Source organism: Muscardinus avellanarius, assembly GCF_963383645.1.
Source record: "Muscardinus avellanarius genome assembly, chromosome: 1".
NCBI classification, from domain to species: Eukaryota; Metazoa; Chordata; class Mammalia; order Rodentia; family Gliridae; genus Muscardinus; species Muscardinus avellanarius.
This window is the reverse complement of record NC_137786.1, coordinates 177,699,943-178,178,920: the sequence shown is the minus strand read 5'-3', so window position 1 is coordinate 178,178,920 and position 478,978 is coordinate 177,699,943. Positions and strand designations below refer to the sequence as shown.

Below are 478,978 nucleotides of genomic sequence, written 5' to 3'. Positions count from 1 at the left end.
TGTAAAGTCCATGAGGCCAGGCCAGTGTGAGCACAGGCATGCCAAGAGGAAGGGTGGAGAGAGAGATGGGGAAAAGCCAAGAAAGAGGAAGCAGCAGCAAAGAGGAAGAGGAAGGAGAGAAAAGAGACAGGCCCAGGAACCTGCAGGCCAGGCCAGGGACAGATGTGCCCCACAAATGTGCCCCTCAGCTGAGGCAGCTCCTCCACCACGGGTTCCCTCAGGGCAGGTGAGGGTCCCAGGGACACAGGACCCTCCCCACTAAACCTGGGAACCATGGGAGGGCTGAGGGTAGAGGTGGGCAACTGGCTGGGGAAGTTGAGGGAAATAGGACCCAAATGGGGGCTCCAGGGAATGAGACAGAAGTGGCCAGCCTCTGGGAAGCCATGACTCCCACTGCTCAAGATGGTCCAGGCTTGAGGGGGTGGGGTGGGGGAGGGGGGAACAAGTCTCCATCCCTGGCCAGGAGCAAAATCAGGATTTGTGCTGGTAGGGCAGGGTTGGCCCCCAAAACTCTGTGCATAATGGCTTTGGTGAGCATTTATGACCATTTTACGGTTTACTAGTAGGTATTTATCTTAAGTGGACTCCACAATTATCATTGCTTAGAATAGAGTTAAAACAGGATTTAAACATGAGAATTTTAGCCAGGCGTGGTGGTGCGTGTCTGTAATCCCAGTACTTGGAAGGCTAAGAAAGGAACAAGGCAGGTTTAAGGCAAGTCTCAGCAACTTAGTGATGCCCTCAGCAACTTAGTGAGACCCTGTTTCAAAAATAAATAAATAAATAAATAAATAAATAAATAAATAAAAGAGCTGGAGTGTAGCTCAGAGGGAGAATGCCCCTGGGTTCAATCCTTAATACAAATAAATAAATAGAGTATCTTTTGTGTGTGTGTGTGTGTGTGTGTGTGTGTGTGTGTGTGTGGTACTGGGGATTGAACCCAGGGGCATTCTCCCTCTGAGCTACACCCCCAACCCTATTTTATTTTTTATTTTGAAATAGGATCTCACTAAGTTGCAAAAGGCCTCATTAAATTGCTGAGGCTGGCCTGGAACCTGTGATCCTCCTGCCTCAGCCTCTCAAGTACTGGGATCACAAGCGTGCACGACCGCACCCAGCTTCCAGTGAGTTTCTTAAAAACAAATTTCAAGTAACAGGTACTTTAGATGCAAATGTTGGCAAAAATAGCAGTGTTACTTAAATGACAACTTTTACAAAGACGGCAGACAGTGCTTACTATGCCAAGCACCTTACATGACCTCATTTAATCCTCAATGCAGACTTTAAGGTACATATAATCGTGACCCTCATTTTAAGATGAAGGAACAAAGCGCAGGGAGGTTGAGTGACTTGGCCAGTATCACACAGCTACAAAGGAAGGGGCGGTATGAGGGTCCAGACCAGCTGTCCAATAGAGTAGCCAGCAGTGGCCACGTACAGCTTTCGAACACTTGAAATATGACCCTTGAAATGAGGGCACACTGGATTTTTGAACTCATGGGATTTTGGAAGACTTAGTACAAAAAAATGTCAAATATCCCTGAGACCCATTAATGCACACGCTTAACAAGAAAAAATGCAGAATATCTCAATATTTTCCTATTGACTCCATGATAAATAATAATACCAAGGACATGGAGATTTGAAATATTATTAAAAGTAACTGTACCTCCCCTTCCCTCGTTCTCTTTCTCGTGCCCTCTCCCTCCCTCGGTCCCTGGTCCCTTCCTTCCTCCTTCTTCTGTTTGTTTTGGTTTGGTTGCAGCGCTGGGGATGTTATCCCAGGGCCTGGCACCCACACTTGCTAGGCAAGCGCTCTCCCGCTGAGCTGCATGCATGCCAGCTGCACCTGTTTCCTTCACTGTGCCTGGGCCACATTGACATTTGTGTTGCATTGTGTTGCGTTGTTGCATTTGTGGCGTGCACTCTCTTTCTGTTGGGCAGCACAGCTCTGGACTCTTAACCACTCTGTTACTTCTCAAAAGTGACAGCAAGCAGGAAGGGGCTTCTGCTATGGGCCAGGCAAGGCTAAGAGTGTAGCACGAGCAGGCTGACGAGGGTTCCAAGCACCCCACTGGAACCACCAGGAGTGGGAACCAGGAAACCACTCCTCTCCCGACAAGAGCCAGGCCCCCCCTGACCCTCTTTCAAGTTCCTATCCCTGCACTAAAGTCAATGGCCAAGGTCAGAGTCCAAGTCCTTTGGGGATAGCCCTGCTCCAGGAGCTGGCAGCATGACCCAGATGCCTCTGGGAACTTTGGGCTGGAAGGGAATCAGACACCACCAACCACAAAGCGCAGCCCAGGGGCCCCCACCAGGCTGGGGCAGGAGCGGCTTCCTGGAGGAGGCGGTTCAGGTTCCCTGTTGAGGCCAAGAGCCAGTCAGCAGTACTGTCCTCTCTTTATTGAAAGTTGTGATATCTGATATTTTGTTCATCATGAGGTTTTTGAATTTTGATTTTTTAAAAGACATTACGGTATTATATACCTGATGACCAGGCTTTCTGGTGGCCCCTTAAGTTCTGCCCCACAGTTTCTACCCTCATCCTGGCCCAGCTTTGGAGGTCGAATGAAGCTCCCTCCATGACAAATCACAGGGTCCTTGCCCCCAGGGAGGCAGGGCCCGCCGGAGGGGACTGCATCCTGTTGCAACAGCACAGCCGCAGTTTGGGAGGGTTCTTCTTCCCACCCCAAGAGCCCAGTCAGGCTTGCATACCCCACCTGCCATTGAGATGGCTTCTCCACCTCCCTCTGCATCTCTGGCTGTGCGGCTCAGCGCACCCCGCTCCAGGCCCTGCTGGCTTCCCCACGCTCTCAAAGGCTCATCAGCTGTCATTCACCCTAATGCACTTAAGGAAGAAACACACACCCACAAAGAGGAAGTGACTTGCCCAGATTCTCAGTGACATACCCCGAGCCCCTACAGGCTGGGCTGCCTCATCAGCAACCTCCCCGCGTCACTTCCTACACCGGCACTGGCCTGGCACTTGGGGAGCCCCCGAAACCATCGGCTGACGATGAGTAAAAGCACTGCACCCTCCCCGTCAGGCGCCAGCTCCTGGATACCTCTTAAGAGCAGCAAGTCCTCCCAGACTGCCCCTGGCTTCCCAGGCCTTGGTGCTCAGCCACGCGGCCCAGCACGGCTCCTGCACTCACAGTTGCTGTTTGTGGGGGTCCACCTCCACCCAACCCCAAGTGGCCTGGGGTGTCCTGATTGTCACACTTCTTGTCCCCACTGCCTGACCTCCCTCCAGCACTTGGCTGGGATCACAAGGGCACTTGGTCCCATACAAAGGTAAGTAAGGTCACCTGGAGTCTAATTTTTACCAGCCAGTCCTCCTTCTCATCTGGCTTGAGTCCTCCTTGGATTCAGCCAAAGCTTTCACTCTTTTTATTTTTATTTTATATTTTTGCGGTACCAAGGATGGAACCCAGGGGCATTCTACCTCCGAGCTACAGCCCCAGCCCTATTTTCTATTCTTTATTTTGAAACAGGGTCTCACTGAGTTGCAAAGGGCCTCACTAAGTAGCTGAGGCTGTCCTTAAACAGTGATCCTCCAGTCTCAGCCTCCTGAATGCTGGGATTACAAGTGTGTGCCACCACTGGGATTAAAAGCGTGTGCCACCATACCCAGCAGCTTTCACTTTTTTAAAGACCATTTCAGCCAGGCGTGGTGGCGCAGCTTGTAATCCCTGAGCTTGGGAGGCTGAGACAGGAGGATCGCACAGGTTCGAAGCCAGCCTCAGCTACTTAGTGAGGCTCTCAGCAACTTAGTGAGACCCTGTTTCCACATAATACATAAAATAGGGCTGGGAGTATAGTCCGGAGGTAGAAAGCCTCTGGGTTCCACCCCCAGCACCACAAAGACCATTTCAACACCGGGAGCAGAGTTTAAATGCCAGTGCCTGACTTTGTCCCAACCTAGCATCTCCCTCTCAGCATCCCCCACTGGCCACTGACCAGTGGCACCATCTCAGCCACTCAGCAAGAAGACGAGCCAGGGCCTTAGCCTGCAACAAGCTGGTTCCGACCGCCTCCACCTCCTCCGTGCCCGCTGTGAGCCCAGCCCTACGGGTCTCCACCTTCGTCTTGTTCACCCTCACGACAATCCCACGGCCTGGGATTCTGAGCCCATTGCACGTATGTGGGGTAGAGTCTTACCCAGGTCACTTGCTGAAGCTCTGAGGCCTTCAGATGTTCAAGTCCCGGCCGTGCAGGGAACCAAGAAGAAGGCTGGCCCAGGGCTCAGCCTCTGAATCTCTGCCCCCTCCTCCCCTGCGCAGCCAGTCCCCAGGTTCCCCAGCATCACAGGCTAAGCCAGGATCCCCAGGCCTCGGGAAAGCCGTGAGCTCTCCACACAGGAGCCAAGAACACACTCAGCCACCTAGATGTACAAACCACACTCACCGGTACCACAAATACACACTTTGTACTACCTCAAGGGCTGCACGCCTCCTGCCCACCCGAGAGCCACATAGCCTTGGGGTTTCCTACTCCCCACCAACATCCAACTGTACGCAATTGTCCCCAGCCCCCACGGGCCCAGGACCCCATCCCTCCCCTCCCCTCCTCCCACCCAGTCACCTATGGGCAGGGCCACCCTCCTGGGCATCTGCAGCCCTTCCGGGCGGGCGTTCACAGAAGTCCTCTAGAGTTCAGGCAGGCAAGAAGCCCTGGAGACACTTCCTGTAGATATGAGGAACTAGGCGGGGGCTGGGTTCCCAATGCCGAGGGTGCAGAAGTGACCCCCGCCTCTGCACAGCAGCTCCCTGGGCCCCAGGAGGCGAGGCAGGCAAGCACAGCCCTCATCGGTGAGCAGCTGATGAAGCCTAGATTCTGCCTCTCAGGGACAGGTGGTCACTGGCCTGTTAACTCTCCCCTTAGCTAGGCGTGGTAGCCCATGCTTGTAATTTCAGTACTTGGGAGGCTAAGACAAGAGGATCACAGGTTCAAAGCCAGACTCAGCAAGCAACTTAGGCTCTTCACAACAGTGAGACCTTGTTTCAAGAAATAAAGTCGAGCCAGATGTGGTGGCACACGTTTGTAATTCCAGTACTTGGGAGGCTGAAACAGGAGGATCACAGGTCAGCAGCTAGCCTCAGCTACTTAGTGAGACCTTTTACAACTGAGTGAGATACTGTTTCAAAATAAAGAATAAATACCCATAGGGCTGGGGGTATAGCTCGAAGGTAGAATGCTCCTGAGTTCAATCTCCACTACCACAAAAATAAAAATAAAAAAAGAGCCAGCCGTGGTGGCGCATGCTTGTAACCCCCGCGCTTGGGAGGCGGAGACAGGAGGATCACACAGGTTCAAAGCCAGCCGCGCTGACGTAAGAGACCCTGTTTCCAAAAATAAAAAAGTATAAAATAGGTCTGGGAGTGTAACCCGGAGGTAGAAGGGCTTCCAGGAACCCCAGTACCACCAAAAAAAGAAAAGAAAAGAAAAGAAAAGAAAAGAAAAGAAAGGAAAGAAAGAAAGAAAGAAAGAAAGAAAGAAAGAAAACCAGGTTGGGGTATAACTTGGAAGTGGAATGCCTCTGATTTCTATCCCCTATACTTCCCCCCCAAAAAATCCTGTTATCTCTCCCCAACACTAGGAGTGTCCTGCCCCACCTTGCCCCTGGTACAGCCTGTCTTCTGGGCTCCCTGAAGTGCCAGGCTGATGAAGGGGATCCCCAGGGCCCAGCTCAATGAAGAGCTGCCTCTGCTACCAAAAGGGGGCTGGGAAGCCTGCGGGCCAGTCCCTGGGCTCCAGGCCTCAGCCCATCTCTCCCTAGACAGGGCGAGTCTACAGTCAAGACCCAGCTCCACGCTTCTAGCCTGCAGCCCTGAAGGTCATGTGAATTTCTTAGCCTCAGGTTTCCCCTCCACAAAGCGAGCCCTCAGTCCCTGCCTAACAGAGCCTAGCACCCCAGTGACCATGACCATGACCCGTCACCACAAGCGTAGTAGTGGCCAGATGTGCTCATCTCCTGCTCACCCCTCTGCTGCTAAGGCACCACTTCCTGTCCTCATCTCAAGGCCTTGGCCAGTCCTGACTAGAGCAGCCCCTGGTGCTGGGCTTAGAGCCAGGTTCTAGTCGGGAGCCCCCAGGACCCTGAGGTCCTAAGTTACCCCAGACACCAATGACTACCACACCCCACCCACTCCCAGGACCCTCTGCGCAGCTCTAGACCAGATACCCACTGCCTACTGGACCTCAGACTGCTGGGCACAGTCACCACATGCCCACCCCACCAAACCTGCAGCTCTTCACCAGCCCCCTGCTCTGAAAGAAGCATTGCCAACCAGGGGGCCTTAAAGAAGTTAGAAAAGGATGTGCTTACCCGAGGACCCCACAGGCAGCTCCTCAAGCAAAGCACAGGCTGGGTTTTAATGCTGCTCCTCCAGCTCTTCCCCTCCCATCCACCAGGTACACTTGGGCAGTGGAGAGTGCACACACACACACAGGCGGGTGAGAGGAACATTTTCTTTCTTTTCTTCTTTCTTTTTTCCTCTTTTGGTACTGGGGATTCAACCCAGGGGCATTCTACCTCCAAGCTACAGCCCTGGCCATGTTCATTTTTTTATTTTGAAACAAGGTCTAAGTTGTTGAGGGCCTCACTAAGTAGCTGAGGCTGGCTGCAAACTTGTAATCCTCCTGTCTCAGCCTCTCAAGGACTGAGATTACAGGCATGCACCACCATGCCCACCGAGGCAGGCCATTTTAACAACCTTCTTGTAGCAGCTGCACCAGCACCACCCTAATGAAATGATAAAACACAGTCTTGCTAATGACCAAAGGACACTGAAGGCTTGGGATGGTGGACATCCCCGTGAACCTAACCTTAACTTCCATTCTCAGCTCGCAAGACTTTCTGCATGCTTGATGTCTATATGATTTGAAGTTTGTGCAATTGTGTACCACTTTTATAATTAGAAGAAAAATGATAGATGTATTTTAAATTGCCAGCATTGAGTTTCTTTTGTTAAGTTCCCTAATACCATTGTTAAAAAGTAGCTTCATGGTTTGAATAGATCATGCATAGATTATTACTAAGGAAAATATTTTGAAAATGCTGATGCCCTGGGCCATCTAGACTAGCAAATGAAAGTGAAACCCACAGCCTCCTGCCACCCACCTTACCCTCCTGAGGGTCTCACAGACATCAAGGAATCTCTCTCTCCCAGGCACCAGGGTCACAGAGCTCGGCCTCCACGTTCCAGACCCACAAAGCCAGACTCCACAACCCCGAGCTTTGTCCTCCAGACATCAGCTGACCCCAACCTGCCTGAGCCTCACCCTGGCCAAACCCCATTCCAGAAGCGGGAGAGGAAGAGCAGGTTCCTCACTTGCAAATGAATAAAGCTGAAAGTAAAAGGGTCTGGCTTGAGGCCCTGTGAAGTCTGTCAAAAAGTATTCTGCTCCGGCCCCACTGTGTACCCCTCCTCTAACTGGGTCTCCTGGGACCACGCCCTGCCCAGCTCACTCCTCACCCTCCTCTGCCCTGGCTGGATCCCAGGGCCAGGCAGGGCACTCTAGGCAGGTGCTCACCACCGCAAAGGAGGGAGAGGAGTGCTGCCCTCGCAGGCCCAGCCCTCGGCCTCACAGCCTGAGGCCCTGGCCCGCCTACCGCTTTCCCGGACTACAGAATGCAGAGCTCCCGCCCTTCCCACCTGTGGAGCCCCAGGCCTCCTCCACAACTCTTCTGGGCTGCAGACTTCCCCTAGCACCTCCAGCCACCGCAGAGGGTGTGTGCAGGGCGGGGCAGGCCCCAGGCACCACAAGGTGACTCCAGGAAGACCCTGCTCTGCCAGCGCTGCCCCTGGGGCAGAGAGGGGCCTGGTGAGTGCCTTAAACAAGGCATTAGCAGGAAAATGGCTGGCCTCAGGAAGGTGGGAACCAAGGGCTGGCCACAGAACACAGCCCTGGAGGGGCTGAGGGCCAGCACTGGCCTCGCAGGGGAGGGGAAAGTTGCCTGCTGTAGGAGATAAGATTTGGGAGACTCCTTTGCACCCTAGAATTAGCGGCCCTGGGGAGCAGGGATCCAGACCTATCGCCTCCCTAGGTGGCTTCTGGAAGAGAGAAACCAGAAGATACAGCCCTAGCAGGGATCCAGACCTATCGCCTCCCTAGGTGGCTTCTGGAAGAGAGAAACCAGAAGATACAGCCCTTGCTGCCACCTCAAAGGGGAAGCTGCTGTGTTGGCGGGGTGGACTGAGTGGGTGCTCAGGCACAGTGGGGCCTGGAGGGGGAGAGAGAGGAGGGGAATGGGGACCATTCCCGCAGGCTTTTGCCTTCGACCTGATGTGCAACCTCAGCTTTCCCTGCTGTACAACCAGGCAAGACAGGAAGACTCTGGCTTGACCCCCCATGTCAAGCCCTTGCCCAGCAGGGCCCTGGTCCACCTCTCCTGCTTACAGTACCAAAACACCATGTTGTGGGCACTTAGCATCTACCAGGCATTGCACTAAAGTCACTGCCTGCACTGTCTCTTCATCTTCACAGTAATCTAAGAAACAGGTGGCTTGATCCTACTTTACAGATGGGTAAACTGAGCCTCAGAGAGGTTCAGGAACTTGCTCAAGGTCACACAGGAGCCAGCACCTGGACAAAGGCTGGCTGGGCCCCTCTCTCCACTCCTCCTCAGAAGAGACAACATGGACACAGGCAAGACCCAGAGAGGACACAGGGGGACAGGCAGGAGAGGCGTCCTAAAGGCCATGCTAAGACGCTCCTCCTTGCTGTCTAGATGATAGAAGCCATGGGGGGCAGCAGGGAGCTTTCTGGCTGGAGCACACGAGACAGACAAGCAGAAGACAGAGGGGTTCCTACTGCTGTGATGCTTAGAACTCAGGGCAAAGCCGGGCGCGGTGGCGCACGTTTGATATCCTAGCGCTTGGGAGGCTGAGACAGGAGGATCGCAAGGGTTCAAAGCCAACCTCAGGTACTTAGTGAGGCTCTCAGCAACTTAGTGAGACCCTGTTTCCAAATAAAATATAAAATAGAGCTGGGAGTGTAGCCCGGAGATAGAAAACCCCTGGGTTCCACCCCCAGCACCACAAAAAAAAAAAAAAAAAAAAAAAAAGGAACTCAGGGGACTTCTCTGAACCTAGATGGGATTACAAGGGCTTCATCTCACCATCTCACGGGCTGATGAGTAACGCCCTGCCTTCAAAACAGACTCCAGATCTGCGGGGCTCTGGCTCTCCAGTGACTTCCTGCTCCTTCAGCGCACCGCCCAGGCCAGCACAGCCTCCTGGCCCTGGATGTCACTGCAGCATGACACCACCCCACCGGCGTCAGCCCCGGGCCAGGCGCCTGGGCGCCCTCTGCCTGGACAGACACCACCACGACTCCTCCCTGCAGTTTTCCAAGCACCTCTTCATCCGCAAGGCCTTCCTTCCCTGACCAGAGATGGCAAAAGCACCCTTTGCCCGCTCTCCTTCCCTACTGCATTCTTTAGCATCCGCTCATCACTTTATGTATCTACTTGTCAATGTCACTCTCCTTGGCTGGGAGACTCAGGCCCTGTTTAGTCCACAGCTGTATCCCCGGAAGCTAGATCAGTGTTCCACAAAATGCTCAATCAACGGGTGTGAAATGTATGACAGGCCCCTACAAAGGCCCGCCTCGAGGCAGGTGCTCAATGCGACATCTGTCAGTATTTTCAGCCTGTGCTGCTCACCCTCCTGCCCCCTCCTCCTCCACCTCACACCCTTCCCCAAGAACCCTCCTGAGCCTCTGGGAAGGGCAGGGGCTGGGCAAGGCACAGGACAAGGTCCAGGCCAGAGGTCTTGGAATCCAAGATTTGCCTCGGAGGCTTCTTTGATCCCTCTGTGGCTCTGTCTGGCCCTTTCTCCACCTCTGAAGCCACCCCAGCCACTTCCTGCTGGGCTGGCCTGATAAACACTTCTGGGGAGGCCCAAACACAGGGGAAGTGGTTACACTCAGATCTGTCATGCTGCCCACTGCCCACTGCCCAGCCATTCCCCAGAGTAGGTCAGAACCACCGGGTCCCAGGAGTCTCTGAGACCAGCCACAGCCCACAAGGCAGGTGCTGCCTCTCCAAGCTTGCTCCATGGCTCCCCAGTGCCCAGCGGGGCTCAGAGGGCCCCACCCCCTGGCCTCTGCCTCCTGCCCTCCTCCACTCCCATCCCCAACACTAGCAATTCCCGTCAGGCCTTTCTGTACACTGGTCCATCTGCCTAGAACATCTTTTTGTATCTCACCTGGTCAGCTCAAGCGCCACCTATTCCGGGAAGCAGCCTCTGATTCCCATGGTCGCAGCCCCGATCACACCAGATGTCACTGCGACTGCGTCTGTCACACTCTCTCACCCCCCACACACATACCTTGGCAGGGCCAGGATCCGATTCCCCTGTGTCCCAAAGGTGGAGTACAAGGAACTGCTACTGATTGAATAGACATTTCCCAGTTTCACCCATGGAGAGCAAGTAGCCCAGCCCATGTTGCAGCAGCTGCCCAGGTGTGGCTGGAACCCGACCCCTGCCTCATAGCTCAGGGGCCGACCAGCCTCAGTTCTACCCTCCCGCTGCCCGACCCCAGTGCTCCAACCCCTCGCCACCTGCTCTTTAGGCACTAGCAACTACCTCGTCCAACCCGCTCCATTTCCAGAAGGGAAGGTGAGTTCCAGAGACGGGCAAAAGCCTTCCTAGGGCCACACAGCATGGCAGGGGCAGCCCCAGGCTGAGCTCTGTCCTGTCCAGTTCTGAGAACTGGGGGATGACTTCAGAGATACTGGAGTAAACCTCACCCCTCCACGTGGCTAGGCCAGCTCTGCACTGAGAAATGTGGGTTTTCAGGTCACAGGCAGTAGAGGCAGGTCAGTGATCTGGGTTACGTTCCTGGAACAGAACCACTGCATGCTCCCTGGATCTTCAGACTCCCTAGGCTTAGCCTGGCCACCTGCAGAGCCGATGAAGAGGCAGAGGAGGTGCCTCTTGATGCTGGAAAAGCGTCCACCCCCAGCCCTGCCCCGCAGAGGGGCCCTTTCTCCCCACTAAGCCCAGGGTGGCCTTTGGGAATAAACTGTTTTAGTTGCAAAATTACACGGAAGCTCTCTGGGGGTGCCCACTAAAGACACCCCCGGGACCAAGGCTTAGGTGGGTGAAGGCTTCACTCAGCTCACACATTGAGGGATACAGAGCCAGGATCCACCTACCCCAACCACTGAGCACGGCCTCAGAGTCCCCCCAGGAAGATGGTCTAGGAAGGGGCAGCCCCCTCTCCTGTGCCCAGGGCCCTGGAGCAGCTGCTGTGCAGGGGGCAGAGCTGGGGGAGGCATCCTGAACCACTCTGAGGCCCTCAGCCACGGCCCGGGCTCCTGCACCCTAAGACAGGGCAGTCTCTCCCTCGGGCTCCCCAACAGCTCCCTGACCACCACTTCTCTGTAGCGGTCTTGAGCCTGGCTCTGACCCTTCAAAGCCAGACCGGGGTCTGCTGAGCCACATTTCAGGCGGCGCCCCTGACCTTGCTCTGTGACCCAGAAGCCAGCAGCCTGTCCTCACTGGGCCTCCCCTCAAGCTCACCCTGATGTCTGTGGCGACAGCCTCACCACTCCTGGTAGATGCAGAGGAGACCTGGCCCCATTTCTTCCCAGCACCAAGATGACTGCCTCTTTCACTCCCACCTCGCCCCTGGGACCTGTTCTCCAATTTCTGGAAAGGGAGGCATCAGGCTGTGTGTGCAGAAAGCACACCAAGCCTGTGTGTGTGGGTGCAGAAAGCACACCAAGCCTGGACCCTCCACCCCACCCAGCAGCCCTGCAATCTCTCTAGGCCCTGATGGTTGGACTCAAGCCTCGCTGTGGTAGGGAACAGGCTCAGCCTCAACTCAAGGGTAGCCCACCCCAACTTCAGGCTTTGCAGGTTCCGGGGAACCTACACTTGTAGAAATTTGAAAGCTGGGAATGACAGACACAGCAAACCCTAGAATCCTCAGAATCAATATGGAGGGAAGGAAGGAAGGAGGGAAGGAGGGAGGGAGGGAGGGAGGGAGGGAAGGAGGGAAGGAGGGAGGAAAGGAGGAAGGGGTCCTCCTTCCCTGGCCACCTTCACCTCTCACCTGTCCAGTTTGGTTGGCTCCTGTCTTGTGCTGTTCATTCCTAGGCTGGTGGGCCCAGAAGGTCCCGGGAGCCCCTCTCCCTGTCCCTCCCTGAAGCTCAGGGAAGTTGAACACTAAAGAGAAGTGGTCCACCAAAGTCCCCAGCTGAGGTCTAGGCCAGTTCCAGGCTGGCCCAGCCCCCACATTATGGGGTGGAGGAAAAAGGGATGCCCAGGGGCAGGGTGGTAGGAAATCTGGTGTGGGAGACCCAGGCCCCTGATGGCCAACGTGCAGTGGCTCAGCCCTGCTGCTCCCCACCCTGGGGACTGACCTGTCCCACAGTGGCCTGGCCAAAGGGCCCCAGGGCAGCCGATATTCCAGGTATGGGCCTTGGTCCCCGCCCAGGAATGACAGGGGAGTGGTCAGGAGAGGCCCTACTCCTGGCCTTTACCTTTGCCCTCACAACAATGAAGACAGTAACAGAGGAGATTCTGTCACTTCCTCCTAGGGGGGACTCTGACTTACTTCCTTGGGCCCTCTGGCCATGAGCATCATGCCCTGACCACAGATGGTCTCCATCCCTTGGCCCCTTGGCTCTGGGAATCTTTTCCAGGCTCGTTCTATCTCTGACACCCTGCTATGAGAGACCCTGGGACCTTAAGAGGACCTGGTTCCCAGTCAGTATGGGAGAAAGACCTGGGCCCCGTGACAAGGTGGCGTGGCAGTGCCTGAGGAAGCTCAGGGACTTGGGGGCCCTTTCCCGGGCAGGGAGGAGGTGGGTGCAACTAAGGCCAGCCTTGGTAGATGGCAAGTCACCTACCATCTACTGGCCTCGGTAAAATGTTGTCTGAGAAAACCATCGTATTACCAGAGCCAAAAGGGCAGGACAGTCTGAGAAATCAGCCTCCAAGGGGGGCTCCTGACGGTTCAGGGCACCAGTGCCATTAATCCAGTCTGCAGCAGGACGTCCTGGCAGGGATCCTGGCTCCACAGCCCATCACCAACCTGTCACCTGACCGGGTGGCCTTGCCTCCGCCTGCCACCCCAATTGGGAGTTCCCAGGGTAGAACCAGGTTCAGCTCTCCTCTCTCTGCAATGCCACAGCGCTCAGGGTTCTCACTGCGAAGCAGAAAAATTCTGACTCCTGGCCATTTTAAGTAATGGGTGATCCTGGGCAAATCGGTTAACCCCTTGGGGACTCAGTTCCCTCATCTGTAAAACAAACGGTGCTTACCCATCAGACTGTGGCAGAGGATTAAATGTAGTCAGTATACACAGTACTTAGCACATAGCCTGGCATATAGCAAATTTCCAAGAAATCACTGTTATTATAACTAAATACCAGCTTACTACTGCTTGACTAAGTAATAATGTTATTGAACCAGTCACTTAACTCTATGTCCCCTCCCAGCCATTCCATTCTAGCTGAGGTTCTAATTATGGGACAGGCTTTTCCTTTCTGAACTATTACTCAAAAGATGAGAGAGCCAGGTGTGGTGGTGCAGGCCTATAATTCCAGTACTTGGGAGGCTGAGACAGGAGGATCGCAGGTTCACAGCCAGCCTCAGCAACTTAGCAAAGCCCTATAAATAAAAAAATAAAATAAAATAAATAGGGCTGGAGTATAGCTAAGAGGTAGAATGCCCCTGAGTTCCATCCCCAGTGGATGTGCAAGGTATGGTGGCACATGCCTATAATCTCCATACTTGGGATGCTGAGACAGGAAGATCACAGGGTTGAGGCCAGCCTCAGCAACTTAGAACTTGTTTCAAAATTAAAAAGGACGAGGGTCCTTTTTATCCACAGGAAGGCCTTGCAGAAGACAAACCACGCGCTAAGCCCCACACTGTCTCTAATACCTGGGATCATCTGCCTACGAGCCAGGACTGTCCTCCGCAGAGCCATGGCTGGAATGGACAGGCCTGGTAGCCTGGCCAGGGTGGTGTAAGTGGGCAAGGTATCCTCTCTGATCAGAGCTGGGACCCAGGTTTCCAGTCAGTAGTGGGGAGTGCACACTGGAGGAGAACGTCCCCATATGCTTATGCTGAGACCTGAACAGCCACTCTCAGTGTGGACCCCCCAGAAAAGCATGACACACCCCTCTGCGCAGGACTGTGTCCCGCTCCACTTAGACGGGGTGTGAGCTACCCAGGATGGGCGCTGCTCTGAGGGTAGGGCCGGGTTGCCTGACTGGGGTCACACTCTCTGCTCAAGACTGCCTTGGCCCCCACCCAGGGGAAAGGCTGTCACTGAGCAGGACCCTGGGCTGAGCTGGTCAAGGGGTGAGGACAGGCTGCGGGAGGGGAAATCAGGCCAAAGGAGGAAAATGAATGCCTGGGTCCTGATTCTGCCTCCTCCCCACCCTGGGCAGGTTACGTAGCCTCAGTGTGCCTATTTCCTTTTCTATAAAATGGCACCTGACCTCTAGGGTCGCTTAGCAAGATTAAACCAGCTAATACACATAAAAGTAGCTAGGCATGGTGGCACACATTTGTAATCCCAGCTACTGTGGAGGCTGAGGCAGGAGGATCACAAGTTTGAGGACAGCCTCGGCAACTTAACAAGACCCTATATCCCTATCTCTCTATCTCTCTCTCTCTCTCTCTCTCTCTCTGCAGTACTAGGGGAGGAACCTAGGGACATACTACATCTGAGTTTCACCCCCAGCCCTATTTTTTATTCTTTATGTTGAGTTTTAACGGCCCTAAGTAGCTGAGGCTGTCCACGAACCACAATCACCTCCCAAATGCTGAGATTACAAGCATGCGCCACCATGTCCAACACTAAGGAGACCCTATCTCAAAAATAAAATTTAGCCCGGTGTGGTGGTGCACGCTTGTAATATCGGCGCTTGGGAGGCAGAGACAGGAGGATCGCTCAGGTTCAAAGCCAGCCTCGCTGGCTTAAGAGATCCTGTTTCCAAATAAAAAATATAAAAAATAGGTCTGGGAGTGTAGCCCGGAGGTAACAGGGTTTCCAGTAACCCCAGTACCACCAAAATAAACAAATAAATAAAAATAAAATAAAATAAAAATTTTAAAAGCCAGCAGGGTGGTGCATGTTTGTAATCCTAATACATGACAGGCTGAGATAGGAGGATGGCAGGTTCAAGGATAGCCTCAGCGAGCAGTGAGACTGTCATTAAGCTAGATCCTATTTCAAAATAAAAATAGGACTGGGGTATAGCTCAGAGGTAGGATGCCCCTGGGTTGAATCCTCAGTGTCACCGTAAACAAACAAACAAACAAACAAACAAACAAAGATAAAAAGGGCTAGGGGATGAAGCTGGGCGTGGTGGCGCATGCTTGTAATCCCAGTGCTTGGGAGGCTGAGACAGGAGGATCGCACAGGTTCAAACCCAACCTCAGCTACTTAGTGAGGCTCTCAGCAACTTAGTGAGACCCTGTTTCCAAATAAAATATAAAATAGTCTGGGAGTATAGCCTGGAGGTAGAAAGCCCCTGAGTTTCACCCCCAGTACCACACACACACACACACACACACACACACACACACACACACACACATACACACGATATAAAATTGCGCTGGGAGTGTATCTTTGATCCCTACTACCAGAAAGTGCATGGGGGGTGGTTTCTAGGGGTATAGCTCTGTGATAGAACACTCCTGGGTTCAAGCCCCAGAACTGCAAATAGATATAGATATAGATATATAGATAGATAGACATAGATATATAGATACACACACACACACACACACACACACACACACACACTACCTGCAACAGTGCTACTGCATGTTTGCAACCTCTGGCTGGTTAGTACACAGCTCTCTGAGGCTCCGCATCCTCCCCTGACCCTCCTCTCATGCAATGATATAAAGTAACAAATATACAGTGTCCAGCACATTGATACTGACAGAACACTTTCCTCTCTCCTCCCCTTTCCCCTAGAGACTAGGATTCCCACTTGGTCCTGACCACCCACCCAGGCTCCCTGTGTGATCCTGGCCTGATCTCTGGGCCCTTAGCCTCAGTTTCCCCATCTGCAAAAGAAGTTCCTGGGCCAAGTGATGTCTAAGTGTTCTCGGCCTTATCTGCCACAGGGAGCCTCTCCTCCGGCCGGTTCCCTCCTTCCTTCCCCATTTCCAAGTGTACATCTTACTGCACCCCTCCGGATGTGACAGAACCCTTAGAAGCCAGCAGTGGGTGAAGGGGACAGCTGATGGGCAAGGGCAACCAGCCCTCAAGCAGCTCAGACCAGTCCAGGTCCCCAAGGGTTAAGACCCTGAGCGAGGGGCGGGGGGCCAGGGTCAGTGCTGGCCAGACGGGCCTGGAGCCCAGGGCCTGTTTCCCCTCCCCCTCCCCTGGGAACAGAGGCCACTTGTTTGGGTATTGGCGGCTGCTTTGAGCTTAGCCAAGCGAGAGTGGGGTGGGAAGGGGAGAGGCCCGGGAGACTGGCGGGGACTCCCCTCCCTCCAGCGTGCCCGGGCCTGATCCATCACCAGCCCCAGTAGCCTGCTGCTGCTCTGCAGCCTCACCCTCTAAACTGATCCCTGTCCCTGGGGTCTGCCTTTCCTTCACGTAAATGCTCAATTCTGGGGATAGAATTTAGATTCAAATAGACCCAATTCTTGCCCAGCAGAATCTCTCTTTGAGATACCAATCCAGAGCTTATCACCCCATCCTGCAGAAGGAGAAATGGAGGCTCTGAAAAGAATAGGGATTTGCAGAGTCACAGATGTCTGGTGGCTGCACTGGGACACCGACACCGAGCCCCAGGCCCCAGTCTGTCCCATGGCTTGCAGACCCCTCCCCACAGGGTTCCAAGGACACCCTTCCTAAGCTGTCACAATAAATAGGACTGAAAGGCTGGACTGGAAAGAGACAATAAGCAGGCCTGAAGTCCCAAAGGACCTGGGCATGTGGATGGGGAGAAAACTTGCAGGGGGTGGGGAGCCGAAGCCTGCTGACTCTTGCTGTGTGGAGAAGCATGGCCAGAGCAGGGGGAGGGGAGGCTGGGGCCCAAATGAAGCCTGAAGGCAGTGAGGGCCCTGGGGCCGCTGCCCACCTCCAGAGAGCAGGCCATTCAGGAGGCAGAGTCCCCAAGCAGCCTGGAACACAGGATGAGCTCTCTCTACAGCCCTTGGCACTCCTTGCAGCCACACCCACCTACCTGCCACTCCTCCAACAAGGCCATCCTTGTTCCCTGTCTCTGCACGAGCCATGCCCTCACTTGGAGGCCCTGTCCTTGTAAACTGCCCCTGAACTCGCACCGTCCTTTCCAGAGATCTCCCCAGGCCAGCACCTGTCTGCACCTGTCCACACCTGTCTTTATGGCTCTGCTGGGCTCCATCTACCCTGTAATGATCTTGCTGGGAGGTCTCCCCAGCCTGGGCACTCTAGCTCTCAAAGGACAGGCATCCGGAGCCCTGCAGTCTGGGACCCTCACAGCACACTGTCAAATCCTTCCCAGAACTCCCCTCCCCCATTTATGGCACTCCCTCACATTCTAAAGATCAGGGATTTGGGGCTGAGTTCATATGACAGTCGCCAACTTAATGGTTCCTGATCAGAGTTCCCCAGCGCCAAATCCACAACCCCTGGCTTGCAGGGCACAGCCACCTACTCCCTCCTTGACCCCATTCAGCGAACAAGCCCCTCCTTTTTCCAGCAATTGGGCCAGGTAGGCTCTGGGGAGGCCATGCCCCCATTCACCGGTAGGAAACTGAGGTGCGGAGACCGGAAGTAGCCTGCCCAGGGCACAGGGTCGTAAGGATCTGCGCAAATGTAAGGGTCTCAGCGGTCAGCAGGTGGGGGCTTTCATGTCACAGATGGGAAAATCAAGGCTCCCGAGAGCCGGCGGGCTCTCCTGCCTGGGGGCCTTTCTGCCGCAGGGCTCACAGCCGGAGCCCGTGTCCACCAGCTCAGCCACCTTCTCCCTCTCCTCCAGCTAATCCTCAGGAGGCAACCCCCATCCCGACACGCCCCCACCCCCACCGCCGGGAAGAAGAACCGACCAGGTGGCCCGAGGAAGTGGGCGCTGGGCGCAGAGTCGCCGCGGGCCTCGGCGTTCCCTTCTGCGGTATGGGGAAAGTGCAGCCACACCTGGCCGGGCTGCGGACCGGGGGTCCCCGCTAGCCGCACTGACCTGTCTGAGCGAAGCCTCCACGCAGGGACCCGAAGTCCCGGGGCAGCCACCGACTCACGCAGCCACCGCTAAGTCGCGGCGCGCCCACCCCGCGGGGCGCTTCCGTCTGCCCCACGTGACGCCCCAGGGGGAGGAGGGCGGGGAAGGGGCAGGGACCCGGCCCCGGCCCCGCCCCCAGCCTAGTCGCGGTGCTGGAGTCCGCGGGCCAGACCCGCCGGTCTCTGAGCCCCTCTGCCCAGCCGTCTCTCTGCTTGCAAGTCCTCCTTGGCCTCCAGAGGCCAGGTCTACCCATCCCCCCACCAGCTGAGCCTCCACCTCTGCCTGAGCCCCCTGCCTCCCCGTGTTAGCTCTGGAGATTCTGCCCCCTGGGAGGAGTGAGCCCCCCTACATACACACACACACACACATACACACACACACACCCCCGAGGGTGAAGTCCCCACCACATTTTCGAGGGTGTCCACTTCTCTCGGTGGGCTCACATGCCCCTGGGCAGGGTGGTGGTGAAGAGTCCAGGCACAGCTCCCGAGATCCCTCAGCTGCAGCCTGAGGTCCTGCACCCAGGCACATCTGTCCTCCCAGCACAGACAGAGCAGATGCCCCAGGCGTGGCAGCCATTTCTGGGGCTAGTGCACCCCTGGGGCCAGCCAAGCCCAAGACCTAAACCTCTCTGGACTCCTATTTTTCCATATGCTGTGTGAGGCTATTTAGAAGAACAGTTCTCACCAGGGTAGGTATGAAGCTTTACCCTGAGAACAGAGAGGTGTCATTAACTTGAGCACCTACTACATGCCAGACCCAGAGCCGGGCAATTTCGTTCCTTTTATCCCATTTCTCACACTTGGCTTGAGGGTGAAAATTATCACCCCAGGTTATTGATTAGGAAATGAGACGCCAAGAAGTTCCAGGGTTTGCCCACAGTTACAGAACCAGAACTGAGCAAAGCTGGGCCTGGAACCTGTGGGGAGAGTGATGAAATGCCCTGCCCAGCCCACCCCCGACCATCCACCTGCTCCTCCAACTGACCAAGACTAGACTCTGAGTGGACTGCCTTCCACTGACAGGGCTAAGGCCAGCACTTTCCAGGAGGGGAGGACAGAGCCACACCTCTGGGAGAATTCTAGGCCAGGTATGCACGGGACCAAAAACACTGAGAAGGAGCAGAGCACAGAGCTGCCTTCTGGGCCCAACAGCAAGGGCAGCAGAGGGGCCAGACCTCAGAGTAGCCAGGCAGAGCATAGGGCAAGGGGGCGGCATCTGACCACTGGCAAGGATGTGGGGGGTCAAGGAGCCCCACCACTTCTATTATCAAGTCCAGAGGTCTTCAGAATGACCCAGGAAGGATACAAATCATAGAGCCTGGCCCCTCCAGTGTGCTAGAGTCTGATGACTGTTATCTGCACCCCGACCTCCTTCCTCCAGGACGTGTTGTGCCAGCCTCAGCTCTCAGGCCCACAGCCCTGCGGCCTGAGGTCTGACAGGTAGGTGAGCGTCAGATGGCTGGTGCATAGGTTGGCCCCAGGGGACCTTGGAGCAGAGGTCACACGGTAGAACCTCAGCCTGGTGCCTGATGGGAGGTCCCTGGCCCAGCCTGCTCCTTCTGATTGAGCAGTGAGAGGCCACCAAGTATCCTGATATAAACAGCAGTGAACATGCAACAGGCATGCAGATATGGAAGAGTGAACCAATGGATGGGAGGACAGGAGGAGGGGCTGCAGCCCTCCACCACCCCTGCTGCACCGGGGAGGGAGATGCCCAAAGGATCAAAGGCCAGAGGAAAAATAACATTCACAAGGTTAACTGCAGAACCCGGCAACCAGCAATGCCGGGCAGGTGGGCGGCAGGTACAGAGATGAGCGGGCTGAGGCTGTGGGATCTTTTATTGGGGCTGTGTCCGGCCAGGCGGCAGAGCAAAGTGCGGTGCTGCCTGGGCCCAGCCCGGCCCCCAGGAGGCAGGGCGGAAGGGTAAATGCGGGAGGGTCCACGCCCCAGGGCTCCGCCCCAGTCCTGTCTTGTCCTTGCTTGGCGAGCTCAGGTGAGCGAGGTGTCGTCGTCGCTGCCCTCACCGCCCGCGCCGCCGCCTCGCTCCTCACGGCTCTCGGCCACCGCGCTCTCGTCGATGTTCTCCAGCGAGTCCGCGTGCTGCACCGACAGCTCCGACAGCGCCAGGCTGGGCAGCGGGCTCTGCTCCGGGTGCAGCCAGGGCTTGAAGTGCGGCTGGTGCTTCTGCTTCCACTCAGGGTACTTGACGCACGCCTTGTACATCTTCTTCATGGCCTGCACACCCGCCAGCACTGTCAGGGGTGGTGAGGAGCGCAGGCCTCTCCACGCCCCCCACACAGCGCCCCCCAGCGGCTCAGCCGAAGCCTCAGCCTCCCCCCTTGACCCCGCTCCTCACCCCAGCGTCCACTCCCCCAGCCTCCGACCCCTGCAGTCCCAGGGCCACTCACCTTGGGAGCCAGGAACTGAGAAGATTTATTCACCACCCACTTGGGTAAGGAGCCTGTGAGGCAGAGAGGGTAGTAAGAAGGGCGGAAGCAGCCTCGGCGCCCAGGCCCACCAATCTCCAGCGTAGCCCCGCCCAGCTCCTCTCCGTGGGGAGACGCCTCATCCTGCCCACTCTGTCCCACCTCCGTCCTCAGGCTCCACTCTGTCCCACTGTCCCTCTGCTGAGCCAGGGGACTGCATGGAAAAGACTAGTGTCCTAGGTGATCGGAAACTACTTGAGGGCTAAAATGCCGACCCACCAAGCGGCAGGCTGCTCCTCCTGCTCAGGTCCCTTCTGGTGCTCCCCCCCCCCCCATTGGGAATGAGATGGGGAGAGCCAGGCTGGGCTGGCTCTGGTGCTCCGCCCCACTCTGCCTGGCTGAGCAGCCCAGCCTGGCTCTCCCCATCTCATTCCCAATGTCTGTTCTACCTCTGACAGCCAGCTCACTCAGTGAGACTGAGGGTGCAGCCTAGGGCTGTGTGCCCTGGGGGCTCAGGGCACACACGGCAAGGATGCGCAAGGCGGAACCACCCGCGGGTCACTCACCAGTCGCCCACTCACTCCACACTGTGACACCCACCCTGGGCCAGCCTTGGGGACCCAGAGAGGAGCTCCCTGTCTGGGGGCCCAGCTGTGTGCCAGGTGTTCTGTTAGAGGGAAGAGGTCACAGAGCAGGGAACAACGGAAGAGGTGACGCAAAGCAGCCCTGGAGGGCCAAAGGGAGGAGAGGCGTCTCGTTGAGGGAAAGGCCACACGGATAGAGGGTGGCGAAGTTTAAGGGTGCTGAGGGGCTAGGAAACCTGGGGAGCGGGATCAGACGGTACTCTGAGGATGGTGGAGAGTCACAGAAGCATTTTAAGACAATGGCAGGCATGAGGAAATAAACATTTAGAAAAACTCTTCTGGTAACTGCTATAGACAAGACAGACAAGTACAAAGAGAAATGACAGGAGCTATGAAAAGTTAGAAAAAGGGGCTGGATTCGGGAACTGAGGAGGAAGGAGTGGCTCCACCTGACACGTGGAGAGGAGACAGGGAAGGGGAGGTGGGGGGGGTGAGCTTAGCACTGGACACACTATCTCGGGCACCTAGAAGACACCCTGAAGGAGATGTGCAGGAGCCTTATAGCCCTGGGGACCTGGATCTCAGCAGACAGAGACATGTGGTCAGCTGCCATAGCAGTTACAGTGATGACCAAGCCCAAATACAAAACAGCTCCTAACAGACGGCCTCTGGGTCCTAGCTGATCCTAGTAGATCAAGCCTATCCCCTGTGGTATAGGGAAAGATCCCATGGCAAGCTGCCAGGGCCAAGCCCTCACCTTTGGGGTCCACCTGGGCCAGGTAGGTGATGACGCAGCTCTTGGGCCCCGTGCTCTGGATGAGGTAGCCCGTCTGGATGGACACAGCTCGGACCAAGTCTTTCCGAGGTGGGTATTTCTGGGGATGGAAGGCACAGGGAGGTGAGACTCAGGGTGGGGGCAGAGGTCATGTTTTTGCAACACACACATGCACACACAGACACACACCTATGCACGCAGAGTGAGCAAATTCATACCCCCTGGTGTCTGTACCGGACAGCCCTGATGCTGGGGCAGGGAGAAAGGGAAGAACCATACCAGGTCATGCTTGCCCTTCTGAAGACTTCCCCTGTTCCCGCAGAAAAGCCCCAGGCTCTTTCAAAGGTTCGTGTGGACACTCAACCCTTGTCCAGGCCAGCCATTCCTGCCGTTCCTTCCTGCCCAGGGCGATCAAGGCGGCCCCACCTCAGGGAGGGCCAAGGGACCCTTCCACTCACCTCCTGCTCCTGTTTCCTGGCCAGCCTAATTCCAGAGCCCAGCAACAAGGACAACCCGTCCCACCCCCTTGCCGCAGCGATGACCCACACTGCCCTCTCCGGATGTGCCTGAGGCTCCAGCAGGGTGACAGAAGCCATTATCTTCATTTTCTTCATGGGAAGGAAACTGAGGGCCACAGGGAACCCTGCCTACCAAGGTCACAAAGAAGTCATGGTGGCAGCCATGGCCCAGCCCTGTCTGTATGGTACCTTGCCCTGCCCACCCAGCCGGGAAGGCAAGTCAACTCACAGGATGTTTGACAGAGTAGTTCATAATGATGTAATCAGCACCCATGGGGAGCCAGGAGCGGAGGGTGATGACGTCGCGGTTCTTCAGGGGCTTGGGACACCTCCCTGTGGAGGGTAAGGAACAGTTCAGCCAGACCACCAGCCACTGGCCTACAAAGGAGGGTGTGGCCGAGGCCAGCAACACAGGGATGCTGAGTTAACTGCCAACTCCCCCTGACCCAAATGGGTGCCCATCCCCTCAGGCCACAGGCCCAAGCTGGGACTAGGAAAGAGACAGCTAAACCCTCGGCCCACTGTCTCCAGCTGCCCTGGCTCCTCACAACCTCATGTGACCCTTACCTTGCTGGTCTGTCTGGTTTTCATAAGTGAATGTGAGTGTGGGGAGAAAAACTATTATGAGTGCCTGTGCATGATAATGTGTGGTACATGACTATAGGTTGTGTGTGCTGTGTATGCATGTGTTTGTGTGGGGTGTCTCTTTGTGAACATGTGGTACGTATGTGCTGGTGAGTGTGTGTGTTTGCCTGAGTGTCTAGGAGAAGGCAGCCCGGCCACAGGAGTGACTGCAGGGTAAAGGAGGCTGAGGGGGCTGGGCTCAGTGCGCCGTGCTTGCTCACAAGAGTAATAGCCCACGTCAGCGTTGACTGTCAAACGGGCGATGTCAAAAGTCTCAATGACGTTGCTGTCCCACTTCTTTCGGTACTCGATGTCGTGTAGGACGTCATAGAGTGTCTCTGCTGGCACATCGCGGCACTCCATCCGGCACTGCAGACAGACAAATGGGATGTCAGGATACACCAGGCTCGGAGACCTAGCCAGGGAACCCGAGGGTAGATAGGCAAAGGAGGAAGGAAGACAGGGAGGAACAGGGCCTCTGCAGCCAGCATGAACTCACTTCTTACCACAGCCTGGTCCAGCTTCCCCAGAAGCCTCCTGTGCCAGGAGACAGACAGCCTCTGTATCCAAAGACCACTCTTCCTACCCAGTCTCCTCCTCCAGGAAGCCTTCCCAGCCAGACATTTCAGGTCCCCACACCCTGAGCCTCTATGTTTAGCCCTCCCAGACCGTGAACTCAGAGGCTCACAATTCATCCAGCATGGAGCCTGTTAATTGAATGAAAGCATAAATGAACAAACATCACCTGGCCATAACACTTGTCCTCCTGTGTATGTGTGTATGTGTGTGTTTCATCCCACAGACATCTTTATATATTTTATTATTTATTAGCCTCACCCTCAAAGAGCTTTCCATCTAGAGGAGAAATAGCCAAGCACACCTTGTTTTATTTAACCCTCCCAACAACTCTGCTAGACAAGAAATCCAAGGAGGAACTTGAGGCTCAAAGAGGTTAAGTAACTTGCCCAAGGTCAACCAGCTGGTCAGTAGCACTGCTGGGATTTAACCCAGCTCACATGTCTGAAAAACAAGTAAAAACAGAACCAAGTTTCTCTAGATTTGCATTCAGCAAGATGAAACTTAGTCAATGTCCTTGTTCTGTAATTTAAAAAATTTTTTTCACAAAAAGCCCAACCCTCAAGGTCAAGTTCCCATCAGCAAAAACGAAGGAGTTTCTTTGTATAGTCTAAAAAGGGCTCCTGTGTTGGGAATATATATATTCCCAGTGGTAAAGTGCTTGCCTAGCATGTATTAGGCCTTGGGTTCAATCCCCAGCACCAAGAAAGGAAGGCGAGGAGAAGGAAGAGGAGGAAGAAGAAGAAAAAAAAAATTAAAAGGTCTCCCAGAACCGGCATTCAGCCAGCGTGGAGACCCCACGCATACTACTTTCGACTCACAAGAGGATGCATGTACCCATACGAGGTTGGGATCGCATTGCTTCCCCCTCATCCCAGGATAGGCCTTGGCACACTAACACCTGTGGTTATTCTAGGCACCAAGAAACTCAACAAGCCCTGCACATAACCTCCGAGTACTGAAAATGCAGAGGAACAAGCTAAGCATCGCCGTACGACCACAGCCCGACACAGCCAGAGGGTGAGGCATTCTGCAGGTCAGTTTCATATTGTCAGGGCAAAGGGGCCGGCTGGGCAGAGACATGGCACACGACAACCACGGCAAAGAGCGATCCTGGAGTGCACGCTGATCTGGACACCGGCGGAAAAGGACATTTTTAAGCCAGGTGTGGTGGCACACACTGGTAATCCAAGTGTTTGGGAGGCCGAGACAGGAGGATTGCAGGTTTGTGGCCAGCCTCAGTAACTTAGTGAGGCTCTCAACAACTCAGTGAGGCTCTGCTCCCAAATTTAAAAACAGGGTAAGGCTGAGAGTGTAGCTGGGAGGTAGAATGCTCCTGGGCGCCAGCCCCAGTATCACAAAAATAAAATTTAAAAAAAAGGGACATTTTGGGGACAACTGGAGAAATGTGAAGGTGGTCTGAGTGTTAGAGGCATTAGAAATTTGCAGACACAAAAATGATAGAGGTTCCCACCAGCAAGAAAAAAAAATCAGTTTACAAAATGGAATGTATAGTATAATTTTATTTACAGAAAGCCCATATGTGCTTAGAAAAAGCTCAGGATACTAAGGTGCTAACCGTGTCGCTCTCTGTAGAAGAATATGACAGCTTTTTTTTTTTTTTTTTTTTTGGAGGTGGAACCCAGAGGCTTTCTACCTCTGGGCTATACTCCCAGACCTTTTTATATTTTTATTTGGAAACAGGGTCTTACTAAGTTGCTGAGAGCCTCACTAAGTAGCTGAGGCTGGCTTCGAACCTGTGTGATCCTGTCTCAGCCTCCCAAGCGCAGGGATTACAAGCGTGTGTCACCACGCCCGGCTTGTGCAATTCTTTTCTGACTACAGTTATAGCTCAGTGGTAAAGTGCCTGCTGATTTCCTAAAGTATATGACACTACTTTGTAGTAATAAATTTTGTTTTGCACTATGAGGGTTTGAACCCAAGAGTGCTCAATCACTGTTATACCTCCAGACCTTTTTAAATTAATTAATTAATTAATTAATTTTTTTATTTTTTTTGTGTGTGTGGTACTGGGGGTGGAACCCAGGGGTTCTTCTACCTCCGGGCTATACTCCCAGACCTATTTTATACTTTATTTGGAAACAGGGTCTCACTAAGTTGCTGAGAGCCTCACTAAGTAGCTGAGGCTGGCTTTGAACCTGTGCAATCCTCCTGTCTCAGCCTCCCAAATGCGGGGATTACAAGCATGCGCCACCACACCTGGCTTTTTATTTTATTTTGAGACAGTGTCTCACTAACTTGCCAGGCTTACCCTGAACTTGGAGTCTTCCCACCTCAGCCACCAGAGCTGCTAGGATTAGAGGCATGCATCACCTGGCTAATAATGACACATTTTTAAATACAAAGGTCCCCTAGAATTCCTGGGGAAAGCACTAACTACATACCAGATGCCATAATACGTGTTTTATGTACGTTACAACATTTTCTTCTTGTAGCAATGTTCTGAGGCATTAACCTCATTTTATTTATTTATTTATTTATTTATTTACGTACTTACTTACTTACCTACTTACATATTTATACATACTAGAAGTTAAACCCAAAAGCATTCTACCTCCAAGCTACACCCCCAGTCCTATTTAATTTTTATTTGGAAACAGGGTCTAACTAGATTGCTGAGAACCTCACTAAGTTGCTGAAACTGACCTCAAACCAGTGATCCTCCTGTCTCACCCTCACAAGTAATGGGATTACAGGCGTGCCTGGCCCATTTTATTTACTTATTATGGCACTGGGATTGAACCCAGGGCCCTCTACCACTGAGCTACATTCCCAGCCCCCACCCCACCTTTTTATTTTGGAACAAGCTCTTGCTAAGTTGGGAGGCTGGCCTCAAACCTACAATCCTCCTGTCTCAGCTTCCTAAATACTGGGATTGCAGGTGAGTGCCACTACCTGGCTACCATTTTAGAATGAAGAAAGCTAAAGCCTGGACTGCAGTTATAGCTCAGTGGTAAAGTGCCTGCTGAGCAGGAACAAAGCCTTGGTAGTTAAATCCACAGCACACACACAAAAAAAGTTTACCTGCAGAGTATGAGTTACCTTCCTCTCTGCCCTGTTTTGCTTTTCTGCTCCACGAGCTGGCATGGCTAGATCCAATCATCAAACTAGCAACTCCCAATTTCAGCATTCTCTTGAGCCCAAAGGAGTCAGAGATTAATCTGAGGTCTATCCCAGAGAGGCTTGGAGTTGAGGGAGGAGCCCTGCTTGGAAATGGAGAGGTTTCTGTCAGAGCTCAGAGGATACTGGCTCCTCCGGGTGGGCAGGGGAATCAGGCTTTAGAGAAAGCTCAGTTTAGGAGTGAGGTGTTTGTCAGGTGGTCTCAGCACAGACAGCCAGGACCAAGGCCCAGAGCCAAACAAGAATGCAATGTCTGGGGAAGCTAAATGACTCCGTGCTATGGGGTAGCCTAATACCCAAAAAGTCCCTGGTTCCAAATCTTCTTGGAGAAATAGGTGATTCCCTGACTGGGTCAGAGGGAGTATAAGCTGAGCCTGGAACATCTTATTAAGCTAGAAATCAAGGAATGACAGAGACCTTATCCATCAGACATAGACTCCCACTGGTAGTGGTCAACTTACCAGGAGTTACCTGGTACTCTCCCAGTTTTACCACTAAACATCTCAAATCCTGGGAACCCCAGGCAAACCAGGACAATTAATTGGTCACTCTACAATGGGCTAAATTTGCAACATGCTATATTAAAATAATGATAGCAGCCGGACGTGGTGGCACACGCTTGTAAGCCCTGCGCTTGGGAGGTGGAGACAGGAGGATGGCGCAGGTTCGAAGCAGGCCTCTCTGGCTTAAGAGACCCTGTTTCCAAATAAAAATATAAAAATAGGTCTAGGAGCATAGCCTGGAGGTAGAAGGGTTTCCAGGAACCCCAGTACTACCAAAATAATAATTAATAATAATAATAATAATAATAAACAAATAGGCTGGGTGTGGTGGCACACGCTTGTAATCCCAGCATTCGGGAGGCTGAGACCAGAGGATCGCAGTTCGCAGACAGCCTCAGCTACTTAGTGAGGTCCTGTGCAACTCAGTGAGACCCGGTTTCAAAATAAAGAATAATAATAATAATTAATAATAATAATAGATTATATTCCATTGAAAAAATACAAAACCAAAGTATATATAGGTATGAATAAATGGAACATTTGATGAGGAATAAGATATTTACATAGTTTCAGAGTAATTTTTTAAACTGAGTATAGGCACATGCCTGTAATCCCAGTATTTGGGAGGCAGAAATGGGAGGAACACAGGTTCAAGACCAGCCTCAGCAGCTTAGTGAGACTCTCAGCAACTTAGGGAAATGCTGTTTCAAAACAAACAAACAAACAAATAAAAAAAGAGCTAGGGATGCAGCTCAGAAGTAAAATGCCTCTGGGTTCAATCCCCAGTAAACACACACACACACACACGCACACACACACACACACACACACACAGAGTAACTTCCATCAAATATTAATTACAGAGGGGAAACAAGTAACCTCATAGTACAGAAGCCTACCAGATACCAACTCAGAGATCAAAGTGAGCATCCTTAGTAACAGCACAAGTTACAAGCAGCGTCACCTGATAGGACCCAAAGAGAACAACGGAGGCATCTCTTGGTGGTGCCTCTGCCCAAGGTGCCAAACAGGAACCACAAGTAAACACCAGACACACCCAGAACAGTTTACTAAAGCACTGGCGTAAGTGCCATGATGAGGAAAGCCAAGGAAAGACTCAAGATAACTACAAGCCTGGAGGAGACTCCAGGGAATGAACAGCAGATGAACATGGATGAACAGAGTGGTGGGGGGAGCGGGACACCGCGGGGCAGGGAGCTGAAGTCAGCAGAGGCCAGAGAGACACCACCATTGGCATCCAAATAACCTTCCTCAGCGCTCCCTGAGGCCCAGGTGTAGGCCAACACCTGTACTCTCCTCACCCCAAACTTTTATCATCATTCCGGGCCGTCAAACAGAACACTAAAGCCCAGACGAGTAAGTGACTTGCCCAGATCACACAGCAAGAAAGCGGCAAAGCAGGAATCCAAAGCTGGGTCTTCCTCCACTCTGGGCGATCCCTGAGCGCTGATGGGGCTTTGGAGGAAACCGGAGTCCTCTAAATCCAACTTTAGGACTGGAGTGGCTCTGCAAATTCCCTAACACATTATCCTGGACAGTGAGCATATGAGAAGCAATGGTGACACGAGCCTACTTCACAGGTTAGGATCCAACCTGGGTCTACACCTTCCCTGGGCCAGGCTTCCCGGGAAGGGCTGGCACTGCTGTCATTCCAGAACCCAAATCCCGCCCCAAGCAGGCAGTAGGTGGGGCATGCAGATCATAGGGAAGAGGAGGGATCTAGGGAGGTAAACACTACACACAGCCTTTATCTTGCAGATAAAAAGAGAAACTTCAAAGGTTTTCCAGGCGACAGACTTTTGTGAAGGAAGGCCAGCAGCCGGCCCTTCTGGGAGGGTGAGAAGCTGACCTGATAGCACAGGGGAGGAAACTGAGGTAGGCTGGATGGCTGGGCCCTGGGCCTTTCTCCAGCCCCCAGGAGGCAGGGCAGCTCTGCCAAGTGGAGGAAATTACATCCAGCTTTGTTCCTGCAGCAGTGGTGGCCACACCCTGCAAGGTGTAATTCTAAGAGGCTTTGAGAGGGACAGGTGGTGGGGCTGGGCTGAGTCACTGCACACTGTGGGTGGGCCTGAGACTGGAAGCCACAGCCCCTGGGCCCTGGGCAAGTTGGTTCATCTGGCTGGACCTTAGGAGCTCCCCCTGGAGGCTGGAACTGAAGGGGATAGTGCTCTGCCTGAGATCCTAGCTGGGCTACCAAGCCCTTAAAGCCTAGTTATAGCCCAGAGCCTCACATGAAACTGTTTTACAGCTGAGAAGACCGAGACCCAGAGGGCACAAGTGTCACCAGGGCTGTCCCCAATGCTCCACCCTGCAGATCCCCACCAGGTAGAGATTCCATGAGTGTCTGGGATTGCCCAGGCCCTGACCCACTCCCCAGACCCAAGCTCACAGAGCCAAAGGCAGAAGGGGCTGGACAAACAACTGGCCATAGGGGGATTTCTGCAACCTTCCTGGCTGGCGGTCCGTGTCCAATCCCAGCTCTTCCCTTGGGCACAAGATTTAACTTTTATGAGACTTAGTTTTTCTGACATGAAAATGGGGATAACAGTACCTATCTCCTGAGAATGCTGTGACTGTATGAGATCATGTGTGTAATATGCCTCACATTTAGGGACTGCTCAAAAATAGTAGCCTTTATTTACGGCAGGCTTCCAGAAGAAGCCATTCACCCTTCCACATTAGGAAGGACTGGGTCAAGTTTGCATGTACTTCCTTACATTCTGTGTCCTGGGGGCCTCTCTTGCCTCGCCCTGATCCCTGCCCCAGAGAGGCCCCGCCACGCCACGTGGACTGGTGCGAGAGGCTGGAACCCAAACTTGAAGTGCAGAATGAGGAGGCTGGGGAGAGGAGGCGGCATAGGATCTGTGGGGCAGAGCATGACTGAGCCCCCAAAATAAGGAGGTAAGCCACTGAAAGGGCAGAGAAGGGCATCTCAGGCAAAAGGAAGACTGGAGGCTTAAACAAATATGTACAGAGCAAGGCCCAATGCCCAGACTGTCTCAATCTGCCCCACACCTCCCCTACCCCTTGCCCACTGCTCAGAGCTACAGAAGCAGGGAGAAGGGGAAGGCGGGAGGACAGGAGGATCTCTCCAGACCCAGGGAGACAGCCAACCTGAGACAGGAAAGGAACTCAGGGCACCTCCATGGGCCTGAACGGGGGCCTTGGGAGCCAAAGGCCAGGGTGGTACCAAGCAAACAGACATACACAGTTGGACCCAAGTCTGGACCTCACATATCCTCCTGCACGCTGGATGTGTGGGGCACATGGATTATCCCAAAGTCCCCAGAAGCCAGGAGATGATCTCTTCAACCACCACTCTTCAGATCACGACTAAGAAAACTGAGGCCCAGAGAAAGGTAAGGGAAAGATCCCATAGGCTGGACTAACTCCCCACTAACATTTCAGTACACCGCGGTAGAAGGAAAGTAACCGTTAAGCAAATCACCCTCTCCCCGTGGAGCCATACTCCAATGAGAGGAAGGGTTCCTGACTGCGGATGGGGCCAATGGATCAAATCAATCATAGCCCTACCAATAATCCCAACCTCAATCACTACTGCGCACTCTGAGTCACTGACCAGTTCATAAGCTCCAAAGAAGACAGGAGTACCTAGCCATGGACCCCATGGGGTGGAATGGGGTGGGTGGGGGCTGGAATTAGCAAACATCATGAGTGCCAAGCTTTGTCCTTTGCAGAGATCACCTCTTTAGGCTCTCAACACCTGGGTGGGAATTATCATCCCCATTTGACAGAGGCTGAAGCTGAGGCCTGGAAGAGGTACAGTGATTGGCCAAGGCCACACAAAGAACAGCAATGGAACAGAGAACTAGGACCCAAGTGTTCCCGACTCCAAAGTGTTAGGATGTCCTGCCACCTTAGTCAGAGCAGGACTGGCCCAGCTAAAACATGCTGGACACTGGAGGCTGCCTTAGTTAAATGACAGTTATTAGCACTCATTGGATTTATGTATTAGTTTGTTTTGCGGTACTGGGGATTGAACCCAGGGGCATTCTACCTCTGAGCTACACCTCTAGCCTCTTTTAATTTTACTTTGAAACAGGGTCTTGCTAGGTTGATCAGTGTTTCACTACTTGCTGAGGCTGTCCTAACTTTTGATCCTCCTGTTTCTGCCTCTCAAGTACTGGGATTACAGGTGTACACCACCATGCCTGGTTATTTTATTTATTTTAGTTTGGAATAGGGTCTCACTAAGTTTCAGGGGCTGGGTGCACACCTGCACTCCTCCTGCCTCAGCCTCCCAAGTACTGGGATCACAGGCGTGTGCCACCAGGCCCAGCAGCATTTAATGGATTTAGCTTATTGACCAGGGAGGCACAGCTCACCGATTCTTCCTCTGAACAAAGTTTCTGACTCAATCTCTAGTCCTTACACTGGGCTCAAAGGCAGGGCTTTGCTTTTCTGAAACCCAGCACTGAGGCCCTGCACCTGGAGGCCCCATCTGGGACCACTCTGCCATGACACTGCCTGTGACTCCCAGCTGGACCCCTCTGCGAGTCTATCTTTCTGGGTATGACTCTGGGCCGTCTGCATTGCACGGGCCTCTGCCCCGTCACATCCTGGCTGTGTGGCCTTAGCTTGAGCAGAGGACAGAAGCTCTGGGGCCCAACAACATCATCCATCAAATGGGGATCATCCTGCTCTCTGAGTGGTACTGTAAGGATTAAAAGAGACTAGTACATAAAGCCCTAGGGGCAGCTGCCCTTCCTTTAGCTCCAGGCTCCAGGCAGTATTCCTGGACTGTCAGGCCCTGCCCAAGGGAACCTTCCTGCTAATCCCCTAAAAGCAGAATATGCAGGGACTAGAAAAAGAGGTTGAAAAAAACAAAACTGCCAAGACTTCACAGGGAGGGGGACAGGGAAGGGCAGACAGCCCGCCATACCAGGGCCCCCCAGATCTACCAGCTCCACCCTCACAAGCCATGGCCCAAGCCTGCCCTCACCATGTGGGCCAGGAGAGGAAGCTGGAGCGGCACAGGTGCACAGCGCTCCGTGATGCCGAGCACCGCGGCTGTGCGGCCAGACCCCTCTACATCCCTCTGCCTCGAAGACGACTGCTGCTGCTTCCGCCATTCTCTTACAAAGGAATACAGAGGCTGGTGTACCTAAACACACTGGAGACAGGTCCAGGAGAGATTCTGGAACTTGCTTTGAGATTAATAGTGTTTTTTGTTGTTGTTGTTTGCCTTTTTATTTATTTATTTATTTTTGGTACTAGAGATTGAACCCAGGGGCTTTCTACCTCCAAGCTACACCCCCAGCCCTATTTTTTATTCTTTATTTTTTACTAATTTGCAGAGGGCCTCACTAAGTAGCTAAGGCTGGCCTCAAACCTATGATCCTCCTGTCTCAGCCTCCCAAGTACTGGGATAACCACACCCAGCTGAGATGAATAGTTCTGATAGCCAAAGAAAATAAATTAACCAGGTATGGTGGCACCCTTGTAGTTCCAGCTACTCAGGAAGCTGAGGCAGGATTGCTGACTGACCCACCAATTCTAAGCCAGCCTAGGCAACATAGTGAAAGCTCCATCTCAAAAAATAATTTTTTAATTTAAAAAACTTTTTAAATTAAATTTCTTTTAATTATAGAGAAAAAGTACACTGAAGTATCAATTTGTACTTACTAAATTAACAAACATAAAATACACACTGCTTGCTGGGCACACACTTGTGACAGGAGGATCGCACTGACTTAAGAGACTCTGTTTCCAAATTAAAAAATATAAAATAGGCCTGGGAGTGTAGCCCGGAGGTAGAAGGGTTTCCAGGAACCCCAGTATCACCACAAAAAAAAAAAAAAAAAAAAAAAGACAACCTGCTTGTGATGATATGGTAAAATTGGAGATGTAGCTAAGTGGTATAGAGTGTATGCTTAGTATGCACAAGGCCCTGGGTTCCATTATCACACAAGAAAGAAGAAAGAAAGAAAGAAAGAAAGAAAGAAAGAAAGAAAGAAAGAAAGAAAGAAAGATTGATTGGCAAAAAAGTTTTGTTTTGTTTTTCAGTACTGGGTATTAAACCCAGGAGCATTCAACCTCTGAGCTACACCCCCAGCCCTATTTTATTTGGAAACAGAGTCCTGCTAAGTTGAGGGTATCTTTAAATTCCTGAGGCTGGCCTTGAACCTGTGATCCTCCTTTTTCATCCACCTAACTACTGGGATTAAGGCATGTAACACTGTACCTAGTAGCTTCAATTAGGCAACTGTTTTTAAAATAAAAAACAAATGTCTTTCACATGCTGGCACATATCTGTATTCCCAGTACTTGGGAGGCTGAAAAAGGAGGATTGCAAGGCCAGCCTCAGCAACTTAGCAAGACCCCATTTCAAAAATAAAAGATAAAAAAAGGACTGAGTATGTAGTTCAGAGGTAGACTGTCTCTGAGTTCAATCCCCAGTCCTCCCCCTAAAAAGTTTTTGTGTGTTTATGTATATATGTGTGTGTAGCGTTTTTCAAGTCATTTCCCAGAACCCGAAGACTAGAAATTTATACTCGGGGGGAAAAAATGTAAATAAGAAAAAGGTTTTTTTTTTTTATAACATTCTTGAGCCAGGCATGGTGTCATACCCGTGTAATCCCAGCATTTAGGAGGCTGAGACAGGAGGATCACAGGTTCCCCAGTCAGCCTTAGCTACTTGGTGAGGCCATCTCCAACTTGGAGACACTGTTTCAAAATAAAGAATAAAAATAGAGCTGGGGCGAGGCCGGCATCGGAGCCTGCCATGAGGCAAGGCCGGTACTGGGGCCTCCGAGGCCAGGATAACAACCTGCCGAAGGGCTAGACCGGTGCTGGGGCCAGCAAGGCCGGCATCGGAGCCTGCCATGAGACATAGCCAGTGCTGGGGCCTCCTAACCCGGGAACGGAACCTGCCGAGGGGTTAGGCCGGTGCTGGGGCCAATGAGGCCAGCATTGGAGCCTGCCGTGAGGCTAGGCTGGTGCTGGGGCCTCCGAGGCCGGGATTGGAATCCTGCCAATGGGTTAGGCTGGTGCAGGGGCCAATGGCCAGCATCGGAGCCTGGCGTGAGGCAAGTTCACTCCTGCGGCCTCCAAGGCCGGGACCAAAGACAGCTTAGGGGTTAGACCAGTGCAGGGGCCAGCGAGACCAGAACTGGGGCCTCCCATGAGGCAAGGCCGCTGCTTGAGCCAGCGAGGTCTGGATCAGTCCACTGAGTAGCCAGGCCACTACTGGGACCATCAAGAGTGGGATCGGTACTTGCAACGCAGCATGCACAGAGAAATATCGCAGAAAATATAAATCAGACGCTTCTCTTAATCAGCAATAACTAGGAGGAAAAGGGCAACAGGAAGAGGTTGAGCTATAGAAAGGGCCCTATAGTGAAGCAACTAATGTGACCAATCAGAGGGTATGTAATACTGGAGGACGGAGCCTCTTTAAAACGCAGGAGGTAGCCGGGCGTGGTGGCGCACGCTTGTAATCCCCCCGCTTGGGAGGCAGAGACAGGAGGATCGCGCAGGTTCGAAGCCAGGCGCGTGTGCTGGCTTAAGAGACCCTGTGTCCAAATAAAAAAAAAAATACAAAATAGGTGTCTGGGAGTGGAGCCCGGAGGTAGAAGGGCTTCCAGGAACCCCAGTACCACAAAATAAATAAATAAATAAATAAATAAATAAATAAATAAAACGCAGGAGGTACATAAACAAATGTATCAAAGTCAATCACCAAAGAAGCGTGGGATGGAGAGAGGGGGAGGGAATGGGATGGGGGCTGGAGGAGGGCTAATTGGATGATGTGTGCTTGTATATCCTCTCAAGTCTTGTACTCCAATGTGATTGATATATGACTACAATGCACCAATTTAAAAAATAAATTAATAATAAAAAAAAGAAATATAAAAAAAAGGTTATGTATGCCACAAATAAACCCAATAAATATTAGTTCAGGATGTACTTTACTATGTTCACAAACATAGCATATACTTACAAAAACTACAAACAAAAATGTCAGCACAGCTTTATTTTCCCCAGTTAACCGTACATACTTGTTCATTCAATAAATATTTATTTCCAGGAAAAAAAAAAATAGAGCTGGGGATGCAGCCCAGAGGTAGAATGCCCCTGGGTTCCATCCCCAGTGCCTCAAAAAACAACAACAAAAATTCATGAGTGTGCTATTGTATCTGTCATTATTAAGTGGCATTGGAAAGCAATGGGAATGCAGGTGGCAGCAGGCCCCGCATGGCCTGGAGCACACAGCCCATCCCTGCACAGCCTCTGCAGGCTGAGGGCTCCCGGAGCAGGGGCGGTGGCCATGCCAGCTCTGTTCCCCAGAAGCTAGAGTAGGCCTGCAGGGAGAAGCTGCCAAAAATACCCATGAATCAGTCATTGTAGCAATAGGAGAAACTTCTACAGGCACTAAACTTCTATAGGTACAATGTTTGTTTGTTTTGTTTGCTTGTGGTACTGGGAATTGAACCCAGGGGCATTCTACCTCTGAGAGTATACCCCCAGCCCTTTTTATTATTATATTATTTGTGTGTGTGTGTGTGTGTGTGTGTGTGTGTGTGTGTGTGTGTGTGGTGCTGGAGGTTGAAGCCAGGAGCATTCTACCCCTGAACTACATCCCAGTCCTATTCTTATTTTTTTTCCCTATTTTTTATTTGAAACAGGTTCTAAGTTGGAGAGGGCCTCTGATCCTCCTGTCTTAGCCTCCCATGTACTGGGAGTTACAAGCATGGGCCACCATGCCCAGCTTTTTCTGGTACTGGGGATGGAACCCAGGGGCATTTTTACCTCTGAGCTATACCCCCAGCCCTATTTTTTATTCTTTATTTTGAAACACTGAGTTGCAGAGGGCCTAAGTATCTGAGGCTGGCTGTGAACCTGCCATCCTCCTGTCTCAGCCTCCCAACCAAATACTGAGATTACAAACCTATGCCACCACACCCAGCTTTTTTTTTAGCAGAGTCTCACTAAATTGTTGAGGTGGCCTTAAACCTGTGATCCTCTCCCAAGTACTGGGATTGCAATCCTGCACGACCAGCACACCTGATCACATACAGTATTAAATAAAATAAAAAAAACTGGATATGAACTCACACCTGTGTCATGGTTTAAGCTATGTATAAATTAATTATACCTTCTAAAGAACTAGTAAGAACCAAATAAAAGTTTTACTCAGGGAACCAAAGCTCTAGGTGATTATTTTTAATTTTGGATTTTTTTTTTTTTTTTTTTGAGACAGGGCCTTGCTGGTTATCCAGGCTGGTCATGAACTCATGGCTCAAGCAGACCTCCTGCCTCAGCCTCCCAAGCAGCTGGGGCAAAAGGTACATGCCACTTTACCAAGTTCTCATTTTTTGGATTCTTGTTATTGTCACTACAACATAGTTTATATGAGATATGTGAATATGAAGGTTTCTTTTCCTAATTAAAAGTGTTGTCCAGCTGGGTGTGGTGGCGCACACTTGTAATCCCAGCATTTGAGAGGCTGAGACAGGAGGATCACACAGGTTTGAAGCCAGTCTCAGCTACTGAGTGAGGCTCTCAGCAACTTAGTGAGACCCTGTTTCCAAATAAAGTAAAAATAGGTCTGAGAGTATAGCCCGGTGGTAGAAAAGTCCCTGGGTTCTACTCTCAATACCAAAAAAAAAAAAAAAAGTGTTGTTCAGGACCCCCAGTGCTCGTTCCCTGCACCTGAAAGCTGGGGCTCCGCTGAGCTGGGCTCGAAGCTACCTAGACACCGAGGGAACTTGACATGCTCTGCAGCATGTGGCTGGACCAGCATGCCACTGACCTCCGCCCGAGGATGGCCCTGTGTAGGGACTGGAGGCAGAGGGTACTCGGGTACCCACCCTCGGGTTGGGGGATGGGGGTGCTACCAGGGACAGAAGGATGCAGGAGGCAGGTACAAAGAGCAGCAATGCAGCTGAGCCCTAAAGGTGACTAGGAGAGCGGACGGCGCACAGATGATGAAGGGAGGATGGGCTCCTGGCAGAGGTGATGGCTTGAGCTGGGAACCAGAAACGGCCCAACTGTTCAGAGAAAAGCAGGCACGTGTGTCTGCACAAGGTAACCCGAGTGGGAAATGGAGCCGTCCGTGGATGCTTCAAGCCATTCATTCAGCCACCCATTCAGCAAGTGTCAATACGGTGCCAGCTCTGTGACAGACTCCAGGCTCAGCGTTTTACAGACTCATCGAATTCCATCCTTTCAGCTACCTGGGAGGAGGGATTATGCCCTTTGGTAAATGGTGGCTCAGAAAAGTGAAGTGGAGCTGGGCGTGGTGGCACACACTTGTAATCTCAGTACTTGGAGGCTGAGACAGGAGGACCCAGCTTTGCCGACAGCCTCAGCTACTTAGTGAGGCCCTCTGTAACTCAGTGAGACCCTATTTCCAAATAAAGAATGAAAATTCGGGCTGGGGGTGTAGCTTGGAGGTAGAATAGCCCTGGGTTCAATCCCCAGTACTGGAAGAGAAAGAAAGAAGGAAAGAAAGAAAGAAAGAAAGAGGGAGGGAGGGAGGGAAGGAAGGGGAAGGAAGGGAGAGAGAAAGAAAGAAAGAAAGAAAGAAAGAAAGAAAGAAAGAAAGAAAGAGAAAGAAAGAAAGGGAGGGAGGGAGGGAAGGGAGGGGAAGGAAGGGGGAGAGAAAGAAAGAAAGAAAGAAAGAAAGAAAGAAAGAAAGGGAGGGAGGGAGGGAGGGAGGGAAGGAAGGGGAAGGAAGGGAGAGAAAGAAAGAAAGAAAGAAAGAAAGAAAGAAAGAAAGAAAGAAAGAAAGAAAAATGGAGGAATGCAGTGTGAACCAAAGGCCACTGAAACTGCTCCCTAAGAACCCAATTCTGTTCCATGAGGTGCTCAGGGAATCTAGGGGGCCCGCGTGTGGCCAGATGAGGACTGTCCCTGATGCATCCATGCTTGAGCAGTGCGTGGGCAAGGGCTGTGGGGCCGCTCTGCTTGGTGCGGGAAGGATGCAGGCACACGTGCTGTGGGCCCAGGGCAAGGCCTCCTTACCCCTGCTTGGTCTCAGTATTTCCACCTGCAAAATGGCCGGACAGTCTCTGCGGCCCTCTCCTTTGAAGGGAATGGAGTCGGCAGCAGCTGTCCCAAACTCATCTTTTCCCCAGAAATGGACTCCTCGAGACTGGTGGAGAGTGGAGGTGCTGTCGTGTTGCCCCTGAACAGACCCGGCTGGGCCCGCCCTTGTTGCTCTGGGGCTGAGTGACTCATCCCTGCTCTGCCTCCCCCTCCCTCCCCTCTGGTCTCCAGCAGCCTCCCTGGCTGCCCACCCCCACCCGAGCTCCGGAGACTCTGCAACACTAATGAGCGTCTTGCTCTGCCATCAGAGGCTGACCTCCTGCTCTGGAACTCCTGCCGCCTCCTATCCTGGGGAAGGAAGGGGAGCTGAGAAAGAGAGGCAGAGTAGGCAGGCCTAGAAGACAAGACAGGTCAGGGACATCAAGACAGACAAAGAGACTAAACACCTCATAGGGTTCAGGGGCTGCCAATGGTGGCTGCCCCCTGAAAATCCAGTAAGCTCCAGCCTCATTTTGAGCAGCCTCTGGACATCACACTCTGGACAGCCAACAGGCCTTGCAAGGTCACTGTGTTCAGTGCCGCCACATTATTTTTCCTACCCTCCCCGTCTGTGCCTGTAACCTGGGCATGATCCTGGACTCATCCCTTCCTCTCCTACTCTTAGCACCTCTGCCCCTGGATTCTACTCAGCCACAGCCTTCCCAGCAGCCCCGCTCTGCCAACCCAGGCAGGCCTCGGCATCACTGCTCTGACCAGGCAGCCACATCCTTTTCTCTGGTTGCCTGGCTTCTGGGCCAATTGGTCCCCTGCAGCCTGGGAGCTTTCTAAACCCCAGAGCAGATGATAGCATGCCCAGCTTGAAAGCCTCTGCCAGTTTAGCTTGCTCTCTAGTGTGAGTGCATTCCATCTCTCTCTCTCTCTCTCTCTCTCTCTCTCTCTCTCTCTCTCTCTCTCTCTCTCTCTCTCCTTTTCCATCAGTATAAAATTCAAACTCAGAAATGCCTCCCCACCCTGTCAGGGCTCTGCCTTTCCTCTCACAGCAGCCCTACACTGTTCCCCTGGGCAGCCCACCTCACTGAGAGGTTTTCAGGGCCTTCTTCTAGCTGCCTGACTCCCACTGGACCCCCCAGGCCCCACCCAAACCCCACCTCCTGGTGAAGCCCTCTTTCTCTCTCCTTCCATGCTGTCAGCCACTGGCCTCCTTCAGTCTTAGGGCAAGCCTCTGTCCTCGCACTGCTCTCCAAGGGCCCTCAGTCTCCATCCATTTCCCCACCAGCCTTGAATCTTGGGAACAGGGCCCAGGTCTGATCCTCTCTAGTCCCCAGTCCCCAGCACCAGCACAGTGGCTGGAAGAGTGGGTAGGAGGCATGAGAGGTTTGTTAAATGAATAAATAACTGGGACGGGGGTGAAATAGAGGAAAGGGAGTAAGCAGAGGGGGAGAGGGAAGCAGAGATGGGGGGGGTAGAAAACACACCCAAAATAAGACCTTGAGGCCCCATGGTGAGGACAGGTGGCTTTGGTGGAGGCAGGAAGGGGGGAGCAAAGCAGCATCAGAGCAGAACCAGGGGCCGGGAGCCGCCAGGAGACAGCTGAGCAGACACAATTGGATCAGAGACGACTCTGCTGCTGCAGTGAGGGGGTGTGACTCACACAAAGAGTAATGCCAGACACAGAAACACACGCAGTTGCACAATCAGAGGCATGGACATCACCGCAGGCACACGCACACACATTCCACAGAGATTGAGCCTTGTCAGGCATCTGCCCCAGGGCTGTCACCTGGGCAGGAAAAGGGGCAACCTGGTACCTGTCCATGAGGGGCTCACAGGCCGCCTGGCCAAGGGCCACCTCATACACACAGTCATCCACAATCTGGCTCCACACACGAAAGTCCAGACTTAGGATCCTCAACCCCTCACACCATCCTATCCTCATAAGACACAGCCGTCATCTCTCCCCTTGTTTGCTTCTGTTTTGCTTGGCTCTCCCTCCAGATGCAAACCCCATGATAGCAGGTTCTGATGCGTGTGCTCTGATGCTAAGTTCCTGCATATAACACAATGCCTGGCCTACAGTATGTACTCAAGGAATGTGAAATCAATGAATACATGCAGGCATGAATTAGTGCAAGTTGGAAACACACAAAAGAATGCCATCTCCTCTGGCTTTCAGGCCTCTGCCTCAGGACTCATCACCTCCCTGACCCAGTACCATGTCCCAGGTGATCTGGAAGGATCCAAAGATGGGGTTGGGGGAAGAGCATTCTGAAGACGGTGAAGAGGATCTTGGGGAACTAGTGGCAGATGGAAATTGCGACAAGAAACCCAGAGGATAAGATGGAGTGACCCAGGCACCAAGGGGGAGACAGAAGTCACCCCCACTCCCTGTAAGTGAAGACACTGTTCACCTTGTAGAGGCATTAGGATTCTAGAAAGACATCGGAGGTGGCATGTACCTGGTCCTAGAGAATAGAGCCAGCTGCCCTGTGCCACCTGCTCCAGGATCTCTTTAGAAACAGGTAAGTGGAGTCTGTATTTGGTATGGGACACTCCATTCCCATGTCTGAGTCTTCAGGGACCCCAGAGCTCCAAGGCCAGCCAAAGCATACCAGAGAGGATAGGAGAGGCATGAATAAGGTTGAGGATGTCTCTGGCTTGACACCTGCTCTGAGCTGCCTTCCCCCTGCCTATTGCCAAAGCATGATAATCTGCCCAGGTCAGGAACAAGGGTGAGAGGTCAGGACTGGCATAGGTCTCTACCCTCATTTATGCATGAAGCCAACCTGGCATACAGGCCTCTCAGGAGGATCTGGAACAGCTCAGCTGAGGCCCAGATCTCTGCAAGTGCCAGGACTCTGGGGTCATGGAGCATACAGCTCTGGCTCCAGGCAGCCCAGCCAAGCATAGAGACGAGAGAAGAAAGAAAACCCAGCTGTCTGTGGGACTCGCTCCTTTCTCTCATCTCCTGAAACTTTAAAGACTCTCGGCTGGAAACTGAGCTGGGGCTCGTTAAAGTTTAAAAGCCCGAGCCTGGGGAGCTAGGTGTGGAGGACACAGAGCCAGCCTGGGGACTGAGGGCTCCTCTACTCTCAGCAGGGACTGCAGGCATCCCACTCCCAGGCAGGTGCAAGGGGCTGCACGTCCCTACCATCTTACAGCCCAGCCTGCCCTGCACCTCACAGTTGGCGCACTGCAGTTATGGTATAACTACCAATTCTCCCAAATCTCTCTGGATGCGATCCTTAGCTCTATTCCCAAGTCCTGCTTTATTGTAGGCTCAGCACCTCCGCCCAGCAAATACAGCAGCAGATTCTTTCCTATCACCTCCCTTAGCTAAAGCCCTCTCCTAGCACCCCAGGGGCGGACCTCTGAGCTGCAAGGCTCAGGCCCCTGTTTTAGCTTTCCCATCCCCTCCAGCCTCTCTACACAACCACCTACAGTTTTCCAAATGCAATGCCTGGTTTCCCACCTCCAGGCCTTCGTATAGCTGCGCGGAATGTTCCTGATGGCATCAAACTTGTGCTCCTCCATTTCCACTCAGCTCCAGTGGGAAGGACTCAGTGCAATTTCCCCTCTCACAGCCTCTCCTGACCCCCAAGGCCAGCAGATTCAGATGGCCCCCCTGGGTCTCCATAGCTCCTGTGACAAGTGTCTATCTCAGCACCTAGCTGGGAGCTCCATGAGGGCAGGGTCTGGCTTCCTGCTGCCCCCCATCTCTGGCACACAGCCAGGAAGAGAGAAGCTATCCGGGAATGTCCACTGAATGAGCGAGTGAATGACATCCGCAGCGAAGGCAGAGCAGCACTGCTGTCCTCACTCGGCAGATGAGGAACTGAAGCCCAGGCAGCGGCAACTCTGTGGCCCAGCGCCGCAGAGCCAGGACGTCAGACCCTGTGCTCTCTCCCCTGTATGCTCACCCTGCCAAGGAGGCTTCCCTAACACCTCCAGCAACCCTCTGACCTTTCCCTTCTCTGGGGTCCTACCCAGTGCCTGGGCACACCCTCTGGGAGCCTGTTCCCCAAGAACAGCTCTGAAGCTACTTCCTCCAGGATCTCCATACCAAGTCAGTCTAGAGCCAGCCAGGGCAGGGGTCCTCGGGACTCATCTGGATTCAGAGTCCCCACCTTGGGGCCTCTCTGCTGGCATAGATGGTTAAGGCCTGAGCCATCTGACAGTGTACTCTCCCCTACCCTGGCCTAAGGTTAGGAGAACCTCTACAGACCATATGCCCAGCAACTGGCTGTAAAAGATGGGGAAACTGAGTCCCAGAAGGGGCAAAGGCCAAGCCTGGACCTGAACTCACAAAGCCCAAAGCCTCAAAATCAGATTAATTGCTATCCTCGCCATCACAGATAAGAATATGGACCCTAGCCAGGAGCGGTGGTACACACTTGTAATCCTAGCACTTGGGAGGCTGAGACAGGAGGATCCAGCCTGGGCAACTTAGTGAGACCCTGTCTCAAAATAAAATAAAGGAATGAGGATGTAGTTTAATGCTACAATGCCCCTAGGTTCAATCTCTAGTACTTCCAAAAAAAGAAAAAGAAGAGAGAGAGAAAGAAAGAAAGAAACTCAGAAAGGTGAAGTGACCCTAAGGTCACACAGCAAGAACTGGGCTCATATCCATCTATGACCCCTCCCAGGTGCCCCCCCCACGATGACACAGCACAGGGAGACCCAAGGACAGGGGGTAAGGTAAGTTGTGAGCCAGCGGGTCCTAGACACAGAAGGCCCGGCAGTGCTCATAAGCAGGTCCAGGGAGCTGAAAGGACTCAGCCGTGGAGACTTCTAGCTGTGTAGCCTTGCACACTGAATTCCTGCGCTGCCCCTCAGCTTCCACATCTGCTTGACAGGGTTCATGGTCCTACCGAGCAGGATCGTTGTGAAGATGGAGTGAACAGTCATAAGTAACCACTTGGCCTCAGCCTTCCCCACCCCGTCTTTCCCGAGAAGACTTTCCCACAGACTGTTACAAGGGAGAAAGGCCCTTGGAAATCGCTGAGTGATGGGCATTCACCAGGAATGAGGCACTGAGAAGAGGCGGGCAGGGAGGGGGAGATGGGCAGAGACGTGAGAGCCTAGGACTGAGGAGCCTGTGGCGTGGGGCAGGTGGTCAGTGAGACAGGCCCAGGAGGGGCCACTACAGCTTCCTCCAAGGGGAACGGGCGGGGCCGCAAGGACAGGAAGTCAGAGGAGATAGGTCCCCACTGCCCAGCTTCCTGTTACAAGAGGAACTTGAGGTTCGCAGCTACATTCCCCAAGAACTCACACACCTGCTCTAGCATCAAGCCCCTCAGGCCCCTGCCCACCTGCCTGCTCCTAACAGAGGCCCAGGTTCCCACCAGGCCCCACCCACCTCTGTGGGCTCCTTTGAACACGTGGCCAGTGCAGTAGGGGTCAGTGCAGTAGGGGCCAGGTGAGGGGTCACCTGGAATTGTCTGTTTTCTCTCTACCAGGATCTGAAAACCTGAGGAATGGTCCAGGTCTCTTCCTCTGCCCATTCCAAGGCTGGGCATGTGACAGGCATCAGGAACCCTGAGCATGTAGCATCCATGGCAGGGCCATGGCACCCGCTGTCTGACCCCTCACTCTTCAACTCTCTCCCACGGGCTGGTCCAGGCACTCAGTTCCTGAGGCCCTTGGAGTCAGGAGGGCCCAATGGTACAAATGGACAAACAGCCCAGAGTCAGACAGAGATGTGTCCAAAGTCACAAGTGGCAAATGGACACCTTGCCCCACAACCTCCGGGTTTTCCATTTCTCACACTTCTAAGGGGTCTGTGGAGAAGCAGCCTGGGCTTTGAGAGGCCAGGGTTCAGGCTCCAAGCTTCCCTCTGCCTTGCACACAAGACCCATATTCAGCGCCTCCTCTGGTACAGGGCCTGGACTCTCAGGAGCCAGGCATGGGTCCAGGCCAGGCTGGAGTGGCCTCCAACAGCCCCTTTCTTGTGTCCTGGTTCCAACTGCTGGGCCCAGGGCCAAGGTGGCTTCTAGGGACCTCTGGACACAGGGTAGGGAGAAGAGGAGAAAGAAATCAATCCGGTAAATAGGTAGGTGGAATCCCACATCCCCCTCCATCACGAGCTCAGGGCATGTATAGGAGCCATTTGGCTGGGGCAGGAGAGAGGTGAGGGGAGGAGACAGAAGCTCAACAAACACCTGCGGTTGAGTCCCAGCCTGACCCGCCTCTGGCTTCAACCTGCTGTGTGACCTTGACAAGCCGCTCCTCCCCTCTGTGGACCTCAGCTTTGTCATCTATCAAACAAGGGGATGAAGAGAACATCATGTCCTTCAATCCTTCAAAGAGTTATTGATGAGGCTAAAGGCCAGTGTTGCCTAGGGATGTGCACCCGTGCAGAGGGGCAGGGCTCTGGAGCCAGCTGCCACGTGACCTTGGGCAAGTGACAGTGGCTCTCTCGGCCTCAGTTTCTTTGTAAAATGCCTGAGGGTAAAAGAGATGGAGAGAAACGCTAGGCTCTGAGCAGAGGCTCTTATCAGAAATAGCTGTGTGGCACCTGAGAGTCCTGGAATCTTGGGGCCGGGTCTCAGGGAGGCTTCTGCCTATCTCCCAGAGTTCCATCTGCTGTGCTGAGAAGACAAGAAATGGCCTCCTGCTTATGAGCCCCCTCCCTGAGCCCCAGCTTTGCTCACCTAGTCCACTGTGGGAACAGAGCTAGGGGGTAGGATGAGGAGAAAAGTAAAAAAGACTGGGAGGCTAACATGTCTGCTCTGTTGGGACTTGGCTGATCCTGAGCTGGCCCCTGCCTTTTTCTGGGCTTTAATATCTTTACTTTCACCCTTGTGTGGGAATTAGAGTATGCCAAGGGCCCTCTAGTACCTCCAGGCTCTGCTCAGTCTAGAGAGAAGGAGGGCTAGGATCCTGGCTGGTGGGGAATGTATGTGCCCTGCCCACAACACCCCAGTTTTTCTAAACCTTCCACCCCAAAGTAAGGCCATCTGACAAGTCAGACCTGGTCACTAGGTGTCTGTTGTAGCAGCCTGGCCCCCAGACCTGCCAACTCTAGACCTGGGATGGGTTGGGTTTATTCATTAACCAAGCCAGATGGAGGAGGCAGCTCCGCCCTGTTGACAGAGGGTGGGAGTACCTTCCCGGGCCCCTGTGGGAGCCAGCCCCAGTGGGGAAACACCCCCACACACGCACTGCCAGCCTTGTGCCCTTCTCAGGTCACAGTCAGGCTCCCTTGCAGCCACCTGCTCACTTCCATTCCCTTCGCTCCTTAGTCCCTTCCTTCTTCCTTCCTTCAAGAGCATCCCTTTCCCGGAGGCTGGGACCTACTGCTGCCCTCAGGCAGCACCACACTGGGGCTTTCCAGCTGCCCTCCCCTTCCCGGCTCCTCAGGCTCAGACATGGGGCAGGCCCTTGAGAAGCCCAGCCCAGGGTCCTCAGGTCTGGACAAAGACCCAGAGGGGAGGACACACATTGAAACCCAGAGAGCAGAGTCAGGTGCTCAGGGTACAGAGAGAGAGGGAAGGCAGAAAGAGCAAGCCAGGCCATATGGGAACAGGTGGACAAAGTGGTGAATGGTCAAGGAAAGTGAAGCCGCACAGCACAGGATCAGAGGGGAAAGTCAGACGCTCAGGTCCTGTGTGCAGCCCGGGTGCCCAAGCTAAGTCAGAGACCAGGTCCCAGGCAGAGTCTCAGAGGAGTCCAGGGCCTGGGCCTCAGGCAACAGCAATGTACTCCCCACGTTCTCCAGGAGGACAGGAGGACAGGGCACAGCCTACGCCAGCAAGGCCAGATGTGTCAGGAACAGCTAATGAGACCCGTAGACCAGAGCCTTCACCAGCCTCTGCTCCATCAACTCCCGAGCTTGCCTGTCTCGGCAAAGAGAGAATCATGGAGCTGGTGTGTGTGTGTGTGTGGGGGTGCTGTGAGGGGCTGGCGCGCCTGCACTCCTCTCTGAGCTGGCTTCCCCTGACCCCAGGTCTCCTGCCCAACAGTCCCCCAAGCCTGGCCCTGTGCAAGGCAGAGAGCATCCGAGCTCTCCTTCACCAGCCACAGTGCGGAGCCCCTGCCAGACACTTGGGGAGCAGCCAGGGAGGCAAGAGGAAGAGAGCAGGGGATCGGGCAGGAAGGAATCAGATCTCTGCACCCGAGGGTGTGCACAGCAAGAACAGGAGACTCAGCTCAGGCTGAGAGAATGAGGAATTAGGGAGAAAGGAAGCTGGTCTCCCACCCGGGTGACTCAGACCGAGGGCCGGTGGAAACTTCTGGGCAGAGGGGTCCCCGAGGAAGACCACTCTTCTAGATGGGGCTGGCAGCAGCCCCCCTCCTGGAGCAGACAAGGGCATTTCTGGCTTCTAGTTGAGTGTGCCAGAATGAGTCACATCCCTTCTCCTGGCCTCAGTTGGCCCATCTGTGTAATGGACACTTGGCCTAGCAGAAAGTACCTCCTGGTTCCTAGCAGGAGACTTTGTCTGGGCCCAGATGCACCCCAAGTGTCTGTGGCTCAGAGGCAAGGCAGGAAACCTCGGTGTGAGAGGCAGTAAGGGTGCAGGGCAAGCTGCGGGTACCATGGGGCGACCCTACCTTGATCTTGTGCAGAGTCCGATCCATCTCCATAGCCTGCACCCACACAGACACGCCAGCCTTGCTGTAGGTCAGGTTCCAGCCCACCTCGTCCTCGCACTCTGACCGGAAGCTGCGGAAGTCCTGGTCGTCTGGCACCTGGACACTTTCGCGGCCCAGGACTGGCCGAGGCCCTTGAGGCTCTGTTGAGGCCGCTGGCTTCTCCATGGGGAGCGTGGGGAGGCCCAGGGCCCTGGTCCTAGTCCGGCTCTCCTGGGTCGTCCGCGGAGGCTCCCACAACGTCGTCTACGCGGCTGCAGATGCTGACGCCACCTTCCCGGGACCTGCAAGACCGGTTTGGGGATGGGAGTCAGTGCGCTGGGGGCGCGGGTGGGGCTGCCCGGCTGCCCGGGGTCCTGGGCTGGTGGAGAGCTGGAGATAGGCAGGTGTCGGCCCCGGGCCAGGGCGGACCGGCACCGGGCATCCCCCCCCCCCCGGGCGGCGTGGAGGCTGCGCGGCGGGACGGGTGGCCCGCGGGAGCCCGTCGGACGCGGGGGGCGCGGGGTGCGGGACGGTCCAGCGGGACCCCCACGGCCGCGGTCCGAGCAGCTCAACTAACTCGGCCGCTGGCTGGGGCGGCGGGCCGCTCACCTGTGCCGCCGCTCCGCCGGGGCCCGCCGGGCCGGGGTGCCAGCGCCGCGCCGCCGCCGCTGCCCGGGCGACCGGGGGCCGCGCGGGGGGCCTGGGGGAGGAGCAGTGGGGCCGCCGCCGGCCCCGCCCGCGCCCCCCGCCCCGCGCGCCCCCTCCGCCCCCTCCGCCCTCCTCCTCGGGGCCGGGCTGGGGGCTTCGGGCTCCGCTCGCCGCGCTCGGTATTTTCCAGGCTGCGGAGGTAAAGCAGACCGAGCCCGAGCCCCGCCCCGCCCCGCCCGCCGGGTCCTAGCGCCCGCCCTTGCCCGCCCCGGGAGGGGACCCTGGGGGGCAGCCCTCCGCTGGGCCTGGGGGAGGGTAAGGAGTGGCCAAGATAGAGCGGGCTTCCAGAGGAAGGGCGACAAGGCGCTAGAGAGAGATTCTGGAAGTTAATTGTGAACCCCTCCTCTCGCCCCCCCCCCGTACGCACCTCTGCAACAACCTATGTACACGCAACACCGTCCCCAGAACACCCCAGAGATCCAGAGACGGGCACGCGCACAACCACGATAATCAAAGACTAACTTGCAGGGATGACAGCCCCGCCGCGGCTCAGAGATGCCCACAGCTTGCAACCCCAGCAACCCAGAGGCACTTCAAGCCTGCGTACACACAACCCGATTCCCAGTGGGGTGTGCAAACTTAGCCGGAAGCTGACCCAGGCCGAAAGGCTCAGGGTTCACGAGCTAGCCAGACTTGGGCAAAATCTCTACTCTAGAGGCACTCCCACCTGGGAGCTTTGCCCACCGCCCCTCCAGCCCCTGACTCTAGACCTTGACCAAGCCACCCCTCCTAGGCGCGCCTGTGGGTACATACACTTCCTATGGATTAGACTAGGTTCTCAATAGCGGGGGGGGGGGGGGGGGGGGGCGCACAGCCCTGGCCAGAGCTTCAGATCTCCAGGGAGTTACATCCACCAGCATTCCAGCCATCCTTTCCAGTCTGCAAGACTGCCGCCTGCTCCCTGGGTCCTAGTGCCAGATCTGCCTCCATCTACTCTGAACAGAGGCCAGGAGGTCAGAGGCCAGACCGGTATTGGGCCAAAGAGGGGGCAGGGAGGGCTTGTGGTGAGCTCCTCTGGATGGCCAGCTAACTGGGTCAGGGTCAGAAGAGCCCCTGGCCATCCTGACCAGAGGCCAGGTCAGCCTCCAGGCTACCTGCTCTGCCCTGATGCCTGCCCCTGCTCTCTGGGCCTTGGTCCCACCACATGGGGAGGGCATCAGAAGGCACCTCCTGGCCTCTCACCCAGAGCTCTGGGGTGGAACAGCTCTACTTATAGACACTGAGATAAAAACGGAGAGTCAGCTCGGTGGGTTCACAAATAGAGGTGTCTCTTCCTGAAGTGCTTAGGGCTCTGAGATGTTTGTAAATCAATTTAGAAAATGAGCAGGGAGCCATGCCAACAAGTGACCCCAAATGACATTCTGCAGAGTGAGTCCCACAGCATGAGGTGCAGGTGCCCTGAGGCCTGCACGATGACCTTCCACTTCCAGGCCTCCCACCTGCACTGTGGGAGGTAGTCAGGTAATCACTCCCCTCATCCAATCCCACACTCCTGAGCGGTGTCTGGGAATAGCCGGGTGCAGTGGCACATGCCTGCAATCCCAGCACCTGGAGAGGCTGAGACAGGAGGACCACAAGGGTCCTAGTGGAGGTAGATCTGGCATTAGGATTCCAGGCCTGCTGGGGCAAGTTAGCAAGATCCTGTCTCAAAATAATTTAAGAGGCCAAGGCAGTAGCTGAGAGGTAGAGTGCCCTGGGTTCAATCCCTGGGACTTCAAAAGAAACAGTTTAGGAGTGTGTAGGTGTGGGAGTGGGCTGGCTGTCAGCTGGGATGCCTGGGCCTGATTCTTGATCTGCTTCCTCTGCCCTGGCCTAACTCTACGCAGGGCACAGCCCTGCCCTGGTCTCGGTGGTTCTCTGATACCCTCACTTTCAGGCTGGTGGGAGACCCACAGGGACCCAAGTAGAGCCAAATTCTGCTCTGTGAAATGTAACCTCTAGGACTGAAGGTGAGTAATGGCAGCACTGGCTAGCTGGCTCCTGAAAAAAAAAAATTTTTTTTTTTTTTTATGGTACTAGGAATGGAATCCAGGGGTATTTTCTCTCTGAGAAACACCTCCAGCCCTATTTTATTTTATTTTATTTTATCTTATTTCACAGAGTCTAGCTAATTATTACCACAGGATGGCCTGGAACCTGTGATCATCTTGTCTCAAGAGGATTCAAGTACTGGGATTTACAGGGATGTACCATCACACCCAGCTTGCCTCCTGCATTTTGAGGGTCCAAGTAACATACAGCTCAGCAGACAGACAGCACCAAGGTACTAACTCTCTTGTGTGCCCCATCCAGTCCATGGGGAGGAAAAGATGAGGCTGGGGTGACAGCAGGAGGAGCCAGGCACTGAGGACAAACTGACAGAAGGAGCTCCCTGACCAAGAAGACTGCCAGGCTGAGGGAGAGACGGAAACCCTGGAAGGTACAGATGGCAGGAACTGAGCCATCGCTCACATCCAAACACAGATGCACCAGTAATGAATCTTTTGGGTCTTGGGCCAGGAAAGGAGGGTGACCTGGCCGCCCTGGGCTCGGGTGGCCATGCCTTGGGCTCAGCCCCAGGTCTGATGACACTGGCTGGCCAGCAGGTGGGCAGAAGAACATCACTCTATTTTATCCATTTATTTACCCTTGCAAGGGACCCTCCAGGAATTTAGTTATCCCTGGTTTGGAGGCTCTTGACAGCCTTGTGAGTGTGACAGAATGGATCTATACCGTCTCAAAACACCGCTGAGCAGCAGAGATAAGGGCCGGCTGCTCTGGAACAGAAAAGTGAGCCAGGAGGGGTGGGAGGGGCTCTGGAGAGTCTGGAGAGGAAACCCAGACAGGCACCCCTGCTCACGCAGTCTGGCCGTGGACCTGCAGATATGGGCCCTACCACTTCCTCGCTGATTGGTTGGAAGTAGGTGACGCACCCTCTCTAAGCCTATTTCTCCATCTGGATAATCCCCTCTAAGAATTGTTGTAACGAAGACTTGATACGTACCAGTGTCACTCCTAGATGAGCAACCAGAAATATAACTGGGCATGGGGTAGGTCAGGGAGGAATACACTGTCCAAAAATGTATGGTTCTAACAAAACGTATTACAGTACTATCTGGCTAAGGCTGGCATGAGTCTCATGAAAGATGAAGCCGTGGGAAAGGCTGGCAAAGCACGACCCCTGCTCTGCCCATTCAGCCCTTTGCCCCAGCCCCAGGCCCCTCGAAAAGCGCTGGAGGGAGGTGCATCAGTGAGCCCTCGGGCGGTCTCCATCCTCGGGTCCCAGCTCCAGAAAGGGCATCACTGAGCAGGAGCCTGGGTCGGGGGAGCAGGTGAGAGTGTGTATGAGAAGGTGCTTAGCAAACTGAGAAGTGTCCTGGGAGTGTGCGGGATGTGCACGGGGCGCCGCGCAAGCCTTCTCTTATATTGGCCCTCAGAGCAGCGGAGGCTGGGGAATGCCCGAGCCACACAGCAAACCAGGGCCCTTAGGGGACCCCTGGGAACGGGGCCATTGAGAGGGATTCACACCAGACATAGCCCATTGTCCTTGACAGCTGTTGGAGTAGGGATCAGGGCACCTGCCTGGAACCACCTGGTCTCCAACGCTCCCTCTCTTCAACTCCCACGCCAGATGGAAAGCCCTCAGACTAAGATCATCTGGCCTCAGCCCCTCAGACAGAGAAACAAAGGCTCAACTAACAGGGTCAAGCAGAACAAAACCCCAGGTGTCTTGGCTCCTAACCCGAGGCTCCTAGCCCCCATGACACACCACCCTTTCCATTTGTCTTTGGGGACCTTGGCATAGTCACCTTCTCTCAGCCTCTAGATTCAGCCTCCCCTGTTGGTGCCTCCCACCCTGCCTAGGGACCTGAACAAGAGGCCTGCAAGACTTGACTTGCCCACCCCTACTCACCATCTAGCCAGCCAGACAGATAGCTGCCTCCATCTCCCCTCTGGGAGATAAGAAGGCCCCCCACTGCCCCCTCTCCTCCCAAGCCCTCCTCACGGGTAACCCTGCCTGCCAGTCGAGGTGGAGTAAATTCCTAGGTTGTCCAGGACAACAAGCAGTTTCCTGAGGGCAATGTTCTAGAACATTAGACAGTGACTTGTGTGATGCCACCAGGAAGCCCTAGAGTGGATCCCGGCAGGATCCAGGACAGAGCGCTCTAAGGCCCCACTTGAGGGGGACTCGCCTTCATGGCAGGGACAGAAGCTAGAGCCCAGCCCACAGGGACCCGGATCCAAGTGTTTACCCAGGGCAGTGTCATGGCCCTGCTGGGCCTCACTGAACAAACACATAAACCTGCCCCGAGGGAGCCGCCGGAGCCTCAGAGGGCTCAGCCAAGGTCGCCCACATCCTCCAGCCTCCTGGCCACTGTCTTGTTTTGGTACTGGGGATTGAACCTAGGGTTATTCTACCTCTTAGCTACAATCCCAGACCTATTTTACTTGTGTGTTGTTTTTTTTTTCTTCAATATTTTCAGTACTAGGGATGGAACCCAGAGGCATTCGACCTTCGAGCTCCACCCCCTGCCCAATTTTTTATTCTTTATTTTGAAACAGGGTCTCACTGAGTTGCAGAGGGCCTCACTAAGTAGCTGAAGCTGTCCAAGAACTGTGATTCTCCTTTCTCAGCCTCTTAAATGCTGGGATTATAAGCATGTGCCACCACACCTAAGTTTTTATTTTAAAACAGTTCTCACTAAGTTGTTGAGGAACACACTAAGTTGCTGAGGCTGGCCTCTACTCTGTGATCCTCCTGTCTCAGTCTCCCAAGTATTGGGATTGCAGGTGTATACCCACCCCCATGCCAGCTCCCAGAAACACTGTCACAGACACACACCATAATTTTTTTTTTTTTTTTTTTTGCAGGTCTGGGGATGTAACTGTGATCCTCCTATCTCAGCCTCTCGAATGCTGGGATTATAAGTGTGTGCCACCACGACACAGGTACATGTGTGTACATGGTTACACACAGCACTAGAGTGAAGTTGCCAGATAAAAATCCAGGACATGCTTGGGTGTAGCTCAGTGGTGGAGTGCTTGCCTAGCATGTGGGAAGTCCTGGGTTCAATCCTTGGGACTGGAAAACACACACACACACACACACACACACACACACACACACACACACAATGAAAGATGCCTAGTGAATTTTAGTGTGTGTGTGTGTGTGTGTGTGTGTGTGTATAGTACTGGGGATTGAATCTAGCAGTATTCTACCTCTGAATTATAACCCCAGCCCTATTTTGCTTTTTATTTTGAAACAGGGAACAGGGTCTCACTAAGTTGCTGAGGCTGGCTGCAAACCTGTCATCCTCCTGCCTCAGCCTCCCAAGGACTGGGATTACAAACCTGTGCCTCTATCCTAGCTTGAAATTTGACTTTCTTCTCTCTCGCGCGCGCGTGCGCTCTCTCTCTCTCTTTCTTTCTCTCTCTCTCTCCTCTCTCTCTCTCGTGCTATTGGGGATTCAACCTGGGGGCATTCTAACACTGAGATATTCGCCCAGCCCTATTTTTATGTTTTATTTTGAAATAGGGTCTCACTAAGTTGAGGAGGTGTCACGATTGCTGAGGCTGGCCACAAACCTGCAATTGTTCTGCCTCAGCCTCCCAAGTGCTGGGGTCACATGTGTGCACCACCACGCCTGGCTTGAAATTTGATTTTTCAGACAAGCAACAAAAGACTTTTTACTACAAGTCCATCCCAAGGATTTGCTAAATCCGGCAACTTTACCTCCGAGGCAGACCTGGAAGCACTGCATGGTTTCCACACAAACCTCAAGTGCTTGCAGAACCCAAGGCCCGGTGAGGTGTGAGTTGTCTTATGCATACACACACGCCCTGCACATCCTTTCAGTGACATGGCACTAGGCCTGGGTCTTCATACTTATTTTTAAAATTCTGTACTGGAGATGGAACCCAGGGGCATTCTACCCCTGAGTTACACCTCTGAGTTACACCCAGCCCTATTTTTTTTTTTTTTTTTTTTTTGGTGGTACTGGGTTTCCTGGAAACCCCTCTACCTCCGGGCTATACTCCCAGACCTATTTCATACTTTTTAAAAATTTGGAAACAGGGTCTCTTAAGCCAGCATGGCGGGCTTCGAACCTGCGCGATCCTCCCATCTCTGCCTCCCAGGCGCGGGGATTACAAGTGTGAGCCACCACGCCCAGCTTATTCTTTATTTTGAAACAGGGTCTCATTGAGTTGCAAAGGGCCTCACTAAGTAGCTAAGGCTGGCCGCGAACCTGCGATCCTCCTGTCTCAGCCTCCCGAATGCTGGGATTACAAGTGTGCACTACCACGCCTGGCTTCGTACTCATTTTTAATTACCTTCACAACAACCTTCGTGGAATGATAAGTGCGGAACATTAGCCCATTTGACAGCTGAGAAAAATAAGGCAGAGCAATTAACAGAAAGGAGCCTAGGTGTCCCAGCATTTGTCCCCTGGGTATGGGAAGTTCAAGTATACCTGGAGCCAGGCATGTCCTCTGCATCCGAGCTCCCCAGGCCAGCCCACAGAACTGGGCAGGCAAAGCCTCCCCAAGAGCTTTTCTTCTCAGGAAAGTTAATAGCCCAGGGGCCTCAGGTATGGACTCCTGATGGCTCTCACCACCCAAAGGGTGATCTTGAGCTCCAGACCACACCCCCACAAACCCTGGCCTGAGCCCAGAGTTCCAGGGAGGGCCTGGGGTCCATCGATGGATCAGGTGCCTCTGATCCATTCTGGAAGACTGCATCGACTCAGCGATTGATCATAGTTTTTGCAGGCGGCAGGGCCTCCCAGCATACAGGGGTGGGTGGCCATGCAGGCCTGGGGTCCCCGAAGGAGATCCCCATAGTTCTGCTCAAGCCCTGGCTAAGGGCTCCTCTCTAGGCCTGCTCTCCTGTCAGAGTGGTGGTGCTCAAGAGGCACCCCCACAGAGCTGAGGAGGGGGGTACTCTCAATCCTGAAGTCCTGCACGGTGGGGGGGCCGTTAGACTTCTCGCTTCCCCAAGTTAGGGGGGTCCCTGGGCAGTGGGCCCACAGAAACCCAGAGGGCGGCTCTCAGGGTTCTGGGTACAGGGACTGGAGGACGGGCAGGGCAGGGTGGGAGAGGAGGCCAGGTGGATGGGGTAAAGTACCCAGCTCAGCAGTCCAGGAAAATGGCTTGGGCTAGGGAGCCAGCCTGTCGGGATTAGAACTTCTTACTCAGGATATGTAGATGGTGAGAATTTTTATCATTACAAGAGGGTTGGAGTGAGCTATCTCCCATGGAGTGTTCAGCTCAGTGCCTGGTCCAGTGATACTCAATAAATGCCCCAGCTGCTGTCAGCCTTATCTCCTGCACCTCCTTACCCCCAGGTCTGACATCTGTCCCCAAGGCATGGCCTCCTTTGTTCCTTCTTCTTCTGACCTGGGTTAATGTGGAGCCTGGGGGGTTGAGAGTGAGGCAGAAGCCGTAAGATGACATGTTGTCACACTCTCCCTCATAAATTCTAAGAGCTTGCAAAATGCCTGTGGGGTCCCCTTTGGGAGGCTTTCACTCAATGGCATCACTCCTACATCCACACACTCCTAGCAGCAGGGCACAGGGAGGTTGGCCATGCCTGGCCAGAGGGCAGTATGGTACTGACATGTCCATATCCAGGGGCAGGTTCCCAGGACCACGCACAGGGCTTGCCAGGGACGGTTCCCCGGGGTGTCTGAGAATGGCTGAGTGCTCTGGGTTCACCCAGGGGCCAATTCACTCTCAGAATAGGCCCAAAAGCAGGCTCAGCCACCATGGGGTGCTGCTGTCTGGGGAGATTCCTGCCAGCCACTCCTTCCTGCTCTTGAGTCCCTAGTGCCCTGGGGCTGTGGGCATCTCCAAGTCCTCCCCAGGGGAAGGCTGCCTCCTTCAGCACCTTCTAAATTTAGGGCTCTGGCTCGTGACTCATTCCTGGATCTGCTTTGCTCCCCTCCTCCAGGAGTGTGCTCCCATGGTATTTTTATACTTTGCTGCCTCAGACTGATTAATAAAGCCCTAGAATCCCACAGGAGCCACACACCAAGAAAAGCTCCCTGTTCCTACTTGCCTCGGTCAGTGCCCGGCTTCTCTCTGATCAGCTCGTATACTCCTCCTCCTCTCACCTTTCTATCTCCCCCAGTCCCTCCCCATGACCAAAACCTACGCACCCGGGTGGGGTGGGATCGTCACACCCGGGTCTGGCTTCAAATGCACCTGTGCTGGCAGTACAGGGCGGGCAGGTGCAGCTAAGTCCTGCCCACTCCACTTTGGCTGCAGGTAGAGCCCTCACCTGAAGTCAGGAGGCTTGATTCTGGACCAGACTCCTTCCTCCTCACCATGGGGCTCCTGGTGAGTTCTTGGCCTTGCTGGGCTTCTCCTTCCTGCTCTGTAATTAAGGGGTTTGAACCAGATTTAGAGAGGCCTGGACCAAAGTTGAAATTACCACAAATTGGGCCAGGCTTCCACCTTCAAACAGGGTGTGCTGGGGGTAAGGTAAATGATGCCTGGCAGGCCTTCTCTCCCACCCAGGTGCCTGGCTGCCCTCAACCCCTGCTCCATTCAGGAAAAACAGGTCAAGAATCTGTTGTCAGCCTTGCTGGTCTTCCAGCCTGTAGGGAGGAAGAGTCATGCACAACCACACATCCTGAAGGGGCTGAAAAGAGCTAAGGTCTGGTTCAGGTTTGTCCAGGGCTGGAATATGCAACTTTGCACAAGAATCATCTTAACTTTGGTCCTCAGGATGTGGAGATCTCAGCATTTGAAACAACACTTTCCTGCCAGGATCTGGGGCCAGAAGAGGAGATAGGGTTGTGGGAAATGCATGATGTTGAAGTTTTAGAGAGATGGGCAGACCTGGAGTTGCTACATCTCTGTTCCATCTGGCTGAAGGAGAACCCCACCTGCAGCCTGCCTCAACCTGTCTTCCCAAGGAACCGTGGTGGCCATCATGTGTTAACTGCTTACCATACGCCGGGTGCTGTTCTACGCACTAAACAGGTCTTAACTCATTTAATTTACAGTTAGCTGCAACATAGCCCTGGATAAGGCTTACACCTCTACTTTATAGACAATTGGAGGATCAGAGAGGGGCAGTGACTCACCTAGAGTCACAGCACTAAGTCACTGGGAGGGCTGGTGAAAAACCAGCTCTGACTGCTATCCTGGCATCTGTGACCCCAAGCAAGCTCTTCTCAGAGTATACATTAGACACTCAATAAATGTTTGATGAAGATGTTTGATCATTGCTATATAATGAAAAGATTCATTTTTCTGGTACGCTTCTACCCCAACTCCCATATGTTTATGAGACCTTTGCCTTCCTTAGCCTCAGTTTCCCTGGTTGAAAATTGAAATAAGTGAATTAGATATTAGGATAATTAGATATTAGAAGGTGGGGAGGATCTTGTATTTCTCTTTCTACAAACACTCACCTTTCCTGACTTGCCCAAGGAGCCCTGGATGGCAAAGCAAACCTCAGGGTCTCCCAGCCCCTGCCCTTGCCTACCCTTCAGAACTTCTAAGGGCACCCCAGAGGGAAACACCTGGGTATAGCCCAGCTCCATTGCTACAAGGGACAAAGAAAAGTTCCTTTCCCTGCTGGGCATCTGCATGATCCCTGGGGTGGCATGGTGTGCCCATGGTGCCTCCTCTCTCCTCCACCTTCTCCAGGGGCTCTGATGGCCTTGGCTCACTTCCTTCCCTCATCCAGCCTGGCCCCAGTATCACCTCCAGCTGCCACTGGCCCCAACTGGAGTCACTTGAGCCTCCGTGCCTCCCAGGCTCAGCAATAGAGATGCCCCTGCTCCTTTCCATTCAGACTCTTCCCCTTGATGCTGCCCCTTCAAGTGTTGCACTTGGGCTCTGGCCCTTTCTTGCACTGCTGTCCCGCAAAGCAGGATCTGTACGATTCCAGCAATACCTCTCTTCCAGAATTCCCCAGATCCTCCTCAGCTTCCTACCCCTGGTGGTCATCTCCACAGAGCAGGGCCCTCGACCATGAGGTGAGAGAATAGGGACTCCTCCATGCCCTTATGGTACAGTCCATTTCTCTAAGCCTGTATCCAACAGACACTCATCCTTGGGGTGCATGGGAAGATTCCAAGCCCAAAGGCAGGTAGGCTGTGCTTTGCCCACAGACTGCTGAGCCGTGGACAGCCCCTGTCTCTTTGGGGGTCCTCAGTTTGTAATTGGTAGAAAGAGGAAATGGGTTCCTCAGTCTGCAATCATCTGACTATAATCACCTTTGCCTTTATAGACGGCTCAGGAATTTTTCAACCTTGGATCTCATTTGATCCTCCCAACGATTTAATCCCACTCATGAATGGGAAAGCTTAGGTTCCCAAGGGAACAGAATCGCCCAAGCCACATAGAAGGCAAAGGCTGGAACAGAGTCCTGAAATCCTGCTCCCTCCCTGCTTCTTTACACTCTGTGATGCTGGTACTCTAGCTTTGTGACTTTCTTTTATCTGTCTTATAAAAAGGACTGTATGAGAATCAAGATCAAATCAGGAGAGGCATAAGGCGGGGGAGGGGGCCGTGCTATGGAAACCATAGAAGAACCACACAAAGCCAATTAGCCGGCTTGGTCACCACTTATCGCAGTCTCTCCGCTCGCTCGCCCTCCCAGGTCCAGCCCCCGACCTTGGCCGCGCAGGCGCACTCAGGTGTTTACGGACGACGCCGCACTGCGCGTGCGCTCTCGCGCCCCGAGGCCCTGCGGCTCCCCGCGGTCGGCCGGGCCCCCTAGTGGAGGTGGAGAGTCGGCCCCCGCGGCTCCCGGCGCCTGGGTCGGCTCCGCGTCCGGTCCAGGCGTCACCTTAGCCCCAGAGCGCAGGGGATCGGAGAAGCGGCCCAGTGCGGCCCTGCAGCACCCCAGTCCCCGCTGACTCCGGTACCCATCACCATCCCCGCAATAAGAAGGCAGCGGCGAATCCCACCGGAACGGCCGAAGCACTGCCGCGTGGGCGCTCAGGTTCGCAGTTAGAACCTCCGGGGTCGCAGCGCTGTAAAAACCACATTTCCCAGAAGTCCAAGCGTCAGAGCTACAGAGGGGCCCGCGGCATGTTGGGAGATGGAGTCCAGAGACCTTGGACGCTCTGCGCGGGCGGGGGGACAAAGCGAGCCTGAGCCAAGGGCTCTGAGCCTGGGAGCGCAGGTTCGAGTCTTGCCTGACGTCTAGGAGCTCTGTAGCATGGTCAGGATTGTGTCTTTAGACAATACTACTCGTCGTTCGCTGTCTGCATCTTCTCCAGTGCTCCCTCTCTATACTCCCCGGAGACTGCACTTACAGAGATCACCATTTCCCAGGCCTGTTTTCATCTTATTGCTGTTATGTAAAACTTCATACAATGTGGGAAATGTTCTGTATCTGCACTGTCTAATACGGCAGCCACTACTCTGCTACTGCACATTTGACACGTGAGTAAATGCCATGAAGAAATTAAATTTTTACTTAATTGAATTCGTTTTGAAATTAATTTTAGTTACTCTTTTTGCGGTCCTGGGGTTGGAACCCAAGACCACCTTCGAGTTACACCAGCCTTATTTTTTTTTTTTTAATTCTTTATTTTGAATCAGGGTCTTACTGAGTTGCAAAGGACCTCACTAAGTAGCTGAGGCTGTTCATGAACTGCGATCCCTCCTGTCTCAGCCTCCCAAGTGCTGGGATTACAAGCCTGTGCCACCAGGTCAAGCTGTTAGTTACTTGTAACAAATTTAAATTTAAATGGACACCTGTGGGTAGAGTTACTGTTACTGGCCAGCTCAGTATACTAGACATGGTGACATCTTCAACACTAACAGTACCCTGCCCCTGCTTTGTGAGGCTTGCATTTCAGTTTCTTTCTCCCTACTCAGAACTCTTACCAATTTTTGTTTTATTATTTTTTGCTGTACTAGGGATGAAACCCAGGGGGCATTCTACTTCCAAGATATGCTCCCAGCCCTATTTTTTATTCTTTATTTTGAAACAAAGTCTTACTAAATTGTGGAGGGCCTGAGTAGCTGAGGCTGCCTGCAAAGCGCAATCCTCTGGTCTCAGCCTCCCAAGTACTGGAATTACAAGTGTGCTCCACCACGGCCCAGTTCTCTTACCAGTTTTTTGCAGATTCCTCTTCGGCTCTTTATCCCTTAAAACCTAAAAGTTAGTTTGGATTGTAAAAATCTCCCCTGCTATTTATCAGGCTGGAATAACAGACACAGAGAAAACTGTAAAATTAATAGGAAATATTTTCCCCAAAGACATACTGTAGCTATAAACTGCCCTAACAACCCTCTGCTTTGAATGACTACTTCTTCCTTAACTGAGCAGCTTTGTTTTTTAAAATTATAGGCTATTGGGAACTTTGCTATTTGAAATTATGTGAACAAGAATGAAACTCTTGCCTGGGGGATCTAAGTCATTAAATGGGCAAGATTTACAATAGAAATTAAAGAGATTCCAATACTTTTTGAACATAATATTCTTTCCTTATTTATTTATTTATTGCACTGGGGGTTGAACCCAGGGGCATTCTACCTCCAAGCTACATCCCCAGCCCTATTTTCTTTTCTTTTCTTTTCTTTTTTTTTTTTTTTTTTTTTTTGAAACAGGGTCTCACTAGGCTGCTGAGACTCTCCCTAATTGCTTAGGCTGTACTTGAACCTGCAATCCTCCATCTCAGCTTCCCAAGTACTAGGATTACAGGTGTGTGCCACCACGCCCAGTTCTGAACATAATATTCTACATCTATCTTAAATTCATTACTTCCAAGGAAGTAAGACCCTAGGTGTACTTAGCTGAAGTCGACCTCTTTACACACAGCTCTGCTTTGCCTTGAACCTATCATGATGTTGCTTCATTTAAATTTCACCTAATAGCCGGGCGTGGTGGCACACACGCTTGTAACCGAACATTTGGGAGGCTGAAACCATAGGATTGCAATTTGCAGATAGCCTCAGCTACTTAGTGAGGCCCTCCATAACTTAGTGAGACCCTGTTTCAAAATAAAGAATAAAGCCGGGCGTGGTGGCGCACGCTTGTAATCCCTGCGCTTGGGAGGCAGAGACAGGAGGATTACGCAGGTTTGAAGCCAGCCTTGCTGGCTTAAGAGACCCTGTTTCCAAATAAAATATATATTAAAAAATAGGTCTGGGAGTGTAGCCTGGAGGTAGAAGGGTTCCGTCCCCAGTACACCAAGAAAATAAAGAGAGACAGACAGACAGACAGAAAGAAAGAAAAAAAGAATAAAAAATAGGGCAGGGGGTATAGCTGGGAGGTCTAATGCCTCTGGGTTCTATCCCCAGACCTGCAAAATAATAATACGTAAGTAAGTAAGTAAATAAATAAATTTCACCTAATTTCCAGACGCAGTTGGCTCCTGCTGGTATGTGTGGCTGGAAGCACAGGAGCACTGTACAGTGGTAGGCCACCGTCTGGTGTACACTGTGCTGCTTGCCCCTCCAGCTGAGGCCTACGTAGTGGTGGGGCTGCCTGCCATCCAGCCTGCGCTTCCCTGACTTCCAGGGCTGCCTCTTCCTCGCCTGCTTCATGCTCAGGCTCAGAGCTCCCCCTTCAGCCTCCTGGTGCCATCCGGGTACCTCTCAAGAATAAAATTTTGGTCACTGGGTCCTGAGCAAGAGAGGTCATTGCCGTCCCCTGGCTTTTTGCCTCTGGCCTTGGATTGACTTTGTTCTTGGGGAGAAAGGGTAAAGAGAATAACACCAACAACTGCACAAAGCCTGGGGACAGAGCCACAAATGAAAGCTGCTACCTCCCTGAGTGCCTCTTGGAGAGTGTGGTCCCCATGAGCTATATAGTCTATGTCAGTGTCTTTAGGTATCACTGGGACAGCTGGTGGTCCACATCAAGGTCTTCATGGTGGCCTCCAGGAAGCTTCAGCACGAGGCACTGATGGACCACTCCAGGACATCCACGGGGCCAAGTCACTGCCATGACTGTGGGGTTTTTGCTCTGTGCTATCTACCAGGACAAGCCATCAAGCACATCACTCTGTTTCAGCCAGTTCAGGCTAAGGATAAACCCAACCGGGTAATGAACAAGGCCATTCTCCTTTCACACACCAATTCACTTGCTAATCCCATTGTCTATGCCTACTTGAACTGCTATGCTTTTCACAAAATCCACTCTGGGTATGTTCTCTGCCTGACAGATGTCAACAGTGGGAATGGGTAGGACTGGCACAGCCTGCTTTTAATGTAGGCTTATGACTTAGGTTGTGACCTCTTCCAGGAGAAGGTACAAGCTCACAATAAAAAAAAAAGGACAGGGCAGCTCAGCATGGTGGTACACACCTGTAACCCCAAGTACTTGGTAGGTCGAGATAGGAGGATCACAGATTTGAGCAACTTAGCAGGGTCCTCCGCAACTTAGCGAGACCCTGTTTCAAAATTAAAAATAGGGCTGGAGGTGTAGCTTGGAGATAGAATACCCCTGGGTTCAATCCCCAGTTCCACAATAAATAAATAAGTAAATAAATAAATAAATAGGACCAAGGGGGCATAGTTCTGAGTTAGAAAGCCCCTGGGTTCAATCCCCAGTACCACAAACACAAAGTGGGGGACAGGGCATGACTGGCTTGCTCTCATCGCAAAAGATAGCTCCACCACAAAAATATGTGGGCTGCCTCTTTTGAGCACTTCCCTGAAGTTTCCACACATCTAGCTGATGTGTGAATGTTGTTAGTAGCAGCAAAGGTTGACAAATATATTTATGATTCTTTGTGGCTTGTTCTTACTTTGTGGATGATACCGACAGCTTGAATGGGTTCTGAAAGACTCTTGTTTTTTTAAGAATCTGCCTTGGTTATACTTGAAAATGACAATTTTATTGTGGAATGCAGTGAACTATTACAAGGCAAATGTTTTTAACTTAGGGACAATGAAAAAATGAAAGTTGACTCTACTAAAAATGTATACGTGTTCCTAGGTAGGCAATAGGAAAACCCAGAGGCATTCTAACTCCAAGCTATGTCTCCAGCCCCCCTTTATTTTATGGTACTTGGAATGGAACCCAGGGGCATTCCACCTTTGAGCTATACCCCAGCCATATTTTTTTAGTTTTATTTTGAAACAGACTCGCTAGGTTGAGGAGCATTTCACTACTTGCTGAGCCTGTTCTCAAATCTGCAATCCTCCAGTCTCAGCCTTCCAGGCACTGGGATTACAGGCATGTGCCACCATCCTGGCTTTATTTTTTATTTTGAAATAGGGTCTCACTAAAGCCAGGCATGGTGGTGCACACTTGTAATCCCAGCATTTGGGAGGCGGTGACAGGAGGATCGCAGTTTGGTTCATGGCCAGCCTCAGCTACTTAGTGAGGTCCTTTGCAACTCAGTGAGATCCTGTTTAAAAAATAAAAAGACTAATAACTAGGGCTGAGGATGTATCTCGGAGATAGAAGGTAGAATATCCCTGGGTTCCATTCCCAGAACTACCAAAAAAAAAAAAAAAAAAATCAGAAACAGGGTCTCACTAAGTTGTGATGGCTGGCCCAACCCTGCGATCCTAGCACTAGGATCATATGTGTGCGCCACCACGCCTGGCTCCTCCTCTTCTCTTGAGATGATCTCTCCTGATCCTCTCCCTTGAAGTCCACCCAGGATATGTCTCCACCTCGTCAGCACCTGTGATCCTCCTGTCTCAGCCTCCCAAGTACTAGGATTACAGGTGCATACCACTATCCCCAGCTCATTTTAATAATTTTAAGTGCATAATTCAGTGGAAGTCATTACATTCTCAGTGTTGCCACACTGTTCAGTCATCACTACGACTTCTAAAACTTTTTTCATCATTCAAAACAGAATTTCTGTAAACATTAAGCAATAATTCTCCAATTCTCCTTTCTTCTAGCTCCTGGTAACCTCTAGTCTACTTTCTGTCTCCATAAATTTGTGTTTTCTATATATTTGATTTCAATGGAACCATAATATCTGTCCTTTTATGACTGACTTATTTTACTTAGCATGTTTTCAAAGTTCCTCCGTGTGTGTGTGTGTGTGTGTGTGTGTGTGTGTGTGTGGTACTGGAGATGGAACCCATAGGCTCTCTATCTCTGGGCTACACCCCCAAAACTATTTTATTTTTTCATTTTGAAACAGAGTCTCACTAAGTTGCTGACAGCCTCACTAAGTTGCAGAGGCTGGCTTCGAACCTACATGATGATCCTCCTATCTCAGCCTCCCAAGTGCTGGGATTACAAGCACCTACTACCATGCCCGACTCCGTGTTTTATCAGAACTTCACTCTCTCTCTTTTTATACCTCCTCTTTTGCAGTGCTGGGGTTAAGCCCAGGGCCTTGACTCTGTGAGGCAATCTCTCTACCGATGAACTATATCCCCAGCTCTAGAACTTCATTCCTGGCAGGAGTAGTGGCGCATGCCTGTAATCCCAACAACTTGGGAGGCTGAAGCAGGAAGATCACAAATTGAAGGCCAGCCTGATAAATTTAGCGAGATCTTGCCTCAAAATAAAAAAAATTGAAAGGGCTGAGGATACTGTTCAGAGGTAGAGTGGCCTCAGGTTGTCTCCAGTACTGCAAAAAAACCAACAAAAAACCCTAACAAACAAAAAACATACAAGTAAGCTAATATACAGAGATTGGAAAAGAAGGAGAGGAGACATTAGGCTGTGAGGAAACCAGACTTTTGTTTTCCAGAAAAACCTTTATTTTTTATGGCTGCATGAGGATACCATTGTATGGACACCTTTTTTTGCCACACTGGGGATGAAACCCAGGGGCATTCTACCTCCGAGCTACATCCCCAGCCCTATTTTTTATTCTTTATTTTGAAACAGGGTCTCACTGAGTTGCAAAGGGCCTAAGTAGTAGCTGAGGCTGGCTGTGAACCATGATCCTCCTGTCTCAGTCTCCCAAATACTGGGATTACAAGTGTGCGCCACCACACCCGGCTTGGACACTTTCATTCTATCTACTTTTTGGATATTGTGAATAATGTTGCTATGGTATAATTTCATGGTACTGGGGATTTAACCCAGGGTCATTCTGCTTCTGAACTACACTCCTAGCCCCCCTTCTTTGTGATACTGGGGGTTGAACCCAGAGGCATTCTACCTTCGAGCTGCACCCCCAGCCCAATTTTATTTCTTTTTTGGAAACTGGGTATTGCTAGGTTGATGAGAGTCTCACTACTTGCTGAGGCTGTCCTTGAACCTGTGATCTTCCTGTCTCAGCCTCCTAAGTACTGGGATTACAGGTGTGTGCCACCACTTTTTTGTCTTTGAAACAGTCTCACTAGGTTGCTGAGAATCTTGCTATGTTACAGTTGTACACCACCACAAAATGCCCCTGTTAATACACCCTCCAGTGCACAAAGCCCCAAAACCCAAGAGTTAGCTAATCTGAAAATGAAATCATTATAAATCTCCAGCTGGCCCTGGGCTTCCATGGGGACTATGCCTTTCTCCTGGACATGCCTTCTGATGAGTTACCACCCACCTGCAACACAAGTATTCCTTCAACAGACAGGGCTGGTGCTAGAGGTGCAGAGATGCCTGGGACCCAGGCCGTGTCCCAAGGGGAACCCACAGACCACAGCATGGTGTAATGACTGTGGTGATAGAGGATGTAAAATGTAATGGGGCCTGGGCTGTTGTCACAGAAGCCTTAACTCAGTGCCGGTGCAGGAAAGTGTTCCTGGAGAATGACTGGAGGGGGTATCCCAAAAATCAGGACCAGCATGTGCCCAGAGGGCCCAGGACAGTGACATGGGAAGCACTGAGTCCAGTTCATTGTGGTTTTAAAGCAGAGCAAGGTCTACTATCCTGGACATCATTAGCCTTTACTACTTTTGCTTTCTGTCAGCATCCCATTGCTTTCTACTGCATTCCCATCAGCATCTCACAGAGGGCCACCCAGCATCACCCAATCTCTCTCTTTCCTGGGGATGCCCAGGCCTGCCTCCTCTCACTGAAAGCAGGGCTCTTTTGGCCTTCCTTCTCATGCCCAAGGGTGAGGCTGGGCCCAGTGAATCTCTTCTTTGATTTCTCACCCCTGCCTGTGTCTGGGGCGCTCTGGACAGGCACCTTCCTAGGGACAGTTTTATCACAGTTCCCTGAAACCTGTGACTCACTGTCAAGTGTACCCACAAGAGCTGCCTCCTCTCCTCCAGAGGCGGCTCTGAGTCAGGGTTCCGGGCTGCTGGCCAGCTCAGCCACTCACAGCTCCAGGCGAGCTCAGGCAAGCAGCCCTTTCTCTTCCCTGGGCCAGGGGGTTTTTAGATAAAATCAGCGGCACTCCCTCATTCTTAGGGACCTAAATTGTAGCCAACTGGGCCTCTAATCCGTGTTCCCCTCAGGCAGTTCTGCCTCCTGTCCTTGCAGCCCCAAACGCGCTGGGAATTTGTGTGTCTTTGAACCTCTGCACTTGCTCTTCCTGTGGCCGAGCGTCCTTATTTCTCTCCCTCTGGCCAACTCTTACTTGATCCCTCAAAAACCCAGTTGAAATGCCCTCATTTCCAGAAAGTGGGGTGTCTTCCCTTCAGTCTCTTCGTCCTTTGTACTTCTGCTGTACTGCGCGCGCCTGTGTTGTGCGCACTCAGAGGCGGGGCGATGGGCCTCCCTAGGCGAGCATCCTCTCTTCTTTTGAATTCTGTCTGGGCGCGGCGGGGTTAAGGCCCGCGGGCCTGGGCGGGCCCGCCTCCCGAGTGCAGCAGGAGCCGGGGAGAGACCGCCCCGGAGGCCCCGACCCCGGCCCCCGCTTCTTACCCCCGACAGCAGCGGGAGCCCTCTCTGAGGCCCGAGTTTGAGCTGCAGCGCCAGCGGCAAAGACCCTGCGGGGCTCCGGCCGGGCGCCCCGCTCCCCCCGCGGCTCGCCCTGGTACCACCCGGGGGTTCCCCGCGCTGACGTCACGGAGTCTCCCCGGCGGGGCGCGGGAGCCGGGGACGCCGCGGCCATGGCGGGGCCCGGGGCCCCCTGTGCTCCCGCCGCCCGCTGGAAGCGCCACATCGTGCGGCAGCTGCGGCAGCGGGACCGCACGCAGAAGGCCCTGTTCCTGCAGCTGGTCCCGGCCTGTGAGTGCGCCCCGGCGGCTTGGAAGGTGGCCATTGAGGAGCCTGGGCTCCGACGCGGGGAGAGGGTTTGTCTGGATGCTGGGACTGTGACCCAAGAGCACTTTCTCGCTTTTTAGCCTTTGCCTTGGACCCGCCCTCTACGCCCCACCTCTAAATGGCCAGGATTTCTGCCCCTTCCAAACCAGGCTCTGCCTAGAACCCCTCCTGGTGCCCCTCCAAGCTCGGCTCTGGACCCCACGGACTGGGCATCCTAGACAGTGTTGGTTTTGCAGGGTCTATTATACCCCTGGTCGCAGGTTACTTCCGGTCAGTCCATTTGATCCCTAGAGCTCTATGCAGAAAGGCAGGACTGTCCAAAGCAGCCAGCTCGCAGATCTAGGGAAGGAGTGAATTCTCAGCCCCTAAGGAGGAAGCTCTAAATCCAGGCGGGTTCACGGAGCACCTCCGTGCCTAGCAGAGGCCAGCCTGAGGGAGAAGCCCGAAGCTGGGAGGCCCAGCTCCCGTGGGAGCTGGCTGAGTCCAGGGGATTCTTTCTGGGCAGGAGGGGGCGTGGCAGGCATCTATCTGCACCGAGGGCCTGCCATCTGAGATGGAATGTTTGGAGTTGAAAGTCCAACCAGTCTCTCCTGCTCCCTCATCTTGGTGTTCTCCCAGGTGAAGTCCACTCTTGTTCTGGGAAATTGCTCTTTAAGCTTCTAGGTGCTGGGCCTCTCCCTTTAGGGTTGTGAGGCCAGCCCCCTTCCTCCAGGCAGGGGGAACACTGCACTGCTCCCATAGACAGGCCTTGCACCTGCAAGTCTGGAGGCTCGGAGAGACTGAGAGGGCTGAAATCAGACAGACTGAAGGTCCAGGCATCTCTGTAGTCTTGGGCTGTTTGTCCAGAGCCTCAGGTTTCTTATCTTTGAACTAGTCATAATGGGACCTTCTTTAGTTTTGTTAAGGGCAGTGCTGTGTTGTGTGACAAGTAGGCTAGACCTAGGGACATGAGCCAACGCGGCAGGCTGGACACAGAGAGAGGGAAGGGAGCAGGGGAGCTTGGCCTGGGCCCGTCCTGGACCTGGTGAGAAAACAGGAAGTGACTGTGGGTGTGGAGGGTGTACCTGGGTCAAGCCACCAAACCTGAGGAGGTCAGTTCGAAAATTGCCCAGGGACCTATTCTAACCTGGGGGAACTTACACTCTGGGGAAGTTAGGACTACTTTAGTGCAAAGTCAGAGCCCTGGAGGGGGAAGTGGCTTGCTGAAGGCCATAGGCCAACTGTATTTGGTTTGTTTCACCATGCCCTGGAGCCAGGCCCTTCCTGGGGCAGGGGTGAATCAACCTTAGCTCAGGACACTCAATGGGTGGTACCCAGCCATCCATATCCCCAGCAGAGGTGATTCTTCTGTCTCTAGGAGAATAGGTCATCCTCTCTTGGGGGGCCTGGGGGCCTTAGCCAGGGCTGAGGGTCCTATAGACCTACACACGCGTACCTTAGGCAGGAGGCAGAGCCCCGCCTGCAGTAGCTTCCCTTTTCCCAGCATGCTCTTGCAGCCCTCCCAGCCAAAGGTAACTTGTATGCTAGGGACCTGCTGGAAACTGTGTCTCTGCCCCTCTTTTTACCCCTAGATAACCACCTCTTAGAGAAGGCTGAGCTGCTGGCCAAGTTCTCAGAGAAGCTGCAGCTAGAGACAAAAGATGTCACTCCCACCACCTGCCAGGGCTCCTGGTGAGTGTATCAGGTCTCCCTGGGCTGCCTGCCTGCCCTGCTGCTGCCTCTGGGTCATTCTCTTCCTGGCATCTCATCGGAGGCAGGACCCTGAGCCCGCCTCCAGCACAGCTACTTAGAATCTTTCTCTTCATCCTTCTCCCTCTGCCTTTGCCCATCTCCTTCCCTCCCCAAACCTGTCTTCCCATCTCCAGGTTCCTTCTCTGATGCCTACAGAAAAGGTCTTGCTACCTGTTCCACAGATGGGTGAAAACTAGAGCCAAGAATGGGCTGGGGACAGAGTTGTCGGATGTGTCCTGAGGAGAGTCTTGTGCAGGGAACCCAAGGCCAGGGGCAGTCCCAGACCAGAGGATCCAAGAAAACTCACTTCTAACACTTGCTCTTTCCTTGATTGGCTTGCTGGCCTCTGTTTTCCCCAAGAGAATGTTAATGGCTCTTGTATCAGGCTTTTAAGGGACACCCCTGGGGACTTCTGGGTGAGTGGAGGGGCCAAGCACACCACTCTCTGATTGGTTGGCAGGGAGGAGTCAGAGCCTGACTCAGACCAAAGCCCATCACCAGGCGCTCTGAGAGCAAAGTGGCAAGAGGAGGAGGAGGGGCTCCGGCTGGTCTGTGGTGAGGTAAGGTGGGCCAGGGTCTGTGAAGGGGCAGGGAGATCAGGTCCAAGGGAGCCTGCAAGTGAGCAGTACCTGCTGTGATTGCTACCGTCCCCAAGTCCAATGCGGTGAACACATGTGAGCCCCACAGTGTCAGGCCCAACTTGAAGCTGGGCAGCAGTCAGTGCCAGGGCCCTGACAGTCTGCTCGGCTCACTCCCCCACTGACCTGCCACACCTTACCCCAGGCCCAGCACCAGATGGTGCTTACGAGAGCCTCACAGGCTAGAAGAATAAGGTTGATGCAGCCCGGGAGCAGGGTGTGATGACTCCACCCGGCACCGCTGCTCCCAGCAGGCAATGCTGACTCTTGGCTTCTGCTTCACCCGACTCTTGGGATTTCTTCTCATTTCTGTGGCTGTTGCTGGGCTACACTTCCAGTGCTATTTTATTTTTTATTTTGAAATAGGGTCCAAGTTGTTGAGAGCCTTGCTAAGTTGCTGAGGCTGTCTTTGAACCTGCGATCCTCTTGTCTCAGCTTCCCAAATACTGGGATTACACGTATGCACCACTATACCCAGCTCCCCCTCTCTTTATCTTATTTATTTATTTATTTATTTATTTATTTATTTATTTATTTTTGTGATGCTGGGGACTGAACTCAGAGGCATTCTACTTCTGAGTTATACCCCCAACACTACTTTATCTACCTCCCCAGTACTGAGATTAGACACACACCACCACGCTGGCTCCCCTTCCATTTATTTTATTTTATTTTATTTTATTTATTTATTTATTTTTGGTGGTACTGGGGTTCCTGGAAGCCCTTCTACCTCCAGGATACACTCCCATGGGCTACACTCCCAGACCTATTTTATATTTTTTATTTGGAAACAGGGTCTCTTAAGCCAGCGCGGCTGGCTCCGAACCAGCGCGATCCTCCTGTCTCTGCCTCCCAAGCGCGGGGATTACAAGTGTGCGCCACCACGCCCGGCTCCCCTTCCATTTAAATGTGGTGTTCTGTCCGCGCGGTGGCGCACACTTGTAATCCCTGCGCTTGGGAGGCGGAGACAGGAGGATCGCACAGGTTCGAAGCCAGCCACACTGGCTTAAGAGACCCTGTTTCCAAATAAAAAAAAGTATAAAATAGGTCTGGGAGCGTAGCCCGGAGGTAGAAGGGTTTCCAGGAACCCCAGTACCACCAAAAAATAAATAAATAAATGTGGTGTTCTTGGAGGCTATGTGGGCTCGCTGGCTCCCGTGGCTGCAGGGATTTTCTCTTTGTTGATGTCCCAGACCTGTCTCTAGCACAGCCTCTGAGTTCTGGACTCTCTTGCTTAGCTGCCTTTTTGGACATCACACCTAAAATCATCTCCAGCTGGGACGCAAGAGCACACGCCTGTAATATCAACTGAGGGAGGGCGATCTCAAGTTCCGGGCCATCCTGGGCAACTTAGTGAGATCTCATCTCAAAGTAAAAAATAAAAAGGGCCGGGAGGTAGCTCAGTGGTAGAATGCCATTGAGTTCAATCCCCAGAACCACAAAAAGTAAAATAAATAAAATCATCATCTTCCCCCATGACATGGGCAACACCACATTGAGAGCTGACTTCCTGCGGGTACTGGAGTAAATGTTATCTCAGTTAATCCTCTACAACTTTATAGTTGCAGGGGAGGAAGCGGAAGCTTAGGTAGGTGGAACCTGGATTTGAACCTCCACTCACACACATCATTTTTTGTGACCTCCATTCTTTCAACAAATATTTATTGACGGTTGTTACATTCAATGAACAGGGAGTGCAGCCGTCAACAAGACCTGAGCCCCAAGGGATTCTACAAGAAGAGTCTGATGGGCCAGTAAACACATGCCCAGTTACAGTAAACCAAGTCCCCTTCCCAACACAGCTGTAGCATGAATGAGCTAAAAACACACTGGAGAGCCTCTCCCCCAGAGCTGATGGGACTGCAGCTTGATAATGGTGCGACTTCATGACATTAGCATGTGTAGATTTGTGTAGCCATCAGGATACAGCACCACGTCATCACTAGAGCTCCTTCTTGCTGCCCCTTTTTAGTACACTCACTCCTCCCCAACCATCCCTAACCTTTAGTCACCACTAATATATTTTCCACCTCTTTCATTTGAATTTATTTTTTTGGTGGTACTGGGGATGGAACCCAGGGGCACTCTACTTCCGATTGACATCCCCAGCCCTATTTTTTTTATTCTTTATTTTGAAACAGGGTCTCACTAAATTGCAGAGGGCCTCACTAAGTAGCTGAGGCGGCCTGCAAACTGTGTTCCTCCGGTCTCAGCCTCCCAAATGCTGGGATTACAAGTGTGCGCCACCACGCCCAGCTTCATTTGAATTTCAACAAATAGCAAATGATAAAAGTACTGAATAGTATACAAAACATATACCCAACATATGTGAAAATAAGTGACAGATGAGGAAGTGAGGTGGTTCGATTGCTCAGTGATGTCAAGAATTATAATGTTATAAACTGGGCCAGCACTAAAAGTAGGCGCCCTGCCCTTCATGGGGAGTCAGGTCAGCGCAGGACAGACCCCGCCTTGGGCTGCAATCCACTCTCACCAGACCCCTGGGAGAAAGAACATGAGCAGGTGATGGCAACAAGAGCCCCTACCTCGGTTGCTTCCTGGGCCGGAGTCGCCTGGAGCCTGTGGCCCTCACGTTCCTCTTGCCACAGTGGTGGGCAGTGCCTTTCCTGGAGTCTGCGCTCTTGGCAGAGGAGCAGGAAGGAGGGAGGGAGGGAGGCTTCGTCTCCGTGACCTCTCCAGCTCTTGGCTCTGGGTTGAAGGAATGCTGAGTGAGGCAGGAGCACAGGAGCACCCTTATCCCACTCCAGGCTGCTCCATGATTCAGTCCAGTGTTGTATTCCCGAGGTCCTTCTCTCAGCCCTGTGTGCTTCTCCTCGCTGAGATCTGTGCTTGGGCAGGCCAGCAGTTGGGGATGGCACAGGAAGCCCGCTGTTGGAGAGGTGGGGAACAGAACCAGCTCTGTAGATCAGCACTCTATCTGGTGTATTTAGGTAGCTTGGGTTCATTTACAACTCTGCCACTTAGCCGTGTGTCTCCGGGCAAGACAACCTCTCTGTGTCAGTGTCCTCATCTGTGAAATGAGGATGGTAGTGCTTACCTTAAGGTGTTATTATGGGGACTAAAAGAAGAGTGCTCAGAACAGGCTTTGCACATGTACGTGCTGGATAAACAATGACCGTTATTTGAAATAATACTTTCAATATTTGAAAGTATTATTTCAAATAATAATTTCCTCTCATAATAGCTCTGGGTTACCCTGCGAGGTAGACACGATCATTCCCATTTTACAGTGGAGGGAGTGAGCAGATTCCTCTTGCCACGGAGGTTAAATGACTGTTTCCAAGGTCAAAGAATACAAGCGGCACAGCTAGGACTGAAACCCAGGAGTCAGACTCGGAGCCTCGAGCCTTTCCATGAAGCAGCAGCGCATCCTCATTTTGCAAGATCCTGAACCCACCTGAGCCTCAGCTTTCCGGTCAGGAAGGCTGGGGGTGGCGTGCTCAGCCCTGCCTGACAGCAGGCTCGGTCTTCTGCCTGAGGGTGGGGGTCGGGGCTTGGTCTGAGCCCTCCAGAGGCCCACACCAACCTGCAGGGCCCTCCACGCCCGCAGATGGCCTACCAGGTGGTGGAGAAGACCGCAGCCCTGGAAACCCTGCAGTCGGCGCTGGAGGAGAGGCGGCAAAGCAGGTGAGGCGCCCGCCAGGGCGGGAGGGACCGCGCCCACCTCGGGGCGGTGGGGGGGCCATCTCTGCCCCAAGCAAGTGGGGTGTGGGTCCAGGAGTTTTTCCTACGTCCTCAAACGCCCCCGGCCCGGGGTTGTGGTCCGAGGATGCAAATCGGAGGGCGAGGCCGGAGACCCGGCTTGAGCCCCTAGCTGCCCGCGCGGCCAGAGGCGGGTCTGCCGGCTTAGGTGGGCTGGCCCTGGGCGGCGAGGGGCTCGGGACCCACTGCCCGCTCTCGGGGTCCGCAGGCTCGCGGCTCTGGAAGCCCGCGTGGCGCAGCTGCAGGAGGAGCGGGCGCGGCACCTGCGCCGGGTGCAGGAGCTGCGGGCGCAGAACGCCGAGCGGCGGGCGGCCTACGAGGCGCTGCGCGCGCACGCCGGGCACCGCGAGGCGGCGCTGCGCGGGCTGCAGGACGAGGCGCGCCACCTGCTGGAGCGGCTGCTGCAGTGCAAGGCGAGCGCCGCCGCCCAGCGCAACCAGCGCAACCAGCGCCTGGCGCGCCGCGAACGGTGAGGCCCCGCCCGCCCGGGGAGGAGTCTGGCCTCGCTCAGCTCCAGCCCTCTTAGGATGCTTTTCTCCCTGTTAGGGCGCGGGTGTCCCAGGAGCTGAAGGAGGCTGCCAAGCGCACTGTGAGCATCAGCGAGTAAGAGTGCGGAGGGGCTGGAGCTGACCCCGGTATTGGGAGCTGCCCGCCCACGTCTCTGCCTGCCACACCCCCAGGGCCGGTACCTCTGAATGCAGGTTTCGCAGGGCCCACAGACAGGTTACCTGCAGAGATGTGTGGTCACAGGAGTCGGCACCCGTGCCACCCACACAGGCAGACCCCCTCATGGCCAGGAATCACATCACTGCCTCCTGTGCTGGGACAGGGAGGGGCTGGCAGGCCCCGGTACCCTAGCCTTTCTAAGTTCCATTCCCTCTCCTAGGAGCCCAGACATCCTTGGTGATGGGCTTAGGGAGGCGACTGAGACTCTGGCCCTGGCTGCTGAGCCAGAGTCCTTGGAGAGTGAGGCTTGTGAGAAGTGGAAGAGGCCCTTCAGGTGAGGACCCAGGTGGCTGTCCCAGAGCTGTGAGCTGGACCCCACCCCGGAGGCTGCAGGAGTCTTCCTCCTGGGTCCTAGGGCCAGCTGACTGGGGTGGTCTGACCTCCAGTGCCTGAAGCCGGTGGGGTCTCTGTCAAAAGGGTGACAGCTGTCCTAGGCATGTGTATGTGAAGGCCAGGTGAGCATGGGTATGTACACACGGGGGCATGGGCATAGGCGTGCACAACTTGGGTGAGCATACCTGTGTATGAACAAATCAGCACGTGTAGATGTGTGCTCACACTGGTGAGATCTGGTTGGGGCTTTACTCCTCGGGTACCCCTCCACTTCGTCCCCTAGGTCTTGTTGGCCTGTCATTGAGGCTGCCCCTTCCTGGCCCCTTTCCCCAGCCCAGGGCTTTTCTCCTCAGTCTTTCCTTGCAGGTCCCCTGTGTCCTGGCCCTGGGTCAGTCAGTGAGGGAGCCTTGGGGAGGGGCATGAGGCGCTATTCTCCAAGGTTCTTGGCAGCCCCAGGGAACCAACACAATCCAGGACACACTTGGGCATTTCTAGGTCAACTGGCAAGCCTAAGAATCTCCTCTCTACTGCCTCTCGCCGGTGCTGTCCTAGCTTGGGGCCCCTAAGCCTCTCCCTTCCCCATAGGCTCCACCTCAGCCTCAGTTTGGGGGAGGTAAGGTAGTTCTTCCCATCATGGTGGAGACTTCCCCTTCCCATCTCCACCTTCCTGCTTGGTCTGGGTCACAATTCTGGTCTTCAAGGCTTCAAGTTCTCCTTGAGGCTCAGGAGTTGTTATGAGCCTCCTGGCCTCCAGCCAAGTGCAGGAAGAATGTTTGCTCCTTGCATACCCACTGCCCTTAGCACCTCTCTCTCGGTTCTGCCCCAGGTCTGCCTCGGCCACCTCTCTGACACTGTCCCGCTGTGTGGATGTGGTGAAGGGGCTGCTGGAGTAAGTGTGTGCGCATATGTGTGTGAAGGGGTTGGGTCTGTTGGAGCCCCGTATCAGGCTTCCTGAGCCTCTGTCTGTCCATCCATATGGTGCCTGCTGTCTCTGTGTGTGTCTGTTGGCCCCAGAGGCAGAAGCCATGTATGTGACCTCATTTTCAACGCCTTGCCCAGCTGTCTTCCAGGCTCACAAGGCTTGGTCCTCATCTAAGGTCCTCAAGGGGGACCATGAGCTCCAGCCTGGGGCCATAAGGGAACTCCCATTCTTGGGAAACTGAGGCTCAGAAATGGAGCACCTTGCTCAACATCTTAGAGCCAAGCTGTGGCAAGGCCAAGGCAAACCCCAGCTCTGAGGTTCCTTTGCACCCACCCTGTGCCTGTACACACTGTCCCCCACATCCCCATGGGGGTCAGTGCTGGGTGGGGAATGTGACACTGTATCTCAGGGCCATGTCCTGTCACCTGCCATGTCTGCTCCCTGACACTGCTGCCTCAGAAAGCTTGAAGCCCCCATGTCAGAGGCCTTGCTGAGCACCCTCCTGACCCCTACCCCCGGCAGTTTCAAGAAGAGGAGAGGTCACTCAGTTGGGGGTGTCCCTGAGCAACGGTACCAGAGCATCCCTGTGTGCATGGCTGCCCGACTTCCTACCTGGGCACAGGATGTGCTGGTAAGAGAGGAGCTGGGCCACGTTGATGGGGTGCAGATATGGAAGTGCAGGCACTCGTGGGGAGGTCTGAGCGAGCAGGGAAGCACCAGGGCCGCCAACCTCCCGTTTTCCCACAGGACGCCCACCTCTCTGAGGTCAATGCTGTTCGTTTTGGCCCCAACAGCAGCCTCCTGGCCACTGGTGGGGCTGACTGCCTCATTCGCCTCTGGAATGTTGTAGGAGGTAAGGATCCCTCCTTGCTGGCCAGCCCTGTACTTTCTCTGCAGACCAACCCTCAGCTTGTTCCTGGGTGGGCCAGGGTCCTGGACCTTTTTTTGCCCCATCTTGCACATTCGTGTGGGCAGTGGCTAGAGAATCCCTGGGCAGGAGGGAGACTAGGCTTGCTGCTCTGAAGGAGGATAGAGGATCCAGGCCTGCAGGATGGGAAGGGCTGATCTCAGATGGACCCTGTTGGGAAGGTGGAGGTGCCCTATCATGAGGTCCTACCACGATAGGCCTTTGTGGTACTGGGGATTGAACCCAGGAGCATTCCCCCTCCCCAGGCCCTATTTTTCATTCTTTATTTTGAAACAGGGTCTAAGTTTTGAAGGGCCTTACTAAGTAGCTGAGGCTGGCCACGAACCTGTGATCCTCCTGTCTCAGCCTCCTAAGTACTGGGATTACAAGCCTGCGCCACCATACCTGCCCCCCCCTTTTTTTGGTAGTACTGGGGATTGAAATCAGGGGCATTCTACCTCTGAGCTACACCCCAAGCCCTATTTCATTTTTGCAGAAGGGTCTAAGTTGTGGAGGCTGGCCATGAATCCTTCTGCCTCAGCCTTTTAAGTACTGGGACTACAGCTGTGTGCCACCATGCTTGGGTATGAGCAGGTGTCTTTGAGGAACAAGCCCCTGGGTTCAATAGGACACCTTCTTTTCTAATAGCACTGATCTCCCAGTTTAGAAAACAAACACTGACTGTCCATCTTGTCCAAAGCTCTGTGCTCTGTGTAGGTGTGTTGGGGACTCACAGTGGACCCCTGGAGGCCTCCTGGGAGAGGCAGGTCTCCAGCTGGCCTGGCCTGGCTTGCTGTGTGATCTAGGGACCGTCCCTTCTCTCTTGTCCTCTCCAGCCCTGTATGTGAAGTACCCAGCTGTCCCCTGGGGCCTCCTGGCCAGCAGTTAGGGGGAGGTACAGCCTCCAGACCTGGCTCTAGGACAGAGCTCTTAGGAGAGCTCTGGGAGCCACTTCCTTTATTTTGTGAGGTTAGTGACCTCATTTCCCTATCTCTTCCCCTTCTCCCTGCAGGACGCCTGGAGGCCAACCAGACCCTAGAGGGAGCTGGTGGCAGCATCACCAGTGTGGACTTTGACCCATCGGTGAGAGGACTGCGCCCCAGTAGTATGAGATGCCCCTCCCCATCTCAGGCCTGGTGGGGAGGGGCCTTGGGGCCTGAGGGCACATCAGTGATACCCAGAACCGAGCCTTCTGCTCCCCTCCGTCCTTGGTGACCTGGGCTATGGGAGGCTCTGAGGCGTGCCCAGGCTCAGGACCTCTCCCTCTCCTTCCTCTCAGGGCTCCCAGGTTTTAGCAGCTACCTACAACCAGGCTGCCCAGCTCTGGAAGGTGGGGGAGGCCCAGTCCAAGGTGAGGCCTGACTGAGGAGGCAGCCTAAGGGTCAAGGGTCAGCACTGGGGAGGTGCTATTATGGGGTCTTGTCCATGCCTTTGACCCATACCTGGGATGGGGGCAGGAGACACTGTCTGGACACAAGGACAAGGTGACGGCTGCCAAGTTCAAGCTAACAAAACATCAGGCAGTGACTGGGAGCCGAGACCGGACAGTGAAGGAGTGGGACCTCGGCCGCGCTTACTGTGAGCACCCTCCGCCCCCAGCCAGCAGCCCCCAGGCAGAAGGGCCTCACCTGCTCTCTGGGAGTGGCTCTGGGATTCACAGACACTCAGGCAAAGCCTCCTGAGGCCCTCCTCTGTGCCCTGGTGGTACTGTCTGCCTGGTTTCTTGGTGGCAAAAGCCCTGGTTGGGAGGACCTTAGCATCGGCCTGTGTCTAGTGAGCTGGCTCTGCCCCTGGGTCTCCAGGTTCCCGGACCATCAATGTCCTTTCCTACTGTAATGACGTGGTGTGTGGGGACCACATCATCATCAGTGGCCACAATGACCAGAAGATCCGCTTCTGGGACAGCAGGTGACAGGCGGGGACTGTGGGCGGGAGGTGGAGGCCTGGGGTCAGGGTGCTGGATTCTTGGCAGGGTCATGGTGGTACCTTAGGAGGTGAGGCTGTGGGGCTGACACTGACAGCTGGTGGCCCCTGCTGGACATGGTCCCTTGCCCATAGCACCTGGGGGAGCTGTGCCTCCATCTTAGTGGCTCTCGATCCAACACCAAACCGCCTGGGCCTTACAACCAAGATGGATAAGCACCTTTTTCCATTTTGTTATTATTACGTTTGTCATGGTAATGTATATTGAACCCAGGGGCATTCTACATCTGGGCTATATCTCAATCCTTTTTTGAAAATTTTTTATTCTGAGGTAGGGTCTCACTAAGTTGTTCCAGCTGACATTGAACTTGTGATCCTTCTGTCTCAGGCTCCTAAGTCACTAGGATTACAGGTGTGTGCTACTGCGTCTGGCTATCACTTTTTTTTTTCGGTACTGGGGATGGGACCCAGAGCCATTCTACCCTCAAGCTCCACCCCCATCCCTATTTTTTTTTCTTTATTTTGAAACAGGGCCTCACTAAGTTGCAGAGGGCCTCACTAAATAGCTGAGGCTGGCCGTGAACCTGGATCCTCCTGTCTCGGCCTCCCAAATGTTGGGATTACAAGTGTGCAACCACCATGCCCGGCCTTGGCTACCACTTTTTAATCAAAAGGAAAACAAAATTTTAGTTGTTTTTCAAACTGAAGAGTCTGGCATTGGGTGTGAATGATTTACAAAAACAGCAAGAGCCAACGCTGGGCCTGTGCAGGCTCGTACTTTCTGCTCTGCAGGGGTTGCTCTTTGAAACCCTTTCCTTTCTCCCATGTCTAAAGACAAACTTTTCATTGCTTTCCTCCAGTGTCACTCTGGTGACCCAAGGATTTCAGGGGCTCTGGCTCTCGACTCAGTCTCCCTCAGTGGAGGGAGCTGGCTGCAGCGGGGAGAAGGAGCCTGAGCCCCAGTGACCCAGGCCCAGGGGTGCGTCTGGACTTTGTTAGCTAGGAAAGCAGCCACACCCAGCCCCTTGCGGTCACGAGTGGGGGCAGCTGTTCCTTATTCCTCTCTGTCTCTGCTCCTCAGGGGCCCCCGCTGTACCCAGGTCATCCCAGTGCAGGGCCGGGTTACCTCCCTGAGCCTCAGCCATGACCAGCTGCATCTGCTCAGCTGCTCCCGGGATGACACGCTCAAGGTCATCGACCTGCGTGTCAGCAACGTTCGCCAGGTGTTCAGGTACCAGCCTTGTGCCTGCTGGCCCATGGCCTCCTGTGGGAGGTCCTTTATATTGGGACCTGAAGTACCCCACCCTTTGACAGAGGAGGCTCTTGAAGCTCCTGGCTGGGGGCCAGATTGGCAGTGATCCCCATTCTGACCGTCTGATCCCGTCTGTCCTCAGGGCTGATGGCTTCAGGTGTGGTTCTGACTGGACCAAAGCTGTGTTCAGGTGAGAGCACACCCCCCTGTCCCTCATGGGTTCGTCCTCACCTCTGAGCGCCTTTCTCTTACTCTGCTATGGCCGCTGCAGCCCCGACAGAAGCTATGCACTGGCAGGCTCCTGGGACGGAACCCTTTACATCTGGGATGTAGACACTGGGAAACTGGAAAGCAGCCTTCATGGGCCCCACTGGTGAGCATGGCTACCACCGCACAGCAGTCCTGCAAGCCTATGCCAGGTTCTGCCGTCCCCCAGCCCTTGTCCCAACCCTTCCACCCTCCCAGAACCCTTCACAGTTCATGCGATACCCTTCCACCTACAGTTTATAGATGCCCATCTTACAGAGGAGGAAACAGGCCGAGGAAGGCCTCAAACTGTCTGGATCCAGTAATGAGGGGCAGAGCCAGACTGCAGTCCTGGCTTCCACTGCCCCCTGAAACTCTCCTTCCCTCTCCTCAGCACTGCTGTCAATGCCGTGGCCTGGTGCTACTCTGGGAGCCACGTGGTGAGCGTGGACCAGGGAAGGAAGGTGGTGCTCTGGCACTAGGGCCATGACGCTACTGCCAGGCTGGGGCTCTGCTACAAGCCGAAGAACAGCTTCCCTCTGCTCTATTCAGATCTGATGCGGAAGAAGGCCAAGCAGGACCTGGCCTGTTTTCTTAAAAACAACTTGTGGAGCCGAGGATAGTTGCACATACCTATAATCCTAATACCTGGGAGGCTGAAACAGGAGAATTGCAGGTTTGAGGATAGCCTCAGCAACTTAGTGAGGCCCTCTGCAGCTTGTTTCAAAATAAAAAATAAAGCCAGGCATGGTGGTGCACGCTTGTAATCCCAACACTTGGGAGGCCGAGACAGGAGGATCGCACAGGTTCGAAGCCAGCCTCACCTACTTAGTGAGGCTCTCAGCAACTTAGTGAGACCCTGTTTACAAATAAAGTATAAAAAAAATAGGTCTGGGAGTATAGCCCGGAGGTAGAAAAGCCCCTGGGTTCCACCCCCAGTACCACCAAAATAACAACAACAAAACAAAACAAAAAAAAAATAAAATAAAAAAGGGCTGGGGGTGTAGCTCAGAGGTAGAATGCCTCTGGTTTCAATCCTCAGTACCACAAATAAACACAAACACAAACTCTCCAAATCAAAAAACCCAACCAACCAACCAAACAAGCAAAAAACCCAAACAAACATGGGGTGGGGACGTACAATAGGTTTTTTTTTTTTTTTAACTCCTTATTTCCTCTCCTACAAGTGAAAAAATTTTAATCTGTGTGTTTGCTTCTTTGCTGCATGTGGGGGTACAGGGAGGCCCCTGGCCTGGGAGATCAGGGAGATGCAGGCTTGGCTCCTTTCTTCCTCTTGCATAGAGCTGGGGCAGAGCCAGCCCAGCCGCCGCCTGGGCGCACAGGCTGTCCTGTCTAACCGAGTGAAGAACATGAAGAAAGGTCTGGAGGCAGCAGAGAGCAGTGGCTCCCAGGGCCCTGGGAATGCGACCCTTGTTACATTCTGGCCCTGAGTCCCAACCAATGCAGTGGGCTCTACTGCTCAGGCACCCGGGGGTTGAGGCTGAGAAGGCAGCCCAGGGGTGCCAATGAACCAGCATTGGGCATCTTTACAGTGTGTTCCTGTTCTTCCAGAGACAGAGCTCAGGACAGCGAGCTCAGCCAGGCCAGCCCTGGGCCTTCATTTATACTGTGATCAAGTTTAACCCACATGCCAGGTGTGGTGGTGCACCCTTGTAATCCCAGTTCTTGTGAGGCTGAGGCAGAATTGAAGGTCTGAGAGCTTCAACAAGCAGTGAGACTCTCAGCAACCCAGTGAGACCGTTTCAAAACAAAAAGATAAAAAGGGCTGGGAGGTGTATTTCAAAGGTAGAATGCACCTAAGTTCAGTCCCTAGTAACACACACACACACACCCTGCCTCTTGAGTTCAGGGCAGAACCCAGCCCCACCTGCTGTCCTGCCTAGAGCTGGGGGAGACAGAGTTCAGAGTCGATCAGTTACAAAATCTACATTCTGCTTACTCCCAAATCACCTACTTCCCTGGCCCAGCGGTCCTGAGCTCTGGATGACACGCCCAGCTGCCTCTGGTCATGTCCTGTGTAAGTGACCTCCGCCCTCCCGGCACCAGGTCCTGAGGCAGTGCCTAACTCTCCATCTTTGCTGCTATACATATCATCTCCTAGACTTACCATCTCCCCCAGTTCCTTCCTTTCCAGAGCCTTCCTAAAGTGTCATGGTTACGTGGACAGTCCTTTGAAATTCCTATTGCTTGAGAGAAACCCCTCAGCTTGGAAGTCAAAGCCTTTGGAGGCCACCCTGCTGGCCCGCCTCAGTTCTCCTATTATTCTGAGTGTGTCTTACACCTGCCTTTCTCTCCATCCAGGATGCTCTGGTCCCTCCCCACCCAGCCCACAACCAGATTCATCCTTCAGGATCCCCCGCTGAGACCCCTACCCTCGTCTGCCAGGCCAGGTAGAAGCCCCCTCGGTCCCACGCTCCCTTGCTTATATCTATCTTTCTTAGAATAAAATCAGGGAGCTCTTCAAAGAGGCCAGGATGAAAACAAAGTATTTTCTGGGGTCAAGCCTTCCAGAGAAACCTCAGGGAATGTTTTGAAGTGATTAAATTCACTTATTCATGGACTCAGCAAGTTTAAGGGTCTAAAGTTCTAGGAGTCCAACATTCTTCAGTTCAAGCTTCTCCGTTCTCCCCTGCCCCAGCCTTGCTGCCCTGGCTGCCCGTGGCCACCAGGGGTCACCAGCTGCCTAGTCCCTGCCAAAGCCATTTCTCAGCCTCCCTCCTGCACTGTGTATTAGATAAGCCACCCTGCTTAGAGTTTCATATGCTCCTCCCAACCACCTTGTACGTGGGTTTCATCTGGTTTACAGATGAGAACAGTGAGGCTCTGAGGTTAAGTAATTCAAGATCACACAGCGGCATACACACATATTCTTTTTAAACAAATGTTAAGAGACTTTAGCTCCCAACTGGGCAGGGCTCAGGGCCCTCCCCTGTGGAACTGTGTGCCTAAGCCCACTCTCTCCCTCCATCTCTCCCATCCTGGCCCCTGAAGCTAAAGGGTGAGTAGCTCTTAAAATATGGGACATGCAAGCTGAGCGTGGTGGTGCACGCTTGTAATCCCAGCATTTGGAAGGCTCAGGCAGGAGAATCACCGTTCACACGAGCAGCCTCAGTTAGTTAGTGAGGCTCTTTGCAACTCAGTAAGTCCCCATTTCAAAATAAAGAATAAAAAAAATAGGGCTGATGGTGTCGCTTGGAGGTAGACTGCCCCTGGGTTCCATCCCCAGTACAGGAAAGAGAGGGGGGGAGAGAGAAGAGAAGAGGGGAGGGGGAAAGGAAAAGGTGGATGCAGAGACTCAGGAGTGAGGAAAACTTGAATCCTGGAAAGCTATTACCAGCTGCACCATTTGGGGCAAGAGCCACACCTGTGAGACATACCATGTCTATGTCTGGGTACATGCTGGTTTTCTTCTTTGGGAGTCCATCTGCTAGTCAGAAATAGCTTCAGCTCAACTGTTTGTTATATGATTCTCTAGGATTTTAGGAAGTTTGTATTGCCTTCTCATTCCCACTTTACAAAATAAGGAAAGTGAGGTCCAAAAAGGTGGAGGGCTGAGCCTGAGGTCAGGGTGAATCAGGTTGTTCGAGGGCCTGCATGCAGGTCTTTCTCCCATGGTTGTCCCTCTCTCCCAGGAGCAAGTTGTGGTGTGTTTGGTATGCAGTGTAGAAAGGGTATGGACCCAACTCATGGGTTTGTTTCTGTTATGCTTCAGGATAAAACACGCCAGGAAAACATTCCCACACCAGAGCTCTCAGAAATAGACACAGTAAAAGTTGTGTTTTTTTGGCCACTGGGACCAAGGAAAAATAGCCCAGGAACAAGACGCTCTTTGGCATTCACATGGTTCTTGGCAGATCAAGCAGTAACAAAGAAAACACAGGAAGAAGCTAAGAGGAAACTTAACTGGTTGTGTCAAGCTGTAGGATTTCAGAATAAATTCCAACTCTCCTTCTTCTAACCTAAAATTTGTCATTTGGTTGAATTTCTGTCACAAGAAACAACTTCATAATGAACAAGACACATGCAGAGGTTCAGAGCAGCCATACTGTGTCAGAAGGCCACTTGACACGGGCTGGCTAGTGACTAGAACCCCAGCCAAAAGCTGTGGCTGAGCTCCCTGGGCAGTGAGTGGCTGGCGTAGCCTGGGATGTCATTATCACCCGGCACATACAGGTTTCTTTGACCAGTAGACAAATCCAGTTGATTGTATTTTCTTTTCAACTTCTTGCCATCTCAGGAAGCCCATGGATCCATGTCCGGGCAGTGTTGGGAAACACTCGTAAACATATCTGCCTTCCAAGTCCATTCTCCAATATCATGACCTGTTGTGTGATATTCTTTATTGTACCCTAGAATGACTAGAGTAAGAGTTGTACAAACCCTTGGGAATCACCTCGTTCCATTTCTTTTAGAGCTGGCGTTGCAGCAGCATGAAGAGTGGCTGCTGAGCAGCGGCAGGGCTAAGGCTGGATGATTTCTCACTCGGTTCTGTGTGATGTGTGCACATGGGCCGTGCAGTGGGCCAGAGTGGAAGCTATCCAGGTCAGGCGCTGAGAGTCCATGGCTTGACTAAATCAAACCTGTTCTCCTGATGAAAGAGGCCAACATTTAGCTGACACTGGGTGGAGCAATTAGCTAAACCTTGCCCCTGGTTACAGACTCTGTGCCAACAGTGGTCTGAAACATTATAGCAGTTTTCACTGCAGGGAGGACAAAAGATGGAACTATTTCCTGTGTCCTGACCTCCCTTCCAGATTTAAGGCTCTGTATTTCACACACATTCCTCCCTAGTGGCCTCAGGACAAGCCTGTGCACCGCTGGGCACCTGGACGATGATCAAGGACACCAGTTCTCAAGGCAAGGACCCCAAAGGCGGGCGAGCAGATGGCGGGGAGTGCTTGTGGAGATCGTGGATGGTGGGGAGTGTGTGTGGAGATCGCGGATGGTGGGGAGTGTGTGTGGAGATCACCCTGCGGTGCATGCCCTGCATATTCTTCCTGCACAGCCGTCTTCTCAGGTTCCAGGGGAGGATACTGAGGTTCAGACCCCACAGCTATCAGACTGCAGACTTTCTGACCCACAAGTCCATGCTGTGGTCTCATATACGGTGGAAATGTAAATGGATGTCATTCTTTTGGAGATCAACTTGGCAAAAATCTAAGAAAATTAATTCCATACATACCTTTCTGGACCCTCAAATTTCACACTTAGGAATTTGCTCAGTATTTATATTGAAACAAATTCATAAAGAAATATGTACAAGCCAGGCATAGTGGTACACACTTGTAATCCCAGTACCTGGGAGGCTGAGACAAGGAGGACAGCTCAGGTTCAAAGCCAGCCTCAGCTACTTAGGTCCTTCGTAACTTGGTGAGACCCTGTTTCCAAATAAAATATAAAATAAGTCTGGTACTGTAGCCTGGAGGTAGAAAGCCCTAGGATCCATTCCCAGTACCACACACACACACACACACCAAAAAAAAAAAAAAAAAAGAAAAAAAAAAAGAAAGAAAAAAAATGTACAAAACCTAGGCATGGTGGTGCATGCCTGTGATACTAGTACTTGGGAGGTTGAGACAGTAGGACTGCAAGTTTGAGGACAGCCTCAACAAGTAGTGAGGCACTTATCAACCTAGCGAGACCCTGTTTCAAAAAAAAAAAAAAATAGGGCTGGGGGTGGGTGTAGCTCAGAGGTAAAATGCCCCTGGGTTCAATCCCCAGTACTACAAAAACAGAAAAAATCTGTACAAAGATGTTAATTCTAATAAATGGCTCGATACAACCTAAATGCTCATCACTGTAGGAATGTTTAATTTATGATTTAATAGCTGGGCGTGGTGGCGCACGCTTGTAATCCCAGCATTCGGGAAGCTGAGACCCGAGGATCGCAGTTCGTGGACAGCCTCAGCTACTTAGTGAGGCCACCCACAACTTAGTGAGACCCTGTTTCACAAAATAAAGAATAAACTGGATGTGGTGGCGCACACTTGTAATCCCCACGCTTGGGAGGCAGAGACAGGAGGATCGGGCAGGTTCGAAGCCAGCCACACTGGTTTAAGAGACCCTGTTTCCAAATTTTAAAAAAAGTATAAAAAAATAGGTCTGGGAGTGTAGCCTGGAGGTAGAAGGGTTTCCAGGAACCCCAGTACCCCCCCAAAAAAAAAAGAATAAAAAATGGGGCAGGGAATGTAGCTCAGAGGTCAAACTCCCCTGGGTTCCATCCCCAGACCTGCAAAAAAATAAAAAATAAAAAATAAAAATAAAAATAAAAAAAATTAAAAAAAAATAAATCCAAACAATGGGATACAATACAACCATAAAAAGAACAAATATTTAAAATAGAATTATATCAAATACAAATAGAATGATGTAAAGATAAATGTATTATATAATCCTACTTATATAAATCAGAAATGTGTATGAGTTTTACAAACCCATTACAAAATGTGTACAAACTCAGTATAAAACTCAGTACAAAAATTGTCTGGAGGAATATATACTATGTATTCCCAGCTCCAGGAAAGAGGAGTTTGTGAGGTTCTACCCCAAAGAGACCAAGCCCTGGTCTTCAGTGTGGCTGGAACCCAGAGGGACTCAACCCATAACTAGAAATCCTTATTTCACCCGAGGTGAATAATATCTCCTTATATATAATTCACTGCTCCTCAGAGTGGAGATTTAGTAAAAGGTTGAGAAATATACACAATAGCTGCTCCCTGGAGGCCAGGAGTCACATCCTTTGAGGGAACTTCAGTACCCTGCTCTAGCCTCTTCAGCAGCAAAATCCAAGCTCCTGTCTCAGCTTCCCAGCAGATTACCTGCCCTTCCTCCAGCAGGTCTCTCAGTACAATCCTCACATTATACTTGTCTTTTTCCCCCATGGGGAAAGAATCTTGAAAGCAAAGACCATTACTTATTCCCTTCCATCTCTGGCACCCAGGGTTTGCACCTGGCACATAGGTGGCATATGGACTGTACCCCATAGGTGGATTTGCCTCTTGCTTTCTGTATCTGATAAATGGTTTAAAGGAGGGTCTAGGAGCCAGGTGTGGTGGCCCACATGTGTAATCCCAGTGTTTGGGAGGCTGAGACAGGAGGATCCGGGTTTGTGGCCAACCTCAGATACTTAGTGAGGAGGCCCTTTGCAACTCAGTGAGATCGTTTCAAAATAAAGAATAAGAATTAGGGCTGGGGGTGTAGCTTGGAGGTAGAATGCCCCTGGATTCCATCTTCCCTAATACCACAAAAAAATAAAATGAAATAAAAATAAAGGAGGGTCTAAGAGTGACTTTTTAAGAAGTGTAGTATTGAGCTGGAGGTATGGCTCAGTGATAGAGCACTTGCCTAGCATGAGAAGTCCTGGGTTCAATGCTCGGGGGTGGGGGAAGAAAGAAAATGCATGGTATTTTTGGAAAAGCCTGTTTACCCAGACATTTTTATAAGGAAACCTGGAAAACTTAATTCCATATTTTATTATTCAATATTTTATACATAATAAATACAAACTTTTTACAGCCACTGTAAAGAAAGCGCATCTGCACAGAGGCATCCTCTGAGCCCTGGCCTGTGCACGCTGATGCTGGGTTACATGTCCTGGAGGGAGAGGTTATTTTTAAAAAAGGAGGCATATTTTTATGATTTTGTTTTTAAAAACAAAATTAGCAGCTCTTCCAAAAAACATTTTAAGATATAACAAAAGACTTCGAATAACTATCTGAGGTTGTGAAAAACCCAAATTCAAGGACAATTTTGCTAGCTCAAGAGACAATACAAGACTGGGCGGCAAGAACTGCTCTACTGAATAAGCATGTTGAGGATTGGTAACGTTCCAGTAAACTGTAAAAATCTTTTTAAAAATCCCCACCCATTTAATTTCTTTTTTAAACTTAAGAATAAGTTTAATAAACATAAAAAGACCTCAAACAGATCAAAGGTTAAGAAATGCAAAATCAAAGACCAAAATCATGAAGAAGAGTCATCAAGGGGTACCGTGACTGAAGTGATCAAATAACTAACTGAAAATTTCTTCAGCTCTGACCCTACTTTTGGTCGAAAATCCCATGGGGACATCTGGTGAACATTTTAAGTTTTTTAAAGATTCTTAGGAGGAATGGAAATTTTAAAGCATAACACAACTTTTGGACTAAATTCTGAAAATCTGACTTCTTAACAAAATTGAATAAAAAAGCATCCAACTAATATTTCTTATCCCCTAGGCAACTCACTCCCTAATTTGTGGGGGTGAAGAGCCAAGCCCCACTCTGGGCCCCCTGCTGCACTGCAGAGCAGCCTCCCAGCTCTCCTGGACCCGCAGAAGGCGCCTCTTCCTCCTCTGTCTGCACCGTGCCGTGTGTGCAAAGTCTTCTCTTGTAGGGAGCCGGCTTCCTCCACAGGCCCACAAGTCCTCCTCCCAAGAAAACGCTGGGTCAGTGGGACCTGAAAGCTGTATTTTTCATGGTGACAACTTGTCTACACCATCTACAATCTTGTTCTCTGGATTACTGAGCTGGAATGGGATAAAAGAATGCTAGGGGCCTCCCCTGTAGAGCAGCTCAACCATGCAGGCATATGTCCTCAATTTATGCAGACATTCAGGTTCTAAGGATACTGGTCAGAACAGTTTATGCTGTAAAAACTAAGCTGAAAAATACCCAAAGACAAAAACAACATTAAATCGGCTCATTTCGGATCTGGAAGCTCCATCTCTGCTTTAGCCGCAACCTCCTTTCTATTAGTCTATGTGATGGGCAAGATGTGGCTACAAGTTTAGCCCCTCCAGGTTAGCCCCACTAATACTAAATGAATGGCATAAATATTAATACAAAAGACACTGTTAACATTTTAAATCTGTTAGTCGTGGAAGAGATGTGCGTTAATGTAGTTGGCGCTAATCTCAGGGCAGTCCATTTTCTTTCCAGCAAGGTTTCATTTTCAGTCTGGGGACCAACTCTGGGGAGGAGCCAGCCTCTCCCGAATCCCTCCTTCTGTTTCCTTTTGGAGCCAACAGAATCTGATTAATACCTAATCAGATGAGCAAAAGCCACTTGAAGAAAGATGAGATCCTTGCCACATCCCTGTGGCCACAGTAATATACTGTACGAGTGCACATGATCAGTAATTCTGTGACTGTGCCCTGGAACGAGGCCTGGTCTTAAGTCTCATATAAAATTGGACCCTGTTAGGCATGAGGGCTGCTCCCCTCTCTGCTTCTATGGCCCACTAGGATTTGTGCTATGGTAGGAGAGATGACATAGAAAATGACAACTAAAAAAAGGCACAAAATATTCAAAATGTGGGAGGAGTCCAGCAGGCCACCCAGTCACAGATTCCTCCTTGGTTTTGCTCTGTTCAAGAGTCATCATGCAAAGGTGCCTAAAAAACAAGACTGGCCAAACTCCAAGCCTGGCCTTGATTGTAGCGGTCAAAGAGGGCAAACCCGTCATCACACCAGTGTGATCTCCACGTCTTCCATCTTCTCCGCGGGCCTCCGATGGGTCTGTGTGGGTGGAGGGGGAGCCGCTCGGACCTGAGCAGGGACAATGACATGGGCTGTCAGTCAGCTTCCTGACTCAGAGCCTGGAGTATCTGCAAACCCCAATCACTCTATCCAAGGAGTTGGGCATCTGAGCATCTGGGAAATGCTCTGAGCATGTGCTTCCAATCTAATCTTTGCTGTTCCCACCCTGAGAAGCTAGAACTGATCTGGATGAATGTTAGACCCACCAATTAGGTTGTTCCCTAGGCTGTGAGCTTCATGGGCACAACAGTCCCTAAAGCCCTAAAAGCCTTCTCTAAAGCCAAAGACTAGAGATGGAAGCAAGAAGGCAATACTTAAGAGAACTTAGAACATTTCAGCATATCTTGAGAGGAAGCTGCATGAGAGAAGCTGCATGAGAGAAGGAGAGGCGAGTTGGGGTTAGACGGGAAGGCTTTTGTAAGCCGCATTAAGAAATCTGGACCAAGCCAGGAGTGGTGGCACCCGCTTGTAATCCCAGCATTCAGGAGGCTGAGACCAGAGGATCGTGGTTCGTGGACAGCCTCAGCTACTTAGTGAGGCCCTCTGCAACTTAGTGTTTTGAAACAGTGTGACCCTGTTTCAAAATAAAAAATAAAAAATAGGGCATGGGGTGTAGCTTGGAGGTCAAATGCCCCTGGGTTCCATCCCCAGACCACCCCCCCAAAAAAAATCTGGGTCAGCTGGGCATGGTGGTGCATGCCTGTAATCCCAATACTTGGGAGGCTGAGATAGATGGATCGTAGGTAGAATGCCTCTGGATTCAATCCCCAGTACCACAAAAACAAAACAAAACAAAGAAACCTGGGCTAGGCATAATGGAGCATGCCTATAATCCCAGTATTTGGAAGGCTGAGACAGTTCTTTTCATTTTTTATTTTATTTTGAAAGAGGGTTGGTTCTTGCTCCTTGAACCTACTATCCTCTTGTCTCAGCCTCCCAAATACTGAGATTATAGGTGTGTGCCACTACTATTGTTTATTTTGAAATGGGGTCTTGCTAAGTTGCTGAGGCTGGTCTGGAACATGCAATCTTCCTGTTTTAGCCTCCCAAGTACTGGGATTACAGGGGTGCACCGAGCTTATGATTTTACCACCATAGCTCTGTGTGAAGAGTTCCAGTGTAGACTAAATGTTCCAAGATAAGTTAACTTTATAGCCTTCCTTTTCAATAGCCCCTTTTATGCACCCAACCCATTTTTCACTTGTTTGGCAACACACAGGGTCCATGGGAAAACACTGACTTTTTTTGCTTCCAATCTGGAAGAACTATGCATCCTCTAACCCCGCCACATAGGAGACTTACAGGTCGGAGTTTGCCATATGAGGTCTCAGGAGTATGCCTTGATGCCTGTGATAATCCTGGTGATTCAGAATGGAGACTGTTTTCTAAGAGAGAGAACCAAAGAAGCTTAATTTGTGTTATTGAGCAACAAAAATGCCAGTGGATTTCTGAAGTGAAATGTACTTAGACCCTGCCCAGGAGGACCCTTACCGTTTGCTGAAGGAGATCGGGGGAAGAACTGGGAGCTCCTCTTATCTGGGCTGGGGTATGGGCTGCTGGGAGGCTGGTCATACAGCGGCAGCGGGGGCAGGGAGGTGTGTGGCTTGGGGGAAGGAGAGACCTGCAAGGGAGGCAAGGTTAGTCTCTGGAAGGAGAGTGGGCTGCTTCTCTCCTGCCCAGTACGTGTTCCTTTACTCTGGGATGGTTATAACTTGTCAGCCTCATTAGAGACAAAGGGGCTGAAAGTACCCGCTCTAACCCCAGTTCCACGCACTTAACTTTCCTTCTCACAGATGCCATTCTACTACAGATTTTAGTTTATCCTTTTTTTTTTTTTTTTTTTTTTTTTGTTGGTACTGGGATTCCTGGAAACCCTTCTACCTCTGGACTACAGTCCCAGACCTATTTTTATACTTTTTTATTTGGAAAGAGGGTCTCTTAAGCCAGTGCGGCTGGCTTCAAACCTGCGCGATCCTCCTGTCTCTGCCTCCCACGCACGAGGATTACAAGCGTGCGCCACCACGCCCGGCTTTGGTTAATCTTAAACAGTTAACAAGTCATACCATTCTTGAGTTCTTCTATTGATAGCAAATAGCTCAGGGAAGAAGAAAAAAGGACAAGTTGTTTTTTCTTTTTGTATGCGATGTTTAACTACCTGAGTTTCTGATTTTCCTAGGTTTTGTATGTCATACTAAGTGATCACAATTGCCATGCAAACAAGATTGGCAGACAGGTTCCTTATCCCACTACTGCCAGACCTGCTGTGACACATTACCAAAGAAGACAAACCAAACTGACTGAATTAGGAATTTCCTACAAAGGCAGATTCCTCCATGCCGAGTGAGGCCTGGAGCCTCCTGAGTGTGGACGGGGCTCTGATAGGCCCTGGGCCAGAGTGAGGGAGAGCAGGAGCCAGCTAAGAGTCATACCACTAAATGACCACAGAAACAACACATTCCCTCTCTGACTTGTTTCCTTTTCCACACCAAGCCAGTGTTTCATGTTATACACAATTTAGTTTTTTTTGTGTGTGTGGGTCTGGGGATGGAACCCAGGGGCATTCGATCTCCAAGCCATACCCCCTGCCCTATTTTTTATTCTTTATTTTATTTTGAAACTGGTTCTCACTGAGTTGCAGGGGGCCTCACTAAGTAGCTGAGACTGTCCGCAAACTGCGATCCTCCAGTCTCAGCCTCCTGACTGCTGGGATTACAAGCGTGCGCAGCCACGCCTGGCTCACAACTTAGTAATTTGGTTAATGAGTTCAGAGAACAGAATGGAGGTAGAATACAGCCATATTCTACAAGGGTCTGATAAGTCTCTGGTTTCCCCAATTCAGTCTTACAGTTACCTGGCAACCAAAGCTGGAATGGAGAGGGTTACTTACTTTCCTTACTCACTCTTTATTCAGAGTTCTCCCCTCAAAGGTACCTGAATCTCTCTCATCCACGGAGCATCACCATTTTCTGAGGCTGAAAGTTCTTCTACTAGCACCGATGGGAAAACTCCAATCCGCCCATTGAATTCCCCTTCCCAGAAGCCATCATCATCTTGGTTTTCTTTGTTCAAGATACGGATGATTGCTCCCTCAGGAAAAGATAACTCATCATCCGTCTGGCCCTCGTAATCATAAAGTGCTTTCACAAAACAGACTAGGAAGCAAGAGAGAGACAAACCCGGTAAGAACATGAACAGCCATATACGTATTCAAGACATATTGTATAATTTTAGAAAAATTTGTTATTTCATATCACTGTGGCTCAAAATACAGACTTCAAAATAAGAATTGGCATATTGACTTGTGTATTTAAATCAGATGCATTTGTTGTGTGTAAATTACACCTCAATAAAGCTGATTTAAAAACCTACAGTCAGCTGGGCAAGTGGTGAATGCTTGTAATCCTAGCATTTGGGAGGCTGAGATCAAGGAGGATCACGGTTCAAGGACAGTGTCAGCTACTTAGTGAGGCCTTTTGCAACTCAGTGAGACACTGTTTCAAAATAAAGAATAAAAAATAGGTCTGGGGGTGTAGCTTGGAGATAGAATGCCTCTGGGCTCCACCCCTAGTGTCACAAAAACAAAACAAAACAAAAACACAGCTAGACTGCTTTTGCAATTCCTCCATGGTTACATGACAACCCAGAGAGCATCACATAAGGTATAATTTTTTACTCACTGAAGATCAACTTTAGGGTTCTACTGTACAATAGGACTGTGACCAAATAGGAAAACACAGACAGGAAGAAAGTGCTTTTGAGCCTACTAACAGCTTACTCCCTGGTAATACAAGAATGCCTTGTTTCAGTCTTTACCGCTGGCATCTCCGTTGAGGCTGCCAGAAACGAGTTCTGCTTCCGTGGAATTGCTGGATGTGTGTGACCGACTGTCCAAAGCAGCCAAGGACTGCAGCATGCTCAGCAGGCTGTTCGAAGTGGGAAACTGTAGGTACTTTTCTGGCACATAACCCACTTGGCCAACTTTATTTCGAGCCTGAGTAAAAGACATGTGACAACACAGGTTTGCACACACAATTTGGACATGGCTTAAAAAGAACCAAAACAAACTCCTGAAAGTGTCACAAGAAGGGGCGATATGAGCAAAGGAATATACCTTTACCCAGTCTTCCATATCTCCATCTTCAATCACTTCTAACACCTCATGCTCCTCAATGGTCAACTCATCTGGTTGAGAAGCCTGCAATGTAGGATGGTCATGGACAAAATTAAAAAGGTTAGATAAAGAGCAGATGTGTGCTGGTCATAACAAAAACTGCGGTCAAAATATTGAAATGATTTTAAGAAAAATGAAAGTTTTAATGCCATAAAACTAGTGTAATGAGGTGAAGCTTTACGTTAAAAAATGAAGCAAAATAAAATTGCAACGAAAACTGGCTCCTCACGAGGCAACCAGGTCAGTGGACAGAGCACTGTGCTGGAAGCAGGGGGGGGGGTGACGAAGTTCCCACTAAGCTCATGTATCTACTGGTCGGTCCCTCAGTCTGATGCCTCCAGTCCCTCAAGATGACAATCCTGCCATTCTCTGGAGGGTGGAGTCAATGTAGGATGAGTAAGCACAGAACCATGACTTGGGAAGCACAGGCAGAAGAGGCACTGAAGTGGAACTGCTGCGGAGGCCGCCACAGGGGCACATGCTGGGAAAATGCAAAGCGCTATGCACATGGACTGGACGGCGGCTCCAGTGTTCTAGGACTGAGCTGGAATTGCTGTCAAACAGTGGCCGAAAGAAGAAAACTGTGAGAAGGCTGCGTCCGAGAACAATCAAGGTCTGGGTTACGTTCCAACTTGAGTGTGAAGACGGGGCTGATCCACGTGGGAGCTTGTGAAAGGGCTGAGATGGTGTGGTTATCTCTGACAGCACTAGCCACCAGATTTGTCCTGGGGAATACAGAACCTTAGAGGAAGCACTCAGAGGCACCACAGAGGACAGGGGAGCCTTGGCTCTTTACATATAACAGGCAGGGGCTTGCCACCATCTCCCCGCTCTCTGGTAAACAGCCTAGAAAGCTTTCCCCAAGTTCCAAGATTAGTTAAAACTATCACCTGAGATTACATAGTTTTCAAATCTCAATGTCTCAAATATATTCAAGTTACACAGACAAAAAGAAGATAAGACCCATTTCCCGTTTCATGAACACAAAAATATTTCACCAAAACTCAGGTTCTAGATGATCTACAGCAACTTGAGCCACAAAGAATACTGAAAATGGATGACCTATCCATATACTCTAAGACTAAGTTTTATTTACTTATTTATTTATTGGTGGTACTGGGGGTGGGACCCAGGGGCTTTTCTACCTCTGGGCTATACCCAGACCTATTTTATATTTTATTTGGAAACAGGGTCTCACTAAGTTGCTGAGAGCCTCACCAAGTAGCTGAGGCTGGCTTTGAACCTGTGTGATCCTCCTGTCTCAGCCTTCCAAGTGCGGGATTACAAGTGTGCGCCACCATGCCCGGCTCAAGACTAGGTTTTAAGTAAATTACCTCTGACCTCAAAGTACAAGGAAAACCCCCCATTTACCCTTTGTTTGTGTGTGTGTGTTACTGGGGATTAAACCCAGGACCATTCTACCTCCAAGCTATATCCCCAGCCCTTATTTTATTTTATTATTTTTGGGGGGATACTGGGGATGGAAACCAGGGGCATTTTACTTCTGAGATACACCCCCGACCCTATTTTTATTCTTTACTTTGAAACGGGGTCTCATTGAGTTGCAAAGGGCCTCACTAAGTATTAGCTGAAGCTATTCACGAACTGTGATCCTCTGGTCTCAGCCTCCCAAATTCTGGGATTACAAACTGCGTCACCGTGCCTGGCTTATTTTATTTAGAAAGAATTAATTAATTAATTATTTATTGTGGTGCTGGGGATTGAACCCAGGGGTTCTACCTCTGAGCAACACCCCTAGTCCTATTTTTTATTCTTTATTTTGAAACAGGGTTTCACTAAGTTGTGGAGAGACTCACTAAGTAACTGAGGCTGGCCATGAACCTGCAATCCTCCTGTCTCAGCCTCCCAAGTACGAAGATTACAGGTACACACTACATGCCTGGCTCTCATTTACTCGACATAGCTTTTTCAATGGAATTTCTTTGCTGTTCTGAAACCACACTATGCCTTGAATAGACCAGCAAAAGGCAACTTTGTAATAAAGCTATTTTTCTAAATTACATGCTGAGGCTTAAAACATTTCAACATAACCAGACTTTAGTGTATGTGGGAGCAAAGCTGAAAGAACAGAGTATCTTGATGTTTTATTTTTTTATATTTTTGTGGTACTGGGGATGGAACCCAGGGGCATTCTACCTCTGAGCTACACCCCCAGCCTGATTTTTTATTCTTTATTTTGAAATAGAGTTTCTCTGAGTTGCAAAGGGTCTCACTAAGTAGCTGAGGCTGTCCTTGAACCGTGATCCTCCTGTCTCAGCCTCCTTGTAATGCTGGGATTACAAGCGTGCACCACCACGCCTGGCTAATAGAGCACCTTCAAATATATGAGAAGACATGGAGGTCTACGTCATCTGCCCTGCACCGTGGGAATCGTCTAACAGAAGCAGACGCTAGTATGCTCATACCAACCCCATGCACTGATGACCAATTCTTCCACATAACAAGGTTGTCCTCTGCATGGCAACCAAGACCTAGAGAGTCTGGACCCAGAGGCCTCCAGGTGCGTTGGCCGAGCACACTCTTCCCTGTTCTCTGAGTGTACCATGTTCTTTCTTGCCTTTGTTTCTACCTGGCTGTTCCTTCTGTCTGGCATGCTCTGCTCCATCTTTTCTATCTGATGAACGATGAGACTATAGTCTGTTTCTATGGGAAAGAGAACAGGAGATGCCATTGAGCCCCTCTCTCCCTCCCTTCCATATAAACTCTGCAAGGGCAGAGATTTCTGTCTGTTTTGATCAGTGCTACATCCCAGAGCCTAGCAAAGAGCACAGCACTAGTGCATAGAGGTGCTCAACTAATTACCTCTTGAATGAGTGGGCTGTCTGAGAATATCTTCCTTACAGGGTTACTGGAGAGATTAGAAATAAGCAGAGACAGGAGCTGTTATCGTCACTCGTGGCCTGTGGCCCAGCTCACATGCTAGGTGTCTCCTCCTTTAGTTCCTGTACAACTGTAGGCGTCACTCATGTGCTGACTACCATGGCACTCTGGTTAGCTGTTTATCCTTGCGGGCTCCTACAAGACTAACTTACTTAAGGCAGGGACTGTATTTCTTCTCACACATCCCAACTACAGACAGCAAGTGGCTGGTAGTGACTATTAGACAGACACCAAATCTCATACTGTTAAGCCTTAATATCTAGTGACAGGACCCTAACCCCACCTACATCTTTCCAGATTACCTTTATTTTAAAACACTATGCTTTTCCTGGCTAGAAGAATAATACATATTCATTGAAGAAAAGCTGAAAAATAAAAAAAAGCTGAAAATACTTGATACCCTACCTTGTTATTATAAAGTGTTATTGCCGGGCATGGTGGTGCACGTTTGTAATCCCCATGCTTGGGAGGCTGAGACAGGAGGATCGCACAGGTTCGAAGCCAGCCTCAGCTACTTAGTGAGGCTCTCAGCAACTTAGTGAGACCCTGTTTCCAAATAAAGTATAAAATAGGTCTGGGAGTATAGCCTGGAGGTAGGAAAGCCCCTGGGTTCCACCCCCAGTACCACCACCACCACCAAAATAAAATAAAATAAAATAAAAAAATAAATAAAGTGTTTCTTCTATAAAAAATTCTTACTAGCCCCGCAAAAAACTAAAAAATAAAGCCAGAGCTGGGTGTGGTGGCACATGCTTGTAATTGCAGTATTTGGGAGGCTGAGTCGGGAGGATCATAAGTTTGGGGCCAGCTTCAGTTACTTAGCTGAAATAGCTAAGTACTCCACAACTTAGTGATATCCTATTTCAAAATAAAGAATAAAAAAGGAGTGGGAGTGTAGCTCAGAGGTAGAATTACCCTAGGTTCAATCCCCAATACTGAAAAAAAAATCTTACTAATGTAAGTTTCAATAATACTCATAATATGTTATGGTTACAGTATGTAATAATTTATTAACTACTCTCTTCTTAGATTTCAAACTTAAGAGTTACTATGAAGCAGTAGTACAATGAAAGAACTTTTTTATTTTGCAGTGCTATGCTTGGACCCAGGGCCTCTCACATATTAGGCAAATGCTCTACTACTGATCTATATCCAGGCCTTGAAAAAAATTTTCAAAAAAAATTTTTTTTTTAGGGATTGAACCCAGGGGTATTCTACCTTCAAGCTACACCACAGCCCTTTTATTTTTTATTTTGAAACAAGGTCTCACTAAGTTGCTGAGCCTGGCCTGGAATCTATGATCCTCTTGTCTTAGCCACTCACATACTGGGATTATGGGCATGTGCTACCACACCTGGCTTCTGAAAACATATTTGTATCTGAAATGTTTTCTATATTGTGCTTAATTTCCTTAGGGTGGATGCTAATAGGGGTTCCAAGTTATGAATGTTTATAAGACTTTAAAATCTAACCATTGCTGGGCGTGGTGGCGCACGCTTGTAATTCCCGTGCTTGGGAGGCTGAGACAGGAGGATCGCACAGGTTCAAAGCCAGCCTCAGCAACTTAGTAAGACCCTGTTTCCAAATAAAATATAAAATAGGTCTGGGAGTATAGCCTGGAGGTAGAAAAGCCCCTGGGTTCCACCCCCAGTACCATACACACACACACACACCCCTACCTAATCATCAGCTGGGTGTGGTGGTACACACTTGTAATCCCAGTACTTGGGAGGCTGAAACAGGAGGATCATACAGGTTTGAAGTCAGCCTCAGCAACTTAGTGAGACCCTGTTTATAAACAAACTATAAAATAGGTCTGGGAGTGTAGCCTGGAAATAGAAGGCCCCTGGGTTCCATTCTCAGTGACACACACAACACACACACACACACACACACACACACACACACACACACACACACAAATTTGGGCTGGGGGTGTAGCTCAGAGGTAGAATGCCCCTGGGTTCAATCCCCAGAAACACACACACACACATGCGCGTGCACGCACACACACACACACAAATAAATAAATAAATAAAATAAACAAAATTTAACCATTGAATAAGCTTTTTTTTTTTTTTTGTTCTTGCCAGATCAATTTCAGCCTTCTTTGTCTGGACTGTAGGAATCATAATTCGATTGAAGTCAGTCTCTCTTCTTTCTTTCTCCTCCTCTTTTCAAGGCAGTGTCCTATTATGTTGCCCAGGCTGGCCTTGAACTCCTGGCCTCAAGTGATCCTCCTCCTGCCTCAGCCTCCTGAGTATCTGGGAGTACAGTCATGGAGCCACTGTCCCCAGGTAACTGCTCCCTATTCTAATCTATTCTTGAGAGTGTCAATACCATGACCAGGATTACCTTACTGCAAGTCCAGTCTTACCTTAGGACACTCGGTGACTCCTCCTGGCCAGGTAAAAATCAAACTTCTGAGCCTGGTATATAAGGCCCTTTACCTTCTGACAGCAAACGCTTTGCATTTGCTACTCTGTCCCCCCTCTGGATGCTCCCACATCCAGTCCTGAGCACCTCCACCCCTGCCCTCATCACACTTTGGCTCAGTATCTGCTTTTCTTTTTCTTTTTTGGTGGTACTGGGGATTGAACCCAGGGGCATTTTACCTCCAGGCTACACCCCCAGGCTTATTTTATTCTTCATTTTGAAACAGGTCTCTCTAAGTTACGGAGGGTCTCACAAGGTGCTGAGGCTGGCTGAGAACCTGCGACCTTCCTGTCTCAGCCTCCCAAGTACTGGGATTACAAGCCTGCGCGCGCCTCCACACCCAGCTCAGTATCTGCTGTTCTTTTTTCCTTTTCTCTCCCTGACCTCCCAATATATGCAAAAAGGTCTTATTTATTACCTAATTTAAATGCCACTTTACTTGTAAACATTTTCTGAACTATCACACATAGAACTAGTGGCTTTACCTTCGCTATAAATTTTTTTATATACCTGGACATGGTGGCACACACTTGTAATCCCAGCATTTGGGAGGCTAAGATAGGAGGACTGCAGTTCAAGGACAGCCTCAGCTACTACTTAATGAGGCTCTTTCTGCAACTCAGTGAGATCCTGTTTCAAAATAAAGAATAAAAACCAGGGCTGGGGAGGTAGCTCGAAGGTAGAATGCTCCTGGGTTCCACGCCCAGTACCACAAAAAATAGACTAAATTTTTTCATACATGCTCTCTTTTCAGATTAGTATTCAACCATTACCCCAGACTATCCATTCCTGGAAGGCATGGTTAATATCATATTCATTTTTCCATCCCCAAAGTTATCACATACTGGTCACTCAAATGCTGGTTCAGTGATTAACTGACTAAATAGATTTTTACAGCCTGGTTTAACAGGGATACATCTAAGATATACCAATGGAAGAAATGTTGGATGAATATGAGTTATTTAAAATTATATCCTTAGAGCTCAGTGTGGTGGTACATGCTTGTAATACCAATACTTGGGAGACTGAGACCAGAGGTTGCATTCAGCCTCAGCTACTTAAGTGAGGCCCTCCGCAACTCAGTGAGATCCTGTTTCCAAACAAAGAATAAAAAAATAGGGCTGGGGGTAGCTGGGCATGATAGCGCATGCTTGTAATCCTAGTACTTGGGAGGCTGAGACAGGAGGATTGCAGGTTCTAAACCAGCCTTGGCAAATTAGCTGAGGCTGCTCTCAGCAACCTATTAAGACCGTTTCTAAACAAATAAAAATCAGGCTGAGGGTGTTGCATGGAGATAGAATGTCTTTGGATTCAATCCCTAGTTTCTCCTTCTCTCTCTCTCTCTCTCTCTCTCTCTCTCTCTCTCTCTCTCTCTCTCTCTCTCACACACACACACACACACACACACACACACTTGGGCTGAGGGTGTAGCTCAGAGGTAGAATGCCCCTGGGTTCAATCTCTAGTACTGTAAAAAATAAATAAATAATAAAAAAAGGAAGTAAGTAAATAAAGTTATATACTTAGGACTCTCTTCATTTGAGAAACTTAAAATTTACTTCTGGAACAATGAAGGCAATATAATAATGAGATAATGAGAGGTAACATCAAAAAACATTCTCAATCATAGTTGAATAATACTCCATAAGACCTTCCCAAGTTTCTTGGAAGATGATTTCAATTTTTTTTTTAAATTGGTGGTACTGGGGTTCCTGGAAGCCCTTCTATCTCTGGGCTACACTCCCAGACCTATTTTATTTTATTTGTTTATTTGGAAACAGGGTCTCTTAAGCCAGCGAGGCTGGCTCCGAACCAGCGCGATCCTCCTATCTCTGCCTCCTAAGCGCGGGGATTACAAGCGTGTGCCACCACGCCTGGCCAAGATGAATTCAATTTTTCAGAAGAGTATCAGAATAATGTATATTGGGGAGAAAATCTTTTTTTTTTTTTTTTTTGGAAACAGGGTCTCACTAAGTTGCTGAGAGCCTCACTAAGTAGCTGAGGCTGGCTTCGAACCTGCGCGATCCTCCTGTCTCAGCCTTCCAAGCGTGGGGATTACAAGCATGTGCCACCATGCCCGGCTGGGGAGAAAATCTTAACTCTTTTAGAATACATGAAGTATTATGAATTTTTTTTTTTTTTTTTTTTTTTTTTTTTTGGTGGTACTGGGGGTGGAACCCAGAGGCTTTCTACCTCTGGGCTATACTCCCAGACCTTTTTTTTTTTTTTTTTACATTTTATTTGGAAACAGGGTCTAAGTTGCTGAAAGCCTCACTAAGTAGCTGTGGCTGGCTTTGAACCCGTGCGATCCTCCTGTCTCAGCCTCCCAAGTGCAGGGATTACAAGTGTGCGCCACCATGCCCGGCATGAAGTAGTAAGAATTTAAATATAGTGAGAGGATATTTAACTCAAAAAAGTCCTAGATCACTGACTTTTTGTGTGTGCAGTCCTGAAGATTGAACCCGGAGGTGTTCTAAGTTACACTCCCAGCTCTATTTTATTTTTTATTTTTTTGAGAAAGGGTCTAAGTTGCTGAGGGCCTTGCTAAGTTGTAGAGGCTGGTTTCAAACCTGTAATCCTCCTGTCTCAGCCTCCCCAGTACTGGCTTGGCTGGGATCACTGATACTGAGGAGTAAATACTGCCAATTTTTGGCTGTATAGGGCGGGTGTTGGTGGGGACCCCAGTAATCGATAGTTGATTTCCTTGACTCTCTCTCTCTCTCTGCTCTTATTCCTTAGCATTATTCTTTCCCATGAGTATTTTCATCAGTTTGGGGGTCAGAGAAGAATTCATTGTCCATGCCTTCTTTTATATGACTTTTTTTGGTACCAGGGATTAAACTCAGGGATTAAATTCTACCTCTAAGCCACACCAAGCCCTTTTTATTTTTTTGTTTTAAAACAGGGTCTTACTAGGTTGCTGAAGCTGTTTTCCTGTCTAAGCCTCCCAAGCACTGGGATTACAGGCATATGCCTCCATGCCTGGCTACATAATTCATCTTATTAACTCCATATTTACTAAAGACTAAGTGCATCTACTATCCCAGGTGCTCAAGACACACAGCAACCAAGTTTCTGCTGTCATGGACTCTCAGTGGGGAGCCAGGAAAGAAATATGAGAACAAGTAAGATTAAATAGGGCTGGTAATCAGAGCTGCACAGTTGTGCACAATATAATGACATTTTGGTCAGGACTGCACATGTGCAGTGGTCTCATGAGACCATGATGGTGATGAAAAATTCCTATAACCTAATGACATCATAGCCATCGTGGCATCACAGTGCAACAACTTATTCACATTGTGGTGATCCTGGTGTAACAAACCTATTGTGCTTCCAGTCATATAGAAGTATAGCACATACAATTACTCACAGTATATAATATCTGATAGTGATACATGACCGCATGGTAAATAGAACAGGCAATGGGGTAGAGAGTAGTGACTGAGAAGCTGGTTATGTGGTTGCCTGGAACTTCAGAGGCACTGTTTGAGCTGAGCTACAATGAAAACAAGTGGGCAGTTGGTGGAGATTTGGGGGCAACAGCTCTAGTCAGAAGGTGTAGCAAGTGCAACGTGCAGTCAGGTTGGAGCCTGTGTGTCCGATGCCTGAATGGCAGGGTGGCTAATGTGTGTCTAGCGGCTGAGGGGTGAGGACATCTGTCATGAAGCTGGGGAGATGGGCTGGGGCTAGATCAGGCTGGACGTTACAGATTGGAGGAAAGTTTTTGGTTTTGTTTTTTACCCACATGTGAAGGAAAGCTTGAGAAGGCTTTTTGGAAAGAGAATATCATCATCTCCATTATGTGTTAAACAAACTTATGGCTGAAGGGTAGAGAATTACTGGTTGGGAAGCAAGTGTGGAAGAGGGAGACTGGTTGGTTGTGAGAGTTCACTGACTTTACAGTAACCAGAGCAATGGCCTACACCATGACGGCAGCAGTGAAGATGGTGAAGAGTGAGCAGACTGAGGGTATGTTCTGGAGGCGAGGAAGGAGGAACTGGGAAGGTGAAACTCAGTTACTCTGTGCTGAGTACAAAGTTAACAGGAAAGCAGGGCAGGGTGAGACAGACAGAGCTCCTATACCAAACCAGGCTGGGAAGTTCTAGCACCTATTATACAGGTCTCTGCTTCATATGGATAACAAAGAGAGGGTAGAAAGACAAAGATTTAAAAACAATCTTCCTTTGATATCAAATTGGAGGGTTATCTTAGTAGAGGGTTTACCCCAAGGAGGCAATTGAGAGGAAGTGTTTCTATATTAGATGCCAGGCCCTGTGCCAAGTGCTGTGCTATAAAAGTAGGATCTCATTCAATCTTCATATCAGTCCTATACTATTCCTACGATATAGGAAATATATACACATAAATATATAAACACATATGCATGGAAATGGAGGCTCACAGGCACTGAGGGGCTAGTGCAAGGTCATAGGTTCATAAGAAGTAAGACACAATTATTTTTTTTATATTTTTGTGGTACTGAGGATTGAACCTAGGGGCATTCTACCTCTGAGCTACACTCCAATACCTACTTTTTAAATTTGTATTCACTTATTTTATTTTTTGTGGTACTAGGAATTGAACCCAGGGGCATCTTACCTCTGAGCTATACCTCCAGCCCCAATTTTTTTTTTTTTTTGTGGTACTGGGGTCGGAACCCAGGGGCTTTTCTACCGCCGGGCTATACTCCCAGACCTATTTTATACTTTATTTGGAAACAGTGTCTCATTAAGTTGCTGAGAGCATCACTAAGTAGCTGAGTCTGGCTTCAAACCTGTACAGTCCTCCTGTCTCAGCCTTCTAAGCACTGGGATTACAAGTGTGTGCCACTGTGTCTGGCTCTAGCCCTTACTTTTTATTTTGAAAGAGGTCTCACTAAGTTGCAGAGAGCCTCTAAGTAGCTGAGGCTGTCCACAAACTACAATCCTCCTGTCTCAGCCTCCCAAATGCTGGGATTACAAGCATGTGTCACCATGCCTGGCTTTTATTTATTATTTATTATTTTTATTTTTATTTTATTTTTTATTTTTTTGGTGGTACTAGGGTTCCTGGAAACCCTTCTACCTCTGGGCTATACTCCCAGACACCTATTTTTTATATTTTTATTTGGAAACAGGGTCTCTTAAGCCAGCAAGGCTGGCTTCGAACCTGCGTGACTCTCCTGTCTCCACCTCCCAAATGTGGGGATTATAAGCATGCACCACCATGCCCGGCTTAATTAATTAATTTATTTATTTTTGCAGAACTGGGGACAGAACCCAGAGGCACTGTACCTCCGAGCTACACCCCAGCCCTATTTTTAGTTTTTTTATTTTTGAAACAGGGTCTGAGTTGTGAAGGGTTTCACTAAGTAGCTAAGGCTGTACGTGAACCACGATCCTCTGGTCTCAGCCTCCCGAATGCTGTTATTTTTTATTTTGAAGAATGGTCTCACTAAGTTGCTGGGATCTCACTAAGGCTGGCCTTAAACCCATGATCCTCCTGTCTAAGCCTGCCAAGTAGTGGGATTATAAGCGTGTGCCATCAAACCTGGTGTGAGTCAGAATTTTAACCCAAGCAGTTTGATGTCAGAGCCTGAACTCTTTATCATTTTGCTATGTTGCCTCAGTTATTTACTGGACACCAACATTATGCTAAGTAGTGTGAGAAAGAGTTACATGTATCCTTGGAGTTGCCACAATTAATTTTTACAGTACTGGGGGTGGAACCCAGGGGCATTCTACCTCCAACCTACACCCCCAGACCTATTTTTTATTCTTTATTTTGAAACTGGGTCTCACTGAGTTGCAAAGGGCCTCACTAAGTAGCTGAGACTGTCCAAGAACCGTGATCCTCCTGTCTCAAGCCTTCCAAATGCTGGGATTACAAGCATGTACCACCAAGCTTGGCTTGAGTTGCAACAATTTTATTTTTTATTTTTTGGTACTGGGGATTGAAACCAGGGGCAGTCTACCTCTGAGCTACAAACCCAGACATTTTTAATTTTTTTTTTTTAATTTTGAAACAATCTAAATTGCTAAGGCTGGCTTCAAATCTACAATCCTCCTGTCTCAGACTCCCAAGTACTGGAATTACAGGTGTACACCATCACTCCTGGCTTGAGTTGTCACAATTTAATATTAGCAATATCTTAGAGAAATACAAACCTTGTAGGAATAAACAACTTTGCAGGTGAGTGGATAATTTCTTAAGGTGCCAGAAGGGCTGGAACTGCTGTCATCAAAAACATCCATATTGTCTTCAAACTCTTCTCCTTCTTCTCTTTCGGTGGTATCTGCATTAAGCTGAGAGAAATTAGAAGACATTGGCTAGTTTGCTTACTTCAAGAAAATGGCTGAAAACAGGAAAAATACTTAAATCTCAATGATTCAAAACATTAATTTGGCTATTTAACTGTACATAGACATGACAATCTGCTTTCACTTCTGCCTCTCTCTCCATCTTTAATGCCTGCTTTTTGGTCTTGGGGTAAGGCTATTCTCAGTTTTTGGACATTAACTTAACAAATATTTTTAGCTTGGTAAATCTCAGTACCTAGCACAAAAGGTCTCATAAGAAGGGCTCAATATATGCTTACTGAGTTGAATTAAACTGATCCTACCAGGAATTTGAAATGTTAGTTTTACTAAAAGTGTGGGCTCTTTATGAGTAAGTATAGAGTTTAGTTCAATAAAGTCCACTGCCCATCTGGAAATACTGTAAATATACAAGTAAGTAAAGTTTTTTTAGGCATATTCTATTGACATAGAACATACCTTCAATTGACATATTCTTATGACATTTTTCATGTCATAAGAAGGTAGAAATTATTTTTAAGTCAAAGTAAAATGTCTTTCAAATATATAAGAAGCATTTATCTGCAGGGGCCTGTGGAGGTGGGAGAGGAGAGCAGATCCTTGGGTACAATGTGCCAAATTCGACTTATTAATGTATAAATGGATTTCTCTTGAGTAATTACCACTGATGCGTTTTATCTTTGTTTTTTGGTACCAGGGACTGAACCCAGGGGAATTCTACCTCCGAACTATTTTCCTAGTTCTTTTTATTTTGAAACATGGTCTCAGCCTTCCAAATACTATGATTACAGGCTTGTGCCACCATGCCTGGCTTACTACTAATGTTTTAAAACTGATTTTTAAAATTGCTGCCTTCCTAATAAAATTCTATAGAACTGCAGAGGTTCAAAAGAATAAACTACATTTTGTCCACCACAGTTATTGCCTCCACATCCCTGAAACATGTTCATTTACAATTATTGCTGAAAACTCTCCACAGCTAAAAGAGGTAATTTTGTGACTTATCTTACAATTATTCATCTATGGTCAATTAGGTCAGTGGCAAAATAGGCTTAGTTGTTGCTGACCTTTCAAATCTCAGATTTATGATTCTATTGTTTTCCAACCGGACACTGTCATACAAAAGATAAGAATCTAGAAATTTCCATAAAACATTCTAGAAATTTCCATAAAACAAATTTAAATATATATTTTATACACTTAGAAGACCTTGCCTCAATATTCTAGGAAGGTAAGAGACATTTGAAATAACTGTGGTTATTACAAAAAGTAAAACAAAACATTCATACATTTATAAAAACATAGATGGACAAATTTCCAAAAATATATATAAAATGTTAACATGCTGCTTTGGCACTGGGAATCCATCCAAAACATTGTATCTTGGCAGCACTGGTGGATACTAATCGTTCCTTTCCCCCTCTATTTTGAGTTCATTTTATTGGTTCTCATGGAAAGGAGCAGAGGCTGCAGAAACTGCAACACACGCTTCTGCACTGCTGCAGTGCTTCCCGAAGCTCGAAGCTCGTCACCCCAGAGGAATTTCTTCCTTTTCCTTTTCTACCCTATTTTTTTTTTTTTCTTCCTTGTGCTGGGGATCAGACTCAGGGTCTTGTGCATGTGAGGCAAGCACTCCACTAACAAGTTACATCCCCAGCCCCCGTCCCTGCCTCCTTCCTTCTTCCTCCCCCCACCCTCTCTGTTTTTGCAGTACTGGGGAGGGAACGCAGGGGCACTGTACCTGAGCTACACCCCCAGCCCTATTTTTAGTCACTTTATTTTTGAAACAGGGTCCCACTGAGTTGCGAAGGGCCTGGCTAAGTAGCTGAGGCTGCGTGAAACTGAGAACTGCTATCCTCTTCTATTAAATTCAGGGTTGTTCTACCTCTCAGTTATACCTCCAGCCCCTTTTAATTTTTTAATAGGATCCTGCTGAGTTGCTGAGGGTCTTGCTAAGTTGTAGAGACTGGCCTTGAACCTGCAATCTTCCTCTTTCAGCTTCCCAAATACTGGGATTATAGATGTGCGCCACCACATCCAGGTTCTTCCACTCTCTTAGTTGCTAAAATGTTTTCTTGACCCGGCTTTTTTTTTTTTTTTTTTTCCTTTTCTGATGTGCTGGGGATGGAACCCAGGGGTGTTTCTACTTCTAAGCTATACCTCCAGCCCTATTTTTTTTTTTCATTTTGAAACAGGGCCTCACTAAATTGCTGAGGCTGGCCTTGAACCTGTGATCTTCCTGTCTGAGCCTGTAATCCCAATACCTGGGGATTGGGATCACAGGCCTGGGCCACTGAGTACAAATCCAGCATTTCTAAAATCACATTCTTCCTCTGTCTTTTAAGGACTCAATCTCTTTTTCTTCCTGTCACTTGACAGAACTTCAATCAGAACTATTTTTTCAAGCTGTACTAAGAGCTTTCCTTCCTTAGATGTCATAAAAATGCTTAACGTTACTGCCAGGAGCAGATAAGAAGAGTCTTTGTGAGCTGGTTTGAGTGGCTGCTTTCCTGTACTCAGCAAAACAACCCTCAATGGGCTTCAGCGGCCTCACAGCATGTCATGGTATACAGGGTCTGGCCAGCTTGGGTCTGGATGCTGACTCCCACACTTTCTGTGTGACCTGGACAGAGTAACTTCTTAATTTCAATGACCTCACCTCTCTAATAAAGATAATTAATTCTTCACAGGGGTTTCATAGTAATTAAGTGAGGTAATATATTTTAAATCCCTAGCACAGCTGGGCATGGTGATGGACACTTGTAATTCCAGTACTTGGGAGGCTGAGACATGAGGATCACAGATTTGAGGCCAGCTTCAGCAACTTTTTCAGACTCTCAGCAACTTAGTGAGAGCTTGTCTCAAAATAAAAAATAAAATAGGGCTAGGGGTGTAGCTCAGCGGTAAAATGCCCCTGGATTCAATTCCCAGTAACACACACTCCCCTAACAAATCCTTGGTACATAGGAGGCACTTAATAAATCGTTACCATTAGTTGTTTTAATGAGGCAGGAAGAACATAAAGAATTTGGTAATACCCAATATGGAAGAAGGCAGCAACTTAAAAACTAAGATGGGCGTGGTGGTGCATGCTAGTAATCCCAACATTCGGGAGGCTGAGACCGGAGGATCGCTGTTCATGGACAGCCTCAGCTACTTAGTGAGGTCCTCCGCAACTCAGTGAGACCCTGTTTCAAAATAAAGAATAAAAAATAGGGCAGGGGGTGTAGCTTGGAGGTCAAATGCCTCTGGGTTCCATCCCCAGACCCATAAAAACCACCAACAACAAAAAACTGACTAGCAGAACTTCTGACCTTCATCTGGACAGAGAAATAATCACAGTGAACATTAGACTAAATATGTCACAAGTAGCTGGAATGGTGGTGCACATCTATAATCCCAGCACTTGGGAGGCTAAGACAGGAAGATCACAGGTTCAAGACTAGCTTCAGCAATTCAGCAAGACTCTATTTCAAAATAAAAAATAAAATAAGGCTGGAGTGTAGCTCAGAGGTAGAATGACCCTGGGTTCAATTTCCAGAACCAACACACACACACACACACACACACACACACACACACACACACTTAGTAAACTTCACAGTTTTTGTGGTGAGAACACATAATATCCAACTTTTTTACATTTTCCAAAAATAGTTTAACATCATTAATGCTCATAGTACCTTAGGGGGCTAGTTACTTTGCTGCATAAAGGTCTTTTGAAATTTATTCCTCCTATCTGACTGTAATTATGTTTTCTTTAACCAGTATCTCCCCCTCCCCCTAGTCTGGGGAACCACCATGCAACACTCTACTTCTATGAAATTAACTTTTTTGGCTTCCATGTATTTATGTGAGATCATGTGGTATTTGTTTTATTTCACTTGATATAATGTCCAGGTTCATCCATGTTGTCATAAGCTCCGGCAGGATTTCATAGTTTTTTTGTAGCTTGGTAGTACTCCCTTGTGTCTATTTATACAGGGGCATTCTACCTCTGAGCTACAGCCCCAGCCCTATTTTATTTTTTTATTTTGAAACAGAGTCTCACACGTTGCCGGGGAGGGTCTTGCTAAATTGCTGAGGCAAATTTGCAATCCTCCTATCTCAGATTCTCAAGTACTGGGATTACAAATGTGAGTCATCATACCTGGCTCTTGCCATCTTTATTATTTTATGTTATTTTAAATTTCTGTGGTACTGGGAATTGAATTCTGGAGCATTCTACCTCTGAGCTACATTCCCAGCTCTATTTTACTTTTATTTGGAAGCAGGATCTCGCTAGGTTGAGACCTACTTGCTGAGGCTGTCCTTGAACCCATGATTCTCCTGTCTTAGCCTCCCAAGTACTAGATTACCACATCAGGCTCTCTCTCCATCTTTAATGCCTACTTTTTGGTCTTGGGGTAAGGCTAATTCTCTCAGTTTTTGGACATTAATAGACATTTTTAGCTTGGTAAATCTCAGTACCTAGCGCAAAAGGTCTCATAAGAAGAGCTCAATATATGCTTACTGAGTTGAATTAAACTGATGTTACCAGGAATTTGAAATGTTAGTTTTACTAAAAGTGTGGGCTCTTTATGAGTATGGAGTTTAGTTCAATAAAGTCCACTGCCCATTTGGAAATACTGTAAATATGAAAGTAAGTAAGGTTTTTGCAGGCATATTCTATTATTTTCAATAGTTTACACTTGTTTCATTATTAAAAATAATTACTTCTTTGCAAGGGAGTATAGCTCCAGCCAAAAAAGAGATTTTTCATATGACGAAAACAAAGCCCACTGGAATGCAAGGGCTCTTAGGTAGTGTGAGGTAGCTGGAAACCAAACTACCATTTCAAAGGTAAAAAATTTAATCTTGTTGCTATTTATTTATTTATTTATTTATTTATTTATTTATTTATTTATGGTGGTACTGGGGGTGGGTTTTCTACATCCGGGCTATACTTCCAGACATATTTTATACTTTATTTGAAAACAGGATCTCACTAAGTTGCTGAGAGCCACACTAAGTAGCTGAGGCTGGCACTGGGGATTGAACCCAGGGACATTCTACCTCTGAGCTACACTCTAGCCCTATTTTATTTTTTATTTGGAAACAGGGTCTTACTAAGTTGTGGAAGTCCTCACTAAATTGCTGAGGCTGGCTGTGAACCTATAATCCTCCTATATCAGTTTCCTAAGTACTAGAATTACAGGTGTGCCCCACCATAGCTGGCCATTTCAACTGTCGTATTAATGCAGCATGGTCTTTATGACTTAAGTCAGAATTTATTACTATGCAAGTCTGCAAATCCTCATATTCTTAGGGAGGCTATTCAGCAAAATAAACTGTCATTTGCCTTTGTACAATAGTTGGGGAAGCTGAATGTGGTGGTGCACACTTGTAATCTCAATACTTGGGAGGCTGAGACAGGAGGATTGCAGGTTCATGGCTAGAATCAGCAACCTTGTGAGGCCCTCTGTAACTTAGTGAGACTCTGTTTCAAAATAAAAAACATTAAAAAATAGGGGTAAGGGTGTAGCTCAAAGGTAGAATGCCCCAGAGTTCAATCCTTAAAACCACACACACACACACACACACACACACACACACACACACACACACACACTGGGGGAAGTAGCTGATGATAGTCATGTAAACAGTGCCAGCTCCAATTTTAAATTTTAAGGAGAAAAATAAAAATCTAAAACAAAGAACTATGGATCTCTGACTCAGTAATCTGACTTTTTTTTAAAATGAAATCCACTTTGTGGTTTTATTTTTTTAATTTTTAATTTTTTAATTTTTATGGAACATATTGAAAATGTCTTACATTTAGACTGTGCTTGGTGCCCTCTCCCCCTCCCAACAATGAGTGTCCAGATTAACCATGCTATATTCATACTTTTACATATATTCAGATGTAACTCCTCCATTAATCAACCTCAGCCGTCTTCCTTTTCTATCCTTCCATTCTAGCTTTGCTGAGATTATCCCTCCATTATCTGGAGTCTCTCTGGTATCCCTAATACTCCCTAGTTTGGGCATATTAGAGAAAACATATGTCCCTTCTCTTTCTGTGCTGGGCTGATTTCACTTAACATAATGTTCTCCAAGTCTATTATAAAATTAATCTAACTTTCAAAGTTATGTATAGACTGGGTATGGGTTTGAGAAAGGCAAGGCATGAGGGGGTGAGTGACATAAAGGCTGACTGGGTCCCTGGCAGCAGTCCAATGACAGGGAGCTGGGCAGGCTCCAGGGGCCAATCAACTGAGCATCGCGAGACTGCTCTCCTTTTAAGCAATGCTGCTCTATTCTGGAATTTGTTTTCTTTTTTCTCCCAATCCTATACACCACAGCATGAGACAGAAGGCACAATTAATACCCTAGTATAGTTCTTTCCTTATTCTATAAGGTAAATAGACTTTAAATTTAAGAAACATTTATCTTTCATAAGGCACTTTCAGTTACACTGTTAATGTCTAACAGTAGTACCAACTGCGTTTTCCAGATGACTAATGCTTTTGTTGGCGTGTATAATGGAAGAAATATTTGGTGGCCAGAATGTGTATTTCTGCTACATGTTCTTTTGCCAGATAGCTGTCAGTGTGATGAGATACAATTCTCTCTAAATTATTTCAAAGCTGTTATTTAACAGCAGGTTAATGAAGATGGTGTGGTGGCACACTTGGGAGGCTGAGACAGGAGGATTGCAGATTCATGGCCAGCTTCAGCTACTTAGTGAGGTCCTCCGCAACTAAGTGAGACCCTTTTTCAAAATAAAGAATAAAGAGCTGGGCGTGGTGATGCATGGTTGTAATCCCAGTACATGGGAGGCTAAGACAGGAGGATTGTGATTTGCTGAGAGCCTCAGTTACTTAGTGAGACCTTGTTTCAAAATAAAGAGTAAAAAATAGGGCTGAGGGTGTAGTTTGGAAGTAGAATGCTCCTGGGCTTCATTCTTAGTTCTGCACACACAAAAAGAAGCAGGTTAATGAAATATTGGGGTCTCATTAAGATATGATATTTTGTGTTTTAATCTCTTCTAAACATGTGTTTGTTTATTTAGTTTTGGTGCTGGGGACTGAGCCCAGAGACCATCTACCTCTGAGCTATACCCCTAGCCCTTCTTATATTTTATTCTGAAACAGGGTCTCATTATGTTGCTGAGGATCTCAGTAAGTTCCTATGGCTGGCCTTGAACATATGATTCTCCTGTCTCAGCCTCCCAAATACTGAGATCAGAGGCATGTGACACTGCGCTGACCTCCTTTATTAATGTTAGCAGATCTTCCACAAAATATGATCTCTTGGTTGAAAAAGGAAAGATACAGGCTCCATAAGAGTGACTAGATGGAAGGAAATGTGGGATGAGGCTGCAAAACAGCCATCAGAGAGGCTGTGCCATGTCTCTAGATGAGGTGATGTCTACGTGCTTCTAGCTGCATGTCTCTGGAGCCTTCCTCCACACCCAGAAGCTTTTCTTCTTTGTATCCTGTTAAAATTCTTCAAGGACTATCTCAAATGACATTTCCTTTAAGGGGCACACTTCTTCCTCATTCTTCTAGCTAGTAATGAGCTTTCCTGATAGCATTTCATAGAACCATGGGATTCAGGAATTGGAGGAAATCTTGCATAATTTAACCTAATATTCTACAAGAAATCCAGGAAAATTTTTTCCCCCCAAGATGTGTGATGAGTTAGAAGTCAGTGATTTCAAGTTTGCCACACAGTGGCCCAGTCATATATTGCCATATGTCACGAAGATCTATAAAGGTCTATCTAATCCCAGCTTTAAAGCTCTTTGAGTTTAGAATCAAGTCTTGTTCATCTTCAATTTGTCTGAGAAGTAACACAAAGTCAGGTGACAAGTGCCTGTTCAGGTGATTTAATCATAAGAGGTGCTAGCCCAAGGACAATCATGGGTTTGACTGGTTGGAAATGGTGCTGCCTGTAGAAGCCAATGCAAGTTTGTGCCTGGAATCCTATCATCATAAACTATACAACAGAGCCAACTGAAGCCAATAGGACTTATAATTTTTTAAAAGATGCAAAAGGAAGCAGTATTCTATGGCACAAAGCAACTTTGTTCTAATGAAAACATGACAAACTCTTTTAACCCCAAAGTCAAGTGGGAGATGTGCATCCCCTCTCCTCAGGATGGATTACCATTAACAGAGAAATAAAAACAAATCTTCAATAGATCATATTTCTTTAAAATGTACACCCACACACAATGCTTTTTGAGTGTGTAAGCATATGCTCATTAGAAAATCAAACTATGTTAAAAAAAAAACTGACAAATCTTCCAGGAATGTTTTAAAACTGACTGATTCTTGTTTCTGAAGGACATGACTTATAAAGAGGCATTACAGTAGATACAGTAGAAACTTGGAAAATCAGAGTTAGCTTTTAAGTTTGCTGCCATTCCATCCATCCATCCATCCATCCATCCATCCATCCATCCATCCATCCATCCATCCATCCATCCTTTTCTTCCTTCAGCAAATATTTATTAAGTACCTATTATGCACCAGGTATTCTGCTGTGTAGAGCAGCAAAGTAAGAAGATATAAGAATTACATTTTTTTTTTTTTGGTGGTACTGGGGATGGAACCCAGGGGCCTTCTACCTCCGGGCTACACTCCCAGACCTATTTTCTATTTTATTTGGAAACAGGGTCTCTTAAGCCAGCGAGGCTGGCTTCGAACCTGCGCGATCCTCCTGTCTCAGCCTCACAAGCGTGGGGATTACAAGTGTGTGCTACCACGCCCAGCAAGAATTACATTTTTGAGAGCAAGACAGACTATAAACAAAAGAAAACAAAGAAGATAAGTACAAACTATGATAAATACCAGTAAAAAATAAACATGAGGATAGTGATGGGTCGGGAGGTGGCAGCAGGAATTACTTTGGTCTGACCAGTATGTGTCATATACCTACCTAGGAATATTAGGGAAACCACGGAACTTTTCCAATTCTCAGATCTCTAATGTGATAAACTATTATTGAGCCAGATGGCACCAGCATGGAAAGAGCCCTGGACATGAAGTAAAAAACTTAAGCTTGTGTCAAACCTCATCTACACTGTTTCCTTGAGTATGAGAGGCCATGGGAACTGAAGTTACCTTTATTTACTTTTTGTGTGTGTTGCTGGGGATTAAACCCAGGGGCATTCTCTATCTGTGCTACAATCCCAGGCCTATTTTATTTTTTATTTGAAAACATGGTCTCCTTAAATTTTGGAGGGCCTTCCTAAGTTGAGGAGGCTGGTCACAAACCTGCAATCCTCTTGTCTCAGTTTCCCAAGCACTGGCATTACAAGCATGTGCCACCATGCCCAGTTATCTTTATTTATTTATTATATTGTGTGGTACTGGTGATGGAACCCAGGGGCATTCTACTTCTGAGATTTCCCAGCCTAATTTTTCAGTTTTATTTTGAAACAGGGTCTCACTGAGTTGCAAAGGCTTCACTAAGTAGCTAAGGCTGTCTTCAAACTGTGATCCTCCTGTCTCAGCCTCCCGAATGCTGGGATTACAAGCATGCACACCCACGCCTGGCTCCAGCTGAAGTTACCTTTAGACTGACTGCTCACACTTTTTTCCCCCCCTTACTTCAGCCTCCTGCATAGCTGGGACTACATGTATCTGATACCATGCCTGGCTCACACTTGTTTAAGATTTTTTTAAACTCTGGATATTTATTTTAATTTTCATTAGAGAAGACCTCTGAGAACTTCAGAAACACTAGATTAAGTTTTCTATTTTACTACTTCTAGAGCATATTTACTCGATGAATAGAATGATGAGTTTGGGAGAAGACATTCGTTTTTTAATGTTTTTTAAAATTGCACATTTAAAAAAAACCCAAAATATTATTTTTAGCCTCTGTTTTCTTTTTTCTATACTAAGTTTAAATCAAGTGATAGGCTGAAGAGAAAAACACCAACCACTAGTAAGCCATTATGTTTTCTTTTAAAGTTCTGGCTAAGTTTGGCTACAAAATCAAAGAAGAACATCCTTTGGTCAAAGCCAGGCCATCAGATCCAACAACAGAAACCGTACCGAGTGTAATGTGCCATTGCTGGTTGCGGCAGGGGCACGGGCCCACCGCTCATTTTCCAGTTCTTCCATTACTTGGTTCATGGCACTCTTCAGCCACGTGTCTACAGAAACGCCAATCTGCTTTAGCAGGTCCAGCCGGGCTTCAGCTTTCAGCTTAATTATCTAAGAAGACCAAGAACATGGTCAGAAATCAAGGCACTTTCCCCCTCATAATGATTAAGTTTCCCCCCATTCATTACTTAAAACAATCTTGACATTCACCAGCAATTCTTCCATGGCATGGATGGTAATATTTCACCTGCAGAGAGGAGTAGATGGAGAGGCAAGAAAGAGAACATGAACACAAATGCAGATCTTTGGCCTGCGGGTGATGGCAGTCGGCAGGCTTGTGGTTTTTATTGTACTGATTGATTTGTGTGGTTGTGTATGGGGGCAGTGCTGGGGATTGAACTCAAAGCCTCTGGTACGTTAAGCATGTGTTCTGCCACTGAGCTACACCCCAGACCCTTGGCTTACTTGTATCTTGACAAGGGCACAGACTGATGACACATCAAATACAACCTACGAAAAAGAAAGATTGGTGTGCCATAAAGTCTGCTTTCTTTTCCCTAATCCTAACCCCAACCCTGAAATCCAACATTTTCAGTAGCCTTCTAAACCAGCTTTTGAGATTTTTCTTTTTCTCTTTAATCCAACTTTCATAGTCTGTGTATGACCTCTTGCTTAAAAACTTCTACAACTCCAGAGTGTCAAGAGTATAGAATTGACCAACTGTTATTTTTTTTTTTTTTTATGAGCTGAGCATGGTAGCACACATTTGTATTTCTAGTACTGGGTGGGCTGAGTCAGGATCTCCACAACTTAGTGAGAGCCTATTTCAAAATAAAGAATACAAAATAGTGCTAGGGGTATAGCTCAGAGGTAGCTTGCAATTTTACATAATTGCAAAAACAAAAACAAAAACACCATTTTTTGTAGTACTGGGGATTGACTCCAGAGGTATTCTACCTTCAAGTTATATCCCTTGCCCTTTTTATATTTTGTGTTGAATCAGGGTCTCACTAGGTTACTATGGTTACCATCACAGTGTAAATTTTATTTTTAAAATTTCATTTTATAAGCCAGGCATGGTGGCACATGCTTGTAATCCTAGCATTTGGGAGGCTGAGACAGGAGGATCTGGGTTTGCAAACAGTTTCAGCTACTTAGCAATGCCCTTTGCAACTAACTCAGTGACACCCTGTTTCAAAATAAAGAATAAAAAATAGGGCTGGGGGTGTAGCACAGAGGTAGAATGCCCCTGGGTTCCATCCCCAGTACTGCAAAAACAAAACAAAACAAAACAACAACAACAAAAAAACCAAAAACCCAACAACTTCATTTTATAGCTGGGTATGGTGGTGCACACTTGTAATCCCAGTACTTGGGAGGCTGAGACAGGAGGACTGCAGGTTCAAAGACAGTGTAAACAAACAGTGAGACTCTCAGTAACCTAGTGAGACCTGGTTCCAACATAAAAATAAAATAGGGCTGGAGGTGTGTAGCTCAGAGGTAGAATGCTCCAGGGTTCAATTGCCAGTACCATAATTTTTTTTTCATTTTATGGATGAGAATGGTGGTGCACATGTATATTTGGGAGGCTGAGACAGGAGGATTGCAAGTTCAAGGCCAGTGCATGGTAAATTTGAGACCCTCTTTCATAATAAAAAATAAAATAAGGCTGGGGATTTAACTCAGAGGTAGAATGCTCTTGGGTTTGATCCCAGTTCTGAAAAAAATTACAATAGCATGAAATACATAAAATTTAAGGATTAGGCCGGGCATGGTGGCGCATGCTTGTAATTCCCGCGCTTGGGAGGCAGAGACAGGAGGATCGCGCTGGTTCGGAGCCAGCCTCGCTGGCTTAAGAGACCCTGTTTCCACATAAAGTTAAAAAAAAAATAGGTCTGGGAGTGTAGCCCGTGGGAGTGTAGCCCGGAGGTAGAAGGGCTTCCAGGAACCCCAGTACCACCACCACCAAAAAAAAAAAAAAAAAAAAAAAAAAAAAAAAAAAAAAGATTTAAGGATTAAACTAAATATATCTATGACCTTTATGTCCCAATAAAGTTATATCTATGACCTTTATGTCCCAATAAACTATAAACTATTATAAAAGAAATTTTAAAAATGTTTAAATAATGGAGACATATATTCATGAACTGAAAGTTTTAATATTGTTAAGATAGGGATTGCATTGTGTAGATAGCTTTTGGTAGGATGGCCATTTTGATTATATTTATTCTGCCTATTCAAGGGCACAGGATATCCATCTTCTAAAATCTTATTCAATTTCTTTCATTAGTGATTTATAACTTTTATTGTAGTGTTCTTTCACTTCTGTGGTTAAATTTATTCTTAAGTACTATATCTTTTTTGAGGTTATTGTGAGTGGAATTGTTTTCTGTACTTCTTTTTCAGTGGATACATAATTGATGTAAAGGAATGATAATGATTTTCATAGGTTGATTTTTGTATCCTGCTACTCTGCTGAAACTATCACCTACAGAAGTCTTCTGAGTGAGTTTATTAGAGCTTCTATGTAAAATATCATGTCATCCTCAAAAAAGTTTCAGTTCTTCGCTTCCTATTTGTATTCCTTTGGTCCCTTTCTTCTCAATGCTGAAGCTAGAGTTTCAACACTATGCTGAATAGAAGTGGACAGTGCACATCCTTGTCTTGTTCCTGATCCTAAGGGAAATTCTGTCACTTTTTACTTATAATGATGTTAGCTTTGGGTTTGTTGTATACAGCCTTTATGATGTCAAGGTAGGCTCCTTATATTCCTAATTCACCAACATTTTTATCATGGAAGTGTGTTGAATTTTGTCAAGTACTTTTTCTGCATCTATTGAGATAATCATGTGATTCTTTATCTTAGCTATATTAATGGGATGAATTGTTTTTATTGATTTGCACATGTTGAACCAGCCTTGCATCCCTGATATGAACCTGATATGAAGACTACTTGGTTATGATGATGAACTATTTTCTTGATGTAGCTTTGAATACTAATTGGTATTATTTTATTGAGTTTTTTTTTTTTTTTTTTTTTGTACTGGGAATTAACCCCAGGGGCATTCTACCTCCAAGCTACACCCCCAGTCCTATTTTTTTTATAATTTTTTTTTTTTTTTTTTTTTGGCGGTACTGGGGATGGAACCCAGGGGGTGTTCTACCTCTGAGCTACATCCCCAGCTCTATTTTTTATTCTTTATTTTGAAACAGGGTCTCACTGAATTGCAAAGGGCCTCACTAAGTAGCTGAGGCTGTCTTCAAACTGTGATTCTCCTGTCTCAGCCTCCCAAATACTGGGATTACAAGCCTGCACCACCATGCCCTGCTTTTTTATACTTATTTTGAAACAAAGTCTCACTACGTTGCAGAGGGCCTCACTTAAGTAGCTGAGGCTGGCCGCGAACCTGCAACCCTCCTGCCATCATGTGAGTTTGTGCCATCACGCCTGGCTTACTGAGAACTTTTGCATCGTTGCTATTTTAATTTTCTTTTCTTGTGGTATCTTACTTGGTTTAGGAATTAAGGTGATGCTGGCTTCATCGAATGAATTTGGTAGTTTTTCTTCTTCTATTCTGCATAATAATTTGAGGAGCATTGGAGTTAATTCTTCTATGAAAGTCTTGTAGAATTCAGTATGGAATCCCTCTGTGCCTGGACTTTTCTTTGATGGGAGACCCTTTATTGTTTCAATTGCTTCTTATTGGTTGGTTTAGGTCTTCTCTGTTTAGGTCCAGTTTATGTAAGTTGCAGGTGTCTAAGACTCTGCCTGTCTCTTCTGGGTTTTCTATTTTATTGGAGTATAAGTTTTTTTTGTTTTTTTTTGTTTTTTTTGCGGTGCTGGGGATGGAACCCAGGGGCATTCTACCTCTGAGTTACACCCCCACCCCTAATGTTTTTATTCTTTATCTTGAAACAGGGTCTCATTGAACTACAAAGGCCATCACTAAGTAGTTGAGGCTGTCTGAGAACCACGATCCTCCTGTCTCAGTTGGTGTATAAGTTTCATAAAATAGTTTCTAATAATGTCTTGGATTTCAACATTATTTGTGGTGATATCTCCATTTTCATCTCCTATCCTTGAGATTTGCATCTGTTCTCTCTTATAGGTTGGCTAAGGGCTTGCCAAGCATATTTATCCTTTCAAAAAATAGCTTTTGTTTTGTTGATTGTCTAGAATTTTTTGTTTTCAATTTCATTAATTTCTGCTTGTGCTGCTGCCTCCGGATCTGTATCAGAAGCTGCACCACTCTGCAAGCAGAGCCCACTGGCAGCTCCTGGTGAGAGGCCCTGGGTCTGGAGTCCTGCTGATGCCTCCTCTCATGCCACCTCTTGAGGCGCTCTGTCCTAAGCCAGACCTTTGGCACTCTCTTGTATATGCCTTAGAGCTTCTCTTTGTCCCTGTTTCATGCATTACTGTCTTCTTTTGGGTTTAGTTGATTTTTTCAGTGTATAAGGTTTTAAGTCCTTCCTCACTTCGTTTTGTGTTTATGTGTATATTGCCATCATTTTCAGTGTGGTTACACAGGAATTACATTTAACATCTAAATGTGTTCTGTGTGTGGTACTGGGAATTGAACCTAGCAACATTCTATTCTTGAGCTACACTGCCAGCCCTGTTTGTTTGTTTGTTTGTTTGTTTATTTATTTATTTATTTATTTATTATTTTTGAAGCAGGGTTTCACTAAGTTGCTGAGGTTGATCTTTAACCTCTGATCCTGTTTCAGCCTTCCAAGTCCTTGATTTAGAGGCATATGCCACCACACCCAGCTACATTTGAATGTTGTTAACACTCTAGGCTACTACTTTTGTGTGTGTGTGTGTGGTGCTAAGGATTTAATTCAAATGTGTTCTATATCCCTAGCTCTATTCTTATTTTTATTTTGAAACAAAGTCTCACTAAGTTGCTAAGGCTGGTCACAAACCTATGATCTGTCTTAGTCTCCTAAGAACTGGGACCACAGGTATGCATCACCATGCCTGGTTATTTTTTTGATTGATTGATTTTTTTTTTATGGTACTGGGAATAGAACCCAGGGGTATTCTACCTCTGAACAATAACCCCTGCCCTAATTTTTATTCTTTATTTTGAAACAGGGTCTCACTAAGTTGCAGAAGCTGTCCAGAAACCTCGATCCTCCTGTGCCAGCCTCCTAAATGCTGGAATTACAAGTGTGCAGCACCACACCCAGCTATGATTTTACTTTTAAACTAACAAATAGCATAACAAATAGTTTAGCATACTCATGGAAATAATAGGCCATTTAGAATGAATGAAGACTGCCTGTGTGACTGACAGCTAATACTGCTACTACTAATGATGGGGGGTTTGGTGGAGCGAAGGTACCAGCTGGTGACACCAAGTATGAACTCTTGGAATGGAAAATATAAGAACATATCCTTCAGAAAACTTTTGAGGCTTGAAACAAAATAATCACTCCTCTTCTGCTAAGGCCATGACACTGGCTTCACCCAGAGTGTGGAGAAAGAATAATAGGAAAATATCTTCTTACCACAAGCCAGTGCTGCAAACTAGCAAGGCTTGCCAACAGTACTTGGCCAGCACCCTAGGGTAATGGTTCAGCCGTGACCCTGAATTCTGAGAGGAAAACGACTATTCACTGCTCACCCCAGCACCTCATTATAGAGGCTGCGGGTCACACTATGCTGGGAACGAAGCAGAGGTGGGGTGTATGAGGGCTTCTCTGTAGCAGGCAGACAGCAAACGTGTTCTGGTTCAGATCACTTCTGTGGGGCCGCACCAAAAACAAACTCATATTCCTTGTGCTTGCTTATGCTGCCTTTCCCTCACCCACAACCACTGGAGCACTTTTTTAAAGCCTCTTGAGTTCTTAAGGGGTGTGTGAAAATTGCTAGTTTCGATTAGCTCTCGATCAGTGCCAGAATTCCTTATATAAAGTCCCTGGCAGATGCTGACCCAGAGTCTGGAGTACTTAGAGTGCTGCGCTATGTCCCAGGGATGCTTATTCTACCACTAGGAGCCTCTGACTATTAAAAAGTACTTCCCAGTACCAAACTCAAGCCTGCCTCCTTCCTACCTTTATTTATTTATTTCTGGTGGTACTAGAGGATGGAACCCTTCTGCCTCCGGGCTACACTCCCAGCCCTATTTTATATTTTTATTTGGAAACAGGGTCTCTTAAGCCAGCGAAGCTGGCTTCGAAGCTGCGCGATCCTCCTGTCCCCGTCTCCCAAGCGCGGGGATTACAAGCGTGCGCCACCATGCCCGGCTACCTTCATCTTTTGGTTAAAATTCTGATGGCATGTCATTACTCTGCTAGTCCCATTTCTCTGATGCATCAAATGCCATTCACTGGTAATAACCACCTGTGTCTCACCACTGCTCTTTTACTTGCTCTCAGAGCTGGACAGTCTCAGTCCTTTTTTTTAATGTTTACCTCCATATCCCTTCACCATGTTGCAGCTGAGTAGATAAATGCACACATGTGTGCACAAGTTTTCCATGAACTGGTCCATACACTACAATTAGTTTACTTACTACGACATTTCCTTATAAAAACCTGTGTGTGAGTGTGTGTGTGTGTGTGTGTGTGTGTGTGTGTGTGTGCGCGTGGTACTGGGGATTGAATCCCAGGGGCATTCTATCTTAGAGATACACCCCTAGCCCTATTTTTAATTTTTATTTTGAAACAGGGTCTCACTAGGTTGCTGAGACCTCACTACATGTTGTCCTCAAACCTGCAATCCTTCTGTCTCAGCCTCCCAAGTACTGGGATTACAGGCAACTGCCACAATGCCCAGAAAAACCTATTACAATCACAACTGCTAAACTATACCCTGTGTCTTTCTCCTTTACTAGTTTCTTTCTTCTGCTTCTTCTTTTTTTGGGGGTGGTGGTGGTGCTGGGGATTGAACCCAGGGGCCTTATACCTCCAGGCTACACTCCCAGACCTATTGTATATATATTTTTTATTTGAAAAAGGGTGTCACTAAGTTGCTGAGAGTCTAAGTATCTGAGGCTGGCTTCGAACCTGTGTGATCCTCCTGTCTCAGCCTCCCAAGTACTGGGATAATAAGTGTGTGCCGCCACACCTGGCCACCCTTTGCTAGTTTCTTCTGCTCTCATTTCAACTTTTCCCGCCTCTAGGGCAGGGAGTATTATTCGCTTTGGGTATTATGAGCTCTGAACAGTCTACCCAAAATGTGGGAGAGGCTTCATAGTTTTCATACAACCTTCAAAATGTGTCAGGACTCCAAAAAAGATCAAAATCTACTATTATAATCTTCCCCCTCCCTTTCTTAACCAGTATCTCAGTTCACAACCCAGGATCCAGGGGACCATTCATATGGAGGAGAATTTTAGGTTCTAAATTTACAAAAATCAAACGGGTGTGGTGGTCCACACTTGTAACCCAGTGCTTGGGAGGCTAAGACAGGATGACCACAGAGGTTCAAGACAGGATGATCACACAGGTTCAAAGCCAGCCTCAGGTACTTAAGTGAGGCTCTCAGCAACTTAGTAGACTTGTTTCCAATTAAAATATAAAAATTAGGTCTGGGCGTATAGCCTGGAAGTAGAAAAGCCCCTGGGTTCCACTCCCAGTACCACCAAAATTAAATAAATAAATTTACAAAAATCAGTTGCTCTACCATTAATGTAACTGATTACTTTACTTTGTGCAAAATTCAAAATTAGTATCTTCATTGTGACTAAAATCAGAGCCTTTTTGTTTTGTGTGTGTGTGTGTGTGTGTGTGTGTGTGTGTGTGTGTGTGTACTTTCTACAAAGTAGGTACTCAATAAATACTACTGTGGACTCAGACGAAAACAGTGAATCATCTTCAACTTAACAGGTGGAGGAACTCAATTTCAAAGGTGTTTATCAGAGCGGTGACAGTGATTGGAGCTGGGCAAAATGCCACAATTAGAGACCACCTTACCTCTGCTTTACGGATACTTTCTCTAGCTTCATCTATTTTCTGTTCCAGCTCTGCTCTGCTTTGTTCTGACAGAGCAATTCCATGACATTCCAGATCATTCAGAACCTACCAAAGAAAACAGGAAAATAACGATGATTTTTTTCTTCTCATTTTCTCTCCTTTAAGTGACTACTTTGATGGTCCAAAAGGTCTTAGCACTAAATCCATTACTTAAAAAAAATTTTATTGGTGCGTTGTAGTCATATTTCTTAATGCAGTATAAGATGGTGGAGGCGTACATGCACACGTCACTCATTTAGCCCTTCCCCAATTGCCACCCCACTCCCTCCCTCCGCCCTCCTTCCCATGTTTGGCTTGCTGATTAATTTGGATACGCTTGTTAATGGACCATATACATTAGGGAATTTTCCTCCCCTACTTATACTCAGTTAGGTCGCCTTATTTGCTCATCTATAGTTTCTCCTTCTTCGTCTAGGGTTCCTCCTATGATCCATTTTCTCCCTTGCTCCATGATTTTTTTAACCTTTATTTCATGTACTTATTTAATTAAAGAGATATGAAAATACAGACTCACGGAAGTTACAAAACTGGTAAGAGTCCTTTCCCCCAACAATTTATATAAGTATACAGCAGTACCCCCTTCTCCTTTGGAGATGCATTCTAAGACCCCAGTGGATGCTTCAAACCACGGAAAGCACTGAACTCTGTATTTGCTGTGTTTTCTTACAGGCACTGTAACACTGCCCCATAGTTATCAGTTAATCTGTCCTCCCAAGTTTTATGTCCTGGCATCTCCTTTGCATCATCACACTTGCATTTTGGGATGATTACTAAGTAAAATAAAGGGTTACTTGAACACAAGCACTCTAATACTGAAACAGTAGATCTGTACTCTAGATAGCTGACAAGTGACTCTCAGGTGGTCCAGTATAGAGTGTGGCTACGCTGGACAAAGTGAGAATTCAACCCTGGGTGGGAGGGAGTGCGACTTCACTATGATACTCCAAATAGTGTGCATTTTTAAACATATGAACTGTTTATTTCTAGACTTCTCCATTTAATATTTTTGGACTATGGTTGACCTCAGGTCAACTGAACCTTGGAAAGTAAAATCGTGGATAAGCAGTGAGTTCCACACCCTATAGTAGAGTGTAAAAACCAAGAACTTGATACTGGAATAATTATATACATCTTAATATGCATACCTTTAGTTTTTAAAAATTACATAAATATAGCTGGGTGTGGTGGGGCATGCTTGTACTCCAAGTACATTGAAGGCTGAGACAGGAGGGTCATGGGTTTGAAGCCAGACTCAGAAACTTAGTGAGGCTGTCAGTAACTTAGTGAGACCCTGTTTCCAAATAATAAAATAAAATGGGCTAGGGGTGTATCTTTGAGGTAGAATGCACCTGAGTTCAATCTCCAGTACAACACAAATAATAAATAAATAAAATTACATGCAATTATTATTGCAAAATAAAAATAACTGCAATAACACAAAAATAATGCATAATCTACCATGGGCTCTCTACGCCAAGATAACTACTGTCCCTGTCCCATCAATTTATGCAATTTATATGTATTTTCCCAAACCATTTGTGTGTGTGTGTGTGTGTGTGTGTGTGTGTGTGTGTGTTTGGTACTAGGGATTAAACCCAAGGGCATTCTACTTCTGAGCTACATTCCCAGCCCTTTTTACTTTTTATTTTGAAACAGGGTCTCACTAAGTTCAGAGTCTTGCTAAGCTGCAGAGGCTGGCTGTGAACCTGTGATCCCCCTGTTTTAGCCTCCAAAGTATTTAGATTATAGGTGTGTGCTACTATACCCAGCTCACTTTTGCACATTTATATATATACAAAAGCCTAAACAGAAAGGTTTGCTTAAAAAAGTGAAATAAGATATATTATCACCTCAATGTTTCTAAGAAACCTTTTCATGTTTTGTACACTGACCTCATTCTCTCTAATTCATAGATCTAAGAATTTAACTTTATCATATTTTATTTACTCTGACTCTATTGCTATTAAGTTTTTTCGTTTTCGTTTTTTGCATGTCTGGGGATGGAACTCAGGGGCATTCGACCTCCAAGCTACATTCCCTGTCCTAATTTTTATTCTTTATTTTGAAACAGGGCTTAAGTTGCAGAGGGCCTCACTAAGCAGCTGAGGTTGTCCACGAACTGCAATCTTCTGGTCTCAGCTTCCTGAATGCTGGGATTTTAAGCGTGCGCCACCACGCTCGGCTCTCTATTGCTATTTGAATTTCAAAACTTCTCAACAGTATAAAATAGTACTGTTCAAAGAACCTGGTCTTTGACTCTTTGAATTTATACAGGATTATTTATTTAAGATAAAAACATAAAAGTGAAAACTGTACCTTTTAATTTTAGTAGATATAACCATATTATTTCCACAAGGTTGTACTTGTTCTCCCCTACATTTTACTCACATTGGTTATTGCGAATTTTTAAAATTATGCCAATATGATATTTTTAAATTATCTTATTGTTTTCATTTTCAGATCTCTGGTTAATAAAGTGGATCACTGCATATGTTTCTGGCCATCTGTATTTCTATTTCATATTCTCTCATCCACTTTGTCACTTTTTTTGTCTTTTTATTACTATTAAAATATATTTCTTGTTAAATATTTTCCTTTTCTTGTTATTTATTATTGCTGATTAATAAGAAAAATAAAATCTCTCCTTTTTTGGTCCTGGGGATTGAATCCAGGGCTTTATGCATGCTAGGCAAGCGCTCTACCCCTGAGCTAGATCTCTAGCCCCTAAAAACTAAAGATTTACAAAACAAACAAAACGCCTTATATCTGCTTGTTCAATACCTTAATGCACTTTTTTTTGTGGTACTGGGGATTGAACCCAGGGGTATTCTACCTCCTAGCTATACCCCCAGCCCTATTTTTTATTTTTTAATTTTTAATTTTTTTATGGTACTGGGGATGAAACCCAGGGGAATTCTACCTCTGAGCTACACCCCCAGCATTATGTTTTTATTCTTTATTTTGAAACAGAGTCTCACTAAATTGCAGAGGGCCTCACTAAGTAGCTGAGACTGGCTGTGAACCTGCAATCCTCCTGTCTCAGCCTCCCAAGTACAGGAATTACATGTGTGTGCCACCACACCCAGCTGCCTTAATGAACTCTTATTCATAGCTGGGTCTTAGTTTTTGGAGTATAATATCATATTATCTATAAATAATGATGTGCCCTTTCTTAATATTTAAACCTCTATGTACTTTTCTTTCATTAATGCATTAACTAATTCTAACACTGAAAAATAGAGGTATGATGAGTACTATTTTTTTATTTTATTTCTGTAATAGGCAAAATGGCCCTAAAGATGTCTAAACCCTCATCTCTAAAACTGTGGATATGTATGATGTAATTAGGGACACTGGGATAGTGAGATCATCATGATTACCTGAGTGAACACAATCTAATCAATGCCTTATAAGCACAGAACTTTCTCTGGCTGGAATAATCCAAGAAAAAAAGTCAAGAGTCCAAAAAGAAGGATTCCATGTGATAAGGACTGGGAAGCGCTTCAAGGAGATGAATGTAGCCCAAGCTAATGGCCAGGAAGGGAACAGGTAATACATTCTTATAGAGACAAGGACTTGATTCTGACAAAGAGGAATAGGCTTGCAAGCAGTCTTCCCCAGACCAGGCTGACTGACACCTTGATTTAGGCTGTGCTAGGGATAGAACCCAGGGCCCTGAGCATAAGAGATAAGCACCCTACCACTGAGCTATATCCTCAGACTGGAATATTGATTTCATCAAATGCTTTTTTGGCAGTTGTAAAAAGCAGGGAATTTTTCATCTTTACTCTGTAAATACAGTTTATTATATTGGTAAGCTATTAAATGTTGAGTTATGCTTGTACCTTAATTAGTCATGAATTTAAAACAGCTGGATTCATTTTTGTTTGTTTACCTTAAAAAAAATCAACTAACCACCTACGTGTGGGCTTACTTCTATTTTGTTCGAGTTATCTGTAAGTCCTCTCGATTCTCGATTACTGTAGTTTTGTTTTGAAACCTGGTAGAGTACGCCCTTTTTTTCAAAATTGTTTTGGCTACTTTAGATTATTTGCATTACCCTATACCTTTGAGAATCAACACATCAATTTCTACACACAAAAAAAGGCCTTGCTGAGTGTTTGATCCAGTTGCATTGAACACATGGAGATAACTGGTATTTTAAAAATAGTGAGACTTCAAAAATAGTCTATAGGAGTCTATGTGTGAGCCAGGCGTGGTGGTGCACGCTTGTAATCCCAGCGCTTGGTAGGATGAGATAGGAGGATTATATAGATTTGAAGCCAGCCTCAGCTACTTAGTGAGGCTCTCAGCAACTTAGTGAGAGACCTTGCTTCCAAATAAAGTATAAAATAAGTATGGGAGGATAGCCCAGAGGTAGAAAAGCCCCTGGGCTCCACCCTCAGTACCACACACACAAAAAAAGAAGTCTATGTGTTTACATTAGTCTATATGTATGTCCTTATGTCAATATCACACTATCTCAAACACTATAGTTTTATAAGCTTTCAAATCAGGAAGTAGAAGTCCTCTGTGTTCTTTCCTAAGAACATTTTGGCTATTTGAGGTTCTATATGAATTTTAGGATTTTTTTCTGTTTCTGAAAAAAGCATTGTTCTGAAACACATTTTTGGTGCTATTAACATTTACGAGTATCTAGCCAGATGTGGTGGTACACACCTGTAATCTCAGTATTGGGAAGGCTGAGGCAGGAGGATTGCAGGTTTGAAGCTAGCCTCAGCAAGTCAGTGAGGCTCATCAACTTAGGAAGATCTTATTTCCAAATAAAACATAAGATAGAAAAATGAGCTGGGGTTTGACTTGGTGATAGAATGCCCCTGGGTTCAATCTGCAGCACCACCACCAAAAGAAAGAAAAAAAAAATCTAGGCCAGGTGTGGTAGCTCCCAGCATTCAGGAGACCGAGACCGGAAGATCACGGTTCACAGACAGCCTCAGCTACTTAGAGAGGCCCCTTGCAACTCAGTGAGACCCTGCTTCAAAAAAGAGACTAAAAAATAGGGCTGGAGGTGTAGCTCAGAGGTAGCATGCCCCTGGGTTTCATCCCTAGTATTGCAAAAAAAAAAAAAAATCTGCCTTTCAATCCATGTGTTCCCATTGTGAATTTCATAGAGAATGCACTGAATCTGCAGATCCATTTTATGAACATATCTTTCCATCTACTTCTGCCCTCTCTAATTTCTTTCATCAAAGTTTTATAGTTTTTAGTGTATAAACATGTTACCTTTGTGATTAAGTTTATTCCTAAGTATTTTGTTTTTGGTATTACTGTATATAGACATTTTGTAAATGGAATTATTCTCTTAATTCCCTTTTTTAATGTTGTTATGGTGCTGGGGATTTTTCTTTTCCAATTGTTCAGTATTAGTGTATAAGAAATACAACTGGTTTTTGTGTTTATTTTGTAGCCTGCAACTTTGCTACACTCAATTACTAACTATAACAGTTTTGTTTATTAGAATTTCTACATACAAGGTTATGTCATCTGTGAACGGAGATAATTTTACTTCTTTCCAAGTTAGATACCTTTTACATCTTTTGCTTGCCTGAGTCCTCTGATTAGGACTTCCACAACTATGCTGAATAGACATGGTAAAAGTAGGTATCTGGCTTGCTCTTGATTTTAGAGAAAACCTTTTTAATTTTTTTGTCACAGACTATCAATGATTGTTTCTTTTTGGTATGTGTGTATGTATATGTGGTACTGGGAACTGAACACAGAAGCATTCTACCTCTGAGCTACATCACCAGCTCTATTTTATTTTTTATTCAGAAACAGGATCTCACTGAGTTGCTGAGAGCTTAAGTTGCTGACGCTGGCTGCAAACTTGCAATTCTCCTGTCTCAGTCTCCTAAGTACTGAGATTACAAGTGTGCACCGCTATGCCCAGCTATCAATGTCTTTTTTTTTGGTGGTACTGGGGTTCCTGGAAGCCCTTCTACCTCTGGGCTACACTCCCAGACCTATTTTTGCATTTTTATTTGGAAACAGGGTCTCCTAAGCCAGCGTGCGGGGCTAGCTTCGAACCTGCGTGATCCTCCTGTCTCTGCCTCCCAAGCGTGGGGATTACAAGCGTGCGCCACCATGCCCGGCTCAATGTCTTTTTAATAAATGATTATGATAGACTTTGGCGTGATTTTGTGTTTGTGGAGCTCTTTTGATCTTAGTTTATAATGTTTTTTATTAAATTTGGACAGCTTTTAGCAAAAAACAGGCTTTGGGGAATTCTAAGTGAAAAAGTAAATGTATTTTGCATGTGAGAGTGATGTAAACAGCTATGGTTGAAAGGTAGACTGTGTTTTCAAAAAACAGCTACTACAATATTTCCTCTTCTACATGTTTTTCCAGAACTTTGCTATTTCTCCACCAAAAAGCAGAGTGCATATCCTTTCTCTTTAGACAGGGCTTTGTGACTATCCTAATAAAATATAACACAAGTATCACAGTGATGTCTCTGAGGCTGTGTCAGAAGGTGAACACAGTTCTATTTTCTCACTCTTGGGACTCTGCTACCATGGAAACAGTATAGTCAAACTGAAGCGGCCCTGTTGGAGGGACCATGTGGAGACACCACAGATAGACAGAGGTGCATGAGGAGCCTGGCTGTTCCACTTCTTTGCTGGACCAGCTACGTCAGTGAAGAAGCCTGGGCGATGACATTAGCACTACTATGAGAGAGACCCCAAGTGAGAACTGCCTAGCTGAGATTACCCCATCTAATAGGCTAAAAAATAAACAGGAGATGAGGACATACATATACTAAGTATGAACAATTATTTTAAGAAGTTGGATATCAAGGCAAAGAAAGGACATTAGTATTAAAAATGAAATTGAGAAAAAGTGTACCTATGCATTTAAAATAATTTTTTTGCACTTAGACTTTAGTCTTGAAAATCACATGTTCAAGACAGGCATGGTGGTGTACAACTGTAACGCCAATACTTGGGAGTTTGAGCAGGAGTATCACAGGTTTGAAGCCAGTCTCAACAACTTAATGAGGCTGTCAGCAACTTAGTGAGACCATGTTTCCAAATAAAAAATGGGGTAGGTGTGTATCTTGGAGGTAGAATGTTCCTGGGGTTCAATCTCCAGCACTCCACACAAAAGGAAGAGAGAAAGGAAAGAAGCAAGGAAGGAAGGAAGAAAGGAAGGAAGGAAGGGAGGGAAAAGGAAATGAAGAAAGGAAATTTTCATAGACTCTACAATGGCATCTTCAAAAAATTTGAGCTAGGTGTGGTGGCACACACTTGTAATCCTGGGCTCAATCCCCAGTACCATGCCAAAACAAACAAACAAACAAACAAACAAACATCTCTTGCAGAAGAAAGCCTCCCTTAACTCAACATATATATGTCTCTTCTTCTGTCCAACAGACTATAATACACTATCAATAGCCTTTTTTAGGCAACTCTTTGGCAAACAAATGAATTAATGTGTTGCTGGTAGAGGGTTTATGTAATTTTCAAGACCAGTAGACAGCTAAGATCATACTGTGAGGTGTTGAAAAAGTACAGAAAATACATATATAGGATATTTTTTACGTTAATAAAATTCAACTCCTTAGATTGGCTTGACATTTGGTTTAAGCTGAGTGTAGCCAGGACTCTCTACTACACTTACCCGTTGTTGATGAACAATGTTTTTGTGCTCACGTGCCACACGTGTGGCCCATTTCCGAGCCTCTTTATTTAGACTGTGCTCCTCTGTGGTGCCAGTTTCGGATTCTAATTGTCGGCTCTATTAAACAAGAGAGCAGAGAGAAAAATATTGTTATCCTTATTGCCACAATTACATTCAGCAGTTGGATCAGAGGGTCTTCACTCAATCAGCATACCCTACCACTGTGGGAAGCAATGCCTCATGTCACAGAAAGTCAGAAGACTAAGAAGTATGACACTATACATGACCACAGGCTCTTAGCCTTATATCGTCAAACACAGAAGCTTCATCTCCAATGCTATGCTATGGACTGTTTTTTTTTTTTTTTTGGGGGGGGGGGATAAAGAAAGCTAGCTAGTAAAGCTACAAAGAAGAAGAAAAATATTCATGCCAACCTACTATGACACTAAAATCATTACATAGATACAAATGAGAAACAATCCAATAATTTCAATGTGGTTAAAGAAAGAAGCATTGAAAAAGAAACGAGAATAACAAAACAAAACAGGTTAACAGAAACACAATTCTGTTCTCTTGACCCAAGATACTGGATTTTAGTTATAGGTTCATAGCCAAGTTGTTACCAAACTTGAACCATCCTTTGCTTTTTCTCTGGGTTTTAATTTCTTCATCTGAAAGATAAGGGTACTAGATCAAAGAATGCTGAAAGTTACTTCTAGCTCAAAAAGTGCTCCAGTCTGTTTCACAAAGAACAATCTGCAAAAATCTAAATAAACAATAGTAGCCCTACTATAAAAAATAATAATCCCTACTTTGCAAGGCACTGCAGAAAGTACTTCACATAACTTCTATAACAACTTTATGAAGCTAGTCATCCATTCATTCAGTAATTTAATTTGATACTGGGGATTGATCCCAGAGGTATTCTACCTCCAAGTTATACTCCCAGTCTGATTTTATTTCTTACTTGGAAAGAGGGTCTTGTAAGTTACAAAAGGTCTAAGTTGCTAAGGCTGACTTCAAACCTGTCATCCTCCTGTCTCAGCCAACCAAATACTGGGATTTTAAGTGTGGGCCACCATGCCTGGCTTTATTTATCTATTTTCAAAAATTTGAAACAGAATATTAATAAATTGTCCAAGTTGACCTTGAATTTGCAATCCTTTCTTAGCCTCCTGAATAGCTAGGAATTACAGGTGTGCACCACTGTACACAGTAAGAAAAGTTCTTAAATATGAATTGTCCAAAAAAGATTTCTAGTATAAAAAGAGGCAAATTTCTGGAATGGAAAGAACTTTAGAAACTCATCTGCAAGGCCACATAGCTCAAAATTGCTAGAGTGAGTAGAATTTGATATACTGAATTAAAGATTTTAATATTGTTGAGGAAATTGTGATAAGGCAAAAAACTGAAAAACTTTTACTCTATATATGTATTTCAGCTAAACCTACATAATAAAATGGCAAGTGAAAAATAATCAAAATTCAAATCCAATAGAATTTAATATTTACATTTTATATTCTTGTCCCTTGGACTATCAGGAACCTGGGAACCAACTTAATATTCTATTTTGCATTGTAAATGGATCTAGGCATTCAAATTTATATCTGTCCTCAGAAGTCAGGGACACTAAAGTGCTGAACCCCAGATGTAGATGCAAACAACATGTATGCACATTATCTGGAGGAACCTTACGTAGGAAGATAGAGAGCTGTACTACAAGGAGTCTGGAGCAAGGTGGGCAAGGTTTCTAAGTCAGAAGACTCAGTTCTGAACCCACTCCATGCCATTTCATAGCTTTCTGATCATGGACATATTTACTAATTTACATCCTCATGACACATGACATTGATAAAAATGTCACCAAATTTATATGGCAAATATAGCTCAGGTTATTAAACTACACAGAAAAACGTTCTTATCTATCAACAATCCTATCAGTCAGTTCCTTGTGCAGATCGCTTTGTATTTGCAGTGGTTATAGTGAAGGAATTGCCAGTGACTGCTTCTGTTTCAAATGCTGGCTAAGCCAGGTGTGGTAGTACACACCTGTAATCCCAGTACTAGGGAGGCTGAGAAAGAAGGATCACAGGTTTGAGGACAGCCTCAGGAACTTAGCAAGACTTGCTTCAAAATAAAAAAATGAAATAAAATAGGGTTTGGGGGTGAATCTTGGAGGTAGAATGCCACTGAGTTCAATCCCCAGTACCACCAAACACACACACACACACACACACACACACACACACACACACACACACACACACGCTGGCTGGTGGTTTTTTTTTTTTTTTTTTTGGTGGTACTGGAGGTGGAATCCAGGAAACTTCTACCTCCAGGCTACACTCCCAGACCTATTTTATATATTTTTTAAATTTGGAAACAGGGTCTCTTCAGCCAGCGGAGGCTGGCTTTGAACCTGGGCGATCCTCCTGTCTCAGCCTCCCAAGCGTGGGGATTACAAGCATGCACCACCAAGCCCAGCTTAATTTTTAATGAATTCTTTTAATATAGCTTGATTTTGGTATTGGGGGATTGACTCTAGGAGCATTCTACTTTTGAGCTGCACTCATAATTTTTTATTATTTATGTTTTTATTTTGTGTGGTACTGGGGATGGAATCCAGGGGCCCTCTACCTCTGGACTGCACTCTCAGACCTATTTTATATTTTATTTAGAAACAGGGTCTCACTGTGTTACTGAGAGCCTCAGTAAGTAGCTGAGGCTGGCTTCAAACCTGTGCGATCCTCCTGTCTCAGCCTCCCAAGTACTGGAATTACAAGCATGAGACACCACGCCGGGCTACAACACTTTTTATTTTGAAACAGGGTCTCAGTAAGTTCTTGAGGTTGACTGAACTTGCGATACTTCTGTCTCAGCCTCCCATATACTGGGATTATAGGCCTGCACCACCACAACTGGCTCCTATCAAATAGGTTCTTCCTTTTTTTGTTTGCAGTACTGGGGATGGAACCTAGGGGCATTCTACCTCTGAGCTACACCCGTAGCCCTATTTAAAAAAAAAAATTCATTATTTTGAAACATGGTCTCACTGAGTTGCAAAGGGCCTAAGCAGCTGAGGCTGTCCATAAATCTGGATCCTCCTGTCTCAGCCTCCCAAATGCTGGGATTACAAGTGTGCGCCACTATGCCCCGTTTCCAGTACTTCTTAAGATTACCTTATCATGAATTTTAAGTTTCAAGTGAATTAAGTTTTCAAAACTATCTTGAGGTGCCAGGTGTGGTGGCGCATGCTTGTAATCCCCGTGCTTGGGAGGCAGAGACAGGAGGATTGCGCAGGTTCGAAGCCAGCCGCGCTGGCCTAAGAGACCCTATTTCCAAAAAAAAAAAAAAAAATTGGTCTGGGAGTGTAGCCCAGAGGTAGAAGGGCTTCCGGGAACCCCAGTATCTCTCTCTCTCTTTCTCTCTCTCTCTCTCTCTCTCTCTCTCTCTCTCACACACACACACACACACACAATCTTGAGTTTTTTACGGAGGCCTCTTTGCTTTGGGTTAGGCTAAATTCACAGATAAGGATAAGCTCACAGATAATGCTAAGAAGAAATTTGAAGCTCAGAGCAGTAGCATTATTAGCATAATTTCTGAGGCTTCCATCCAGAGAACAGTGTTTCCGCTGGCCAAGGAATGAACCTGTTTGTTCTTCTTTTTTTATATGTGTATTACTAGGGGTGGAACCCAGGGGCTTTTCTACCTCCAGGCTGTACTTCCAGTCCTATTTTATGTTTTATTTGGAAACAGGGTCTCACTAAGTTGCTAAGAGCCTCACTCAGTAGCTGAGGCTGGCTTTGAACCTGTGCGGTCCTCCTGTCTCAGCCTCCCAAGCGCTGGGATTACAAGTGTGCGCCACCACGCCCAGCTTTGTTCTTTTAAATCCATCACAGCACTGGTAAGAATCTGAGATTTCATCTTGTCTGCAGATGTTTTCATTTTCAAGTGAAGAAGCTGAGATTCAAAGAGGTGCCATCAAGGCAGTCAGGGCAACACAGCTGAGTCTCTTTGGGGAGCTAATTTGCTTTAGACTTCAATGGCTACTTCTTAAAAGAACTAATAAGTTCCATAAAAGAAAGATTTATAAAACTTCCAAAATCGAGAGATTAAAAAATTTTCCTTCCTCATTCATTTTGAATAGATTTACTGGTGGGGATTTAAACATGGGGGTGGGGATTGTATTAGATGGCCTTTAATTATATGAATGGGAGTTACCTGGGAGTCTGAGGCAGGAATTATAGTCCAGCCTTGGCAGCTTAGTGAGACCCTGTCTCAAAATGAAAGATACAAGGAGTGGTAGTATAACTCGGTGGTCAAAAAAAAAAAAAAAAAAGCTCCTGGGTTCAGATGTGTCACCAAGGCACTGATACAAAGCTCTGGATTCCTTTGGATGCTCAGAGAAGGAACCAGACCAGAAGAATGGTGACCAACCGAGCAGAGAGCCTATCATAGATGGCAGGCTTTCTATGAAAAGTAAGTAAACTCTTTCTGAAAGGCTGAAGAGGACAGCCTTTCTGAAAACCTGCCTGTCAACTCTGCTAATTCGAGAAGGGGCACTCCTATGCTCAGTCAAATCCTTTCTTCCTGGGATACTGCCCCCCCCACACAAAAGAGTTTGGAGCCTATATACCCAACAGGATCTCCCACAGATTTTCTTATTCCTTTTATGTTTGTGACACAATGCCATAAGCAACCCAAAATTTTCACCAGTGGAAAAAGCCATTCATAACTGAGAATTTTTATTGTTGTTGGATTGAAGACTGAAACCAGGAGTGTTTTATCACTGAGCTGAATCCTCAACCTTCTGTAAAAATTTTATTTTGAGATAGGGTCTTACAAAGTTGCCCAGGTTGGTCTCAACTTGTGATCTTCCTACCTCAGCCTCCGGAGTGGCTGGGATTTTAGGCATTTGCCATTATGTCTGGCTTGCATAACAGAATTCTTAGGTAAATTTCCTACATGGTATATTAATCCTATAATACAGTCCTTTACAGGCAAAGGAAACACTTGCTGCATATTTATTTTTACTTAATAGAGGCACAAAATGCTCCACATAAACAATATTTTTTTAAACAAAGTGAGTAAGTATATTTACCTTGCAGTTTGGGATGCTAAAAGCCCAAGATAAGGAAGACCCATCAGGCCTCTGATGAGGATCCTCATAGCTTAAGCAAATCCCAGACATGTAAAAGTCCTAAATCAAGTGGACACTTAGTGTAACTTTTAGTCTATAGAAGGAAGAATTAAATATCAGAAATAATGGCTAAAATAGCAAAGAAATATCACATAGGAGAAATTTAATGTCAGATTTTAACACCATTATCTCTGAACATCTTGTTAGTTACAAGGAAAGTAGGGAGGAAAGGGTTCTCTCATTCCCACAAGGAACTGAGGGAAAATGTTCCTTTGTTTTTCCTGCTTGTATAGGGCATACTTATCTAAGTTTTATAGATATGCATGTTTCCCGTCCTGGCTGACCTTGTGCTTTTTGTAGAATGTAAGGAAATGCCCCAAAGGACATTCTTCACTACTTCCAGTAACGAAAGACTGAGTTGTACACAGAGCAGAGGTCCTGAAAAGTGCAAGTCGTAATAGAGGTAGGAATGGATGCTGAATGTTAGCTATTGGGTCCTGTTTATTCCATACAGATTCCCTTTTAGGCTTAAGAGGCTGATGAGAGCCGGGCGTGGTGGCGCACGCTTGTAATCCCCGCGCTTGGGAGGCTGAGACAGGAGGATCGCATGATTTGAAGCCAGCCTCAGCTACTTAGTGAGGCTCTCAGCAGTGAGACCCTGTTTCCAAATAAAGTATAAAAAAAAGGTCTGGGAGTATAGCCCGGAGGTAGAAAGCCTCTGGGTTCCACCCCTAGTACCCCCCCCCACACACACACACAGAGGCTGATGAGATCTGCTTTGGGAAATAAGAGAACAGAAATCCCAAGGAACCTGTAGTCATCGATTCAGTAAGGAAGCTGAGTAATGCAAGATTTCATAATCTTTGTCACATCTTCTATATTTGATAGTTTGGTATTTCCTGTAGCAATTAGGGGCAAAACTTAAACAAAAAGGAGTAACATGTTTGTCTTAATAAAGATACAAAAAAATCCCCAAAACAAAACAAAAAGGCAGTCAATAACTAGTCTGTAACTACTACTATGTGCCAGGCCTTGAGCCAAATACCTCATTTTCATACTCAGTAAAGCAGTTAGTTTTTGCATGAGGAAGCTAAATCAGATATGTTAAATACATGCAAAATAAACATCTATCTTTGGAAACCAAAACCCATAACTTCTCCTTGTACAACCTATATAAGTATCTAACACCACAGTAATCTGTGTAACAGCTCAATGACCAAAACTGAGATTCTAATTAAATATGATTGTCAATTCTCCTTCACAGAATATCTTTTTTTGGAGGGGAGGGTTGCTTAAGGATATAGTCCTTATTCACCTTAGAATAATTCTGCATTAAAAACTCATTTCAAAGCCAGGTGTGTACACACCTATAATCTCAGTACTTGGGAGGCTGGGACAGAAGGGTCTTAGGTTCAGGTCAGCCTTGGCAACTATTGAGACCCTGCTTCAAAATAAAAAATAAAAAGGGTTGGAAATAGACCTCTGAGATAGAATGCTCCTGGGTTCAACCCTCAATATCACAAAAACAAAATGAAACAAACAAAAAACTCATTTCAAACCATGCAGGATGGCACATATCTGTAATCCCAGTGCTTGGGAGAATAAGACAGGAGGATTCAATGTTTGTGGCCAGCCTAGGCAAGTTAGTTTTGTATCAAAACAAAATATTAAAAGATTAAAAGGGCTGGGGGGTGTGGCCAGTGGATGAGTGCCCCTAGGTTCAATTCCCAGTATGTGTGTGTGTGTGTGTGTGTGTCTGTGTGTGTCTGTGTGTGTGTGTATATGTATGTGTATACACACACACACACACACAGACACACACACACACACACACACTCACACACTCATTTTAGCAAAGGGTGTACTTTACTCATTTTAGAAAAGATTTTGACTTGTTGGAATCATTTGAGAAATGGTAACAGATTCTAAAAAAATAAATCTTAGAAATCCGTAACATCATATGGAAATATAGACAAGGAAATCTTTTAATAATAACCATGAGCCAGGCATGCTGGTGTACTGGTGCAACCCCAATACTTGGAGGCTGAGATAGGAGGATCTCAGGTTCAAGGATAGCCTCAGCAACTTAGTGAGATTCTGTTTCAAAAAAAAAAAATAGGGATAGGGGTGTAGCTTGGAGGTAGAAAACTCCTGCGTTTAATTCCTAGAACCTTGCATCCAACAACAACAACAACAACACCACCACCACCACCACCACCTAGTAGCTATAGGTTCTAGGTTACTACATTAGACAAAACTTGCCTTTGGTCATTCTCACTTATAATCTTCTTACTAGTTAATATTACAAAAACCTCCCAGTCAATGGCTTTAGAAAACTGATACAAAATGGCTATAAACAGATAAAAATGATTATAAAAATCATTTTGATTTCTTTTGGGCTATCATTTTAAAGCAAGACTCAAAATAATCATATATTAAGATCATATAAAAAGTTATCATCCAAAAATAAAAGATAAGCCCAAAAAGGGTGCAATAATTCCAACCTTTAATTAAATTCCCATGGTAATATGTGATTATTTGTTTTCAGTTGGGCTTTTGAACTTTTGCAGAAAAATGCTAAATTTTGAAAATCCTTAGAAGGATATAAGAGCTGTAATTTATTATAGTAGTAACTTCCTTAATATATAACCTAAACTTAGATAAAATATTAGCAGCCCCAAATTTCCAATTCAAATTATAAGATAAAAAATAAAACTAAGAAACAATATTGTCCTGCCTCTGCAATAGATCTTATTATATTACTGTCCGACTTGAACACATTCCACATTTCTTCTTCTACTACTACATATAAAACTCCCAACATAAAATACATTTGCAACAAAGAAGAACAAAGTATGGTGTGTTCTGTAATATTATTGTAGCTGGGTGTGGAGGCATGCGCTGGTAATCTGAGTACTTGGGAGGCTGAGACAGGAGGATGGCAGGTTCATGGCCGGTTCATGGCCAGCCTCAGCTACTTAGTGAGGCCCTGTTTAATAAAAAAAAAAAAAAAGAAAAAAATAAGGCTGAGGATGTAGCTCAGAGAGTAAGCTCCTTCCACAGTACCACAAAAAGAAACAAGACAACATATGGTAAGTGAAACAAGCAAGATATAAGAGACTGCACATACTGTATGATTCAGTTTGTGTGAACTGTCTAGGAAAAGCATATGTATAGAGATGGAAAGTAGAATTAGTGGTGCCTTTGGCTGGGTGTGGGAATGAGGTTTAATAGCAAAAAGACATGAGGGATCTTATTGTGGTCATAAAAACAATCTAGAACTCACTCACTGTTTTTGTGGTACTGGGGATGGAACCCGGGGCATTCTGCCTCCGAGCTACACCCCCAGGCCTATTTTTATTCTTTATTTTGAAACAGAGTCTCATTGAGTTTCAAAGGGTCTCACTAAGTAGCTGAGGCTGTCTGCGAACCGGGATCCTCCTGTCTCAGCCTCCCAAATGCTGGGATTACAAGTGTGGGCCACCATGCCTGGCTTAGAACTCATTTATGATGCTGGTCACATAATTAGATAAATTTACTAAAAATGACTGAAATGTGTGAATCATTTGATATGCAAATATATCTCAAATTTATAAAGAAACTGTACCATAAAAGGATGCATAAATGGTACCAGTCACTAGGCAGCAATATCACTGTATCATACAGCACTGTCTTTCCTTTGTGTACTTGTCAGTTAGCTGATCTAGTCTATTAGCACATAATAGCTACCCTCAGCATCCAGCCATAGGGGCTCAGTGGTTACTGAATTGAAATATGCTTCAAAACAGAATACGAGTAAGAGCCATTACAGAAACACAACTGAAGGCAGAGGTGATGACTATTTCTACGTGCCCAAGATTCACATGGCAGGAAGGGTGAGTTAATGGGCACTGACAGGTACCCATGCCAGGCTTAGTGCTACAACTATAAGAAGAAACTAGAGAAGCAAGTAAACAATGGCTCCATTCCCACAAAGAACATTAGTCAATACCGAGTAAGATTAATTATTTGGCACTTTACTCTTTGTGGGCAATGGTGGTCCACACTTGTAATCCCCGTACTTGGGAGGCTGAGACATGAGGATCAAAGGTTTGAGGACAGTCTCAGCAACACAGCAAGACTCTCAGCAACCTAGTGAGATCCTGTTTCAAAACAAAAAAATAAAAAAGGCTGTAGCTGTAGCTTGGAGGTAGGATGCCCCTGCGTTCAATCTCTAGTACTGTATATATACATACATACACACACACACACAACAAAAAAATCTTAATTTATAATAAAAAATTACACACAAGAATACTTTATATTCAACATGCTCAAAATCATTATTCTAAAGTCTTTTTCAGCTGGGCATGGTGGCACACACTTGTAATCCTAGTACTTGGTAGGCTGAGACAGGAAGATCGCAGGTTTGAGGACAGCTTCAGAAAATACTGAGACTTGCATCAACCTAACAAGACCTGTTTCAAAAAAAAAAAAAAAAATGGGGCGGCATAGCTTGGAGGTAGAATGCCCATGGGCTCAATTCCCAGTACCACCAAAAAAATTTTTTTTAAAAGTCTTTTTTTTAAAAGCTGGGCATGGTGGCGCACGCTTGTAATCCCCTTGGGAGGCTGAGACAGGAGGATCACACGGGTTCGAAGCCAGCCTCAGCTACTTAGTGAGGCTTTCAGCAACTTAGCGAGACCCTGTTTCAAAAAAAAAAAGGTCTGGGAGTATAGCCCAGAGGTAGAAAGCCTCTGGGTTCCACCCCTAGTACCACAAAAAAGTCTTTTTTAATGATTGATAATCTGGAATAATTTTTATGAGAACTTAGGTATTAATAATTTTTCAATATGAAAAAATTAATTGCATTCCGAATTTTGAACTTTTTTTTTCAGTACTGAGGATGGAACCCAGGGACATTCTACCTCTGAGCGACACCCCCAGCCCTATTTTTTATTCTTTATTTTGAAACAGGGTCTCATTGAGTTGCAAAGGGCTCACTAAGTAGCTGACGCTGTTTGCGAACTGCAATCCTCCTGTCTCAGCCTCCTGAATGCTGGGGTTACAGGTGTGCGCCACCATGCCTGATTGAATATTTTCTTTTTAAGAAACAAAGTAGTTTAGTAGAAAGAACATAAGTATTGCAATCATAACAGTGATGTGCTATTCATTCACAATATGAATCTGGGCAAGCTTCTTTTCCTTCATAGGCTATATAGCTTTCCCTTCAACAAAGTCACAATTAACTCTTTGGTTCTTCCCTGCACCCCAGTTGGGAAAACTAAGGTGCTTCAGACAAGATGAAAGATGAAAGATGAAAAATGAAAAGATCAATTTTTTCACTATACACAGTAAAGAAAATTCCTAAGATATATGGGACGCATTCAATGGCCTGGTATACATCCACAGACCTTCATCCCAACACCAGGTCCCACCCTTTGTTAGCATGCAAACCCACACATCCCGGCCCTCCGGCCCTCCCGCCTTGACCCACACCCCAGATACCTCAGCTATGGTCATTCTCAGAGCACTGACAGGGGAGAGCTCAATATCCACCAGTTGGGCGGCTTTTAAACTCTGCCCAGTAAAGATTGCACAAGGACAGAAAACAGCATAGAGTTAGAATTTTAAGGCAAACAGGGACACAATAGCTAAGAACAATTAGCACAGTGTCTAGAAACAAAGAAAAGACTTAGGGCTATAGCTGGATTTTGGAAAAGTGTGATGATTGTCACTGTTACTCTGATTTTTCTGTGGCAAACAGGCAAAGATATAATAATCTCAAATTAATGACAATTTTAAGTCAAGCTTGATAAGCTTGTGTATATCCTGCCTCTTTTAATGTTCTACTTCATTCATTCCAGGCTTTAAACAAATCAAATTGTAAGATGGTATCATTGAGTCATCAAACAAAAGCTGAATAATTAAAAGACACTGATTTATGCATTTATTTATTAAAATTTTTTTTTGTAGTACTAGGGATTGAACCCAGAGGCAGTATACTTTCAAGCTATATCCCAATCTGATTTTATTTATTTATTTATTTTTGGGTGGTACTGGGGTTCCTGGAAGCCCTTCTACCTCCCGGCTACACTCCCAGACCTATTTTATGCTTTTTAATTTTTGGAAACAGGGTCTCTTAAGCTAGCTGAGGCTGGCTTCGAGCCTGCGCAATCCTCCTGTCTCCGCCTCCCAAGTATAGGGATTACAGGCATGTGACACCACACCAGGCTTAAAAAGACATTAATTTAAAGGGCAAAGATTCTCACCTAGAAGGAAATACTGATTTCCTACATTACTTTATATAACACTAACAGGGCTACTTAAAATGTAAGAAAACTAATGTGGTTATCTCCAGCAAATGTATTTCTATTAAACTGACACTATTAACTTCTGGAACTGCTTTTAACTTTATCAAAAGACCATATGAATATGATTTGACTTTCTTCTTGGCTTGCCTATATTGAAGGATTATGCTAATAATGCCAACATTACTTCTCATTTTGCAAAAATGCTTCTCATTCTGTAGAAGCTAAATTTTATTTTTATGTTATCAAATTATCTATCTATCTATCTATCTATCTATATTTTTGGTGGTACTGAGGTTCCTGGAAACCCTTTTACCTCTGGGCTACACTCCCAGACCTATTTTATACTTTTTTTTATTTCTTTATAAGCAGGGTCTCTTAAGTCAGTGCGGCTGGATTCGAACCTGTGGAATCCTCTTGTCTCTGCCTCCCAAGTGTGGGGATTACAAGCGTGCACCACCACACCCAGCTCAAATTAATATTTTGGCTTTCTTCTTTTTTCATTTTTTATTTTGAAAGAGGGTCTTGCTAGGTTGCTAAGAATCTAAGTTGCTGAGGCTGATCTCAAACCTGCAATCCTCCTGACTCAGCCTCCCAAGTACTGAGATTACAAGCATGTACAACCACACCCAGCATTTTGGCTATTTTTTTTTTTTTTTTTTTGGTGGTACTGGGGTTCCTGGAAGCCCTTCTACCTTCGGGCTACACTCCCAGACCTATTTTATATTTTTGAAACAGGGTTTCTTACGCCAGCGCGGCTGGCTTTGAACCTGCACGATCCTCCTGTCTCTGTCTCCCAAGTGCGGGGATTACAAGCGTGTGCCACCACGCCCGGCCTTGGCTATTTTTTAAACATTCAAAATAATGACAAACAATTCTCATAAACTCAAAAAAATGTATGATTAATGTCTGCTCTCTAAAAATTGTCCATTTTGGGTTTATATTAATACTTTAACAATCTAAAATTGGAAAGGAATTATCAAAGGACTATAATTTTTATGAAGCCAAATAAAACATCTCCATGCACATATTTATTATTCTACTTAATGATTCTATTCTGGTTAAAATTTAACCACTAGTTCCTTTGGAAGGGTATAACATGAAGAACTTTATGGCTAGAAAGCATAATTTTTTCCCTTTTTTGTGGTACTGGGATTGGACCTAGGGACATTCTACCTTTGAGCCGTACACCATCCCTATTTTATTTTTTATTTTGTATTTCTCATTGGGTTGCTCAGTGACAGTCTCACTACATTGCTGAGACTGTCTTCAAATCTGTGATCCTCCTGTCTCAGTCTCCCAGGTACTGGGATTACAGGCATGTACCACCATGCTCAGCCCAGAAAGCATAATTTATACTTGAATAAACATGTTGATTATTTTCTTCTTTCCTCATTTGTTTTCAGCTTTTCAGTAACTTGTCTTGTGCTTTAACCTCATTTAGTAAAACACTGTTGGCATAAAGACACTAAGCGTGTTCTTTGCATTTTAGAAAAAAGAAGTGCCGTGGCTCCTTTGCATCTTCAGTGTTATTACAGATGAATGGGGCGCACTCAGCCACCCGTCTATTTCAAGGCTGACACATTCAGAGCATGAACACAACAGAACAGCAGATGACAAGAGAGTCTGAATTCCCCTTACAGTGTCACTGTCACAGGGCTGGAACTGGAAGGGCTGAGGTTTGTGAAATACAGCATTCTCTTGTAAAAACAGCTGAAGATTATAGTCTCGTACCACCTGGAGAAAAAAATGAGATATCTTTAAACTTTAAGAAGGTTAAAAATGTCCAATAATTATTTTCTAAAGTTTAAGATTTATTCAGCTGTTTTCTTATACAAATATCATTCAACATTACATGGTCAAAAGGAAATGAAAATTGCTACACAATTTATTTTTCATTTTAGATTAAAGTTATGTCTGTGTCCTCTTTTTTCAAGAATCTAAATTGAGAAAGTAAAAGTTTGGAAACTAGTACAGATTTGGAGAATAGACACGATGCAGTATTTTAACACAGCAAGAAGACAAAAAAAAAAAAAAAGCTATCCTGTATAGTGTGTGTGCCTGTGTGTGTGGGCACACATTAATGTTTTTAGTTTCTCCCAACTCTCAAGTTTTGTGGGTCTCTTAAAAGCCTATTTATGGAGATTACCATTTATTAGAAAACTGCCAGATAATCCCATCTATAGCACAAAATAGTATTTTTAGAGTATTTCTTGGCACCTTTTCCAGGGGGCTGCATTCTAATTACCATCTTAATGCATAACAGGAAGACAGCGTGGAAATAAATTTACAAAGAAGAATTCTGATACACAGCAGCAAAATAAACAGCCCAGAAAGCCATCTGAAAAAGAATCCCTGCCACACATATCCCGGGAAGAGTGGAAATAAGCAGCGTTGGTGCAGAAACCCAAGTGTTACTTTGCTGCCCTGCCTGCCCTTTACTGTCTTCTGTTGGCAGTCACCACAGCTCATTAGCAGCTCTGCCAAAGGAAGGGCAGACGGAAGGTCCAGAGCAGCTCTACAGTTCTTATCCTGGGAGTCCTGAGAAAGGACACTACTTGAGGAGAGAAGAAAGTAGGTGTATTTTGTATCCCTTTATTTACCAGTGCAATCCCAGTGCTCAGTACTGTCTGCCTCCCCTTTACTCAGCCAACCACTGGAGCTTCCCAGGCCCAGTGTTCTGTGCAGGGAGAGGGGGAACAGACAGGTGAATAAGGCAAGAAAACCAGGCTACTATCTTCAGTAACTTAAAATGTGGAAACTGGGAGAACCAAGTGGGTTACACAGTTAAAATACACTATGGAAGGATGTACGGGGTCTAGGGAGGGGAGAAGAAGGTGAGACTAGAAGGAGGTCCAGACTGAAGAGGTACAATGGGTGGAGAGAATTCAGTCAGGGGAAGGCTCACTGAATAAACATATTTCCAAAGGGATATGTGTTACATTCTTTTCTTGGATTACAATTTTAAGCTAGAATCAAAGAAAGCTTACAACCCAGGTCTCAGAACCTCACTCACCGCCATGAAGAGGAACTACATGGGTCACCCTTCTAGTTGCCAAAAGAATCCTAAACACTACACCAGGCAGGGTGGTAGCTGGGGGACATGAACCTTCATGAAGTTTAAATATTTTGTTATGGAAAATTTCGAACACATATAAAGACAGACACGACAGTATAATATATCCCCTGTACTCATCACCCTATTTTCTAACACATCCCTTCACAGCCAGTCTCATTTTATCAATAAACTCATCTACTTCTTCCACTACTAACTATACCCAGACATATCCCCTCATCTACAAATATTTCAATATGATATCTAAAAGGAAAGAGGTCTTTTAGAAAAAGGCATCTATGTTCAAATGTATAAGACTTACAAAACAATCAAAAAGCATTCAAATTTCCTTCTTTCTTCTCTCCCTCTATTACTCTTTTTTCTTTCTTGGGATTGAACCCAAACATTTTACCTCTAAGGTATACCCCCAGCCCTATTTTTATTTTTTATTTTGAAACAGTAAGTTGCTGAGGCTGGTCTTGAATTTGTGATCCTCCTTTCTTAGTCTCCCAGTTACTAGGATTACAAGCCTGGTTGTTTCATAAAAAACAAACAAACAAACAAACAAACAAAACACCCTTTTCAAATCAAGATCTGAATAGTCTTCAGAATACAACAGATGATGTTGTTTAGGTTTCTTTTCATGCTCTGTTAATTTTCTCCTCCTCTCTTCCTCACCTGTTGCAATTATTTTATTTTTTTCCCCTTTTGTATTACTGAGGATTGAACCCAGGGACATTCTACTTCTGAGCTACACCCCAGCTCTATTTTATTTTGAAACAGGGTCTCATTAAGTTGTGGGGTATCTTGGTAAACTGCTGAGGCTGGCTCTGAATCTGTGATCCTCCTGTCTCAGTCTCCCAAGTTTGGGAATTACAAGGTTACACCGCATCTAGCTCCTTCTTGAATTTAATTGTGGAAGAAACAAGGTTTTTATTCTGTAGGGTTCCCAGTCTTAATTTTGTTGACTGCATCATGGCAATGTTCTATTTCCTGGTTTTTTTTGTTTTTTTTTTTTAAAGGCATTTGAAGCCAGGCGTGGTGGTGCACGCTTGTAATCCCCGCACTTGGGAGGCAGAGACAGGAGGATCGTGCAGGTTTGAAGCCAGCCATGCTGGTTTAAGAGATCCTGTTTCCAAATAAAAATATAAAAATAGGTCTGGGAGTGTAGCCCGGAGGAGAAGGGTTTCCAGGAACCCCAGTACCACCAAAAACAAACAAACAAACAAACAAACAAACAAACAAACAAACAAACATGGCATTTGAGCCGGGCGTGGTGGCGCATGCTTGTAATCCCCGGCGCTTGGTAGGTGGAGATAGGATCTTGCAGGTTCAAAACCAGCCGCACTGGCTTAAGAGACCCTGTTTCCAAATAAAAAGTATAAAAACAGGTCTGGGTGTGTAGCCCGGAAGTAGAAGGGTTTCCAGGAACCCTCGTACCACCAAAAAAAAAAAAGGCACTTGAATCTAGAGACTTAGTTGAATTCTGGTTTGTTTTGGACTGCTTGGTGTTTACTTGTTTTGGAAAGGTGGGCTTTACTCTCAGAGGTTTGCCTCTGAACCTATTCTTTTTACATTAACAGCTATAGAGGACTGAATAGTCATCTCCCAAAAGATATGCCCATATCTTTTTTTTTTTTTTTTTTGGGTGGTACTGGGGTTCCTGGAAGCCCCTCTACCTCCGGGCTACACTCCCAGACCTCTTTTTACATTTTATATCTGAATTCCGTATCTTAATCCCTGAATTCTGTGGATGTTACCTCATCTGGCAGATGTAATTAATGATTTTGAGATAAGATCCTGTTGGATTGCTTAGGTGGGCCCTAAATCCAATAATGTGTCTTTTTAACGAACACTCAGAAGAGAACAGGGACAAAGGGAGAAGATGATGTGACCAATGAGGCACAGAATGGAGTCACGTGGTCACAAGGCCAAGAACTGCATGGAGCCCCAGTCACAGGAAAAGGCAAGAAGTGATCTTCCCCTAAAGCCTTTGGAGGGGGTATAGTCTGCTGACAGACTTAAGACTTTAGACTTCTAGACAAGGAAATGGAATAAAGTTGTAAAGGGTCTGTGCACCTCTTAATGTCAGAATCCTGCATAGTTATAGTACAATAAAAGTTAGGAAATGAACATTGATGCAAAGCAAAAAGCTTATTTAGATTTCATCAGTTATATAAGCACCCATTCAGATGTGTGTGCATACAGCTCTGTGCAAGTTTATCACATGTTTATCTTCATGTAATCATGACTACAACAAGACTCCTAACTGAGCCATCACCAAAAACTCTTCTGTGGATGTTACCTCATCTGGCAGATGTAATTAATGATTTTGAGATAAGTTTTGAAAACCTTTGTGAATAAAGGTTTTCAAATTGGATTTACCAATTTTCTAACCCCCAGGGTAGTGTATGAATTCTTGTTGATTCATGTTTTAATATTCATTCTTGCCTCTTTGGGGAGGGGATCATACACAATTCAGTCAATAACACCTTCTTATATATTAATTTTTATGTTTATGTTCATTATTCTGTGAGGTATACATTGTATGGTATATTAGTAACTCATTCCTTTTTATGGGCAAATAATATTTTACTGTATGGACATATCACATTTTATTTATCCAATTAGTTGATGGACATTTAGGTTGTTTCTACTTTGGGGCTATAATAAATAATGCTACTGTGAGCACTCACATACAAGGCTTTTTTTTTTTTTTTTGCATTGGGGATTGAATTCAGGAGCATGGTACCTCTGAGTTACAACTCCAGTGCTTTTTCTAATTTTATTTTGAAAGCCGGGGGTGATGGCTCATGCTTGTAATCCCAGCACTTGGGAGGCTGTGACAGGAGGATCGCACAGGTTTAAAGCCAGCCTCAGCTACTTAGTGAGGCTCTCAGCAACTTAATTAGACCCTGTTTCCAAACAGAATATAAAACAGGTCTGGGAGCATAACCTGGAGGTAGAAAAGCCCCTGGGTTCCACCCCCAGGACCACAAAAAAAATAATAATAATTTTATTTTGAGACAAGGTCTTGTTAAGTTGCCCAGACTGGCCTCAAATTTTCAATCTTCCTACTTAAGCCTCCTGAGTTGCTGGGATTACAGGTTTGTATTACCATGCCCAGATCCACAAATATTGTTTTAATACCTGTTTTCAATATTCTTGGGTGCATGCCTAGGAGTGAAAGTTCAGTATTATGGTAACTTTAACTTTTTGAACTTGCAAAAATGTTTTACAGAGAACATTAAGTTCCCACCAACAATGTATAAGGGTCCCACTTCTCTACATCCTCAACACTTATTTTCTGTTTTATTTTTTAATTATTAAAGCTATCCTAGTGGGTGAGAAGTGGTACTTCATTGTAGTTTTAGTTTATATTTCTTTAAGATCTTTACCACTCACCACTCTGACAGAGGGCTAATATCCAGAATATACAAAGAGCTCAAAAGTATCTACACTAGTAAAACAACATAACCCAATCAAGAAATGGGCAACTGAACTGAATAGACACTTCACAAAAGAAGAGATAAAAATGGACGATAGATACATAAAAGATGTTCAACTTCATTAGCCATCAGGGAGATGCAAATCAAAACTACACTGAGATTCCATCTGACCCCAGTCAGATTGGCAAGCATAAAGAAATCAAATAACAATGCTGGGGAGGATGTGGGGAAAGAGGAACTTTTTTACACTGTTGGTGGGAATGCAAACTAGTTCAGCCACTATGGAGATCAGTGTGGAGATTCCTTAGAAAACTGGGAATAGATCCACTATATGATCTGGCTTTACCAATCCTGGTTATCTTTCCAAAGGGGATGAAATCAGAGAACTACAGTAACATATGCATACCCATGTTCATACCAGCACAATTCGTAATAGCCAAAATATGGAACCAACCTAGGTCCCCATCGATAGATGAATGGGTTACAAAATTATGAGAAATACACATAATGGAATTCTACTCAGCTATAAAGGAGAACAAAATCATGCATTCGCAAGAAGATGGAAAGCCCTGGAGAGCATTATGTTAAGTGAGGTCAGCCAAGCACAGAAGGAGAAGGGACGTATGTTTTCTCTAATATGCCCAAACTAGGGAGTATGAGGAATATCAGAGGGACTCCAGATAATGGAGGGGAAACCTCAGCAAAGTTTGAATGGAAGGATAGGAGAGGAAGAAGGCTGAACTTGATTAATGAGGGGCTACATCCGAATATGTGTAAAAGTATGAATATAGCATGGTTACCCTGGACACTCATTGTTGGGAGGAGAGGAAGGGAGCAGGGGGGAGAGGGCAACAAGCACAGTCTGAATGTGTGCCAATTTCAGTATGTTCCACATTTAAAAAAAAAAAAGTTGAACACCTTTTCATGAGCTGACTGACCTTTGGTGTAACTTCTCAGAGAAAGGTCTGTTCAGGTCTCTTGCCTGCCTGCCTGCCTGGGGGTTGAACCCAGAGGCGTTCTACCTCCACGCTACATGCTCAGCCCTATTTATTCTTTATTTTGTTTTGTTTTGTTTTATTTTATTTATTTATTTATTTTTGTGGTGCTGGGGATGGAACCCAGAGTCTTTCTACCTCTGGGCTATACTCCCAGACCTACTTTATATTTTATTTGGAAACAAGGTCTCACTAAGTTGCTGAGAGCCTCACTAATTAGCTGAAGCTGGCTTCAAACCTGCGCTTTCCACCTGTCTCAGCCTCCCAGGTACTGGGATTACAAGCGTGTGCCACCACACCTGGCTTTTTATTCTTTATTTTGAAACAGGGTCTCACTAAGTTGCGGAGGGCCTAAGTAGCTGAGGCTGGCCAAGAACCTGGGTCCTCCTCTCTTAGCCTCTCAAGTACTGGGATTACAAGCATGCACGACCACAACCGCTAAACCCAGGGGCATTCTACTTCTGAGTTACACCCCCAGTCATTCATATATATATATATATATTTTTTTTTTTTTCTTTCGTGATACTAAGGATGGAACCCATTCTATCTCCAAGCTACACCACCACCCCTATTTTTTATTCTTTATTTTGAAATAGAGTCTCACTGAGTTGCAGAGGGCCTCACTAAGTAGCAAAGGCTGTCCTCGAACTGTGATCCTCCTGTCTCAGCCTCCCGAATGCTGGGATTATAAACTTGCACCACCATGCCCTGTTGTCCCCAGTCCTATATTTATTCTTTATTTTGAAACAGTGTCTCACTAAGTTGTAGAGGGCCTCACTAAGTAGCTGAGACTGGCCAAGAATCTATGATCCTCATGTCTCAGCCTCCCCAGTACTGGGATTACAAGGATGTGCCACCACTCCTGGCTTCTTTCACCCATTTAAAAATTGGGTTGTGCTGGGTGTGGTGGCGTACGCTTGTAATCCCAGCATTCGGCAGGCTGTGACAGGAGGATCATGGTTCGAGGACAGCCTCAGCTACTTAGTGAGGCCCTCCACAACTTAATGAGACCCTGTTTCAAAAATAAAAGAATAGCCAGGCGTGGTGGCGCACGCTTGTAATCCCCGCCCTTGGGAGGCGGAGACAGGAGGATCGCGCAGGTTCAAAGCCAGCCGCGCTGGCTTAAGAGACCCTGTTTCCAAAGATAAAAATAGGTCTGGGAGTGTAGCCTGGAGGGAGAAGGGCTTCCAGGAACCCCAGTACCACCATAAATAAATAAATAAATAAATAAATAAATAAATAAATAAAAAAAATAGGGCAGGGGGTGTAGCTCAAAGGTGTAATGCCCTGGGTTTCATCCCCAGACCCACAAAATAAATAAATAAATAAATAAATAAATAAATAAATAAATAAAAAATAAAAACTGGGTTGTCTTTTTGTAGTTGAGTCATAAAAGTTCTGTATATATTCTGAATATTAAGTCCCTATCAGATAAATTCAAATATCAGATATACAAATATTTTCTCTCATCTTTGGGTTGCCTTTTTCACATTTTGATAAAGTTCCTTGATACATAAATGCTTTTAATTTGGTAAATCCAACTATATATTTTTTCTTTTAGAGTATTAATGCTTGTCAGCTTTTTGGCTAAGATCAAGGGTAGTAAAGTAAAATATTTATTTAGTGGCAGTAGGGACTGTAATCAGCTCCTTCTACACGTTGGCAAGTGCCCTTCAATAAGCCACACCTGTAGTCCTGTTTTCTTTTACTGCTCGTGTGTGTGTGTGTGTGTGTGTGTGTTACTGGAGATTGAACCCAGGGGTATTCTAGCTCTGAGTTATACACCCACCCTACTTTATTATTTCATTTTGAAACAGGGTCTTGCTCAGTCTATATGTCTGTCTTATGCCTGTACCAAACAGTCTTGATTTCCGTAACTTTGTAGTAAGTTTTGAAATTTGAAAGGGTGATTCCTTCAACTTTGTTTTTCCTTTTGAACATTGCTATGTGTATGTAAAGCTTTTTTTCAGTTCATATACACTTGAAGACTGCTTTTTCGATTTCTACAAAAAAGGTTATTAGAATTTTGATTAGGGACTACATTGAATCTACAGATCGCCTAGAGATATTTAAAAATTAGTGAAATGAAAGTTTTTACTTAATGAACATTATTTCCAATTATTTAGGTCTTCTTTGTACAATATTTTGTAGTCTTCAGTGTAAAGTCTTTAACCTCTTTGATGAAATTTATTCCTAGATATTTTATTCTTGGCATACTATTATAGATGGAATTGTTTTCTTAATTTTCTTGTTGGATAATTTCATTGACAGAGTAAAAAATTAACTCGTTATTGAGTTTTGCTCCTGTATTTGCATCTTTGCTGAATTACTTTAGTAGTTCTAATACTTTTTATGTGGATTCTACAGGGTTTTCTAGACAGAATTATGTCATCTGCAAGCAGAGGTCGTTTTAATTCTCCTTTTTACTTTCTCCTCCTAATTGCTCTGACTAGAACTTTGCAAAGGTGAACAGCAGCAGTGAAGGTAAGCATGACTTCAGAGGGGAGAGCCTTTCAAACATAATCACTGAGTATATTAGCTACAGGTTTTTCAGAAAAGCTATTATGTTCTATAAGTTTCCTTCTTTTTCTAACTTGCTGAGTTTGTTGTTTTTTTTAAATCACAATAGGGTTTTGAATTTTGTCAAATTTTAACTATTGAAATGATGTGATTTTATCAAATATACTTTTTTAGTTAGTCTTCATGGTATTAAGAATGGAAACACTAGATAACTTAATTATTCAAGGAAATACAGATATGTTATTAGTCAGTAGGACTTTCCTTATGTAGACAGCAGGCAAACACAGGTAAACAAACTATAATGCTAGTACAATCTTTGGAGTGATTGGCCTAGAGAAAATATCTATGACAACATCTGCTTTAGTTATAAATACAAAGCATTTCATAAAATATTAAGGACAAAAGCAAGCTTCATACATAATTAAAATTTAATAAAATCTTGTAGAGCCAGCTGTTTTCATCCAGGGGATAAAAGATACAGGGAGCATCTTAACATTTATAATGTATTATGTCAGTATGAATAACCCCCAAATATCCTGGGGAATAGGTTAGATTTTAGACATGTGGGAAAATAGATTTTTACCCAGAAGACAAAGTAATGAGTGTAGAAAACAGTTTCAAACTTCTCACTGGGTTATCAAATCATTTGGTTGCTTTCAGCAGTATAACAAGAACAGCATGACAAGCTCTTTGTAACAGAAAAGCACATGGCATACAACTTGTAGGTGTGAGCTTCTCTCACTTGGGACAAAAGGGAGCAGCATCTTCCAGATACATCATCCTTATTAAATTTTTATTCGTACCACTTTCTATCTAAGAGTGCCTCATTTATTCCTCACCTCTGGGGAAAGCGATACTCATATGAGTGAATGCAGAAAATGAAAGCATATCTTTTTATGTGTCTAAACTGTCCATAAATTCTTAATTCATTTTAAATTAAATAATACAAACTACAGAGATAATATAGCACTATACAATATAATAGAAGAGCATAAAAAACACTGTGTGAGTGTGTGAACTTGGGCAAGTAAACTCCCTATGTCTGTGTTTCTCTCCATAAAATGAGAGTGGTAATACCAACCTCATGGGATTCATAATGTAAGATGTGCTAAAAAGCCAGAGGTTGGGTAGAATACCCCTGAGTTCAATTTTCAGTACCACAGAGTGAAAAAACAAACAAACAAACAAACACCTCATGTGAATGAAAGATAAAACTCTTCATTCTTTTCAAAGGCAGTGCACATGGCAATGGACTCATTTCTGAGCTACCTGGCCTCATTACCTCCCTTCTGCTCTTGTGCCACCGATTTCACCAACTTAGATACAAAGAGAACAGAACATTGTCCAACTTTGTTGGAAGAATGATGTTTCCACAAATTTATTTAAAGCATCCTTCTAATGTCATTGGTACTTTTGTGTTATTTGTACGCAAACACATTTCAGATTCTAAAATAGGCAACACCACTCACTAAAGGTACTTTACCTTGCTGGAGTTTTCTAATAAAAATTGGAACGTGTTCTGCACAGCTTGGCATGTTTCTAGTTCAGTCCGGCTGAAGGCTATTAAATAATCCTTGAGGTGATCATATACATTTCCATCAAGAGCCTAGGATAGAGGAGTAAACAAGCAAATAAATATGATAAAAGCTTTGACACATAATGTCTCATCTGTAAGAAAAGCAGAAATGTTTGGTTTAAAATCTATTAATAGCTGGGCGTGGTGGAACAAACTTGTAATCCCAGTACTTAGGAGGCTGAGACACTAGGATCGCAGGTTCGCAGCCATCCTCAGCTACTTAGTAAGACCCTCTCTCAAAATAAAGAATAAAATAGGGCTTAAGGTGTAGCTTGGAGGTAGAATGCACGTGGCTGGGTTCAATCTCCAGTTTCTCCCCCCAAGCCCCACCCCAAAAAAACTATTAATAATATAAGAACAAAAGATACAGATAATTATGTAAGTATAAATATAGTTAACAATCACTTGAGAAATGCTCAGTCTCTTTAATAAACACCAACTAATAAAGGTAAAATTCATTGTTGCTAAAGCTGAGGGGAATATAGGACACAATCTGAAGACAAATATACTTGAGTTTTTAGTCTTTGTTCATCTGCTTATTAGATTCTGTAGACACTTCATGATGGGGTGTAGGTATTAAATACAATTCTTTAAAAAGGGCCTAAGAAACAGGAATTAAAACAGGAAATCAATAAACATTTATTTCTCCATTTTCCTTACCCATTAATGGTAGAATTGTAAGTGTGTGTGTGTGTGTGTGTGTGTGTGTGTGTGTGTGTGTGTGTGTGTGTGTTACTGGGGAATGGAACCCAGGGACATTCTACCTTTGAGCTACACCCCCAACCCTATTTTTTAATTCTTTATTTTGAAACAGGGTCTCATTGAGTTGCAAAGGGCCTCACTAAGTGAGGCTGTCCTTGAACCAGGATCCGGTCTCAGCCTCCCAAATGCTGGTATTACAAACCACGCCTGGTTTAGAATTGTGAATTAGTATAGAGTAGTCAGAGGAAAAGACACAAAAGAAATATAAGTGTATGAAAAACAAAAAGACTTATAGGTCCTTGTTTAGGGAAGAAACACCAATGCAGTATTAACAGAAAAATTTAAATATTGTTATTTGAGATGGGTGTGGTAGTTTATGTCTTTAATCCCAGGATTTGGGACACTGAGACAAGAGAGTTGTAGATTTAAGGTCAGCCTCAGCAACTTAGCAAGACCCTGTTTTCAAATAAAAAATAAAGTCAAGCACAGGCGGCACATGCCTATAGCCCCAATATTTGGGACTGAGGCTGGAGGACCAAAGGCTCAAGACCCACCTCAGCAACTTAGCAAGACCTTGTTTGAAAATAAAAATTCAAAAATATAAACAGCTGGGGTGTGGCTTGGAGGTAGCATGCTCCCAGGTTCAATCCCTATTACCAAAAATAAATAAATAAGTTATTTAATTAATAAAAAATAAAATATGGGTGGGGATATAGCTCAGAGGTAGAACACCTGATTTCAATCCCCAGTCTCCCCAACAAAGTCTTATTTGTTTCAGCATTTGCAGGATTCCTTGAAAATGAAAAAAAAAAAACCCACTCAATATTTGAGGAATGATTAATCCATAATATATAGTCACTAAAATATATAAGCCATCAAATTAAAAATTATAGAAACTAAATACCAAATAATCTTTTAAAAAAGCAGAATAGAATACATACATACATACTAGCAACTACTATGGAAAAAATATATAGTAATAATAATAATGAATAAGGTTCTTGATTCTTGCCAATCAATGGAGATTTTCTTTTCTTTCTTTCTTTCTTTCTTTCTTTTTTTTTTTTTTTTGTGGTACTGGGGATTGAACCCAGGGCATTCTACCTCCAAACTATACCCTCAGCCCTATTTTTATTCTTTATTTTGAAACAGGGTCTCACTGAGTTGCAGAGTACCTCAAACTAAGTAGCTGAGGCTGACTGTGAACCGTGATCCTTCTGTTTCAGTCTCCCAAATACTGGGATTACAAGTGTACGCCATTATGCCTGGCTTTCAATGGAGATTCTCTTAAAAATTCAGGTAAAAGCCCCCCAATGTAAAAGTCATCATTTTAATAACTTTAATATGCATCAATCAGAAGACTGTAGTACATTCACAATGTTATACGACCATTACTACCATCTAATTCCAGAACATTTGTATCACTCCCCTAAACACACACATACATACAAAACCCGTACTTATTAAGCAGTTATTCCTCATATCTTTTCCTAGCCCTTGGTAACCCTAATCTGCTTTCTACAGATATAGATTTGATTATTCTGGACACTTCCATATAAGTAGAATCCTGGACTTCCGGGAAGATGGCGACGGAGAAAAGCGGGACTTACAAGCCCCGCTAACAACCAATCTCTCTTACCACAAAATCAGTGCCTTTCATAGCCAGAAAACACCATCAGCAGAGAAACAAAAAAATGTAATTACAAGGGACAGAGAAAAAGAGGGCTGGAAAAACGAGACACCAGAAAAAAAACCAGACCGCAGTGCTGTGGCTGGAGCCGCGGTGTGGAGCAGGTGCCATCTTTCCTTGCAGCACCAGGTCCCAGAGAGGAGGGGGACTCAGAACGGAGCTCAGAGCCACAGAGGAGATACGCCGGCCTCACGCCCGAGGACGTGGCAGCAGCGCCTTACTGCCGGCGGCAGCGGCGAATTCACCGGACAGCACCAAACCAATGCACTCAACACCCCACCAGGCTCCAGAGAGGAGCGGCAGACAGCAAGCTGAGGTGAGCCACTGCAGAACAGCTGGGCAGAATTTGGCAGATTTTTCATCTAAAGCTCCCAGTGGCTGGGCTCAGCACACTCTGCAGGGACTCAGAGCAGAGCTCAAAACCAGAGAAGAAATACGCCAGCCTCATGGCCGGGGGCGTGGCAGCGGCTCCATATTGCCACCAGCGGCAGCAGCAGCGAATTCACTACAGCTCCATCAGCACTCTCAACAACAGTGAGTCAAATTGCGGCTGCAGCCCCTAGAGAAGAAATCCCAGTACTGCACTTCCAGGGACTTGACCCAGTGGGGGAGTGGCAGTGGCAGAGATATCACACCACAGGAGAACGTCCAACCTGGCACCCCCCCCATGGTCTAAAGCAGCCTCGATTGACTCCCTAGGTCTGAGATACAACCTAGTAAAGGAGTAGTGGGGAGTGAAATACCATAGACTTGAGATCCAGAGCACCTTAAGTGAAGTCGTAGTGACCCAAGGGAAGAACCCAGAGAAGGCACAAACTTCCGAAATCATGGGAAAGAGGAATAACAATGGAGTAATGAATGCCCACAACCCCACAACATCAGAACCCGATAAAACAGAAATTCAGAGATTTCTAGAAGATCAAATCAGGAAAATAACTGTAGAAATAATAGAGGTGTTTCGAAAAGAATTCAGAGAGAGCCAAAAAGAGATAAAGGATGCAATTAATGAAGTAAAGGCCTCAATTCAAAGTACAAACAACCGATTAGACCACATGGAGAATAGAATCTCGCTCTTAGAAGATGAGCAATCCAAAAACGAATGCATAGTTTCTAATCTAGAAAAAAATATCTGACAGCAGGAATCTGACATTGAAGAAATATGGGCCCATTTTAAGAGAGCTAACCTAAGAATAATTGGAATAGAGGAGGGAAAAGAAAGTGAAACCAAAGGGATCAACAATCTCTTCAAGGAAGTAATAGCAGAAAATTTTCCAAACATAGAGCAAGAGGTTGATACACAGGTCCAGGATACTTATAGAACTCCATTTAGACAGGATCAGAGAAGAGGATCCCCACGCCACATAATTGTCAAAATGACCAATGTGGAAACCAAGCAGAGAATCTTAAAGGCAAACAAAAGCAAAGGGCCAAGTGACATTCAGAGGCAAACCAATTAGAATCACTCCAGATTTCCCAAACCAAGTCATGAGAGCCAGAAGGGCTTGGAGTAACATATTCCAAACTCTAAAAGAAAACAACTTCCAGCCAAAAATTTCCTACCCAGCAAAACTTTCTATCAAATTAGATGGGGAAATAAGAAGCTTCCATGACAAACAGAAACTGAAGGAATTTATGTCTTCAAATCCAGCACTAGAGAAAATACTCAAAGAGATTAACTACAAAGAAGAATTAAGTAACACACACCAGAACCAGAGAAACAAGATTTTCCATCCAACAGACAACCAAGATTGGTTACCTGTGGAGATTCATTATTTATGTTAGTCTTTTACATATCTCTAAACTGTATTGTTTGCTTTTATTGTTGCTAATTTTTAGGATTTCTAGTTGGAATATTAATATACCTTCAGATATAGATTTTTGGAAATATTTTATCCCATTCTATCAGTAACTTTTAACTCTGTTTACATTGTCTTTGGATATACAATATTTTTTTTTATTTCTTAGGGAGTTTGTTTACCCTTCTGTTGCCTGTGCCATTGAAATCATATCCAAGAAATCACTGCCAATTTCAATGTTGTGAGGTTTTATGACCCAGATTTTCTTCTAAAAGTTTATAGTCTTAAGATTTATATTTAGGTCTTTTATCTATTTTGAGTTAATATTTGTATATGGTGTTAGGTAAGGGTCCAATTCTATTCTTTTTCATGTAATTATTATTTTTCAACAATATTTAGTTAAAAGATTATTATTTCCTCCACCAAATGTTCGTGGAAACCTTGTCAAAAATAACTTGACAATATATGGAAGAATTTAGCTCTAGGCTCGTATTTAACTCCAATGGTTTATATATGTGCCTTTAGACCAGTACTACACTGTTTCAATTATTGTAGCTTTATATGATTTGAAATCAGAAAATATACATCTTCTAGCTTTGTTCTTTTTCAAGATTGTTTTGGGTATCTAGAGTCCATATTCCATATTAGGATAGATTTTTTTCTGAAAAATAAATAAATAAATGTATGATAGTTTCACCAAAAAAAAAGAAAGAAAGAAAAAATATTCTCTGGTAAGAAAGATAACAAAAAGAAATATTGAAATGTTATCTTTAAGTCATCAAAAGCTTGGTATCAGACAAATGAAACTGTGATGTGAGATTATCATTGTTAATTGTGAATAAATTGCTATAATACTAGATGTCAACCACTAAGCCAAGCATGAGAAGGAGGGATGTGGAAGGAACTGGGTGGGGATTGGGTAGGGGCTAATTGGGCAATGTGTGCATGTATGTCTACAAAAGTTTTTTTTTATCCCATTATGATGTATGAATACAGTGCACCAATAAAAAAATAATAAAAAAAAATAATAAATAAATAAATAAATAAGTAGAATCCTGCAGTAGATGGCCTCGTGTGTCTGGCTTTTGTTGCTTAACACAATGTTTTTGAGGTTAATCAATGTAAGTTCTTCATTCTTTTAATCTGATGAATAAAACTCCATTTATGGATATATAGTTTTGTCTATCCATTTTGCTAGTTGATGGAAATCTGTTCCTTTTCACTTTTTAAATATTATGCATAATGCTTCTAAGAATGTTCATGTACAAATTTTTGTTTGAACACCTGTGTGGAAATTGAGGATGCAAATGAAACATTCTTGCCGCACACATCTAAAATAAAGTAGAAAGGTCATGGGAAAAAACCACTCAGGTCTCAATCAATTGTTCCAGGAACTTACCACTAGGCCAACATGGTGAAACAGCCTACCTTATCTTTTAAGTCCGTAGTTTTTTTTTTTTTTTTTTTAAAGTTAAAAGATCTGCCACCTACAATCTCAAAACTTGCTTTACATGCTGATAGCTACTGCTCACCAATTAGAGTTTACCAGCTCCCTCAAGCATCACAAGTGCCAATAGATTTTTGTATAACATACGTACATTACTCTGCCCTAACAAGACCACCAACCTTTCCTTTACTTTGTTTTCTAGACATGCCAGAGGACATCCTGGCCTGGGTACAAATACCCCAGGACTGCAATCTTAATTTTTTTTAATACTCCCAAATAAAACTTTTGTTGTTTTTGAAGATTTGTCTCTATAGCTTTTTTTTTTTTTTTAACTCTGACGACCATTTCATTTCTCTTGGTAATATGTCTAGGAAAGGAATGGCAAATCATTGGGTAGTCCTGTGTTTGACTATTTGAGCAACTGCTGAATTCTGAATTTTTCACAATGACTGCACCTCCCCACCAGCAATTCACCAGGATCCTCATTTCTCCATATCATTGATAACAACTGTTATTTTCTATTATTTTTTTAAATTATGAAAGCCATTCTAGTGGTTGTGAAATGGTACCTCACTGGGGCTTTGGACTGTACTTCTCTGATGACAAACGATACTGAATACCTTTTCATGTACTTATTGGCCATTTATATATTTTCTTTGTAGAAATGTTTATTCAAGTCCTTGACTTATTTTTTAATTGTGTTGTCTTTTTGCTGTTCAATAAGATCTCTTTATATATTCTTGATACAAGGCTCTTAGAAGATATGTAATTTATAAATATTTGTTCACATTTTGTGAGCTGGTTATTTTTAATTTCTTTTCTTTTTTGGCTTTATTGTGATATGTGTAAAAAAATTGATAGAAGTTTCATAATATATTCCACTTGTATTTTATGCTTGGTTATTGCATTAAACTTTCACTATACAACTGATTTAAAAATATTTTTTATAGAGCCGGGCGTGGTGGTGCACGCTTGTAATCCCAGCATTCGGGAGGCTGAGACCTGGAGGATCATGGTTCGCGGACAGCTTCAACTACTTAGTGAGGCCCTCTGCAACTCAGTTAGACCCGGTTTCAAAAAAAAAAAAAAAAAGGATAAAAAATAGGGCAGGGGGTGTAGCTCGGAGGTCAAATGCCCCTGGGTTCCATCCCCAGACCCACAAAAAAAAAAAAAAAAAAAAAAATTTTTGTCAGCTGGAGGTGGTTGCACACACTTGAAATCCTAGTACTTGGGAGACTGAGACAGGAGGATCACAGGTTCAAAGAGAGCCTCAGCAAATAGTGAGACTCTCATCAATCCAGTGAGACCCTGTTTCAAAATAAAAATTTAAAAAACAGGGACACACAAACATTCTGTCCTTCAAATATCGAGTAATAGATCTGCATCCTCTGTGGTGCTTAAACCACCAGATGGCACCTTTGAGCATTTTTAAATACAGGCAATGCAAATAAATAATCTTTAATATAATTTCCATGTAGCTATGTAATGTCACCACACTACTGGGATTAAGGCAGAATAAAACCCCTATCTTAAGAAATGCATTTAATAAACTTGTTTTTTTAATAGGAATTTATAACTTCTGATATAAAGGTTTTGGCTTAGAAATGCTGTTGGAGGGACCTTTGAGACAGGGATCCGAGCCTGCAGTGCAGCATCTACAGGGAAATATCACAAAAAATAAAAAATCAGATACTTTCCCTAATATGCAAAAGCTAGGGAGAAATGGGTAATAGGAGGAACTCTAGTTGAAGAAGGGGCCCTACAGAGGAGCAATTAAGGTGACCTGAGGGGATGGGCGGAAGAAGATGAAAACTCTTTAAAGCACATGATGTTCTTAAACAAATATATCAAAGTCAATCACTAAATCAAGCATGGGAACGAGGGAAGGGGAGGGAATAGGATGGGGATTGGATACAGGCTAATTGGGTGATGTGTGCTTGTATAACCTCACAAGTTTTGTATTCCATCAAGATGTTTGACTACAATGCACCAATAAAAATATGTTTAAAAAAAGAAATGCTGTTGGAGTTTCCTTCCTTCTTTTCTTTTCTTTTTTTTTAAGGTACTAGTGATTGAATACAGAGGCATTCTACTTCTGAGCTATACCCCCAGCCCTACTTTATTTTATTTTTTTGAAATAGGGTCTCACTAAGTTGGTGAGGGCCTTGCTAAATTGCTAAGGTTGGCTTCAAACCTATAATCTTCCTATCTCAGCTATTTATTTATTTATTTATTTATTTATTTATTTATTTATTTTTATTCAGTGGTACTAGGGGTTGAACCCAGAGACATTCTATAGCCAAGCTACATCCCCAGCCCAATTTTTCATTCTTTATTTTGAAAAAGGGTCTAAATTCTGGAGGGACTCACTAAGTAGCCATGGCTGGTCGTGAACCTGCAATTCTCACATCTAAGTCTCTTTATTATTCAAAATAAATAATAAAAAGATAGGGCTGCGGGTGTAGCTTGGAGGTAGAATGTCCCTGGGTTCAATCCATAGTACTGTAAACAAACAAACAAACAAGTGATCTTTATTATGAATTACACGATTTGGATTTGGTGTATTTTTTCCACTTCTTCACTTACTATTCCTGGTTACATTTCCTTACAACACACACCTTCTGTGTTCATCAATACTCCTCCTTGGCCTCTGAACTTGCACACAGGCTTTTCTTCTGCCTTGACCACTCTCGGCCCTGTCTCCCTTTGTCTGACTTACTCTTACTCATCCTGAAGCATTCACTTGCTCATTATCCACTCTGGATATCTTTCTTTTTGCTTCATAGCATGTAGCCTCATGCTTGTGATACTTGTCTCCTTTTCCTTTGGATCTCCAAGAAGGAGAGATCATGTCTGCTCATTACTGCATCTTCTGCAGTAAGTATGGGGTCTGACATTTCGGCAGTGCTCAAGAAATAACTCCAGCAAATGACATATTGGATCAAAATTCTCAGATTGGAAATTAAAACGCACACACACGCACACACACACACACACACACACACACACACACACACACTCATGACTGAAAACTAAGCCTATTGATGTTATTGAACATTAGCAAAATTTTGTAAAAGATAGACAAGAAACTGAAAGACAGATAAAAAACTGATCTCACAAAATTTTGTCTAACAGAGTATTTTCACACATTTTAGTATTAGCATCTTATGTAGAGTTCAAAGACATGACATCTATGACTCTGCATGCAACAGATCCTGCTCCCTGACTACAGAGGTAAGTGCCTCGGGCTGAGCTGGCACGCAAGGCAGAACCGCACACCCTTGCTCTCTGCCCGCATTTCCTGGGCAAAGGTGGGCACTTGACCTAAATAGGGCATCCTGGGATAGAAGCTGCAACACAAATCCAAAACAGCCTATCCTTCCCAAATGGATACTGTTTTCACTAGGTAAATAAAGCTTATTTGAGGTAGGAGTGAATTAAAGCAACTCTCAAGGAAAAGCTATGATGAGAAATTTGGCAGAGTGAAGATGGTAAGGAGTAGTTCTGGAATCGGGTAGTTACTGAGCAATCTCCACCTCATCTTTTCTGTTATTTGGCTACATGAGTCAACAAATTCTCCTGCTTTAAGCCAGGCATGGTGGCTCATGCTTATAATCCCAGTACTTGGGAGGCTGAGACAGGAGGATCACAGGTTCAAAGCGAGCCTCAGAAAGGTAGCAAGGCTCTCAGAAAGCTAGAGAGACCCTGTTTTCAAATAAAAATGACTTGGGGTTGTAGCTTGGAGGTAGAATGCCTCTATGTTCAATCCCCAGTGCCAAAAAAAAAAAAAAATTTTTTTCTCCTCTTTTAAAAACTAAATTGAGTTGAGTCATTATTGTCTACAATCAAAAGACTCCTTACTAAAGGATACGGTATGATAACTGTAGCTTATATCGGCCATTGTATGTCTTGAATGCATTATAAAAAAACTGATTCACATAGATAATTGCAAATAATAATCATTTGACAGTTTGCTTTCTGTATTCCTAGTGTTCTTTCTCTCTCCCTTCCCTCTCTCCCCCGCCTCTCTGCAGTACTGGCTACTGGGCATGGAACCCAGGGGCATTCGACCTCCGAGCTACACCCCCAGCCCTACTTTTTATTCTTTATTTGGAAACACGGTCTCACTGAGTTGCAAAGGGCCTCACTAAGTAGCTGAGGCTATCAATGACCTCAGATCCTTCTGTCTCAGCCTCCCAAATGCTGGGATTATAAGCGTGTGCCACCATGCCCAGCTCCTGGTTCTCTTAAAATAAGCAGATATAAAACCTTAAAGCAGACCATTTTTATTTCAAAACTGAATCAAATACAACCCAAAAGCTGCATGCATTTCTTATAAATTTAAAGTAAGGTAAGAATAAAGAATAAAGAAAAATAGAGTAAGGTGAAGAATAAAGCTTATAATAAAGGATAAAAGTATCACAACTATAAAAGTTTAATAAGGGCATGTCTGGTGAAGATGTATCTGAGTCTTGTCTGGCATTTAGATATTTAACTAGGCAAGGCACAAGAATATTCTCAAAGTAAACTTATTCAATTTCAAATAAGCAGATGTAAAGAAACTTCAGTATAAAGAGACCTGTGTGAGGAGCCCTTAATGGTACACTAGAATTCACATATATTCTTAGAAATGGCAAGAGAAATATTCTTTCAAAGTTTATATAAATATGAGTTAATCTGGCAGTGTGGGTTATTTGGTAGTCTCCAGAGTGCAAAAATTTGGCAGGTAAGTGATTTAAATGTACACTTAAAAACTAGTCACACTTGTAAAAAATTCTGTAATATCTGTATGGGGACCCTTAACTAGTAATGTATTTTAATGGTTGGTAGTGTTTTGGTAGTGAATTTGAATGCCTTCAAGCAGCCTCTTCTCTCCAGTTAGCTACAGGCCAAATGTTACCTCCATGCTCCTGTCCATGTTATTCCACCCTCTACTTGTGCTCTTTAATGGATCACTGAAATCAGTCGAGTGTGGAACCCAAACTCAAAATGGTAATACTCAACGTAATAACAAAAACTGGGAATATCCTAAAGACAAACTGAGAAACTTAGAATTCTAGGTTGTTCCACTGAACATTTATTTTACAGGAAAGTATAAATTCCCTGGAACTTGTTTAAAAAGAAAAATTATGATGAGTTAGGAATCAGGAGAAAAATATGTCATGTTTCTAAGCAATAGATGCAATTTCCTCTAAAGTAAGAACTTTAAACAGTGGCCTCCTTATTTAGATTCAGGAAGGGCACAGATTCTGTGGTCATAGCGTTTGCTGAACTCCTGAGTTTCCTCAATGCAGCCTAGAAAAACAAACTTTTTTTTCCCTGAGCGCCATGGGCATTTCTAAAATGTTCTTTGGTAAAAGTCAAGGAAATAAATATCGAGATGGTAAATGTCAGTTGTCTTAAAATTAAATAATGAAATTCTATAGTCCTCCTTTGCTGATGTTGGGAAAAAAAACTGATTGACTGCCTGCTTCTTATTTATCTTTCTCAGAAGAATTCAAGCTGTACTTGCAAAGAGAAAGACTCTTTTTACAAATTAAAAAAAAAAAATTAAAGCAAGTCCTGGGCTGTATTTGCATTACTGTAAATACCTGAACATGTGGCTAAATTAGTCAACTAATATAAAGGTAGAAATACCTCACCTAATTTTATACTTGGTTATTTTATTTCAAAGCTCTGTGTTCCTTTTGGATCTAGGAAATAGGAAGCAAATAAGAAAGTTTCTGTCTGTGAGTTACAAAGCCAAAAAAGGAAAAAAAATAAAATCTATGCTGCTTTCTAAAGAGTGTGTTGTCTGAGTATTTACTAGCATGCAAGAGAAGTCAGATGCTAACAGAGGTATTCCATACTACGGTGGCCATTCAGTGGCCACATAACACTTAGGTTGTATCCCAGCATACTGTGGTCCACGGGAGCTTTGAGCCACTCAAGTCCCCACACAGGCACTTATTGGCTACATCACCCTGGGATGAAACTGAACCTTCTTGAGCTTTAATTTCCTGATCTGATGGAGTCAAGAGTAAGATATTCATAAAAATGGTGATTAAAATAATAAAACAACCATTTCTACAAGAGAAATTCACCTATTTCGAAGACTATAGTGAGGAATTTTGGTAAGAATCTTGGTTTTTGACTATGATTGTAATGTGTACCTCTCTAAGTCTATTTCTTTACCCATAAACAAAAAGATAATATATTCCCATAAAGCCTGTTAAACAGGTATTTTCTTTGTATCATTTTAATTTTCTTCTTTTTTAGAGTTATATTTGTTGTAGTTGTCTGGGGATTATAATTAACATCCTAATTTAAAGCAATTTAGTTTGAATTAATACAATTACAACAGCATATAACAACTCTGCTCCCACACAGGTCCATAATCTTTCTACTCTATGCTATTATTGTTATACAACGTATCTTTATACATTATAAGCCCATCAAAAATGTATTATGATTACTGTTTTATACACTTTTTTTTTTTGGTGGTACTGGGGTTCCTGGAAGCCCTTCTACCTCCGGGATACACTCCCACGGGCTACACTCCCAGACCTATTTTATACTTTTTATTTGGAAACAGGGTCTCTTAAGCAAGTGAGGCTGGCTCTGAACCAGCGAGATCCTCCTGTCTCCGCATCTCAAGCGTGGGGATTACAAGCGCGCGCCACCACGCCCAGCGTGACCGTACATTTTAATGTCAGAATTTCTAGCCAGGCATGGTAGTGTATGCTTGTAATCCCAGCATTTGAGAGGCTGAGGATCATGGTTTGCAGACAGCCTCAGCTATTTAGTGTTGGGGGTGTGGCTCTGAGGTAGAATGTCCCGGGTTCCATCCTCAGTACCAAAAAAAAAAAAAAAAAAAAAAATTCTATCTAGTTCCTTTTATAATTTCTCTCTGTTGACATTTTATATTTGGTGAGCTTCATTCTCATTGTTTCCTTTGCTTCTTTAGACATGACTTCCTTTAGATCTTTGACTATAGTAAAAATAGTCACTTTTGAATGTTTGTCTAGTAAGTCCCATGAATGGACTTAATTGGGGACAGTTTCTGTTGATTTTTTTTTCTTGGTGGTACTGGGGATTGAACCCACAGGCATTCTAACTCCAAGCTACACACCCAGCCCTACTTTATTTTTATTTTGAAACAGGGTCGACAAGAGTCTCAGTACTTGCTGAGGCTGTCCTTGAACCTGCGATCCTCCTGTCTCAGCCTCCCAAGTACTGGGATTGCAAGTGTGTGCTACCACGACCAACTGTTGACTCCTTTTTATCCTTTGTATACGGCATAGTTTGTTTTCTTTACATGTCTGTCTGTCTGTCTGTCTGTCTCTCTCCTTTTTTTTTTTTTTTTGCTAAAAATCTAATATTTAAAAAGCAGATTTCTGTTCACCAACCATATCACCCCACCAGCAAAGGGGAGCCCTCCTTAACAGCGGTCCTGATGACCCACAGGTTGTAAGGATATGGGCATGTTTGCATAGCTGGGAATAAATACAGCTGAACGGCCAAAAGGCCTGTGGAGAAATAATTAAGGCCCCTAGGAGAAAGTATGACAGAAATTCAGATTATTAGGTGTCGAAACCAGAAAAACACAGATAGGACAAAAATAGGACTATTACTAATCCATAGTATTCCAATTTAGTCCTAGAATTTTCTCATATTCGTTTTTGGGCTGTGTTATTTAAATAGTATCTTTGGATGCTTGTAATCTCAGTACCTGGGAGGCTAAAACAGGAGGACTGCAGGTTCCTGGCCATCCCCAGCAGTTTAGTGAGACTCTGTTTCAAAATAAAATATAAAATAGGGGTGACGGTGTGGCTGGGAGATAGACTGCCCCTGGGCTCAATCCTCAAAACCACAACATATAAACAGTATCTTTTACATTAAAGTATTAAAATAATCAGAAAGTATTTATTTATTTATTTATTTATTTATTTATTTATTTATTTATTTGTGGTACTGGGGTTCCTGGAAGCCCTTCTACCTCCGGGCTACACTCCCAGACCTATTTTTACATTTTTATTTGGAAACAGGGTCTCCTAAGCCAGCGCGCGTGGCTGGCTTTGAACCTGCACGATACTCCTGTCTCTGCCTCCCAAGCGCGGGGATTACAAGCGTGCGCCACCACGCCCGGCAATCAGAAAGTATTTAGCATGAAGAGTAATAAGGACAGGCATGGGGGCATGTGTTTGTAATCCCAGCACTTGGGAGGCTGAGACAGTAGGACTACAGGTTTGTGGCCAGCCTCAGCTACTTAGTGAGGCCCTCTGCAATTTAGGAAGACCCTGTTTCAAAATAAAGAATAAAAAGTACGGCTGAAGCCAGGTGTGGTGGCGCACGCTTGTAATCCCACGCTTGGGAGGCTGAGACAGGAGGATCGCACGGGTTCAAAGCCAGACTCAGCTACTTAGTGAGGCTCTCAGCAACTTAGTGAGACTCTGTTTCCAATTAAAATATAAAAAAGGTCTGGGAGTGTATCCCAGAGGTAGAAAGCCTCTGGGTTCCACCCCCAGTACCACCAAAAAAAAAAAAAAATATATGGCTGAGAGTGTAACTTGGAGGTAGAATGTCCCTGAGTCCCCATTTCAAGTATTAACATTATATATAATATATATAGAGTTGAATTATATATAATATATAATATATAGAATTGAATATATTATATATATAATATATATATATAATTTCCCTATTCAGAAAGCAATATTGTTACTGCTGATAATCGTAATGTTCTTTACATTGAAGTCTTAGGAAAGGATCCATATATATATTTCTTAAACATAAAAAACTATTAATGAAAAAGAAATAATCCAATCCCCTAGGGTGTTTCCATTGCTCTCTTCCAAAACAATTGGTGGTTACACCAAATATTATCTGATCCTTTACAGGCCCATGGCAACCCCCACACGAATATGGGCAGATGGCACACTCACTTGTGAAACCTACCTTGTCAATGCAGGGAACCTGCAATATGCTCAAAAATAAATATATCCAACAGTTCAACTCAACAAAGTTATTTCTCAAGAACCTGCTCCGTATCAAGAACTATGCTAAGGGTTGAAACTGTGTTTCTATGTGTGTTTTAAAATAAGTGATCCCTCTACCATTTGTATTCCATCAAGATGTATGACTACAATGCACCAATAAAAAAAATTTTAAAAATAAAATAAGTGACTAAGAGAACTGGGCCAAGCAATAGAAACAAGCATGAAATAATAGAATATTAATATTAACTATACAGGTAATAGAAGAGAGGCATCTGAATGAGCAAAGAAGTTTAAGGAAGATTTTCTGAAGGGCCAGATGCCTGAGTATACTCAGTATAGGCTGAGATTCTCTAATAAAAAACTCAGAAATCTAAAATACTCTGAAATCTGAAACTTTCTGAATGTCATATTACTCAAAAGTTTTGGATTTTAGAACATTTCATATCTCCAGAATAGGAATGTTCAATTGGGAAAGCCTAGAAAATATTCTCAGATTTGAAAAACTTCAAAATCTGAAAAGCACCAAAAATTTCAAAATCTGAAACAGTTCCAAGCATTTCAGATCAGGGATTCTCAACCTGCATTAGTTTAGCAACCAAAGGAAGTGCAGAACATAAGATAAAACATGGGAAACAATTAAAGAATAATACAATTATTAATTTAATACAATAAAAACATGGAACAAAGAAATGATAAGTTACAGGCCTAAGTAGTAAGTGAAACAAAAGATTAATGTTTCCTGGAGTTTTGGGGTGATATATTCCTTAGCATGACATGAAATGAGATAGGAAGAAGGCATTCCAAGTAGAAAAACAACCACAGCACCCTCAACAGGGAATTCGGTGAAACAGTGAAGAGTGGTGATGGTAAAGCTGGGAAGTAAGGCAAATTCAGATTGTGGAGAATTCTGAATCCCTAGGTCTGTATTGCAATTTAAATGTTAGCACAGCAGAGACTGTCAGACAAGGCCACTTGTCTAATAAGTTCCAGAAACCTGAGATAGTATGAAGAAGAGATAAAATCAAAGATCTAGAAAAGAAGAGTCTATTACAATTAGTTAAAGGTATTCAAAGCAATGACAGGCTTGGAAAGAACCAAACCTGATGTCATGTGCCCTTTATTCTCTTCTCTATTGGTGTCTAGGTATCCAACACCAACAAAACAGGGACTTTCAGGGCATCCTTTTCCTAAGTGGGAAAGAGGTGAGAAAAATCACAGCATCTTACGGATGGAAGCTCAGGTATCTTCCAGTGGGTAGTGGGGTATTTGTACAGGTTTGGTAGGAGAAGGTCAACTATCATCATTCTTTTGCCCAAATTCTACCAAAACAGTGGGGGAAGGGACATAGGGCTTTGAAAGTCCTTCAGAATTACATTAGCCATAATTTTATAAACAGAATACTTTGGATCTTAACTAATGAAATCAGAAGTTGTCAAAGCTAACCTAAGTCTAATTTACCATTTTGATTACCTTTATTTTTCTAATAAATTAGTTCAGTAGGTCTTAAAATGATCATTGACTTACCATGTAAAGCATATTTTAAAAAGCACATAAAATCATAAATATTTTCTTAAAAATTACTGTAATAGTAGAGTCACAAAAGTCTTGGTATTTATACTTAATAAAAATATCATCTCTGAGTGACTACATAAGTAATGGAAGGTATTTTCAAATGTTAATACAGTAGCCAAGAGCCGGGTGTGGTGGCACAGGCTTGTAATCCCAGTAATCCCTTTGAACCTGTAATCACAGGTTCAAAGCCAGCCTCAGCAGTTTAGTGAGACCCTATTTCCCAAAAAAAAAAATAAAAAATAGGTCTGGAGGTGAAGCATGAAGGTAGAAGGTCTCTGGGCTCCATCCCTAGTAACACACACACACACACACACACACACACACACACACACACAATTAGCCAGATAGTACTTCTTTGATATTCAAAATGTCAAATTTTTCAAGTACAGAGTGCATGAAAAAAGGAATTTGGCTTTCCTTATAATAAACACTATGCTGAAGTCAATTCCAGCAAAACTTCTGCTGTGCTAAGCAGTATCTGAATCACAGAAAAAAACATTAGCTAAGGACATTTAAGAAGGAAGGAAGGAAGGTCAAGAAACACAGGATTCATTTCTCAGCAGCAATGACAGTAATTCCTCCCTTAAAAATTACAACTAAACATTTATTTCCAATTAGTAACATTGTAGATGCAATAGTCTCTCAAATACCTTTCCAATGGGCTTAAAAATGATAAGAACAAAATTTTTTTACTTCCTTATTTCAAAGTTTAAGGTATCTACTACCATTCTAGTTTACTTTTCTTTAAAAATTATAGACGTTTATTCAGACATTAAAAGTTGCCAGTGTAAGGGATAAAAAAGATTTTAATGTTGTCTCTGTCATTCTGGGCTTTTAGGAAATCTATAACGATGTCTGGTGGCTCTTTCCGTAAGCAAGCAGAACAGTTCCAGGGAGCACTTTTGAGAACATCTGTATCCTGCTTACAAAGGCATCTCTGGCAAGAGCCCCTAGTGTTTGGTGTGACAACATAATGGCCTTAAGTAGAGAAAGCAAGCAGATCCAAACTGAGAAGGGATTTATGGCCTAACACAGATTATTTGTGGCTCTAATTTCATAAATTTAGGGAAAATAAATCTTAGTCCTACGTAGGTGTTATGGTTTGACATAAAATGTTCCTCAAGAAGCCAGGCATGGTAGAGCACACTTGTAATCCCAGTACTCGGAAGGCTGAGACAGGAGGATCACAGGTTTGTGGCCAGCCTCAGCTACTTAGAGAGGCCCCTTGTAACTTAGTGAGACCCTGTTTCAAAGTAAAAAATGAAAAACGCTGGGCATAGTGATACATGCTTGTAATCCCAGTGCTTGGAAGGCTGAGACAGGAGGATCGCACAGGTTCAAAACCAGCCCTGGCTAATATTTAGTGAGGCTCTCAGCAACTTATTGAAACCCTGTTTCCAAACAAAGTATAAATAGGTCTGGGAGTATAGTCCGGAGGGAGAAAAGCCCCTGGGTTCTAACCCCAGTACCACAAAATAAAAATAAATAAAAAATAAAAAGTGAAAAACAGGACTGGAGGTATAGCTTGAAGATAGAATGCCTCTGTGTTCAATCCCCAGTACTGAAAAAACAAAATGCTCCCAAGAGCAGGTGTGGTGACACACACTTGTAATCTACATACTTAGGAGGCTGAGACAGAACGATCGAAGTGTGTGGCCAGCCTCAGCAATTTAGTGAAGTCCTCTGCAACTTATGAGACCCTGTTTCAAAATAAGCTTATGTGTTAAGCAATGCAGCCAATTTCAGAGGCAGGGCATGGCTAGAGGAGGTGGTTCACTGGGGTGGGGTGGCCTTGGGCACTACATTTATCCCTCATCCCCCTTCTCCCTACCATCTCTCTGCTCATTTCCTCCTGGCCACACCTGGGGCCCTGCCACCTAGGCTCCTGCCTGGGAGCCAGCTGATCATGGACTCATCACCGAACCATGAGCCCCAAATCAAGCGTTCTTCCTCTAATTTGTGCTTGTCAAGCATTTCGGTCACAGTGATGACAAAGTAGACTAACACAACACAAAACAGTTTGCCATCACTGTGAGCCTTTCAGATTCATCACTACTATGATTCTAAAGACTGAAGTCTCACAACAATACTTAAATGGGGATATGTGTTTATGCTTAATACAAAATGTGCACCACTGATACTAAAAAAAAAAAAAAAAAAAAGCCTTTTATAGCTGTGTGTGGTGATGAATGCTTGTAATCCCAGTACTTGGGAGGCTGAGACAGGAAGATTGCAGATTCGACCAGCCTCAGGTACTTAGTGAGGCCCCCTGCAACTTAGTGAGACCTGTTTCAAAATAAAGGATAAAAAATGGGGCTGGGAGTGTTGTTCAGAGGTAAAATATCTCTGGATTCAATCCCAGTACTGGGGAAAAACAAAAAAAAACCAACCTTTTATAAACCATGTTTGTTTATAAAATGCAGTTACTGAACTGGGCATGGTGACACACGCTTGTAATCCCAGCATTCGGGAGGCTGAAACCAGAGGATCGCAGTTCACAGATAGCTTTGGCTATTTAGCAATACCCTTTGCAACTAAGTGAGACCCTGTTTCAAAAATATAAAGACTGAAAAATAGGACAGGGGGTATAACTCAGAGGTACAATGCCCCTGGGTTCCATCTCTAGTACTGCAAAAAAATTTTTTTAAATGCAGTTACCAAATATTTATTTTTTATTTAGTGTGTATGTGGTAATGGGGATTGAACCCAGAGGCATTCTACCTCAAGAGCTACATGTCCAGTCCTGTTTTATTTTTTATAAAGTTCAAAGCCTAGCTGGGCGTGGTGGCGCACGCTTGTAATCCCCGCGCTTGGGAGGCTGAGACAGGAGGATCGCACAGGTTCGAAGCCAGCCTCAGCTACTTAGTGAGGCTCTCAGCAACTTAGTGAGACCCTGTTTCCAAATAAAATATTTAAAAAAAGGTCTGGGAGTATAGCCCAGAAGTAGAAAGCCTCTGGGTTCCACCTCCAGTACCACCAAAATAAAAATAAAAATAAAAATAAAATTAAAAAAAAAATAAAAATAAAGTTCAAAACCAGCCTTGGCAACTTTGTGAGGCTCCCAGCAACCTAGTGAGACTGTCCTCAAATAAGAAATAAAATCAGGCTGGGGGTATAGCTTGGAGATAGAATGTCTCTAGGTTCAATCTGCAGTACCAAAAAAATAAAAACAATAAGATAAAAAATAAAAAAAGGCCGGGTGTTATGGCACACACTTGTAGTCCCCATGCTTGGGAGGTGGAGACAGGAGGATCACGCAGGTTCGAAGCCAGCCTCGCTGGCTTAAGAGACCCTGTTTCCAAATAAAAAAGAAGTATAAAATAGGTCTGGGAGTGTAGCCTGGAGGTAGAAGGGCTTCCAGGAACCCCAGTACCACCAAAAAAGAGAGGGGGAGGGAGACCCTGTTTTCAAATAAAAATATAAAAACAGGTCTGGGAGTATAGCCCAAAAGTAGAAGGGTTTCCAGGAACCCCAGTACCACCAAAACAAACAAACAAATAGTATCTGAGAGGGTATAAGTATTTAACAAATTATTTTAGGTATTACTTTGCTTAGTATAAAATACAAACACCAATTATAATAATATATCATTACTACCTTTAGCATTTTTTTCTTGAGATATTGGGGATTGAACCCAGGGGTTCAACCTCTGAGCTATATTCTCAGTCTTATTTTATTTTACTCATTTTTATTTTGAAACAAGATCAAAGTTTGGACCTTTAAAACCTAAATTGTAGAGGGTCTTGCAAGTTTCTGAGGCTGGCCTAAAACCTGCAATTCTCCTGTCTTAGCCTACCAAGTACTGGGATTACAGCGTAGGCCACCATGCCTGGCCTGTCTTGTTCTTTCAATGAATCAGCCTTTCCGCCTACTTACTACTGGGGAGAAGAGTTGTTTAAATAACACAAAGTGAAAATGTGCAACTTATTAGTGAGCAAAAAATTAAATTAAAACATTAAATTATTACACATTCATTGAAATTGTTACAGTACTAGGATTGAACCCAGGGGCTTTCTTCTATTGAGTAAAATATATCCATCCATCCATCCATCCATCCATCCATCCATCCATCCATCCATCCATTTATTTGCAGTACTGGGGACATTCTATTCCCAAGGTATATCCCTAGCCCTATTTTTTTTATTATGCATTTTGAAACAAGGTCTAAGTTGCAGAGGGCTGGCTAAGTCTCAATAGCTGAGGATGGTTGTGGACCTGTGATTCTCCTTGTCTCAGCCTCTTACGTACTGGGATTATAAGAGTGTGCCACCACACCTGGCTTCTTCTTATATTTTATTTTGATTTTTTGTTTTGTTTTGTGATGCTGAGGATCAAAGCCAGGGCCTCGTGCATGCTAGGCAAACACTGCGCTACTGAGCTACATCCCCAGTCCTTGTTTTTTATTTTGAGACAGTCTTGCTAAGGCTGGCCTCTGTGCTCAGCTACATTTACAGAAGTTTGAGAAGGTAATAAGGAGAGGTGCTTTCATAACACCACTTTCAGAAGAACAATTAATGGAATCTTTTTGGAAAGCAATTGGTCTGTCTTGTGCAAAGTACTAACAATCACTGTTTTTAACCAGGGAATGCTCTACTTTTGGCAATACTGGAGAATGAACTCAGGTGTCCTCTGCCTCTGAGATACATGTCCAGCCCTTTTTATTTTTTGAGACAGGGCCTTGTTAAGTTGTCCAGGCTGGTCTCAAACTTGCAATTCTCCTGTCTCAGATTTCTTTTTGGTGGTACTGCGGTTTCTGGAAACCCTTCTACCTCCGGGCTACACTCCCAGACCTATTTTATACTTTTTATTTGGAAACAGGGTCTCTTAAGCCAGTGCAGCGGCTTTGAACCTGCGCAATCCTCCTGTCTCCGCCTCCCAAACTCAGGGATTACACCACGCCCGGCTCTGTCTCAGATTTCTGAATCACTAGGATTACAGGTGTGAGTCACCACATCTAGCTGGGAGTGTATTTTTTAAAAGATACCTTCAAAAGGTCATCAAAAGGTTACTTAAAAATTTTCTTTTCTTTTTTTTGAGGGTGTGGGGATGGAACCCAGGGGCATTCGACTTCCAAGCTACAGCCCCTGCCCTATTTTTTATTCTTTATTTTGAAACCGGGTCTCACTGAGTTGCAGAGAGCCTTACTACGTAGCTGAGGCTGTCCGTGAACCGCAGTCCTCCAGTCTCAGCCTCCCGAATGCTGGGATTATAAGCATGCGCCACCACACCCGGCTAGGTTACTTAAAAATTTAAGTAAAAAAAATTTACTTAAAAGAAACTTCACTAAAGATATATAAAAGGAGAAATAAGAAGTAAGAAAATTTATGGTATATAAGCATGACCAAATACCATGAAATCATTAAAATATTATTTTCAAGTAATGCTTAAAGGCAAAAATAGCTCACAACGTGTTTTATGAGAAGAAAAGTACCTTTTAAAAGAAGACAATACCAATTTTAAAACATGCATATGAAATCTATATGAAAACATCACGCCAAGATGACAGAAGTTTTACAATATGGTTGCAGTGTGGTTGCTTTGGTACTTTAGTATTCAAATGGAATTTTTTTGTGTATGTGGTACTGGGGATTAAAACCAGGGGCATTTGATCTTCCATTTACATCCCCAGCCTAATTTTTTATTCTTTATTTTGAAACAGGGTCTCACTAAGTTGCAGAGGGCCTCACTAAGTAGCTGAGGCTGACCACAATCTTGTGATCCTCCTGTCTCAGCCTCTCAATTACTGGGATTACAAGCGTGTGCCATCATGTCCAACTGAAAATTAAAATTAAAAACAAACAATCCAGGGATGGTGGCACATGCCTGTAATCACAGTATCTGAGAGGCTTCAAAAGGAAGATTGCAGGTTCAGAGCCAGCCTCAGCAACTTATCGAGGCTCTGGGCATTTTATTGAGAACCTATTTAAGAAAAAAAAAAAATTTGGTCTCAGTTCATTCTTCAGCCCCACAAAAAGATAATGACTTATTTTGTATTGCTATATAACATTATGCTATGTGCTATGTGATTCATTTTATTTTTATTATAGCTACCTTAGTGAGGAAGAACAGCCATCAATGAAAGAAAGTAGTGAAGTTTGATCAAATCTAAGAAAGTGGTTAGGCATTAAATGTAGCTGGGATGTAAAGAAGAATAAAGATAAAAGAAAATAAAATTTTTATTAGTGACAATAGTGGGAACAGCTTAATTGGTGCAGTGGGAGTGGAAGCCAGACTATAACAAGCTGAGTACTGAGTGGGGAGAGAGATCACACCAACTTCAAAAAGTCTAGCTAAGAAAAAAGGAAGTAAGTATGAGGTTAGATCCTAAGTAGCACTCAAGAGTATGCAGTCATATCTCCCAAACATACCAAGCTAAGATCCTTTGACAGGGATGTGTAACCAACAGTTCATGAACCAATCAGATCATTCACAGCTTACAAAACATGATTTCAAAAACCAGAAAGAAAGTTAGGCATGGTGTCACACACCTGTAATCCCAGCATTCGGGAGGCTGAAACAGGAGGGTTGCGGTTCGCGGACAGCCTCAGCTACTTAATGAGTTCCTTTGCAACTCAGTGAGACCCTGTTTCAAAATAAAGAATAAAAAATAGGGCTGGGGATATCGTTTGAAGGTAGAATGCCCCTGGGTTCCATCCCCAGTACCTCAAAAAAAAAAAAAAAAAAACCCACAAACAACAACAAATGCTGGCAAGGATGTGGAGAAGTGGGAACTCTAATACATTGTTGGTGGGATTAAAAATTAGTGCAACCACTTTGGAAAACAGTATTGAGAATCCTCAGAAGACTGGGAACAAATATACCATATGATCCAGCAATACCATTTCTCGATATCTACCCAAAAGAATGAAATTTCCAAACTACCAAATTAATGCATGCTTATCTATGCCCACTACATAATTCACAATTGCCAAACTATGGAACCAGCCAAGATGTCCATCACAAATGAATGGATTTCAAAACTATGGGATATACACACAATGGAATTTTACTCTGCCATAAAGAAGAACAAAATTACATTATTTGCAGGGAAATGGATGGAACTGGGGAACATTATACTAATTGAGATTAGTCAGTCACATAAAGTAAAAAATGGGATGTTCTCTCTAAATATGCAGAAGCTGGGGGGGAAAGGGTCATAGGAAGAACTCTATATGAAGAAGGAAAAACCACAGATGAGCAAATAAGGCAACCTATCTGAGGGAGTTTGGAGGGGGGAAGAGGGAAACTCCCTAATGTACATGATGTATATTCATAAACATCACAGTCAATCACTAAGCCAAACAAGAGAAGGAGGGAGGGTGGAGGGAATGAGATGGGAACTGCTAAATGAGTGAGGTGTGCATATATGCCTCTACCATTTTGTACTCCATTAAGATGTACTACTACAATGTATCAATAAAAAAAACAAAAAACTTCCATAAAGCATAATATTTTTAGATTAACTTTGTATAAAATAAACTTTTAATGTAAATCTGAAAGGATTCTTAATAAATGAGAGTATATATGTTAAAAAATTTTTAAAAAGTACAATATTAGGAGCTGGGCTTGGAAGTGCACTACTGCAGTCTCAGTATATTGGAGGCAGGAGGATCACAGGTTTGAGAACAGCCTCGCCAACTTAGTGAGGTCTTGTTTCAAAATAAAAAATAAAATTGAGCTGGGGTGTAGCCCAGAGGTAGAATGCCTCTGGATTCAACCCCAGTACAAAAAAAAAAAAAAAAAAAAGTTTATCTAATTTAAAAATGGATATTTGCTAATTTTAAGTGATGGATACATGAACATTTATTATGCTATTCTTTGTATTTTTCTTTTTTTTAATTTTAATTTTTATTTTTTTAATTTTATTTTATTGGTGCACTGTATTCATACATCATAGTGGGATACAAACTTTTGTAGACATACATGCACACATTGCCCAGTCAGCCCCCACCCGATCCCCACCCCATTCTCTCCCCATCCCTCCCTCCCATGCTTGGCTTAGTGGTTGACATCTAGTATTATAGCAATTTATCCAAAATTAAAAATGATAATCTCACATAACAGTTTCATTTGTCTGATACCAAGCTTTTGATGACTTAAAGATAACATTTCAATATTTCTTTTTGCTTTCTTTCTTACCAGAGAATATTTTTTTCTTTTTTTTAGGTGAAACTACCATATATTTATTTTTCAGAAAAAAATCTATCCTGATATGGAATATGGACTCTAGATACCCAAAACAATCTCGAAGCAAAAACAAAGCTAGAAGATGTATATTTTCTGATTTCAAACCATATAAAGCTACAGTAATTGAAACAGTGTAGTACTGTTCTAAAGGCAGATATATAGACCATTGGAGTTAAATACAAGCCTAGAGCTAACTTCTTCCCTATATTGTCAAGTTATTTTTGACAAGGTTTCCACGAAGATTTGGTGGTGGAAATAATAATCTTTTAACTAAATATTGTTGAAAAATAATAATTACATGGAAAAGAATAAAATTGGACCCTTACCTAATCCCACATACAAGTATTAACTCAAACTAGATAAAAGACCTAAATATAAATCTTAAGACTATAAACTTTTAGGAGAAAATCTGGGTCATAAAACCTCACAACATCGAAATTGGCAGTGATTTTTTGGATATGATTTCAATGGCACAGGCAACAGAAGAATATGCAAACTCCCTAAAAAATAAAAGAAAATATTGTATATCCAAAGACAATGTAAACAGAGTTAAAAGTTACTAATAGAATTGGATAAAATATTTCCAAATGCTATATCTGAAGGTATATTAATATTCCAACTAGAAATCCTAAAAATTAACAACAATAAAGGCAAACAATACAATTTAGAGATAGGTAAAAGACTAACATAAATAATGAATCTCCACAGATAACCAATCTTAGTTGTCTGTTGGATGGAAACTCTTGTTTCTCTGGTTCTGGTGAGTGTTACCTATTTCTTCTTTGTAGTTAATCTCTTTGAGTATTTTCTCTAGCGCTGGTTTTGAAGACATAAATTCCTTGTTTCTGTTTGTCATGGAAGCTTCTTATTTCTCCATCTAATTTGATAGAAAGTTTTGCTGGATAGGAAATTTTTGGCTGGAAGTTGTTTTCTTTCAGAGTTTGGAATATGTTACTCCAAGCCCTTCTGGCTCTCATGACTTGGTTTGGGAAGTCTGGAGTGATTCTAATTGGTTTGCCTCTGAATGTCACTTGGCCCTTTGTTTTTGTTGCCTTTAAGATTCTCTGCTTGGCTTCCACATTGGTCATTTTGACAATTATATGGCGTGGGGATCCTCTTCTCCGATCCTGTCTAAAGGGAGTTCTATAAGTTTCCTGGACCTGTGTATCAACCTCTTGCTCTATATTTGGAAAATTTTCTGCTATTACTTCCTTGAAGAGATTGTTGATCCCTTTGGTATCACTTTCTTTTCCCTCCTCTATTCCAATTATTCTTAGGTTAGCTCTCTTAAGATGGGCCCATATTTCTTCAATGTCAGATTCCTGCTGTTGGATATCTTTTTCTAGATTAGAAACTATGCATTCATTTTTGGATTGCTCATCTTCTAAGAGTGAGATTATATTCTCCATGTGTTCTAATCGGTTGTTTGTGCTTTGAATTGAGGCCTTTACTTCATTAATTGCATCCTTTATCTCTTTTTGGCTCTCTCTGAGTTCTTTTCGAAGCACCTCTATTATTTCTACAGTTATTTTCCTGATTTGATCTTCTAGAAATCTCTGATTTTCTGTTTTATCAGGTTCTGATGTTGTGGAGTTGTGCACATTCATTACTTCAGTGTTATTCCTCTTTCCCATGATTTCGGAGGTTTGTGCCTTCTCTGGGTTCTTCCCTTGGGTCACTATGGCTTCACTTAAGGTGCTCTGGATCTCGAGTCTGTATTATCTCAGACCCTACTACTCCTTTACTGGGTTTTATCACAGAGTCTCCGACCCAGGGAGTCGATAGAGGCTGCTTTAAACTATGGGGGGTGCCAGGTTGTACGTTCTCCTATGGTGTGATATCTCTGCCACCACCACTCCCTCACTGGGTCAAGTCCCAGGAGGCACAATACTGGGATTTCTCCTCTGTGGCCCGCAATTTGACTCACTGTTCTTGAGTACGTAGATGTAGCTGTACTGGACTCGGTGAATTCACTGCTGCTGCCGCCGCCGGTGGCAATATGGCGCCTCTGCCACGCCCTCGGCCATGAGGCTGGCGTATTTTTTCTTCTCTGGTTTTGATTTCCACTCTGAATCCCTGCAGCGTGTGCTGAGCTCAGCCACTGGGAGCTTTAAATGCTGTCTGCGCCGAAAGATCCTGCCTGGCTGTTCCGCAGCGGCTCACCTGGCTTGCTGTAGCCGTCCGTTGAGTTCGCCGCTGCTGCCGGCAGTATGGCGCTGCTGCCGCGTCCTCGGGCGCGTGTGTCTCCTCTGTGGCCCTGAACTCTGTTCTCAGTCCGCTTTCTCTCTGGAGCCTGGTGGTTTTTTTGTTTTTCTGGTGATGGTGTTTTCTGGCTATGAAAGGCGCTCTTTTTGTGGTAATGGAGATTGGTTGTTAGCGGGACTCTTAAGCCCCGCTTTTCTCGGTCGCCATCTTCCCGGAAGTCCCTATTCTTTGTATTTTTCTATGTGTCTGAAAATTTCCTCTATATTTTTAAGGTTGAAGAAATAAGGGATTTATTGCTACTGAATAAAAGTCAAAGATACCTAGTGGGAAGGTGTGAGAGGGAAAGGATTAGCAAAAGACTGAGTTAGGACAAAAGCAATAGAGAAGAGTAAGTGGGTTATAAAACAGGAAAGCACAAATGACCAGACAGGGTCAAATCTTGAGCACAGACTTGCAATTCTGTAGGAAACAAATCTAGTTTATATCTAATTCGGGGGCCTTAAAATTCTTTTTGCTTCTTGGCTTTCTCTGTTTTCACTAGTCATTAAGGTTGATACTTTTGATTGTGAGAAGCCAGTGGAGGTGAAATTCACATTCCCTTGGTTACTTATTAATAGTTTTAATGAAAAGGGAGGAAAGGAAGAGAATGACAGACGAGGGAGGGTGAGAAGGAGGTGAAGGCACTGCAGATGTAAGGGGTATCCTCTGAGTCAGAGCTGACTTTGAACATATGTGTTTTCAATGTCTTTCATATTCAAAAAATAAAGTTACATTTAAAAACAATAAAAAATAAAACCCTAAACTGGCTACACTATAATGGTATATCCTTAGTGGAATATATTCTAAAGACCTCCAAAAGTTATGAAAAGCTTACACTTACTTAGTGGTTTACTGTTATTAGTAATGTTAGTTTTATAATTTTGAGGTTGCTTTGTATACTCTACAGGCTAGGACAAATGAACAGACATATTGGTATTTTCACTATAGAAGAAAGCAGATACAAATACAAAATAAAAAAAACATAAAGAAAAATTATAATTTTAAATGTAATTATCATTGTCAGCACAATTATGTGTTATATTTTTTATTGTGTCTTTCTCCACTAGATATAAGTTCCAAAAGGAAAAAATACTGTCTGCTTTATTCACCATCTTTGGGACTCAGAATGGTGCCTCACACTTAGAACTTAATTAAAATATTTGGCAAATGAATTAATAAGACAAGATACCTAAACATTACATTTCAACAAGTTTCAGGCAGCACATTTATAACTGAGATATGTATTCTTTTGTGTGTGTGTGGTACTGGGGATTGAATCAGGGACATTCTACCTCTGAGCTACATCCTTAGCCCAAGTTTTTATTCTTTATTTTGAACAGGGTCTCACTAAGTTGTGGAGGACCTCACTCAGGTCCTTGAACCTGCAGTCCTCCTGTCTCGGCCTCCCAAGTACTGGGATTACAAGTGTGTGCCACAATGCCCATATGAACACTAGGGCATTAATCATTATTGATTGTGATCCTGACTTTAATTTAATTTATATTGCATGACAAGGTATTAAAACTAAAAAATTATAATACTCAGAATGTTAACAGCTGACTATCCTCTAAAGCAAGTAAATGGAAATAGGCATTATAAAAATATCTAGCATACTTTATATAAAAGTATGATGAAAAATATGACAGTATGAACAGAGTTACAGCCACCATTTATGGACCATCTATTCTATACCAGGAGCTTTGTACAAAACCTCTAGTTTTCGCAAGGCAGGTACTATTTTCATCTTACTGGGCAAGATACTGAATCGTGAGATGTTCAGCACAATGCCCAAAAGAGTATCTCAAGCTCAACTAAACATTAACACTCACAAGACTATTAAAGGACATACCTGGCACCAATCTACTCAGAAATAAGACAAAAATGACGGGTGTGGTGACACACACTTTTTTTTTTTTTTTTTTTTTTTGGGTACTGGGGTTCCTGGAAGCCCTTCTACCTCTGGGCTACACTCCCAGACCTATTTTATATTTTTGAAACAGGGTCTCTTACGCCAGCGCGGCTGGCTTCGAACCTGCGCGATCCTCCTGTCTCCGCCTCCCAAGTGCGGGGATTACAAGCGTGCGCCACCACGCCCGGCCCGGTGACACACACTTTTAATCCCAGTACTTGGGAGGCTGAAATAGGAGGACTGCAGGTTCAAGGACTGAGTGAGGTCCTCCACAACTTAGTAAGACCCTGTTTCAAAATCAAAAAATAAAATAATAGGGCTGGAGTTGTAGCTCCGAAGTAGAATGCCTCTGAGTTCAATCCTTAGTACTATAAATAAATAAGTAATTAATTAAATAAATGGCAGAAACAATAGCCTGTCAGCAGGGCAGCAGAAGGTGCCCCTCTTTGTGAGAACAGTCTCTGCAGCAGTCTACACTCACACAGCTGCTCAGAGCTACTCTTCTTTGTGCCCAAGCCCCCTTTTCCACACCCCAGGTGAGATTCAGTTCCAAGAAAATGAGACTCACATTAGTGGGGTTGGAAGACACTCTGCTTTAACAGGCCCATGTCCCACAGGAGCCAAAATCTCTTCTCACAATGCAGGAGGTATAGACTGCAGCCCCTGCAAGGGGTGTGCACTTGCCAGTCACTGACCTCAATGGCACCACTTCTTAGGAGATATTTATAGTTCTCCCATTAGAGAATCTACTTAACAGGCATAATTTTTACCAAGCAATGTTGCCTAGTAACATTTCTAATGCAGAACACATCTCAAATCTTTTCAGCATGCATTAACAACAGAAGGGATCACTGGTTGCAGGGGCAGAAGAATTTTAGCTATCACAATGATTTGTGGCCCTCCAAAAGGCCATGGTATATAAAGAGATACACGGTCTATCTATGGATCTAAGATTTCATTTGGAGTGAGCGCAACTAGGGAAAAAGGTCAAAAACACTTTAGGGGGCAGTAATATTCTAGGAAAATAGAGCTAAAAGGTTAACAAATGGGCAAATTATCATGCAGAAGAGAAAAGGCTTTTAAAACATTTATTCATATTATATGACTTGGTCAACACTACACAACTAGTAAGAGGCAATAAGAAATTTTTAAAAACAAATTTTTTGAAATATGGTCTTGCTAACTTACTAAGGGTAGTATTACAAAGTTGCTCAGGCCTCAAACCTGAGGTCTTCCTATCTTAGGCTCTGGAATACTGGATTACAAGCCCAGTGGCAGTAAAAACTTAAACTCAAGTTTGAGTAATTCAAAAACACAAGCATTTTTCAATATATCTTATTTCTTAATTAAGGGCTTCAAACCAAGTGGAAGACCTATGTTTTATATTTAAATTTATTTAGACTTCCCCTAGGAAAGAAATTTCATGTGCCATACGCCTGCACAGGTTTTACCAAGTAAAAGCAGAGGCACAGAGGAAGAGCAGCTGTGAGTTTGCTGCTGGAAACTCCCTGTGCGCTGTAACTTGGACTGGTCCTGCTTGGTCACTCAGGTGAAGCAACTCTCTCTTCTCTATTTTAATGCAAGAAAGACAGATAAACTCTGTAAGGGAAAACATTAATCTAATATTAGCCTCCAGTGTTTTTAGAGCAAAAACAATTCTTCATTTTTGTTTTTGTTTACTTGTGTTCACCACCTTTAATTATTCTGGTAAGAAAATTTGGTTAGTATATATAAAAGCTTATTGATACAACTAAAATAGCAAGTTATACTGATTTGATAAAATAATGAAAGATGAGGAAAAGTAGAAAGAGAAATTAAAACTTGAAGACATCCTGCTATATGCTAGGCACTTACACATAGTTTTAACTCATGAAAAGAACATCATTAACCCTATGGCCAGATAGAGACAGGTCTCGTGGGTTACAAGTCACCACAAAGCACGGGAAGCCTCCTCCTGGAGGACGCGCTCCTGACCTGGTGACCTGCTGTTTTTCATGGACTAGTTGCCCCTCTCTGGAGCCTCAGACTGCCCAGAAGCAAATGCAACTCACTACTCTTTCACAAGTTCCAACATGAAAAAATATTAAGAAAAATGTGTCAGAATACATAACACACCTGACAGTGTTGGGTCAGAAAGGACAGTTAGTGAAGAAGGAAATTGTTTTGATAAATGGACTAGAGAAGCCTAACGAGCAGAGAAACCAGGGAGGCACAGTGAACCCCAGATCCTGAGGCTCTAGCACAAGCTGCTCCGACCTCTCACCAATTCAGTAACAGATTCTCTTTCTTTCTTTCTTTCTTTCTTTCTTTCTTTCTTTCTTTCTTCTCTCATACTGGGGACTGAACTCAAGGGCATTCTACCTCTGAGACACACCCTCTGCCCATTTTATTTTTTATTTTGAAAAAAAACAGGGTCTCATTAAGTTACCGAGGTTGGCCTTGAACTTGCAACCTTCCTTATCTCAGCCTCCCAAGTACCAAAACACACCATCATACCTGGCTACAGCTCCTTTTCAAAAGATCTCTAATATTTAATTCAATTTTCTGAAATAAATAAATTTGAAAATAAACTCTCAGGTCAAATAAGAGCATATTTGACACTAAGTCTTCTTATAAGACAAATAAAATATATTATCTAAATAAACTGCACCCAAATGAATTAAACATGAACCCCCAAAGTCACTCAACAAACCAGGTGTGGTGGTGCACGCTTGTAATCCCAGTACTTGGGAGGCTGAGACAGAAAATTTGCAGGATCATGGCCAGCTTCAGTTACTTAATTAGGCCCTCCACAACTTAGTGAGATCCTGTTTCAAAATTAAGAATAAAAAATAGGGCTGAGAGTGTAGCTCAGAGATCAAAAACTCCTCAGTTCAATTCCCAGTACCACCCACACCCACACACCCCACACACACAAAAGGTCGCTCAATTATTTACCAAGAGCCTATTTTTAACTGAAAAATAAAATTGTACATATTAGTAGGGTACCACATAATATTTTGACACATATATATCATGTAATGTTTAAATCAGGTTAAATATTATCTCCTCAAACATTTATCATTTCCTTATGATAATTTTTTTATTTTTATGGTGCTGGGGATTGAACCCAGGGACATCCTACCTCTGAGCTACACCCCCAGCCCAATTTTTTATTCTTTATTTTGAAACAGGGTCTAAGACATAGAGGCCTCACTAAGTAGCTGAGGCTGTCCACGAACCCAGATCCTCCTGTCTCAGCCTCCCAAATACTGGGATTACAAGCATTCACCACCATGTCTAGCTTTATGGTAAAATTTTTAAAAAGCCTTTTTTCTTTTCTTTTTATGGTACTGGGAATTAAACCCAGGAGCATTCATCGAGCTACACTCCCAGTCCTTTTTATTTTTTGTTCTGAAATAGGGTCTCACTAGGTTGCTGAAAGCCTTGCTATGTTGCTGAGGCTGGTCATGAATCTATATGATCCTCCTGTCTCAACCTCCCAAGGAATGGAATTACAGGCCTGTGCCATCATACCCTGCTCAATTCCTTTCTTCTAGTTTTTTTAAAGGTAAAGTCCTTTCTTGTTATCTACTGCCAACCTACTATGCAACAGCCACCAGAACTTGCTACTCCTATCTGACTGCAAGTCTGTACCCACTGGTTGACATCTCCCTATCTCCATCCCTCTCCAGCCTATTTGTCACATCCTAGGTGCTACAGCTACTGCAGAGAAAAAAGACAAAAAGACCTGCTTTGAAACATTTTGTCAGGTTCTCTTAAACATAATAAACATAAAGTAAAAGAATAAAGAAGAATAGAGTGAAAGCAAAAATGTCCTTCCTTCCTCCCTCCCTCCCTCCCTTCCTCTGGGGGTTAAACCCACAGACATTCTTTTTTTGAGGCTCTTTTATCTTTTGTTTTGAAGCAGAGTCTAAAACAGGCACTTACACATATTTTTATAAATATGCCTCCCAAATACTGGGATCACAGGTGTGCTCCATCATGCCTAGCTAAAATGCTATCTTATATCTACTGGGTAGTCAGGAAAGGTCTCACTGATAAGTCACATTTGAACAAAGACCTTAATAGAGGGAGAAGTGAGGTATGTAGATCTGGGTGAAAGCTTAGAGGGGAAACAGCAAGTACAAAGGTCCTGAAGTGAGAGGTGTTTGGTAAGGCATAGTAAGAAGACTAATATGGAGCTGGGTGTGGTGGGACACACTTGTAATCCCAGTACTTGGGAGGCTGAGACAGGAAGACCACAGATTCGAGGACAGCCTCAGCAATTTAGCGAGGCCCTCTGCAACTTAGTGAGACCCTGTTTTCAAATAAAAAATAAAAATAGGTCTAGGGGTGTAGCTTGGAGGTAGAGAGTCTTGAGTTCAATCCCCAGTGACAGACAGACAGACAGACAGACAGACAGACAGACAGTCAGTCTAATATGTTTGAATTACAGTGAGTTAAAAAGTGGTAGATAACATAAAACTTTGATAAGAATTTTAAATTTTAACTGAGTGAGAAAAAAAGCTATTAGGATTTGAGCAGTGGAATGCTATAATCTGATATAGGTTTTAAAAGGATCACTTTGGCTGTTGTGTGAAAAATACACATTAGAGGCAGGGTGAAAGCAGAAAGACAAAGAGAAGATGCTAAATTACAAGAAAAGATAATACAGTGGCTTAAATTACAATAGTTACAGTGGGCTGAATGTGGTAGCACACATCTTATTTTTTTTTTTTTTTTTTTTTGTGTGTGTGTGTGTGTATATGGTACTGGGGTTACTGGAAGCCCTTCTACCTCCGGGCCACACTCCCAAACCTATTTTATATTTTTATTTGGAAACAGGGTCTCTTAAGCCAGCGCGGCTGGCTTCGAGCCTGTGCGATCTTCCTGTCTCCGCCTCCCAAGCGCTGGGATTACAAGCGTGTGCCACCACGCCCGGCGTAAGAAGCACTTTCTTTTCCTTCTTAGTGGTACTGAGAATTGAACCTGGGGCCTCACACATGTGATAGCACACATCTTTAATCCCAGTACTTGGGAGGCTGAGACAGGAGGATTGCGAGTTTGAGGCTAGCCCCAGTAATTTAGCAAGACCCTGTTTCAAAATTAAAAATTAAAAAAGAGCTAGGAGTATAGCTCAGAGGCAGAATGCCCCTGGGTTCAATCCCCAATACCAAATAAACTAAAAAAAGAAAGTGTCAGTGAAGGCAGGGAAAATTGGTTCTATTTAAAGGAATTATTGATGGTGTGATATGGGGTTTGGAAGGGGCAAAAGGATGACTTCTGGCCCAAGCAATTGCAAAGATATAGTTGCCTCTCTCAAGCAATTTGTGAGGAGAAAAATCAAAGGCTGAATAGGTGAACAAAGCAGTAAGGAGAGGAGTAATTCATAAAGAGACTGAACAAATGCATTTAGGTTGATTGAAGACAAATTACTCACTGTTAAGGTTGGAGTTTATATACAAATATAGAAAGGGGGAAGGCAAGTCAGACATGGCGGTACATGCCTATAATTTCAGCTACTTGGGATGCTGAGGGGGAAGGAAATTAGTTCAAGGCCAGTGTAAGCAACTTAGCAAGACCATGTCTTAAAATCAAAACTAAAAGGTCTGGATAGCTCAGTGGCAGAGTGCCTGCCTAGCGTGCACAAGGCCTGTGCTCTGCAGGCAGGGGCAGGATGAAGGCAAAAAGAGGAGCTGAAGTGCTAGACTGGCACTGGACAGCAAACTTATGTCTACACACATACAAACATACTTACACAGACAGAACTAAAAAAAAAAAGATCTAGCTAGCCGTGTGTTGTACAATATAGAGAGAGAAGAAAAATAAACTAACAAAAAAGGCACTTTTCTTACTTGCTCTTACCAGTTGACATTTCTAACGTCACACTTCTGACATTAGATGGGTGGCAATTCTCCAGCAGACACCAGCTGGGTCTTCTCTAATTCATGGCCATTCAGACGCTATCTTTATGGACACAGCATCAGATTTCACATGTTAAGAGCTCAGTCCTACAAGACTGCTCCCACCAATCAGACGCCAATCACAAGTACCAGGCTGTCACCTGTACTTCTGGCCAGAAGGCTGAAAATTGGGGTTCCCATAACCCACTTCTGGGGTTCAATTAGTATGCTATAGCAGATCTTGGGGAAACACTTTACATACACCTACCTGTTTCTTATAAAGGATATTAGAAAAGATACAGATAAAAAGTCAGATGAAAGAGATGTATTGGATGAGGGTGAGGTATGGGAGAAGAGGGGTAGAGTTTCTATGTCCATTCTGGCCACCCCACCCTAGAAGAACTTCCATCTCTTCATCTATCCAAAAGCTCCTGAATTCCGTCCTTTGGGTTTTTATGGAGGCTTCATTGTACAGACACAATTGATTATATCACTGCCACCGGTGATTAGCTCAATCTTTAGCCCTCCTCCCCTCTAGGAAAGTTGGGCTAAAAGTTCTGACCCTCTAATCATGACTACTTCCCCTGGCAACCAAGCCCCCATCATGAGGCTATCCAAGAGTTCACTAAGAGTGGTCCTATTGTCCAAGAAAAGATGCCTCTATTGTTCAAGTAAAGGATTTAGGAGTTCTGTTTCAGGAACTGGAGACAAAGACCAAATACAAGAATAAAAAAATTCTCCCAGTGCCCCATCTACAAGGGATTTTTAGGAGCTCTGTGCCAGGAACTAGAGGGACAAAGACCAAACATATTTTAACACATTTTTAAGGGGGGCACCAAGCACTATCTGAATGCATGCCATTTTCAATATAAATAAAAAACATAAAAATATAAACATAAAAATAAAAACCAAAAAACATATTTTATGGCATACTATCACCAGGTACACAAATATAATTTCCTAGTTCAGCCCACTAAAAAGGATTAGATGTGGTAACAGTTGGAAGCAGTGAGCACACCAAGTGCCAATGTCTTAGTTTCTAAGACCTTCATCTTTTACTAAAATGAAATAGTGGATCTTGAGGAAACTGCCAATTGTAGTAATGAACAAGAAAAATACACAATAAACCTAGAACATCTTATGCAAGAAAGAAAATATTCAAAGAATGATAGGGACATATATGAAGGACAGGAGTCAGCTTAAAGAGACTCCTGCTGGTCATGCTGGCTGCAACCTGAACATAAAGATTAAGTAGCAAGCTGGGTGTGCTGGCGCACGCTTGTAGTCCCTGTACTTGGGAGGCTGAGACAGGAGGAATGTGCAGGTTCAAAGCCAGCCTCAGCTACTTAGTGAGGCTCTCAGCAACTTAGTGAGACCCTATTTCCAAATAAAATATAAATATAAGCCGGGCGTGGTGGCGCACGCTTGTAATCCCAGCATTCGGGAGGCTGAGACCTGGAGGATCGCGGTTCGCAGACAGCCTCAGCTACTTAGTGAGACCTTCTCCAACTCAGTGAGACCCGGTTTCAAAATAAAGAATAAAAAATAGGGCAGGGGGTATAGCTCGGAGGTCAAAAGCCCCTGGGTTCCATCCCCAGACCCGCAAAAAAAAAAAAAAAAAAGCTAGCCAGATCCTGTGGTACATGTCTATAATCCCAGTACTTGGAATGCTCAGACAGGAAGATTGCAGGTTCATGGTCAGCTTCAGCAACTTAGAGCCACACTGTCTTAAAATAAAAAACATAGAAGTGAGGAGGTAGAATGTCCCTAGGTTCAATTCCCAGGACTGAAAACAAAACACCTGATAGCTAATATTAAGATCTTGCCTGAGCATTACATTGAAAAAAAGACATGGGTTTTATTAGAAACACACATATGTGTAATATGTCCATGTAATGCTATCTTTTAAATAGATTTTCTTTTAAATCAATTTAAAATAGTATGTTCAGGGTATCACTTAAGCAGCTGTTCTTGTTAAACCCCTAAAGCCTCATCCTCATTTGTCAGAGTCGTTATTGAATTTCTGGTATAGAATGTTAAATTCATGGGTAATGATCCACTTACTCCCTTCAAAAACCTTATGAGAGGATGAGCCACATCCCATTGTTTATTATATTCATCTACAGACTTCTCCTTCTTGGATCATGTTAGAATGAATTCATTTCATTTGATTTGGCTTTGAGTTATTTACATTTGGAATAAAAATCAGATTAATAAATTGTGTAGAAAATATGATTGACATTTAGGTTTTATCACCATGGGGTTTCAGTTAACTTTTCAGAGTGTATTTGAAAGAGAGAGAGAAACACAGAGAAAAAGGCCAGATTTTCCTAATGTTTTTGAAGGCAGAGATATTTATCACATCATTACTTCTTTCTCTGTACTTAGTACAAAGTGAAAATTTAGGTGAAACCATCTTCCCTTTTCTTCAAGATACTAGAATATAAGAATCATTAGAATAAGAATTAATAATAAAAAGTAACAATCATTCTTGATTTAAAGAACAATAAAAGATAAAGGAAAACCCTGAATCTTAGAATCAAGGAAATATGGTATGTGTTGACTAGCTAATTTAAAAAGAAAACATTTGAAATGGTTGAACATGAAATTAAGTCAGAAATCACAAAGTCATGTCTAAAATAGAGTTCAGCAGGAGATTCAAAATGGCGACTGCAGGACGAAGCACATTTCAGTAGCTGAAACAAATAAAGTTCAACTATCGGGAAGGCAGCATCTAGACAAGCAAAATAAATACAGCTTACGAACCAAAACAGAAACAGGAGCCACGGCGGAAGAAATCCAATAAATCTGAACTGGGAGATCCACTGCAAAAAGCCCAAGCACACGACTGACTTGCTGCTGACTTGTGGGCCACAGGCCCAAACCACAAGCCCTTGTGCAGCAGGCTCAAGAAATCCAGATAAATAATCCAAGTGCTTGAAAGCAGCAACAGACCTCCAACATCTTAAGTAGCAAGCAGCGCCCAAGCCAAAATCCCGTGTGCTCACCAAAGGCGACACCCTCGGCGGCATGACTCTCTGGAGGACCAGGTAACTGTGTGCGCCCAGAAAAGCTGCGGGATCCAGTGGCAAAGTGAACCTTCCAGTGACCCAGACCAGGGTAGCCAGGTAATCATATGCACCCAGAGAAGGGAACCTGCGGGCTAGTCCAGTTAGAATGAACATGCACAAGGCACGGTACCTGCACAAAGTCACAGGGGGGCGAGCCAAGTCTATATTAGATGCCCTCTGCACAAAGCTGTCAAAGGTAAGAGAGGAGATCACGCAGAGACTGGGTTTAAAAGCTGATAATAGGGTACAGATCAAATAAGAGACATTGGAATATAGTCCAGAATCTACCAGTGATAAGACATACAAATATTGTATGGGCCCAGCCCCATATTTGTAAATTAGTAGGACTTTGTTGTTGTTCTGTTTTGTTTTTCTTTTCTTTTCTTTTCTTTTCTTTCTTTCTTTCTTTATTTTGCTGGTTTGGTTGTTTGTTTTGCTTTGTTGTCTCATAGTTCTTTTTATTTTATTTTTGTCCTTTGTTTTTTCTTTACTCTTTTCTTTCTTATTCCTTTTTTCTTTTGTTTTTTTCCTCAAAATATAATCATTAGCTTTTTTTTTTTTTTTTTTTTTTTTTTTTTTTTTTTTTTTTTTTTTTTTTTTTTTTTTGGTGGTACTGGGGTTCCTGGAAGCCCTTCCTCTGGGCTACACTTCCAGACCTATTTTATACTTTTTATTTGGAAACAAGGTCTCTTAAGCCAGCACGACTGACTTCAAACCTGCGCGATCCTCCTGTCTCTGCCTCCCAAGCGCGGGGATTACAAGCATGAGCCACCACGCTCAGCAATTGTTAGCTTTTGTATATTGTTTTGTTACTTTATTCATGTTAGTTTGCTCCACCCCCCCCCGTTCCTTTTACAAACTTCCTCACACTAACCTATCTACTCTCTTCTCTCAAAGCTTCATTTTACCTTACTGTATCTCCGTGTTTAATATTCAAGGTATTCCATATCTCCACATTTAAATACTCTACTAACTACAAGAGTCCTATTATTTAACCTTCTCTCATTCTCATCCATATACTACCTTATTATACTTAAATTCTTACTCAACCTAATCATTGCCTCTACCTTACCCAAATCCTGTACCCATCACCCTAGCTCCTTCCCCATTACCAAACCTTCACCATTGGAAAAAGCACTGCTTACCTGCTAACATCTCTAAATTCCTAATACTAAGATTGGATTAGACATAAACCCACAAACAATGGGAAGACATCAGGAAAATAGACCTGAGAACCTTGAAAATATGAGAACTAGAACAGTGAAGAGACAACAGAAATCACAAATACTGACCTACTAGAAATGCAAGAAGGGAAATTCCAAATCCTGAACTACAATATGATGAAAGGATTTAAAACAAGTCTACAGGAAATGAAAGAGGAAATAGAAGCACTAAAAAAGAGTCAGAAAGAGGTCTGGAATGAAAGAGTCAATAAATGATATAAAGACAGCAACAGAAAGAAATTCTGGAAGATTAGATGAAATAGAAAGTAGAATATCACTGTTAGAAGACAATTCATTCAAAACCCAAAACACAGTCAACAGCATACAGAAGTCATTACAGAGAGAAAACCTAAACATCCAACAACTATGGGACAATATGAAACGTCCTAACTCATGGATAAAAGGCATTGAAGAAGGGACAGAGGTACAGACAAAGGGCATTCATAATCTCTTCAGAGAAATAATTTCAGAGAATTTTCCAAATACGGAAAAAGAGTTGGATCTACATGTCTAGGAGACATACAGAACACCATTAAGACAAGATCAAAGAAGGACCTCCCCACGCCACATAATAATCAAAATGACCAACAGAGAGGCCAAAGAAAATATCTGAAAAGCAGTGAGAACAAAATGATGGGAGATATATAGGGGCAAAACAATAAAATTCACCCCAGACTATACAACCCAAGTCATGAATGCCAGGAGAGACTGGTGTGATGTGATCCAGACCCTGGAAGAAAACAACTTCCAACCAAAACTGCTATATCCAGTAAAACTATTATTCAAAATTGATGAAGAAGCAAAAGTGTTTTAAGATAAGCAGAATCTCAAAAAATTCATGAATTCAAAGCCAACACTAGAGCCAGGCATGGTAGTGCATGCTTGTAATCCTCGCGCTTGGGAGGTGGAGACAGGAGGATTGCGCAGGTTCAAAGCCAGCCACGCTGGCTTAAGAGACCCTGTCTTTCCAAATAAAAATATAATAAAGGTCTGGGAGTGTATCCTGTAAGTAGCAGGGTTTCCAGGAACCCTAGTAACACACACACACACACACACACACACACACACACACAACAACAACAACAACAAAAAAAAACAACACCAAAAAACAAAGCCAACACTAGAGCAAATACTTAAAGAAATAAACCATAAAGAAGAAAAAAGCAGACTTCAGAACCAGAGAAGAAATGAAGTTGATCAGCAAGGCATCTAAGTAAAGAAGAAATAACAGGATACCAAACATAAGAAAGAACACAAAATGACAGGAAACAAAAATAATATTTCACTAATAACTCTGAATATCAAAGGACTTAACTCACCAATCAAAAGACATAGACTGGCAATGTGGATTAAAAATATAATCCAAATATATGCTGTTTGCAAGAAACTCACTTTACAGCCAAAGACATTCACAGACTGAAAGTGAAAGTTTGGAAAAAGATATATCATGCTAATGGAGATCAAAAACAGGCAGGCGTAGCAATGCTGATATCAAACAAAACAGACTTTAAGCTAAAACACATCAGAAGAGACAAGGCAGAGCACTTCATTTTGTTAAAAGGAATAATCCAACAAGAAGATATAATGATAGTAAATGTTTATGCCCCAAATGTGGGGGCAGCCACACTTGTAAAACAAACCCTTCTGGACATCAGATCTCAAACAGACCCAAATACAATAATATTGAAAGACTTCAGCACACCTCTCACACCACTAGATCGATCTTCAAGGCAAAAGATGAGCAAAGACTCTTCAGAATTAAAGAAAACTATAAACCAAATGGATCTAATAGACATATACAGAATATTTCAACCAGGAACAACAGAATACACATTCTTCGCAGCAGCCCACAGAACCTTTCCAAAAGAGATTCACATCCTGGGCCACAAAGCAACCACCAGCAAATTCAAAAGATGTATTATAATTCCCTGCATCTTTTTAGACCATAATGGAATGAAAGTAGAAATCAAGAACAGGAAATCCAAAAAAAAAAAAAAAACTACTTAAATGCATGAAGATTGAATGATGTACTATTGAATGACGAGTGGGTAAGATACTATTTTGTACTTTATTTGGAAACAGGGTCTCACTAAATTGCTGAAAGCCTCACTCAGTAGCTGAGGGTGTCTTCAAACCTGTGCAATCCTCCTGTCTCAGCCTCCCAGGTGCTAGGATTACAAGTGTGCATCACCATGCCCAGCAGAGTTTTTGTTTTAAAGTTCAGAACTGATATAATTAGGTCATGAGGGTTGTAATCTCATCAGTAGATAAATCCATTGTAATGGGTTTTCTGAATGGAAACCTAGGCTGGAGGAGTATGACTGCAGAAATGGGTCCATGGGAGTGTGGTCCCAGGCTCTGTGTTTTATCTTTGAATCTCCTTGCTTACTTGCTTGCTCTCTCTTGCTTCTGGCCTCCATGATGTAAGAGTAGAACATCTCTTCCTCTCGCTCTCTCTCTCTCTCTCTCTCTCTGCTTCTGGTCTCCATGCCTAAATTCTAAAGACCCATCCTGACATAGACTAAACTCCCAAATCTCAAAAAAAACATGAGCAAATAAATCTTCCTTCATCTACATCATGTGGTCAGTTGCTTTGGACATTAGTAGTGAGAATGCTGACTGAAACATTGAATGAAATTTAAACTCACACACTGGTCAAGCTAAGTAAAACATCACCAAATTCACATGAGAGAGGCCTGACCCTCATTACAAGAATAGGGCATTGTGCTTAGGAAACCACTTACCAGTGGCCCAGGACTATTTTAAGCTGTGACTAAGCACCTAGAATATGTATAATAGAATATAACCTCTATTGTACTTGGTGACATCATTATATCAGCCTGAGAACCATAATCAACAGCCACCAGAACACCAGCAACAGAATGCTACTTGCCTTTCCAAATGGATCTAAAAGGAAAGACAATGGAGGGAGGTACTTGATGAATGACTGATAAGCCAGGAAAACTTGCTAAAGCCAGAAATGGCTAAGAATGTTGAAGATGTTATCTGTTCATACATCACTTCTTTTCTTAACCCCAAGGTTAATGCTATCATTGTACATGGCTCAAGTTTTAACCAAGAATAAAAGGCTGACGGACAACTATATTGGTTCCATAATTTTGCTAGTGTAAATTGTGCTGCTATAAACATGGATATGCATGTATAAATACAGTACTATTTTTTCACTTCTTTTTGTGTGTGTGTGTGGTACTGGAGATGGAACCAACAGGCTTTTCTACCTCCGGGCTATACTCCCAGTCCTATTTTATATTTTATTTGGAAACAGGGTCTCACTAAGTTGCTGGGAGCCTCACTCAGTAGCTGAGGCTGGCTTCAAACCTGTGTGATCCTCCTGTCTCAGCTTCCTAAGCGCTGGGATTACAAGCATGCGCCACCACACCTGGCACTTCACTTTTTAAAAAATACACTTTTATTGGTATATTGTAATCTCACATCACAATGTAGTTCAGTGATAGATACATGAACACAACACTTGGTGAGATTCCCCCTAGCTCCCCCTTCACCTCCTTCCCTTCCCTCTACATGATATTGAGACTGGCAAAAATTTTATATATGTATGAAATGTTAATGGAAGTGTTTCTTCATTAATTCCCACCATCAGCTTCTCCTAGACACCCTCCATTGCTCCTCTGGGATTTCTTCTCCTTTATCTTAAGTCTCTCCTGTATTCCAATTACTTACTAGCTTCCACATATGAAAGAAATAGTATTCTGACTTTAATTCTTTTGAAAAGATACCAAGGAGTGGCATAATTGGGTCATACAATGATTCTCTTCTTAACCTTCTGAGGAACCTTCACACTGATCTCCATAGTGGTTATATTAAACTGCAGTAGCATCAAGTGTATAAGAGTTCCTATGAATAACAAAAAAGAGGTATAAATACGCAATGAAATTTTTACTTGGCCAGAAAAAACAACAAAATTATGTATTTACAAGAGAATGGGTAAAACTAGAGAATACTATGCTAAGTGAGACAATCTAGTCTCAGAAAGTCAAGGATCAAAAGTTTTCTCTCATATACGGAAGCTAGAGAAAAAATAGAAAGCAAAGGGACTTTAATCAAGGAGAGTGATCAGAATAATAGAAGAGGATAGGGCAAGGGAGGTGGGTAGCGGGATTAGAAGAACTGATGAAAGAAACTATTCAGATTATCCTATGTCCATATATGTTCAGGGAGAGGTAGGCCACAGGCTGGGACCTGAAGGGAAGCACATCAAGAGGTGTGTGCATGAATATCTGTAAGACTCTGAAGCTCACACTAACGTATATAATTACAATGCACCAATAAAAGTATTTTTTAAAAAAGATAGGCGTGGTAGTACATGCCTGTAATCGCAGTACTTGGGAGGCTGAGATTAAAAGATAAAAGGCTTGAAGGCAGCTTCATCAACTTAGTGAGACGTATGTATGTATGTATGTATGTATGTATGTATGTATGTATTTCTTGCAGTACTGGGGATGGAACCCAAGGGCATTCTACCTCCGAGCAACACCCCAACCCTATTATTTATTCTTTATTTTGAAACAGAATCTCACTGAGTTGCAAAGGACCTCACTAAGTAGCTGAGGCTATCCTCCAACTGTGATCCTCCTGTCTCAGCCTCCCAAATGATGGGATTACAAGTGTGCGCACCACATTCAGCTTAGTGAGACCTTATTTCAAAATGGAAAAAAAAAAAAGTGCTGGGAATTTTGCCGGGCGTGGTGGCACACACTTGTAATCCCCGTGCTTGGGAGGTGGAGACAGAAGGATAGCACAGGTTTGAAGCCAGCCTTGCTGCCTTAAGAGACCCTGTTTTGAGCTGGGCATGGTGGCACATGCTTCTAATTCCCGCGCTTGGGAGGTGGAGACAGGAGGATCACGCAGGTTCAAAGCAAGCCGTGCTGACTTAAGAGACCCCGTTTCCAAATAAAAATATAAAAAGAAGGTCTGGTAGTGTAGCCCGGAGGTAGAAGGGCTTCCAGGAACCCCAGTACCACCAAAAACAAAACAAAACAAAACAAAAAAGACCCTGTTTCCAAATAAAATATAAAATAGGTCTGGGAGTGTAGCCTGGAGGTAGAAGGGTTCCATCCCCAGTACCACATACACACCAAAAAAAAAAAAAAAAAAAAAAGTGTGGGAGTTTAACTCAGAAGTAAAGGAAAAAAAAGTTTCTGGAGGTTCAATTCCTAGTACCGAAAAGAAAAAAAAAGAAAAGGAAAGAAAAGAGGAAGGAAGGAGGAAGAAGGAAGGAAAGAAAAGAAAAAGGAAGAAAGGAAAGGAAAGGAAAGGAAAGGAAAGGAAAGGAAAGGAAAGGAAAGGAAAGGAAAGGAAAGGAAAGGAAAGGGGCACGGGGCACACATTTGTAGTCCCAGCATTCGGGAGGCTGAGACTGTAGGATTGCAGTTCGTGGACAGCCTCAGGTACTTAGTTCTCAGAATTCAGCCTCTAGGCTCTGAGGTTCTCAAGATGGTGAGTGGTATAGAGACAAGTTATCTCTGTGGAGTCCTACACAAAATATTGATCTGAGAGCAAAATAAATGTTTTTATTGTGTTAAACCACTAAGCTTTACGGCAATTTGTTATACAGAGTAGCACAGTAACTGTAATGAGTATAAAAAGTCAATCATATTTTATATATTAATAAAATGAATTGAAAGAAGTTAAAACAAGTTATAGTGATACTAAAAAAATTTTAAATACTAAGGAATAGGTTTTTTGTTTGTTTGTTTTGTGGTACTGGGAAATTGAACTCAGAGGCACTCTACCTCTGAGCTACACCCCCAGACTGATTTTATTTGGAAACAGGGTCTCATTAGGTTGCTGAGAGCCTCACTAAATTGCTAAGGCTGTCCTTGCACCTATGATCTTGTCTCAGCATGTACTAAAATTCCAAGATGCGCCACCATACCTGGTTTAAGATACACACACACACACACACACACACACATACACGCATATATATGCATACATTTTGGTAATGGGGGATCCTTTTACCACAGAGCTATACCTCTAGTTCTATTTTTATTCTTTATTTTGAAATAGGATCTCATTAAGTTGTGGAGGGCTTCACTAAGGACCTGGGGCTGGCTTCAAATCTGTGATCTTCCTGTCTCAGTCTGCCATGTACTGGGATTATAAGTATGCACCACCTCCCCTTGGCTGGGAATAAATTTTTAAAAATGTATGTAGGCAGAACTGGGCGTGGTAGTGCATGCTTGTAATCCTAGTCCCTTGGAGGCCGAGACTGGAGGATCGCAGGTGCACAGCCAGCCTCAGCTACTTAGTGAGGCCCTCCAAAACTTAGTGAGACCGTTTCCAAATAATGAATAAAAACAGGCCTGGAGGTATAGCTCGGAGGTAGAATGCTCCTGGATTCAATCCCAGTATCACACAAGTAATAAAAAAAAGTATGTAGGCAGAATGATAAAAGTCATCACACTGACCCTTATCCTTGTGCAGTCCCCTCACGCTTGAGTGTGGGGTTGGGCAGGTGAATATGACGAAAGTCCATTCTTGTGATTATGTTATATTAAATGGCAAGAACAAGATGTCTAGGTGGCTTTAACCAAGTCACTCAAGCCTGTAAAAGCAGAGTTTTTTCCACTTGGTAGCAACGCAGGAAGAGATTCAAAACAAGAATTCCTTAAAGGAATTTGACATACCACTGCACTTTATTGTATGTTAACTATACTTTAATGAAACTGATTAAAAAACATTTAATTTCTTTAAAGTTCTCTCCTTATACTTTTGTCCCTATATACTACTCTCATGAATAGTTTTATATATTCTTTACTTCAGTATTCCTTATTTATTGTTGATTTTACACCCAACTCATGTACACCTAGAACATCCAGTGGCCTATTAGAACTGGCCAGTGGAAGCTGTGAACAAATTACCAGGTTCTGCTATACTTTTTTTTTTTTTTTTTTTTTAAACAGTACTGAAGATTGAGCCCAGGGACATTCTACCTCTGAGCTAAACCCCCAGCCCTATTTTTTTATTCTTTATTTTGAAACAGGGTCTCATTAAGTTGCAGAGGGCTTCACTAAGTAGCTGAGGCTGGCTGTGAACCTGCAATCTTCTGTCTCAGCCTCCCAAGTACTGGGATTACAAGTGAACACTGCCATGCCCTGCTTTTGATTTGCTTTTTTTTTTTTCTTTTTGTGATACTGGGGATGGAATGCAGGGGCATTCAACCTCCAAGCTACACCCCCAGCCCTATTTTTTATTCTTTATTTTGAAATAGAGTCTCACTGAGTTACAAAGGGCCTCAGCAAGCTCCTTAGAACTGAGGTTGTTCACGAACCGCGATCCTCAGGTCTCAGCCTGGAATGCTGGGATTACAAGCTTACACCACCATGCCCGGTTCTGATTTACATTTTTGAGATTACTTGAAAAAATATAGATTAAGATCATTTAGATAAGCTTAGAATTCTACAAGAAATTTTACTAGTCTTATTCAGTTTTAGAACATTTACTTCCAAACTATATTTCAAGAAACAATAGCATTTTGGCTGGGCGTGGTGGCGCACGCTTGTAATCCCCGCACTTGGGAGGTAGAGACAGGAGGACCATGCAGGTTCAAAGCCAGCCGCGCTTGCGTAAGAGACCCTCTTTCAAAAATATAAAATAGGAAGCCGGGCGTGGTGGCACACGCTTTTAATCCCCATGCTTGGGAGGCTGAGACAGGAGGATCGCATGAGTTCGAAGCCAGCCTCAGCTACTTAGTGAGGCTCTCAGCAACTTAGTGAGACCCTGTGTCCAAATAAAATATAAAAAAGGTCTGGGAGTATAGCCCAGAGATAGAAAGCCTGTGGGTTCCACCCCCAGTACCACCAAAATAAAAATAAAAAAATAAAAAAAAAATAGGTCTGGGAGTGTAGCCTGGAGGTAGAAGGGCTTCCAGGAACCCCAGTACCACAGGAAGGAAGGAAGGAAGGAAGGAAGGAAGGAAGGAAGGAAGGAAGGAAGGAAGGAAGGAAGGAAGGAAGGAAAAGAAGAAAAGAGAGAGAGCGGAAGGAAGGAAGGAAGGAAAAAAGAAACAATAGCATTTTATTTTTTTATTATTTTTTTATTTTTATTTTTTATTTTTTGGCGGTACTGGGGATAGAACCCAGGGTCATTCTACCTTCTAACTACACCCCTACCCTATTTTTTATTTTTTATTTTGAAATAGGGTCTCACTGAGTAGCTGAGGCTGTCCACGAACCACGATCCTCCTGTCTCAGCCTCCCAAATGCTGGGATTGCAAGTGTGTACCACCACGGCTGGCTCCTATTTTTATTTTGAACAGGGTCTCACTAAGTTGCTGAGGACCTCATTAAATTGGTGAGGCTGGCTTTGAACATGCAATCTTCCTGCCTAGGTTTCCCAAGTATGGGGATTACTACTGCCACATCCAGTTATTATTTCTTTTTTACTTTGAGACAGGATAAAGACTTTGATCTTCCTGCCTCAAATACCAGAGTAGCTGGGATTTCTCAATATCTAATTCATTAGCTTGATATTTAATAACTCTAGCCTGCCCTTAACAAGAATCCTATTAGGTTCAGTAAACTAGAATTCCCCCTTACCTTTGATGTCTTGTTTTAGTAACTCCCCATCTACTCTGCCCCAGCAAACTGCTTCGTGCTCTGTGTTGAACTCAGAGTTGGACCTAAACTCTCCTACTTTAATAGCATCGACACTTGTAATCATGTTAAATAAAATCTTCCTTTGTATTAAAAAAAGAAGCAGTAACATAATGTCTCAGGAACTAAGAGAAAGAAATAGATGTGGCACAGGAAGGTGAGGAAATGGGGAAACACACAAAGAGGAGGAAACAGACTCTCCAGCTTTATAAACACACAACTTCTCTTTCATTTGCTTTACTCATGAGTCCATGGAGGAGTTTAAATATGCTTGACTCCTAAAATCATTTTCAAACAATTGCTTTAGAAGCTTGATAAAGACTGTAAAAGTATCCTAAAATTTCCCTTTTTGTGTCAGGGAGCCAACCATAATATAAGCAACATAGCAGGAAAAGAATCTACTGCTCTAGCCCAAGCCTTTGGGAGCTGCTCCAGAGAATTATAACCTTCTCATTTCTGACTCACTGATTGCATGGATCATGACCAATTAATCTCTGGTATCACTAAGTGCCAATCCCTTAGCACAAACTCAAATGCTTGCTGAGTTGAAATTATATGCAAACGATATTAAAAGATAAGGCAAAAAGGTACTGTAACAGAATCTAGCGTTCTGGTAAAGCTCCTGATATCATTTCTAAGTATATTCCTTCAAGAATCTTCTGCAAATACTAGACCATGAGAGCAGCACTCTTTATAACAGTACAGCAATAAACAACTAAAATTTCCATTAAAAGTGAATAGTCAATTTATGACACATATACAATGAAATACTATACAGCAAAGCATAAGCTTAAAAGTCCATACGGATGAATCTCAACAAATATAATGTTGAGTGGGGTAAAAAGCAAGTTGTAGAATATTACAGGGCACAATACTACCTAAAACAATATTCTATTGTCAGAGCAGTGGTTACATGTGGGGGACGAGAGGGATGTGCGTTGAGAGTCACAGGAGGTTTCAGTTGTACTAGCAATGTTTTCATTTTCAAAGCTCAGTGGTGAGTAAATGGGCATTTTATTATTCTATGAGAATATTTATATAGTTAGAAAATTTCATAATATAATTTTTAATGCTGTATACAAAGGTAATCAAACTAAGGCCTGTAGACTAAATGCAGCCCAACATCTAGTTTTGGAAATAAAGTTTCACTGGAACACAGCCACAGTCGTCTGTTTGTGAGCTGTCAATGGCTACACCACAAAAGCGGAGTTGAGTGGTTGCAACACAGAAGACTTAAATATTTACTACCTGGCCCTTTCTAGAAAATGTTTTCCAGATTTTTTTCTACTATAAGGTACAAGGTAAAGATGTAGAGTACAAATTAAGGCAGAATTACTCCTGAAATAATATATTCATGGCTGTGGTTATAGAGAAAATGGTCCACCGGGCTAATGGATAGATCAAGCAACAATGGGAAGAAGACAAGTAAAAATTAAGCTTCAGAGTTATAAAATCTAGAAAAACAAGAAAGACTTCTGGACTAATTAATGCTTAGCCAGAAGGGGACTTATACACCAATAAAAAAAAGGTGTGACCCCAAAAAAAGATCTATCTACAAAAGATATACCAAATGATTATATTTTCCAAATTTGTCATATACAGAGATGTTTATTTTTAACATATCAATTTTCAACTAGTAGAGATATGTTTAGTTTCCATTGAAGACAACAGACATATGTCTAGAAATAAGGTCTTAATATTATTAGGTTTTTAAAGTCTTTCATTAGATTGACATTTGTTATATTTTCTTTTTATTTTTTTATCCAAACCACAAAAATTCTACAAACTTCTAAAAAGAAAAATACTAACTGGGTATGATGGCATACACTTGTAATCCCAGCATTCTAGAGGGGTGAGACTGGGAAGATTGCAGTTCGCGGACAGCCTCAGCTACTTAGTGAGGTCCTTCACAACTCAGTGAGACCGTTTCAAAATAAATAAATAAATAAAAAGACTAAAATATAAGGCTAGGGGTGTGGCTCGGAGATTCAATGCCACTGGGTTCCATCCCCAGTACTGCAAAGATGATAGATAGATAGATAGATAGATAGATAGAGATACTGACTCATATACTATAAAAAACATGTTATTAAAAAAAAGAAAAGGAACAAATTGCCTTTCTTCCAGGTGGCCAGCTGATTGATTTGCTTTCTACAGATCTGATGAAATCAGTTACCTAATTTCCAGGGTCTAGCAATAGTTTTTGTTGTTGTTGTTGTCATTTATTTTAGTTTGGAGCTAAAAAATAAAAACTTGTCTAATGATATAAAGACACAGAGTACTATGTGTAATATCTGTTTTAATCATCACTAGCATAAGGAGTAAGAAGAATTCCTTAGAGGATCTGTCTAAATATTTGTATTTAGATACTGACATGATCTTAAGTCTTCAAAATAATTACAACAGGTGAGAAGTTGCAATTTTCAATTTTTACAAATCTTTCACAATTCATGACATTCATGGTATGATACTGCTTAGTATACTAATTTTTACTATCAAGGATATTGGAATAGTATCTAGGCGATGACATAGGCTCTGAAGTCACAGAGACCTTGATTTTAAAAAGTTGTATTAGCCAGGCGTGGTAGTGCGCACTTGTAATCCCAGCATTCGGGAGGCTGAGACCAGATGATCGCGGTTGGCAGACAGCCTCAGCCACTTAGTGAGGCCCTCTGCAACTCAGTGAGACCCAGTTTCAAAATAAAGAATAAAAAATAGGGCAGGGGCTGTAGCTTGGAGGTCGAATGCCCCTGGGTTCCATCCCCAGACCCGCAAAACAAAAAAGTTCTATTATACACATGAACTGTACTTTACTGAGTCTGTGGTGTCTGATCTGTTAAACAAGCATGATACTAGAAAAGATATTATGAAAATTAAACAACTGACAGTTTTAAAAGTACCTAGAAGCCTAGATATGGCTGACAAAGGACTGCACGTTTGAGGCTAGCCCCACCAAGTCAGCAAGACCCTTAGCAACTTAGTGAGACACTGTTTCAAAAAAGAAAAAGAAAAAAGAAAAAAGAAAAAAAAGAGCCTGGAGTATGAAGACCTGGAATATCTAATAATGCTAGGCACCTAAACAGTTGTTCATTCTCACTCCCAAGCACTGAAGGTCTCTACTTTACTCTTTTTCCCACCAACAAAACAAAGAAGGGGAGAGGAGATGTATAAAATTTGGTAGAACTTATTATTTAAAAAGATAATATAAGAGCCGGGCGTGGTGGTGCAAGTTTGTAATCCCTGTGCTTAGGAGACGGAGACAGGAGGATTGCGCGGGTTCGAAGCCAGCCTTGCTGGCTTAAGAGATCCTGTTTCCAAATAAAAATATAAAATAGGTCTGGGAGTGTAGCCCAGAGGTAGAAGGATTTCCAAGAACCCCAGTACCACCCAAAAAAAAAAAAAAAAAAAAAAAAAAAAAGATAATATAAGCCGGGCATGGTGACGCATGCTTGTAATCCCAGCATTAGGGAGGCTGAGACCAGAGGATCGTGGTTCGCAGACAGCCTCAGCTACTTAGTGAGGCACACTGCAACTCAATGAGACCTGGTTTCAAAATAAAGAATAAATAATAGGGCAGCGGGTGTAGCTCCGAGGTCGAATGCCCCTGGGTTCCACCCCCAGACCTACTACAATAATAATAATAATAATAATAATAATAATAATAATAATAAATAATAGAATAAATAAATAAAAAGATAATATAAGCCGGGTGTGGTAGCACACACTTGTAATCCCAGCATTTGGGAGGCTGAGACAGGAGGATCGCAGTTTGCAGACAGCCTCAGCTATCAGTGAAACCTTGTTTCAAAATAAAGAATAAAAAATAGCTCTGGGGTGTACCCAGAAGTAGAATGCCCCTTGGTCCCATCCCCAGTACTGCAAAAAAAAAAGACTCAAAATGGACAAACACATTTCTATTATTTGGTTTCAAATGAGAAAGATAAAGCATCATTATTCACCATATAACAAAGGAAGAAGAAATAAGTCCAAAGAGACAGTATCATGTAAAGAGTTAATGACACCAACCCTTCTGTCAGAAAGACCCAGCAGAGTTGAATACAAACTCCTTCAAACCTTCCTCTTTTATAAAATGACAATGATTTGTGAGGATTAAAACAAATTGGTGCATATACTTGGAAGGCTGAGACAAAAGGATTGCAGGTCCACGTATGGCCAGTGTCAGCAACTTAATGAAGCCCTTAGCAACTTAGATCCTGTTTCAAAATAAAAGAATGAAACAGGGCCAAGGGTGTAGCTCACAGGTAGAATGCTCCTGGATTCAATCCCCAGCACCACAAAACAAAACCAAAAAACCCAACATTGGGTATTCATTCATTTGTTGAGTCGTATTAATTTACAAACATTTAGCTGGGCGTGGTGGCGCACGCTTGTAATCCCAGCATTCGGGAGGCTGAGACACGGAGGATCGCGGTTTGCAGACAGCCTCAGCTACTTAGTGAGGCCCTCCGCAACTCAGTGAGACCCGGTTTCAAAATAAAGAATAAAAAATAGGGCAGGGGGTGTAGCTCGGAGGTCGAATGCCCCTGGGTTCCACCCCCAGACCCGCAAAAAAAAAAAAAAAAAAAAAAAAAAAATTACAAACATTTAACATGCAGTCTTCTTCAGAAAACAAACCAAGAAAAGAGATCTGAAGAAGTAACCAAATGACAAGGGAGCGGAGGGAGGCAACATGCTTTAGATAATCTATTTTGGAGAAAAGAAAATAATCAATCATCCTGGTTTTTAAGGAGCTGGATGGGAATGAGATATGACCCAAAGCTGAGATGGAAAGAGCATCTTTGCAAGAAGAGTGAACAAGAGGAATTGGCTAAGCATTTGATACTGGGGTTCCCCTCACAAATGCTCCACCAGATCCCCAATCTCCAAGTTAGCAAGTCCTACCACAGGCTAAGACACAGGCTCTACACGGAGAAGAAACTTTAAAGCAAATTCGATTATTGGTAGCATCGGAGTAAAAAAGATAACATGTAGTTATATGACATGGAAACTTCATATGAAAAGGAAGATTTAGAAAACAAAAAAGAATAATTGGACATTAAGGCCGTTTTGAAAAAACTGAATTTCAATTAAAAAGTTGAACTATAAAGTTGAAAAAACCTCCCAGAAAAATAAAACATAATCACAAAGATGGAAAGTGAGAGAGAAAAGAAATTTAAACAGTCACACTAAGAGCCAGGCGTGGTGGCACACGCTTGTAATCCAGCGCCTGGAGGCCAAGACAGGAGGACCGCACAGGTTTGAAGCCAGCCTCAGCTACTTAGTGAGGGTCTCAGCAATTTAGTGAGAACCTGTTTCCAAATAAAGTATAAAATAAATCTGGAAATATAGCCTGGAGGTAGAAAAGCCCCTGGGTTCCACCCCCAGTACCACACACACACACATACACACACACACACAATAATAATAATAATTTAATTAATTAAAAAAATAAAGAGCCAAAATAGACACTTCACAAAAGAAGATATTCAAATGGCCAATAAATGCATGAAAAAATGCTCAACATCACTGGCAATCAGAGAGATGCAAATCAAAACTACCCTGAGATTTCACCTAACTCCAACTAGAAAGGCAATCATTCAAAACACAAACAACAACAGATGCTGGCGAGGATGTGGAGAAGTGGGAACTCTAAAACATTGTTGGTGGGATTGCAACTTGGTGCAACTACTTTGGAAAACAGTATGGAGAATCCTCAGAAGAATGGGAACAAATCTACCATTTGATCCAGCAATACCATTTCTGGGTATCACCCAAAAAAATAGGAAACCAAACTACCAAACGAATGCATGTGTATCTATGTTCATAGCTGCACAATTCACCATAGCCAAACTATGGAACCAGCCAAGATGTCCATCAACAGATGAATGGATTATAAAAGTGTGGGATTTGTATACAATGGAATTTTACTCAGCCATCAAAAAAAAAAAAACTCAATTACATCATTTTCATGGAAATGGATGGAACTGGAGGACATTATGCTAAGATTAGTCACAAAGAGTAAGAAATCAGATGCTTTCCCTAATATGTGAGAGCTAGGGAAAAATGGGTCATAAGAGGAACTCTAGATGAGAAAGGAAATTTTATAGAGGAGCAAACAAGACAATGTAAAGGAGGAGAAAGGAGGGGGGATGAGGAAAACCTCTAAAACATACAATATACTTTAACATATCGAAGTCAACCACTAAGCCAAGCAAGGGAAGGAGGAACGGGGAGGGAATGGGGTGGGAATTGGGTAGGGGTTAAATCAGTGATGTGTACATGTATGTACACACAAATTTTTTACCCTAATATGATGTATGAATATAATGCACCAATAAAAATTTAAAAAAAAGAAAAAAGGGAAAAGGAGGTAGAAAAAAAGAAAATTTGAAAATAAAAAAATTTACATTTAGATCTTTTATCTATTTTGAGTTAACATTTGTATATGGTGTTAGGTAAGGGTCCAACTTTATTCTTTTTCATGTAATTATTATTTTTCAACAATATTTATTTATTTATTTAGCGGGTCTGGGGATGGAACCCAGGGGCATTTGACCTCTGAGCTACACCCCCTGCCCTATTTTTTATTCTTTATTTTGAAACCGGGTCTCACTGAGTTGCAGAGGGCCTTACTAAGTAGCTGAGGCTGTCCGCAAACCACGATCCTCCGGTCTTAGCCTCCCGAATGCTGGGATTACAAGCGTACGCCACCATGCCTGGCTTTCAACAATATTTAGTGAAAAGATTATTATTTCCTTCACCAAATGTTCTTGGAAACCTTGTCAAAAATTACTTGACCATATATAGAAGAATTTATTTCTAGGCTTTTTATGTTACTCCACTGGTTTATATATTTGCCTTTATAGCAGTACTATACTGTTTCAAACCTTTATAAGGTTTGAAATCAGAAAATGTACATCTTCTAGCTCTGTTCTCTTTCGTGATCGTTTTGGGTATTTAGAGTTCATATTTCATGTTAGGATAGATTTTTTCTGGAAAAAAAATAAATGTATGATAATTTCACCTTAAAAAAAAAAAGAAAAAATTACTCTGGTAAGAAAGAAAGCAAAAAAAAATATTGAAATGTTATCTCTAAGTGATCAAAAGCTTGATATCAGACAAATGAATCTGTTATGTGAGATTATCATTGTTAATTTTGGATAAATTGCTATATATTAGATATCAACCACTAAGCCAAGCATGGGAAGGAGGGATGGGGAGGGAATAGGGTGGGGATCAGGTAGGGGCTACCTGGGCGATGTGTGCATGTATGTCTACACAAGTTTTTATCCCATTATGATGTATGAATACAGTGTACCAATAAAAAAATTTAAAAAGAGGGCATATATCCAATACTGCAATACACAGGCACAGGTAAAAACTTTCTCAACAAGACCCCAAAGGCAAACAAATAAATAAACAAAAAACTAAAAAGTGGATCAATATATGAGATTGCATTAAACTGAAAAACTTCTGTACAGTAAAAGAGATTCTTGTACCATCAATAATTTCAACTGAGAACTAACAGAATGGAAGATGAATTTTGACACTTACTCCTCCAATAGAGGACTAATATCCAGAATAAACAGAGAACTCAAGAAACCAATCACTAAAAAAAACCAAATAACCCAATTAAAAATGGGCAAGTAACCTAAATAGGCAAGTAAATGAATAGAATTGCATAAGGGCCAAATGAGTGATGTGTGCATGTATGTCTCTACCATCTTGTACTCCATTAAAAGTTTCAACTACACTGCAGCAATAAAATTTTTTTTAAAAAAAGAGCCAGACTAGTAGATCCAACATCTTAGTATAAAACGTTCCAGAAAAAGGAAATCAAAGGAAAGAATTAATAAAAAAAAATCAAAGGGAACTCTAAAAGTATCCCATAACATAAAGAAGAAAAAAAGCAACAACTAAATCATAAATAAAGAAATAAAAATCAAGAACCAGGATGGCTCTGAGTTAAAACAGGAATGGAGTATGGATGCCAACATTTGACTAAAAGAGTATTCAATCTTTAATTGTATACTCAAGTAGAAGCACAGAGGTGTGTGTGTGTGTGTGTGTGTGTGTGTGTGTGTGTGTGTGTTACAGAGAATTGAACCCAAGGCTGTTCTACCTCTGCTATGACCCAGACATTTTTATTTTTTATTATTTATTTATTTATTTTTATTTATTTATTTTTTTTTTTGCAGGTCTGGAACTCAGGGGCATTCTACCACTGAACTACACCCTCTGCCCTATTTTTTTATTCTTTATTTTGAAACCGGGTCTCACTGCATTGCAGAGGGCCTCACTAAGTAGCTGAGGCTGTCTGCAAACCATGACCCTCCGGTCTCAGCCTCCCGAATGCTGGGATTACGAGCATGCGCCACCACGCCTGGCTGACCTTTATATTTTTATTTCAAGACAGGGTCTTGCTAAGCTGCTGAGGCTGGCCTCAAATTTGTGATCCTCCAGCCTCAGCCTCTGAATCACTGAGATGAAAGGCATGTACCACCACTCCTGACAAAATGGCATTTTCATAAACATAGAATCTCAAATAATTTACCTCCCACGTCTTTCTCAAGAAGGTTCTAAAAGATATATTCTGCCAAAGGACAAAGTAAACCAAGAAAAAAGAAAATGTCACACTAAATCATGAATATCTCAAAACCAGAGACAGGCATAGATATCAGGACATCTGCTTGAATCTAACAGAGAGGGCAATTAATCCCAACTAAAGTGTAACTCAAAGACAGACATGATGAGGGCTGCCATCACCAGGACCCCGACAACTGTTATCTAGCAAGAGAATATCTAGGAAATACAAGGAGAAAATAAAGATATTAACTGCTTTGGTCCCTAAGAAAGCAGGAAGGATGAGATGTGATCCAAATCTGAGAGGAAGATCATCTTTGTAATAGATCATCTTTTTCTATTGCAAAAGATCATCTCTGCAATAGAATAAACTCTGCTAGTAAGACTCTTTGGAATCTTCAACACAGACAAAGTCAGGCAGTAGGACAATAATTGAGTTCTCTTCCAATGGCTCTGTTTTTTCTATAATTTAGGAGGAAAACACACTTTTTGGGCTGGGGATGCAGCTCAGTGGTAAAGCACTTGCATAACATGAGTGAAGCCCTGTGTTCCATTCCCAGCACTGTCCCCCACCCCCAAAAGAGCCAAGCCAAAACTACTCACTTGGTTAAGTATAAAAGAGAAGGGGTTTTGATTTGCATCTCCCTGGTGGCCAGTGATATAGAACATCTTTTCATGTATCTATTGGCCCTTTGTATCTCTTCTTTTGTGAAGTATCTATTTAGTTCATTTGCCCATTTCTTGATTGGGTTGTTTGTTTTGCTAGTGTAGAGTCTTTTGAGCTCTTTGTATATTCTGGATATTAGCCCCCTATCAGAGTGGTGGCTGGTAAAGATCTTTTCCCATTCTGTAGGCTTCCTCTTTAAGTTATTGATGGTTTCCTTTGATGAGATTCCATCTAACCCCAGTCAGAGTGGCAAGCATAAAGAAATCAAACAACAACAAATGCTGGTGAGGATGTAGGGAAAAAGGAACTCTTTTACACTGTTGGTGGGAGTGCAAACTAGTTCAGCCACTATGGAGATCTGTGTGGAGATTCCTAAGAAAGCTAGAAATAGATCCACCATATGTTCATAGCAGCACAATTCGTAATAGCCAAAATATCGAACCAACCCAGGTCCCCATCAACAGATGAATGGATTGCAAAACTCTGGGAAATACACACAATGGAATTCTACTTGGCCATAAAGAAGAACAAAATCATACCATTTGCAAGAAGATGGAAAGTCCTGGAGAGCATTATGTTAAGTGAGACAGCCAAGCACAGAAGGAGAAGGTACATACGTTTCCTCTAATATGCCCAAACTAGGGAACGTAGAGGATACCAGTGGTACTCCAGATAATGGAGGGGAATACCAGCAAAGCTTGAATGAAAAGATAGAGAAGGAGGAAGGCTGAACTTGATTAATGAGGGTCCACATCCGAATACGTGTAAAATTATAAATATGGCATGGTTACCCGGGACAATCATTGTTGGGAGAAAGGAAGGGAAACCAGGGGCGGGAAGGGGGAGAGGGCATCAAGTATAGTTTAAATGTATACCATTTATGTTCAATTAAAAACAATTTTTAAATAAAAAAATAAAAGAGAAGGGGTAAGTTTGAAGAGGAGGAAAGTTTAAGTAATTGTTAAAAATTCCAGGGAAAGTTGGTCAGGCACGGTGGTGCGGACTCTAGAGGCCGAGTCAGAAGAATCAGCCTATCCAGTATGATGAGAGCCTGCCTCAGAATAAAACAATAACAATAATAAAAAAGGGCTGGCAATGTAGCTCAGTGGTAAAGTACCCTGTGTTCAATTTCCAGTACCACCACCAACACACAAACATACATATGCATACACATACACACACGCGCGTGAGCACACAGGGAAAGTTCACTGAGTAAGTATGATATCTGGGCAGTGTGGAGGGTTTTTCTTCAGCATTATTTGTTATTTAAAGGCAGAGACAGAAAAAAGATGTTAAATGCTCATCCTGAGTTGAGATTTCATTTTACTTCATTTGCAGAAGGTCAGTGATTTAAGGTTATAGTATTACATAATAAAGTATAAACTCTAACCAGAATAAAGATGAGAAAAAATAATGTCTAAAGTTAGAGGGCAATATTAATAATAAAAATATAACTAATGTTATTACTAACTATAGTCCTCTAATAATGTCATTCTATTTTTCTAATCTATACATTATTTTATATATGCATATATGTATGTGTGTATACATATATGAACACATTTATGGTAATGATTTCATTAGATTCAGCTTTTTGAGGATATGTAGCATGTCCTGTCTTTGCCTCTTTGGAAGCCCAGCCCAGTAGCTACCACACAGTGACTATTAACTTTGTATGATTCAATAAATGAATCAATCACCTGCTTCTATGCTAACTAGGGCCTTATCATCCTATCATTTATTCAAAGAAACAGACATTTCTAAGAAAAGCACTTAAGGACCACAGTCAATTCAGTAATGGAAATCTACTGAGTGGTTAACAGTCTACCTGATGGAAATTTTCCAATACTGCTAGTCACAGAATTAGCATGAGGAAGCAAATGAGTTAATACTATATGAAAACTGAGAAAATGTTTTCTCATTTTTAAGGGACAGAAGGAACTCCTGCTTTTATTTGATATCAATTTTGTAGTCTACAATGTTTCATACATAAATAATTTGGCTTAAATAAGAGATAAAAATATAAAAATATATTTCTATAAAAATTAGTATTTTCAAGAGCTGGGCGTGGTGGTGCATGCATGTAACCCCGGTATTTGGGAGGCTGAGACAAAGAGGATTATGGTTCACAGACAGCCTCAGCTACTTAGGAAGGCCCTTTACAAGTCAGTGAGACCCTGTTTCAAAATAAAGAATAAAAAATAGGGCTGGCAGTGTAGCTCGGAGATAGACTGTCCCTTGGTTCCATCCCCAGTACCACCAAAATAAATAATTAGTATTTTCATAAAGTCAGCATCAAGTGCTGCTTAGACATGTGCATGGGGGCTTCAAAGTAAGGTCAAGGACACATAAGAATCTGAGAGCTGGCCAGGCCCAACACTTCTTTGTTTATGGCAGAACACAGAACCACCAAATAATGTATCTTCCCTGGTTTATTGAAAAACATCTTCTTTTACTGCAGATTCAATTTTAAAACATATAATTCAGCCAGGTGTGGTGGCGCACGCTTGTAATCCCAGTGCTTGGCAGGCTAAGACAGGAGGATCGCGCAGGTTCGAAGCCAGCCTCAGCTACTTAGGCTCTCAGCAACTTAGTGAGACCCTGTTTCCAAATAAAATATAAAATAGGTCTGGGAGTGTAGCCTGGACGTAGAAAGCTCCTGGGTTCCATATCCAGTACTAAAACAATCGATCAATAAATAAAATTTTAAAACATACAATTCAGGGTTAGAGATATGGCTCAGTGGCAGAACACTTGGCTAGCATGTATGAAGTTCTGGGTTTCATTTCCAGCATCACAATAAAACGAAATAACAGAATTTTGTTTTCTCTTTTTATTTTTTAGAGGTATCTAGAGTGTTGCACATGCTAGTTCTACCACTGAACTAGACCCTCAGCCTAGGATTTATTTTTCCTGCTGCTTAAGATAATATAATTTTCATTTTAAAATATTCATATAGCTGGGTGTGGTGGTGTATACTTGTAATCCCAGTACTTGGGGAGGCTGATACAGGAGAATCACAGGTTCATGGCCATCCTCAGTTACTTAGTAAGGCCCTCTGCAACCTAGTGAGACTCTGTTTTAAAATAAAGATGGGGGTGTAGCTTAGAGGTAGAATGTCCCTGGGTTCCATTACCAGTTCTGAAAAAAAATATATATATATATATATTCATATATGTACACACACACACACACACACGGGGCGGGGGGGGGGGGGACACACACACACACAGGCTGAACATCCCCAATCCAAAAATTTAAAATTCAAAATGCTCTGGAATCTGAAATACTTCTGGTCCCAAGCATTTCAGATAAGGAATGCTTAACTTATGGTTATTGCATTAATCTAATGATATAAACAAGATATAAGGAATCATAACTTTTTTTTTTTTTGGTGGTACTGGGGTTCCTGGAAGCCCGTCTATCTCTGGGTTACACTCCCAGACCTATTTTATTTTTGGAAACTGGGTCTCCTAAGCCAGCGCGGCTGGCTTCGAACCTGCGCGATCCTCCTGTCTCTGCCTCCCAAGCGCAGGGATTACAAGCGTGCGCCACCACACCCGGCCCGGAATTATAACTTTAAGTGCAAGCTGTGGCATGTTTAGTAAATGCACTATTTGAAATTAAGTGTGTGTGTGTGTGTGTGCGCGCGCGTGCACGAGAGAGAATGCTCCCCCCCTAGAAAAATCATGTTGGAATGGGGGGCCAAGTATCCAGTTGCCAATTGGTCCTTAAAAGTCTGAAGCACCATGAAACACCTACTAAGACCCTAAAACACCTAAACCTCTAGGTCCAACACTTTTGGGAAAAGGTATGGTGAGTTCTCATCTGAATGTCAAAATTATTCCCTTCTAACTATTCTAACCTGTGTTCTAAACAGCAAGAGTCACAACAGAAAAAGGGCATTTCAGGCAATAAACAAAAAGAAAATTTTCTTTTGCAGTAAGGTACTTCTTAGTTTAACTTCCTTCAACATTCCTAATTTTCCCTGAAGGTCCCAGGAAATGTCCTGTCTCTACTTTCAAAGAATGAACTTGTAATTTCTGGATAGAGCTGATCTCTTTCCCAGAGCCTCTGTAGAAAATAAAGAGTGCCTGTTGCAGCTTTATCCCCATTCTCAACTGCTGATTTCCAAAGCCAACAACTCAACTACAGCAACATGTATGTGGGTAGCCATGACGAGCCATACATCTGAGAGGGCTGGACTGAAATACAAGAGAAAGACAGAATAACCCAGTGATTGCATTCTTGAGAAAACAGGAGAGCATGAGACATGATCCAAAGCGGATTTCGTCAACTAGAAACAGCAACCTAGAAGTAAATTTAAAAAGGTAATACCCGGAGTAGGGACATCTCCATATACCCACTAGACATTTTCTTTTGTTTTCCCCATAATCATAATTTGTGTTCCTCAAAATCATCAAAATTTAATGTAGAATTGAACCTACTAAAGATAAAAATGCAAAACTTTTAATCAAAGTTCTTTAAAAATAAAAAAATCACATATGGTTAATGGCCAAAATTCTGGTTAATAAAGAATTCAACTTACTTTAGAGGTACACTATAAAAATACACATTTGTAAAAATAAGTATTTCCAAAAATAAACTCATTTGTAAAAGTCATTCTATCTCTGAGCTATACTCCAGTCCTATTTTTATTCTTTTTTTTTTTTTTTTTTTTGTGGTACTGGGGATGGAACTCAGGAGCATTCTACCTCCAAGCTGCACCCTCAGCCCTATTTTTTTTTTATTCTTTATTTTTGAAACAGGGTCTCACTGAACTGCAAACAGCTGAGACTGTCTTTGAACTGTGATCCTCCTGTTGCAGCCTCCCAATTATTCATTTTTAAACAAAATTTAAACAGAGTCTCACTAAATTGCTGAGGCTAGCCTTGAACTTGTAATCCTCTTGTTTCTGTCTCCCGAGTATTAACATTATAGGTGTGTGCCACCAGGACTGGCTTATCTTTTATCTTCTCTATCAATAACCACTATATAGCTGGGTGTGGTAGCACATGCTTATAATCCCAGCATTTGTGAGACTAGAGGATCGCGGTTTGCAGAAAGCCTCACCTGCTTAGTGAGGCCCTTTGCAACTCGGTGAGACCCTGTTTCAAAATAAAGAATAAAAAATAGGGTTGGGGGTGTAGCTTGGAGGTAGAATGCCCCTGGGTTCCATCCCCAGTACCGCAAACAACAACAACAACAACAACAACAACAACAACAACAACAACAACACTATATAAACTAGGCAGGTGTGATGGCAGAAGCCTATAATCCTAGTTCTTGGAAGGCTGAGATAGGAAGATCACAGGTTTGAGGTCAGCCTTAGCAATTTAATGAGACACTCAGCAACTCAGAGAGACCCTGTTTAAAAAATATTTTTTTTTAAAGGGCTGGGAGTATAGATTGTAGGTAAAATGCCTCTGAGTTCAATCCTCAGTACCAAAAAAACATAACCACTATATTAACAAATATCTGCCATGACTAAAAAAATATATATTTTTATCTGGTGTACTGTAATTTTACAATTATTGGGTTACAGAGTGTCAGAAAAATACTTGCAGAGGAGGCCTCTTGGTACCCTACCCATTGTGTTCCTCCCCTCCCCTATCCCCAACATGTATTTGAGATTGGAATTAGTAATTCTGTATACATTCATAATTTTATTTATTATTTATTTATTTATTTATTTGCGGTACTGGGGGTGGAATCCTGGGGCATTCTACCTTCGGGCTACATCCCCATCCCTATTTTTTTTTTTTTGGTAGTACTAGCGGTGGAACCCAGGGGTTTTTCTACCTTAGGACTATACTCCCAAACCTATTTTATACTTTTTTTGGAAACAGGGTCTCACTGAGTGGCTGAGAGCCTCACGCAGTAGCTGAGGCTGGCTTAGAACTTGTGCGATCCTCCTGTCTCAGCCTTCCAAGCACTGGGATTACAAGCGTGCATCACGACACCCAGCTCCATAACATTATTTCAACTGTTATATTATTTATGACTTCCTCTTCCCTCTCCCAATCCTCCTCAATTCTTCCTTTGGAGTCTCTGGTCATCTCTGATGTTGCCCTCATTTCTGCTATAGACTCTTTTCAAAAGAAATACAAATGGCCAACAAATATATGAAAAAATGTTCAACATCTTTAGCAATCAGAGAAATGCAACTTAAAACTAAACTGAGATTCCATCTAACTCTAGTTAGAATGGTAATCATCAAGAACACATTCAGCAGGCTGAGAGAGGAGGATCAGGGTTCACGGCCAGCCTCAGCTGTTAGTGAGGCCCTTTGCAACTCAGTGAGACCCTGTTTCAAAATAAAGACTAAAAATAGGGCTGGGGGTGTAGCTTGGATGTAGAATAGCTCTAGTGTGATCTAGCTTTAAGCCTTTTTCTTATACTGAGGGTTGAACCCAGGGGCATTCCAGCTCTGAGTTATACCCCGAGCCCTATTTTATTATGACACAGGGTTTCACTAAGTTGCTGAGACTGGCCACAAACCTGTGATCCTCTCAAGTATGGGATTACAAGTGTGTGCCGCTATATCTGCTTTTAAACTTTTCCTTACACTAATAATGAATTCCAAATAACCTGAAATAGAAGTGACCTAAATAATATCAGGCACATTCTAATAAAATACAAAGTAGCCTCATTACTCTTCTATAGACTTAATTCCATATATCCAACAACTAGTCTCATAAGTTGTTTATATTTTAATGAAGCAAAATTACCATAGATATTAAAACCATATTACCTTCATAATGTTAACTAAATCTGTTTGATAGTAGCGATCCTGATGTGCATTTGCTGCTGCTAGTGTAAGAAGATAATCATTCCTTGCATGGGTAGCTTTGGAATTACATTCAGATCGCCGGGCTTTTAACTAAAACACAATAGTTATAGAAAAAATATCAGTACAAACTGTATTGCACCAAAAAAACACACATTTAGAATAAAACTTTTACTTAGCAATTAATGGTTCCTCACCTAGAGTAAAGACATCTATGTGAAGAAAACACATATGTATATAAAAATTATTCATCACTGCTGAGGAATGAAATAGTGACAATACAAGGGAAGAACATTTTCAAATATTTGTTATTTATACTTAACATACTTTCAAAACTCTCTAGAGAATTTAAATATATTTTGTCTATTTTCTTCCGATGGAAAAATAAAGTTTCCATAATTACCTGATCTGTGAAGACATGGTAAGTCTAGTGAAGTTAGAAAAGTTTTCAAAAAATCAGCACTACCAGTGTGTCAGAACTGCCTGCTGGCCAGAGCCCGGCATCCAAGCCACGTCACTAAGCTTACCTGTCAGGTATCCCATGGCCCAAGAACCCCACAGGGAGACTCACTTGCACTGGCCTGGAGACCTGTGCAGGGGTCTGAGTACCATGAGATAACTTTGAGTTAAAGACACAGGCTGCCTAAACAGGTAAGCCTCAGAAACCTATCACTTAGCAATCTCGAGAAGGTAGCTATGTTCACAGTGCTGACACCTCACAGAAAAGCCCCATAAACTGGGAGGGAACATTCCTTCCAAAAAAAAAAACCTTAGAATGATTCTCTAAGGTAGAAAAAACCCATATCCTCACTTGAAAGATCCATTTTGTTTATATAAGTGAATAGTGTTTACAATTGTGAAATATACCTTTCAAAAACTCACCTTTACACTTGCCTTTTGTAAACTGATTCTTGATTGAAAAAGACTAAGTTTAGACCTATAATAAAAATAGAAAAGGATGTTTAATAAAATTATAAATTATTACCATAATGAAGTTATTAATTTTTGTGGTACTGAGTATTGAACCCAGGGGCATTCTACCTCCAATCTATACCCCCAGCCTTATTTTTTTTAATTCTTTATTTTGAAACAGCCTCTCACTAAGTTGCAGAGGCTCTCACTAAGTAGCTGAGGCTGGCGACGAACCTGTGATCCTCTTGTCTCAGCCTCCCAAGTATTGGGATTACAGGTATGTCCCACAATGCCCAGATTTATTAAATATTATAATTACCAATTTTATTGATCCTTTTTCAAGACACTGTCCTAAAATGAATTTAAAAATGGAAAACCAAGCTGGGCATGGTGGCACACGCTTATAATCCCAGCATCCAGGAGGCTGAGACCTGAAGATTGAGGTTTGTGGACAGCCTCAGCTACTTAGAGAGACCTTGTTTCAAAATAAAAAATAAAAAAATAGGGCTAGGGTGTAACTTGGAGGTCAAATGCCTCTGGGTTCCATCCCCAGACCCACCAAAATAAATAAATAAAAAATTAAAATAAATAAATAAATGAAAAATCAAGAATAAAGTTTATTTGCCTTTATTTTACTACAAGAATAATTTAATATTACAGCAAAATAGAAAATACTGCAATGAACAAAATAAAAATATCCCCGATGACAAAAATACAATTTGAACAAGAAAAAAATTAAAATATATTTATGTCTTCTAATAAAGAAGAGTCATCAAACTATAGGTCATTCCAGTAGCATACAATTCCACACACTTTAGTTCTTAAAAGAGAAATCCGGGTTAACCAACTTGTGGAGGCAAAGGTTGGCAAGCTTTCAGGGCTACCTGTGACACACTGTAATAACCAGAAAGCAACAGGCTTACTCCTGTTACTCCCCTCACTAAAGTCATTTGTGTTTGGGTGCCTGCCTGCTTGTGTCTCCTCCCCTCCAGAGGTATTCTGCATTTACTGAGAAGGTCCTGTATGATTTTGTTGAACACTCCAGTGTTCTTAGCTCCTTGACGCACTTAAGTTTGGAAGGAGAACCATAATCTAACAGTCAAGAGTAAAAATATATTGTTTTACCCAAATGGCTAGAGATAACTATACAGAAAAAGTCAACAGACAAATGCTAAGAAAGGAGCGACAGTCAGGGACTTTCCTGAAGTTGCAATGTTTGTCTAACTGCAGTGCCATGGAGATTGCCATGGGAGAACTCAATGTGTGTGCTGGCAGCTAAGCCTTTGTATGATGTACTGCTGCATATCATTTGGGAATAGAAGATGGAGCGGCCAGACTGCAGAGCCACTGTGAAGAGGACAGCAAAGGCAATCTCTTTTTCTAACAAAAGAGAAGCATTTTGGATGAACACACATGCATCTCAATTCTTTCACACTGTTAAAGAATAAATATTCCTGTTATTTCCTACCTCGTCATGTTTGCATTTTGTCTTTTGTTTTTATTAATCAGACTCCTATTAATTTTAATCTAGAAAGGCAAAGGCCACAAATGAAGATGAGAGTAAATATTTAGGGTAAGAAAAACTGTGTTTGAGGTATTCCTTAGTAAGTCCTCCCTCCCTCCCTTCCTTGCACCGAGGATTGAACTGGTGGGCATTCCACCTCTGAGCTACACTCCAACCCTATTTTGTTTTTTATTTTGCAATGGGGTATCACTAAATTAGTGCACACTGGCCTCGAACCTGCACTCCTCCCGCTTCAGCATCCAATTCTCCCTCTTCTATAGTCATCATTCAGATAGGCTAAGTGGTACCTACATCTTCCAATGTAAGTACAGTTTTAAGTTTCTAACTCCTGCTTCATTTGCTAATTTACATATATTTCCTGCATGGTATTAAGGTAGGTACTAGTGACAGAATAAGAGAGTACCTGTCATCAGGACTATAATCTAGAAAAAAATAAGCCCAGATTTTTACAGATCATACACTATACAAATAATGAACTGCTCTTTACCCATTAAGCTTTCAAATGTTAATGTTCTTTGGGTTTCTAAACACAACTTCGTATTTCATTGTATATATGACTATATTACTGTAACCATCATTGATTGGAAACTAACTGCCACAGTAAGCTCCTCAGTAGCAACTTCTCATCAAGGAGCAGATGTTTAACCTCCTACCAAACAGATCCATACCAGTGTCTCCCAGGCTTTTCAGATTCTACCCGTCCAAAACATAACTCGTCATCTCCTTTGAATTATCCCTCTTCCTTCTGTGGTCTCTCCTAATGTGCCTATCTCACTGTATACCCAAACAATATGTACTGACTTCCATTCCTCCTTCCTGATCTTCCAGTTTCTACTTAGAAAAATCATATTATTTTCCAAATCTCTAGTTCAGAAATCATACTCATTCTAACTCTATTCAAACATCACTTCTAGCCGGGTGTGGTGGTGCACGCTTGTAATCTCGGCACTGGGAGGCTGAGACAAGAGGATCGCGGTTCATGGACAGCCTCAGCTACTACTTAGTGAGGCCCTCTGCAACTCAGTGAGACCCTGTTTCAAAATAAAGAATAAAAAATAGGGCTGGGGTTGTTGCTCGGAGGTAGAATACCCCTGGGTTCCATCCCCAGTACTGCAAATAAAATAAAATAAAATAAAAATCACTTCTTTTATAAAGGCTTCCCTTATCAATAGGCAAAATAATGTCTCCATTTTCTATGCTTTCATTATAGTGTTTTCATATTGCTGCTATAAATATTTAGTGACTAGTTGAGTGACTCTAGGCACTTAAAATTTGAGTTTATTGTGAATAAGTAAATCATAAAGTTACTTTTAAATATACTTCTTAATTCTAGGCTCCAAAACTCTTGAAGGCAAAAAACCTACCTAACTCATCTATATACCTATAGTATAAAGTAATTATAAGCATTTACTGAATGAATGAAAGTATAGAGTAATTTCACTCTTAATTATGTTAATTTTCCAGAAAAGTTATATACAGAACTAAAATATCTCACTGAACTTGGACCATTTAAGAAAGGTATTCCTTGTGATCAGCTCTGAATTAGGGTCTGTCAAATCCACACTTCTCAGGAATAGTCCACCACTGTTCTCATTTTTACTCTGTGGGCCATGGATAAATTAGGTATTTATATCTGCTCTACAAATCTGTCAATTCTCTGCTTTAGAATCCCTCCGAGTTTATCCGGGCGTGGTGGCGCACACTTGTAATTCCAGCATTTGGGAGGCTAAGACCGGAGGATCGAAGTTCGTGGACAGCCGCAGCTACTTAGTGAGGCCCTTTGCAACTCAGTGAGACCAGGTTTCAAAATAAAGAATAAAACTAAAATAGGGCAGGGGTTGTAGCTCGGAGGTTGAATGCCCCTGAGTTCCATTCCCAGGCCCGCAAAAAAAAAAAAAAAAAAAAAAAAAGAATCCCCCAGAGTTTAAAATGTAAGTTCCTAAAAGCCACCATGACACAATATTCCCAGTGGAAATCCCCTAATCTAAACACCTCAGGGCTTTCTGGGAAAGTGGGCTCAGTAACTCTATGAATGTACAGAACACATTGTAGGCTCAAGAATAAAATAATCTAAATTAGGGAACTACTAAATGCTTTCTTGTAACATCAAGTATTTGATGTGTTTATTTACCATTCCTTCATTCTAAATAAACTTTCCAGGAACCCCTGAATTTTCACAAGATATCTAAGAGGTTGTTTAAATTTCTTGCAGGAAAACAACAATAACAAAAACCACATTAGCGAGCCAGGTGTGGCAGCTCACGCTTGTAATCCCAGCACTGGGGAGGCTGAGACAGGAGGAATGAGGTTTGCAGACAGCCTCAGCTACTTAGTGAGGCCCTCTGCAACTTAGTGAGACCCTGTTTCAAAATAAAAAATAGGGCAGGGGGTGTAGCTCAGAGGTTGAAACCCCTGGGTTCCATCCCCAGACCTGCAACAACAACAACAACAACAACAACAACAACAGCAACAACAAAACACACATTAGGAAACTGGGCATACTGGTACACATCTGTAATCCCAGCTACTTGGGAGGGTGAGGCTGGAGAATCAAGAGTTGGAGTCTAGTGTGAATAGAGTGAAACCAGATTTCAACAACAAAAGCCCAAAATTGAGAGCTAACACTCCCTTCTTGCTGGATTGTTTGTACAACTGTCCAAAGCTTTCTTATTTCATGCCTTATTAGAGTTCAGGAACCTAGATTTTCATTAATTGGCGCAGTGAACCAAAGTCTCAGCTCTCCTGCTCACAGACCTCTTCAGAGGCCAGTTCTATAATACAGGTTTATTTTTTCTCAAGAACTTTTTAACAGATTCCCTCAAGTTGCCATTGCAAAAATCTCTATCATTTGATTTGCATCTCCTATTACCAATTGCAAGTTTCTTTTCCTTGTTAACTTCAAATTAAAGAACTGCAATTCACATATATTGAAAATGATTTTAAGCCGGGCGTGGTGGCACACGCTTGTAATCCCCGCGCTTGGGAGGCTGAGACAGGAGGATCACACGGGTTCGAAGCCAGCCTCAGCTACTCAGTGAGGCTTCCAGCAACTTAGTGAAACCCTGTTTCCAAATAAAATATTTTTAAAAAGGTCTGGGAGTATAGCCCGGAGGTAGAAAGCCTCTGGGTTCCACCCCCAGTACCACAAAAAAAAAAAATATTTTAACATAATTTCTAAAGGATAGTTTAAAAAGTATACTTATTAAGATTTTACATAAAAGAAATAACAAGCCAGGCATGGTGGCACACGCTTGTAATCCTAGTACTTGGGAGGCTGAGGCATGAAGATTACAAGTTCAAAACCAGCCTCGGCAATTTAACAAGGCTCTCAGGAATCTAGTGAGACCCTATTTCCAAGTAAAAATTAAAATCAGACTGGGGGTGTAGCTTGAAGGTAATATGCTTCTGGGTTCAATCCCAAGGAAGGAAGGAAGGAAGGAAGGAGGGAGGGAGGGAGGGAGGGAGGGAGGGAAGGAAGGAAGGAAGGAAGGAAGGAAGGAAGGAAGAAAGAAAGAAAGAAAGAAAGAAAGAAAGAAAGAAAGAAAGAAAGAAAGATAGTTTCTATGAAAATCAGTGCTTTTTGGTCCTTCAATGGCATCCTGAAGATCACAAGATTTCCAACTCCAATTAATTTAGAGTCCCCCATGATAAAAATGAGGACCTTAAACCCTGATTTCCAGTCCAGGATTATCAGATTTCTGACAAGCTTTCAAGTCTGTTAAGTGCAACATTCAGTTATCTTTCTGCTTCAAAATTTAAAGATCAAATATGTCCATTTTGCTATTTTAATATACATGAAAGCCAGGCTATACACAAGAAAAAGGTGATCTAAAGTATTTTACATATGTAGGTCAAATGAAACCAGTACAATCTAAGCCCTGTATAAACAAAGAACATAAGTATTAGCAAAGATAACATCTAATTGCACAATCTTTTTCTCAGAATTGCTAAGCACATACTTTGCCTCGATGTCAGCTTTCTCTCGCACTGCATGAGCCATCTGTTCTGTCTCAAAGTACTTCTTTTTTCCTTTAGCTAAATCTTTCACTGTCTCTTGTAATTCAGTTTGGATCTTTGTCAACTGGTCCACACACTGTAAAACACAAAAGTGCAATTATTACAATTTTCGTTTTCAAGCATACAGAAATGAGTTTGCCCTAAGGACTATGCAATATATACCTTTGGGATATAAACTCCCGAAAAGAGTTAGGACTTTACTGTCCTTCAAATTGCAGATTAAAACCTGGTGAGCAGCTGGTGCCTTCCTCTCAAGTACTGTATTGAACAGCGCCACAGTTTGCCTAACAATCATGTTGGAAAAATAACCTGAGTGCTGCCAATGACTGACGTTAAGGTAAAGCAGAAGAAGAGCACCTATGAAAAGGCTTCTTCTGCAGATAGATGCAATAAAAGTACTTCCATATTTCTTCATATTTTTTAACTATAGATTGAACCCAGGGGCATTCTATTCCCAAATTGCACACTCAGCCTTTTTTATTTTTTATTTATTTTTTGTGTGTGGGTCTGGGGATGGAACTCAGGGGCATTTGACCTCCAAGTTACACCCCCTAACCTATTTTTTATTCTTCATTTTGAAACCGGGTCTCACTGAGTTGCAGAGGGCCTCACTAAGTAGCTGAGGCTGTCCACAAACAGAAATCCTCCAGGTCTCAACCTCCCGAATGCTGGGATTACAAGCATGCGCCACCACGCCTGGCTCTTTTTTATTTTTGAAAGAGGATCTCACTAAATTGTTGAGGTTGACCTTGAACGTGGCATCCTCCTGTCTCAGCCTCCTGTGTACTGGGATCACAGGAGTGTACCACCATGCCCAGTTTTTTTTTCTTCTCCCCTGCCTCCCTCATACTGGAGAATGAACCCAGGAGGGCATTCAACCTCCAAGCTACATCTTCAGCCCTTTTTATTTTTGAAACTAGGTCTTGCTAAATTGCTGAGGCTGGCCTCAAACCTGTGATCCTTCTGTCTCAGACTCCTGTAATCCTCTTGGGATTACAAGCATGTGCCACCACACCCAGCTTTTCATAATTTTAATAATCAAAATGTCTAGCAGCACAAAAACAATAAAGGAAGGTAAGCGGAATTACACTGCAGGAAGATTTTTATATTGCTCATGACTTGGATCAGAATATCACCCCATATTTCTTTATTTTGTGTGTGTGGTACTGGGGATGGAACCCAGGGCCATTCTACCTCTGAGCTATACCCCAGCCATATGTTTTACTCTTTATTTTGAAACAGGGTCTCACTAAGTTGCGGAGGACCTAGTAGCTGAGGATGGCTGCAAACCTGTGATCCTCTTATCTCAGCCTTCCAAATGCTGGGATTACAAGCGTGTGCCACCACACCCAGCGTATCTTCCCATATTCTTGAAAGTATGAAAGTTGGACACAGTGTACAGTGATTTTATGGGATTATGAGACCTAGGAGAAGTGGAGCACATTTTAAGTTCCATCTGGCTCTTTTCTCCACTCAGAGCACTTGCAGAATTGTGGCACAAATAGGATATAAACAAAAAATACTATTCTATTTGTTTACTTAGTGTGTCTAGATCAGACAGACAGACAGACATGGAATTGAACCCAGAAGGTTCTACCTCTGAGCTACCTCCCCAGCCTTTTTAATTTTTTTATTTTGAAACAGGGTCTTGCTAAATTATCATGTGCGCTCCTTGAACCTGCAACTCTACTGTCGCAGCTTCCCAAGTACTGGACTACAGGTGTGTGTGACAGTGCCTGGCTTTATCATTTTTCCTTCCATTATTAGCTTCTTAATTTTATAGTCTTACACTATGTCTTTAGGTAATTACCTTAGAGATTTCAATATCCCAATTTATTACGTTACGTTGAATTAGTAATTTTACTGTTTCCCAAATCTAGCTCCACATTAACTTTAACAGTCTACCTTGAAGTAATATTACCTCACAAACAATATAAAAATCTTTCAACAGCGTAATTCAACAGTGTAAATTCAGGTTTGAGACTATTCTACTAATGAAAGAGAAAAGCATCAGAGGCAAAGTATTTCTAAATATTCTGATATGGGAAAAGGTGGGACTTTCCAGTAATTCAATTAGATTTGTAAAATACACTGGCAATTGAAAACACACTATTTCCTCCTGGTCAGGAAGTTATAGAAGTTTTAATTCTGTTACTACCTTTTACTCATCTTTCAGCATAATCAATCAATCTCTCCCTCTCCCTCCCTCCCTCCCACTCATCTTTCAGCATAATCAATCTTTCCCCCCTCCCTCCCCCCCCCACACACACTTTCTTTCAACTTGAAATCATCAGTCAATGGTCAACTTGGCTTATTCACTATCTTTTTTTGAAAAAGGTAAATTTCAGTATTCTTTTTTTATCAGTATAAACATCTGGTTTTATATAAAAATAACAAACTTAACAGCAGTAAAAACAAATTGCTTATTACAGCATATTATGTGTTATATTAAATTTACACAATGATATATTAAAAACACATACTGTTTATATCATAGGGTAATTTAACAACAGGAATATCAAAACAAATACTACTCATGCACAAAACATGCATATACTGGTATTAAAAAAAGCAATTTTACATAATACTGTTTATCAAAATAATTCCATTTTTTAAAAAAGCCCTTTCAAATAGGGTCAGTGGTCCAATCTGGACTGGATTGCACTAATGTTCAGGCCAATGCTTAGGTGGCACAGTGCTTAGTGAGCAATTCTAGGCTTGGGCTCATGCCCAAGGTTATTTCATTAAGAATACATTTCTTCATACCAGAGGACCAATATTTTACCCAAAGGCAAGTTCTCCAAGGGACAAATGGTTGAATTGGCTACAAATTGGGAATGGAGAGAAAGGAATCAAAATGTTGGATACATATATAGTCCAAGAATATATATTATAAAAATATATTTTTATATATTTTTTCTTTTATATTTATTCGGCAAGTGTTCTAAAGAAATTAAAATTTTATATGCACACACATCCATATTTAACATATTTGTTTCATGCTACTAAAATTATTTTTGGTAAGTAGGAAAGACCATAGTTTTGGTGTTTTTTTTTAGTTTTGTTTCAACCCTGATGACAATCAGAATAAAAATACTGGATGGTTTCTGAAATATTCTTTCCAGAAATAACATTTTAATATTTCCTGAAATATCAATATTTGTTTGTTTGTTTGCTTATTGTGGTAATAGGGATTGAATCCAGGGCAGTTTACCTCTGAGCTACATCCCCAGCCTTATTTTATTTTTTTATTTTGAAATAGGGTTTCACTAAATTGCAGAGGAACTTGCTATAAGTTGCTCAGGCTGACAGTGAACTTGTGATCCTTCTGTCTAAGCCACCCAAGTACTTCTATTTAAAGAAAATTTTAATTTCTTATTAAGCACCATGATATTCTCCATTTTTGTGACTCCTTTCCTGAAAAAGACACAATTCAAACACATAATTTCTATAGCAAACTTTTCATGAAACCCACTTTAGCCAATAAAATTTGTGTGTGTGTGTGTGTGTGTGTGTGTGTGTGTGTGTGTGTGTGTTACTGGCGGTGGAACCCAGGGGCTTTTCTACCTCTGGGCTATACTCCCAGATTTATTTTATACTTTATTTGGAAACAGGGTCTCACTAAATTGCTGAGAGTCACACTAAGTTGCTGAGAGCCTAAGTAGCTACGGCTGGCTTCGAACCTGTGTGATTCTCCTGTTTCAGCCTTCCAAGCACTGGGATTACAAGCGTGTGCCACCATGCCCAGCTAGCTAATAAAAAATTTTATTTTCTGATTTTGATATAATCAAAGAAGCAGGTCTTTTTGACAAATGTTTACTCATGTATAACCTATATAATTAAATTTTGGAATAAATTAGGTTTTTAAAAATAAGTTTACTAAGCCAGGCATAGGCATAGTGGCACATGCTTGTAATCCCAGCATTTGGGAGGCTGAGACCTGAGGATCACAATTTGCAGACAGCCTCAGCTACTGAAACGAGGCCCTTTACAATTCAGTGAGACCCTGTTTCAAAAATAAATTAAAAAGACTAAAAATATAGGGCTTGGGGGTGTAGCCAGGAGATTCAATGCCCCTGGGCTCCATCCCCAGTACTGGGGAAGAAAAAAAAAGTTTACTAGTATATTTTAAAATGTGTCAACTTAAGACTTCCGGGAAGATGGCGACCGAGAAAAGCGGGGCTTAAGAGCCCCACTAACAACAAATATCCATTACCACAAAATCAGCGCCTTTCAAAGCCAGAAAACAATATCACCAGAGAAACAAAAAAAATCACCAGGATCCAGAGAGAAAGCGGACTGAGAACAGAGCCACAGAGGATATCCTCACGCCCGAGGACGCGGCAGACGCGGCAGCAGCGCCATACTGCCGGCGAATTCACGGGACGGCCACAGCAAGCCGAGGGGAGCCGCTACGTAACAGCCAGGCGGGATTTCTCGGCGCAGAGGAGATCTAAAGCTCCCAGTGTCTGAGCTCAGCACACGCTGCAGGGATTCAGAGTGGAAATCAAAACCAAGAAAAAAAAAAAAAAGCCAGCCCAACAGCCGAGGGCGTAGCAGCGGCGCCATATTGCCACCGGCGGCAGCAGCACAGAACTCACTACAGCTACATCTGCGTACTCAAGAACAGTGAGTCAAATTGTGGGCCACAGCGGAGAAATCCCAGTACTGTACTCACTGGGACTTGACCCAGTGGGAGAGGGGCGGTGGCAGTGATATCACACCATAGGAGAACGTGCAACCTGGCACCCCCCACGGTCTAAAGCAGCCTCTATCGACTCTCTGGGTCGGAGACTCTGTGATAAAACCCAGTAAAGGAGTAGTAGGGTCTGAGATACTACTGACTCGAGATCCAGAGCACCTTAAGTGAAGTCATAGTGACCCAAGGGAAGAACCCAGAGAAGGCACAAACTTCCGAAATCATGGGAAAGAGGAATAATACTGGAGCAATTAATGCTCACAACCCCACAACATCAGAACCCAATAAAACAGAAAATCAGAGATTTCTAGAAGATCAAATCAGGAAAATAACTGTAGAAATAATAGAGGTGCTTCGAAAAGAACTCAGAGAGAGCCAAAAAGAGATAAAGGATGCAATTAATGAAGTAAAGGCCTCAATTCAAAGCACAAACAACCGATTAGAACACATGGAGAACAGAATCTCGCTCTTAGAAGATGATCATTCCAAAAATGAACGCATAGTTTCTAATCTAGGAAAAAATATCCGACAGCAGGAATCTGATATTGAAGAAATATGGGCCCATTTTAAGAGAGCTAACCTAAGAATAATTGGAATAGAGGAGGGAAAAGAAAGTGAAACTAAAGGGATCAACAATCTCTTCAAGGAAGTAATAGCAGAAAATTTACCAGACATAGAGCAAGAGGTCGATACGCAGGTCCAGGAAACGTATAGAACTCCCTTTAGACAGGATCGGAGAAGAGGATCCCCACGCCACATAATTGTCAAAATGACCAATGTGGAAGCCAAGCAGAGAATCTTAAAGGCAACAAAAGCAAAGGGCCAAGTGACATTCAGAGGCAAACCAATTAGAATCACTCCAGACTTCCCAAACCAAGTCATGAGAGCCAGAAGGGCTTGGAGTAACATATTCCCAATTTTGAAAGAAAACAACTTCCAGCCAAAAATTTCCTACCCAGCAAAACTTTCTATCAAATTAGATGGAGAAATAAGAAGCTTCCATGACAAACAGAAACTGAAGGAATTTATGTCTTCAAAACCAGCACTAGAGAAAATACTCAAAGAGATTAACTACAAAGAAGAAATAGGTAACACACATCAGAACTAGAGAAACAGGATTTTCCATCCAACAGACAACTAAGATTGGTTATCTGTGGAGATTCATTACTTATGTTAGTCTTTTACCTATCTGTAAAGGGTATTGTTTGCCTTTATTGTTAATTTCTAGGATTTCTAGTTGGAATATTAATATACCTTCAGATATAGTATTTGGAAATATTTTATCCCATTCTATTAGTAACTCTTAACTCTGTTTACATTGTCTTTGGATATACAATATGTTTTTTATTTTCTAGGGAGTTTGTATACTCTTCTGTTGCCTGTGCCATTGAAATCATAACCAAGAAATCACTGCCAATTTCAATGTTGTGAGGTTTTATGACCCAGATTTTCTCCTAAAAGTTTATAGTCTTAAGATTTATATTTAGGTCTTTTATCTATTTTGAGTTAATACTTGTATGTGGGATTAGGTAAGGGTCCAATTTTATTCTTTTCCATGTAATTATTATGTTTCAACAATATTTAGTTAAAAGATTATTATTTCCACCACCAAATGTTCGTGGAAACCTTGTCAAAAATAACTTGACAATATAGGGAAGAATTTAGCTCTAGGCTTTTATTTAACTCCAATGGTTATATATCTGCCTTTAGAATAGTACTACACTGTTTCAATTATTGTAGCTTTATATGGTTTGAAATCAGAAAATATATATCTTCTAGCTTTGTTCTTTTTCAAGATCGATGTGGGTACCTAGAGTCCATATTCCATATTAGGATAGATTTTTTTTTCTGAAAAATAAATATATAAATATATGATAGTTTCACCTAAAAAATAGAAAAAATAGATTCTCTGGTAAGAAAGAAAGCAAAAAGAAATATTGAAATGTTATCTTTAAGTCATCAAAAGCTTGGTATCAGACAAATGAAACTGTTATGTGAGATTATCATTTTTAATTTTGGATAAATTGGCATAATACTAGATGTCAACTACTAAGCCAAGCATGGGAGGGGGGGATAGGGAGAGAACGGGGTGGGGATCGGGTGGGGGCTGACTGGGCAATGTGTGCATGTATGTCTACAAAAGTATGTATCCCACTATGATGTATGAATACAGTGCACCAATTAAAAATAAATATGAAAAAAATGTGTCAACTTAAAATTATGAAAAATGACTCAAGTTGAAACTAAGACTGATTAATTCAAGCTGTTTTCAAGATTTAGTGGTATTAATAATATCACTATTTTAATATATGCCAAATTATACCAATTTTGTGAGGCTATAAAGACCTATTTATTTAAACTATACAAAATAAACTATGCTGAAAAGTGATATTTTGGAAAGTCTTTACTGAGTTTTCCCAATTTCCACATATTCAAATTATACCCATTGTTATCAGTTAATAAAATATAAAGGGAGCATGTTAAAAATACTAGTAAAATGCCATCCAATAACATCTGTTACCATATTTTTAAAAGCTTAGTTATAAATGCAATTTAGCATAATCTTACAGATTGCAAATATAGCATGAGATATTAAAATACATACATGACAAAAAGAAAAACAGAAACAATACCCTTTTCAGTTGCTGTTCTTTTAAGCTTCTCACTGTCCTCGCAGGTTCAGAAATGAAGTTTTTATAGTTTTCACATATATTGATCCGAGACTGGGCTACCTGCATTGTTCCCTCGAGAAAAGATTTCCAAACAGGATACATACTCCTAAATTCAAAGAGGGACAGAACAGTATTAGCAGGGAGATGGAAGAAAAAGTTGTCTAACCTTTTGCTCACTACATACTAAGAGAATAAATATCTTCTTCATACCTGTAACAGTATTTATACAGGCTTACAGGCAATATTTCAGCATGCACAAAAGCATAATATTGTATTACTTTATAGCTCATCAACAGGGAATTTTGTATATTGGCTATTCTGTGTTTGTTTCTTTTTTGGTACTGGGGATTAAGCCCAAAGGTATTCTACCTCCAAGCTACAACCCCCCCCCCAGCCCTATCTATCTATCTATCTATCTATCTTACTATTTATCTATGTATCTATCATGCTGGGGACTGAAACCAGAAAAATTCTGCCTCAAAGCTACATCCACAACCCCTTTTATTTCTAATTTTCTAAATTGAAAACTGCATAAAAAGGTCTTGCTAAGTTGCTGAGGTTGACTTTGAACCTGTGATCCTCCTGTTTTAGCCTCCCAAGTACTGAGATTACAAGTGCCCATACCCAGGTCCTTTTTATTCTTTTATTTTGAAACATGATCTAGCTAAGTTGCTGAGGGTCTCACTAAGTTGCTGCGAATGGCCTTGACTCTGTGATTCTCCTGTCTCGGCCTCCCAAGTACTGTGCTTACAGGCACCCACCACCATGGCTGGTGGCTATTCTTAATAGTGGAGTAAAGAGATATAAGGATTATAATTGAATCAAAGCTCACACACACACGCACACACACACACACACACAGTGATTAATTCAGACTCTCCAGGAATTTCACTGTCAGAGAAACACCCTCGTGAATATCGACTTTTACTACTTTATTATGGTATTCCTCTATTCTACAGATGAGATAAGTGAGGCTGAAAGAGATTTAGAGAATAATTTTAGGTCACACAGGAATGTGGCAGTACTGAGACAAGAGGAAGGTCGGGTGCCTCTAAATTGCATTCTCTTTCAACTATAGTCTTACATAAACCAATGTGGCTGGGAAAAACATATATGCAACTGCATATGTGCTTAAGAAGCCTATTTTATCAAACAAAAGAAATCTAAGGCAGTGTTGCTCTACATCTGTCTGTTGTGACACACTAGCCCGCATCACACTGTGCTTGGAGTCACTCCAAGCAAGTCCCACCACCTTATTCAATACATGTGTTCGGCAATATCTGGTAAAGTCCAAAATTATCCGTCTTTTGTTTTTTCCAGCCAAGTTCCTTTTCAAACCTTCTCTCTTATTTACTAAATGCCTTAGTCAATTCTTGTATGCTACTCCACTAGTAATAAGGATATTTTATAATTTACCATAGCAATGGAAGATATCTTATTTTTAAAAATTAGGCACTTACAGTGAAATTTTGATAGATTTTAATATTCATCTCCTGGGACTCCCCTTCTGGTGTTCACATGGATTTTCTACTATAGCAATGTGTGGGACCATATGCTACATAAAATGCTAGTTCTGAGTCAAAAGATGACAGTGTTAAAAGAAGAAAAAAATATTGCCTGGATCCCCATCCCAGTTAGGACTAAAAAACTTGATAACTATAGCTTTCAACCAAGAAGTCTTAGAGATTAGTTCATGTAATATACCAAATCAATCAGTAAAAATGGAAATAACTAGCTGGGCATGGTGGTACATGCTTGTAATCCCAGCATTTGGGAGGCTAAGACAGGAGGATCAGCTACTTAGTGAGGCCTTCCGCAACTTAGTGAGACCCTGTCTTAAAGAATTAAAAATAGGGCAGGGGGCATAGCTCAAGGTCAAATGTCCCTGGGTTCCATCCCCAGACCCACAAAAAAAAAAAAAGGAAATACTCATTTATTTAAGCAGAGAAATTTCACTACCCCTTTGGAAAGTTTCAGTGTATTGCACAAAAACTGTCAGCATAAAAGCACCAACAGACTTAACAACAGTGAAACTGGCGCTTTCATGGCCTCGCCGCAAGATGGCTGAGGGGACTGACGCCGTCAACTGAGTAGCCAACAGCAGATTTTCCTAGAGAAGGCGCTGAGAGGAAGCTCAGTGGTACACTTGGCAACTACTACCTATACTTAAACAATTTTTTTTGGTGGTACTGGGGTTCCTGGAAGCTCTTCTACCTCCAGGCTACACACCCAGACCTATTTTATACTTTTTTATATTTATTTTTGGAAACAGGGTCTCTTAAGCCAGAGTGGCTGGCTTCAAACCTGCGTGATCCTCCTGTCTCCACCTCCCAGCACGGGGATTACAAGCGTGTGCCACCACGCCCGGCGTTAAAGCACATTTTTAAACTGTAATGAAAATGAACAACAGCCATAATGAATTCAGATGGAGGGAAAGGAGGGAGAAGAAGAGAAACTCTGCTCTTAGTATAGCACCCTCTGCCCTTCATCCTAGTCTGGTGTTCACCTTTCAAATGTCAGTGTATGTAAATATCACTCCCTCCCTCTGAGAAGTCTTTCTTGAGCACCACCAAGCCAGTCCCCATCCTCAACCAACCTCTATTATTTATTCATAGCACCAGCACTTTTCCTTTAGTTACAAGTATTTTTTGTTTAATGTCTTAACTATAGTAAGAATTTGAAGCCAGGGGTATATTATGTCTTGCTGATTACTATATTTCTAGAGCCTACAAAATATAGAATGATTACAATAATGTATGTTGAATGAATAAAAGAATGAATGAAAGTATAAATAATAAAAATTGTACAATAAGAGGAGAAATACTAAGCCAGGCAGGGTGGCGCATGCTTGTAATCCAGCATTTGGGAGGCTAAGACAGGAGGATTGTGGTTCACAGACAGCCTCAGGTTCTTAGTGAGGTCCTTTGCAACTCAGGGAAACCCTGTTTCAAAATAAAAAATAAAAAATAGGGCTGGGGGTGTTGCTTGGAGGTAGAATGCCCCTGGGTTTCGTCCCAGTACCACAGAGAGAGAGAGAGGGAGGGAGGGAGGGAGGGAGGGAGGGAGGGGAAGAAGAAGAAGAAGAAGAAGAAGAAGAAGAAGAAGAAGAAGAAGAAGAAGAAGAAGAAGAAGAAGAAGAAGAAGAAGAAGAAGAAGAAGAAGAAGAAGAAGGAGAAGAAGAAGGAGGAGGAGGAGGAGGAGGAGGAGGAGTAGGAGGAGGAGGAGGAGGAGGAGGAGGGAGAACAAGAGAGAGTGAGACTTTCATCAAAAAGAGAATTTTTAAAACCTGTTAGAAATGTAACAGGTTTACAGCAGGCAAATATATCTTGGCGGAGATGCTATGAAAAACACAAAATCTAACTGGGCAGGTGGGGCACACTTGTAATCCAGAATTCAGGAGGGTGAAACAGGAGGATCACGGTTCCCAGCCAACCTCAGTTACTTAATGAAGCCCTCTGCAACTTAGTGAGACCATGTTTCAAAAAATAAAATAAAATAAAATAAAATAAAATAAAATAAAATAAAATAAAATAAAATAAAATAAAAAATAAGGCTGGAGGTGTAGCTCAGAAGTTGAATACCACTGGGTTCCATCCCCAGTACCACAAAAAAAAGGGGGGGGCATAAAATTCAGCTATCAGTCAGAAGATGTGGGCTCAAATTCTAGTTTAAGCAATATATTCTTATATAGCAAATACCTCATAATAAATCATTTCTTCAGCATGCAAATGGGGAAATAAACATGCTACGCTTCTGGGACACTGCTCTCTCTTGGTCTACTCCTTATCTCAATGGACACTCTGGTTTCTTGCTGGTTCCTATTTATCTCCCAACCCTATAAATGGTGGAGTGCCTCAGAGTCAGTCCCCTGCCGTTTCCCATCTCCTTCATTCTTTACATGAGCTCATCCGGGCTCATGGCTTTAAATACTAGCACTATGCTAGCTGGCCCTGAACAGATCCTGATGAGGGGCCCAAAGGCTAGCGAACCAAGGACCAAAGGAAGAAAAATGGCCAGAGATAAAGAGAGACAGGTAATCTGCGGATAGATTTCTTCATGGCTTTGAATACTGTAAAAATAAATTTGAGAGCCAGGTGTTCTGGCACACACTTGTAATCAATCCCAGGGCTTGGGAGGATCGCAGATTCATGGCCAGGCTCAGCTACTCAGTAAGTCTCTCTGTAACTGAGTGAGACCCTGTTGCAAAATAAAGAATAAAAAATATATATATAGGGTTAGGGGTGTAACTCAGAGGTGCAATGCTCCTGGGTTCAAGCCTTAGTACCACAAAAAGGAAGGGAGGAGCCAGGGGTGGTGGCGCACGCTTGTAATCCCCGCTCTTGGGAGGCAGAGACAGGAGGATCGTGCTGGTTCGAAGCCAGTCTCTCTCTGGCTTAAGAGACCCTGTTTAAAAAAAAAAACGTATAAAAAGGTCTGGGAGTGTAGCCCAGAAGTAGAAGGGTTTCCAGGAACCCCAGTACCACCAAAAAGAAAAAAAAAAGGAGGGAGGGAGGGAGGGAAGAAGGGAGAGAAAAACTGATTTGAATTTCACCCTACTGACAAGGAAAAACAGAAGATTTTCAAGCAGGGAGTGGCAGCAGGCATACCTGACAAAGGCATAAAAATAGGATAAAAGGTAAAGGTAGTTTGTAACACTACAGCAAATGAAATTGTAAAAAGGAGAGATGGTAGTTTGTAACACTACAGCAAATGAAATTGTAAAAAGGAGAGATTGAAGGCAGAGGAGTGGCTACTTAACATTCCAGATGCCAGATGATAATACCTATGAAGAACTTAAGTTGGAGGAAGCTCATATTTTGTTTGCCAAGCTGAAAGTTAACATAAATAAATACATGATCATTGCTGATTCATGAACTACATTTAAAACCAGGAATACAGATAAGCTATATTAAGAGTCACTAGAGAGTGTTCCCTTTGGCGTGGTGACGCACGCTGTAATCCCAGCATTCGGGAGGCTGAGACCAAAGGATTGATGTTCGCCTCAGCTACTTAGTGAGGCCTTTTGCAACTTAGTGAGACCCTGTTTCAAATTAAAGAATAAAAAATAGGGCAGGGGGTGTAGTTTGGAGGTCAAATGCCCCTGGGTTCCATCCTCAGACCCGCAAAAAGAAAAGCAAAATAAAGAATAAAAAATAGGGTGGGGGGTGTAGCTCGAAGGTCGAATGCCCCAGACCCTCAATAAATAAATAAATAAATAAATAAATAAATAAATAAATAAATAAATAAATAAATAAAACAATTTAAGAAATAAAAAACAAAATAGAGATGGGGGTGTAGCTCAGAGGAAGAATATCCCTGGGTCCAATTCCTAGTACCACACATATACACACACAAAAAAGAATGATCAAGCCGGGTCAGTGGTGCACATCTGTAATCTCAGTACTTGAGAGGCTAAGACAGGACTGCAAGTTCATGGACAGCCACAGAAAGTAGTGAAACTATCATCAACCTACTAGTGAGACCCTATTTCAAAATAAACAATAAAAGAGGGCTTGGGGTGTAGCTCAGAGGCAGATTGCTTCTGAGTTCAACCTCCAGTATCCCCACACACACGTTGACATTAAAGGTTTTCAGGAAGAGACTCCGTGTATGTGTGTGTATGTATGTGTTGCAGTTCACAAAAACATGTTTGTTTGTTTGTTTGTTTGTTTGTTTGTTTGTTTGTTTTTGCACTACTGGGGATAGAGTCCAGGGAGCATTCTATCTCTGAGCTATACCCCCAGCTCTATTTTTTTTTTTAGTCTTTATTTTGAAACAGGGTCAATCTGAGTTGCAAAGGACCTAAGTAGCTGAGGCTGTCCACGAACCGCAATCCTCCAGCCTCAGCCTCCCAAATGCTGGGATAACAAGCGCGCGTCACTACCTCTGGCTCCAGAAACATGTTTATACAATAATTTCAGTTTTATTACAGAAGCTAAAACTGTGATGTTCATGAATGAATCACACACACACACAAACAAAGTGAATAAAAAGACCACAAGCTTTTTGCTATAGTTCTTGTACTAGAAACTGAATCCAGGGGCATTTTACCTCTGAGCTACACCCCCAAAATTTTTATTTTTTTAATTATTTATTATTATTATTATTATTATTATTATTATTATTAGTGTGTGTGTGTGTGTGTGTGTGTGTGTGTGTGTGTATGTGTGTGTGTTATATGCTGGGGATTGAACCCAGAGGCATTCTACCTCCAAGCTATACCCAGCCCTATTTTATTTTTTATTTGAAACAGGGTTTTGCTAGGTTGATGAGAGTCTCATTTCTTGCTGAAGCTGTCCTTGAACCTGTGATCCTCCTGTTTCAGCCTCCCAAATGATGGAGTTACAAGTGTGCACCACCATGCTAGGCTTATTTTTTGTTTTGAAACAGGGTCTCACTAGATTGTTGAGTCTCACTAAATTACTGAGGCTGGCCTGGACCCTGCAATCCTCCTGTCTTAGTACTGGAATTACAGGTATGCACCAACATGCCTGGCTGACCACATGCTTCTTACAGCAATTATTCCAGGGGGTAGAAACGTGAATGGAAGAGGCTTGGGAAAGAGGAGGAGGCTCAACTTTAGACTTTCTATACCTTTTAAAAAAAAAACTATTTACCCACTTAATGAAAAGCATCATTACCTGGAAAATAATTTTTAACTACAAAAAATAAATTAAAAAATTAAACAGGCAATTTAAAATGACTAAAACCAAATAAATTCTGAGTAAACAAACAAATGGGCAACTACCATTCTCACCCTAAATGCTGGTCTTTCTATACTGTCTTTTTCTAGAGTGGCATTACCATCCTCTTAGTGGCCTAAATTTAAAAATGTGGGAGAGATAGGCGTGGTGGCACATGCTTGTAATCCCAGCATTTGGGAGGCTGAGACAGGAGGATTATGGTTCAAGAACAGACAGCTTCAGCTACAACTTAGGCCCTTTGCAACTCAGTGAGACCCTGTTTCAAAAATAAAGGATAAAAAGTAGGGCTGGAGATGTAGCTCAGAGGTAGGATGCCCCTGGGTTCCATCCCCAATACTGGGGGAAAAAATGGGAGTCATTATACAATCCTTCCTCCCCTTCTCCTACTTCATTCAGTCAGTAAATATTTATTAAGTACCTTCTATGTGCCAAGAGCTATTTTAGATACAAAGAACAGTTTATAGCTTTTCCCGGAACAAATTTAACACATTCAAAAACGAAACTATGCCAAGACCACTGTAAGTCCTCAACCGTTAGTTTCCAAATTATCTCTGAAATTTCTCCATATCCTGATATTTACTATAAATTCCATTGTTCAAATAAGAGATGGTGAGGGATTAAATTCTTATAATTTTGTTTTGAATTCTTTCTTATACTCCTCTAATTATTCAACACACTGTGATGAAGGGAAGTTGATCATATCATTCCTGTTGTAGAACTTCTTTAATATCTCCATTATTTTCTAAAAAACCATGAACTCTACAGTATGACATACAAAGTCCTATATGATTCTGACCAACATATTCTCCAACTTCTCCTCCAACCAGTACATGTCACACAAGGCGTACTAGTAGAACTGCTCACTATTACCTAATAGTTATATTTTCCTATATTTCAACCTTTTAAGATGTTACTTCTGCTTAGAATTTCATTTACCCAAGTGTTTAACTGGAAAACTGTTGCACATTTCTTAAAGACTAAGTTTTACAAGCCTAGTTTTTGCTCTATGGTTCTGATATACCTCTACCACTACTTCAGAGTAAACTATGTATAGTGGCTACTTCCATAAGCTCCTGAGGAACAAATATCATCTCTTAGTATCTCTGATCCTAAAGTCTACTTTGACTGCTAGCATGCAGTAGGTATATCATGAATAAAGAAAGAATGAGCATGTGCCTTAGGTAAGGCATAAAATGAAGATAATTTTATCTGGCTCACAGGGTTGCTTAATAATCGTGGGACAAAGCATTGTGTCAGGCAGATAGTAAATGTTTGGTAAATGTTGGCTTACAGTATTTTTTAGGGAATTAGGGTTTTTAATTTTTTTTGTGTGTGTGTGGGTCTGGGGATGGAACCCAGGGGCATTCAACCTCCAAGCTACACCCCCTGCCCTATTTTTTATTCTTTATTTTGAAATGGTCTCACTAAGTTGCAGAGGGCCTCATTAAGTAGCTGAAACTATCTGCAAACCGTGATCCTCCAATCTCGGCCTCCCAAATGCTTGGATTACAAATGAGCACCACCACACTCAGCCTCCAGAATTAGGTTCTATAAGCTTGCCTGGGATCACAACTGTTTTTAAATTCTTCTCTTCTCTCATTCATTCACTCACTCACGCACTCACTGCTGGGATCAAATCCAGGGCCTTAGGCATGTTTAGCAAGCACTCTACCAAACAATTAGCTATACCCTTACCTCAGCTCATTATTTCTTTGGTAACATAAATCATAAATATCAAACTACCCTGGCATATAGCTAACATATATGTTGAAGTCCTTTATTCCCCAACGAACTATCTTTTTCTGGGTCAGACTGATTTCCTCATATCAACAATACTGGGCACGCTCAGGCTCCCCTCAAGGTTTTGTCTTTTCCTACCTGGAATTTCACCTCCTCTCTCTTCCTCCCTAACTGAAATTGTAAATACCAGAAAATCCCCTCAAAAAACCCTATTTTTATTTTCTATTTTACTTTAAAATTCTAAATCGAAATTACACCATTTTATAATTTAAAACTATCATGTCATCTTCTAAGTTATAGTCTGTCACTAAGAGGAACTATTAGAGTTTCTTGTACAGTCTTTTGTTTTGTTTTTGGTGGTACTGGGGTTTCTGGAAACCTTCTACCTCCAGGCTACACTCCCAGACCTATTTTTATATTTTTATTTGGAAACAGGGTCTCTTAAGCCAGCAAGGCTGGCTTTGAAACTGTGCAATCCTCCTGTCTCCGCCTCGCAAGCGCGGGGATTACAAGCAGGCGCCACCACGCCTGGCTCTAGCCTTTAGTTTTTTAGTCCCATTGCCATATTCTTTTTGGAGTTTTTTGTTTTGTTTTATACTAGGGAATTAAAGCCAGGGGAATTCCACTTCTGTCCTATTTTTTATTTTGAAACAGGGTCTTGTTAAATTGCTGAGACTGTCCTGGAACCTGTGATCTTCCTGCCTCAATTTCCCCAGCAGGCTTGTGCTACATACCTGGCCCCACTGTCATATTCTTAAGAAGTTCTCTATGATGTCTGTCTCTACTGAAAATTTAGCAGTTTAACAACACATTCAGATTCCAAAACATACATTTCAATACTGGGTTCTTTTTTTACCCTAGGTTCTCTACTATTCTTTCAAGGATATTAATTCTAATTCCAACCAGAATGTAAATTCTTAGTTGTCTGACTTCTGGGTCTCTCAACACTACGAACAGCCCTGAATATAACATAATAAATACTTCCAAATTAACTTCAATAAAGACATCAAATTCTAAACAAAATTACAAACACTTCAAGGCATGTCACTGAGGTCACAATTTTAGTCCACTGTCATGTACTTTCTTTAAAATTTGTATGTAGGATATTAACTAGCTAACATCTGGATAACCTGTTTATATATACAAACACACATACATTCTAAAATAAATACTGTGTTATAAAGGAGGCTCTCTTCATTAAAATACATTACATAGGCCGGGCGTGGTGGCGCACGCTTGTAATCACCGCGCTTGGGAGGCAGAGACAGGAGGATCGCACAGGTTCGAAGCTAGCCCCACGTGCTGGCTTAGGAGACCCTGTTTCCAAATAAAAATGCAAAAATAGGTCTGGGAGTGTAGCCCGGAGGTAGAAGGGCTTCCAGGAACCCCAGTACCACCAAAAAAAAAAAAAAAAAAAAAAAACCATTACATAGAAACTTTCCCTCTAGTCTCATAAAATCTCTTTTTTCCAAATTTAGAATTTATTTTGAAAGTACAGAATCCATGAATGTGACTGCACCACAATCTTGCTTCATTGCTGTTGGTCACTCAGAGAACAACTTGTGTTCTATTGTCATCTGCCCTCTCTAAATTCTGTATGTGAGCATTACTGAAATAATATATAACCTTGACTTAAGACAAGTAAAAATGACCTAATCCATTCACATTATCTACACCGCTCTGGATCTTAAACATTTTTTATAATTTTGGAACTGTACCTAAAAGCATAGTAAAAAAAAATACAATTCTTTTTAAAACTAGAATATTACATTATCTATATGATATGATTCGGAGTCAAACTATTTTTAAATTAAAAAAGCAAAAACCACTCAGTAAGTTACCTGTAATCATTCCGATCATCAGCTTTTATTCCAGGCCAATCTCTCTTTAGGTACTGACTAGCCAGCTTCTGGATACCCTGTCCAAAGAAAAAAAATAATAAGTATTGTGCCACAAAGAAAGCCCTTTTCCTTAAAATGCATTAGTTACAAAATCCCATCTTCCCAAATGAAAATTTGACTTGGAAGTAAAGATCTAACACAAATGCAGAACTTTATCTCACTATTATCCAGTCCTCTCTTGATTCTATTTTTAGGACAAAGATGAATACAAGGATGAGAAAACTGAAACTGAAGTGATACACATTTCACTTCACAACTACCTGACTAGCCACCAGAACAAACTCCCTCTGGTACGCTGCAGGGAACAGAGTGTCCAACCCCACAGCCCACTGATTACACAGCTTGCACCTCAGTCTCCCACTACTCCTCAGCAAAGAAGACATAAACACCTGTCTAAATCCCAGCAACCAAACTTCCTATACCAGGAGAGGGAAATGCATTCAATTTGGAGCAAAGAGATACACACTCGATTATAAAATTAATGAACAAACTTTGGTGCTAATATAAAATATTAGTAATTCTCAAAACAGATTTAAGTTCTTTACTTTTTATTTATTTTCTTTTTAAAATCTGAAATGACACAAGTCGTTTCAAATGAAAAAAAATTAATTTTACTAAGAAATATACCCACTTACAATTATCTATATACATGAATCTGAAAAAAAAACAATATTATGATATGTAAGGGGCCTGGAGTTTGAACAGTATAGATCATTTTGTTGGGAAATGAAGTGAAACCAAAGACATCAACTATCTAACATATTACCCTTAGGTAAAAATATATGTGGCTTCCAAACACTACAAGGGGGGGGGGGGCAACCTCACTGGATATGCAAACCATTAACTTTAGAACCCTCATTTCTATCTTACAGCTATAAAAGAGTACCATGCTGAAATGAAAATGAGTCAACAGTATTTAACAAACTGTCTTTAAGCAAAGATTGTTCAAGTAAAATCAATGTTTTATCCTATACATGGTACCTTTGTAATAATACCTGCTGCCACATCAATTTGGCTTAATTTCATTGTTGAATGTCTCTGCTGAAACACCACTATTTTAGTAGAAGGCACATCAAGAACTGAAGTACCTTAGAATCTCAGTTTCCTCCTGAACTTGGCAATAATTTGGTTTCACTATTTCCAGGTACTGTATATTCTAAGAACTCATACAAGTGCAATCCATAATGCTCTACTTAACATACCTCATACTTTCTCACCTTGTTCAAACTGCTCCCATCACATAAAATAACTTCCTACTACTCCCATTCCTACTTGCTGAGTTATTTTCTCCCTCCCTTTTAAAAAGTATATATAGGCTGGGCATGGTGGCTCACGCTTGTAATCCCCGAGCTTGGGAGGCGGAGACAGGAGGGTCGCGCAGGTTCGAAGCCAGCCTCGCTGGCTTAAGAGACCCTGTTTCCAAATAAAAAATATAAAATAGGTCTGGGAGTGTAGCCTGGAGGTAGAAGGGCTTCCAGGAACCCCAGTAACCACCAAAATATACGTGTGTGTGTGTGTGTGTGTGTGTGTGTGTGTGTGTGTGTGTGTGTGTGTGTGAAAATGTGAAAAGTTTCATTGCATAGGTTATTTTATTTCATTCTAATACTTTATCTTTCTTTCTGCATTTATTAATTGTGATTCTGCAAAGAATAGCCTCCTAGAACTACTTGCTTCCCATGGAGTATAGTTCTTAGGGAAAAGACAGTATAAATATTTGGTTGTTCAGTTTTGGTCCACAGATAAGCAATTCATTTCTAAAAATAACATTGTAAACTCATGTAATTTAAATTATGGATGTGCCTCAGTCACTATTCAGATGCTCAAATTGTGATCTATAATAGCCCCTCCAAGTTGGCTCCCACCCATATCATGATCCCAATAGACTTTGATCATTTCTTTCTCTTTTTTTTTTTTTTTTTAACAGAGTCTTTTCCAGACCTGGAATAAGCAAATTCTCCATAGAATCCTGACTCGGAGAAAAACCATATTTAGAGCATACAATCTGGGCATACCTTCGTGTCTTTCTTTAAAAGGCCTTTATTAATCACTATATATAAAGTAGCTCATCCTTTATCCTGTTACTTACACACACACACACACACACACACACACACACACACACACACACACACCACACCACCACCACCACCACCACCACCACCACCACCACCACCACTTATTTATAATCCTTATTATATAGTTACTATCTGGTTTAAATACTTGTTGTCCATGTATTGACAAGAAGTTCCATGAAGGTTATTGTCTCATTCTTTCTTTTTTTTGGGGGGGAGAGGTACGGGGGTTCCTGGAAAACTCTACCTCCGGGCTACATTCCCAGACCCATTTTTATACTTTTTTTTAAATTTGAAAACAGGGTCTCTTGAGCCAGCGCGGCTGGCTTTGAACCACACGATCCTCCTGTCTCCGCCTCCCCAGCACGGGGATTATAAGCGTGTGCCACCAAATTACTATATCTCCAGGATATAGCAGAGCTTGGAGATTTAGCAATAGATATTAGTGCTGACAATATTCGCTGATTGTATGAATAAATGCTAACTACATTACTTTGTTTTTAATGTATGAAATTAATCTTTTGCATTTTTGCCATTCTGAGATAGAAATGGTTGGACAATACTTCTCTGGTTCCTAATTTCATATACTTAAAGGAAAAAAATTTACTAGATATCTGAGATTATTACAAAATGGCTTTAATACATTAAATAAGTTCATCAGTAAAATGACTATCAAAATTGACCATCCTCACTATTGAAAAGGAACACAAATGTGGATATTCCAAAGCCCTTCTGAAAAAAAAATCACAAGTTTATTCCATATGTAGAAAACACTACAACATTAATTTCTTTGAAAGATGAAAATAAGCCAAGCTCCCTGAATTCAAGAAATCATTATCTGAGCCAGACACAATGATATATACCTGTAATCCCAGTACCTAGAAGGCTGAGACAGAAGGATCGCAGGTTCAAGGCTAGTCTCAGCAACTTAAGACCCTTTGAAACTTAGTGAGACCCTATTTCTAAATAAATAAATAAATAAACAAACAAACAGAACTGGGCGTGGTGGTGCACACTTATAATCCCAGCATTTGGGAGGCTGAGACAGGAGGATCACGGTTTGTGAATAGCCTCAGCTACTTAGTGACGCCCTTTGCAACTCAGTGAGACCCTATTTCAAAATAAAGAATAAGCCAGGCGTGGTGGTGCACGCTTGTAATTCCCGTGCTTGGGAGACAGCAACAGGAAGATCGCACTGGTTCGAAGGCAGCCATGTTGGCTTAAGAGACCCTGTTTCCAATTTTTTTTTAAAAAGTATAAAATAGGTCTGGGAGTGTAGCCTGGAGGTAGAAGGGCTTCCAGGAACCCCAGTACCACAGAAAGAAAGAAAGAAAGAAAGAAAGAAAGAAAGAAAGAAAGAAAGAAAGAAAGAAAGAAAGAAAGAAAGAAAGAAAGGAAGGAAGGATGAATAAAAAATAGAGCTGGGGACATAGCTCAGAGATAGAATGTTCCCGAGTTCAATCTCCAGTAACACATACACACACACACACACACACACACACACATACACACACCTCATTACCTGATGAGAGGAAGAAGTATGCAACATAAAATATCCATCAACACACTACCAAGTGAGTGGTAAAAGTTGGTATAAATACCCCAATGAGTAAAAGAACATGCGAGATTTTCTTTACAAATTCCATCTAAATTATATGACAGTGACTTTTTCAGTTTAATAACTGCCAACGTTTTGCAGAACATGTCACACATAGCACAGGATATGACATGACTCTCTTATCAGGAGTAAGACCAGGACAGAAGTCAGAACGACAGTGCTCTAAGCCAGGCATGGTGGTGCACACTTGTAATCCCAATATTTGGGAGGTGAAGAAAGGAGGATCTCAGGTTCAGAGCCAGCCACAGCAACTTAGTAAGGCTCTCAGCAATGTAGTGAGACTGTTTCTAAATTTAAAACTTAAATAAAATAGGGCTGGGTGTAGCTCAAAGGTAGAACACCCCCAGGTTCCATCCCCAGCACCACACACACACACACACACACACACACACACGTCTAAATTAATACAGAACAAATTAACAATGTGAGAAAATCTGGATTCAATTAACCAGCAACATAAAAGAAAAAAAAAATCACATTTACCTTCCCAAGAAACTTGGAAAGAAAAGAAATTATAAAAACCTGAATCTTTCTATGGAAGACTATTGAAAGGAGTATTATTATTTTTTCTTTTTTTGGTGTGTGTGTGTGTGTGTGTGTGTGTGTGTGTGTGTGTGGTACCACGGATTGAACCCAGGGACATTCTACCTCTAAGCTATACCCCCAGACCTATTTTTTATTCTTATTTTGAAACAGGGTCTCATGAAGTTGTGGGGGGGCTCACTAATTAGCTGAGGCTGGCTGTGAACCTGAAATCCTCCTGCCTTAGCTTCCCAAGTACTGGGATTACAAGCATATGCCACCATGCCTGGCTTATTGCTTCTTTTGATACTTAAAATAGGTTGTGAAAAATAAATATTTTAAAGAATTAAGTAGTGAAAAGATTAAAAGTAATGTTTCTAAATTGTGTGTTGTCAGATACAAAAAATAATGACAAAATGATTGCCTAAGTGCAATGGTAGTGAGGGAAATTTAAAGCAAAAAAATGGAGGGAAAAAAGAAGATGCAAAATTTACTTAAGGTCATAAAGTTCATACCTAGTTAAATTTGAGAGAGAATCTCTATTAAGTCTTTGCAAAAGACATCATTTTAGAGTAGATCTTATCTAATTCTCAAAAATTTATAAAATTAACTTGTTGACTTTTTTCATTATAAATTACAACAGCAATTTCTAGATGTCTAAACTACAAAGCTGAACTATATTAAACTGAATGAGCCCTTCAGAGATGAGATGAAGAATTCATGAAATAGACAAACAGTAGATCTCTAGATGAAAGACTTTATTCAAGTTAGTTCAGAGGCAGGAATCATGACTTGTGTGTGCTCTATGCAGCTGTTCAAGACCTAATCTGCATGGATGCTCAGAAATACTCTGTGACCACTATAGGAAAGGTCTTAAGTAACATTTTATGCCTCTGATGGCATTTTATACTTATATACTTATTTCTCTCTTATATTAAGCTTTTTTAAAACCAAGTCTGATCAATAAAAGGTTTACTTATATAAACATTATCTACCTTAATTTGCTAAGGAGAACAAACTATGCCTTGTAATTTTTTTTAACTGTAATTTTTAAAAATTAAAGCCAGGAAATTTATATTGACTTTAGCATCACTGATGCACAATGTTGACTGGATTAGCAGTATAGTTCTCCCTGGAGCAGGGACTTCCATAAAGATGCAATACTATCAATATACCCATTGGAGCTCCAATGGTATTCCATTCCAACTTTTTTAAAAGCCCTCAGTGTCTGGTGTAAGACTTGCTTTGTTTTACCTCTCAATAACACTTGCTGTATTTCTCTAACAAGTGAAGAAGCACAGAGAGAGCCAGTGTTGAGTAGACACTGGGAAATGGACTGATAGTTTAACCTTTGACGCATTCACCAGAGCAAGCTGAGGGGAGAGCTGAGCCGACGGAGGGTACTCCAACGCTCTAGCACACGCTGCTTCCTATCTATTCTTCCCCAGTGTATACTGAAACTAGAATTTAAGTTTTACTAAGGCTCTGCCATCAAATAGCTCTTGAAAATATTAGGAAAACATATTATTTATATACTATATCTTTATGTCATGAAATTCCAAATGTTATACAAATGATCATTTAAAAAAATTTATAAGTCCACTGCATACACTAGCTACTTCTCAAACTGATGGAATGATGCAGAAACTGTCTTTATTCTATTTTTAAATCATCTTAATAGTAATGGAGACTTCATTACCCTCCTTGTTAAGGAACACTTTGAAACATCTTTGACTGTTTTGAGTGATATATAATTAGGAAAATCAGCTAGTATGTTATTTATTCATTCATTCATTCATTTATTCATTGTGATAATGGGACTGGACCCAGAGACTACCTCTGAGTCTACCTCTGAAGTACACCCCTTCCACTATTTTTATTTAATTTTATTTATTTTTTGGGGTTTTTTTTTTGGGGGGGTTGGTGGTACTGGGGTTCCTGGAAGCCCTTCTACCTCCGGGCTACACTTCCAGACCCTTTTTTTTTTTTTTTTTTTTTGAAATAGGGTCTCATAAGCCAGCATGGCTGGCTTCAAACCAGCGTGATCCTCCTGTCTCTGCCTCCCAAGTGCAGGGATTACAAGCGTGCACCACCACGCCTGGCTATTTATTTATTTTTTGAAGCAGTGCCTCACTAAGTTGTTGAGGCTGGCTGAGAACCTGCAATATTCCTGTCTTAACCTCCCAAGTACTGGGATTAGAGATATGCACTACCATGCCTAGCTATGTAGACTATTATTTTAAATAAGATAGTAAATTGCCTTTACTTACTTTTCTATTAACTTCATAATAAAATTACTTTCATGTTATATGTTACATGTATTAAATATTTTAGCCCTTTTTTATAAAGATAAAAATTTATTTATATAAGAAGAAACAAAATCTATTGATATTTTAAACCATATATCCTATTTGGATCATGCTTGTAATCCCAGCATTTGGGAGGTTGAGAAAAAGGATCATAGTTTTTGGACAGCCTCAGCTATTTAGTGAGGCCTTTTGTACCTCAGTGACACCCTGTTTCAAAATAAAGAATTAAAAATAGGGCTGTGGGTGGAGCTCAGAAGTCGAATGCCCCTGGGTTCCATCCCCAGTACGGGGGTGGGGGGAGGGATGAAGGAAGGGAGGAAGATAGGGAAAAGCTAGCAAAATCCATGCAAGTAAAGTTCCAATACTGATTCCTTAGTTAAAAGAAATGTATCGCAGTGATGTTAACATACTAATAAGGGGAAGCACGTAAAGGACACATAGAAACCCTTTCTACCTTTGCAATTTCTCTGTAATTCAAAAGTACTTTAAAAAGCCTAAAGGATGTTTTTGAACATTATTTGAGAATTCTTGAAGTTCACGCTTGAAAAAGTTACATCATTTTGGTAATTTTTGTGTTCTTATTTTTTGTGTGTGGTACTAGGGTTGGAACCCAGAGGCTTTCCACCTCCGGCTACACTCCCAGACCTATCTTATACTTTATTTGGAAACAGGGTCTCACCAAATTGCTGAGAGCCTCACTAAGTAGCTGAGGCTGGCTTCGAATCTGAGCGATCCTCCTGTCTCAGCCTCCCAAGTGCAGGGATTACTAGCGTGCGCCACCACGCCCGGCCTGTGTTCTGATTTTAAACGGTGAAAGAAGAGACTGAAGGATGCTATTATAAAATTTAAAAGTTTTCATTTATTTATCAAGTATTAGGTAAATTTTGACATATAACCTCTGAGTAACTAAAGAGAATAAAGTTAGAAGGACTAAAACCCAAAAGAACCAAGACTATCAATATGTCAGTCAACAACACAAAATCCTGTGGGCATAAATAAGGTACTATCAGAACTTTTAAAAGCAGATTTTAAAAGGTCACACCACAGGGAAACTAAAGTAGGAAAGAATAAATGTTACCTGCTGAATCAGATTCTAGGCATGGTGCTAAGACATTGATCATTTAGCGATTTTACAAGTGATGTCACTGTACAGAATCACTGGCACACTGGTTAAGAGCACACCCACAGGTGCCTGGCTTTAATTCCTTGACTGTAGCAAATTATTTCCCTTGTCTTTATTTGTCTTATATTTCCTTATCTCAAAAATAAAAGTAGTAATAGTACCTTTCTCTCAGTGTTGCTAAGATAATTAAATGAGTCAGTATTTATGAAACAGGCTGGGTAGTGTTGGTACATGACATATACATTAAGTGCCCAATGTCTTCATTCATTGGACAAGTATTTACTGATAATTTTCAACTACTAATTTTCTACTTACTAATTTTCTATTTGCTAATGCTACTCTACTGAATATGGTTGAAATATTCACCATTGTTATTAATGTTGTTAAAGTGAGAATGATCAAATATTTAAACATTTTACCTTTAAGTGAAGAAACTAAAGGCTGACAGTGAACTGAGTAAACAAGGAAGAAAGTGAACCAAAAGTGGAACTGGGGTCAGAACAGTCTTTAAGCTTTCTGTGAAGGTGAAGCTGGGCAGGCTTTCAAGGTCAAAATTAAACAGGGCGAGGTGGTATACACTTGTAATCCCAGTAACTGGGAAGCTGAAACGAGAGGGTCACAAATTTGAGCCAGCTTCAGCAATTAAGTGAGACTCTGCATCAAAATTTAAAAAATAAAAGCTGGGCATGGTGGTGCAGGCAGGCTTAAAATCCCAGCGCTTGGGAGACTGAGACAGGAGGATGGCGCAGGTTCAAAGCCAGCCGCAGCTACTTAGTGAGGCTATCAGCAACTTAGTCAGACCGTGTCCAAATAAAGTATAAAATAGGTCTGGGAGTATAGCCCGGAAGTAGAAAGTCTCTGGGTTCCACCCCCAGCACCACAAACACACAAAATAAATAAATAAATATTAAAATGGGGGCTGGTGATATAGTTCAGAGATAGAATGCCCCCGAGTTCAATCCCCAGTAAAGTAAAATAAATTGGTAAAAATTAACACAATTGGAAACAGAAATATTCTACCCAAGATAATAATTCTGTTTTTTTGTTGGTGATGGTGGGTTTTGTTTTTGTTTTCGGGAGGTTGGTACTATGGACTGAACTAAAGGACACTACACACCCAGCCCTATTTTATTTTATTTTGAAACAGAGTCTAGCAAGGTTGATGAGCGTCTCACCCAAAGTCCACAGTGTTGTACATTCGTAGGTCTGGCCAAATGTAAACGACATATTTCCACCATGATAGTATCATAAAGAGTATTCTCACTGCCCTAAAAACACTCTGTGTTCTGCCTACTTGTCCCTTCCCCTCTACTCCTGTCCCCTGGCAACCACTGACCATTTGTTATCGAATAGTTTTGCTTATAATTATTTTTACCTCTGCATTTTTTATATATGCCTTCTACTGGTTAAAAAAAAAAAAGTACTTCTATTTAATATTCCTGCTTTTTCTTTCTAGATATCGTAATCCCACATTTTGTTTTGACATTATGTCATGAATGTGGCATTTGTTCATATAAATCTGATTACTCCTAGTAATACTATATATTTTATAACTTTTTATGTATATTTATCTTGTTTTATCAATTAGATCTTATATCCTAAATATAAGGGTTCTAATTTCCCTGTGACTCCATAAAGCTAACAACTTGCTATGCACAGTGCACATCCTCAGAGAGAGTGAGTGCCTAGAAGACAACAGGCCCAGTTCTCTGGGACAATACAGTATATTTTTTGTACCCAATTCCAGACCAAATTATACAGTAAAGAGCTGGAAACTTAATTTAATGTGAAATGATCACTCTGAAAATAGGAATTACCCTAATAAAAAGATTCATCAAGTCTTTTCCACATACAAGTCTTTCAGTAGATATAAAAGTAGTTTCCCAGCTGAATTATTATATATAATGCCATCTATCACTAAGAAATTTTGACTGATTCTAAAAAAGACCTTAGAAGCCGGGTGTGGTGGCGCACGCTTATAATCCCCGTGCTTGGGAGGCGGAGACAGGAGGATCACACAGGTTCGAAGCCAGCCACGCTGGTGTAAGAGACCCTGTTTCGAAAATATAAAATAGGTCTGGGAGTGTAGCCTGGAGGTAGAAGGGCTTCCAGGAACCCCAGTACCCGCCCCCCCCCACAAAAAAAAAACCTTAGAATTTATCCAGCTGAACTCTCTTAGACAAAGAAAACTTAGTATTTATAAGATCATTCACTTAGTAACATTATGCTCCAGCTTCAGTGTCCTTTTTCTGGTGCCTTTTTTTTTGGGGGGGAGGATGGTAGGGGGCTTGACTTCTCTACTGACCTATCCTAGAATTCATAGCCTCTATCAAGTGGCATCAATGTAGCATATTCCAAAGTGGCACCAATTCCATGTATCTCAAAGGTACCTCCTTAGCCGGGCATGGTGGCATAACACCTGTAATCCCAGTATTTGGGAGGATAAGACAGGATGATTGCAGGTTTGTGGCCAGCCTCAGATACTTAGTGAGGCTCTCTGCAACTTAGTGAGACCCTGTTTCAAAATAAAGAATAAAAAACAGGCCTGGAGGTACAGTTCGGAGGTAGACTGCCCCTGGGTTCAACCCCCAATACCACAGAAAAGGTACCTCCATACTTCTAATATTATCTTAAGTCTCTATAATTTCAGAAACAGTGCTTATTTTTATCTACGACCACCTTCAAGCTGTAATACCTTTATCCTCTAAATCCTATACTTCTCACAATCTATTTTGCAACTGGCTCACTGGGAAGAAGCAACCTCTTTACTTGGACCTGATCTCCCTCGAGATTCATTGTGAACAGGTCTTACCTTCCTAATGGAACCTAACTTTCTGCAAGGCCAGGTCTCTGGGTGTTATACACACAACTTAATGTTCAACATTAGATAAATATTCAGGAAATATTTACTCCATGCAAGGTAATGTACTGGACTCTGGAAAGTATATTCTCAGCCTTCAGAAAGTTTAATGAATAAAGACTTTCAAACGGAAATCAAATACAAAGGAAGGCAAATGTTTGAAGAGACATGTTAAAGAGATTTTTGAAGCTGGGCATGGTGGCGCACACTTGTAATCCCAGCATTTCAGAGGCTGAGACTGGAGGATCTTGGTTCGCGGACAGCCTTAGCTACTTAGTGAGGCCCTCCGCAACTTAGTGAAGCCCTGTTTCAAAATAAAAAATAAAAAATTGGGCAGGAGGTGTAGCTCGGAGGTAGAATGCCCCTGGGTTCCATCTCCAGACCCACAAAATAAATAAGTAGATAAATAAATAAATAAATAAAGTTTTGATTGTGGGTTAAACCTGGGGGGAGGGGGGGGCTCTTGCTCTGAGCTACGCTTCCAGCCCTTTTTTATTTTAAAACAAGGTCCCACTGAGTTCCTAAGGTTGCCCTCAAGCCTGTGATTCTTCTGTCTCAGTCTCCCAAGTACACCACCATACCTGGTTTTGTGGGTTAATTTAAAAATGGAAGAATAGGAGATAGGGAAAGACTGGGGGTTTGGGGGAGACTTAAGTGCTTTGTACATGTATATGACATTAAAATGCACCAGTAAAAGTACATAAAAATGGTACAAGAATTTTTAGTATGAGTACAATCTAGTGGCCACAGTGGGATTGAAAACCAGGAGAAAATGGATGAGTAATAAAAATAAAATCAACAAAACTGGAAAGTTTTAGGGTCAGAATCACAGATGTAAGAAGGGGTCTTGGTTAAAAAGATGAACTTCTCTTTCACAAAAGGAAGGAAAGATAGCACATGTCAAGATAAATGTAAAAGGGAGAGGAAGAAAATAGCATTGAAATAATCCACTTAAGTTAGCATGAAACCTTCCAAAATGTACTAATATTTTAATAAATTTTGATCCTCAAACTCTTTTGTATATGTGTTGGAGGGTACTGGAGATTGAACCCAGGGGTATTCTACCTCCAAGCTACACCCCTAGCCCTATTCTATCTTTTCTTTTAAAACAGGGCTCCTCACTAAGTTGCCGAGGCTGGCCCAACCTGTGATCCTCTGGTCTCAGACTCCAAGTACTAGGATTACAGGTATGCACCACCACACTGAGCTCCCCAAACTCTTGATTAAACAATTCATCAGTACATCTTTTGGGCACATGCCCCTAAAATAACTAAATAAGAATATGTAGCTATAAGTCACATCCAGATACCTGGTATTTATATATTCTATAGATAATAAAATACAACTTATCGGATGAGATAAATACAAAATTAACAATTTTTCCAACGTTTTTCCAATTGTGATTTGTTCATATATCATGTACTAATGATCACTCTCCCAAGGTTACAATCTTGGAATAAAGTTCATCACTGTGAAAATGGATATGAATCTATTATTAAGTGGTTTTACATGTTATTTTTGGCTTACCTCATTTCAGGACCATTTGAGCTACTTTATATTATCATTAAGCTAATCAATAGCATTTACAAAAGGAAGCATCATTTCTGCTCTTTTCTCGGTATTTTCTTGTGCTTATCTTACTATAATTGTTTTCAATATGTTTTTATTTCTTTTCAGTGATGTTTTATAACTATTTGTACAGTTGGCAAAAATCATTAATACAAATTTTAAAACATTATCTTCAAATCTATGCAGTCACATGAAAGCTGCTGTACTCTGCAACATGCAAAGGCAAACAAAAGTGCAGGTGCTGCTAAAAACCAACACACTATATAACCATTCTACTGGTTATACTGACTCAATAAGAATTATACTATGCTACTTTAGACCCTTGATTTAGATTATGGAACTTATTTTCAAACTTGATATATATGTGGACTTGGGCAATCTATTTTATTTCGGTTTCAGTCTCTTCATTCATAAAATAAAGATAATACTTTAGCAAGTCAATGGATAAGCTATGGTACATCCAGACAACAGAATATTATTGAGCACTAAAAAAAATGAGCTATCAAGTCATGAAAAGACATGAAAAAACCTTCAATGCATATTAAGTGAAAGAATCCCATCTTAAAAAGCCTGTACTAGGGATGGAACCCAGGGGTAGTCTACCTCCAAGCTACATCACCAGCCTTTTTTATTTTGAAGCAGGGTCTTGCTAAGTTGCAGGAGCTGGCCTGGAACCTGCAATCCTCCTATCTTAGCATTCCCCCCAACCCCATATTGGGATTACAGGCTTGCACCACCACACCAGTCTTACTATAGTTCTTGATAATGTCTCTTAGTGGTATTCAATCTTTCATTCACTCAGCAAATATTTAATTAAAACTAGAAGTGAGTACTATGATAACCAGGCAAAATGAACTCTGATAAGTAGCTTTATAAAAAGTATTTATTAACTTACTGACCACTTATTTGACACTGAGACTTTTGTTATATATGATTATAGGATCTATTAAACTTAATTCTAACAATTTGTTTGATTCATTTGGTCATTATGTATAAAACTGTATGTCACTTGAAAGTCTGTCATATGTAATTAAAAATAAGCTGAGTGCATATTCATCAAAGGCTGAATGTAGATGATTAATGAAACTAGTTAACATAGAAATGTGTAAACTATTAGGATAAAATCTTCCTAGGTTCATGTATGAGTAACTAGATAAGTAATCAAGAAAAATGAATGAAGAACTTATCACTATTTCAAGACCTTGGATGTTTATTTCTTTGCTTACTTTAAATGATTAATTATTCCACGTAAGTAAATTGGGCTGCTGGAAAACATTAGACAACACTTAATTTATAATTTATAGAAGGGTGAATATAAATCATTCTCAACATTGCTTTTAAAATTCTCACATCCCTAATTAATATTCATGAAGATAATTTCACAAAAGCAATTGCAAGACTATGCCTGAAAAGCATGAAATACAGTTGTGCCTGTGGAAAAAAAGACATTTCTCTCTCCCCAAAATGAAGAATTTAGGTTCAACACAAACATTTTCAAAATAACAATTTCATAATATTTTAATCAAATTATTCATTACTCAAAAGTGACACTGTGGAGAACCAGATAATGCTGCACAAAGGCTGAGTTCATTTGTTTTGGACAGGTGGCCAGTATGCAGCTCCGTGTCAGCAGCCCAAGCCCGCCCACAATAGCCCTAAAGACGATTATGCAAATGCCAGCAGCCTGGGTATTTTCCCAGGAACTGGAGAAGGGCTTCTACTAGAAGCTCCAATTGTTCTGCAGTCATGTGGAAAAACAAGCAGAGTTGGGTTGGGTTTTTTTTCTTTCTTTCATTCTTTCCTTTAATTGCTGGAGGCAGTGTTTTCATTAAGGGCAATACCTCAATATGTGTGAGATATACAAACACATACACATACACACACGTGTGTGTTTGATGTATATTTCTCAAACACCATACAGAGTGCATTCCAGCCTCATCCAGAAGCTCTCCTGGCTGAACAGCTCTACTTTCCTTATCAATGCCAAGTCTCCTCTGTTGGTTACACTTCCCCTTATCAATAAGATAAAAACAAACTTATAAACTTTTGACTACTTCATCTTATAAGCATGAGATAAATATTATCTGGCAAAGCCAGGATAAAAAGCATTCCTTATTTATCTATGTAAATCTTTTCTTTTCACCCAGGACTTACAGAAAAAGGCCAAAGAGAGAAACCCATCAGATAAAAGGGAACACAGTTCCCAGAATTAATTAATTAATGGTTTAAGTTATCACATGTTTAGGAGGAGGTGCTTTTTAAGTAAATTCATCAGGTTCCCTAGTTCCAAATGGCATTTTTTAAGTTATCTACTCTAATAACTAATTTTACAATTCTATCCAGAACTAAAGTTATTTCATTATTATTATGCTTAAATTTTTTTATTATAAAGGACTCAAAAATTTACTTTTGTTTTTCCTACCTCTCTCGTCCCACTTGCCTTTCAATTCCTTCTTCTGTAATAAAAAGGGGCATTCCAGCTGGGAGTGGTGGCACAGGCTTGTAATCTCAGCAGTGGGGAGGCTGAGACAGGAGGATTGTGGCCCAAGGACAGCCTCAGCTACTTAGTGAGGCCCTTTGCAACTCAGCGAGACCCTGTTTCAAAATAAAGAATAAAAAATAGGGCTGAAGGTGTAGCTCAAAAGTAGGATGCCCCAGGGTTCCATTCCCAGCACTGCCAAAAAAAAAAAAAAAAATCCATTTATTTGGCAAAGAGCATAAGCATGATCTAGAAATTTGATAGTTTCTAAAACTCTTATATTATGCTGCAAAATGCTCAAAGTTCTTCTGCCCTGAACTTATTTAAGGGAGGGTTTTTCTCAAAGTAGAGATTATGATATTCTTTGTCGAGGTCAAATATAGTACTTTGAAATAAAGACATTATAAATGTATAAATGTTTATTTAAAGGTATATATTCTATGCTGGCATGGTTGTGCACACCTGTAATCCCAGTGAAGCCAGCCTGGGAAATTTAGCAAGACACTATCTCAAAATAAAAAATACAAGCCAGGCATGGTGACGCATGCTTGTAATCCCAACATTGGGAGGCTGACACATGAGGATCATGGTTCACATACAGCCTCAGCTACTACTTAATGAGGCCTTTTGTAACTCAACAGCCTCAGCTACTACTTAGTGAGGCCTTTTGTAACTCAACTGTTTCAAAATAAAGAATAAAAAATAGGGCTGGGGGTATAGCTCGAAGGTAGAATGCCTATGGGTTTTATCCCCAGTACCGCAAAAATATATACAATAAAAAGGGCTTTTTATTCCATCCATCCATCCATCCATCCATCCATCCATCCATCTGTCCGTCCTAAATTCAAACATATGAATGAGTTAGTCTAATCCCTCAAAAAATTAATGGTAGTGAAAAAATGTCTGCCTTTTTAAAAAGTCTTCAATACATTCTAATGTGAGTATGGATAGACAAGTTGAGTGTGGTGCAATTCTCTTTACTGTTGAAAAATACTTTCTACAACTTCATTAGGATGGCTAAAATTTTAAAAGACAGATAGTCCCATTACAGGTTAACACAGATATAGAGAAACTGGAAACCTCAAACTGCTGCTGAAAATGCAAAATGATAGAGCCTATTTGGAAAAAGTTTGGACATTCCTAAAAACGTTAAAACCTGAATTATCAAAAGGCCCATTCTTGCTGGGCCCTGAGCTTGGGAGGCAGAGACAGCAAGATTCGAAGCCAGCTTTGCTGGCTTAAGAGACTCTGTTTCCAAATAAAAATATAAAATAGGTCTGGGTGTGTCGCCCGGTGGTAGAAGGGTTCCATCACCAGTACCACAAAAAAAAAAAAAAAAAAAAGAAAGGCCCTCTCTTGAAGGTATCAAAAAGAAAACTGAAAATGTAAGCCTACTTAAAATGAACCAGGCATAATGGTGCATGCCCGTAATCCTAGTATTGGAGAGGCTTGAGAGAAAAGGATCTCAGGTACAAGGACAGCCTCAGCAAGTAGTGAGATGCTCAGCAACCTAGCAAGACTCTGTTTCATAACAAAAAATAAGCCGGGCGTGGTGGCGCACGCTTGTAATCCCCGCGCTTGGAAGGCAGAAACAGGAGGATCACACAGGTTCAAAGCCAGCTGTGCTGGCTTAGGAGACCCTGTTTCCAAATAAAAAAGTATAAAATGGGTCTGGGAGTGTAACCCCGAGAGGTAGAAGGGTTTCCAGGAACCCCAGTACCACCAAAAAAATTAAATAAAGAAAAATAAAATTGTTGCAGAGTACATGTAGCGCAGAAGTAGAATGGACCTGGGTTCAATCACCAGTACCACAAATAAAAATAAATAATAAAAATAAATCTTGTTCATGGCAACATTATCCATATTAACCTACCCAAAAGTTCTCATCTTATGAACAGATAAATAAAAGGTGATATATGTACAAATATATGCATACAATGGGATATTTTAGGGGGGTGGTTTTGGAGATTAAACCCAGGGGCATTCTACCTCCAAGCCACACCTCAGCCCTATTTTATTTTCTTTACTTATATTGAAACAGGATCTTGCTAAATTGCTGACCTCAGACCTGTGATTCTTCGGTCTCAGACTCCCAAGTATTGGGACTACAGGCCACCACACCCAGCTCAATGGGATATTTTTTAGCAATAATAAGGGATGAAGTACTGATATATGCTACAACATGAAAGAACCTTTAAAACAGTATGCTAAGTAAAAGAAGCCAAGCACAAAAGATGATATACTGAAGGATTCCATTTATATGAAATGATCAGAATACGTGAATCACACAGACAGAAGTAAAGTGGTGGTTGCTCAGGACTGGAAAGATTGGTAGGGAATTAGAGAATGACTGCTGATGGCTTCTTGGGAGTAATAAAAATGATCTAAAATTAACCTGGATGTGGTGCTACATGCCTGTAATCCCAGTACTTGGGAGACTGAGATAGGAAGACTATAAGCTCAAAGCCAGCCTCAGCAACTTAAGCAAGGCTCTCGGCAACTTAGTGCGACCCAGTTTCCAAATTAGGGATAAAATAGGTCTGGGGATATAGCTCAGAGGTAGAATGTCTCTGGGTTCAATCCCCAGCATCACACACACACACACACACACACACACACACAAAGTTTTAAAATTGATTGCAGTGATGGTTGTACAACTCTGAGGATAAACCAAACAACACTGAGTTATACACATTGATTGACTGATTGATTGATTGATTGACTGACTGTAGTACTGGTAGTACTGGGGATGGAAGCTAAAGGCATTCTACCTCTGAGCTATACCCCCAGCCCTATTTTATTCTTTAATTTTGAAATAAGGTCTCACTAAGTTGCAGATGGCCTCACTAAGTAGCTGAGGTTGTCCACAAATCTGCAATCTTCCTGTCTCGACCTCCCAAGTACTGGGATTACAAGCATGCACCACCAGGCCCAGTGAGTTATACACTTTAAAAGAATAAATAGCAAATAAAGCTCATGTACACATATACTGTATATACACAATCGCACACACACACACACACACACACACACACACACACACACACTCATTTCCCCCTCTGACCCTTTCTAGACAGTATTGTAGTGTGACTTGCTATGGCTGATATAATACTAATGGGAATAATATATTTCTTTTCTTTTTTTTTTTTTTTTTGGTGGTACTGGGGTTCCTGGAAGCCCTCCTTCCTCCGGGCTACACTCCCAGACCTATTTTATATTTTCGAAACAGGGTCTCTTACGCCAGCACTGCTGGCTTCGAACCTGCGTGATCCTCCTGTCTCCGCCTCCCAAGCGCGGGGATTACAAGTGTGCGCCACCACGCCCGGCGGAATAATATATTTCTTCCAGCAGAAGTTATAAGAGTTAGGCTATGAGGTTTTTGGGGGGTGGAAAAGGTTGTTGGTTTTGTTTTTTGTAATCCATGGTACTGGGAATTGGACCCAGGGGCATTCTACCTCTGAGCTACTCCCCCTGCCCTGTTTTTTTATTCTTTATTTTGAAACAGGGTCTCACTAAGTTGCTAAAAGCCTCAGTAAGTAGCTAAGGCTAGCTGCATACCTGCAATCCTCCTGTCTTGGCCTCCCAAATGCTGGGATTACAAGGTTGCGCCATGATGCCCGGCTAGGCCATGGTTTATTATACTCCTTTCTATTTACAAATATTCCAAATAGCCTACTCTATCAGACAGTCCAGAATGAAAATGATGTAACAATGCTGGGCTGAGCCACTGCCAAGTCATCATGGACTTATTAAATGAGCAAAACATACACCTTAGTTTTTATAAACCACTGAGATTTTAGGTTTATTTGCTTTCCCATAGTCTTACTTAAGGTGTACCTTATACTTTTGCATATATTATGAGAATATGCTATTGTAAAAAATAAGCAAGATACATATATATGTGTGTATGTATGTATGTGTATATATATATATATATATCCTGTTTATCCTAGTTTTGAAGAGCCTCACTAAATTGCTGAGACTGGCTTCAAACCTGTGATCCTCCTGTCTCAGCCTCCCAAGTACTAAGATTAAGATTACAGGAGTGCGTCACCACACCCACCTTAAAATATTATTTTCTTATATTTTATTTTGTATTTTGTGCATGCTGTATTAATATGGTTATGTATTAATACAGGGTGGGTCATTTTACAAGTTTAGGAAAAGCCAGGCATAGTGAAGCACACCTGTAATCATAGTATTTGGGAGGCTGAGACAGAAGGATCACAGGGTCAAGACTAGCCTCAGCAACTTTGTGAGACTCTTAGCAACCTAGCAAGATCCTGTTTCAAAACAAAAAATAAAAAAGGGCTGGAGATTAAAAAAAAAAAAAAAGCTGTGGGTATAGCTCAGAGGTAGAATGTTCCTGGGTTCAAGCCCCAATAGCACAAAAAAATAAAAATTTGGAAAACCTTTGCATGATTACTTAGGACCTACATCCAATCTGTTATTCTGTTCAGATCCATGGTGTACCTTGCCCAACATTCTAATGGCACCATGCATGAGGTGTAGTAGGGATTTATTAAGTATGTCTCAAATGAATGAATGCTCTTCCAAATGTCAACTATAATACATTATGATCATGTCTGGAACATAAAACTCTAATTAACAGACTAGCTGAAGTGTGGCATTGAATAAACCAAAAGGCTAAGCAGCAACCAGGCTGGGCAAATGCCTACACAAAGGAAAACAATGTGGGTTCCTTCTACAACTTACACAAAATTAACAGAATGGCTAAAATTTAAAAAACTAAAAATACCAAGAGAAGATACAGAACAACTAGGACTACATCCTACTGCTGAAAGGGGAAATCTGACAACTCTGAAAAACTGTTTAGCCCTATCTACTGAAGGCAAAAGGATTATTTCCTATGACTTGGCAATTCCTTTAATAGATAACTACCTGATAGAAATGTGTACAAACGTTTTTCCAATCCAAATTTTCAAAGCAATACTTTTCATAATTATAAAAAACTGGTATATTAACAGATAGATAACTAAGTTGTGGCAATTTATATAATACTGCTGGGGCTGGAGATGTAACTCAGTGGTAGAGACTTGCCTAATCATGCTGGAGGCCCTGGGTTTGATCTTCAGCATCACAAACACGTTTTACACACACACACACACACACACACACACACACACACACCCCACACACACACAGCCAGACGCTAAATAAAAAATAAAATTTTAAAACTCTACACATAAACTCTACAAAAATAAAAAACAAACGCCGGGTGTGGTGGCGCACGCTTGTAATCCCTGCACTTGGGAGGTGGAGACAGGAGGATCACATAGGTTCGAAGTCAGCCTTACTGGCTTAAGAGACCCTGTTTCCAAATAAAAATATAAAATAGGTCTCGGAGTATAGCCAGGAGATAGAAGGGTTTCCAGGAACCCTAGTACCACCAAAAATTAATTAATTAATTGAAATAAAAAATAAAAAACAAGCCAGGCATGGTGGCACACACTTTAATCCCAGCATTTGGGAGGCTAAGACAGGAGGATCGCGGTTCACAGCCAGCCTCAGCTACTTAGTGAGACCCTTTACAATTCAGTGAGATGCAGTTTCAAAATAAAGAATAAAAAATAGGGCTGGGGATGTAGTTTGGAGGTAGGATGCCCCCTGGGTTCCATCCCCAGTATAAAAAATAAATAAATAAAAAATAAAAAACTGTATTTCTTTTTTCTGGTACTGGGGATTGCGCACAGAGCCATTTACCTCTAAGCTATATCCCCACCCCTTTTTTCATTTTTTCATTTTGAAACAGGGTCTAAGTTTCTGAAGGCCTCCCTAAATCGCTACGTTTGGCTGTGAACCTGTGAACTTGCCTGCCTCAGCCTCCCAAGTGGGATTACAGGCATCCACCAACACAACCAGCCAAAAAATGGATTTCTTAAAAATCATTATTTAGAATAAAGGCTCACAACTTCAAAATCCAAAATGACCTGAAGACAAAGTTTAACTCATTTGGCAGCAAAACCTCTCCTGGACTGAGGTAAAGCTATTTATATTTTTCACGTACTCCAAAAGGAATTACTCTTGCTTTTGGTAGGAAGTATTAATGCTCTGGATGACAGGGTGCTACCCAAGATGCAACACACAGTGCAATGCATATCCATTCCAAACCCAAGTTTTGAATAAATGCTCAGACACATCTAGCCTAAAGGACCGCAGATAAGGAACTGCATTCCTAGAAAAAACAGAGTACCCAGGACTAAATTTAACAAAAATATTCAAACTTTGTATTTTTAAAAAAGTATAAAAGCTGGGTGTGATGGCGCATGCTTGTAATCCCAGCATTCTGGAGGCCAAAACCAGAGGATCATGGTTCACAGACAGCCTCAGCTACTTTATGAGGCCTTTCGCAACTCAGTGAGACCCTGTTTGAAAAATAAAAAGACTGAAAAAATATATAGGGCTGGGGATGTAGCTCAGAGGTACAATGCCCCTGGGTTCCATCCCCAGTGCCGGAAAAAAAGAAACAGTGAGAGAGAATCAAACTAACTAAATCCTAGGGCTGAGGATGTAGTTTGAAGGTACAATGACCCTAGGTTCTATCCACAGTACTGAAAAAAAAAAAAAAAAGAGCAAAGTGTGGTGGCACACGCTTGTAATCCCAGCATTTGGGAGGCTGAGAAAGGAGGATTGTGGTTCGTGGACAGCCTCAGTTACTTAGTGAGGCCCTTTGCAATTTAGTGAGACCCTGTTTCAAAATAAAGAATAAAAAATAGGGCTGGGGGTGTAGCTCGGAGGTAGAATGCCCCTGGGTTCCATCCCTAGTACCGCAATATATATATATTATATATATATTTTTATATATATATAATATATATATATTATATATAATATCTTCTATTGAAAGATATGAAAGTGCGTATTTTCTGTGTGTGGGGGGGGGTTGCTGGGGATAGAACTCAAGGGCACTCCGTTTCTAAGCTACACCCTCAGCCCTTTTTATTTTGAAACAGGGTCTCTCTAAGTTGCTAAGTTACTGCATGTTGGCTTTGAACATGTGATTCTCCTATCTCAACCTTCCAACTACTAGGATTACAGGCATGTGCCACTGTACCTGACTAGAATACCTTTGAAAATAGAGATGTACCACTTGACTGGCTATCTAATGTTAGAAGAGTTCTTCATTCCTTTCAAACTAATCTATATATAAATGCAATCCCATCACAATCAACACCTCAAGTGGTAAGCTAAATCTGACAAGTGATTCTAAAATTTATATGAAAGTAAAAAGAACAAAAAGGAATCAAAACAGAAAACAATGTAAAGGAACTAGCTACAACAGACATTAAACTTATTTGAAAACTATGAATTAAAAAACAGTATAGTACTTATATAAGTATAACTAATTTCAATAAAATGGAAAAAGACCCCATTAATGGATCCATAGATATATGGAAAAATTATGACAAAAGGGATCTGAAGATCAGTCAGCATTAAACAAGCTATCTTTTCAATAAACTGGGTAGTAAATTAATATACTGGGTATGTGCATGTGAAAAAATGAAACTGGACCTCTACTTCATAGTATATACTAAATCAACTGCAGATACATGATGGATCTAAAAATATCATTTAGCTGGCACAGTGGCGCACGCTTGAAACCCTAGTACTTGTGAGGCTGAGACAGGAGGATTGCAGGTTCATGGCCAACCTCAGCTACTTAGTGAGGCCCTATTTCAAAATTAAGAATAAACTTCCGGGAAGATGGCGACCGAGAAAAGCGGGGCTTAAGAGCCCCGCTAACAACAAATCTCCATTACCACAAAATCAGCGCCTTTCATAGCCAGAAAACACCATCACCAGAGAAACAAAAAAATCACCAGGCTCCAGAGAGAAAGCGGACTGAGAACAGAGCTCAGAGCCACAGAGGAGATAACCGGCCTCACACCCGAGGACGCGGCAGCAGCGCCATACTGCCAGCGGCAGCGGCAAATTCACCGGACGGCTACAGGAAGCCGAGGTGAACCGATGTGGAACAGCCAGGCGGGATTTCTCGCCGCAGGTAAAATCTAAAGCTCCCAGTGGCTGAGCTCAGCACACGCCACAGGGATTCAGAGTGGAAATCAAAACCAAGAAGAAATACGCCAGCCTCACGGCCGAGGGCGTGGCAGCGGCACCATATTGCCACCGGCGGCAGCAGCAGAGAATTCACCGAATCCAGTACAGCTACATCTGCGTACTCAAGAACAGTGAGTCAAATTGCGGGCCACAGAGGAGAAATCCCAGTACTGTACTCCCTGGGACTTGACCCAGTGGGGGAGGGGTGGTGGCAGATATATCACACCATAGGAGAACGTGCAACCTGGCACCCCCCACAGTCTAAAACAGCCTCTATCAACTCTCTGGGTAGGAGACTCTGTGATACAACCCAGTAAAGGAGTAGTGGGGTCTGAGATACTACTGACTCGAGATCCAGAACACCTTAAGAGAAGTCATAGTGACCCAAGGGAAGAACCCAGAGAAGGCACAAACTTCCGAAATCATGGGAAAGAGGAATAATACTGGAGCAATGAATGCCCACAACCCCACAACATCAGAACCCGATAAAACAGAAAATCAGAGATTTCTAGAAGATCAAATCAGGAAAATAACTGTAGAAATAATAGAGGTGCTTCGAAAAGAACTCAGAGAGAGCCAAAAAGAGATAAAGGATGCAAATAATGAAGTAAAGGCCTCAATTCAAAGCACAAACAACCGATTAGACCACATGGAGAATAGAATCTCGCTCTTAGAAGATGATCATTCCAAAAATGAACGCATAGTTTCTAATCTAGAAAAAAAATCCAACAGCAGGAATCTGATATTGAAGAAATATGGGCCCATTTTAAGAGAGCTAACCTAAGAATAATTGGAATAGAGGAGGGAAAAGAAAGTGAAACCAAAGGGATCAACAATCTCTTCAAGGAAGTAATAGCAGAAAATTTTCCAAACATAGAGCAAGAGGTTGATACACAGGTCCAGGAAACTTATAGAACTCCCTTTAGACAGGATCGGAGAAGAGGATCCTCACGCCACATAATGACCAATGTGGAAGCCAAGCAGAGAATCTTAAAGGCAACAAAAACAAAGGGCCAAGTGACATTCAGAGGCAAGCCAATTAGAATCACTCCAGACTTCCCAAACCAAGTCATGAGAGCCAGAAGGGCTTGGAGTAACATATTCCAAACACTGAAAGAAAACAACTTCCAGCCAAAAACTTCCTACCCAGCTAAACTTTCTATCAAATTAGATGGAGAAATAAGAAGCTTCCATGACAAACAGAAACTGAAGGAATTTTTGTCTTCAAAACCAGCACTAGAGAAAATACTCAAAGAGATTAACTACAAAGAAGAAATAGGTAACACACACCAGAACCAGAGAAACAAGATTTTCCATCCAACAGACAACCAAGATTGGTTATCTGTGGAGATTCATTACTTATGTTAGTCTTTTACCTATCTCTAAATGGTATTGTTTGCCTTTATTGTTGTTAATTTTTAGGATTTCTAGTTGGAATATTAATATACCTTCAGATATAGCATTTGGAAATATTTTATCCCATTCTATTAGTAACTGTTAACTCTGTTTACATTGTCTTTGGATATACAATATTTTTTTTTATTTTTTAGAGAGTTTGTATACTCTTCTGTTGCCTGTGCCATTGAAATCATATCCAAGAAATCACTGCCAATTTCAGTGTTGTGAGGTTTTATGACCCAGATTTTCTCCTAAAAGTTTATAGTCTTAAGATTTATATTTAGGTCTTTTATCTATTTTGAGTTAATATTTGTATATGGGATTAGGAAAGGGTCCAACTTTATTCTTTTCCATGTAATTATTATGTTTCAACAATATTTAGTTAAAATATTATTATTTCTACCACCAAATGTTCGTGGAAACCTTGTCAAAAATAACTTGACAATATAGGGAAGAATTTAGCTCTAGGCTTTTATTTAAAAAAAAAAAGAATAAAAAATAATCCGGGCATGGTGGCGCACACTTATAATCCCAGCATTCTGGAGTCTGAGACAGACGGAGCACGGTACGCAACCAGCCTCAGCTACTTAGTGAAGTCCTTTGCAACTCAGTGAGACCCTATTTCAAATTAAAGAATAAAAAATAGCCAGGCGTGGTGGCGCACGCTTGTAATCCCCGCGCTCAGGAGGCAGAGACAGGAGGATCACGCAGGTTCAAAGCTAGCTGCTCTGGTTTAAGAGACCCTGTTTCCAAATAAAAAGTATAAAATAGGTCTGGGAGTGTAGCCCAGAGGTAAAAGGGCTTCCAGGAACCCCAGTACCACCAAAAAAAAAAAAGAATAAAAAATAGGGCTGGGCATGCAGCTTGGAGGTAGAATGCCCCTGGGTTCCATCCCTAGTATCACTCACACACACACACACACACACACACACACACACACAAATTGAGCTGGGGTGTAACTTGGAGGTAAAATGCCCCGAGTTCATTCCCCACTACTACTACTACAAAAAAAAAAAAAAAAAAAAAAATTGAGCCGGGCGTGGTGGCACACACTTGTAATCCCGGCTCTTGGGAGGCTGAGTCAGGAGAATCACACAGGTTCGAAGCCAGCCTCAGCTACTTAGTGAGGCTCTCAGCAACTTAGTGAGATCCTGTTTCAAAAATAAAATATAAAATAGGTGTGGGAGTATAGCCCAGAGGTAGAAAGCCTCTGGGTTCCACCCCTAGTACCACATAAATAAATAAATAAATAAATAAATAAATAAATAAATAAATAAATAAGTCTGGGAGTGTAGCCCGGAGGTAGAAAGCCGCTGGGTTCCACCCCTAGTACCAACAAATAAATAAATAAATAAATATCATTAAAATAATTTCAAGCCGGGCACGGTGGCACAGGCTTGTAATCCCAGCATTAAGGGAGGCTGAGCCCAGAGGATCGCAGTTCACTGACAGCCTCAGCTACTTAGTGAAGCTCTTTTGTGTGTGTGTGTGTGTGTGTGTGTGTGTGTGTGTGTGTGTGTGTGTGTTACTGGGGTTCCTGGAAGCCCTTCTATCTCCGGGATACACTCCCAGACCTATTTTATATTTTTGAAACAGCGTCTCTTAGGCCAGCATGGCTGGCTTCGAACCTGCTCGATCCTCCTGTCTCCGCCTCCCAAGCGTGGGGATTACAAGCATGCGCCACCACGCCCGGCCTTAGTGAAGCTCTTTGCAACTCAGTGAGACCCTGTTTCAAAATAAAGAATAAAAAAATAGGACTGGGGGTGTAGCTCAGAGGTAGAATGGCCCTGGATTCCATCTCCAGTACCACAAAAAAAAAAAACTATTTGGAAGAAGATATATTGCATAATAGAAACTGAACATAAGGGAAAATATTGAGAAAAGATCTCAGGTTGAGATGTAATTCAATAGTACAGCAGTTGTCTAGCATGAACAAGGCCCTGGGTTCAATCTCCGGTAGTGCAAAAAAAAAAGGGAAAGACAAGATGCAAGACAAATCTGAGGGGTGTGTGTGTGTGTGTGTGTGTGTGTGTGTGTGTGTGTGTGTGTGTGTTGGGGATCCAACCCAAGGGTGTCATGCAAGCTAGGCAAGCACCTATCACTGAGCTATATCCCCAAGCCCAAATTGCCATAGTACTGAAAGGAAGGAAGGAGGGAGGGAGGGAGGAAAGAAGGGAGAAAGGAAGGAAGGAAGGAAGGAAGGAAGGAAGGAAGGAAGGAAGGAAGGAAGGAAGGAAGGATAACCTGGAGGGAGAATGCCCCTGGGTTCAATCCCTAGTACTGCAAAAAGAAAAAAATATTTTTTGTATCTTATGAAACAGACTGTCAAAATATCTGGCAAAAGGTATATTCTAAAATAATAGGAGGTAAAAGTTGCTTCACTGTTTTTATTGCATCTCATCCAAGATTATAAAAAAGATTATAATCACCCATGATGCATACTTGGATTTATAGTTTGAAAAAATTAACTAGAAGAAACTGAGCACAGGCCATGTTATACTTTATTTTGGATTCATATCCTCAAATAGAACAAAAAATATTTTCCATTGATAGTACCTAGTCATTGCCAAAGAAAATGTAAAAAGAAGTCCTTAAAGTATTATGCCATGTTATGATCTAAAAATTGTTACATGATTTCTTGAGGCAAACATTTACATTTCTTCTTCAGTAAATGGGAATGGAACCCCCTCTCTTTTCTTTTTACTTGGCATCAACATGACACCAAAAAGTACTTTCTAGGACTGTGAATATTGAAATGCTTTAAATACACTGACTTTTTTGTGCATGTGGTACTGGGGATTGAACCCAGGGCATTCTACCTCCGAGCTACACCCCCAGCCCTTTTTTTTTTTTATTCTTCATTTTTGAAACAGGGTCTCAATAAGTTACAGAAGCCCCACTGAGTAGCTGAGGTTAGCCATGAACCTATGATCCTCCTTTCTCAGTCTCCCAAGTACTGGGATTATAAGCATGTCCCACCATGCCTGACTATTTATTTATTTATTTATTTATCTATCTATAAATTTATTTATTTTTGTGGTACTGGGAATGGAACCCAGGAGGCATTCTACCTTCGAGCTACACCCCCAGTGGTTTTTTAATTCTTTATTTTGAAACAGGGTCTCACCGAGTTGCAAAGGGCCTAAGTAGCTGAGGCTGTCCTCAAACCGTGCTCCTCCCGTATCAGCCTCCCAAATGCTAGGATTACAAGTGTGTGCCACCACACCTGGCTGACTTTTTTTTTTTTTTTTTTTTTTTTTTTTTTTGGTGGGTCTGGGGATGGAACCCAGGGGCATTCAACCTCCGAGCTACACCCTCTGCCCTATTTTTTATTCTTTATTTTTTAAACAGGATCTCACTAAGTTGCAGAGGGCCTCAGTCAGTAGCTGAGGCTGTCCGCGAACCGCGATCCTCCGGTCTCAGCCTGGGATTACAAGCATGCGCCACCATGCTCAGATCTGACTTTTTAATTTTAATGTGCAAAGTACTATATCCCCCAGAATTTACTCAGTAAATATTTGCTAAATGACTATGTATACAAATGATACTGAGCCAATGACTTCTTAACTCATCAAGCTTAGCAGCAGGTGCAAGTTATTTATTAACTCCACTATGTAGAAGAGGAGACGGTTTAAATTACTTAGGTAGGAGGATTATGTTAACAAGTGGTGGAGCCAGAATAAGAATTCTAATGCTCTTCTCTCCTATGTTATTTTTACCTAGTATGTATGTGTGTAAAAACATGAGTTCTTTCCAAAAGGGTAGAAAGTGGTGGGGGAGGGATTACAAGAGAGAGGAGAAACAGAAAAACAGAATAGAATTAACAGAAGAACTTGACAATGACGCAAGTCGAACTGCAAAAAGTAAGCTAGGCATGGTGGCACATTCCTGTAATACCAAGTACTGGGGAGGCTGAAACGGGAGGATTGCAGGTTTGAAGTCAGCCTCAGCTACTTAGTAAGGCTCTCAGCAACTCAGTGAGACCTTGATTCTAAATAAAAATAAAATAAAATAGGCTGGAGGATATATCCCAGAGGTAGAAGGCCCCTGGGTTCCACCTCCAGTAACACACACACACACACACACACACACACGCACGCATGCACGCACATACACACACACACACGCACACACACACACAACACAGCAAAAATTAAAGAAATGATCCAAAGCATGGTATATAGCTAAAGCAGCAGATATATCTGTATGTCACATTTGGCAATTAAACTTTCTTTCCTTAGTAGGATCCCTCACCTCATGCCATACACCTCAGCAAATACTGGACCCAAAATTTACCTCTGAGCTACACTTATCCTGTGTTTATGAAGGCATAATACTGGCTTACTTTGTTATTTACAGGTAATAGGCACTTCATATTCAATTCTCCAAAAATAGAATGGCCTGGTTAACTGAATGGGCCAGCTACTGCTGAGTTAATACTATGGAACAAACAACTCCAAAATGCAAATGGGTTATTATAATCCACACTAATTTCTTGCTCATCAATCTGCAGTTTGGCTAGAGCATCTCTGCTTCAAAGTGCAGGTCAAATTCAGGTCTCCACTTATCTTTCACTTGGGGACCTAGTCTGAAGAAGTAGTAATTACCTGGGGCAATTTCTTCTTGGAGCAAAAGGCAGAGGTACAAGAGAGCTGGAGAAACCTGCCATACCTCTTGAAGCCTCATTTCAGAAGTGGCCTGCCTTCACTTTCATCTCCATTCTATTGGGCCAAGCACATCATATGAGCCAAATCAGGAAGGCAGGGATGGGATGAATGCATACTTAGCCTCCAGGGAAAGGGCGGGGGATGTTTGCTGAGCAATAAATCATTCTACCATAAACTCTAAGAGAAATCCCCAGAATAATTTCACTCATGTTCAATAATGACAACAAAAACACAGCAAGGTGTTGACCAAGTAACTCTCTGGTACAGAAGTCTCACATGACAAAGAGCTAAAAGGAACTGTAAATATGTGAATGACAGAATCAAGATGCAGAAACTTCTCAACATCCTGACACAAAGGGCTAAGCCTAATACAATAAAATCTCATAGAAGTAAAATCCTGCTATGGGATTAGCACAAAATGAAGATCTGATTTAATGTCAAAATACATAAAAGACTTAGTGGTTTTGAGTTTAAGGTCAATGAAACCCATTACTGTGATACAGCTACCTAAAAGAAAAATGCAACCATACTACTAGTAGTAACATAGCTGAGTACACAGTGTGTATGAAATATACAGTAAAGCTTAAAAAAACAAAGAGCCTTAGCCAATCATACCCAAAGGAATATTAAATTGGCTCCTGTTCTGTATGTTAATGCCTGAGAGACAATGACAGAAAATAAGTAAATGGTTTTTAAAAACTGAGTTTCAGAGGACATTCAAGTATGAATTAAACAACTGTAGACTTTTAGGCCTGAGGAGACAGCAAGAGGAATGTTATCAGTAGAAAGAGGGAATAAGCATGTCTCCAAATTACTAAAAGACTATCCTATACCCAGGAAGATTACTTAAAAGGTAAGATTTTTACTCAGTATAAACAGGAACTTCCTACCTAGAAACCAAATGCTTTGAGATGGTGAAATACTGAACCAGTTTAGAGACTGTCCACCTCTGTGTCAGCAGTTTGTAAACCTTTCTATAGAAGGCCAGAGAGTAAAAATTTTTGGCTTTGCAGACCCTAAGGTTTCTATGGAAACTACTTATATTAAATATGCAGTCAAAGCCAGGCGTGGTGGCGCACACTTGTAATCCCAGCATTCGGGAGGCTGAGACCAGAGGATCATGGTTCACAGACAGCCTCAGCTACTTAGTGAGGCCCTCTGCAACTCAGTAACACCCTGTTTCAAAATAAAAAATAAAAAATTGGGCGGGGGTGTATGTAGCTCGGAGGTCAAATGCCTCTAGGTTCATCCCCAGTCCCGCAAAAAAAAAAAAAAAAAAAAAAAAAAAAAAAAAATTAAGAAAAATAAATAAGCAGTCATAGATACCATGTAGATAAGTGGGTGTGAATGTAGTACAATAAAACTTTACTTACAAAAACAGGTGACAGGCCTGATGGCAAATAGTTTGCCAACCTCTTCTCTATATTGAAAAAAAGAAGCTGGGCCTGGTGGCACACACTTGTAATCCCAGTACTTGGGAGGCTGAGACAGGAGGATCATAGGTTCAAAGCCAACCTCAGCAACATTGGGAGGCTCTCAGAGATCTAATGAGACCCTGTGTCCAAATAAAAAAATAAAATTGGGCTGGGGATGTAGCTTGGAGGTAGAATGCCTTAGTTCAATCCCCAGTACCAAAAGAAAAGAAAATTTAAAAAGAAAAATAAAATAAATGCAAACAGGATTGAGCCATATGACCTTCAAACCACATTGAGAGCTCTATAAAAAGTCATTAAACTGGGCATGGTGGCACATACTTGTAATCCCAGTATTTCAGAAACTGAGACCAGAGGGTCTCAGATTCAAAAGTTCGAAACCAGCCTCAACAACTTAGCAAGACTGTTTTCAAATAAGAAATAAAACTGGGCTAAACATGTAGTTCGGAGGTAGAATGCCTCTGGGTTCAGTCCTCAGTAACACACACACACACACTCATTAAAACAATTCAGTGTTGTATATAAGTAGATGAAAAGAAGACCTGCCTAAGGGAGATGACAGGAGAAATTGGGGGGAGGAGATCATAAGCAGATATATAAGAACATTAGAAATAATATAGTAAAATTTATATCATCATATATGGAATAGGTTACCTCCATTAAAATAGATTTGAGATATAACTGCTAAATATATAAGGCTCTAAAATAGATCTCATTTATGAACAGATACTGTGAGTAACCAGAAAACAGACATAGGAACACAGGTACCACCATAATTTTTCAGTATCAGGTAAACAAATAAAACAGAATCAACTAAGACCCTTAAGCAAACCTTTCTGTATCTACATGGGGAAACAATGGGAACATCTGCAAACTGCCTTCTTAAAGCCCTTTAATATTTTTGGGTATTTTATAATCACACACAGATATGAAGGACTGTCCAGTGACACCCCAAACAAAGCAAAAGAAGATTAAAACTAGTTTTCACCAAACGTCCTAAATTTCTGCCCCATGAAAAGTAACAGACAAGTCAGTCAGAATACCCGCTCCCTTGCTACCATGGCCTCCATACGGCCTATATCAGACTCCTTCAGTGAGTACCTGTCCACAACAGGTACTGCATGTAGAAACCCTGATAGCAATTCAATGTTGGTTAGTCAACTACAATGGAAATATAAAAGAACCTGAGAGAACAGAAGCATTTAACTTTCACATTTTATAGTCATTTAAAATCTGATCAATCCTATAACTTATAATAACTTAGTTAAATTAAGAAAGTAACTTTACCTCCAGTTTATAGATAGAAAAAAATTAGTCATTTTTAGTGACAAAAGATAAATCTTCTCTGAATGATACAACAAGAATAAACCAAAATTATTTCAAAGAAATAAAGACTAAAGTTATATCATTTGCAAGAAAATCAAAGGACTGGAGAACATTATGTTAAGTAAAATTGGTTAATCACAGAGAGTGAAGGGTCATATGTTTTCTTTAATATGTGCAGGATAGGGAGTAACCGGGATACAAGAGAGACTCCAGATGATGAGGAGAAACCTCAGGGGAGCCAGGGAGGAAATAAAGGGTAGGGATGGAAGAAGACTTAGGTTCATTAATAGAAATTCTGCTATAGCCGGGCGTGGTGGCGCACGCTTGTAATCCCCGCGCTTGGGAGGCGGAGACAGGAGGATCGCGCAGGTTCGAAGCCAGCCGTGCACGCTGGCTTAGGAGACCCTGTTTCCAAATAAAAATGTAAAAATAGGTCTGGGAGTGTAGCCCGGAGGTAGAAGGGCTTCCAGGAACCCCAGTACCACCAAAATAAATAAATAAATAAATAAATACTGCTATAGACTGTGTATATAAGTGAATGTGTACCAACGTCAATCTAGGTACTCTGTATTGAAAGGGAGGGAAATGAGGAGGAGGGGCACCAAGAGCATGTGCATGTATGTCATTGTAAACATGATTTACATTATGATTTGAGACTATACTGCACCAATAAAAGCACAAAAAAAGTAAAAGGTAAGACTTATATGTAGAAAAAAATAAAGACTATGTCAGCATGGTGGTTCCATTTATAATCCTAATGCTTGGGAAGCTGAGCCAGAAAGACCATAGGTTTGCAGCCAGCCTCAAGAATTTAGTAAATCCCTTCAAAATTTAGTGAGACTTTGTTTCAAAAATAAAAAATAAAATAGGACTAGAGGTATAGCTGAGAGACAGAATGCCCCTAAGCTCAATCCCCAATACCATACTATTTTATATGGAGGTACCATTGATAATAAAGTGATAATACACTGGCTATGAAAAAACACATCAAAACTAAAGTAGCATTTATGTAGAAAATATAAAATTCAGCTGAATATGGTAGTTCATGCTTGTAATCTCAATACTTAGAAGACTGAGACAGGAGGATTACAGGCTCATGGCCAGCCTCAGCAACTTGTGAGGCCCTCCACAACTTAGTGAGACCATGTTTCAAAAGAATAAAGCCAGGTGTAGTGCACACACTTGTAATCCCCGCGCTTGGGAGGCGGAGACAGGAGGATCGCGCTGGTTCAAAGCCAGCCTTGCAAGCCGAGCGTGGTGGCGCACACTTGTAATCCCTGCGCTTGGGAGGCTGAGACAGGAGGATCGCACAGGTTTGAAGCCAGCCTCAGCTACTTAGTGAGGCTTTCAGCAACTTAGTGAGACCCTATTTCCAAAAAATATATAAAAAAAAAGTTCTGGGAGTATAGCCCAGAGGTAGAAAGACTCTAGGTTCCACCCAGTACCACCCCCGCGGGGGGGGGGGGGGGAGCCAGCCTTGCTGGCTTAAGAGACCCTGTTTCCAAAAAAAAAAAAAAAAATATATATATATATATATATATATATATATATATGAGTGTAGCCCGGAGGTAGAAGGGCTTCCATGAACCCCAGTACCGAAAGAAAGAAAGAAAGAAAGAAAGAAAGAAAGAAAGAAAGAAAGAAAGAAAGAAAGAAAGAAAGAAAGAAAGAAAAGAAATAAAAGAAAGGGAAAAAAGGGAAGAAAGAAAGAAAGGTAGACAGACAGACAGACAGACAGGGCTGGTAGCATAATTCGAAGGTAGAATGTCCCTGAGTTCAATCCCCCATACCACGGAAGGAAGGAAGGAAGGAAGGAAGGAAGGAAGGAAGGAAGGAAGGAAGGAAGGGGAAGGGAAGGGAAGGGAAGGGAAGGAAGGAAGGAAGGAAGGAAGGAAGGAAGGAAGGAAAACAGCTGGGCGTAGTGGTGCATGCTTGTAATCCCAGTACTTGGGAGGCTGAGACAGGAGGATCGCACAGGTTCGAAGCCAGCCTCAGCTACTTAGTAAGGCTCTCAGCAACTTAGTGAGACTGTTTCCAAATAAAGTATAAAATAGGTCTGGGAGTATAGCCTGGAGGTAGAAGGCCCCTGGGTTCCATTTCTAGTACCATAAAAATAATAAAATAAAATTTAAAACAAAAATTATTTAAATTATTAAAGATTGGTACTGAATTACAAAACCAACAGAAGCTGTTGTTTATTATTTCACATATAACTATCAGAGTTTCCATACTCCTTTCTACAGTAGCTTTTTGAGATGCTAAGAATTTCTAACACACACGCACACGCACAATGGTGAAGATGTGAGAACCCCATCAAGTTGTTTGCTTGAAAATGTTCAGTGAATATACAATAAAAAAAATAGAACAGCCTTCAACAACACATAGCTTGATACAATCAGAAGACCAATCCATAGGATAAACCAACCTAGCACACTGTTTAAACTGAAACTTAACAAATGCAGAAAAAACATGGCAATTCCTTTAGCATATGTGTGATATGAACAAGATGGTGTGAAGAAAAAAATTTTTTCACCTCCCTTGCCAACCTACCTCTAAACTGTATAAATCTATGAAGGATTAGTCAATAAATATAGCATAGAGTTTAAATTTTGTGTGATAGTATATTCTGATGTAATGACAGAAGCTGCCATCCAAATTAAGAAATTTACTCCATTAATCTGGCAGGAAGGGTTACACCTGTAATCCCAGTACTTGGGAGGCTGAAACAGGAGAATCACAAGTTCGAGGCCAGCCTAAGCAATTTAGAAAAACCACATAAAGCAAGTTCTTTATTCCATAGTGTAAATCAATGCACAGATTCTCTCATTGGGAAAATCTTAGTATGATTTAAAAAAACAAAAAAAGTCACCTGTCTAAAGAGTATGGTTATTAACAAAGATTAATGTAATAAATTAAGAGTACTCTCTTCCTTGAGTGATGATGCAAAAACTGATCATATACTACCTGTTAATACATATTGAAGTTCCATGGTTGTCAACTGTCAACAAGAAATGATCTTAAAAAAACTTCTTTCAAAACATACTTTTTTTTTCAGTGCTAGGTATTGAACCCAGGACCTCATGCACACTAGACAAGCACTCTGCCACTAAGCTAATCCCCAGCCCATGGAACAAATTTTTAACATTACTGCAACTTTTTAAAAATAGGCTAATCAAGCAAGGCATGGTAGTACATGCCTATAATCCCAGTACTTGAGAGGCTGTTACAGGAGGATCACAGGTTCAAGGACAGCCTCTGCAAGAAGTAAGACTCTGAGCAACCAGGAAAGATCCTGTTTCAAAATAAAAAGCAAAAATGGCTGGGGGTGTGGCTGAGAGACAGAATGGGTTCAATCCCCAGTACCATAAAAATAAGTAAATAAGGCTGGAGATGTAACTCAGAGGTAGAAAGTCCCTGGTTTTATTTCTCAGTACTGAGCTGGGTGTGGCAGTGCACATTTGTAATACCAGTGCTTAGGAGACTGAGACAAGAAGATCATAGGTTTGCTGCCAGCCTCAGCTACTTTGTGAGGCCCTCTGCGACTTAGTGAGACCTTGTTTCAAAACAAAGAATAAAAAATAGGGTTAGGAGTGCAGCTCAAAGGTAGAGTGCCCTGGGTTCAATCCCCAGTACCACACACACAAAAAAAAGTACAATGTCCCTGGGGTCAATTCTCAGTACTACAGAAGAAGGAGAAGGAGAAGGAGGAGAAGAAGGAGAAGAAGAAGACAAGGAGGAGGACACAAAGGAGGAGGAGGACAAGGAGGAGCTGGGCATGGTGGCACACACTTGTAATCCCAGCATTTGGGAGGCTGAGACCGAGGACCCTGGTTCACAGCCAGCCTCAGCTACTTAGGCCCTTTATAACTCAGTGAGAACCCTGTTTCAAAATTAAAAATAAAAAATAGGGCAGGGGGTATAGCTCCAAGGTAGAATACCTCTGAATTCCATCCCCAGTACTGAAAAAAGAAGAAAGAGGAGGAGGAGGAAGAGGAGGAGGAGGAGGAGGAGGAGGAGGAGGAGGAGGAGGAAGAGGAGGAAATGTTAAGTATGTTTTATGTTGCTTATCCAATAATTCATTTTTACTGTATTTACAAAAGCACTCATCCATACCAGGCGTGGTGGCACACCCTTGTAATCCCAGCATTTGGGAGGCTGAGACAGGAGGATCATGGTTAGCAGATAGCTTCAGCTACTTTGAGAGGCCCTCTGCAACTCAGTGAGACTCTGTTTCAAAATAAAGAATAAAAAATAGGGCTGGGGGTATGGCTTGGAGGTTGAATGCCTCTGGGTTCCATCCCCAATACCTAAAAAAAAGTACCCATCCATAATTATAAGGGGGGGGCAGGGTCTTCAAAACAGATAGTTTACATGCACAGAGGTTGGCAAATTACAGCCTGTCTACTGTTTCACTAAACCACATTTGATGAGAACACGGTGGCATCCATTTGTTCACCAACTGTCTATGGCTGTTTTTACTCTACAACAGCAGCAGTTGGATAATTTGGCAGAGATCGCAAGGTTCTTAAAGCGTAACATATTTACTATCTGGTCCTTTGGAAAGAAAGGGAGAAAGGGAGGGAATGAAAGGGAGGGGTGTGAGAGGAAGGAAAGCCAGCTAAGCCCTGTCTCGATGGTAAACACAAACCACTAGGCTGGCTGCACTGTTTTCCTCCTCCAATCATTCAATGAGCTAGGCCAGCACGTGAGGTCAAGACCCTTAAGATGACTAGACATTCTGATTTTCAGAGAGAAGGCTGGAAATGGTGATGCTTGATTGCCAAGCAGCCATGCTGCTGGCCAGGTCACTACTCATCTTCTGCTGCCTTGTCTTAGGAGCCCTTTCCCAGTTTTTATTTCCAAGACCTTAACTAAGATAGGAAAACACAATTTCCCAAAGCAATAAAGGTCAATAACCCAGGAGTCCAAAGTAGCCAGGCCCAGTGTTGAAAAGCTGAACAACTGCGCTGATGACTTCTTCTTGTTCAAGGAGTACTACATTAGCAGTGCTGTCTGGTACAGACAGCAACAGGCCTGAAATCCATGCTGGAGGTGGAAACTGACAGAACCACAGGGAAGAAAACCCTCCTCTGAACAAATGACTTTCAAAACAACCACACCACAGTGTTGTTACGCTGAGGTCTGGGCCATCCCCTGGCTCCAGAGGTTTGGGGTGCTGTTCTCCATTGTCACTGATCACTACAAACACATAATGCATGTGCTCTTCAGCCCCAGCCCCATGGCCTGGCCATCTCAAACCTTCTCCAGCCTTCTCGGTAGTAGGCAAATGAAAGCACCAATGAAAAACCAATATTAGAGAATGGCTGGGAGGAGTGAATGAGAGAATCTCATAGCCACATTAAATAAAATTTTCTTTTAAAATTAACTACCTTTACTGATGCTGTACACCTACATCAGGGTCTGAGCATTCCTTCCCCTCCCTGAGGCGGAGTAGGAGACAGCCCACTGCCAGAGACAGCGCACAGGGCGTTCTGGGGGAGAAAGGGTGTGTTACAACAGGGACTGCGTCCTGGACTACAGTAGCACCTTCACTGACACATTCACTTTCAAAGTATGCTGAAGTGCTGCAGATTATCTGTACCCGTTGGGTCCATTTGTGGATTAGATACCACTTTATTTGAATTCCCCTCACAAAATTCATGAGTGGCTTTAAAAGATTCAAAACTTCCAGGCATGGTGGCCCATGCTCCTAATCCCAGCATTTGGGAGGCTGAGACAGGAGGATTGCGGTTCAGCCAGCCTCGGCTACTAAGTGAGGCCCTCTGCAACTAAGTGAGACCCTGTTTCAAAATAAAGAATAAAAATTAGGGCTGGAGATACAGCTTGGAGGTAGAATGCCCCTGGGTTCCATCCCTAGTACCACACACACACACACACACACACACACACACACACACACACACACACAAAGATTCAAAAAAAGAAAATGGGCTAAGGTAAATACTTATAATTCGAACACAAACAAATGGCAGAAGTGACACTTTCTACCACACAAGGAATAAAAATTTTATACCATGAAATATAAAGTATTTATATTAGAAAGCTTACTGATACTAAATTTTATACTTAAGTGGTAAATTTTATGTTATGTATATTTACCATAATTTTAAAAATCTGATAAGCTGCCCTCCTCCCCATAAAACCCCATCAAACTCTTTCTCTAAGTTAAATGCTTACTAAACAGTCCTTTGATCCATGAGCTTGCTTCCTCAGTACCTTAAAGCTCATTATGTTTACCAGACACTTCTCCCATTATAGATTAACAGACTATGTGTCTTGTTGGTTTTATTAGGATACGTCTCGCCTGGCGTGGTGGTGCACACTTGTAATGCCAGTACTTGGGAGACTGAGACGGGAGAATCACAGGTTAACTGACAGCCTCAGCTACTTAGTGAGGCCCTGTGCAACTTCGTGAGACCCTATTTCAAAATAAAAAATAAATAATAGGGCTGGAGTATAGCTTGAAGGTAGAATGCCCCTGGGTTCAATCTCTGGTACAAAAAAACCCTGAGTATTTCTTCCAGATATACTGATAAAATTGAATTTCTGGATTTAAAAGTCAAAATATAGATAGCATATAAAACTGCCCAAAACAGCCAGGTGTGGTGGCACACACTTGTAATCCCAGTACTTGGGAGGCTCAGACAAAAAATTCGGAGTTCTCAGCCAGTGTCAGCTAGTTAGTAAGGCCCTCTGCAACTCAGTGAGACCCGGTTTCAAAAATAAAGAATAAAAAATAGGGCAGGGGGTATAGCTTGGAAGTCAAATGCTCCTGGGTTCCATCCACAGACCTGTAAAAAATAAAAAATAAAGAATAAAAAATAATAAAAATAGGCAGGGGCTGTAGCTCAGAGGTCAAATGCCCCTGGATTCCATCCCCAGACCCACAATAAATAAATAAATAAATAAATAAATAAATAAATAAATAAATAAATAAATAAATATAAAAAATAGGGCTGGGGGTATAGCTCAGAGTAGTAGAATGCTCCTGGCTTCAATTATTGGTACCAAAAAAAAAAAAGTTAAAAATAGGGCTGGGGGTGTAGCTCGAACGTAGAATGCCCCTGGGTTCCATCCCCAGACCCTAAATAAATAAATAAATAACTAAATAACAAAGAAAGAAAGAAAGAAAGAGCCCAAAATAAAAAGATGGACTACATTTTTAAAATCTCTTGGATACAAATAAATTTATAATTATTCTCTTATCAATTATTTTTTACTACCGGGGAATACAGGTAGTAAATATAGTAAAAGAACATTGCTTGTCCCCAAGAAATGTAATATTTTTTAAATTATTTTTTGTTTCCCAAGATTCTAAAAGTCAACCATGCTTCACAGTAAAATACTACTGCTTTGGTACATTTATTTCTTCAACTTTGCAAAAATAAATCACTTTAATACTTCAAATGGAGTAAATTTCACCTAATTATTACCATTATTAGAAGTTAATTCTAATTTTCAGAATCTGAAACTATATTTCTCCATTCATTCAACAAACATTCAACATTTAACACATACCACAGACTGCAAAATGGGTAGAAAACAGAGCCAGGCGTGGTGGTGCCCTCAATGTTTGTCCTGATGAACCTTCTATCACCGTAGTCACCCTGCTGCCTCACTGTCCTACAGGACAGCAAGTGAGAGGCCCTGAGTTCAGTCCCAGTGCACCTCCGCCCAACACACGCTAACTACAAACAGATTAATTAATCTACACAGTAGGTCTTCTATACAGGTGAAAATCACAAAAAAAAAACCACCAGAATGTAGAGCCCTAACTTCAGTGGTATGTTCAACTCTTCACAAAATTTTTAAAAGAATAAAAATAGTAAAAACTTTAGGTGCAAAAGCGTGATACCACAGGGGAATTGCCAGTATGTCAGTGTTTACTCTGTTTGTCCTTTGGTCAGGAACCACCCTTAAAGTCCACAGTCTTTTCCTGCTCTTTCTCTGCAGCCACAGTAACCTTTTGTATCCTTCCTTCACTAGGGGCCTTCTGCCAGGGACTACAGGAAGTACGTTAATACACAGAACTTGCCTGCAGCGATCTCAGGTTGAGTACTGCAAATGATCTTACCAACACCACAGTGGTTAGCTAACTACAGCTAGAAGCCAGAGTTGATTTTACCCTAAGATTTAAGGCTGTTTAGTGATTCCTATGTGGTTTCTGTGTTTTCAGAGATTTGTTTGTTCTTTTTGCATGAACAGATATGAAATACAACTGCTACTTCTAGAGAATTACAAAACGAACTCCACAAACCATACTTAAAAATAAAGCATCAAGGCCGGGCGTGGTGGCGCACGCTTGTAATCCCCGCGCTTGGGAGGCAGAGACAGGAGGATCGCGCAGGTTCGAAGCTAGCCCCGCGCGCTGGCTTAGGAGACCCTGTTTCCAAATAAAAATGCAAAAATAGGTCTGGGAGTGTAGGCCGGAGGTAGAAGGGCTTCCAGGAACCCCAGTACCACCAAAATAAATAAATAAATAAAGCATCAATAATCTACGTCATTGAAACTGCCAAGCAATTCTAAAAAGTACACTGCTTATATTCCTTCAAGTATACATAAGGTTCTGCAATATTTTCTTTCCTTCTTCTAGCATTCTCCTAAAGATAACAAGTTTACTTTGCATATGCTTGCGGTACCATTTTTCATACTGTAATGTGATCAACTTTACCCGAACTCATTTCGTTTCATCTATTTATATGGACTGGGGAAGGAACCCAGGGACCTTCTATCTCTGGGTTACACTCCCAGACCTAGTTTATATTTTATTTGGAAACAGGGTCTAAGGTGCCGAGAGCCTCACTAAGTAGCTGAGGCTGGCTTTGAACCTGTGCGATCCTCCAGTCTCAGGCTCCCAAGTACTGGGTTTACAAGTGGTCACCACCATGCCCAGCTTAACTCATTTCCTTGAAATATGCTTCTGTTGGAATGGCTCATCTGTATGTTCCCTGAATCTCACAGATATTTTTTTTTTTGGCCAAATCAACTTTTTATAGAGAGAATGATAACATACACAACTAGTAATAAATATAAAGGTCATTCTTATCCAGGTGTGGTGGTGCACACCTGTAATCTCACTATGTGGGAGGCTGAGACAGGAGGATCACAGGTTCAAAGCCGGCCTCAGTAATTTAGTGAGGCTGTCAGAAAAAGGGAGACCCTGTTTCTAAATTTAAAAAAAAAAAAAAGAGAGAGAAAGGGGATTAGGGATGTAGCTCAGAGGTAGAATTTCCCTTGGTTCAATACCCAGTCCCACACACACACAAAAAAAAGTCATCCTTTTCCAAATGACCATAATGCTTTGAGGACAAGTGGCTGTGGAGGCAAGTTTTTATATTTAATTACAAGACTATATACACCACAGAAAAGAAGCTCTCTAAGGGTAAGGTCTTCTTCCCCCACCCACCTCTCTTTGGGCAGTGCTATATCCACAGTACACAGACGAGTGCTCAGTATCCTGGAGTGGTGACACATGCCTGTGATCCCAGCTGCTCAGGAGACGAGGCAGAAGGATCACAAGTTCAAGGTCAATCTGGGCAATTTATTTTATTTTATTATTATTTTCTTTTTTTGGTGGTACTGGGGTTCCTGGAAATCCTTCTACCTCCGGGCTACACTCCCAGACCTATTTTATACTTTTTATTTGGAAACAGGGTCTCTTAAACCAGCGCGGCTGGCTTCGAACCTGCACGATCCTCCTGTCTCCGCCTCCCAAGCCTGAGGATTACAAGCGTGTACCACCACGCCCGGCCTATCTGGGCAATTTAGCTATACATATATAACATAAATAGTGTGTGCACATGTGTGTATTATACATATGAATACATCTAATAATAAAAAGACATAGAGGTTTAAGTATATCATTGGAAGTTATGAAAGTAACAAAGGCAGTAAAATAGTACCATAATTATACTGGGTTGATTGATTGATTGACTGCAGTATATGAACCCTGGCCTCACACATGCACTATGTCACTGAGGTACATCCCAAGACCCACAATCATATTGGAAGAGCAAGCTAAAAAGGAATGGATTATTGAGTTAATTTCTCCTGGTTTTTTGTTTGTTTGTGATACTTTGGATTGAACCCAGGAGCATTCTACCTCTAAAATACACTCCCAGCCTGATTTCATTTTTATTCTGAAATAGGGTCTCACCAAGTTGCTGAGGCTGCTCTTGAACCTGTGACCTTCCTGTCTTAGCCTCCCAAGTATTGGGATTACAAGAATGTGTCACCATACCTGGATGAATTTCTCATTTATTATAAATAATCAAGCAATTATTTTTTGGTAGGCTGCTTAGGACTGAACCCCGAGCCTTGTGCATACTAGTCAGGTGTTCAACCTCTGAGCTATACCCCCCAAACAAAATAATGCTTAAAGTTGATAAATCAAGTCAGGCATAAAGGTACATGAGAGGCTGAGACAGGAGGATTGCAGGTTCGAGGACAGCCTCAGCAAGTTGTGAGCCTCTCATCAACCTAGTGAGACTCTGTCTCAAAATCAAAATAAAAAAATAGGGTTGAGAGTGTTGCTCAAAAGTAGAATGCCCCTGGGTTTAATCCCCAGTAACACACACACACACACACACACACACACACACACACACACACACGATTGATAAATCAAGAATCAATTATGAGCTAGGAATGGTAGCTTATACCTGTAATCCCAGTACTTGGGGGCTGAGACAGGATGTTCATAGGCTCAAAACCAGCCTCAGCAATTGAGTAAGCATCTCAGTAATCTAGGGGGTCCCTGTTTCAAAAATAATAATAACAAAAAGGCTGGGAGTGTAGCTTGAAGGTAGAATGCCCTTGGGTTCAATACTTAGTACAACCAAAAAATAAAAATAAATAAAAAATAAAAGCTGGGCGTGGTGGTGCATGCTTGTAATTCCAGCATTTAGGAGGATGAGACAGGAGGATTGAGGTTCTAACAGCCTCAGCTACTTAGTGAGGCCTTTGCAACTCAGTGAGACACTGTTTCAAAATAAAGAATAAAAAATAGGGCTTGAGGTATAGCTTGGAGGTAGAATGCCCCTGAATTCCATCCCCAGTACCACAAAAAAAAAAAAAAGATTCAGTTATGAACATGTTGTTTAAAGACATGGAAATGACCAATAGAAGAAGAAAACCAGCCATATACTTTTAATTTGTTTTTTAATCTGAGGAAAGAGAAGAGGATTAGAACTGTATTCACAGCACAGAGCCTGGTACCAAATACATGTTACCCTATCATTACTAGTATTCATTATAAATGCATTAAAAGACCTAACACAAATACTAGAAGTGATGCTGTTCATTATATGAATCACCTGATACATTTAAGAGCACTCAACAACTACTAAATAAATTAATGAATATATAATTATCTAAAACTGTCAAATCAAATACAGACAGACATTTGCCAAGTTAACTATAATGAAATTACAATAAAATTAAAAATAAAACTTAAAAAAACATGCCCCAATTGAAAAAGTCATGCCCCAATTCATTATTTATAATGAAGTAACAGTAGCCTTATCAACAGTCTTTACCATTTAACATTAAGTAAATGTTATTTTTTCCTTCGAATGTTCTCTTGCATTTTAAATTTTTTCTACAAATATGAGCTTTCCAGTTTGTGAGGGAAGGGAAAGAAAAATTATACTATTGTACATAGAAAGTAACTGATTTTTAAAAAGGCCAGCATTTCCAAATTATGTTAAACTGTTTTTATACACTGAAAAAGTTGATTTTTACACATCCCCAAAATAATGTGGTAACATAATTCTTCTTGCAATATTTAGCTACTGGGGCACAAATAAGGGTCTCATTAAAGTTAAAGAAGCAGCTGGGCGTGATAGCACTCACTTAAAATCCCAGCATTCAGGAGGATGAGACAGCAGGATTGCGGTTTGAAGACAGCCTCTGCTACTTTGTGAGGCCCTTTGCAACTCAGTGAGAGCATTTCAAAATAAGAATAAAAAATAGGAGTGGGGTGTCGCTCAAAGGTAGAAACCCCCATGCACCTGAGTTCCATCCCCAGTACCAAAAAAAAAAAAAAGCAGCAAATGCCAAAATTTCTCTAAAAATAGCTCCATATCATCCACTGAATACAATCATACTCTTATCAATAAGGCTATTATAAGAACTAAATGAATGACTGATATAAAATTTACTTTTCATAAGCTGTGGATAATTATTTCATAAGTGCATAAAGGAGAATGAATAAATATATTTCTAAAACATATTGTCATTTGTGCCTGTAAAGACAAGTGTTACAGATAATGTCTTCTCCCAACAGGTTTACAACCTTCTTTATAATGAGAAGCAACATAGGTTCTCATTTAAAGATTCAAATGGAGGGCCGGGCGTGGTGGCACACGCTTGTAATCCCTGCGCTTCGGAGGCGGAGACAGGAGGATGGCACGGGTTCGAAGCCAGCCGCGTGCGCTGGCTTAAGAGACCGTTTCCAAATAAAACAGTAAAAAAATAGGTCTGGGAGTGAAGCCCGGAGGTAGAAGGGTTTCCAGGAACCCCAGTACCACCAAAACAAACAAATAAAGATTCAAATGGAGCAAAAGGGGGATCAAAGGAAGCAGTCAGAAATGAAAAGAAAAGCAGGACATGGGGATACTGATGTTCTGACAACGGTTATCTGCCCAAGGAAAAGAGGCACCCAGAATGGGGAACGCCAACTCCAAGCTTACCTGTGCATATTCTCTTTCAATAGCAGCCTTCTTCTGACTGAACGTCCTAAAAGCAAATAAACCAATAAAAATAATTACCAAAATATAATTTAATAATTTCATGTGAGTTTATCAATAATCCTTCGAATACTGCCTGGTAAAGATATGCGTGGGAAAGGAGAATATTTTATCCTTTCTTTCTCTCTTTTTGTGGTACTAGGGATCGAACACAGGGGCATTCTACCTCCGAGCTACATCCCCAGCCCTATTTTTTATTCTTTATTTGGAAACAGAGTCTCACTAAGCTGCTCAGGGCCTCACTAAGTAGCTGAGGGTGGTTGCTAACAGAGATCCTCCTGTTTCAGCCTCTCAAGTACTGGTATTTATAAGCATGCATCACCACACCCAGCTTATTTTATCCATTTTTAATGTGCTTAGGAGTACTGCTGCCAGCATGGTCTCTACAGTTAGACCATCTACATTCAAAGCCCAAATCTACCAACTACTAGCATGATCTTAGTTGAGATAGAAGTGTGTATGTGCAGCAGGTGTGATGGCGCATGCCTGCAATCCCAGCATTTGGGAGGTTGAGACAGGAGAATCCCAGTTCACAGCCAGCCTCAGCTACTTAGAGAGGCTCTTTGCAACTCAATGAGACCCTGTTTCAAAATAAAGAATAAAAAATAGGGCTAGGGGTGTGGTTCAGAGATAGAATATCCCTGGGTTCCAGCCCCAGTACCACAAAAAAAGTATGTGTGTCTGTGTGTCTGTGTGTCAGAGTACAGTGGTTTCAATAGCATGGGCCCCTGACACGTAACAGAGAAGTCTTTAAACTTAGAATATTAAAGGGAAATTATCAGTGTTACTACATTTTGTTGACTCTTCAGTGCCTATGGTTTGTAAGGTACATTGTTATGTATACCACTAATGTAGAAGAAGATACTGCCAATCATAATTAAAACAGGCACCGGGTGTGGTGTGGGTTTTTTGTTTTTTTTTTTTTGTTGTTGTTGTTGTTGTTGTTTTGGTGGTACTGGGGTTCCTGGAAGCCCTTCTACCTCCAGGCTAACTCCCAGACCTATTTTTTTATATTTTTATTTGGAAACAGGGTCTCTTAAGGTAGCACGACTGGCTTCGAACCTGTGCGATCCTCCTGTCTTCGCCTCCCAAGCATGGGGATTACAAGCGTGCGCCACCACGCCCGGCTGTTTTTTGTGTTTGTTTGTTTTTTGTGGGTCTGGGGATGGAACCCAGGGGCATTCTACCTCCGAGCTACACCCCTGTCCTAAGTTTTATTCTTTATTTTGAAATAGGGTCTCACTAAGTTGCAGAGGGCCTCACTAAGTAGCTGAGGCTGTCTGCAAACCGTGATCCTCCAGTCTCAGCCTCCCGAATGCTGGGATTAGAAGCGTGCACCGCCACGCCCGGGTGGCACACACTTTTAATCCCAGCGCTTGGGAGGCTGAGACAGGAGGATCACACAGGTTTGAAACCAGCCTCAACTACTAAGTGAGACCCTGTTTCCAACTAAAGTATAAAATAGGTCTGGGAGTATAGCCCAGAGGTAGAAAAGCCCCTGGGTTCCATTCCTAATACCACACACACACACACACACACACACACACACACACAAAAATGCATAAACATACTTTGTATTAAGGTGAAATTCATGTAACATACAAATAGTCATTCTAAAGAATAAAATTCAAGCCAGGCATGGTGACACACACTTATAATCCCAGTACTTGGGAGACTGAGACAGGACAATTGCAGGTTCAAGGACAGCCTAGCAATTTAGTGAGACCTTGTTTCAAAATAAGAATAAAAAGTAGGGCTGGGGGGTGTAGCTTCCGAGGTAAAATGCCCCTGAGTTCAGTCCACAGTACCACAAAGAATAATAATAACAATGATGATGATGATGAGTAAACATCAATGGCATTTAGCACATTCACAGTGTTGTGTGACCACATCTTCTCTAGTTTCAAGCTTCCTCCTCACTCATAACAACACCTCATGTCATTAATTAATCACTCCTCATTCCTCTCTCCCTCACTCCCTGGCAACCACTAATACAGGTTTCTGTCTCTACAAATCTACCTATTATGGATATTTCATGTGAAAGGAAGTATAGGGCATGTGATCTTTTGTATCTGATTTCTTTCAAATAGCATACACTTTTACAGTTCATTAAAGTTGTAGCGTATCAATACTTTATTTTTTATGGTTGAATAATGTTTCATTACAGTACTATCCTACACTGTGCTTAGCCATTCATCTATTAATAAACATTAGGGTTGTTTCCACACCTTGACTGTTATAAATAATGCTTCTACAAGCAATCACTTATAAGTCTCCTTGTGGATATATATTTTAAATTTGGGGGGTATATATCTAGGAGTGAAACTGCTAGGTCATATGGTAATTCTATGTTCAACTTTTGAACAGCCTGTTTTCCAAAACATCTGCACCACTTTATATTCTCAGTACATATTTTTAATTTAATAGTTAAATAAAGCAAAATAACTTTTCAAAATAAGTTATATTCAATTCTTTCAGAAGAATCCTATATGGTCACTATACAGAATGCAATAGCTCTATATGTACTGGTATGGAAAAATGCCAATCAGATATACAATAAACAATGAAACCAGGTGTGGTGGTCTGCACTTGTTATCTCAGTACTTGAGAGGCTGAGACAGGAGGATTACAGGTTCAAGGACAATCTAGGCAAGTAGCAAGACTCTCGCCAACCCAGCGAGATACTGTTTCAAAATAAAAATAAGCCAGGCATGGTGGCACATGCTTGTAATCCCAGTACTTGGGAGGGTGAGACAGGAGGATCGCGCAGGTTCAAAGCCAGCCTCAGCTACTTAGTGAGGCTCTCAGCAACTTAGCAAGACCCTGTTTCCAAATAAAGTATAAAATAGGTCTGAGAGTGTAGTCCAGAGATAAAAGGCTCCTGGGTTCCATCCCCAGTACCAAAAAATATAAATAAATAAATAAATAAATAAATAAATAAATAAAATGGGCTGGGGATATAGCTCAGAAGTAGAATGACCCTAGTACCACCAAAAAAAAAAAAAAAAAAAAGTTTCAGAAGAATTATAAAGCAAGATGTTGTTATTTATTTATAGTAATACAGATGAAACCCAGGGGCATTCTACCTCTGAGTTACATCCCCAGCCCTATTTTTTTATTCTTTATTTTTTATTTTGAAACAAGGTCTCACTAAGTTGTGGTGGGCCTCACTAAGTAGCTGGGGCTATCCACAAACCTGCAATCCTCACATCTCAGCCTCCTAAGTATTGGGATTATAAGCAGCACCACCATTCCAGGCTGTGTTGTTTTATTTTTTAAAAGCATTAATATACCTCTGTATAATACAGATTCCTGTTCACTCTTACAAATACCTGGAAAACAGATGTATGAGGAAGGGGAGAATACTAAAAAAAAATGTACTCCAAATTTTTGTTCGAGAAAGGTGCACAAGTCTTTTCATTTTTTAACTTTGATTCTGTGCATTTTTTCCCAATGACCTTTCACTTCCACAATCAGAAAAAAATATGTTCGATCAATTCATATATTTTCATGGGAAAAAAGGCTAATTCCATACTATCTAGAAATAGAATAAGTTCTACAAAGATTAAATCCTTAATCCTTATAAGATCTAATTGTTCTCAATGATTTTTTAAAACAATGTGATCATGCCATTCTCCTGCTAACATTTTTTTTTTTTCCCAGTACTGGGAACCCAGGGGCATTCCACCTCCAACCTACACAGCCCTATTTCCTCCTGATTCCGCCTCTCAAGTACTGGGATTACAAGAGTGTGCCACCAGGCCTGGCAATTTATTCTTTATTTTCGAAACAGGGTCTCGCTAAGTTGCAGAGGGCCTCATTAAGAAGCTGAAGCTGGCGTGGAATCTGCTGTGTCTCTCTGCTCACGCCTGGTTTTCCTGCTAACACTAAAGACATGACTTCCCATCACCTTCAAGTTCAACATCTTAACTCCTTAATACTGCAGACAATAGGACCTGACTCTACGTGATGGTGTCTTCATCTGTAAACCCCTCCATTCACACCCAGGTTCCAGTTAAGTTTCCTAAAAGACCAGGAGGCTCGTGCTTTTGCTACAGTAAATGTGCTTCTGTGTTCCTTCTATGCTCCTCCTGTCCCAGCCTCTCAAGTGCTGGGATTATAGTTTGTGCCACCACACCCAGCTGAGAAATCTTCTGAATTCTACTTGTGACTGAGGTTGTCTAGCAACTTCTAACATAAGCACCTACCGTAGGTATTATAACTATGAATTGACTAGGAGCTCTTTGAGATCAATAACTATATTTATTTTAGTATTTATATGTGTAACACAGTGGCTGAAAACTGAGAAGTTCAATAAATGTTTGAGGAATTGGTGAATGAAAAAAACAGTCAAGAACTATATAATCAGGTTTCATAATCTTCATAAATTTAGACTAAACAACTCAGTAGGTTAGTTCCTAAGACAGGCAGAACCAAGATCGCAATCTATATCCATACGGGCCAATTAAGTTTCTTGACTTTGATCACAAATATCAATTTTATTGTAGCCATTTTTATCTATTAGCTTTAAAAACCAAGGAGAGTATATGAGTGTGCAGTGAAGGATTACTGTCCACAAAAAGAGATCTGGCCTCTTTGGTTTCTGGGAGGTAATCTCTACACCCTGCCTAATAAGAGTGTTTTTATTTACCTGGGGACCTTGGGCCACACCAAATAGTCTATGCAGACAATGTGATTTACTGAGGGCACAGGGATGGCCTCTGTCCATCAGCTTAACTTCCAGAGGGGCTGGAAACTAAAGTCATTGTGTCTATCATTCCTAAGTGACTGAAGCCCAATAAAACTGCACACCAAGGCTCAGGTAGGATTCTCTAATTGGCAATACTCTACACATACTATCCTATACTGCTGCTAGAGAAGCAAGCACTGTGTCCACTTCAATTAGAATATGGAGGCTCTGTAATTGGAACTCTCTCAGACCTTATCTTGGGCACCTCTTCCTTGGCCAGTTGTAAACTGGATCCTTTTACTAAAATAAGACATAACTTCAAACGTTCTAGGTAGGAGCTCTGAGAGTCCTAGCAACTTAGCAAATCTGACGTTGGTCTTGGGGTCCCCAATTCTGCAAGGTATGTAAGATATGAAAGTCTTAGAGGCCTCCAAACTTGCAGCTGGTATCAAAGTGAAGACAGACGTAGGGACTCCCAAACCTGCAGTTGGTCAAAATTAAGAAGGGTCTGGAGTACTCCCTAACTCCATAATGAACCCATGAACTTCATCACCAGGATAGGGAGAACACCTAAGAATGTTCAAATTATTAATAGTGGTAGTAGATATGGAGTATAAATAATCATAACGATGAATATTAAAAATAAAAATATCTACCAGAATGGCTAAAATTAAAAACTGAGTACTTTAAACATCAATGAGAATAAAGAGCAATGAAATTTTAACATGATATTGGTAGAAATGTAAAATGGCACAACCATTTTGGTGAAAAGCATGGTATTTCTTACATAATCAAACATGTATTTACTCTCACATAGAAATTCGAGTACTAGGTATTTATCTAGAGAGATAAAAACAACTTCCAGAAAAGCAGTTGTACAAAAACATATATATATAGCACCTTTAATCATAAGTAATCAGTAAAGTCAGACATGGTGGCACACACCTATAATCCCAGTATTTAGGAGAAAAAGACAAGAGGATTGCAGGTTTGAAGCCAGGTTCAGCAATTTAGCAAGACCTTCAGGAACTTAAAAACTGTTAGAAAATAAAAAATAAACTGGGGGTAGTGGCGCATGCCTGTAATCACAGTATTTAGACAGATGAGACAACAGGATCACAGGTTCAAAAACAGCCTCAGCAACTTAAGAGAGATTCTCAGCAATCAAGCAAACCTATTTCAAAACAAAACATAAAAAAGGGTAGGGCCGGGCATAGTAGTGCATGCTTGGAATTCCAGCCTTTGGGAGGCCAAACAAGAGAATCTCAGTTTGCAGACAGCCTCCAGCCTCAACTACTTAGTGAGGCTCTCAGAAACCTAGTGAGACCCTGTTTCAACTAAAGTATAAAATAGGTCTGGGAGTTATCTCAGAGGTAGAAAAGCCCCTGGGTTCCATATGGTGGCGTATGCTTGTAATCTCAGTACTTGGGAGGCTGAAACAGGAAGATCACAAGTTTTTAGCCAGCCTCAGCTACTTAGAGAGGTTCTCTGCAACTCAGTGAAACCTGTTTCAAAATAAAATAAAATAAAATAAAATAGGGCTCGGGTTATAGCTCAGAGGTAGAATGCTATGCTCCTGGGTTCAATTCCCAGCATGAAAGTAAATAAATTTTTCTAGGCAGCAAATGACTTTTAAGAGAACTAGTGCTTATATTACCAGCACACTGACAACTCTGTCATAAAGAAATCTTCATAATTTTGTTCTAGAATAAAGTGGCTGTTTTTAAAGTTATTACACAGAAAACATTTACAATGGCATTAAAATAATGACCTGACAATATTTGGGGGGGGGAGTTACTGGGGATAGAACCCAGGGACATTCTACCTCCAAGCTATACACCCAGCCTTATTTTTTTATTCTTTTTTTTTTTAAAACAGGGTCTCACTGAGTTGCAAAAGGCCTCACTAAGTAGTAGCTGAGGCTGTCTGTAAACCGTGATCCTCTCATCTCAGCCTCCCAAATGCTGAATTACAAGCATGTGCCACCACGCCCAGCTAATAATTTTGTGTGTGTGTGTGTGGTACTGGGGGCTGAAACCCAGGGGCTTTTCTACCTCTGGGCTATACTCTCAGACCTTTTTTTTTTTGGGGGGGGGCGGGTCTGGGGATGGAACCCAGGGGCATTCAACCTCTGAGCTACAGTCCCTGCCCTATTTTTTATTCTTTATTTTGAAACCAGGTCTCACTGAGTTGCAGAGAGCCTCACTAAGTAGCTGAGGCTGTCTGCAAACCGCGATCCTCTGGTCTCAGCCTCCTGAATGCTGGGATTACAAGCGTACACCACCACACCCGGCTTACTTTCAGACCTATTTTATATTTTATTTAGAAACAGAGTTTCACTAAGTTTCTGAGAGTCTCACTAAGTAGCCGAGACTGGCTTCGAACTTGTGCGATTCTCCTGTCTCAGCCTCCCAAGAGCTGGGATTACAAGCGTGGGCTACCATGTCTGACTAATAAATTATTTTTTAAACAAAAAAAGCAGAATGATCATCTAAAGTTATATAAGTCTGGTAGAAAACAAATTATTTGGCTAATAAAAAAATTAATTCACCAATAACTTCCGTGTTTCAGGTATTTATAAATATGTACCTAGAATACAGTCAGACCTCAAAGATATTGCAGATTTAGTTCTAGACCACTGTAGTAATAAGGCAAATACTGCAAAAAAAGTTATACAAAATTTTGGTTTCCCAGTACATAAGAAAATTGTGTTTACGTTATAATGGAGTCCATTATAATGAACTGGAGAATAAGCAATAGCATTTTCTTGAGAAAATGTATATACCTTTATTTTAAAATACTGCTAAACCAGGCTTGGTGGCGCATGCTTGTAATCCCAGCATTTGGGAGGCTGAGACAGTAGGAATGCAGTTTGCAGACAGACTCAGCTACTTAGTGAGGTCCTTTGCAACTCAGTGAGACCCTGTTTTTAAAAAAATAAAATAAAATAAAATATAGGGCTAGGGGTAGAGCTCGGAGGTAGAATGCCCCTGAGTTCCACCCCCAGTACCACAAAAAATAAAATAAAATACTGCTAAAAGTGCTAATAATCATCTGAGCTTTCAGCAAGTCATAATCTTTGTGCTGGTAGAAGGTCTCGCCTCAGTGTTGATGGCTGCTGACTGATCAGAGTGATCACAATGCTGATTGGTGAAGGTTGGGATGGCAATGAAATTTTTTTTCTTTCTGAGCAGTAGGTCTCAACAATGGGCTTAAAATAGTAAATCATGCTGTAAAGAGATGTGCTGTCCTTCAGGCTTTGTTGTTCCATTTATAAAGAACAGGCAGAGGAGATTTAGTACAATTCTTAAGGGCTATAGAATTTTCAGAATGGTAAATGAACACTGGCTTCAACTTAAAGTTGAGGCTGCACTAGCCCCTAACAAGAGTCAGCCTGTCCTTTGAAGCTCCGCGGTCAGGCACTGACTTCTCTTCACTAGCTATGAAAGTCTTAGATCACATCTTCTTCCAACTTAAGTCTACATTAAAAATCTGTTTTGTGTAGCCACCTTCCTCAGTTACCTTGGACTAGATCTTCTGTTTCACCTGCTGTGGCTTCTGTGTTCAAATTTGCTGCTCTGCCTTACACTTTATGTTATGGAGATGATTTTTCCCCCTAAACTTCACGAGCCAGCTTCTGCTAGATCCTAACTTCCTCTCTTCATCTTCCTACCTCTCTCGACCCTCACAGAATTGAAGGGAATACCATGGCCGATTTGCCTTCTATGCAAACCACTAAAATTTTTTCATGTCAGCAAATAAGGCTGTTTCACTCTTTTATTATGTATTTGTTCACTGGAATAGCACTTTTCATTTCCTTTAAGAATTTTTCCTTTGCATTCACAACCTGGATACCATTTGACATAAGAGGACTAGCTTTCAGCCTATGGCTCTGTGTGTGTGTGTGTGTGTGTGTGTGTGTGTGTGTGTGTGTGTGTGTGTGTTACAGGGAATGGAACCCAGGAGCATTCTACCTCTGGACTACAACCCCAGCCCTATTTTTTATCCTTTATTTTGAATTAGGGTCTCACTAAGCTGTGGAAGGCCTCCCTAAGTAGCTGAGGCTGGCCGCAAAACTGTGATCCTCCTGTTTCACCTCCCAAGTACTGGAATTAAAAACTGCACCACCACACCCAGCTCTATGTCAAATTTTATAAGCCTTCTTCACTAAGTTTAATCGTGTGTGTGTGTGGTGTACTGGAATTGAACCTAGGAGTGCTCTACCACTTGGCTACACACCTAGCCCTTTTAATCTTTTTTATTTTGAGTCAGGGTCTCTCCACGTTGCCCATGCTGGCCCATGTTGCCCATTGTGATCCTTCTTGCCTCAACCTTCTAAATTGCTGGGATTATAAGCTTGTGCCTGGCTACCCAACCATTTCTAACTAATTCAAAGTGAGATGCTGGGCTAGGGCTGTGGCTCAATAGTAAAGCACTTGCAAATGCAAAACCCAGAATTCAATCCCCAGCACCACAAGGGGGTAAAAATGATTAGAACTGGGAGTATGGCTCAGTGGTAGAGTACTTGCCTAGCATGTACAAGGCTCTGGGTTTGAGCCCTAGCACTACAAAGAAAGAAAGAAAGAAAACAGTGAGACACATAAGGCTCTTCCTTTCCCTTAAAGACTTAAGAGGACAGTGTAAGCAGGGTGTGGCGATGGTGTCACACGCTTGCAATCCCAGCATTCTGGAGACTGAGACCAGAGGATTACTGTCTGCAGACAGTCTCAGCTCCATAACTTAGTGAGACCCTATTTCAAAATAAAGAATAAAAATTAAGGCGGGGGTTGTAACTTGGAGGTCGAAGGCCCCTGGGTTCCATCCCCAGAACTGCAAAAATAAATAAATAAATAAATAAATAAATAAATAAATAAATAAATAAATAAATAAATAAATGCCAGTGTAGAGTTATTAGCTAACTTCAGTACTGCTAAGTCTCAGGGAACAGGGAAGCCTGAGGAGAGGGAGAGAGGCAGACATCAGTAGGTCAGCAGAATGGCCAGGATACACAGAGAACTTAGATGGGTTCTGAAGGGAGGAACTAGTGACTGAACCCAAGGCGCTTACCTCTGAGCAATACCCCAACCCCTTTTTATTTTTTATTTTGAAATAAGGTCTCACTAAGGTACTGAGGGCCTCACTAAGTTGCTGAGGCTGTCCTCAAACCTGTGATCCTCTGGTTTTGGCCTCTCAAGTACTGGGATACAGGTATCCATCACCACACCCAGTTCCAGGTCTTATATGGGCATGGTCTCTGGTGTTCCAAAATATTTACAATAGTAACATCAAAGACCACTGATCACAGAGCATCATAACAGAAATATTAATATTGAAAAAGTTTGAAATATTTTGAAAATTACCAAAATGTGGTCCAGACACATGAATGAGCAAAAGCTGTTGGAAAAAAGGCAACAACAGACTTGATCCAACACAGGACTGTCACAAACTTTCAACTTGAAACCTGGGGATGTAGCTCAGAAGTAGAGTACTTGCCTAACAAACTTTTAACTAGTGAAAATGACAATACTCAGCCGGGCGTGGTGGCACACGCTTGTAATCCCTGCGCTTGGGAGGCTAAGACAGGAGGATCACGCAGGTTCAAAGCCAGCCTCAGCTACTTAGTGAGACTCTCAGCAAGTTAGTGAGACCCGGTTTCCAAATAAAGTATAAAAAAGGTCTGGGAGTGTAGCTGGAGGTAGAAAGCCCTTGGGTTCCACCCCAGTACTAAAAAAAAGAAAGAAGGAAAGAAAGAAAGAAAGAAAAAAAAGAAAAAGAAAATGACAATACTCTGGGAAGCACAATAAAACAAGGTGTACTTGTATAAAGATGAATGAGAAAAAGACCTGCTCTCAAGGAATTCATCAGCATAAAGTATAAATACACCCACTAATGTAAGAGACATAGAATAAGTAGAAACTCTTCTTATCTCTTATCAATTAGGTGCCCTTAAAGCAATATTCCTGACTATTCTAAATTTCCCTATAATAAAATGGGAATGAAAAGAATATGTACCTCAAATAAATATGCACTTGGTATAAATGTGGCACTTGACAAATGCTATCAAAGTATTTATTAAATAAGTATAAATATCACATTATAAAATTTATAATTATGAAGTTTAATTCAGTTCTAACATTTGACTACATGAATATATAAAACACTAGTACAAGTTGGGCGTGGTGGTATATACTTGTAATCCCCGCGCTTGGGAGGCTGAGACAGGAGGATCGCACGGGTTCAAAGCCAGCCTCAGCTACTTAGTGAGGCTCTCAGCAACTTAGTGAGACCCGGTTTCCAAATAAAATATAAAATAGGTCTGGGAGTGTAGCCCGGAGGTAGAAAGCCTCTGGATTTCACCCCCAGTACCACAAAAAAAAAAAAAAATTAGAACAAATATATATTTTAAAAGTTGGGAGCAGGGGCACCCACCTGTAATCCTAACTACTCAGGAGATTAGGAAAGGAGAACTGCAAATTTAAGGCCAGCCTCAGCAACATTTTGGTTTTTTCTTTGCAGTATTGAGGATTGAATCCAGGGGCATTCTACCTCTGAGCTACACTTCCAGCCCTGTTGTTTTATTTTTTATTTTAACACAGGGTCTCACTAAATTGCAGAGGGCCTCACTAAGTACCTGAGACTGCCCTCAAACCCTCAAATCTCCCAAGTACTGAGATTACAAGCATGCACCACCACATCTGGCCAGCTTCCACAATTTAGCAAGACCCTATCTCAAAATAAAAAAAATTTAAAAAGTTAGAGATTATAGCTCAGTTGTAAAGTGCCCTTGGGTTCAGTCCCTAGTGTCCCTTCTCTCAAGAAATCACAGAAAAGCAATAAAGAGAATAAGAAACATGATCTCTAATAAAATGAGAAGACATATCACATATAAGTGGAAAATATGCAAAAAAAATCTGGAGAATAAAGGAAAAGACCCAAATAGAAAAGGAGAGAACATCTCTTCAAACATACTTCCTGAGGTATATACAAAATTTAAATTTAGCATTTGCAACAGCAAAAACAGAGAACATGAGCTGACAGCAAGAGCTTCCCTGTTCATAGTTTGAAGAAGTACAAGAGACAAAACTAAATCAGGAATCATACAAACACGCTATGCTGGCAGAAACTGGATTGCTGGAGCAGCAAAAAGATAGGAAGAGCCCGCACAGAGAGCGACCCTGTGGTAACCATCTTCACAGATGGGCTGAGAAGTCTAAAGCCCACACATGCAACCCTACTCACAAAGAAATGTACTAGAAAGTTGGAAGACAATAGCCACCCTAAGCTATGAACATCTGATACCCTAGGGAGGGGGGAAAGAAAACTTCAAAAAGAAATAACCAGCCAGGCGGGGTGGTGCACACTTGTAATCCCAGCATGTAGGAGGCTGAGACAGGAAGATCATGGTTCGCAGCCAGTCTCAACTACTTAGTGACACCCTTTGCGACTCAGTGAGACCCTGTTTCAAAATACAAAGAATAAAAAATAGGGCTGGGGGTGTAGCTCGGAGATAGAATGCCCCTGGCTTCCATCTTCAGTACCACAAAAAGAGAGAGGGGGGGGGGGGAGGGAGGGAGGGAGGGGGGGGTGAGGAAGGGAGGGAGAGGGAGAGAGGGAGGGAGGGAGGGGGAGAGGGAGAGGGAGAGAGGGGGAGAGAGAGAGAGAGAGAGAGAGAGAGAGAGAGAGAGAGAGAGAGAGAAAGAAAGAAACAACCAAAATGAGAAAGAAACTAGATCTGTAAAAATAAAAGGATTACCTGGCGTGGTGGCACACGCTTGTAATCCCCGCGCTCGGGAGGCGGAGACAGGAGGATCGCGCAGGTTCGAAACCAGCAGTGCTGGCTTAAGAGACCCTGTTTCCAAATTAAAAAGTATAAAAATAGGTACTGGGAGTGTAGCCTGGAGGTAGAAGGGTTTCCAGGAACCCCAGTACTACCATAAAATATAAATAAATAAAAATAAATAAAAAGATTTTCAAAGCAGGGTAGTGCATGCTGGAGAGCCAGGAGGATTCCAGGTTCACAGCCAGTCTCAGCACTTAATGAGACCTTTGCAACTTAGACCGTTTCAAAATAAAGAAATGTAGGGCTAGGAGTGTAATTTCAAGGTAGAATGCTCCTGGGTTCAATCTCCAGTACCACACAAAAAAGAATTTTTTAAAAAAGGAAAACAAACAAAAGGATAGGAAAAAACATATTAACCAAAAGACATTCATAAGGAAAACACTACCATGGAGCTTTAAAATATGTAACCAAATACTGCAAATGAAAAAAAAAAATTTTTTTTTTTTTTGGTGGCACTGGGGATTAAATCCAGGGGCATTCTGCCTCTAGGCTATACCCCAGACCCCAGTCCTATTTTATATTTTATTTTGGAATAGAGTCTCACTGAGTTGCAGAGGGCTTCACTAAGTTGAGGAGGCTGGCTTCAAACCTGTGATCCTCGTGTCCGCAGCCTCTCAACTATTAGGATTAAAGTGTGCATTACCACACCCAGCTTCAAATAAATTTTTAAATTTTTTTTAATGGTACTGGGGATGGAACCCAAGGGGCATTCTACTTTCAAGCTACAGGATCTAAGTTGCAGAGGACCTCATTAAGTTGCTGAGGCTGACTTTGAACTTGTGAGCCTTCTGTCTCAGTCTCTCAGGTACTGGAATTGCAAGCCTGTACCACCATACCCGACTAAATTTAATTTTTAAGAAATTAGTGACAGCCAGGCATGGCAGCACATGCTTGTAATCCCAGTGGATCACAGACAGGTTCAAGGACAGCCTCAGCATATAGTAAGACTCTCATCAACATAGTAAGACCCTGTTTCCAAGTAAAAATAAGAGCCAGGCGTGGTGGCTGGCTTACATGCTTGTAATCCAGCACTTGGGAGGCTGAGATAGAAGGATCACATCAGTTCGAAGCCAGCCTCAGCTACTTAGTAAGGCTCTCAGCAACTTAGTGAGACCCTGTTTCCAAATAAAGTATAAAAATAGGGCTGGGAGTATAGCCCGGAGGTAGAAAGCCCCTGGATTACACCCCCAGTACCACAACAAAAATTCAAATAAAAATAAAATAACACTGGGGGTGGAGCTCAGAGGTAGAATGCCCCTGAGTTCAATCCCCAGTGCCACAAAAAAAAAAAAAAATATTAGTGAAGCAAGCCAGAACAGCAGTGAAAATATCTTTGTTTTCTTCCCAATCTTAGGGGAAAAGCTTCAGTCTTTTGCCACTGAGTATGATGTTACTTATAGACTTGTCCTATATAGCCTTTAACACATTAAGGAAGTTTCCTTCTATTCCTATTATGCTGAGTGTCTTTATTATGAAAGAGAGCTAAATTTTGAGGAATGTTTTTCCACCTCTACTGAGATCATCGTCTAAGTTTTTTTCCTTTGTTCGATTAGTGTTGTATACTTCATATTTTATATATATATATATATATATATATATATATATATATATTCCAATGTATATATAGGATACACACACACACACACACACACACACACACACACACACACAGGGGACTGAAACCAGGAGCATTCTACCACTGGGGGTACATCTCCCTAGCTTTCCTTTTTTATTTTTTCAGTACTAGAAATTGAACCAAGGGCCATTCTACCTCCAAGCTACATCCCCAGCCCTAATTTTTATTCTATAAAGAATAAAAAAGTGTCTCACTAAGTTGGGCGGGGGCCTCACTAAGTAGCTGAGGCTGGCTGCAAAGCTACAATCCTCCTGTCTCAGCCTCCTAAGCACTGGAATTAAAAGTGTGCATCACAATGTTCAGGGTTGTTTGTTTGTTTGTTTTGTTTTGCAGTACTGAGGAAAAAACCCAGGAGCAGTCTACATCCGAGCTACACCCCCAGCCCTATTTTTTTTTTTAATTCTTTGTTTTGAAACAGAGTCTCACTGAGTTGCAAAGAGCCTCACTAAGTAGCTGAGGCTGTCCACAAACCGTGATCCTCCTGTCTCAGCCTCCCGAATGCTGGGATTACGAGCATGCGACACCATGCCTGGTTTTTTTTGTTTTGTTTTGTTTTTTTCCCTTGCTATAGGATCTCACTAAGTTGTCCAGTCTGACCTCAAATTTGTAATCCTGCTTCAACCTCCCAAATCACTGGGTTACAAGCGTGTACCACACCTCCTAGTATTGATTTTCTTATTCCGAACCATGTTTGCATTCATGTAATAAATCCTTCTTGGTCATAATGTATATCCCTGTAATGTGTTGCAGTTGATTTCACACTATAGTGGTTTCGTAAGGATTTTGCATCTATATTCATAAAGCACGTGGTCTATAGTTTTCTTCTGGCATCTTTATTGGACTTTGGTATCAGGGTAATGATGGCTTCATAGAACATGTCAGAAAGTATTCCCTCTTCTTTTTTTTATTTTTTTTAGAAGTGTCTGAGTAGGTTTGGTGTTAAAGCTTCTTTGTTTTTCAGTACTGGGGATGGTACCCAGGGGCATTCTACCTCCGAACTTACACACTCAGCTCTATTTTTTATTCTTTATATTGAAACAGGGTCTCACTGAGTTGCAAAGGGCCTTAATAAGTAGCTGAAGCTGTCTGCTAACTGAGATCCTCCCGTCTCAGCCTCCCAAATGCTTGGATTACAAGCGTGCGCCATCACGCCTGCCCGGCTCAAGACAGCACAAAGCTTCTTGAACTCTTTGTTAGAATCATCTGTGAAGCCATATACTCTTAAACTTGTCTTTTTGGGGAGTTTTTTGTTTTGCTTTGTTTTGTTGCAGCACTATAGATTGAACTCAGGGGAATTCTACCTCCGAGATACACCCCCCAGCCCGATTTTTTATTCTTTATTTTGAAACAGGGTCTCACTAAGTTGCAGAGGGCCTCACTAAGTAGCTGAGGTTGGCCGCGGACCCGGATCTTCTCAGCCTCCCAAGTACTGGGATTATAAGCATATGCCACCATGCCCAGCTGGGAGTTTATATATATATATATATATGTATATATATGTATATATATATGTATACATATATATACATATATATATATATATATATATATATATATATATATATATATATATATATATATAACTGGTTAAATCTCATTATAGGTTTTTTGAGAACTTCTTTTTCTTCATTTTTCAATTTGCATGGTTCTAGGAATTTATCCATTTTATCTATATTACCTACCTTATTGGATAACAATTCTTTCAATTCTTGTCATAGTATCCCCACTTTATTTTCTGATTTTAGTTGTTTTTTCTCTCTTTTGCTTAGTCTAACTAAGGGTTTGTCAATTTGCTAATCTTGTCAAAGAACCAACTCTGATTTTACTGATTCTGTTTTTCTATGCTCTTTCACTTATTTCTGGTCTAGTCTTTATTATGTTCTTCCTCTAGGTGGTTTTGTGTTTGTTTGCTCTTTTCCTTGTTTCTTGACATATAAAGAAATCTTTCATTAACACGGGTATCTACAGCTATACATTTCCCCTTTAATACTAGTTTCATACATACCATAAGTTTTGGTATGTGCTGTATAAGTTTCAAAGTATTTTCTCATTTCCCTAGTGATTTCTTCTTTGACCTATAAGTTAAGAATGTTATTTAGCCGGGCGTGGTGGCGCACACTTGTAATCCCAGCATTTGGGAGGCTAAGACAAGAGGATCATGGTTCGCGGACAGCCTCAGCTACTTAGTGAGGCCCCCTGCAACTCAGTGAGACCCTGTTTCAAAATAAAGAATAAAAAATCAGGCTGGTGATGTAGCTTGGAGGTAGAATGCCCCTGGGTTCTCTATCCCCATTACCTAAAAAGAAAAGAAAAGAAAAGAAAAACAGTGTGTTAATGTCCACATGCTTACAAATTTTCTAGTTTTCCTTCTGTTAATGTATTTCTAGCTTCTCTATATATTTCTTCTTCTTTGTGGGCAGAAAAGATATTTTGTATGGTTCTTTATAAATTTATTGATCATAGTTTATAGTCTAACATATAGTCTATCCTGGAGAATGTTCTATATGTACTTGTAAAAAATATATACCCCATATTATTGGGTGGAGTGGTCTGTGTATTTGCTAGGTCTAGTTAGTTTATTATACTATTCAATTGAAAAAAAAATTGAAGCCAGACACGGTGGCGCACGCTTGTAATCCCCGCGCTTGGGAGCCGGAGACAGGAGGATCGCGCAGGTTCGAAGCCAGCCTCGGCTGGTTTAAGAGACCCTGTTTCCAAATAAAATATAAAGTAGGTCTGGGAGTGTAGCCCGGAGGTAGAAGGCCCCTAGGTTCCATCCCCAGCATCACCAAAAAAAGAAAGAAAGAAAGAAAGAAAGAAAGAAAGAAAGAAAGAAAGAAAGAAAGAGATAGTCTAGGGGAAAAAAGCAAAAGATTTATAGCCAATTCTTTTCTTTTTTTTCTTTCTTTCTTTTATTGCAGTACTGAGGATAGAACCCAGGAGCATTCTACCTTTGAGCTACACCCCCAGCTCTATTTTATTTTTTATTTTGAAATAGACTCTCACTAAGTTAGAGAGGGCCTCAAAAAGTAGCTGAAGCTGGCTTTGAACCTGGGATCCTCCTGTTTCAGCCTCCCAAGTACTGGGATTATAAGCGAGCACACCACCACACCCAGCTAGCCAATTATTTTCAACTATAGTGCCAAAACCAGTCAATTAATAAAGAAGAGTGTCTTCAACAGACAATGTTAGGACAAGATTTCCACATGCAAAAGAATGAAATTAGACCTGTAACTAAATGTAACAGCTAAAACTCTAAAAAACTTAAAAGAAAGCAAATCTTCATGATCTTGAATCTGGCTGGATTCTTAGATGGGACATTAAAAGCACAATCAACATATATAACAAGCCAGGCGTGGTGGCACAGGCTTGTAATCCCCGAGTTTGGGAGGCGGAGACAGGAGGATCGTGCAGGTTCAAAGTCAGGTTCAAAGCCAGCCATGCTGGCTTAAGAGACCCTGTTTCCAAAAAATATGTCTGGGAGTGTAGCCCGGAGGTGGAAGGGCTTCCAGGAACCCCAGTACCACCAAAAAAAAGAAAACACACACACACACACACACACACACACACACACACACACACACACACACACACATTCACCTCTAAATGCAAGAAAATTACTTTATGTCCCAGTAAGAAAAATGCTAGCTAGGCATAGTGGTATTCTTAATGTGTTCCTAATACTTGGAATGCTGAGACAGAAGGAATGCAGGATTATTTTTTTTTTGTTTTGTGTGGTGCTAAGGGTGGAACTCAGGGGCATTCTACCTCCAAGTTACAGCTACGTCCTCAGCCCCAATTTTTAGTTTTTATTTTAAAACAGGGCCTTACTAAATTGCAGAAGGCCTCACTAAGCTGCAGAAGCTGACTGTGAACCTGCTATGCTATGCTCCTGTCTCAGTCTTCCAAATACAGGAATTACAAGCGTTTGCCACCAAGGCCAGCTTGGATAACATTTTTTTTTTTTTTTTTTTTTGTGGTGGTACTGGGGTTCCTGGAAACCCTTCTACCTCCAGGCTACACTCCCAGACATTATATATATATATATATATATATATATATATATATATATATATATATATATATATATATATATATAGTTTGTTTGTTTGTTTGGAAACAGGGTCTCTTAAACCAGCAAGGCTGGCTTCGAACCTGCACGATCCTCCTGTCTCCGCCTCCCAAGCGTGGGGATTACAAGCCTGCACTACCACGCCCGGCACGGATCACAGATTTGAAGCCAGCCTCAGCCTTAGTAAGATCCTGCCTCAAAATAAAGAGTCATGATAAAGTGGGGGAAAAGATAAAAAATAAAGAGTCATGGAGCCTGGTATGGTGGTGCACATTTGTAATCCCAGTACTTGGGTACCTGAGACAGGAGGATCGCAGGTTCAAAGCCAGCCTCAGCTACTTAGTGAGGCTTCCACCACTTAGTGAGACCCTGTTTCAAAATAAAGAATAAAATAGGGCTTGGAGTGTAGCTTGGAGGTAAACTGCTCCTGAGTCCAATCCCCAGTGCCACAAAAGATAAATAAATAAATAAAGCCATGAGTGTAGCTCAGTGGTAGCATCCCAGGTTTAATCCCCAGTACTGCAAAAATAAACAAGTAAATAAATAAATTTTCAATAAGATTAGAAAGTAAAAACCAGGCATGGTACCACATGCCTATAGTCCCAACTACATCAGCAGGTGAGGTAGGAGGATTACTAGAGTTTGTAAGTTTAACAACAGCCTAGAGCCAGGCATGGTGATGCATGCTTGTAATCCCAGTATTTGGGAGGCTGAGACAGAAGGATGGCAGTTTAAGGACAGCCTCGGCTACTTAGTCAGATCCTCTGCAACTCAATGAAAACCTGTTTCAAAATAAAGAATAAAAAATAGGGCTGGGGGTGTAGCTCAGAGGTAGAATGCCCCTGGGTTCCATGCCCAGTACCTAAAAAAGAAAAGAAAAGAAAAGAAAAGAAAAGAAAAGAAAAGAAAAGAGAAAAGAAATGCCAAAACCAGGTATGGGGATGCAAGCCTGTAATCCCAGTACTTGGGAGGCAGAGACAGGAGGAGTATCACAACTTTGCAACCAGCCTCAGCTACTGAGTCAGGCCCTCTGCAATTAGTGAGATCCTGTTTCAAAATAAATAATAAAAAAATAGGACTGGGGGTATAGCTCTGAGGTAGAATGCCTCATTGAATCTAATTATAATAAACCACATTAACTTGAGATGCTGTTATTGTATAGTCCCACGAACCAGGCAAATCCACCTCCAGAGAAGGTTTGTAGTAGCCTTTAAATTTTTTAAAAGCACTCCTGTATCTTTTACTTTTGCAATTTCTAAAGTAAGGTGCCTAAGGTGCAAATACCACTGGTACAAATGCTAAGACAAGAATATAAAGAAATGTTTTCTGTCAAGGAGCCCTTTACTCATCTCCCAAGGGCCTTACAATCACACTTCCCGCTCTGCACAGAATTCATCTTCAGTGCAGGGTAGGCTGTAAGAGTTGCCAGTGGCTATCTGTAATTCCAGTCCAGCTCACCTCAGCTGATGCTTGGCACTAGTGAGGAACGCTATACACGCTCTACACCTGTAGACTGAGCTGTACCTTGTACAACTGAAGAGCACACAAAGTATTATCACTTGACTCCAACTCTAACAGAAAAAAGTACAAACATTACTAATTTAAATGAAAAAATTCAAGAGTACTCCATGGTGAGATTCAAAAGTACAGTTTCATAAATTTAACAGAATATATTTATTTAGATGATGCCTGGCAATGGACTGAGTCATTATGTAACAACAGTAATAATCCCTCTGTCAGTAAAGCACTTCAAGTTTTATTTGATAAAGAAATTCTCCCAGTCATCACCTAGTACTTCAGAACTGTCTTGGCTGTTCTTGGATCTTACTCTTAAAGGTAAAATTCAGAGTCAGTTAGACAAATTTGAGGGGGGAGGGAGCCTTTTGAGGTGTGTATTGGAATCACAATTAATTTAATGGTACTTGGGATGGAATCCATACTACCTCTGAGTGACACCCCAGCCCTATTTTTTTTTTTTTTTTGGTACTATTGTACTGGGGATGGAACCCAGGGGCATTCTACCTCCAAACTACATCCTCAGCCTTATCCTTCCACTCTTTATTTTGAAACAGGATCTCACTGAGTTGCAAAGGGCCTCACTAAGTAGCTGAGGCTGTCCTATTTATTTATTTATTTATTTATTTTGCTGTACTGGGTGGAACCCAGGGCCATTGTACCTTTGAACTACCTCCCCAGCCCTATTTTTTATTCTTTATTTTGAAACAGGGTCTCCCTAAGTTTCAGAGTGCCTCACTAAGTAGCTGAGGCTGGCCACGAACCCGGATTCTCCTGTCTCACCCTCTAAGTACTGGGATTACAAGCGTGAGCCACTACACCTGGATGTCCTTGAACCACAATTCTCCTGTCTCAGCCTCCTTAATGCTGGGATTGCAAGTATGCACCACTATGCCCAGCTAATCTTCTTTTTTTTTTTTTTTTTTTTTTTTGCAGTCTGGAAATGGAACCCAGGGGCATTTGACCTCTGACCTACACCCCCTGCCATGTTTTTTATTCTTTATTTTGAAACAGAGTCTCACTAAATTGCTCTCTGTCCGCAAACCGCAATCCTCCAGTCTCAGCCTCCCAAATGCTGGGATTGCAAGTGTGCGCCACCATCACCGGCTATACCCAGCTATTCTTTATTTTGAAACAGAGTCTAAGTTGAAGAGGGCCTAAGTTGCTGAGGCTGGCTGCAAACCTGCGAACCTCCCATCTCAGTCTCCCAAGTTTTGGGATTACAAGCATGTGCCACTATGCCCGGCTTGAATCACACTAAATTTAAAGGCTAGAAGACAAATACTTGAAAATTAAGTCTTCCATCCATGACCATGATGTATATTTCTACATTAATTCAGGTCCTCTCATTTTTTGTGTGTGATACTAGGAACTGAACCCAAGGGCATTCTACCTCTGAGTTACACCCCAGTCCTACTTTTTTTTTTTTTTTTTTTTTTTGAAAATGTGTCTAAATTGCAGAGGGCCTCATTAAACTGCTGAGGCTGGCCAAAAACTGTGATCCTCCTGTCTCAACCTGCCAAGTACTAAGATTACAGGTGTGTGCCTCAGCAATGTAGCAAGTCCCTCAGCAACCTAGAAAGACCCTGTTTCAAAAGAAAAAAGTAAAACAGGACTGGGGTGTAGCTCAGAGGTAGAATAGCCCTGGTTCAATCTCTAGTACAACAAAAATTAAAAAGTACTTCTCATCTTCTCATCAGAAACAAGATTCAGAACAATAGAGTGAACACCAATTACATGTTACAAAAATAATGGTGAATTAGCTGGGTACAGAAGTGTATTCCTATAATTCCAGCTAAATTGGGAGACTGAAAGAAGAAGATCGCAAATTCAAAGCCAGCCTAGGCAAATTTAAAAAGACCCTATCTTAGCGGGGCGTGGTGGCGCACGCTTGTAATCCCTGCACTTGGGAGGCTGAGACAGGAGGATTGCACAAGTTCAAAGCCAGCCTCAGCTACTTAGTGAGGCTCTCAGAAACTTAGTGAGTCCCTGTTTCCATTTTAAAAATATAAAATAGGTCTGAGAGTATAGCCTGGAGGTAGAAAGCCTCTGGGTTCCACCCCCAGTATCACCAAAAATAAATAAATAAATAAATAAATAAATAAACAGACCCTATCTTGTTGGGCGTGGTGGCACATGCCTATAATCCCAGTACTTGGGAGGCCAAGTCAGGAGGATTCCAGGTTCACAGCCAGCCTCAGCAATTTGTGAGACCCTCTGAACTTAGTGAGACCCTGTTTCAAAATAAAGAATGAAGTTCTACAGAGGTAGAACTCCCCTGGGTTCCATCCCTAGTACCACAAAAATAAAATTATATATATATATACACTATATGTATTTTGGGGGGGGGCGGGTCTGGGGATGGAACCCAGGGGCATTCAACCTCTGAGCTCCACCCCCTGCCCTGTTTTTTTATTCTTTATTTTGAAACAGGGTCTCACTAAATTGCGGAGGGCCTCACTAAGTAGCTGAAGCTGTCCACGAACCACGATCCTCTGGTCTCAGCCTCCCGAAAGCTGGGATCACAAGCATGCACCACCACACCCAGCTTAAAATAATATTTTTTAAATGGAGGTGTAAACCTGGGTGTGGTGGTATAATCCTAGTACTTGGGAGGCTGAAACAGGAGGATTGTAGGTTCAAGGACAGCCTCAGTAATGTAGCCAGATTCTAAACAGTTTAGTGAGACAAAAAAATAAATAAAAAGGGCTAGAGGTATGGTTCAGAGGTAGAAGGTTCCTGGGTTCAATCTCCAGGACCACAAGAAAATAAAAATAGAAATATAGGCCGGGCGTAGTAGCGCACACTTGTAATCCCAGCCAGCGTTTGTGAGGTAGAGAAAGGAGGATCCTGGTTCAAGGACAGCCTCAGCTACTTAGTGAGGCCCTCCGCAACTTAGTGAGACCCTGTTTCAAAATAAAAGAATAAAAAAATTGGTCTGGGGGTGTAGCTTGGAGGTAGACTCTCCCTGGGTTCCATCCCTAGTACTGAAAACAACAACAACAAAAATAAAGATATAGGGTCAGGAGCAGTGGCATACTCCTATTTTCTCAGCAACTCAAGAGGCTGAGGTGGGAGGATCTCAAATTCAAGGCTGGCCTGGGCAACTTAGTAAGACCCTATTTCAAAATAATATACAAAAAGGGGTTGCCAGAAGCTGGGCATGGTGGCGCACGCATATAATCCCAGCATTTGAGAGGCTGAGCCAGAGAATCGTGGTTTGTGGACAGGCTGTCTCAGCTACTTAGTGAGGTCCTCTGCAACGTAGCAAGACCCTGTTTCAAAATAAAGAATAAAAAAATAGGGCAGGGGGTGTAGCTCAGAGGTTGAATGCCCCTGGGTTCCATCTCCAGACCTCCAAAAAGAAAAAAAAATAGGACTGGGGTGTAGCTCGGAGGTCAAATGCCCCTGGGTTCCATCCCCAGAACTGCCGGGAGCGGGGGAGGGGGGGCACCTGCCAGTATAGCTCAGTCAGTGGTAGAGCCCCTAGAGGTTCAATCCCCAGTAACACACACACACACACACACACACACACACACACACACACACACACACACAGCAGCTGGGGGTATAGCTCAGTGGTGAAGCAATGGCTTGGCACACACCAGGCCCTGGGTTCAGTCTCCAGCAAACCACCTCGCTCCCCTCTCTGCACACACAGCAATATAGCTAAAATTAAAAAAAAAATAGAATACCAATAATACTCAAGTAAGAAAAACTATTATATGAAGAACCTGCTACAATGTAACAAACCAAACAATAAATACCCCATAGAGAAAGTTGGCTAATAATGCAAAATGCATTTTACCACAATGTTTTTGTTTTTGTTTGGTTTGGTTTAGTACTGGGGATGAACCCAAGGGGCATTCTATCTCCAAGCTACATGCCCAGTCCTATTTTTTATTCTTTATTTTGAAACAGGGTCTCACTGAGTTGCAAAGGGCCTCACTAGTAGCTGAGGCTGACTGTGAACCACAATCCTCCTGTCTCAGCCTCCCAAATGCTGGGATTACAAGAGTGTGCCACCACATCCAGCTTGAAACAATATTTTAAATGATTATGACAAAAAAACTTAGGATAAATATAGCTACATTTGAGGCTGGGTAGCGCATTTCCTTTGCATGCATGTATGAGGCCCTGGACTTAATACTCAACACTGCAAAAATAAATAAAATAAAATTTGAAGCTAGACAGGATCTAACCACCTAATATATTTGCTTGTTTAGGGATAAAGAAAAAATCCATGATGAAGAAACAGAAGGAAAGGAATATAAAGCACATAAAGCCTGTTTCTGCAATTCTGAGCTACAGACAACTGGAAACCAAACATTTACAGTCATTTACAAAATAAATTGGAAGCAAATCAATTATAAAATATAAAAAGAAGTCTATAAATCAAGTATTCTTAGTATTGTACATATTAGAAATAAATGTTAAGGCCGGGCGTGGTGGCGCACGCTTGTAATCCCCGCGCTTGGGAGGCAGAGACAGGAGGATCGCGCAGGTTCGAAGACAGCCACGCTGGTGTAAGAGACCCTGTTTCAAAAATATAAAATAGGTCTGGGAGTGTAGCCCGGAGGAAGAAGGGCTTCCAGGAACCCCAGTACCACCAAAAAAAAAAAAAAAAAAAGAAAGAAATGTTAGCCTGGCGTGATGGCGCACACTTATAATCCCAATGCTTGGGAGGCTGAGACAGGAGGATGGCAGGTTCGAGGCAGTCTTGGCAACTTGGTGAGGCCCTCCACAACTTAGTGAGACCCTGTCTCAAAATAAAAGAATAAAATAGGGCTATGGGCATAGTTCAGAGGTAGACTATCACTGGGTTCCATACCCAGTTCCAAAAAAAGGAAGAAATTTTAATTAATGATGAAATTGATTTCATGATAAATGAAGATGAAATGATGAAAACAACTTCACTAAAAACTAAAAGACAAAAACATCATCATAGCTGGGCGTGGTGGTGCACGCTTGTAATCTCAGCATTTGGGAGGCTGAGACAAAAGGATTGCAGTTCGCAGACAGCCTCAGCTACTACTTAGTGAGGACCCCTGCAACTCAGTGAAACCCTGTTTCAAAAATAAAAGATAAAAAATAGGGCTGGGAGTGTAGCTCAGAGGTAGAATGCCCCTGGGTTCCATCCCTGGTACTGAGAGAAAAAAAAAAAAAAAGTCATCATTTACCAATATTACTGAATCATTTCATTTTAGTTGGAGACTAAGTTAAAGTCACACAGTTCAAATTCAAAACATACTAAAAAGACTATACAATATAAAATATCTGCCCCTTACCCCCCATGGCAGGAAAAATAAATATCACTGAAATACAATTCAGAGGATAAATATAGATATATAGATATATAGATATATAGAGAGATATTCTAATTGTTTCCAGTGAAACCACAGACATTGTAATACTTTTCCTAATACCAAAAGTAACACTTTCTTTTGAATTGGGATTATTTCAAAACTCACAAAACAGAAAACATCTGGATGACAAGAGATTCATACATGAATGCCAAAAGGAGGATCAAATGGAATGTTAAAGCCTGCCCAAGGAATACTGTGAGGCCATATTAAAACCAAAAAAAGTATAAATATCAGCTAAGACACTAGTCCAGACCAAATCCACAGCAGTGGAACAAAGGACAGGGTTAAAAGCTTCTGTGCTTAGTCCCCAATTTAGTCACGGAAAAGCTACAGCACAACCCAGAGTGCTGCTTCTGCAGCAGGCCATCCTGAAGACTGACATCAACCACACAGAAAGTATCCGTAGCATCCGAACAAACACGTAAAGGACATACAAAGAGCAATGTGGGAAGCCATTAAGGTTTTCCCCTAAAAAAATATTTCTGACTCAGCTGACTGTCCTTCGCCCAGAGTCAACAAGGTTTGGGGTCATAGAAGGTTCAAAGTAAAAGGTCTGGGAGAAGATCAGGTGGTGGTGGCACGAGGGTACTGATTAACCTATCTGTAATGTATGTGCTTTGGATTGGTCTTTATTGTATTCTGGTCTGATAGCACGGGAATGTTGATTGAAACTCTATAAATACCCCAGAAGTGGAGAGGCCGGAAAAAAGATGATATTGACCCAGAAGTAGGTGTCGACCAGTAGGTCGGCCCAATAGAGAATATTGACCCAGGAGTAGGGGTTGACCAGTAGAGATATTGACCCAGGAGCAGGGGCGGCCAGTAGAGATAGTAGGCTGGCACCACCCCCATGTTAGAATTAAAAATTCTTTCATCCTCACACCTCTCTTCAGAGCCCATACTTTTGCCAGCTGGCTCCAGCAGAGAATTATCAACTTCCCACCACAGGCTTCCTAAAGTAAAAGATTGCACACTTTATACTTCAGGGACTAAACTACCAATCCTCAGTTATTACAGCAAACTATTCAGTGAGGGACAAGTGTAGCTCTTATTTTCCCCTCCTTGCTTTCAGTACAGCCTCTCCACTAGCTCTCAGCCAAGAAGTAAAAGGAAGTCAACAGAACACAGTTGCCCACAGGGCCCTTAGACCACCACTCCAAATTACCAGATGGCCAGAAGTGTAAGGTTTTAACCACTCCTATATTCCTAAGAGAAGAAGCTTAAGAGGCCACTGACCTATTGGCTCACTACTTACAATAAATATTAAACCCTCATCTAAGATACTATTGGAAGTCAGGCATAGTCAGGCACAAGCTTATAATCCCAGTACTTCGGAGGCTGAGACAGGAGAATTGGAGGTTCACGGCCAGCTTCAGCAACTTAGTAAGGCCATCTACAACTTAGTGAGACCCTGTTTCCAATTAAAAGAATAAAACAACTCCAACTAGAATGGCCATCATTCAAATCACAAACAACAACAGATGCTGGCGAGGATGTGGAGAAGTGGGAACTCTAAGACATTGTTGGTGGGATTGCAAATTAGTGCAACCACTTTGGAAAACAGTATGGAGAATCCTCAGAAGAATGGGAACAAATCTACCATGTGATCCAGCAATACCACTGTTGGGTATCTACCCAAAAGAAAAGAAACCAAACTACCAAACTAATGCATGTGTATCTATGTTCATAGCTGCACAATTCACCATAGCCAAACTATGGAACCAGCCAAGATGTCCATCAACAGATGAATGGATTACAAAACTGTGGGATATGTACACAATGGAATTTTACTCAGCCATCAAAAAAAACTCAATTATGTCATTTTCAGGGAAATGGATGGAACTGGAGGACATTATGCTAAGTGAGATTAGTCAGGCACAAAAAATAAGAAATCAGATGCTTTCCCTAATATGTGAGAGTTAGGGAGAAAAGAGGATCAAACAAGACAACCTAAAGGAGGAGAAAGGAGGGGGGAAGAGGAAAATCTGTAAAGCACACAATGTACTTAAACATATCGAAGTCAATCACTAAGCCAAGCAAGGGAGGGAGGGACGGGGAGGGAATGGGGTGGGATTTGGGTAGGGGTTAAATCAGCGATGAGTACATGTTTGTACACACAAGTTTTTTACCCAAATAAGTTTTATGAATATAATGCACCAATAAAAATTAAAAAAAAAAGAATAAAACAGAGCTGGAGGTATAGCTCAAGAAGTAAAATGTCCATGGGTTCCATCCCAAGTACCACAAGAAAAAAAAAATAATAATAATAATGATATACTATTGGGATAAGTTGGGAGACTATGTCCCTTATTCACAATTTGCTAAGGTCAACTGGAATTTCAACAATATTCCTAATATTCTAAACCCAATACATTTTTTAAGGGTGTATATATGGCTCAGTGTGATGGTGCATGTAATCCGAGTACTTGGGAAACTGAGACAGGAAGATCACAAGTTGAGGCCAGCCTCAGCAATTAAGTGAGCGCCTCAGCAACTTAACAGAACCCTGTTTCAAAATAAAAAACAAAATAGGGCTGGGGGGGTCTAGCTCAGGGGAAAAATGCCCCTGGGTTCAATCCCCAGTACCATACACAAACAAACACACACACACACACACACACACACACACACACACACACACACGAGGGGGATCCAAACCAGGGATTAAATCCAGAAGAATTCTACCTCCACACTATATCCCAGCTCTGTGTGTGTGTGTGTGTGTGGGATGTCATGTCTGTCTGTCTCTTTCTCTATCTCTATCTCACTGGGGATGGCGCCCAGGGGCATTCTACCTTCAAGCTATACCCCCAGTCCTACTTTATTTTTTGTTTTGAAACAGGGCCTCACTAGGTGGATGAAAGTCTATTTGCTGAGTCTGTCCTCAAACCTATAATCCTCCTGTCTCAGCCGCCCAAGTACTGTGATTACAAGCATGTACCATGCCCAGCTTCTCCAGCCCTTTTAATTTTATTTTGAAAGAAGGTCTCATTAAATTGCTGAGAATCTCACTAAGTGGCTGAGGCTGGCCTTGAACCTGTGATACTCTAGTCTCAGCATCCCAAGTACTGGGATTACAGGTATATCTATGTATGTATATATTTTTATGAAACATATGTATATATCTATGTGTATACACACACACACACAATATATATATATATATATATATATATATATATATATATATATATATGTGGGAGGGGTGTGTATACATACTTTACCACTGAGCTATACCCTCAGCCCTATTTCATGAAAATATTACAGAAGCCATCCAGCAATGATAAAGAGAAACATTTCCAATAATGATTGATGAAAGATGAAAGGTACCAGAACTACTGACTGGTGAAAGATGCTTTAACATCACCTGAGGAGTTTATCTTTGAGACACATTATATTTCTCAATCCACAGGTTAACTCTTTAGAGGATAAGTCACAGACCATAATTTCTGAATTGATGCTCTAATTACTTAACAAAATTACAGTCCACATGCATTTATAGAGCTTCTGTGATGTTCCACACACAGTACAAGAGGTTATTTTATATGCATTACCTTGTTTAATTATCAAAATAACCCCATAAGGTATTATAATTATCATTTTACAGGTGAAAAACATGAAACAGAGAGTTTAAGTGACTGGTGTCCAAAGTCATACAGCTAATAAGACTAAACACTAGGATCATATTGCAGTGGCACACCTCTAAGTAGTGTTTGTTCCTATATACAGCCCCACCCTATCACACAGATCACCTTAATATTTATGTATGTGGGAAAATGGGGAGGCTGGGCGTGGTGGCGCACGCTTGCAAGCTCAGCATTCGGGAGGCAGAGACCGGAGGATCTCGGTTCACAGAAAGCCTCAGATACTTAGTGAGGCCCTTCACAACTCAGTGAGACCCTGTTTCAGAAATGAAAAGACTAAACAAGAGGGCTGGGGGTGTGTAGCTTGGAGGTACAGTGTCCCCTGGGCTCCATCCCCAGTACAGGGGGGAAAAAATGGGGTAAGCCGAGCGTGGTGGCGCACACTTGTAATCCCAGGGCTTGGGAGGCTGAGACAGGAGGATCACACAGGTTCAAAGCCAGCCTCAGCTACTTAGTGAGGCTCTCAGCAACTTAGTGAGACCCTGTTTCCAAATAAAGTATAAAATAGGTCTGAGAGTATAGCCCAGAAGTATAAAAGCCCCTGAGTTCCACCCCCTGTACCACAAATTAAAAAAAAAAAATGGGGTAAAGAAAAAGTAGACACAATAATGATTCAACATATCTATTCATTTCTTCATTCATTTTTGCAGTACTAGGGATTGAACCCAGGTCTCCTACATACTGTGTAAGTAATCTACCACTGAGCTACATCCCCAGCCCTCTTTAGTTTGAGACAGGATCTTGATAAATTACCCAAGCTGCCGGGCGTGGTGGCGCACCCTTGTAATCCCTGTGCTTGGGAGGCTGAGACAGGAGGATCAGGCAGGTTCGAAGCCAGCCTCAGCTGGTTTAAGAGACCCTGTTTCAAGAAAGAAAGAAAGAAAGAAAGAGAGAGAGAGAGGGAGGGAGGGAGGGAGGGAGGGAGGGAGGGAGGGAGGAAGGAAGGAAGGAAGGAAGGAAGGAAGGAAGGAAAATAGGGCTGGGGGTGTGGCTTGGAGGTAGAATGCCTCTGGGTTACATCCTCAGTACCACAGTGAAAAAAATAAATTATCCAAACTGGCCAAGAAGTTGCAATCCTCCTGCCTCAGCCTTCCAAGTAGCTAAGAATACAGGAACCACCGTGCCCTACTTCATACATCTACACTTAACACTAGTGGTGAGTGACTTTACTAGCACTTAGTTTAAGTCTACTTGGATCAGGACAGTATCCTCCGATCTAGTTTGTATACCATAAAATAATTTTGCCTGAGCCAGGCATGGTGCACACAACTGTTCTCTCAGTACTTGGGAAGCTGAAACAGGAGAACTGCAGGTTGAAGGACAGCCTCAGTACTTAGTGAGGCTCTCCACAACATGAGGAAACCCTGATTCAAAATAAAAAATAAGCCGGGCATGGTGGAGCATGCTTATTATCCCCAGGCTTGGGAGACGGAGACAGGAGGATCGCACAGGTTCGAACCAGCCTCTGTGGCTTAAGAGACCCTGTTTCCAAATAATATATTTTTAAAAAAAATAGGTCTGGGAGGATAGCCCGGAGGTAAAAGGGTTCCATCCCCAGTACCACCAATAAATAAATAAAGACATAAATATAAAAAATAAAAGCTGGGCGTGGTGGTGCATGCTTGTAATCTCAGCATTTGGAAAGCTGAAACAGGAGGATGGTGGTTTGAGAACAGCTTCAGGTACTTAGGTCCTTTAAAACTCAGTGAGACTCTGTTTCAAGGAATAAAAAATAGGGCTGGGGTATGTGTAGCTCCTAGGTAGAATGCCCCTGGGTTCCATCCCAGTTCTGCAAAAAAACCAGGCCAGGCATGGTGGCACAAGCCTGTAATCCCTGTACTTAGGAGGCTGAGACAAGAGGATTGCAGGTTCAAGGACAGCCTCAACAAGTACTGAGTCTATCATCAAACTAGTAAGGCCCTATTTCCAAAAGAAAATAAAATTGGATTGGGAATGTAGCTTGAAATAGAATGCCTCTGAATTCAATATCCAGTAAAACACATACACACACACACACACACACACACACACACACACACACACACACCACCAGGCATGGTAGCACATGCCTGTAGAACCAGCACTTGGGAAGCTTAAACAGGAGGATAGAAGGTTCAAGGACAGCCTCAGCAAGTAGTGAGACTGTCATCAACCTAGCAAGACTCTGTTTCAGTTTTAAAAAACTATCCAGGCATTGTTTCACATGCATGTAATCCCAGCATTCAGGAGGCTGAGACAGGAAGATCGTGGACAGCCTCAGCTACTTAGTGAGGTCCTTTGAAACTCAATGAGACCCTGTTTCAAAATAAAGAATTAGAATAAAAAATAGGGCTGGGGATGTAGCTCAGAGGTAGAATGCCCCTGGCTTCAATCCCCAGTACTGGAAAAAAAAATTTTTTTTAAACTATGCCAAGCTGGGCATAGTGGCATATGCTTGTAACCTAGAGGATCGCAATTCGCCGACAGCCTCAGCTACTTAGTGAGGCCCTTTGCAACTCAGTGAGACCCTGTTTCAAAATCAAGAATGGAAAATAGGGCTGAGGGTGTAGCTTGGAGGTAGAATGCCCCTGGGTTTTCATCCACAGTACGGCAAAAAATAAAAACTAAGCCAGGTGTGGTGGTGCATGCTTATAATCTCAGTACTTGGGAGGCTAAAACAGGAGAATCCCAGATTCCAGGACAGTCTCAACAAGTAGTGAGACTCTCATCAACTTAGTGAGACCCTGTTTCCAAATAAAAATAAAATAGGGCTGGGGGTGTAGCTCGGAGGTTGAATGCCCCCGGGTTCAATCCTCAGTACCATCCATAAATAAATAAACAAACACACACACACAAACACACACACACACCACTAATGGCTGGAGATATAGTTTAGTGGTAGAGCACTTGTCTAGCATGCAGGAGGCCCTGGGTTTGATCCCCAGCACCACAAAAGTAAACAAATACATGCATAAACAAAAACCACTGAACACACAAAAAAAAATTTATTTTGTGTCCCATGAAGAACTGCTAGTCAGGTGCACTGCTACCCACCTGTAATTTCAATACTTGGGAGGCTGAAACAGAAGGATTGCAGGTTTGAGGCCAGCAAGGGGCCAGGTGTAGTGGTGCATGCTTATAATCCCAGCATTTGGGAGGCTGATGGGATCACGGTCCATGGACAGCCTCAGCTACCTATTGAAGCTCTATGCAACTCAGTGAGACCCTATTTCAAAATAAAGAATAAAAAATAGAGCTGGGAGTGTAGCTCAGAGGTAGAATGCCCCTGGGTGGTTCCATCTCTAGTACCGCAAAATAATAATAATAATAATAATAATAATAATAATAATAATAAATAAAAACAAAAAAGGGCTGGAGAAATAGCTCACAGGTATAATGCCCTGGGTTCAATTCCCAGTAAAACACACACACACACACACACACACACACACACACACACACACACACACAGTGTGTGTATATATATGCATATATACATACTATATATACACGCATACTATATATACTATACACACACACTATATATATATAAGATATATATATGGCTCAGAGAAGCTTAGTAACTTGTCCTAAATTACCCTGCTAATAGTAATATAGCTGAGTTTCAGTCTCTGATCTCCCTTTAAAGTTCTTATTCTTCATACACATCAGAATCACTTTGCTGGGGATGTAGCAAGTGGTAAAGCACTGGCCCAGCATGTGTGAGGCCCTGAGGTTTTTTGTTTATTTGTTCTGTGGTACTGGGGATGGAACCCAGGGGCATTCTACCTCTGAGTTACCCTCAGCCCTATTTTTTTTTTTTATACCTACCTCTGAACTACACACGCCCCTAGCCCTATTTTTTATTTATTTTGGGTCTGAGTTGCAGAGGGCCTCACTAAGTAACTCAGACTGGCCGTGAACCTGGGAATCTCCTGTCTCTGCCTCCCAAGTACTGGGATTATAGGTGTGTGCTACCACACTGGGCCTCCAGCTTTTTTTTTTTTTTTTTCCTTGTGGTACTGTGGATTGAACCCAGGGGTATTCTATCACTAAGCTACATCCCCATTCCTATTTTTTATTCTCTTATTTTGAAATAGGGCCTCACTAAGTAGCTGAGGCTGGCCACAAACCTGTGATCTTCCTGTCTCAGCCTCTCAAGTACTAGGATTACCTGCATACACCACCACACCCAGCTTCCCCAGCCTTATATTTAATTTTTATTTTGAAACAGGGTCTTGAGGGGTTGATGAGAGTCTCACTACTTGCTGAGGCTGTCCTTGAACCTGCAATCTTCTTCTCAGGTATGTGCTACCACGCTCAGCTGAGGCCTTCAATTTGATTTTTTTAAAAAATGGCTGACCAATAGGTGATAGCTGAATGTGTGAAAAATAAAGAGAACAAATTATTAGTTAACAACATATATATATATATATATATATATATATATTTTTTTTTTTTTTTTTTTTTTTGCAGTACTGTGGATGGAACACGGGATTCTGCCTCTGAGCTATACTCCCATTCCCCCCCCTTTTTTTTGGTGGTACTGGGGGTGGAACCCAGGGGCTTTTCTACCTCCGGGCTATACTCCCAGACCTATTTTTTATACTTTGGAAACAGGGTCTCACTAAGTTGCTAAGAGTTTTACTAAGTAGCTGAAGCTGGCTTAGAACCTGTGCAATCCTCCTGTCTCCCAAGCACTGGAATTACAAGCATGTGCCACCACAACCGGCTCCCATTCCCAATTTTAACTCTATATTTTGAAACAGGGTCTCACTGAGTTGCAAAGGACCCCCCCTAAGTAGATGAGGCTGGCCACGAACCAGGATCCTCCAGTCTCAGCCTCCTGTACTGCATCACCATACTCGGCTAACATTTTTGTTTTGTTTTGTTTGTCGTACTGGGGATGGAACCCAGGGGCATTCTATCTCCAAGCTATACTTCCAGCCCTCTTTTTTATTCTTTATTTTGAAACAGGGTCTCGCTGAGTTGCAAAGCACCTCAGTAAGTAGCTGAGGCTGGCCGAGAACCGCAATCCTCAGGTCTCAGCCTCCGGGAGCCACCACACCTGGCTTTAACAACGCACATTTGTGTGTGTGTATGTGGTCCTGCGGGTAGAACCCAGGAGCTTTTTCTACTCCCAGACCTATTTCATACTTTATTTGGAAATAGGGTCTCACAAAGTTGCTGAGAGCCTCCCTCACTAAGCTGAGGCTGGCTTCGAACCTGTGCTATCCTCCTATCTCAGCCTCCAAAGCGCTGGGATTACAAGTGTGCGCCACCACGCCCAGCAACAACATACATTTTTGATAGGCAAAATATTTCAAAAGATAGGAGACTCATGATGAGTTCCTTGGTTAAAAGCTGAGGACACAGATATAGAGAGTAGACTAATCTAGAAATTAGGAAAAAGAGCTTAGAGTCCCCACCAAAATAACTTATTTCATCATTTTGTACTTCAAGTTCCATTTTCATCTATAAAATAAATGTGATATAGCTACCTGATTTTAAAATCTTTTAATTTTCCATACTATAAAATGACTCCTAGCAATGTCTGCTATGAAGATAGTTCTTTATATTCTGAGTCCCTGCAAAGAATCTTTTTTACTTAGCACATCATAAAGATAAATGATACTAAGGACAGTGCACAGGCTCTAGTACTTACAGACTTGCTTAGTAAGAGAGAAAGAGAGCAGAGAGAGAAAAATATTTAAATAATAAACTAAAAGGAAGCCAGGCATGGTGGTACATGCTTGTAATCGAGTACTTGAGAGGCTGAGACAGGAGGATAGCAGGTCCGAAGTCAGCCAGCCTTGGCAACTTATCAAGGCTCTCAGCAACCCAGTGGGACCCTTTTTCCAAAGAAGAAATAAAAATTTGGGCTGGCGGTATAGCTCAGAGGCTGCCTCTGGGTTCAACCCCAAGTAGCAAAAAATAAATAAATAAAAATAAAACAAAAAAGAAAGTAAAATGTGCTTGTCCACTGCTAACAGCAAAAGTCAACAGGAAATATATCAGTATAAAATCTCCCTGAGCAGGAGCTGCCACCAGTTAACAAGTTATCTTTCCTCTCATACTTCACTCCCAACACACCAGCAGTTTCCAAACACATCCCTGAAGAAATGAACAAAGAACAGGAGGACAGCAAAGAAAAAAAACTGTATCATAATTGGTCTCCTCCCCTCAAAATTCCAGAAGAGAAGGGCCCTGGGGATGAAAACTCACCATATCCTGCATAAAACTCTTCTGCTTACTGTTATGTTACAGATTTATCTTTTCTTTTTTTTTTGGGGGGGGTGGTACTAGGGATGGAACCCTTCTACCTCCCGGGTATACTCCCAGACCTACTTTATATGTTATTTGGAAACAGAGTCTCTTAAGCCAGCATGTGTGGCTTCTCCTGTCTCCACCTTCCACATGAAGATTACAAGTGTGCTCCACCACGCCCAGCTGTTTTAACTATTTTTAAGTGATAAAAATTTTTCTCTATTATTTTTTATTTTTCAGTACTGGGAACTGAACCCAGGGAACTCTATCACTAAGCTACACCCCCAACCCTATTTATTTACTTATACAGGATCTCACTAAATTGCTGAGGCTGGATTTGAAATTGCAATTCTCCTGACTCAACCAACTAAATGGGGTTACGAGCATGTAACATTGTGCCTGGACTCACATCTTCATACTAAGAATAAAAGGTTACTTGTAGTTTTTTGAGTGGATTCATACTAACTTAAGTTTAAAACTGGCAGGAGACACAGGTGAAAAGGTCCACAAGGTTTCAGGGACAGGAATAATAAGAGCCTCAAAAAAAAGAAAAGCTTCAGGCACAGTGGTAATCCTAATAATCCTAGTATTTGGGAGACTGAGACAGGAGGATCTCAGGTACAAAGACAGCCTCAGCTAAAACTTAGTGAGGACCTGTTTCAAAAAAAGAAATAAAAATAGGGGGCTGGGAGTATAGCTCAGAGGTAGAATGGCCCTTGGTTCAATTCCCCAGTACCTAAAATAAATAAAAATAGGGCTAGGGGTATGGCTCCAAGGTAGAATGACCCTGGGTTCAACACCTAGACGAAAGAAAGAAAGAAAGAAAGAAAGAAAGAAAGAAAGAAAGAAAGAAAGAAAGAAAGAAAGAAAGAAACAAACAAACCTGAGCCAGATGTGGTGGCACACACCTGTAATCCCAGTACTTGGGAGGCTAAAATAGGAGCATCACAGGTTTGAGGACAGCCTCACCAAGTTGTGGAACTCTCAGCAATTTAATGAGACCCTGTTTCAAAATAAAATAGAAGCCGGGCATGGTGGCGTACGCTTGTAATCCCAGCATTTGGGAGGTTGAGACCGGAGGATCGTGGTTTGTGGACAGCCTCAGCTACTTAGTGAGGCCCTCTGCAACTCAGTGAGACCCTGTTTCAAAATAAAAAATAAAAAAGTGGGCAGGGGTATAGCTCGAAGGTCAAATGCCCCTGGATTCCATCCCCAGACCTGCAAAAAATAAAATAAAATAAAATAATAAAATAAAATAAAATAAAATAAAATAGGGTAGGGGTTGTAGCTCAAAGGTAGAATATCCCTAAATTCAATCTCCAGCTCCACCAAAAAAAAAAAAAAAAAAAACCAGCAGGCAGACCCTATGCAACCTCAGTTACTAAGTGAGGCCCTCTGCAACTTGGTGAGACCCTGTTTCAAAAGAAAAAATAAAAAAATAGTAGCTCAGAGGTAGAATGCCCCTGGGTTCAACCCCCAGTTCCTTAAAAAAAACACCACCTCTTCAGCTGACATTTCCCAATACTCATATGCTTTGAGTAGAATTTTGGGAGACAGTCTTTGCTGTCACTGCATTTTTTACATACACACACATATACATACATATACTATACAGATACATACAAATTATATACAAACATATAGAAAGAGTTCTAGGTGCTAATTTTGCTGGAGTCCTGAAAGACATATTCATATGAGTGAAGTCATTATAGATTACAGGAAGACTGTTACAGCTTGAATAGAGATAGTTTTTGGGTTTTTGTTTGTTTTTTTGGTACTGGGGATGTAGGAGCCTTCTATCTCTGGGCTATAACCCTAGATCTATTTCATTTTTTATTTAGAAAAAGTGTCTCACTAAGTTGCTAACAGCCTCACTAAGCCACTGAAGCTGGCTTCAAACCTGCAATCCTCCTATCTCCGCTCCCAAATACTGGGATTACAAACGTGCACCACCATACCTGGCCTTGGAGCGAGTTTAAAGTACTCTATAGAGTATAGTTCTGCAGAGGTCAAATCTTTTGGACCTTATCATTTCTATATCCACAAGTAGTTGCTTGCTTATGCTGAATAAATTTAGAAGTCAATTTAACAATCTAGTCTCAACTGCAACTTATTTAAAAATAGGAAAGGGGCTGGGGATACAGCTCAGTGGTAGAGCCCATGCTTTGCATCAGAGAAGCCCTGGGTTCAATTCCTACTACCAAAAGTACAGTAAAGAAAACAAGTATATGAATACTTTATGGTGTTTTGAGACTGATGTTATTGCTTACTTGAATGTCAATTTCAAATATTTCTCTTACTAATGCAGATCAAAATTATGTATATATAACCAATATAGCCTGTATACAAAACAACTTAAAATCACAGTTACTGCAGGCACACTGACACACACCTGAAATCCCAGTATACTTTGGAGGCTGAGAAAGGAGGGTAACAGGTTCAAGGCCAGCCTCAGTGATTTAGCAAGACTCTGTTTCAAAGTAACAAAATTTTAGCCCTATGGTGGTGCAAACTTGTAATCCCAGTACTTGGGAGGCTGAGACAGGAGGATTCCAGGTTCAAAGCCAATCTCAGCAACTTAGCAAGACCCTATTTCCAAATAAATTATTTTTAAATAAATTGCAGTTGAGACTAGATTGTTAAATTGACTTCTAAATTTATTCAGCATAAGCAAGCAACTATTTGTGGATTTAAAAATAAAACATATATGAGAGTGTAGGCCAAAGATAGAAGGCCCCTGGGTTCTATCCCCAGTACCAAAAAGTAAAAAGAAAAAGAAAATTTTAAAAAGGGATGAGATGTAGTTCAGAGGTAGAATGCCCTTGAGTTCATTCCCCAGGACAAAAAAAAGAAAAAGAAGAAGAGAAAATTCTTAGTTGTCTGTAGTGTTCCAAGATGAATAAATGCCTAGCTAATAAAATTTTTTTAAAGACTAACAACTGTCTTGCTTATTTGAAGTAAATTTCAGACTTATTAGGTTTGTGAACAGCATAAAAACAATTATTCCTTGGTTCTTTAGTAGAACTGAATTATTTCTATAAATTTTTTTCTCTTTTGGTTCTGAAGGCTGAACCCAGAGGCATTCTACTTCCAAGCTATATCACCCTTTTTTTTTTTTTTTTTTTTTTTTTTTTTTTTAGACAGAGTCTTGTTAAGTTTCTGAGGATCTCACTAAATTTCTGAGACTGGCCTCAAACTTGTAATCCTCCTGTCTCAACATCCCAAGGACTGGGATTACAGATATGTTCCACCATGCCTGGCTTAAAATGTACTTTTAAGGATGCTCATGGACACAGCTCTAACAGTCATTAAGTGTTTCTACAGAGTGAATATGGAGCTTTTCCCATTACATAAAACCACAGATTTTCAACATTTCCATTTGCTTTGTGTAATGAGCCAGGGGGAGGAGGACTATTGTTTCTATGAAGTTGAATTATGTAGCAATATTTAGTAACACATGGCATGGCTACCTTATTTCATAAAATGTGTGAAGCTGTAAAACTTAATATAACCATAGCAGACACTAAGAATTAAAGGTCTTAAATAAGTGGAAAAAGAGGGAAAGAGACCCACTCATGGTGTAGCAATCAATAGTTTTCTATTCAACAACAAGTGAATAGAACACACTGACTCCATTTAATCCTTGGAGTACCACTAATCTCTGGATTTACATTTTATATATAAACAGAGATATGCTCTAAATAAAATAGCACGGTATATTTAAAGTGCCCACATGAATCACAGTGTACACAAGCTCAACAGATACCCTACTATAGCCCCTTACACAGCTTGTAACATAGTTCATCTGAAAACAAATAAGATACATTTAAATACAAGGAAGTATATTTATTTGACAATTTCACCATCCCAAACAAAGGGTACAAAAATACAAAAATGAATATGGTTTAGTATTTAACTTCAAAGAATTCACAAGAAAGAAGCCATGCACGGTGGCACATGTGATAATCCCAGGAGACTAAAATAAGAGGATAGCAGGTTCAAAACCAACTTCAACAACTTAGTGAGGACCTCGGCAACTTAGTGAGACACTATTTCAAAATTAAAAAACAGGGCTGGAGGTGTAGCTCAAAGGCAGAATGCCCTGGGTTCAATACCCCCACACATACCAAAATAAATAAATGAAGTATTCACAAGGGGGGGAGTCAGATGCATGTACAAAACCATAAACAATTAATTTGCAGAGATCATGGTAGTTAAATTTTTCCAGGCAAAAAAGTAGAAGAAAGGGTATCAACAGGCAAAGGGTACAGCAAAATCAAAGGCATAAATACAGAGTATACAATTAATAAGCAGATGCCCTGGGTAGGCAGAGCAGGAAGAGTAAGAGAGAAAGATGGAAAGGCAGGAGACAGTTTAACTAGCCACCAAAGGAAGTTTGCAGCTAGGATGCTAAGGACCAGGTAGGGCCAAGTGTGCTAAAACAAGGTGTTCCGTCTTTGTCCAGAGGGCCACAGAGAATGGATATATAATCAAATAACTGGAGGCTAACTGATGACAACCTAGAAGACACAATGACAAAGAAACTGGGAGATGGAAGATATGAGGACACTGCTGTGATGATCAGGATACTATTGTCATAATGCAAACAAAATGTGAAAGATCAGCAATAACACAGACAACTGAACAGCAGCAGTAGTAACCATCATCGACATTAATTTAGCTTAATACATGCCATCTCTGCATGCACTATCATTTAATCTGTACCACCCTTCTAAATAAAAACCTCAATTCCCTAAAATGAGAAAACTTAAGTGCAGAATAATAAATTAAGTCAGGCGTGGTGGCACACACTTGTAATCCCAAGACTTGGGAGGCTGAGACAGGAGGACTGCAGTTCTCAGACAGCCTCAGCTACTTAGTGAGGCCCTCCGAAACTTCGCGAGAACCTTTTTCAAACTAAAGAATAAAACAGGGTTGGAGGTGTAACTCAGAAGTAGAATGCTCATGGGTTCGATCTCAGTACCATGAAAGGAAGGAAGGAAGAAAAAAAGAAAGAGTGGGTATTTCACTTTTTAGAAGTTACCACACCTACTAAATGACAGGGCCTGGACACAAATCCAAGACCATCAGCAGGGTCTCACTAAGTAGTGGAGGCTGGCCATGAACTGTGATCCTCTGGTCTCAGGGATTACAAGTGTGCACCACCACACCCAACTTATTCTTTTTTTTTATTATTTTTATTGGTGCACTGTAGTCATACCAAAGTACATATTCTTGCCGGATGTGATGGCGCACAGTTGCAATCCTAGCATTCGGGAGGCTGAGATAGGAGGATCACGGTTCATGGACAGCCTCAGCTACTACTTTGTGAGGCCCTCTGCGACTTAGTGAGACCCTATTTCAAAATAAAGAATAAAAATAGGGCAGGAGTTGTAGCTTGGAGGTAGAATGCCCCTGGGTTCCATCCCCAGACCCGCCAAAACAAAAAAAAAAAAAAGTACATATTCTTAATCATAAGCTCCTGTACCACCATACAGACAATAGTAGAATACAATCAATAGGATTTAATGACCACTGACCACCCACATCCCACACAGGATGGTCACTTACATGATAATTTTATCTTCCCGAAATGCTTCTAAAAATTGATTAAATTTTTATGAGCTTTTTTTTTCAGTACTGGGGATGGAACCCAAGGGCACTCACCTCCAAGCTATACCCCTAGCCTATATTTTATTCTTTGATTTGAAACAGGGTCTCATTATGTTGTAGAGTGCCTCACTAAACAGCTGAGGCTGGCCATGAGCCTGTCGTCCTCCTGTCTCAGCCTCCCAACTGCTGGGATTATAGGCATGCACCACTACACCTGGCTTATTCTTTATTTTGAAACAGGATCTTACTAAATTGCAGAGGGCTTAAGTAGCTGAGACTGTTCTTGAACTTTTGATCCTCCTGTCTCAGCCTCCCAAGTACTGGGATTATGGGTGTGTGCAAACAGGCAGGTACCACCACTCCCATCTTGCACAGGAATTTTTAAATTTAAAAACTTCCTTGTGCCATGCATGGTGGTGCATATCTATAATCCCAGCTACTCAGGTGGCTAAGGCAGGAGGATCACAAATTCAAGACCAGCCTGAACAACTCAGAAGACCCCATCTCAAAACAATATAAAAAAGGCTATGGGTAGCAGGGCATGATGGAGCACACTTGTAATCCCAGCATTTGGAAGGCTGAGACAGGAGAAAAGAGGATCTGGTTTGTGGACAGCCTCAGCTACTACTTAGTGAGGCCCTTTGCAATTCAATGAGACCCAGTTTCAAAATAAAGAATAAAAAAATAGAGTTGGAGTGTAGGCTTGAAGGTAGAATGCCCCTGGGTTCCATCCCCAGTACTACATAAAGAGGGGAAAAAAAAAAAAAAAATGGCTGTAGGTATAACTCAGTGGTAAAGTGTCCCTGGGTTCAATCTCCAGTACCACAAAAAATAAAACAAAATAAAATACTTTTCGGTTAGAAAAACAATCTTGGTGACTATTGAGAATAAATTTACATGGCTTAGTCAGAAACCCCGAAGACAGGTATATAGCCGAAATGCTCAACAGTACCTAAACTAAACGTAGAGGAGGAAAAAAGAAACACCTTAAAATCTTTGGGCTATAAACAATTCTGCTACCCAAACACATATATATTTTTTCCATAACAATATGCTTACGGCTGTGGTTCTATAACCACATGGTTTTAAATAGTTTAGTTAATATTTTTATGAAATCAACATGAAGTTAATGCACTACACAAAAAATCGGCAATTGATGAGGCGTACAGACCCAATTCCAATTTAATAATTTTGTCACTAAAGGGAAATAAGAATTGCAACCAATCAAGCCTGGCGTAGTGGCTCATACTTGTAACTCTAGTACTTGGGAGGCTGAGACAAGAGGATCACAGGTTCATGGCCAGCCTCAGCTACTTAGAGAGGTCCTCTGCAACTTAGTGAGACTGTTTCAAAATAAAGAATAAAAAATAGGGTTAAGGGTATAGCTTCCATCCTCTACAAAAATATTTGTTGAACTGTCAGTTTATATTACATGAGTATTAAGTGAGTGGAATTTCTTTCAATAAGGCATGCTTCCTTTTATCATGAAAGAAACTTATTTTTGCAATATTAGTAAAGTAGCTTTCTTTTTTTTTTTTTTTTTGGTGGTACTGGGGTTCCTGGAAGCCCTTCTACCTCTGGGCTACACTCCCAGACCTATTTTTACATTTTCATTTTGGAAACAGGGTCTCCTAAGCCAGCGCACGCGGCTGGCTTCGAACCTGCGCGATCCTCCTGTCTCCGCCTCCCAAGCGCGGGGATTACAAGCGTGCGCCATCACGCCCGGCAGTAAAGTAGCTTTCTATTAAATTCAAAGTTGTCTTCATTATGGCTATAGGTAACTTAATTTTTTTTTTAATTTTTTTTTTTGCGGTACTGGAGATGGAACCCAGAGGCATTCTACCTCCAGGCTACACCCCCAGCCCTATTTTATAATTTCTTTGGAAACAGGGTCTCATTAAGTTGCTGAGAGCGTCACTAAGTAGCTGAGGCTGGCTTTGAACCTATATGATCCTCCTGTCTCAGCCTCCCAGGCACTGGTACAAGCATGCACTACCACACCTGGCTAGGTAACTTCATTTTTTATTTATTGGATTGGTGCATTATGATTATGTATAATAGTGGGATTCATTTTTACATATTCATAGGCAACTTAATTTTGTATGGGGAATGGAACCCAGGGGCATTCTATCTCCAAGCTACACCCCCAGCCCTACTTTTTTTTAATCCTTTATTTTGAAACAGCTCTCACTAAGTTGCAGAGGGCCTCACTAAGTAGCTGAGGCTGTCCGCAAACCATGATCCTCCTGTCTCAGCCTCCCAAATGCTGAGATTACAAGCGTGTCCCACCACATCCGGTTTCTATTTTTTATTCTTTTTTTTTCCTTTTTTTGCGGTACCGGGGATGGTACACAGAGGCATTCTACCTGAGGTACACCCCCAGCCCTATTTTTTAGTCCTTTTATTTTTGAAACAGGGTCTCACTGAGTTGCAAAGGGCCTCACTAAGTAGCTGAGGCTGTCCACAATCCTCCTGTCTCCACCTCCTGAATGCTGGGATTACAAGCTTGCGCCACCACACCCGGCTCTATTTTTTATTCCTTATTTTGAAACAGGGTTTCACTGAGTTGCAAAGGGCCTCACACTATGTAGTAGCTGAGGCTGTCCACAAATGGAGATCCTCCCGTCTCAGCCTCCCAAATGCTGGAATTACAAGCATGAGCCACCACGCCCAGCCCATTGGCAACTTTAATAACAAAATATGACAAGCACAATTCTCACTAAATTTAACATTCAAAGACAGTTATATTTGTCATGTCTTAATAAACAGTGCCTTGTGTAATCATCTAGGGTTGAGTAGTTCACCTGAGATATTAATCATTAACCACAGGTGTAGGTTAAAAAAAAAAATCTGTGTAAAATTCTGTGTAATAATCAATTGTCAAACCAGGAATGGTGGCACACACCTGTAATCACAGTACTTGGGAGGCCGAGACAGGAGGATTACAGGTTCAAGGACAGCCTCAGCAAGCAGTGAGACTCATCAACCTAGCAAGATCCTGTTTCCAAATAAGAAATAAAATTGGGCTGGGGGTGTAGCTAGAAGGTAGAATGCCTCTGGGTTCAATCCCTAGTGCCACACAAACACACAAAGTAATTGTTAACAATTTAGCAGAAAGATATAAGAATTTTTATTCAATGATTATAGTACAGACGACAGATTTTTAAGGCCCTTGTTTTTCATAATAGTATGTATACATTTTAGGTTCCTCCACTGAAGGAAAGTTTGTATTGTGTTAGTTCCAGTTATAATTTCCAGCTGAGTCAAAGTTCTAACAGCCTTAAAGCAGGAAATCCAAAAGGAAATTCCACCATCAGATCCCAGGGCTTGGCAATTCAAAGGTTCTTTGAAACACAGATATAGAAGTTCTCAAACTATTTACTATTATCTTACCTCATATCTTCAAGTAAATCACATTCTGCTTGATGTTTGGCTTGAAGTTTTGTCATCTGCTCAACTTGAATGTTTTTCAGTTCTTGTGTAACTTTCACCTAAAATATACCATATCTCTATCAAGGCCTTGGTACAACTTCACATACACAAAAAAATACAGAAAACTCAACGTTGGGATGTGTACACTCCTTGTTATCTCTCCCCTAAAGACCATATCCATTACCTGTCATATGGTCTTATTGCCAAAGATACTTATTTAATGAAAAACACTAGCCAAATAACCTGAAATAGGCTGAATGAAAATACAGGAGTATAAAAATTACTTATTCAAGGGATGACAAACTACCATTCTATTTCAGAGACAAGCTCAGTACATATACAGGTCTTCTTACAGTTTTAAAAGAGCTATTTCTTTAAAAAAAAAAAAAAATTCAGACACTAATCACCAGGAGAGGTGCGCAGAGTGTGAGAGCATAAGCAAACCTAACACCTAATGAGGGAAATTTACACAATCATGAACTAATATGCATGAATCAATTACATAAATTATTCCATAATGGCTGCGAGAAAGCACAGTCTCAGGATGATGCCCTCCACTCGCTGACAGCGCATCAAATCACAATCTCTTTCTCACAAAGGAGAAAGCAAAAGTGACCTTCCAGCATATGCAGTGCTTTTAAACTAACCCAGCAAGCCAGGCCCCGTGGCGGCTGCACTTCAAACAGCAAGCACCGCCAATGCCAGCTGGCCAGGGCCTCGCCCGCCAGGCAGGACCCCAGGGTTCGAGGTTGCAGTGGTGGAATCCCGGTCCGAAGCAGGGCTTCCCGAGGGGTGGGGGTACATGTGTGAAAGAAAGGGGCTCACTTAACTAGAGAAACCCGGATTAAGAAAAAGAAGAGGAAGCAGGCAGGGGTGTTAGGCATTCGGCAAATGTTTGCCCAAGAGGGGAGGAGAGAACGGCCTCCTCCACTCAGTGCCCAGAGTGGACACTCAGTATCCATCTGCAGAATTAAAAAAAAAATAAAAAATACAGCCTCAGCCCCTGGGAAAGCTGGGGAAGGGCGCAGCGGGAAGCTGCTGACAAGCCCAGAGCACCAGTCACTCCCACCCCGACCGTCCAAGCCCAAATCGCGGCGCACAAGCCACGCACCGCCAAGGGTTCGGCTATCCCCGGGACAACGCCGCCGCTTTCTCGGCCCCCGGCTGGGGGCGGGCAAAATGGGGGGGGGGGGCAGGGTCCGTCAATCTTTAATTTGCTTTCCCCCAGGGTTGGAAGACGGTGACTATTCCAACTTCTTTTCGGCAGCCCCGTGGGTAAAGCAGGCCAAACCTTACAGCTAGGTTTAAAATAAATCCCCCGCAAATTTGCAAACGGACGGGGGTGGCGACAGGCGACTGGAGGCCCAACCTGGTACAGACTAAACAATCACACCCGCACAGACTCTGCACATCTACAGGGGGCTCCCTCCGCCTCCCCTAGGTGCAGCCCGGAGCATGCACTTTGCAGCGGGCGGCGCTGCCAGTGCGGGCGCGCACACACCCAAAGGCACACTCCGAACTCTGGGGGATCGCCGGTGGCCTCCGCGGGTGGAGGGGACGCGCCCCCGTCGGCCCAGCTACACGCGCGCCCCCCGCCCGGCGCGGCCGCCGCTCCCGGGTGACAGGCGGGGGGCGAACGCGGCCGCTCGCTGGGGGAGGGGCGCCGCCAGCCCGGGACGCGCCCCCGACCCCCGGCCCCGCGGCGCCCTCACCTTCCTCGGCGGCGGCTGCATGGTGCAGAAGGGACATCAATCCTCCCGACGGCGGCGTTCGCGAGGACCCGGGGAGGAGCGGGCCGCGGAGGAGGGGGCGGCGGCGGGGCGGGACGCGCCCGCGAGGCGGCGAGGCGCCGAGGACCGAGCGCGGCGTGCGGAGGGCCGGGGCGGGCGGCGGCGGGGGTGTGTGCGGGCAGGAGGCGGAGACCCAGCGGGGGCCGAGCGGACGCGGGCCCGGGGCCGGGCCGGGGAGGAGCCGCCCGCGGCCTGGGCGGCCGCCCTGGTGCCCCCGCCCCGCCGGCCGAGAGGGAGGCGCCGCGCCCCCGGCTCGCACTCAGGCCGCGGGAATTTCCGGCCGGCGCGCGGCGCAGCGCCCCGCTCCGGACGCGGGGGGAACCGGCCGGGGGCGCGCGCGGGGCGAGGCCGCGGCGGAGCGCGAGGACCCCCCTCTCCCTGCGAGAGTGGCACGTTCCGGGCGCCTCCCGTCCGCCCTCCCCCGCCCGGGACCGCCGGGGGCTTCCCGCGCGCTTTCCCGCCAGCCGCCGCGGCGCGCGCCGCGGGTCGGGGGCGCGCACGTGGGCGAGAGGGCTCTGCGCCGACGCACGCGCACAGGCCGCCCCCGCCTCCCGCCGGCTCTGGGGGCTGCGGCGTTGGTGTTAGGCTGCGCGAGGGGTGGGGGGACGGCGCTCTCGAGGAAGTTTTTGCCGTGGGAGGGGGCAGCCTACTGGGGCGGCAGGAGAGTTTCGTGGTTTTGCTACCCTGCAGCCCCTCAACAGCTCGCCCTCCCTGCCAGTGCCTGGGGCTGAGCGTGGACAAGTCCTGTTGCCACGCGCCGCAGGTGCCAGGCCATTGATTTGGGGGTGGGAGGAGAATCGGTAAGCAGTTGCCCTGCAAAGGGAAAAAAACGGTCTCTGCTGCAGGGTTTGCAAGTGTAAGACCACGAACTCTGCACTAGGAGGGAGCAGAGTGGTCTTCAAAACAGGCCCCTCATGGTCACAGATGGGAAGACGAGTGTCTGCAAAAGAATGGAGACGTTCTTAAGGTCGCACAGCGGGACTACAGTCTCTAGGTCCGGAAAGGTTCTATGGGTTAGAAGGAAACAGATGCGGGGGCTGAGGGTGTAGCTCAGTCGTAGATTAGCTTGCCTGCCCAAGTGTGAGGTCCTGCGTTGATTCCCCAGCACCTCAAAAAGTAAAGAGAGAGGTGGTGGATGGACACCACGGGGAAACCAGAGGAGGCAGCAGCAGGTGCCATGGCGGAAGCCCTTGTCTAGGAGTGAGGACCTCCGGGTGCCAGTCGACTCTGCCTGCCCCTGGCCGGCTTGGCGAGCTCAGGCTTCCTCATCTGCCAACGAGGTGCTCATCTAGGCAGAGTCCTCCCACACCTTCCCCGCTGGGCCTAGACCTCTCTAGATAGGACTGTCCGCCTCCGTTGGGGTCCTGGGAAGGTGTTTCTTCTGCATTCTCACGGAGTCGCTCTGGGCCACAGGGCTGTGTGGAGAGCTAAACCCGTTTTTTTTTTTTTTTTTTTTTTTTCTTTTCTTTTCTTTTCTCAGAAATGCAGCTGGGGCAAAAGAGGAAGGTGAGGGAGGCCTAGATAGAGGCAGGAAAGTTGCCAGGTGACCACATGACTGGAAATCAGGATGGTGGAACTTGAACCCAAGTTGTTTACCCTGAGGCTAGACTCATGTGCAGGAAAGTGATAGAATCAGAGCTTCAGTCAGATTTATCTAAAGCTGTGCATAAACTAGGAGACCTACCTTGCTATTTCTGGTTCCCTTGAGGCCATTCAAAAGTCATCTCTGCACCAGAGTCCTCAGAACAGGGAAGGCCTGGGGCAAGGGAACAGGTGGCTGGTGACCCAGAGCCCTGACTACTGCAGGGCCACAGCTAAAGCCCTTGCCAGGGGTAGCAAAGCTGGGCTCCCATCTCAGCCCAACCAATCTGTTGTGAAGTCCTGAGATAGTCAGCAGCCAGCCCTCTTTCAGCCTTTGTTTCTTCCCTTGTAAAATAGGAGTGGGATACTATCCTCACAGCCTTATATAGATTAGAATTTCTCCTGTTGAGCCAGGCATGGTGACCTATGCCTGTAATCCCAGTACTTGAGAGGCTTAGACAGGAGGATCACAGGTTTGCAGCCAGCCTCAGCTGATTAGTGAGGCTCTCTGCAAATAGTGAGACTCTGTTTCAAAATAAAGAATAAAAAATAGCTTAGGCCCTCTGCAGCTTACTGAGAAGTTTCAAAATAAAGAATAAAAAATAGGACTAGGGGGTGAAGCTCAGAGGTAGAATGCCCCTGGTTTTCAATCTCTAGTACCTCAAAAAAAAAATAATAATTTCTCTTACCACGGGGCCGAGCATGTAGTCAGTGCTCAATAGATGTTCACTGAGTCAGCCTTCATTGAAAAGATATTTGCTAAAGCGCTACTGCATAGTGGTGCCTACTACGGGGCACGATTGGTGAATAATCCCCCCTCATTTTCAGGGAGGTAGATTGCTCAAGGGTGCTGCAGACCCCCTGTTTTGTAAAGCAAGTAAAGAAGGGCAATTACATTAAAGATGGGACATACTGCCGGGCGTGGTGGCGCACGCTTGTAATCCCCGCGCTTGGGAGGTGGAGACAGGAGGATCGCGCAGGTTCGAAGCCAGCCGTGCTGGCGTAAGAGACCCTGTTTCAAAAATATAAAATAGGTCTGGGAGTGTAGCCCGGAGGAAGAAGGGCTTCCAGGAACCCCAGTACCACCAAAAAAATAAAAAAAAAAAAGATGGGACATACTGAATCAAAAGAAAGAGGTCTTTTCATTGATATTGCTAGATATATGTTAAAGAAAAGAGGTTTTTTATATTTACCAAGTGTATTTTCAAACCCTAAGCTTTCATATGATTTTTCTGGGCTTATAAACTTCACTATATCCCTGTGAGATAGTGTTACTTTCTTCCTTTTTGCAGATGAGGAACTGGAAGCTCAGTGTAGATAAGTGGTTTGCTCTGAAGTGATGGATTTGGGACCAGAAACCAGTTCTTCCAAGAGGAATGGTCCTCTGTACCGAATGTTTAAAGCAATTGGGAGAGTCACCCAGGGGGAAAAAAAGCAGACACGGAGGGGATGCAATCCCTGCTTTTCAAATTCCACAGGACAGGGAAAGGGCCTTCTGTGACTTATGTAAGCCTGACTTAAAATGTACCCCTTTGAACAAAGACGGAGACTTCCGGAGCCCTGCTTCTGCAATGCAGGCAAGCACTGCATTACCAGTAGGATCTGCTGAAATTCTTTAGGGAAACACTGCAGAGCAGCATGCACTGTGGCCCCAGAGACAGAACTGGGACAGGCCTCAGCTGGGTCTCCAGAACAAGGTTTTCCAGGCAGAGCAGCCCCTGGAGGGGGTGAGCTCCCCATCCCTGGGGCTCTGCAAGCAGGTGTTGGCTCCATTCCAGAAAATAGGCCACAGATGGGATTCTCACCCTGGAAATAAACTAATAACAGCTACCATTTATATTTTTCCTCTCCCATATTTCAGGCATTGAAACAAGCATGTTGTTTATATTGTTTCCAACCCTTACAATGACCCCTCTAATCCATACGACCCCATTTTGGGATTTCACAAACTAGCTTAGAAGTGAAATGACCTGCCCAAGGTCACATAGCTAATAAAGGAGATCGAGGCCTGATCCCTGGCTCTGAAGCCATTTTATCCCGCCAATATACTGAAGTATACTTCTTCCAGAATGTGATTCTAAGATTAAATCAGAGCCAGGACCCCAAAAGCTGCCCTGGAATAGGTATATAAATGGGCATCAGAAGATCACCTAGTCCAATATTCCACAGGGCTCCTGGGAGGAACCACTGGGAAGCAAAGTGTGCAGAAGCCCTTCACTGTGGCCACACCCTTTAGCGTGGCTACACAACAGGAGCAGCACCTCACTCCAGGGCCAGAGCAGGCACCCAAGACAAATTGACACTCCGCCCAAGGCCCTTTCCAGAGAAGGTAATTACCAGCCCACCTGTCTACACTGTACCAAGGCCGCCTCCTGCTCCCTACAGCTCGGATCCACAGCCTTCTCTACTGCCTCTCCTCTCTGTCATGATCCCAAACCATATTGGCACAGGCTGCTCAGGAATGCTTGTCAGCACATCCAGATGCCAGCCATTCCCTGCCTGGGCCCCACCGGGCCCCTCTGGGGATGCCGCTACAGACAGTACATTCTGTGGGTCCCACCCCCATTCCCCTCCTTCCTGCTGAGATCACCTGTCACTACACCCTGTTGGGCATCTTTGCATGCTCCCGAGCTCCCTCAACAGCACTCTAGCTGGTCTGGGTGGGTGGGGGTTCCCAGCTCCTCTTCCAACCAGCCACCAAGACAGTATCCCAACACAAGAGACAGGCATGGTGCCACACACCTGTAATCCAGATGCTTGGGAGATTGAGGCAGGAAGATCACAGGTTCGAGACCAGCAACTTAGACCCTATCCCAAAATATAATAAAAATGGCTTGAGGTATAGCTGAGGGGTAGAGCACTCGCCTAGCATGCGTGAGGCCCTGGGTTCAGTCACCAGTACTGCCAAAAAGAAGTCCCAGGACACTAGGATAAGGTCTCAATATCAGTGCCAGAAGAACGCAGAGGCTCTCCCTCAGAAACACAGTGAATTTATGGCAGAACCAGGCCTTGGAGTCCATTCATGTCACTCAACAATCCTCTTATCCTGGGCTAGTCCAGAGCAGGTGTCTGGAGCAGGTGTCTGGTGTGAGATCCAGGCTCTACTTTCCAGAGCTCCCAATCTTAAACACATTGATTAAAGGTCACACAGTGAATAGGACACACAGGGTCAGGAGAGTCCCACCACGTAGCAGGGATCTAAGGCCAGAGGCAAATCCCCAAGAGGCAGGTACTGGGGCAGGGAATGGTCTGGTCTATTGGTGCCAGGCAGCAAGTACTATTTGTTAGGCGTGTGGAGGCAGGGGAGACAGAGGAACATGAACAGTTAGTCCCAGGGCTACAGTAGGAGATAGCAGCACGTGGTTTTGACATCAGGAGTCCAGAAACTGAAGTTCTAGCCCTATCTTTGCTAGGTACTTCCTGAGTGTGATATCCGACATATCCCTGTCCTCAGCCTTAGTTTCCATATCTGTAAAATGAAAGCAATGAATTCTTGTCTTCCTCCAAAGGGTGCTGCTATGCAGATATCAGGTGTATGATCTAAGGGCTGAGGAGCCATGGAAGCCATGACTGCCATGCTGGCAATCAGAAGGTGGGGGAGCCAGGGTGCCTATTTGTGTGTGGGTGGGGGGGGGAGATCTGGGGATTGAACGCAGAGGCATTCCACCTCTGAGCTACACTTCCAGCCCTATTTTCCTTTTTTTTTTTTTTTTTTTTTTTTTCGGGTCTGGGGCATGCGACCTCTGAGCTACACCTCCTGCCCCATTTCTTTCTTTTCTTTTTTTTTTTTTTGTGGTACTGGAGGTGGAACCCAGGGGCTTTTCTACCTCTGGGCTATACTCTCAGACCTATTTTATATTTTATTTGGAAACAGGGTCTCACTAAGTTGCTGAGAACCTCACTAAGTAGCTGAGGCTGGCTTCAAACCTGTGTGATCCTCCTGTCTCAGCCTCCCAAGCGCAGGGATTACAAGTATGTGCCACCACACCCAGCTCTATTTTTTTATTCTTTATTTTGAAGCAGGGTCTCGCTATGTAGCTGAAGCTGTCCTGGAAGCACAATCCTCCTGTCTCAGCCTCCCAAGTACTAGAATTACAAGTGTGTGCCACCACATCCAGCTAAATCTTTTTTTTTTCTTTTTTTTTTGGTGGTACTGGGGTTCCTGGAAACCCTTCTGTCTCTGGGCTACACTCCCAGACCTATTTTATACTTTTTTTAAAATTTGGAAACAGGGTCTCTTAAGCCAGCGCGGCTGGCTTCAAACCTGCGCGATCCTCCTGTCTCCGCCTCCCAAGCACGGGGATTACAAGCGTGCGCCACCACGCCCGTCGTATCAGCTAAATCTTGAAACTGTTTTTCAGCCAGTTCCCTTGTCTAAAAAAGGTCAATGATAGTTGTTTGTAGGGTTGTGGTGGGAATTAAATGGGAATATTTGTATAAAGTGCCTGCGATCATACTGGCCTTGAATATGCGTTTTCGTCTGTGTGTTTTCCCTTATTTTGTTCTGGTTTTGTTTGTAAATTAAAAAAAACACACACACACACAAAAAGGAATTCCCATCGGGGGAGACTGTGCCTTACTATAGTCCAGGTGTGCCTTTGACTCCCTGTCAGGGACGTGGGAGGTCCCTGCTTCTCCCTCAGCCAGTTTCCTCATCTATAACACCAAAGGTCCCACCAGAGACTTTCTCCAAGGCCTAACCAACCTGGGAGGCATAGGGTGCCATCAGGCCCCCCATAGACTGTACCCAAGGCTGAGCTGGAGGAGGAGGGTCAGGAAGGGACCAGGGGAGAGAGAGGGAGCTGTTGGGGAGGGAGAGCTAATGGGGAGGTGCAGCCCTGTCACTGTGGGAGCTGGCCTGTGAAGGGGGCAAGCCCTGCTCGGCTTAGGAAGCCTGCCCGCCTATTTTCCCACAGCCTGCCCAATTAATGCCTAAACAAAACAGCTTCCCTGCTCCCTGCTGGAGGGCGGGGAGCCAAAATGAACGTCCTGGAGGGCTGGCAGACACCCTGGCATCCTGCCTGCCCTCCCTGGGCACCCGCCCTTCCTCTGTCTGCAGCACAGCCCTCAGCCAAAGCTGGCCCAGGACGTGGAGAGGAGCCTCCCAGAGCCCACACACCCCTCCCAATTCCTAAGTGGATACCCCCAACTCAAGCCTGTCTGTCTTTCCAGGCCAGCTTTGGCCCCAAGACGTGAGCTAATTCTCACTCTACTCTGTGGGCAGAGCAACTGGCAGCAGAATGCCAGGAGCTACTGTCAGTCGCCATGGGAGGGAATTCCCTGGCTCAGGAAAGCTCTTCCAGCGGAAAGGAGCAGGTGGTGAGTCTCCCCGAAGAGACAGATGCCGCCCACGGTGTAGGCAGAGCCAATCCTGAGGTGAGGAGCATCAAATCCACCACCCCCAGCCTTCTGTCTGATGCTTGTCTATCCTGGGCACATTATTACTAGTTCCTGCTTTATAATAGTTACTATCTGGCAGACACCATTCCAAGCATTTCGTGCAGATAGCTAATTTAATTCTTACAACCCTGAGGTACTATTATTGGCCCATTTTATAGACCAGGCATTGATAGGTTAAATAACTTGCCTAAGGGCACACAGCCAGTAAGTGATTTGTACCCAGCTAATCAGGCCAGTCTAGCTGTTAACTGCTGTGCTGATCTGCCACTGGAAGATATTTTCCCCCCATAAGCCCACGTCCTTGCTTGGAACTTGGCTTGATGCTTGCTCTAGTATCTTAGAATCCAAGCATTTCCCCAGACTTGCTGAGGCTAAAAATCACCTGGGAGTTCTTGTATAAAGCCCACGGCCCTTGTGGGCTGAAGGTGGAGCTCCGTGGCAGAGCATGGTCTTAGCATGTGTGAGGCCTTGGGTTCAGTCCCTAGCAGCAAAACAAAACAAAAACATGGTCCTCAATGCCCCTCAGAGGATGCAGGAAATTTGATGTGGGAGGAGAGGCAGTGCCTGACTTGTAGAAATGGCTCAGTAGATATTTGCTAAGTGGATGAATGCCTGTGACTTCCCTGAGCCTCTGCCCATCTCTAAAATGGGGTTACTGATCCCCACCCTCCCCCTAGTGTGGCTGTTGTTGAGCCAGTGTGTACAGTCTGCACCAGCTTTGCTTGGGTGCAAGGAGTTGTTTACAAGCACACCCAGCTGGCTCCTAACAATAGCTATAATAATAATAGCTAACATCTTTTGGATGTTTAGAAAGCACCAGACATAGTTCTGAGGTCTTTGATGTGTTAACTAGTGATTCTCTCAACCTCCATTATCTTGATTTTAAAGATGGGGTTGAGTAATTCACCCAAGATCACACGATTAGTAAGGAACAGGAATGGCCTTGCTCTGGTGTCCTAGAGTTAACCACTCCATCACCGTTGCTGGACTCAGCCAGCCCTCCTTATGGGAACGTGGATGCTAAGTTTGACCACACAAGTAGGGTGAGAGTGAAAAATTGATTTAACAGGAGCTCTCAATATGGAAAGAGAGAAGCTCTAGAATCCCCTTACTATTGAGTCTGAGTAAGACATTCAGTTCACAGGAAGGATAGAGTGCTGTAGTTCAAAGTGGAGGGAGGTAGCCTCTGTTTAAAGGAAGAGACCCAGGTAAACTGCCTTGCAAATGAGCCTTGACACGTGGGATGTAGGTACTCCTAAAAAAGGAATGATGAGAGCAAAGACCACAGGTTGGATGGCCTTGAGCCATGTTTGGGACAGTTTTGAGTTATGATCCCTGGGAAATGGGTCACCAGTGATGGACTGTGGCCTTGGACAGTCTTCTCGGGTGCTTGCTCTAAATTTGAAAACGCAATCCCCCTTGCTGAGTACAGTGACACATGCCTGCAATGCCAGTTACTTGGGAGGCTGAGACAGAAGGATTGCAGGTTCGAGGGCCACCTCGGTATCTTGTCAAGGTCCTCAGCAACTTAGTAAGACCCTGTTTCAAGATCAAAAATAAGCCGGGCGTGGTGGCGCACGCTTGTAATCCCAGCATTCGGGAGGCTGAAACCTGGAGGATCGCGGTTCGCGGACAGCCTCAGCTACTCAGTGAGGCCCTCTGCAACTCAGTGAGACCCAGTTTCAAAATAAAGAATAAAAACTAGGGCAGGGGGTGTAGCTTGGAGGTCGAATGCCCCTGGGTTCCATCCCCAGACCCGCAAAAAAAAAAAAAAAAAAAAAAAAGATCAAAAATAAAAAAGGAGCCGGGCGTGGTGGCACACACTTGTAATCCCTGCATTTGGGAGGCTGAGACAGGGGGATCACACAGGTTCGAAGCCAGCCTCAGCTGGCTTAAGAGACCCTGTTTCCAAATAAAATATAAAATAGGTCTGGGAGTGTAGCCTGGTGGTAGAAGGCCCCTGGGTTCCATCCCCAGTACCACAAATAAATAAATAAATAAATAAATAAATAAATAAATAAATAAGTAAGTAAGTAAACCGGGCATGGTGGCACATGCTAGTAATCCTAGTTTTGGGGAGGCTGAGACTGGAGAATCAGGGTTTGAGAACAGCCTCAGCAACTTAGTGAGGCCCTTTGCAACTCAGTGAGACCCTGTTTCAAAATAAAAAATAAAAAAGATAGGGTTGGGGTATAGCTCAGAGGTAGAATGACCCTGGGTTCCACTCCCAGTACCGAAAGTAAAAAAATAAATAAATAAAAATAAAAAATAAATAAATAGGCTGGGTGTGGTGGCTCATGCTTGTAATCCCAGCATTTGAGAGGCTGAGACAGGAGGATCAGGGTTCTAAGGTAGAACACCCCTGGGTTCCATTCCCTGTACCGCAAAAAACAAAACAAACAAAAACCAGTTCTTTCTAGATGGTGGCAGAATACATGTACAGGTGAAGCTTCACCTTTCCCCTCTGGGGCAACTTGTAAGACTCCTTCAACCCAGCACCCATCACAGGGAAATGGCTGCATCAAGGTCCTAAGCACCATCCATCCTATGCACCACGGAGCTCATCTTCTGGGCACATCTGAAGGTGGTTGGTCTCCACTCACAGCCCCACCCAGCCCCAAGGGGCGGAACCTTGTGGTCTGCAATACCAGATCCCCTGGCCAGCTGGCTCCCACTTAGGTTCGTGTAAGCCAATAAGAAGATTAGGGAAGCCCGGCGCGTGGTGGCACACGCTTGTAATCCCAGCATGTGGGAGGCTGAGACCGGAGGATCGCGGTTCACGGACAGCCTCAGCTTAGTGAGGCCCTCTACAACTCAGTGAGACCCGGTTTCAAAATAAAGAATAAAAAATTGGGCAGGGAGTGTGGCTCAGAGGTCAAATGCCCCTGGGTTCCATTCCCAGACCCGTAAAAAAAAAAAAAAAAAAAAAATGTAGGGGATGAAAGGAGAAAACTTGTAGTGTTTTACCCTGCTCCCTTCTTGATCACACTCTTGCCGGGCAGCCCCACTTCCCACTGGGCTCCTGTAGCATGATCCTGGGAGCAAGAGTTTCCCAGTGCTGCCAGCCCCTGGGAGGTACCTCACCATCCCTTCCTTTGTTCCCTCAGTCTACCCACACCTCAAGACAGTAGTCTCTCATTAAAGCCACAAATACAGGCCCTCCACCTATATCTGCCATTCAGATCAAGCAGCTGAAGGCTTTCCCCAAAAGAGCAAGCTGGCTCAGCCCATGAACAACCTCCCAATGACACCTCTACTCAGTGCTAGCTTTTTTAGGGGCCCCAGAGTCTGATTCTAACTAATCCATCACTCCCAAATCCTCTTGTGAGCAGAGTCAGATGAGACAGGGGCACCTGCAGCAAGATTACAGCCACCAACTGGGTGATGTAAGACCACGGAACAAAACATGCCCAAAGCAGAACACAGCCACAGCAGCTTCTCAGGCAGCCAGCTAGAGGAAGCCCAGGAACGGCTGCAGCTCCGGGCAGGAACTCTGGGCTGCTGGAAAGGCAGAGGGCTGAGAAGGAGAAGGCTTATTTCAGGAAAAAGTGCTGAGCAAAGGCTTGGCAGAAGGAAGTAAGATCCATGGGGTAGGAACGAGGAGCAGGGACTTGGTGGGGCTGCCCCTTGGCCTCCTCAGGGCAAAGTCCTTCACCCTGCACTATGCTGGAACAGAATTCCAGTCTGAGGAGAGGCCTCCTGCACCCCCTCCCATACAATCCAGCCCCTTACTCCAGGCCAGAAAGACTAGGCTGCCAGTCGCCCCAACCCTTTCACTTCCCTTGCTAACCGCACCTGCCTAGACCACAGGCCAGCAAGCCCAAGTTTCAGTTCTCATTTCCCCCACACCTCTGTAGGCTCCTGAAAGTTTCCATTTCTCGACAGGGCTGGGCCTGATGCTCACCTGACACCCTCAGTCCTCTGCCTCTGTCTCATTGCAGTTCCTGCTGCCTGGCCCTAAGCCCTTGCTTCTGTTCTCTGCCTTCCTGACAGCTAACCCTCAAAATCTCACCGATGTGCTCTTCTGCTCAAGACCCTTCTATGGCACCCCACTGCCCTCCAAATTTTTTTTTGGTGGTGGTGGTAGTGGTGGGACTGGGGATTGAACCCAAGAGTATTATATCTCTGAACTACCACCCACAGCCCTTTCTATCTTTTTATTTGGAAACAGGGTCTTGCTAAATTGCTGAAAGCCTCACTGAGTTGCTGATACAGGCTTTGAACCTATGTTCCCAAGGACTAGAATATCATGTCCAACTAAGCCCAACCTTTTTTTTTTTTTTTTTTTTAGGTACTGGGGATGAAACACAGGAGCATTCTACCTTCAAGCTACACCCCAGCCCTATTTTTTATTCCTTATTTTGAAACAGAGTCTCACTGAATTGCAAAGGGCCTCACTAAGTAGCTAAGGCTGTCTGCAAACCAAATGCTGGGATTACAAGCATGTACCACCATGCCCGGCTAAGCCTGAGCTTTTTAGAGAGGCATTCAAGGCCCTTCATTGAGTAACTCCAGCCAGCCTACCCAAACTCATCTCTCAGTCTCATTATTTTATTGTCCCACATAATACTTTTCCATCAACTTATTGTGTGTGTGTGTGTGTGGTGTGTGTGTGTGTTGCTAGGGATTGAACCCAAGGTCTTGTGCATGCTAGGCAAATACACTACCACTGAACTACACCCCTACCTTTTGTGTGTGTGTGGGTGGCAGGGAAGGGAGTGTGTCAGGATCTAAGTTGCCCAGGCTGGCCTTGGACTGTGATCCTTCGGTCTGAGTCTCCTATGGTAGCCACCATACCTAGCCCTTTTATCAACTTCACACTTCAGAATACTCAGTTCCCTCTACTTCCAATACTTTTTTTTCTTTTCTCTACCTGATAAGTTCACAATTACCCTTTAAATGCCAGCTCAAACACCCTGCTTCTGTAAAGCCTTCCTCCTTTCCCCAACTCAACATTAATCCTCCCCAGTTTCCATAACTTGCATAGACCTGAGGACAGTACTAAGCACAAGCTGAAGCGACTTCTATATAGCTACATCCTTTTCTGAATTCCTTTCTTTCACAACCATGGCCCCAGCTGGGCCACTGATTAGCTACATGGCCGTGGACAAGTCACTCTGCCCTCGCTGGAGTTTGCCTGAACATCCAGGATCCACAAGTGCTCTCCGTTTAGAGCTTTCTGGCACCTATACACCCAGTAATAATCTCTCCCCCCATCAAGAGACCCTTACCAACAGGGTAACAGACCAGGTTCCTTGTAAGCAAATTATCTGTATCCCCAGGGACCACCATTCCAAAAATCCTTAATGCATGGACAAATTTAACCCAAATCCCCCCTTTTTTCAGTAATGAGGATGGAATGCAGGGGCCTTCTACTTCCAAGCTATACCCTAGCCCTATTTTTATTCTTTATTTTGAAGCAGGGTCTCACTAAGTTTCAGAGGGCCTCCCTAAATAGCTGAGCAAGGGGCTGGCCCCGAACCTATAATCCTCCTGTTTCAGCCTCCCAAGTACTGGGATTACAGATGTGTACCACCACACCTGGCTCCAAATCCCATTTTTGCAAAAAGGAAAACCAAGCACAAAGAGACAGTGAGATTTGCCCAAGGTCATGACCCAGCTTCAGGACTTTTCCTTTGCCTGCACTAAGCCCTTGAGCCATACTACTCCCCAGAGTTGGCCCCTGGCCTTGGACCATAGAGCAAGCCTGTATGAAGCCTCACCTGTCACTGTCCCATGGGCTTTCAGGGTAGAAGCTGCCAGGTACCCAGACATTTTTTACTTCCTCCTGGTTGCAGAAACCATGCAGAGAGCAACTGTCAGACCTCAGATACTTCCGTTTCACCAGAGCCTGGCTTCCTTCTGAACCTCTTCCGTGGCAGCAAGCTGACCATGCGCCATCTGTACCAGCTCTTGAGAGTTTAGTTTCTGCTTCATGCGCAGCTCAATATCAATGGTGCCCTCCTCCTTAAGATGGGCTCTAACCTTGGGAGTTTGTGGCAGGAAAGCTAGATTACCCAAACCTCTGGAGTCTGGGATCTTGACCTTGATGAAACCTTATTTGACCTATATGGTTGAGGACAGAGGCTTCACAGGAGGAAATCTCTGGAGAATCATGAATCCCAGAAAATAATTTGCGTAGACAAGAATGGAGTGAGGTACCAAGGGCACTTATTCATAGGGAAGCCTGACCCTGAACTAAATGGTTCCAATCTGTGGTTCTCTGACGTGCTTTTGCCGGTGTGGTATTTTTCTTTTCTCTTCTTTCCTAGGTGCTGGGATTGAATCCAGGCCTTACACATGCTAAGCAAACACTCCACACCCAAGACCAAATGTATTTTGTTTTTGTTTCTGAAATGGAGTATCACGATGTCACCCAGGTTCGTCTTGAACTTCTATGCTCAGGCAATCCTTCTGCCTCAGCCTCTCAAGCAGCCAGTACTACAGACGTGCTCACCACGTCTGGCCTGGTTTAGTTTTTCTGTGTCCCTTGTACCTGCCTGACAGCTGCCTCCTCTCTTGGCTGCCTTGATGAGTACCTGTGAGCCTGCTTGCTTGCTGACAGCAGCTGCGTCTCTCCCAACCCCAACACTGGCTTCCAGTTAACCTTTAAACTATTCGCCACCAAATCATCAAAGGCTCAAAAGTGTGAAGTGAAAGTGTAAAGTACAATCCTTATGTGATTTACACAAACTTTATAGTGTATTAGTATCTATTATCCAGTTGTTTGCCTTGAGTATTTATACCATTAACTCAAGCTTGGACAAAATTATATTTCATAAGTGATGGTAAAATTCGGGCGTGGTGGCACATGCTTATAATCCCAGTACTTAGGAGGCAGAGACAGGAAGACTGCAGGTTCAAGGACAGCCTCAGCAAATAGTGAGACTTTCTTTTTTTTTTTTTTTTTTGGGTACTGGGGATGGAACCCAGGGGCTTTGGGGCTTTTCTACCTCCGGGCTATACTCCCAGACCTATTTTATATTTATATTTTATTTGGCAACAGGGTCTCACTAAGTTGCTGAGAGCCTCACTATGTAGCTGAGGCTGGCTTCGAACCTTTGTGATCCTCTTGTCTCAGCCTCCTAAGTGCTGGAATTACAAGTGTGTGCCACAATGCCCAGCTTAAATAGTGAGACTTTCAACAACCTAGTGAGACCCTGTTTCAAAATAAAAATAAAAGAGGAGTGGGGATGTACCTCAGAGTTAGAATGCCCTTGGGTTTAATCCCCAGTGCCACACACACAAAAACAAGTGAAGATAAATTATTTAAAAAAAAATAGCCAGGCATGGTGGCGCATACTTGTAATCCCAGTACGTGGGAGGCTGAGACAGGAGGATTGCAGGTTCGCAGCCAGCCTCAGCTACTTAGTGAGGCCTTCCGCAACTTAGTGAGACCCTGTTTCAAAATAAAGAATACAGCTGGGCGTGGTGGCGCATGCTTGTAATCCCAGCATTTGGAGGCTGAGACCTGGAGGATCACGGTTCGCAGACAGCCTCAGCTACTTAGCGAGGCCCTCCGCAACTCAGTGAGACCCGGTTTCAAAATAAAGAATAAAAATAGGGCAGGGGATATAGCTTGGAGGTCAAATGCCCCTGAATTCCATCCCCAGACCCGCTTAAAAAAAAAAAAGAATACAAAATAGGGCTGGGGTGTAGCTCGGAGGTAGAATGCCCCTGGGTTCCATCCCCAGTACTGGAAGAAGAAGGAGAAGGAGGAAGAGGAGGAAGAGGAGGAGGGGGAGGAAGAGGAGGAGGAAGAGGAAGAAGGAGGAGGAGGAGGCATAAAGTACAAGAGAATGGACTCACATTAAAGGATACTTTTGGATACCAAGAAGCCTTTGATACTGAGACTCTGGCTCTTGAAAGCCTTTCTTCAGCAAAGACAAGTCCAGACACAAAGATGAGCTTCAGAAATACATACGATTGAACCCAAGGACATTCTACCTCCAAACTGTACTCCTAGCTCTAGCCTCTGTGTGTGTGTGTGTGTGTGTGTGTGTGTGTGTGTGTGTGTGTGTGATGCTTGGAGTTGAATCCAGGGGCATTCTACTTCTGAGATACACCCCCAGCCCTATTTTATTTTTTATTTGGAAACAGGGTCTCGCTAAGTTGCTGAGTCTGGCTTCGAACCTGTGATCCTCATCTCTCAGCCTCCCAAGTACAGGGATTACAGGAGTGCACCACCATGCCCAGCTTTATTCTTTATTTTGAAACAGTTTACTTAATTGCTGAGGCTGACCTTGAACCTGCAACCCTCTTGTCTCTTAGGTACTGGAATTACAAGCATGTGCCACCACCTTCAGCTTGACTACTCTTTATCAGTCCTTCTCACCAGCTCCTTTTTAACCTGCACTTGTTTGCAGGTTGCCTCTGGAAGGACAACAATGCCTTGCCCCTCCATCTCTCACTTAGGTAACATAGTCCCAAGGCTAAGAGGAGCATTAAAAATCAGGCAGTTCATGAGCCAGTCATGGTGGCACCAGCTTGTAATCCCAGTACTTGGGAGGCTGAGAGAGGAGGATCACAGGTTCAAGGCCAGCCTCAGATACTTAGTGAGGTGAGGCCTCCACAATTTAGTGAGATCCTGTTTCAAAATGAAGAATAAACTGGGAGTGGTGGCACATGCTTGTAATCCCAGCACTTGGGAGGCTGAGACAGGAGGATCACACAGGTTCAAAGCCAGCCTCAGCTACTTAATGAGGCTCTCAGCAACTTAGACCCTGTTTCCAAATAAAGTATAAAAGAGGTCTGGGAGAATAGACCGGAGGTAGAAAAAGCCCCTTGGTTGCACCCCCAGTACTACAAAAAAAAAAGTTCAAGTCTGCCAGGCATGGTGGTGCATGTTTGTAATCCCAGCGCTTGGGAGGCTGAGACAGGAGGATCGTACAGGTTCAAAGCCAGCCTCAGCTACATAGTGAGGCTCTCAGCAACTTAGTGAGACCCTGTTTCCAAATAAAGTTTTATACAGGTCTGGGAGTATAGCCCAAAGGTAGAATGCTCCTGGGTTCTACCCTCAGTACCACAAAAGAAAGAAAGAAAGAAAGAAAGAAAGAAAGAAAGAAAGAAAGAAAGAAAGAAAGAAAGAGGGCTGGGGGTGTAGCTCAGAGGTAGAATGCCCCTGGAGCTCCACCCCCATACCACACACACACACAAAAAAAAAAAATAAATAAAATAAAAAAAGAAAAAACCAGAAAGTTGAATATCTCTTTCTTTCTTCCTTCCTTCCTTTCTTTCTTTCTTTCTTTCTTTCTTTCTTTCTTTCTTTCTTTTATTTGTGTGTATGTGTGTGTGTGTGTGTGTGTGTGTGTGTGTGTGTGGTACTGGGAGTGGAACCCAGGAGCTTTCTACCTCTGGGCTATATTCCCAGACCTATTTTGTGTTTTATTTGGAAACAGGGTCTCACTAAGTTGCTGAGAGCCTCACTAACCTGCTGAGGCTGGCTTCGAACCTGTGTGATCCTCCTGTCTTAGCCTCCTAAGTATTGGGATTACAAGCGTGCGCCACCACGCCCAGCTCTTATTTTTCTTTATTTTTTTGTGTAGTGCTAGGGATTGAACTCAGGGTATTCTACCTATGAGCTACACCCCTAGCCCTATATTATTTTTCATTTGAAAACAGGGTCTTGCTAATTTGCTGGCAGCCTCACTAAGTTGCTGAGGCTGGCCTTGGAGCCTGTGATCCTCCTGTCTCAGCCTTCTAAGTGCTGGGATTACAGGGGTGAGCCACCATACCTGGCTCCTAGTTGGACGGAAAAATCCTTTCTTCTATCCATTCCATATCCTTTATTGGACTCAGGCTAGATCTAGGATGTAGTGCTATCAGATCCAACAGGATCTTGCCTTAGGGAACTCAGGTTCAGAGCAGGGAGACAGACATATAAAGATACCCTGGAGTGTACAATGTGCCAGCAGAGAGAGTAGCCAGAGGAGATGCCTGCCAATAGTTGTTGTTTGTTTTGTTTTGCGTTTTGGTACTGGGAATTGAACCCAGGGGTGTTCTGCCTCTAAGCCTCACACCCAGCCCTATTTATTTATTTATTTATTTAGTAATTTGGAAACAAAGCCTCACTAAATTGTAGAGGGCCTCACTAAATTACTGAGGCTGGCCTTGAACCTGAGATTCTCCTTCTCAGCTTCCCAAGTACTGGGATTACACTTGTGCACCACTGGGCCAGACCTGCCTGGGATCTTGAGGGATGAACACACCAAGCAGAGAAACAGAGAAAGGGCTCCAAGAAGCCGTGTAGCCATTTCTATCACCAAAACTCTCCCCATCTCTCCCGGCCCTCCTGAATCAGACCCTCAGGCTTCTGCACGGCCCTTTGCCTTCCCCAGGCTCTGCACTCATTTGTCAGTCAACAAGCTTTCCCATGCATTTTATCTGTGAAGCTCCTGTCCTGGGCTCTGGAGACTGCTGGCCTTGAGGAGCCGCCAGCCTGGGGGAGGACTGATACATGGAGAGACAGTGACCCGATGGAGAGACAGCGACCCGCTAGTGTGAACTTGTGAAGGAGGAAAGAACAGAAGCAGAGAGTAAAGGCCGTTGAGCTGGATATCCAGGGAGGTCAGGGGAAGCTTCTGCAGCAGGAGATTTATGACCTGAAATCAGATAGCTAATCTGCTTTATGCCTCTACCCTGCCTCTAAAGTAGATTTTATCATCTCCATCTTACTTTTTATTTATTCGTTCATATAGTTATTGGTGATACCAGGGATGAACTGAGGTTCTTGAGCCTGCTAGGCAAGTACTCCATCAGTGAGCTATGTTACCAGCTCATTATCTTCGTTTTACTTTTTTTTTTTTTATTTAGTACTGGAGATTGCACCCAGGACATTCTACTTCAAGCTAAACCTCCACCCCTTTTTATTTTTTATTTTGAAACAAGGTCTCACAAAGTTGCTGAGATTCTTGTAAATTGCTGAGGCTGGCCTTGAACTTGTTATCCTCCTGTCTCAGCCTCCTTAGTACTGGAATTACAGGCATGTGATACATTTTACTAATTTTTGGGGGGGTGGTTACTGGAGATTGAACCTAGGGACATTCTACCTCTGAGCTGTACTCATAGCCCTATTTTTTTTTTTTTTTGTGATACTGAGGGTAGTACCTAGGGGCCTTTTACCTGGGCTATACCTCCAAGACCTACTTTATTTTTTATTTTGAAACAGTGTCTTGCTAGGTTGCAGAGGCTGACCTCAAACTTACCTAGTACTGGGCTTAGGGGAGTGTGCCATTACTCCTGGCTTCTCCATTTTTGAGATGATGAAACTAAAGCCAGGCATGGTGGCACACACTTATAATCCCAGTGCTTGAGAGGCTGAGACAGGAGGATCACAGGTTTGTGGCCAGCCTCAGCTACTTAGTGAGGCCCTCTGAAACTCAGTAAGACCCTGTTTCAAAACAAAAATAATAAAAATAGGGCTAGAAGTGTCACTTGGAGGTAGAATGCCCCTGGGTTCCATCTCTAGTACCCCCAAAAACACACACAAAGAAAGATGATGAAACTAAAGCCCAGAAAAGGGGACTTACCCAAGGTCACATGGTCAGTAAGGGGTGGGGTGATTCGCCCCTGGGCACCAGCAGCAGGAGCAGAGGTTGCACCACTGGGAGAGCTGGGCCAAGGGACCTGGGACCAGAGGTGGGATATTCAGAGGCATGGAGGGAGGAGAGGCTGAGGTCCTGGAGCTGGGTGGAACCAGCAGGAGGTACCCTCTCCTTCACGTGCAATGGGGCAGAGGCGGGCACAGGAATACCCAACAGGGCATCACCTCATAGCTTCCTGACAAGAGCCTGGCTCAGCCCTTAGACACTATGGCACCCAGCTCCCATTTAACAGGCTCATTCCTGGAAAGAGATGAGGATACAGTGTCACAATGGCTGACTGGACTCAAATCCACAGGCTCGTCCCCCAGCCCAGCTCCACGGCCTTGGCAACCACTGCACTACTGATCTGATTTGCGTTTACTCATGTGTGCCCTGAATTGGACACTCTTCCAGGCACCGTGGGGACCCCAGGGATCCTCCCCATCCCTGCTGTCAGGAGCTTACAGCTGGTGGAAGGCAGTCAGACTGGGCGCAAAGAGCTGGACAGCAGGCAGGAAATGGGGCAGCAAGCAGCATGACCAAGCCTGGGGAGTGGATAAGGGGGACCTGAGCATGGAGTCCGCGGACCTCCATGCTCCCATCTGCCCAAGCAGGGCCTGGAGTCAACACTCCCTGAGGTCTACCTAAGGACCACCATTTCAGGCAGCGGGGCCACATGCAAGGGCTGGGAGCTGGGGTGGAGCTCCTGGTAGGCTGGTGGGTGGGAGGCAGAGGAAGTGGCTTTAGCTGCTTGGGCCACCCCGGCTGCCCATGTCTGGGCTGTCCCATTATAGGCAGGGAAATCACAGACTCAGCGCTCAGACATCTGGGAGGTACTGGGCAGCCTCCTATTTTTAGAAGGCCAGAGGCAAACATGCCCAGAATCCTGGGCGTTGCTGAGCCAAAAAAGCTAGGAGGCCAGCGGAGAGAAAACAAAAAAAAAAAGGTGGCCTGAGCCCTGGTGCTATCCTCACAGAGGTCAGCTGGGCTGGTGTTTTCCCAGAGACCGATGCTCAAGCCTGCGTGAAAACTCGCCGTCTTGCACCTGCTTCTGCTTCCTCTGGGAAGTCAGGTGCAAACTGTCACAGGGCTCAGGGAGAGGACGTGCTATGTCCCGAGCACTTATCTCCACTGATTTGTTCAGCCAGCTCCTTGGTGCTTTCTCTGGTTCAGGCGAACTGCTGGGATCCAGGGATATTAGAAGAGAAAGGAGTCACCCCTCAAATCCTTTGGGGATAGTGAAGGGACAAAAATGATAGCACCCCAAGATCACTAATGGAGGGGATCACTAAATGAGGGAGCCCAGAGGGGGGGCTGTCTCCCAGGGCTGCCACAGGACCAGATGATTATCTTTGAACAAATATGTTAGCTGCCTGCTGGGGGGGGGGGCAAACTCTGGGTTGGCACTAAGGGGTGATTATCAGTTCGTTTGAGATCCACGCCTTTTCCTCTTGCTTTATTTCTGCAAGATGATGTCTCTGAAGTGGAGTAAAGGGTAAGATGATTCTTTTCAGCTCTAGACTTACAACTACCAGAAAAACTAGCCAATTTGCAGTGGTAACTTTTTTTTTTTTTTTTGGTGGTACTGGGGGTGGAACCCAGGGGCTTTTTACCTCTGAGCTATACTCCCAGACCTATTTTGTATTTTATTTGGAAACAGGGTCTCTAAGTTGCTGAGAGCCTCAGTAAGTAGCTGAGGTTGGCTTCAAACCTGTGCTATCCTCCTGTCTCAGCTTCCCAAGTGCGGGGATTACAAGTGAACGCCACCACGCCCGGCCACAGTGGTAACTCTAATGAGTGGATGTTTCTGGCTCCTTCTCTCTATTCCCACCAGTCCCTCCAGGCAACTCCACTCCATCATGTTACAGACAAGGACTCGAGGCCCAGAGGGGCATGTATAGCCCAGGGGGACTCTCAGCTGCCTGGAACCAATAGGTTCCCATGTGGTTGAAAACAGAAGAAGGACACTCTCAGGCCTGCCCATCAGAGGCTGGGGGCTGGGTGGGGGGTAGGCAGAGAATAGGAGTTGAGCCCCACTTTATGCTCTGTCACTGAACCTGCAGTTTAGACCTGGCCTGGTCCTGTCCCTTCCCTAGGACTGTGTTAGACAACCCAGAATTTAAGCCGGGCGTGGTGGCACACGCTTGTAATCCCAGCATTTGGGAGGCTGAGACCAGAGGATCCTGTTTCGAGGACAGCCTCAGCTACTTAGTGAGGCCCTCCGTAACTTAGTGAGACCCTGTTTCAAAATAAAGAATAAAAATAGGGCAGGGGGTGTAGCTCAGAGGTCGAATGCCCCTGGGTTCCATCCCCAGAAACACACAAAAAAAGAAAGAAAGAAAGAAAGAAAGAGAGAGAGAGAGAGAGAGAGAGAGAGAGAGAGAGAGAGAGAGAAAGAGAAAATGAGGCTGGGTACATAGCTTGGAAGTAGAATGTCTCTGGGTTCAATACATAGCACCAGCACACACACACACACACACACACACACACACACACACACACACAGAGAAAACTCAGGATTTCTCAAACTGGGTGCCTCAGTTTCCCCAGAGTTCCCAGCAATATTCATGATTTCTGAAAATTCTCTACCTGGGTTTTGTGTGTGTGTGTGTGTGTGTGTGTGTGTGTGTGTGTGTGGTATTGGGGATGGAACCCAGGTGCCTTCTACCTCCAAGCTACACCCCCAGCCCTGTTTTTTATTTTTTATTTTGAAACAGGGTCTCACTGAATTGCAGAGGGCCTCACTAAGTAGCTGAGGCTGTCCGTGAACCACGATCCTCCGGTCTCAGCCTCCCAAATGCTGGGATTACAAGAGTGTGTCACCACACCTGGCCCTACCTGGGTTTTTAAATGTTGTACCTGTGTCAATGATAACTTAAGCAAATTAACATGAGGATGTGGCTAGATGTGGTGGCAACACGTTTGTAATACCAGTATTTCGAAGGCTGAGACGGGGGATCGCAGGTTCATAGCCAGCCTCAGCTACTTAGGGAGGACCTCTGCAACTTAGTGAGACCCTGTTTCAGAATAAACACTAAAATAGGGCTGAGTGTAGCTCGGAGGTAGAATGCTCCTGGGTTCAATTCTAGTACCACCACACACACATACACACACACACACTCTGTCTCGCGCGCGCACACACACACACACACACACACACACACACACACACACACACGAGAATGGTTTTTTTTGTTTTTTTTTTTTGAAGTACTGGGGGTGGAACTCAGCTTTCTACCTCCGGGCTATACTCCCAGACCTTTTTTATATTTAATTTGAAAACAGGGGCTTGCTAAATTGCTGAAAGCCTCACTAAGTAGCTGAGGCTGGCTTCGAACCCGTGCGATCCTCCTGTCTCAGCCTCCCAAGCTTGGGGATTACAAGCGTGCGCCACCACGCCCGGCTCAAATGAGAATGTTCTGGCTCTGTCAGAATGCTTATAAAAGAGGCTGCTCTGTGCCAACCCCTATGTCTGGGTTTATCAGCAAACTGGTTCCAAAGGATGAACATTTAATTTAACCACATTTAACTTCAGTGCAGTGTCACAAATGGACTTGTCAAGGGTAACTCTCACTGCTCTAGCCAAAATGCTTATTCCCCTTCTGCAGGGTCCTGTGTAGAGAAAGAAGGCTTTCCGTGTGGGGGATCAAAGGTTAGTGTTCTAATTTTATCTCTGCTCCCAACTCGCTGAGTAGCCTTGGACGCCCTCTCGGTGTCTGGCTCGGAGTCTAGGTTTCTTCATTAGTAAAATGGGAAGTTGGAGTTAGACAACCCCTTTGGCTCCTTCTGGCTTTAGCTTGCCGGGATTCCAAATAGTAATTGAAGCCGAGTGTGGTGGCACAGACCTGTAATCCCAGTACTTGGGAGGCTGAGACAGGAGGATCACAGCTTCAAGGACAGTCTCAGCAATGTAATGAGACTCTCTGCAACCTAGTGAGACCCTATTTCAAAACAAAAATAATGAAAGAGGGCTGGGGGTGTAGCTCACAGGTAGAGTGCCTCTGGGTTCAAACAAAAACAAACTGTAATTGAGCCTTACTCTCGAGCACTCCCTGACCTGGTTCTGCCTTGGTCACTATGGTTAGGACTTCAGGTAGTGTAGAGTCTCCCAGAGGGGAGGAGTAAGGCAGAGGTAAAGAAACTAGTCTAGCCAGGCATAGTGGCACACGCTTGTAATTCCAGCATTCAGGAGGCTGAGACAGGAGAATCACGGTTCACGGCCAGCCTCAGCTACTTGGTGAGGTCCTCTGTAACTCAGTGAGACCCTGTTTCAAAATACAAGTAAGGACGTCCGCTTAGCTTGAGCACAGAGATACTTAGTCTCAGGCCTGGTGTATTTGTTCAAATCTTTTTGGGGGCTGTAGGCCTCTGCTGCAAGCATGATCGGCCATATCCTAGGTCGGGCCAAGAAGCATCCAAGCTTGATCCCCCTCTTTGTCTTTATTGGGGCAGGAGGTACAGGCGCAGCACTGTATGTGCTGTGTCTGGCATTGTTCAGTCCAGATGTCCATTGGGACAGGAAGAATATCCCAGAGCCCTGGATCAAGCTGGGTCCCAGTGATCAACAGAAGTTCTGCTCCGTGAATGTGGATTACAGCAAACTGAAGAAAGACGGTGCAGACTTCTAAATGAGCTGTTTCACTATAAAGCTGCTTAGAACGAAGGTCCTTCTGAAGCCATCTGCACAATTTTCCACTTAACCTGGAAATACTCCTTTAAATGCCCGACATCATGTTGATTTGCTGAAGTTTATCACACTGATTAATAAACTTCTGAAACTTGAAAAAAATAAAAAATAGGGCTGGGGGTGTAGCTCAGAGGTAGAATGTCCCTGGGTTCCATCCCCAGTAAATAAAAAATAAAAGAAAGAAACTAGTCTAAGCAGGGCATGGGGGTGAATGCCTGTAATCCCAGTACTTGGGAGGCTGAGAAAAGAGGATCATAGGTTCAGGGCCAGCCTCAGCAATTTAGCAAGACTCTGTTTCAAAATTAAAAGTAAAATAAAAATAAGGCTAGGAGTGTAGCTTAGCAGTAGAAAATCACCCCTGGGTTCAGTCCCCAGTTACACAAAGGAAGGAAGGAAGGAAGGAAGGAAGGAAGGAAGGAAGGAAGGAAGGAAACGGTAAGCAGCCTGAGGAGGGGTAAAGGTCATCGGGAAGAAACTCACCAGGCCAAAGAGACCTCTTAAGGCTAGCTGCTGTCAATGGAGACCCACCACCTGAGACCCAGGCTCCTCCCAGACCAGGACTCCACATTCTGGGCCCCAGGGAGGTCAGGGAGCTTGCCGGCACCTGTGTGGGATTCCCCTCTGAGGTTCAGGGATGGGACATCCCACCTCCACCCCTCAACCCTGCCAGGGACCCAGAACCACACTCTCCTATAACCTCCTCCCCAACCCAGCTCACCTGGAACCGCAGAACAGGGGACCCGAGACAGTGCCAGCCACGCCCCCTGAACAATGACCTCCTCCCTCAGGCCTTCCTGACTCCCACAGAGGGCCTAGATCTTAAACTAGAAGTCCCCCAGTCAAGAAGCCCTCCGAGATTCCCCTCTAGCTAACATCCTGTGGAGACCAAGTCCCTGCACTGATCCACCATCCCTGCCCCCCCCCCCCTTTGTCTTAGCTAATTCAGTGCAGTCGCCACATTCTCTTGAAACTAGGGGTTGTTTTTGTTTTCGGTACTGGGGATGGAACCCATGGGCATTCTACCTCCGAGCTACCTTCTTTATTTTGAAACAGAGCCTCACTAAGTAGCTGAGACTGTCCACAAACCGCAATCCTTTCTCTGCCTCCTGAATGCTGGGATTACAAGTGTGTGTCACCACGCCTGGCTGAAACTAGGAGTTTTAACCTAACAGAGCTTCCCTGAACTCAGCTCCGAGCTGGGCACTGCTCTGTGACACGTGAATTAGAGGTTAACTCTGACTTCTGCCCTTTTTCAGCAGAATTGCTCCAGGGGAAACTTGTCATCTGCCTTGGAGGTTGGAAGTGGGGTTCTGTTAAACCTCTGTCACTTTGTGGGAAAACTTCTGGAGCTCTGTCCCTTGGCCAGGGGATCTCAGGCCTGGAAGAGCAACTGGGGTAGGAGGAAGTGTCTGTCCTGTGCCCACCCCTGACCTTGGGCCCAGGCAAGCCCGCCCGCCCTCTAAGTGTTTACCAGTGCCTGGGGCAGGCTTTGCCTAGTGTTAACAGTTTGCTGACCAGATAAACTAATCTAGGAACCTCGTGTCCTGGCCCTTCAGTTATCTTGTTATTCTGTACCCTCAGGGGCCTCCTGGGGACGCAGGCTGGAGAAGTGACTGACAAGTCAGGAGGGAGGAGAGAGCGGGATGGGAGGTGGGTGTGGATAGGGAGATGCTTGGGAGCAGGTAGGGTATTCCCGTCAACCTAGCTGGAGGTGGCTTCATCTTTTTCTGGGTATGCAACCATCCTGGCTTTCAGTGACCTCTTCCTTACCATAATCCAGCTGAAGAAGCATCAGAGCCCAGAATTTATAGGCTGTTGCCTTCCAGAGAAACCCTGCTAACACCCCCACCCCCCATCTCTCCTAAGTATCCCAGCCCAGGGCCAAGAGCACTGAGCAGAGTCAAGAAAGCTCACCCAGTAAGCTGGATGTGCATGCCTTTAACCCCAATATTTGGGAAGCTGAGGTAGGAGGATCACAGGTTTGAGACCAACCTTAGCAATATAGTGAGACTTAGCAACCCAGTGAGATCTTGCTTCAAAACAAACGCACAAAAAATTTTAAAAAAGAGTGTAGCTCAGGAATAGAATGCCTGGCAAATACCCTATGCAAATTCTGAGATCTGCTTCCCAGAATTCCTGGGATCCCAAACTCACCACAACCAAAAGAGGACACGCGCAGACATTGGCAAAACCTCAGGCCGGGCACCAAATTGGGTTTTTCCCTCTCAGGGACCCCCTCCCCTTTGGGGGGCTTTTCTCTCTCTCTCGCAGGTCCTGTTAGCCTTGAGAGAAGGCAGAGTGCAATGAAGGCATTTGGCCCAGGCAGCTGTTGGGTAGTGACCTGAAGGCCTCTGCTAGACATCAAGGCCGACCAGGGCCCCTAAACCCCAGTACTGAAAAAAAAAACTTTTCTTCTAGTTGAAGCTGAGTGTGGTGGCAAATACTTGTAATCCCAGTACTTGATTTAGGAGACTGAGACAGGAAGATTGCAGGTTCCTGACCAGCCTCAGAAACTTAGTGAGGTCCTATTTCCAAGTAAGAAATAAAATAATTCTAGAATTGGGCAATACTTCATAAAATGGAGTAAGTGCTGTAATGAATTGAGCAAAGGAGATTTATTTTATTCTTAGAAAAGGACTGAAGAAGACAAACACAAAATGAAACACCAACTAATCATTTCAAAGTTTCTTTCCTTGTAATGTAAGCACAGAGACAGAACAATAAAAAAAAAATAACTGGTTAATATAGAATTACTTCACGTGGTCTTTTTTGTACAAGGACTAAGGCAGAGGGAACATCATGAATATGCTAATTAAAACTGGCCCGCTTTTTAGCCTGGTCTGTGGGACCTAGTGCAATAACTTAGTCTTTTTTATTTTTATTTGTTTATTTTGTGTGTGTGTGGTACTGGGAGTGGAACCCAGGGGCTTTCTACCTCTGGACTATACTCCCAGACCTTTTTTAATATTTTATTTGGAAACAGGGTCTCACTAAGTTACTGAGAGCCTCACTGAGTAGCTGAGGCTGGCTTCGAACCTGTGCAATCTTCCTGTCTCAGCCTCCCAAACGCAGGGATTACAGGTGTGCGCCACCACACCCGTCTTACCTTTTTTTATTTTTATGCTGTACTAGTGATTGAACCACCCAGAGGCATTCTACTTCTGAGTTACACCATATATATATATGTGTGTAACTCCCAGATATACATATACATATATATGTATATATACATATATACATATATATACATACATATATATATATATTTTTTTTTGTACTGTGAATGTAAGGGGGGGGTGTATTCTAGCTCTGAGCTGCATACATCCCCAGCCCTATTTTTATGCTTTATTTTGAAACAAGGACTCACTAAGTTGCAGAGGGCCTCACTAAGTAGGTGAGGTTAGCCACAAACTTGCCATCCTCCTGTCTCAGCTTCCCAAGTACTGGGATTACAAGCATACACCACCATGCCCAGTTAATACCTTAATCTAAAACAATGGCATCTTGTAATATTTATTTAATATCACATAAAGGGTAATCATGTAATATTTGTCATTTCATGGCTGATTTATTTCATCTTGAAATGTTTTCAAGATTCACCCATATTATAGCATTATCAGAAATTTATTCCTTTGAGCCCAAATGGTGATGCATGCCTGTAATCCCAGTACTTGGAAGGCTGAGACAGGAAGATCACAGGCTTGAGGACAGCTTCAGCAAGTAGTAAGACTCTCAGCAACCTAGCAAGACCGTTTCAAAATAAAAATAAAGCCAGGCGTAGTGGCACATGCTTGTAATCCCAGCACTTGGGAGGCTGAGACCCGAGGATCCAGTTTCGCAACCAGCCTCATCTACTTAGTGAGGTCCTTTAAAATTCAGCAAGACTCTGTTTCAAAATGAAGAATAAAAAATAGGGCTGGGAGTGTAGCTCAAAAGTAGAATGCCTCTGGGTTCTATCCCCTGTCCCGCAAAAATGAAAAAATAAGCCGGGCATGGTGGCGCACATTTGTAATCCCCATGCTTGGGAAGCAGAGATAGGAGGATTGCGCAGGTTCAAAGCCAGCCTTGCTGGCTTAATAGACCCTGTTTCCAAATAAAAATATAAAATGGGTCTGGGAGTATAGCCCGGAGGTAAAAGGGTTTCCAGGAATCCCAGTACCACCCAAACAAATAAATATAAATAAATAAATAAATAAATAAATAAACTAAATAAAAATAAAACAGAGATGAGGGTGTAGCTCAGAGGTAGAATGCCCTAGGTTCAATCCTAAGTACTAAAAAAAAAAATGAAAAAATGAAAAAAATATTCCTTTGTAGACTGTAAAGATTATTTTAAGGAAAAATAATCCACCTTTTGGATATATAATGTTTTATTTATCTATCTGTTGATACATAGTGCTTTTTTAAAAAAAAAACTTTTGGCTACTGCATATAATACTGCTATGAACATTGGTGTACAAGTCCTTTTTTTCAATTTTTTTTTTTTTTTTTTTGGTACTGGGGATGGAACCCAGGGGGATTTACTTCCGAGCTACACCCCCAGCCCTATTTTTTATTCTTTATTTTGAAACAGAGCCTCACTGAATTGCAGAGGGCCTCACTAAGTAGCTGTGGCTGGCCACCAACCTGATATCTTCCTGTCTCTACCTTCCAAGTATCAGGATTACAAGTGTGCACCACCACGACCAGCTCCCCTTAGCTCTTTTGCTAAGGACCTCACTAAGTAGCTGGGGCTGGTCTTGAACCTGTGATCTCCTGTCTCAGGCTCACAAAGTACTGGGATTACAGGTGTATGCCACCACACCCAGTTTTTTTTTCTTTTTTAATCTCTTAAAGCCTCCCCCCTTTTTTTGCCGTACTGAGGATGAACCCCATGGGCATTCTACCTCTGAGCTATACTCCCAGCACTACTTTTTAATCTCTATTTTGCAACAGAGTCTCACTGAGTTGCAAAGGGCCTCACTAAGTAGCTGAGGTTGTCCAAGAACCGCACTCCTCCTGTCTCAGCCTCCCAAATGCCGGGGTTACACGCATGCGCCACCATGCCCGGTTTTTTAAAGCCCTTCTATCAAGGAAAACTTACACAAAGGCTACATGGAGGTGCAGTGGCCTACTGCAGGCGAGGATGGCTGGTGAGATAGTGAGGGGCTGAGGCCATGTGGGGTGCTGACAGCGGAGGACACTTTTGCTTGGTCTTCTTTCCCCTGCTCCATGCAGAGCTCCCTTAGGCTTTTCTGAGAAATGCTTGTCACAGGGTAGAAGTCCTTGGCTAATGGTCACTGAAGTCAATAATTTTCTGGGGTGCTAACCTGGAAGAAGCCAAAACTTCTTATTCTCTTGGGGGAGGATTCAGCAAGTCCCTTTAGCAGGGGCCTTCTCTGCTTTGGCAAGTAACTTGAGATTACAAAATGTAAAAATAACAGCGCATGGGAGGATTGCAGACTGAAGACCATCCTTAGCAACTTAGCAAGACCCTCAGCAACTTAGTGAGAACTTTTCTCAAAATAAAAGGGCTAAAGGTGTAGCTTAGAGGTAGAACACCCTCGGGTTCAATCCCCAGTACCACAATAAATAGATAAAATAAGCCAGCCAGGCGTGGTGGCCCACGCTTGTAATCCCCGCACTTGAGAGGCGGAGACAAGAGGATCGCGCTGGTTTGGAGCCAGCTGCGCACTGGCTTAAGAGACCGTTTCCAAATAAAAATATAAAAAATAGGTCTGGGAGTGTAGTCCGGAGGTAGAAGGGCTCCCAGGAACCCCAGTACCACCAAAAAAATAAAAAATAAAAAAATAAAATAAGCCAGGTGTGGTGGTGTACAGTTGTAATCCCAGTACTTGGGAGGCTGAGCCAGGAGAATCTCAGGTTTGCAGACAGCCTCAGCTACTAAGTAAGGCCCTCTGCAACTTAGTGAGACCCCGTTGGAAAATTTTAAAAAATAAATAAAAATAGGGTTCGGGGTGTAGCTTGGAGGTAGAAGGCCCCCGACCGAGTTCAATCCCCCAGACCACAAAATAAATAACTAAATAATAAATAAAATAAATGTAAATAGACCCTTGGAGAACCAAACAGAGTTCTCTATAACCCGTATCTCCAAGGTCCAGTGGGAAAGAAAGCTGGGGAGGAAGGCAGCATATTTGCAGGAGACACTGAAGCTTCCAGGGCATGAATGGAAGGCCTAGGCTCTTCTCTTCTGAGACTTCAAGATATCAGACTCAGTCCTAAGATGACTGTTTCCAATGAGCCCCACCAGTCAGCAAGAAAGAACCTCTGGGTCCGCTGGGTGTGATGGCGCACCCTTGTAATCCCAGCATTTGGGAGGCTGAGACCGGAGGATCGCGGTTTGTGACAGCCTCAGCTACTTAGTGAGGCCCTTCGCAACTCAGTGAGACCCTGTTGCAAAATAAAGAATAAAAAATAGGGCAGGGGGTGTGGCTCGGAGGTCAAATGCCCCCAGGTTCCATCCCCAAGAACCTCGGGGTCCAAAGAGAGAAGTCCCTGGTGTGAAGAGGGGGCCTTAGACTGATGCCCAGGCTCAGCTCAGGGTGGAGAACCTAGAAGCCTCTCAGGACCTTCCTGCTAGTGAAATTGCCTATGCCCAGGAATGTGGGTAACAGCTTTGACTTGGGATTCTTGTGTTCGTGGCTGCAGGGACTGTGAGCAGTAGGGGAGGGAGGCTGGTGCTCAGAAGTGACCCTGGTTGATATGAGCTAGTGCCAGCCGGTTTTGAGTGCTTCTCTGACTTGGAGAAGAGGGCTCCAGAGGGCCAGATGGACTCCTTCCTGATACGATCTCCTGAGAACTCAAGCAATTAATGGGGTAGCAGTGGCCAGAGTTTGTACCTTAAGCCAGTTAAGTGACCGTGTCTGTTACATGCACTTCTCGATTTCTTTGCTTCTGTAGTTTCTGGAGGTGAGGTATGGGGAGGGGACCACACAGTATAGGATCTCTTTCTGCGCCTAGGCCAGACAACTCTGGGGAATGGGAGGAAAGTCCCCAGGTGTCTTTCAGTTATCCTTCAAGAGCCCCCCCGAGGGGCTCCTCATCTCCCGGATCCCATCAGGGCCCCCAGCCTAAGGCTACAGTCCAGGCTAGTACTCGGTACTCAGAACATTTCTGTTCATTCTCTCCACTGCAGCTTACCAAGCCTATGCCAAGATCTCTCTGTTCCCCATTAGGTACTCTAAGCTCAGCTGATAGACCAAATTGACACAAGACACAAGGAGTTGTCAAAGGACAAAATTACTTTTTTTTGTGTGTGTGGTACTGGGGATGGAATCCAGGGGCTTTTCTTTTTTTTTTTTTTTTTTTTCTTTTTTTTATTAATTTATTTTTTTAAATTGGTGCATTGTAGTCATATATCAATCACATTGGAGTACAAGACTTGAGAGGATATACAAGCACACATCATACAATTAGCAATCCTCCAGCCCTCATCCCATTCCCTCCCCCTCCCTCCATCCCACACTTCTTTGGTGATTTACTTTGATACATTTGTTTCTGTATCTCCTGCCTTTTAAAGAGGCTCCGTCCTCCAGTATTCCATACCCTCTGATTGGTCACATTAGTTGCTTCACTATAGGGCCCTTTCTATAGCTCAACCTCTTCCTGTTGCCCTTTTCCTCCTAGTTATTGCTGATTAAGAGAAGCGTCTGATTCATATTTTCTGCGATATTTCTCTGTGCATGCTGCGTTGCAAGTACCGATCCCACTCTTGATGGTCCCAGTAGTGGCCTGGCTACTCAGTGGACTGATCCAGACCACGCTGGCTCAAGCAGCGGCCTTGCCTCATGGGAGGCCCCAGTTCTGGTCTCGCTGGCCCCTGCTCCGTTCTAACCCCTAAATTGGCTTTGGTCCCGGCCTTGGAGGCCGCAGGAGTGAACTTGCCTCACGCCAGGCTCCGATGCTGGCCATTGGCCCCTGCACCGGCCTAACCCATCCAGGGGCTTTTCTACCTCTGGGCTATACTCTCAGATTTATTTTATATTTTTACTTGGAAACAGGGTTTCACTAAGTTGTTTGAGAGCCTCACTAAGTAGCTGAGGCTGGCTTCGAACCTGTGCGATCCTCCTGTCTCAGCCTCCCAAGCTCTGGGATTATAAACTTGCACCACCACACCTGGCCAAAATTACAATTTAATTTAAAATTGTGGAGGTTTTTGTGTGTGTGTGTGGTACTGGGGTTCCTGGATGCCCTTCTACCTCCGGGCTACACTCCCAGACCTATTCTTACATTTTTATTTGGAAACAGGGTCTCTTAAGCCAGCGCGTGCAGCTGGCTTCGAACCTGCGCGATCCTCCTGTCTCAGCCTCCCAAGCGCGGGGATTACAAGCGTGGGCCACCACGCCCGGCAAATTGTGGGGGTTTTTTTTTTTTTTTTGAGACAAGGTCTTCCTGTATTGTCCAGACTGGTCTGGAACTCCTGGCCTGGGCTCATGTGATCCTACTGCCTCAGCCTCCCCAGAGGCTGGGACTATAGGCGGGCATCACCACACCTTTCTTTCTTTTCTGTCTTTTCTTTTCTCCCTTGTGTGTGTGTGTGTGTGTGTGTGTGTGTGTGTGTGTGTGTGTGATTCTAGGGGTGGAACCCAGGGGCCTTCTACCTCCAGGCTATTATCCCTGGATTTAATTCTATATTTTATGTGGAAACAGGGTCCCACTAAGTTGCAGAGAGCCTCACTTAGCTGCTGAGGCTGGCTTGAACCTGCGATCCTCCTGTCTCAGCCTCCCAAGTACTGGGATTATAAGCATGCGCCACTCACCACACTTCCTTAAAGATCTTACTTGGCTTTATTTTTTATTCTAGAATCAGTCCATAAAATAGTAAGTGTTCCAGTGACCAAGAAGAAGAGGCTAGCTTTCTTTTCTTTCTTTCTTTCTTTTTTTTTTTTGTTTTTTTGTTTTTTTGTTTTGTGTGTGGTACTGGGGGTAGAACCCAGGGGCATTTTCTACTCCCAGACCTATTTTATACTTTATTTGGAAACAGGGTCTCACTAAGTTGCTGAGAGCCTCGCTAAGTAGCTGAGGCTGGCTTCGAACCTGTGCGATCCTCCTGTCTCAGCCTCCCAAGCACTGGGATTACAAGCGTGTGCCACCATGCCCAGCCCTTGTCTTTTTTTTTTCTTTCTTTCTTTCTTTTTTCCTTTTCCTCAGCGCTGGGGAACAAACTCTGGGCTTTACACATGCTAGGCAAGTACTCCACCACCAAGTATCCCTGCCTACACTGAGAGGTTGCTTTTAAAAAGAGGGAAGGACTTGAAGGAAGCAGAAACAAAACCCAAGGTAGACTGGTCATTTCAAAGTTACTCTCCTTGAAAGGAGGGTACAAGGAAACAGAATAGGAAAATAAGTGGTTAAGTATCCAGTTATTTCACATTACTTCCTCTGTGTAAAGATTAAAATTGAAGGAACCTAGCTGAGCCTGGTGGCACATTCTGGCAATCCTAGTACTAGGAAGACTGAAACAGGAGGATGACAGGTTTAAGGCCAGCCTCAGCAACTTAGTGAGACCCTGTTTCAAATTTTATAAAAAGTAGCTGAGTGTGGTGGTGCACGCTTGTAATCCCAGCATTCGGGAGGCTGACACAGGAGGATCCCGGTTCGCAGACAGCCTCAGCTACTTAGTGAGGCCCTTTGCAACTCAGCAAGACCCTGTTTCAAAATAAAGACTAAAAAAAGGGCTGGGGATGTAACTTGGAGGTAGAATGCCCCGGGGTACCATTCCCAGGACTGCAAAAAAAAAAAAAAAAAAAAAAATTAAAATGTGAGAGGGGTGGGGGTAGGGGTGGGGGTTTAGTTCAGAGGTAGAATGCACTTGGGTTCAATCTCCAGTACCACACACATAAATAAATAAATAAATAAATAAATAAATAAATAAATAAATCTCATTATCATGCTGTTTGAAATTGGTCTATTTGGGAAATGTGGCTTTTATTTCTCTACTCTTATAGATCAGATAATATATTAGTTTTTATTTGATTTTTAGTATGAGTAACTCCATTTTGATTGTGTGTGTGTATGCGTGTATGTGTGTGTTACTGGGGAGTAAATGGGGGAGAATTCTACCTCTGAGCTACACCCTCAGCCCTATTTTATTTTTATTTTGAAACAGGGTCTCACTAGGTTGACAAGAGCCTCATTACTTGTTGAGGCTGTCCTCACACTTGTGATCTTCTTGTTTCAGCTTCCCAACTACTGGGATTACAGGCATGTGCCACTAGGCCAGGCTTCCTTCCTTTGTTTAATCAACCTAGTCAGGAGCAAAGACACCAATAAAAAAAAATCATACTGTATGAGCCTTTAAAAAAAGAGAGAGAGAGAGAGAAAGAATTACAAGGACTGGAGTGTAGCTCAGTGGTTAAGTGCTTAGCTTTTTTTTTTTTTTTTTTTTTTTTTGCTGGTCTGGGGATGGAACACAGAAGCATTTGACCTCTGAGCTACACCCCCCCCGCCCAAGTTTTTATTCTTTATTTTGAAACAGGGTATCACTGAGTTGAGGAAGGCTTCACTAAGTAGCTGAGGCTGTCTGCGAACCATGATCCTCTAGTTTCAGCCTCCCAAATGCTGGGATTACAAGCGTGCGCCACCACGCCCGGAAGCTTGCTTAGCTTTTGCTAAAGCCCTGGGTTTGATGGCCAGTACTAAAAAAAAAAAATAAAATAAAATAAAATAAAATTAAATTAAATTAAAAAAAGAACTGGGAGCCGGGCATGGTGGAGCACACTTGTAATCCCAGTATTTGGGAGGCAGAGACGGGAGGATCGCGGTTCGCAGACAGCCTCAGCTACTTAGGTGAGGTCTTCCACAATTTAGTGAGAGCCTGTTTCAAAATAAAGAATAAAAAAATAGGGCTACGGGTGTGGCTCGGAGGTAGAATGCCCCTGGGTTCCATCCCCAGTAACACACACACACACACACACAATGTATTCAGGGATAATGAGGATTCCAATTTGGGAAAACAGATTCATGCAGTCTTGAAAATGTGCTCCTTGACTTTTTGCTTAATGAAGCTACTTAATCCAAAATTAATAGTCTACTGTAATTTCTATTTAGCAGTCAATGGCAATTGTTGGCTAATTTGGCCACTAAGAGTTTCATATACATCCTTTCCCGGCCTATTGTGTGTGTGTGTGTGTGTGTGTGTGTGTGTGTGTGTGTGTGTGTGTGCGCGTGCGCGCGCACATGCTCGTGCGTGCGTGCGCGCTACTGGAGCTTGAATCCAAGGGCATTCTACCTCTGAAATACACTCCCAGCCCTATTTTTTTTTTTTTTTCCAGTACTGGGGATGGACCCAGGGATATTCTACCTCGGAGCTATACCCTCAGAGCTTTTTTTTTTTTTTTTTTTTTTTTTTTTTTAATGCGGTACAGGGGATGGAACCCAGGGACATTCTACCTCTGAGCTAAGCAGCTGAGGCTGTCTTCAAACTGTGATCCTCCTGTCTCAACCTCCCAAATGCTGGGTTTACAAAACACCACCATGCCCAGCTCAGTTCTATTTTTATTATTTGTTTTGAAACAGTATCTCACTGAGTTGCATAGGGCCTCACTAATTACCTGAGGCTATCCTTGAACCGTGATCCTCATGTGTCAGCCTCCCAAATGCCGGGATTACAAGCATACTGCACTCTATATTTTATTTTTTTATTTTTTATTTTATTTTATTTTATTTTATTTTATTGCAGTATCAGGGGTGAAACCCAGGCATTCTACCTTTCAGCTACACACCCAGCTCTATTTTTTATTTTTTATTTTGAAATAGGATCTCACTGAGTTGCAAAGGGTCTCACTAAGTAGCTTTATGCTGTCCGCGAATTGCAATCTCCTGTCCCATCTCCCAAATGCTGGGATTACAAGTGTGCGCCACCACGCTCGACTTATTTTTTATTCTTTATTTTGAAACAGGGTCTCACTAAGTCGCAGAGGGCCTCACTAAGTAGCTGAAGCTGGCTACAAACCTGCAATCCTCCTGTCTCAGCCTCCCAAGTACTAGAATTACAAGTGTGCGCCACCACGTCTGGCTCCTATTTCATTTTACTAGGAATCTTACTTCAGAGGCACAACAATCTGAACAAAAGATTGTTGGAACGTGCTGCCTCGGGCATCCTTCATCCCTGTGGTACAAAGGTGTGATTCTGTTGGTAGAATTGTAGGCACTTTGCAATAATGTTTGGGAAGCTATTTTCTTACCAAACAGACACCCTCTGTCACCCACAGAGAAGACAGCATTTTCTTTCTGCATGGGAGGAGCATAGATGAGGTGCAGGGCTCTGGGCCAAACAGACCCAGCTCCAGCTGTGACCTTCAGTTCCACTCCATGCTCCAAGACACTACATTCAAATCCCCTAGCATACCGAAGCAGGTTATCCTGGGCATGGCACAAGCCTGGCAACTGGATTTACCTAAGATGAAACCTTCATTATGCAAAAGGAATCTAGTCTGCAATGTTTTCCACACCCAGCACACAAATCAAAACATTTCTAAGTTGGGTGTGGTGGCTCAAGCATGTAGTGTCAGCTGGCTTCTTGTAGGATGGGACTGGAGGATCCCTCGAGCCCTGGGGTTCAAGGCCAGCCTAGGCTACAAGGCAGGACTTGTCTATAAAAAGGGAGGGGCTGAAGAGAGATGTAGCCTAGAGGTAGAGCCTTGGTGTAACCATGTGTTCAATCCCAAGCCCTGGGGGGAAAAATATCTTCTTGATTACAATTGAGGATAAAGGCAAGGTAAGAAAATAGAATAGGAATCCAGGAACTGAATCCTACTAGACATCAAGCCTTCTTTCAAACAGCCAACAGCCAGTTTATTTACATTTACTAATTCCTTCTTGCAACCAACCAATCACCCTCCATTCAACTATCAATGGGATAAATCAGTCTTTATTCAGTCAAAGATCCTCTATTCACTGGAATAACCAACCAATTTCATTCATTCATTTATTCGCTTTCTTTTACAAATCAACCCTCATTCAACCAACAAAGCAATAAGTAGTCATTCAGTCTTTACTCATTCAACTAATTATCCCAAATATCAAAGCTCAGTGTTGGAAAAGACCTCAAAGCCCTTCGTCAACCTCTTCAACCTCAGAGAAATTCTATCCATTACAGCCTTGCCAGATGGAGGGCTCACTATCTTCAAAGGTTGCCTGGAACAGCTTCTACTGTAAGAAAAAAATTTCTTTCTCTCTTTCTTCCTTCCTTCCTTTCTTTCTTTCTTTCTTTCCTTCCTTCGTGTGTGTGTGTGTGTGCATGTGTGCCTGTGTGTGTTTTACTGGGCATTCTGCCTCTGAGGTACACCCCCCAGTACTTTTTATTTTTATTTATTTTTAAATAAGGCCTCCCTAGCCTATCATGGTGACACAGTCTTGTAATCCCATTACTTGGGTGGCCGAGACAGGAGGATCGCAGGTTCACAGCCATTCTCAGCTACTTAGGGAGGCTCTCAGCAACTCAGTGAGACCCTGTTTCCAAATAAAATATAAAATAGGGTTGGGGGCATAGCTCAGAGGTAGAATGCCCCTGAGTTCAGTCCCCAGTAACACACACACAAAAAGAAAGAACAAAAGAAAGAAAGAAAGAAAGAAAGAAAGAAAGAAAGAAAGAAAGAAAAAAGAAAGAAAGAAAGAAAGAAAGAAAGAGAAAGAAAGAGGAGGAAAAGGAAAGAAAGAGAAGAGAAATAGGGCCTCCCTAAATTACTTTGGGCTGGACTCGAACCTGTGATCCTCCTGATTCAGCTTTTCAAGTCCTGAGATTCCAGGCTCAGAAAAATATCTCTAAAACTAGCTGGGTGTGGTGCACACTTGTAATCCCAGCATTTGAGAGGCTGAGACCAGAGGATCACAGTTTGCCGACAGCCTCAGCTACTCAGGCCCTTTGCAACTCAGTAAGACTGTTTCAAAATGAAGAATAAAAAATAGGGCTGGGGGTGTAGCTCATAGGTCGAATGCCTCTGGGTTCCATCCCAGACCCGCAAAAAAAAAAAAAAAAAAAAAAAAAAAAAAAAAAAATCTCTAAAGCTAAACCGAAGTCTGCTCTCTGGTGACATCCATTTCTAGTTTTGGTGCTGCCTCCCGGTTAACCAATACAGTGCAGCTTCTATGCCAGGAGAGCCGGTCACAGGTAGAGATGCCGTGTGCCCTCTGTGGCCTGCCTTCTCCCTTGCCTGGTCCTGTGGGTTATATTCCTTTGCTCTAGCCTCTCCTCTGGTCAGGCACGCCCAGGTTAGTTTGGGGCTCTCTCCTAGTTTGGGATTTGGAATGAGAGTCCAGGAGGACTGCAGTTTGCGGACAGCATCAGCTACTTAGTGAGGCCCTCCGAAACTTAATGAGACCCTGTTTCAAAATAAAGAATACAAAATAGGGCAGGGGGTGTAGCTCGGAGGTAGAATGCCCCTGGGTTCCATCCCCAGCCCTGCAAAGAAAAAAAAAAAAAATAGGGCTGGGTGTTTAGCTTAGAGGTAGAACATCCCTGAGTTCAATCTCCAGTACCACAAAACAAACAAACAAACAAACAAACAAACAAACAAACAACCTAAAGCTACAGGGAGACTGTGGCTGTGAGGTCAGCCTTCCAGCCTGCCCAAGAATGGATTTTGCAAAATGTTACTAATTAGGATTCTTTTGACTGAAAAATGGAAATTCATCTCTAATGCGTTAAGCAAATCAAGCAAACAAAACTCAAAAAAACAGGAAAGGAGAGGGTGGAATTATTGGCTCACAGGACTGTGACGCCTAGGGGTTCAGGCTAGCTCCATGCTAGATGCAAGCATGCGAGTCAAGTCACCGAGGATCTGGCTCCAGCCCATCGCTCTGCCTTTGTGTTGCCCACTCTCTCGGGCCGCACTCCCCACGGGGTAACAAGATGCCTGCCAAGAGTTCCATCTTTATTATTATTATTATTATTATTATTATTATTATTATTATTATTTTACAGTACTGGATGTTGAACCCAGGGCCTCACACATGTTAGGCTCAATGTACTATCACTGATCTACATCCTCAGCCTTTTTTTATTTTGAGACAGTCTTGCTGAATTGCCTAGGCTGGGTTTTTTTTTTTTTTACATTTTATTTTTAATTTAATTTTTATTTTTTATAAGTAGAACATATTGAGAGTGGTGTACATTTATATTGTGCTTCATGCCCTTCCCCTTCCCTTTCCCTCCCCCCCCCAATAGAGAGTGTCCAGGTTAACCATGTTATATTTATACTATTACACATATTCGTATGTAGCTCCTCCATTGAACAACCTCAGCTTTCTTCCTCTCCTATCCTTCCGTTCAAGCTTTGCTGAGATTTCCCCTCCATCATCTGAAGTCCCTCTGGTATTACCACTACTCCCTAGCTTGGGAATATTAGAGAAAACATATGTCCCTTCTCTTTCTGTGCTTGACTAATCTCACCTAACATAATGTTCTCTAGTTCCTTCCATCTTCTTGCAAATGCAACATATGCATACCCATGTTCATAGCAGCACAGTTTGTAATAGCCAAAATATGGAACCAACCTAGATCTCCATCAACAGATGAGTGGATTGCAAAATTATGGGAAATACACAATAGAATTCTATTCAGCTATAAAGAAAAATAAAATAGTAGCCTAGGCTGGCTTTGAACTTGTAATCCTCCTACCTCAGCCTCCTGAGTAGCTGGGACTACAGGCTCCACCACCACACTGTGCTAAGAGTTCTGCCTTGACATCATCAGCCCTTCTGGAAAGAGTCTGGCTTCCCAATAGTTCTGGGGAAAGAACCGGGACTAGGTGTCATGAGATTGACCTGGGCTGTTTCCTCGGCTCTGGAGAGGATGGGGGTCAGCCACACAGGAACTTCTTGAACTGAGAGGGAAGGCAGGAACGTCTCCAAAGGAAAGCAGGGTGCTGATAGCAAAAACAAGAACTGTGATAGCAGCCAGTTTAAGACGGAGATGTGCACCCTGTGAGTGAGCTCAGAAGGCCGAGGGAAAAAATTCCAGCCCTCCTCCTGTGACGTTCTATCCAGCCTTGAAGGGCACATGATCAACTAAGAAAGAGGCAGAATGAAGTGGGCAGAGAGCTGGGGCTGACTTGGGTCCGTTCCCTCCCCTTTTGGCCTTAACCGCGGGAGACAGGATTTCCTGGAGCTGGAGCTAGCTCTGTGGGGCTGGCTGCCAAACAAGCACAGAGATCTCTGGTCAAGGCCGTGTGCTACCAGAAAGTAGAGATGTTTGCAGAGTGCAGCCCCAGGGACAAGAAAAGAGGGTGCTGAATTGCAGCTAGGGTTTCCCATCAAAATATTACAGGATAATCCCCCCACTTGGGAGGCTGAGACAGGATTGCACAGGTTTGAAGCCAGCCTCAGCTACTCAGTGAGGCTCTCAGCAACTTAGTGAGACCCTGTTTCCAAATTAAATATATATATATATATTAGGTCTGGGAGTATAGCCTGGAGGTAGAAAGCCTCTGGGTTCCACCCCCAGTACCACCAAAAAAATAGATATATTACAGGATGGTGGTGGGAGAGAGAAGAGGGAAGAAGGGAAAAGGGGAGAAGGAGAGGGAGAGGGAGAAGGAGAGGAAGAGAGAGAGAGAGAGAGAGAGAGAGAGAGAGAGAGAGAGAGAGAGAGAATGGGAGGAATGGCAAAGATGAAGGGGTTTTAGGTTCTAGCAGTAGGAATCAAACATGGATTCAAAAGCCAGAAATCCGTGCCTCTATCACTGTACAAGAATGACCACTGCCACTTAAAGGAGTGTGCAGTGATAAGAAGCTCAGAGGTCCCAGAGGGAAAACCGTGCTCCCACATACATTGAAATCAGAGAGCTGGACATGGTAGCCCATGCCTGTAATCCCAGTACTTGGGAGGTTGAGATAGGAGGATTGCAGGTTCGAGGCCATCCTCAGCAATTTAGAGAGGCCCTCAGCAACTTGGTGAGACTCTGTTTCAAAATAAAGAATAGAAAAAAGGGCTGGAGTGTAGCTCAGAGGTAGAATGCCTCTAGGTTCCATCCACAGTACATGCAAGAAAAGAAAAAAGAAAGGAAGGAAAGAAGAAAGAAAGAAAGGAAGGAAGGAAGGGGACTGAAGAGACCACCAGCATGATGGCACACACCTGTAATCCCAGTACTTGGGAGGCTGAGACAGGAGGTTCTCAGGTTCAAGGCCAGACTCAGCAACTTAGAGAGACCCTGTTTCAAAATAAAAAAAAAATAGCCGGATGTGGTGGTGCATGCTTGTAATTCCAGCATTCCGGAGGCTGAGACTGGTGGATTGTGGTTCGTGGACAGCTTCAGCTAGTGAGGCCCTCCCCTGGTTTCCATCCCTGGACCCGCAAAAAGAAAATAAATAAATAAAAATTAAAAAAAATATATATATATATGCAAAATAGGGCTGAGGGTGGAGCTCAGAGCTAAAATGCCTCTGGATTCTGTCGCAAGTATCACTAAATAAATAAATAAACAAACAAACATACAAATAAATAAATGCATAAATAAATAAAAGAGGGCTAGGAGTGATACGTATCTCAGACTCAGAATTCCCTGGACTACAATACCCAGTGCAGTACCGATTCCCCACCAAGAGAGGAAAAAAGAGAGATCTGTGTTCTCTAAGCCATGAGCTGTGAGACACACAGGACATGGTTGCTGCAGCACAGAGAATCTGGTCCAGATAAAACAGGTGTCCACGGGTGCAACTGGAAGGGAACCTTTATTTAAAAAATCAGAATTGCATGGAGACTAGATACCCCCATCCTGCATCCTCCCCATCCTGCGCTGCCCCAGGACGCTGACCTCTGTAGACGCCTGTGCTTCAGCTTCAGACTGGGGTTGGCCAGCGGAAACGCCACCTCTGCAGGCCTGCCCTGCCCACCACACAGTGTGGCACTCACTGAAGCAAGAGGAAGAAGTATCTTCAGAAGGCGGCCAGGTGTGAGGAGGCAGGAGCCCCAGATCTGCCTCTCTGAGGACAGTGTTTAGGAGCACTCACAGGATAAAGAAACAGGGTGGTCTGAGGTGTGGGGAAAGGTGATTGGAGGTAAGCAAAGAGAAAACAAGCCGGGCGTGGTGGCGCATGCTTATAATCCCACTACTTGGGAGGCTGAGACAGGAGGATCGCAGGTTCACAGCCGGCCTCAGCAACTTGTGAGACCCTCTGCAACTTAGTGAGACCCTGTTTCAAAATAGAGAATAATAAAATCAGGCTCAGTAACTCAGAGGTAGAATGTCCCTGGGTTTAATCCCAGTATCACAAAAGAGAGAGACGGAGAGAGATGGAGACAGAGAGAGAAAGATTAACATCAATAGTTATAGCATCAGATGGGCGTGGTGGCGCACGCTTGTAATCCCCGCGCTTGGGAGGCTGAGACAGGAGGATCGCGCAGGTTTGAAGCCAGCCTCAGCTACTTAGTGAGGCTCTCAGCAACTTAGGGAGACCCTGTTTCCAAATAAAATATAAAATGGGTCTGGGAGTGTAGCTGGAGGTAGAAAGCCCCTGGATTTCACCCCCAGTACCACAAAAAAATTTAAAAAATTTAAAAAATTTAAAAAATTAAAGAGAGAGAGAGAGAGAGAGAGAGAGAGAGAGAGAGAGAGAGAGAGAGAGAGGCTAGTATATGTCTGTCATCTCAGCCACTTGGTAGGCTGAAACAGAAAGATCTCGAGTCTGAGGCTAGCCTGGGTAAGATAGAGCCTGTCTCAATAATAAATAAATAAATAAATAAGAAAAAAACCCAGCGGTTTGTGTATGGGTAATCAAACTTCATGGCTCTTTCTAGGACCCATGTTCAAAAAATGGCAGTGTTGATGTGTTCTGAGGGCAGTTTCTGGCCACCCAGAAAGTCACCCATCAGACACTTGCTTAGACCTAAGTAAAAGTGGGTAGTTTCAACAGGTTTGAGCTATCAATTCTGAAAACCACCTGAGGCTCCTTCACCATCATTTGTTATCTTTAGCTAAGCTATAGGAGTACAAGCAAGTGAAGCTGGAGGGCTGATCTGGGTTTCCCTCCGTGTTCCGAAATGCACGGCTAGAGAGGAGAGGAAGGGAATAGCGAGGCCATTTGAGAGGAGAGGCCGAGACGGGAGGATTGTGGTTTACTGATGGCCTCAGCTACTTAATGAGGCCCTTTGCAACTTGGTGAGACCCTGTTTCAAAAAAAATAAAAAATAAAAAATAGGGCTTGGGTGTAGCTCAGAGTTAGAATGGCTCTGGGTTCCACTCCCAGTACCACAAAATCTAAAAATAAATAAATAAATTAATAGATAGATAGATAGATAGATAGATAAATAAGAATGTCACTAGTTCTCTCAGAGTTCGACATGAATCCTTCTCACTTCAGATTCTGGTAATTGTTCCCTCTCTTTGTCCATTCAGGCCCAGAGCTGGTGACAGCTTTGCTGGTGACTGTACTTGAGGGTCCTGCTATATTTTGTCAAATAGTCCCTTTATAAATGAAACCTCTTGGCTGGGTTGTAATCCCAGCATTTGGGAGGCTGAGACAGGAGGATCGTGGTTCAAGGACAGCCTCAGCTACTTAGTGAGGCCCTTTGCAACTCAGTGAGAATCTATCTCAAAATAAAGAATAAAAAAAAATAGGGCTGGGGGTGTCGCTCAGAGTTAGAATGACCCTGGGTTCCATCCCCAGTACTGCTAAATAAATAAATAAATAAATTTCCCTTTTCATGTATCTTGTTGGGACCCTGGATGGCACTGTTCTTAAAATCCTCCCTGTTGCCAGGCACGGAGATACACCATGTACTTGGGTACTTGGGAGGCTGAGATAAGAGGATTGCAGACTGGAGACCAGCCTTAGCAACTTAGGGAGACTCTGAGCAACCCAGCAAGACCCTGTTTCAAAACAAAATGAAAAGGGCTTGGTGTATAGCTCCGGTAGAAGGACCCTGGGTTCAATCCCCAGTACCACCGAGGGGGGGGGGGGCAAAAAGACAAGAAAGAAAGAAAGAGAGCAGGGCGTGGTGGCACACGCTTGTAATCCCCGCGCTTGGGAGGCTGAGACAGGAGGATCGCACAGGTTCGAAGCCAGCCTCAGCTAGTGAGGCTCTCAGCAACTTAGTGAGACCTTGTTTCCAAATAAAATATAAAAAAGGTCTGGGAGTATAGCCCGAAGGTAGAAAGCCTCTGGGTTCCACCTCCAATACCACCAAAAAAAAAAAGAAAAGAAAGAAAGAAAGAAAGAGAGAAAGAAAGAAATCCTCCCTGTTGGTAAAGCTACCTTGGGAGGAGCAGGCTATAAGCTGAGCAGACCTTGGAGAATGAAAGCAAGCTGCAGAGGTGGGGGGCAGGGGAGCCAGAGGAGATGCAGGTGGGCATGGGGGCTGCGGGAGGCCAGCGAGCGACTCCCAGAAGGCTCTTCAGAGCCAGCCTGGAGCCCTGGCTTACTGCCTTCCATTGGGAGAGTCAGGTCACCAAGAGGATTGGCACTTGGTGTCACCTCACCCTTCTCTGGGCCTGCTGGTCAGATGAAGGACACTTGGGGAGCTGCAAGGACGTGGAGTCTGACTTGCCTGGGCACCGGCTTTTGTCAGGACCAGGAAGGCCATCAGGAGGTAGCTCAGTAAATGTATCGCTTTTCCTTTTACAGGAGCGGGCACCTCGCTGCTGAGGCTGGCCAGTGCTGGGAGCCAAGTGTGGAGGCGGGACTTGTCTGAGGGCTGAGGAAGTGAGAGAATCCAGACCTGAAAATCCCACCAGCCTTCAAGCCTCTTAATGCTAAAGCTTCCACATTTCTACCAAATCTCTTGTGTTTCTCTTCCCCATCAAAGCCAAGCATATGTGGTAGGGGTGGCCGGGAGGGGGGCAGCCAAGAGACCTCTTGAAGGGACCAGAGGGTGGGGAGGTGCCTGTGAGGAGAGAGGGTCTGCCCCCAGTGCGTGCTCCTGGAGGTAGAATCCTGCAGATGCACCTTGCTGTCGCTGCTGGGATGGAGCTTGGAGGGGGAAGGGGCAGTGACCAGGGCAGACCCGTGTTTTGCAGGTGGCGGCCTGCTGCGGGGACCGTGTTAGCAAAGCTCATTGGGACTGGGGTATGGTGATCCTGGGAAGAAAATGGGCATGCCTTTCACACTCCTGACACGACCCATGTGAAAGAGCATGGGGTGGGGTGCACGATTGCAATCCCAGTGCTTGAGAGGCTGAGACAGGAGGATCACAGGTTTGTGGCTGGCCTCAGCAACTTAGAGAAGCCTTCTCCCCCCCCCAAAAAAAAAAATTAGGGTTGAGGGTGTAGCTCAGAGGTAGAATGCCCCTGGGTTCAATTCCCAGGACAGGAAGACAGAAAGCAATCAATCTCGCCGGCAAGCATGCAGGGCCAGAGGAGGGGAAGGCACCAGAGTGCAGCCCCTGGCCCAAGCAGTGGAACCTCCCCCCAACCTGGAGAAGGGGCCAGAGGAACAGAGTGATGGTGGCAGGGACAAAAGGCCAGGCTGTCTATTCCTGGGCCAGTCCTTGACAACAATGTGTGTGAGGCAAGGGAGAGCTGAACGGCCCCAAGAACCACACGTCACCTCTGTGGAAACTGCCACACCACCGAGGCCACCAAGGGCACACAGAAGCAGCCAGCCAGGGACTGCCACCCACTAGAGAGAAGTGAGCCAGCAGGATGTCTTGCCAGGCTTCCTCCCCACCTCTAGGATTCAGGACCCAAAAGAGCAGAGGGTATCTATCCTTGGCATGTCAAGCTCCACCTCAACGCCACGCCCCTCAGTTCACCTTCCCAGCCCCTGGGTGGGAGGATTGCTGTGAATCACATAGGAAGTGTTAAACTGGACTGGACCCCGTTTTAATAAGTGAGCAAGATTAAGACGTTACACAAAAGCCGGGCGTGGTGGCGCACGCTTGTAATCCCAGCATTCGGGAGGCTGAGACTGGAGGATCGCGGTTCGCGGATAGCCTCAGCTACTTAGTGAGGCCATTTTCAACTCAGTGAGACCTGGTTTCAAAATAAAAGAATAAAGCCAGGCATGGTAGCACACGCTTGAAATTCCTGCACTTGGGAGGCGGAGACAGGAGGATCACACAGGTTTGAAGCCAGCCTCTCTGCTCTCTGGCTTAAGAGACCCTGTGTCCAAATAAAATATAAAATAGGTCTGGGAGTGTGGAGTGTATCCCGGAGGTAGAATGGTTCCATCCCCAGTACAACAACAACAACAAAAATATATATATAAGCCCCATAATTGTTCCCTGTGTCTATCTCAATAGGTGGAAATTTCTGGACAACCATCTGCAGCAGGAATGTGGCCACAAGCACATCTGTAAAACCAGAATGCCCACAAGTCTGAGGTTCATGTTGATTGGACCATGATGGTTCACAAGGCCAATACTGAGCCAATCATGGTGGCTGAAGGGTGGAACGCATGGATTGGTCAAGCCTAGGCATTTTGCCTCTGAAATTGGCTTTTCTGGAACTACGATATTCTAAAGAGAAATGTGGGAACTGCAAAGAAAAGGAAGCTGGGTGAATGTGGTAAAGTACTGCACTGGAACTTCCCCCATTCACCCAACTAAGAGCATAGAGTTCCCAAGGCAGGAGGAAAGTGGAATGAAAACTAAAATTTCAAGGGTTATGTATTCCCAGTGTAACAGCCATTAATGTAAAATGGTAGGTCCAGAGTGGCAGGGCAGAATTAAACATCCCTGCAGTAAGAAATGGGAGCCAAGAGCCTGGCATGGTTGTGCCCACCTGTAATTCCAGTACTGGAGAGGCTGAGATAGGAAGATCACAGGTTCAAGACTAGCCTCAAGCCGGGCGTGGTGGCACGCACTTGTAATCCCAGAATTTGGGAGGCTGAGAGAGGAGGATCGCACAGGTTCAAAACCAGCTTCAGCTACTTAGTGAGGCCCTTTGCTTGAGACCTTGTTTCTGTCTTTTGGTGTTTTTTTTTTTTGGTGGTGGTACTGGGGGTAGAACCCAGGGGCTTTCTACCTCCAGGCTATACTCCCAGACCCATTTTATATTTTATTTGGAAACAGGGTCTCACTAAGTTGCTTAGAGCCTCTCTAAGTAGCTGAGGCTGGCTTTGAACCTGCGCGATCCTTCTGTCTCAGCCTCCCAAGCACGGGGATTACAAGCCTGCGCCACCACGCCCGGCTATGAGACCTTGTTTCAAAAACAAACAAATAGCCAGGCGTGGTTTGCACGCTTGTAATCCCAGCATTTGGGAGGTCAAGACAGGAAGATCACAGTTAGAGGACAGCCTTAGCTACTTAGTGAGGCCCTTTGCAACTCTGTGAGACCTGGTTTCAAAATAAAGATTAAAAAACAGGGCTGGGCGTGTAGCTCAGAGGTAGAATGCTCCTGGGTTCCATCTCCAGTACTGAAAAAAAAAAAAAAATCCGGGTGTGGCAGCACAGGTTTATAATTCCAATACTTGGGAGGCTGAGACAGGAGGATTGCAAGTTCAAGGTGACAGCCTCAGTAAATAGTGAGACTCTCATTACTTGGGAGGCTGAGACAGGAGAATTGAAGGTTTGAACTCAGCCTCAGCTACTTAGTGTCTCCACAACTTAGTGAGATCCTGTTTCAAAAAAAGAATAAAAGCCGGGCATGGTGCTGCACGCTTGTAATCCCCGCACTTGGGAGGCTGAGACAGGATGATCGCACAGGTTCGAAGCAGCCTCAGCTGGCTTAAGAGACCCTGTTTCCAAATAAAATATAAAATGGGTCTGGCGGTGTAGCCCGGAGGTAGAAGGCCACTGGGTTCCATCCCCAGTACCACCAAACCAACACACACACACACACACACACACACACACACACACACACACACAAATAGGGCTAGTGAGGGCTAAAAATAAATACATAAAATATAAATAAATAAAATAAAAAATTTTAAAAAGCTAGGTGTAGCCGGGCGTGGTGGAGCACGCTTGTAATCCCTGTGCTTGGGAGGCTGAGACAGGAGGATCGCGCAGGTTTGAAGCCAGCCTCAGCTACTTAGTGAGGCTGTCAGCAACTTAGTGAGACCTTGTTTCCAAATAAAGTATAAAGTACATCTGGGAGTATAGCCCAGAGGTAGAAAGCCTCTGGGTTCCACCCCCAGTACCACCAAAAAAATAAAAAATAAAAATAAAATAAAAATAAAAAGCTAGGTGTATAGCTTGGAGATAGAATTCCCCTGGGTTTATTTTTAACATTTTTTGCAGTCTGGGGATGGAACCTAGGGGCATTCTACCTCCAAGCTACACTCCCTGCCCGATTTTGTATTCTTTATTTTGAAACGTCTCACTAATGTGCGGAGGGCCTCACTAAAGAGCTGAGACTGCCCACGAACCGCAATCCTCCAGTCTCAGCCTCCCGAATGCTGAGATTACAAGCATGCGCCACCACGCCCAGCTTGCCCTTGAGTTCAATTTTCAGTACCACAAAATAAGAATAAATTTAAAAAACCGGGCTTTGTAGCCCAACCTTGTAATCCCAATGTTTGGGAGGCTGATACAGGATTGCTGGGGGTGTAACTCAGAGGTAGAACGCCTCTGGGTTCAATCTCTAGTACTATAAATAAATAAATAAATAAATAAATAAATAAATAAATAAGGCTAGGGTGTAGCTCAGAGGTAGAATATCTCTGGGTTCAATTCCCAGTACCCACAAACACACAAAAGGGGGAAAAAAGAAAGAGAAAAAAAGGAGCCAAGGAGACAGAAGGGATAGAAGAGATCCCCTAAAGGTGGGCCCGGGGTTTAATGCCCAATAACTCTCCCACCAGATAGAGGAAGAACATGGCTGAGCATATTTGGGAGGTGTGAAGATAAATTGTGAGCCGGGCATGGTGGTGCACGCTTGTAATCCCAGCACTTGGGAGGCTGAGAAAGGAGGATTGCAGGTTCAAAGCCAGCCTCAGCTACTTTAGTAAGGCCCTCTGCAATTTAGGGAGACCCTGTTTCAAAAAAATATTAAAAATTGGGATGGGGGTATAGCTTGGAGGTAGAATGCCCCTGGGTTCAATCTCCAGCACCAGACACACACACACACACACACACACACACACACACACACACACACACACGGGGGAAAAAAAGATAAATTATAGCCAGGTGTGGTGGTGCACGCTTGTAATCCCAGCATTCAGGAGGCTGAGACTGGAGGATTACAGTTCACGGACAGCCTCAGCTACTTAGTGAGGCCTTTCGCAAATTAGTGAGACCCTGTTTCAAAATAAAGAATAAAAAAAAATAAGGCAGGGGGTGTAGTTCGGTGGTCAAATGCCCCTGGGTTCCACCCCCAGTACCGCAAAAAAAAAAAAAAGATAAATTATGAAAGTGAAAGTGAAGGAAGCCACACACACGAAAAAACCCCTCTCTTTTATTCTTGAAATGAAACCATCAGTTAAAAAGCCAATTTAAACCAGGCGTGGTGGCACATACTTGTAATCCCAGCATTCAGGAGGTTGAGACAGGAGGATTGTGGTTCGTGGACAGCCTCAGCTACTTAGTGAGGCCCTTTGCAACTTAGTGAGACCCTGTTTGAATATAAAGAAAAAAAAATAGGACTGGGGGTATAGCTTGAAGGTAGAATGCCCCAATCCTTGACTCTTTTGTTTCTGGTCCCAAGCCACTCTCTGCATGGGTCCTGGGACCCAGCCCGCCCAGATGGATGCCTGTGGCCTGCTGGATTTCTAGGTTTTCCATTTTAGTGCCAGACCTCTCCCTATTCCCTCTTCTTGGGGTGCTTTCCTCATCCTCTTCTCCCTGGAAACTCTCCTGGCTCCAAAGCCAACTGGCTGTGGAACATCAAAGGACCTTTCCCTATCCAAGTTCCAGAGCAATCCCAGTTGTTTTTATTTTGTTTGTTTGGTTGGCATTCTACCTCTGAGCTCCACTAAGTAGCTGAGGCTGGCGATACTCCTGTCTCAGCCTCCCAAGTACTGGGATTACAAGTGTGTGCCACCACGCCTGGCCTCACAGAGCAGCAGCTTTCTGTTCCTTTCTTTCTGTCTCTATTTTTTATTTTTATTTTTATTTTTTGCAGTACTGGGGATTGAACCCAGGGACATTCTACCTCTGAGCTACACCCCAGTCCTTTTTTATTTTTTTTATTCTTTATTTTGAAGCAGGCTCTCACTAAGTTGTGGAGGGCCTCACTAAGTAGCTGAGGCTGGCCATGAAATTTCAATTCTCCTGTCTCAGTCTCCCAAGTACAGGGATTACAAGCATGAGCCACCACGCCTGGCTCAACAGAGCAGCTTTTTGAGACAGATAAAACGAACGGCACTCTGGAGCTAGGAAGACTGATAAACAGGAGAGAAAAAAAAACCCAACCAAACAAACAAAATAAAAACAACTGGGATTGCTCTGGAACTTGGATAGGGAAAGGTCCTTTGATGTTCCACAGCCAGTTGGCTTTGGAGCCAGGAGAGTTTCCAGGGAGAAGAGGATGAGGAAAGCACCCCAAGAAGAGGGAATAGGGAGAGGTCTGGCACTAAAATGGAAAACCTAGAAATCCATCAGGCCACAGGCATCCATCTGGGAGGGCTGGGTCCCAGGACCCATGCAGAGAGTGGCTTGGGACCAGAAACAAAAGAGTCAAGGATTGGTAGCGCTCTTTCCGTGGACTCCAGGGGCCCTACTTCCCCTCGGGACCTGCCCTGGGCTAACATTAGCATTCCATCATTGGAGCCAAGGCCTGCCCACTCTAAGGCCTCTTTGTTTCTGTTGGAAGGAGGTCCCCTGCTAGCCTTTATGGGTCAGTGCTGGGAAGACTCAAAATAGGGCACAGATTGAAGAAACTTTCAAGCATTCTGTCTATATTGTGCCAAACTTGAACATGGGCCCCGAGGCTCAAGATGACTCGGTCCCTTCACCTTACGAGCACTTGCACTGCTGGCTGCCATGGACGATATGGCCAGATAGTCCATGAGAAATAGAGCCCGGGGATGCCCAGCGGGCCAGCCCCTAGAGGAGCCCCTCACCAGGCTTCCCTAGCCTCTCCCCACCACACCCGGGAGGACGGGGCAGCCCACACGGTCAGCAGTCATAGTGGGAGGGGAGCCTGGGCCCTACCTCTGGCCACCTCTACCAGGGGGGAATCATACCCAGGTGGGGCAGGCCCCTGTCAGATCTGGCAGGGTGTCTGAGCCTAGCCCCACAGTGAGGCTGGTCAGGGGCCTGGCGTGATGCCTCTCACTGTCCAGGTGAACTCTGTAACCCATACAATGGGCATGGTACTGAGGAGGTAGAAGAGAAGTAGGCAGGTAGGGAAGAGGCCTCGGTAGAAAAACTTAATTTCCTGAGGGGCAACGAATACTAATTAACTTCCAAGGCTCCTAAAAAGAGACCAGTCCTCCCTTGCCTGGTGTGGTGGTGCACGCTTGTAATCCCCGTGCTTGGGAGGCAGAGACAAGAGGATCACGCAGGTTTGAAGCCAGCCTCTCTGGCTTAAGAGACTCTGTTTCCAAATAAAAAATATAAAATAGGTCTGGGAGTGTAGCCCAGAGGTAGAAGGGTTCCATCCCCAGTACCCCCCCCCAAAAAAAAAAAGAGAGACCAGCCCTTCCAAGGTTCAGAGATAAGAATGACCAAAGCTTCACAAAACCATGTGTTTACTAATCAACAAACCCAGGAGACATCCCTGGAGCAAGCCTGACACCTCTACTGAAAGAAGGAGACCCCTCAAGGACATGCAAATACCTTATGCAAATGTTAAGAACTCTGAGTAACAGAGGACTTACAGAGCTATATAAACCCCTAGACAAGTCACCAGGATGGTTACCCACTCTGGGAATCCCTCCCCTTTGGGGAGCTTTTCTCTCTCGCAGGTCATGGCTTTGAGAGAAGGTGGGGTGCAATTGAAGGCACTTGGGCCGGGCTACACTCGGGTAGTGACCTGAAAGCCTCCACTGGACATCAAGGCCGACCAGGGCCCCTAGGGGTAACCTGTACTTCTTTTCTGGCAGATCGTGTGGACTTTGGGAGAAAGCAGCTTGCTACTAAAGGCATTTGGCTTGGGCTACCCTCAAGTATTGTCCTGAAGCCAGCTGCTGGGCACCAGAGTCCCGACAGCCCTTAGGGGTGTTCTGCCACTTTCCCTACTCTTTTCTCGCAGATCGCGTGGATTTTGGGAGAAAGCAGCTTGCAACTGAAGGCATTTGGCTTGGGCTACCCTCAGGTATTGTCCTTAAGGCAGCTGCTGGACACCAGAGTCCTGACAGCCCTTAGGGGTGTTCTGCCACTTTCCCTATTCCCTGCTGCTTCCAATAAACTTCTTGCTCCCCTTCCTGCCGTCTGCGGGTGTCATTCTTTGCTAGTCGCAAACAAGAATCTGGTAAGAAAATGCCGTGTTTCTTCTCAAGAAAACCCCTTTCATCTTAAGGAAACACCGTGTTTCTTCTCAAGAAACCCCATTTCAGTACCATGAACCTGTCACTCAGCAGCTGGGCAGGACAGATCAAGGCTGCAGGGCCTTATTCTCACCTTCCATGCTAGAACTTGGGACACTTGAAGTGATTTGACTACTTCCCCGAGGGCGTGCACTGTGCTAAAGTCCTCTGGGCCTCTCCGTCAACCTGCTCCATGCATCTCTGCAGACATTTGAGGAAAGGATGTCTCAAGTGGGAGGATGCAGTCAGCATGCTTGCTGTGGGAGCCATTACCCAGGGACCTTTCCTCCAATCTGCCTGCCTGCTTTCCTTCCTTCTCACCCCCTTCCTTTCTTTCTTTCCTTTTTTTTCTTTCCCTCATTTCTCCCTCTCTCCTTTCCTTTGTTTTCTTCTTTCGTGTGTGTGTGTGTGTGTGTGTGTGTGTGTGTGTGTTACCCAGGGCACTCTACCTCCAAGCTACATCCCCAGCTCTATTCTGAATTTTTATTTCTAAACAGGGTCTCACCAGGTGGATGAGAGTCTCACTACTTGCTCAGGCTATCCTTGAACCTGTAATCCTCCCATCTCAGCCTCCCAAGTACTGGAATCACAGATGTGTGCCACCACACCTAGCAGACAAGTACACTTTCTATTTTTGTGAAGTGCGTACAAAGGGGTCGAGGTGGTTCTTTAGTGGAGGAAACACCATATTTACCAGGAAGAATGTTCTAGAGAGACTTGGAGCCACACGGGACACTGAGCACCGAGTAGGGAGCAGTGGGGAGGAATCTCATCAGGGCCTTGGATGAGATGAACAAGGAAAGACTGAGGCTGGAGACAGGGAGATTCCGCCAGGGAGAACAGGGGACCTGAGACAGTTGCCCGAGGCAGGTGGATTGGGGATGCTCACAAACAGGGCCTGCCTGGGCCTCCCTGGCCCCGTGGGAATCACTGGTCCCTGGAACATCAGAGCCAAAGGGGCCACAGCATGGAATCCATTACACAGACGGGAAGACTGAGGTCTAAAGGGGAAAGGGGCATGTGTTGGGGGCAGGGTGTGGCCTCAAACCAGAATTCTTCCTCCTAGATGGCACTATTTCCCAGCCATTTTTCCAGCAGGTCAAACCAGGCCAGACAGCACCCTGTCTGCGACTGGGGAAAGGGAGGGGTCCTGAAGGAGACCATGTAGTGTCCTTGCCTTCTTCCTCAGAAGGTGCAGAGGCTTGCTACAGTTCTTAAAGCATCAAACCCCACCGGCCAGACCCAAGGGTCTGACCACCAGCCAGCCCAGGGCTCCTAAGAGGAGTAGAAAGAACACAGGAAGAGAGGAAGTCACATTTATGGAGCAGCTATTATGCAACAGGCCCTTGACACACATTCTTTCTAATCGCCAGAACAGCCTTGGAGGCCTTGGAGGCAGATGTTCTGGCTCATGTTTAACAAATCTGAAAACAGAGGTGCGGAAAGCACAGCACCTTGCCTGAGGCCGCACGGCAACTAGGCAGCAGCAGCGTGGGGTGGGGTCCTGGCTGCGGTCTGTCCTCTTCTCCAGCCCTGTCCTTACCCCCAGGGTTTGGGCCCCAGGGAGGCGGGAAGCCAGAGTAAACTGTTGCACCAGTAACGAAGATCAACAACAATGACCTTGGAGGGGAGCACCTCCCACTGATAGGGTTTTAAAAAAATGGTGTCTTGATCCCTGCCCAGCAATAAAGCCACAAGAACCAATAGCTAATGGCAGGCTCCTGGCCTGCTGAGTTACTCACCGCCGTGTGATTTCAGGCCAAGGTAGCACAGGCCCCAGAACCTCAGGTTTTTAGACTGACTTAGGAATTTAGACTCTGAGCCCTAAGAGGGAAGGGTCTCCCAGGCTTTTGGCCTACCCCACTAGGGTAGAGTCCTCTCCACAGACTTCCCAGCCCAGCTGTCCGCCCCTGCTCTCAGGCCCTCCCTCTGTAACCCAGAAGCAGCTTCTCTTCTGTGAGACTGCCTATCTCACTCTGAGCTGAGACCAGCCTCAGGTGACACCCCCACAGTCTCCATCGGGTCCAGGCCGAAGTCAGCTGCCCTGTGGCCTGGGACTGCCCCCATTAGGCTGGGAGGAGGTGACTATTATCTGATTCTCTCTGATCTTATGCTATCTGGGCAGAGACTACAGTGCTGGGCCATTCCTAAGAAATAGGCACAAGCTGGGCGTGGTGGTGCACACTTGTAATTTCAGTGCTAGGGAGACTGAGACAGAAGGACTGCAGGTTCAAAGTCAGCCTCAGCAACTTAATGAGGCCCTATTTTAAAAAAAAAATAGGGCTGGGATTTGGCTCAGAGGCAGAATGCTCCTAAATTTAATCTCCAATATCAAGGGGGGAGGGTGTGGACATTACAGAGAAGACCCAGTTGGTCACTTCCCAGTCTAGACTTCACGCCTCCACTAATGCAGCCAGACATAGTCTTACCTTGGTGCCGAACACATCTCATCTCATTCCTGGCACCTCAGACCCCAGCCCTTTTTTATTTGATCCAAGTGCCAGGTCTCTCTTAATTTCCATCTTGTAAACACTAGTGATTCATTGTGGCACAGTGCTTTCCAGTTTACCTATGGTTCTTTCCCAGGAATCATCTCCTTTTCTGCTTAGGACAGCTGGCTGGACCTAAGAGGGATGACAGACATGAGTGTTCCCTGCGGAGCTTGGCAAGAGCAGGGACCAAGAACAGCTGCTGAGATGTCTGCGAGCACTAGGTGGGCGGGACCCCTGCCTAGAGGAGTGATCAGTACCAGACCACAGGAGCCCAGAGAACAGGGACCAGGGTGCAGCCCGCAGGCTGGGCTCCAGGCTTGCTGAGAGCCACGCCAGGGGCTGTTCAGAGTGTGAGCAGGGCACTTGCAGCCAGTGCAATCCCAGCCGGCAGGAGACATGTGTGTGATCTGCCTGGCTTAGTTTGGGTGGAGTCCTTCCTGAGGCAGAAAGGGTGGACCAGAGGCTTTCAAAGACCCCATAAGGTCTATGTACCCTCAAATGGGTATTAGCACCCCTCCTCTCCCTCCCATTGGCAGAGGAGAAAACTAAAGTTCAGCTGGGATGGGAGCCCGGTTTTCCCAAAGGGCATAAGGCTGGGCTTTCCTGAATCCTCAGCTCACCAAGGTGGCTTAAGCCCAGGGTCTGAGCCCAGGGGCTCCTGTGTGGTCTGGAAGCTGGGCCTTTCAGCTTTATGTGAGGTTATTTAGGCATGATGGTTCCAGGAAGGAAGGCTGCTATGGAAATTCAGGCTCTGGCAATAGGCCATGAGCATCACCCTGGGGCTGGACAGGACCCACCTCCACTCCCATCTCTGGGCCTAGGATGGGTTGTTTGGGAGCTGGGTCTGGCTGAAGGTCAGAAAACAGGGCCCACCCCAGCCCAGGGGCTGGGCCTGCGGGTTAGTCCAAACTAAACCTCCACAAAAGGGTCCATTGTGGTCCTCTTGCTTGGCCCTGGGCTCAGGCTCTGCCAGCCCTTCCGCCTCCTGCCTGGAAAATGTTTCCCTTCTGGCAACTCCTGGAGCAGCCTGTCCTTGGCCAAGAGGCTGACTGGCCCCACACCCAGTCCTCTCCCATCCATTGGGGCTCCTGGCAGCTCAGAGCTCGTGGCTCGAGCCCTTATTTCACACTCAGGGTCCCTGAGGCTCAGGGGAGCGGGTACAGGCCAGAGCAGCACACTAGGACCAGATTCGGGACTGGAACTCTACACTCTGGTGCTCGCTACTGAAAGGAGGCGGTCATGTTTGTATTCCGGCAGGGAAGAGCTGTCTCATCGCACAGTCCTGTGGCTGTCTGGAAGAAATGCCTGATGCTTAGGCTTCGTGCCCACCCAAGACCTCTCAGGAGATCTGGGCCGCCTAGGTTCTTTCGCGGAGATGGTCACGGTTCCTCTCTGCATTTGCACGTTGTAAGGTCCCCACTGTTGATTCAACTTTGACATCCTAAGCTTTCAAATCAGGTGTGGACACCGAATGGAGTGAGGAGAAGCAGCCCCGGAGCTGGAGGCTTTGACTACTCCACTGCAACTCCAAGGAGCCAGGCTGTCCAGCGCCAGACCCTCAGGTCAGGGATTCCCAGCCCGTCCCCAAGTGAACAGCGCCACCTGGGGCCCGATTGGTGGAGCTTGAATCCCACGGGGGATTCCACCACAACCTTCTCTTGAGACCCAAAGGAAGTAGGCCCACAGAGAGGGACAGCCAAGAGTGCAGAGCAGGAAGGCCTCTGAGCTCCAGGGGCCGTGGAAGAGAAGAACCACCATCACTTCAACTCTCAGCCACTATTCTCCAGCCAGGTCCTGGGCAGGCACTGGGGGCCCTCAAGCAATCAGTTATGATTCCATGGGGAAGGGTCAGGTGGAGGCAGGAGCCCAGAGCCAGGGCCCTGGAGCTGGGCCTTGGAGAGCAACAGCAATCTGCCGGTGAACAGTGGGCGCTCCAGGCTCAGGAAAGAGCTTGTGCAAACGCATGAAGCAGTCAGCTTAGCCAGGCACGATGGGGCACGCCTGTAATCCCAGTACAGGAGGATCGCAGGTTCAACGTCAGCCTCAGCCACTTAGTGAGACTCTCAGCGACATAGCAATAGCCTGTCTCAAAATAAAAAAAAATTAAGCCGGGCGTGGTGGCGCACGCTTGTAATCCCCACGCTTGGGAGGCTGAGACAGGAGGATCTCACGGGTTCGAAGCCAGCCTCAGCTACTTAGTGAGACTTTCCGCAACTTAGTGAGACCCTGTTTCCAAATAAAATATAAAAAAGGTCTGGGAATATAGCCCAGAGGTAGAAGGCCTCTGGGTTCCACCCCCAGTACCACCAAAAAAAAAAAAAAAAAAAAAAAATTAAGCCAGTCGTGGTGACGCACGCTTGTAATCCCAGCATTTGGGAGGCTGAGACAGGAGGATCCGGATTCTCAGCCAGCCTCTCAGCCAGCCTCAGCTACTTAGTGAGAGGCCCTTGCAACTCAGTGAGATTCTGTTTCAAAAATAAGGAATAAAGAATGGGGCTGGGGTTGTAGCTTGGAGGTAGTATGCCCCTGAGTTCAATCCCCTGTACTGCAAAAAAAAAAAAATAAATAAATAAATAAATAAATAGGGGTGGGGGTGTAACTCAAAGATAGAATGCCCCTGGGGGGTTTGATGCTCAGGGCCATGGGGGGTGGTTAAAGGAGTGAGCTTGTGATTATCAGTTTGAGGGTGACAGAGGCGGAAAGGGGGTGTGAATAGGAAGTGCCAGGATATGGGGGCAGAAAAGTGATGGGCCTCGGCACCTGGGGCCAGCAGAGTAATTCCCTGCCTTCCATGCTCCCTCCTGCTTCCCTCCTGCAGGTGCTGACCCCCACCTCAAACCCCAAGCCCATTTGCTCCCTGAGGTGGTGGTGGGGTCGTGACTCCTGGAAGCCTTCCCTCTCCCAAGGTCAGGATGCCCGTGCACTGATCTCAGGGCACAAGATCTTATGACCCCCCGCTCAAGCCTCAGAGAGCCTAGGCACAGCCCTTGGACCTGCAGAAGATCTCTAAGCAGTCATTTAACTCTGGTCTCAGGTTCTTCTGCTACAAAACAGAAATAATAATAATAGTGCCTGCGGATGCAATGAGAAAATGCGTATCAAGCTGCTCACTAGCACCTGGCTGTCATGGGCTGATGCCAGGTGTGTTACTGTTCCATTACTATGACAAAATACCTGATTAAATCACTTAAAAGGAGGAAAGGTTTATTTTGGTTCATGGTTCCGGAGTTTGCACTTGGCTCTGTTGCTCTGGGGCCTGTGGTGAAGCAGATCGTTAAGGAGAAAACAAGTGGTGAAGCAAAACTCTCACTCCATAGTAGCCAGGGGACAGAGAGAGGCAGGGTCTGCCTGGGCTCCCGATATCCCCTGCAAGGCACTCCACCACAACCTAACTTCTTCCAAATAGGCTCCATCTCCTAAGGATTCACCAACTTCCAATAGCCCCTTGGCTGGCAACCGAGCCTTTATGGGCCTTTGTGGGGCATTTGAGCCCCACACCTTAACACCAGGTAAAGGAGCCCCCTAGGCTCACCCCTTTGGAGATGTTTCTTTTGGGGAAAGCTGGAGGGCTTCTGATCTTGACCCCACCGTTCTATCATCCTCCAGCTTCAGGTCTCTTTCCACCTTTCCTGAGCCCAGTCATTGATTGATTGATTGCAGTACTGCGATTGAACTCAGGGCTTCACACATACTAGAGCATTCTATCATTGACCTATATCCCCAGCTTTTTTATTTAATTTGATTAAAATAATTTTTTTATTGGTGCACTGTAGTCATACACCTTAATGGAGTACAAGATGGTGGAGCCATACATGCACACATCACCCATTTAGCCCTTGCCCAGGTCCCGCCCCACTCCCTCCCCTGCCCCCCTCCTGTTTGGCTTAGTGATCGACTTGGATATGTTTGTGAATGTACATCCTGTGCATTAGGGAATTTCCCTCTCCCCCCTCTCATTCCCCTCAGTTAGGCCGCCTAATTTGTTCATCTATAGTTCCTCCTTCTTCGTCCTTCCGAATATTAGGGAGAGCATCTGATTTTTATTTTTTGTGACTGACCAATCTCACTTAGCATGATGTTCTCCAGTTCCACCCATTTCCCTGTAAATGATGTAATTTTGTTCTCCTTCAAATGAAGTCTCACTAAATTGCCCAAGTTGGCCTTGAAATTGCCTTGAAATTGCAATCCTCCTGCCTCAGCCTTCTGAGTACCTGGGATTACAGGCCTATGCCACCATGGCCAGCCTGTTCTAAGAGTTTTTTTTTTTTAAGTTGCCTCCTTTTATTTATTTATTTAATTAATTAATTTATTTTGCGGTACTAGAGGTGGAACCCAGGGACATTCTACCTCTGAGCTACACACCCTGCCCTATTTTTTATTCTTTATTTTGCAACAGGGTCTCACTAAGATGCAGAGAGCTTCACTAAGTAGCTGAGGCTGTTCTCAAACAGCGATCCTCCTGTCTCAGCCTCCAGAATGCTGGGATTATAAGCCTGCACCACCACGCCCGGTTCTGTTCTAAGAGTGTTGTAGGGTTGTTTGTTTTGTTTTGTTTTGTTTTGTTTTGTTTGTGTGAGTGTGTGTGTGTGTGTGTGTGTGTGTGTGTGTGTGGTTCTGGGGATGGATCCCAGGAGCATTCTACATGTGAGCTACACCCCCAGCCCTGTTTTTTATTCTTTATTTCAAAACTGGGTCACACTGAGCCGGGCGTGGTGGCGCACGCTTGTAATCCCTGTGCTTGGGAGGCTGAGACAGGAGGATCACAGAGGTTTGAAGCCAGCCTCAGCTTCTTAGTGAGGCTCTCAGCAACTTAGTGAGACCCTGTTTCCAAATAAAGTACAAAATAGGTCTGGGAGTATAGCCCGGAGGTAGAAAAGCCTCTGGGTTCCACCCCCAGTACCACAAAACAAAAAAAACTGGGTCTCCCTAAGTTGCAGGGTCCTCACTAAGTAGCTGAGGCTGGCTGCAAACCGAGATCCAGAGCCAGGATAAAGGTGGGGGAGAAGGGTAATTTTAAAGTGTAGCCAGGCAAAGATGTTGTTTTTTTCTTTTCTTTTTTCCTTTTTCTTCTCTCTTGCTTCCCTGCCTGAGTGTTTATGTAGCATCCAGGGTCTGACCACCTTTACACTTTTAGTGGAATCCAATACTGGGGCAATTTCCCAATACCAGCCTGTTATGTTTGACTCTCTTTGCCTGTGTCCATTTGCTATTCATACATCTGTGTGTGCGTATGTGGTACTGGGGATAACTCTACCTCCAAGCTACACCCCAGCCTTATTTATTTTCCTTCCTTTCTTTCCTTTCTTTCTTTCTTTTTTTCTTTCTTTCTTTCTTTCTTTCTTTCTTTCTTTCTTTCTGGTGCTACTGGGGGTGGAACCCAGGGGCTTTTCTACCTCCAGGCTATACTCACAGACCTATTTTCATACTTTATTTGGAAACAGGGTCTCACTAAGTTGCTGAGAGCCTCACTAAGTAGCTGAGGCTGGCTTCGAACCTCTGTGATCCTCCTGTCTCAGCCTCCCAAGTGCTGGGGTTACAAGTGTGCGCCACCATGCTCAGCTCTCTGATACCTTATGTATAAAATGTTTTTGTGGTACTGGGGATTGAACCCAGGTGTGCTCTATCACTGAGATATACCCCAAACCTTTTTTATTATTTATTTATTTATTTTTGTGGTACTGATTGAACCCAGAGGCATTTTACCTTTGAGCTACACTCCCAGTCTGATTTTATTTCATATTTTGAAACAGAGTCTTGCTAGGTTGATGAGAGTCTCACTACTTGCTGAGGCTGTTCTTGAACCTGCAATCTTCTTGTCTCAGCCTCCCAAATACTGGGATTACAAGAGTGTGCCACCACGCCCAGTTTTAATTTTTTTTTTTTTACTTTGAAATAAGGTCTGGCTAAGTTGTCCAGTCTAGCCGCGAATCCTTCTGCCTCAGCTTCTCAAGTAATGAGATAATATCATGCCTAGCTATCTGTGAAATCTTTGCCTAACTCCAAATCACAAAGATTTTGTCCCTTTGATATTTCCTCCTTCCAATTTTTCTTTCTTTCATGCATAATTTTTGTAAAGGTTTGAAATGTTGCAGTGGGTTCTTATTCTTAGCTAGTTAAGATAGCCAGAACTATACTGCTGCAAGCTTAAGCAAATTTTTATTACAAAGGTAGAAAGAAGGGACAGAACAATCAAAGCACTACATCAGAGGGATGCAGTGGAGGGCCTTGAAGTAAGACACTGAGGTCTCTGCATGCATACATTTTTTTTTTTTTAATGATACTGGAGGTGGAACCCAGAGGCTTTCTACCTCTGGGCTATACACCCAGACCTGTTTTACACTTATTTGGAAACAGGGTCTCACTAAGTTGCTGAGAGCCTCACTAAATAGCTGAGGCTGGCTTTGAACGTGTGCGATCCTCCTGTCTCAGCCTCCCACGCACAGGGATTACAAGCATGCGCCACCACACCCGGCTGCATGCATACATTTTTAAATAAGAATTCATTATCTCCCCTCTCCCATACAGTCTAGCCGATAATCTTCTTTTTCACTCCCAAATACAGATGCAGGCCCGCCAGTTATTTCTGCTGTGTAAGCCTTTTCTCTTAGATCACTGATTAAAATGTGTTACTTGATTGCAAGGTCAGGGACTACATAGTTTAGGCCCACTTTGAAGTTTAAGCATGTACCTGTGTCCTTGGTGAGTTCTCAGCCTTCTCTATCTCTGTCTGCTAGAAGTTGCTTATTATGTTGATTTTTTTTTTTTTTTTTTTTTTTTTTGGTGGTACTGGGGTTCCTGGAAGCCCTTCTACCTCCAGGCTACACTCCCAGACCTATTTTATATTTTTTTATTTGGAAACAGGGTCTCTTAATGCAAGCGAGGCTGGCTTCAAACCTGCACGATCCTCCAGTCTCAGCCTCCCAAGCGCGGGGATTACAAGCGTGTGCCACCATGCCTGGCGAAAATTTGTTTTATAATACAGAAAAGAAAAACACAGGAATATAGTCTTTTGAAGTATGAAGATTTTGGGCTATAACTATTTTGTGTAATTAGTCATTAGTATTGGGTTAATATAGCTTGCTTTTTCATCTTTTATCTTTAAACTATTGTGAGAATCTATGCAATTCTTTTCTTAAGTATAAGTGTTTTTGTTTTAACATCCACTGCTCATCTTGGTTAATAGCCAACTTTTAGCTGACCAAGGTCAATCTTGGCTGCAGCCTTTCGATGACAGCCTCAAGACAGAGAAAAGGATTTTATTGTTTTGCCTAAGTATGAAAACTTGTTCTAAGCTGGGCGTGGCGGCACACGCTTGCAATCCCAATACTTCTGAAGCTGAGACAGGAGGATTGCAGGTTCGTGGCCAGCCTCAGCAACTTGTGAGGTTCCTTGCAACTTAATGAGACTCTGTTTCAAAATAAAGAATAAAAAATAGGGCTGGAAATGTAGTTCAGAGGTAGAATGTCCCTGGGTTTGATCTCCAGTTCCACAAAAAAAAAAAAAAAAAACAAAAAAAACCACACTTGTTCTTACTAATATTGCCCTTATTAGCAATTAATACAGGCTCATTCCCCATCAATCCCCATCATATATATATATATATATATATATATATATATATATATATATATATATATATATGAAGTACTGGGATGGAACCCAGGGGCTTTCTACCCAGACCTATTTTATACTTTTTTTTTTTCGGTGGTACTGGGGTTCCTGGAAGCCCTTCTACCTCTGGGCTACACTCCCAGACCTATTTTTACATTTTTATTTGGAAACAGGGTCTCCTAAGCCAGTGCGCGCGGTTGGCTTCGAACCTGTGCGATCCTCCTGTCTCTGCCTCCCAAGTGCGGGGATTACAAGCATGCACCACCACGCCCGGCCCTATTTTATACTTTATTTGGAAACAGGGTATCACTAAGTAGCTGAGGCTGGCTTTGAACCTGCACGGTCCTTCTGTCTCAGCCTCCCAAGTACTGAGATTACAAGTATGGGCCACCACGCCTGACCTCAATTTTATATTTTGCCTTTTTCCCCAAAAACTTTCTTTAATTTTTTCCAAATCTAAAGCTGGGCATGGTGTAATTCCAGTCAGGCTGCATGCCTGTAACCCCAGTATTTGGGAGGCTGAGACAAGAAGATTACAGGTTTGAGGACAGCCTCAGCAAGTAGTGACTCTCATCAACCTAGTGAGATTCGGTTTCAAAATAAAATAGACTTGTAATTCCTGTGCTTGGGAGGCTGAGACAGGAGGATCACATAGGTTTGAAGCCAGCCTCAGCTACTTAGTGAGGCTCTCAGCAACTTAGTGAGACCCTGTTTCCAAATAAAATATAAAATAGGTCTGTGAGTATAGCCCGGAGGTAGCCTCTGGGTTCCAACCCCCATTACCACTAAATAAATAAATAAATAAATAAATAAATAAATAAATAAAAAATAGAGCCAAACATGGTGACACATGCTTGTAATCTCAGTATTTGGGAGGCTGAGATAGGAGGATTACAGGTTTATAGTTAGCCTCAGCAACTTAGTGAGGCCCTCTGCAAAATAAAATAGAGCTGGGGTGTAGCTCAGAAGGAGAATACCCCTGGGTTCAATTCCCAGGACCACACAAAAATAAAAATAAAATAAGGCTGGAGTGTAGCTCAGAGGCAGAGGTAGAATGCCCAAAGGTCAATTTCCAGTACCACACAAAAGAAAAAAAAAAAAAAAAGGCTGGGGGTATAGCTAAGAGGTAGAACGCCCCTCCCTGGTTCAGTTCCTGGCAACATAAACACACACACACACACACACACACACACACACACACACACACCCTTCACACACAAGAAATAAATAAATTAAGTTAAAATTAAAATTGAAACATTAAACTGTATGGAAAAGCTGAACGCACCATGAGCACCCACCTGCCCTTTGTCAAGAGGCCTGGGCTGTGACTGCTGCCACGTTTGCTCCATCTCCCTAGATATTATTTTTCCCTCAGAAGGAAGTTGCAGGATTTTGTAACATTGACTTTTTGCAAGGTCTAAATAAGCTGTTTGAAAATGTTCTTTAATTAATTAATTAATTTATTTATTTATTTATTATTTTTTGTGGTACCGGGGATGGAACCCGAGGGCATTCTACCTCCGAGATACACCCCCAGCCCTATTTTTTAGTCTTTTTTTTTATGTTTGAAACAGGATCTCCCTGAGTTGCGAAAGGCCTCCCTAAGTAGCTGAGGCTGGCTGCAAACCACAATCCTCCGGTCTCCACCTCCCGAATGCTGGAATTACAAGCGTGAGCCACCACGCCCGGCTTGCTTGCTTATTTATTATTTATTTATTTATTTTTATTTATTTGCAGTACTGGGGATGGAACCCAGGGGCATTCTCCCTTTGAGCTACACCCCAGCCCTATTTTCTATTCTTTATTTTGAAACAGGGTTTCACTGAGTTGCGGAGGGCCTCACTAAGTAGCTGAGGCTGTCCACGAACCGCGCCTGGCTGGAAATGTTCTTTAGAAAGCAGCAACACAGGCGGCGCGGTGGGCACGCTCGTCATCCCCGCGCTCAGGAGGCGGAGACAGGAGGATCGCGCGGGTTCGAAGCCAGCCGCGCCGGCTTAAGGGACCCTGTTTCCAAATAAAATATAAAATAGGTCTGGGAGTATAGCCCGGAGGTAGAAGGGCTTCCAGGAACCCCAATACCACAAACACCCCCCCCCCAAAAAAAAAAGAAAGTAACAACACAGCGGGTGTGGTAGAGAACCATCAGTCCCAGCTGAGGCCGAAGGGTCAATTTAGCCCAGGAGTTTGAGGTCGGCCTAGGAAACACAGGCTTTGTAACACAGTGTTTGTCTCTAAAGGAAAGAGGTAGCTGTGGGAGGCCGCGCTGTTCACTGAGTAACCAAGGCAGTACTTACCTAGGGTGGAGGGCTTCAGAAGTAAAGAAGGAAATAAGCCGGGTGTGGTGGCCCGGTGAGGACTCTTCCTAACGCACTGCACCGTGTGTAGTCACACCCCAGTAAGGGCGCAGCCAGGTCCTTCAGACCCCTGTCCCCACCTATTTTAGAGAAATTAGGGCCTTGTCACACCCCCAGGGGCCTGTGTTCACAGAGATCAGGCCTGCATCTGGGATCTGCATGCCCCTCTGCCCGTATCTCCCTGAGTCTAAAGTTTTCTCTGGCTGCCTCTTCCAGGAAGCCTTTCTTGACTTAGACCAATAGTGACTGTTCCTTTTCTGGATCCCCATCACCCTGGCGTCAGTGGCTGGACTCTTTTGTCTCTTCCACCCCCATTTAACACCCCACTCCAAGTGGTCCTGTGCACTGGCTGTTACTAATCAACTTCCTTTGTTAAATTTTTTGGTGTTTCATGTTAATTTATTTGAACTGTCTTCCTTTGACTGTTTTATGTTTTTCTTTTACCTTCTCTCATAATATTGTTCTTTTTTTCCTATTAATGCATGTTTTCATTATCAAAAACTTGGTAAAAAAAAAAAAAGCCAGGTGTGGTAGTGTACGCCTATAATCCCAGTATGTGGGAAGCTGAGACAGGAGGATTGCAGGTTTGAGGTCAGCCTCAGCAACTTAGCAAGGCTCTGTGCAACTCAGTGAGACTCTTGTTTCAAACTAAAAAATAAAATAGGCCGGGCGTGGTGGCGCACACTTGTAATCCCAGCATTCGGGAGGCTGAGATTGGAGGATCGCTGTTCGCGGACAGCCTCAGCTACTTAGTGAGACCCTCTGCAACTCAGTGAGACCCGGATTCAAAATAAAGAATAAAAATAGGGCAGGAGGTGTAGCTCAGAGGTTGATGCCCCTGGGTTCCACCCCCAGACCCTATATATATATATATATATATATATATATATATATATACTAAAATAGGGCTGGGGGTGAAGCTCAGAGGTCGAATGCCCCTGACTTCCATCTATGGTACCACCACCACCAGCAGCACAACAAAAAATAAAACTTAGTAAAAAAAAAAATCACTAAAAGTTGCCACAAATAGCCATATTGACATTTTGATAGATGATGATGATGATGATGATGGTGATTCTGGTCTTGGGGGTTGAACCCAGGCACATTTTACCTCCAATCTACATCATGAGCCCTTTTTATTTTTAACTTTGAAACAGGGTCTCACTAAGTTGCAGGTGGCCTCCCTAAGTAGCTGAGGCTGGCCTTGAACCTGCGACCCTCCTGTCTCAGCCTCTCATATTGGAATTACATGCATGCGCCACCACGCCCAGCTGGTTGATTATTTCTGATCTGGTTTCTGTAAACGCCCTTCAAACACCCTTATACCAAGGATATTCCCCCCATCCATAAAAATCGCACAGCAGCACTCGCTCAGGTGGCTGCCCTCCCACGAGCAGACCACGACGAGCGTGGCAAAGTGGAGTCTTCACACCCTGCTCGTGGGATGTGGAATGGCAGCCCCTCTGAGGCAGTGTGGCGGCTCCTCGGAGTCAAGCGTCAAGTTACCAAAAGAGCCAGAAATTTTACTACTAGGTGTACATTCCAAAGAAACGAAAAGGAGCATCCACATAAAAATGTGTACATGGCTGGGCCTGGTGGTGCACACCGCTGATCCCAGTCCTGGAGGCTGAGACAGGAGGATGGGAGGGTCTCTGCCGGCCGCAGCAACTTAGTGAGGAGCGGGGCACTGTTCCCGAATAAAAAACAAAGCGGGGCTGGAAGTGCAGCTCAAAGGCAGAACAGCCCTGGGCTCACTCCTCAGTACAAATGAGATAGACAGATGATAGATGATAGACAGACAGGCTGGGGATGTAGCTTGAGGGCAGAATGCTCCTGGGTTCATTTCCTAGTCTAAACAAACAAACAAACTTGTACAAGAATCTGGGCACTATAGTACAGGGCTGTCATCCCAGCTACTCAGGTGGCTGAGGCAGGAGGACCGTGAGTTCTAGGCCAGACTGGGGAACTTGGTAAGGTACTGTCTCAAAATTAAAAACCCAAGAGGCTGTGGATGTGGCTCAGTGGTAGAGCGCTTGCCTTGTGTGCGTGAGGCTCTGGGTTCAATCCCCAGTACCCCACCTCCAAACGCTTGAATCCCATGAGCAGTCACGGAAATATCATCCACCCGTCAGCCACACTTAGTAGCCTCACTAAGTAGCCGAGGCTGGCCATGAACCTGCCATCCTCCTGTCTCAGCCTCCCAAGTACTGGGATTACAAGTGTGTGCTGCCACGCCCGGCTGAGATCCTGCTTTAAAATAAAGAAAATAGGGGGTGTAGCTCAGAGGTAGAATGTCCTTGGTGTTCAATCTCCAGTAACACACAACTGCACGCACACATACACACCATAGATCATAAATTATATGATTTTATTTATATGAAATATCTGGAATAGGCAAGTCTACAGAAACACAAAGCAGGTTTGTGGGTTGGGATGAGGTTTGGGGGTAAGTGGGGAGTCGATGAGGTTTGGGGGTGTTGGGGGTAATGAGTGGAGCGTTTTGTAGGGGAAGATGAAAATGTTATCAGCTTGACTGTGGTGATGGTTGCAAAATATGGGCACACACTCAAACCCATTGAATCCTACACTTTTAATGCGTGAATTATATGGTATGTAAATTATATCAATAAAGCTGTTATAACTAAGGACAAAAAACGCCACAGCCACATTTTTTTTTGGGGGGGGTGGTACCCAGAGGCTTTCTACCTCCGGGCTATACTCCCAGACATTTTTTATATTTTATTTGGAAAATCACTAAGTTGCTGAAATCCTCACTAAGTAGCTGAGGCTGGCTTCGAACCTGCGCGATCCTCCTGTTTCAGCCTCCCAAGCACGGGGATTACAAACTGCGCCACCACGCCCACACCCGGCTCACGGCCGCATTTTCAATGTCTCTAGACATTATTCCTTTGCAGGGCTGCGTCACAATTTATTAAGATTTCTATTGTTGGACTGTTTGTGTTTTCTATCAGTCCCTTTGTTTTAAAGCATTTGAAACACACACAAGAATGCACTGAATCCCTTAATGGCCCCCAGCACCCATCACTGACCCCATCACTGACTCTCACAATTGCCAACACAATTTTTGCTTTTACAAACACTGATTTAATGAACATTCTTGTGCATAAATCTTTGTCCACATGCCACACTATTTCCTTCTATTTATACTGAATTCTATTCAGTTCAAACCACTTCCTCCATCCTTCACAATGCCCTCCCAGCTCGCCCTGGCTGTGTGACGACCAGACCTCCCCTTCCCCGAGGAGCTCGCGGTGGGTGGGGAGGTGGATCCCTAGCGGCCCGGCCCAGCGGGACCGGCCCCGCCTTTCTTCCCTGCTGCCACACGGGGGCGCCAGAGCCAGGCTCTCACAGCCTTCCGGGTGCGCTCCCTTCACCGTGAGCGGCAGGCTGGGGTGCGCTCTGGGTGCCTCTTCTGGGTGCCCCCGGCCTGATGATGGCCGTCTCTTGGCTCTATATGGAAAACGAAGGAGGTGGACACTGTAATCGATGTTTCACTGTTACTCACTGTTGAGAAAGAAAAATGTGAGAACAAGGCTCTCCCAACACCCCAGTCCCCAGGCGGCTTCATACCCAGCACCTGCTTCTGGGGATCCATCCCGGCCACTCTGGGCTCCAGGAGAGAGAGGCTAAGACCCACCTGGGCACTTCCCACTTTTCACAGAGGCCTACACGAGGCAACTCATGACCCCCAGGAGCGAGCCCAGGAGCACATTTGCTGGCAGCACGTGGCTAATGAGCGGAGGGTCGGCCCGGCAGTGCTCCACAGCCCCCCACTTCCGAGCCAACCTGGCAAGGCTGGCCTCAGGGGGGGCCCCAGGTCCAGGCTTGTGACCCCAGGTCAGGCCTGTGGGTGCAGGAAGAGCGAGTGAGTCACCAGGGACTTCTGAGGGCCCAGCCTGATAGCCAGCCCAGCCCACAGGAGATTTGGGGCCCAGGGTTGTGCCTGGAGCGAGGTCAGGGCGGAGCCAGGCCTCTCCTGAGCTGGGCTCTCCTGCCTTGCAGCCTCCCCCGTCTGCCGAGGCAGGGGCTGGGGCCCAGCTCTGGCCAGATGCTGCCCCTCCGTGGGCTCCTTTCTTCACCCCCGACGCTTGCCCTCCACTGCCTGGCCCTGCTCAGGACACTTCTTCTTGGCCCAGAGAACCGGCCGCAGCCAGCCAGGTCGCAAGTCACTCCCAAGAGGGCAAATCACCAGTCAGAGGCAGGCAGGGCTGCCACCCTCCGCAGGCCGCTCCTGGGCGCTAGCAGGCTGGGCAGGGCGCTGCGCCATGTTCTAATGTTTCTTTCTCACAGCAGAGCCTCAGGAGGCAGAGCTCACACTCACCCGCGGAGGAGGACGTGGCGCTGGGCTCTGCGTGAGGACTCAGGCCCAGGCTCCCCCGACTTCTGCTTGTCCCCTTCCACCTGTCTCTTTCCATCTCCCCACTCAGCAGAAACTCCCGCTCTGAGTCTCTGTGCGTGGCTCTCCCCTCGTCTCCATCCACACCTCACTTTCCTCCCGCAGCTCCCAAGCCCAACTAGCTCCCCATGCACCAAGGCGGGCGGCCCACAGACACCGTGGAGCCCTGACGGCTGCTTTTCAGCTCTATGGCCCTGAGCACGGCATTTCACCCTCTACCTCACAGGAGTTGGTAAGGGAATTAGGATATCAAGTATAGCCCAGCATCGTGGCACAGGTTGTAATCCCGGTACTCGGGAGGCTGGCACAGGAAGGAGGGTCACAGGTTTGAGACCACCCTTAGTTAGTGAGACTCTCGGCAACTTAACTTAGCAATACCCTGTTGCAAAATTAAAAAAAAAATTAAATAGGGAATTTAACTCGAAGATAGAATGTCCCGGGTTCAATCCCTAGTACCCCTCCACACATATATAAAGGAAGCCAGCAAGCAGTAACTTGGTGAGACTCTGCTTTTTCTTTCCTTCCTTTCTTCCTTCCTTCCTTTCTTTCTTCCTTTGAACCCAAGGGCATTCTACCTCTGAGCTACACCCTCAGCCCTATTTTATTTTTTATTTTTTATTTTGAAACAGGATCTCAAAGTTGCAGAGGACCTCACTAAGTAGCTGAGGCTGGCCTCAAACCTGTGATCCTCCTGTCTCAGCCTCCCAAGGACTGGGATTACAAGCGTGAGCCACCACGTCTGGCAAGACTGTTTCAAATAAGATAAAATAAAATAGTGTTGGGAGGTGTAGCTCAGAGGTAGAACACCTCTGAAGCCGGGCATGGTGGCGCACACTTGTAATCCCTGCGCTTGGGAGGCTGAGACAGGAGGATTGCACAGGTTTGAAGCCAGCCTCAGCTACTTAGTGAGGCTCTCAGCAAGTTAGTGAGACCCTGTTTCCAAATAAAAAAATATAAAATAAGTCTGAGAGTATAGCCTGGAGGTAAAAGGCCTCTGGGTTCTACCCCAGTACCACCAAAAAAAAAAAAAAAGAACACCCCTGAATTCAATCCTTGGTACTACATATAAATATATATATATATATATATACAAAAAAAATCATGTGTAAGATTGTGTGTGTGTGTGTGTGTGTGTGTGTGTGTGTGTGTATAATACTGGGGATTGAACTCAGGCATGCTTTACTACTGATCTACATCTCTAACCCTTTTTATTTTTTATTTTGAGATAGGGTCTAAGTTGCTCAGGCTGGCCTTGAACATGCAAACCTCTTGTCTCGGCCTCCCAAGTACTGGGACTAAAGGTGTGCATCATTATAGTCTTAGTACTTTACCTGGGCACAGTGCTCAATCAAGGTTAGGTGTGTGTGCGTGTGTGTGCGTGTGCGTGTCCACATGTGTGTGCCTATATATGTTACTGGGAGTTGAACCCAGGAGCATCCTACCTTGGAGCTACACTCCCAGCTCTATTTCATTTTTATTTTGAAATGGTCTCACTAGCCACCCAAGTACTGAGATTACAGTCATGTACAACTATGTTCGGCTTTTTGTTTAGTCATTATTATAAGTTTGTTTCTTGGTTTAATCTTTAAGATTTTTACTGGTATTTAAAGATTTTTATATGTAGCCGGGCGTGGTGGCGCACGCTTGTAATCCCCGCGCTTGGGAGGCGGAGACAGGAGGATCGCGCTGGTTCGGAGCCAGCCTCGCTGGCTTAAGAGACCCTGTTTCCAAATAAAAAATATTAAATAGGTCTGGGAGTATAGCCCAGAGATAGAAGGGCTTCCAGGAACTCCAGTACCACTAAAAAAAAAAAAAATTATATATATATATATATATATCTTTTTATGGTCAGATTTCTTTCTTTCTTTCTTTCTTTCTTTCTTTCTTTCTTTCTTTCTTTCTTTCTTTCTTTCTTGTGGTACTGGGTTCCTGGAAACCCTTCTACCTGTGGGCTACACTCCCAGACCTATTTTATATTTTTATTTGGAAACAGGGTCTCTTAAGCCAGCGCAGCTGGCTTCAAACCTGCGCCATCCTCGTGTCTCCACCTCCCAAGCACGGGGATTACAAGCGTGTGCCACCACGCCCAGCCAGGTATTTTCAATTTTACTTTTATTTTATTAGTAGTATACACATTCACCTTCTTGCCCTGTCTATACATGTAACAAACCACATGCATTGCACACAGGTTCGAGGATGGACACAGCCGCCTGGTGTGTCACGTGGCCGTGCCAGGCTCTCCTGTGGGTGTGAAAGGATATGAGGTCCAGAGGAGGCAGGTGGCCTGGCCTTGAGGCCCACCCACACTAGCTAGGAAGGAAGTTTTCTGCTCAAAGTGTGGTCTGCCAACCACTCTTTTTTTCCTCTAGTACTGGGAATTGAACCCAGGGACATTCTATCTCCAAACTACACCCCCAGCCCTTTTTATTTTTTGTTTTGAAATAGGATCTTGTTAGTTTGCTGAGGGTTGCTAAGTTGCTGAGGTTGTCCTCAAACCTATGATCCTCCTGTCTTTGCCTCTCAAGTACTGGGATTACAGGCATACCTGCTTATTGTTAGCATTCTTTTTTTGCTTTTTGTTTTTTGGGGGGAGAGGGTTTTTTGGTACTAGAGGTTGAACCCAGAGGCATTCTACACAGTCCTATTTTATTATATTTATTTATTTATTTATTTTTGCGGGTCTGGGGATGGAACCCAGGGGCTGTAGCTCCGAGCTACAACCCCTCTCCTATTTTTTATTCTTTATTTTGAAACGGTCTCACTGAGTTGCAGAGGGCCTCGCTAAGTAGCTGAGGCAGTCTGTGAACTGCGATTCTCCAGTCTCCGCCTCCTGAATGTTGGGATTACAAGCGTGTGCCACCACTCACGGCTCCTATTTTATTTTTTATTTTGAAAAAGAAGTTTGCTAAGGGACCTTGCAAAATTGCTGAGGCTGGCCTTGAACCTGTGATCCTACTGTTTCAGTCTCCCCAGTACCGAGATTACAGGCATGCACCACCACACCCAGCTTCTTGTTAATCTTGAAAAATCCCATATTCCACCCTGGACTTCCAAATCAGAATCTGTATTTTAATAATAAGAGCAAGCCGGGTGTGGTGGCATGCACTTGTAATCCCAGTACTTGGGAGGCTGAGAAAGGAGGATCACAGGTTCATGGCCAGCCTCAGCTACTTAGTGAGGCCCTCTGCCACTAAATAAAAAATAAACATTTTTTTTGAAACAGGATTATTAAAATACTGTTTCCAAAAAATAAAGACTAAAATAGGGCTGCGGTGTAGCTTCGAGGTAGAATGCCCCTGGGTTCAATCTCCAGTGCCACAAAAATTATAAAATAATAATAATATTATTGTTATAATAATAGCAGAGGGTGGTGGACAGAGCTGCTAACCCTGGGTAGCTGAGAGTGAGCTGGCTGAGGTCCTGTCCTTCATGTCCGCAACCTGCTTAGACTGATATATTCTGGGCACTGAAGTTGGCACTAAGGTGCCAGGTTATCCAACGCTGCTGGGGAGGACAGGCTGGTCCCCTCCATCCTGTCCTAGGAAGACATAAATAGCAAGGCCCTTTTCTGCTCCCTCCCAGGGCCCAAGCGACCGGCAGGGTGGCTCTTGCCCTTTAGTGCCCCTTATGAAGTGTATTTAGACAAGTCTGTGGCCCTCCCCACCCAGCACCATGGTAGGTCACTGCCAAAACTCTGGCTGACCTCTCCAGTCTCGACTGGGGTGCAGGCCCAGTCCCTTGGGATTGTGGGAGCTGAAGCCAGGGCTGGCTCCCCGCTCCCAAAGCCTGGAGCTAATTTTAGGCCAGCCTTGAACAGCTGCCTCAACCTGGGTCAGTTCCCAGCTGCTTGGAGTTGGGGTCAGCTGGGGTCTCAGAGGGGTGGACCAAGCCAGCCCAGGCTTTGGTTGCAAGAGATGACACTAGAATCCTTGTCTCCTGTCCACTCTCCCACTCCCTGGACAGTCCTACCTCAGTGCTGATCAGCAGAATGGGATGGGAACTGGTCCTGCTCCTGGCCTGACATGCTCTAGGAAGAAAAACTAAATCCCTCTAAAAGTCTCAACGATCAGAAAGCTTAGGACAGAATGGGTCTTGCGCATCCTTCTAGCTCAGCACCTCCCTGCAGAAGGGAGAGACTGGAGAGATGGAGCCATTGGTCTAGGGCCCCACGGTGAATCATGGCAGCGCTGGGGCTGGAGCCTGGGCCTCCCGGGGTCCAGCTGTGCTCCATGCCAGCTTGCACCCTATGGGGGACGGTGCCAAGGGGCCTGGGATTTAAAACATGCCTGGATGTTAGGTGTGGTGGTGCACACCCGTAATCCAAGTGCTTGGGAGGTTGAGACAGGAGGATCACATGTTCGAGACTAGCCTCAGCAACATAGCAAGACCCTGTTTGGGGGGGGGGAAGGCCAAGGGTGTGTCGTGGATGTAGAATGTGCCTGGGTTCAATCCCCGATACCATAAACAAACAGCCCTGGAGGGCAAGATCAGGCACTGAAGGCCCTCTGCCTGGAGGGGCAGAGTGTAGGCCCATTCTTTTCAGGGTCTGTATCCATAAACATTCTTATAGCTATAATCTAAAGACTACCTTAGAGGTCAATCTTAGAGGAAAGAAGATTTATTTTCTTAGGGTTTTGGACTGTCTGTGAGGCTGGGATCTCAAAGCATGGTGGTGGAGATGGAGATGGGGGAGAGCACATGGGCTGTGCTCTTTATTTGCATCATGGAGGCCCGAACCAGAGAGAGATCAGGGAAAAGAGAAACCACACATTAATTCCCAAGGCTGCATCCCAGGGACCACTTCCTCCAGCCACACCCAGGTAAACCCACTGCTGGGATTACAACCCTCATGACTCCACTACATCAACCCTGAATATTAATAAATGAGCTCTTTAGGGGCATTTATTTATTTATTCATTACTTTATTTATTTATTGCGGTACTGGGAATTGAGCCCAGGGGCATTCTATCTCCAAGCGACACCCCCCCCCAGCCCTATTTTTTGTTCTTTATTTTGAAACAGGGTCTCACTGAGATGCAAAGGGCCTCACTAAGTAGCTGAGGCTGTCCACAAACCGTGATCTTCCTGTCTCAGCCTCCCAAATGCTGGGATTACAAGTGTGCACCACCATGCCCAGCTTTTAGGGGACATTCTATATCTGACTATAATACGGCTCTTCCCAGATGCCAACCCAATGAGTGTTTCTGGAGACCCTTTGCTGTACCTGGTGGTGGGGGTCAGGAGCAGGCTCACCTGGGAGAGTTGATGGAGAAGATTTTATCCTCTGAGGACAGAGGGATGGAGCTCTGTCATCCACATCGGGGTCTTTGCTTTCTTCCCCTACAAGATGGGTGTAAGTACACATGGTTGCAGACTGGTGGGGGGATGAAGGAGACAGAGGAGGCCGGGAAGCCTGCTGGGCAGGCACAGTCCCACACAGGCAGATGTGTGGAGCCTGGCTGGACCTGGGCGCTTCCAGGGGAGCCTAGCGCCTGAGGGGCACCCACAGGCCTTGCCTGCCCTGCCCTCAGCGGGGGTGGGGGTGCTGCAGGAAGAAAGAGGCTGAGCTGGGCAGGGGGAAGGGAACAGCGGCAGGGGAAGCAGAGGTTCTCCTCTCCCTCCTCCAACCTTGCTTCCTTTGTCCCTGCCTCCAGCCAGGCCCTTCTCCCAGTCCTCTCCTTCCAAATCCTCCTGACCTCCCCAGGTTCCTTTTCCTGCCAATCCCAGCTGTTCTCCAAGCTATCTCATCTGGGAGGGTGGAGCTGGGCACCCTGGACAGGGGAGCCAAGCACGAATTCACTGAATTTTTTAGAACGTCTCTTCCTTCTCCTCCCTTTCCTCCTCCTTCTTTCTTTTTCCCCCTGTCTCCTCCTCTTCTTCTTCCTTCTTCTTTTTTCATCTCCTCCCCCCCATCCCTTTTTCCCTCCTTCTCCCTCCTTCCCCTCCCCTCCCATCCTGGGGATTGAACCCAGGGCCTGACACAGGCAAGTGGTCTACAACTGAGCCATATCCCAGCCCTCTTTCCTTCCTTCCTTCCTTCCTTCCTTCCTCCTTCCTTCCTCCCTTCCTTTCTTTCCTCTTCTTTTCTTTCTTTCTTTTTTTTGCAGGTCTGGGCTCCATTCCCAGACCTCCGAGCTACAACCTCTGCCCTATTTTTTATTCTTTATTTTGAAACCAGGTCTCACTGAGTTGCAGAGGGCCTCACTAAGTAGCTGAGGCTGTCCATGAACCGTGATCCTTTGGTTTCAGCCTCCTGAATGAATGCTGGATTGCAAGCATGCGCCACCACGCCCGGCTTCCTTTTTATTTCTTATTTTGAGACTCTCACTGTGTTGCCCACACTGGCTTGAATTTGTAATTCTCCTGCCTCAGTCTCCCCAGTAACTGGGATTACAAGCATGTGCCACTGCAGCCGGCCAGAGCCCTCTTTCTTCTAGTGACCAAAGAACACCCTGAAGGGAGGGCTGGGCTTCAGCACCCTCTCTTGGGGCAGACCCTTGAACTCTGGGCTCCAAAACCCCTACATTTGAACTCCCAATTCCATGCCTGTCTGTATCACCCTGAGCCAGAAGGGCCTTCCGCTGGACCCGGTGCTTCATCCTAACCCATCCTGGCTTCCTGGAGTCTCTGCGGGTTGCTCACTGTCACCGGGTCCTCAGAGCACCCTAGTCGCGCGCACGTGTGTGTGTGTGTGTGTGTGTGTGTGTGTGTGCGCGCGCGTACATGTAGGGCTTTGCTTACATGGCTGGCACTCAATAAATATTTAAGGATACACCTCAAATAATTTCTTTCTTTCTTTTTTTGTGATACTGGGGATGAAACCCAGGGGCATTCTACCTACAAGCTACACCCTCAGCCCTATTTTTTTTTTTTTTTCTGGTACTGGGGATGGAACCCAGAGGCATTCCACCTCCAAGCTATACCCCCAGACCTTTATTTTGAAACAGGGTCTCACTGAGTTGCAAAAGGCCTCACTAAGTAGCTGAGGCTGTCCGAGAACCGCGATCCTCCTGTCTCGATCTCCCAAATGTTGGGATTATGACTGTGTGCCACCATGCCTGGCTCAACTCAAACCTTTTCTGAAACAAGATATGAGTACATAAATAAACATACTGTTGACCAATGCTAAAAGCACATCTATGCCCCCCTGTAAACAGCCTTGTTTATCCAGCACCCCTAGATAACTGAGCTGATTCCCACTATGGACTCCCCAGGTGGTTGCAGATGGAGGGATCTAAAGACTATCAAGAAGAGAGGCGTAACAGGTGTGGGGCTGCCCTGAGCCACGGTGGAGAGCCAGAGGATGGTCAGCAGCCAGTGGGATGGCAGAGAGAGGTGAGCTGACGAGGCTGGCAGGGTCCAGATCATGAAGACCCTTAAATACCAGGTCAGGGAGTTAGAGTCTATCCTGAGGCACTGGGGAGCCAGGGGAGGGCTTTGAACAGGAGAGGACAGGCTTTGCCATCAGTAGGGGCCCTTTCTGGCTGCAGCTTGGAGTCTGGAAGGAAGGAAGAGAGTATGCTTCAGAGGTTCAAGTGGAGATGAGTGTGGAGGTGGTGGCAGGTGGAGGGGAGAAGTGGACAAGCTTAGGCTGCCACAGGGATTAGTGGCCAGGGTTAGTCGGGGATGGAATGGGGACAGGGAGGAAATGAGAGGAGATTTGGAGATCCCTGGCCCAGGTGACCAGCTGGCTGGAGGGCCCTCACTGAGGCTGAAGGAACGGGTCTGGAGAAAGATGAAGATCTCAGCTTTGGATACACCAGGGGAGAAGGTGTGCAAAAGGAGCTGGCTGGTCTGGTCAGGGGGTAGGGCAAGTATGGAAGGACTAATTCTCTCTGAATAACATTCTCTGGATGACTTTTTTTTAAATGGTGCTGGGGATGAAACACAAGCGAATTTTTTTTTTTTTTTTTTGTGGTACTGGGGTTCCTGGAAGCCCTTCTACCTTCTACCGGGCTACACTCCCAGACCTATTTTTTACATTTTTTTTTCATTTTGGAAACAGGGTCTCCTAAACCAGCGCGCGCGGCTGGCTTCGAACCTGCGCGATCCTCCTGTCTCTGCCTCCCAAGCGCGGGGATTACAAGCGTGCGCCACCACGCCCGGCCACAAGCGAATTTTTTAAGCTACATCTCCAGCTCTATTTTATTTCATTTTTTATAGGGAAACAGGGTCTCGCTAAGTTGCTAGTTGAGACTGGCTTTGAACCTCTATCCTTCTGTCTCAGCCTCTCAAGTGCTGGGATTACAAGCATGCACCACCATGCCTGGCTCCCAGATGACTTTAAAGTGTCCCAAGAAGCTGGACTTGGTGGTGCATGCTTGTAATCCCAGTACTTGGGAAGCTAAGACAGGAGGGTCTCAGGTTTGAGGATAGCCTTCAGCAACTAGTAAGATTCTCATAAACTTAGATCCTGTTTCAAAATAAAAATAAAATAGGGCATAGGATGTAGCTTAGAGGTAGAATGTCCCTGGTTTAATCCCCAATATCACAAAAAAATAAATAAATAAAAATGTCCCGAGTATTCCGGGAACAGCCTGCTTGGGCCCAACTACCAGTGGTTCCCAAGACACACAGGATCTGAACGTGGGCTCTAGGGAGGAACAGGGAATGAGAACAGCGAAAGATCTGGGAGGGGTACAGGGGAGGGTCCGAAACCCCAGGACAAGGGGCACCCTAGGGTAGGCCAGGAGCAGCCAGTGCCCTGGGAATGGAGTGGGAGAAGGAGAAGCCATAGGTGGGCTGAACTGGAGGCCTTGGAGACCAGCTGGCTGTGGGCCGCCACTGACAGAGCCAGCCCCCAGGTGGACCTGGCTGTGTGCCTGAGGGCCAGGGCCTGGGCGTCAGGTGTGGTGTCATCCAAGATGAAAAGCGGTAAGGGCGATTTCCTGAAATAAGTACTTAAGTGCCTCTGCAGCGCCAGATACTGTCTCAGATCTAGAGACCGTGACGAGGACTTCTGTCGTATGAGGCTGGCAGTGCACAAAGCAATGCACAGTATAATTAATGTTCAGGAGGGACAAGCAAGGTGAAGAACCAGCAGAGCCTGTGGGCAATCTGACCAGGGAGGGAAGAGTGGCCATTTGTTGTTTTGATACTGGAGATTGAACTCAGAGGCATTCTCCCTCAGAGCTACACCCCCAGTCCTTTTTTTAAAATTATTATTTTGAAAGTGTCTTGCTAGGTTGAGGAGAGGCTCACTACTTGCTGAGGCTGTCTTTGAACCTGTGATCCTCTTGTCTCAACCTCCCAAGTGCTGGGATTACAAGCACGCGCCACCACGCCAGGCAGGAGCGGTCATTTGAAGAAAACCTCCCGCGGGCCTGAATGGCTAGTGATTTGGATCAGGTGTGGCCCCACCCTACCTCAGTTTCTCTTTTGGGGGTCCAGCTGGGCCTTCTCTGAGGGCCCCTCTGACCTTGTTCTTAAGGGCAACCCTCTAACTAAAAGCCCCACCCCCAGGCAAACTGCCCAGCCCACCAGCCCCACCCTCCAAGCTCCTTCCTGGCTGCAAGTAAAGTGAGGAGCCCAGGGGGCCTTTGGGCCTGGGCCAGATCTACCCTAGCAGGTGGAGAAGGTGACTCATCGGGGGTGTTAGGATCCCGGAAACAGTTCAGGGTGGGAGCAGGAACCTAGGGACTCCTGGCCTAGCCTCGCCCTACAATGATAGCTGGGCGGGCCCTGGCCTTTCCTGAGGGCCCCCCACTGAGGACTTTCTGCTCTCTGGGAGGCCCAAATTGCAGCTACTGTATTGAGAGATACCCAAGGACTTGCCAGTGCCTGCCTCTCAGCCCTCTGCCTCTGGTTACGTAACTGCGGAGGGATGGGGCTAGATAATCTTGAATGTTCCTGAGATTTCTTCTTCTGATGAGTATGTTGCAGGAGACCACAACCCTGGTGGTTTTCTAGGGATTCAACGCAGCAGTGAGAAACAGATTCTGAAATGGGGGTGGGGGGGGAAGGGATGCAAGGCTTAGCAAATGAAAATACAGGATGCTCCGTTACATTTGAATTCCAGCTAAGCAATGAGGATTTTTTTTTTTTTTTAGTATAACCATGTCACACATACTATTTATACTAAGGAATTATTCAGTATCCATTTAAAATTCAGATTGCCCTGAGGGTCTTGTACTTAGGGTCTGCCAACTCTACAGGGGGAAGGCTATTGGAGCTGGGACTTCAACAGAGGAAGTCCTAGACCTTCAGTCACCTGGGGTTCTCACCACCTGCCTCTTACCCGCTGGGTCCCTTATCCATGGGCTTCTCCGTTGCTTTGTAGAAAGGTGGGGGGGGCGACAGAAGGAGAAAATGGGGTTGGAGGGAATCGAGACTTATGTAGATGGAGAGAGCTCAAGAGGCAGCACCTGGACTCCTCAGCTCAGCCTCCAGCTAACCTCGCACCTGTCCTGCTCACCTCCTGCCTCCACACCGCTGCCCCCGCCCTGCTCTTCTTCTGCACGGTGAGCACCCCCTCCGAGTTCCCAGACAGTCCCGCAAAGTGCTCCTCAGTACAGATGAACTGAGCTCCCTCCCTGGAGATGGCGCCCAGCACACCAGTGGTCAGCGCAGACACCCCTGCCTTCATGGAGCACACAGTCCAGCAGGGAGGCAGGCACTCAAGCACCCACAAAATGCAGATGACTGCCCTTACACAGGCTGCCTGGCCCGCACTATAGAGGGTTCGTGCAGGCGGGGCCAACTCTGTTTCTTGGAGCCCCAGCATAGAGCAGGCTCCAGCGAGTACTAGAGGAATCCAGAGGAGGGAGAGGCTCCCGGAAAGCCTTCCCTAGCAGGACCCCACAGGCCTTGGAAGAAGGGCCTTCCAGATGGAGACGACTGACCTTGCAGGAGAAGCTGGGTGTGCCATGGACAGAGGTGTGGCTGGTGTAAAGGAGGATTAGTGGGGATGAGCCAGGATCAGGCAGCCGTCCAGTCCAGTGCTGTGGCCGGTGACTAGGCGGGGAGGCTTGGCTTCCTGGCATGTCCTTGCTCATGAGCGTTTGCCCTGCCCTGTGGGATTCAGCATTTCCAGAGGGCAGGGACTGGATCTTCCTCTTGTCCCCTCTCCTGCTGGGCTAAGAACCTGACATAGAAGATGGACTGACTCCCAGTATTGGGAGGCAGAGAAAGAGTGATGGTAAATTTGAGGCCAGCCTCAGTACTTGGGAGGCAAAGAAAGGGATGGATTGTAGATTTGAGGCCTGCCTCAGAAATTTAGTGAGGCTCTCAGCAACTTAGTGAGACCTTGTTGTTGTTGTTGTTGTTGTTGTTAATTTATTTATTTGCATTTAAAAGGAACAGCTGACAAAAATTGACCAAAAATAATCTGAACGGGAAAAATAGTCAACACTACTGAAACAGGTTTATTGGAACAAAACCTTTTAAATGCTGTTGATGTGAAAACTTACTGCTCCTTACTTTTCTAAACACATGGTGGTATAATGAACAATATTAAATCACTTCTCTTCTTTCCTGAATGTATAAAATTAATTACCAATTAAGCCGGGAGTGGTGGTGCGCACTTCTAATCCCAGCATTTGGGAGGCTGAGACTGGAGGATCATGGTTTGCAAACACCTCAGCCACTTAGTGAGGCCCTTTGCAACTCAGTGAGACCCTGCTTCAAAATAAAGAATAAAAAATAGGGCTGGGGGTATAGCTCAGAGGTAGAATGCCCCTGGGTTCCATCCCTAGTACCGCAAAAAAAAAAAAAAATTAATTACCAATTTAAAAACTAATGCATCTTCTCTTTAGATGCTTCTTACAGATACTTTCATTTAATAGTGGTATAGTTTAGGAGATGTTTTCATTTACAAGTTAGACAATCCATCCAAGAAAACCAATAGTCTATAGGCTCAGAGTGCAAATAAAAATTTCAAGACTGCAGCAACAACTGACATTTCTAAAATACAAAACAAATAAAATTCTTAGAATGTTCATGCAGAAAGCTTTACTAAGCAGATGGCCACAGAACTAGAATGTTTAATAATTCTACTGGCAACGTCAGTAGGACTCCTGATGTTTCTGGACTCAACTTGAACTCTCAGGCTTCGTATGTTGCGTTTTCATTTTCACTAATGACATAAACATAATTCAAGTCCATGAAGTACTCATTATAGTCAAGGGCATATCCAACAACAGGCTCGTCTGGAATTTCAAATCCAACAGAGTCTGGCCTATACTCAACACTTGAGGGTCCTTCCACCAGCCAGGTTCACTATCTTTGGATTATATTGCTTGCTCAAGGAAAGCAAAGTTTGCATTGTTTTGCCAAAGTCAACTATATCTTCAATAACCAAGACTTTTTTTTTTTTTTTTTTTTGGTGGTACTGGGGTTCCTGGAAGCCCTTCTACCTCCGGGCTACACTCCCAGACCTATTTTATACTTTTTTTAAAAATTTGGAAACAGGGTCTCTTACGCCAGCGCATGCAGCTGGCTTCGAACCTGCGTGATCCTCCTGTCTCCGCCTCCCAAGCGCGGGGATTATAAGTGTGCGCCACCACGCCCCGCAATCAAGACATTCTTTCCAGTTAGAGTTGAGAGATCAGCTAGGCTGGTGGTGTATGCCTGTAAACCCAGTACTTGGGAAGCGGAGACAGAAGAATCACAGGTTCAAAGCCAGCTAAGGCTCTCAGAAACTTAATGAAACTCTATTTCCAAATAAGAAATAAAATTGGAGGCGGGTGTGGTGGTGCACACTTGTAATCCCCGCACTTGGGAGGCAGAGACAGGTGGATCGCGCAGGTTCCAAGCCAGCTGCACGTGTTGGCTTAGGAGACCCTGTTTCCAAATAAAAATGTAAAAATAGGTCTGGGAGTGTAGCCCGGAGGTAGAAGGGAACCCCAGTACCACAAAAAAAAAAAAAAAAAAGAAAGAAAGAAAATTGGGCTATGGGTGTGTATGGGTGTATCTTAGAGGTAGAATGACTCTAGGTTCAAACCCCAGGATAAGAAAATATATAAAATAAAATAAAAAATAAAAAGGTTGAGAGAACATCTCCGCCAATTGCTTTTATGTACCCTGTTGATTATTACAATAGCTTTTCAAGTCTTATAAAATCTATAGTCATAGGAATGGGTTTATCACTGTTAAACTGATTCTGTTCAGTGCTTTAATGTAATTCAGTAGGTCAGCAAAGAATTTATAGCCCCCTTTGAGCACACAGCGGGCAAAATGTGATGGCCTCCCATCTCCTTCATCACATCTCAAGCAAGCCTTTCAGTCCTGTCCATAATTAGTCCATGAGAAATAAACACCTTTTCCAAACCCTCAGCATAATGAGTAGGTATACAAAATAAATCTAGGTCATAGCCTGCTTCATCATCACTAATCAACGCTGGGGCTGCAGGTACACGGGCTGACAGCAGTCTGAGAAGGGGGAAGCTGGCAGAGAGCGAGACTCTTCCTTTCCTTTCCTTTCCATTCCTTTCCTTTCCATTCCTTTCCTTTCTTTTGGTACTGGGGGTTGAACTCAGGGGCATTCTACCTCTGAACTACACCCCCAGCTGTATTTTATTTTTATTCCAAAACAGGGTCTCCCCAGGTTGATGAGTCTCACTACTTCCTGAGGCTGTCCTTGATCGTCCTGCCTCAGCATCCCAAATACTGGGATTACAAGCATGTGCCACCATGTCCAGCTGAGACTCTGTTTTAAAAAACATAAGGGTTTGGGGTGTAGCTTGGTGGTGGACTGCCTGTGTGTTCAATCCCTAGTACAAGAAGGAGGAGGAGGAATAGGAGAAAGAGGAGGAGGAAGAGAAGGAGGAGGAGGAAGAAGAAGAGGAAGAGGAAGAAGAGGGGGAGGGGAGGGGAGGAGGAGGAGGAAGAAGAGGAAGAGGAAGAAGAAGAGGGGGAGGGGAGGGGAGGAGGAGGAAGAAGAAGAGGAAGAGGAAGAAGAAGGGGGGAGGGGAGGAGGAGGAAGAGGAGGAGAGGAGGAGGGAGCCAGGACCAGTCACACCACACTGTTTTCTCTTCTGCCTTAATGTGGCTCAGGGCAGTTTCAGTAGGTAATCACAGTCAGTCTGTAATATTAGAAAAGGTGAGTGACCATCTACTCTATATAGAAGTCCCTGAGGCTTGAGCATCTGTTTGCTTTTCACGGTCATTGTCTGGGATGTGCAGGGACATGTCAGCCTACTCTTCACCAAGCCCAGATGAAATGAGCCGGGCCCCTACAGACACCTTCACCAGCATCCCAATTAAAGAATAAGTGAGAGGTGGGTACTGTGGTTTATACCTAAAATCCCAGTACCTGGAAGGCTGAGACTGTATGATTGTAGGTTTGAGGCCACTGTATAATAACTTAGAGAGAGCCTGTCTCAAAATAAAAAATAAAATAGGGCTGGGGGTATGGCTCAGAAGTAGAATAGCCCTAGGTTCAATCCCAGTTACACACACACACACACACACACACACACACACACACACGAGGCTCAGAGGCTTTATTTTGGGTGCTAAAAAGGGACTAACCCAGGATTGCAGCCCATTTTGCCTAACCTTGAGGTTCCTTCAGTTACACAGACCTGCCTCTGTTTTTTTGAAGTAATCTCTGAGATGTCTTAGCAACTCATTCCGGCTTTATCTCACTTTGATCACGGCCACTTCTGTTCCAGATGTCATCAGAGCTGTTACTTGTCTGAGAACTTCTGCAGTGGCCTTTGCCTAGAAGCAGTAAACTGTACAAGGAGGGAGGGAAGCAGGCAGGCAGGGATGAGGCCGCTCTCCTGGGGCTCCCTGGCACCCTCCCCAGTCTCCCCACCCTTCCTGCAGCCCAACGCCCTGCTCTGAGTCATGTGGCTCCCAGCGCTCTTAGGACAGCGGAGGCCAGGCCCAGCAGAGGTACACGCACAGACAGCATTCCCAGGGCTCACACCTTCCCCCTACAAATCACCTCCACTTGCCCTGGAGTGTTTTGCAACCTCCAGATATCAACAGTCAAAATCTGAGGCTACCGCAGGGCAAGATTCTTCCTGGGTTTGCAGTGGGCTGTGTCTCAGTCACTGTGAATGTCTCAAGGGCAGGGACCTTCCATTCTCTCATTTGTGTGCTCAGCAAGCACCCACTGGGTGCCAGGTGTGGTGCTAGGTGCCAGGGTGCGATTGGGGCTGATGTGTGGCCAGCCCTCACTGTTATAACTGTAGCTGCTCTGAGACCCCAAGTGCTCCACTAAGTGCCCTACAGTGGACCCCCGGGGGCTCCTCACAGCCCTTCAACTGTGGGCTGATGTTTACACCTCAGATGGGCTCCGGGAGCTCAGGCCATGCGACCCGCATCTTGGACCACCTGGACTTACCTGGCTTCTCCCTGGCTTCTCCAAATGTGTGCCTGATACAGGGCCTGTCCTCATGGGATTGGACGTGAGCCATTTTAATGTCATTCAACCCGGTGGTGACCCTGCAGGATATAAAGTACTGTTGGGTGTAGACAAGCGTGAGACCTTCACAGCCACTCTTCAACAGTCTCCTCACCACGACCTTCAGAGTCAAGTTTTTTCTCTCTTCCTTTCTCCCTCTGGCTCTGAGATCCAGCCAGTCTTCTCTCTTTTCTACCTTCTGCGTCACTAGTGGGCTGGTGGCTTTGGTGGCAAGTGCCCCTTCCCTGGATCCTACGGACTTCTCATTGCCCCTTTCCAAGACCTGGACAGGAGCCTGGGGCCTGTTCAAAGTCCTTGTCCAGGTGGAGCTTTCCCGGGTTCTTGGTTTTATGGACCAAGATCATTGCCAGCTCTTAGGTCAGGGGCAGAGCTGAGACTCTGGCAGCCTGGTGCTCAGCTCAGGTTCCCGGGCTGCCCACCTCCTGGGCACCTCACACATCCTGGACAGGTCCTCTAGGACTTGTCCTTGCAACACCCACAGTGGCAAAAACACAATCAGAAGCAAATGCTTCCCAGCGGCAGAAGGGAGGGACCTGCACTTCCTTACCAGAGTGGATTTAAGATGATTCGTTCTGGGAGGCTGAGGCAGGAAGACTGTGTGGACATTGTGAGGTCCGGCTGTGAGGCCTGGCCCAAGAAGGAAAAGAACTCTAGTAGTGACAGGAAAATAACCCTAACCATCTCCCTGCCACCAGCCCATAAACCTACCTGTCTGGCTCCCTGTCAAGACCACCAATGGGGAAAAGCTACGACGTGTAACTATCCCTTCTTCATAATGCTCCACAAAAAGCCCCTAGTCTGTAAGGCAGAGGCCCCTGACTCTCGTGGACTCTCTCTCCATCAGGTTCCTCCTCCCAGATTTGTCCCCAAATAAATCTGTTCCTATTGTTGAGCTGTGCACTCCCTGTCCCAATATTTACCAACATATGATATTTACCAACAGATTGCAAGTTCAAGTCCAGCCTGAGAAATTTATTGAGACCCTTTCTTAAATAACAAATGAAAAGGGCTGAGAATATAGCTCAATAGTAGAGTGTCCCTGGGCTCAGTCTTCAGTAACACACATACCCTTAAGATTATGTGTGGAAGCCAAGCATGGTGGTGCATACTTGTAATACCAGTACTTGGAAGGCTAAGACAGGAGGATTGCAGGTTTGACGACAGCCTCAGAAAATAGTGAGACTTTAATCAACCTAGGGAGACCCTATTTCAAAATAAAAATAAGCCAGGCATGGTGGCACATGCTTGTAATCTCAGTACTTGGGAGGTTAAGACAGGAGGATCACAGATTCAAAGCCAGCCCCAGCAACTTAAGGAGGCTCTCAGAAACCTAATGAGGCCCTGTTTCTAAATTTAAAAAAATAAAATTAGGCTGGGGGCATAGCTTGGAAGTATAATGCCTCTGGGTTCAATCCTCAGTGTCAACAACAACAACAACAACAACAACAACAACAACAACAACATAGCAGAATGCCCCTGGGTTCAATCCCCAGTGCAAAAAAAAAAAAAAAAAAAAAAAAAAAAAAGAAAGAAAGAAAGATGTGTGAGAAATCCTTAATTCCAGTATCTGTTGTAAGCTCAGCAGGGTTTGTTCTGGTGGTTGATGATAGTTGAGGTGGGGATTCTTGATAGCAGTTGTGGAGTAATCACAGACAATGGCAATGAGTGTTTTCCTTAAGGAGGAAGCGATAGCTCTAGGAATATTACCAGCAGGTGTGTGGATCAGTATTAACAGGTTCCTTGGCCTTGACCTTACTTTTGCTACTGTGTGTGTGTGTGTGTGTGTGTGTGTGTGTGTGTGTGTGTGTTACTGGGGATGGAACACAGGGCTTTTCTACCTCCGGGCTATACTCCCAGACCTATTTTATATTTTATTTGGAAACAGGGTCTCACTAAGCTGTTGAGAGCCTCACTAAGTAGCTGAGGCTGGCTTGGAACCTGCACAATCCTCCTGTCTCAGCCTCCCAGGCGCGGGGATTACAAGCATGAGCCACCATGCCTGGCTCACTTTTGTTACTCTTAAGACAGTCAAGTGGGAGAGGGGCTATGCCCTAGGGGGAATTTATGATTTGATTTTGGAGATGAGATTCAGAGAACAAGACCACCCTTACTTGACCTGAAAGCTCAGAGCTTGGGAAAGGAGCCCACAGGGTTTAGGAGCAGGAAGCCTAAGATGAGCAAGGTTCAGGCCCTCCTGGCTCCCCTAACTGCTCTAGAGGCGTCTGGAGCTGACCTGCACCCCTGGGCTCAACAGAGCCCACAGAGGGGCTCACAGAGCCACCGCTAGAGACCTCTGAGGGATCACTGAGAACACCGCATGAGGAGAATGGACAGCTAGGCTTCAATGGTACGCTGGGGGGACCAGAGGAGAGGGCTTTAGACGGTCACGTCATTTACCCGAAGGGGCTGGGGCGGCTGTGAGCAGGGGATACTTGCACCCACACACTGGTCCCAACAGTCTTCTTTTCATTCGAACAGCATCCAACAGCTGGAAGGTGAGGGGAACTGTAAAGGTCATTTGGGGTATCATATTTTTTTGTGGTGCTAGGCATTGAATCCAGGGGCATTCTACCTCCGAGCTACACCTCCAGCCTGATTTTTTATTCTTTATTTTGAAACAGGGTCTCACTAAGTTGTGGAGGGCCTCACAAAGTAGCTGAGGCTGGCTGCGAACCTGGATCCTCCTGTCTCAGTTTCCCAAGTACTAGGATTACAAGCATGCTCCACCATGCCCAGCTCTGGGGTATCATATTTGAATGCTTACTTTGTGCCAGGTACTGTGCTAAGCACATTGCATGAATTATCTCACCTAATAAATATTACTATAAAATAGACATTATAGCTGGGTGTGGTGGTGCATGCTTGTAATCCCAGCATTCGGGAGGCTGAGACCGGAGGACCATGGTTCGCAGACAGCCTCGGCTACTTAGTGAGGCCCTCCACAACTTGGTGAGACTCTGTTTCAAAATAAAGAATAAAAAACAGGGCAGGGGGTGTAGCTCAGGCGCCGAATGTCCCTGGGTTCCATCTCCAGACCCACAAAAAATAAATAAATAAAAAAAATAGACATTAGTATTACCCTCATTTTACAGTTGTGGAAACTTAGGGTCCCAGGGTTCAAGTAAATTGATCAGAGATAGAATCAGTATTTGAAGGAGGGTTGTCTATTCCAACCCATTTCTCCTAAGCACAACACTGCCCAGACCTGCTCAAAGGCACCCGTGACACCTCGCATACCAAATGGAGGAGTGCTTACTAGGAAGAGAAGGAAATGACCCCAGTTAGTGGATAGGAGTGTCAAATCACGTTATGCCGGATTAAAATATCTTTCTACTGTTGATTTAGAACATGACCTTCTAGCGGCGAGGAGATACCCAGCAGGCAGTGCACAGGCGCCTCTATAATTCTTCCTGGTGGAAATCCCCTGGGGAAACACGTCGTGGTCCAGCTGCTGTGGGGTCCCACAGCTACGGAAGAGAGATCCTGTCTCTCCTGGTCTGGACTTGAAAGCCATTTAATACAAGTATACACCCACATCTGGAGTCTACCAGAAAGATAGCTCAGGGACTTGAAAGAGAGGGTGGCAATCAAGCCAGGCCTTATGCATCTACCCGTGGCCAGCATCTGTAGAATACCTTCCACGCCACCTGTGCAGTAGGTCACACTCTGCTCAGTAGAGCTCACCATTCTCGCCTGTCTCAATAGTCTTCTCACAGTCATTTAAAGCTATTTATTTATTTACTTATTTATTTATTTTTGTGGTACTGGGAATTGAACCTAAGGGCATTCTTCTTCTGAGCTGCACTCCAGCTCTATTTTTTATTCCTTTTTTTTTTTTCCTAGTACTGGGGAGTGGAACCTAGGGCCATTCTACCTCTGAGCTAAACCCCCAGTCCTACTTTTTATTCTTTATTTTGAAACAGGGTCTCACTAAGTCGCGGAGAGCCTTACTAAGTAGCTGAGGCTGGCTGTGAACCTGGATTCTCCTGTCCCACCCTCCCAAATGCTGGGATTACAAGCATGCACCACTATGCCCAGTTTCTATTTTTTATTCTTTACTTTGAAACAGGGTCTAAGTTGGTGAGAGCCTCACTAAGTACCTGAGGCTGGCCACGAACCTGTGATCCTCCTGTCTCAGCCTTTCAAGTACTGGGATTACAAGCATGCGCCACCATGCCCAGGTAAAGCATTTTATTTTATTTTGTATCACTGGGAATTGAACCTAGGGGTCTTCTACCTTTGAGCTACATCCCAGCCCTATTTTTTTCTTTCTTTCTTCTTCTTTTTTTTTTTTTTTTTTTTTGTGTGTGTGTGTGGGGCGGGGGTGGTACTGGGCATGGAACCCAGAGGCTTTTCTACCTCCGGGCTATACTCTCAGGCCTATTTTTATACTTTATTTGGAAACAGGGTCTCACTACGTTGCTGAGAGCCTCACTAAGTAGCTGAGGCTGGCTTTGAACCTGTGTGATCCTCCTGTCTCAGCCTTTCAAGTGCTGGGATTACAAGCGTGCGCCACCACACCCAGCCCAGCCCTATTTATAATTTTTATTTTGAAACAGGATCTCGCTAGGTTGATGAGTCTTACTACTTGCTGAGGCTGTTTTTAAACCTGCAATCCTCCTGTCTCAGTCTCCCAAGTATTGGGATTACAAGTGTATGCCACCACATTCAGCCATTTAAAGCATTTTTAAAAAATACACATTTTTTTATTATATATATATATATATATTTTTTTTTGCAGTACTGTGGATTGAACCCACGAGCATTCTATCTCCAAGCTACACTCCCAGCCCTGTTTTTTATTCTTTATTTTGAAACAGGGTCTCACTAAGTTGGCAGAGGGCCTCACTAAGTAGCTGAGGCTGGCCACAAACCTGCGATCCTCTCATCTCAGCCTCCCAAGTACGGAGATTAAAAACGTGCATCACCACACCTGGCAAGGATACACATTTTATGGTAGACTTTTATTTTATTTTTTGGTACTGGAGATTGAACCCAAGGGCATTCTACCTCCAAGCTACAACCCAGCCCTTTTCACTTTTTATCTGTGAAATTCACGTAACACAAAAGCAACTATTTTAAAGTACACAATCCAGTGGCATTTGCTACAGAGAGTGTTGCTCAACCACCGCCTCTGTCCAGTTCCAACACATCTTCTTCACCACAAAAGAAAGCCGCACATCCACTAACAGTCACTCACCGTGCCCGTCTTCCCTCTGCCCTGGCGACTGCCAGCCTGCTTTCTGCCCCTGTGGATTTATGTATTCTGGGTATTTCATATAAATGGAGTCATATACTATGTGACTTTTATGTCTGGCTACTTTCACTTAGTGCTCTTGAGGTTCACCCACAGCACAGCGCTCCAGGTAATGCTGGTATTTCATTGTATGCACACCACATTTTGTTTACCCATTCCTCCAGTAGTGAACATTGGGGTTGTTTCCACCTTTTCGCCTTTGTCAGTGTGCTGCTATGAACATTCCTGTAAGAGCATTTGCTGGCATGTCTGGTTTCAACTTTCCAGGTGTCTACTAATGCATGACTGGATTTAAAATAAAAAATGTCCCCCAGTGGACAAGGTAGCACACACCTGTAATCTCAGTACTTAGGAGGCGGAGACAGGAGGACTGAAGGTTCAGAGACAGCCTCAGCAATTTAGTGAGGCCCTCTGCAACTTAGTGAGATCCTGTTTCAAAATAAAAGATAAGGCCAGGTGTGGTGGCACACTCCTATAGTCCCAGTACTTGGGAGGCTGAGACAGGAGGATCACAGGTTTGAAGCCAGCCTCAGAAACTTAGTCTGTCAGCAACTTAGTGAGACACTGTTTCCAAGTTAAAAAAAAAAAAAAAAAAAAAAAAAGGGAGGGCTGGGCTGGTGTGTGGCTCTGAGATAGAATGCCTCTAGGTTCGCTGGGCGTGGTGGCGCACACTTGTAATCCCTGCGCTTGGGAGGCAGAGACAGGAGGATCACGCAGGTTCGAAGCCAGCTGCGTGCGCGCGGGCTTAGGAGACCCTGTTTCCAAATAAAAATGTAAAAATATGTCTGGGAGTGTAGCCCGGAGGTAGAAGGGCTTCTAGGAACCCCAGTACCACCAAAAAAAAAAAAAAAAAAAAAAAAAAAAAAAAAAAAAAATGCCCCTGGGTTCAATCCCTAAAGCCACAAAAAAATAAAATTAAATAAAAATTAAAAGCCAGGTATAGTGGCACGTGCTTGTAATCCCAGCATTTGGGAGGCTGAAACAGGATGATTGCGGTTCATGGCCAGCCTCAGCTACTTAGTGAAGTCTTTTACAACTCAGTGAGAACCTGTTTCAAAATAAAGAATCAAAAATACGGTTGAGATCCCAGCGCTTGGGAGGCTGAGACAGGAGGATCACACAGGTTTGAAGCCAGCCTCAGCTACTTAGGCTCTCAGCAACTTAGTGAGACCCTGTTTAAAAAAAAAAAAAATAGGGTGGGGGTGTAGCTTGGAGGTAGAATGCCCCTGAGTTCCATCCCCAGTACCACAGAAAATAATAAAATAGAGTTAGGGGTATAGCTCAAAGGTAGAATGTCCCTGGACTCTATTCCCCAGTACCAAAAGATTTGGTTTTGGCGCTGAACTCAGAGTTGGTTTTATTTTTGTTTTTTGTTTTTTTCATTTGAAACAGGGTCCTGCTAAGTTGCTGAGGGTCTTGTTACATCGCTGAGGCTGGCCTCAAACCTGTGATCCATTCATCTCAGCCTCCCGAGCGCTGGGAGTCCAGGCATGCGCCACCATGCCCTGTGCATGACTGGACTCTTAAAGCAGGCGATATTTCTTCGCAGATTTGTAGGATGCTGACAGGACTTTGGCTCTGGTTATGAGCCAAGAGCTAGGGGAAGGGGGTTCTGTCCTGCCCCAGGTTCATGTTTATCAATAGGTGGGATAAAGGCAGGGTGCACAAGTATCAAGTTCACCCATCACAGAACGCCAGGAAAAAGCTAAATGTCACAATGCAAATACGCGAAGAGGGCAAAGGACCAAGTCTTACATGTTTCTTCAAAGCTGCTCCGAGGACAGGACATGGGAGAACTGGTTTACCAACAATGAGGCAGAAAGCTCAGAGTTCAAGCTGAGCACAGGCTATAGGTGAGCCAGACAAATGTAAATGTAGACTATTGACAGGGGCACAGCACCCAGAACAGGGAGGAGACCGTCCTCCCTGCTCCACGCTGTGCCAGGCCCACCTGCGCCCTGGGCCTCTCGAACAGGTGAGGGTGTCCTCTGAGTCAAGGGAAGGCCAGCAGGCTACAGAAGCCTGGAAGCCAGGTCAAGTGTCAGAGTGACAGGTGGGCAGAGGACCCAAGTGGAAGCAGAGCTGGGACAGGGTCTTTGCTGCCTGGGAGCTTTAATGCTGGCTATCTAGGGCTATATAGGGCTACCTATAGGCCAGCTCTGGGGAGGAAGGCTCCCCACTTCCAGCATGGAGTGAAGGTCCTTCCCTTAGGGTCGGGTGTGTGGAGTAAGCTGGGGAAAGACTGCAAAGGGCATCAGTGGCCACGTGACCCTGGAGGTCAGGTGACTTCTCTGGATTTTCAATCCTGAGAAACCGATTTAGCTGGAGAGGGAGGAAAGAGGGGACCAGAGAATGATGACCTGGGGTTGGATTGTCTCACTTTCCTTCTCTTCACTCCTCTTCTCCTCCTCTCTCCTTTTCTTCTTGGTGGACACCAGCACCATTCTTTCTTTTTTTCGTTTTTCTCTTTTTCTTTTGGCACTACGGATTGAGCCCTAGGAGCCTTCTACCTCTGAGCCACATCCTGAGCACCCCCCTTATTCTGAAAAAGGATCTCATTAAGAGGCTGAGGGTCAGCTAGGCATGGTGGCGCATGCGTGTATCCCAGCTCTTGAGAGGCTGAGACAGGAGGATGGCACAGGTTCAAAGCCAGCCTCAGCACTTAGTGAGGCTCTCAGCAACTTAGTGTCCTCCCTGTTCTGGGTGCTGTGACCCTGTTAACAGTTTACATTTGTTTGGCTCACCTACAGCCTGTGCTCAGCTTGAACTCTGAGCTTTCTACCTCATTGTTGGACACCCTGTTTCCAAATAAAATATAAAATAGGTCTGGGAGCATAGCCCGGAGGTAGAAAAGCCCCTGGGTTCCACAAAGAGAAAGAGAGAGAGAGAGAGAGAGAGAGAGAGAGAGAGAGAGAGAGAGAGAGAGAGAAGAGAGCAGGCTGAGGGTCTCACTAACTTGCTGAAACTGGCCTTGAACCAGTGATCCTCCTGTCTCAGTCTCCAGTGTACTGACTGGGATTGCAGACATGTGCCACCATGCCCAGATGCACCAGCACTATTCTATCCTGATAAGAGGCAGCTACATCTCTACAAGTTAGAATGATGAGCTAATGCCAAGAATGGTGCTGAACGCCTGTAATCCCAGTAATGGGTAGGCTGAGACGGGAGGATCTCTGGTTTGAGGCCAGACTCTGTATTAAATGAGACTCTGTTTCAAAATAAAAAATAAAAAAGGCTGGGAGTGTAGTTCAGTGGTAGAAGGACCCTAGGTTTAATCCCAAGTGCCACAAGAAAAGAAAAAGAAAAAAAAGAATGGTGGGTTGAAATTGATGAGGTTAGAATATGAGGATTAGCTTGTAAAAGCTCAGGAGAATACTTATGCCATTATGTTGAATGCCAAAAAGCAGAAGACAAAATTAATATATACATTGTGACTGGGCTAACATGCATAGAAAACCCTGCTAGAAAACACCAAATCTGACCATCTATTACCTGTGTGGACCAGGACAGGAAGGGTTTTCATTTTCTGTTTTTCCGTAATTTTCAAATGCTCTGCAATGAAGGGGCATGATTTCTCGTCAGACAAGAACAAAATGCTTTGTTTAATTCTTGAGAACTGATTGAACTGGCGTGGCTGTGGCTGTCACGAAGCCTGGCCTGCTGCTGGCAGGGCCACTTCCTGCCTGGGCTGGCCGTGTGGTCCCTCCACCCCTTCTCTGCCCTCAGTGCTCTGGTGCCCCGAGGTCCCCCCCAGGAACCTGTTCCCAGCAGGCACTTGGGAAATTCCCGCGAACACTTCCCGCGAACACAGAAGGTCTTGCTTGAAGAACCATACAAATAAACGATCCCAGAGCAGGAAGGAGAGCCTGGCTGGCTCTCAGGTAGAAAAGACCCGGAGGGTGGGCCGCCACCGGACGGTGCCTCCGACAGAGTTGGGCAATCCCCGGGTGGAGCAGGGCTCTCTTCTCCGCCTGGAGTAGCAGCTGTTCTTAGTCATCAATCTTTGTGGCCCTGGCCCTGCGGAGCATCCTGAGGTGCTGTGCCTGCACGCCCTTGTTGCATCCACACACTGAGCAGGTCCTTACCCCATCTTACCTATAAGGAAACTGAGGCTTGGAGATATCAAGCACCAGTCACGCAGCTAGTGCGTAACAGAGGCGTTCCTGACCACCCCGGCCCCGCCTCGAGGTAGTCCACGCCACTTCGGCTTCCTGCATGGTGGAGGGCCTATCTCTTGTCCTTCTCGCCCTTGATGTGGCCCCATGGCTGGCTTGGTCATTGCATATGATGACTTTAGCTGTGGCCTTGGGGAAGGGGCCTCCTGCTCCCTTCCGGGCGGCAGGGTGCTGACTTGATGGCAGCAGAGACCTGCCTCCAGCCTCTGCCTGTCCTCTTTGGTTGTCTTGGGTCCTGGGGTCTCTGTGGCCTTCTGGATAAAGAGGGGACACTCAGGGAAGTCACATGAGGCAGGTCCCAGGTCCCAGGTTGGGGTTGCTGTTGCCGAGGACATAGTGTTTGGGGTCTGGATGAGACAGTTCACAAGGTGCCGTTAGATGCTTGCCTGCAAAGGGACTCCCCATGCTTCAGATTTTAAGATCCTGTTAGTCCAAGGCTCTCAGATACTGACAGGGGAGGGGCAGTGTGGGCGGTGAGTTGGCATCCTCTCCACCCAGAAGCATCCAGAGCCCACACACCCACTCAGGGACATGACCGTGGGTGTTCTTGTCACCTTCTAAGAGCAGGGCAGGTGTTTGTGGGGCCTGGGAGGTCTTCTCCTGGAGGTGGGGGATGCTAGCCCTCTAAGTTAGGCTGGGAAATGTGTTGTGTGGGTTGGGCTTTGGGGACATGTAGTGGCCAGTCCCTGCACTAGGAAGTAGACAGACCCAGACCCAAGGGGCTTGATGCCGAGGCAGAGAGAGGTGTAGTAGATGCAGGAGCCAGAGGAAGGGCGCCAGCTCTGGGAACATTTACCCAGGGACTTTATAGGGCTGGTTCTTCCCTCTCTCTAAGATTAACCCATGGGGCCCACACTGGTGGCACCAGAATAACCAGAGGTACGCAGAGTCTCCCACTGCCCAGGCCCAACACACTGAGTCACCGCAGCCCAGCCCTGGATGCTGGGCACCAGGAGAGTCCTGGCCACTTATATGGCCTGTGGGGTAACTGGCTGACAGTTTGTGGGCATTGAGTAACCACTGGGCTTCCTGAAACGTCAAGTTTCTTTCTGGGCTAGTCCCCATCTTCCTCTTTTAAGATCAGGCTGGGGCCTGAGGAGTGTCCACAGTTAGATGACTGAAATCAGTTCAGAAGTTGCTTGCTCACTGTGTCCTCTGCTCCTGCCATGACCTGGGCTTGGGGGCCACAGAGACACCTGCAGGGCTCTGCCTTTATAGAGTCTCACTATCTACTTCTGTAGCTAAAGTGGAATCCAGGCTTCAGCCTGGACATCTCCCTCCCTGCCACCCCCACCACATGCCCCTCCTGTTCTTCTGTTGTGCCCTGTCTTCTCCAGCCACTGCATTTGTCATAAAGGATCTGATGGGCCGGGCGTGGTGGCGCACGCTTGTAATCCCCGCGCTTGGGAGGCTGAGACAGGAGGATCACATGGGTTCAAAGCCAGCCTCAGCTACTTAGTGAGGCTCTCAGCAACTTAGTGAGACCCTGTTTCCAAATAAAATAGAAAATAGGTCTGGGAGTATAGCCCGGAGGTAGAAAGCCTCTGGGTTCCACCAAAATAAATAAATAAATAAATAAATAAATAAATAAATAAATAAAGGATCTGATGGTCCATGTTCTTATCCAGAATCTCTCAAGGCAGAGACTGTGCTTCTCTTGTTACTCTGATGTGTCCCTGGCACCTGGCAGAGTGCCTGGCACTTAGATGCTCATTACCCATTGTTGAATGCTTTTGTGTGTGTATGTGTGTGGTGCTGGGGATGAAACCCAGGCGCTTTCTACCTCCAGGCTACTTTTATATTTTATTTATACTTTATTTGTTTTGGTTTTTTTTTTGTTTTGGGGATTTATTTATTTATTTATTTATTTATTTATTGTGGTACTGGGGTTCCTGGAAGCCCTTCTATCTCCGAGATATACTCCCAGACCTATTTTATATTTTTATTTGGAAACAGGGTCTCTTAAGCCAGCTAGGCTGGCTCCGAACCAGCGCGATCCTCCCATCTCTGCCTCCCAAGCGTGGGGATTACAAGCGTGCGCCACCACGCCTGGCTTTATACTTTATTTGGAAACAGGGTCTCACTAGGTTGCTGAGAGTCTCACTAAGTAGCTGAGGCTGGCTTTGAACTTGTGTGATCCTCCTCTCAGCCTCCCTGTTGAATGCTGTAATAAGTCCTTTCAATTCTCTGTCCTTAGTATTCCTTGAATCTATGCCCTCCTCCTTTCCCCGGCCACAACCTCTGCTTGGACCTCACATTCTGCCTTGACTGTGGAGCAGTCTCCTGACAGGGCAGCCTGCCTCATCTCCACCATTCAAATTATTTCCCACAATTTAGCCAGAGGGACCATTCAAAAGCATCTACCTTCTCTACTCAGAAGTCTTCCCGGGCACCCATTTTCTCCCAAGATACTGTGGGACTTTTCTGAGATAAAATAATGACAGCAGATATAATTTATCAACCCAATCTTAACACCCTGCAAAAAATTCTCAGGAAGATACACTGTAATGCAAAAACTAGCAGCAGACACTGTGGCGACAAGAGATAAAAGTCCAGGACAAAGTTCGAGGGAGAAATTGCCCTAACTTGATAGTGGATGGGGACAAACTGAAGAAACATTCTTGCATAGGACAGTACCTGCTCCTCCCTCTGAAACAGAACAGCACGAGTCACGGCATGTCAACAGACCACGAGCCCTCTCCTGCCCCCGTTAATAAGCTCCGTAAGGACCATATGTAATTTACCTTGGTATGTCTTGCAGTTAGCACAGGACTTGGCACCATAGTAAGCACTCTATAAATATTCATTTAATGAACCTTGCCTGATGACACATATTTGTAATCCCAGTACTTGGGAGGCTGAGACAGGAGGATCACGGTTCGAAGACAGCCTCAGCTACTTAGTGGGGCCCTTTACAACTCAGTGAGATCCTGTTTTCAAATAAAGAATAAAAAATATTTGGGAGGCTGAGACCGGAGGATCATTGTTCGCAGACAGCCTCAGCTACTTAGTGAGGCCCTCTGCAACTTAGTGAGACCCTGTTTCAAAATAAAGAATAAAAATGAGGCAGGGGGTGTAGCTCGGAGGTCAAATGCCCCTGAGTTCCATCCCCAGACCCGCAAAATAAATAAATAAATAAATAAATAAATAAATAAATAAATAAATAAAATAAAAAATAAAAAGTAGGGCTGGGGGTGTAGCTTGAGGTAGAATGACCCTGGGTTTCATCCCCACTATTGCAAAAGAAGAAAGAAAGAAAGAAAGAAAGAAAGAAAGAAAGAAAGAAAGAAAGAAAGAAAGAATAAAAATAGGGCTGAGAGCTGAGAGTGTAGCTTGGAGTTAGAATGGGGAAAAACTTTGAGAATTCCCCCGAAAAACCAGAACAAGACAAGGATATCCATTATCACCACTTCTCTTCAATATAGTACTTGAGACTCTAGCCAGAGCAATAAGGCAAGAAAAGGAAATTAAAGGAGTACAAATAGGAAAAGAAGAACTCAAACTTTCACTATTTGCAGATGACATGATACTATACTTAGAAGACCCAACAAACTCAACCAAAAGGCTTATAGAACTGATCAACAAATTCAGCAAAGTGTCTGGATACAAAATCAATCTTAAAACATTAGAAGCTTTTCTGTACACCAACCATAAATCCACTGAAAAAGAAATTCAGAAAACACTTCCACTTAGGATTTCCCACAAAAAAATAAAATATTTAGGAATAAACATAACCAAGGAGATAAAATATCTCTACAAAAAAATATAAAACATTGAAAAAAGAAATCGAAGAAAATCTTAGAAGATGGAAATATCTTCCATGTTCATGGATGGGCAGAATAAATATTATCAAAATGGCCATACTTCCAAAAGTGATCTACAAATTCAATGCAAGGCCCATCAAATTACCAAGATCATTCCTCACAGACATAAAAAAATAAGTTCTTAAATTCATTTGAAACAACAAAAAACCCAGAATAGCCAAGGTAGTTCTCAGCAGCAAAAACCCTGCAGGAGGAATCACAATACCTGACTTTAAACTATATTGCAAAGCCATTGTAATAAAAACATCATGGTACTGGCACAAACACAGATACATAGACCAATGGAGCAGAATAGAAGACCCAGAAACAAATCCACACACAGCCAATTGATTTTTGACAAAGGGGGCCAAAAACATACACTGGGAAAATAAGCCTGTTCAGCAAATGGTGTTGGCAAAACTGGTTAACCATATGCAGAAAAATGGAAATTAATTCCACTTTCTCACCCTGCACAAGAGTCAATTCAAGATGGATCAAAGACTTGGAAATTAGACCAGAGACTTTGAGTCTCCTTGAAAAGGGCATAGGTCCAACTCTACAACACATAGGCACAGATAAAAACTTTCTCAACAAGAACCCAAAGGCACAAGAAACTAAAATGTGAATCAGTATGTGGGATTGCATGAAACTGAAGAGCTTCTGTACAGCAAAGGAAACTGTCAAGGACCTCAATCGAGAGCCAACAGAATGGGAGACGAGTTTTGCCACCTACTCCTCTGATAGAGGGCTAATATCTAGAATACACAGAGAACTAAAAAAAACTCAGCACTAAGAAAACAAATAACCCAATCAAAATATGGGCAAGTGAATTAAATAGACACTTCACAAAAGAAGAAATTCAAATGGCCAATAAATGCATGAAAAAATGCTCAACATCATTAGCAATCAGAGAGATGCAAATCAAAACTACCCTGAGATTCCACCTAACTCCAACTCGAATGGCAATCATTCAAAACACAACAACAAATGCCGGCAAGGATGTGGAGAAGTGGGAACTCTAAAACATTGTTGGTGGGATTGCAAATTAGTGCAACCACATTGGAAAACAGTATGGAGGATCCTCAGAAGAATGGGAACAAATCTACCATTTGATCCAGCAATACCACTTCTGGGTATCTGCCCAAAAGAAAGGAAACCAAACTACCAAACTAATGCATGTGTATCTATGTTCAGAGCTTCACAACTCACCATTGCTAAACTATGGAAATAGCCAAGATGTCCATCAACAGATGAATGGATTACAAAACTGTGGGATACGTACACAATAGAATTTTACTCACCCATAAAGAAAAGCACAATTACATCATTTACAGGGAAATGGATGGAACTGGAGGACATTATGCTAAGCGAGATTAGTCAGTCACAAAAATAAGAAATCAGATGTTTTGCCTAATATGTGAAAGCTAAGGAGAAATGGGTAGTAGGAGGAACTCTAGAAGAGGAAGGAGATTCTATAAGAGGAGCAAATAAGGCGACCTAACTGAGGGAAGGGGAGGGGGGAAGAGGGAAAGTCTCTAAAGCACATGATGTACTTAAACAAACATGTCAAAGTCAATCACTAAGCCAAACATAGGTAGGAGGGATGGGGAGGGAATGGGGTGGGGATTGGGTAAGGGCTAATTGGGTGATGTGTGCATGTATGTTTCCACAAGTCTTTTATCCCATTAAGATGTATGACTACAATGCACCAATAAAAAATATTTAAAAAATAAAAAATAAAGAATAAAAAATAGGGCTAAGGGTGTAGCTCAAAGGTAGAATGACCCTGGGTTAAATCCCCAGTACCACACAAAAAAGAAAAAAAATTGTTAAATGAATTAATCAGAGGATTAAATTAATGACTGAATGAAGAACCAATGGTTCTAGAAAAGACAAGAATTAACACACACACACACACACACAGACACAGACACACACACACACAGCCTACCTGTTTTAGGGACCCAGGAGCAGTACTGGTCACAGGAGCTTTGGGTCATATATATGTCCAAACAGTACAGGAATGATCTTCCAAGTCAGTTGGTGTGAATGAGAGAATGGATTCTGGGGCCAGACACTGTAGGTAGAGTCCTGGATTTATCAATTATTAGCTGGGTGAGCTCAGGCAAGTTATGTAACCTCTCGTGCCTTCCCTTTGTCATCTATAAAATGGGGATAGTAACACTCCACTTACAATATCCATGTGAGAACTAAATTTATATATACATATAAGTTTAATATACATACATTTGGTATGTGTATATACATATACACATACATATTAATAAATAAATTTATTTATTTATTTTTGTGGTACTAGGGGTGGAACCCAGAGGCTTTCTACCTCCGGGCTATACTCCCAGACCTATTTTATATTTTATTCAGAAACAGGGTCTCACTAAGTTGCTGAGAGCCTCACTAAGTAGCTGAGGCTGGCTTTGAACCTGTGTGATTCCCCTGTCTCAGCCTCCCAAGTGCGGGGATTACAAGCGTGCACCACCATGCCTAGCTAATAAATTTAGATTAATAGTGCTGTGTAAGTGCTGTTATTGATAACAATGACTACCATACCCATCTGCTTTTCTTTTTCTTTGTCTACATTGTCTATCTAATGGCAGAATTTTATTTTATTTTATTTTTTTCAGTATTAGGGATGGAAGCCAGGGGCAGTCCACCTCTGAGCTACACGCCCAGCCCTATTTTAATCCCTTATTTTGAAACAGGCTCTCACTAAGCTGTGGAAGACCTCACTAAGTAGCTGAGGCTGGCCGAGATCCTCCTGTCTCAGCCTCCCAAGTACTGGGATTACAAGTGTGCGACACCACACCCAGCTAATGGCAGAATTGAGATAGCCACTGTCTGTTATTAAGCAACAGTTGAGAGGGTCAGGAGGTGGTGCCTGGCCGGGCTTATTTCGGCCTGATCACAGAGAGTGAACAAAAACAATCAAAATGGGACCTGGGAAAAGTTCCTACGGCACAAGGAGGAAGAAAATTGTTCTGATGGTTCTGACGAAAAACTTATTATCTTGGAAGTGATTTTCTATAAGAAACAGAATAAAACCCTCAAAGTCATCTGTTTGGCATTCTCAAAACAAACAGTCCAGGAAGCTTTGATGTAGCGCTTGTTGACTGGGCGCTTCCCAAGTGGGCAAGGGCTATGAGTAGGCTGTCCATAGAGAGGAAAATGCAAACGGCTCTGTGTGCTGGAAAGATGCTCGCTCTCACCCTGAGAGAAATGCAGGACCACACGTGAAGCTGATAGGCATGAATTTCTGCCTATCAGATTGCCTAAAATCCTAGAGTTTGACAGCAAGGGTTGAGGAACCATCATGGTTTTACTTGAGGAATTCGCCCCTCTCTGTCCTCCAAGCTGGCAGTTCACCTCTTTCCTCCACTGCAGCCCCAGGGGTGGCCCTGACTGGCTTAGGGCTGTTAACATTTCTCAGTATCCAGGAGAGATCTGCAGATATCATCGGTGACCTCAGGGCAAACCACTGAAGCATTCCCAGCTTTAGTTTCCTCATCTACAAGGCAGATAATAATAGAGACTCGGGAAAGTTAGCCAGCGTAGTGACATAAATGGCACCTTTGATTGACTTTGGTAATTTGATACATGTGAATTTAAATTCATGTACTTGACTCATCTGAGGATTTGTATAAATACAAACATGATTTTCACATCTAAATCATGATAGAAGATAAAGCAAAAAGAACACAAGACTGTATAGCAGAGAATAAAAAGCAAACAATAAGGAACCAAAAGGGAGAAGTAAAATGAAACCACATTAGTTATGAAATAGATAAAAATAAAGTTGTGCTGTTGAAGGCAAAATTTTCTCATTCCCGTATTTCTTTGTGTGCGCTTTTATTCGTGCATTATAGTCTCACATCATAATCTCATCCTATATTTATTTATTTATTTATTTATTTATTTATTTATTTTTGTGGTACTGGGGGTGGAACCCAGGGGCTTTCTACCTCTTGGCTATACTCCCAGACCTTTTTTAATATTTTATTTGGAAACAGGGTCTCACTAAGTTGCTGAGAGCCTCAGTAAGTAGCTGAGGCTGGCTTCGAACCTGTGCAATCCTCCTGTCTCAGCCTCCCAAGTGCGGGGATTACAAGCGTGCGCCACCACACCCAGCTTTTTTTTTTTTTAATGCAGAAGTTTTTATTGTCTGTGGTTGAACATTTCAGTCTTTTATTTTATGGTTTTTGGATTTTGAACCATAGTTAGAAAGGCCTTTTCTACTCCAAGGTTTTGTCTCTATATTTTCTTTTAGTAGTCTTTTGTTTTTAAATATAGGAATGAGCCGGGAGTGGTAGCACATGCTTGGGCAGTCTCAAGGTTCTCAGCGATTTAGTGAGAACTTGTTTCAAAGTAAAAAATAAAATAGGGCTGGGGGTATAGCTCAGAGGTAGAATGTCCTTGAGTTCCAACCCTAGGACCACAGAAAGAAAAATAGAGAAAGGAAGAATGAAACATTGGCATTTGCACAAAGAAATGTAAAGATGTACAAGAAACTAATAAAACCTCTTTCCAACTGGGGGCAGTGGCACAAGCCTGTAATCCCAGCTGCTTGGGAGTTTTAGGCAAGAGTTTCAAAGGTTTGAGGACAACCTCAGTAATTTAAAGACTTTTAGCAATTTAGCGAGATCCTATTTAAAAATAAAAAATAAGCTGGGTGTGGTGGCGCACGCTTGTAATCCCTGCGCTTGGGAGGCTGAGACAGGTTGATTGCGCAGGTTCGAAGCCAGCCTCAGCTACTTACTGAGGCTCTCAGCAACTTAGTGAGACCCTGTTTCCAAATAAAATATAAAATAGGTCTGGGAGTATAGCCCGGAGACAGAAAGCCTCTGGGTTCCACCCCCAGTAAACACACACACACACACACACACACACACACACACACACACTACAAATAAAATAGGCTGGGAGTGTAGTTTGGAGGTAAACTGTTCCTGAGTTCAATTCCTAGTGCCAGGGAAATAAACAATCTATGGAACAAATGAAAAGTAAATTCTAAAAATAAGATTTATGCAAACTACAGACTTTTAGCTTTCTTCCCCTACATACTTATGTATCATGTCTAAAAAGTCATAACATGTTTAAACAAGGAAAAGGCATTTTTCCACCTGCTTCCCCTCCCAGAGCTGCTGCTTCTACTAAGCTATGCACTGCTCAGCTCCCTCCAGCCCCCCTCCTGTTTATCTACCAAGACCACATCAGTCTCGGCCAACCAGATGTTCTTTGACACATATGAGATCCGGGCTGTCATGGACAGCCTGCTTGCAGGTGGAGGGCAGGATGGTCGATAGGACAGAGGGTGACACGGAGGACTCATCCACTGGTGAAACGCCTCTGCCGGAGGACCCAAGGACAAAGGTTGGCAAAGGACAGTTGTTAGTGGGACTGATATTGCCAAGCCATCACTTGTGGGAAACCTGAAGAAAAAAAAATTAAAAAGAAAGAGAGCAAGAGAGAGCAAGAGCAAGAGAATGGATGACTGGGTAAATAATAGAACTGAGAAGTAAATTCAGGTGTTGTGTGTGTGTTACTGGGCATTGAACCTGGGGGCATTTTATTTCCAAGCTATACCCCCAGCCCATTGTGTGTGCGTGTGTTTGTCTTGTTTTGTTTTGTTTGTTTCACACTACTGGGAGTTGAAACCAGGGGCATTCTACCACCAAGCTATACTGACAGTCCTATTTTTATTTTATTTTATTTTATTTTATTTTATTTTATTGCAGTACTGGAGATGGAACCCAGAGACATTCTACCTCTGAGCTACACCCCCAGTCCTATTTTTTATTCTTTACTTTGAAACAGGGTCTCACTGAGTTGCAAAGGGCCTCACTAAGTAGCTGAAGTTGGCCGCAAACAGCAATCCTCCTGTCTCAGCCTTCCAAATGCTGGAATTACAAGTGTGTGCCATCATGCCTGGCTCTATTTTTATTCTAAAAAAATTTTTTTGCAGTACCTGGAATGGAACCCAGGGGCCTTCTCCCGCTGAGCGACACCCCCAGCCATATTTTTTATTCTGTTTTCGAAACAGGGTCTCACTCAGTTGCGAAGGGCCTTGCTTAGTAGCTGAGGCTGTCTGTGAACCACAATCCTCCAGTCTCAGTCTCCTGAATGCTGGGATTGCAAGTTTATGCCACCACGCCCAGCTTTTTATTCTTAATTTTGAAACAGGGTCTCACTAAGTTGCAGAGGGCCTCACTAAGTAACTGAGGTTGGCCTTGAACCTGCCATCTTCCTGTCTCAGCTTTTAAGTACTAGAATTATAATGGTGCACCACCATGCCTGGTGTCCCCAGCCCCGTGTGTGTGTGTGTGTGTGTGTGTGTGTGTGTGTGTGTGTGTGTGTGTTTTACTGGAGATTGAACCCAGAGGTGTTTTACCTCTGAGCTATATCTCCAGCCCTATTTTATTTTTTATTTTGAGACAGACCTCACTAAGTAGCTGAGGCAAACCTCCTATCTCAGCCTCCCAAGTACTGGAATTACAAGTATGTGCCACCACACCCAACATTTTCAGGTGCATTTTAAAAAAGCAAACAAAAAAATTTCCTTTGTATGGCATAGAAAAGATTCCTTAATGACTCAACTCTTGAGAATCTCTTAACTTTTTATCCTTTTTTTTTTTTTTTTTTGGAGGGGGGTACTGGGGATTTAACCAAGGGCATTATACCTCTGAGCTACACTCCCAACCCTATTTTATTTTTATTTTGAAACAGGGTCTCACTAGTTCGGTGAGTGTCTCACTACTTGCCGAGGCTATCCTCAAACCTGTGATCCTCCTGTCTCAGCCTCCCAAGTACTGGGATTACAGGCCTGTGCCACCATGCCCAGCTTAAATTTTTATCCCTTGATAACATTCCTGAACACTCAGCTCCCACCATCCTGAAGTCCTTGCTGTTTGAACTCAGGAACCAGATGGTTCATAAAAGAAATTGTCGCAGCAGGGCCGGTATCCCTGCCTCTCCGCACTCCTGTTCCTTGCCTCGCACTTCCTCCCACTAGCAAGGCGGCCAGCCTGGGGAGAGCCCTGCAAGGAAGCAGGTAAGCCCAGCCTTTGTGTTGGATGTGGGGGTTACTATGGGGAGTGGAGAGAGGCCGGCTGGTGGGGGTGACGCTGGGCTGGCTCATGAGGGAGAAAGAGGATTTGGACACACACGGCAGAGCAGGGAAACCCGCATCCCAGGAAGAAGGACACCGGAGCAAGCACAGGCCACGTGTGTGAAAGGACAGGGCCATTCAAAGAGAGGAAGATAGCCCATACTCAGTGGGTATTGGAGCAGATGGAGAGTGGGCAGGTGGGAGGGAAAGGTCTCTGGGGCAGGTCACAAAGGGCTCCAGATGCCATACCCCGGGCCTTACTTTTCAGCCCCATGGGTGATGTGGAGTACAGGAGCAGAGTGTGAGGGTGGCGCTTTCAGGAGGTCAGCCCTCGCCCGGGGTGGTCGTGGAGCGAGGCCGTTGCCCAGGAGCTGCTGGGAACAGGCAGGTGGGCAGCTCTGCAGCTGGAGAGGCCAGGCCTTACCTCAGCTTCTCCTCCTCACTGACCCATTCTTGGGTCCTGCATGCCCCTCCCTCACTGCTGAGTGTCTGTGCAACCCTGAGCAGGTCACCTGGCTTCTTTGAGCCATAAGTTGGTACAAAAAGGGCTGTTGTAAGGAATCAAATGCCTGGCAAGACCAGGCCCACTGTGCAGCGCTGAGACCCGAACAAGAGATATCCCTGAGACCCCATCCAGCCCTCACACTAGTCCTGGGCCTCCTACTTACTTCTCCCACTTCAGCCCTACCCTGCCTGGCCATGCAGCTACCATTCTCTAATCGCACAGATGAGGAAACCAAGGCCTGAGGACAGGTAGTCTTCGTGGACACATGACCAAGACAGTGTGTGTGTGTGTGTGTGTGTGTGTGTGTGTGTGTGTGAGAGAGAGAGAGAGAGAGAGAGAGAGAGAGAGAGAGAGAGACAGAGAGAGAGAGAGAGAGAGAGAGAGAGAGAGACAGAGAGACAGAGAGACAGAGAGAGAGACAGAGAGAGAGGATTTAACCCATGGGCATTCTGCCTCCCAGCTACATCCCTAGCCCTTTTTATTTTTTGTTTTGAAATAGTCTTTCACTAGCTGGGTATGGTAGTGCATGCTTGCAATCCCAGCATTTGGGAGGCTGAGACCTGAGGATCACGGCTCGCGGACAGCCTCAGCTACTTAGTGAGGCCCTCCACAACTCAGTGAGACCCAGTTTCAAAATAAAGAATAAAAAATAGGGCAGGGGGTATAGCTCGGAGATCAAATGCTTCTGGGTCCCATCCCCAGACCCACGAAAGAAAGAAAGAAAGAAAGAAAGAAAGAAAGAAAGAAAGAAAGAAAGAAAGGAAAGGAGGCTCTCACTAGGTTGATGAGAGTTTTGCTAAATAGCTGAGGCTGGTCTTGAGCCTGCAATTCTCCTTTCTCAGCCTCTCAAGCACTGGGATTACAGGCATGTACTACAATGCCCAGATCCTTTTTATTATTTATTTTGAAACAGGGTCTTGCTAAGTTGCCAAGGCCAGCCTTAAATGTGAGATCCTTCTGTTTTAGCCTCCCAAGTACTGGGATTATAGGCCTGTGCCATCCATCATACCCAGCCCCACATTTTCATTTTTTCCTGGGTCCTGCAAATTATGCAGCTGGCCCTGCTTGGGAGGAGGTAGAGTTGAAGCTGGCCCAGGCTTCCTGCCTCCAGGGGCTGCCTCTCTTGGGCGCCTGTGTTTTGGCTTGTGGAGGGCAAGAGCTTCCAGGCTGCACTCAGCATCTGAGCCCTGGCCCTGCCCGGGAAACTTGAGGAGCACAGTTCCGGCCAGTGAGGGAGAGAGATACTGTGCAGGGCAGTGAGTCGGTCCAGGGAACAAGGAAGGCCAGGCGGCTGGAGCCAACCCAGCCCTGTGTAACTGGAGTTGCCCGGGTGCAACCCAGAGCCAAGGACTAGCTATCACTCTGGGAACTCAGCGGGGCCTTCCTTCCCAGAAGGGTGCAGTTTCAGGGCCAGGAGGCCCACCATAGAGTCACTGCATGACTTTGGACTTTCACTTCATCCTCCTGAACCTCAGTTTCCCTATATGTAACACAGGAATGGCAATGCCTATCTTCCAGGGCCCTGGTGAGGATCCAGGTGGTGATCACTAAATACAGTCCTGCCTCATTCGCTACAACAGATACTCAACGGGACTGAGCACGTGATAGGAACATGTTGGATGTTTAACCCTGTGCAGGGTGCACCCAGACCCTGCCCTCAAAGGGACCCTGTGAGAAGGGGAGACAGACACCGGGGGTGCCAGCAGCGTGGCAAGTGCTAGGACACCTGAACTAGGTCTTGGAGGGGCCAAGGTGGGCAGGCAGGAGCTGGGATTTATCTTGAAAGTAGTAGAGGAGTTTCCAGAGAGTAGAGCAGGGGATGGCAGTGAGGGGTGACAAAGACACCCCCTACTCTCCCTTTTTTTTTTTGGGGGGGGTGCTGGAGATTGAGCCCGGGGACATTCTTCTTCCAAGCTATATCCCCAGTCTTGTCTTGTCTTGTCCTTTCTTTCTTTGCATTGGGAATTGAATCCAGGTAAATGAATTCTACCTCTGAGTTATGCCCTCTACCTCCCCCCTTTTGGTACTGAACTCAGTACATGGCTGAGGCTGGTCATGAACCTGTGATGCTCCTGTCTCAGCCTCCTCTCTCAGCCAAAGCGCTAGCATTACAGGAATGTGACACTGCACCTGGCCCTTTTTATTTTTTTATTTTGAAACAAGATCTTACTAAATTGCTGAGGCTGGCCTCGACTTTGCAATCCTCCTGTCTCAGCTTCCCAAATACTGGGATTACAGTTGTGCACCACCATGTCTGGCTTACCCACCTACCCTCTGACAGAGGGCTGGGGCTCGGCCCAGGCAGGGCTCACCTCAGCTTAGATTCTCAGAGCCAGTTTTCTCACGGGAGGTAAGAGAAGTGGAGAAGTCCTGCATGAGCCAAAATGCCTTCTCAGGGGGAGACAGGAAGCCTTCTAATGCACAGCAGAGAGGAAGCCAAGGCCAGGGCTTTGCCCTTTCCCCCCTGACCTGCCATGGCTAATGGAACCCTCCCTGTGCCCCCACGGCTCCATTACCCCCCTCCTGGGGATCATTACTGTGCCTGGGCACTCGCCATTAGCCTGCTTGGTTCCAGCCTGCTTGAGACTCCCTCCCTGCTCTTCTGCCCTGTCAGATGGTACTTGCTGTGTGCCTCGCTGGGCCTCAATTTCCTGGTTGGATCAATGGTTCTAATTACTTTCAGCCATAGAATCTTCAATGTATTTGCAACAGAGTCTTACCAGGAAATGTAAACAAATAAAAATGCAAGTCAAAGTGGGATGGGAGCTCCCAGATGGCACCGGGTAAGGAGGATTCCACGGGGGCTGGGGGGCATGAAGCCTGCTAGACTTGATGACCTCCAAGACCCCAAGGCAGAAGGAAGTGTCCCAGGAAGTGTTAGGGACCTGGATTCCCAAGCTTGTTAGAGAGTATCCTAAGTCCTCGAAGCCCGGGCAGCTCAGGATGATGGGCAAAACCGTGAAAAGAGAACTTTAGACAGGCCGGCAGGTGAGGAATATTATTCTATTTTGAAGAAGAGGAGACTGAAGCTCAGAGAAAAGTCACAAGAAGCCAGGCGTGGTGGTGCAGGCTTGTAATCCCAGTATTTGGGAGACTGAGACAGGAGGATCACAGGTTCAGGGCCAGCTCCAGCTACTTAGTGAGGCTCTCTGCAACATAGTGAGACGTTGTTTCAAAATAAAAAATAAAAGCTGGATGTGGTGGCACAGGGTTGTAATCCCTGCACTTGGGAGGTGGAGACAGGAGGATCACGCTGGTTTAAGAGACCCTGTTTCCAAATAAAATACATAAAATAGGTCTGGGAGTGTAACCCGGAGGTAGAAGGGTTTCCAGGAACCCCAGCACCACCAAGAAAGAAAGAAAGAAAGAAAGAAAGAAAGAAAGAAAGAAAGGAAGAAAGAAAGGAAGAAAAAGAGAGCAAGCAAGCAAGCAAGCCAGGTGGTAATCCCAACATTCGGGAGGCTGAAACAGGAGGATCATGGTTTATGGACAGCCTCAACTACTTAGTGAGGTCCTTTGCAACTCAGTGAGACCCTGTTTCAAAATAAAGAATAAAAAATAGGGCCGGGGATGTGGCTTGGAGGTAGAATACCCTTGGGTTCAATCTCCAGTACTGCAAATAAATAAATAAATAAATAAATAAATAAATAAATAAGGCTGGGGGGTGTAACTTGGAGGTAGAATGCCCCTAGGGTCAATCTTCAGTGTCAAAGGGGGGGGGGGAGAGAGAGAGGGAGCGCAAGAGAGAGAGAGAGAGAGAGAGAGAGAGAGAGAGAGAGAGAGGGAGGAATCATAGGAGAGGTGGGGCAAGAATGGAATCTGAACCCCATGCTGTGGGCACAAGGACAATGCCCTTTCCTCTGCTCCTAAGGCCTATGTCACCCAAGGAGCAGGTCAAATGTCAAGAATCTTAGGGATACAGTATCTCTGTGAAATGAGGGGGTTGGGCCACAGCAAGAGATGCAGAGCCATGTCTGCTGGAGGTAAGGCCCGGGGCCTGGGGCCTCTTCTTGAGTTCAGAGGAATCTTTTTCTTCTGAAAGAAATAGCAGTCAGTGACAGTAGAAGATCTGACAGCTTGAAAGCAGGAGGAAAAAAGAGTTTGGCTGAGGTTCCAGTGCCCAAAGGGACTTGCCCACTGGGACCTTAACGGCCTGTGCCCTGTGAGTGAGGGCTTTGGGGATGCTCAGGCCTCTGAAAACTGCATGAACCAGCTTGGACAACAGGCGGAGGAGGCTAGACAAGGGGCCTTTGTGTCTCCCAAGCAAAGGTCCCAGGGGACTGCAGAGGCGGCTCAGCCACTCAGCACTGTGTATTCACCCTGCTTTTATTCCTGGCAGGGCTGCAGCCAGCACCCTTTCTGGGCGCTTCCTTGGTCTGGAACTAGTCCCCAGTCAGCTGATGTGGAGCCCAGCCCGGCCCAAGGCCCCAGCGCTGGGGCGAGCTCCTTGGCCACAGGAAGAGGCCTTCTCTGTACTCATCCAGCCACTGGACCATCTGAAGAACAGACAGATGGAACTAGGAGGTGAGTGCGGTGTGATTGGCTCCATTTCATACAAAAGGAGGCCCTCCCTGAGAGAGGCTGGAACTGGGTCAAGGCCTCTCAGTGTTGAACCTGGGCTGGAGCCCACACTCCTGATCTCTAGACCAGATGATATGGGGCAGGGGCAGCGGGTATCGTGTCCGTCCACCCATCCATCCATCCATCCATCCATCCATCCATCCATCCATATCTGCAAGGATTGGGCACCTCCCAGGGACTGTGGGAAGAGAGTAGGGAGAAGGTAGTCCTGCCTTTGGCCTCCTGAGCTCAGACTGGAGAGAGGCCGAAAGAAACACCAAAGAAACACCGGTATTGCAGAAGGCCTGCTGGGTGTGATTGAGGGTAGAGAAAGGCAGGAAAGCAGCTCAGGAAGAGAGACCAAAAACAATGGTGAGTCAGAGATCTCCAAACAGGAGCAAGGGGTTGCCTCTTCACCCCTCCAAAGTTGGAGAGGCCCTGACTGCCCACCAGGCGTCCTGTTCTCAGCGTGGTGCCCTGGCAAGCTGAGCGGATGGGATGGCACCAAGGTCCCACACTGGGCTACGACCAGAGCCACTCGGGCACCCTGCAAACCTGGTAAAAACTTTGGCGTCTCTGAACAATCTCTGGCTCCCTGCGCTCCGCTGGGCCAGGCGGGAGGTCGCGGCTCGCGGGGCTGGCGGGGCGCTGACCCCACGGCCGTGGGGCTGGGCGGCGCCGGAGCGAGCGCGGGGTGGCGGGGTGGCTCTCCCGGAGTCGGGGGCGGTGCCAGGGTCTGTCCAGAGTCCGCCCCGCCCCTCCAGGCGGGCGGCGGGGTGGGGAGCAGGGCGGGGGCCGCGGCGCTGCGGGGCACGTGGGAGCCGCGCTGCAGGCTCGGGCTGGGGAGCCGCGGACAGCCCCCGGCAAGGGCGAGCTCCGCGCGCGGACAGGGCCCGGCCCCGGGACGGCGTGGCTCCAACTCGGCGCTGGCCGAGGAGAGGACTGTGCGGGTGCCTGTCCCCCTGGGGCAAGGTTCCGAGCGGGCGGGCGGCGCAGAACCGGGCTGTGTGAGCCCGCCGCCGGCCGGTGCTTGAACTTTTTCTCGGCTGGAGCGTAGATGGCGGCGAGTGTGGACGGATACCCCGCACCCTGGCAGTAGGTGTGTGTGCCCGCGTCTCGGGAAGTCTGTGCGTTAGTGGGCGAGGGCATGCGCCCTCGCGGGGATGAGGAGCTGGACCCGTGGGACTTGTGTCTATGTGTGTTCTGGTGTGGGCGCCTCCGGGGCCTGGGACGGTGGCCAGAGAGGAGGCCACCCCTGGAGATCTGCTGAGTCCTGCCCTCCACGCAGGGTCACTCTGGGTGGCGTCCCGGTCTGGGCCTTGGTAAAACTGGGGAGGCAGTAAGTAGCAAGGGAGTGGAGAGGAGGAGGGCAGTGGTAAGGCGGGACAGTTAAGACTTTAATCTGTCCAGAGACTTTTAATCTGGCAGGTGGTGTCATAGGAAAAGGGTCGGTCAGTAGAAAGTCAGTGACCCCTCCCACTAGGGCTGCCGGTGTCAGGCTTGGGCCTCCCTAGGAGCCGGCCCGAGTGCCAGGTCCTGTTGGGAACTAGCATAGCCAGTTTGGGATTTATGGTGCCAGCGCCTGCTTCTCTGAACTGGGCATCCTTGCACTCCCCTGGGTCTACAGCCTTGCTGTGGATGTAGACTGGGATGGTGATGAGCTTTTGAGGGTCATTTCTGGGCTGTGAAGTCTCAGCTACCTGTGGGTGGCAGTGGGAAGAAGGAGGTTCAGCCTCTAAAAGAATCACCAATAAGGTCCTGCCCACGAGTATGTGTGGGGGAGCCCCAATCCAAAGTCCCTGTCACTCTGTGTGTGTGTGTGTGTCTGTGTCTGTCTGTCTGTGTTACTGGGGATTTAACCCAGAGGCATTCTACCTCTGAGCTACACCCTCAGGCCTTTCTATTTTTGGTTTTGTATGTATTTATTGTAGTACTAGAGACTGAACCCAGAGGCATTCTACCTCCAAGCTGCATCCCCAGTCCAGTTTTTTATTTCTTATTTGGAAACAGGGTCTTGTGAGGTTTCTGAGAGCCTCACTAAATTGCCGAGGCTGGCTTCAAACCTGTGATCTTCCTGTCTCAGCCTTCCAAGTACAGATATTACAGGTGTGCACCACCACACCTGGCTGAGCGCCGGTCATTCTTTCTCCTTCTCTCCCTATCCTGGGCTGTCCTGGGGTATGGACATAGGGGCTGTGTGCACAGTGGGCCACCCTCAGAAATGGCTGCTGATATTGGCTTGCAGAGGAGGCTACGGCCTCTCCATTCTGTCCTCCTCTTGTCCAGGATGCATAGGGCTCCGGGGCTTCCAGATCTCCCCAGAAACAGATAAGAGAGTGTGAGGATATCACCAAGATCTCATGAATGATCCCGTGAAACTTTGATTTAGTGGCTGTAGACCTTAGAGTGGCCATCGTGCCTCTAGATACCAGCGTTGCCACCTGTAAACTGGAGTGATGATCCTTGTCTCTTTGAATGCAAGGTGCTGCGAGGATTCTTAACACAGAGGCCAGGAAAAGGACACGTGTGTATGTGCATGCACACAGGTGTGTGTACGGGCTGAGAATTGAACCCAGGGTCTCATGCATACTAACCCTATGTTTTATTACTGAGCTATAGCCTCAGCCCAGTAAAGAGCTTTGTAAACCAAATGCAATGCACAGGGAGGAGTTTGATACTCACAGACAGAAATGCCTTTTGTAGACTATAATAGAACACAGGTGCAACCACCAGAGATTGTGCTGGTTATTGGAATTCAATTATTAAATGCCTTCCTCTCCCCGTGTTCTACTCTGCAGAGATAGCTTGCTAGTAATAATTAACAAAAATTGCTCATTTTATTCTTCAGCGACCTTGTGAGGAAGGAATTATTATCTCTATGTTGCATATGAGGAAGTAGAGGCCTGGAAAGTATCTTGCCCATGTCACAAAGCCCAGGTGAAACCTGGGGCTCCTGCTACCTGCCCCAGCTTAACTCTCCCCATCCAAACAGAAGCCCATCAGGGAGCCGCCGGCCCCCTGGCTTCCGGCTGAAGGAGTTTGGATCCTCTCCTGGGAACCTGTCTTTGGGGCTTTCTTGTGGGCTGACTGCACAGCTGCTGGTGAAGATAAGACCTGCTCAGCCCTTCTCAGATGACCAGGGAGGCCTTGCCCATCTGGTGAGGGGAGGAAGAGGTGCCCCTGATGGAATCTTTCCTCTCCCCCGTCTTCTGTAGGCCTGCCCGGGGCACCTTTCATCCCAGACCTAGGCCCTGATGGGGGCAAGCTGTCTGTGGGGCCCTCCTGGACCTCTGCCCATCTCAGAGAGAGAGGCCAGAGTTGCAGGATGAGGCCAGGCCATTCCTGCTTTCTCACTTGGCATAGGTAGGGCACAGTGCAGGTGCCAGGGAGGGTTTAGGAATGAATGGCCAGCTGAGGTGGAGGGTAGGAGTAAAGCCTCGGTCCGTGGAGAGCCATGGACTTCTTGAGCAGAGACGTCCCTCCACTGTCCTAACACTCCATCTCCTAGGCCCAAGTCAGTCCCGGCCTAGGATGGGTAGCAGGATCCCTGGTGGGAGGGTAGGCAGCCCGGGCCCTGCCGGGCAGCTCCTCGGTTCTCCACCCTGGTCCCCTCTGGTTGTCATTACAGATTCCCAAGGAAAGGCCTGGGCCTGGGAGCTTTCCTTGGCCTTGTATCTATATGGCTTCCTGGTGAGTGTCCCAGCTCCCAAACAGTATGTAGAAGGAAGACTCTTATGGCCAGGGAAGGACACTCCCCATGTCCCCGGGAGTCTGGGCCAAGGTACCAGCTCTTCTCACCACACCCTTGTATGTATAGTCTCCTCCCTCAACTCCCTCTCTCCAGACTCCCCAGCCCTGTCTACCTTCCATGGGACACCATGTTTATAAAGGTCAGAATAAAGGCCGTGCTCCCCAGCCTGGCCTTTGAACCCTTTCTTAAGCGTTCCTCAGGCCCCCACACATTCCATGCCAGCCACCCACGACCTCCTGGCCTTTGTTGGACAGGCCACACTCTCACCCACTGAGTCTTGGCATTTGCTTCCTCTTCTGCCGTCAGCGGCCTCCCACCTATGTCCACCTGACAAATCCTAATCAGTTATTAAGTCCCAGCTCCTCTGGGAAGCGCTCCCTGACCACCTCCGCCAGGCCAGGTAGGAGCCGCTCCAGACTCCAGGAGCCCTGGCTGTGGCTTAATCACCCACGTGGACTTGGCCCATGTCTGTGTCTTTATCCCAGCTTGACCGGTCCCTCCTGGAGGGCCTGCAGAGCCAGTCTGAGGCTGGCTTCACATGGCCTCTCTGAAGCCGGGCATACTGGGCACTGGCCAGTGTTGCTGGGACTTTGTGGCTCCAGGGAACGTGACTTGTGACTGCATCACTCCGAGGATGCAGAGGCCTGTGGGTCTGAGACTTTCAAGCCCAAAGCTGACGGAAGCTCAAGTAACAGAACGGAAGAAAACAGCACTCTCTCCCGGAACCTGGCACCCTTGGGATTGGGCTCTGAGACCCAGTGATCCTGGAATCTGCAAGTGCTGAGTGGGAGAGCCTTAGACTCGCAGCCTCGCCCAGGGCCTGTTCTGCCCTTTTGTCCCTTGTCCTCCTGGGTGGTCCTGTCTCCGTCTTTCCTCCCAAGCTGGACCCTTCTTGTTCCTCCACAAAGCTGATCACAGCTCCTCTTCCAGAAGCCTCCTGACTGCTCCAACGTGGTCTCTCCCCTCACTGAGGAGTGTTATTAGCTCCTGGGATTTGGTATCTCTCTGCTGCGATGGCAGGCACGGCCTCTACATCCGCAGATAATGCAGGATTTGCTGGCACCACAGAGTGCCCGCCTGCCCCCTTGTCTTACTCACGTGCAGGAGCTGGCCCATGAGGCAGTAATGCTTCCTGTTTGACCAGTGAAGAACCCAAGGTTCAGAAAGAGGGACTGACTTGATGGGGATTTCACAGCCTGAATGGTTCCAAGTTGCAGTTTGAACCCTGGGTTTTGCTTCTCGAATCTGGCCAGAGGCATTAGTGTGATAGGTTGGGGTGGAGTGCAGGGCCTTGTGATTCTGACCCTGTTCAGTTCTGTAGCTGGACTCTGTGGTCCTGTTCTGGGCTGCACGGGGCCAGGGTGGGAGGGGTGATGGGGAGTCCTCCCCTGGTTGAATATGACTCCTTCTCTTCAGGGGCCTCAGTTTCTTGATCTGTTAGCCTGGCTACTTTGAGACCTACCCAGTCAGATGCCCTGACCCTGGCCTCTGTGAGTGGCCCCCACATCCAGGATCCTGGGGCCCCCAAGAGGGAAAGTTCCTAGGGAGGGGGCTGCAGAGCCCGAGGGCCTCCCTGGAGGGGAGGGAGGCCTCATAGGGCAACAGCACCATCCAGTAACATCTGAGGTCACCCTTAGCCAGGTCCCCAGACCAGCCCCCTTCACACAGTATAACATGGCAGGCAAGGCTGGGAGGTCCTTTGAAGGACATTTGGAGGGGACATAGTGACTTCTAAGCTCCTGATCCTGGGAAGCCAGTCTTGCCCTCCACTGCTCTCAAGCCACAGGGAAGATTCCCAGTCTGAAAGCCGGGCGTGGTGGCACACGCTAGTAATCCCCGTGCTTGGGAGGCTGAAACAGGAGGATCGCACAGATTTGAAGCCAGCCTCAGCTACTTACTGAGGCTCTCAGCAACTTAGTGAGACCCTGTTTCCAAATAAAATATAAAATAGGTCTGGGAATATAGCCCAGAGGTAGAAAAGCCCCTGGGTTCCACCCCCAGTACCACAAAAAAAAAAAAAAATTCCCAGTCTGTGTTGTCTTTGTGCCGGCGTTTGCCCAGTCCCTCCTCCTCTCTCTACCCACCAATTCCTACTAATTTTCTGCAGTGCAGGTCAGGTGCCCTCTCCTCTCTCCTCCAAGAAACCTCCCTGACCAGGCCTCCTTGGATTCCTTGAGGCCTAATCATCCTGTTTGTTGTTGCCTATTTCTGGGTGAACCTCCTGCCCCCCACTGCCTTGACAGTGAATTCTTTGAGGTCAGGGAAGGGTCTGACCTCAGAGTCCCCAGGAACCCTACACGGGTCAGGCACAGAAATGCAGTCCTCAGTGTGGGATGTGACCTGCAGCCAGTCTGGCTGTGAGCGCCATACCTGTAGCCTGCCCATTATTCCCGCGGGGCTTCTTGCCCCTCTTGTCTTTCTGGGATACCCCCTCCTTCCTGCCTTCTCCACATGTGTATCACTTTTATTATTTCATGAAATGAGCCTCAATTGGCCTGGGGACATGGCTCAGTGGTAGAGCACTTGCCCGGCATGCCTTGGGTTCCACCCCCAGCAGCCCCCCCACATATACACAAGTGTAAATCATGTCATACAACCATCTCAGCAAATTTTGGGGCAGGTTCTGTGTTTCTATAGAGGAGATTGAGATTTGGGCTTTGGAATTGAGAGCTATGTCTAGGTCCTTTTCTGCCACCTTGATGCCATTTAAGGTCCAGGTTCCGTGTTTCCCTCCCAGCATCCCTCCCCTGGTGGAGACAGGCAGCAAGGGGTCTCTAGAGTGGTGACAGAACAGTCTCCCCTGCCAGGCTGGACAGGGTCCACTGGCCAGGCGGGAGGCACATTCCAGAGCCACCCTAGCAGAGGAACTGGAATGTCGTCCAACCACCCTAGAAATTCTGCCGTCAGCCTGGGAACTGCCCCAGCCCCTCCTCCTGGCTTTGGGCTTCCTGGCCTCGGGCCACAGAAAGACCCAGTTGGTGATGGGGGCAGAGTTAGGCCAGGAGGCAGGTGGTCCTCATGCTAGTCAATCCAGCTGCCCTTGGCTCCCTGGTGACCTTAGTGTTTCTGCCGGGGAGATGGGTACAATAGCCATCTTGGCCACTTCACACTAAAAAATACTAAGAAGAGTAGATGCTGAGTCCTGGCAGTTGGGAGTTCCTCTGCTAGAGACCTGACCTGACAGACAGGCAGAGCCAGGGGGTCTGGAGAGGGATGGTCAGGGAGCTTCCTGGGGTCAAGGCCTGGGCCTTGCACCGTAGGAGGTAGTAGACCAGAGTCAGACCAGATATCTGTGTCATTTACTAGCCTTGTGCCCCCAGAGAGGTTGTTTAGCCTTTCTAAGTCTCAGGACTAAATGGGAAGAGGAATTTGAAGCTGCCTAAAACAGAACTTGACTCAAAAACAGGGCTTAACCTGTGCTATGATATGGGTGTGAGAAATTAAAGGCGGTTGTCCCTGGTCAAGATATGACCTATGACTCTGCTCTGTTGAGACAGAAAGGTGGAAGTGGAGATGGAGAGGGAGGGTTTTCTGGAGGGGCAGCAGAGACCAGATCCGCCAGGCTGAGGGGCTTGGAGGTTAGCCTGAGGGCACTAGGGAGCCAGGGAAGGATTTTAAGCTCAGCAGCATATGGCCCAATTTGAGCTTTAGAAAAACCATGTGCCGGTAGCAAGAAGGCTAGACAGACGGGACAGGGCGGAGGCAAGGAGTCCAGCGCAGAGGCTGGGGCGGAAGGAGAAGAAGCTCAGGCCTGCGGCTGCAGCCAAGGAGCATGCAGGGCGTGTCTGAGGAACTTCACTGATGGGGCTGACAGGACGTGGTGCGTAACGGGCTTCAAGAGGGGAAAAAAAGAGGTGGAAACCCCGGGATGATGGTGAAGTCCCTTCGTAGAAATGGACTCTGGCAGCCAGTGGGGGTGAGGTATCTCCTAAGGATGCACACCTGGGAGGTGTGTGATGAAAGCGTGAAGTTCTTCATCTTGTCTCTAGACTCTCAAGCAGACAGACAGATGGCAGCCAGCCCCTGGACCAGGTCAGCCTGAGCGACTGCCAGGTGCACAGTAGACAGTGGCCAGAGGTGCTTCCCAGCCCCTCCCTCCCCCTGCAGTCCCCACCCGCACGCCTGTCATCTAGGGAAATGAAGCAGATAGGAGAAGATCATTCTGGGGGGGGGGGGACACTCTTATTCTCCTGTGACATGTCTGAGGTCCCGCCGGGCAGTGGGATGGACTCATACAGGGACATCCCTCCACCAGGCAACCACGTCTCCCCGAAGCCCTGTGCCTGGTGTGTGTGAGGGTGCCCAGGCACGACACAACTGGGGCTATAATAAAGAGGTCTTGGCTTCTAATCCTGCCCTGCCCTTGATTTACTGCGAGGCCCTAGACCTGTTTCTTCCTCTGTTGAATGGGGGTTTGGTGCAGGTGATTTCCTGGCTATCTAGACTGTGTCCGGCTGTGTGCACTGTATATGCATGTGACTGTGTGTACCTATATGTGTCTGTGTGTGTGTGTGTGTGTGTGTGTGTGTGTGTGTGTGTGTGTAACACCCTTGGGAGAATGCCTACAGGCGGGAGTGGGGAGGAGGGGACTGGAGGTAGAGAGCCAGCGTGGGCAAAGGGGTGTTGGCAGAAGTACTTATGACATAGACTGGTCACAGGGGGCATTGACCTGAAGCACAGAACCAGGACAGAGAGAGGGGACACTGGAGGTCCTGCAGGACCTGGGGGAGATCTTCCCTTGCAGAGCTGTTCTATAAAAGGGGGGTGCCTAGGAAGGAGGCTGTAAGCAGCCTGTGTCTGGAGCATGTGAGCTATGGGTGGACGGTGGGGGATGTCAATGTGCAGAGGTCACTCCAACCAGGACAAGCACACCAGGTCACCTCTCTGCCTCTTTGGGGCCAAGGTTAGAAGAGAGGAGGCACACCTGGGTCGGGGTGGCCTGGCTGACTTCCCTTGACTCTGAGCCTGTGTCGTGTCTCCATCTCCCTGTGCCTGCAGGAACCCCTGCTCAGCAGCCTGTCCTGAAAAATGCTAGAGTCTGGGTGCTGGCCCAGGCCAGGGAACCTGTTTTTCCTGTTTCCCGAAGAGCTCCCTGCAGCCGGTCCAGGCATGTGCATTCATGAGTGAGGAACCTGAGCATCCTGACAGCGGTGAGAGCAGAGGCTGGTCAGGTACAGGTGTGTGAGGTGGGTCCACGGGCGGGGAGGCTGGACAGGTAGTGGCATGTTGTGCAAGTGTATGGACTGAAGCCTGGTTGGATCAAGGGGATCCTAAGACAGGTGCCTTGCCCTGCTCCTTTATCCCAGGGTGTGATGAATTCCGGCTTTGGAGTTGGACAGCCCTGGGTGTCAGGCCTCATATTTCCAACTCCTTGCAGTGTGACGTTGAATGAATTGCTTAGTCTGTATGACAACATCTACCCAGGGTAGGGGTGGGGTGGAGGCATCATGAAGATGCTGCCTGGAAGCTGTTCCACCCAGGCTTGGTCCCTACAGAGCAGGGAGGCTAGCAGAGGAGACTCCAGAACTAGAACTCCTGATCAGAGATGGGCTAGAGATGGCCTCAGATGGCTGACCATCTGAGGTCAGGCAGAGCTTCCTGGGTCTGACTCCCTCTGCTGCTTCCCCGGCCTGCCCAGAGAAGGGCAGGGTCCTCTGGGCCTCTGCAGCCTTTGAAGTAGAAACCATGCAAGGGTCTGTCTGGGGCAGAAGGCCCTGGATGGGCTGGCTTCCCAAGAGGGCTGGGCTGACCCCTAGCCACCTAGGGTCTGTAGCTGAGAAATCTATAACCACTACTGTCCTCCTGTAAGTCCTCTAAGAAGGGAGAAAGAGCAAGGCACCTTCATCAAGTTTGGCTCCTCTGGGCTCCTATAGCCTCCTGTGTTTGTTTGATTGATCGATTGATTGATTGATTGATTCATTCATTCATTCATTCTCTCCTGCAGTAGTAGCTGTGAGTCAATCCTCTTGCTGAGTGACTGATAGATAAAAGCATTAGATGGGCCCTGCCCTCCAGGAGCAACTGTACTAAAATGGCCTGAGGGGCCAGAGAAGGAAGGCTCCAGTGACGAGGTGACATTGAGAACAGTCTGAAGGAGCAGGGCATGGAGGTGCACACTTGCAATTCCAGTACTTGGGAGGCTGAGACAGGAAGATCACAGGTCCAAGGACAGCCTCAGCAATGAAGCCAGACTCTCCGCAACCTCCTGAGACCCTGTTTCAAAACAAAAAATAAGAGCCAAGAATGGTGGTGCACACCTGTAGGCCCAGTACATGAAAGGCTGAGCCAGGAGGATTGCAGGTTCCAGGACAGCCTCAGTGACTTAGTGAGGTCCTCCGCAATTTAAAGACCTTGTTTCGCCGGGCGTGGTGGCGCACACTTGTAATCCCCGCGCTTGGGAGGCAGAGACAGGAGGATCGCGCAGGTTCGAAGCCAGCCGCGCGCGCTTGTTTAGGAGACCCTGTTTCCAAAATGAAAATGTAAAAAATAGGTCTGGGAGTGTAGCCCGGAGGTAGAAGGGCTTCCAGGAACCCCAGTACCACCAAAAAAAAAAAAAAAGACCTTGTTTCAAAATAATAATAATAATAATAACAACAACCACCACGATAATAATAAAATAGGGGCTGGGAAGCCAGGCATAGTGGTGCATGCCTGTAATCCCAGTACTTGGGAGGCTGAGACAGGAGGATTCCAGGTTAGAGGATAGCCTCAGCAAGTAGTGAGATTCATCGAGCTATTGATTGAGACCCTGTTTTAAAATAAAATAAGGAGAGGAGGAGGAGGTGGAGGAGGAGGAGGAGGAGGAGGAGGAGGAGGAGAAGGAGGAGGAGAAAGAGCCTGGAGGGAGATAGAGGGAGTACGCATAGGTGGGTTCTGGAAAGTCTTTCTAGACAGAAAGTATAGGGCGAACAAGGGCAGGAAAGCCTGGAAGGGCTCTCCAGTGGCTGGTCTCTCTTCCTAGGCTGGGAGCCTTGGGGCAGGGTCAGCCAGTGGAGAGGCAGGTAGAGGTGTCTGTAGACCCCAGGGTGAGGCCTGGGTGCAAGGGCTGGGGACTCACTGCCTCCCTAAGCAGGGGCTGGGGCTAGAAAGATGACCTCACAGGCCAGTGAGCTGCAGGGGAGGGAGAGGGCAGGCAGGGTCAGGCTGGACCAGGGCCACAATGATGGAGTCCCCAGCTGGTGTAGAGGGTGGAGGCCAGGATGTCTTAGAACAGGTGGAGGGGGCAGCTCCCTCGTTCTCGGGGAGACAGGGAAGTCTCCACCCCTCTCCTCAGTGTCAGAGATTCCACAGTCAGTGACCAGCAGGAAATTGCATGAGCCATGAGAGGGTTCCAGGGGAGCTGAGGCCCTGACCCTACCTCTGAGGAGAGGCCAGTGCTCAGCACTGGGACGAGAGCAGATAGCAGTCCTGGCAGGTGACAGGTGTGCCTGGGGCCTAGAGGAAGCCACCCTCCTGGTCTCCAGAGCCAAAGTCTCCTGAGGGTTGGGGGCTGCGGTTCTCCAAGGCAGGAAATGTAGCCGGTGAGCAGGCTGAGGCTCCAGAGGGTTTTCCCACTGCAGCTCCTGATTTAATAGCCCTCTGCCTTCTGGAACCTTGGGGCACATCTTTGCCATTCAGATGGGGATGTCTCTCCCCTGCCTCCCAGCGGAGAGAGATCTTACTGGTGGCAGGTGGAGGAGGGCTGCAGCCGGCCTCCAGGTACGCACTATCAGCTGGGTCATCAGATCCAAGGGGGTGGCATACACTCACGAGGGACAAGGTATGGGGATGGCAGGATAGTGCCGTGTGCAAAGAGGAACTGGGCAGGCCCAGGAGAAGCTAAATTTGCCCCACAAAAGAAGACCCCCCTCTACTCTCTATCTCTGTCTCCACCCCAGGTTTCCTGGACTCTTCAGAAGATCATTGTCCCATTTCGTAACCTCAAAGGCTGAGGGGCAGAACTGCTGTGTGCAGATGTAGCAAGTGCCAGAATAAAGGAGTACCTTTAAAAAATCACACACACACACACACACACATATATTTGCAGGTTTGGGGATGGAACCCAGGGGCATTTGGCCTCCGAGCTATATCCCCTGCCCTATTTTTTTATTTTATTTATTTATTTATTTATTTATTTATTTATTTATTTATTTATTTATTTTGGTGGTACTGGGGTTCCTGGAAACCCTTCTACCTCCGGGCTACACTCCCAGATCTATTTTTTTATATTTTTATTTGGAAACAGGGTCTCTTAAGCCAGCGCAGCTGGCTTTGAACCTGCGTGATCCACCTGTCTCTGCCTCCCAAGCGCGAGGATTACAAGCGTGTGCCACCACGCCCAGCTTATTCTTTACTTTGAAACAGGGTCTCACTAAATTGCAGAGGGCCTCACTAAGTAGCTGAGGCTGTCCACAAACCGCGATCCTCTGGTCTCAGCCTCCCAAATGCTGGGATTACAAGCATGTACCACCATGCCTGGCTTATATGTATTTTTTTTGTTTGTGTCTTGAACCCAGGGCATTCTGCCTCTAAGCTACACTCCCAGCCCTATTTTTTTTTTAACGGGTCTGGGGATGGAACCCAGGGGCATTTGACCTCCTAGCTACTCCCCCTGCCCTATTTTTTATTCTTTATTTTGAAACCGGGTCTCACTGAGTTGCAGAGGGCCTCACTAAGTAGCTGAGGCTGTCCGCGAACCGCGATCCTCCAGGTCTCAGCCTCCCGAATGCTGGGATTACAAGCGTGTACCACCATGCCCGGCCCCTTTTTTTTTTTTTTTTTTTTTTTTTGAAACAGGGTTTCACTAAGTTGCGGAGGGCCTCCTCATGAAATTGCCGAGGCAGGCCTCAAACCTGCAATCCTCCTGTCTCAGCCTTCCAAGTACTGGGATAAGAGGCATGCATCTCCAAGCCCTGCTCTATTTATATTTGTCTAAGCAGAGAATGGATATGCACAAGGCAGACCTTGAAGATACTTCAGCTTCCCCAGTGTGTGGGAATGAAGCATGGTGATGCTTCCAGAGGGTGTGGGTTGTCCTGGCCAGAAACTTCCTCAGCAGCCAGTGGGCCTTGGGCGTGCAGTGGAGCCTGTCCACCTCGAAGGCTCTTCCCAGAATCTGAAATTATTATCCACTGCCACCCCCTGGTCCTCAGATTCCAGAGCTCAGAATCCCAGATCTCACACTCTCTGGTCCCAAGGCTCTAGAGCAGAGTCAGCACTGTGTGTGTGTGTGTGTGTGTGTGTGTGTGTGTGTGTGTGTGTGTGTGTTACTGGTGGAACCCAGGGGCTCTTCTACCTCTGGGCTATACTTCCAGACCTATTTTATACTTTATTTGAAAACAGGGTCTCACTAAATTGCTCAGAGCCTCACTAAGTAGCTGAGGCTGGCCTCAAACCTGTGCAATCCTCCTGTCTCAGCCTCCCAAGCACGGGGATTACAAGCGTGAGCCACCACGCCCAGCTTTTTTTTTTTTCCCCCAGGTCTGGGGATGGAACCCAGGGGCATTCGACCTCTGGGCTACACCCCCTGCCCTATTTTTTATTCTTTATTTTGAAACTGGGTCTCACTGAGTTGTGGAGGGCCTAAGTAGCTGAAGCTGTCCGCGAACTGCGATCCTCCGGTCTCAGCCTCCCAAATGCTGGGATTACAAGCCTGCGCCACCACACCCGGCTATTTTTTGTTTTTTAAAACAGGGTCTCTCACTAGGTTGCTGAGAGTTTCGAAAGGATACTGAGGCTGGCCTCAAGCCTGCAATCTTCCTGTCTCCGCCTCCCAAGTATTAGGATCACAGGCTCACACCAACACAACTGCTGAACTCTGTAAACAGATTGCGGTGGTGTTCCAATAAAGATCTACCTACAAAAAAATTAAAAAAAAAAAGACTGGTGAGCTCTGTTTGGTCTTTGGCTGTAGTTTACCCACCCTTGTTCTAAAGTTTTAGAATTATATGATGCTGAAGATTGGTGGGCATGGTGGCATATACCTGTAATCTCAGTACTTGGGAAACTGAGACAGGAGGACTGCAGGTTCAAAGCTGGCCTCAGCAATTTAGGGAGATCCTTTTTTAAAATAAAAAAGTCAGGGATGAAGCTCAGAGGTAGAATGCCCCTGGATTCAATCCCCAGCACTGAAAAAAAAAAAAAAAAAGACTCCTATGTTCCTGATTATATATATATTGGATTATAGGTGTGTGCCACCATACCTGGCTAAAGAGTATATGGTATTTTTGGTACAAGGGATTGAATCCAGGGTAGCTTGCTCTCTCTGAGCTACCACACCCTATTTGTTTTTATTCTTTGTGTGTGTGTGATACTGGGGAGGAGTGGAACCCAGGGGCTTTTCTACCTCTGGGCTACACCCCCAGGCCTATTTTATAATTTATTTGGAGGCCTACTTTATAATTTATTTGGAAACAGGGCCTCACTAAGTAGCTGAGGCTGCTCCGAATTTACAAAATCCTCCTGTCTCAGCCTCCCAAGCTCTGGGATTATGCCTGGCTTTATTCTTTAATTTTGTTTTCTCCTCCTCCTCCTTCTTCTTCTCCTTCTCCTTCTTCTTCTTTTTTATTCTTTTGGTGGGTCTGGGGTGGAACCCAGGGACATTCAACCTCCGAGCTACACCCCCTGCCCTATTTTTTTATTTTTTGAAACAGGGTCTCACTAAGTTGCGTAGGGCCTCACTAAATAGCTGAAGCTATCTGAAAACTGCGATCCTCCAGTCTCGGCCTCCCGAATGCTGGGATTACAAGCGTGCACCACCACACACAGCTTTTATTCTTTATTTTGAAACGGTGTCTCACTAAGTTGCGGAGGCCTCACTAAGTAGCTGAGGCTGGCAGGGAACCTGGGATCCTCCTGTCTCAGCCTCCCAATTACTGGGATTACAAGCATCCGCCACCATGCCTGGCTTTATGTTCCTGATATTCAAAGATCTCACACATTCTTGCAGTTCCAGGGTTTGGAGGGTTTAGGTTCAGGTGCTGGTCAGACGGCAGCAAAAGCCCAGAACATGGGCAGATCTTACCAAGGGAATCTGTGAGCACTTGGGGTCTCCCTGGCCTGGGCCAGGTGGGCGCCAGGCCTCGGGCATGAGCCCCAACCATGACCCTGATGGCCTTCCTCCCACCCTGCAGGGCGATGGCGGCCGGCCTGGGCCCATGGAATGACACCATCAATGACACCTGGGATGGGGACGAGCTGGGCTACAAGTGCCGCTTCAATGAGGACTTCAAGTACGTGCTGCTGCCCGTGTCCTACGGCGTGGTGTGCGTGCTGGGGCTGTGTCTGAACGTCGTGGCCCTCTACATCTTCCTGTGCCGCCTCAAGACCTGGAACGCCTCCACCACCTACATGTTCCACCTGGCTGTGTCGGACGCGCTGTACGCAGCCTCGCTGCCGCTGCTGGTGTTTTACTACGCTCGTGGCGACCACTGGCCCTTCAGCACGGTGCTGTGCAAGCTGGTGCGCTTCCTCTTCTACACCAACCTCTACTGCAGCATCCTCTTCCTGACCTGCATCAGCCTGCACCGCTGCCTGGGCGTGCTGCGCCCGCTGCGCTCCCTGCGCTGGGGCCAGGCCCGCTACGCGCGCAGGGTGGCTGCGGCCGTGTGGCTGCTGGTGCTGGCCTGCCAGGCGCCCGTGCTCTACTTCGTGACCACCAGCGCGCGCGGGGGCCGCATCACCTGCCACGACACGTCGGCCCCGGACCTGTTCAGCCACTTCGTGGCCTACAGCTCAGTCATGCTGGCCCTGCTCTTCGCCGTGCCCTTCGCCACCATCCTGCTGTGCTACGCGCTCATGGCGCGGCGCCTGCTGCAGCCGGCCTATGGCACGGCGGGGGGCCTGCCGCGCGCCAAGCGCAAGTCGGTGCGCACCATCGCGCTGGTGCTGGCCGTCTTCGCCCTCTGCTTCCTGCCCTTCCACGTCACCCGCACCCTCTACTACTCCTTCCGCTCGCTCGACCTCAGCTGCCACACCCTCAACGCCATCAACATGGCGTACAAGATCACGCGGCCGCTGGCCAGCGCCAACAGTTGCCTGGACCCCGTGCTCTACTTCCTGGCGGGGCAGAGGCTCGTCCGCTTCGCCCGGGATGCCAAGCCACCCACAGACCCCACCCCTGCCACCCCGGCTCGCCGCAGGCCAGGCCTGCACAGGTCCGACAGAACCGACGCCAAGAGGACAGGGGTGTGGACTAGCAGTGGGACCTCGGGGCGGACAGAGTCCACGCCCGCGGGGAGTGAGAACACCCATGACATCCGGCTCTAGGGCCTGAGCCCCTGGCCTGCAGGGCGGTGTGGGCGAGCTGGAGGTGACCAGGGCGTGTTCAGATGGGACCTTGTCCCCAGATACGAACCATCCGTGGCTCTGTCATTCGGCAGGGGCTCAGGATACTTTCCCTGTGGCCGGGAGAGCCAGCTGGCCGCAGGAGCCCCCGTGGTCGTTTGTATGTGTGAGTGGGGGGCTAAAGTTTCGGGGAAGGCACCTTTCAGGACGCATGCCACCTGACTCCCATGCAGATAGCTGGCTGTTGCTGCCAAGCTACCCTGGATTCCAGCCTGGTGGAGTCCAGTGGAGAAGCAGGACGAGAAAGGGAGGTGACTTGGCAAGCTCACCGCCTGGGCCTGAGCAGCTGGAGCAGGGGCGGAGCCATAGGTTAACCAGGGGACCCTGGTAAGCACTCGGGGCCAGTCCCCCCGTGGTCTGGGGTGGGACTGGGAGCCACAGTTGACTCAGCTCAGAGGAGCATCCCAGCCCAAGAGACGAACGTCTGAGGACTGACGTGCCCAGCTGGAGGCTTCCCTGGCCGGGAGCTGGAAAGGCTAGAACTTATACTAAAGGTGTCACCTGTGAGCTGTGTACTCTGTTGTATAGTTGGAGGATGGGGACAGTCTGGGAAGCTTTCAACATTTCCTTAGGGGCCCTTCCAACTTCTTCTCTTCCACCACGTGCCCTACCATTAGCTGCTTCAAGGGAGTCTTACATCAGGGATGCCTCTCCAGAACCCAGGTCACCCCTACTTTAAAACCAGTTGGAAAGCTGGGTGTGGGGGCACACACTTGTTATCCCAGTACTTGGGAGGCTGAGATAGGAGTATTGCAGGTTTGAGGCCAGCCGTAGCTACTTAGTGAGGCCCTCTGCACTTAGTGAGACCCTATTTTAAAATAAAGAATAAAAAATAGGGCTCGGGGTATAGCTTAGGGGTAGAATGCCCCTGGGTGCAATCCTCAGGATCACACACACACACACACACACACACACACACACACAGCCAGTTGGAGCTGAGCCAGTTGGAGCTAAGCATGGTGGCACATGCTTGTAAATCTTTGGGAGGCTGAGACAGAATCTGGGTTTATGGCCAGCCTCAGCTACTTAGTGAGGCCCTCCACAATTTAATGAGACCCTGTTTCAAAATAAAGAATAAAAAATTAGACTGGGGGTATAGCTCGAAGGTAGAATTCCCCTGGGTTCAAACCCCAGCACAAAAAAAAAAAAAAAAATCCAATTGACTCCTGGGTCCGGTCTCTCCTGGGCACAGAGAAGAGTGAGGTGTGGGGTCTCAGTCCTTGGTGACAAATCAGTCTTGTGCTGGTAAATGTTAACCCTTAAACTCCAGGTGGGGAAAGGGGAGCCCCTTATCTGTAGTACTGCCAGCTGCCATGCTACAAATATCCCTCCCTACCATGGCCAATTTCAAATTACCAACACAATGGCAACCTATTTGCAAAAATTTCTGAAAAATTGACAGTCGTCTCTTGCAAGTGGATATCGCCGCTTGGGTGCACCACTGGAAACTGGGTGGCTGGGCTGTGGGCCAGCGGGTCAGGGAAGGTGCCCTGGAGCAGGGTATGCTCCTGAGCTGTAGCTTCTGAGAAAAGCAGCTCACAGGAACATCCAGGTGCAGGATGTCCTGAGCAGACAAGGGGGCGAGGGAGCGGGTGTGCAGGGACCATAGCAAGCTGGCAGGCTGGCCAGGCTCAAGACAGACACAAGGCCGGGGCTCAGTCACAAGGAGGTCGAGCCAGGCTCCCTCCGTGCCCTGACCTGGAGGGACAAAAGTGCGAGAGAAACTCACTTCTTTTCCCACCCAGGCCTCAGCTTTCTGGGAAAATCTCATCTGCAGAGCATGCAGGTTGGTGCTGAGGCTGGGTCAGGGTTGAGGACCAGGAAGTGGGTCTCACCTGTGGCAAGTGCTGGACCCAGCCGGGATCTCTCTAAGCCACATGTGGATAGGAGCTGGACAGGCCAGGGCAGAGCCTCACTCGGGACCTCCAGGGCAGGGACTCACGCTCCCTCTCGGACAGCCCTTTCCCTGGGCCCTCTCTGTCTGAGAGAAGGGCCCTCTTCCCCACCCCACCTCCACCTGCCTCCGACAGCATCTCTGCCCTACAGTTTGCCTTGCCACAGGCAGAGCATCCGCAGGGCATCTGCAGGGTTGTTCTATTTGTGTTTTGTTGCCATTTTGAGATGGGGGCCTTGAACTCCTGTGCTCAAGGGATCTTCCTCCCTCAGCCTCCCGAGGATATGAGGCTGCTCTACTTAGAGCTTGCTCCTCAGCTCCCTCAGATGACTGGGACCCATCACAGGCCACAGCCAAATGACTACTCTGCACTGTGTTTCTGGGTGATCAGCTCTGAGATGCTCCCTGCCCACATTCTAGGGAATATATATATATATATATATATATATATATATATATATATATATATATATATATATATTTCTTAGTGGCACTGGGGATTTAACCCAGGAGCATTGTACCTCTAAGTTACACCCCCCACACCCTATTTTGTTTTTATTTTATTGCAGAACTTGAAATTGAACCCAGGGGCATTCTACCTCTGAGCCTCTGAGCTACACCCCCCAGCCCTATTTTTTTTTTTTTTTTTTTTTTGGGTGCTACTGGGGATGGAACCCAGGGGCCTTCTACCTCCAGGCTATACTCCCAGAAATATTTTATATTTTATTTGGAAACAGGGTCTCTTAAACCAGCTGAGGCTGGCTGAGCGATCCTCTTGTCTCAGCCTCCCAAGCACGGGGATCACAAGCATGCGCCACCACGCCCGGCCCCAGACCTATTTTTTAATGCTTTATTTTGAAACAGGATCTTACTAAGTTGTAGAGGACCTCACTAAGTAGCTGAGGCTGGCTGTGAACCTGTGATCCATCTGTCTCAGCTTCCCAAGTACTGTGATTACAATTGTGTGCCACCATGCCTGGCTTTAATTTTTATTTTGAAACAGGGTCTCCCTAGGTCAATGAGAGTCTCACTACTTGCTGAGGCTGTCTTCTAACCTATAATCCTCCTGTCCCAACCTCCTAAGTACTAGGATTACAGGCCCAGCTTTAGGTTTTATGCACACACACACACACACACACACACACACACACACACACATATTATACTGGGGATTGAACCCAGAGGCATTCTACCTCCAAGCTACACACCCAGCCCAATTTTATTTCTAATTTGGAAAAAGTCTCACAGGTTACCGAGAGCCTTGCTAAGTTGTGAGGCTGGCTTTGAGCCTCCGATCCTCCTGTCTCAGCCTCCCAAGTAGTGGGATGACAAGCACGTACCACCACACCTGGCTCAGGTTCCATCTGAGCTTTCTTGGTGACCGCCTCATCCAGACTCTCCTGGGTCTTCCCAGCAGGCCAGAGCCTGTCTTTCTTACTAGCTGCTGCTCAGTTTCTAGGGAGCCCCTTCACAGCTGAGAAGCTCTAGTGGCCCCGAGTGTGAAGGCTGAGCTCTGGCCCTGTCAGTCTTGCTGAGGCCTGGAGGCAGGGACATCGGGACTTTGGGGCCCTTTGGTGTGCATCTGTGGTTAGGGGTGTGGCTTTGGCCACCAGAGGCCCAAGTTGCCTTAGTCTCACCTCCTCTCTCATCCTGCCCACCACTCCTTCTGCAGCTTCCCTAGAGACCCTGAGGACTCAGCACCCCATGGTGAATGGAGACAACACTGGCCTAGCCCCAGGGAGCTCTTCTTAACCTCTGCCTACAGGTTTCTAGGGCACAGGGCCTGGGGGACTAGAGAAATACTATCATCTAGTTCTTTGGCAGGCCTGGGTGGGGAAGTGGGGACCCTGGGGGAACGGGGATAGGCCTAGGGTCCCCTCCAGACCCAGTGGGACTCCTTGCCCTCTCTATGGACACAGGCCTTGCCTGTGGCTGGGGCTCCTGACCCTGCTGCCTTGTCTATTTTCAGCCCAAGTTAAGATCAAGATTTTCCACTCCTGGCCCCAGACCATTGTCCAGTGGTGACCTGCCCATCCTCAAAATACCTCCCTTCGCCCTTGGACCTCCCTGCCCCTCCCGGCCTCCCCACCCTGACATCACTTCCTAGGGCTGTTGGCTACCGCAGGCCACTACGAAAAGGCACACGCATTACCCAGCCACCCGACAGGACCCCAGAGACTTTCCAGCCCAGCCGCAGACTCAAGGCCAGAGAGGGTGGGGCTTTGTCCAAGATCACTGGCAGGTCATTGTGGTGCCTGGATGAGAGCCGGGGGCTCAGGTCGAGATGCAGCCCCTCCAGAGCCTCTGTAGGACTCCCGTGTCACCCGCACTGCCTATGGGAGAGGGCGAATAGAGCTTGCTGTCAGCTCAGCAGCAGCCTCTCAGTGAGCTCCAGGCGACAGGGCACGGGGTCCCCTGGGTGGCAGACAGCCCCCAGTGCAGGATGGAAGGGGAATCCCAGAGGATGCTTCCATGCTCCCCGGCCCCAGGCTGACTTGGCACCACACTCCCAGCCTTGGTCTAGGTCAAGACCACCAGAGCTGGCCCTCTGCCACCCTCGTCAGGACAGATTGGCGCTGGTCTCTTTGGCATCAGGAACACGGGAGGGAACTCGTGATGATCCAAGCCCCAGGTACCACGTGGGAACTGCTCACGCATTCCCTGGATTATTTAATCTTCACACCCATCCTGCAAGGTGGACAGAGGAGGCCGTGGGAGTGGGGAGCGAGGTGTGGGGGCTTGCTCCAGGTAACACATGCAGCAGGCGAGCCCGGGTCCACCTGTCCCAATGAATTCCCTTTCCACTATTCCACACCACACGCCACTCCGCAGGGCCGGGGGTCTTGGAGTGATTCAGGACCAGCGAGCATGGGTTAGGAGTGCAGAGTTTGCACCAAGATTGCCTCCACAGTTCCGTGGTGCCCTGGCCGTCACTCAACCTCACAGCGCCTCATTTAAATTAGATACTATCACCCATGTAAAGCACTGCAGGCTCAGCCGGGTTAGCGCACAGGAGGCACTTAGCCTAGTGCCAGGCAGGTGGTATTTCCATGCCCTGCACTGTGCCAGGGCACCTGAAGGCAAGCCAGTGGCCCTGCCCTGCTGGAGCTGCTATGATTTAATACACAACCACATGGGGATAAAGGAAGAAGAGGACACTGTGCCTGGTCAGTGGGCCACAAGGGTCTGGTTGCTCCAGCCGCTGATTCCTCCGAAGGCCGTAGGGGGAGGAGGCAGGTGCTTCCTGGGTGCAGTGGGTGCTCACCCTCTGCCCTGCAGGGCACTAGGTGCCTTTTCAGGGACATGGGCCTGTGTGTGTTCCCAGAACCTTGCCCAGGTGCTTGCCTGGAGGGCAGCAGAAGGAGGGGACAGGGAAAAGAGGAAGAGAAAGAGCGGGTGACCCTAAGCCAAGCTGCAGAGCCAGCTGCCACACGGTAGAGGTTCTCCCTACCGCTTCCCAGCAGCAGGCTTGGCTGTTTCTCTCGACTGGGGAAGCCACCGAGGTGGTCTGCAGCCACAGCTTGGTTCACCCACAAGCCTCAAGATCTGGGGTAGGAGGACTGGCCTAGAGTTGAGTCGGAGCAGGTGAGAAATGCTGTGTGACCCAAGGCCACCTGCCTGCCCTTCTGGGCTGCCCTTGAAGCCTAGAGGCCTGGCTTCCCCATTCGTGCCTCGGTTAGACTTCTGCACCTGCACCTTCAGAACACACCCAGGAGCTGCCCCAGGCACAGCCAGGCCCACTGGCCTCTCACTTCTGAGACAGAGCAGGGACAGTGGACTCCCCAGTTCCAAGGGACTCCACCAGCACTCAGTGCCTCTCCGTGGGATGTCAGCTGCTCCCACCTCCTGTGGGTGGGCAGTGGAGCTTGGCCAGGAGTGACTGGGCTGTGGGGTTTGGGATATGCTTGGGGGTGAAGCAGAGGGATGGAACTCAAGACCCAGAGTCAAACTCCATCCTCCTCTGCCCAGATGCATGTGCCCCTGGGTCAGCCACTTCCCTTCCCTCAGTTTCCCCATGCTTGGTGCTGCCCAGCTCTGCCCAGCTCTGCCCAGCCTCTCTTCTTTCAGTGGAGGCTTCCGGGGCTTGCCTTGTCTGGGCTCCTGCTCGGCCAGGTGTCCTGTCTCAGCCCGGTCCCAGCCAGGAACAATGGGCCAGGCGGGGCCGGTCACTCATCACCGTCCCCAGGGTTCGGCCCACTGCCTTGGACTATTTTCAGCTCCAGCAGATGGAGTTGAAAGAGGATTTTCCACTCTTGGCACAATGACTGCCCTGGCCCATTGTCCAGCGGTGACGTGGGGACTCTGCCTGCCCCAAAATATCCCCTGTTCCTCCCCACAAAATATCCCCTGTTCCTTCCCGCGGGGCCTCCCTGGTGGACTCCTCACCTCCCCACCCGATCATTTCCTGGATCTGTTGACTCCTGAGCATTGCTATGGCAGGCCTGGGAGGACAGGAGGACGCTGCTGAAATCAACTTTCCCTCTTGGCAGGACCCAGGGATTGTTTAGCTGCTTTGCTTTGTTCAAGGTCACTCGGCAGGCAGGCAGGCAGGGTGGAGCCTGGGTGGGAGGCCCAGGCTCTCTGGCTGCTTCTGCTGCCTCAGCCACCCTGCTGGCTCTATCCCATGCCTTCTGGAGTTGAAAGTTCACCTGTGAGGGCCCAAGATGGACCTGGGGAGGAAGCTCAAGTGGTAGGGTGGGCAGTCGAGGTGCACTGTGGGTTCTGACCTTGAAGCAGTGAATCAGTGCAGGGCGCTGAACTTAAAGCCTCTCCTCCCCATTTAGTCTCATTTTTATCAAAAGTGGCTGGCAGGGAATGAATATTTACGTTTTCCCAAAAGTCATATGTTGAATTGCCAAGGTGATGGTATCAGGAGGTCAGGCCTCAGGAAATGAGGGTAGATTCTTTATGAATGGGATTAATGCCTGTATTCATCTGCTGTTCATTACCATAACAAAATACCCAAGGTAATCAACTTATAAATTAAAAAGGTTTATTTTGACTTACAGTTTTAGAAGTTTCAGCCCATGATGGGTTGGTCCTTTTCTTTTTGGCCTGTGATGTCATGCATGGTAGAGCAGAACTATTCCCCTCCTGTCAGGGAAGCAAAGGAGATAAGAGGAAGGGCTGGGGTCTCCCTGTCCCCTTCAAGGACACACCGTCCCATGACCACAAGCCCCGCCTCTTAAAGGTTCCACTACCTCCCAGTAGTGTCAGGATGGAGACCAAGCCTTTAACACAGGCATTCGGGAGACAATCTGGATCTAAACCACAGAGCATCCTTACGAAATAAACCCCAGAGAGTTCTCTCCACTCTTCACCATGCAAATTTACAGCAAGCAGTTGGCAGTCTGCAATCGGAAGAGGGCCCTCACCCGGACCCAACCGTGCAGACACCCTGACCTTGGACTGCTGGGCTCCACATCTGGGAGAAACAAGTGTGTGTGTGTGTGTTTGTAAGCCACCCGGCCTTGTTCCAGCTGCTTGTCATAGCGGCCAAAGGAAGACAGCGACTTCAGCTTGCACGGAGCTCAGGGGCCTCAGCTCTGGGGAGAGGTGGAGGGCAAGGGGCCTGGGCAGCAAGGGCAGGTCCCACATCGCCGCCCCGTGGCTGCAGACTTAGTCCTGTCATGTGTCAGATGGAGCTAGGCTCTTTCCTCAGGTTCAGGGACTCCTAGAGAAGCAAACTCAAAGCCACTGTTTTCTTCCTGTCGCCCCGCCCGCTTGGTGAAGGCGATTTCTCTTCCTGTCTCAAAGCTGAGCAATTGGCAAATGCTGGCACTTTGAGTCACTTTTGGTTAACAAATAAAATTCAGTCAGGTTGAAATCTCAGTCTCCATGTGATCTGAAGCTTGATCCTCTTCTGGCTGTGGGAGGCCCTCCTCTCTCCTCTAGGGGTTAGGCAGAGTGGGGAGGAAAGGGACCTGTCTTCCCTGGTACTGCCACCACCCTCTATTGTCGTCCACGCTTTTCTGGCCACGGCAGTCTGGCCAGCAGTGCCCCTTGTCATGGAGCCTTCAAATCCCGGCCTCCCACTCTGTAAGCTGTCTCTTCCCAGAGTTCCCTGATCTGAGCACACCACATCTGGACTGCTCAGTCTCCCTGCGGGGTGTCCCTACAGGACCTGTGTCGGGGTAGGCAAGCCCTTGTCCTCCTCCCACCCCACCTGCCACTGCAGGCTGAGACTTCAAGGCTGCAAAGACGTGTTCACATCCACCGAGCCCAATGTCAAGTGTGGAGAGTGGAGAGTTGTAACAAGTTAGGATAAAAACTCCAAGATGTCTAACCCAATCGTTTCCAGACTGATGGAGAAAGTGGGCATTTAAACCATGTGACCTTGGATTTATGTCCAAATTCCAATGAGCAGCCACATGAGAAGTATCCCTCATAGGACTGGCTGGGTATCCCAGCTTCTATGCACAGAGCCATTGTGAAATACAGGGGAGGAAATTAAAAGCGTGCTGCCTGGGTGGACACACTGTGCTCCGTGGGTGTGTGCGTGCATACGTGTGTGTGCGCGCGCATGTGCGCTGTGCACTGGGTGAGAGAGAGTGGGGGGCGGGCCTGGCAGGTACCACGTGGATGCCTGAGGACCAAAGGGCACAGGTGCAGCTGCCGGGAGAGCAACTAAACCCACACAAGGGAAGCGGGTGGGCTTAGTGACGGCAGGAAGAGATGGAGCTCGCAGAGGACCTAGCAGCGGCTAGCCCTGTGGACCGCCCTCTCCTTCCCTCACTCCCCACTCTCCCTTCCCCGCTCTTCACTTCCTCCACCTTGCCGGTCCCTGTCCCCAGAATTCCTGGGAGCAAAGGGAGGAAGATGGGGTGGGGTCTGGAGCTCCAGTCGCATGTGCCTTCTTTGCCCTTTTTTTTTTTTTTTTTTTTTTTTTTCTGTACTGGAGATGTGACCCAGGGGCATTCTACCTCAGATATACACCTCCAGGCCTATTTTTAATTCTTTATTTTGAAACAGGGTCTCACTGAGTTGCAAAGGGTCTCACTAAGTAGCTGAGGCTGTCCTCCTGTCTCAGCCTCCCAAATGCTGGGATTACAAGCATGTGCCGCCATACCTGGCTTGCCTTTTTTTTTTTTTTTTTTTTTTTTAATGGTGCTGGGGATTGGACCCAGGAGTGTTCTACCTCTGAGCTATACTCCCAGCTCTACTCCCAGCCATACTTTTTTTTTTTTTTAAACAGGGCTTTGCTAAATTGATGAGGCTGGTCTCAAAACTGTGACCCTCCTATCTCAATCTCCCAAGGATCAAGATTACTAGCCTGCTCATTAGCCTGGGTTTTATACTTCCCTGGCTGAGCTCACAGTTTGGTTGGTGGGGCACTGCTGCCCCCTGGTGGTCAGCACTGGCTGTGGCAGCAGGAGACCAGGGCTTGGAATCCAGACGTTGTTGAAATAAGAAACCCAACCTGCAGGCAGCCAGAATGTTGGAGGAAAAGGGGCGGGGATGGCGTAGGACCAAAGAGTGAAGCAGACACACTGTATATAAGGCGACTCACCAACAAATCCTGACTTGTCAAAGGAGCGACAGTGCCTGACAGAGCCATGATGTCAGGCTCCTATGACCCATCCCTCCCTAGGCTGGGGATGGAGGTCCTTCTGTCCTGTGCAATCCCTTTGCCTATGGGAGAGCCCTCCTCACCGCTCAACCTTGGGGACCCAGAATGTCTGTCTCTCAGGTTGTGGCAGCCATGGGAGAGCACAGCCCCCTCTGCAGGCTGGGCCCCCATCTCTCCCCAGCCCCACTCTGGAGATCCCACCCCCTCCAGAGACCTTGCCTCTGTATACCCCTCAAGGGCTTTGTGTCCTCACAGGGTGGCTCCAGAACCGTACCCCATCCCCTGCACAGTGTGGCCAACACAGCTGTCCTGGCAGCCCCGTGACTGCATCTGGCCAGGAGTTGGGGTCATCTGCCATCAACCAGATGTTGAATCCAGGGGAGGGAGAAGGCCCAGGTTTGGGACACCTTCGGGGGAGCAAGAAGCACAAAGGTTGTCAGGCGTGGTGGTACACACCTACAACCCAATATGTGGGAGGCTGGGACAGTAGGATTGCAGGTTCAAGGCCAGCCTCAGCACCTCAGTGAGGCCCTGTTTCAAAATAAAAATAAAAGCTGGGCATGGTGGCACATGCCTGTAATCCCAGAACTTGAGGGCTAAGAAAGGAGGATCTCAGGTTCGAGGACAGCCTCAGCAACTTAGTGAGACTTTCAGTAACCTAGCAAGATCCTGTTTTAAAACAAACAAACAAACAGGCGCCGGGCGTGGTGGCGCATGCTTGTAATCCCCGTGCTTAGGAGGCAGAGACAGGAGGATTGCGCAGGTTCGAAGCCAGCCACGCTGGCTTAAGAGACCCTGTTTCCAAATAAAAATATAAATAGGTCTGGGAGTGTAGCCCGGAGGTAGAAGGGCTTCCAGGAACCCCAGTACCACCAATAAAAAAATAAAACAAACAAAAGGGCTGGGGATATAGCTCAGAGGTGGAATAACCCTGGGTCCAATCTCAAGTACCACAAAAATAAATAAAATAAAAATAAAGTAGAGCTGGGAGTGTAGCTCAGAGGTAGAATGCCTCCGGTAGAATGCCTCCTGGGTTTAAACCCCAGTGCCAAGGCCGGGCATGGTGGCGCACGCTTGTAATCCCGGCGCTTGGGAGGCGGGGACAGGAGGATCACGCTGGTTCGGAGCCAGCCTCGCTGGCTTAAGAGACCCTGTTTCCAAATAAAAAATATAAAAATAGGTCTGGAAGTGTAGCCCGGAGATAGAAGGGCTTCCAGGAACCCCAGTACCACCAAATAAATAAATAAATAAATAAATAAATAAATAAATAAATAAATAAACCCCAGTGCCAAAAAGAAAAAGAAGAGGAAAAAGAGGTGGTGGGGCGTCTGAGCCTCCCCTCCCTTCTCATCCACAGGCCCTACCTGTCCGCAAATCACTGCAACAGCCGCCACTGTGCTTTCCCTTGGGCCAGTTGCACTGAGCACCGCATAACCAGGTGACCAGGGACGCACAGCTTCCTCATCGTACAAGAAGGGATAATCACACTTCATATTTTACTTTCACTAGCTGTCTCCTCCTGATATAATAAAAGTTCCTGCTTCATCCTCTGTGCCCAAAACAGTTCCTGGCACATAGTAGGTATAAACAATTGCTTATTGAATGAACGACTGAATGAATGAACAAAGGAATACAACTTTAGAGAGGAATAAATATGGTCAACTCTATAAATTCCTTTGCAGACTATCTAGTCATTATAATTAGGGGTACTAATTATAGAATTCCTTTCCTTACAAAGCAAATCAAGTTAATTATTTCATATAAGTTTCACAAGTGACTTATTATTACTGGTTCATTAATTCATTCAACAGATATTTAAGAAGTACCTACTATGGGTCAGGTGCTATTCAATATACTTGGAAATAAATCACTAGTGAATGAAAGTCAAAGATGGTGCCTCTGAGCTTACATTCTTTTTTTTTTTTTTTTTTTTTTTGGTGGTACTGGGATTCCTGGAAACCCTTCTACCTCCGGGCTACACTCCCAGACTTATTTTTTATACTTTTTTTTTATCTTTGGAAACAGGGTTTCTTAAGCCAGTGCTGCTTACTTTGAACCTAAGTGATCCTCCTGTCTCCGCCTCCCAAGCGGGGGTGGAGGGGGGGTGGGGGGGGTGGGGGGGATTACAAGCCTGCGCCACCACGCCCGGCTCAGTTTATATTCTAACAGGGGCGGGGAGGGGAATAAAATGAGCAATAGACATAATAGAATGTAAATTATAGCGCCAGGTGTGGTGGCGAACACTTGTAATCCCCGCTCTTGGGAGGAGGAGACAGGAGGATTGCGCTGGTTAGGAGCCAGTCTCGCTGGCTTAAGAGATCCTGTTTCCAAATAAAAAATATTTTAAAAAAAAATAGGTCTGGGAGTGTAGCCTGGAGGTAGAAGGGCTTCCAGGAACCCCAGTACCAAAAAAAAAAAAAAAAAAAGAATGTAAATTATATTGTGTGTTAAAAGGTGACAGGTTTGCCGGGCGTGGTGGCACAGTTTGTAATCCCCACGCTTTGGGAGACAGAGACAAGAGGATCGCGCAGATTCGAAGCCAGCCTCACTGGCTTAAGAAACCCTGTTTCCAAATTAAAAATATAAAAATAGGTCTGGGAGTGTAGCCTGGAGGTAGAAGGGTTACATCCCCAGTACCACCAAAAAAAAAAAAAAAAAGTGACAGGTTCTGTGGCAGGAAAACACAGCAGAGAGAAAGAGAGAGAGACTCAGAAACCAGGAAGATAACAATTTTATTTTGTTTTATTTTATTTTATTTTTGTAGAACTGGAATCAAACCCCAGGGTGCTCTATGACTGAGCTATATCCCCAGGCCCATTTTATTTTTTATTTTGAGACAAGGTCTAAGTTGCCCAGGCTGGCCTTAAACTTGGGACCTCCTGTCTCAAGCCTACTGAGTAGCTAGAATTACAGGTGTGTGCCACAGAGCCTCGCCATTTTAAACAGGGTGGTCAGGTGCAGGCTTGGGAGCGGGCAAATCTAAGAGCAAATCTTGGAGTCAGCCAAGGGGGAGGAGCCTCCCAAGAGAAGGGCCAGTGTGTGCAAAGGCCCATTGCCCGGCTGCCCTTCCAAGGAGGGCTGTGGCTGGGTATAGGGGGCCAGGAGGAGAGGAGGTCAGAGGTTTGGTTGGTCGCTGAGCAAGAGGGGAAGCTAGAGAGTTTCAAGCCAGAGGTTAGGCCCAAGAGCATTCTACCTCTGAGCTACACCCCCAGCCCTATTTTATTCTTTATTTTGAAACAGGGTCTCACTAAGTTGCTGAGAGACCTCACTAAGTTACTGAGGCTGGCCACCAGTCTGCAGTCTTCCTGTCTCAGCCTCCCAAGCACTGGGATTACAGGCGTACACCATCATGCCTGGCTGCAGTAGAGCACAGGACTTGGATTTGATTCCCCAACAACAGAGAGGGGGGAGGGAGAAAAGAGGGGAGAGGAGAGAGAGAGAGAGGAGGGAGGAGGGAGGAGGGAGGAGGAGGAGAGAGGAGAGTGGAGAGTGCAGAGAGGGAGAGAGGAGAGAGGAGAGAGGAGAGAGGAGAGAGGAGAGAGGAGGAGGGAGGAGGGAGAAAAGAGGGGAGAGGGGAGAGGAGAGAGGGAGAGAGGAGGAGGGAGGAGAGAGGAGTGGAGAGTGCAGAGAGGGAGAGGGAGAGAGGAGAGAGGAGGGAGGAGGGAGGAGAGAGGAGAGTGCAGAGTGCAGAGAGGGAGAGGGGGAGAGAAGAGGGAGGAGGGAGGAGGGAGGAGAGAGGGGAGAGGAGGGAGGGGAGGGAGAGAGGAGAGAGAAGAGGAGAGTGGAGAGTGCAGAAAGGGAGAGAGGAGAGAGGAGGGAGGAAGGAGGGGAGGGAGAGAGGAGAGAGGAGAGAGGAGAGTGGAGAGTGGAGAGAGGGAGAGAGGGAGAGAGGAGAGAGGAGGGAGAAGGGAGGAGGGAGGGGAGAGGGGAGAGGGGAGAGGAGGGAGGGGAGGGAGAGAGGAGAGAGAAGAGGAGAGTGGAGAGTGCAGAAAGGGAGAGAGGAGAGAGGAGGGAGGAAGGAGGGGAGGGAGAGAGGAGAGAGGAGAGAGGAGAGTGGAGAGTGGAGAGAGGGAGAGAGGGAGAGAGGAGAGAGGAGGGAGAAGGGAGGAGGGAGGGGAGAGGGGAGAGGGGAGAGGAGGGAGGGGAGGGAGAGAGGGAGAGAGGAGAGAGGAGAGTGGAGGGAGGAGGGAGGAGGGAGGAGAGAGGAGAGAGGAGAAAGAGGGAGAGAGAAGAGAAGAGGGGAGAGGAGAGGAGAGGAGAGGAGAGGAGAGGAGGGAGAGGGAGAGAGGAAGAGAGGGGAGAGGAGAGGGAGAGAGGGAGAGAGAAGAGAGGAGAGAGGACAGAGGAGAGAGGAAAGAGGAGAGAGGAGAGAGGAGAGGGAGAATGGGACAAGGTCAGAAGGAAGCAGCAAGAGCAGGGAGGAGCTGTTGCTAAAACCCAGAGGAGAACACAACCCAGGGCAGGAGCTGGTGGGGAGGTATGCCTGGATCAGCACCAGGTGGTGTTGAAGAAAGCCCAGCTGGCTTCCCCATGGATCAGATCAGGACAGCAGTAAGAGAAAGGACAAGATAAAGGATGGAGGGAAAGATGCTGGCACTTGCAGCCAGTGAACCTGAGATCTAGAAAGATCTACTGAGGCACCACTCAGCTGGGCAGAGTCAGGAAGGCTCTCCCAGCACCAGGCACAGAGCCGCGCCGGGGCAGCTGGGCGTTGATTTGCTCAATGGCTTTTCCTTTTCCCCTGAATTCCCCTGTGATGGCCTTTTAATTGGGCCCATTTCTTCCAAGACCATGGGCTGAGCTGAATAGACGCCAGATTATTTGCTTATTATTAAGTAGATTAGGAAATGGTCCTCCATCTTGGGCTGCCAGAAAAAGCAGAGCCCTGAGCAGTGTCTCTGAGGAGTAGACTCAGTGCCCTGCAAATCCTCCCCAGGCACCGCCTGCCTGTGCTCCCGCCCCTCGGTCTATAGGGCACTTCCTCCCTCGCCCCCACAGGGCATAGCATCCTATGGATTATATATATAAAAAAATTATATATATAATTTTTTTTAGGTACTGGGGATGGAACCTGGAACCTGGGGCCATTCTACCTCCGAGATACACCCCGCACCCCAGTCCTATTATTTATTTTGAAACAGGGTCTCACTGAGTTGCAAAGGGCTTCACTAAGTAGTTGAGGCTGGCTGTGAACCATGATCCTCCTGTCTCAGCCTCCCAAGTCCTGGGATTACAAGCATGCGCCACCACGCTGAGTTTATATTTTCTTTTCTGTGTACCTTTTTCCTGGAATTAATCATTGCCTAAGAGACATATTCTAAGGACAAAGAGAACTTTAAAGAATTCTTAAGCATTTGATTTGTAATTGTATTATGATTAATAATATTGGTGTTTCTAGTTTGAAACTATTTACCTGTAGTAGGAGATAGCTAACGTGTAATTATGTTAGTGTCATTGGAAAACAGGATTATTTATTTATATTTTTATACTGGAGATTAAATGCAGAGGCATTGTACCTCTAAGCTACACTGCCAGTCCAACTTTATTTTTTGCTTTGAAACAGGGTCTCATTAATTTGCTCAGGCTGACTTTGAACCTATGATTTTCCTATCTAAGCCTCCCAAGTATGGGATTATAGACATGTGCCACCACACCCAGCTGGAAAAAAAGACTTTCAACATAGAAGAAATATAAAATCAAAATTAAAGTTAAAAACTGGGTGTGGTGGTAGATGCTTGTAATCCCAGTACTTGGGAGGCTGAGACAGGAGGTTCTCAGCCAGCCTCAGCTACTTAGTGAGGCCCTCCACAACTTGGTGAGACCCAGTTTCAAAATGAAAGAATAAAATAGAGCTGAGGTCAGGCGTGGTGGCGCACGCTTGTAATCCCCGCGCTTGGTTGGCAGAGACAGGAGGATCACGCAGGTTCAAAGCCAGCCTTGCTGGCTTAAGAGACCCTGTTTCCAAATAAAAAATATATAAAAATAGGTCTGGGAGTGTAGCCCGAGAAGGGTTCCATCCCCAGTACCACCAAAAATAAATAAATAAATAAATAAATAAATAAATAAATAAGGCGGAGGGTGTAGCTCAGAAGTAGAATGCCCCTGCGTTCCAAACCCAGTACCATACAAAATAAATAAATAAATAAAAACTACTATAGTATGAAATTTAAATTGGAAGCATTAATATGCACTCAAAATGCATTTTTCTCTTAAAAAAATGTATTTCCAGGCTGGGTGCAGTGGCCCACACCTATAATCCCAGCTACTTGAGGGGCTAAAGCAGGTGGATCCCAAGTCCAGGGCCAGCCTGAGTAACTTAGTGGCACCCTATCTCAAAATCAAAAATAAGGGGGGAAAGGGGCAGGAGATAAAACTCAGTGGTAGAGTGCTTGCCTAGCATGCATGAGTGCTGGGGTTTCATTCCCAGTACAGAAAAAAAAATAAAAATAAAAAGTATTTCCTATTTCTAACCTTCCAGGTTTGAGGCAGGAAATAGATAAGATGGGCCAGAACATTTTGTCATATGAAAAAGCAAGTTGTCAACACTACAAATGTTTTTTTTTTTTTTTTTTTTTTTTTTGTGGAACCCAGAGGCTTTCTACCTCCGGGCTATATACCCCAGACCTATTTTATATTTTATTTGGAAACAGGGTCTCACTAAGTTGCTGAGAGCCTCACTAAGTAGAGGCTGACTTCAAACCTGCGCGATCCTCCTGTCTCAGCCTCCCAAGTGCGGGGATAAGAAGCGTGTGCTACCACGCCCGGCACTACAAATGGTTTAAAGGACTTAGGAACCAAATGGAAAGAGCCCGGCAAGGCACAGATGGGGTGTCTGGAGTATCAAAACAGAGCGGAGCTCGGTGGCGCACTCCTATAGTCCCAGAACGTGGGAGGCTCTGAGACAGGAAGACTGCTGGTTGAAGGCCAACTTTAGCAGCCGAGCAAAACTCTCAGTAAGTCAGTGAGACCCTGTCTCATATTAAAAAGAATAAATAAACTGGGCGTGGTGGCGCACGCTTGTAATCCCAGCATTGGGGAGGCTGAGACCAGAGGATCGCGGTTCGTGGACAGCCTCAGCTACTTAGTGAGGCCCTCCGCAACTCAGTGAGACCCTGTTCCAATTAAAGAATAAAAAATAGGGCAGGGGATGTAGCTCGGAGGTCGAATGCCCCTGGGTTCCATCCCCAGACCCACAAAAATAAATAAATAAAGTAAATAAAATAAAATGGAGCTGGGATGTAGCTCACAGGTTGAATGCCCCTGGGTTAAATCCCCAGTACCAATTAATTAATTAATAATAAATAAAATCTACAATGTATGAAACAGATACAGATCTGAAACTCATGGTTTTTCTTTTCCCCTATATTTAGTTTTTTTTTTTTTTTTTTTTTTTTTTTGGTGGTACTGGGGTTCCTGGAAGCCCTTCTACCTCCGGGCTACACTCCCAGACCTATTTTTACATTTTTATTTGGAAACAGGGTCTCCTAAGCCAGTGCGCACAGCTGGCTTCGAACCTGCGAGATCTTCCTGTCTGCCTCCCAAGTGCGGGGATTACAAGCGTGCACCACCACGCCCGGCTATATATTTAGTATTTTTATTTTTATTTTATTTATTTTGTGTGTGTGGTACTGGGGTTCCTGGAAGCCCTTCTACCTCCCGGCTACACTCCCACACCTATCTTATATTTTGAAACAGGGTCTCGTAAACCAGCGTGACTGGCTTGGAACCTGCGCGATCCTCCTGTCTCCGCCTCCCAAGCGCGGGGATTACAGGCGTGCGCCACCACGCCCGGCTATATTTAGTATTTTTAAAATTAAATTTATTTTATTTTTGTAGTACTGGGGATTGAATTTAGGGGCATTCTACCTCCAAGATACACCCTCAGTACCTCTCTTTTTAAATTTTGTTTTTAAACAGGGTCTTACTAGGTTTCTGAGAGGCTTTATGTTGCTAAAACTATTCTCAAACCTGCGATCCTCCTGTCTCAGCCTCCCAAGTACTGGGATTACAGGCGTGTGCCACCACACCCAGCCTTAAATTTATTACTAGCTCATACATAAAACATAAAAACTATACATATTAATGGAAAATGTGACATTTTGATACATGTATATACTGTGTAATGTTTAGATAAAATTAAACATATCTATCTCCTCAAATATAATTTTCTTTTTTTTTTGTCAGTCCCAATTTATTTATTTATTTATTTTTATTGGTGCACTGTATTCATACATCAGAGTGGGATACACACTTTTGTAGACATACATGCACACATCGCCCAGTCAGCCCCCACCCGATCCCTACCCCATTCCCTCCCCATCCCTCCTTCCCATGCTTGGCTTAGTGGTTGACATCTAGTATTATAGCAATTTATCCAAAATTAAAGATGATAATCTCACATAACAGTTTCATTTGTCTAATATCAAGCTTTTGATGACTTAAAGATAACATTTCAATATTTCTTTTTGCTTTCTTTCTTACCAGAGAATATTTTTTTCTATTTTTTTAGGTGAAACTATCATATATTTATATATTTGTTTTTCAGAAAAAAATCTATCCTAATATGGAATATGGATTCTAGATACCCAAAATAATCTTGAAAAAGAACAAAGCTAGAAGATATATATTTTCTGATTTCAAACCATATAAAGCTACAATAATTGAAACAGTGTAGTACTGTTCTATAGGCAGATATATAAACCATTGGAGTTAAATACAAGTCTAGAGGTAAATTCTTCCCTATATTATCAAGTTATTTTTGACAAGGTTTCCACAAACATTTGGTGGTGGAAATAATAATCTTTTAACTAAATATTGTTGAAAAATAATAATTACATGGAAAAGAATAAAATTGGACCCTTACCTAATCCCATATACAAGTATTAACTCAAAATAGATAAAAGACCTAAATATAAATCTTAAGACTATAAACTTTTAGAAGAAAATCTGGGTCATAAAACCTCACAACATTGAAATGAGCAGTGATTTCTTGGATATGATTTCAATGGCACAGGCAACAGAAGAGTATACAAACTCCCTAAAAAATAAAAAAAATATTGTATATCCAAAGATAATGTAAACAGAGTTAAAAGTTACTAATAGAATTGGATAAAATATTTCCAAATGCTATATCTGAAGGTATATTAATATTCCAACTAGAAATCCTAAAAATTAACAACAATAAAGGCAAACAATACAATTTAGAGATAGGTAAAAGACTAACATAAATAATGAATCTCCACAGGTAACCAATCTTAGTTGTCTGTTGGATGGAAAATCTTGTTTCTCTGGTTCTGGTGTGTGTTACCTATTTCTTCTTTGTAGTTAATCTCTTTGAGTATTTTCTCTAGCGCTGGTTTTGAAGACATAAATTCCTTCAGTTTCTGTTTGTCATGGAAGCTTCTTATTTTTCCATCTAATTTGATAGAAAGTTTTGCTGAGTAGAAAATTTTTGGCTGGAAGTTGTTTTCTTTCAGAGTTTGGAATATGTTACTCCAAGCCCTTCTGGCTCTCATGACTTGGTTTGGGAAGTCTGGAGTGATTCTAATTGGCTTGCCTCTGAATGTCACTTGGCCCTTTGTTTTTGTTGCCTTTAAGATTCTCTGCTTGGCTTCCACATTGGTCATTTTGACAATTATGTGGCGTGGGGATCCTCTTCTCCGATCCTGTCTAAAGGGAGTTCTATGAGTTTCCTGGATCTGTGTATCAACCTCTTGCCCTATGTTTGGAAAATTTTCTGCTATTACTTCCTTGAAGAGATTGTTGATCCCTTTGGTATCACTTTCTTTTCCCTCCTCTATTCCAATTATTCTTAGGTTAGCTCTCTTAAAATGGGCCCATATTTCTTCAATGTCAGATTCCTGCTGTTGGATATTTTTTCCTAGATTAGAAACTATGCGTTCATTTTTGGAATGATCATCTTCTAGGAGCGAGATTCTGTTCTCCATGTGGTCTAATCGGTTGTTTGTGCTTTGAATTGAGGACTTTACTTCATTAATTGCATCCTTTATCTCTTTTTGGCTCTCTCTGAGTTCTTTTCGAAGCACCTCTATTATTTCTACAGTTATTTTCCTATCTTCTAGAAATCTCTGATTTTCTGTTTTATCGGGTTCTGATGTTGTGCTGTTGTGGACATTCATTGCTCCAGTGTTATTCCTTTTTCCCATGATTTCGGAAGTTTGTGCCTTTTCTGGGTTCTTCCCTTGGGTCACTATGACTTCCCTTAAGGTGCTCTGGATCTCGAGTCTGTAGTATCTCAGACCCCACTACTCCTTTACTGGGTTGTATCACAGAGTCTCCGACCCAGGGAGTCGATAGAAGCTGCTTTAAACTATGGAGGGTGCCAGGTTGCACGTTCTCCTATGGTGTGATATCTCTGCCACTGCCACTCCCCCACTGGGTCAAGTCCCAGGGATTACAGTACTGGGATTTCTCCTCTGTGGCCCGCAATTTGACTCACTATTCTTGAGTTCGCAGATGTAGCTGTACTGGACTCGTTGAATTTGCTGCCACTGCCGCTGGTGGCAATATGGCACCGCTGCCACGCCCTCAGCCGTGAGGCTGCTTTTTTCTTCTTGGTTTTGAATTCCACTCTGAGTCCTCGCAGCGTGTGCTGAGCTCAGCCACTGGGAGCTTTAGATGTTCCCTGCGCTGAAAAATCCCGCCTGGCTATTCCGCAGCGGCTCACCTCGGCTTGCTGTAGCTGTCTGGTGAATTCGCCGCTGCCGCAGGCAGTATGGCGATGCTGCCGCGTCCTCGGGCGTGAGGCCGGTGTATCTCCTCTGTGGCTCTGAGCTCTGTTCTCAGTCTGCTTTCTCTCTGGAGTCTGGTGATTTTTTTGTTTCTCTGGTGATGGTGTTTTCTGGCTATGAAAGGCACTGATTTTTTGGTAATGGAGATTGGTTGTTAGCGGGGCTCTTAAGCCCCGCTTTTCTCGGTCGCCATCTTCCCGGAAGTCCTCAAATATAATTTTCTTATTGTAAAAACTTTCAACTGGATATGGTGGCACACATCTGTAATCCTAGTATTTGGGAGGTTGACACCAAAGGATTGCAGGTTCTAGGACAGCCTCAGAAACGTTAGCAAGATCCTCAGTAACTTCGTGAGAACCTGCTTCTAAACAAAATAATTAAAAAATAATAATAAAAGAGCTGGAGCCAGGCGTGGTGGCGCACGCTTGTAATCCTAGCATTTGGGAGGCTGAGACAGGAGGATCGTGATTTGCAGACAGCCTCAGCTACTTAGTGAGGCCCTCCGCAACTCAGTGAGACTCTGTTTCAAAATAGATTAAAAAACAGGGCTAGGGATGTAGCTTGGAGGTAGAATGCCCCTGGGTTCCATTACCAGTACAAAACAAAAACAAAAACAAAAATAAACAAAACTGAAAAAAAGAGCTGGGGGTATAATTTAGAGGCAAAATGCCCCAGGTTCAATCCCCAGAACCACCAAAAAACCAAACAAAGAAACAAAAACTTTCAAAATCCTTTCTTCTAGTTTCTTTGTTGTTTTTGCAATACTGGGGGCTGAACCCCAGGGTGCCCTACCGCTAAGCCATACCCCCAGCACTTTTGTTTTTTGTTTTGAGACAGGTTCTCACCAGAATGCTCAGGCTGACTCAGAACTTGCAACTCCTCCTGCCTCAGCCTCCTGAGTCGCTGGGATTACAGGCGTGTGACGCCATGCCCAGCCTCTTCTAGCCTTCTGAAATGCATGGTGCGTTATGCTTATCTATAGTGAAACTCAGTGTTTTTTTATATAAGTCTGATAACTCCCAAACTCACTGGTATTCTGATATTCATATTAGAAAAAAGAGAACTAGATATGGTTTTGCTGATGTAGTTCAAAAAGAAATACATAGCCAGGCGTGGTGGTGCCTGTAAACCTAGTACTTGGGAGGCTGAGACAGGAAGATCATAGGTTCAAGGACAGCCTCAGCAAGTAGTGAGACATACATCAAACTAGCGAGACCCTGTTTCAAATTTTTTAAAAAATAGCTGGGCATGGTGTCATACCCTTATAATCCCAATACTTTGGAGGCTGAGACAAAAGGATCACATGTTCGCAGCCAGCGTTAGCTATTTAGTGAGACCCTCTGCAACTTAGTGAGACCCTATTTCAAAAATAAAGAGTTAAAAAATAGGGCTGGGCGTATAGCTCGGAGATAGAATGCCCCTGGTTTCAATCCCCAGTACTGCAAAGAATAATTTTTTTTTTTTTAAAGGGGCTGAGGAAGCCAGGCATGGTGATGCACACTTGTACTCCCAGCATTTGGGAGGCTGAGATAGGAAGATCATGGTTCACAGACAGCCTTAGCTACTTAGTGAGGCCCTTTGCAACTCAGTGAGACCCTATTTCAAAAGAATAAAATAAACCGGGCATGGTGGCGGATGCTTGTAATCCCCGTGCTTGGGAGGCTGAGACAGGATCATGCAGGTTCGAAGCCAGCCTCAGCTGGTTTAAGAGACCCTGTTTCCAAATAAAATATAGACTAGGTCTGGGAGTGTAGCTCAGAGGTAGAAGGCCCCTGGGTTCCATTCCCAGTACCACCAAAAAAATAAAATAAAAAATAAAATAAAATACGGGGAGGGGGGGCTCAGAGGTAGAATGCCCCTGGTTCCATCCCCAGTATCAGAGAGAGAGAGAGAGAGAGAGAGAGAGCCAGAGCGCGAGTGAGTGACAGATGTGCCCTGTCCTTCTCGCCCGCTTGGCTTCCTGTTCTACCTGTTGATTCTGTTACCCTCTGAGCAGCAGACGGTTGCAGAGACCATGGGATTGCACAGACAGTTTGAGCAGCAGCCCTCTGGAGACTCTCGCCTCCTTTGCCATAGGCACGATGCTCCTTTTAGTGGTGCCCAAGAGCAGTTAACTCTGTCCCAGGAGGAGCTCTGGCGGCATGGGTTTAGTAGGAGTGAGCTGTGTGGGCTCTCCAACCATTTTGCTTAGAGGCAGGCGAGGGCTCCAGTTCCAGGAGGAAGAGCTGCCAGGGTGGGGATCCTGGGTTATGAATTTACAGATGAACATTTGCTTGGGCAGCTGGAATGTGGCAGAAATGTGAAGGGGACAACTTTCAGGAAGGGATACTCCTGCGCTGAACAGGGGCTGGCACGCTGCCGCACTGACAGGGCAGACGGAAGGCATTTGGGAGCTCCTGGGCGTCCCGAAGGGAGCTGGGGGTCCTGAGGCTGCGCTGGGGCTGAAAGGGCCATTCTGGCCTTGAGAGGGGGCCGTGGGCACCCGGAGGCTGGGGACAGCCGGGCACGGGGAGGGCTCAAGAGCAGTTGGAAATGCCAGGCATCATGACTCTCCCAGCAGCCGGCTTGCTGGACACCAGCCAGCTGCTAAGGGTTCTGGGCCATGGGCTGAGGCTGGGCGCGGAGGAAGAGGAGAAAGCAGGCTTGCT

General features: G+C 45.0%; 5 protein-coding genes and 1 pseudogene across 7 annotated transcripts; 3 read left to right on the top strand and 3 right to left on the bottom strand.

Moving 5' to 3' along the window:
* Positions 1-20,191: 20,191 nt before the first annotated feature.
* STARD10 (StAR related lipid transfer domain containing 10) lies at positions 20,192-47,155 on the bottom strand (the record flags this gene model as incomplete). The annotated part of the gene is made up of 6 exons (XM_080701335.1): positions 46,934-47,155; positions 23,351-23,498; positions 22,735-22,838; positions 21,970-22,087; positions 20,611-20,663; positions 20,192-20,437 (listed from the first exon to the last, which is right to left on the bottom strand). The coding sequence occupies exons 1-6, from the start codon at positions 47,138-47,140 to the stop codon at positions 20,192-20,194; spliced, it is 876 nt and encodes a 291-aa protein (XP_080557461.1). The 5' UTR covers positions 47,141-47,155.
* A 19,392-nt stretch (positions 47,156-66,547) lies between these two features.
* Positions 66,548-79,584, top strand: ATG16L2 (autophagy related 16 like 2; the record flags this gene model as incomplete). Its single annotated transcript, XM_080719691.1, has 18 exons — positions 66,548-66,665; positions 68,273-68,372; positions 68,893-68,992; positions 72,642-72,718; positions 73,002-73,262; positions 73,340-73,396; positions 73,680-73,793; positions 74,679-74,741; positions 75,297-75,405; positions 75,522-75,627; positions 76,694-76,764; positions 76,961-77,032; positions 77,139-77,259; positions 77,484-77,589; positions 78,686-78,835; positions 78,999-79,046; positions 79,128-79,229; positions 79,497-79,584. The coding sequence occupies 18 exons, from the start codon at positions 66,548-66,550 to the stop codon at positions 79,582-79,584; spliced, it is 1,863 nt and encodes a 620-aa protein (XP_080575817.1).
* An 8,981-nt stretch (positions 79,585-88,565) lies between these two features.
* On the bottom strand, positions 88,566-330,770 carry FCHSD2 (FCH and double SH3 domains 2; the record flags this gene model as incomplete). Of its 2 annotated transcripts, XM_080700168.1 has the most annotated exons (21): positions 88,566-88,649; positions 89,943-90,025; positions 90,132-90,261; positions 91,572-91,792; positions 92,454-92,631; positions 92,752-92,835; positions 104,298-104,435; positions 114,500-114,661; positions 122,474-122,578; positions 130,175-130,291; positions 140,805-140,876; positions 143,249-143,344; positions 153,110-153,232; positions 216,553-216,681; positions 217,471-217,525; positions 222,985-223,118; positions 230,375-230,519; positions 240,699-240,775; positions 284,927-284,972; positions 328,999-329,096; positions 330,750-330,770. In XM_080700168.1, the coding sequence occupies 21 exons, from the start codon at positions 330,768-330,770 to the stop codon at positions 88,566-88,568; spliced, it is 2,298 nt and encodes a 765-aa protein (XP_080556294.1). The 2 variants fall into 2 exon arrangements, with proteins under 2 accessions (XP_080556294.1, XP_080556295.1); XM_080700169.1 differs by lacking the exon at positions 140,805-140,876.
* A 22,999-nt stretch (positions 330,771-353,769) lies between these two features.
* LOC308264226 (cytochrome c oxidase subunit NDUFA4-like) lies at positions 353,770-354,018 on the top strand (the record flags this gene model as incomplete). The annotated part of the gene is made up of 1 exon (XM_080697355.1): positions 353,770-354,018. The coding sequence occupies one exon, from the start codon at positions 353,770-353,772 to the stop codon at positions 354,016-354,018; it is 249 nt and encodes an 82-aa protein (XP_080553481.1).
* Positions 354,019-411,286: 57,268 nt separating this feature from the next.
* On the bottom strand, positions 411,287-418,304 carry LOC308258689 (hypoxanthine-guanine phosphoribosyltransferase-like; annotated as a pseudogene). Its single transcript has 4 exons — positions 418,253-418,304; positions 412,239-412,586; positions 411,748-411,790; positions 411,287-411,529 (listed from the first exon to the last, which is right to left on the bottom strand). The product of its transcript is annotated as a hypoxanthine-guanine phosphoribosyltransferase-like (transcript).
* A 36,602-nt stretch (positions 418,305-454,906) lies between these two features.
* Positions 454,907-456,200, top strand: P2RY2 (purinergic receptor P2Y2; the record flags this gene model as incomplete). Its single annotated transcript, XM_080715047.1, has 1 exon — positions 454,907-456,200. The coding sequence occupies one exon, from the start codon at positions 454,907-454,909 to the stop codon at positions 456,035-456,037; it is 1,131 nt and encodes a 376-aa protein (XP_080571173.1). The 3' UTR covers positions 456,038-456,200.
* Positions 456,201-478,978: the final 22,778 nt, after the last annotated feature.